Here is a 576,716-nt window from a genome sequence, read left to right on the forward strand (position 1 = left end):
CGTTAAGATGGACTTAAGCTAGCTCTTCAAAGACCCTCAATGCTAGAAGTTTCCACCCTGTGAACACGTTGCCTCTGAGTTTATTTGAATGTACTCCAGCTTTATGCTTCAGTGTTGGCTTTGTATTATCTAAGCCACCCAAAGGAATTTCCACACAGGATACAAAATGCACACATTATAGAACAAAGCCAAGGATTTTTTTTTTTTTTCACTGCACCTTGCAGTTTGCAGGGTCTTAGTTCCCTGACCAAGGATTGAACTTGGGTCACAGCAGGGAAAGCACTGAGTCCTAACCACTGAACCATCAGGGAATTTCCAAGGATTACTTTTTTAAAACCCTCATTATGTTTAAAATAAATTTGGGGGTACATTTCAAATGCTCCTCTTTCATTATATTCCCCACTATTGTCCTGCTCATAAATGTTGATGTTGTATAATGAATAGGGTTGTGAACCACTTTAGTCTGGCTTGTTTTGGTGGAATAAGGGGTGCTTTTTGAGAAAAGAACATTGGAATATTTGTTTAAGAAAAGTTTATGCTGAAAGAATTTTCTTTGCTTTGGAAAAATAAGAAAGCCAGATCTGTTTTGAGCCTTTTATGTTAGGTAATAGTTTGAGAGTATGTCTTCACATCTTGTAAAATAATCATTGCATAAATTATTTATCCTCTTTTCCAGAATAAAGTACTTCTGGGTACCCACACTTGAGAGAACTTACAGATGCCAATTAGGGTGGAGTGTGCTTTTAGCTTTTTCTTCCCCTTTCTTCTGCAGTAGGGAAGGCAGATTGGGTAAAGGGCACGTGCTCCAGGATCTAGGCTGTCATGTTGCACAACTGCAAAAGACACTAGTAATTACATGGTATCCTACATGAATAGCTCCCCCTGGAACTCAACATGTAATGTAATGATGAGCCCTGGAATTGTGCACCACTTAGTAAAGTCCACATTTTGCTTCCCAATGCCACTTTTGGAGTCTTGCCTCATCTCGTGTCTCTGGGAAGCATTGTCTACAGTCGAAGCTACAACAACTTGAGGTCAATGTTGTCAGAGCAGAAGCTGGCAATCAAATCCAGCTTTAGACACTATCCTTCCTCTGAGCACCGCTGGTGTGTGGACATGATTAAGGTTCAGTCCCTCATGGTCCTCACAGTACATGGGGTGACCCTTCAAAGGCAGGAGATTTTGGTCCTCTGGTCTATGGATATGGTGACCATATTTTTCCAAACAAAAGTCAGGACAAATGGTCTGGCAAAGGATTATTTATGGTCTGTGAATATATTTTAAAGGAGTCTTATAAATAGCTTTTAGTGATTTATGTGACAAATCATTGTGTAGAAAAGAATGAAACTCTGAGATGAATGTCGTCTCAGGAATTTTAATGTACACTTGCTACCTATAATATGAACAGCTACCATTTATTGAAGGGTTATTATTAAAGCTTCAAACTAAGTGCTTTACAGAAGTTATCTGATTTTTCTCCTCAGGAGAACTCTAGTCAGTGGGCACTATCAATCCATTTTATAGAAGGGATAACTGAAATCCTGAGATGAGAAGTAGCTTACCATGGTTATGTAGGTAGGAAGTGGTGGAGCTAACATTCTTACTCAGCCTGGCAGGACCCATTCTCTTCAACGATACAACACAACGCAACACTGCTGCTGCTGCTGAGTCGCTTCAGTCATGTCCGACTCTGTGCGACCCCATAGACGGCAGCCCACCGGGCTCCCCCGTCCCTGGGAGTCTCCAGGCAAGAACACTGGAGTGGGTTGCCAGTTCCTTCCCCAATGTATGAAAGTGAAAAGTGAAAGTGAAGTCGCTCAGTCATGTCTGATTCTTAGCGACCCCATGGACTGCAGCCCACCAGGCTCCTCTGTCCATGGGATTTTCCAGGCAAGAGTACTGGAGTGGGGTGCCATTGCCTTTTCCAACACAACACTAGCTCTCCTATTTAGCTCTTCTATTTAATGAGGGCTTTTTACTCTTTATATGATGGCTTTATATGAGGGCTTTTTACTCTTTTTACTCTTCTATTTGGGTCTGGAATGTCGCAGAGGACTGTAGTTCCATCAGGCCACGAGATTTATAACTCTCCCTTGTTGGTGGAGAATAAGATATTCCTTATCTCCTGAATTTAGTTCAGGACAGCAAACATTTATTAAGTATCTACTTGATAAAACCCATAGGATTAGTAGTTCCAGAATATAAAGGTTAATAATACCAATACCACACTCTTCCTATGCTCAAGATGACTGGATTAGCGGGAAAAGGCAAGCACACAAACAACTTTAATATGAGGCCAACCATAATAAGTGAAATATTTGAGAAACTAATTGCTGTGAGAGTTTCAAGAAGATAGAAATTAAATTGGACTAGGGAAGATTCCTATAGGAATTGGCATTTAAGTAAGGCACTGAAAGATTGTAAGGCTATCATGGTTACTATGGTTGTGTTACAATTTACCCCCAAACTTAATGGCATTAAACAATCATTTTACTCTGTTAAAAAATCTTACGTTCAGGAATTCAGGAAGGTGTCAGCTGAGCAGTTCTTGCTTAGTGTCTCTCAAGTGGTTACAATCATATGTGACTAGGGCTGCAGTCATCTAAAGCATGGAGTGGCTGGATATTCAAGGTGGTGCACTTACTGGGCTGGCATTAATGCCATCTGTCAGTGAGAATGCAGCTGGGACCTCCACTGGGCTGCCACTGGAGTGCCTACACAGGGCCTCTGTAGCATGGTAGTCTCAGGCAGAAGTTGTGTGGACTAACCTTGGAAGTCACCTTCTATTGGTAATGAGCAAGACACTATGGTCAGCTCAGATTTAAGGGAAGGGGTCATGGGCTCCATCTTTTGATGGGAAGAGGATCAAGGTCAAGTTGTCAAAGAGAATGTGTAAACTGCCATAAGGGTGTGGTGAGTGGAGGTGTGGGCAAGAGGGCCTTCTAGTCAGAGAGAACAGCAGAAGTAGGAAAGAGGTATGTTTAAGGAATGGCAAGTTGTCTTATGTAGCCGGGGTGCGGAGGATAATGAATTGGGAGAGATAAATTTGAAAAACTATTTTGGGTCCTGTCCACAGAGTACTTTATAAGCCAGAATGCCAAATCAGGATTTATTGAGAGGTAAACAAAGAGTTGGACATGACTGAGCAACTCAGCTGAACTGAACTGAACCTAGTGATGACATTAGGAGCATGGCTTTGGAGTCAGGTAGAACTCTTTCTAGATCAACCCTTTACTAGCTGTGTGACCTTGGGTGAATTCCTTACCCTTCCAGAGACTCAGTGTTCTTAGCTGTGAAAGAAGAAAATTCTAATGTTGTTGCAGTTTTGCTTTATAAGATAGGAAGATGAATGTTAATCACTTAGTATATAATCAAGGGTGCCAATTATTATTGCACTGATAATAATAAGGTAGCCTATGAGATTGCTGGGCTTCCCAGATGGCACTAGTGGTAAAGAACCCACCTGCCAATGCAGGAGATACAAGAGACACGGGTTTAATCCCTGGGTTGGGAAGATCCCCTAGAGAAGGGCTTGGCAACCCTCTCCAGTATTCTTGTCTGAAGAATCCCATGGACAGAGGAGCCTGGCAGGCTATAGTCCATAGGGTCACAAAGTGTCAGACATGACTAAAGCGACTTAGCATGCACATGAGATTGTTTGAGGATAAAGTAATATGATTAAATTTGTCATTCAGAAAGATTCCATCAGGTAGCTCATAAGCCTGAAGTCAGGAAGACCAGTTGGGAAGACAAGATACTAAGCTGGTTAAGAAGCCATGAGAGGCTAAACCGGGGTGGTGATTTGGGAGGGCTTAGAATGACAGGATGTTGTGGAGACAGAGGTTTTATTTGCTGGCTCATGGACTACAGGGTGAAAGAAAGGGAGAATCTGACTTGGGTCAGAGGTCAGAGTGCAGGTCCTGCTAGTGGGGAGGCTGGAAAGATATCCTTGGTGACAACCTGGCTGTGCTCTCTCCTTAGCTCAGGGGTCTTTTGAATTGAGAGTAAGTGAAGCCAAACCCTGGCTTGCCAGGTGGTGCTAGTGGTAAAGAAGCCACCTGCCAATGCAGGAGACATAAGAAATGTGGGGTTCGATTCCTGGGTTAGGAAGATCCCCTGGAGGAGGACGTGGCAACCTATTCTACTCCAGTATCCTTGCCTGGAGAATCCCATGGACAGAGGAGCCTGGTGGGCTACAGTCCTTGGGGTTGCAAAGAGTCGAACATGACTGAAGCAACTTGGCATGCACACACACGAAGACAAACCCAGCCTCTGTATCCCAACACTGAAATTTAAATCTTGAGACAAGAGTTTTGGGTGAAGCAGAAAAGTGTTATTGCTTTGCCAGGCAAAAGGGGCCACAACAGGCTAATGCCCTCAAAACTGTGTGTCCTGTAACCCAGAGGGATGGGATGGGGAGGGAGGTGGGAGGGGGGTTCAGGATGGGGGTCACATGTGCACCCGTGGATGAATCATGTCGATGTACGGCAAAAACCACCACAGTATTGTAAAGTAATTATCCTCAAATTAAGATAAATAAATTATTTTTAAAAATCAAAATAATTACATATAAAAACAAACAAACAAACAAACAAACAAACAAACAAACACTGTGTGTCCTGACCTGGGGGAGGTAGTGAGGAGTTTTACAGTAATAGTTCAAAGGGAACATGACCAGCTCGTGGACATTCTTCTGATTGGTTGGTGGTGAGCTAAGAGGGAGTCAGCATCATCAGCCTTCTGGTTCTAACTGGTCTGGGGTCTGTGTGATCCTGGGGCAGCATAGAGTTGACTTCTCCCACCTGGTGGGGGTTTCAATATCTGCAAAACAGCTCAAAGATATTGTTATGCATATCCCTTGAGGGAGAAGACTCTTGAGAGACCCTTGGACTGCAAGGAGATCAAACCAGTCAATCCTAGCAGAAATTAGTCCTGAATATTCATTGAAAGGACTGATGCTGAAGTTGAAGCTCCAGTACTTTGGCCACCTGATGCAAAGAACTGACTCATTGGAAAAGACCCTGATGCGAATGATTGAAGGCGGGAAGAGAAGGGGACGACAGAGGATGAGTTGGTTGGACGGCATCACCAACTCGATGGAAGTGAGTTTGAGTAAGGTCTGGGAGTTGGTGATCAGTGAAGCCTGGTGTGTTGCAGTCCATCGGGTCACAGAGTCAGACATGGCTGAGTGACTGAACTGGACTGAGGGGAACCAGGATCCTGCCCAAGGCTGCACTATTGTTTCTTGACTGCTCCTCCCTTGTTTCCCATCCAACTCCCAACTCTCCCTAATTAGTATGTTCGAAAATCTCAGGGAAGGTCCGGGAGGCTGAAGGAAGCCTGTTTCCTGTAATCAAGAAAAGCAGAAAGTCTTTTGTGCCCGGGAACCCCACAGAGTCCTGCTCGGTAGCATTTCCTGCTTTCTGGGGATTGCCCTTGCTCTCCACATAAAAGATGTACCTTCAGCAAGGGTTCTAGAAGCAGAACCTGAGACAGAGAATCTTGGGCAAGTGGTTTACTGTGGGAGAGTTGTCAGGAGAAGAAAGAGTGCAGGAGAAGGATGGAGCAGAGGAGAACGTTAAGAAAGGAGATAGTCTCACCTGCCCACCAGCTTCAGCTGGACCCCACAGGAAGCTCTGCAGCTTGACTGCCCCACACAGTTCGCTGTGCCTTGAGGCAAGGGATCTGCCTTTTGTACTTCTCCTGCAGCAGTGAGTCATGAGTCTGGGCTGCCTGGGGGTGATGGGGTAAGGTGTAATCTTCCTTTCCAGATGGTTCCATTAGGCCAAGAGCAATTCTCTGGAGAAGGGGGCAGTTGTGAGTTCTCAGCCACCACTGTTCCCTGCAGCTGGGGAAGTGGTGTATTGGCCCAGAAAAGAGGATGTGGGCGAGGCACCACTGGTGTCCATTATAAGGGTCAGTGTTGTGATCGGTCTGCTTAACATCTTTCCCCAGCCAGGGAACCGGTGCAACTGAACTTCTGCTCTGCATGCGTAAATGCCTTTAGGCTATGAGCTCTGGTAATTACTAACAGGCTAGCGTTTGAAAGTGAAAGTGTTAGTTGCTCAGTCATGTCCCACTCTTTGCGATCCCATGGACTGTAACCTACCAGGCTCCTCTGTCCATGGGGATTCTCCAGGCAAGAATACTGGAGTGAGTAGCCATTCCCTTCTCCAGGGAATCTTTCCTACCCAGGGATCGAACCTGGGTCTCCTGCACTGCAGGCAGATTCTTTACTGTCTGAGCCTCCGGGGAAGCCCCTAGTGTTTGGGAGATCTTGTTTTCTTGTTAGGGCATCCCAGGTGGCTCTAGTGGTGAAGAAACTGTTTGCCAGTGCAGGAGACATAAGAAATGTGGGTTTGATCCCTGGGTAGGGGAGATCCCCTGGAGGAAGGCATGGCAACCCACTCCAGTATTCTTGCCTGGGAAATCCCACGGACAGAGAAGCCTGGTGGACTACAGTCCATGGGGTTGCAAAGAGTCAGACACGACCGAAGCAGCTTAGCACACAAGCTTATTTTCTCGTTAAAGGATCCTAGGATATGGCATTGTGCACATGTGGACTGCTGAAATGGAGGCCAGAAGGAAGTCCATAGAGCCTTTGACCTACAGAGAGACAGAGAAAGAGAAGGAGAGATGAATAGGAAAAGCAAGAAAGACCCATAAGACAGGTAGCACACAGAGATGTGCCTCACACCATATTTACTGCAGACTCCCCCTCATAATTTATGTACTTCTCAAAGGACCCAGTTGGTGCTATTTATTTCATTTCTGGCTCTGTGATCTTCTGTTCCCTGCACACTGGATTTGATTGAGATTAGACAAATTACTGTTTCTTTGAAAAAGGAAACTTCTGAAGCAATCACTGAATGTCACACATGATAAATTTAATTTCTCACATAGGTACTGTTTACCTCTTTAAAGTCAGTATAAATGATTAAATGGGAATAACTTATATAACTCAAAGCAAACACATACACACATACCAAAACTTTAGATGAATGGCTTGGCTGCCCGCCACCAGAAATCTATTTCCCTTTTATTATTTGGAGCAAACACAAAATTAAATCAACACCATCAAGGGTTTGCCCACTTGGAAAGGATATTGCATTCCAGAGCGGTCCAAAGGTTACACTACTCATCACAATTGTATATTGTTTTCTCTAAAGTCCACGGAAAGATAACGGTTATTTTCTTCCTTCATACCAGCTTTCCAGCACTCCTTTTTCTTCTGAAAGGGAGAAGCACATCTTTTGTGCATTTTGCAAACTATCCCTCTTTAGGTAATCCTCCTACTGCTAAGCCTATCTATTTGCTGCTGTGGTTCTACCATGTTTTGTCATTGCAGCCTGAATGGACTAAGGCATCCTCCATTTCAGAAATAGAGAAGACACTCATGAAAACCATTCAGACTATCGCCATTCCTATACTGGACAGACAACTACATTAAGAATGAGCTACTGGAGGTCAGAGGTTATGTGTTGACCAGATGACCACAAATAAATGATTTCTAAATATGTGTTGGATGCCATCCCATTGTGTGAGCTAATTAAGTCCTAAAATTAAATGCTAGTGGAGTTTCTCACTTCTATCAAGATTAATACTCAAGATGCTCCCATGTATATATGTTCTGTATATATTTAAAACTTACAAAGTCACCCTCTGTTATCTGAAGTGTAATGAAAAAAATGAAGATTCAGGAAATCCTGCCTTGTAGTGATAGATTTTTAACCCATGTTTGAGCTTCAGTTTCTGTATTTCTAAAGTGATAATTGTTAGACTTGTCACACAGAATCTCTGGGAGCATTTAAGGAGATATAAATGAAAAGAAATTTTGTAAACTTCTGAGTGATGTTCAAATATTAAAAACTAGGAGACTTTAAAGAATTATACGTTTAAGGTATCTTTTATACCATCATCTAGGAAATATATACTTGTAACAAAAATACAGCAAAGTAAACAAAAACGAAGGGGGAAACAATGATAGATTTTAAGTGTTTCTTAGATTAAAAGTGATACTCTTTGAGTGGGATGATATAGTGGATTGAATGGTGGCACCTCAAAAGATAAGTCTGAGTCCTAGCCCCTGATTCCTTGAATGTGATCTTATTTGGGAAAAGGGCCTTTGCATATATAGTTAAGTAAAAGATTTTAAGATGACATTGTTCTAGATTAACTGGGTGAGTTCTTTTTTTTTTTTTTGCATTTATTTTTATTAGTTGGAGGCTAATTACTTTACAATATTGTAGTGGTTTTTGCCATACATTGACATGAATCAGCCATGGATTTACATGTGTTCCCCATCCCGATCCCCCCTCCCTCCTCTCTCCCCGTCCCATCCCTCTTGGTCTTCCCGGTGCACCAGCCCTGAGCACTTGTCTCATGCATCCAACCTGGGCTGGTGATCTGTTTCACCCTTGATAGATTAACTGGGTGAGTTCTAAATTCAAAGACAAGCACCTTTATTAGAAGAGGAGAAATAGTGGGGAAATGTAAGGGAAGGCCACGTGAATATGGAGGCAGAGATTGGAGTGATGTGTCTATAAGCCAAGGAATGCTAGTAGCCACCAGAAGCTGGAAGAGGCAAGAAAGGAGTTTTTCCTAGAACCTTTAGATGGAGCATGACCCTACTAACACTTTGATTTCAGACTTCTGGCCTCTGAAACTGTGAGATAATACCTTTTTATTGCTATAAGCCACTCAGTTCATGGTAATTCATTCTGGCACCCTAGGAAACTAATAAAGATGCTCACCATAAAGAAAGCCCTATGAATTTCATCATGTCAGAGAGTGAGCAGAGCATTGAAAGACAAAGGAAGCATGTGCTGGCAATCTGCAGTGCATGGTTTTTTTTTTTAAATGAAAAAGCTTATTTTCTGTTTCTTTTAAAGGAGAATAGTCACTTTAAATGAATCAAAAGAAAACAGCAATAAAAACTATAATAAAGTCAAGTTAGGAGTAGGTTGAGAAGCAAAGTAACCACAGCAAATAATAAGATTAGGTCAGTTGAGTGGCCTTATCTTGTATTAAGGAAAGATTTTTGGCATAGAATTAAGTAGGTAAGCATTTCCTCTTTAAAGTGGAACATGGGAATAAAAGAAGAAAGGGATTAGGAATGCAAACAGTTAAGGAATAGAGGACAAAAACCCAATAAATTCAGAATTTATACCACCTTTGGCTCAGACTTTGTTCTTTTTCTTTCTTTTTTTTTTTTTTTTGGTTCTTTTTCTTTCAATTTTACATTTACGTGCTCAGTCGCTTCAGTATTGTCTGACTATTTGTGACCCTATGTACTGTAGCCCGCCAGCCTCCTCTGTCCATGGGATTTCCCAGGCAAGAATACTGGAGTGGGTGGCCATGCCCTCCTCCAGGGGATCTTCCCAACCCAGGGATTGAACCCATGTCTCCTGCGTCTCCTGCATTGCAGGCGGATTCTTTACCCACTGAGTCATCAGGGAATTTAAACATTTTAATAAAAAAATTGATTCTTATCAAGTAAAGTTGAAAAAAATTCACTGATTTGGGTGAGTCTAGGCAAAGGAAATCCTTAGCTATTTGAGCAATCTTATTGTAGTACCTGGCACCTACAGCTTAATCAGTAGAAACCCAAACTATAATATGGATTTTTCCCTGTTCTGGGACTAATCTCTTGGCCAGAGGATATTTAAAAGAAGTCCTGCCCAAAGGCAAAAGTCACCTTAAAGTCTGCCTGATTTCTATTTTATTAATCCTCAGTCCTCAATGTCTTCTTTTGTATTCATTTGGTACATTATTATGGTTGTTTTGTTCTTCAAAAGAATAATAAGCACTGATTACCTCTTAGGCACTTATGTTTTCATAGATACCATTTGATCTTCATGGTAATCTTGGGATCTTGATAATCTTGATTTTCAAGAAAATCCCTATTGTATACTCTCAGAAACCAAGAAACTATGACATTGGAGGTACAGTGTTTTGAGTGAAAGTCAAATGGACTTGGATTAGATTTCTGGCTCCATGCCCAGAAATAAGCTGCATGACTTTGGACAGATAAGTTATGTAACCTCTCTAGGCCTCAGGGTTCTCACATGTAAAATGGGTCATACTCCATTTTATTGTGTTCTAAGGAGCCTTTTGTTTTCACTTCTAATTTTAATGTTTGAAATGGAAGTGTATCTTATAACTGCCATCTTATATTTTTCACCCTATAAAACTGCTATTAAATTGATCATGTCTTATCATTGATGGGCTTTCCAGGTGGCTCAGCAGTAAAGAATCTGTGTGCCACAAAGACAGAAATATAGATCAATGGAACAGAATAGAAAGCCCAGAGATAAATCCACAAACCTATGGACACCTTATCTTTGACAAAGGAGGCAAGGATATACAATGGAAAAAAGACAACCTCTTTAACAAGTGCTGCTGGGAAAACTGGTCAACCACTTGGAAAAGAATGAAACTAGAACACTTTCTAACACCATACACAAAAATAAACTCAAAATGGATTAAAGATCTAAATGTAAGACCAGAAACTATAAAACTCCTAGAGGAGAACATAGGCAAAACACTCTCCGACATAAATCACAGCAAGACCCTCTATGACCCACCTCCCAGAATATTGGAAATAAAAGCAAAACTAAACAAATGGGACCTAATGAAACTTAAAAGCTTTTGCACTACAAAGGAAACTATAAGTAAGGTGAAAAGACAGCCCTCAGATTGGGAGAAAATAATAGCAAATGAAGAAACAGACAAAGGATTAATCTCAAAAATATACAAGCAACTCCTGAAGCTCAATTCCAGAAAAATAAATGACCCAATCAAAAAATGGGCCAAAGAACTAAACAGACATTTCTCCAAAGAAGACATACAGATGGCTAACAAACACATGAAAAGATGCTCAACATCACTCATTATTAGAGAAATGCAAATCAAAACCACAATGAGGTACCATTACACGCCAGTCAGGATGGCTGCTATCCAAAAGTCTACAAGCAATAAATACTGGAGAGGGTGTGGAGAAAAGGGAACCGTCTTACACTGTTGGTGGGAATGCAAACTAGTACAGCCGCTATGGAAAACAGTGTGGAGATTTCTTAAAAAACTGGAAATAGAACTGCCATATGACCCAGCAATACCACTTCTGGGCATACACACTGAGGAAACCAGATCTGAAAGAGACATGTGCACCCCAATGTTCATCACAGCACTGTTTATAATAGCCAGGACATGGAAGCAACCTAGATGCCCATCAGCAGATGAATAAGGAAGCTGTGGTACATATACACCATGGAATATTACTCAGCCGTTAAAAAGAATTCATTTGAATCAGTTCTAATGAGATGGATGAAACTGGAGCCCCTTATACAGAGTGAAGTAAGCCAGAAAGATAAAGAACATTACAGCATACTAACACATATATATGGAATTTAGAAAGATGGTAACGATAACTCTATATGCAAAACAGAAAAAGAGACACAGAAGTACAGAACAGACTTTTGAACTCTGTGGGAGAAGGTGAGGGTGGGATGTTTCGAAAGAACAGCATGCATATTATCTATGGTGAAACAGATCACCAGCCCAGGTTGGGTGCATGAGACAAGTGCTCGGGCCTGGTGCACTGGGAAGACCCAGAGGAATCGGGTGGAGAGGCAGGTGGGAGGGGGGATCGGGATGGGGAATAAGTGTAACTCTATGGCTGATTCATATCAATGTATGATAAAACCCACTGAAATGTTGTGAAGTAATTAGCCTCCAACTAATAAAAAAAATTAAAAAAAAAAAAAAAGAATCTGTGTGCCAATGCAGGATATGTAAGAGATGTGAGTTTGATTCCTGACTCGGGAAGATCCCCTGGAGAAGGAAATGGCAGCACACTCCAGTATTCTCCCCTGGAGAATTCCATGGACAGAGGAGCCTGGTGGGCTACAGTCCATAGGGTCACAAAAGAGTTGGGATAGCATTTGAAGGATTTAGTAATGCATACCCTCCAGGGTTCTTAGAAAGCCTGAAGATTATGTATGTAAAGTGCTTGGTACTGACTCAGAGCTTAAGAAATGTTGGTTTTTATTATTTAAGCAACTTGACCATAGACTGTATTACTAGTAAGTGGCAAAGCCTAGATTGGAACCAAGTTTGTAATAGTAGTTATGAGCTTCTTCTTTTCTAGGCCAAAATTCTAGCCCCAGATAGTGAGGGAACCAGCTCATTACATTAGCTTCGAGTCTGTCCACCATATTATGATCCACACTCCCTGATTTTCATTACTTTGCCTGTTCATCTTAATTCCTAATATCTTCACCAGGCATAAATTATGTTGATCCATCACCATTTAAAATTTGAAATTGTAATCTTTAAATCAATGTACATAAGACTTGCATAATTATAATATTAAATGATTATATTAATAATTAAATTATTATATTAATTGTTATATTAAATTGTCATATTCTTTTCTGAATGCTGAGTTCTAGGATAATAAGAACTAGGTGATAAATAAAATAGGCTAAAAGGCAAATAGATAAATCTTAAAATTATTGAGATGAAGTTAAGCCTGTAGCCTATTCCAATGTTCTCTTTTTGTGCTTTTCCTCCCAGAGGGAATCAACAATTCATCATTGCACTTGTGATAGGTGTTCATGTTCCTCTACTCACTGAAAGTGACTCTGAGCTGAGGAGGGGAGTGTGGCCAAGAATCTCAAGTACAAAATTGTTGTAGTAGACATTTACTGTTATTATTATTATCAATTGCCTGCCCAGCAGCCAATCTTTCTTCTTTTCCATTGGAGAAACTCTGTCCTCCCTCAGTCCTTGTGATTTGTTACAGGTAGGATTCATCTTAGGGTTGATTGAGAAACTGAGGCCTAAGCAATCAGCATATTTTATCCCTTTGGCCACTACATTTGGTTCAGGGATGAGCAATTTTTTTTTTTACCTAATCTAGTTTGACTTTTAACTTTCTAATACTTTTAATTGAAAGAGTCCCTCTTCACTAACATAATTGGAAATCAAGACCAATTGGTATTTGGGGACACACCCAGTAGCTGCAGGTAAACATTGGAAATAAACTCTTATGAGGACTAAACTAAACCCAATGAGGAATTGATGGGAAGAGTTTTTCAGGGTCCCCTGGCACCATCAAGGAAGAGGTTTGTTCTGATAGACTGACCCAAGTGTAAAATCAGCCAGGCAGGTATTTTTATTAGCAGTGAGGTGACTGAGGTCCCATAAATCAATAACCTTTATTTAAACCACACAGATCCCTCTTCTTGAATCCAGTGTTTGCCAACCAGTCATCTGGACTTAATTTAGCCTTTCTTTTCTTGGAAGGGAGTACATATAGCAAGTGACACCCTGCTCTGGGAGGTATTTGGTAGGGTAGTGTGCAGGAATAAATGCATGGTCTGGTTTACAAGTGAACCTTCTGTGAATCTGATTGTCACAAGCCAGTTCAACTGGTGAGCTCAACCTTGGATAATTTTAACTCATTTGAATTTCTGAACCTGCACATTTGAAAATCACATCCAAAACAGAAATGTCTAGTGGCAAGCAAAAAATCCCCTTAAAGTTTGCCTAAAAATAGCAGATCTAAAAATTACTTTTGTTGTCTTCTCTTGAGGGAGGAATGGGCTTGGTGTTTGTTCTTTGAAATGTGTTTCACTCATCTAAGATCCTGGATACATGGTGTGGGGTAACAGTGGGGGTTTGGGAGCTGACTGATTTATTTATTTTTCCCCCAAGACCTCAGCCACTAAACAGTGATCCTTTGTGTGGCTGCTGAGATGTCAGTTATGAAAAATAGCCATCCAAGCCCTGGTAAGATGTTCTAAGATCTTACTTGATAAAGTGATTCACTCTTTCAGAAAGTTTGTATCGGTGACTACCCTGATAAGACATGAGGTTTTAGAGAAAGAGGTGGAGTGTTGAATCTCTAATTTATTTTACAGTAGAGCTTGTTGCAGCATCTTCAAGATAAAAAATGCCATTTAGAAGACATTTCTCTTCATTAAGATGATATTCCTATGCAATTTGGAAATACTAAGCTATTCATAGACTTGCTCATATTTTTGCTTATTAAGTACAACAAACGCTTTAATATTTACTATGTACATAGCATGGGTTAAGTAAATTTTCCTTTTTACACAACCTAAGTGCAAGATACTGTCAAAGTAATTTCATAATCATTTCATAAGCCAGATAAAGGCACTTACCATAAAGGTTGTAATGTTTTTTAAATGTCAGAGCAGAAACTTAACAATTATAAGGGGGCACATTTTATTAATTTATCATTCTTACTATGACATTAACTTCCTTCCTCCAAATTGCTCATTTGACATTTTTCCAATCTGGACTGTGTGAAGAACTTCACAATGAATATTGCCTTATTTTTTCTTCTTCCTTTTTTCAGTGTTTTTTTTTTTTAAGCCATACAAAGTATAAATACTTTCTTGTCATAAAAAGTTTTCAAATGATAAAAAAACAAATAACCCCTTTTATTCTTACCCAATTTTGCACCCATTTCCAGAAGTTACACAGGTAACTGTTTAGTGTATCTACTTTCAGCCCCTTCTCTATGCAGTTATGAAAAAATATGTGCATATATCAGTGTATGATTTTATTTTTGGCATGTGTGTTTGTAAATTGGATCATAGTGTATGTATTGCTTTGCAACTTGCCTTTTTCACTCAACGGGCTGTGTTAGATAGGGATTTTTCCCTATCAGCTCACATGGATTTATTCATATAATCATTCAACAAATATCTATTGAGCACTCCTGTGGATTTTATTGCTGTTCAGCAAATATGCACTCTCCTTTCCCCAACTCCTCAGGGGAGCAGTCTATTTCCCTGTCCCATTGATGTGGAGCTTGCTCATATGACTTACTTAGGCCGATGGAATGTGGATGATAAGAAGTGACCACATGCCAGATCCTATGAGACGCTTTTAGAGGCATTGCAAGCTCTTCTAGCCTTCTTGAGCTCCTACCTTTCATTAAAAGAATAAAACATTTCCCATATTCTTCAGTTTGGTCTCTAGCATAGGAAGATACTTGGAGTAAATATGAACCCAGGCCACAGCCTGAAACAGAGTTAATATAGCTGACTATAGATGCTCAGTTGTGTCCAACTCTTTGCAGCCCTATGGACTGTAGCCTGCCAGGCTCCTCTGTCCCTGGAATTTTCCAAGCAAGAATACTGGAGTGAGTTGCCACTTCCTACTCCAGGGGATCTTCCTGACCCAGGGATCAAACCTGCGTCTCTTGCTTCTCTTGCATTGGTAGACAGATTCTTTACCACTAGGGCCACCTGGGAAGCCCTGGAGAACCTTAAGCAATACATAAACATTTGTTGCTGTAAGTCACTGAGATTTTGGACTTTTTATAACTCGGCCCAATCACTGCAAAATCTGACTGATATAAATACTTGCTGTTTGCCAGGTATTTCTTTGGATGCTGGGAAAACAAAAATCCCTGCCTACATGGACTTTACATTGAAAAGCTGGTTAGTACAGCAAGTCCCTTACATATGAAGGAGTTCTCTTCTGAGAGCACGTTCGTAAGTCTAATTTGTTCATAAGTCTAACCAAGTTAGCTGAGGTGCCCAGCTAACACAATCAGCTGTTTATCACTGCTTGTATGCTTGCTTCAGGGCATCCTGGACTTGAAATATAGATATTGTACTACTGTACTCTACACAGTACTGTACACCAAAGTACACAGAAGCACACACACACTTGTAGAGGATGCGTGCGTGTGTGTACTCCATACATGTGAACTGACTGACGTGATTGGACAGGTGAGTGCACCTTCGTGTTTTTGAAACTTCGCAACTTGAAGGTTCATGGGTAGGGGACTTACTCTATTCCATGGAATGGTTGAGCCAGGGTAGTAGGCCTTTTTCAGTCTCAGAGGCCTTTTGTAAAAAGTGCTTAGCATGCAATGTCTGTGCATCCTCAACACTTCTGCTGTCCCCATCCCCTCCTTGCCATCACTGTTGGCACCTGGTTGTTCCTCCCCTCTTGACCTTCCGCCTTGACTATGGAAGAACCCATGGCTCTCCTTTAGGTCCGGCCCATTCTCAGATGTCTCAGACATTATGATAAGTGCATTTTCTAGCCATGACCTTGCCTCATGCAAAACTCAGTAATCCTTTTTCCTGCTTTCCAAAACACAAAGTCTGGCTTTCAATGTTTACCCCCTCTCAACTTTCCAACTGCATCCTTTCCTTAGTCCTGCACCCCCGTGTTTTGTCAGAGAAGCCTGCTTACTGCCCAGGGCACACATCTTGTAGTGAACTTTGTGGTGAGTTATTCAGAATTTCCCTTCAGGACGGGGGTACCCCCTACCCCAGCTGCCGGGAGTGTTGGTGGATGATGGTTCCCATGTTGTCCTTCAGATGAAGAGACTCACCTCATCCAAGGTTCATATTCCTTTCCCAGGGACAGTCTACATCCAATAACTGGTCAAAAGTGGGCAGAGGATGCTATAAAGACCCATCCCCCTTGTTGCAAGGCAAGGCAACTCTGAAATGTCATTCAAGTTTCAGAACAATCCATGACATTGACTCAGGCCTTCTATATGTGTGACTATATTGCAGCCCTGGGCTTCCTAGGTGGTTCAGTGGTAAAGAATCTGCCTGCCAATGCAGGAGACACAGGTTTGATCCCTGGGTCAGGAAAATCCCCTGGAGGAGGAAATGGCAAACCACTCCAGTATTTTTGCTTGGAAAATCCCATGGGCTACAGTCCATGGGGTTGCAAAGAGTCAGACACAACTAAATAACAACAGCATATTGCGGCCCAACACCTTCCTTTACTTAATCCTTCTTCCTTGACTCCGCCACAGGATACTCCATAACATATTTTCAGAATGCTAAACTACATCCCAGAGTCTGCATCCTGGGAAACCTGACATAAAATACACCCTGTAGGTCCTTGAAACTTTCCCATACTTTGGGGCCTTTGATCACATTATTCTCTTCGCCTAGAACACCCTTCCTATAATCCTCAGCTAGTTAAAACTACCCAGACTTCATGGCCTCCTCCTCATATCATCTATCCAGGTAGGTTTTCCTGACTGTTGAAACCAGAAGCCATTGGTCTCCCATTGAAAGGCCACCAGCAATGTTCTTTTCATCCTTCTGTTATGGTGCTATGGGAGCTGGTAGGTTGTCAGGGAAAAGCTTGGACTTTGGAGTCAAGCCGACTGGGATTCCTTTACTTACTACCTGTCTAACCATGAGCTCCTTAGTTTTTCTCATCAATAAAATAAGAAAAAAAGACTACCTCATAAGATTGCTGTTGGCATTAAATGGAATAACACAGATAAAGTGTCTGGTGCATAGGAGATGATCAAGTGTGAGATCGTCCCATGTTCTCTTTTCTTCTTCCTTTTATCATATCTTGCATCTACATTGATTATGCCCATCATTGTCATTTGTGGACTTGTCTCATCTGCCTATGGGCTTGCTAGAGGCTGGAATATGCCTTGCTTATCTTTGTATTCACACACTGTTTAGCACAAAGAGCTTCATAAATGTTGTTGACCTGAATGCCACTCCTGGGCAAACATTTCAGGTTTGTTTTTGGAACCAAGAATTTCCGTGTTGTATCCCAGAATTGATCACACAGATAAGGTAGTCCAGAATTTCTATTTATGGATCCTCAATAGGAACTATAGCTGCAGAGAGTTCTACCAGCCCTTTGGTTGGCCCTGTCTCTCACAGCAAGCACCATATGAGAAACCAAACCTCAAACAAAGGTGCTTTTTGAGAGTCTTGACTCAGATAACAGCTAAGGAATTTCAAGGCAAACCATACACATCTGTGTTCCTATGACTAGCATTTCTCTCAGCCTAATTTTTTTTAATGACCACAGTTGAGAATTCTAAAATAATTTTAAAGATGAGCTCCAGAGCAAGAAGTGACCAAGTTAGCAAGCACCTAGCATAATGGTTTAGTCGATAAGTCATGTCCGACTCTGTGACCACACGGACTGTAGCCCACCAGGCTCCTCTGTCCACGGGATTTGCCAGGCAAGAATACTGGAGTGGGTTACCATTTCTTCCTCCAAGGATTGAACCTATGTCTCTTGCATCTCCTGTATTGGCATGCAGGTTCTTTTCCATTGAGCTACCAGGGAAGCCGGTCTAAAGCTAGATGACCCTTCAAAGTTGTCCCCAGTTGGGCTAAGGTGATCAAGCTTTTACACCCTTTCCTCAATCAGTCACTGTATGTGAGATGTCCCCAGAAATAGTGTGATTTTGGATGAGGTGGTTCTCTGCAGCTGAGGCAGAGCCTAAAGGGGCTGAGGGTTGTTTGCTCACTGCACTCACACAGCTAGGGTATTAAGTCCTTCCTTGTAGGGGGACTGGGAGGTGCAGCACAATATTCTCAGTCCTTTGCGCCCTACCCCTGTCCCCCATTCCCTCTCCTGTCATCTCTTTATGTCCCCACAGTAGGGCTTCCCTGCTGGTCCAGTGGCTAAGGAGGCCTGGGTTCAATTCCTGGTCAGGGAACTAGATCCTATATGCTGCAAATAAGAGTTTGCAGACAGCAATTAAAGATCCTGCATGCTGCATCTAAGACCTGGTACAGACAAATAAGTTTTTAAAAAAATAGATATACCCCTAAGCAGTAAAGTGCTTGTAGTCGCCATTCTTTACTCATGCTACATTTTCTCTTAGAATGTTGCTCCTCTTCTTTCTTGTACTAACTTTCATTCATTCTTTATGATGAATCTCTGGGCATTATCTCCACTAAGATGTTTTTCTGGACTCCTCAAAACAAGATCAGATGTTTCTCCATAGCATTTACAAATTATCTCTCACCTCATGCTTTTTGCTGTGCTGTTGCTGTGCATCTCTTTATGTGTCTGCCTCTCATTCCAAACTGGGAGCCCCATCCAGGGCCCAGCACCTGGGAATGTCTGACTCTGATAACAGGGGTTCTGTTCATGTATGTTAAATGAATGGTTGGGTGGAAGAATGATAGCGCTGGGATGTGAGTGTGTAGTCCTATTGGCTAAGAAATTGCCAAGTAGGTCAGTGATAACATCACGTGTGTTTATTCAGACTATTACACTTGCAATAACCAGTCTCTTAAATCCTCTGAATCCTCTTGAATTTGGCTGACTGACTGTTTTGCAAAATGAACAGCAGATATAGTGCTTTCTGAGCTGCTGTTTCCCAACCTACCAGTTGGTACATTTTGATGGGTCACAAAGATGTTCTTGGTGTGTCACAATACCCTTGGTTTCCTCATTTGTTGTTATCAATTTTTGACCAACAGTGTGGGATTGGTGGTAATGTCAGAGAGAAAAGGCGGGACAGCACAGGCACATGTGTGAGTGGCTGAAGGTCAGGTGTTTGGGATGTGGGTGGCTATAGAGCTGAGTCAGCAAAGGGCTGGATAGGATGCAGTAGGAGGCGAAAGGTAGTGCACTCTGCCTGTCTCTATATCCTACTTTGCACAAGGTTGGTGACAATAGATAGAGATTTCCAATGACTGCAAATGATGTTGCAATGGAAATCTCCTAGTGTGGAATCAAGTACCATCACTGAGTCAGGATGAGCTGAGGACGGAAAATGAAGCACAGCATGAGCTGAGGATGTAGACCACTCAGAGAGGCTTTTACTTAGTAAAAGGGAACATTTGCTCTGTATATGTCTGCGCAATGAATGCTCACATGTTAGAACCCTCGTGGTCGCAAATGATAGAAACTTGCCTGGAATCACCTTAGGCAAGTGGGAATTTATTGGCTCATGTAGAAAACCCTGGTAAGGGCAGAGAGGCAGCTGACTTCTGGGAGTAGAGTGACAAAGGCTAGTCCCCCATTAGGGTGGAGACTGCTGGTTTCTCTGTGTCTGCTTTCCTCTTTCAGACAGGTTTTCCCGAAGACTGGATCATTGATGACAGCAACTGCCAGCTCTCATTGTTCTGTATTTCATTCATTCAATTCATGAAACAAACATCCATGGAGCACCTATTACATGCCAGACATTATTCTAGATTCTGGAATAGCAGGAGAAGAAAGATAGAGAAAAAACCCTCTTTATATTCCAGGGGAGGAAATTCAGACACTAAACAAAAGTAAAAAGGGATATTTGATACTATATGAGAAAGGAATAAGGGCTATGGAAGGAAAAAACAAACAGAGAAGGGGATAGGGTGTTCTAGGGGTTGGGGGGTGATGTTGTAATTTTTTAAAAAATTTTTATTTTGTTGAAGTATGCTCAGTCGCTCAGTCATGTCTGACTCTTTGCGACCCCATCAACTGTAGCCTGCCAGGCTCCTCTGTCCATGGGATTTCCCAGGCAAGAATACTGAACTGGGTGGCCATTTCCTTCTCCAGGGGGTCTTCCCGACCCAGGGACCCAACTCATGTCTCCTGCATCTCCTGCGTTGCAGGCAGATTATAGTTGTTTTATAATTAATTTCTCCTGTGTTAATTTCTGCTGTACATCAGTGACTCAGTTGTACATATACATATATATTCTTTTCCACATTTTTTCTACAATAGTTTATCACAGGATATTGAGTATAGTTCCCTGTGCAATACAGTAGGACGTTGTTGTTTATTCATTCTATATATTGATATAATAGTTTGTATCCACTAATCCCAAACTCCTAATCTATCCTTTCCCCACCTTAATCTGCCCCTCCCCCTTGGCAACCACAATTCTGTTCTCTATGTCTGCGAGTCCATTTCTGTTTTGTAGATAAGTTAATTTGTGTCATATTTTAGATTCCACATATAAGTGACATCATATGGTATTGTCTTTCTGTTTCTGACTTACTTCTCTTAGAACTATACTCTCTAGGTCCATGATGTTGCAGTTTAAATAGCGCAGTCAGGGAAGGCCTTCTGAGGGAAATGACATTTGAACAAAGATTGGAAGGAAGAGAGGGGGTGAGCCATGAAGGCAACTGGAGTTGGAGATAATGGCAAGGGCAAAGGACGTGAGGTGGTTGTGCACTTGGCATGTGTGAGGAACACCAGTAAGGCCACTGAGACTGAACTGGAGTGAACCGTAGGAACAGTAGTGGGAGATAAAGCCAAGGAGGTAAGGCAGATGACATGGGGCTTTGTGGGTCATTGTAAAGACTTTGACTTAGTGTACGAGGTGGGCAACCACTAGAGGGTTTGGTAAGGAAAAGTAACATTATCTAATCTTCATTTAGCCCTGGCTTCTGTGTTGAGAATGAGCTATAGAGAGACAAGTGTGGAAGTAGGGAGACCAGTTGCCTATTATAATAATCCAGGTGAGAAATGATAGGGGCATGGAGCAGGTTTGCTTTCTGAGAGGGACTGCTCCAATTAAAGGGGAAATGGGGGCGTGAGGTCATCTCTCTGATCACAGGTATGGCTGGTTGCCACCATAAGAGCACCTGGGCTGAGCAGGAGAAGGAGTTGTTTATCTTAAATGTAGAGAGCTGTTTCTAGAAGAAGGAAAAGTGGGAGGCAGACCACAGTAGCCTACTTTAGCCATTGTTTACTCAAGATTGCCTCAACGTTTTAGAAGCAGTCTCCTGCCTTTGCCTATGTGTTTGACTAGATCTTGGAAAAATTCATTGCCTGTAACTCACAAATATGTTCCACTATACCCAGGGACTGGTCTATGGAAAGCAGAGCTAAGGCTTTTGTGGAGAACTGAGCTATGAGTAGATTTCATCCTGGCACAATGTCTTTTAGAGTCCTTGTTCTCTTTGTTAGAGAAGTTTACCTTGTTGAAGTAGAGCTTACTCAATTTCTTATTTACTGTCACAACAAATGACCTAAATGGTTTCATATATGTGTGCCTGGTTTTCTCAAAAACTACCTCTTTAGAATGCCATCCCGATTCTCTGAAAAGAGAGAACGTGTGACAAACCGTGTTGCTTCAGAGTGAAACTTGAAAATGCTGGAAGGAAATTTAGAAATCTAAAGAGTGAAATAGACTCTTCCAAAATTGCTGTTATAATTACAATGAAAGAGTCTAAATAAATAAATGGTCTCCCTTTCACATGCCTGGGTGGTCTTTTATATTTAACTATGATACAAACACAATGAATGATACTTGAACAGTGGACTCTTTTATCTCATTTTTTTCCCCCACAGAGGTATGATATGATGACATCTGCAACCATTTAAGATGAAATTCAGTACAAAACATATATCTCATCATCTGAATGCCTTCCCACCTCAACTTTTATATTTATTATAATACTCTTGGTTTAGATTGAATTTAACACTATCATCTTAAATCCTGGAGGGAGAAGCTGAGTATTTCTCCTTTGTTTACAAGCTTACCTACATATGTCCTTTCTAGAATAAAAGTTTAAACTTTGTCTCTATTGCTGTACTCTCTGGGTACCACAAAATGCACCCAGATGGAAATAATTCTTGTTAAGGCACCGTTCTGTTCACTGCTGATTCTGTGATCTCCATCTTCTGACAAACAAAAGAAGATGTGTAATCTATGTAAAAGGTATGAAGAAAAACATGACAAGTACTCACCAAGTTAACTTTATAAATACTACTACATCTCCTGTGTATCTTTCTCTTGTTGTATCCCTTTCCTTTATTCCGGAGGCTACTACTATCCTGAATTCATCTCTATTTACTTTTCCTATTGTTTTGTGCCATTTGTTTTCCATCTTGAGTGTGGATTACTTTGTGTATACAAAAATGTTATATAGCTGACAAACACTTGTGAATCTACCTTCTAGCCGAAGCAACAGACTATTACCAAGACCATTCAGTTTCTGTGTTCTTCTTTGATCTTAAAAACCACTTCCTCCAGCCCTTCCTTAATTTTTGTGTCTGTCATTTCCTTGCTTGTCTTTATAGGCTCACTCTATTTTTATGCATCCTGAAATAATACGTTCTTCAGTTTGACATTTTAAACTTCATGTAAATGTTGTAATATTGTATATATTCATCTGTGACTTGTGTTTTATGATCATTTGTGTGTGATAGTCTAGGACTGTGGGCACCAATTATCCTGGTTGGGTACTGTACAACTCTGCAGGGGGGTAGCTATTTACATTGCAGTCTGGGCAAACAAGAATTTCTGAAACTGTAATAGCATACAACTTGTATCTACTGCTAGATACAAGCATCTAGATGCTAGATAGCAAATTCAACCCCTTCCATCCAACTCTATACTCTTTTTCAATATATCTCTTTGTTTATATTTTTAATGGTTGCACTAAATATTATATTATACATATATAAGCCATCACAGTCTACTACTGTCTACATTTTATCAGTTTGAGTGTAGAATCTTATATCACTATTAAATGTTTTCCTCTCTCCATTTATAACTATCTCAAATATTTCCTCTCCATACATGGAGACGCACATCATATAATATTATCTATTTTTGCTTCAAAGTCAAACTTTAGAAAACTCAAGAGAAGCAAAGTTTATTTCATTTGCCTTTGTTTTCACTCCTTTCCCTTATTTTTTTATTCCTTGCTGATATTTTCAGATTCCTTCTTCTACCATATCTTTACTTTTCAAGAATTTCCTTTGGTTGTTCTTTTAGAGTGGGTCTGCTGGTGACATTCTTTATCTGAGAATGTCTTGATTTCCTCTTCATTCTTAAAGAGTGTTTTAACTGGATATAGAATTCTAGTCTGACTATTCTTTTCTTTTAGCAATTGAAAAATTTTATGTAACTTTCTTATGGCCTGCATAATTTCTGATGAGAAATCCACTGCCATTTGAATTGTTTTTGCTACAGGTAAAGTGTAATTTCTCTTTCATTGATTTCAAGATTTTCTTGTCTTTAGTTTTCAGAATTTTTATCTCCAACCCCCCTTTTGTTGTTGCTGTTGTTGTTCAGTCACGAAGCCGTGTCCAACTCTTCATGACCCCGTGGACTGCAGCACGCCAGACTTCCTGGTTCTTCATTATATCCCAGAGTTTGTTCAAATTCATGTTCATTGAGTTGGTGATGCCATCCAACCATCACATCCTCTGCTGCCCTCTTCTTTTGCCTTCACTCTTTCCCAGCAATAGGGTCTTTTCCAATGAGTCAGTTCTTTGCATTAGGTGGCCAAAGTATTGGAGCTTCAGCTGCAGCATCAGTCCTTCCAGTGAATATTCAGGGTTGATTTCCTTTAAGATTGACTGGTTTGATCTCCTTGCAGTCCAAGGGACTCTTGAGTATTCTCCAGCACTACAATTCAAAAATGTCAATTCTTCGACACTCAGCGTTCTTTAGGGTCCAACTCTCACATCCGTACGTGACTACTGGAAAAACCATAGTGGACCTTTGTTGGCAAAGTGATGTCTCTGCTTTGCAATACATTATCTAGGTTTGTGATAGCTTTCCTTCCAAGAAGCAAGTGTCTTTTAATTTCATGGCTGTGGTCACCGTCTGCAGTGATTTTGGAGCCCAAGAAAATAAAATCTGTCACTGCTTTCATTTTCTCCCCATCTATTTGTCATGAAGTGATGGGACTGGATAACATAATTTTAATTTTTTGAATGTTGAGTTTCAAGCAAGTTTTTTCACTTTCCTCTTTCACCATCATCAAGAGGCTCTTTAGTTCCTCTTCAATTTCTGCCGTTAGAGTTACATAGTCAGCCCCCAAAACATGTGGATTCAGGTACATGTATTTGTTTGGAAAGTAGGTTTTTGCTTTGGGGTTTTTCCCCCTACTTAATAACGTTTCTTAGAAAAAATAAAATTACATGAGAAGAAACACAACCTTTAACAATAATTATCTGTTAGCAGGACAATCAAATATATGAGGATAAGCCTATCTGGGTGTATCTAACATGTTATATTTGTCATCGTCATATTCATATAAATAGTGTTTTATATTGTTGATCCTATTTAATTTGGCTTGATATCCTATTTCTTTGATTTCTATTCTTTCTTTTTAAAATTCTTTCCTTCTACTTATGTCATTCCTAACTTTAAAAACATTATTTGTTTATTTTATTTCCAGTTGCACTGGTTGTTCACTGCTGCGTGGGCTTTTTCCCGCAGTGAGCGGGAGCTACTCTTTGTTATGGTGCATGGGTTTCTCATCGGGGTGGCTTCTCTTGTTGCTGACCATAGGCTCTACAACACAGACTTCAGTAGTTGCTGCGTGAAGGCTCAGTAGTTGTGGCTCACGGGCTTAGTTGCTTCTCAGCTTGTGGAATCTTCCCGGACCAGGGATCAAACCTGTGTCCCCTGCATTGGCAGGCAGATTCTTATCCACTGTACCACCAGGGAAGTCCCTACCTTCTTGAGTTACTTTTTAGCCTTTCGCCTTTTCTTTTTTTGCCCCCAGCCTTATTGAGATGTATTTGACATATTGTGTTAGTTTAAGGTGTATAATGTGTTGATTTGATACACTTATATATTGTAAAATGATTAGCACCATAGCATTAGCTAACACCTCCATCCTGTCACATAATTACCATTTCTTTTTTGTGATGAGAACATTTAAATTTTCGTCTCTTAGCAACATTCAAGCATACGATACAGTATCGTTAGCTATAATCACCAGGCTGTACCTTAGATCCTCAGAATTTGTTAATCTAATAACTGTAAGTTTGTACTCTTTGACCACTATCTTTTCATTTCCCCCACCCCCAACCCCTGGCAACTGCCATTCTACTCTCTGGTTATATCAGTTTGGCCTTTTTGATTTTCATGTATAAGTGATATCATACTGTATTTGTCTTTTTTCCTGTTTGACCAGAGAATAAGTTTGTAATGGTTCATAATTATTAGAAATGTTGATAAAATTAACTGTCACAAGTGTAGGTTTCTGGTTTTGCCAGAGAACATTTCTTTTTACATTCCTCCTCTCCACCTCACACATATCCCACATAATACTGTAACCTCCACCCACATACTTTAAAGTAGTTCAACTCATGAGCTGAGTCTGAGTTGGCATGGAAGTTTTTGTTACTGCTCTAAAGCAAAATGTCCACAGTCTCTGAAAACATTGCTCTTGGTGAACTCACCCCATCCACTCCAACTGTGACAATACTCCTTCATATATAAAGAGAAGACTTAGAGCAGAGGAATGCTTTGGTGCCCTACAGAAAATGTATAATCTCAAAGCAAATGTGTTCAAATAGATAATTCTAGCCTAGAGAATGCTTGTACCGAAGCTAAGAAAATGAGAAATAAATTAGGCTATTTGTCAAGTCTGAGACTGGGAGGACAAATACCATTTTGTGAATCAGAAGTTGGATATAAGACATTCTAATTATGTGAGCTTGGATATTTTAAAGGACAAATCTTTTGGCCTGAAACCAAAGCAAACCTGCTCTAACATGGTTAGTTTATGGAATGGGCGTCACTCTTATCCTGTATCTGTATTAATATGGAGAAGGTCCTGCTCTATGACTGAATAAGAATATTCTCTCTGGAGCATACAGAGTAAAAAGCCCATATGCTTCCCTGGGGAATTTCCTTTCTTGGCTCTCAGTAAACAGTAGAGTCTTCAGTTAGTTCGTGTATATATCTGACTTTATTAGTTTCTTTTTTTCCATTTAGTTATCTTGCACCATCATTTATTGTAGTATTTTATGTCCATCCTTAGTGGCAATTTTTACAGTCTCTAACCTATAGATCTTTATATAGATCCTTCTTCCTCAAAATTGCTAAAACCATAAAAAAAATCAGAATGTAGATATTCATATCACACCATAAATCTCTGCTTTTTAAATTCCTAGGCGGATAGAATTCCAAACTACTTTAGAAGGCAGTTTGGTATCTGAAATGATTAATCTACCCATTCTTTACACATAGTTATTTATCTGAAATGTAGTCTTGAAATAGACAAGTTATCAATAGGTGCAAACCTTAACACATGAAAAACTCATTGCAACAGGGCTCCCTTCTTTGGATCTGTGATCTTATGATCTTTCAGACACTACTCTCCTCATCCAGAAAAAAATTGTTCACTTGCAATAAGCCCTTGGGCATAACATGACATTTATGATGTATAGAGTGTGTATTTCATGTTTATTTCTCATGTATTTCCTTTAGTTAAAAACTAATATGGAATCCACAACATCCAAATAAATGATTTGACATATTTTATACAACACATGTTCAAATAATTAATTTTCTCATGGGAATGTCATACCATTTAACTCATAGTTATTAGCCAAGTATTTGTGCAGTAGTTTGTAATGAATATATGCATAATCACAGATTGCCCTATTTTCTTTGTACTCAAATATAATTTAAAGGGACAGAATCAGGGTGCAGCGGACTTCACATTGTTTAATGCTGGTTGCATATTAGGCTTTCAATAATTCCTTGTTGGATGAATAAACTTACGACTGACCAGTCTGGCAGATTTGATCAAGTTCTGTGAGTTTAGGCTTTTGGTTAGTCTTATTGGAGGCTTATAATTATATTAACACAACTGACTGTGTATGATATGTTTTGAAAATATTTGGTTGCCCAAGTATAGCAAATAATCATGGATATATGTGAGCAAAAGATGATGTAAAAACCAATTTACATGCATCAAGTAGGGAACACCTGTACTGGTCAGATTATTCCCAGTAGCAGGTAACAAAAATAAGGTAAAACTGCTTTAAAATTAAGGAAATCTATTACCATGCCCAAAGGTAATGCAAGCTCCAGGCACCATTCTCTCAGTTCTCTTGGCTCTGCTTTCCTTTGTGTGTTTCTTTTGTTTTCAATCGGACTTTCCTCATGGTTGCAAAGTGGCTGCCAGTGCCAGCAGCACCTGGGGCAATGTGCTTCTTTATTCATGTTCAGTGGAAGAGAGCAAGAAAGAGCATCTTTCTCAACCATTTCCTAAAAGTCCTTTCCTACAGTATGATTGGGTAGGCTACGGTCATGTGACCACAGTCACTCAGACAATGCCATGCACTGATTGTCTTTAAGCCTGGATTTCTGAATCAGTCACTGGTAAGAATGGTGGGATTACCTTGAGTAGCTGAGGCTAATCAAGACCTACTCTTGGAACGGAGGAAGGAGTCAGTTTCTCCTGAGTCAACTGGGCTCTGGGAAATTGAGGAGGATGCTTGAACAGAATTGGATTCTGTTAGGATGGAAGAAGGGGGAAATGGATACTGTGTCTATGAATAACAGTGTCTATTCCAATACCACACTTCTTTAAAAATTTTATCAGTATTCTTTTTCCTTCTTTAAAATTTCTTTATTAAAGACTCGATTTTCCTACAGCAGTTTTAGGTTCACTGAAAAATTGAAAAGAAGGTACAGAGTGGTACTTTTGATTGATTATTATCACCCAAAGTCCATAGTGTACATTAGAGTTCATTCTTGTTGCTCTATAGTCTATGCATTTAGACAAATGTATAATGACATGTATCCATCATTATAGTATCATACGGAATAGTTTCACTGTCCTAATAATCCTCTGTGCTCCACCTATTCATCTGTCCCTCCATCTTAACTTCTGGAACACCACCCTTCCTCACAAGAGAAGCTAACTGAACTAGTCAGTCAAGGAGTAGTCCCATATTGCCACAAAAATGAGAAGTGATTCTCTCCTAAAGATACATTCATAAGTACATTAAGAAAATGAAGACAGAATGGGAAAACAGAGTCAATCCTTCCCAAGTTTTGATTCTTTTTTTTTCTTTTAAATTCACTTTCCCCTTGATTGGTATCTATCAAGACTTCATCGTGTTTTAGTTCTTTTTACTTGCTGCTATTCTCTTACTTTGTCTTTTCAAGAATGATAGCTTCTTTATATCATCTCTGAAAAAAATAAGTCGAAGAATCACCAAGGTAACCCATCATCACCTCTTAAAGGTTTTGCACTTTCTTACCTAAATTGACCTAAAAAAAAAAAGACCTGCCATCCCCATCAGTGTTTATTGAAAACTCACATGGCTTATCACTTGCCTTCTGTCAGGATCTCAGCTTTCTCAGTCATTTAACTTTTTCTGAAATTGCTTAGATTACTGACTTAATATTTACAAAAAAAAAAAAAACCTTATGCTGACAGCTTTGTAACAACTTGGATGGACCTAGAGGGTATTATGCAAAGTGAAATGTCAGACAGAAAAAGACAAATGCTATTTGATCTCACTTATACATGAACTATAAAGAACAAAACAAAGGAACATAACTAAATAGAAACAGAGTCATAGATACAGAGAACAAATGGTTGCCAGAAAGGAGATAGTGGGGAGTGACTGACCATGTCTGGTTTAGGAGGCAAAAAAGTAGTGGGTCATTAGCCCAAGGGAGGGTAGTATTACAGGGTTCTGGCGACTAGGACAAGAGGACAGAAACCAACTGAACGATCTGCTGCACCAAACACAGGGATGTTGGGAAGAAAACAAAGCAGTCTTCCAGGATCCATTCACTTTCTGTGCAACCTGGGGCAAACTTTGAGGTGACTTATACTAGAAAAGGAACTACAGCCTGTGGTATTACCTTTTTTTTTTCAGATCTATTTTTTTTCATTTATTTTTATTAGTTGGAGGCTAATTACTTTACAATATTGTCGTGGTTTTTGTCATACATTGACATGAATCAGCCATGGATTTACATGTATTCCCCATCCCCATCTCCCCTCCCACCTCCCTCTCCACCCGATTCTGGTATTGCCTTTTAAGTCCCACTTTACTTAACTGTCAGAATCAAACAGGGAAAGAAAAATCTCTTATATGAAAAGAAGAGGAATGGTATTGACTATTAATTTTTTTTAAACTTCTCCACTGTATCCTATGCATGTACTATATAAAACATTTCCTATGAGAAAAGATGCCATTCTTATGTACGATTTCACATCTTGCCTTTTTCACATTAAGCATTTCCCCATATTATTAGTCTTCAGAAAAACTATTTGGAAGAAATATCTAATATTCTCCTTATTTGGAAGAGGGAGAATATTGGATATTTCTTTTTCTTCTTCCAGTTTTATTGAGATGTAATTGATATACAGCACTGCATAAGTTTAAGGTGTATGGCATAATGATTTGACTTACATACATCATGAAACGTTTATCACAATAGGTTTAGTGAACATCCACCATCTTGTATAGATACAAAACAAAAGAAAAAGATAGAAATTTTTTTCCTTGTGATTAGAACTCTTAGGATTTATTCTCTCTCTTCTCTCTCTCTCTTTTTGGCTTGTGGTATTTCACCAATTTCACCCACTCCCTACTTTCTCATTTCTGGCAACCATCTGTTCTCTGTATCTATGACTTTGTTTCTGTTCAGTTATGTTCCTTTGTTTTGTTCTTTAGAGTCCATGTATAAGTGAGATCAAATAGTATTTGTCTTTCTCTATCTAACTTATTTCACTTTGCATAATACCCTCTAGGTCCATCCAAGTTGCTACAAACGGCAAAATTTCATTCTTTTTGGGGGCGGGGAGGGGGACCTGAATAACATAAAAAATAACATTCCATTGTATATATACACACTACATCTTCTTTCCTATTCATCTATTGATAATCTCAAATTTGAATGCATTCTGACAATCCTGCATTTGTACTCCCTCCCCACCACAATGAATGTTTTTGGTGTCCTACCTCACTTTGTTTTGTGTTGTGTATCCCTTAACTACGCATTGTCGATCTAGGTGATTTTACTACTTTTGTCTTTTTACCTCTCTACTAGCTTTATGGGGGTTTCCCAGGTATCACTAGTGGTAAAGAACCCACCTGCCAATGCAGGAGATGTAAGAGACGCAGGTCTGATCACCGAGTTGGGAAGATCCCCTGGAGGAGGGTATGGCAACCCACTCTGGTATTCTTGCCTGGAGAATTCCATGGATAGAAGAGTCTGGCAGGCTACCATCCATAGGATCCCAAAGATTCGGACCCTACTGAAGCAACTTAGCATGTACGCATGTGCTAGCTTTATAAGTGGTTGATCTGTCAACTTCATTGCATATTGCCTTTACCAATGAGACTTTTCCTTTTGTAATTTTTATATTTCTAGTTGTGACTTTTTCTGCTTAGAGAAGATCCTTCAACATTTCTTGTAAAGTTGGTTTAGTGGTCCTAAGCTCTTTAACATTTGCTTGTCTATAAAACTCTTTATCTGTCCTTTAAAAATGAATGAAAACCCTGTCAGGTAGAGTATTCTTGGTGGTAGCTTTTTTCCTTTCATCACTTTAAATATATTGTGCAACTCCCTTCTGGACTGCACAGTTTCAGCTGAAAGTCTGCTGGCACTCTTATGGGGGCTCCCTTTTATATAACTAGTTGCTTCTCCCTTGCTGCTCTTAAGATTCTCTGTTTAATTTTTGCCATTTTAATTATAATGTGTCTTCATGTGGACCTTTTTGGGTTGATCTTGTTTGGGACTCTGTGCTTCCTGGATCTATATTTCTTTCTTCTTATTCTCTATTTTTGACTGCATCTCACAGCTTGCAGGATCTCAGTTCCCCAACCAGTGATTGAATCTGGGCCACAGCAGTGAAAGCCCAGAATACCTAACCTCTAGGCCACCAGAGAACTTCCTGGATTTCAATTTCAATTTCTTTTCCCAGATTAGGAAAATTTTCAGCTATTATTTCTTCAAATAACTTCTCTGCCCTGTTGTCTCTCTCTTTTCCTTCTGGGACCCTTGTAATATGAATGTTAGTATGCTTGATGTTATACTAGAGGTCTCTTAAACTGTCCTCATTTTTAAAAATTCTTTTTTTCTTTTTTCTGCTCAACTTTCATGATTTCCACTGCTCTGTCTTCCAGGTCACCAGTTCATTCCTTTGCATCATCTAATCTACTGTTGATGCCTTCTAGAGTATTTTTTTATTTCAGTTATTTGGTTATTTATTTCAGCTCCATTTAGTTCTTTATATTTTGTTAAACTTCTCACTGTATTCATCCTTTTTTCCTGAGTTCATTAAGCATTTTTTTAAAAAAATTTTGATGTGTAGCATTTTATTGAAATTGTTATGACATTGTTTTTGTTTTTATATATCTTGCACTACTTTTATTTTTATTCATTTTTTTAAACTTTTTATTTTGTATTGAAGTATAGCCAGTTAACAAACAATGCTGTGATAGTTTCAGGTGAATAGCAAAGAGACTCAGCCATACATATACATATAGCCATTATCCCTCAAACTCCCTCCCATCCAGGCTGCCACATAACATTGAGCAGAGTTTCATGTGCTATATTTGTTCATGTAATTGTTGTGTACCTCCTGCATAGAAAGGCAAAGTCTTAACCACTGGACCATCAGGGAAGTCTCCACTGACCATTTTTATAGTTATTACCTTGAACTATCTATAAGGTAGAGTGATTATCTCCATTTTTCTTTGTTTTTCTTTTGGGGTTTTATCTTGTTTCTCTGGAACATATTCCTATGTCCCTTCATTTTGTCTAATTCTCTGTTTATTTGTATGTATTAGGTCAATCAGTTATATTTCCTGATCTTGGAGAAGTGGCCTTATGTTGGACAGATCTTATGGAGCCCAGAATCACACCAGAGCTATATGATCTACCAGTGTAGATCTATGTGGGCTGAGGGGCACTTCTCTTGAGGTGGGACTCAGTTCAGTTCAGTTCAGTTCAGTAGCTCAGTCATATCCAACTCTCTGCGACCCCATGGACTGCAGCACGCCAGGCCTCCCTGTCCATCGCCAACTCCCAGAGTTTACTCAAACTCATGCCCATTGAGTCGGTGACGTACTGTGAATGTACTGGTATGTGGGGCTGGTTGGCTGGCAGGCCCTGCCTTGTGCTGACGGTGTCATCTGCTGGTGGGTGGGTCTGGGGCCTGGGCATCTGGCTTCAAGCCTTGGGGGAAAGGATGGGGAGAGCAGGTCTTAGGCTGGTCTTAACTGGTTAGCCCAGGTAGGAATAAGCTACAGGGAGGATTCCAAAATCTTACTTGTCAGCATCAATGTCTTCATGATATAATGAGCTCCCCAAATGGCTGCCACCAGTGTCTACTTCTCCAGGGCGAGCCCCAGTTGCCTCCTGCCTCTCTGACAGGCTTTCTAAGGCCAGCAAGTAGGTCTGACCCTGGGTCCTTTCAAATTACTGCCTCTGTGCTGGGTCTCAGAGTATGTGAGATTTTGCAGGCACCTTTTAAGAGCAGTCTCTGTTTCCTAGAGCCTTCCATCTCTCCTATAGGCAAATTTCACTGGCCTTCAAAGCCAGACATTTGAGGATTTATCTTCCCGATGTGGGACCCCCAGGCTGGAGAGCCTGATGTGGGGCTTGGACCCCAACTCCATGGAGACAATCTCTGCAATTGTGACTGTTCTCCTGTTTGTGGGTAATTTGAGGGAAATGTATCTTGACGATACTGCATTTCTACTTCTATCCATCTTGGATTGTTCTTTCTTTATAGCTTTAGTTTTGGAAAATATTCTCTGCTAGTCTCCACGTTGTTCTTATAGACAGTTGTTCTGCTAATAATTGTAATTTTAGTGTGCCCGTGGAAACAGTTGAGCCCAGGGTCTTCATACTCTGACATTTTGGCCACCCTTCTGATACTCTTCAGGTATTGGATCATAAAAATGATTTTTAAATAGTCACATTATAAGCCATATTATTTAACTACCACAATTAATAGTTATCTACTTTTTAAAAAATCTTTAAAAGATTTCTTTTAAAATTGAGATAAATTTACAGACTGTAAAATGCACAGATCAAAAGCATACAGTTTGATGAGTTTTGACAAATGTGAACACACCCTAATCAAGGTAAAGAAAATTTCCATCACCTCTAAAAATGCCCTCATGTCTCCTCCTATTCAATTCCCTATCTCTCTACAACAGCTGAGAGTCCTTACAAATAGCTATGAAAAGAAGAGAAGTGAAAGGCAAAGGAGAAAAGGAAAGATATACTCATTTGAATGCTGAGTTCCAAAGAATAGCAAGGAGAGATAAGAAAGCCTTCCTTAGTGATCAATGCAAAGAAATAGAGGAAAATAATATAATGGGAAAGACTAGAGATCTCTTCAAGAAAATTAGAGATACCAAGGGAAATTTTCATGCAAAGATGGGAACAATACGGGATTGGGAATACATGTAAATCCATGGCTGATTCATATCAATGTATGACAAAACCCACTGGAAAAAAAAAATGGGAACAATAGACAGAAATGCTATGGACCTAACAAAAGCAGGAAATGGCAACCCACTCCAGTATTCTTGCCTGGAGAATCCTGTGGACAGAGGAGCCTGGTGGGCTACTGTCCATGGGGTCGCACAGAGTCGGACATGACTGAAGTGACTTAGCAGCAGCAGCAACAACAAAAGCAGAAGATATTAAGAAGAGGTGGCAAGAAGACACAGAAGAACTATACAAAAAAGATCTTCATGACCCAGATAATCAGAACAGTGTGATCACTCACTTAGAGCCAGACATCCTGGAATGTGAAGTCAAGTGGCCCTTAGGAAGCATCACAATGAACAAAGCTAGTGGAGGTGATGGAACTCCAGTTGAGCTATTTAAAATCCTAAAAGAGGATGCTGTGAAACTGCTGCACTCAATATGCCAGCAAATTTGGAAAACTCAGCAGTGGCCACAGGACTGGAAAAGGTCTGTTTTCATTCCAATCCCAAAGAAAGGCAATGTCAAAGAATGCTCAGACTACCACACAATTGCACTCATCTCACACGCTAGCAAAGTAATGCTCAAAATTCTCCAAACCAGGCTTCAACAGTACATGAACTGTGAGCTTTCAGATGTTCAAGCTAGATTTAGAAAAGGCAGAGGAACCAGAGATCAAATTGCCAACATCTGTTGGATCATCAAAAAAGCAAGAGAGTTCCAGAAAAACAAAGACTTTGACTCTGCGGATCAAAACAAACTGTGGAAAATTATTAAAGAGACAGGAATACCAGACCATCTTACCTGCCTCCTGAGAAATCTGTTTGCAGGTCAAGAAGCAACAGTTAGAACTGGATGTGGAACAACAGACTGGTTCCAGATAGGGAAAGGAGTGCCTCAAGGCTGTGTACTGTCACCCTGCTTATTCAACTTATATGCAGAGTACATCATGAGAAACGCTGGGCTGGAGGAAGCACAAGCTGGAATCAAGACAGCTGGGAGAAATATCAATAACCTCAGATACACAGATGACACCACCCTTATGGCAGAAAGTGAAAAAGAACTAGTTTCTTGATGAAAGTGAAAGAGGAGAGTGAAAAAGTTGGCTTAAAACTCAACATTCAGAAAACTAAGATCATGGCATCTGGTCCCATCACTTCATGGTAAATAGATGGGGAAACAGTGGAAACAGTGACAGACTTTATTCTTTTGGGCTTCAAAATCACTGCAGATGGTGACTGCAGCCATGAAATTAAGAGTTGCTTGCTCCTTGGAAGAAAAGCTATGACCAACATAGACAGCATATTAAAAAGCAGAGACATTACTATGCCAACAATGGTCCGCCTAGTCAAAGCTATGATTTTTCCAGTAGTCACATATGGATGTGAGAGTTGGATTTATAAAGAAACCTGAGCACCAAAGAATTGATGCTTTTGAACTGTGTTGTTGGAGGAGACCCTTGAGAGTCCCTTGGCCTGCAAGGAGATCCAACCAGTCCATCCTAAAGGAAATCAGTCCTGAATATTCATTGGAAGGACTGATGCTGAAGCTGAAACTCCAATACTTTGCCACCTGATTTGAAGAACTGACTCATTTGAAAAGACCCTGATGCTGGGAAAGATTGAAGGCAGGAGGAGAAGGAGATGACAGAGGACGAGATGGTTGGATGGCATCACCAACTCAAAGGACATGAGTTTGAGTAAACTCTGGGTGTTGGTGATGGACAAGGAGTCCTGGCGTGCTGCAGTCCTTGGGGTTGCAGAGTCTGACACGACTGAGCAACTGAACTGAACTGAACTACAACAGCTGTCCTGATTTCTATCACTATAGCTTCATTTTGCCTATTCTTGAACTTCCTATAAATTACATTATGCAGTATATACCTCTTTGACTTCTTTTTTGCTCAACAATTTTTTAAAATTTATTTTTTATTGAAGTATAGTTGATTTACAATGTTGTGTTCGTTTCTGGTGAATAGCGAATGATTTAGTTATATATACATATTTTTTCGTATTCTTTTGCATTTTGGTTTATTACAGGATATTGAATATAGTTCCCGATGCTATATAGTAGGACCTTGTTATTATTAATATCCATTATGTATATAATAGTTTGCACCTGCTAATCCCAAGTTCCCAATCCATCCCTCCCTCACCCCTTTCCCCCATGGCAACCACAAATCTGTTCTCTATATCTGTGAGTCTGCTTCTGTTTCATAAATTCATTTGTGTCATATTATAGATTCCACAAGTAACTGATATCATTGTCTTTCTCTTTTTGATTTACTTCACTTAGTATGATAATCTCCAAGTCTAGCCATGTTGCAGCAAATGGCATTTTTTCATTCTTTTTTACAGCTGAGTAGAATTCCATTATGTATATATACTGTATCTTCTTTATCCATTCATCTATTGATGGACATTTAGGTTGTTTCTATGTCTTGGCTATTGTAAATAGTGCTAATATGAACATAGGGGTCCATGTAACTTTTTGAATTAGTTTTATCTGGATATATCACCAGGAGTAGAATTGTTGGGTCATGTGACAACTTTATTTTTAAATTTTTGAGGAACCTTCATACTGTTTTCCATAAAGGCTGCAGCAATTTACATTCCCACTAACAGTGTAGGAAGGTTCCCTTTTCTCTACATTTGTTATTTGTAGACTTTTTAATGATGGCCATTCTGACTGATTTAAGATGGTATCTCATTGTATTTTTGATTTGCATTTCTTTTATAGTAAGTGATGTTGATCATCTTTTTCTGTGCCTATTGGCCATCAGTTTGTCTTTTTTGAAGAAATGTCAATTTAGGTCTTCTGGCCAATTAAAAAAGTTATTGATTTTTGGTTGTACTGGGTCTTTGTGTGCAGACTTTCTCTAGTTTTGTCAAGTGGGCTTCTCTTTGTGGTGGCTTCTCTTGTTGTGGAGCATAGGCTCTAGGAAGTGAGAGTTTATTTGCTCTATGGCATATGGGATCTTCCCAGACCAGGGATCAAAGTGGTGTCCCCTGCATTGGCAGGCAGATTCTAATCCACTGGACTACCAAGGAAGTCCTGGCCATTTTTTGACTGGATTGATTTTGTTTTTGTGTTTTGTTTTGGCTCAACAATTACTTTGAAATTCACCTAAGATGATGCGTTTATCAGTGGCTCATTCTTTATTACTGCTAGTAGCATTTCATTGTATGAATTTCACCAGTTGATGGGATACTGGTGTTTCCCATGAGTTTACTTTTTTAAAAAATCAATTTTAGGGGCTGAAAAGTGGTAAGAAATAATAACTAGGTCAGCAATTCTTTATTTTCTTTTTGTAGAGAAGGTACAGTGAAGTAGGGGATGTAGTTGAAAGACTGAGGATGGAGGGATGGTGAAAAATGAAGCAAATGGGGCTTCTGAGAAAGAAAATCCAAGAGGGAAATTAATTTTTTAAAAAAGAAGAATGCAAATGGACAAGGATAAGAAGAAGCAATCAGTCAAACAATAAATGAGAAACAAGAAAAGCCTATAAAATTAGAATAAGTAAACAGAATTAGAATCATGAAACACATTTTTAATCATGTTCTTTGAGAACTCCTGGAATGAAGAAAAACAAACTTTTGAGATTTCTCCACGTGAACTTCTGCCCTTCACATCTTCCTGATGCTCTAATGCTTTCTTTACATGAACATTTTCTACAAGCAACACTCTTTCCTTTGCTTGCTAGAGCACAAGAGTGTTCAAAGTGGCTTTGATCAGGGCAGCATACTCAGGACAGTCTGTAGGGAGGAAGACAGGAGGCTTTTTAATTTAAAAATAAGTGCTGCTTTGTCTCCCATATTTCCTTAATTGAGGCAGAAGCCGAATCTAGGACACAGCCTGGTGGGAGATTGGCCATGACCAGCCATGTGGAGAATGGATTCTGAGTGAGGATGGGATGGTGAGCAGCAGAAAGATGGAATGGTGCAGATGTGTGTGTGTGTGTGTGTGTGTGTGTGTGTGAACAGTTACAGGGGAGTTTTCTCAACTGTTAGGCCTGTCAGATTAAGATGTCTGAATGGGCTATGAGGGAAAAAAATAACTGAATCCACCTTAGTTATATTATTTCATTTTGTAGACATGGTGCTGAAGGATTTAAGTGCCTTCATCTGGGAAAGAAGAAAAGCAAAGAAAGACAAGAAAGTCCAAGATGACTGGAATTGTTTTTGTCTGAAAGAGACTGTGAAGGCCTGACAGTTGAAAATTTCTTTTCTACTGTGATGTTGCTGAAATTTTCACCTAACATATATATTTTCTCTTGAAACCAGAGAAAAGGCACAAAAATAATTATAAGAAATGGCAGGCCAGAAGGATGAGGAACTCTATAAGGTATGTTGAAGACATGGCTGATGGAGTTTTATGGTGCTTAATGCCATTCTTTGGCCCTACCCCCAACTTTCAAATGGATTTGAAGTGATTTTGATGGATAAAAGCATGAAAGGGGGAGAGGAATGGGCTATAGCTGTGATATACAACTATTGAAAGGTGCTAACACAGAGGAGGTTTTTATTTGGTCTATAAATCTCAAAGGGACATTGCCATGAGAAATACGATGTGGTTTACAAAAATTCTGACTGCAAAAGAGGAACAATTTCTTGAAGTCAGAACTATTGCAATACAAAATGAAGCAAACCACTATATATTAACACACTTGAAGGAGTAAAAGTGCTGTGTAAATTCAAAACATCATTATTATTCACCCCTTAAAGAAAGTGGTGGTATGTCTATCATTAAAACATGCCAGAGCAATTCCGAAATAGTCTCCAAATACCCCATGACCAGATGAGACCACAGCATATCCTGGAGTCCCTTGGGGCAGTGAAACATTTTGTCTGCTTCCCCAAATTTCCAGAAGGCTACCACTTCCATTGGGTGGGCTTTGTTGCTCCCCTGATGTAAACGGCTGCTTCTGTTGAAAAATCGCAAGTGATGTATGTGGCTGAGGACCATCTGCTTGCTTTCAGGTAATGAGTTAGGGCAGATGTTAACCTTTCAAGGGCTTCCCTGGTGGCTCAGACAGTAAAGAATCTGCTTGCAATACAGGAGACCCAGATTCCTTCCCTGGTTCGGGAAGATCCCCCGGAGAAGGAAATGGCAACCCACTCTAGTATTCTGCCTGGAGAATTCCATGGATGGAGAAGCCTAGTGAGTTATAGTCCATAAGGTTGCAAAGAATTGGATACAACTGAGTGACTAACACTTCTTAACCTTTCAAGAAACTTGGTGAATTTTCATCTCTTATGTGTTAAAACATTTTCCTTGCCTGAATCAGGCTGGAGTAAGGGTCATTTCCACATTCCATGGTGTTTGGGAGAAATTGGAACTGTGCATTTGAGTGTGGAAAAGAGTTCTCTTTGGGAAGCTACTTTAAAACAGAAAGTACAGTTTTCTGTTCCATTGCATAGCCCAAGGGTGGGAGTTGGGAGGTTTGAAGTAATAATAATCTCATCCACTTTCTTTTTTTAAATTAATTTTTATTGGAGTATAGTTTCTTCATAATGTTGTATTAGTTTCTACTGTACAGTGAAGTGAATCAGCCATTTGTATATATATATCCCCTCTGTTTTGAATTTCCTTCCCATTTGAGTCACCACAGAGCATTGAGTAGAGTTCCCTGAGCTATATAGTATGTTCTCTTTAGTTATCTAATTTATACATAGCCTCAATAGTGTAAATATGTCAGTCCTAATTTCCCAGTTCATCCCACATTCCCCTGCCCCTCTTGGTGTCCATTTATTTGTTCTCTACAGCTGTGCCTCCATTTCTGTTTTGTAAATAAGATCATCTATACCATTTTTCTTTATGCACTTTCAAGTTCATCCTATATTCTGGGCCCTTTATATGGGTTACCTTGTTTAATACAACAACCCTATGAGGAAGGGTATTGCAAGTGAGTAAACTGAGACTCCAAGATCATATATAACTTAGCCAGAGTTACAGAATTAGGATACAGATGGTTTGGGATTAGAAACCAGTCATATCCAACTCTGAAGCCTGCACTTACTTCACCGCCTCATCAGGCTGTGGGGGATATTTGTTATGTTCCTCCCCATACTTGGTTTCAGTATCTGTGTTTTCATTTGGATTTTCCCAGAAGCAATCTTGAGTTAAAGGTTTGGAAACAGATAGTTTCTTCTGAGGGTGATCCTAGGAACCACTGGTAGGGAAATGCAGAAGGGAGACAGGGAAGAGAAGGCAGCCAATAAATAGTCCACTACTGAGCAAGCTGCCACTAGAAGCAACTTGAGTTCAGTCCTGAAGAAGACAGGAAAATGAGTTATCCTGTCTAGAGAGCAAGGTGTATATCCTCCACTCCTGAGCATCTTTGGATGAAGATTGCTGAGCCAGGGGTGGGGCATGAACCCATGGCAAGCAAAGCTGGTTCTGGTGGCCAGAGAATGCCTTCAAGTCTAAGAAATGAAGGTGCTAGAAGTCGAGGTAGGCTGACATGCACCCAAGTGAGAAAGGTGAGGGCAAGTGAGGGATAGACACTTGGGGCCCTCTCTGGTGCCCAGGGTGCTGGCTAACTTGATGTTCAGCACTGAGCCTTAAAGATGCTGATCTCCTGGCTCTGTAAGGACTTAAGTATCCCCCTCTACATGCCTATATAAGATCGGCAGGCAATTCAGACACCATCTTGTTCAGGGTGAGGGCCAGTGTGTTGTGCAAAGAGGAACAATATTGCTATTTTCCTTACCAGAGGGCTCGTGATTACCCAGAACCCCAGCGATGTGTTCACCATTTACATGTGTGTGCTAAGTCACTTTAGTCATGTCTGACTTTTTGCGAGCCTATGGACTGTAGCCCATTAAGCTCCTCTGTCCATGGGATTCTCCAGGCAAGAATACTGGAGTGGGTTGCCATGCCCTGCTCCAGGGGATCCTTCCAACCCAGGGATTGGACCCACGTTTCTTAAGTCTCCTGCATTGGCAGGCAGATTCTTTACTACTAGAACTGCCTGGGAAGCCTGTTCACCGTCTACAGAGAGATGCAAAAGTAAAATATATGACAGTTCCTGGAGAGGATGGGGTTATGGGATCCACTGATGCTTCTAGATGCTATGTTCCAGTCCTTTGTGTGTGTGTGTGTGTGTGTGTGTGTGTGTTTCTGGATATTGCCTAACACTCTGCCAGGCTCTCCCAGGTCTCCTAGCAATTAGCAGGTGTCATTAAAATCTTCTTTACAATTATACTCTCCAATCTAAATTTCAGCTTCAAGTTTTGCCTGCTCTTTTCTTCACTGAACACATGAGTAGTTCAGAGGCCTGTGAAATTGACAAACCCCACAGAGGATTTGATATTCCAAATCACACTGAATATATTACTGAGGGGATAAAACTTGAAAATGAATTCCTGAAAGGTAGTGCTCCTTTACACTGAAGCTCAAGCTTAAAGGCTGATAAACTGTTACTGTTAAATAGTTTGGTCAACACTTCTATTTTAGTAACAGAAAAGTTGCCCTGAAAATGAGCTGAAGAAATGATGGGACTCAATGACAGGATGAAAGGGCCTGCCTGAAGCCATCAGAGCCACCTTTGGGGCAAAGACATAAGGATACTTTCAGAGAAAACAAATTGTCTACATTTGGTGGACTGTTTAAAAAAATCTGAGGATTTTAATATTTGAATACGCAAATTAAATTAGCATTCTTTATGGAAAAATTGTATGACTTATCAGAAATGAGAACCTGTACTTGGTTTCTCAAGTTAAGGTGAGGTGTGTCATTTAAAGATCCGATTTCCTTCCTAAAAAAAAAAATCCAATTTTTAAAAAAAATTCAAATTCTTAAGCGTATAGGGCATACTCATTGAGTCAAACACTCTCTGGGGGACTAAGTTATACAATTATAAATGAGTCATCTTTGTTATTTCTTAAATTCTTCCAGAACATTTAGGAAAAGTTTTTTAAGTCATTTCCTCAGAGAACAAAGTCAATTCTTTGTCTGAAAATGGCAAAAAGCTCACATAAGCAGGAAGTAGTTGAGGCCTTAGGAGATCTCTGATTCCTGAAAATGATGTTTCTTTTTATAACAGAGATCATATTTTGTGTATTGTCCAAAACTTGTTATATTCACTGAACAATATATGGTCAAACTTAACAATGCCAATCATGATCAACTGACATCTTGATGGCTACACATAGTATGCCAGTTGGATCAGTGAACTGTTATAGACTGAATGTATCTGTTGAAATCTAATCCCCAATATGATTGTATCTGGAGGTGGAGCATTTGGGAGGTGATTAGGTCATGAGGGTGAAGCCCTCATGAATGGGATTAGTGCCCTTATAAAGAGACCCCAGGGAGCTTCCTGGACCACTCCACCACGTTGAGGACACAGTGAGAAAATGGCTGCCTATAAATCAGGAAGTGGGTCCTTACCAGATACTAAATTTGCTGGCACCTTGATCTTGGACTTCCCAGCATCCAGAACTGTGAAAAAATAAGTTTCTCTTGTTTTTAAGCCACCTATTCTATGGTATTCTGTTATACTCTCCCAAAAAAGACAGATTTATTTATGCAATTGATCCTGTTGTGATAAACAGTTTGGTTATGTTTGATTTTTCCTGGGTGGTAAATAATATCTATGATAATTAAGGACTTACTATGTTCCAGGCATAGTTCTAAACATTAGTATATAATAGCTGATTTATTTCTCACAGTAAAATTTATGAAGTAAATTTTATTATTATACCCGTTATTGATGAGAAAACGAAGTTGAGAGAGGGAAGTAACTTGCCCAAGATCCTCCAGTGGTGAATAGCTATAGAATCTGTATTGGTTACCAAACTCAACACCTATTCCCAACACTTTATCCCTTGTCCACCTCCATCCTTAGACTGCTGCTGCTGCTGCTAAGTCACTTCAGTTGTGTCCGACTCTATGCAACCCCATAGACGGCAGCCCACCAGGCTCCCCCGTCCCTGGGATTCTCCAGGCAAGAACACTGGAGTGGGTTGCCATTTCCTTTTCCAATGCATGAAAGTGAAAAGTGAAAGTGAAGTCACTCAGTTGTGTCTGACTCTTAGCGACCCCTTGGACTGCAGCCCACCAGGCTCCTCCGTCCATGGGATTTTCCAGGCAAGAGTAATAGAGTGGGGTGCCATTGCCTTCTCCGCCATCCTTAGACTAGTAAAGCTGAATTCTGCTATCTCAGGCTTCTTTGCAGCTAGGAGAGACCAAAGAAATGTAAGTAGAAGTTTTCTGATTGCTTCTAGCAAAGACTTTGCATGTCTTACCATCTTGCATATGTAAGAAATGATTTAAGCAGATGGTAAAGAATCTGCCTACAGTGCAGGAGACCTGGGTTAGATCCCTGGGTTGGGAAGATCCCCTGGAGGAGGGCATGGCAATCCACTCCAGTATTCTTGCCTGGAGAATCCCCATGGACGGAGGAGCTTGGCAGACTACAGTCCATGAAGTCACAAAGAGTTGGACACAACTGAGCGACTAAGCACACACAGCCATCTCACCATCTTTCAAGCATGAATGAAAGGCCAAGAGAATTGTGGAGATGCCAGATCTGACACTGTGAAGCCTGCAAACCAAGGCCAAGATGTGCCTGTTTTTAGATTTCGTATAATGGGAGAAAAATGAACTATTTCTTTAAACCATTGCTGGTCTGCTTTTTTGTAACTTGTAGCCTAAAGCACTGCTAGCTGATACAGTACTGGGGCAGGGCTATGGGCCAGGTAGTTTGGGTCCAGAGACCATGTTCTTTTTTATTTTTTGGCATTTTATTAAAAATGGAAAAAAGTTATTTTAGTTATAAGTACCCTGGTGCTTCCTCCCCTCCCCCACCTCAGGCAGACCCCTGTAAGTGTCAGGGAAAGGCAAGGCCCCTGGATGGGTGGGGGACTAAAGCAGGGGCTGCTATGGCTACAAGAGGGTGAGCGGGTGATGTGAGCCAGGGTGCCTGTCACGTGATGCTCTCCACCACCACCACTTTGCTGCTTTCAGACGTTGGGGTCAGGGTGGTCAGGCCTCTGACATCCAAGTCTGGAGGTCTGTACTCCAAGTGGTGAAGGCCCCAGACAGGCTGAGTCAGGTGCTGCCAGCCCTCAGCCATGGTCCGCTTAGCCCCGAGGAGGCAGCCCAGGAGGTGGAGGGGCACACACAGCATGGAGGAGAGCATGAAGCCCCAGCCTGTGGCCTCACCCCACCATGGGTACACAGAGGTGTTGCTGTAGACCAGTGCAGAGCCCATATTATTAATCTCTGTACTATCGTGCACATTTGTGTATCAATCAGCTGGGACAAACATCCTTGTATGTACATAGCACTTCTGCTGCTCTATGAAGGAAGAAAGTTGACAGAGTTACCTCTCTGACTTTGTTTGTGTCCAAAATCCAGCAGCTGAAGGATGGAGGGGGTGAGGTTCAGCAAAAGCGTGCATGAGAATGATTGAAGTAATTTAGTGTAAAGCACTGGGTTGACCAAAAAGTTCATTTATGGAAAAATCCAAATGAACTTTTTGGCCAACCCAATACATCATTCCCTTGGGTCAGCTATCTTGTGTGTGTGTGTGTGTGTGTGTGTGTGTGTGTGTGTGTGTGTGTGTGTGTGTGCATATGTGCTTAGTCATGTCCAACTCTTTGCTACACCCATGGACTGTAACCCACCAGGCTTCTCTGTCCAAGGGAATTCTCCAGGCAAGAATACTGGAGTGGGTTGCCATTTCCTTCTCCAGGGACTCTTCCTGAACCAGGAATCAAGCCCATATTTGGGACACAGAAAATACCGACCCGACCTGAGGTGTATTTAGAGAATTGTGATGTTTCCATTGATGTGTGGTGTTTAGTTCTGACAACATCAGTTAAGAAATATCGTGATGACAATATGCTGAGTGAAAGAAATCTGACACAAAAGAATGCGCCTTGGAGCAGATCCTCTGAGAAGTAGATGCTCAGGCCACAGTAAATGTTCATGGACTTTACTAGGGGAAATGACTATGACAGAAATAGGAAGAGAGACTGGCAAGGCTGGGAGATCTATCAATGAGCTGTGATGCTAGTTTGACCAGCAGGAAGTTGAGAGGGCAGGGAGGTGGGGGAGAGCATCCTAGACTATCATGCAGGCTCTGGGAGATTCAGCCAAAGCCTGGCTACTCTTGTGGGACTCGATGGACTATTTCTCACCAAGCTCCTCTGGCCATGGGATTTCCCAGGCAAGAATACTGGAGTGGGTTGCCATTTCCTACTCCAGGGGAATCTTCCCAACCCAGGGATTGAACCCGCATCTCCTGTGTCTTCTGCATTGGCAGGTGGATTCTTTACCACTGAGCCACCTGGGAAGACATATATATGTATAAAAGGATCACTTTGCTGTACAACTGAAACTAACACAACATTGTAAATCAACCATACTTCAATTTTTTAAAAGATGCTTATTAGATATACAGGTTGGGATATAAACCTGGAGATCAGGAAGTGGTCTAGGCTGGATATATAATTTTGGGAGACAGCAGTTTGTGGTGGCATTAAAGTCATGAGAACCATAGTGAACTAAAAGTGCATTAATGCATCTATCTGACCAGCAGAGCCTAAATTCTCTCTGATAGTTTTTACAAGGTGATTGTCTAAGTAAGTATTAAGTAAAGGACTTGGGCAAACATCACAAGCATTATGTGGTTCAGGCTAGAACTCACAGGCAGAGGATGAGCCACTGAAGAACACAGTGCCTCTGTCTCCTGCCATCTGCTGAAGTGGTGTATTTGGGCTAGAAACTGCTAAATACATCACAGGTTGTGCTCCTGGGAAGGGACCCACCCTCCTGCTGCTCTCCCAAGGAGCATCTAACCAAGCATGTGACTCTGACACATTTATGATCATAATAAAGGCCTTCCTAAGAGAGACAACACCCTGCAGTTGGATGCCAGCTGACTAGGGAACTTGCATACCATTGTGTCATTACCTTGGGAGATGGGGGAGCCAGTGTCCCAGTTAGCTCTGGGAATTTCTAGCAGACAATTGTCCTATTTGACTCTCCTCACCAACACATACTTGATCTCTGCCAAAGACTAGAAACTACCTGATTCCATATTTAAGCAGAGTTACTATTGAACTATTTCTTATACTTAATAAGTACGGTTAACCTTTGAATAACACAGAGGTTAGGGCACTGACTCTCCACACAGTTGAAAATCTGAGTGTAACTTCTAGTTGGCCCTCCATGTCCACAGGTCAACATGAATTCCTTCCTTTTAAAGGCTGAATAGTATTTGATTGTATGTATACACTACACTTTATTCATCTATTCATCCATCTGTGAACATTTGGGTTGCTTCCACCTCATGGCTACTGTGAGTAATGGTGTTCTGAACATGGATGTACAAATATCTGTTCAAGATCTTGCTTTCAGTTCTTTGGGGAATATATCCAGAAGTAGGATTGCTGGGTCATATGGTAATTCTATTTCTATTTAATTTTTTTGATGAACTTCCATAATGTTTTTCATAGCAGCTGCACCATTTTACTGATACAATTTCTCCACATCTTTGTCAACACTTGCTATTTTCTATTTTCTTGTAGTAGCCATCCTAACAAGTATGAAGTTCCCTTTTATATTTCGATGCATTGCAAAGTAAATTGCAGACTCCCCCCCACCCTGGAAAATACTTCAGAGTGCATATCATTAGTTAAAATTTAAAATTTATTTATGCTTTTTTCTTTTGATATGAAGTTTATATACAATGAAATGCACAAATCTTTAGCATACATTTACTGAGTTTTGACAAATGCACATGCCAGTGTAACCCCCAATCCTTATCAAGATATAAAGCAAAATTTATTTATACCCTTCTCTAGTTAGTCTTTGCCCCCAGAATAAACAATGGCTCTGATTTTATTCTACCATAGGCTGGTTCTGCTTGTTCCAGAACTTAGCATAAATGCAATCATATGTCATGTATTGGGTTGGCCAGAAAGTTTGTTTGGATGTTTCAAAAGAATGTTGTCTTGGAGCAGACCCTCTGACAAGCAGACACCCAGGCAAGAGTAAATGTGTGAGAACCTTATTAGGGGAAATGATTTTGGTGAAGGGAGAATACATGCAATCAAGCCTATATTTTTCCAGAAGGTTTCTGCTAGTCTCGTGAAGTTTTTGCTAGTCATGAGAAACAGTTGTCACTATGAAGGATTTTAGTACTTTTCTAGATATGAGGAGATACAAGAATTGGTCTTATAAAATTGGCTCCTGAGAATACCTAACTATCTGAAGACCTGTCCTGCTAGTCCCCACCCCCCACCCAGAACAGACTGCTTCATTTCTGCACTCCATCCTGAACTCCTTTTGGGGGATATTGAAGGTCAGCAGCTGCAGCAGCACATGATTAAATCCTTGTAGAAGTAGATGGCAAGTGCCAACTTGTAGTTGACACTATGCCTCTTTGGCGTAAGGATTATCTTGAGCTGGTTATTTTTAAGAAAAAGAAGGCATAGGAGAAAATCTGAAAATCACATAGAAGTTACCCTCTGAAAAAGACATTTACATTTATAAGGGAGGTCTCCATTTGTCACAGTATCTCCTTCTCTGTACCAGGAAGAGTGTGTGTGTTTGCATGTATGTGTGTGTGTGTGTGTGTGTGTGTGCATGTTTGTGCGTGCGCATGTGCTCATTCACTCAGTCAGATGACTAAATCTCTAGGAACTCTTATCAATGCAGGTGACAAGGACCTAAATCTGCATAACAACTGAATCCTTGTTTATTGTGCTTTTCCTGATAACCTGCCACAGCTTTGTTAAAGATAGTAAGGAAGTCTTTATTCAACAGGGACCACTGCAATGGGGATTTTCAGTGAGGGTGAGAGATCCAGCTCCAATCTGAATACAATAGGACAAGTGGAGATTCATAGCCAAAGAGCAGGGTGGGGGTCAGTGGATGTAGAATTACTAAGAGGAGGCATCAAAGGGTAAGGAAGATTCTGGTTAAATTGACTTGACAAGGTTCCTGACTTCAGTAAGGCCAGAGTGATAAGATATTGAAGGTGGAGGATAAGGAATTTGGTCAGATATCAAGAGTAAGGATTTTTGTTAAACCAATCCAGCAGGAGGATTCTTACTAACACTGGACTGAGTGGGCCAAGGACAGAACCCAAGGTTGGGGCCTAGTTGAGACAAAGACCCAGAGGAGCCTGACACAGATTTGATCAAGGAGAGGGTTGTCATCAGAAATAGGGAAGACTGACACATCAAGGGTAGCCATTGTACCCCAAATTGTACAACTTGGTACAATTTTCATATAGCTTCTCATTCTAAAAGGAAAGGATAATCTATTGTCTCTCACTTAAATACATCTTTAAGTACTTTAACCAGAATGAAAGTTTGCTTTAAGAAATGTGGTAAATCTGTGTTTATGTGTAATTCAAATCTATGTCTAGGTGACTCATTCCTGGTAAAAATGGAGAGCAGCTATTGATTATCCTCCAGACTGTTGAGTTTCTTGTGGTTGCCAGCTATTTAAAAAATATCTCCAACTTCCATTTTTCTCTCTTCTTAGGTAATTAGTCTCAGGTTCTAAAGTTTAGTCTTTTTAAATCTTGGACCTTTGAATTCTAGTAAAATGTGTTGACACTTTAAATTTTCTTTTTCAGGGAAGTTACACAAAGATCCAATTGCTTGTATGAAAATTATTAAAGGGATTAATAGTGTTTTTGCCTTTTATGTCCAATCTCAGGCAGGTTCTTATCTTATTGAGAGCAACCTGAGTATTTTGTCTATTAACATTTTTTCCCTCTAAAATATTAACATTCTTATTGATGAGTTTTCAGGATAATCACCTGGAGTATAGGGTTGGGATAAGGATGAAGCGAGTGAGGCACTTAGGCCCTATGTGGTTAAATATGGTTTTGACTAGAGGACTGCAGATGAAGAAGGGAAACTCTTGGGTTCTATCCTGCTTTGTAGACCATCACTGACCTATTCTTTTGAACTGGGAAGTGTTCACATTAAGCAATGTTGACTCTGGGGGAAAAAAAGAGTTGCTTCTTGAAGAATAGAGGGCTGCAAATATTAAAGGAACATTTTCTATTGCGAGGACTGTGGCCAACACAAGCTCTCTCCAGCGGAAAATGAATTCGTTCAGAGCATCAGTCTCATAATTAGAAGAGCTAAAGCAATGGTCCTCAAGAGAGGAAGGCATGGAACAAAAATACCCAGGGAACCACATATTCCTTGTTTCCCCACTGTCTTCATCCCTCAGAATCTGATCAAGGTGTGCATGTAAGAATGGCCCAAAGGGAGTAGGTGCCAGGTGGTTTTGACAAGTTTCCCAGGCAACACAGAGGGGCAGCTGTCTCTCACCCAGTTGGGAATCAGTGGGCAAAAGAGACCCAGTGTTATTTATGAAAGTTTGAAATGCGTATTATTGACTCTATTATTCAGAAATATTTGTGCACTCACTCAAACATAAACACACAAGGATGGGAATTACAACACTTTGTAATAGCAATGAGAGTAAAAATAAAAATAATAATGACAACAACTTGAAAGTCCATTAGCAGGGGACTGGTTAGATGCATGATTTAATCATATGATGAAATTCTATGCCTTGGTGAGAAAGGACAAGGTAGTTCCTCAGGTGCTAACATAAGTGTCATGTGACACATGAATCAGTTCAGTTCAGTTCAGTTCAGTCGCTCAGTCATGTCCAACTCTTTGTGACCGCATGAATTGCAGCACGCCAGAATAAAGGGAAATAAAAGTTTAAGATGTTCTATAGGGGATGGAAAAATGAAAGTGTTGCAAAGCTCATGTCGTGTGACTGGGCCACTCTCTGCTAGACAATGTGTATATATTACTCAAGATGATCCTGGGAGATAGCATATTACAGATGTTGCACAAGTCCATCACAGTCTCTTTTTTGAATACAACTTAAAAGATGGTCTTGAATTAGGAATAAGTAATTAAAAGATGCTTACTCCTTGGAAGGAAAGTTATGACCAACCTAGCTGGCATATTAAAAAGCAGAGACATTACTTTGCCAACAAAGGTTCGTCTAGTCAAGGCTATGGTTTTTCCAGTGGTCATGTATGGATGTGAGAGTTGGACTGTAAAGAAAGCTGAGCACTGGAAAATTGATGCTTTTGAACTGTGGTGTTGGAGAAGACTCTCGAGAGTCCCTTGGACTGCAAGGAGACCCAACCAGTCCATCCTAAAGGAGATCAGTCCTGGGTGTTCATTGGAAGGACTGATGCTGAAGCTGAAACTCCAATATTTTGGCCACCTCATGCGAAGACTTGACTCATTGGAAAAGACCCTGATGCTGGGAAGGATTGCGGGCAGGAGGAGAAGGGGACGACAGAGGATGAGATGGCTGGATGGCATCACCAACTCGATGGACATGAGTTTGAGTAAACTCCGGGAGTTGGTGATGAACAGGAAGGCGTGGTGTGCTGCGATTCATGGGGTCGCAAAGAGTCGGATACGACTGAGCGACTGAACTGAACTGAATTCTATCCTTTAGGTCAGGCCCTCCTAATTCCCCTTCAGGATTAGCCAACATCTTCCTAATTGGACTCAATAGCTCCTGCTTTCACCCCCTTCAGTCTGCCCTGAATGATATATATTTTTTAACATAAACCTTATGATATCTCTTTCTTCAAGAATTAAATATTCCCTGCAGGACAACATCTCCATTCACAAGCAGTTTCCAAGTCCCTTCATGATCTAGTCTCTGATAATCTTTTCAGTTCTACTTCCTGTCACATGTCTCAACTTTGGCAAGCTAGTTTTGCTAAGCTCCTGGCAATTCCTTGAACATGCCATTCATATTTCCATTTTTTGGCACTGATGGGGTTCAGGGCAGGCCACCCCCAAATATACCACTTTGGCATATTCATTATTTTGAACTAAAATTAATTAAGAAGTAGGAACCCATTCCAATATTCTTGCCTGTAGAATCCCATGGACAGAGGAGCCTGGCGGGTCTCACAGAGTTGGACATGACTGAAGCCACCTAGCACACACAGTGAAAGAAAGACACTCTGACCCTCCTTTGTTCCTCTGAAATCAGGAAATAAATCTCTCACATAAAGCGTACCCTCCCTGTACCAGGAGGAGAGAAGGCATCCTTATCACCAGAGATAGGGAATTCAGGGCTGAGAAGGCTATGTAAACAAACCTTGTTACTTCTTCACTAACTTATTACCCTAAGTCCAAACTTGTCTTGTATATTCTTCACGAATCTATTAGTTCTTTGTCTAAAAGGTATGAAAATGAAAGCTCCCTGTTTTGGTCACTTCTTTGAGTCTCATATTTCTAAGAGTTCCAATAGGCACGAATTAAATATTTTTTCTCCTGTTCATCTGTCTTATGTCAATTTAATTATTAGACCAGCCAAAGACCCTACAAGAGAAAAAAGGATATATTTTCCTCCTGTATAGGTCATTGTATATGCAGAATATTAGAAGTCCTCTGATGAATTCCTGCTTATCTTTTAAGACTAAATTCATGTATCTCAAACTTTTTCTGACTTTCTTGAACTATATCCCTTCTACTTACTCCAAGCCCTGAATACTTGATATTTTCTAGATACTTGTATTTTTTAAACCTGTTTGGCTTTCCTATTAGATATTTAATTCTTTGAAAATAGTAACCTTGATTTCTTCATTATTTGTATACATAACACCTAGAAGGCGAGTGATGTGCTTTAAATAAATATTTATTCCAGAAAAACAATCATGCATGCTCAGTCGTGTCTGACTCTTTGTGACCTTATGGACTATAGCCACCAGGCTCTTCTGTCCATGGGATTCTCCAGGCAAGAATACTGCAGTGGGTTGCCATGCCCTCCTCCAAGGGATCTTCCGGATCCAGGGATTGAACCCAGGTCTCCTGCATTGCAGGCAGATTCTTTACCCCTGAGCCACCAGTTTGTTGTGATCCACACAGTCAAGTTGTGATCCACACATAGTCAAGAAAGCAGAAATAGATATTTTTCAGGAAGTCTTTTGCTTTTTCTGTGATCCAACGGATGTTGGCAATTTGATCTCTGGTTCCTCTGCCTTTCCTAAATCCAGCTTGAACATCTGGAAGACTAGAGATCTCTTCAAGAAAATACCAAGGGAACATTTCATAAAAGGTAGGCACAATAAAAGACAGAAATGATATGGACCTAACAGAAGCAGAAGATATTAAGAAAAGGTGGCAAGAATACACAGAACTATACAAAAAAGATCTTCATGATCCAGATAACCACGATGGTGTGATCACTCTCCTAGAGCCAGACATCCTGGAGTTTGAAGTCAAGTAGGCCTTAGGAAGTTACAAACAAAGCTAATGGAGATTATGGAATTGCAGTTGAGCTATGATGCTGTTAAAGTGCTGCACTCAATATTCAGCAAATTTGGAAAACTCAGCAGTGGCCATAGGACTGGAAAAGGTCAGTTTTCATTCCAATCTCAAGAACATATATAGGAGGGTCATTATCTGAAATACTGTAATCTCCTAGGAGTAAAAATTGAAGGTAATTAATTGAAGGTAAAATTTGGGCATCAGCATCAGCAGATGAACGGATAAGGAAGCTGTGGTACATATATACCATGGAATATTACTCAGCCATTAAAAAGAATTTGAATCAGTTCTAATGAGATGGATGAAACTGGAGCCCATTATACAGAGTGAAGTAAGCCAGAAAGATAAAGACCAATACAGTATACTAACGCATATATATGGAATTTAGAAAGATGGTAACGATAACCCTATATGAAAAACAGAAAAAGAGACACAGATGTACAGAACAGACTTTTGGACTCTGTGGGAGAAGGTGAGGGTGGGATGTTTCAAGAGAACAGCATCGAAACATGTATATTATCTAGGGTGAAACAGATCACCAGCCCAGGCTGGATGCATGAGACAAGTGCTTGGGCCTGGTGCACTGGGAAGACCCAGAGGAATCGAGTGGAGAGGGAGGTGGGAGGGTGGATTGGGATGGGGAATACATGTAAATCCATGGCTGATTCATGTCAATGTATGACAAAAATCACTACAATAATGTAAAGTAATTAGCCTCCAACTAATAAAAATAAATGGAAAAAAAAATTTGGGCATCAGAGGATATAGGAGAATTCTTAGGAAATGAAATAAGAGTTTTATCTCAATAAAATGTGTTTGTTACCAATTTCAAATTCTTCTCAGCTTGGGAAGACTTTGCTTTATGCAGGAATGTGTGTTACATACACATCAACCACACAGTAAACAAAGAAAGAGAAGTAAAAATCTGACTCATAAGCAAACTCAGTACTAAAAACGGAATTACTGTTTCATACACAGCAAATGAGGTATGGACATTAAAGAGAAAGATGTGACTGAAGTCAAAAAGAAATGTTGCTCAGAAGAGTATTCATTTGTTCTCTTAATGAACACCTGCATGTGGAAAACTGATGTTAAGAGTAAGTGAAGCAAATTTTAATGGCTGAAGGATGATTTTTAAAATATCACATTGACGGTAGGCCACAACACTTTCTTGTAATTACTCATCTGGGTGAGGACTTCAAACCGTAGTAACTGTAATTCTTAGAGAAATGCAAATTAAAACTACCGTGAGGTAGCACCTCACACTGGTCAGAATGGCCATCATTAAAAAGTCAATGAATAATAAATGCTGTAGAGGGTATGGAGAAAAGGGAACCTTCCTACACTGTTGGTGGGAATGTTAATTGGTGCAGTTGCTATGGAAAGCAGTGTGGATGTTCATCAAAAAACAAAAAATAGAACTAACATATGATCCAAAAATCCCACTCTTGGGCATGCATGTATGCATGCTAAGTCACTTCAGTTGTGTCTGACTCTTTGCGACCCTTTGGACTGTAGCCCTCCAGGCTCATCTCTCCATGAATTTTTCAGACAAGAATGCTGGAGTGGGTTGTCATACCCTTCTCCAGAGGATCTTCCCAACCCAGGGATTGAACCCATGTCTCCTGTGGCTCCTGCATTACAGGTGGATTCTTTACCACTGAGTTGTAAAAAAGAACCAAATAATGCCATTTGCAACTACATGGATGGGCCTGGAGATGACCATACTAAATGAGGTAAGTCAGAAAGACAAATATCACATGGCATGGTTTTTATGTGGAATCTAAAATATGACACAAATGAACATATCTGTGAACAGAAACAGACTCACAGACATAAAGAACAGGCTTGTAGTTGCCAAGGGGTGGAGAGAGAAGGATTGGGAGTTTAGGATTAGCAGGTACAAACTAGCATATATAAGATGGATAAATAACAAGTCCTCCTGTATAGCTCATAGAACTATATTCAATAATCTATGATAAATCATGATAGGAAAGAATATGAAAAAAGAATGTATATATGTGTATAACAGAGTCACTTTGCTACATAGCAGGAATTGCCACAACATTGTAAATCAACTATTAATATACTTCAGTAAAATTAAAAAAAGATAGTAGCCATAAAGGAAAGACACCAGACATTTGCAACTCTTAATGTTTAGGCTGACTCAGGCACAATTATTTTACACAGACACACACACTCAAAATCCAATTGAATGTTAATTCAGTTCCACTCATAGGCCTGTGCCTTAGATCTCAAGAGAATCCAATGATGAAACAACCCAGGAAGAAAGAAAAAGTACTCATAGAACAAATATTACCTTTAGAAAGAGTTAACATATTGTGCCTGACTGCTTATCCTTGGGAAGTCCTGCTAGCAAGGTTGGTTCTTGCCTGGAGTCTGGGAACTTGGACATCAGGGGAGTTCCCACCATTTCCAGAACTGATAAGGGCAGCTCACTGTGCCTGAACTGTTTGTGTAACTATGAAGGTTTATGCTGAACACCTGCTTTCCTTCTGGGAGTGTGGCATCTGGGGATGTGCCAGGCAAGGGATGCCGACATGATGAGCAGCCAATAGAAACACTAGACACCATACCTATAATGACCTTCCATAGTTGGCAACATTTCACATATGTTGTCACAACTTGTTTATAACTCCACTGGGAGAGAATTCTTGGAAAATTGCCCCTGGTCTCTTCCCTGGACTTCGCCCCGCACACCTTTGCCCTGTGCCGATTAGGCTTTGTGTTTTTTCACTGTGATAAATCTTAGACATGAGAACAACCTCTAAGACATGAGTACAACATATGCTGAGTCCTGTGATCCCTTCTCATGAAACATCGAACCTGGCGGTAGGCTTGGGAACCCCTTACAAACTCTCTAACACACAATGTGGATGCTTTTGTGACCTTACTTGAAAATCATTCTTACTTAATACTCTCAGGCTCTCTCAGTATATCTTTCTCTTTGACGTGCTACATATACCCAGTCAAAGCAGAGTCTGCTTTAAAAAAAAAAAAGGACTCATTGTTACACACAGACTTCTAGAAAACAAAATATAATTAGAAGTTGAAATTTCCCCCAAATAAACCAGCTGGTTCTATCTAAACGTATCTGAATGTTGTAACTGCCAATGAAAAATCTGTAGGTATGTGCAAACCTCTGGGGACATTTTGTTTTGATGTCAGGACATCTGACTCACTTTTCTAAAAAGTGAAATTTCCTTTTCTCTCTTTTCTACCTGGTAAATCCTTGTTCATCAAGATTCAGTTCAAATGTCACCTCCTTAGTTCAACTTCTAAATTCCTCCAGGCTAAGTGGGACCTTCTTTTGTCAGTTTACACATTGTATTTTGCGCCTTCCATAGACTGATAGGGTTACATTAAGACTGTTTACCTCTCTCTCCTGAACTTTGAGGTTTAGGACTAGGTCAAACCATACACCAATTCCCAGAACACATCTTAGTGTGTAACAAAAAGCAGGTACCCAGAAACACTTTGTCCCATAATATTAATCACTAGGCATATATTTGATTCATAGATGAATTTCAATATGTTTATGTTTGCCAGACCTTGCATTCACTGTGGTACTCTGAGATAAAATTGAGTGAGATAGTGGTTTTGAAAATTTTCTGACAAGCATTGTTTTCTAGTACTACATTGTGTGCTGTGCTTAGCTATTCAGTTGTGCCTGACTCTTTGTGACCCCATGGACTGTAGCCCTCCAGACTCCTCTGTTCATGGGGATTCTCCAGATAAGAATACTGGAGTGGGCTGCCATGCCCTCCTCCAGGGGATCTTCCCAACCCAGGGATCAAACCCATCTCTCCTGCATTGCAGATGGATTACTTATTGTCTGAGCCATCAGCGAAGCCCAAGAATACTGGAGTGGGTAGCCTATCCCTTCTCCAGGGGAACTTCCCAACCCAGGAATTGAACTGTGGTCTCCTGCATTGCAGGCAGATTCTTTACCAGCAAACCCAGTACTACATTACTCATTATTATTAATCATTGTCATCGTTGGGAGCTAATGTATTATTATAAAAAAGTACAAATTCTGGTATTTTGAAAATGAGAAGTTAAGAATCATTGTTCTAGGGACTTCCCTAATGAGAAGCTGAGACTTCTCAGAGTGGCTGAGACTCTGCACAATGCAGGGGCCCTGGGTTCAATCCCTGGTCAGGTAACTAGATACCACATGCCACAACTAAAAATCCTGCATGCCAGAACTAAGACTTGGCTCAGCCAAAAAAATATTTTTTAAAAAAATCACTGTTCTAGGTCTTGCTAGAGCCAGTATGGAGTCAGATAGTATCTCATTACACAGTATTTCATCTTTCAAGAAATCAGTCAAGTAGTAACGCAGAGGAAGTGACAAATGGCTAGCAGTTGTACTACTTCAAAGCAAACCAGGTAACAAGAAAGCAGTATTGGCCAGCATTGGCCAGTGGTGCTGACCTCCTACTCCCAAATACATTGACCTTTTTCCCTCAAACTGCAGTTTCTGGAGACTCTCTCTTACCTGCTTCCTAGGACACCACAATCTGTTCTCTACTTTCCAATTCTTCTGTCCTTTCTCTACTTTCCTCTCTGGCTTTCCAACTCCCCCCTGCCCCTTAAGTGTGCCCCCTCACTCATGTTCTATCCATGGGCCTCTTTTCTTTCCATTTCCTCACTTCAAAAATAAAACAGTTAACAATTACCAAATATCTGCTATTCAATTGAAGCCTCAAATTATTATATAGGTAGTATTATTATCCCCATTTTAAAGATGAAGAAGCTGAGGCACAAAGAAATTTAGTAAGTAGTCCATAATCACATAACTCACCAGGGAGAGAGGCTGGGACTGAAATCAAACACCCTGGTTCTAGAGTCCAGACTCTTAACCTCTCCATCACTCCTTTTTATTTTTAATTTTTATTGGAGTATAGTTGATTTACAATGTTCTGTTAGTTTCAGGTGTGCAGCAAAGTGATTCACTTAATCATATACGTGTGTCTATTCTTTTTCAGATTCTTTTCCCATATAGGCCATTACAGAGTATTGAGTAGAGTTCCCTGTGCTATACAGTAGGTCCTTATGAGTTACCTATTTTACATATAGTTGTGTCCATCACTCTTTTTGGAAAGCATCTGCAAAGCAAGATCCTCAGGTTTAGGGACTGGAAATCAGTTGCAGTAGAGTGCTGACTCTGCAAGAGCTGGGGATTGACTTTTCTTCTGAATTTCTCAAAGGAATCTCAAAATCAGTTTACTTAAAACAGATTCAGTTATCCTCTGATGTTGTGAGACCAGACAACTGAAAAAATCTTGGTAACATTGACCCCAAACTGGTTTCCCTTATGACTTTTCTTGTCTTGGGAACTGATCCTACCATGATGGTAGAGACTGCACTGATGAGATACTTGAGCTCTATTACTATATTTTTCTAAAGTGATCTCTTAACTCATCATTTTCCCCTGGTGTGATGTAGACATCACAACCACTGTGTATTGCACAGTGCTAGACACATTATCATCTTTTGTGAAAAATATTTAAGGAACAAATGAACACATTTCTACCAGATTGTAAGTTCCAGAAAGATAGGCACAGTGGCTCTCCTTCATTGTATTTTGTAGGGAAGTGCAGAATCTCACTAAGTAATCCTTCAATTAGGTGCATCTGTTAAATTCCATTGACTGAAATCAACTTTTTCAGATGGGCACATTTGAATGCAGTGGAAGGCTTATTTCAGGATTTAAGAAATATTTGCATCACTTTTAAGGAGCTTATTAAATTCTAAACAGAGCCAATTTAAAAGCCTTTTTATTGAACCAAGAGTGCAAGTAATGAAAACCAATTTTGTAAAGTTAAAAAAAAACAGTGAAGCTCTTAATAATAATTGTTTTTTAACTCCAGATTGCTTAACTCAATACATTTTGTTTCTGAGTAAAACTTTTCTTTCCTCTTGGGAACTCCTTAACTGGTCCCAAAGTTACACAGTAATTGAAGTTGTTAACTACTCTGCCAAATGCAGATCATCTGCCTGGGAGTATGAAACACTTTTAAAAACTCACTAATACTGCTCATGGTGTGGAAACATTTGTGAATGGTTCTGAAAATTCCTGCAGATTCACTTCAGTTTTTTTTTCCTCAAGCTAAATTAAAGTATTATTACATTTCTTATGTTTTATTAGATATAACATTTCTAGTCCCACTGTATTCTTATGAAATGATTTCAGAGTATCTGGACTGTTATATTCTCTGTCTCCATCATTGGATCTGTAGACACTGGATCTTGCAACGGGGATTTGCAGCTTTCTTCTTTTTACTTTGATGTATTCCTTGGCATTTTTTTTAAAAAATAAAGAACATCTCTCACTTTTATAAAATCCATATGTCATTGTGTGTGCTAAGTCACTTCTGTCATGTTTGACTCTGTGACACCATGGAATAGCCCACCAGGCTCTTCTGTCCATGGACTTCTCCAGGCAACAGTACTGGAGTGGGTTGTCATGCCCTCCTCCAGGGCATCTTCCTAGATATGTCATTACTTGCTTTAGAACATTTACTTTTTGTGTTTCAGGTTCAGTTCAGACAATGAAGTCCTATTCTACTGTATGCTAAGATGCATTTGAGTCAGATGGAGTTTCTTCTCTTATGCAGCTTTCAGCTCAGTTGGAGAGAGAAACACACATATGGATAAAAGCATGTATGCTGGTGATCCACGCTGGAGACTATGGGAACAGAGAAGTTCTCCTCAGAGGGAGAGCCTGGGTATGACAAGGACAAGAGGTAACTGACCAGGAGACTGGGGGTAGGAGAGGCAGAGACCTAGAGATAAGAGAACCCTCTTACACTGTTGGTGGGAATGTAAATTGGAGCAGCCACTATGGAAAACAGTATGGGGGTTCTTCAGAAAACTAAAACTAGAACTACCACATGATCCAGCAATCCCACTCCTGGGCATATACCCAGACAAAACAATAATTCAAAGGACACATACACCCCAATGTTCATAGCAGCACTATTTACAATAGAATGGAAAGACATGGAAACAACCTAAATGTCCATCAACAGATGAATGGATAAAGAAGATGTGGTCCATATATACAATGGAATACTACTTGGCCATAGAAAAAGAATGAAATAATGTCTTTTGCAGCAACATGGATAGATCTAGAGATCATCATACTGAGTGAATAAGGCAAAGACAAATATCATATGATATCACTTATATGTGGAATCTAAAATATGACACAAACGAGCATATCTATGAGACAAAAACAGACTCGTGGACACAGAGAACACAGTTGGGGTTGCCAAGGAGGAGAGAGGGGTGGAGGATAGAAGGATTGGAAAAAAAAAAAACATTGAGGTTTTTGGGTCTTGCTGCAAGCCTCACTGGTATTGCTCGTAAATAATGTGCTGGGCACATGTGGTGTGGAAAGATACTAGAGAGGTATCCAAAGACGAGCTCAAGGAAACCTCCCTTGCTATTCTAGGACTTTATACACATCCAGGATTTATATATATCCACTAGTGGTGTAGTTTAAAGAATATATACTGTCTAATATTGTCAGAAATGGAAACACAGATCTTTTTCTGTACATTTAAATACACTGCATGTACATAGCATCTTCCCTTAGCGCCACCCAGGGACTCTTCCCTGAGACCCCCTAAGGCCTAAAATGTGTTCCCCTGGTGGCTCAGCAGTAAAGAATCCACCTGGCAATGCAGGAGATGTGGGTTTGATCCCTGGGTGGGAAGATCCTTTGGAGAAGGAAATGGCAACCCACTCCAGTATTCTTGCCAGGAAATTTCCATGGACAGAAAGAACCTGGTAGGCTACGGTCCATGGGGTCACAAAAGAGACAGACATGACTTAGCAGCTAAAACAACAACAAAACCTGAAATAGTCATTGAGAATTTTCTCCTCTACCTTGTCATGATGCATCATTTGTTCAGTTTGTTACTAGATTCAATTTTCTAAGATATTTTTCTTTATTTTAAAAATTTATTTATTTTAATTGGAGGCTAATTACTTTACAACATTGTAGTGGTTTTTGCCATACATTGACATGAATCAGCCATAGGTGTACATGAGTCCCCCATCCTGTACCCCCTCCCTACTCCCTCCCCATCCCATCCCTCAGGGTTGTTCCAGTGCACTGTCTTTCAGCGCCCTGTTTCATGCATCAAACGTGGACTGGTCATCTATATCACATATGGTAATATACATGTTTCAATGCTATTCTCTCAAATCATCTCACTCTTGCCTTCTACCACAGAGTCCAAAAGTCTGTTCTTTATATCTGTGTCTCTTTTGCTGTCTCACATATAGGGTCATTGTTACCATCTTTCTAAATTCCATATATATGCTTTAGTATACTGTATTGGTGTTTTTCTTTCTGACTTACTTCACTCTGTACAATAGGCTCCAGTTTCATCCACCTCATTAGAACTGATTCAAATGCATTCTTTTTAATAGCTGTGTAGTATTCAATTGTGTATATTTACCACAGCTGTCTTATTCATTCATCTGTCAATGGATATCTAGGTTGCTTCCATGTCCCAGCTATTGTAAACAGTGCTGCAATGAACATTGGGGTACAAGTGTCTCTTTCAATTCTGGTTTCCTAGGTGTGTATGCCCAGCAGTGGGATTGCTAGGTTGTATGGCAGTTCTATTTCCATTTTTTTAAGGAATCTCCTCAATGTTCTCCATAGTGGCTGTACTAGTCTGCATTCCCACCAACAGTGTAAGAGGGTTCCCTTTTCTCCACACCCTCTCCAGCATTTATTGTTTGTAGACTTCTGGAAACCAGCCATTCTGACTGGCATGAAATGGTACCTCATTGTGATTTTGATTTGCCATTTCTCTTATAATGGGTGATGTTGAGCATCTTTTTGTGCATTTGTTAGCCATCTGTATGTCTTCTTTGGAGAAATGTCTGTTTAGTTCTTTGGCCCATTTTTTGGTTGGGTCATTTATTTTTCTGGTATTGAGCTGCTTGTATATTTTGAGATTAATTGTTTGTCAGTTACTTTGTTTGCTATTATTTTCTCCCATTCTGAAGGTTGTCTTTTCACCTTGCTTATAGTTTCCTTGGTTGTGCAAAACTTTTAAGTTTAATTAGGTCCCATTTGTTTATTTTTGCTTTTATTTGCATTACTCTGGGAGGTGGGTCATACAGGATCCTGCTGTTACTTATGTCAGAGAGTGTTTTGCCTATGTTTTCCTCTAGGAGTTTTATAGTTTCTGGTCTTACATTTAGATCTTTAATTCATTTTGAGTTTATTTTTGTGTATGGTGTTAGAAAGTGTTCTAGTCTCATTCTTTTGCAAGACCAGACCAGTTTTCCCAGCACCACTTGTTAAAGAGATTGTCTTTTCTCCACTGTATATTCTTGTCTCCTTTGTCAAAGATGAGGTGTCCATAGGTGCATGGATTTATCTCTGAATTCTCTCAACTTTTGCTTGTCTGTAAAGCTTTTGATTTCTCCTTCGTATTTGAATGAGATCCTTGCTGGTTATAGTAATCTGGGTTGTAGGTTTTTCTCTTTCATCACTTTAAGTATGTCCTGCCATTCCCTTCTGGCCTGAAGAGTTTCTATTGAAAGATCAGCTGTTATCTTTATGGGGATCCCCTTCTATGTTATTTGTTGTTTTTCCCTTGCTGCTTTTAATATTTGCTCTTTTTATTTGTTCTTCATTGATTTGATTGATATGTGTCTTGGGGTGTTTTGCCATGGGTTTATCCTGTTTGGGACTCTCTGGGTTTCTTGGACTTGGGTGGCTATTTCCTTCCCCATTTTAGAAAAGTTTTCAACTACTATCTCCTCAAGTATTTTCTCATGGCCTTTCTTTTTGTTTTCTTCTCCTGGGACTCCTATAATTTGAAGGTTGGGACATTTAACATTGTCCCAGAGGTCTCTGAGGTTGTCCTCATTTCTTTTAATCACTTTTTCTTTTTTCCTCTTTTCTTCATTTATTTCCACCATTCCTTCTTCCACCTCACTTATCCTATTTTCTACCTCTGTTATTCTACTATTGGTTCCCTTCAGCGTGCTTTTGATCTCGGTTATTGCATTATTCACTTTTGATTGACTCTTCTTTATTTCTTCTAGGTTCTTGTTAAACATTTCTTGCATCTTCTCAATCTCTTCCCTGTCTCTAGTCTATTTATCTGTAACTGCATTTTGTTTTCAAGATTTTGGATCATCTTTACTATCATTATTCTGAATTCTTTTTCAGATAGACTCCTTATCTCCTCCTCTTTTGTTTGGTTTGGTTTATCATGTTTCCTTTACCTGCTGAATGTTTCTCTGCCTTTTCATTTTGTTTCAATTGTTGTGTTTGGGGTTGCCTTTCTGTAGGCTGGAAGTTTGTTGTTCCTCTTTATTGTGGAAGTTGCTCCCTGTGGGTGGGAGCACTCCCTGACTAGTGGCTTGTCAATGTTTCCTGGTTAGGGAAGGTTGCATCTGTGTTCTGGTGGGTGGAGCTGGATCTCTTCTCTCTGGAGTGCAATGAAGTGTCCAGTAGTAAGTTTTGGGGTGTCTATGGGTTTGGCATGACTTTGGGCAGCCTGTATTTTAATGCTCATGGCTGTGTTCCTGTGTTGCTAGAGAATTAGTGTGGTATGTCTTGTTCTGGAACTTGTTGGTTCATGGGTGGAACTTGATTTCAGTGTAGGTATGGATGCTTTTGGATGAGCTCTTGTTGATTAATGTTCCCTGGAATCAGGAGTTTTCTGGTGTTCTAAAGTTTTGGATTTAAGCCTCCTGCCTCTGGCTTTCAGTCTTACTCTTACAGTATCCTCAAGACTTCTCCATTCATACAGCACAGATGATAAAACATCTAGGTTAATAGTGAAAAGATTCTCCACAGTGAGGGACACCCAGAGAGGTTCACAGGGTTACATGGAGACAAGAAGAAGGAGGAGGGAGATAGAGGTGACCAGGAGAAGAGGAGGAGTCAAAAGGGGAGAGACCAATCTAGCCAGTAATCAGTTCCCTAAGTGTCTCCACAGCCCTGAATTCCCAGAGAGTCACAGAGTTAAGTAAACAAGAGAAGGGGGATTGAGGAGATAGAGGTGACCTGGGGGGGAAAAGGAAGAGTCAAAAGGGGAGAGAGCAATAAAGCCAGTAATAACACCCCTAAGTAAAAATGGGTACTGAAGATTAGATTCTTAAAGGTACAAAATTGATAAAAAAAAAAATACCAAAAAGCAAAGATTGAAAATCTAGGGTAGAGGGTAGACTCTCAAAAATACAATATTAGAAATACAAAACAGAAGCAATCATAAAAATTATAAAAAAACATATATATGAAATTTCCTTTTAAAATAGGGTCTTTTTTGCAAGGTAATAGTAGGTTATAAAAATGAAAATTGAAGGAGTAATAAAGAACTTAAAAATAAACAAAATTTAAAATGAAAATAGTAAAAATATATCTAGGAATTTCTCTGGAGCTGTTGAGGGCAGTGTGGGGCCAGTTCAATTTTGGATAGTTCCTTGTTCCAGCTTGTACTTCTTCTCAAGGTGTATAGACCCCTTCCAGTGCTCTGTCAACGTTAACTATAGGGTTTTAATCTGTTGCACTTGTCACTTCCAGAGTGGTTCCCTCTTGTTTGTTTATTTTGGCTTCCTCTGTTTGCAAGTCTCTTCAGTGTCTAATTTCCGCCCTGACACAAGGGGGCGAAGGTGGTCACTTATTTAGGCTCACTTGTTCAGTTGTGTTGTGGGGAGGGAGGAGCACTGCAAACAAATATCACTGGCGTGTGTGGGGAGTGCTCGCAGTATATGGACCACACTGGGTTTGCCCCAGCTCACAGCATTTTGTGCTTTCCTGGTCTACACTGCTCAGGCTCCAGTTGCTCTACAGGGGTACTGTCCAAAGCGGGCCCTGCATTTCATGCACTTCCCAGGTCTGAGTTACTCAGGTTCAGATTTTTGGGTACTTCGCAAGGACACAGACTCAGTTGGGTATGCATTTTGTGCCCTTCCCAGATCCGAGCAGCTCAGGCGACCAGGTGCTTGACTAGTGTACTGTCCCAGGTGGGCATCTTAATCACCTCCCCAGTCTGGGCCGCTCAGTTTCCCGGATGTGCCCCAGGAGTACCGTCTCAGGTGTGCCATGTGTCTCCTCTGGGGACCTGATCTCAGGCTGTGACCCTCCTGGCAGATGTCAACCATTCAGGATCCCAGGAAGACTTGGTTAGCAACTGGGAGCCTGCTCACAGTTTGGTGGAGGATGCCGGTCTCTGGGGCCGAGATTGCCCCTTGCCTTCCAGCTCTGACTGTCTTCCGCCTGCCTCTCTGCCTCTGGTTGGGGAGAGGGGCCTGTATGCCACCTGCTAGCTCTCCTTTGTATTTGCTCAATCCTTTGTTCTCTGAGTGGGCCAGGCTGTGCATTAAATTAGAGCCTTTTGCGGGAAAGTTCTCTCTCTTTTTCTCTCTCTGGCTATCCCACAGTTTGGGTTGCTATCTCATGTTAGCTCCCTCAGATTGTCCTCAGGGCATTCAGGCCTGGTCCTTACCCTAAGGATGCAACCCGTGCCTCCCTGTCCAGCCCCAGCCCCCACTCGCTGGTGTGGATGCGAGTATCCGGGCTACTTCTCCACTGGGAGCTGTGGTTAGGTGCATATTCTGTGGGTTTTGTTTTGTTTTTTTTTTCTCCTGGTTATGCTGCCCTCTGAGATTTCAAAACTCCCCACAGACCCGATGGTGAGAGGGTTTCCTGCTGTTTGGAAAATTCTCCTTCATGACTTCCTCCCCAGGATGGATCTCCATCCCTAACTCTTTTTTCTCTCTTTTTGTCTTTTATATTTTGTCCTACCACCTTTCAAAGAGAATGGGCTGCCCTTCTGGGTGCCTGGTGTTCTCTGCCAGCGTTCAGAAGTTGTTTTGTGGAAGTTGCTCAGCATTCAAATGGTCTTTTGATGAGTTTGTGGGGGAGAAAGTGGTCTCCCCGTCCTATTCCTCCACCATCTTGGGACCGCCCCCCCAATTTTCTAAGATTTTATTTAGGATTTTGGTATCTATGTTCATATATGAGATTCACCCATAGTTTTTTCCTACTCTTCTCCTTCCCCTTCTTCCTTTCCTCTTTCGCTTCTCCCTTTCTGAGCACTCTTTTTGTCTGATATCTGTATCAGGGTTTTGCTAGATTGAAGGCAGGAGGAGAAGGGGACGACAGAGGATGAGATGGTTGGATGGCATCACCAGCTTGATGGACATGAGTTTGAGTAAGCTCTGGGAGTTGGTGATGGACAGGGAAGCCTGGCATGCTGCGGTCCATGGGGTCACAAAGAATCGGACACAACTGAGCGACTGAGCTGACTGATAACAGAAAGAGAGCTGGAAACAATATTTTTAGAAGTTCCTGATTAGTATAACATGGAGAATATCTGTTCTTTGAAGGGTTAGGAGACATCTCCCATTAAACCCTCTGGGCCTGGCAGCTTTTTAGCAGTTGATCTGGGATTATCTTTTTTATTTCTTCCAAGGTTATTGATTTATTCAGGTTTTCTACTTTTAATTTTTAAAATATGTAGTAACATCGACTTCTTCTTTTGATGTATGGTTCTGTGAATTTTAATACAGGCAGATTTGTGTTATCCTTACCACAATCAGCATATTCAAATTAGAACAGATGGAACATCCCCCAAATTTCTCATGTTCCTCTTTAATCATATCCTGCCTCTACCTCTAACCCCTGGCAACCACAGATCTGTCCTCCATCACTATAGTTTTGTCTTTTCAAGAAAGTCATATAACTGGAATCATACAGCATGGACCCTTATGTCAGATTTCCTTCACTTAGCAAAATGCATTTGAGATTCAGCCACAGTGTTGCATGTAGGTAATTCATTTTTATAGCCAAGTAGCATTCAATTCTATGGATGCATCACAGTTTGTTTCTCCATTCTCTCATTGAGGGACGTTTTTGTTGTTTCCAGTTCTGGGCTAACAGCTAAAGCTGTTACAAATATTTGCACAAAGTTTGTGAATGCACACTGTTTTTGAGCATATAAATTTATTTCTTTAGGGTAAATACCCAGGAGAGGAATTTCTGGGTCATATGATAAGCATATACATAATTTTATAAGAAACTGTTAAGCCATTTTCCAGAGCAGCTGTATGATTTTGCATTCCCACAAACAAGATATGAGAGTACCAACATCATTCATTTTTGTTCACTCCACTTGTCTTTAACTACCTTTCCTTATAATGTTGATGGAGGCTTGTGTTTTGTGTTTTTGTTTCTTTAATGGTGGCTTGTTAACTGCAACTAAGGATTCATGTTGTGCAAGCATTGTGGAGGATACTTAGTCATTACAACTTTGAAGGTTGTTTTTTTTCCACATTCTCTTAAGTTCTCTTCCTGGAAATCTATTAAGTAAATGTTGAGGGACTTCCCTAGTGGTCCAGTGATTAAGAATCTTCCTTGCAATGCAGGGACATGGGTTCAATCCCTGGTTAGGGATCTAAGATACTACATGACAAAACTACTGAGCCTGTGTGCTACAGGGATCATGTAGAGTCTAGAGTCTGCACCACAGGGAAAGATCCCACATGATGCAATGCATGTCCCATTTGCCACAACTAACACCTGATGCAGCCAAATAAATAAATATATTTTTTAAAAGTATATGTTGGACTCTTTCATGCTTTTTTACATACCTCTTTCCTTATCTCTCAGTTTATTTCCCAGCTCTTAATGTCTTCATGTTGCATTCTGGGAAATTTCCTGAGAAATGTCTTTCAAGTCACCAGTCCCCTCTTCAAATATACCTAATTCCTTCAATTGTTCATTGAGGTTTTTAATTTTAGTGATAACATTTGTCATTTCTAGAATTCATATTTCAATTATTCCTTATCTCTTTTCTGTAATATATTGTCCTCAAATTTTTATCTTTTTACTTTAAAAATTGCTTTAATATGTTTATTTTACAGTGTTTATATGTGATATGGTTCTCAGATCTGTTCTATTTCCTTGCTTTCTCACTCCTATGATTCTCTCACTTAGAGAAGAAAAAAAGAAAGAAAGAAAAGGCAACTCTACATAGAAGGGAAATAAATCAAAGTAATGTTTACCAGGAGGTACTTGTGGTAAAGAACCTGCCTGCTAATGCAGGAGACCTAAGAGACACAGGTTTGATCCCTGGGTTGGGAAGATCCCCTGGAGGAGGGTACGGCAACCCACTCCAATATTCTTGCCTGGAGAATCCCATGGACAGAGCAGCCTGGAGGGCTACAGTCCGTAGAGTCATGAAGAGTGGGACGTGACTGAAGTGACTTAGCATGCATGAATGAGTAAAGTGATGCGTCATTTGGTAACTGGGTGGCAAGGGAGAGATTAACTTGCCATAAGAAATGGAGAATTTTTATAAAAATATCAGGAAAGTGGACATTTCTTTAGAATTTCAACAATATCAGGAAAGAGGACATTTCTTTAGAGAGTCAACAAATATGTTTATGTGACTAAGTACTACTTTCTCAGCCTCTGATCTTCCCATTTCTAACACAAGATTTAAAACAAAGTGGCATTTTATTGAACACCCACTATCTGACTGCTACAATACTAAGTACTTCACATATATTTAGTACTTCACATGTAATTATTATGACCATCTATCTTACAGATGAGAATATGCAGTTTTCCCTGAGAACACCTAGCTAATAAGTGACAGAGCTGGAATTTGAACTCATGTCTTTCTCTGAATCTTGTCACTTCTGTCAGGTCACTTGACTGTTAAGATAATAGCAGCAGTAAAAGGGTCTGTTTTCTAAGATTTATTCTTCCGATCTCTGCTTTGCATCATTTGTAAACTATCAGAGAACTCATTTTCAGTTTCAACAGCTATTTCTTGGCCACCCAATCCAGTACTCTTACCTGGAAAATCCCATGGACACAGGAGCCTGGCGAGCTACGGCCCGTGGGGTCGCAAAGAGTCAGACACGACTGAAGTATCTTAGCTCGCACACACACAAAGGATTGTGCTATGTATTCTGTCCTTGGTACTAACATATCCTTTAAACTCCCCTGACCATGAATATCAAAGAAGTGGAACTGGACATTGCTTAACAGATAGCAAGAGGTACAGGTGTGTAGCTGTTAAGCACAAAGGCATTGGATGTGGACAGCAAGGATTTGAATTCTACTTCTATGACTTGTCAGCTGAGTAACTTGGACAAGTTGCTCTATATTCTCATTTATGGAGAATGAAGTAAGTTTGCTCTTATATCTCAGACATATAATTTTTACCTCCCCCTAAAAGCCTATGGGGCTTCCTTGGTGTCTCAGAGGTAAAGAATCCGCCTGCAATGCAAGAGACATGAGTTCGATCCCTGGGTGGGGAAGATACCTTGGAGAAGGGCATGGTAACCCACTTTAGTATTCTTGCCTGGAGAATTGCCATGGACGGAGGTGCCTGGTGGGCTACAGTTCATGGGGTCACAAAGGGTCAGACACGACTGAGCGACTAAGCACACAAAAGCATATCTTCCCTCTTTCTACCTTACCCCTTAGATTTAGGCACTTTCTACTACTACTACTTACTTGTCTCTTTGCCCCTAGAGCCCTTCCATGAAGAGGTTTGAATCTAGCCCTGTCTTTTCATTTCTTTGGCCGTCACATTTTATCTCAATCCTGGATTACTTTAAGGCTATCCCCCATTTTGGCTTTGCTCTCTTTTAATTCACCCGGTCTTTTCTCTATATAATGTAACTTGAATATTTCCTGCAAGTTTATGATTCTTTGTTATTACATTTTTTCTGTTTGTTTTATTTTTTTCCTGATGGTAAATTACAAAAAATCCATCCCCTATACAACAGAGAAAATTAAAGACAGTCAAAATTTCCCTAGGACACAATTAGTGTTAACAATTTGGCGCACATTTTATTTAATATTACACATAACCATGATTGAAACTAGGTGTATATTTTATTTAATATTATACATAAGCACTATGAACATTTTGGTGCTTAGTTCCTCTATTAACAATTTGTGTATATTCTACATAATATATGACACAACCACTATTAACATTTTGGTACACATTTTAGCTAATTTTGTGTATAAGTGTATAAAGGTTTTCAGTATTATCATTTAACCATATATGTTGTTGACATATTTCCATGGTAGTGTTATAGGTGTATATCAATATTTTTTAAAAATTGTTTTTTTATTAAATACTGATTGAACACAAAAGAATATTTATGAAACATGCATAAGATAAAAAGAATTTTCATGCAGTGAACACTCATGTTGATATCACTCTGTTTAAGAAACAGAACATTTTCATTACCTTTGAATGCCTGTTCCCTTCTTCCTCAGTTGTAGCTCTTACTATGTATTCCCTCTTATCATATTCTTACTTTTCAGTCTAGCTTGCATATATATTTGCATATCTAAGCAATAAATTGTTTGCTTTTGTCTGTTTTTGAAATTGACGTAAAAAGATCATTCTGTACGTTGAAACTTGATTTCCCCCCCTCTATTCTATGTCTCTTTTGGGGTTGTTAAGGAGAATTGACATCTTCACGATATTGAATCTTCCAGCTCATGAATGTAATATATATCTCCATTTATTTAGGTCTTTTAAAAATGTCTTTCAATGTAGTTTGTCATATTCTCCCTAAATGTCTTGCTTATCTTTTGTTAGATTTATTTCTATATAGATATTGCTTTTTGATTTATTCTAAATGGTCTCTTTAAAAGTTAGCTTTCTAGCTCTTTGTTGTTGGTAGATAGAAGTGCAATTGATTAAAAAAAATTAAACTGCTTATTTAACATCTGGAAACAGAAAAGCAACACATTTATTGTTTATGAATACTTATAGCTGTAATGAAATTTTATAAATTTGGTTGGAAAGATGGACGCAACCTTCAAGATATGTTTTTTGGAGAGGCAGAGGGAATGAGAGTGAGGAGAGGCAGAAAGAAGACATTAATAGTATTGATAACATTTTATTTCTTTATGAAGCAAATAGAACTAAATATTAAGATTTGTTAAGGCTGCATAGCAGGTGCATGAGTGTTTTATTATTCTTTGTGCCTTTTTGAAATAGGTCATAATTTTTAAAAATGAGATACACAATATTAATTATATGTTCAAAATAAATCACTTTCATGATGGATGACCTCAGAATCCATTAATTCTATTGATTATTCTAAATTAGACCTTGTAGAGTGGGGGCTGTGAGCTGAACCCAAGCTCCAGATGTGATTGTTTTTTGTGCCTTATAATTAAATCAACCAACAATGAAATGCCAAAGATTTTACATAAAGATCTGGATTTCTGAATTCTCTCAGAAAGTTAGAAAATCTGACAACACTATATTTTCATACAGTAAATAGTTAATTAGGTGTGAATAAGTAGTGGCTGCCTGGTTACTGACTGTTTATTATGAAAAATTTCAAATATTTTCAAGATAGAAAGAAGAGCATAAGAGCTCCCTGATATCCACCATCGAAATTCAACAATTATTGACTCATGGCCAATTTTGTTATGTCTATTTTTGCTGATCTCCTGATCCATAGGTTATTTTGAAGCAAATCCAAGACACTGTATCATTTCATCCATAAATACTTTAGTTGTTATTGTTGTTTAGTCGCTCAGTCATGTCTGACTCTTTTGTGATCCCACAGATTGTGATTTTCCAGGCGAGAATATTGGAGTGGGTTGCCATTTCCATTCTCCAGGGGATCTCCCTTACCTAGGGATTGAACCTGAGTCTCCTGCATTGCAGGTGGATTTTTAGTATTTATCTCTAAAAGATAAGAACTTTCAGAAAATGTAACCATGATTTTATCATCATACCTAAAAAAATTTAGCAGTAATTCTTTAATATAATCAAATACCCAATCAATATTCAAAATTTCTCCATTTTCTCAGCTTTATTTTACTGTTTGCCCAAATAAGAATTCAATTAAGGTCCTTCCACTGTGTGTGCTTGATATATTTCTGAAACCTCTGGGATCTTGTAGTGAAGCTTAGATCAACACTGTCCAATAAAATTATTTGTGATAATAAAAAATATTCTCTATCTGTGTACCCAATGTGGTAGCTACTAGCCATATATGGCCATTGAGCACTTGAAGTGTGACTAGTGCAACTGAGGAAATGAATTTTTAATTTTATTTAAGTTTAATTAATTAAAGATGTTTGCTTATAGTTTATTGAAAGAAATTTCACATACCACAAACTTCACCTTTTGAATTGTACAATTCAGTGACTTTTAATATAGTCACAAGTTGTACATTGATCACCACTAATTCTAGAACATTTATGTCATTTCTAAAAGAAACCCATTCACAATCACTACCCATTTCCCCTGCCCCAAACCCCCAGCAACCATTAATCTACAGTCTTTTTCTATGGATTTGCCTATTTGGATATTTCATATGAGGAACTTATACAGTATATAGCCTTTTGTATCTGGAATTTTTTATTTTGCATAATGTTTTCAAGGTTGATCAACGGATGCATTAATGCATATCAGTTAATTTATGTAATTTGATGGCCATACAATGCTCCATTGTATGCATATACCATAGTTTGCTTATCCTTTCACCAGCTGATGGACATTTGAGTTAGTTTTGCTTTTTAACTCTTATCAGTAATGTTATGATGAACATTCATTACAAGTTTCTGTGTGGACACATGTTTTCAATTCTCCTGAGCATAATACCTAAAGATGGAATTTCTGGGTCATATGGTAACTCTGTGTTTGACTTTTATAGAAACTGCCAAATAGTTTTCCCCATCAGAAATATATGCAGGTTCCAAATTTTCCACATTTGCATCAAGACTTGCTACTGTCCATCTTTTTGAGTGTAACCAATCTAGTGTGTGGTTTTGATGTCCATTTCCCAAACAACTAAAGATAGTGAACATTTTTTCATGTGTTTATGGCCTTTTTTATATCTTCTTCAGAGAAATGTCTATTCAAATCCTTTGTCCATTTTTAAACAGGGTCACTTTTTTTGTTGAATTGTACAAGTTCTTTATATATAAGTCCCTTCACAGATATATTATTTTCAGGTATTTTCTCCCTTGCTGTGAGTTGTCTTTTCATTTTCTTGATGATGTCCCCTGAAGCAAGAAAGTTTTAAAATTTGATGAAAGCAACTTATCTATTTTTCTTTTGTTGCTTGTGCTTTAGGTGTCATACCAAGAAAACCATTGCCTAAACCAAGTCCAAGCTTTACTCTTATATTTTCTTTTAAGACTTTTATAGTTTTAATTCTTAACATATAGTATTTGGTCCATTTCAACTTAATTTTTGTTTATGGTGACCATGTGTTGGTGTGCAACAGGGGTACAAACTCATTCTTAGGATATGGAGACCCAGGTTTTGCAGCACTATTCATTGAAAAGATTATTCTTTCCTACATTGAATTGTCTTGGCACCTTTGTCAAAAATCAATTGGCCATAAATATAAGAGTTTATTTCTGGACACCCAATTCTATTCCACTGATTTGTATATGATCTGTATACCAGTGACACACTGCCTTGATTATTGTAATTCTGTAGTAAGTTTTGAAATTGGGAAGTGTGAATCTTCCAAGTTTGTTCTTCTTTTTCAAGATGGTTTTGATTGTCCTTTGTGTTTCCATGTGAATTTTCAGATCAGATTTTCTGCAAAAAAGCATTTTAAATTATGTTAGTGATTGCATTAAATTTTATATCAATTTGAAGAGCATTGTGATCTGCCAAATTTTAAGTCTTCCAATCCATGAAATTCATATCTTTCCATCTACTCAGGTCTCTTTTAGTTTCTTTCACTGATGTTTTGTAGTTTACATGTCCAAGTCTTATACTTCTTTGGTTAAATTGATTTCTCAGTATTTTATTCTTTTTGATGCCATTTTAAATGTTAATTTAGCTTTCAAATAGTTCATTGTTAATGTATAGAAATACAATTGATTTCTGTGTATTGATCATGTATTCTTGAGAACAATGTTGAACAGAGTGGCAAGAATGAACATTCTTGTCTTGTTTCTGATCTTTGGGAGTGAGCGTCTTATATTGCACCGTCAGATATGATGTAGCTCTGTGTGTGTGTGTGTCTGTGTGTGTGTCTGTGTGTGAGGCTTTTATTAGATTGAGGAAATTCCTTCCTATTCCTAGTTTGTCAAGTGTTTTTTTATCAAAAAAGGCTGTTGGATTTTGTCAAATGCTTTTTCTGTATCTATTGAGATGCTATGAGGTTTTTGTTTTTTATTCTATTAAAATGATATGTTACATCAAATTTCAGATGCTAAACCAACTTTGCATTCTTGGAATAATTCCCACTTGGTCATGGTGTATAATCCTTTTTATACATTTACTGGGTTTGGTTTGTTAGCATTTTGCTGAGGATTTCTGTATCTCTATTCTTAAGGGATATTCATAAATTTTCTTGTGATACCTTTATCTGGTTTTGGTGTCAGGGTAATACTGGCCTAATAGAGTGAATTAGGAAGTGTTCCCTTCTCTTCTATGTTTTGGAAGAGTTTGTGAAGGATTGGTGTTAATTCTTCCTTTAAATGCTCAGGATGAGGACATGAAATGTGGATATAACCCAAGGGAGCACAAAATAGTGAAGAGCATCAAGTTTTAGGATCTCAGAGCAATGGGGCAGTGCTATTTATGAGGACATCAGGACAAGGGAGACTTGAGAGGCAAGGCTTCAGTGGAGGAGAAAAGGAAGTTCCTGCAGAAATACTGTCAAAGGTACTCCCTCCTGCTGCCAAGGGCTCTTGTGTCTTGTAGAAAGGCTCTAGACTGCATGATGACCTCATTCCTCAAAAGAAATTCTCCAACCAGGTATATCTTTCTTTTTTCATAGGCTAGTTTGGGCTTGCTCAGAAGTGTTAGCTCTGCCGGCCTCCCCTGTGCTTTTTTCATCCACGGGTGTGTGTAACACAGATTCTTTGAACATCAATAACAGTGCTTCCCCAGAACTGGTCCTGAGATGCCCCAAAGTGTCTTCAGTTACTTCGGGGGGTGTCTTGCAATTCTCAGAACTAGTTTACTTTCAGTTTATTTATTTGTTTAAAAAAGATGCATGCCATTTCAGACGTTTCTTTTTGGTAGATGTGTCAGAGGAGGAGGAATTGGAAGATAGGTGTCATGGGAAGAAAACAAAGCTAGAAGAAAAGTTACAAGTTACAGAAGACTGAGAATCTTTCATCTGGGGTATTTAGAAGTATTCACTCTGTCCGAATCACTGATTTATCCCAATGTTTGGAAGAAGTCCTGACACATCAGAGTGGATGCTCAGTAAATATTTGCTAAATGGAAAACTGGTCTTCCCAGGTGGCGCTAGTGGTCAAGAGCCCAAATGCTAATGCAGGAGACCTAAAAGATGTGGGTTCGATCCCTGGGTGAGGAAGGTCCCCTGGAGAAGGGAACGGCTACCCACTGCAGTATTCTTGCTGGAGAATCCCATGGACGGAGGAGCCTGGAGGTCTACAGCCCATAGGGTTGCAGAGTCAGGCACAGCTGATGCAACTTTGCATGCATGCACACAAATGGAAAACCTTTGAATTAATGAATCTAAGACTCTACGTGTTTATAGGAGACAGTATATGGGAAGTACCTATAGAAGTACAAAAGTGGAGGAATTAAAATGCTCAGAGGAGATAGCACATGTGAACAACCAGGGCAATAGATGGATGGGTGTGTCAGACTCAGGCCCTAGATTTTTTGGGCAGATTTGATTTAAGATATTTTGTTCTGTTACTTCCTTAAGAGAGTCATTCTTATTAGACTTACTTTTATGTTTGGAAAATATCCTCCCTTAGAAGGCAGAGGCCATCTGCATGTGGACTGTGTGAGATGTGGTGTATTGAAGAGGACACTGGACTTGGAATCAGAAGGTGAGAGTTCCAGCTCTACTACTTGCCCCATAGAAACATTTATAAACACATAAGGGAGCAATCGTCCATGAATAAGAGTCTGCCAACACAGGAAAAAGGGAAAATGAACATCAAAGGGTAGAATTGTTGGTTAAGGACCCTAAACTAAGTACTTTAAAAATAATTAAAGAGAAAATAAGTGAGCGAAATTACAAGAGAAGGATCCCACTTTTAAGAACATATAGACTTAAAGAGGAGGGAAACTTCTAGAAATAAAAGTATATTTATTGAAATGAAAATTTCAGTGTATTGGTTCTAATCACTTTTAAAACATTTAATATTATTTGTTAAAACTGGAGATACTCAATTGTCTTAAAGAAGTTATAAGTACAAAATTAAGCACTAGAAAAAAAATCACAAGTCTTCCTGAACATTAAGAGAATTTATAAATTACAATAGCAAAGAAAACACATAATGAAGAGAAAAAAAACAGTTACATGGATATACCTAGAGAGTGTCATACAGAGTGATGTAAGCCAGAAAGAGAAAAATGAATATCATATTTTAAGGCATACATGTGGGACCTAGAAAAATGGTACGTGCTGTGCTGAGTTGCTTCAGCTGTGTCCGACTTTTTGTGAACCTGGGGACCATAGCCTGCCAGGCTCCTCTGGCCATGGGATTCTCCAGGCAAGAATACTGGAAGGGGTTGCCATGCCCCCCTCCGGGGGATTTTCTGGACACAGGGATTGAACCCGCAGCTCCTGTGACTCCTGCATTGCAGGCAGATTCTTTACCTCTGGGCCATGGGGGAAGTCCAGAAAAATGGTATAGATAATCCTATTTGCAAAGCAGAAGTAGAGATACAGATGTAGCGAACAAATGTATAGATACCAAGGGGGAAAGGGGGAGGATTGGAGGAACTTGGAGATTGGGACTGACATGTATACACTATTGATACTATGTATGAAATAGATAACTAATTAGAACATACCATACAGCACAGGGAACTCTACTTAATGCACTGTGATGACTTAAGTGGGAAGGAAGTCCAAAAGGGAGGAGTTATATATACATGGAAGGTTGATTCATTTTGCCGCACAGTAGAAACTAACAACATTGTAAAGCAACTAAATGCCAATGAAAACTAATTGACAAAAAGAAAAACAGTAAATATACATGGTACACATGGTGATTACAATATAAACTAGTACATCAGAGTTGAGATAAAAAACCATGTCCTATCAATGTGTGAGGGCTTCCCTGGTGGCTCAGCTGGTAAAGAATCTGCCTGCAATGCAGGAGACCTGGGTTCAATCCCTGGGCTGGGAAGATCCCCTGGAGAAGGGAAACGCCACCCACTCCAGTATCCTGGCCTGGAGAATTCTATGGACTCTATAGTCCATGGGGTTGCAAAGAGCTGGACACGACTGAGTGACTTTCACTTTCACTTCATCAATGTGTGAATAGGCTTAGACAGTACATTTGCTTAAAAGAATGAATGGGCTTAACTCACCTACTAAAAGAAAAGTATTTTCTTAAAAAATTTTTTTAGTTGTTTATTTTTGGTTGTGCTGAGTCTTTGTTGCTACATGGGCTTTCTCTAGTTGCAGAGAGGGCTACTCTTGGTTGCAGTGTGCAAACTTCTTATTGCGATGGCTTCTCTTGTCATGGAGCATGGCCTCTAGGGGGCACGCACTTCAGTAGTTGCAGCACCCAGGCTCTAGAGCACAGGCTCAGTAGTTGTGGCACACGCGCTTAGTTGCTCCATGGCATGTGGGATCTTCCAGGACTAGGGATCGAACTGATGTCTTCTGCATTGGCATGCAGCCATCAGGGAAACCTGAAAAATATTTGCAATATGGCCTAAAAGCAAGACTCAAATGTATGGTGTATGGAGATACATCCAAGTTGAGTCATACAGGCTAAAAATAAAGACATGGACAAATGGAAATAACAAACAAGTGGGGATTTTGATCCTTGATATCAAATAAAGTAGAATTCAAAAATAATTAAATGTGACAAAAACAGGTAACTTATAATGCAAAAATCCAATTTCATAATGTTAAGTATAACATTTACAAATCTTTAAAAATCTTTCAAAGTAGAAACTATAGATGCAAGATGATACAGATAGAAATAGATTGCTAGTAGGAAACTTCAATAGGTCATTCCTAGTGCAGAACAGATCAAGTGGCAGAAACATAAGGATACAGAAAAAGTAAACAACATAATCAATAAAATAGATCTCATTGATCTATAAGGAACCTTAGGACTTAATAATAGCCAGTATGCATGCCTTCCTTCTCAACATAGAACAGTTACAAAAATCCATCAAATATTAGGTCACAAAGAAAGCTACAGTAGGTTCTATATAATGGAAATATTACAAACAACACTTTATTATCACAGTGAAATAAAACTAGAATAAAAAAGTATGAAAACATACTTGGATACATGTATACATACTTGGATATATGGATACATTTAGACATCAGAGGAAAGATTCATACACTTAAACACTTACATCAATAAAATAGGAGTGAATGAATTGTATCAACTTAAAAAGTGAGAGAAAGAACAACAAAAGAAAGCACAAGGAAGAAAAAAACAAAGGTAAGAGTAGAAAATTAATGAAGGCTGCTATCCAAAAGAGAGGGTGTGGAGAAAAGGGAACCCTCTTACACTGTTGGTGGGAATGCAAACTAGCACAGCCACTATGGAGAACAGTGTGGAGATTTCTTAAAAAACTGGAAATAGAACTGCCATATGACCCAGCAATCCCACTACAGGGCATACACACCGAGGAAACCAGATCTGAAAGAGACATGTGCACCCCAGTGTTCATCGCAGCACTGTTTACAATAGCCAGGACATGGAAGCAACCTAGATGCCCATCAGCAGACGAATGGATAAGGAAGCTGTGGTACATATATACCATGGAATATTACTCAGCCATTAAAAAGAATTCATTTGAATCAGTTCTAATGAGATGGATGAAACTGGAGCCCATTATACAGAGTGAAGTAAGCCAGAAAGATAAAGACCAATACAGTATACTAACACATATATATGGAATTTAGAAAGATGTTAATGATAACCCTATATGCAAAACAGAAAAAGAGACACAGATGTACAGAATAGACTTTTGGACTCTGTGGGAGAAGGTGAGGGTGGGATGTTTCGAGAGAACAGCATCGAAACATGTATATTATCTAGGGTGAAACAGATCACCAGCCCAGGCTGGATGCATGAGACAAGTGCTCGGGCCTGGTGCCCTGGGAAGACCCAGAGGAATTGGGTGGAGAGGGATGTGGGAGGGGAGATCAGGATGGGGAATACATGTAAATCCATGGCTGATTCATGTCAATGTATGACAAAAACCACTACAATAATGTAAAGTAATTAGCCTCCAACTAATAAAAATAAATGAAAAAAAAAAAAAAGAACCTAAAGCATAGGCTAATCAGAAGAGACAGAAAAAAAAAAAAAGAAAATTAATGAAGATTAGGATTAGAAACCAATAGGTCAGAGTAATAAATAAAAATTCTGGTTCTTTGAAAAAAGTAACAAAATATATAAACCACTGGCTACATTAATCAAATGGAATTGGGAGAAACACAACTACAAAATAAGAAAGACAAAGAAGAAATAGACAAGAATGGAGCAAAAAACTTGGTGTGGGCTACAAATAGGAACAGAATGAAGCGGTTCAGTTCAGTTCAGTCGTTCAGTCGTGTCCAACCCTTTGCGACTCCATGGACTGTAGCATGCCAAGCTTCCCTGACCTTCACCATCTCCTGGCGTTTGCTCAAACTCATGTCCATTGAGTCAGTGATGCCATCCAGCCATCTCATCCTCTGTCATCTCCTTCTCCTCCTGCCTTCAGTCTTTCCAGCATCAGGGTGTTTTCTAATTAGTCAGTTCTTTGCATCAGGTGGCCAAAGTACTGGAACTTCAGCTTGAGCATTAGTCCTTTCAATGAGTATTCAGGACTGATTTCCTTTACAACTGACTGGTTTGATCTCCTTGCAGTCCAAAGAACTCTCAAGAGTCTTCTCCAACACCACAGTTCAAAAGCATCAATTCTTCAGCACTCAGCTTTCTTTATAGTCCAACTCTCACATCCATACATGACTACTGGAAAAACCATAGCTTTGACTAGACGGACCTTTGTTGGCAAAGGAATGTCTTTGCTTTTTAATATGCTATCTTAGGTTGGTCATAGCTTTTCTTCCAAGGAGAAAGTGTCTTTTAATTTCATGGCTGCCATCACCATCTGCAGTGATTTTGGAGTCCAAGAAAATAAAGTCTGTCATTGTTTCCATTGTTTCCCCATCTATTTTCCATGAAGTGATGGGACCAGACACCATGATCTTTGTTTTTTGAATGTTGAGTTTTAAGCCAGTTTTTTCACACTCTTCTTTCACTTTCATCAAGAGGCTCTTTTGTCCCTCTTCGATTTCTGCCATAAGGGTGGTGTCATCTGCATACCTGAGGTTATTGGTATTTGTCTTGGCAATCTTGATTCCAGTTTGTGCTTCATCCAGCCTGGCATTTTGCATGATATACTCTGCATATAAGTTAAATAAGGAGGGTGACAATATACAGCCTTGATGTACTCCTTTCCCAATTTGGAACCAGTCTGTTGTTCCATGTCGAGTTCTAACTGTTGCTTCTTGACCTACATACAGGTTTCTCAGGAGGCAGGTAAGGTGGTCTGGTATTCCCATCTCTATAAGAATTTTCCACAGTTTGTTGTGATTCACCCAGCCAAAGGCTTTGGTGTAGTCAAAATGAATGAAGCTGACTGTTTTTCAAATGAGTAACAGAAATAACATAATTAAACAGGGAGGGGAGAACTAAAGTGGGGAAACACACCCAAGTTATTTTGGTACACAGTATTTTTTGACTAAATACGTTGACTAAAGGAAAAAAACCTGAACGCCTGTATTGAACTTTTGTTAGTAGGCTTGTTTTCACAATGATACAAATTAGCTATTCTGAAACCGTTTTGGGGGGTCTTTTAGCATTGAGCAAATAAGTAACTATTTTGAAGGTAACTGGAATCAGACTTCTTACAGTTTGAGAAGGGCCGTTAAAAATGTGGAAAGGGGAACTCGAACGTGTACTCTATTGTGTTGACTGAAACTGGACATATCAGTATAAACTCATGGGTTTTAATATCTATCTATCTATCTGTATCTATCTATCTATCTATCTATCCAAAGACAGAAATTAAAAGAGATAAAGCTATCTATGCCTATCTGTAGCCCACCAGGCTCCTCTGTCTTTGGGGATTCTCCAGGCAAGAATACTGGAGTGGGTGCCATGCCCTCCTCCAGGGGATCTTCCCAACCCAGGGATTGAACCTAGGTCTCTTGCATTGCTGGTGGATTCTCTACCATCTGATCCACCAGTGAAGCATGTTTACCTATATCTACAGATATCTCGAATATCTTGTAGTGGCAGAGTACAAGGAAGCGCTTGAAGAATGGACAAAAGGACAGAAGAGTCAGCTTAGAGGGAGTTTCACTGACTAAATGTAGGACACTTTTTACATCAAAATAAATAATAGTAACAGATTATAATACACTGAATAAAACAAGAGTCTATAGAACATTCTGATATAAATGAATGAATAAAAATTAGGAAAAAAGTTATTGCTTGTACTAGAATGCCAACTAAAATATGTAGAAGGAATGGTGGAGTTACATCCTTTGGTCATCACAATAGTAATAAATGATGTGGGCAAAATCATCAATTGACACTAGTAATTTAATAAGGAACTTGGTATTTACATAGTTCCAAATGATCTCCTGACATAATTCTTACTAATTAAAAAAGGCAAAAAAAAAAAAAAAAAGACACTACAGTGGAGAAACTTGGTATGCAGTACCTTAACCAAGTGACTGAAGTTAACTTCACCATTGATGGTTAAAATACACATTATGCACCTGCTCCTTTGATGACTGAGAAGGACACAGAATTTCTCTTGTGGTGTTCCTGCTAAAATGCCATAAACAAAAGCTAGTAATTTGTGATGTTAGATGAGATCTGGACCGGATTTTTTAAACTATTTTTTTTTTATTTTTGCTAAGAAGAACATTTTGGGGGAAATTGACAAAATTTATATTAAATATTTATAGTGAGAAATAATATTTTATTAATTAATACCAACTTTATGATTTTAATTATTGTACTTTAGTTATATAAGAGCATGTCTTTGTTATTAGGAAATATAAAGTGTAGTATTTAGGGGTAAAAGGGTATGATATCTGGTATTTACTCTAAAATGGAAAACTTGTGTATACAGAGGGAATGATAAAATACATGGTAAAATATAAAACAATTGGGGAAATTTGGGTGAAGGGTAAACACGAGTTGTTTGTACTGTTCTTCCAACTTTTCTATTGGTTTTGAATTATTTCAAATTAAAAAAGTAAGAAAAAGATACATTAAAAATATTTGTAAGAAGATGTAGGAGAATAATTTTGTTCTATAGGAATTTTTGAATTTATGTACAAAGCACAAACCATAATGAGAAAGAATGATCTATTTGACTAGAGTAAAATGACATATTCATGTACAATAAAGAAATCTATACATGGAGAAACCAAACTGCAAATGATGAGAAAAATATTTGCTATGCCTAAGATTAGTATCCAGGAGATATTTTTAAAATTACAAATGATCAAATAGAAAAATCAGCAAAGGATATGAATGGACAAGTCACAGAAGAAGATAAGAAGCCTATGAAAAGATGACTAACTGCAGTAGGAATTAGGGAGAAACAAATTAAAATAACAATGGCATACCATTTCATATTTATTCAAATGATTGTTCAAAATTACACAATTTGGTAATACCTTTCGTTGAAAAGATGTAGTGAAAGGGGACTTTCTTAATTGGTTTAAAGATTCTGGAGATCTAGTATAGGTGAATGTGTGAACAATTCCACCTTTAGGTATGTAGCCTAGATAATCTCCAAAGAAACAGGAGAGGGTTGCTCTCTCCAGCATTGATAACCAGTGAAAAACTGGAAAACAACCTCATAGGCATCAACAGATGACATCAACAGATGGATCAGTGATTTGTGGTATAATCATACAATTCGTTTAAAATGAATGAAACAGAGCTACATGTGTTAACATGTAGAAATCTCAAAAACAAAATCTTAGGTGAAAAAAGCAGGTAGCGGAAATTCATAGGGTGAAATTTATAAAGACAGAAAATCCATAATGTATATTTTTAAGGAATAAGAAAAGAGAGAGAGAGTTCCTGCCCTGGGAGAATTGGTGGGCATTTGAAGAGGGTCAAGCAAAGACGTGATTACAATGCAGTACCACAAAAGCCACCATTAGAATGGGCAAATAATAACCGGCGAGTGGAGAAGGTGGAGGAATGCTTCCCGGAAATGGCAAAGCCTTCCACACCTCTCTCCCGCCCTGAACCAAGCCCTGAAAGACAAGAAGGGGTTACCCAGGTGAGAGATGGCGAGGAAGGGTGTTTCCAGCAGATAGTGAAATTTGCAAAATCCCAAAGGGCAGAAACTGTCAGTGATTCCTCGGAGCTGGAGTAGAGGAACGGGGCAAAGAAAGGGATGGAGGGCGTTCGTGGGCACCTACTGACATAGGCTCTGACCAGGCTAAGGAATTGGCCTGCCTCGTGACAGCTAGAAGAATATTGAAGCTGAAGAGTAACAGGTGCGCCATGAATTACATAAGAGGATGGCTCTGGAGGCAAGATTAGTTGTTTTGTTTGTTTTTGTTTTAAAAGAAAACCAGACAAGAAATAATAGGGTCTCGACTGAGACAGAGGATGTGGTGGCTGAGTTACCTGGAGTGTCCAAACAGTAGCGTAGGACTCACGGAGGGAGTAGCTGTAGGTGTGGGGAGAGGAGCCGCTGGCTTGGGTATCTTGGGTGCCTGATGAAGTGACAGAGGCCACTTTTTTTGTGCCACCTGACCCCGCCCCTGGCCACCATGACTGCACCAGGAATAAGCATCTTACAAAATGTTTCGTTCAAACGGAAAAAAGTACAGAGGAAGGATTGAGGATGGTGGTTACCGCTGAATGGATTTTCTCGGTGGTAGTGGTGGGAGGGGGGTGGGAGACGCTTGGGGTTTGTGTGGCTTGGGATTCATCTGGAACGTTTTAATTACAAAGTAAAAGCTGATGTAAATGTAACGTGCACTGGTGTTACATTTCTGTGAGCACACGGGTGTCATTTTATTTTCTGCACTCTTCTGTATGAACTAAATTGAATAACCAAATGGCGAGAAACAGAGAAATGTGCAAGAAACAGGAGCTTCAGTGCAGGAAGGGCTTTGAGCCCTTATCAAAGGGTTAAAACAGCAAGCGGCGGGGGCGGGGAATGGTGCGGTTGACAGTCTTTGTGTGTGCACAAAGCGTGTGGAGAGAAAAGCCTCGGGGGAGACCGGTACCCGGCTGAGTGGGTGGGGTGGGCGGGGGGAGGTGCGCGCGCGCGCGCGCGCGGAGCTTCCGCCTAGCCCCGCCCCGGTCCCGCCCCGAGCCCCGGCCCGCGGAAGCCCCTCCTCCTTCCGTGACACCGCCTCCGTCTCTAGGTAACGTGGACTGTGGGGGGTGGGTCAAACAAAGCGGCAGAAAGGTGGCCGCTGCCTGCTGGCCCCTTTTCCCGGACCCTTGACCCTCGGACGCTCGAAGTCATGGCCCTCCCGCTGCTGCCCGGCAACAGCTTCAACCGTAATGTGAGTAGAGAGGGCACCCGAGGTCAGAGGTCCCAGCCAAAGTTTGGGGTCCAGGTGTGGCCACTTCCCTGGCCTCCTAACGCTGCTTCACCTTCTGTGGATTGGGTGCAGCTTGGGTCAAACTTTGTAGGCTCTTGGACTACCTCCCCTTCTCTCTACCTTCCCTTCCCCCTCTGTCCAGCTGCATCTAGATGCTTTCCCTACATTAGATACAGAAGTAGGGTCGTTATAGATGCTAAGTCCCTTGAAGGTAGCCGGTGGTAGGGTTGATGATAGTCATTGATGAGCATTGAAGGTGTGCCAGGGGCTGTGCTTTAATCACCTTACACGGTGTTAGATGCTCCCAACAGCCCTTTGTATCAGCTATTTTTAATTCCTATTTTACAGTTGCAGAAACTGAGGCACAGAGAGATGAGTCAGTCACTCACTGGCCAGAACTACATAGTCTCAGTGGTGAAGCTGGGTTTCCTCCAGGCAACCGGTCTCCACAGCCCAGGAACCTAATCACTCTCCTTAATACCCTTTGTGAAAGAATTTGTTATTAAAGTGAAGAAACCTGGCACTCTCAAGGCTGGTTGGGGGTGGGTAAGGGTTCCACTGGTCTATGAAGTTTGATCCTAAACGTTATAGAGAGCAGGATCCAAACTTGTAGTTCTTTCTTCATTTAGGATTGGGAATGGTTCATTTCAAAACAAGATGAAAGTACCAAACAACACAACATTAAAAACTGTGAGCACGCAAGAACTTTTGCCAGTAAATAGCATCTTCTTTAATCCACAACAGAAAAATAATTCAGGTTTTTGTTTACACTGGTTCCTACTCTTTACTGGGGTTTTCCATATGTATCTGTAAGAAGGGAAATTGATGGAACCACTCAAGGTATTTGTGTAAACCTCTGATAAGTTTAGAAAACAGGTTGCAGATTGAAGCATTCGACTTTATGGATGCTGAGCAGTGTCTGTATCCAAGTTGTTGGCCCTAAGGTACCAGTTTTCTTTGAGCTTCAGGCCAGTGCACTCTGACCCCTGCAGGTTGGCTGGTCAGTTCAGCTTCTTTCTTGACCACTGGTTTGTGCTTTCTTGGTTGATGGGTAGAGGCTGGCCTTCCATCCTAACGTTGCCCTTCAGTAAGATTATTTTTTTTTAGTTGTGTCCAACTCTTTGTGACCCCATGGACTGTAGCCCACCAGGCTCCTCTGTCCCTAGGATTTCCCAGGGAAGAATACTGGAGTGGGTTGCCATTTCCTACTTCAGGGGATCTTTCTGACCCAGGGGTCGAACCTGTATCTCTTGTGTCTCCTGCATTGGCAGGTGGATTCTTTACCACTGAGCCACCTGGGAAGCCCTTGGTAAGATTAAACCAGTCACAAATTAAGTAAAACCTCTGAAAGGCAGGGCATGAAAAAGGATTCCAGAAATAAAGAAGCATGCTGTGTAAAAGTAATTCTAATCAAAATTGAATGTAGAGCCCACAGCTTTGGACCTAGCAACACTTCAGATCCTCAGCTCTCACATACAGTGATTAAGAGTAGGAAGAACAGTGGTTGGATGAGATATTTTAAAATCTGCAAGGCTGTACTGAGTGTACTTTTGCTTTTTTTAAAGTTTTTTTTTTATTGTGAAGTATAATACGTGTACAGAAAAATGCACAATGAATGCTTATAGAATGGATATCAAGAAGGAAAATATTACCAGGACTCCCAAAGCATCAACCTTGACTAGGGATGCCAGATTTAGCAAGTAAAAATACATGTCCCAAATAGTGCATGGGATCTACTTATATTAAAAGATTCTCTGTTGTTTATCTGAAATTCATATTTAACTGAGCAGCTTGTATTTTACATGGCAACCCTACCTATGACCCTTTCTGGTCATTGAAAAGTGAAAGTGAAGTCGCTCAGTCATGTCCGACTCTTTGCGACCCCATGGACTGTAGCCTACCAGGCTCTTCAGTCCATGGGATTTTCCAGGCAAGAATACTGGAGTGGGCTGCCATTTTCTGGTCATTACACCTTCTCTCTTCTCCGAAGGCAACTACTCCCTGGCTGCTATCACTGTAGTTCGGTTTGGCTTGCTTTTGAAATTTGTGTCAATGGAAATGTCTGGTTTTTATTCTTTTGTGGCTGGCTTTTTTTTAAGCTCAGCATTATGTTTGTGAGATTTGTTCATGTGTCTCTCTGTAGAGATAGTTAGTATGTTTCACTGCTCTAGAATATTCTACTGTATGGGTGTTGAAGAAAGTGTTAGTCCCTCAGTCACGTCCAGTTCTTTGCAACCCCAAGGACTGTGGCCGGCCAGGCTCCTCTGTCTCTGGGATTTCCCAGGCAAGAATACTGGAGTGGGTAGCCATTCCCTTCTCCAGGGGATCTTCCTAACCCAGGAATTGAACCCAGATCTCCTGCATTGCTGCAAGATTCTTAACCATCTGAGCCACCAGGGAAGCCCTGTATATATACAGGAAGATACTGTATGTATACAGGAAGCCCTGTATGTATGCAGGAAGATACTGTATGGATATGACATCATTTATATACACAGTTTACTCTTGACAGAGATTAGGTTTGTTTGGGGTTATTAAAAATAGTTTACTGTGACTGTTGTTCATGTCTCTGAGTAGAATTGCCAGATCAAATGGTATTCTTTTTTTTTAAAGTCAAGTTCTTTTTTTAATATAATTTTAAAATTTCTCACATGGCATTCTTAGGTTCAGCTTTGATAGATGCTGTCATAGTGCTTCAGTTCAGTTCAGTCACTCAGTCGTGTCCAACTCTTTGTGACCCCATGGACTGCAGCACGCCAGGCTTCTGTGTCCATCGCCAACTCCTGGAGCCTACTGAAACTCATGTCCATTGAGTCGGTGATGCCATCCAACCATCTCATCCTCTGTCATCCCCTTCTCCTGCCTTCAGTCTTTCCCACCATCAGGGTCTTTTCAAATGAGTCAGTTCTTCGCATCAGGTGGCCGAAGTATTGGAGTTTCAGCTTCAACAGCAGTCCTTCCAATGAATATTCAGGACTGATTTCCTTTAGGATGGACTGGTCATAGTGCTTATATCAATTTAAATTCCCACCAGCATTTTATTTTCCTGTTGGATCACAACAAAGTGTGGAAAATTCTTTAAGAGATGGGAATACCAGACCACCTTACCTGCCTCCTGAGAAGCCTGTATGTAGGTCAAAAAACAACAATTAGAACCGGACATGGAACTGAAAGGTTGTTGCTGAACGATGAGATGCCAGGATTCTTGGCCTCCGGAGGAGACGAATTCAATCTGGGGCCAGAGACGAGGCTGGATTGCTCAGAGCTTTTGTGTAATAAAGTTTTATTAAAGTATAAAGGAGATAGAGAAAGCTTCTGACATAGGCATCAGAAGGGGGCAGAAAGTACCCCCCTGCCAGTCTTCAGCTGGATGTTATATAGTCACTGGCAGTCTGTTAATGAAAAGAAAGGAATGTCTTAAAACTCAGAATGGCACCAGATAATTCATCCCAGGCAATAAAATGATTGACTTGAATCTTGTAGAAGGGCAGATTACCAAACAAATAGATTCGTTTACATAGATTAGGGGAACAATATCTGAGTATAGCATACTGGTCTGTCAAATAGTTTGAGCCATTTGGCGGAACCAACTTGAAGACAGAGTCTGGGGTACATTAACATAGCTTAAGACAAACATTTCCATAAGAAAAAAAATGTATTGGTTAACTCAAGGTTTGAGAATAGTTAGCTTCAGGTGAAACCAGGTGTCATGGCAACACAGCATTTTAAGAGAAACCTCCTTTTAAATTTGTATAGAAAAGGAAAAAAATATCTCTAGTTTGTTTCCTCCTGCCACTTAAGAGAGATAAAAACGTCTGGCACTTGCAGCCTGTTTCCTCCGTTTGGAGACCCCTGGCCTTCCTGCCTGTTACCCTCTCAGAACAACAAACTGGTTCCAGATTGGGAAAGGAGTATGTCAAGGCTGTGTATTGTCACCCTGCTTAATATTTAACTTATATGCAGAATACATTATGTGAAATGCTGGGCTGGACGAAGCACAAGCCGGAATCAAGATTGCTGGGAGAAACCTCAGCTACGCAGATGACACCACCTTTATGGCAGAAAGCAAAGAAGAATGAAAAAGCCTCTTGATTGAAAGTGAAAGAAGAGAGTTAAAAAGCTGGCTTACAACTCAACATTCAAAACACAAAGATCATGGCATCCAGTCCCATCACTTCATGGCAAATAGACAGGGAAACAATGGAAAGTGACAGATTTATTTTCTTGGGCTCCAAAATCTGCAGATGGTGACTGCAGCCATGAAATTAAAAGACGCTTGCTCCTTGGAAGAAAAGCTATGACCAACCTAGATAGCATATTAAAAAGCAGAGGCATTCCTTTGCCAACAAAGGTCCGTCTAGTCAAAGCTATGGTTTTTCCAGTAGTCATGTTTGGATGTGAGAGTTGAACTTACAGTTCAACTGTAAGTTGAAGCAGTGAACTGTAAGCTGAGCAGTGAAGAATTGATGCTTTTGAACTGTGGTGCTCAAGAAGACTCTTAAGAGTCCCTTGGACTGCAAAGAGATCAAACCAGTCAATCCTAAAGGAAATCAGGCCTGAATATTCATTGGAAGGACTGATGCTGAAGCCAGAGCTCCAATACTTTGGCCACCTGATGCAAAGAGCTGACTCATTGGAAAAGACCCTGATGCTGGGAAGGATTGAAAGCAGGAGGAGAAGGGGATGACCGACAGAGGATGAGATGGTTGGATGGCATCACAGACTGCATGGACATGAGTTTGAGCAAGCTCTGGGAGTTGGTGGTGGACAGGGAAGCCTGGTGTGCTGCAGTCCATGGGCTCGCAAAGAGTTGGACACAGCTGAGCTACTGGACTGAACCATATTCTAACACTCAATTCGGTTAGTCTTTTGAATTTTATTATTATTTACTTGTTCTTAAGGTAATTTTATTTATTTATTGGCTGTGCTGGGTCTTCATTTTTTTGTTGTACATGGGCTTTTCTGTAGTTGCAGTGAATGGCATCTATTCTTCAGTTGTAGTGCACAGGCTTCTCATTGCAGTGGCTTCTCTTGTTGCGGAGCATGGGCCCTAGCATGTGTGGGCTTCAATAGTTGCAGCTCCCAGGCTCTGGAGCCTGGGCTTAGTTGCCAGGCGGTATGTGGGATCTTTCTGGACCAGGGGTGGAATCCCTGGATGGGTAAGGTGGATTCTTACCCATCAGGGAAGCCCTAAATTTTAGTTATTTTGACTCAGTGGGTGTAGTGCCAGCTCTGTAATTTTAATCTGTGGTTCTCCAATTCCTAGTGAAATTGAGCACATTTCACACATTTTTTGGTCATTTGGATAGTTTCTTTTGTGTGGTACCTATTTGTCTTTTGTCTAATTTCTATTGGGCTGCCTGTCTTTTTCTTAGTAATCTGTAGGAGTTCTGTATAGATTTTGGATATGACTCCTTTGTCAGATGTATGTGTTGTAAATATCTTTCAGTCTGTGTTTGGCCTTCTTACTCTCTTAATGGTGTTTTTGATGAAGAATTTGTCCTCAATTAAATTAGTACTTTTTGTTTCCTATTTAAGAAATAGCTCCTTACACCAAGTTCATGATGATATTTGCCTGTGTTATCTTCTGGAAATTTCATTGTTTTTACCTTTCACGTTTAGATCTATAATCTAACTGGAATACATTTGTAGGTGTGTGTGTGAAAAGAGGTAGGGGTCGGGTTATATTTTTCCCCATGTAGCTATTCAGTTAACCCAGAACTGTTTGTTAAAGAACAAAATTATGAGTAAATTTTAAAGAGCTTATTGACTTTATTCAGTGATTTATGAATCAGGCAGATGGAAAGGAGCTCTAAAGAGCTATACAAGGCAAGAGATTTTGGGAAGTTTTACTAGGCAAAAAATCAGATTAGTTATTGTAAGTTTGCCTTCCTTATAGGAAATGGCAGGGGTTTATCAGGCAGATTACCTAACTAATGCTGATCAGGAGATTCATGGTTGACAGGTTTAAGATTCTATTTCTGGGAGAGCTGAAACTGTAACAACATTAAATTTCAGTTTGGTGATATAGGGCTTAGAGTATTCAACTCCATTTGGGTCCTGTTGTCTTTAACACATTTTCGGAAATGGCCAACTTTTTTCCAGTTCTCTGTAGAGCTACATTTGTCATAAATCACGTATCCAAAATATGTGTGGGTCTGCTTTTAGACTTGTGAATGTATTTTTAAAAAGTATTTATTTACTTTATGCTTTAGACCAATAGGAGTGTGTGTGTGTGTGAACTAGGGAGTGATAGTATACTTACTGGATATCCTAGGCTGTCCTTCCACAAATCAGTATTTATATATTGAGTATCCTTTATGTGCCCAAAGCAGGTGGCTCCATTAAAAAATTGTTACACTAGCCTTGGGACTAAATGTGCTATGTGTTGCCAAAAAATTAATATTTTTAAAAACTTGCACTTAGTTAAAAGGTTGGATGCTGTCTGGCACAGATTGGTCACAAAGTCCTAAAGCCAAATATGGCCTTTTGATCCCTGCCTCCTTCCTGCCTGTTACAGCTCTCTTGCTTACAGAATTAAATTATTGAGAGAAAAACCTTGGCCTCCTGGAGATAGCATAATTATTGGCTGTTTGGGTTTAAAATTATAACACAAGCTCACTAACTTTTACTGCTTTTTCTTAGAAATTGAAAAAGGAACTTACTCCCCATTTTAATTAGCTGCTGGTAGTCAGTCATGAGCAATAGATTGATTTCTGTCCACAGCCAGGTGATCTCTCCTCTCCACTCTGAAGGACAAGAAGTATTATGCTTTCTAAGATATAGGCATGTGTATCACTGATGATCTTCACATTATTTTAATGTGAATTAATTGCAGACCTAGGGGAAAGATCACAATTTCAGACACAAAATATCCTTTTTTCCCCCCAAGAATTTACATGCTGGATTTGTATTAAGCTAAGAGAATCTCAGGCATATTGTCAAAAATGATAGGCTATGAAAGTTAAAAGGGGCAGTTCCAGCCCGAGCTGAAAATCCCTTCTTCTGCATTTTAGACAGATGGTTGTGTAGCTGATCTTGAATGCCTCTAATGAATAATGAGGAGCACACTTTCTGTTTTTCATGAAGACACCTCGCCACCATCTTAGGAGAGTTTGTTGTAAATAGTCCATCCTCTATAAATGTTATAAACAGTTCATCCTCTAATTTATAATGAAGCAACTGTTTCCTTAATAAGAAAAAGGAATTATTTGAATTTACAACAGTAAAATAAATTTAGAATTTGTCTCTCTTATAGAAATACCTTGAATATTCTTATCTAGACTAATACAAGCCTCCATATTAACATAGTAAAAATCATTCTCTGGGAAATTGACCAGCAATTTAAATGATAAACAGCTGAGAGAGAAAAACCATGAGTAATATATAGTACACATATTGATTTCATCATGTGGTGTTAGCTAAGTCAATTTAAATTTATCTCAGTGACAAAATCATAAAACAATCACTTTATTCACAAGGCAGAGGGTTTTCCAGTCTAAAATTCTGCCTACAGATTCCTGACTATGTTCTTAGTGGTCAATTCCGTGGCCTTAAAATAACCTGCATCAGGTCCAAACCTCTTAACCTGACACCCCAGGCCGTTAAAGTTTGTCACTCATTTTGTGAGATCAGTGTAATGAATCATGACCAGGATTTAGAGGAAAAAGAAAAAGAAAAAAAAAAAATAGCGTGGAATAGAATTTTTAAAAATCAGTTTATTATGCTTGGGAAGAGTATTATTTTATGAACCTTTGTGTCACATGTGTATAAGTGAACTGGCTTGCACTAAAATTTGTTATTGTGGTTGCAGTCAGCGTTTGAAAATCACTCTCATTAGAGCCATCTTCACCAATTTCTTGCCTCTGACTTAAATTCTCATCTTCAACATCCTTCAAGGCCAAATCTAGTCTCTCACCATTGAGGAAGTCTCAACTGATCCTAGTCAGTCTTTCTTAGTGTTTTTCTTTTGTTTGTTTGTTTTTGATTAAGGTGAAACTCACGTAATATAAAATGAGCCATTAACCATTTCAAAATGTACAATCCAGTGGCATTTAGTACATCCACAGTGTTTTGTGACTGTCATCTCTATCTAACTAGTTCCAAGACATTTTCATCCCCTCACAATCTTTTACCCCAAGGGAACCTTTGAAATGATTTTCAGGTCTTGGGGGAACTCCTGTGTAAAAATGATTTCTATAGCCCATGGTATGTTAGCAAGATCCATGAGTTGTAGATATAGTGATCCAATAATAATTGTCTCTTTTGAGTAAAGAATAATGGTTTTCTGTGGATTTCTTGATTTTGGCCATGTAATTTACCTACTCTGTGTGATTTTCTTTTCTCACAAAGGATCTCAACTCTAATGGGAGTGCCCTAGGGGAAACATCAGGGCTTTTTTTTTTTCTTACTGTAAAATTTCCTACTTGATTTTCTCCCCTTTTTTCCTTACCCAAGTAGACCTAAAAATCCTCTCACGGTTTCTACTATAGAGGGTTGCTAGTAAGGTATGAAATGTGGTATGAGCAAGAATAGTTTTCTCCCTCATTTAAAACTAAAAAAGGGACTTTTAGCCAGGTTTTCTTGAGAAACAAACAGGTAGTTAAGCTTAGCTTACCTTTCTTTTCTTTTCATACTTTTAAAAAATTCATAAGGCAGTACATTTCTGGTAAATAACTATTTTAATCCAAGGTGGGATTTACTTTTTCAAAAAAGTAGGCTTAGTTGGTTTAATTTAAGTAAAGGTTGTAAATTTGCTTTACTTAATGCTGTTTATAACATGAAAATATAGACAGTGTTAAATAAGCAAAACTCCTAAAATCATACTGGCAAAGCAATATGAATAAAAATATAGCCTGAGACATAATTTTATGTGAGACCTAAAAATTGTGTTTTTTTAATGGTTGATATGATCAGGCTCAAATATAAACAGTTATACAATCATTGTAATCTTTATCTCCTTGTAGACCTATATATACATAAGAAAATAGTTTTTTAAAAAACCAAAAGAATGAAAATTAGATCTTCAGGGTGAAACCTAGGCTTGTATTTTGTCATATAGACATGCAATTCTGAGTCAAATTTGAGATAAGTACATACACATTTCGTTTTCAGCTGAGGTGAGGTTTCTCATCTTTCTCTTGATCCTTGTTAAGCAAGGAAAGCTTTGCTTATATTTGTGAGAAGTTAAAAACTGCAGCAAAATGCTAACTACTTTTGTATTAATGGCAGGATACTTGATTTTCACATAAATTTGGAACTGGTCATATGTGTGTGTTTAATTTTATAAAAAATTGCTGAACCATCTTCCAAAATGGCTGTACCATTTTGGATTCCCACCAGCAATGAATGAAAGTTCCCATTATTCCAAATTCTTGAAAGCATTTAGCACTGGTAGTGTTTTGGATTCTAGCCAATCTCATGGGTGTGTAGTTCTTGATTTAAACTTTTATTTCCTCAGTGGCTTAAGAATGATGTTGAATGTCTTTTCATGTCCTTATTTGCCATCCGTATATCCTCTTTGGTGAAATATCTTTCGTGTCTTTTATTTGGGTTTAATGAGAGTTGAGATCCTATGTGAGAAAAGAAAATCACACAGAGTAGGTGAATTACATGGCCAAAATCAACAAATCCACAGCTCCAGTAAGTTTCCTTACTGTTGAGTTTTGAGAGTTCTTTATATATTCCAGATACGAGTTGATTGTTGGATATGGGGTTTACAAATATTTTCTTCCAGTCTGTGGCTTGAATTTTCATTCTCTTAAAACAAGGCTAGAAAATATGTATACATTTTTAAAGATAAAATACCACATGAATCCACACTGATATTTGAAATGCTAATTAAGGATTACAGAAATTTTAACTTCTTTGATTCTTTACTTACATTGAAAATCTTGATTCATAAAGACAATAACATAATTACTTGCTTTTGTGCATGGATGTGTGTCTGCTTGGTTGTTTCTGACTCTTTGCAACCCCATGGACTGCAGCCCACCAGGCTCCTCTGTCCATGGAATTTTCCAGGCAAGAATACTGGAATGGGTTGCCATTTCCTACTTCAGGGGATCTTCCTGACCCAGGGATCGAACCCACATCTCCTGCATTGCAGGCAGATTCTTTACCACTGAGCTCCCTGGGAAGCCCAATTATTTGCTTTATCCTACCATAAATAAGAGGCTTCCCTGGTGGCTCAGACTGTAAGGAATCTGCCCACGATTTAGGAGACCCAGCATCATTAGTCATCAGAGAAGTGTAAATTAAAACCACAATGAGATATTGCTTCATACCCATGAGGATAGCTATAACAAAAAAAAAAAAAAAAGATAATACCAAGTGTTGATGAGGATATGTAGTAATTGAAACCCTCATATATGGAAAAGTCTGTAGTTGCACAGAAGTTTAAACATGGAGTTACTATATGACATAGCACTCCTAGGTATATACCCAAGAGAAAAGAAAGAATTTATTCACAAAAAAATGTGTGCATGAATGTTCATAATAGCATTATTCATAGTAGACAAAAAGTAAAAACAACCCCAATATTTGTCAACTGGTAAGTGGGCAAATAAAATGTGGTAATAAAAATAAATGAAAAAAAAAATGTGGTACATTGAAACAATAGAATATTATTTAGCCAGAAAAAGGAATGAAATACTGATACATGCCACAACATAGATGAACCTCAAAAGTATTATACCACATATGATATGTAAAAGACTACATATTTTATGATCCCATTTATGTGAAATGTATAGAATAGGCAAATCTATAGTAACAGAAAGATGAGTAGTTGCCTAGACGTATGTGTGGATGAAGGGAGGAAGTGGAGAGTGATTGCTAATGGGTATAGGTTTTTGTTTTGTTTTTTTTTTTTGATGATGAAATTACTCTCAGATTATGATGAAGATTGCACAATTTTGTAATTATAGTGAACTCCATTGAATTGTATATTTTACGTGGGTGAACTTTACAATAGACACTTATTTTGCTTCCATAGCTTAGCTATTGTAAATAATTCTGCTATGAACATTGAAAAAGTGAAAAGTGAAAATGTTAGTTGCTCAATTGTGTCTGACTCTTTGTGACCCCGTGGACTGCAGTAGCCAGGCTCCTCTGTCCATGGAATTTTCCAGGCAAGAATACTGGAGTGGGTAGCTATTCCCTTTTCCAGGGTATTTTCCTGACCCAGGGATCGAACCTGGGTCTCCTGCATTGCAGACAGATTCTTTACCATCTGAGCCACTGAACATTAGGGTGCAGGTAATCTGTTTGAATTAGTGTTTACTTCTTCTTTGGATATATACCCAGATAAGGAATTAATGTCCAAAAAGATAAACAGCTCATATAACTCAGTGTATATATATATATATATATATATATATATATATATATATATGTATACACATACATATAAACCAAATAGCCTGATTTAAAGATGGGCAGAAGCACCTCAGTAGACATTTTTCCAAAGAAGACATACAGATAGCCAATAGGCACTTGAAAAATATACTCAACATTGCTAATCATCAGGGAAATGCACATCAAAACCACAATGAGATATCACCTCACATCTGCCGGAATGGCTATCATCAAAAAGACCACAAAAGACAAATGTTGGCAAGGATGTAGAGAAAAGGAAACCCTTGTATACTGCTGGTGGGAATGTAAATTGGTTCAGCCACTATGGAAAACAGTATATGGAGGTTCCTCAAAAATGCTAAAAATAGAACTACTATATGACATATAGATTATACCTCAGTGAAACTGTTAAAAAATAAAAACAGCCAAAGAAAGGAGTTGGTGGGGGTATATTGCTGGACAGTCAAACGATAGGTGTTTACTGTGCCAGATCACAGGATTGTTTTGATTTAGTTTTCAGTTGCTTGTTCCTGTTAACTTTTGAAATGTCCTTGAAATCACATTTCAGACTGAGCCACTTCGTTTGAGAGCAGTTTGTTTTTTTTTTTTTGGCCATGCTGCATGGATTGTGGGATCTCTGTTCCCTGACCAGGGATTGAACCTGGGGCATGGCAGTGAAAACAGCTAATCCTAACCACTGGATCACTAGGGAGCTCCAGATTGGGCTACTTCTTGCGATTGCTGTTCATACTTTGGAAATGATGTAAAACTCTTATTGCTATTCCTAAATGTTAATTTGCATTTCAGAAAGCAAAGTCTCTTTGCCTATTCAGGTATCAAACATGTGATTTTGGTTATTTTTGTATTCTGTCCTGAACTTTATAGTGACTTAATCTAAATTATCTCATATGGTAAGAACTCTAGAGATGTGGCAGTTTTAGCTTTAGACAGTGGATGATGAATGTCATAAAGGGCTCAGATTCTTTTTATCTCTCCATTTTGCCATCTTCAGAATGTTGGGTTTTCTTTCTTAGGCTTGTAACTTCATGGTTGCAATATGGTTGCCTCAGTTCCAGACATCACAACTTCCTATAACCATGTTCAAGACAAATAGAAAGGAGGGATGGGGTAAGGCTCTTATATCAAAAAACAATGTGTTTCCAGGCTGCCAGTAGGTTGCTACCTTACATCTTATTGTCTAAACTTCAGTCACTTGGCTATCCTTTGCTACAAGGAACATTGGGAGCTTGATTTTTCACCATCTATTTTTGGAGCTGGGAAAGAGAAAAGGGAACAAACAGTGACTGTTGGGAGCCAGCAAATTTTGTTTGCCACACCAGCCACAGACTCAGTACCTGTGAGTCTAAATGCTCTTCTCAGCCTTAGTATACCTTTCTTTAAACTTTTTTGTTTTTAACTTATACAGGTAACACGAGTATATTGGGGTTTCCCAGGTGGCTCAGTGGTAAAGAATCCACCTGCCAATGCAGGAGACCCGGCCAGGTTTGATCCCTGGGTTGGGAAGATCCCCTGGAGCAGGAAATGGCAACCCACTCCAGTATTCTTGCCTGGGAAATCCCGTGGACAGAGGAGCCTGGCGGGCTGTGGTCCCAGGGGGTCGAGAAAGAGTCAGACATGACTTAGTAACTAAACAACAGCATGAGTATATTATTAATATCATTGTAAAAATTCAAACAAAACCATCTTTTCTTAACAATGTTCTTTTTCATGATGGAAAACAAACCTAACACTCTAGTTAAACCGGTGAGCTTACTATCTATTCTTTGAATTTATTTTGGACTTTTCCACTCAACTATTGGTTTACTTGCCCCCTTCCCCAACAGCATTCTTGTACCTTTCCTCCTTCCCATCCAGATGCTAGCCTTCCCTCAAAACTCTGCTCTTATCCCTCCTCATTAAAACCTTCCCTGATCATCTCAGCAGAAGCCGTCTCTCTGGCTCCATAACTGTGAACACTCATATTGTCCAAACTACTCATTTGCCGCCTTACTGGCTGGGTTGTGCTTTGCATTCTTAATGTGTGATTGTTACATCCCTCAGCCAACTGAGAAACCCATTATTGAGGCCCTTTGGGTTGGTCTTCCTCACCCAGGGCAGGCCAATAGGTGCCTGTCAATTGCCTCTGTCTACCTGTAGCAGCCATGCCTAAAAGGTAGTGGAGATAGACGCAGTTTTGGGAGAATCATCTCTGGAATGCTTCTCGCCAGTGTCTTCCACTGATGCCATGTGACAAATGCTTCTTATTTTAGCAAGAGTGAATATAAAGGAGGAAGAAAGTCATTTGCTTTTGTGATATAAATAAGCAATAAGCCTCTCAGGATGCATGGCTTATTCAAAGCAGTCAGGACATCATGTAGATGTCATCATGCAGGTTGTGACCCAAAGCCTCTCTGCCATGCAGTGGGATGCTCCTTTTTCCTTGTTGGCATCCAGTTTGGTTTTTTTCTGGAGGCAGCAGATTTTTTCTCTGAACATTCATCAGGCAGTGCCTTGTAGGAGACCAGTCTCCCAAGAATCGGATTCCAGGTACGCAGGAGTGCAAATGTAAAGGGATTTCTTGGTTCATTTCCTGAGGAGGTTTTTCTGTTCCTACCATTGTAGGAAGGGCAGAGTCAACTTTGTAGGGGGGATTCCCCAAAGCAGAAAAGAAAGGAGAGGCAGACATTTTCACTCTCTCACTAACCAAAGCCCCGGAATGCCCAAATTTGACCCGGGAACTCCACTATGACAAAGTGACAAGTTTGACCAGTTGAAGACCAAACAAATTCTTTGCTTTCCTGACTACGTGTTTGGCATTCCAAAGAAGGGAATGGTCACGAACTGCCGGAGTTTTGGGGGCTATCAGGTCAGTTCACATGGCTGACTGGTTAATTTAGACCACCTTCTCTTCTTCACTTGCCTTTGGTATTTGAAACAGAGATGTTTGTTTTGTCATTTATAGGACTGTGTTTCATCTCATTTCTGTGAGACATCAGTCATTCATTGCTCATCTGTATTCATGTTCATACTTAATACCTTATAAAAAGGCACCTGGGTAGAAATTCGCCTTGTTACTGAGGAAAGTAAACCCTCTCTTGCCTTTTATTGTTAATGGAAATTTTTATGGAGATGATTGTAGATTTATATGCAGCTATCAGAAACAATACAGAGAGATCCCATGTATACTTTACCCACTTTCCCATTGGTAATATATTGCAAAACTACTATAGTAGCACAACCAGGATATTAACATTAATATAATCTGTCGATCTTATTCAGATTTTCCCAGTTTTATTAATACTTGTACTCATTTGCATGTGTGCATTTTATCACTACAGTTCATCACTTATGTCGGTTACTGTGGCCATCGTGACAGTGAAGATGCAGAACAGTTTCATTATCACAAGGATCCCTCCTATTATCACATGGATCTCTCCTATTGCTCTTTTATAACCATACTTCCTTCCTTCTCATCAGCTTCCCCGCACCCCTTACCCCAACTCCTGGTCCTGCTGTTCCCCACAGCTCCCCTAACCCCTGTTCTCCATTTCTAAAATTTTATTACTTTGAAACATTACATAAATGAAATCATAAAGTATGTACCCCTTGGGATTATTTTTTTTTCTCACTCGGCATAATTCTCTGGAGCTTTGTCCAGAGAAATTGCATGTATCGATTGTTCATTTCCATTGCTGAGTAGTACTCTGTGTATCAATTGTTCATTTCCATTGCTGAGTAGTTGCATGTATCAATTGTTCATTTCCATTGCTGAGTAGTACTCTGTGTGTGTACCACAGTTTCTTTAACAGTTTACCTGTTGAAGAAGTTCTTGCCTATTTCCAGCTTTTGGTTGTTATGAATAAAGCTGTTACAAATATTCATGTACAGGTTTTTGTGTGGACATGGGTTTTCATTTTCTGGGATAGATGCCTGAGAGTGCAATTGCTGGATCTTAGGATAATTGCCTGTTTAGTTTTATTTAAAAAAACCTACCAAGCTGTTTTTGAGAGCAAATGGACCATTTTACAGTCCAGCAACAGTGTATGAGTGATCTCGTTTCTCTGCATCCTAGTTAGCACTTATTGTTGTCACTGTTTTTCATTTCAGTTATCTTGATAGGTGTGTAGAGATATCTCATTCTAGGTTGAGTTGTCATTTCTCTGATGGCTAATGAGTTGAACATCTTTTCATGTGCTTATTTGCCATCTGTGTATCTACCTTGGTGAAATGTCTTTTTTATGTCTTTTGCCTGTTTCTAATTGGATTGTTTTGTTTAACTGTTGAGTTTTGAGTTTTGAGAATCTTTATACATTCTAGATACTATCCCTTTCTCTAAGATGCGGTTTGCACATTTTTTTCTCCCAATCTGTAGCTTGTCTTTTTGTCCTATTAACTGTCTTTTGCAGAGCAAAAAAATTTTTCAGATTTTAATGAACTCTGATTTATCAAATTTTTACCCTTTATGGACCATGCTTCGATAGTAAGCCTAAGAGCTCTCTGCTCAGCCCTGGATTCTGAAGTATTTTTCCTATACTTTTTCCTAAAATTTTTGTAGTTTAACACTTTGTGTGCAAGTCTGTGACCTGTTTTGAACTACTTTTTGTACGAAGTGTGAAATTTAGGTCGAGATTCATTTGTTGAAAAGGCTAGCCTTCCACCATTTAATTGCTTTTACAACTTTATAAAAAAAATCATTTGAGCATATTTGTGTGGGTTTCATTCTGTTCTCTATTCTGTTCCTTTGATCTATGTCTATCCTTCTGCCAATGTCACACTGTTTTTATTCCTGTAGTAATATGTGTGTGCGTGTGTGTATGTGTGCGTGTGTGTTAGTCGCTCATTTGTGTCCAACTCTGCAACCTCATGGACTTTATCCTGCCAGTCTCCTTGGTCCACGGGATTCTCCAGGCAGGAATACTAGAGTGGGTTGCCATTTCCTCCTCCAGGGGATCTTCCTGACCCAGGGATCCAACCCACGTCTCCTGCATTGGCAGGCAGATTCTTTACTACTGAGCCATCTGGGAAACCCATATGCTTTACATAAGATCAATTAATAATCTTATTCTGTTTAAAAAGGGCATTAAAACAAGCTTTTAAAGACTAAATGCATTAATTTGTAATACTTTATATTGCAAGTAATGGAATACCTGACCAATAGAGGCTTAAACAAGCAGGGGTTTATTTTTTTCACCAAGCAGGGAGTCTGGAGGTAGGTGGCTGCTGGCACACATTTAAAGGCTCTACTTTAAAGGAGCCAGGATCTCTGCAGTCCTACCCACCTTCCTGCCATGATCCCAAGATGGCTGCTGCAGCTCCAGACATTATGTATACATCTCAAGGCAAGAAAAAGTGAGCTAGAGGCAATATCACTTGCATTTGTTCCTTGGCTTAAGAGGACAAAAGCCTTTTCCAGAATCCCAGAACAGAACTCTGAAAAGGAGGCTGAGGAAGCAAGTGGAGTGTTTAGCTTTATCTAGCTTTTATATGGAGTCCAGCAAGGGAGAAAGAATTTGGGAATGGATGTACTAATCCGCTAGGGACTTCCCAGGTAGCACTAGTGGTAAAGAACCTGCCTGCCAATGCAGGAGACTTAAAAGATGTGGGTTCGATCCCTGGGTTGGGAAGATCCCCTGGAGCACAGCGTGACAACCCACTCCAGTGTTCTTGTCTGGAGAATCCCATGGACAGGAGTCTGGTGGGCTATAGTGCATAGGGTGGCAAAGAGTTGGACATGACTAAAGCAACTTAGCATGCACACATGTAGTAATCAGCTACAATGAGCCAGTGATGTTAACTGACTTTGGTGGAAGTCTTTAGAATTCTTTCTATTGATTGGTGCTCTGAATTTAATTATTTAGAGGGGAAAAAGCAGTGTTTTCTGAGGAAGGGTTGCACAACTTTCTAGATCTTACTGATTTAAGTTTATTTTTTACTTTACTGATTTAAATACATTATTAAATATATAAAACCACCCTTATTGTTAGATTGAGTTGATGGCTGAGAATCATGAGCACAACATTTTTCCAAGTTAGGTTTAGAAAGAGAAGAAAATTAGTTTAAAAATGTTTGAAGTTTTCTTTGACATGACTTTTTACAATTTTCACATTTGGGGTTTCTTTTTGAGTGATTTAGCTTTATTAATAAGTAATGATAGCTTTCATGCTCCTCTGGTCCTGAGCTCTACCCAAGGCAATTTTGTTATTATTTTCTCTGGGAGGTTCATAGGATTTGCTCAATTACTTCCTTTTCTTTATAAAAGTACAGAAAAGAAGAAAAGAGAAAATGAATTTCTAAAATAAATATGCTCTGAAGAGAGAGGTAAAAAAAATCTATTCATGGAACAGAAACAAACTAGTCCCAAATCTAGTCAGGCAGGTCTACCTATAAATGGGGTGTGTGTGTGTGTGTGTGTGTGTGTGTGTGTGTGTGTGTGTGTGTGTGTGTGTGTGTGTGTGTGTGTGTGTGTGTGTGTGTGTGTGTGTGTGTGTGTGTGTGTGTGTGTGTGTGTGTGTGTGTGTGTGTGTGTATTACCCCATGGCTGTGTGTGTGTGTGTGTGTATTACCCCATGGCTGTGTACCCTGCCAGGCTCGTTTGTCCTTTGGACTTTTCAGGCAAGAATACTGGAGTGGGTTGCCATTTCCTCCTCCAGGGGATTTTCCTGACCCAGAGATTAAACCCACTTCTCTTGCATCTCCTGCATTGATGGGTGGATTCTTTATCACTGAGCCTCCTGGGAAGTCCACCTAAGAATGATAGTTTTCCATATACATTACCATATGTAAAATAGATAAGCAGTGTGTTTGATGTATGATGCAGGGCACCCAAAGCCAGTGCTCTGTGACAACCTGGAGGGATAGGGTGAGGAGAGAGGTGGGAGGAGGGTTCAGGATAGAGGGGGACACATGTATCCTATGGCCAATTCATGTTGATGTATGGCAAAAACCATCCTAATATTGTAAAATAATTATCCTCCAATTAAATAAACAAATGTAAAAAGAATGATAGTTTTAGGTATCAGATTTTCCACCAACCTCAAAAAGTAGTTAGAAAAATAAGTTTTGTTGACATATATTAAAATATTAAATATTAACTGACTCTCTTCAGGCCCTGAATTTTTAGTAACTTCTGGTGGCTGTAAAAGGGTATCTGCAGTACTCTTTAATACCTATTCTGCTTTTAAGAGATTGAGTCTAGGTCCAATTATCTGATCTGTTCCCTCCCTCCCACATCATGGTGGTTGTTTTTGTTATTACATTTGTCAAAAGCGAAAGTGGTAATTCAACCCTGATGACTTAAGCAAGGGGAGATCTATTCCTTTTCTCTAAGAGGGCACACACAATGCAAGGCCTAATGTTTGTGGGCTCAGGTATTGACTTTTCATCCTGGATTCACTATTTATATTAGTTGACTGGCATTGGGAAAATTACTTCAACTCTGTTCCTGAGTATCCCCATCTATAAAATGGGGATAATGATAAAGCATACTCAGATTTTTTCTGATAGTTAAAATATTCTATCACTTTAAAGTACTTAGAGGACTGCTACACATGTCAGCTTTTGGCTATAAGAATGGTATTTACATGTGCAAAGATGCGCTTCTAACTAATGGTGGCCCTAATGACCTGTCAGGTTCTTACCAAACACCTTATTCTTCTTGCCTTGGTCATAGCAAGGTTGTCAAGCATCTGGGCTTTGGATGCAGTCTAGGTAGAAACAAAGAGACTCTGATGTGCTGGAGCTCTGAAAGAGATTATACATGCATAAACAACTCCCGATACTGGTGACTGTAACCTGCTTCTCAGTTTGGGTTAGCTTTATGGTTTTATTTATTTTTTTTAATTAATTAATTAATTTTTTTATTAGTTGGAAGCTAATTACTTCACAACATTTCAGTGGGTTTTGTCATACATTGATATGAATCAGCCATAGAGTTACACGTATTCCCCATCCCGATCCCCTCTCCCACCTCCCTCTCCACCCGATTCCTCTGGGTCTTCCCAGTGCACCAGGCCCAAGCACTTGTCTCATGCATCCCACCTGGGCTGGTGATCTGTTTCACCATAGATAATATACATGCTGTTCTTTCGAAACATCCCACCCTCACCTTCTCCCACAGAGTTCAAAAGTCTGTTCTGTACTTCTGTGTCTCTTTTTCTGTTTTGCATATAGGGTTATCGTTACCATCTTTCTAAATTCCATATATATGTGTTAGTATGCTGTAATGTTCTTTATCTTTCTGGCTTACTTCACTCTGTATAATGGGCTCCAGTTTCATCCATCTCATTGGAACTGATTCAAATGAATTCTTTTTAACGGCTGAGTAATATTCCATGGTGTATATGTACCACAGCTTCCTTATCCATTCATCTGCTGATGGGCATCTAGGTTGCTTCCATGTCCTGGCTATTGTAAATAGTGCTGTGATGAACATTGGGGTGCACGTGTCTCTTTCAGATCTGGTTTCCTCGGTGTGTATGCCCAGAAGTGGGATTGCTGGGTCATATGGCAGTTCTATTTCCAGATTTTTAAGAAATCTCCACACTGTTCTCCATAGCGGCTGTACTAGTTTGCATTCCCACCAACAGTGTAAGAGGGTTCCCTTTTCTCCACACCCTCTCCAGCATTTATTGCTTGTAGACTTTTGGATAGCAGCCATCCTGACTGGCGTGTAGTGGTACCTCATTGTGATTTTGATTTGCATTTCTCTGAGAATGAGTGATGTTGAGCATCTTTTCATGTGTTTGTTAGCCATCTGTATGTCTTCTTTGGAGAAATGTCTGTTTAGTTCTTTGGCCCATTTTTTGATTGGGTCATTTATTTTTCTGGAATTGAGCTTCAGGGGTTGCTTGTATATTTTTGAGATTAATCCTTTGTCTGTTTCTTCATTTGCTATTATTTTCTCCCAATCTGAGGGCTGTCTTTTCACCTTACTTATAGTTTCCTTTGTCGTGCAAAAGCTTTTAAGTTTCATTAGGTCCCATTTGTTTAGTTTTGCTTTTACTTCCAATATTCTGGGAGGTGGGTCATAGAGGATCTTGCTGTGATTTATGTCGGAGAGTGTTTTGCCTATGTTCTCCTCTAGGAGTTTTATGGTTTCTGGTCTTACATTTAGATCTTTAATCCATTTTGAGTTTATTTTTGTGTATGGTGTTAGAAAGTGTTCTAGTTTCATTCTTTTCCAAGTGGTTGACCAGTTTTCCCAGCAGCACTTGTTAAAGAGGTTGTCTTTTTTCCATTGTATATCCTTGCCTCCTTTGTCAAAGATAAGGTGTCCATAGGTTCGTGGATTTATCTCTGGGCTTTCTATTCTGTTCCATTGATCTATATTTCTGTCTTTGTGCCGGTACCATACTGTCTTGATGACTGTGGCTTTGTAGTAGAGTCTGAAGTCAGGCAGGTTGATTCCTCCAGTTCCATTCTTCTTTCTCAAGATTACTTTGGCTATTCGAGGTTTTTTGTATTTCCATACAAATTGTGAAATTCTTTGGTCTAGTTCTGTGAAAAATACCGTTGGTAGCTTAATAGGGATTGCGTTGAATCTATAGATTGCTTTGGGTAGAATAGCCATTTTGACAATATTGAGTCTTCCAATCCATGAACATGGTATGTTTCTCCATCTGTTTGTGTCCTCTTTGATTTCTTTCATCAGTGTTTTATAGTTTTCGATGTATAGGTCTTTTGTTTCTTTAGGTAGATATACTCCTAAGTATTTTATTCTTTTTGTTGCAATGGTGAATGGTATTGTTTCCTTAATTTCTCTTTCTGTTTTTTCATTGTTAGTATATAGGAATGCAAGGGATTTTTGTGTGTTAATTTTATATCCTACAACTTTACTATATTCATTGATTAGCTCTAGTAATTTTCTGGTGGAGTCTTTAGGGTTTTCTATGTAGAGGATCATGTCATCTGCAAACAGTGAGAGTTTCACTTCTTCTTTTCCTATCTGGATTCCTTTTACTTCTTTTTCTGCTCTGATTGCTGTGGCCAAAACTTCCAACACTATGTTGAATAGTAGTGGTGAGAGTGGGCACCCTTGTCTTGTTCCTGATTTCAGGGGAAATGCTTTCAATTTTTCACCATTGAGGGTGATGCTTGCTATGGGTTTGTCATATATATTATGTTGAGGTATGTTCCTTCTATTCCTGCTTTCTGGAGAGTTTTAATCATAAATGAGTGTTGAATTTTGTCAAAGGCTTTCTCTGCATCTATTGAGATAATCATATGGTTTTTATCTTTCAATTTGTTAATGTGGTGTATTACATTGATTGATTTGCAGATATTAAAGAATCCTTGCATTCCTGGGATAAAGCCCACTTGGTCGTGGTGTATGATTTTTTTAATATGTTGTTGGATTCTGTTTGCTAGAATTTTGTTAAGGATTTTTGCATCTATGTTCATCAGTGATACTGGCCTGTAGTTTTCTTTTTTTGTGGCATCTTTGTCTGGTTTTGGAATTAGGGTGATAGTGGCCTCATAGAATGAGTTTGGAAGTTTACCTTCCTCTGCAATTTTCTGGAAGAGTTTGAGTAAGATAGGTGTTAGTTCTTCTCTAAATTTTTGGTAGAATTCAGCTGTGAAGCCATCTGGTCCTGGGCTTTTGTTTGCTGGAAGATTTTTTATTACAGTTTTGATTTCCTTGCTTGTGATGGGTCTGTTAAGATCTTCTATTTCTTCCTGGTTCAGTTTTGGAAGGTTACACTTTTCTAAGAATTTGTCCATTTCATCCAAGTTGTCCATTTTATTGGCATAGAGCTGCTGGTAGTAGTCTCTTATGATCCTTTGTATTTCAGAGTTGTCTGTTGTGATCTCTCCATTTTCATTTCTAATTTTGTTAATTTGGTTCTTCTCTCTTTGTTTCTTAATGAGTCTTGCTAATGGTTTGTCAATTTTGTTTATTTTTTCAAAAAACCAGCTTTTATCTTTGTTGATTTTTGCTATGGTCTCTTTAGTTTCTTTTGCATTTATTTCTGCCCTAATTTTTAAGATTTCTTTCCTTCTGCTAACCCTGGGGTTCTTCATTTCTTCCTTCTCTAATTGCTTTAGGTGTAGAGTTAGGTTATTTATTTGTTTTTTTTCTTGTTTCTTGATGTGAGCCTGTAATGCTATGAACCTTCCCCTTAGCACTGCTTTTACAGTGTCCCATAGGTTTTGGGTTGTTGTGTTTTCATTTTCATTCATTTCTATGCATATTCTGATTTCTTTTTTGATTTCTTCTATGATTTGTTGGTTATTCAGAAGCGTGTTATTTAGCCTCCATGTGTTTGAATATTTAACAATTTTTTCCCTGTAATTGAGATCTAATCTTACTGCATTGTGGTCAGAAAGATGACTGGAATGGTTTCAATTTTTTTAATTTTCCAAGACCAGATTTATGGCCCAGGATGTGATCTATTCTGGAGAAGGTTCCGTGTGCACTTGAGAAAAAGGTGAAGTTGATTGTTTTGGGGTGAAATGTCCTATAGATATCAATTAGGTCTAGCTGGTCCTTTGTGTCATTTAAGGTTTGTGTTTCCTTGTTAATTTTCTGTTTAGTTGATCTATCCATAGTTGTGAGTGGGGTATTAAAGTCTCCCACTATTATTGTGTTACTATTAATTTCCTCTTTCATACTCGTTAACATTTGCCGTACATATTGCAGTGCTCCTATGTTGGGTGCATATATATTTATAATTGTTATATCTTCTTCTTGGATTGATCCTTTGATCATTATGTAGTGTCCTTCTTTGTCTCTTTTCACATCCTTTATTTGAAAGTCTATTTTATCTGATATGAGTATTGCGACTCCTGCTTTCTTTTGGTCTCCGTTTGCGTGAAATATTTTTTTCCAGCCCTTCACTTTTAGTCTGTATGTGTCTCTTGTTTTGAGGTGGGTCTCTTGTAGACAGCATATATAGGGGTCTTGCTTTTGTATCCATTCAGCCAGTCTTTGTCTTTTGGTTGGGGCATTCAACCCATTTACATTTAAGGTAATTATTGATAGGTGTGGTCCCGTTGCCATTTACTTTGTTGTTTTGGGTTCACGTTTATACAACCTTTCTGCATTTCCTGTCTAGAGAAGATGCTTTAGCATTTGCTGAAGAGCTGGTTTGGTGGTGCTGAATTCTCTCAGCTTTTGCTTATCTGTAAAGCTTTTGAATTCTCCTTCATATCTGAATGAGATCCTTGCTGGATACAGTAATCTAGGTTGTAGGTTATTCTCTTTCATTACTTTCAGTACGTCCTGCCATTCCCTTCTGGCCTGGAGGGTTTCTATTGATAGATCAGCTGTTATCCTTATGGGAATCCCTTTGTGTGTTATTTGTTGTTTCTCCCTTGCTGCTTTTAATATTTGTTCTTTGTGTTTGATCTTTGTTAATTTGATTAGTATGTGTCTTGGGGTGTTTCACCTTGGGTTTATCCTGTTTGGGACTCTCTGGGTTTCTTGGACTTGGGTGGCTATTTCCTTCCCCATTTTAGGGAAGTTTTCAGCTATTATCTCCTCGAGTATTTTCTCATGGCCTTTGTTTTTGTCTTCTTCTTCTGGAACTCCTATGATTCGAATGTTGGGGCGTTTCACATTGTCCCAGAGGCCCCTGAGGTTGTCCTCACTTCTTTTGATCCTTTTTTCTTTTTTCCTCTCTGCTTCATTTATTTCCACCATTTTATCTTCTACCTCACTTATCCTATCTTCTGCCTCCGTTATTCTACTCTTGGTTCCCTCCAAAGTGTTTTTGATCTCATTCATTGCATTATTCATTTTTAATTGACTCTTTTTTATTTCTTCTAGGTCTTTATTAAACATTTCTTGCATCTTTTCAATCTTTGTCTCCAGGCTATTTATCTGTAACTCCATTTTGTTTTCAAGATTTTGGATCATTTTTATTATCATTATTCTAAATTCTTTTTCAGGTAAATTCCCTATCTCCTCCTCTTTTGTTTGACTTGGTGGGCATTTTTCATGTTCCTTTACCTGTTGGGTATTTCTCTGCCTTTTCATCTTGTTTAGATTGCTGTGTCTGGAGTGGGCTTTCTGTATTTTGGAGGTCTGTGGTTCCTTTTTATTGTGGAGGTTTTACCCAGTGGGTGGGGTTAGACGATTGGCTTGTCAAGGTTTCCTGGTTCGGGAAGCTTGCGTCGGTGTTCTGGTGCATGGAACTTGATTTCTTCTCTTTGGAGAGCAATGGAGTGCCCAGTAATGAGTTTTGGGATGGGTCTATGTGTTAGGTGTGACCTTGGGCAGCCTGTATGTTGACGTTCAGGGCTATGTTCCTGCGTTGCTGGAGAATTTGCGTGGTATGTCTTGCTCTAAAATTTATTGGCTCTTGGGTGGTGGTTGGTTTCAGTGTAGGTATGGAGGCTTTTGGAAGGTCACTTATTACTTAAAGTTCCATGTAGTCAGGAGTTTTCTGGTGTTCTAAGGTTTTGGGCTTAAGTCTCCTGCCTCTGGATTTCAGTTTTATTCTTCCTGTAGTCTCAGGACTTCTCCAACTATACAGCACTGATAATAAAACTTCTAGGTTAATGGCAAAAAGATTCTCCCTCGTTAGGGACACCCAGAGAGGTTCACAGAGTTACATGAAGAAGAGGAGAGGGAGGAGGGAGATAGAGATGAGGAGGAGAAAAAGGGGGACTCAAGAGGAGAGAGACAGATCTACGCAGCTGTCTGTTCCCAGAGTGTTCTCCGTAGCCCAGACACCCACAAAGATTCACAGAATTGGCTTGGGAAGCGAAGGGGAAAGGAGGAAATAGAGGTGTTCTGAGGTAGAAAACAGAGAGTCAAGATTGGGAGAGAATAATCAACACACTCCTGAATAAAAATGGGAACTGAATATTGGATTCTTGAATGTTCACAATTTATATCATATACTGAAAAACAAAAATTAAAAATCTAGAGGTTAGACTCTTAAAAATACTATATTAAAAACAAAAACCAAAACACACACAAAAAATTTTAGAAATATATATGAAGTTCAGTTTAAAAATAGGGCTTCTCTTCTTTTTTTTTTTGTAAGGTTATAGTGTATTGAAAATGAAAATTAAGGAGTAGTAGAGGAGTACTAGAGGACTTTAAAAGAAATAAGAGAAAAAGAAAAATAGAAAATAGAAGAGAAAAAGGAAAAAAAGAAAAAAAATTGTCCCTAATTAAAAAAATCGTAAGAATCTATGAAAATGAAAGTTAAGGAGTAATGGGGGAGTAATAGGGAATTTTAAAGGAAAATAAAAGAGAAAAAATAAAAAAATTGTTTTTTCTTACTTAAAAAAAAAAAGTAAAAATATATCTAGGAATTTCTCTGGAGCTGTTGTGGTCAGTGTGGGTTCGGCTCAGTTTCAGATAGATCCTCGTTGCAGCTTACACTTCTCGATATCTACAGGCCCCTTCTGGTGTAGTCGGTGTTTTCTACAGGGATTTTAATCTGTTGCACTGGTCCCTTCTGAAGCGGTTCCCTTTGTTTATTTGGCTTCTGTTTGCCAGTCTCTTCAGAGCCTCATTTCCGCCCTGACACAGGCGGGCGGAGGTGGACTCTTATTCAGGTAGCTAGTTCCGTCGCGCTGTGGGGAGGGGCTGGCGCTGCGGGGATGGGCTGGCGCTGCTTTCTCCGTCTGCGCTGCTCAGGCTCCCGGCTGTTCTATATGGAGCGCGCCCTGCGCTGCGCACGGTTCCAGCCCTCGGGTGTTCCACAAAAGCGCGGAACTAAAAGCTGCGCCTGCTGTTTGTGCCTTCCCCGTCAGAGCGGTCCAGGCAGCCAGGGGCTTGACGGGCGCACTCTCCCCGGGTGCGGCGCGCCCACTCCCTTCCGTCGTCCCAGTCTCAGTTTCCGCCGGTGCCAGTTGGGTGCTTGCGCCTTCTGCCCTCCGCGTCCCCAGCTCCAGTCCCCGCCCGCGCCGGTCGGGTGCCTGCCCCCTGTCTCGCCGCAACCCTCCCGGCGGAAGTCGACCATCCAGAATCTCAGGAGGTCTTTGATTAGAAACTGGAGGCCTGTTTGCAGTGCGGCAGGGGATGCGGTCCTTGGGGCTGAGCCTGCCCCCTTCCCCTCCCCGCTGCCTCCTGCCTCCGGCGGGGCTGGGCCGGTCCGCAGCCTGTGAGTTCTTCTCTGGACTTTCTCGGTCCCTTTTGTTCTGCGAACGGCCAGCAGTGTGTTCGGGCTGGTTAATTTTATCTCTCTCTTTTGCTCTCCCACAGTTCAAGTTGGCAACTCACAAAAGCTCCCTCCGATTGTCCTCAGGGCACTCAGGCCCGGACCCTACCCCAAGCAATGCCATCCGCTCCTCTCCGTTCCGCCCCCACTTGGTGGTGGCGGATGCGGGTGTCTGGGGTACTTTTCTGCTGGGAGTTGCTTTTAGGCTGGTAATCTGTGGGTTTTATTTATTGTTTCCCTCCCAGTCAGGTTGCCCTCCGAGATTCAAACACTTCCCCCAGGCCCGCCAGTGCGAGGGTTTCCCGGTGTCTGGAAACGTCCTGTATTAAGACTCCCTTCCCAGGACGGATCTCCATCCTTAGCTCTTTTGTCTCACTTTTTATCTTTTATATTTCTGCTCTCCCTCCTACCCCTTCCCAAGTGGAAGTGAGGCTGGCATGAAACTTGCAAGTCACCTCCCATCACTCTTTCTTTCTTTTTTTTTTTTTACTCTTTCTTTCTTAACACACCCAATCACACATGTTGGTTTCTTTACCTGATATCTACTGTAGCAGTGCTTCTCCAAGAGTGGTGTGTATCTGTGACACTGAGAGTCTTTAGAAACTTCTGCAGCAAATTGACCTTGCCGCGATATCTGAGGGTGTGATCAGTGAGCTTGTAAGTTTTTATGTATTTGTTTTTAATTTCAAATTTTTATAATTAATTTTATTGTATTCCATGAAAGTATCAGTCTGAAATGATTTGGGAAAAGAAACAATCAAACTTGCCCTTCCTCAATGATAGTTTGAAGGTCCTGTCCCATATGATGTCCTTTCCTTCCCATTCCCATTGTCTTTAGCCTCTTCAGGCCTTTCTCTCTCACTTATACCTGCTCAGCTGCACTAGCAGCTAACCTCACCTGCCTACTTCTCACTTCTCATTCGAATCCATCCTTTTTTTTAATGTCAGGTGGAAAGAGGTGACTTAATTATATTCCTCCATTTATGACACAATGCCATCGTTGATTTGTGCAAAGTCTCTCTCTTGTTTTATGTATTTTTATTCCTTATCATTCCCAATCCCTAAATCTCTTTCCCTTTCGACTTTATATAGGCTTCCATACAGATGTCTCTGATGCACATTTTTTTAAAAATTTAATTTAATATTTGGCTGTGCTGGGTCCTTGTTGCTGTGTGCTGGCTTTCTCTAGTTGTGGCAGTCAGGGGCTACTCTTCATTGTGGTGCACAGGCTTCTCAATGCCATGGCTTCTCGTTGCAGAGCATAGGCTCTAGGCGCCCAGGCTTCAGTAATTGCAGCTCGAGTGTGGGCTCTAGGGTATGTGGCCTTCAGTAGTTGTGGCACACAGGCTTAGTAATTGCGGCTTGTGGGCTCTATAGCACAGGCTCAGTGCTTGTGGCATATAGGCTTAGTTGCTTCATGGCATGTGGGATCTTCCCGGATCAGGGATTGAACCTGTGTCCCCTGCAATGGCAGGTGGATTCTTATCCACTGACCACCAGGGAAGTCCTGATGCACATTCTTGAATCTCTGTGTGTTCTTGCAAAGTATGTAGCATTGTTTTTAAAAAGTGTGTGAGTATGCTACAGATACCATTTTTTCACCCAGCAGTATGTTTTAAGAGTCTATGTTGCTATATGTACATCGAGTGGTGTGCTGCTGCTAAGTTGCTACAGTCGTGTCTGACTCTGTGTGACCCCATAGACGGCAGCCCACCAGGCTCCTCTGTCCATGGGATTCTCCAGGCAAGAACACTGGAGTGGGTTGCCATTTCCTTCTCCGTCCAATCCTATGTGTCCTTCCCAAATCCATATGTTGAACCCTAACCCCCCCAGTGTGATGGTGTTTAGAGGTGAGGTCATTAGGTTTAGATGATATCATGCAGATGGGGCCCCCATCTTATGAGAAGAGACACCAGAGGGTTTGCTGTCTCTCTCACTGCCCTGTGAGGACACAGGGAGACATTGGCAGTCTTCAAGGTGAGAATAGAACCCTCACTGGGCAACTGAATTGGCCAGCACTCTTGTGTTAGTCTTCCCAGGCTCCAGAACTGTGAGAAATTAGTTTCTGTTGTTTCAGCCACGACATCTACGGTCATTTATCATGACAGCCTATGTATGTCTGGTTTATTGCTTCAAAGAAGTGAAACGAAATGAAGATCCACCATAGTGTACTTATCCATGAAGCCATATTTTCTTATCCATTTCATCAACATATTTATCGAGGTTGTCTCTAACTTTCCCAAAATACAGTATGTCCCATACATACAAACCTTCAAGTTGTGGACATTCAAAGATGTGAATGTGTGTTCTATCAACACCAGGCATGAATGAAATTGTAGCTTAGACTTACAAATTTACTTTGTTGGACTTACAAATTGGACGTATGAATGTGCTCTTTGAATGGAACTTGTTTGTATGTAGATGACCTACTGTACCATTACATATTCTCATATATCTTCACTTATTGGCTACTGTGAGAATTTCTCTGAGATACATATCCAGGAGTAAGATTCTTGAATCATAGGTAATACACATCCCTAGTTTTGCCAAGTAGTACCACATTGCTTTCCAGAATGATAGTTAACTGTCCCATTAGCAGAGCATTAGGGTTCCTGTTTCCCTCTTCTCCTGTCCAATTCATCCCATTTCTCCAGGCTCAAGACAGTATCCAACTACCTGAAGGACCTCAACACTATTACTCCAGCCCATCAGTTTATGTCTCAGGGTAGATAGACTTACCAGAGATTATTAGGGTCAATGAGCTTAGATTCAGATGCAGGCTCCACTATTTACCATATAACCATGGGTGTGCTAGTCAACTTGTCTCTGCCTCTGTAAAATGACTGTAGTAATGCCTATCACATAGTTTTCTGATGGCAAAATTAGGTAATGCATATAAAGATTCCCAGGTGGCAGAGTGATAAAGAATCCTCCTGCCAATGCAGGAGACCCAAGAGATGTGGGTTTGATCCCTGGGTCAGGAATATCCCCTGGAGGAGGAAATGGCAACCCACTCCAGTATTCTTGCCTGGAAAATCCCATGGACAGAGGAGCCTGGCAGGCTATAGTCCACGGGGTCACAGAATTGGAGATGACTGAGCATGTATGCAAATGGTCTAGCTCATGGTAAGTGGTCAAAAATGGAAGTCTACTGCTTCCTAGTTGTTTTAGTTATCTAAATCTTGACTCCTCAGCCAGATGGTGGGTTTCCTTTTCAAGGCACAGCTGAATTTTATGCTTATTTTAAATAGTATATCTGGCACAAGGCTTCCCATGTGGCACTAGTGGTAAAGAACCTGCCTGCCACTGCAGGAGCCACAGAAGACTGGGTTTGATCCCTGGGTCGGGAAGATTCCCTGGAGGAGGGCACAGCAACCCACTCCAGTATTCTTGCCTGGAGAGTCCCATGGACAGAGGAGCCTGGTGGGCTACAGTCCATGGGGTTGCAAAGAGTTGGACATGACTAAGCGACTTTGCATGCATGCATGCATATCTGGCACAAAGTTAGTAATAGAGTAAATGTTTAACAAACATTTGTTGGTTTGACCTGAGATGAGTTTGTGATTACCCAAAACACTTGCTTTGAAAGAGGGAACATTATTATAAAATTCAATGTTATTCCACCATTCATTTTAACCAGCCCAGCTTTTGCTTTGCTATGGTGATTTGGGACTGACTTATGGTAAACTGAGTATTGTGTATGAGTGTGTGTTAGAGGGGAGTGGGGTGGTGGTGGAGGTTGTGGCAATGGATTCTCTATGGGACAGAGCCAGGCTGCCGGTCACTATCCTAACCACTGCCTCTAGCTTTCCTCCAGCAGCCTTCTACCTGGGTTGTTTATCTTCCTGGGGTTATCTGTGTGGCCCCGACTCTCCTGAGCAAGACTACTCAGGCCCTTCCCTGTTCTTCCAGGCTGCCTTCACTATAAGAAAAAACGAGGTCTTGTATTTTCCTTTTAATTTTTGGGTATTTAATTTTTATTAATATTAATTGATTTGTTGTTGTTGTTCAGTGGCTAAGTTATGTCCGACTCTTTGTGACCCCATGGACTGCAGCACGCCAGACCTCCTTGTCCTTCACTATCTCCCAGAGTTTGCTCAGACTTATTTCCATTGAGTCGATGATGCCATCCAACCATTTCATCGTCTGCCACCCCCTTCTCTTCCTGCCCTCAGTCTTTCCCAGCATTAGTGTCTTTTCCAATGAGTCGGCTGTTTGCATCAGGTGGCCAAAATATTGGAGCTTCAGCATCAGTCCTTCCAATGAGTATTCAAGGTTGATTTCCTTTAGGATTGACTGGTTTGATCTCCTTGCTGTCCAAGAGACTCTCAAGAGTTTTCTCCAACACCACAGTTCAAAAGCATCAATTCTTCGGTGCTCAGCCTTCTTTGTATAACATTATATTAGTTGCAGGTGTAAAATGTAATGATTCTATCTTTGTATATTTTGCAAAATGATCACAGTAAGTCTGGTTAGCATCTGCTATCACACAATAGTTACAAGTTTTTTGTTTTCTGGTGATGAGAATTTGCCAGATTGACTCTATTTGACACTCTCAAATATATACCAATAGTATAGTATTAACTATAGTCACCATGCTGTGTATTACATCCCCATGACTTATTTATTTTATAATTGAATGTTTGTACATTTTGATCACCTTCACCCATTTTGCCCACCCCCACCCTCCACCTCTGGCAACCACCAGTTGGTTCTCTGTATCTATGAGCTTGTTTATCTTTTATTCTTTTTAAGATTCCATGTATAGGTGCGATCATATGATACTTGTTTTTCTCTGTCTGACATTTCACTTAGTGTTATGCCCTTAGGGTTCATCCATGTTGCTGAAAGTGGCAGTTTTCATTCTTTTTTATGGCTGAATAATATAATAATATTAATTCATCTGTCAGTAGCCACTTTAGGTTGTTTCTGTTTTGGCTATTGTAAATAATGCTGTAGATGGACATGGGGTGTACATATCTTTCAAGTTAGTATTTTTATTTTCTTTAAATAAATACCCAGATAGAATTGCTGAGTCATGTGGTAGTTCTATTTTTAATTTTTAAAGGAACTTCCATACTGCTTTCCATAGTGGCTACACCAATATATATTCTCACTACCAGTGCACAAGGGTTCCCTTCTCTCCACATCCTTGCCAACACTTGTTATTTCTTACCTTTTTGACAAAATAGCCATCCTAACAGGTGTGAGGTGGTATCTCATTATGGATTTGATTTGCATTTCCTTGATGATTAGTGATGTTGCACATCTTCTTATGTACCTGTTGGCCAGTTGAATATCTTCTTTGTAAAAATATGTGTTCACATCCTCTGTCCATTTTTTAATCAGATTTTTTGTTATTGAGTTGTATGAATTCTTTATATATTTTGGATATTAATTCCTTTTCATGTATATTATTTGTAAATATTTTATCCTATTTCATAGGTTGCCTTGAAACAAAGTATTTTTGAACTTCCTTTCAGACTTCCTGCCAATGCATCATGCTTTGCAAGAGGCTGTTGCCCTGGATCTACATAATCCTGGCAAAGTATTCAAGTTCAAGCAGCAAATTCAGGATACTTGTTACCTCTGGGAGGGAGACAAGGAGCATGAACTCTGAGAGAGGACTTATATTTATTTTTTAAATGTTGTGAAGTAATTAGCCTCCAACTAATAAAAATAAATATTTTATTTTTATTGGAGCATAATTGATTTATAAGATTGTATTACTTTCAGGTACACAGCAAAGTGATTCAATTTTACATATATGGTGGGCTTCCTAGGTGGCTCAGTGGTAAAGAATCCGCCTGCCAATGTAGGAGATGCAAGAGATGCGGGTTTGATCCCTGGGTTGGGAAGATCCCCTGGAGGAGAAAATGACAATCCACTCTAGTATTCTTGCCTGGGAAATTCCATGGACAAAGGAGCCTGGCAGGCTACAGTCCATTGGGTCACAAAGAGTTGGATATGACTGAGCAGACACACACACACACATATAGCAAAGTGATTCAATAGTACATATATGATACATATGTTCATTCTTTTTTATATTTTTTTCTCATATAGGTTACTGCAGAATATTGAGTAGAATTCCCTGTGTTATACAGTACGTCCCTGTTGGTTATCTGTCATATATATATTAGTGTCTTCATCCACAAATAATCGTATATCACCACTCATATGTGGAATCTAATTTTTTTAAAAATATACAAATGAACTCATTTACAAAACAGAAGCAGACTTACAGATATTAAAATCAAGAACTTGGGATGAGAGAGAACTTTAATTGTATCTGAAATGTTTTATTTTTTCTACAGGGCTGTGGTGTACATGGATGTTCATAATATGATATATGATACAACAAATATATTAATATATCACATATAAATATCATGTGATATTTATTATATCACATATAATGTATTATCATGGATATTATATTAATTTGAATTTGCTGCTTATCATTTGTATGCTTATATTATCCATAAATAACCCTGTGTTTTTGAATATTTTCAGACTTTATATAAGGTGAGGTGATCAAATTTTGTGTCCTACTACCTTTTTTTTGCTTGACATTCTTTGAAATTTGTCCATATTGATGCATATAATTTTAGGCCTCTGTATTTATATTCCATTTTATAAAGAGAACACAATTGAGGTATCTTTTCTGCTACTGATAGACATTTAGATGGTTTCCTATTTTTCACTCTTACTAACACTGCTGTAACAAATAATCTGATTTATAGCTCCCCATGTAAGGGGCAGAAGATATTTAGGAGTGGACATGCTAGGTGTCTGGGCAAGCATACACCTTTCACTTTGCTGCTGCTGCTGCTATGTCGCTTCAGCCGTGTCTGACTCTGTGCGACCCCATAGACGGCAGCCCACCAGGCTCCCCCGTCCTTGGGATTCTCCAGGCAAGAACACTGGAGTGGGTTGCCATTTCCTTCTCCAATGCATGAAAGTAAAAGTGAAAGGGAAGTCGCTCAGTCGTGTCCGACTCTTAGCGACCCCATGGACTGCAGCCTACCAGGCTCCTCCGTCCATGGGATTTTCCAGGCAAGAATACTGGAGTGGGGTGCCATTGCCTTGCTTTCACTTTGCTAGGTATTGCCATATCTTTCCTCAGATGGATTTTTCTGCTTTACTTTTCTACTAGTAGTGCATGCACATTGGTGTTGGCCCACATCTTTGCCAGCCCTTGGAAGCATTTTCTGGGCTTTGCTCTCTCTGCTCAGATTCTCAGAAAAGATGGAAGGGGAAGTGGGGAAGAGGGAGGGCAAGGTTCTACACTTAGGAGGAGAATGTCAGCTCTGACAAATTTCCTGTGACACTTACTTTAATGAAGAAAAGATTTTATTCTCCATTTTGATGAAGATAATATTTAGATTTCTGTGGGAAAACTGTTACATTTTTTACTCTGAAGTAGAGAAGTTTTTTTTTCCCCTGTTTGCATTCTTGGCAAATAAGTGGAATAGACCAATTAGCAAGTTAATGTCCTAAATGTTCACTTGCAGTAATAGTTATTTTGAAATGTTTTAAATAGCATGGAGCGTTGGGTTTGTTCTTATTGCTTTTCAAGGTTTTGAATTTGTTAAAATGAATTGAATTTAAAATGAGGCACAAGTTTATGGTGAAGATTGATCATAATTATTTGCCACTCTAATTTGCATTTTGTAATGGGAAAAATAAATGATGGGAAATGTGTTTACCTTTTAAAACAAATATGAAAAGGCAGAAAGAATAATTTTGGCCATTTTGGGTTGTCTCTTGTGTTCACAGATGGGAAAAGAGAAATTCCACAAATCTCAACACTGGGGCTTTTGCAACAATGTTAGGATGCTGGTGAGTGAAGATAAACCAGGAATAGGTGGAGAACTGCTTCTCGGACAGAAGATAAAGCCAAAATACAGTGTATTTCCTAAAGGAATGGGAATTGACATGCCGTCTTGGGTGGCTTTCGATAAACAGGTAAATCACATGACATTGGGAGACATGCAGTCTTAAAATGTTACATGTACCTAAATATTAAGTAGATTTGAGAAAATGAGTCCTCAATGTAAATGTTCATCTGAAATGACATAAAAGTACTCTAAACAAAGAAAAGTTATCCCTGATTCTGTTTCTGACTAGGCACATTGGTCGCAGGATGCCTAATGTTCATCACCTTTCATGGTGAATGCTTATCAACCATTCTCTCATCTCCTGTCCTGGACAGGATAGTGTCCTTCTATAGGCAGTAAGGGTCTAGTCAGACTGTCACTTTTGTTTAGCAATTGCTATTAACTAAAACATTTTGTGTGATTCTGAATGTGCCATTGAATGCAACAGGAAAATGCCTTCTTGTCTTTTCTCCATACTAATTATAGTTCCCCATCCTTGAGGACCAAGGGTGACAGGGCCAGAATTGTAGAAGTGAAGGAAAGAGGTGCCATTATTAGACAACAGTCTGAAGTTTTTGTGTTGTGTGTTTGTGTACATGACACATGCACATATACTGGTGTATTTACAATTGAAGTAGGCAGTCCATTTAAATATCTAAAGAGGGACTAAGAGCAAAGGGAGAAAACCCAAAGTGGCCAGTTGTTTCCCACAAGGCAGCTGTGTGGATAAGCTCTGTTTTATCGTACAGCCCTGTGTCACTATGGCCCCACGGTCTGTTTTCCGAGAAATTGTTATTCAATTACTTGGGTCCTATAAATAAAAACTAACTCAGGACTAAAGAATTCAAACATTAGTATGCTAAACTTACCAGGTAGTTTTTAGCAGCCTTAACATGGGGATTGGTTGGCAATGCTTTGATTCCAATTAAAATGTCTTCAGATTTGGCAGAAGTGACATATCCCATGTCATCCAAGTTAGGGTCAGGGCACACACTTCTTTTGAAGTCCAATTCTGACACTTATGGAGATTTAACAGACCATGGGAAAGCTTCTTTCTTAGGAAACCTTCTTTACTTTGAATGTGGACCAATATTTCGCTGTCTCTCTTTTTAAAATTTATTTATTTGGCTGTATGGGATCTCCATTGCATCATGTGGGATCTTGGCAAGACTTTCTAGAGGTGGTGAGTGAGCTCAGAAGTTGTAGCACGTGGGTTTCGTTGCTCTGTAGCATGTGGGATCTTAGTTTCCTGACCGGGGATTGAACCCTTGTCCCTGGCATTGGCAGGCAGATTCTTAACCTCTGGACCCGACCACCAGTGAAGTCCTCAATATTTCTCTTTTTTGGATTATTTTTAGTATATACCTGGCTTAATGCTGGACCTAGGATTAAGAAACACTTTCTGGGCTGACTTGAGTGGCTCATGCATGGTTCCCTGTTAATATCAATCTTATAGGTGTGTGCACATCATCATTCTAGAATATTTAACTTGCAAGCATCAAAGAAAAGATTCTATTTTTACTTCTTATGTCAAAAAGAGTGTATTGAGAATAGTTTAATTCACCAACTAATAAATAATGTAGGCCACAATATATTAAACTATTCTCTTGCATTTAAAGTTGAAAATTCATTTTATTTCATGTTTTTCTCAATATTTAATATGTGCTTTTGAGTCTGTTTTACAGTCTTTTAATTACTTATAAAATTGTGTAGAATATTTCATGAAGTTGAAATAATTTTAGCTTCAAACTACTTGAGAAAATGAAGAGCCTGCTCATTTCAGGCCTAACTAAATGCAACATAATTCAGTTATTTTGTTGGTCAACTTCAATTAAATATTCATTGAGCTTTAAATGAGACACTAGGACTATGAAATATTTACGTGCTCTGATGAGATTGTGAACTACAAATTGGATCCTGGTTAATACCCAGAGCAAATTATAAAGCGCTTTTGGCATTTGTGGCTTAACAAAACAAGTCAACACCTGTTAATCATTTTTCTTGAAAATGAGACACTTTCAACTCGAATCGGTTTTTCCAACAGCTTTTAATCATAGCAATATATCCAGGGCTACATTTTCAAACAATACAAAGTAGAAATAAAGGCAGATTTTTGGAAAGTGCATCAAAATTAATATCTGTAGTAAGTGCTCTTGATCCTCCCCACCCCCAACGGGCACCCCACCCCCACAGCTAGTGCAGCAAGTGCTTTGGCTAACAACTCCTTCCTGTAACCCTTCATGGAGTGTTGTTCTTGGCCAGTGGACATTGCATCACCCAGAGAGTTCACCTGGGAGGTTACCATGGCCACTTACTTCAGCATAGGATGGGGTAGCAAATGGCTGACTGATTTGTCAACGGTGAAAGGCTGAGCTTCTTTAACATGGGACAATTCTGTGTCATGCTTGATTTAGGCTCATGGCCCCTTGTGCATTACAAAAGTAAAGTGTTAGTTGCTCAGCTTTGTCCAACTCTTTGCGACCCCATAGACTGTAGCCCACCAGGCCCCTCTATATATGGAATTCTCCAGACAAGAATACTGGAGTGGGTTGCCATGCCTTCCTGAAGGGGAATCTTCCCAACCCAGGGATCGACCCAGCTCTCCTGCATTGCAGACAGATTCTTTACTGTCTGAGCCATGAGGGAAGCCCTCCTTGTCCATTAAGCCTTGGCAAAACTTCATATGAGAATGCATCCTCCCTTGGATCATTTCCCTTCCCTTGGCTGTTCCTCTCCCTTACAAGTTTCTCCCAAGAGTAAGCCCTTAATAATAAATCAAACACACCTAAACCCCTGTTTCAGACTCTGCCTCTATGGAGTGCAACCTGAGATAATATTCCAGTTTTTGTCCATAATTCTGAAAGTGACCATGAAAACATTCTGCTCAGGCAGACCCTCAGATTATAAGCAGAGAAGATGCTATTTGCAGTCACTCAAAACAGCCAGCATTTGTGATCCTCATGGCAGACATTTCTAGCTCTTTTATCTTTTCTTCACTCTCCCCTTTATTCTCTCCCCTGGAGAGAAGGCCGGTTTTATTCAGACTGGAGATGTGCCCACTTACATGCGTTTGTGTTCCCAGGCTCCCTACAGCTAAGGCTGGCCACTTGGCTCACTTCTAGCTAATGATTCGTGAGTTAAAGCTTATTAGGGTGGTCGTGGTTGTTCAGTCGCTCAGTCCTGTCTGACTCTTTGCAACCCCATTGACTGCAGCACATCAGGCTTCACTGTCCATCACCAACTCCTGGAGCTTGCTCAAATGCATGTTCATCGAGTCAGTGATGCCATCCAACCATCTCATCCTCTGTCATCCCCTCTTCCTCCTGCCTTCAGTCTTTCCCAGCATCAGAGTCTTTTCCAATGAGTCGGCTCTTTGCATCAGGTGGCCAGAGGGTGGGGCCCTTGGGAAAGTGATTTTTCTAATTAAAGGTGTCAGGCTCAGCTGATATGTTTTTCCTGCCGTGTTTCCTGTCTGGAAGTAAGACGTAATTCCTCGGGGCACAGCAGCCATTTTGTGAATGCAGCAGAGATAAAGGGAATCTAGGGCCCTGATGGCATCAAGTGACTATTGTTTCAGGCCTGGGCTGTGTCTCTCTGGACATCTTATTAAATGAGAAAAATCAACCCCTATTTTAGAGGTTCTCAACCTAGGGAGACCTTTGGAAATGTCTGGAGGTGTTTTGAGTTGTCCCAATGACTGGGAAGAGAACTGGACTATGATAAAGCAAGTGAGGCACTTGTCTTGAGTATAGAATTTAAGGGGTGCCCCTAAACTCAGTAATCAGCCAGGTAATATTTTAATGAAATAATTTTAAATTTTTTTGCTTATATATTTTTTTTATTTTTTAAATTATGGAGATAGGACAACACATTTACAAGAAACTTGGGAAAATACAGAACAAGTTTACATATACTTCTACTATATATTGCAATTATTTTTTAAAGTAGATGAATTAACATTTTTAGTTGGAGTTTCAATATCAAACTCTCAAAAGCCAATAGATTGACTATACAGAGAAGTAGAAGGATATAGCAGACCTGAAAAGCACTATGAACCAATTCAACATAATTAAGATTTATACAATTTTCACACAACAGTAGGATACAAATTCTACTCAAGTTCCCATGAAGTATCTTTAAAATTAATGCAAAAATTCAGGATGAACAAAATAGCATGTTAAATAAAGACAGGATCAGTAACTGTCATGCTGAGCCGTATTGGAGCCTGAGGCAAAAGGGAAAATCAGTAGTACTGATTCCGTCTTTATTTAACATGGTGGTATTTTGTTCATCCTGGATTTTCGGCATTAGTTTTGATGTTTTCAATTGCCTCGCCCTAGGGCCAGACCTGACACAGAAGTGCTGCTGCTGTTTGGGTAGCTGGGACCCAGCCTTGTATTTTACATCCTGCAACTTTGGGAGGGCAACCCCACAACTGGGGAGAATATTCTACCTAAAATGCAAATACCATGCCCATTGAGAAACACAGCCCTAACATGTTTTTAAGTTTCCCTTGTAGCTCAGTTGGTAAGAACCAACTGAGAATTGGTTCTCCTTGCAATGCAGAGACCCAGGTTCGATTCCTGGGTCAGGAAGATCCCCCGGAGAAAGAAATGGCAACACTCTCCAGAATTCTTTTCTGGAGTGTCCCATGGACAGAGGAGCCTGGCAGGAGTCCATGGGGTTGTAAGAGTAGGACATGACCTAGCGACTAAACCACCACCAATGTGCTTTTAAAACCCTTGCCAGTGGGAGGATTTATGCAAGTAGCCAAACACAATTTTGCCTGATACTGCACCCACTGCCCAAAGACTAGTTATTTTGTTGAATTCATTTAAATATAAGCAAGCGTATATTCACTTAACAAGTTAGTTCCAGTCAACATCCCAGGAAGCAGCAAACAGGGATGACTGTTCTCATTCTTTAAATGAGGAACCATTTGCAAGAAGTGGGGCAGAGATAGTGTTCTGAGGCTGCATGTTGGAGGCACTGGAACTAACTAGTATCTGTGATTGTGGCTTTGTCACCTTCCCTCTCTGAGCATCAGTTTCCTTGATTGTGAGGCGGTACTCGGCTAGCTGGTTGCTTAATACCCCCTTACCTTTAGCAGTCTGTGCCTAAGATTTGAGTCTTAGTCTGTGGCATGTAGTCTGTGACTAAAGGCAAATTGATCCTAAAACTAAGCCCAGACCCTGGGTCTGCTGGCCTGGGGCTCTTTCTAATTACATCAGGTACCTACTGCTTTATTGTTGATTGAAGTTTGGCATTTAGTAGTTTATAATATGCTGCCATTGCTATTGTTAGCTGCTTTTATAAAAAGTCAGACTAGCTAGAAATACTCAAATGACTGAATGTTTTTTAATGGCTTTTATCTGGATGTTAAGCTTCTTTTACATAGACTACAATTATGCTTTCATTTCTCTTCATTTGTCAATAGCTCCTAGTTAGCCTGATTTGTTTGCTACTTTGCAAATGACTCTATTATAGTAAGTGGCAGGATAAAGGTTGATCCTATGGGGTATGCATGCATTTAAAATATTATTTCACTTTTTCCATCTACTGTGAACATAATGATTATAATCAAAACTACTGACCATAGAATTGGAATTTTAATAACTTTGGATTTGTTGATAAGGGGTTTATGGTGAGCTGATTGTTTATGTAGTACTGTGTGGCTCTTTATGCTGTGAACAATATAAAAATAACAATTTAAAATATAACCTGATTTCTTGGGTCACCTTGATGTGTGTTTTTCATGGAACAAGTTGGTTTGTTACTCATTGCAGTGAGGGAAAACATACACTCTGAGTAACTGTGGATGTTTAAGTAAGCAAGTGTTAGAAAAGACTTACTATAAGATTTGGACTCATGTTAGGTAATTTTGGAGAGAATTTAAAGAAGTGAGGCCTTGCTCTAGATTGGGTGCTGTCAGAAAGTGGGGTTACTGCTATGATTGTGTATCTTTTAAATTGAAATATAGTTGTTGTACAGTATATAGGTTACAGGTGTATAATATAGTGATTCACAATTTTAAAGGTTATACCCCATTTATAGTTATTATAAAATATTGGATATATTCCCTGTGTTGTACAATATATCCTTATAGCTTATTTTATTGTCCATCCCTCTTTCCTCCCTTCACTGGTTTGTTCTCTGTATCTGAGTCTGCTTCTTTTTGTATATTCACTAATTTATTGTATTTTTTAGATTTTCACATATAAGTGATATTGATATCACCTACACTATTTGATTTATATCACTCGTCATAGTACCCTACAAGGCTATTCATGTTGTTGCAAATGACAAAATTTCATTCTTTTTTATAGCTTAGTAGTAGTCGTGTGTGTGTGTGTGTGTGTGTGTGTGTATACACACATTCTCCTGCAGGGAGATCAGGGAGCGATCAAGTAGGTTAGTATACACACACACACACCCCACTTTTTTATTCAGTCATCTGTTGATGGACACTTGGGTTGTTTTCATAGCTTGGCAATTGTAAATAATGCCCCTGTGAACATTGAGGTGCATGTATCTTTTCGAATTAGTGTTTTTCATTTGTCTTTCAGATGTATATCCAGGAGTAGAATTGCTGGGTCCTATGGTGAAAAAGTGAAATTGAAAGTGAAGTCGCTCAGTCATGTCCGACTCTTTGTGACCCCCTGGACTGTAGCCTACCAGGCTCCTCCGTCCATGGGATTTTCCAGGCAAGAACCGACCCAGGGAACTGAACCTGGGTCTCCTGCATTGTAGGCAGAGGCTTTATGGTCTGAGCCACCAGGGGTCCTATGGTAGTTCTGTTTATAGTTTTTTGAAAACCCTCCATACTGTTTTCCACAGTGGCTGTACTAGTTTACATTCCCACCAACAGCATACGAGGGTTCACTTTTCTCCACATCTTCACCAACACTTGTTATTTGTTGTCTTTGTGATCATAGTCATTCTGATAGGTATGAGTTGATATCTTATTGTGGTTTTGCATTTCCCTGATGATTAAGTGATGTTGAGTGTCTTTTCATGTGCCTTTTGGCCCTCTGTATTTCCTCTTTGGAAAAGTGTCTATTCAGTTCTTTTGCCCATTTTTTAAAAAAGATTTTGTATCTTAAGTAATCTCATTTATGGAGACAGGAGACTAGAAATAAGGCTACATCTGTAATTGGGAGAGAAGCAACCCTCACTCCTAGGACAGGGGGATATTTGGCGTTCTGTGGCTTGGACAACATTCATGTTCTGTCTGTGTTCAGATGTAGCTATGGACTGATCTCTCTCTTTTTTCCATCTTGATCTGTTGTGGTCATAGAGTGGCCTTGTCTGAGAATGGTATTCTCTGGAAGTTTTCATGTTTAGCAGACGAGCTTGTAGCAGCACCAAAGCCAGCTAATAGTGTCAGGTTGGCTCCTGGATATCAGGGGCTGCTTTTCTCTTTCTTATCCAATACCAGCCAAAATGTTTAATTTTCCTGCAGGGTGATCAAGGAGCCATCAAGTAAGTTAGAATTTCATATAATGGGCAAAGAACAATAAACTACTATAGACACTCAAAGTTTTGCCTAAAGCCAAATCAGGAATCTTACAAAATATAATGAGTATATATAAATTAAATACAATTAAAAATATTATGTGTCAGATATTATACCTTCAAACCATGCCCAAAATGTCAAATGAAAAATTTTCCATAGGTTTATGTAATTTTCAGGTTATCTGAAACCTATGGGAATCATTTCATAAAAGACACCAATATATATAATTATAACATAGTGTAATCACAATAATTGCCATTTAAATCCATGTTTTAAGTCACAGTTACATACTCTTCAGCTATTTAGTTTTAAAGAAGAAATCAAAAGGCTTGCCTGAAATCAAGCACTTCATATCCCAAATTCCTGACTGTATGTTCTATATTTATCATTAAAACACAAAATTACCTTCATTAAATTTGTTAAACTGATAAAATTTCCAGTTTCATCATATATTATGGGTTTCTCTAATCTTTTGAAATTCAAAAGGCACTTTATAAAAAAAATCTGCAAATTTGGAATAAACGGTTATGGAATAAAAAGAATGAGGTTCATAAATGAGTCTTTCATTGAAGAAGAGTTTTTCCTCCCTCTTTGCTAAAAACTAGAGTTTTAGCTACTAGAAAAATTTTAAGACCCTCCCCTCAGGGTTAAACTTTTTAGCAGTAGTAGGCCTGTGGCTTATTCTTATTAAGTCAAAGTTAAAACTGTCTTTTTGAGCTTAAACCTGAGTAGATACTACTACACACCCATTATAATGGCCATAACTTAAAAAGACTGACATATCAAGTGTTGGCAAGGCTGTTAAGAAGCTGAAACTTTTATATATTACAGAAAGGAATGTAAAATGGTATTGCCATTTTGGAAGACTGGTTGGCAGTTTCTTAAATAGTTAAATATGTGCTTACCACATGACTCAGTTAATTCTACTCCTACAAATATTTCTAAGAGAAATTGAAACATATGTAGCCCAAAACAGGAAACAACCCAAATGTCCATCAGCTGATGAATGGGTGAACAAAATGTGGTACAGCCATACAATGGAATGGAAACCATTCATCAAGAGGAAGAAACTACTGATGTGTAATATTAATACAATGTGGATAAGCCTCAAAAACTTAACACAGAAGACTTCATTTTGTATGATTCCATCTATCTGAAATCCTAAAAAAGGCAACTACATCAGAGAAAGCAGATCAATAGTTACCTGGGGCTGGCAGTAGGAGAGGGAATTTTAGGGGGTGATGGAAATATTCTAAACTAGGTTGTGGTGATGATTACACAACTCTATAGATTTATGAAGTCATTGAAGTGTATACTTACAAGAGGTAAATTTTATGAAATATAAATTATAGTTTAATATATTAATCTTCTGGACTGCCATAGCAACATACCATAGACTGAGTGCCTTAAGCCACAGAAATTAATTTTCTCACACTTCTGGAGATTAGAAGTTCAAGATTACTGTGCCATCAGGGTTGATTTCTCTTAAGGCCTCGCTCCTTGGCTTGCAGACCCTCCCTCTTGCTGCCTCTTCGCATGGTTGTTCTCTGTACACACTGATTTTTTTTTTTGAACACAAAAACCTTTGTCATGTGTAACACTGTAGCTCACAAATTTGGAACTAATAGTTACTATTTGACTTGTTGACTTATATTTTAAAGCTCATTTATATTTGTTCTGAATTTTTCATCTATAGAGTAATGTTTATTTATGTACTTTCCTCCTCTGAATTCAGACCAGCTGCAGGTTTTTGGAAACATTTAAACAATTATTTACCTTCCTGAATTTTGTCCTTGCAGGATTCTGCCCTATAGTAAGCCCACCCTTTTGTAACTCTGATGGTGGATAATGGTACGAATACAAACTATATAATCCACGTTCTTTTAAAAAAATATTTTAAAAATTATTTTTACCTTATAAGAAATCACAAAAATGGCACAAGACCCTTTTCCCAGCTTTCCCCACTCTTATCTTAGACAAATGCAATACATTATCAAAAGCAGGATATTGACGTTGATATAGTACTAAACTTGCAGACCTTAATTGACGAGATCGGGCGCGTTCAGGGTGGTATGGCCGTAGACTGCAGACCTTAAATGAATGTCACCAGTTTTTACATGCACTCATATTTACCCATTAGTTTATAGTTCTGCAAAATTTTATAACAGACAGAGATTCATGTAACCACCATCACAGTCAGGACACAGAAAACTCTACTCCTTTAGGGTTTTATTGTTTGAGTCTTTATTTTAATCAACTTTATTGAGATACAATTTATTTAGGATAAAATGTACCCATTTTCAGCATACAGTCCCATGAGTTCTACCAGTACACATAGGTAGCCACCATTCTGGACAGCATTTACAACATCTCTCCCACCACAGAAAGTTCCCTTATGCCGCCTTCCATTCAGCCCTCCTCCATTGCTCTGACTTCCATCACTGTAGATTAGTTTTGCCTGTTCTTCACCTTCATATTAGTGGAATCTTACAGTGTGTCTTCACTGGAGTCTGTTTGGGATTTAAGATTTGAGGCACAGCTTTGATACTCTGTATGTATATAAACAAAATGCAGCTAATTCACATGTGATAATTCACCATGGCAGATTTCTGGGTATTTGTGTAATCATTTTTTTCATTCTCTGGATTGATATCCCTTTATTTTTAAACATACTGGTCTTTTTTTTTTTTCCAAATAAGTTACTCTCCTAACTTCCTTCAGAGGTTTTAAAAACATTTAGCATTGCCAATTTCTAAATTTAAACATGTTAGAATCATTCCTATCCTTCTGCTTATTTTAATTATGCTCCTCTATTTAAATACCTATTCTGACTATGAAATTCATTGTGCTGTTTAGTGTGGTAATAGTTCTTTTAATAAGGAGGATCCTTCAGGGACATATGTCATTATCATAAACCTTTTATCAGAGGTATAAATAATTGAGAGCACACGGCTGTTCATTCTAGGGCATAGAAATGGGGAGGTGGCAGGGAGGGCATGAATTCCACATTATTGAAGGTGGGGTAGAAATGCTTATCTTCATTGGTTTTTTCAATTTTGTCCCATTTCCTTTTCTTATATCCCATCTCTCAACCTCCTTAATCCTTCCCCTTCCATTCTTTTGACTTCTTTCTCTATTTTTCTCTTTTATTGGACTTTGTCTATCTCTTCAACCCTCCTTCTCTTTACTTTCATGTGATTTTCTTCATCTTCCATCATGTGTGCCCTATTTAACTTCCTTCCCTTTCTCTGTCTTTCTCTGTCCCAGGTCTTGTAATTGCTGACTTCTCTTTTTAGGGAAGTAGAATTATTCATCATCATTATCATGATTATTGCCGGGGTCTTTTCCTTTACCTCTAGGATTGGACCCAGGGTACATTAGACCCAAATGGAGTGTTGTTGGAAATGAACTCTGTACATTAGTTGGGGTATCCCTAAGGAACGTGATCCTCCCGCAGTGCCCCGTAATGGAAGGAGGTGTAGTAGAGACTGCAATGGTTTCAGTCAGACAGTTTGATTTAAAACTTGGACTTGCCATTTATTACCTATTTCATCTGGGCTATGTTTTTTTTTTTTTTTTGGCCATACTGTGTGGCATGTGGAACTTCTCTGACCAGGCATCAAACCCTTCCTCCAAATGGAAGCATGGAGTCTTAAACACTGGACTACCAGGGAAGTCCTGGACTGTGCTTTTAACCTCTCTTGGTCTTAATTCCTTCATCTGTCAAGTAAGAATAACAAACCTGTCTTAGAGTTACTGTGAGCATCATATGGACAATGCCCATCAAGTGCCTGGCTCATCCTGCCTAGTCCTGAAGAATTAACACTCCTGTTTTGCTTAAGACTTGGCTTATTTTCTTACGTGGGTTAGAGAGGGCAGTGTTCCCAGGGGAAGTGAAGCTGGGAGTATCCCAGTTATCTCCTGTGCTGCAGGATTCTTACATTTTTCTTTGGCACAATTCTGCCATATTTCAGAGGAACCAGTCTGGAGGTGCTGCCATTGAGACCAGCGAGTTCTAAAAATGTAGCCATTAAGCTATTGATGCATTGCTCTTTCCATTTGTTCCCCAGTGTTCCATTATGCTGTGGGTATTAAGGTGGTTTAAATTTTTTTTCTATTGTTTAAATAAGAGAGTTTGTCTTGTCTTCTATTTGAGCAAATTCACTTAATGGTCTTTTAGGAGAAAGGTTTGATAACTGCATTTATTATTGTTTTATTTTTCACTATTCTGAACTAATAGCAGTCAGTAATAGACTACTACAGTTGTATTTACATTCCGATTATTCTAAACTCAAAGATTTTACATCATTATCACCTAGGCTCTAGAAACTTCATGTAGTCCTTTTATGTTTAATCAAAATTTTTACTCCCTTTGTAGTCCACCCTGTTGTTTCCCTCCTTTTTAGCCTAAAATATGAAATCTGTCTTTGAGTGTATTTTATTCTGTCTCTGGTTCTACTTGTTGATTTTTTCATCTAGTATTTCAGGGTACTTTTTTTTATTTTTTAAACTTTTTATTGAAATGTAGTTGATTTACAATATTATATTAATTTCAGGTATATAACAGTGATTTAATGCTTTTATAAATTATATGCCATTTCAGATTATTATAAAATAAATAATAGCTGTATTTTCCTGTGCTATATAACATATCCTTGTTGCTTATTTATTTTATATGTGAGTGTTTGTATCTCTTAATTCCCTATCCCTATCTTGCCCTGCCTCTCCCCACTGGTGACAAATGCTTCTATCTTTGAGTCTGTCTGTAATATTAATTTATTTTTTAGATTTCAGATAGAAGTGATAACATGTAATATTTGTCTTCCTCTGACTTATTTCACTAAGCCTAATTATCCTCTAGCTCTATCCACATTATTGCAAATGGCCAAATTACATTCTTTTGTATGGCTGAGTAGTATTCCACTGTGTGCGTGTGTATATCACATCTTCTTTATCCATTCATTCATCTGTTGATAAACACTTGGATTGCTTCTATATTTTGTATATTTTAAATAATGATACTGTGAACATTGGAGTGTATATATCTTTTCAAATTAGTGTTTTCATTTTTTCAGGTATATACTTAGGAGTGGAATTTCTGGATCATGTGATAGTTCTATTTTTTAGTTTTTTGGTGAACCTCCATACTGTTTTCCATAGTGGCTGCACCAATTTACATACCCACCAGCAGTGTACAAGGGTTCTCCTTTCTTTACATCCTTGCCACCTTTATTATTTGTAGACTTTTTGCTGATAGCCATTCTGACAGTGAGACATTTTGATGATGTTTCACTGGTTTTGGTTTGTGTTTTTCTGATAATTATCGACCTACATTTGTTTTTACATTTCTGTTTGAATTTCAAAAATGAAACTATTTTCAGTTCTGGTCTAGTTAACTTTTATAGTCAGCTTTATTAATTGAAGCTTTGATTCTTACTGATACATAATGTGGACAATATTATTAACATGTGTTCCCAGCTTTCTCCTTATCCCCATGTCCTGCCTGCTGAACAAAAATTTGTCTTTGCTCATTCCACTTTTCCCCCCTCCTCCATCCTTTAAGGATTCTTCCGATTTTTCAGTCAGATTCTCAGGCTTTGGGGGATGTAAAGGGAGAAGGGGTGGAGAGGGTTGGGGTGAGGAGGGAGAGAGGGAGATGTCTTAGAGGCTGATGGTGAGGAAATGTGAGATGGATAAGACTCAAAAAAGAGGAAAGGCATTTTTTTTGAGAAGAGGCAATATGCAGCATAAATTAGATCACCTTCAGAGGGCCACACATACTATATACTACCATGCTCTTATAACTTTGTACCTGCTGTTCCCTCCACAGAAAATGCCCTTACCCGCTTGCCCATGAATGCAGTTCTTTCATTGCTCAGCCTTGAAGACACATTTCACGTGTCACCTCCACCGTGATGCTTTCTTCTTTATGCTCTCAGGTGGTTCAGCACTTCCCCCTCCTACTGGAGCATTTTCAAACCCCTGTTACAATAATCCTGTTACTCTTCTCTGTGTCCTTCACTGAGCTGAAATATCGTGGGAATCTTGTGACAGTTCAGGAGATAATGGTTAATCTGTGGCCTCTGATGCTAGGCAGTGGGAGTTCTAACCCCAGTCGTCCTATTATTCTTTTACCTTGAGAAAGACCTTGGGTAAATTGTTTACCTTCCTCAACCTTGAATTCTGTAAAACAAGGATAACAGTGATACCTATTTTATAACTGTGTTGTAAGGAGTAAATGAGATAGAGTATAAAAGCATTTAACACATTGCCTGACCCAGTGTATTAATAACTAATCAATGTTGGCTATTTCAATTTATCTTTCAATTCTCAGAGCCTAGCACAGTGCCTGATACATCAGTGCTCGGTTATCTATGCTGAATGGCTTTGTAAGAATATTATTAATATTTTCTTTTTCCTAATGGCTTTTCATTTTATCTCTAGTGCCTTATAATTGTTTGGAGGTACCATTCTCTGTTTTGCAACTATTTGCATACAGTCTAATCTCCCTTACTTGACTCTGTAATCTTTGTAGCTGGAGAGATTGTTTTACTGAATGTTGTACCCTCCACATAGAGCTTTGAACTTAGCAGGTACACTATAACTGGGTTGGTCTGTGTTACTTTGCTTTTGATACAGGAACCTTTCCATATCAAATATCCATTTTGTGATCTCACCTGTTGATGAACTTGTGGGAAGTAAATAACACACTTTGAAACCAATAGGATAATCCAATGTACAGAGGAGTCCAGCTTATTGAGTAATTATTAGAATTATACAATCAATTCTTTCAACTAGAGAACATAAAAGACAGCTTATCTAAGCATCTGTCTTCTGACTCATTTGAGTAGAATCAAGCAATATCTCAAGGATGGCATGAAAGAGTGTTTTTGCCACAGTTCTCATTATTATTACCTCTGAATATATATATTATATAATATTTGGTAAATTATATATTTTTCCAAATATTTTTCCTTTGTCTTTTATATCGTGGGTGCTGTTATGTATCTTTACGATTAAATATATCAATATTCATTTTTCTCTATTCATTTTATGAAACCCCGTGATTGGCAATGTGATTTCTGTTGGATAGGGTGACCTGATTCTTCTCAACCTAATTATTTTTTCAGGAAGACTGATTTTTAAGCAGTGGGTCTGAACCCCTTCTCTTAGTAATATCAAGTGTTTTTTAAAAAATTAATTAATTTATTTTAATTGGAGGCTAATTACTTTACAGTATTGTGGTTTTTGCCATACATTGACATGAATCAGCCATGCGTGTACACAAGTTCCTCATCCTGAACCACCCTCCCACCTCCCTCACCATCCCATCACTCAGGGTCATCCCAGTGCACCGGCCCTGAGCACCCTGTCTCATGCGTCAAACCTGGACTGGCGATCTGTTTCATATATGATAATATACATGTTTCAGTGCTATTCTCTCAAATCATCCTACCCTCACCTTCTCTCACAGAGTCCAAAAGTCTGTTCTTTACATCTGTGTCTCTTTTGCTGTCTCGCATATAGAGTCATCATTGCCATCTTTCTAAATTCCATATATATGCATTAATATACTGTGTTGGTGTTTTACTTTCTGACTTACTTCACTCTGTATCATGGGCTCCAGTTTCACCCACCTCATTAGAACTGATTCAAATGCATTCTTTTTAATAGCTGAGTAATATTCCATTGTGTATATGTACCACGGCTTTCTTATCCATTCATCTGCTGATGGGCATCTAGGTTGCTTCCATGTCCTGGCTATTGTAAACAGTGCTGCAGTGAACACTGGGGTACATGTGTCTCTTTCAATTCTGGTTACCTTGGTGTGTATGCCCAGCAGTGGGATTGCTGGGTCGTATGGCAGTTCTATTTCCAGTTTTTTAAGGAATCTCCACCCTGTTTTCCATACTGGCTGTACTAGTTTGCATTCCATACACTGCAACCAACAGTGTTAGAGGGTTTACTTTTCTCTGTACCCTCTCCAGCATTTATTGTTTATAGACTTTTTGATAGCAGCCATTCTGACCGGTGTGAGATTGTACTTCATTGTGGTTCTGATTTGCATTTCTCTAATAATGAGTGATGTTGAGCATCTTTGCATGTATTTGTTAGTCATCTGTATGTCTTCTTTGGAGAAATGTCTGTTCAGTTCTTTGGCCCATTTTTTGATTGGGTCATTTATTTTTCTGGAATTGAGCTGCAGGAGCTGCTTGTATATTTTTGAGATAAATTCTTTGTCAGTTGCTTCGTTTGCTACTACTTTTTCCCATTCTGAAGGCTGTCTTTTCACCTTGCTTATAGTTTCCTTCATTGTGCAAAAGCTTTTAAGTTTAATTTGGTCCCATTTGTTTATTTTTGCTTTTATTTCCATTACTCTGGGAGGTGGGTCATAGAGGATCCTGCTATTATTTATGTCAGAGTGTTTTGCCTATGTTTTCCTCTAGAAGTTTTATAGTTTCTGGTCTTAAATTTAGATCTTTAATCCATTTTGAGTTTGTTTTTGTGTATGGTGTTAGAAAGTGTTCTAGTTTCATTCTTTTACAAGTGGTTGACCAGTTTTCCCAGCACCATTTGTTAAAGAGATTGTCTTTTCTCCATTGTGTATTCTTGTCTCCTTTGTCAAAGATAAGGTGTCCATAGGTGTGAGGATTTATCTCTGGGCTTTCTATTTTGTTCCATTGATCTATATTTCTGTCTTTGTGCCAGTACCATACTGTCTGGATGACTGTAGCTTTGTAGTAGAGTCTGAAGTCAGGCAGGTTGATTCCTCCAGTTTCATTCTTCTTTGTGAAGATTGCTTTGGCTATTTGAGTGTTTTTTTATTTCCATACAAATTGTGAAATTATTTGTTCTAGTTCTCTGAAAAATACTGTTGGTAGTTTGAGAGGGATTGCATTGAATCTATTGCTTTGGGTAGTATATTCATTTTCACTTTATTAATTCTTCCAATCCATGAATATGGTGTATTTCTCCATCTACTTGTGTCCTCTTTGATTTCTTTCATCAGTGTTTTATAGTTTTCTATATATAGGTCTCTTGTTTTTTAGGTAGATGTATTCCTAAGTATGTTATTATTTTCGTCACAATGGGGAATGGAATTATTTCTTTAATTTCTCTTTCTGTTTTCTCATTGTTAGTGTATAGGAATGCAAGGGATTTCAGTGTGTTAATTTTATATCCTGCAACTTCACTATATTCATTGATTAGCTCTAGTAATTTTCTGGTGGAGTTTTTAGGGTTTTCTATGTAGAGGATCATGTCATCTGCAAACAGTGAGAGTTTCACTTCTTCTTTTCCTATCTGGATTCTTTTTATTTCTTTTTCTTCTCTGATTGCTGTGGCTAGAACTTCCAAAACTATGTTGAATAGTAGTGGTGAGAGTGGGAACCCTTGTCTTATTCCTGGCTTTAGGAAAAATGCTTTCCATTTTTCACCATTGAGGATAATATTTGCTGTGGGTTTATCATATATGGCTTTTATTATGTTGAGGTATGTTCCTTCTATTCCTGCTTTCTGGAGTTTTTTTTTTAAATCATAAATGGATGTTGAATTTTGTCAAAGGCTTTCTCTGTATCTGTTGAGATAATCATATGGTTTTTATCTTTCAATTTGTTAATGTGATGTATCACATTGATTGATTTGTGAATATTGAAGAATCCTTGCATCCCTGGGATAAAGCCCACTTGGTCATGAGGTATGATCTTTTTAATATGTTGTTGGATTCTGTTTGCTAGAATTTCTTAAGGATTTTTGCATCTATGTTTATCAGTGATATTTGCCTGTAGTTTTCTTTTTGTGTGGCATCTTTGTCTGGTTTTGGTATTAGGGTGATGGTGACCTCATAGATTGAGTTTGGAAGTTTACTTTCCTCTGCAATTTTCTGGAAGAGTTTGAGTAGGATAGGTGTTGCTATTCTCTAAATTGTTGGTAGAATTCACCTGTGAAGCCATCTGGTCCTGGGCTTTTGTTTGTTGGAAGATTTCCGATTACAGTTTCGATTTCCGTGCTTGTGATGGGTCTGTTAAGATTTTCTATTTCTTCCTGGTTCAGTTTTGGAAAGTTATACTTTTCTAAGAATTTGTCCATTTCTTCCAAGTTGTCCATTTTACTGGCATATAGTTGCTGATAGTAGTCTCTTGTGATCCTTTGTATTTCTGTGTTGTCTGTTGTGATTTCTCCACTTTCATTTCTAATTTTGTTGATTTGATTCTTCTCCCTTTTTTCTTGATGAGTCTGGCTAACGGTTTGTCTATTTTATTTATCTTCCTAAAGAACCAGCCTTTTTGCTATGGTCTCTTTTGTTTCTTTTGCATTTATTTCTGCCCTAATTTTTATGATTTCTTTCCTTCTACTAACCCTGGGGTTCTTCATTTCTTCTTTTTCTAGTTGCTTTAGGTGTAGAGTTAGGTTATTTGATTTTACTCTTGTTTCTTGAGGTAAGCTTGTATTGCTATGAACCTTCCCCTTAGCACTGCTTTTACTGAATCCCATAGGTTTTGAGTTGCCATGTTTTCACTTTCATTTGTTTCTATGCATATTTTGATTTAGCCTCCATGTATTTGTATTTTTAATAGTTTCTTTCCTGTATTTGACATCTAATCTTACGGCATTGTGATCAGAAAAGAGGCTTGAAATGATTTCAATTTTGTTGAATTTACCAAGGCTAGGTTTATGGACTAGGATATGATCTATCCTGGAGAATGTTCTGTGTGCACTTGAGAAAAGGTGAAATTCATTGTTTTGGGGTGAAATGTCCTATAGATATCAATTAGGTCTAACTGGTCTGTTGTATCATTTAAAGTTTGTGTTTCCTTGCTAATTTTCTGTTTGGTTGATCTATCCATAGGTGTGAGTGGGGTATTAAAGTCTCCCAGTATTATTGTGTTGCTGTTAATTTCCCCTTTCATACTTGTTAGCCTTTGCCTTACATATTGTGGTGCTCCTATGTTGGGTGCCTATATATTTATAATTACTATATCTTCTTCTTGGATTGATCCTTTGATCATTATGTAGTGTCCTTCTTTGTCTGTTTCCACAGCCTTTATTTCAAAGTCTTTCATCTGATATGAATGTTGCTTCTCCTGCTTTCTTTTGGTCTCCACTTGGGTGAAATATCTTTTCCCAGACCTTCACTTTCAGCCTGTATGTGTCCCTTGGTTTGAGGTGGGTCTCTTGTAGACAGCATATATAGGGTCTTGTTTTTGTATCCATTCAGCCAGTCTTTGTCTTTTGGTTGGGGCATTCAACCCATTTACATTTAAGGTCATTATTGATAAGCGTGATTCTGTTGCCATTTACTTTGTTGTCTTGGGTTTGAATTTATAAACCTTTTCTGTGTTTCCTGTCTAGAGAAGATGCTTTAGCATTTGTTGAAGAGCTGGTTTGGTGGTGCTGAATTCTCTCAACTTTTGCTTGTCTGTAAAGCTTTTGATTTCTCCTTCGTATCTGAATGAGATCCTTGCTGGTAATAGTAATCTGGGTTGTAGGTTTTTCTCTGTCGTCACTTTAAGTATGTCCTGCCATTCCCTTCTGGCCTGAAGAGTTTCTATTGAAAGATCAGCTGTTATCCTTATGGGGATCCCCTTGTGTGTTATTTGTTGTTTTTCCCTTGCTGCTTTTAATATTTGTTCTTTGTGTTTGATCTTCATTAATTTGATTAATATGTGTCTTGCGATGTTTTTCCTTGGTTTGTCCTGTTTGGGACTCTCTGGGTTTCTTGGACTTGGGTGGCTATTTCCTTCCCCATTTTAGAAAAGTTTTCAACTATTATCTCCTCAAGTGTTTTCTCATGGCCTTTGTTTTTGTCTTCTTCTTCTGGGATTCCTATTATTCACATGTTGGGGTGTTTAACATTGTCCCAGAGGTCTCTGAGGTTGTCCTCATTTCTTTTAATTATTTTTTCTTTTTTCCTCTTTGCTTCATTTATTTCCACCATTCTGTCTTCCACCTCACTTATTCTGTCTTCTGCTTCGGTTATTCTAGTGTTGGTTCCCTCCAGAGTGCTTTTGAACTGAGTTATTGCATTATTCAGTATTGATTGACTCTTTTTTATTTCTTCTAGGTCCTTGGTAAACATGTCTTGCATCTTCTCAATCCCTGTTTCTAGTCTATCTGTACCTCTATTTTGTTTTCAATTATTTGGATCATTTTTACAATCATTATTCTGATTTTTTTTCAGGTAGACTCTCTGTGTCCTTCTCTTTTGTTTGGTTTGCTGGGCATTTATCATGTTTCCTTTACCTGCTGAATATTTCTCTGCCTTTTCATCTTGTTTAGATTGCTGTGTTTGGGGTGGCCTTTCTGTATGTTAGAAGTTTGTGGTTCCTGCTTATTGAGTTATGTTCCTGTATTGTTGGAGAATTAGCTTGATATGTCTTGCTCTGAAACTTGTTGGCTCTTGGGTGGAGCTTGATTTCAGTGTAGGTATGGAGGCTTTTGGATGAGCTCTTGTCGATTAATATGCCCTGAAGTCAGGAGTTTTCTGATATTCTCAAGTTTTGGATTTAAGCCTCCTGCCTCTGGCTTTCAGTTGTATTCTTACAGTACCCTCAAGACTTCTCCATCCATACAGCACCAATGATAAAACATCTAGGTTAATGGTGAAAAGATTCTCCACAGTTTGGAACACTCAGAGAGGTTCACAGAGTTACACAGAGAAGAGAAGAGGGAGGGAGGAGATAGAGGTGGCCAGGAGGAGAACAGGGGCAGTCAAAAGGAAAGAGGCAGATCTAGCCAGTTATCAGTTCCCTAAGTGTTCTCCACAGCACAGAACATGTAAAGAGATTCACAGAGTTAGGTAGAGAAGAGAAGGGGGAGGGAGGCGATAGAGGTGACCTCCTTTCAAAGAGAATATGCTGCTTTTCTGGGCGCCTGGTGTCCTCTGCCAGCATTCAGAAGCTGTTTTGTGGAATTTTCTCAGTGTTCAATTGATCTTTTGATGAATTTGTGGGGGAGAAAGTGATCTCCCTGTCCTATTCCTCCACCATCTTAGGACCGCTCCCCAGTAATGTCAAGTGTTTTTAAATTGCCTTGCTCAATAGATTCCATAAGGATGTGAAATGACAATTTTAAATGTGGTTTTGACAGTGTTTTTAAGCTTATAGCTTTGCATCCTATACTGATTTATATATTATTCAGTATTTTTATACATTCATTTTCTCTCCAAAGCACTGTTATCTAGACATAATTTTCTTAATCCTTTAAATAGTACTGCATTGTCCTGTGGTGAGCAAGTGTTGATTTTCTAATTTTTGCTCAAAGTTTAACCAGCAAACAAAGAATTTGAGTTGTTTGCACCAGTTATTTGGTTAATTAGTAATAAAGTACAAGAGCAATATTCTAGCATTTTAGTCACATCTCCCCCCCACCTTTTTTTAAAAATTTTTAAAAAATTAATTCATTTTTTATTGAAGGGTAATTGCTTTACAAACTTTTGCTGTTTTTTGTCAAACTTTAACATGAGTCAGCCATAGGTATACATATATCCCCTCCCTTTTGAAACTCCCTCCCATCTCTTTCCCCATCCCACCACTCTAGGTTGATACAGAGCCCGTTTGAGTTTCCCAAGCCACAGAGAAAATTCTGGTCTGCCACCTATTCCACACATGGCAACATAAGTCTCCATGTTCCTCCCTCCACACATCCCACCCCTCCCCCACTCTCCCCATGTCCATAAGTCTGTTCTCTATGTCTGTATCTCCATTGTTGCCCTGTAAATAAATTCTTCAGTACCACTTTTCTAGATTCCGTGTATACGCGTTAGAATATGGTATTTATCTTTCTCTTTCTGACTCACTTCACTCTGTGTAATAGGTTTCAGGTTCATCCACTTCATTAGAACTGACTCAAATGCATTCCTTTTTATGGCTGAGTAATATTCCATTGTGAATATATACCACAACTTCCTTATCCATTCATCTGTCGATGTACATCTAGGTTCCTTCCATGTTCTAGCTATCGTAAATAGTGCTGCAGTGAACAATGGGATACATGTGTCTCTTTCAGTTTTGGTTTCCTCAGGGTATATGCCTAGGAGTGGGATTGCTGGGTCATATGGCAGTTTCATTCCTAGTTTTTTAAGGAATCTCCATACCGTCCTCCATAGTGGCTGTATCAGTTTACATTCCCACCAATAGTGCAAGAGTGTTCCCTTTTCTTCACACCCTTTCCAGCATTTATTGTTTGTAGATGTTTTGATGAGGGCCACTGTGACCAGTGTGAGGTGATATGACATCTCATTGTAGTTTTGATTTGTATTTCTCTAATAATGAGTGATGTTGAGCACCTTTTATGTGTTTGTTATCCATCTGTATATCTTCTTTGGAGAAATGTCTGTTTAGGTCTTTTTCCCACTTTTTGATTGGGTTGTTTGTTTTTCTGGCATTGAGTTGTATGAGCTGCTTGTATATTTTGAAAACTAATCCTTTGTCAGTTGTTTAATTTGCTATTATTTTCTCCCATTCTGAGGGTTGTCTTTTCACCTTGCTTATAGTTTCCTTTGTTATGCAAAAGCTTTTAAGTTTAATCAGGTCCCACGTGTTTACTTTTGTTTTTATTTCTATTACTCTCCGAGGTGGGTCATAGAGGATCTTGCTTTGGTTTATGTCATCGAGTGTTCTTCTATGTTTTCCTCTAAGAACTTTGTAGTTTCTGGTCTTATATTTAGCACTTTAATCCATTTTGAGTTATCTTTGTGTATGGTGTTAGGAAGTGTTCTAATTTCATTCTTTTACATGTAGCTGTCCAGTTTTCCCAGCCACGTTTATTGAAGAGGCTGTCTTTGCCCCATTGTGTATTCTTGCCTCTTGCATTGTGTATTCTTGTCAAAAATAAGGTACCTATAGGTGCATGGGTTTATTTGTGGGCTTTTTATCTTGTTCCATTGGTCTATATTTCAGTTTTTGTGCCAATACCATACTGTCTTGATGACTGAAGCTTTATAGTATAATCTGAAGTCAGGAAGGTTGATTCCTCCAGCTCCATTCACCTTTCTCAAGACTGCTTTGGCTATTCAGGGTCTTTTGTGTTTCCATATGAATTGTGAAATTTTTTGTTCTAGTTCTGTGAAAAATGCCATTGGTAATTTGATAGGGATTGCATTGAATCTGTAGATTGTGTTTGGTAGTATAGTCGTTTTTACAGTACTGATTCTTCCTACATAGGAAGATGGAATAGATCTCCATCCGTTTATGTCATCTTTGATTTCTTTCATTCAGTTCAGTTCAGTCGCTCAGTCGTGTCCGACTCTTTGTGACCCCATGAATTGCATCACGCCAGGCCTTCCTGTCCATCACCAAATCCTGGAGTTTATTCAAACTCATGTCCATCGAGTCAGTGATGCCATCCAGCCATCTCATCATCTGTCATCCCCTTCTCCTCCTGCCCCCAATCCCTCCCAGCATCAGGGTCTTTTCCAGTGAGTCAACTCTTCACATGAGGTGGCCAAAGTATTGGAGTTTCAGCTTCAGCATCAGTCCTTCTAATGAACACCCAGGACTGATCTCCTTCAGGATGGACTGGTTGGACCTCCTTGCAGTCCAAGGGACTCTCAAGAGACTTCTCCAACACCACAGTTCAAAAGCATCAATTCTTTGGCGCTCAGCTTTCTTCACAGTCCAGCTCTCACATCCATACATGACCACTGGAAAAACAATAGCCTTGACTAGATGGACCTTTGTCGGCAAAGTAATGTCTCTGCTTTTTAATATGCTGTCTAGGTTGGTCATAACTTTCCTTCCAAGGAGTAAGCGTCTTTTAATTTCATGGCTGCAGTCACCATCTGCAGTGATTTTGGAGCCCAAAAAAACAAAGTCTGACACTGTTGCCACTGTTTCCCCTTCTATTTGCCATGAAGTGATGGGACCAGATGCCATGATCTTAGTTTTCTGAATGTTGAGCTTTAAGCCAACTTTTTCACTCTCCTCTTTCAATTTCATCAAGAGGCTTTTTAGTTCCTTTAGGAACTTTAGGCTTTTTAGCTCACTTTCTGCTATAAGGGTGGTGTCATCTGCTTATCTGAGGTTATTGATATTTCTCCCAGCAATCTTGCTTCCAGCTTGTGCTTCTTCCAGGCCAGCGTTTCTCATAATGTACTCTGCATGTAAGTTAAATAAGCAGGGTGACAATATACAGCCTTGACGTCCTCCTTTTCCTATTTGGAACCAGTCTGTTGTTCCATGTCCAGTTCTAACTTGCTTCCTGACCTGCATATAGGTTTCTCAAGAGGCAGGTCAGGTGGTCTGGTATTCCCATCTCTTTCAGAATTTTCCACAGTTTATTGTGATCCACACAGTCAAAGGCTTTGGCATAGTCAATAAAGCAGAAATAGATGTTTTTCTGGAACTCTCTTGCTTTTTCGATGATCCAACGGATGTTGGCAATTTGATCTCTGGTTCCTCTGCCTTTCCTACAACCAGCTTGAACATCTGGAAGTTCACGGTTCATGTATTGCTGAAGCCTGGCTTGGAGAATTTTGAGCATTACTTGACTAGCATGTTAGATGAGTGCAATTGTGCAATAGTGTCTTATAATTTTCTGTGTACAGTTCTTTTGTCTCCTTAGGTAGGTTTATTCCTAGATATTTAATTCTTTTTGTTACAGTGGTGAATGGGATTGATTCCTTAATTTCTCTTTTTGAGTTTTCATTGTTAGTATATAGACATGCAAGTGGTTTCCATGTATTCATTTTGTATCCTGCAACTTTACTGAATTCACTGATTAGCTCTAGTAATTTTCTGATACTATCTTTAGGGTTTTCTATGTACAGTATCATGTCATCTGCAAACAGTGTGAGCTTTACTTCTTTTCCAATCTGGATTCATTTTATTTCTTTCTCTTCTCTGATTGCTGTAGCTAAGATTTCCAGAGCTATGTTGAATAATAGTGGCGAAAGTGGACACCCTTGTCTTGTTCCTGATCTTAGGGGGAATGCTGTCATTTTTTCACCATTGAGAATAATGTTTGCTGTAGGCTTATCACATATGGCCTTTATTATGTTGAGTTAGGTTCCTTCTATGCCCATTTTTCTGAAGAGTTTTAATTATAAATGGGTGCTTAATTTTGTCAAGGGCTTTTTCTGCATCTATTGAGATGATCATATGGTTTTTATCTTTCAATTTGTTAATATGGTGTATCACACTGACTGATTTCTGTATATTGAAGAATCTTTGCATCCTGGAATAAACCCAAATTGATCATGGAATATGAGCTTTTCGATGTGTTGCTGAATTCTGTTTGCTAAAATTTAGTTGAGGATTTTTGCATGTATGTTCATCAGTGATATTGGCCTGTAGTTTTCTTTTTTTGTGTGTTGTCTTTGCCTGGTTTTGATTATTAGGGTGATGGTGGCCTCGTAGAATGAATTTGGAAGTGTTCCTTCCTCTGCAGTTTTTCAAAAGAGTTTTGGAAAGGTAGGCATTAGCTCTTCTCTGAATGTTGGATAGCTCCTGTGAAGCTATGTGGTCCTGGGCTTTTGTTTTTTGGGAGATTTTTTATCATAGCTTCTATTTAAATGTTTGTAATTGGGTTGTTCATAATTTCTATTTCTTCCTGGTTCAGTCTTGGAAGATTGAAATTTTCTAAGAATCTGTACATTTCTTCCAGGTTATCCATTTTATTGCCATAGAGTTTTCAAAATAGCTTCTTCTATTTTTTTATTATTATTATTATTTTTTATTAGTTGGAGGCTAATTACTTCACAACATTTCAGTGGGTTTTGTCATACATTGATATGAATCAGCCATAGATTTACACGTATTCCCCATCCCAATCCCCCCTCCCACCTCCCTCTCCACCCGATTCCTCTGGGTCTTCCCAGTGCACCAGGTCGGAGCACTTGTCTCATGCATCCCACCTGGGCTGGTGATCTGTTTCACCATAGATAATATACATGCTGTTCTTTTGAAACATCCCACCCTCACCTTCTCCCACAGAGTTCAAAAGTCTGTTCTATATTTCTGTGTCTCTTTTTCTGTTTTGCATATAGGGTTATCGTTACTATCTTTCTAAATTCCATATATATGTGTTAGTATGCTGTAATGTTCTTTATCTTTCTGGCTTACTTCACTCTGTATAAGGGGCTCCAGTTTCATCCATCTCATTAGGACTGATTCAAATGAATTCTTTTTAACGGCTGAGTAATATTCCATGGTGTATATGTACCACAGCTTCCTTATCCATTCATCTGCTGATGGGCATCTCGGTTGCTTCCATGTCCTGGCTATTATAAACAGTGCTGTGATGAACATTGGGGTGCACGTGTCTCTTTCAGATCTGGTTTCCTCAGTGTGTATGCCCAGAAGTGGGATTGCTGGGTCATATGGCAGTTCTATTTCCAGTTTTTAAAGAAATCTCCACACTGTTTTCCATAGTGGCTGTACTAGTTTGCATTCCCACCAACAGTGTAAGAGGGTTCCCTTTTCTCCACACCCTCTCCAGCATTTATTGCTTGTAGACTTTTGGATAGCAGCCATCCTGACTGGTGTGTAATGGTACCTCATTGTGGTTTTGATTTGCATTTCTCTGATAATGAGTGATGTTGAGCATCTTTTCATGTGTTTGTTAGCCATCTGTATGTCTTCTTTGGAGAAATGTCTGTTTAGTTCTTTGGCCCATTTTTTGATTGGGTCATTTATTTTTCTGGAATTGAGCTTCAGGGGTTGCTTGTATATTTTTGAGATTAATCCTTTGTTGCTTCGTTTGCTATTATTTTCTCCCAATCTGAGGGCTGTCTTTTCACCTTACTTATAGTTTCCTTTGTAGTGCAAAAGCTTTTAAGTTTCATTAGGTCCCATTTGTTTAGTTTTGCTTTTATTTCCAATATTCTGGGAGGTGGGTCATAGAGGATCTTGCTGTGATTTATGTCAGAGAGTGTTTTGCCTATGTTCTCCTCTAGGAGTTTTATAGTTTCTGGTCTTACATTTAGATCTTTAATCCATTTTGAGTTTATTTTTGTGTATGGTGTTAGAAAGTGTTCTAGTTTCATTCTTTTGCAAGTGGTTGACCAGTTTTCCCAGCACCACTTGTTAAAGAGGTTGTCTTTTTTCCATTGTATATCCTTGCCTCCTTTGTCAAAGATAAGGTGTCCATAGGTTCGTGGATTTATCTCTGGGCTTTCTATTCTGTTCCATTGATCTATATTTCTGTCTTTGTGCCGGTACCATACTGTCTTGATGACTGTGGCTTTGTAGTAGAGTCTGAAGTCAGGCAGGTTGATTCCTCCAGTTCCATTCTTCTTTCTCAAGATTACTTTGGCTATTCGAGGTTTTTTGTATTTCCATACAAATTGTGAAATTCTTTGGTCTAGTTCTGTGAAAAATACCGTTGGTAGCTTAATAGGGATTGCATTGAATCTATAGATTACTTTGGGTAGAATAGCCATTTTGACAATATTGAATCTTCCAATCCATGAACACGGTATGTTTCTCCATCTGTTTGTGTCCTCTTTGATTTCTTTCATCAGTGTTTTATAGTTTTTGATGTATAGGTCTTTTGTTTCTTTAGGTAGATATACTCCTAAGTATTTTATTCTTTTTGTTGCAATGGTGCATGGTATTGTTTCCTTAATTTCTCTTTCTGTTTTTTCATTGTTAGTATATAGGAATGCAAGGGATTTCTGTGTGTTAATTTTATATCCTACAACTTTACTATATTCATTGATTAGCTCTAGTAATTTTCTGGTAGAGTCTTTAGGGTTTTCTATGTAGAGGATCATGTCATCTGCAAACAGTGAGAGTTTCACTTCTTCTTTTCCTATCTGGATTCCTTTTACTTCTTTTTCTGCTCTGATTGCTGTGGCCAAAACTTCCAACACTATGTTGAATAGTAGTGGTGAGAGTGGGCACCCTTGTCTTGTTCCTGATTTCAGGGGAAATGCTTTCAATTTTTCACCATTGAGGGTGATGCTTGCTGTGGGTTTGTCATATATATTATGTTGAGGTATGTTCCTTCTATTCCTGCTTTCTGGAGAGTTTTAATCATAAATGAGTGTTGAATTTTGTCAAAGGCTTTTTCTGCATCTATTGAGATAATCACATGGTTTTTATCTTTCAATTTGTTAATGTGGTGTATTACATTGATTGATTTGCGGATATTAAAGAATCCTTGCATTCCTGGGATAAAGCCCACTTGGTCATGGTGTATGATTTTTTTAATATGTTGTTGGATTCTGTTTGCTAGAATTTTGTTAAGGATTTTTGTATCTATGTTCATCAGTAATATTGGCCTGTAGTTTTCTTTTTTTGTGGCATCTTTGTCTGGTTTTGGAATTAGGGTGATGGTGGCCTCATAGAATGAGTTTGGAAGTTTACCTTCCTCTGCAATTTTCTGGAAGAGTTTGAGTAAGATAGGTGTTAGCTCTTCTCTAAATTTTTGGTAGAATTCAGCTGTGAAGCCATCTGGTCCTGGGCTTTTGTTTGCTGGAAGATTTCTGATTACAGTTTTGATTTCCTTGCTTGTGATGGGTCTGTTAAGATCTTCTATTTCTTCCTGGTTCAGTTTTGGAAGGTTACACTTTTCTAAGAATTTGTCCATTTCATCCAAGTTGTCCATTTTATTGGCATAGAGCTGCTGGTAGTAGTCTCTTATGATCCTTTGTATTTCAGAGTTGTCTGTTGTGATCTCTCCATTTTCATTTCTAATTTTGTTAATTTGGTTCTTCTCTCTTTGTTTCTTAATGAGTCTTGCTAATGGTTTGTCAATTTTGTTTATTTTTTCAAAAAACCAGCTTTTATCTTTGTTGATTTTTGCTATGGTCTCTTTAGTTTCTTTTGCATTTATTTCTGCCCTAATTTTTAAGATTTATTTCCTTCTGCTAACTCTGGGGTTCTTCATTTCTTCCTTCTCTAATTGCTTTAGGTGTAGAGTTAGGTTATTTATTTGTTTTTTTTCTTGTTTCTTGATGTGAGCCTGTAATGCTATGAACCTTCCCCTTAGCACTGCTTTTACAGTGTCCCATAGGTTTTGGGTTGTTGTGTTTTCATTTTCATTCATTTCTATACATATTTTGATTTCTTTTTTGATTTCTTCTATGATTTGTTGGTTATTCAGAAGCGTGTTATTTAGCCTCCATGTGTTTGAATTTTTAACAGTTTTTTTCCTGTAGTTGAGATCTAATCTTACTGCACTGTGGTCAGAAAAGATGACTGGAATGATTTCAATTTTTTTAATTTTCCAAGACCAGATTTATGGCCCAGGATGTGATCTATTCTGGAGAAGGTTCCGTGTGCACTTGAGAAAAAGGTGAAGTTGCTTGTTTTGGGGTGAAATGTCCTATAGATATCAATTAGGTCTAGCTGGTCCATTGTGTCATTTAAGGTTTGTGTTTCCTTGTTAATTTTCTGTTTAGTTGATCTATCCATAGTTGTGAGTGGGGTATTAAAGTCTCCCACTATTATTGTGTTACTATTAATTTCCTCTTTCATACTCGTTAGTGTTTGCCGTACATATTGCGGTGCTCCTATGTCGGGTGCATATATATTTATAATTGTTATATCTTCTTTTTGTATTGATCCTTTGATCATTATGTAGTGTCCTTCTTTGTCTCTTTTCACATCCTTTATTTGAAAGTCTATTTTATCTGATATGAGTATTGTGACTCCTGCTTTCTTTTGGTCTCCGTTTGCGTGAAATATTTTTTTCCAGCCCTTCACTTTTAGTCTGTATGTGTCTCTTGCTTTGAGGTGGGTCTCTTGTAGACAGCATATATAGGGGTCTTGTTTTTGTATCCATTCAGCCAATCTTTGTCTTTTGGTTGGGGCATTCAAGCCATTTACATTTAGGGTAATTATTGATAAGAATGGTCCCGTTGCCATTTACTTTGTTGTTTTGGGTTCACGTTTATACAACCTTTCTGCATTTCCTGTCTAGAGAAGATGCTTTAGCATTTGTTGAAGAGCTGATTTGGTGGTGCTGAATTCTCTCAGCTTTTGCTTATCTGTAAAGCTTTTGAATTCTCCTTCATATCTGAATGAGATCCTTGCTGGATACAGTAATCTGGGTTGTAGGTTATTCTCTTTCATTACTTTCAGTATGTCCTGCCATTCCCTTCTGGCCTGGAGGGTTTCTATTGATAGATCAGCTGTTATCCTTATGGGAATCCCTTTGTGTGTTATTTGTTGTTTCTCCCTTGCTGCTTTTAATATTTGTTCTTTGTGTTTGATCTTTGTTAATTTGATTAATATGTGTCTTGGGGTGTTTCACCTTGGGTTTATCCTGTTTGGGACTCTCTGGGTTTCTTGGACTTGGGTGGCTATTTCCTTCCCCATTTTAGGGAAGTTTTCAGCTATTATCTCCTCGAGTATTTTCTTATGGCCTTTCTTTTTGTCTTCTTCTTCTGGAACTCCTATGATTCGAATGTTGGGGCGTTTCACATTGTCCCAGAGGCCCCTGAGGTTGTCCTCACTTCTTTTGATCCTTTTTTCTTTTTTCCTCTCTGCTTCATTTATTTCCACCATTTTATCTTCTACCTCACTTATCCTATCTTCTGCCTCCGTTATTCTACTCTTGGTTCCCTCCAGAGTGTTTTTGATCTCATTCATTGCATTATTCATTTTTAATTGACTCTTTTTTATTTCTTCTAGGTCTTTATTAAACATTTCTTGCATCTTTTCTATCTTTGTCTCCAGGCTATTTATCTGTAACTCCATTTTGTTTTCAAGATTTTGGATCATTTTTATTATCATTATTCTAAATTCTTTTTCAGGTAGATTCCCTATCTCCTGCTCTTTTGTTTGACTTGGTGGGCATTTTTCATGTTCCTTTACCTGTTGGGTATTTCTCTGCCTTTTCATCTTGTTTAGATTGCTGTGTCTGGAGTGGGCTTTCTGTATTCTGGAGGTCTGTGGTTCCTTTTTATTGTGGAGGTTTTACCCAGTGGGTGGGGTTAGACGATTGGCTTGTCAAGGTTTCCTGGTTCGGGAAGCTTGCGTCGGTGTTCTGGTGCATGGAACTTGATTTCTTCTCTTTGGAGAGCAATGGAGTGCCCAGTAATGAGTTTTGGGATGGGTCTATGTGTTAGGTGTGACCTTGGGCAGCCTGTATGTTGACGTTCAGTGCTATGTTCCTGCGTTGCTGGAGAATTTGCGTGGTATGTCTTGCTCTAAAATTTATTGGCTCTTGGGTGGTGGTTGGTTTCAGTGTAGGTATGGAGGCTTTTGGAAGGTCACTTATTGCTTAAAGTTCCATGTAGTCAGGAGTTTTCTGGTGTTCTAAGGTTTTGGGCTTAAGTCTCCTGCCTCTGGATTTCAGTTTTATTCTTCCTGTAGTCTCAGGACTTCTCCAACTATACAGCACTGATAATAAAACTTCTAGGTTAATGGCAAAAAGATTCTCCCTTGTTAGGGACACCCAGAGAGGTTCACAGAGTTACATGAAGAAGAGGAGAGGGAGGAGGGAGATAGAGATGAGGAGGAGAAAAAGGGGGACTCAAGAGGAGAGAGACAGATCTACGCAGCTGTCTGTTCCCAGAGTGTTCTCCGTAGCCCAGACACCCACAAAGATTCACAGAATTGGCTTGGGAAGCGAAGGGGAAAGGAGGAAATAGAGGTGTTCTGAGGTAGAAAACAGAGAGTCAAGATTGGGAGAGAATAATCAACACACTCCTGAATAAAAATGGGAACTGAATATTGGATTCTTGAATGTTCACAATTTATATCATATACTGAAAAACAAAAATTAAAAATCTAGAGGTTAGACTCTTAAAAATACTATATTAAAAACAAAAACCAAAACACACACACAAAATTTTAGAAATATATATGAAGTTCAGTTTAAAAATAGGGCTTCTCTTCTTTTTTTTTTTGTAAGGTTATAGTGTATTGAAAATGAAAATTATGAACTTTCCCCTTAGCACTGCTTTTACAGTGTCCCATAGGTTTTGGGTTGTTGTGTTTTCATTTTCATTCATTTCTATACATATTTTGATTTCTTTTTTGATTTCTTCTATGATTTGTTGGTTATTCAGAAGTGTGTTATTTAGCCTCCATGTGTTTGAATTTTTAACAATTTTTTTTCCTGTAATTGAGATCTAATCTTACTGCACTGTGGTCAGAAAAGATGACTGGAATGATTTCAATTTTTTTGAATTTTCCAAGACCAGATTTATGGCCCAGGATGTGATCTATTCTGGAGAAGGTTCCGTGTGCACTTGAGAAAAAGGTGAAGTTGATTGTTTTGGGGTGAAATGTCCTATAGATATCAATTAGGTCTAGCTGGTCCATTGTGTCATTTAAAGTTTGTGTTTCCTTGTTAATTTTCTGTGTAGTTGATCTATCCATAGTTGTGAGTGGGGTATTAAAGTCTCCCACTATTATTGTGTTACTATTAATTTCCTCTTTCATACTCGTTAGTGTTTGCCGTACATATTGCGGTGCTCCTATGTTGGGTGCATATATATTTATAATTGTTATATCTTCTTCTTGGATTGATCCTTTGATCATTATGTAGTGTCCTTCTTTGTCTCTTTTCACAGCTTTTATTTGAAAGTCTATTTTATCTGATATGAGTATTGCGACTCCTGCTTTCTTTTGGTCTCCATTTGCATGAAATATTTTTTTCCAGCCCTTCACTTTCAGTCTGTATGTGTCTCTTGTTTTGAGGTGGGTCTCTTGTAGACAGCATATATAGGGGTCTTGTTTTTGTATCCATTCAGCCAATCTTTGTCTTTTGGTTGGGGCATTCAACCCATTTACATTTAAGGTAATTATTGATAGGTGTGGTCCCGTTGCCATTTACTTTGTTGTTTTGGGTTCACGTTTATACAACCTTTCTGCATTTCCTGTCTAGAGAAGATCCTTTAGCATTTGTTGAAGAGCTGGTTTGGTAGTGCTGAATTCTCTCAGCTTTTGCTTATCTGTAAAGCTTTTGAGTTCTCCTTCATATCTGAATGAGATCCTTGCTGGATACAGTAATCTAGGTTGTAGGTTATTCTCTTTCATTACTTTCAGTATGTCCTGCCATTCCCTTCTGGCCTGGAGGGTTTCTATTGATAGATCAGCTGTTATCCTTATGGGAATCCCTTTGTGTGTTATTTGTTGTTTCTCCCTTGCTGCTTTTAATATTTGTTCTTTGTGTTTGATCTTTGTTAATTTGATTAATATGTGTCTTGGGGTGTTTCACCTTGGGTTTATCCTGTTTGGGACTCTCTGGGTTTCTTGGACTTGGGTGGCTATTTCCTTCCCCATTTTAGGGAAGTTTTCAGCTATTATCTCCTCGAGTATTTTCTTATGGCCTTTCTTTTTGTCTTCTTCTTCTGGAACTCCTATGATTCGAATGTTGGGGCGTTTCACATTGTCCCAGAGGCCCCTGAGGTTGTCCTCACTTCTTTTGATCCTTTTTTCTTTTTTCCTCTCTGCTTCATTTATTTCCACCATTTTATCTTCTACCTCACTTATCCTATCTTCTCCCTCCGTTATTCTACTCTTGGTTCCCTCCAGAGTGTTTTTGATCTCATTCATTGCATTATTCATTTTTAATTGACTCTTTTTTATTTCTTCTAGGTCTTTATTAAACATTTCTTGCATCTTTTCTATCTTTGTCTCCAGGCTATTTATCTGTAACTCCATTTTGTTTTCAAGATTTTGGATCATTTTTATTATCATTATTCTAAATTCTTTTTCAGGTAGATTCCCTATCTCCTGCTCTTTTGTTTGACTTGGTGGGCATTTTTCATGTTCCTTTACCTGTTGGGTATTTCTCTGCCTTTTCATCTTGTTTAGATTGCTGTGTCTGGAGTGGGCTTTCTGTATTCTGGAGGTCTGTGGTTCCTTTTTATTGTGGAGGTTTTACCCAGTGGGTGGGGTTAGACGATTGGCTTGTCAAGGTTTCCTGGTTCGGGAAGCTTGCGTCGGTGTTCTGGTGCATGGAACTTGATTTCTTCTCTTTGGAGAGCAATGGAGTGCCCAGTAATGAGTTTTGGGATGGGTCTATGTGTTAGGTGTGACCTTGGGCAGCCTGTATGTTGACGTTCAGTGCTATGTTCCTGCGTTGCTGGAGAATTTGCGTGGTATGTCTTGCTCTAAAATTTATTGGCTCTTGGGTGGTGGTTGGTTTCAGTGTAGGTATGGAGGCTTTTGGAAGGTCACTTATTGCTTAAAGTTCCATGTAGTCAGGAGTTTTCTGGTGTTCTAAGGTTTTGGGCTTAAGTCTCCTGCCTCTGGATTTCAGTTTTATTCTTCCTGTAGTCTCAGGACTTCTCCAACTATACAGCACTGATAATAAAACTTCTAGGTTAATGGCAAAAAGATTCTCCCTTGTTAGGGACACCCAGAGAGGTTCACAGAGTTACATGAAGAAGAGGAGAGGGAGGAGGGAGATAGAGATGAGGAGGAGAAAAAGGGGGACTCAAGAGGAGAGAGACAGATCTACGCAGCTGTCTGTTCCCAGAGTGTTCTCCGTAGCCCAGACACCCACAAAGATTCACAGAATTGGCTTGGGAAGCGAAGGGGAAAGGAGGAAATAGAGGTGTTCTGAGGTAGAAAACAGAGAGTCAAGATTGGGAGAGAATAATCAACACACTCCTGAATAAAAATGGGAACTGAATATTGGATTCTTGAATGTTCACAATTTATATCATATACTGAAAAACAAAAATTAAAAATCTAGAGGTTAGACTCTTAAAAATACTATATTAAAAACAAAAACCAAAACACACACACAAAATTTTAGAAATATATATGAAGTTCAGTTTAAAAATAGGGCTTCTCTTCTTTTTTTTTTTGTAAGGTTATAGTGTATTGAAAATGAAAATTATGAACTTTCCCCTTAGCACTGCTTTTACAGTGTCCCATAGGTTTTGGGTTGTTGTGTTTTCATTTTCATTCATTTCTATACATATTTTGATTTCTTTTTTGATTTCTTCTATGATTTGTTGGTTATTCAGAAGTGTGTTATTTAGCCTCCATGTGTTTGAATTTTTAACAATTTTTTTCCTGTAATTGAGATCTAATCTTACTGCACTGTGGTCAGAAAAGATGACTGGAATGATTTCAATTTTTTTGAATTTTCCAAGACCAGATTTATGGCCCAGGATGTGATCTATTCTGGAGAAGGTTCCGTGTGCACTTGAGAAAAAGGTGAAGTTGATTGTTTTGGGGTGAAATGTCCTATAGATATCAATTAGGTCTAGCTGGTCCATTGTGTCATTTAAAGTTTGTGTTTCCTTGTTAATTTTCTGTGTAGTTGATCTATCCATAGTTGTGAGTGGGGTATTAAAGTCTCCCACTATTATTGTGTTACTATTAATTTCCTCTTTCATACTCGTTAGTGTTTGCCGTACATATTGCGGTGCTCCTATGTTGGGTGCATATATATTTATAATTGTTATATCTTCTTCTTGGATTGATCCTTTGATCATTATGTAGTGTCCTTCTTTGTCTCTTTTCACAGCTTTTATTTGAAAGTCTATTTTATCTGATATGAGTATTGCGACTCCTGCTTTCTTTTGGTCTCCATTTGCATGAAATATTTTTTTCCAGCCCTTCACTTTCAGTCTGTATGTGTCTCTTGTTTTGAGGTGGGTCTCTTGTAGACAGCATATATAGGGGTCTTGTTTTTGTATCCATTCAGCCAATCTTTGTCTTTTGGTTGGGGCATTCAACCCATTTACATTTAAGGTAATTATTGATAGGTGTGGTCCCGTTGCCATTTACTTTGTTGTTTTGGGTTCACGTTTATACAACCTTTCTGCATTTCCTGTCTAGAGAAGATCCTTTAGCATTTGTTGAAGAGCTGGTTTGGTAGTGCTGAATTCTCTCAGCTTTTGCTTATCTGTAAAGCTTTTGAGTTCTCCTTCATATCTGAATGAGATCCTTGCTGGATACAGTAATCTAGGTTGTAGGTTATTCTCTTTCATTACTTTCAGGACGTCCTGCCATTCCCTTCTGGCCTGGAGGGTTTCTATTGATAGATCAGCTGTTATCCTTATGGGAATCCCTTTGTGTGTTATTTGTTGTTTTTCCCTTGCTGCTTTTAATATTTGTTCTTTGTGTTTGATCTTTGTTAATTTGATTAGTATGTGTCTTGGGGTGTTTCGCCTTGGGTTTATCCTGTTTCGAACTCTCTGGGTTTCTTGGACTTGGGTGGCTATTTCCTTCCCCATTTTAGGGAAGTTTTCAGCTATTATCTCCTCGAGTATTTTCTCATGGCCTTTCTTTTTGTCTTCTTCTTCTGGAACTCCTATGATTCGAATGTTGGGGCGTTTCACATTGTCCCAGAGGCCCCTGAGGTTGTCCTCACTTCTTTTGATCCTTTTTTCTTTTTTCCTCTCTGCTTCATTTATTTCCACCATTTTATCTTCTACCTCACTTATCCTATCTTCTGCCTCCGTTATTCTACTCTTGGTTCCCTCCAGAGTGTTTTTGATCTCATTCATTGCATTATTCATTTTTAATTGACTCTTTTTTATTTCTTCTAGGTCTTTATTAAACATTTCTTGCATCTTTTCTATCTTTGTCTCCAGGCTATTTATCTGTAACTCCATTTTGTTTTCAAGATTTTGGATCATTTTTATTATCATTATTCTAAATTCTTTTTCAGGTAGATTCCCTATCTCCTGCTCTTTTGTTTGACTTGGTGGGCATTTTTCATGTTCCTTTACCTGTTGGGTATTTCTCTGCCTTTTCATCTTGTTTAGATTGCTGTGTCTGGAGTGGGCTTTCTGTATTCTGGAGGTCTGTGGTTCCTTTTTATTGTGGAGGTTTTACCCAGTGGGTGGGGTTAGACGATTGGCTTGTCAAGGTTTCCTGGTTCGGGAAGCTTGCGTCGGTGTTCTGGTGCATGGAACTTGATTTCTTCTCTTTGGAGAGCAATGGAGTGCCCAGTAATGAGTTTTGGGATGGGTCTATGTGTTAGGTGTGACCTTGGGCAGCCTGTATGTTGACGTTCAGTGCTATGTTCCTGCGTTGCTGGAGAATTTGCGTGGTATGTCTTGCTCTAAAATTTATTGGCTCTTGGGTGGTGGTTGGTTTCAGTGTAGGTATGGAGGCTTTTGGAAGGTCACTTATTGCTTAAAGTTCCATGTAGTCAGGAGTTTTCTGGTGTTCTAAGGTTTTGGGCTTAAGTCTCCTGCCTCTGGATTTCAGTTTTATTCTTCCTGTAGTCTCAGGACTTCTCCAACTATACAGCACTGATAATAAAACTTCTAGGTTAATGGCAAAAAGATTCTCCCTTGTTAGGGACACCCAGAGAGGTTCACAGAGTTACATGAAGAAGAGGAGAGGGAGGAGGGAGATAGAGATGAGGAGGAGAAAAAGGGGGACTCAAGAGGAGAGAGACAGATCTACGCAGCTGTCTGTTCCCAGAGTGTTCTCCGTAGCCCAGACACCCACAAAGATTCACAGAATTGGCTTGGGAAGCGAAGGGGAAAGGAGGAAATAGAGGTGTTCTGAGGTAGAAAACAGAGAGTCAAGATTGGGAGAGAATAATCAACACACTCCTGAATAAAAATGGGAACTGAATATTGGATTCTTGAATGTTCACAATTTATATCATATACTGAAAAACAAAAATTAAAAATCTAGAGGTTAGACTCTTAAAAATACTATATTAAAAACAAAAACCAAAACACACACACAAAATTTTAGAAATATATATGAAGTTCAGTTTAAAAATAGGGCTTCTCTTCTTTTTTTTTTGTAAGGTTATAGTGTATTGAAAATGAAAATTATGAACTTTCCCCTTAGCACTGCTTTTACAGTGTCCCATAGGTTTTGGGTTGTTGTGTTTTCATTTTCATTCATTTCTATACATATTTTGATTTCTTTTTTGATTTCTTCTATGATTTGTTGGTTATTCAGAAGTGTGTTATTTAGCCTCCATGTGTTTGAATTTTTAACAATTTTTTTCCTGTAATTGAGATCTAATCTTACTGCACTGTGGTCAGAAAAGATGACTGGAATGATTTCAATTTTTTTGAATTTTCCAAGACCAGATTTATGGCCCAGGATGTGATCTATTCTGGAGAAGGTTCCGTGTGCACTTGAGAAAAAGGTGAAGTTGATTGTTTTGGGGTGAAATGTCCTATAGATATCAATTAGGTCTAGCTGGTCCATTGTGTCATTTAAAGTTTGTGTTTCCTTGTTAATTTTCTGTGTAGTTGATCTATCCATAGTTGTGAGTGGGGTATTAAAGTCTCCCACTATTATTGTGTTACTATTAATTTCCTCTTTCATACTCGTTAGTGTTTGCCGTACATATTGCGGTGCTCCTATGTTGGGTGCATATATATTTATAATTGTTATATCTTCTTCTTGGATTGATCCTTTGATCATTATGTAGTGTCCTTCTTTGTCTCTTTTCACAGCTTTTATTTGAAAGTCTATTTTATCTGATATGAGTATTGCGACTCCTGCTTTCTTTTGGTCTCCATTTGCATGAAATATTTTTTTCCAGCCCTTCACTTTCAGTCTGTATGTGTCTCTTGTTTTGAGGTGGGTCTCTTGTAGACAGCATATATAGGGGTCTTGTTTTTGTATCCATTCAGCCAATCTTTGTCTTTTGGTTGGGGCATTCAACCCATTTACATTTAAGGTAATTATTGATAGGTGTGGTCCCGTTGCCATTTACTTTGTTGTTTTGGGTTCACGTTTATACAACCTTTCTGCATTTCCTGTCTAGAGAAGATCCTTTAGCATTTGTTGAAGAGCTGGTTTGGTAGTGCTGAATTCTCTCAGCTTTTGCTTATCTGTAAAGCTTTTGAGTTCTCCTTCATATCTGAATGAGATCCTTGCTGGATACAGTAATCTAGGTTGTAGGTTATTCTCTTTCATTACTTTCAGGACGTCCTGCCATTCCCTTCTGGCCTGGAGGGTTTCTATTGATAGATCAGCTGTTATCCTTATGGGAATCCCTTTGTGTGTTATTTGTTGTTTTTCCCTTGCTGCTTTTAATATTTGTTCTTTGTGTTTGATCTTTGTTAATTTGATTAGTATGTGTCTTGGGGTGTTTCGCCTTGGGTTTATCCTGTTTCGAACTCTCTGGGTTTCTTGGACTTGGGTGGCTATTTCCTTCCCCATTTTAGGGAAGTTTTCAGCTATTATCTCCTCGAGTATTTTCTCATGGCCTTTCTTTTTGTCTTCTTCTTCTGGAACTCCTATGATTCGAATGTTGGGGCGTTTCACATTGTCCCAGAGGCCCCTGAGGTTGTCCTCACTTCTTTTGATCCTTTTTTCTTTTTTCCTCTCTGCTTCATTTATTTCCACCATTTTATCTTCTACCTCACTTATCCTATCTTCTGCCTCCGTTATTCTACTCTTGGTTCCCTCCAGAGTGTTTTTGATCTCATTCATTGCATTATTCATTTTTAATTGACTCTTTTTTATTTCTTCTAGGTCTTTATTAAACATTTCTTGCATCTTTTCTATCTTTGTCTCCAGGCTATTTATCTGTAACTCCATTTTGTTTTCAAGATTTTGGATCATTTTTATTATCATTATTCTAAATTCTTTTTCAGGTAGATTCCCTATCTCCTGCTCTTTTGTTTGACTTGGTGGGCATTTTTCATGTTCCTTTACCTGTTGGGTATTTCTCTGCCTTTTCATCTTGTTTAGATTGCTGTGTCTGGAGTGGGCTTTCTGTATTCTGGAGGTCTGTGGTTCCTTTTTATTGTGGAGGTTTTACCCAGTGGGTGGGGTTAGACGATTGGCTTGTCAAGGTTTCCTGGTTCGGGAAGCTTGCGTCGGTGTTCTGGTGCATGGAACTTGATTTCTTCTCTTTGGAGAGCAATGGAGTGCCCAGTAATGAGTTTTGGGATGGGTCTATGTGTTAGGTGTGACCTTGGGCAGCCTGTATGTTGACGTTCAGTGCTATGTTCCTGCGTTGCTGGAGAATTTGCGTGGTATGTCTTGCTCTAAAATTTATTGGCTCTTGGGTGGTGGTTGGTTTCAGTGTAGGTATGGAGGCTTTTGGAAGGTCACTTATTGCTTAAAGTTCCATGTAGTCAGGAGTTTTCTGGTGTTCTAAGGTTTTGGGCTTAAGTCTCCTGCCTCTGGATTTCAGTTTTATTCTTCCTGTAGTCTCAGGACTTCTCCAACTATACAGCACTGATAATAAAACTTCTAGGTTAATGGCAAAAAGATTCTCCCTTGTTAGGGACACCCAGAGAGGTTCACAGAGTTACATGAAGAAGAGGAGAGGGAGGAGGGAGATAGAGATGAGGAGGAGAAAAAGGGGGACTCAAGAGGAGAGAGACAGATCTACGCAGCTGTCTGTTCCCAGAGTGTTCTCCGTAGCCCAGACACCCACAAAGATTCACAGAATTGGCTTGGGAAGCGAAGGGGAAAGGAGGAAATAGAGGTGTTCTGAGGTAGAAAACAGAGAGTCAAGATTGGGAGAGAATAATCAACACACTCCTGAATAAAAATGGGAACTGAATATTGGATTCTTGAATGTTCACAATTTATATCATATACTGAAAAACAAAAATTAAAAATCTAGAGGTTAGACTCTTAAAAATACTATATTAAAAACAAAAACCAAAACACACACACAAAATTTTAGAAATATATATGAAGTTCAGTTTAAAAATAGGGCTTCTCTTCTTTTTTTTTTTGTAAGGTTATAGTGTATTGAAAATGAAAATTATGAACTTTCCCCTTAGCACTGCTTTTACAGTGTCCCATAGGTTTTGGGTTGTTGTGTTTTCATTTTCATTCATTTCTATACATATTTTGATTTCTTTTTTGATTTCTTCTATGATTTGTTGGTTATTCAGAAGTGTGTTATTTAGCCTCCATGTGTTTGAATTTTTAACAATTTTTTTCCTGTAATTGAGATCTAATCTTACTGCACTGTGGTCAGAAAAGATGACTGGAATGATTTCAATTTTTTTGAATTTTCCAAGACCAGATTTATGGCCCAGGATGTGATCTATTCTGGAGAAGGTTCCGTGTGCACTTGAGAAAAAGGTGAAGTTGATTGTTTTGGGGTGAAATGTCCTATAGATATCAATTAGGTCTAGCTGGTCCATTGTGTCATTTAAAGTTTGTGTTTCCTTGTTAATTTTCTGTGTAGTTGATCTATCCATAGTTGTGAGTGGGGTATTAAAGTCTCCCACTATTATTGTGTTACTATTAATTTCCTCTTTCATACTCATTAGTGTTTGCCGTACATATTGCGGTGCTCCTATGTTGGGTGCATATATATTTATAATTGTTATATCTTCTTCTTGGATTGATCCTTTGATCATTATGTAGTGTCCTTCTTTGTCTCTTTTCACAGCTTTTATTTGAAAGTCTATTTTATCTGATATGAGTATTGCGACTCCTGCTTTCTTTTGGTCTCCATTTGCATGAAATATTTTTTTCCAGCCCTTCACTTTCAGTCTGTATGTGTCTCTTGTTTTGAGGTGGGTCTCTTGTAGACAGCATATATAGGGGTCTTGTTTTTGTATCCATTCAGCCAATCTTTGTCTTTTGGTTGGGGCATTCAACCCATTTACATTTAAGGTAATTATTGATAGGTGTGGTCCCGTTGCCATTTACTTTGTTGTTTTGGGTTCACGTTTATACAACCTTTCTGCATTTCCTGTCTAGAGAAGATCCTTTAGCATTTGTTGAAGAGCTGGTTTGGTAGTGCTGAATTCTCTCAGCTTTTGCTTATCTGTAAAGCTTTTGAGTTCTCCTTCATATCTGAATGAGATCCTTGCTGGATACAGTAATCTAGGTTGTAGGTTATTCTCTTTCATTACTTTCAGTATGTCCTGCCATTCCCTTCTGGCCTGGAGGGTTTCTATTGATAGATCAGCTGTTATCCTTATGGGAATCCCTTTGTGTGTTATTTGTTGTTTCTCCCTTGCTGCTTTTAATATTTGTTCTTTGTGTTTGATCTTTGTTAATTTGATTAATATGTGTCTTGGGGTGTTTCACCTTGGGTTTATCCTGTTTGGGACTCTCTGGGTTTCTTGGACTTGGGTGGCTATTTCCTTCCCCATTTTAGGGAAGTTTTCAGCTATTATCTCCTCGAGTATTTTCTTATGGCCTTTCTTTTTGTCTTCTTCTTCTGGAACTCCTATGATTCGAATGTTGGGGCGTTTCACATTGTCCCAGAGGCCCCTGAGGTTGTCCTCACTTCTTTTGATCCTTTTTTCTTTTTTCCTCTCTGCTTCATTTATTTCCACCATTTTATCTTCTACCTCACTTATCCTATCTTCTGCCTCCGTTATTCTACTCTTGGTTCCCTCCAGAGTGTTTTTGATCTCATTCATTGCATTATTCATTTTTAATTGACTCTTTTTTATTTCTTCTAGGTCTTTATTAAACATTTCTTGCATCTTTTCTATCTTTGTCTCCAGGCTATTTATCTGTAACTCCATTTTGTTTTCAAGATTTTGGATCATTTTTATTATCATTATTCTAAATTCTTTTTCAGGTAGATTCCCTATCTCCTGCTCTTTTGTTTGACTTGGTGGGCATTTTTCATGTTCCTTTACCTGTTGGGTATTTCTCTGCCTTTTCATCTTGTTTAGATTGCTGTGTCTGGAGTGGGCTTTCTGTATTCTGGAGGTCTGTGGTTCCTTTTTATTGTGGAGGTTTTACCCAGTGGGTGGGGTTAGACGATTGGCTTGTCAAGGTTTCCTGGTTCGGGAAGCTTGCGTCGGTGTTCTGGTGCATGGAACTTGATTTCTTCTCTTTGGAGAGCAATGGAGTGCCCAGTAATGAGTTTTGGGATGGGTCTATGTGTTAGGTGTGACCTTGGGCAGCCTGTATGTTGACGTTCAGTGCTATGTTCCTGCGTTGCTGGAGAATTTGCGTGGTATGTCTTGCTCTAAAATTTATTGGCTCTTGGGTGGTGGTTGGTTTCAGTGTAGGTATGGAGGCTTTTGGAAGGTCACTTATTGCTTAAAGTTCCATGTAGTCAGGAGTTTTCTGGTGTTCTAAGGTTTTGGGCTTAAGTCTCCTGCCTCTGGATTTCAGTTTTATTCTTCCTGTAGTCTCAGGACTTCTCCAACTATACAGCACTGATAATAAAACTTCTAGGTTAATGGCAAAAAGATTCTCCCTTGTTAGGGACACCCAGAGAGGTTCACAGAGTTACATGAAGAAGAGGAGAGGGAGGAGGGAGATAGAGATGAGGAGGAGAAAAAGGGGGACTCAAGAGGAGAGAGACAGATCTACGCAGCTGTCTGTTCCCAGAGTGTTCTCCGTAGCCCAGACACCCACAAAGATTCACAGAATTGGCTTGGGAAGCGAAGGGGAAAGGAGGAAATAGAGGTGTTCTGAGGTAGAAAACAGAGAGTCAAGATTGGGAGAGAATAATCAACACACTCCTGAATAAAAATGGGAACTGAATATTGGATTCTTGAATGTTCACAATTTATATCATATACTGAAAAACAAAAATTAAAAATCTAGAGGTTAGACTCTTAAAAATACTATATTAAAAACAAAAACCAAAACACACACACAAAATTTTAGAAATATATATGAAGTTCAGTTTAAAAATAGGGCTTCTCTTCTTTTTTTTTTTGTAAGGTTATAGTGTATTGAAAATGAAAATTATGAACTTTCCCCTTAGCACTGCTTTTACAGTGTCCCATAGGTTTTGGGTTGTTGTGTTTTCATTTTCATTCATTTCTATACATATTTTGATTTCTTTTTTGATTTCTTCTATGATTTGTTGGTTATTCAGAAGTGTGTTATTTAGCCTCCATGTGTTTGAATTTTTAACAATTTTTTTCCTGTAATTGAGATCTAATCTTACTGCACTGTGGTCAGAAAAGATGACTGGAATGATTTCAATTTTTTTGAATTTTCCAAGACCAGATTTATGGCCCAGGATGTGATCTATTCTGGAGAAGGTTCCGTGTGCACTTGAGAAAAAGGTGAAGTTGATTGTTTTGGGGTGAAATGTCCTATAGATATCAATTAGGTCTAGCTGGTCCATTGTGTCATTTAAAGTTTGTGTTTCCTTGTTAATTTTCTGTGTAGTTGATCTATCCATAGTTGTGAGTGGGGTATTAAAGTCTCCCACTATTATTGTGTTACTATTAATTTCCTCTTTCATACTCGTTAGTGTTTGCCGTACATATTGCGGTGCTCCTATGTTGGGTGCATATATATTTATAATTGTTATATCTTCTTCTTGGATTGATCCTTTGATCATTATGTAGTGTCCTTCTTTGTCTCTTTTCACAGCTTTTATTTGAAAGTCTATTTTATCTGATATGAGTATTGCGACTCCTGCTTTCTTTTGGTCTCCATTTGCATGAAATATTTTTTTCCAGCCCTTCACTTTCAGTCTGTATGTGTCTCTTGTTTTGAGGTGGGTCTCTTGTAGACAGCATATATAGGGGTCTTGTTTTTGTATCCATTCAGCCAATCTTTGTCTTTTGGTTGGGGCATTCAACCCATTTACATTTAAGGTAATTATTGATAGGTGTGGTCCCGTTGCCATTTACTTTGTTGTTTTGGGTTCACGTTTATACAACCTTTCTGCATTTCCTGTCTAGAGAAGATCCTTTAGCATTTGTTGAAGAGCTGGTTTGGTAGTGCTGAATTCTCTCAGCTTTTGCTTATCTGTAAAGCTTTTGAGTTCTCCTTCATATCTGAATGAGATCCTTGCTGGATACAGTAATCTAGGTTGTAGGTTATTCTCTTTCATTACTTTCAGGACGTCCTGCCATTCCCTTCTGGCCTGGAGGGTTTCTATTGATAGATCAGCTGTTATCCTTATGGGAATCCCTTTGTGTGTTATTTGTTGTTTTTCCCTTGCTGCTTTTAATATTTGATCTTTGTTAATTTGATTAGTATGTGTCTTGGGGTGTTTCGCCTTGGGTTTATCCTGTTTCGAACTCTCTGGGTTTCTTGGACTTGGGTGGCTATTTCCTTCCCCATTTTAGGGAAGTTTTCAGCTATTATCTCCTCGAGTATTTTCTCATGGCCTTTCTTTTTGTCTTCTTCTTCTGGAACTCCTATGATTCGAATGTTGGGGCGTTTCACATTGTCCCAGAGGCCCCTGAGGTTGTCCTCACTTCTTTTGATCCTTTTTTCTTTTTTCCTCTCTGCTTCATTTATTTCCACCATTTTATCTTCTACCTCACTTATCCTATCTTCTGCCTCCGTTATTCTACTCTTGGTTCCCTCCAGAGTGTTTTTGATCTCATTCATTGCATTATTCATTTTTAATTGACTCTTTTTTATTTCTTCTAGGTCTTTATTAAACATTTCTTGCATCTTTTCTATCTTTGTCTCCAGGCTATTTATCTGTAACTCCATTTTGTTTTCAAGATTTTGGATCATTTTTATTATCATTATTCTAAATTCTTTTTCAGGTAGATTCCCTATCTCCTGCTCTTTTGTTTGACTTGGTGGGCATTTTTCATGTTCCTTTACCTGTTGGGTATTTCTCTGCCTTTTCATCTTGTTTAGATTGCTGTGTCTGGAGTGGGCTTTCTGTATTCTGGAGGTCTGTGGTTCCTTTTTATTGTGGAGGTTTTACCCAGTGGGTGGGGTTAGACGATTGGCTTGTCAAGGTTTCCTGGTTCGGGAAGCTTGCGTCGGTGTTCTGGTGCATGGAACTTGATTTCTTCTCTTTGGAGAGCAATGGAGTGCCCAGTAATGAGTTTTGGGATGGGTCTATGTGTTAGGTGTGACCTTGGGCAGCCTGTATGTTGACGTTCAGTGCTATGTTCCTGCGTTGCTGGAGAATTTGCGTGGTATGTCTTGCTCTAAAATTTATTGGCTCTTGGGTGGTGGTTGGTTTCAGTGTAGGTATGGAGGCTTTTGGAAGGTCACTTATTGCTTAAAGTTCCATGTAGTCAGGAGTTTTCTGGTGTTCTAAGGTTTTGGGCTTAAGTCTCCTGCCTCTGGATTTCAGTTTTATTCTTCCTGTAGTCTCAGGACTTCTCCAACTATACAGCACTGATAATAAAACTTCTAGGTTAATGGCAAAAAGATTCTCCCTTGTTAGGGACACCCAGAGAGGTTCACAGAGTTACATGAAGAAGAGGAGAGGGAGGAGGGAGATAGAGATGAGGAGGAGAAAAAGGGGGACTCAAGAGGAGAGAGACAGATCTACGCAGCTGTCTGTTCCCAGAGTGTTCTCCGTAGCCCAGACACCCACAAAGATTCACAGAATTGGCTTGGGAAGCGAAGGGGAAAGGAGGAAATAGAGGTGTTCTGAGGTAGAAAACAGAGAGTCAAGATTGGGAGAGAATAATCAACACACTCCTGAATAAAAATGGGAACTGAATATTGGATTCTTGAATGTTCACAATTTATATCATATACTGAAAAACAAAAATTAAAAATCTAGAGGTTAGACTCTTAAAAATACTATATTAAAAACAAAAACCAAAACACACACAAAAAATTTTAGAAATATATATGAAGTTCAGTTTAAAAATAGGGCTTCTCTTCTTTTTTTTTTTGTAAGGTTATAGTGTATTGAAAATGAAAATTATGAACTTTCCCCTTAGCACTGCTTTTACAGTGTCCCATAGGTTTTGGGTTGTTGTGTTTTCATTTTCATTCATTTCTATACATATTTTGATTTCTTTTTTGATTTCTTCTATGATTTGTTGGTTATTCAGAAGTGTGTTATTTAGCCTCCATGTGTTTGAATTTTTAACAATTTTTTTCCTGTAATTGAGATCTAATCTTACTGCACTGTGGTCAGAAAAGATGACTGGAATGATTTCAATTTTTTTGAATTTTCCAAGACCAGATTTATGGCCCAGGATGTGATCTATTCTGGAGAAGGTTCCGTGTGCACTTGAGAAAAAGGTGAAGTTGATTGTTTTGGGGTGAAATGTCCTATAGATATCAATTAGGTCTAGCTGGTCCATTGTGTCATTTAAAGTTTGTGTTTCCTTGTTAATTTTCTGTGTAGTTGATCTATCCATAGTTGTGAGTGGGGTATTAAAGTCTCCCACTATTATTGTGTTACTATTAATTTCCTCTTTCATACTCGTTAGTGTTTGCCGTACATATTGCGGTGCTCCTATGTTGGGTGCATATATATTTATAATTGTTATATCTTCTTCTTGGATTGATCCTTTGATCATTATGTAGTGTCCTTCTTTGTCTCTTTTCACAGCTTTTATTTGAAAGTCTATTTTATCTGATATGAGTATTGCGACTCCTGCTTTCTTTTGGTCTCCATTTGCATGAAATATTTTTTTCCAGCCCTTCACTTTCAGTCTGTATGTGTCTCTTGTTTTGAGGTGGGTCTCTTGTAGACAGCATATATAGGGGTCTTGTTTTTGTATCCATTCAGCCAATCTTTGTCTTTTGGTTGGGGCATTCAACCCATTTACATTTAAGGTAATTATTGATAGGTGTGGTCCCGTTGCCATTTACTTTGTTGTTTTGGGTTCACGTTTATACAACCTTTCTGCATTTCCTGTCTAGAGAAGATCCTTTAGCATTTGTTGAAGAGCTGGTTTGGTAGTGCTGAATTCTCTCAGCTTTTGCTTATCTGTAAAGCTTTTGAGTTCTCCTTCATATCTGAATGAGATCCTTGCTGGATACAGTAATCTAGGTTGTAGGTTATTCTCTTTCATTACTTTCAGGACGTCCTGCCATTCCCTTCTGGCCTGGAGGGTTTCTATTGATAGATCAGCTGTTATCCTTATGGGAATCCCTTTGTGTGTTATTTGTTGTTTTTCCCTTGCTGCTTTTAATATTTGTTCTTTGTGTTTGATCTTTGTTAATTTGATTAATATGTGTCTTGGGGTGTTTCGCCTTGGGTTTATCCTGTTTCGAACTCTCTGGGTTTCTTGGACTTGGGTGGCTATTTCCTTCCCCATTTTAGGGAAGTTTTCAGCTATTATCTCCTCGAGTATTTTCTCATGGCCTTTCTTTTTGTCTTCTTCTTCTGGAACTCCTATGATTCGAATGTTGGGGCGTTTCACATTGTCCCAGAGGCCCCTGAGGTTGTCCTCACTTCTTTTGATCCTTTTTTCTTTTTTCCTCTCTGCTTCATTTATTTCCACCATTTTATCTTCTACCTCACTTATCCTATCTTCTGCCTCCGTTATTCTACTCTTGGTTCCCTCCAGAGTGTTTTTGATCTCATTCATTGCATTATTCATTTTTAATTGACTCTTTTTTATTTCTTCTAGGTCTTTATTAAACATTTCTTGCATCTTTTCTATCTTTGTCTCCAGGCTATTTATCTGTAACTCCATTTTGTTTTCAAGATTTTGGATCATTTTTATTATCATTATTCTAAATTCTTTTTCAGGTAGATTCCCTATCTCCTGCTCTTTTGTTTGACTTGGTGGGCATTTTTCATGTTCCTTTACCTGTTGGGTATTTCTCTGCCTTTTCATCTTGTTTAGATTGCTGTGTCTGGAGTGGGCTTTCTGTATTCTGGAGGTCTGTGGTTCCTTTTTATTGTGGAGGTTTTACCCAGTGGGTGGGGTTAGACGATTGGCTTGTCAAGGTTTCCTGGTTCGGGAAGCTTGCGTCGGTGTTCTGGTGCATGGAACTTGATTTCTTCTCTTTGGAGAGCAATGGAGTGCCCAGTAATGAGTTTTGGGATGGGTCTATGTGTTAGGTGTGACCTTGGGCAGCCTGTATGTTGACGTTCAGTGCTATGTTCCTGCGTTGCTGGAGAATTTGCGTGGTATGTCTTGCTCTAAAATTTATTGGCTCTTGGGTGGTGGTTGGTTTCAGTGTAGGTATGGAGGCTTTTGGAAGGTCACTTATTGCTTAAAGTTCCATGTAGTCAGGAGTTTTCTGGTGTTCTAAGGTTTTGGGCTTAAGTCTCCTGCCTCTGGATTTCAGTTTTATTCTTCCTGTAGTCTCAGGACTTCTCCAACTATACAGCACTGATAATAAAACTTCTAGGTTAATGGCGAAAAGATTCTCCCCTGTTAGGGACACCCAGAGAGGTTCACAGAGTTACATGAAGAAGAGGAGAGGGAGGAGGGAGATAGAGATGAGCAGGAGGAGAAAAAGGGGGACTCAAGAGGAGAGAGACAGATCTACGCAGCTGTCTGTTCCCAGAGTGTTCTCCGTAGCCCAGTCACCTACAAAGATTCACAGAATTGGCTTGGGAAGAGAAGGGGAAAGGAGGAAATAGAGGTGTTCTGAGGTAGAAAACAGAGAGTCAAGATTGGGAGAGAATAATCTTCGGTTTAAAAATAGGTCTTCTCTTCTTTTTTTTTTTGTAAGGTTATAGTGTATTGAAAATGAAAATTAAGGAGTAGTAGAGGAGTACTAGAGGACTTTAAAAGAAATAAGAGAAAAAGAAAAATAGAAGAGAAAAAGGAAAGAAAAAAAAAGAAGAAAAAAGAAAAAAAAGAAAGAAAAGAAAAAAAATTTTTTTTTCCCTAATTAAAAAAATCGTAAAAATCTATGGAAATGAAAGTTAAGGAGTAATGGGGGAGTATAGGGAATTTTAAAGGAAAATAAAAGAGAAAAAAAATAAAAAAATAAAAAAGAAAAAAAAGTAAAAATATATCTAGGAGTTTCTCTGGAGCTGTTGCGGTCAGTGTGGGTTCGGCTCAGTTTCAGATAGCTCCTCGTTCCAGTTTACACTTCTCGATATCTACAGGCCCCTTCTGGTGTAGTCGGTGTTTTCTACAGGGATTATAATCTGTTGCACCAGTCCCTTCTGAAGCAGTTCCCTTTGTTTATTTGGCTTCTGTTTGCCGGTCTCTTCAGAGCCTCATTTCCGCCCTGACACAGGCGGGCGGAGGTGGACTCTTATTCAGGTAGCTAGTTCCCTCGGTCTGCGGGGAGGGGCTGGCGCTGCAGGGAGGGGCTGGCGCTGCGGGGAGGGGCTTGTGCTGTGGGGAGGGGCTGGTGCTGCGGTGGGGGGGGGGGGCGGTGCTGGTGCTGCGGGGAGGGGCTGGCGCTGTGGGGAGGGGCTGGCGCTGCAGGGAGGGGTTGGCGCTGTGGGGACGGGCTGGCACTGCGGGGAGGGGCTGGCACTGCGGGGAGGAGCTGGCACTGCCGGGAGGGGCTGACGCTGCTTTTCTCCGTCTGCGCTGCTCAGGATCCCTTCTGCTCTATATGGAGCGCGCCCCGCGCTGCGCGAGGCTCCAGCCCTCGGGTGTTCCACAAAAACGCGGAAGGAAAAGCTGCGCCTGCTCTCTGTGCCTTACCCGTCAGAGCGGTCCAGGCAGCCAGGGGCTTGGTGGGCGCACTCTCCCCAGGTGTGGCGCGCCCACTCCCTTCCACGGACCCAGTTTCAGTTTCCGCTGGCGCCAGTCGGGTGCGTGCGCCTTCTGCCCTCCGCGGCCCCAGCCCCAGTCCCCGCCCGCGCCGGTCGGGTGCCTGCGCCCTGTGTCTCGCCAAGACCTTCCCCTCCCCCCTGCCTCTTGCCTCCGGCGGGGCTGGGCCGGTCCGCAGCCTGCGAGCTCTTCTCTGGATTTTCTCGGTCTCTTTGTTCTGCGAAGGGCCGGCAGTATGTTCGGGCCGGTTAATTTTCTCTCTCTCTTTTGGTCTCCCACAGTTCACAGAAGCTCCCTCCGATTGTCCTTAGGGCACTCAGGCCCGGACCCTACCCCAAGCAATGCCGCCTAAGACTCCCTTCCCGGGACGGATCTCCATCCTTAGCTCTTTTGTCTCGCTTTTTATCTTTTATATTTTGTCCTACCTCCTTTCGAAGACAATGGGCTGCTTTTCTGGGCGCCTGATGACCTCAGCTAGCGATCAGAAGTTGTTTTGCGAAGTTTGCTCTGCATTCAGTTATTCTTTTCATGAATTTGTAGGAGAGAAAGTGGTCTCCCCATCCTACTCCTCTGCCATCTTGGCTCCTCCCTCACTACTGTTTCTTTCATTTCTTTTTTCATTTATTTCTGCTCAGATCTTTATGATTTCTTTCCTTCTACTAATTTTGGGGGACTTTTGGTCTTCTTTTTCCAGTTGTTTTAGGTGTAAAGTTAGGTTGTCTGTTCGATATTTTTCTTGTCTCTTGAGGTAGGATTGTATTGCTATAAACTTCCCTTTTAGAACCGCTTTTGCTGCATCCCATAGGTTATGAGTTGTTTTTTTTTTCATTGTCATTTGTTTCTAGAATTGTTTTTTTATTTCCCTTTTGATTTCTTCAGTAACCTGTTGGTTATTTAGAAACATGTTGTTTAGTCTTCATGTGTTTGTGTTTCTTGCACTTTTTTTCTTGTAATTGATAGCTAGTCTCATAGCATTGTGCTTGGAGAAGATGCTTGATATAATTTCAATTTTCATATATTTGCTGAGGTTTGATTTGTGACCCAAGATGTAGTCTATCCTGGAGAATGTCCCATGTGCACTTGAGAAGAAGGTATATTCCATCTGCTTTTGGATGGAATGTCCTGAAGATATCAATGAGATCCATCTCATCTAATGTATCATTTAAAACTTGCGTTTCCTTATTAATTTTCTGTTTTGATGATCTGTCCATTGGTGTGAGTGGGGTGTTAAAATCTCCTACTATTATTGTGTGACTGTTGATTTCTCCTTTTATGTCTGTTAGTGTTTGTCTTACGTATTGAGGTGCTCCTATGTTGGGTACATAGATATTTAAGATTGTTACGTCTTCCTCTTGGAATGATGCCTTGATTATTTTGTAGTGTCCATCCTTATCTCTTGTAATCTTTATTTTAAGGTCTATTTTGTCTGGGAAGAGGATTGCTACTTCATCTTTCTTTTGCCTCCTATTTGCATGGAATATATTTTTCCATCCTCTCACTTTCAGTCTATATGTTTCTTGAGGTCTGAAGTGGGTTTCTTGTAGACCGCATATATATGGGTCTTGTTTTTATATCCATTCAGCCAGTCTGTGTCTTTTGGTTGGAGCATTTAATCCATTTACATTTAAAGTAATTATTGATACATATGTTACTATTGCCATTTTCTAATTGATTGGGTTTGATTTTGTATGTCTTTTTTTCTTTGGTTGTATTTCTTGACTATATAAGTCCCTTTAACATTTGTTGTAAAGCTGGTTTGGTGGTACTGAATTCTCTCAACTTTTGTTTGTCTGAAAATCTTTTTATTTCTCCATCAATTTTGAATGAGATCCTTGCTGGGTACAGTAATCTTGATTGTAGATTTTTCCATTCAGTACTTTAAATATATCCTGACATTCCCTTCTGGCCTGCAGAGTTTCTGCTGAAAGATCAGCTGTTAAGCATATGGGGTTTCCTTTGTATGTTACTTGTTGCTTCTCCCTTGCTGCTTTTAATATTCTTTCTTTTTGTTTAGTCTTTGTTAGTTTTGCTAGTATGTGTCTTGGTGTGTTTCTCTTTGATTTTATCCTGTATGGGACTCTTTGTGCCTCTTGGACTTGATTGACTATTTCCTTTTCCATGTTGGGGAAATTTTCAACTATAATCTCTTCAAAAATTTTCTCATACACTTTCTTTTTCTCTTCTTCTTCTAGGACCCCTATAATTCGAATGTTTGTGCATTTGATATGGTCTCAGAGGTCTCTGAGACTGTCCTCAGCTCTTTTCATTCTTTTTTCTTTATTCTGCTCTTCAGAAGTTATTCCCACCATTTTATCTTCCAGCTCACTAATTCTTTCTTCTGCTTCAGATATTCTGCTATTGATTCCTTCTAGAGTATTTTTACTTTCAGTAATTGTGTTGTTTGTCTCTGTGTGTTTATTCTTTAATTCTTCCAAGTCTTTGTTAATTCTTACATTTTGTTTTTAAGGTTTTTGATCATCTTTACTATCATTCTGAATTCTTTTTCAGGTAATTTGCCTATTTCCTCTTCATTTATTTGGACTTCTGTGTTTCTAGTTTGTTCCTTCATTTGTGTAATATTTCTCTGCCTTTTCATTATTTGTTTAGTTATTCTGTTTGAGGTCTCCTTTTCCCAGGCTTGAAGGAAAGTTGAATTCTTTCCTTGAAGAAGGTTGAATTCTTTCTTTTAGTTTCTGCTCTCTTCAGGTTGGTCCAGTGGTTTGTGTGAGCTTTGTATAGGGTGAGATTTGTGCTGAGTTTTTGTTTGTATGTTTGTTTTTACTCTGATGGGCAAGGCTGAGTGAGGTAGTAATCCTGTCTGCTGATGATTGGGTTTGTATTTTTGTTTTGTTTGTTGTTTCGATGAGGCGTCCTTCACAGGGTGCTACTGGTGGTTGGGTGATGCCTGGTCTTGTATTCAAGTGGTTTCCTTTGTGTGAGTTCTCACTATTTGATACTCCCTAGTGTTAGTTCTCTGGTAGTCTAGGGTCTTGGAGTCAGTGCTCCCACTCCCAAGGCTCAAGGCTTGATCTCTGGTCAGGAATGAAGATTCCACAAGCAGTTTGTTATGGCATTAAGTGAGATTAAAACAAATATCCAAAAATGAGAAACCAAAGATGAGTCCCAGAGAAATGGCAGTTACAAAATCAGGCAAACAATAATTAAAATAATGGAATGTACACACATATATATACACCCATGAGCAAAGTGAAAACAGTCCAATAAAAATAAAGTACAGTAGACTGGCCCACTGAATGAAGGAAATCAAAAATTATATTTACCAGTTAAGAATAAAACTGACTTAAGCACAAACTGGAAAACAAAACTAAAGCAAGGTGCCAAGTGGAGAATAAAGCGATGAAAACAAATCTAATAAATATGTTGAGAGGAAAGGAAAGAAGGAAAAGAAAGAAAGACTAGATATGCAAAGTTAAGTAGAGGTTGATGAAGATTTATACATTAAAGATTAACTCTAAGGGGAAAAGAACAGTAGGAAAGGCAAACAAAGGAATAAATGTAGAAAAAATATAATAGGTTTAAAAAAATTAAAATTATAAAAAAGGGAAAAGAAAAAAAATGGAAAAAGAAAGAAAAAAGGAAAAAAAAGAAAATTCCACAGAACTGCAGAAGCCCAATGTAGAGACAGAGGTTGATAACAGTAATAGAAAGTGTCACTGAATATACACATATACATATACACCCCTAGGCAAAATCAAAGCAGTCCAACAAATATAAAGTACAATAGATTGACCCAGTGAACAAAGGAAAGCAAAAATTATATCTACCAGAACAAAACTAATTAAATCACACACTGGAAAACAAAACTAAAGCAAGGTGCCAAATAGGGAATAAATAATGAAAATAAAACTAACAAATATGTTGAGAGGAAAGGAGAGAAAGAAAAGAAAGAGCAAACAGACATGCAAGTTAAATAGAGGTAGATAATGTAGATTTATATACATTAAGGATTAACTGCAAGGGGAAAAGAACAGTAGGAAAAGCAAACAAAGGAAACATAGGGAAAATAAAGCAAACATAGGAAAAATAATAATAGGTTTAAACATTAAAAACTAAAATTAAAAAAGAGAAAAGAAAAAATGAGGTAAACTCCACAGAAGTGCAAAAGCCCAACACAGAGGCAGAGGTTTATGACAATAAAAAATGTGACTGAGAAAAAAAAGCTCAAAAACTTAATTGGATTTCTTCATGCCAATAAAATCTACAACTACAACAGAGGGGGAAGAAAAGAATAAAAAATTTGAAAGAATCTGCAGAACAAGTCAAAAAATAAAAATAATAAATGTTTTTCTTGAGTCACTGCTGTCAGAGTCCTTTCCTTCGCAGGGAATCACAGTCCATCTTAACTTTCTAGGATGCCCTCCAACACTCTGCTGATCTCTGGACCTGCTGTGGAGGCAGCTAAGATTCTAATCTGGTCCTACTCCTGTGTGTTCTTGCCTCCAATGTCCACAGTTATCAGAGCTAGTGCGTTTTCTTTTGTGGGAGCTCTCAATGGCCTTTTATATATTCCATAGACACAGAGTCTGCTTAGTTGATTGTGTGAATTTAATCTGCAGCTTGTACAGCTGGTGGGAAGATTTTGGGTCTTCTTCCTCAGCCACACTGCCCCTGGGTTTCAATTTCCACCTCTGGATATGGGTTGTCCACTGGGGTTTGCTCCTGGGGCTGCCCTGGAAGACTTGGGTTTGCCTCTGTGAGGGCCATATTTGGAGGTGGTGCAGCTGCTTGGGTTGCAGGGGTGCTGGTGGAACCAGGTACTCAGGAGGTGTTGGCGGCTAGGGCAGCAGGAAATATAGTGCTCTGGAAGGGTATGGCAAACAGTATTGGCCAATACGCTCCAGTATTCTTGTCTGGAGAACCCCTTCTCTGACAGAGGAGCCTGGCAGGCCAGTCTGCAGGGTTATACAGAGTTGGACCTGACCGAAGTGACCCTACACGCATAGATGCAAGGCTTTTTGCCTGTGGTAGCTCTGGCCCAGTGAGAGTTGAGCGTTAAGTTGGTACAGCTTCTTAGCTTGTGGGGACCCTGGCGGCACCAAGTGTGCAGGGACACGGACTGCCTCTGGAGTTATGGCCCTATGAGTCTTTTTTCCAGTCTCTTGTAGCTGTTGATAAGAAGGCCTCTTTGGCCAGTCTTTCTCCGTAGCTCTGCTCATTCAGGCACATAGAGGGGCCCCCCTGGCTGGGGTCCTACTCTGTAGATCAGCACATCAGGCACTTAAAGGGCCACCCTGGGTGGGGTCTTACTCTGCAATTCACTGCATCAGGCATTTGATGGGGCAGCCTCTCTATTGTTCCGCTGCAGATGCTGGCCTGCGGCGGGGTTGGGTGGCGAGTGGGGGGTGGAGAGAGGCTATGGTGATAGCTACCCCCCATGCATGACTTAGCAGTATGGCCTTGCTTCCATGGGTGCCTGGCTTTCCTCCACAGGCATTTCCTACCATGATCTCCTCCCTCACATCCCCTCGATCCATCTCTCCACAGTCAACAGCAGCCCTTGCCCTGGGATTGTTCTACAATCCCTGAACTCCAGCTCCCAGCCACTGCCCCTTCCAGCAGACCTGTGTTCCTGTCCTGGGTATGTATGGCTGTGCAAGGACTGTCTGATTCTCATTCCATTTAGGCTGCCACAAATCAGCTGTTTCACTCCCAGCCTTAAATGTTTCTCCTCTGACTCAGACAATTGCCCCAATTTGGGGATTGGACCCCTGGTTCAGTTCCCCCATCTGCTAAGGGCAGGTCCCTTCATACTAACACTCCTGTTTTTCCCCAGTTCTTTCATCCTACTAAGTTTTGCATATATTCTTTTCCACTGGTCAGGTACTCTTGTCCGCTCTCAGCTTGTATTCTGCATGCACTTCTGTGTCTGAAGGTGTATTTCTGATGTATCTGAGGAGAGAGATGTACTCCACCTCTACCTACTCCTCCACCATCTTGTTCTCCCCCTCTCCCCCCTTTATGCACCATAAAATCAGGTCTTAAGAAGAAGCAGACAAGTAAAAATAAGTTTGATGAAGGCTTATCCTGTCCACGTAGGTGCATTTCATCTTAAACCCACCCTATTTTTTGTCACAAAAATTGGAGCATAAATTGATTTATGATGACATTTTTATAATATAACAATTTCTAGAAATTATCTTTCTCTAGTTTGTATTTTTGTCATTTATTTACCTCTATTGACCATCTCATATGTTCAGCTAAATGAGATTCAGATCTGTATGACTTGAATTTCCTAAAATAAAATATGCCTATTTGAACACAGTATCCATAGGAACATAAATTTACCAAAAAACAAGTGAGAAAAAAATGAGAATTTGGAGTGAGGTTATAACTTGGGCATTGATATTTGGAAGAACATCTCCATCTTCATAATCCCACATAAAATGATTGCAAAATTTTTAAATATGGAGAAACCACGCTTCATCTTAGCCAAAAGGCTGAGGAGCAGTGGAGAGTCCGTAATAGTGTTGGAGGCCAGAGAGAAGTTCCATCTTCATGCTGCAAATGGTGAAGAATTTCCACTGGATACAGTGCAGGTGAAGTCATATTGAAGAATTATACCAAAACCAATGTGAAATTTCACTTTCTAAGGAAGTGACAAGAATGGAGTTGAGGGGTTCTGACAATCTGTAGGGACTTGCACTGGGCTTACTTTCATAGCTACTGTTGGATTAAGAGTGTTACTAGGAGGCCCACTCAGTAATAGTCACACAGCGGGAAAAAGCAGTCCCTGCATTAGAGCATTTCTCTATGTGGCAGACAATGAACATGAAGGACTGGCTATACACACTGTGTTCCCAGAGTGGAAGTCGGATCAATTTATAAAATGTTTGCATGGAAAAACCTGAAGTTTTTCCTGCAGGGACTCTCCCTGGCCCCTGCTTCTTTTAACAGGCTGTGTATGAATTTCTATCAACCAGCTTCCCATTGACAGGAGGAATCAGAACATTGGAATTGGCAGTGAAGGAAGGAAAGAAGACCTGCCCACTCTAGTTTTAGAAAAACATCAGTCTGGATACACTGCTCTTTATTCAAGAATGAACAAAGAAACCCAACAGAAGGTTTCTGAAAACGCTCTGTAACATAAATGGAGGAGAACATAGTATTTAAGGGGCAGAGGAAGAGAAATATTTATTTTAAAAAGATGTTTTCTGTAAGAAAATGAATATTTTTGATAATTTGCTTTGTGCTTCCTATTAAGTGCAAAGAAGTATATGAAACAAAGTGGTTAAATAAACTGAAGGCTAGAAGGAGAAAAGAGAACAAGAGAATACATTTAAAATATTACTGAATGAGCCTGTAGGTGAAAAGGCAAAGGGAGTTCGCTAAAGAAGGAAGAAATGTGAGGAAACTAAAAAGCACTATATATAGTAAAAAAAAAAAAAAAGAAAAGAAAAAAAGAAAAGAAACTGGAGAAAATGAGATGGAAGAGGCAAACTTGAGAAATTCTCCCAGAATGCAGAGGAAAAGGTCAGATATGAGAGCAATGAGAGAGGTAATGAAAGGTTGGACAAAAGGTGGAGCTCCTATAATATAGACAGTTGCTCCTAAAGAATTAAACGTTAGATTAAAAGCAATCAAATCAATTAAGCATGCTACAAGAAAATAAAACAAAACCAACTTTCTCAACTATAAAAAGTCACAAATCTATAGACTGAATGCTTAGTGTGTATCAGAGAAAATAATAAAAGAGAGACCAATAAGCAGATATAGTCTGGCATTTTTTAAATATTAATTTCAAGGGCAAAGCAAAGAAATTACCTAACATCCTGAGAGAAAAAGTAGTTTAACCCTCCTAAGAAAGAGAAGTTGACATCAGAATGCTATGCAAATTAAATGCCAGGAGACAGTAAAGCAGTGTCTCTAACTTTTGGAGGAAAATGTATGTGACCCACAAGTTCTAGACTCAGCCAAGGCATTATTAATGAAAGCAGCAGATAGATTTTCTCAGATATATGATTTCTCATAAACATGCCATCCACAATCTTTTCCTGAGAAAGTTGCTTGAACTCCAGCCAATCATAAAGCAAATTAAACAGTTCAACCTTGGGGGAAGTCATAAAATAAAAGGGTCAGTGGTAAGCAGTGGAAACAAACTTATAGGTAAACTACAAAATATAAATAAAGTTGAAAACAGAATGTAAACATTTTAAATGTTTATTGTAAGATAAAAGCGCAATAAACAGTAAAATGACAAATGCAAAATAGGGATATAAAAAGAAAAAAATACATTATTTTTGTCCATTCAAGAGCATTGTTCCAATAGATGTTAATTTTTGGAATTAACACGAACTGACAATTCTTTACAAATTAAAAACAATGAATAGAATTGAAATCTCTCAGACCTGTAAATATTCCTTAACTCTGCTTAATAAACATACACATGAACATTGTATATAGATTGGTGGTGGGATTTTATGGCATATAAATCTTCAGTGAGTACGGGCATGAAAACATATGCATTTAAAAAATATATATATAATTTGACAAAATAAGGAAAATACAAATTTTTAAAAAGTATATGTAGTTTGACATAGAATCACAATTATGTTAAGAAAAGACATTAATAAAACAGTGGGTTTTGGGTAGTGGAAATATCCTATACTTCATTCTGTTCCTATCTTCATATTTGTGTAATGCATATGTATTAATTTTTAGTGGGAAAATAAACATCATTAAAATAAAAAATCCTATCAATATAGCAGAGTTATAATTTAAGCAAATCTGTGGTATTGAATACTTTGTCTTCCCCCCCAAATTAAACTTAAGGCATTAGAAAAAAGCACCAAAAAAAACAGATACACAAGAACTGAAGGAAAAAACAAAGTTAAAAGCAGCATTTTATAAATCGGTAAGCAGAAAAGATTTGAACAAGAGATCAAAGAGTTGAGTCTTAAAAACATACAACAGAATTAACACACTTCTAGTTTGTTGCTCAGGAAAGCAAGTCATAATACACAAAATGATGCATTTAAATCACAAATTCACAGGAAGTAAATGCACTGCTTATGCTAATTATGATGTGAACTGAATTTTACAGTAAATACTAATTCGTAAAGCTGACTCAAGGAGTACAATGCTGGAATTGGCCAAAACTATGGAAATGCTAGGGGAAACCTCTAGAGCTACTTCAGTTGTTAAACTGTTTCTTAGTAGTAGGATTTTGAACTTTTTTTTCCCGTTTGTGCTCTTTAGTAGTCTCAAAAATTCCACAATAAGCAGGTACTCATTTTGATGTCAGACACGAATAAAGACCAGCTGAAGAAGCAGAATCCTCCCATCTCCCAAGACAAAGTGGGCAATTTGTTCCTTTGGAGCTTTAAAGGTAGAAATAACTGCCTTTCTAAAATTTAAGTGAAGTGAAATATTGATGTGCAGTGTGGAAGGACTGCTAAGGTTCAGGGAGCCCAGCCCATTAATGGGCATGAGAGACGTGGTGACTCTGGACTGACTGATGGCCCAGTGACCACTTATGACAAATTGAAATTCTAGATCCCTGGCTGCCTTCATGGCTCTCTGAACTTCCAGAACAGGACAGTAGACAAACCAAGTGCCATACAAACATGAATGCTAAATAATCAATCTCTGCAGTTCAATGATCTATCTATGACTTTAGTAGAAAACGACTTACAAACTGCTCAAATTTTGCACATCCGGATCATGATGTTTGTTTTTGTTTTGTGGGGTTTTTTGTGTTTTTTTTTTTCTTGTTTTTCATATTTTTTTTCTTGTTTTTTTAAGTTTTTAACTAGTAACATTAACAGATAAAGTGTTCTTTACTGCTTTCATGAAATAAGTAAAAGGAAGATTGTGATTTTTGACTTCTGCCACTCTGGATATACTACACTCAGAAAAGACTATTGCTCACTTCCATTCCTAAAGAAATAATGGCAAGGCTCTCACATGTTAGAAACACCGCAGAGTATAGTCTATGCATTTGTCATAAAAAATGTAGAGGGAGATGAGCAGGTTAAGAAAAGTATTTTTTCCATGTAAAAAGGAGATCTCTTTTTGGGGAACAGAACTTTAATTTTAATATGTGTATATCCTGTTTGTGTTATTGATTTTGTGCTTACAAATGCAAACATTCATTTACACTTGTTTTTAAAGTGCCCATTTGGTAATGTCACTTTGCTCGGGTCAGACTGATGACACTGTTGTTCTCCACAGATCTTATGTTGTGAGAAAGGTAAATGAAAGAGGATGTTAGAATGTCATGAGTAGAGATTTGTACAAAGTGTGATAAGGGCATTACAACAGCAAGAGTGTGACTAAGGCGGTGTTTCCCAAGCTTGTGTTTCTAAAGAACTTGAGCTCACTGAATTGTGCTGTTGTGCATGCATGCGTGCTCAGTCGTGTCTGACTATTTGCAATCCCATGGACTGTAGCCCACTAGGCTCCTCTATCCATGGGATTTTCCAGGCAAGAATACAGCAGTGGTTTGCCATTTTGGGATAGGCTACCCATTCCAGTATTCTTGCCTGGAGAATCCCCATGGTCAGAAGAGCCTGGCGGGCTACAGTCCATGGGGTCACAAAGACACAAATGGCAACTAAACTAAGCACAGCACAACTTTAAGAAACACCTTCTTGGGTATTTGTGGCTCATGTTGGCATATCACAGAACATGTGAGATAAAAAGAAATCTGAGAAACTTTGTACAACTCATTGTTTACCAAAAATGTGTGTCCATGGAACCTTCTATCCTAAAATTGCTTATCAAAAGCTCAGGGCTCCAGTGGGTTGAGGGACACACTGTGAACAATGTCTATCTAAAGCATACATTAAATGGAAAAAAAACCTTCCTAACTCAAAACACTGGCTTAATTTTTTAATGTTTTCTGACTTGCGAAATATAATTAAATCGCACTTTTAACACTGCATCAACTTCTTTTGTTCTAAGGAAAGCGAAGCACTTCAGCTACAGCTTTCTTTTTCTCAAATGACTAGATTCCCAGCAAAGAAGAAATCTATGCCACACTCAGTATTATTCATAGGAAATATGAACTGTCAAGTCCGTGGTAGGGCTTGATCTTTTTTATTTATTCCTTTTATTATCGATGACATCTACTGGCAGAGTATACGTGGCCTTTCAACCTTACCTTGCCTTGTAAATTAAACAGGAGTGCTAGACTAGGATGGCTTAATTCTCTATGCTCTTACTAGTATCTGCCCCCTTGCTCAGATATTATCATTTACTGCCAGTTGTTAATAAAATCAGTTATTCATTCACATTCCAAGAAATCTTTGCTGAGTGCCTGCTCTATTCCAGGCACTTTTCTAACATCAGGTGTATGTACAGTGTGAAGGAAAATCACAAGCATGTAAACTTACAACCTAGTGGGGAAGATAACCAATGAACACATTATATTAACAATACAATCTCAAACAGGGCTAAGTGCTAGGATGAAATCAAAATAGTAAACCAAGGATTTTTTTCCTCTTAGGTGAGGTGAACATTTACAGATTGGTAATCAGGGAAGGCTTCTCTGTGGAGGAGACTTCTGAACTGAGAACCAGATGGTGAAGAGCCGGCTGATTTTTCTGGATCCTCATAAACAGGCACAAAGGCAACTAGAGAAGTCTGGCGTATGCTAGGCCTCTTTCCATTGATTTAGTTTTCAAAAGTGATTTTCCATTTTAAAAATGGAATTTCTCATCCAGTAATGGGACTCCTAGACTTAAGTATGTGCTTTGGCTGGCAAAATTAAATTTCCTAATTCAAATGTTTTCCCTAAAATGTGGGTTCATTTTAATTTCTCAAGAAGGACTGCTGTTTGCCAAGTGGGCAGCTGAAGCTCTTCTCTGTTTCTACCCTTCTGGAGAATGATTTTTCTAAGTGGTATACATTTGCCCTTGTAAAGAATCAGAGCAATTTGAATGAAGAATTGCTATTAAATGCTGGTTATCTGAAGAGCTTTGCAGTTATACAAGTGTTGTGGGGAAGTTCAGTTCAGAGTCAAAACCCATCTCAGTGCTTTTAAGATTCCACCAGTTTGGCTTCTATCATTCTAAGCTACCCAATAGTCCCCCCACCCTTATTATGACTATTAACTCATTTTTATCTAAACTGATTTCCTCTTAGATGAAATGATACTGTTAGTTTATCTTCAGAAACAAATTGCAAGTTGAACAGTCACAAATTTAAGAATTTAACAACCACCCATATGGATTATAGAACTCCTATAATAACAAATATATTTTGGCAATAAACAGAACAAGTCACCTAGCTCATTTCTAAAATTCAACATTCCCTGCCCCCCCCAACCTTTTTTTTAAGACAGGAGGGTGACTCTAGTCACCAATTGCTCAAAAACACAGGCTGCAGAGAACAAGGATTTGGATTAGCAAACTTGAACCCTATGGAACTCTTTCTTCTTTCTTCTTCCTGGCACAATTGGGCTGGGAGGAAACCCCTAATAACATTAAGAATAGTTCCCCTTAGCCCTCCTCCCATCCTATTGCACCCCACCCTACCAGTCAGAAGCGGAAGTCTTATGAAGAGGTTTTGAGGAGAACATCCTCTTCTGGTTTCTTCTGTTCCAATGGGCTTGCCGAACACCTCCTTGACCTGGGACACAGGCAGAGTTCAAACCAAGTCTATGTTTATGTTGTCAGGATGCTGGTCTCCCTTTTCTAGAAGATTCCTGACTGTGCCCTCTCTGCTTAAATATTGTAGAGGCGCCTAGTGTTCTCTCGTATGGTAACCAAGGTGTGAGAGATTGGCTGACCTTTGATTTTGGCAATCTCTTCAATCGTATGCAGGGCCAGACCTGGATGGGAAAACCGGCAAAACCTTTTAGAAAACCCCCGAGGGAGGAAGTAGGGAGAATCGGTTTCCACGATGATTCTCTCCAGCGGGATCTTTTTCGCAGCATCCCGGGCCTCCCAGGCAGAAGGGTAAGTCAGGACTGCTGTGAAGCCCACGAACATGTTGGGGAAGTAGTTCAGAAAAGGCTCGATGACTTGGTAACTACCAATGAAGCAATGCCTATGGATCTTGTAGTCAGGGGGCACAAGTTTTTTCATGATGCCCAGCAGATCTTTGTCAGCTTCTCGGCAGTGGAGCACTATGGGCTTCTTTAGAGACACGGCCAGCTGTAGCTGCTTCTCAAATATCTTGTGCTGCTCTGGGATAGGTGTGCCACACTTATAGGAATAATCCAAGCCAATTTCTCCGTATGCTATAGCCTTGGGGTGCCGTAAGGCTTGCACAATGTTTCTTTCTTGAATATCACTGTAGCAACTTGCAAAATGGGGGTGACAGCCAAAGGCCCCCCAAATCATATCCTCTTTCAACACCTCCTCCCATAGACCATTCTTTAGTGTGCGAGGATCAGAGAAATCAGAGATGCAGCCTTGAAATTCCTTAGGGAAGGAGCGGCTATAAACTTGTCTGAACTTGCTGAAGGTCCCTTTGAAAGACAGCTTGGAAAACAGCATTTCCAGGTGACAATGGGTATCAATGAAACCCTCCTGTAGGCTTTGTTCCCACTGGCTCTTTGGCAGGGAACAAGATGCATATCCTCCACGATGATGTGGTGGGGTCTCCTCTTGGAGATGCCATCTCCCCTCCTTCACCTTGGCTTCTGAACCTCTAGAGAAAAGAAATGAACGCGAACTTAGGGACTGACCTTCTGATGCCTTCAACTCTCTGGACCAGTCTGAGGAGGACACTTGCAAACTGGAGGAATAATCACTCCAGCACCTCTGGCTGCTCTTTCCAGCCAGGGATGTGCTGCTGTTGCTGCTGCTGCGGCCCATGGAAGAATAGCAAGGAGGCTTGGAACTGCTGGGCCAGTAGCTGGCGGAGTCATGCCAAGGGCCACTGTACAAATTAGGCCAGTAGGTATCCTGCTCAGTTATGAAGGATGGAGGCTTTGAAGTTTCTGCCAGACTGAGTGAGTCTAGCTCTTCCTGAGGCAATTTGAATGCAGGAAGCTCATCCACATCAGACCAGTCACTTCCTGAAGAAAGGTGCTCGATTACCACACCGCAATCTTGATGTTTTGCGACTTCTGAAGGATGGTCATGGCTGTCTGGAAATTTCAGGGCAGAAGAGCCTTTTTCAGAAAAGAATGACTTTGGGTCACCAAGTGGCTTCTGCTCAGGCTGTATCATCCTTCTTCTGTTATAGAAGCCTCTAATCTCTATATTCTCCACTCCGACCTCTGAGGCTGACATTTTTCCGTGAGGACCAGGGAAGGGGATGCAGCTGGCTCGCCTTTCTCCAGGGCTGGGCTGCTCTGCTGCACTCCCTTTTGTACTAGCGGCAGCCTCTCCTGGCACTGATGGTCCTGGGACGCCCTGAATCGCCTTCACGTAGACCATTGATAAGCTTTGGTCTTGCTGACTGCCCTGCTTTCTCCATCTGCCGCTTGCTTCCTTAGTCTTAGTATTTTGACCGTCAGCTCTGGCTGCACATTCTGCATTTGCCGAGTCACAGGAACTGCTTTTGGGATTAACCTTAGCATCCTTTCGAGAAGCCATTTCTTCTAGAAAGCTAGCAGAACACAATGCAGATGGCGCTAAGGCGATTCCAAGGATGAGAAGAACCTCAGGTACTCCGAATCAGTAGTCTTTCGGAGACTTTTCTACCCACACCAGAGCGTGAGGAATGGGAGGGGTAGGAGGAAGAATCCCCTGGTAGGAGGAGCCCCAGGAAACCTCAGCTTGAAGGCCACAAGAACGTCCTTTTGGACTTGTAGGTCCTCGGGGCCGCTAGACTCCCCGGGATGTAATACAGAGTTCTAAGCTGGCCGGCTGTAGGGGGCCACGTCACTGGGACGCCAGAGGATCCACGTTTGCTACGGGACCCTACCTTAGCGCTGACCTTGCGCCGCTTCCGCGGCTTCGGGACCGCTCTGCTCTCCTTTCTTTCACTCGCCTGTCGCAGTTCTCAGTGTTCTAGAGATGTCAAGGTTCTTCCACTGCGTTCGTGATCTCAAAGGTATTTGGAAGTCACAAACATCCACGGTTCACCGAAAGCCGGGTATGGCGTCCGAACCCACAGCCAGCCTCATGGATCACGGACCACTTTTTTTTTTCCTACAGATCTACTTCCGGGCGTCAAAGCACTTCCGGGCGTCAAACCACTTCCGTTGACTATAAAGCGGTTCCATTTGGTTTGGAATATGAGGCCCTCGAGAGATATCAGAGCCCTCCAAAAGACTACAAGGTGCTTTAGGGACCCCCACAGAGATGCCCCTGAGCTGCGCTGGTGGCCTAGAAGTCCATTTGGCCGACGGAGTGCAGGAGAGTGGAGGGGGGGGGCTGGGGGGGCTGGGGGGGCTGGGGGGGTGGGCCCGAACCCAGTGCTGGAGAAGGGTGGAGGAAGGGCACAGATCGTCCCGCCCACCAGCCCTGGCCACCGGAAGCACTCCCCAAGCTGGGCCCCACCTTTCTGCTCTCAGGTCTGTTCCCTCCGCCCAACAGCTGCCCCTCCTCCCACATCCTGCGTCCCAGCCAGGCTGCCCTTGGAGCCTTTGGAGCCATTGCTGGCTTTTTGTTCCTTTTCTAACCCCCAATTTTTTTTAAAAGTAAAAAATGTAATTATGGTTTTTAAAAACATAGTTTAAAGATACATGGTTTTGAAAACATAGTTATAATTGTAGCGTATTATCATTTCAGTCCTTTTTTTTCCCCAGTGTTTTTTTGTAGCTTAAGCATTTCTCTTGCTGCTACATCGTTTTAAAAAACATTATACTAGTGCCTTCAGAATATTCCATGGAATACGTAGATGTGCCATAATTCACCAAATCCTTCCCTTCTTGTTAGATCTGTAATTTCCCCACTCTAATTTTTTTCTATAATTAAAAAAGATGCTGCAAATAATATTCTTGCGCCATATGTTTCTCCATATTTTGGTTTGTTTCTTCAGGCTGCATGCCCAAAAATGGAGTTAGACAAAGTGTAGAAATTTTAAAATGGCTCCTCATAGCATCACATTACCTCAGAACAACTTTAATAATTTAAAATCTCGTAGGTAATGAATAATCCTACCAGGCTCATTTAATAGAAAGAAACAAAACTAGTGCCTCACAGATAATTTGTTCTTATCTGATAATTTTTGAGTGAATGTTTTCCTTTTTTAAAATTGACCTTGGTACATTTTAAATTGTTTTTATTTCTTTTGAGGATCTTTTAAAAATTAATTAGAAATTTTTAATGAAATAAACTTTTGTCATATTTTCTACGATTTTTAATTTGTATGTTGCTTGTTTTTAATTTGTATTTTAGCCCATTGAAGTAACTTATTTTTGTAGTTAAATTTTAATATTTTTCTGTCATAATTTTCTCTTTTTTTCATAACTCTGGAATGGTCATCCTCTTTTTAAGGGCTTTGACACATACACACTTTTTTTTTGGAGGGTAAAAGGAACTGATTTGTTTTATTTAATCTTATAATCTGTCTGGTATTTACTTTGGGTTGTAATTTATTTTAGGTGGAGATATACATTGATACTTTTCTACATTACTTTTTAAACTTAATAATATGACTCCTCTTTCATCATGTGCTAAATTCCTATATGTAAGAGATTTCCCTGGTGGCTCAGATGGTAAAGCATCTGCCTGCAATGTGGGAGACCAGGGTTCGATCCCTGGATTGGGAAGATCCCCTGGAGAAGGAAATGGCAATCCACTCCAGTACTCTTGTCTGGAAAATTCCATGGATGAAGGAGCCTGGTAAGCTACAGTCCATGGGGTTGCAGAGAGTCAGATAGGACTAAGCGAGTTCACCTTCAACTTCAACATTTCAATAAAGCCTATTTCCAGGCTTTCTTTTCTTTTCTACACATTAGTATGTCTCTTCTTACTCTGGTTTTACACTTTTAATAATCGAGGCATAATAGTAAGGTATACTATCTGGGAGAGTTACGTCTTTTACATGACATTTAATTTTCATAATTATCCTTAATAGGCTGATCTGTTTATTTTTATCAGATGAAATTAGAATCATTTTTTCAAGTCCTTGCAAAACACCAATGAAATATCCACTTGAAATATGTTATTTCAGTCTGTTTATCCAGAATATACTTCACCTGTCCTATTTTTTGTCACAGTCTGTATATTTTAGTAAATATTTTTAGAGTTTTACCTAGGTCACAGAGTTTTCATTAAAACTATTTGTAATTTTTTATTTTTTATTTATTGTGAACCTATTTTGTCCTTCCACTGTATTTTCAGGTGATTATTGCTAGTATATAAGAATGTTTTTGGTTCAGTTGTAGTTATATTAAAATCTTTTATTTATCCGTAGTTTTTCAGCATTTGCCTGTGCCATTATTATGTCTCCTTACAATGACAACTTTGTGTCTTTCTTGCTAGTACTTGTACTTCTTACCTTGTCTAGAATGCCTGAAAAAATATTAAATCATGATGTTGGTAGGGACATTTTTGTTTCTGTTCCTGATTGTGGTAGACACATAGTTTAATTAAATATAGTGCTGAAAGTTTAGGCCATTGTTTTAAAACAGATGCATTTTAATCCTGTTAAGGAATTGCTCAAATTTTAAAATGTGGTAGGAAACAGTGTGAGATCATTATATATTTGCTCGTACTTCTTTATTTGGAAACATCTTTGCATCTGTGAGGAAAATGCTGCTTTTTGTGTAGTTGGCTTATAACTGTTATGGACTCCTGAATTTTGTATGCTTGTATTTTAGTTAGGACCTTTGCTCTATAAATCATTAAGTAGTGAAATTGCTCTGGAGCAGTAGCTTTCAACCTTGGCTTGCACACTGTAATCATTTGGGGAGCTTTAAAATCCCTTATACCTGGGCCCAGTCTGAGGGATCCTGATTTCATTGTGTGTGGGTGTGTATAGATGTGGATGTGGCCCAAACATCACGAGTTTATAAAGCTCTACTGGTGATTCTAATGTGAGGCCAGGGTGAGAACTGTTGCTCTAGAGTTAACTATTTTTAATGGCTTATCTGTTAGGCATTGAAATTCACCTTTGTGGCTTTCCAGCGTTTTTGTTATCCTAGGGGAGTTATATAAAGTGGTGATTTTCTTTTCTTTGAAAGCTTGAAAGAATCCATTAGTAAATCATCCTGGTTGGAGCCTTTGTTAGAGCAATTTTTTTGTAATTTTTAAATTTCTCACTTGGCTGTTGTGTTTTGATACTTCACGATTCTTACAGAAAACCACTTATTTAATTGTGGCTTTAAAATTTATTTTCATAAAAGCTTGAATGACTTATTATAATAAGATAATGTCTATCTTATAATTTATTACATTCCTCTGTAATATACTATTTCATTTCTGATTGTATGTTATTACATTCTTTATTATCTTTTCTAGTGCAGGGGAGCAAAATTTGCCAGCTTTGGCATGAAGTTTATTTTGAGCTGAAAGCAGTCAAGGCCCAAAAGACTCAGAAAGAACCTTTGACCTTCCCCCAACTGAGTAAAAGAACTTAGAGGACCTATTCCTTGAAGGGAGACAGGGAAAAATCTAGCAAAGTGCTGGTTAAAACTCCTCTCTGTGTCCCACTGTTTCTGTATGGCCCAGCAAATGTTTGTTTACAGAACATTTGCTTTTTTCATCTTCTTGTGAATTACCTTCTTCCTCTTTGAAGTCCTAAACCCCTTTGCATGCATGCAATCTAAGTGCTTCAGTCATGTCTGACTCTTTGCAGCGATATGGACTGTAGCCCACCAGGCTTCTCTGTCCATGCGATTCTCCAGGCAAGAATACTGGAGTGGGTTGCCATGCCTTTCTCTGGGGGAATCTTCCCAATCCAGGGATTGAACTTGCATCTCCTGCATTGCAGGTGGATTCTTTTACAGCTGAGCCACAGGGGAAGTCCCCTAAACCCCTACTTCTTTCTTTCTCTTAGATGGCATAGAAGCTTCAATTGCCTGATGTCCTTTGGCTTTATATTCTTATGAAGCCCCTATATATACATAATAAAAATTTTTTTCCTGTTAATTTTTTGCATTTCAATTTAATTCTTTAGATCGGTCAGAAGAACCTAGAAGGGTAGAGGAAATTCCTACCTCCCCACACACATCCACACACTAGAATCTTACCTATTTATTAAAAAAACTCTTTTGGATTTAATTATTACAGTTGTTTTTTCCTTTTAAATATATCTATTTGTGCTTTTATGCTTTTTTGCTTTATTTTCCTAATGACAAATTTTCAAATATTTTTGTTCAATTCATTGCTCATAGTGACTGCATTTCAAAATTACTTGTAGAGCTTTAAAAAAATACTAATGACCTTTTTAATTGCCTCCAAGATTTCAATTTAATTTATTTAGGCTTGAGTATGGTGTTTGTTTTTTTCAGTTCCTAATGAGAATCTGAGAAGGCTGAGAATCTCTGAGTTAGTATATTTACCTGAGTTCAGTCAGTTCAGTTCAGTTCAGTCGCTCAGTCGTGTCCGACTCTTTGCGACCCCATGAATCACAGCATGCCAGGCCTCCCTGTCCATCACCAACTCCCGGAGTTTACTCAAACTCACGTCCATCGAATCAGTGATGCCATCCAGCCATCGCATCCTCTGTCGTCCCCTTCTCCTCCTGCCCCCAGTCCCTCCCAGCATCAGGGTCTTTTCCAATGAGTCAACTCTTCACATGAGGTGGCCAAAGTATTGGAGTTTCGGCTTCAACATCAGTCCTTCCAATGAACACCCAGGACTGATCTCCTTCAGGATGGACTGGTTGGATCTCCTTGCAGTCCAAGGGACTCTCGAGAGTCTTCTCCAACACCACAGTTCAAAAGCATCAATTTTCCAGTGCTCAGCTTTCTTTATAGTCCAACTCTCACATCCATACATGACCACTGGAAAAACCATAGCCTTGACTAGACGAACCTTTGTTGGCAAAGTAATGTCTCTGCTTTTTAATATGCTGTCTAGGTTGGTCATAACTTTCCTTCCAAGGAGTAAGCGTCTTTTAATTTCATGGCTGCAATCACCATCTGCAGTGATTTTGGAGCCCAAAAAAATAAAGTCTGATGCTGTTTCCACTGTCTCCCCATCTATTTCCCATGAAGTGATGGGACCAGATGCCATGATCTTAGTTTTCTGAATGTTGAGCTTTAGTCCAACTTTTTCACTCTCCTCTTTCACTTTCTCCAAGAGGCTTTTTAGTTCCTCTTCATAGCGGTGTCCAACATTTTGTGATCCTTTGGAACATAGCCCACCAGGCTTCTTTCTCCATGGGATTTTTCAGGCAGGAATACTGGAGTGAGTTGCCATTGCCTTCTCCAGGGGATCTTTCTGACCCAGGGATCCAACCCTTATCTCAATCCGCATCTCCTGTGTCTCCTGCGTTACAGGCGAATTCTTTACCCAGTGAACCATCTGGAAAGCCCCAAATGTCCCTTACAAGAATGACTTTTACTCAGCTTTCAGAGCTTCTCCTTGTACTTGCTGTTTTTTAAAAATAATAAGCTCAGGATAATTCTTATTCCAAAGAGGCATATTTTAGGATGATTTATTCCGTTCGCCTTCACATATGATAAACTTCTTTAAATATATTGTTGTCCTGTATAAAGGAGCCATCTAATATACACAATACGAAATTCATTGCAATTTATTTCCCTAATTCTACGATTCCATAATCACAAGAGAAACTATTGATTTAATAACAGCTTTTTCAGGAAGAATTAAACAACACTGCATTAAATGTACACAAATTTTTGTCTACTAACTAACCTCTAATAGCATGCATTGATCCTTATTGTTATACACCTTCTTTAGTACTCTCCATTTTGTCTGAACATTATCAGTGTTTCTTTCTTTCCTAACATCATTCTCTAAAAATTCAACTGTAAGTTTTAGACAATTAGATGTTTGGTTCCTGAGTAATAGCCTTTATAACTCATGCATTGTTCATACTAACTTCACCATCTTTTAAAATTCTGTAATTTATTCTGAGAGATTAGAGTATTGTTTTACCTTATGATTGCATTGCCTAGTGCACGATGGACAATCTTCTGCACACAATTATTTTTGTGTCAATGCTACATCAGACAGTAATATTTAGAAAACATTGTAAGTGAAAATTAGGAATCCAAATTGATGTTAACATCCAGCTATTTGGGATATGCAATGCAAAGCAAAGAATGAAATTGACATTAAAATAGAATTACTTTCCCACAGGTTAAATTTATGCCTTACTTCAAGTTGCATCTAGGTTCCTTATTAAATCCTTATTAAAATGCATTCCTGACTGCTTTAAGTTTCTTTTAGCTTTAATTTAGGAAGACTCTGATTTCAGAAATATTAACATTAAAATTTTTTCCTTTATAAGGAGGAAATATCATGTATCTGTTATTTAAAGCTAATTGATTTCAAATTTTATATCCTCTTGACTAGCATCAAAAATCTGAATGCCTCGGGGATGAGGCACATAACCTTATATAATACAGGGCTCGTGAAGGCCTGTGGGGAATGGAAGGTCACACACCCTGCCAAATGACATTTACATTTGGTTTTCAAGAAAATTATAGCCAGTTACATCCTCCAGGACATTATTTATCTAGTCTCTGCTTGACATCATAACTTATGATAAAACTTTGCATCATAATTATGTTTCTATAAATTTTCATTTCTTACAGTTTTTATTTTAGAGCTTTCTCTCTGGATGCTCTGGTACATCAAATTCCATTGCAATTAGTTCTTTCACCTGTGTGAAATCACTTTTAATCTATTTGGCATATATTTTGCTATAGTATTTTACCATTTTCTCTCACTCTTCTTTTTCTATCTTTCCATCTCTACTTCTCTGATTTGCTCTCTACATTTCATGCTGGAGTTCGTCAGTCCTGTATTCTCAAGGGGCCAGAACATGAACTGTCAGTTTATCCCTCTTATAGAAATATTTAAGTCCAACCTAAAATAGTATCTTTCTTTCTCTTTGTTTCTGTTGAGCATCTTTATTCTCTTTCAATGCGTCATTTGTTTGATAAATAATGATAATATATATGACAGTGTTGTCAGCTGATGTCTGGCAGTTTGGTCATGCAAAAATTTATACCAGTAATATTCAATACATAAAAGTAGGTAGGATATGAATATGCTCTCTACACTTTCCTACACTACCTACATTTTCCTGTACACTTTACAAAGAAAAGAAAGTTTCAAAGTGAATACTACTATGGGAGTAGATAACTTTTCCTTTCTTCCCTTCTGGATTCTTTCACTGATTGTTGCTCGTCTTGTCCGACTCTTTGCGATCCTATGGACTGCAGCATGCCAGGCTTCCCTGTCCTTCACTATCTCCCAGAGGTTGCTCAAACTCATGTCCATTGAATCAATGATGACATCCAATGATCTCATCCTCTGTCGTCCCCTTCTCCTGCCTTCAGTCTTCCCCAGCATCAGGGTCTTTTCCAATGAGTCAGCTCTTTGTATCAGGTAGCCAAAGTATTGGAGGTTCAGCTTCAGCATCAGTCCTTCCAATGAATATTCAGGGCTGATTTCCTTTAGGATTGACTGATTTGATCTCCTTGCTGTTCAGGGGACTCTCAAGAGTCTTATCCAACACCACATTGGGCTAATAATTAAATTGATATATGAAAAATTAATGGAAGAAGAAGAAATTTTGTACATATGGGAGCCCCATAAAAATATGAGACATGTCAGCAGTCGGGTTCTTGTTGCTTATATACCATTCTGAGCTAAGGAGACTGGGGCAGGGGTTTGGGGCTTCAAAGAGAGGGAAAATCATCCACAGGAAAATGAGAAGAGCTAGTGTTTTACCAAACAAATGTTTGCCATGCCATGCTGATAAAGCTTTCTGATAGAAAGCATTTTCTCTGGTAATAACTCTCTTCCTGGTGCAGGTTTCATATCTAAATTCTTTTATACAGTTAGTTGTTGTTGTTAGTCACTAAGTCGTGTCTGACTCTTTGTGACCACATGGACTGTAGCCCACCAGGCTCCTCTGTCCATGGCATTTTCCAGGCAAGAATACTGGAGAGGGTTGCCATTTCCTTCTCCAGAGGATCTTCCTGACCCAGGGATTGAACCCGCATCTCCTGCTTTGGCAGTTGTATTCCTTACCACTGAGCCACCTGGGAAGCTTTATGCAGTTAAAGGGGAAGTAAAATGTTCTTCCTGTGTCTGCTGGGCTCTGCTTATCTTTAGTTCAAAATAATCCATGTGCTAAAGTGGCACATTCTAGGGTAGCAGGCATATCTTGCTCTTTCTCACTATCTCTACTGAAAGCTTGAGGGAGCCCCAGCTCTTTTGTCCTTTAGGTATTCCAGCAACATCTTCCTCCCCATACCTTTAAAAATTGAGATATAACTCATATAACATTTACTATTTTAGTGTTAAATATAATTCAGCATCTCACATCTTTTTCTAAAAATTGAGGTAAAATTTATATGACATAAAATTAATCATTGGCCGTTTTAAAGCATGCAGTTCAGTGGCATCTAATATATTCACAGTGTTGTACAACCATCACCTCTATTTAATTCCAAGACATTTCTATCATCCCAGAAGGAAACCCTGTACCCACCCAACAACACCTGGAAATGTACTCAACACAAGTATGACAACCTTTTAGTAGTGGATTTGGCTACCTTTCTAACTGAAATCAGGACAGATAAATTCCCTAAGAAAGCAACTGAATATAGGACCATTTTATAATGAAGCCAAAGGTACCATTTTGAAAGGTATAGATGTCTGGGCTCACTAGATTCCTAAAATCTTACCTGGTAAAGACAGTGCCTGATCAGTATTTGCAACTGATCCATTCATTTTAAATATGATTATTTCACTAACTAAAACTCATTTCTAATATTCTTTATGGTAGTTAGCAAAGCCTTTTCTGTTGATCAGAGATAAATTACTGAGGCATTTTTTCAGCTACTTCTGAAGTGTGGGCTTCTGATGGAAATTTGCTAAACAGTCCTGGAGCATCTATTCCTAATTAGGGTCACTGACCATCCCTAGAAGTTAGATTGTGCCTAACAGACTCACTCACATATATTGTCTGTGTTGAGTTAACCTGGTATTACAGCATATGCACAATTAACTTTTACTACTTTAATTATAAAAATTGGACAAAAAATGAGAGCAAAGGAAGTATTAAAATGGAACTCTGAAGGAGCCTGTGCCCCAGGCCATGCTTGAAATGGTCTGGCATTGAGCTAGGCTTTTTGAGATTCCTGAAGACAAGTATAGGGTAGGGTCTCCAGTGCATTGGAAGAATTTCAGCTCTGCCTGTTTGAATTGCCTCAAGGCAAGTCATCAGCAGGACCAGAAATCAGGATAATTTTATCCTTAGAAGCAAGATGTGTGTGTGTGTGAAGTTGCTCAGTTGTGTCTGACTCTTGTGACCTCATGGACTGTAGTCCGTCAGTCTCCTCTGTCCATGGAATTCTACAGGCAGGAATACTGGAGTGGGTTGCCGTTTCCTTCTCCAGGGGATCTTTCCAACCCAGGGATCAAACTGGGTCTCCTGCATTGCAGATGAATTCTTTACCATCTGAGCTACCAGGGGAACCAAGATAGCTTTCTTTTATTTTTAATGAGAAAAAAATGACAAAACTTATACTCATCTTGTGGGAAAGATACACATACATACAGAATCACACTGTGAAGTTCCAAAGACAGATTCTAGTTCAATTTATGGTAGAGTTGAATGATGGATTTATTGTTTGAATATCACTTCCTCATTCTAACCAAATGGTAATGAAACAGCAACAAATCTAGATTGTATATCCATTCTCATAGCTGATGTGTAGAATGTCTTTCTGCAAAAATTTCCTCAACTGTTTTCTTTACATTAAAAAAAGTATAGAGGCAGTGGCTTTGTTTTTAAGTTTGCTGAATTTTTTTTCATTTCTTAGTTTCTAATTATGATTCCAACAGGTATTATCATTTGATGCCTATTTAGAAGATGAAGTGCCTGATAAAAGTCAAGAAAACTATAGAATAAGACGCTATAAAATCTACTTCTACCTTGAAGATGACACAATTGAAGTAAATGAACCAGTGTTGAAAAATAGTGGACTGCCTCAAGGTATCTGTTTAAAGCAGAGTTATGGTTCTTTCACTTCTAACTACTGCCTTTATGTACTACTTTCTCTAGCTTTTTTAAAGACCCCATGCTACTGCTTGGATATCTAACTTGTTGACAATGGTGAATATAAACATGCTGTTACCTTGTAGTTATTGATGGTAACTTACCAGCTTCTATGCCTCATACCTCAACACTGGCCATGTCACTCACTTGTCGTCATCATTGTATCCTTTCACGTGTTGCTCTAGTATGAGCAAACACTCCTCTGTCTTTTACTCTTTTCTTCAAACTCTTTTTTTGTCTTTTTGCTATGACCACATTACTTCCTTCATAACACCCTAAGGGGAACAGAGAAGACTGGTCTCCACTGCCACTTCCAGATTGAGTTCTCTGTCCTTTCTTGAATTCACTGCCATTTGCTTCAACCACTGTCTCCTCATCTTCATCCCTGTTAAGTACAGGCTTTCATAATGCTTCAAGAGAAGGCTATTGCTCCTTTGCCCCACATATGCCAGTCATCTTTATCCATACTCCACTTCAGCCAGACAAGCTAGCTCTCTGATGTGAAGAGAAGCTAACTGTTGGTTGCATTAGTAGAATCATGGCAGAGGTCAAGGGAGGTGACTGATTTCTTCTGTGTGTAGAAGTCCTTGACTTGGGGATGATGCCAAGTTCTGGGTGCCTTCAAGAGAGAGCAATGGTGATAATGAAAGGACTGAAGATTTGTCATGTGTAAGAGATAATAGTGAAAATGGATGTTTACCCATAAACAGAAGACTCACATATACCTGATGAATGTCCTAAGGAATCTAAAGGGCTGTCCTGTGGGGGAGGGGTGATCTAGTTTTCTGTATCCTCATGGACAGGATGTAGGGGATCAGAAGAGGACTAATTTTCTCTTCTGGTCAGTAAGAGAAATAATTTTCTGGCAGAGAGGTTCACACACTTAGGACAAGGTACAAGTGAGTCAGAGGACTACCCTGCCTGGGGTAGGCAATGATCCTCTCTCTCTGTTGTGTCATTTATTTGGAGAATTTATGGCTTAATGATGAATCTTTTAGAAAACATGGAAGTGTTTTAATATTTAAGAAAAGATTTTCACAAACTTTTAAGGTTGAAGTGTGACATTTTATTTTGTAAAGGGACAAGAGATCTTTTTTTTTAAGAGATCTTTATACTTAAAAAAATTGTATTGAAGTATAATTGATTTACAATGTTACGTTAGTTTCAGGTATACAGCAAAGCAAATCAGTTACACATATACACATATCCACTCTTTTTTAAGGATTTTTTTCCCATACAGGTCATTACAGAATATTGAGTAGAGTTCCCTGTGCTGTACAGTAGGTTCTTATTAGTTATCTATTTTATGTATAGTAATATGTATATATCAATCCCAATCTCCCAATTTCTCTCTCTCTCCCCCATCTTGTAACTGTAAGATTTTCTACATCTGTGACTCTACGTCTGTTTTGTAAATAAGTTCATTTGTATTATTTTTTTAGATTCCATATATAAACAGTATCATATATTTATAGGTCTATTTATGGTTATTTAAAACATATATAATGCAGTTCTTAAATATTGACAATAATGTATTAGAAAACATTTAAATAATTATTTCAAAATATTAAGAAAACTTACAGCTTTTAATTTCCATGAACATCTGTTTTGCCTAAGTTCATTTGTTTAGGTGAGTGATGTTATTGTTTTAGCAAAAAAGTATTTTCTTGTAAATATTCACTTAAATGCTTTACTCTGATATTCCCTAACTAAGCTTTGCTTATTTTTTTATTACCTCCTCACATGACATAAGATTTACACAAGTGATGGACTGGAGGTCATAGGACATCCTGAACCTGCATTTGTGACTTGCATTATGTTTTTATTATTACCTTAAGGCAAAAGTTCATATTATCTGTAGCTCACTGGCCCCATGTCCAGTGAATCTTAGTTTTATTAAACTTCAAGAAGGAAAATGAAATGTAACCTCTATGAGGATCTTGGAAAGGCTTTTATTAAGACTTTTTGATTCTCCCAGCCTCTTGATTTTAAATCTCACATAGGCAGATTCCAAAGGCAAATTGAAGGTAGTTATAATGATTGATTTGAAAATAATTTTTATGTAATAGGAGGGAATGTTGTTCATAAAGACACGGGGCGGGGGAACCTTAGGAAAAGACAACTTTAAAGTCTCTTTCAGAATTTCTGATTGGCTCACACTGATCAGGACATTTCCCTAAGTGAGACATATCAAGTGGTATGAACAGAATACATAGTAATCACGATAAGTAATGAGGTTGAATTTGTCAGCAAAGTGGAGATACCTAATGGGCTATCACAAGTCCTGTGGAAAACAAACAGAAATAACTGCTCTGTCATCAAGATTCATTCAGAGACAGAGCAGTCTCTCTTGAAATATTTAATATGATGATTCTTGTTAAGGAAGGTCTGTTAGGACAGAGGATACTTTGCAAATTCATTGTATGTCTTCTTCAAGCTTTCCTAAATTAAACAATGAGGCTGGGGATGAGTATACTGAGCCAGGGGCTCAAGCTCAGTGGGATGGGTAGGCAGTGTTTCTTTCATCTGCCCTTTGAGTGGCCTGGGACTGATTTTTTGCACATATGGAGCCTTGGAAGAGGTTAAGGGTCACATTTAGGTGCTGGGCACTGACAGTGCTCCTGTTACTTCCATAGGGTTTTGATATTTTCTGAATGAACTGGGAGGTTAGATGCACCAGTTTTTTTAGTAGAGCTGACCATTCAGAAGTGAGTGCACCTGGATGAATTATAGCCTCCCTTTCTAGCTGCCTCTTTTTTTTTAATTTATTTTTATTACTTGGAGGCTAATTACTTTACAATATTGTAGTGGTTTTTGCCATACATTGACATGAATCAGCCATGGATTTACATGTATTCCCCATCCCGATCCCCCCCTCCCACCTCCCTCTCCACCCGATCCCTCTGGGTCTTCCCAGTGCACCAGGCCCGAGCACTTGTCTCATGCATCCAACCTGGGCTGGTGGTCTGTTTCACCCTTGATAGTATACTTGTTTCAATGCTATTCTCTCTGAACATCCCACCCTCACGTTCTCCCACAGAGTCCCAACGTCTGTTCTGTACATCTGTGTCTCTTTTTCTGTTTTGCATATAGGGTTATCATTACCATCTTTTAAAATTCCATATATATGCATCAGTATACTGTATTTGTCTTTATCTTTCTGGCTTACTTCACTCTGTATAATGGGCTCCAGTTTCATCCATCTCATTAGAACTGATTCAAATGAATTCTTTTTAATGGCTGAGTAATATTCCATGGTGTATATGTACCACAGCTTCCTTATCCATTCGTCTGCTGATGGGCATCTAGGTTGCTTCCATGTCCTGGCTATTATAAACAGTGCTGCGATGAACATTGGGGTGCACGTGTCTCTTTCAGATCTGGTTTCCTCGGTGTGTATGCCCAGGAGTGGGATTGCTGGGTCATATGGCAGTTCTATTTCCAGTTTTTTAAGGAATCTCCACACTGTTCTCCATAGTGGCTGTACTAGTTTGCATTCCCACCAACAATGTAAGAGGGTTCCCTTTTCTGCACACCCTCTCCAGCATTTATTGCTTGTAGACTTTTGGATAGCAGCCATCCTGACTGGTGTGTAATGGTACCTCATTGTGGTTTTGATTTGTATTTCTCTGATAATGAGTCATGTTGAGCATCTTTTCATGTGTTTGTTAGCCATCTGTATGTCTTCTTTGGAGAAATGTCTGTTTAGTTCTTTGGCCCATTTTTTGATTGGGTCATTTATTTTTCTGGAATTGAGCTGCAGGAGCTGCTTGTATAGTTTTGCGATTAATCCTTTATCTGTTGCTTCGTTTGCTATTATTTTCTCCCAATCTGAGGGCTGTCTTTTCACCTTGCTTATAGTTTCCTTTGTCATGCAAAAGCTTTTAAGTTTCATTAGGTCCCATTTGTTTAGTTTTGCTTTTATTTCCAATATTCTGGGAGGTGGGTCATAGAGGATCCAGCTGTGATTCATGTCGGAGAGTGTTTTGCCTATGTTCTCCTCTAGGAGTTTTATAGTTTCTGGTCTTACATTTAGATCTTTAACCCATTTTGAGTTTATTTTTGTGTATGGTGATAGAAGGTGTTCTAGTTTCATTCTTTTACAAGTGGTTGACCAGTTTTCCCAGCACCACTTGTTAAAGAGGTTGTCTTTTTTCCATTGTATATCCTTGCCTCCTTTGTCAAAGATAAGGTGTCCATAGGTTCGTGGATTTATCTCTGGGCTTTCTATTCTGTTCCATTGATCTATATTTCTGTCTTTGTGCCAGTACCACACTGTCTTGATGACTGTGGCTTTGTAGTAGAGTCTGAAGTCAGGCAGGTTGATTCCTCCAGTTCCATTCTTCTTTCTCAAGATTCCTTTGGCTATTTGAGGTTTTTTGTATTTCCATACAAATTGTGAAATTCTTTGGTCTAGTTCTGTGAAAAATACCGTTGGTAGCTTGATAGGGATTGCATTGAATCTATAGATTACTTTGGGTAGAATAGCCATTTTGACAATATTGAGTCTTCCAATCCATGAACACGATATATTTCTCCATCTCTTTGTGTCCTCTTTGATTTCTTTCATCAGTGTTTTATAGTTTTCTATATATAGGCCTTTTGTTTCTTTAGGTAGATATACTCCTAAGTATTTTATTCTTTTTGTTGCAATGGTGAATGGTATTGTTTCCTTAATTTCTCTTTCTGTTTTCTCATTGTTAGCATATAGGAATGCAAGGGATTTCTGTGTGTTAACTTTATATCCTGCAACATTACTGTATTCACTGATTAGCTGTAGTAATTTCCTGGTAGAGTCTTTAGGGTTTTCTATGTAGAAGATCATGTCATCTGCAAACAGGGAGAGTTTTACTTCTTCTTTTCCTATATGGATTCCTTTTATTTCTTTTTCTGCTCTGATTGCTGTGGCCAACACTTCCAAAACTGTGTTGAATAGTAGTGGTGAGAGTGGACACCCTTGTCTTGTTCCTGACTTTAAGGGAAATGCTTTCAATTTTTCACCATTGAGGATAATGTTTGCTGTGGGTTTGTCATATATAGCTTTTATTATGTTGAGGTATGTTCCTTCTATGCCTGCTTTCTGGAGAGTTTTTATCATAAATGGATGTTGAATTTTGTCAAAGGCTTTTTCTGCATCTATTGAGATAATCACATGGTTTTTATCTTTCAATTTGTTAATGTGGTGTATTACATTGATTTGCAGATATTAAAGAATCCTTGCATTCCTGGGATAAAGCCCACTTGGTCATGATGTATGATCTTTTTAATATGTTGTTGGATTCTGTTTGCTAGAATTTTGTTAAGGATTTTTGCATCTATGTTCATCAGTGATATTGGCCTGTAGTTTTCTTTTTTTGTGGCATCCTTGTCTGGTTTTGGTATTAGGGTGATAGTGGCCTCATAGAATGAGTTTGGAAGTTTGCCTTCTTCTGCAATTTTCTGGAAGAGTTTGAGTAAGATAGGTGTAAGCTCTTCTCTAAATTTTTGGTAGAATTCAGCTGTGAAGCCATCTGGTCCTGGGCTTTTGTTTGCTGGAAGATTTCTGATTACAGTTTTGATTTCCTTGCCTGTGATGGGTCTGTTAAGATCTTCTATTTCTTCCTGGTTCAGTTTTGGAAGGTTATACTTTTCTAAGAATTTGTCCATTTCTTCCAAGTTGTCCATTTTATTGGCATAGAGCTGCTGGTAGTAGTCTCTTATGATCCTTTGTATTTCAGAGTTGTCTGTTGTGATCTCTCCATTTTCATTTCTAATTTTGTTGATTTGGTTCTTCTCCCTTTGTTTCTTGATGAGTCTGGCTAACGGTTTGTCAATTTTATTCACCTTTTCAAAAAACCAACTTTTAGCTTTGTTGATTTTTGCTATGGTCTCTTTTGTTTCTTTTGCATTTATTTCTGCCCTAATTTTTAAGATTTATTTCCTTCTGCTAACCCTGGGGTTCTTCATTTCTTCCTTCTCTAGTTGCTTTAGGTGTAGAGTTAGGTTATTTATTTGACTTTTTTCTTGTTTCTTGAGGTAAGCCTGTATTGCTATGAACCTTCCCCTTAGCACTGCTTTTACAGTGTCCCATAGGTTTTGGGTTGTTGTGTTTTCATTTTCATTTGTTTCTATGCATATTTTGATTTCTTCTATGATTTGTTTGTTATTCAGAAGCATGTTTTTTTTCTCCATATGTTGGAAATTTTAATAGTTTTTTTTTTCCTGTAATTGAGATCTAATCTTACTGCATTGTGGTCAGAAAGATGACTGGAATGGTTTCAATTTTTAGAATTTACCAAGGCTAGATTTATGGCCCAGGATGTGATCTATTCTGGAGAAGGTTCCATGTGCACTTGAGAAAAAGGTGAAATTGATTGTTTTGGGGTGAAATGCCCTATAGATATCAATTAGGTCTAGCTGGACCATTGTGTCATTTAAAGTTTGTGTTTCCTTGTTAATTTTCTGTTTAGTTGATCTGTCCATAGATGTGAGTGGGGTATTAAAGTCTCCCACTGTTATTGTGTTATTGTTAATTTCCCCCTTCATTCTTGTTAGCATTTGCCTTACATATTGCGGTGCTATTTATAATTGTTATATCTTCTTCTTGGCTTGATCCTTTGATCATTATGTAGTGTCCTTCTTTGTCTCTTTTCACAGCCTTTATTTTGAAGTCTATTTTATCTGATATAAGTATTGCGACTCCTGCTTTCTTTTGGTCTCCGTTTGCATGGAATATTTTTTTCCAGCCCTTCAATTTCAGTCTGTATGTGTCTCTTGTTTTGAGGTGGGTCTCTTGTAGACAGCATATATAGGGGTCTTGCTTTTGTATCCATTCAGCCAGTCTTTGTCTTTTGGTTGGGGCATTCAACCCATTTACATTTAAGGTAATTATTGATAAGAATGGTCCCGTTGCCATTTGCTTTGTTGTTTTGGGTTAACGTTCATACAACCTTTCTTTGTTTCCTGTCTAGAGAAGATGCTTTAGCATTTGTTGAAGAGCTGGTTTGGTGGTGCTGAATTCTCTCAGCTTTTGCTTGTCTGTAAAGCTTTTAAATTCTCCTTCGTATCTGAATGAAATCCTTGCTGGGTACAGTAATCTGGGTTGTAGGTTATTCTCTTTCATAACTTTAAGTATGTCTTGCCATTCCCTTCTTGTCTGAAGAGTTTCTATTGAAAGATCAGCTATTATCCTTATGGGAATCCCCTTTTGTGTTATTTGTTGTTTCTCCCTTGCTGCTTTTAATATTTGTTCTTTGTGTTTGATCTTTGTTAATTTGACTAATATGTGTCTTGGGGTGTTTCGCCTTGGGTTTATCCTGTTTGGGACTCTCTGGGTTTCTTGGACTTGGGTGGCTATTTCCTTCCCCATTTTGGGGAAGTTTTCCTAGCTGCCTCTCTTATCATGTAATTTTTTTAAGGAGAGGGGAGTTTGAAATAAGCCAGAAATAAAAGAGGCATCCCTTAGCACGGTGCCAAAGTAGGCATTCAATTTTGTGAAGCTCCTCATCAGAACAACATATTCACAAATCCTTGTTGGCAAAGCGATGTGTGTGAAAAGTCAAGTCACTGAGGCACATCAAGACTTGCTTTCATTCCTTGCCAGGGCATCATTCTCTTTTGGGTAGATACATTATATTTGCAGAATTTGTTGCTGTTATGCTGGAGTACAGTTGAAACAATGTGACACCAAACCAAGAATGTCAGAGGTTAATCCCAATAGTTTTACCTCTGATTGTCTAACAGGACAATTATTTGTCAGATGCTGCCAAGTCTAAACTAATCTAGTGTAAGGAAAGGATAACCATTAGAAATATGCCCTGAGTTTCTGGTAGGGTCTGTACCAGTTCTCACTGGAGTGCCATCATCAGAATCTCCTGATCCACCCCCAGAATTTCTGATTTGATAGGCCTGGGGTCAAGGAATAACTTCTACTTGATTCTCAGTGCATCCTTGGTTAAGAATATTGATCTCCACTAGTGATTTATATTGGTTCCTCAATGGGGTAGTATTTCATACATATATATCTCTATATAGAGTATAGATGTACTATAATGTATACTATATATATTTACATTTTATACTTTAACATGATCTAGTTGAATCAGGCAAATGTAATCACAAAATAGAAGGCATTTATTTATACTGGGCATATGCTGTATCTAAATATACATCCCATGAGGTTGCCAAATAAAATACAGGATACCTGGTTAAATTTAAAGTTCTTAGTATAACTATGCCCCTTCCCCCCCATTACTGTGTGGGACATACCTATACTAAAAATTATTCATTATTTATCTGAAATTCAAGTTTAACCAGGCATCTCATTTTTTTCAATTTGCTAAATCTGGCAGCCCCAGGGGGTAGACCTTGGGGAGGGAATTGTCACTAAATGGAGCTGAGTAAAATTTAGGAGTGGAGGTAAGTCATTGGTCTGTGAAGATAGGTGCTTGGTACATGATGGTTGTTCAGTAAGTTTGTTGAAGAAAGGAAGAAAGAAAAGGAGGGAGTGAAAAAGGAAAGGAAAAGTGATAGACAATGATAGCACAATGCAGGCATCATGAATTATATGAGGTACTTTGAGGAGTCAGAGGTGGAAACACCAGTATCCATTAGAGGATAAGGCATTTGAGTAGTACCTCAAAAGTTTCTCTAGATGAAGATAGAAGAGGAAGGCATGTTAGTCAGTAGGAACAGCATGAGGTGAAGAGGTAGGAGAGTGGTGAGGACAGTGTTAGTCACTCAGTGTGGCCAACTCTTTGTGATCCCGTAGACTGTAGCCTGCCAGCTACATGGAGTTCTCCAGGCAAGAATACCGGAGTGGGTAGCCATTGCCTTCTCTAGGGGATATTCCTGACCTAGGGATCGAACCCATGTCCCCTGCATTGCAGGCAAATTATTTACCATCTGAGCCACCGGGGAAGCCCTGGTGAAGAGAGGAGTTGGGAGGTATTTGGGAGCAGATATAGAATGTGTGAGGAAAACTAGGCAAGAAGGTGGTAACGCAAGAGGACAGAACACCCAACATGCCATCGTTTGGGGCTTATTCAGTGGCTAGGGGGAGATGCATAGGATTATGATCAGAGATACAGAATTCAAAAATTTTTATTCTTTTGCTGTAAGACTAAGTATCAGGCCAACTATATTTAAAAAGTTATTCCCATGAAATCAAACTCCATAAAGATGATGTTTTATAAAATTAAAAATGGAATGCTAATTTTAGTGAAGGAGTGAACAAAAGAGGAAAAGATACTCTGTCATTTCTGATCACAATGAGTGGTCTTAGTATTTTTAGGATATAAACTTTAGTAGACATGAAAAGTGAAAGTCGCTCAATTGTGTCTGACTCTTTGCCATCCCATGGATTATCTTGTCCATGGAATTCTCCAGGGCAGAATACTGGAGTGGGTAGCCTTTCCCTTCTCTAGGGGATCTTCCCAACCTAGGGATTGAACCCAGATCTCCCGCATTGTGGGCAGATTCTTTACCAGCTGAGCCAGACATGACAAGTGGCAATTCCACCTGTATATTCATTAACATAAGAAATACCTGCCTCTAGACTTGGATGTGCCTTAAGTCTGTAGTGTTACTAAAATGAACTAAACACACTTAAGTTAGAGGTAAGAGATTGGAGTCTTAATTCTTGAAGGTGAATTCCTAAAAACTAAATTTAGTAGTATGAGCAAAGATCTAAAGCAATTCCCAACTGAACGAAATGAAAACACATTAAACATAAATGAATATATCATCATTTTGATCTAAACTACAGGGAAATGTTAGAAAGTTAAAGCTTGTAGAATATAATCAGAGAGCAGGACCTTTAGAAAGAAAGAGATGTAAAATATGAAGATAAGGAAGAGCTGAAAAGCAGACACCTGATGCCTGGATATCTGCTCAAATTGTCTTTATGGGCCAATTAAGAAAATAAACATCTGAAAATTTCAAGGGCAGATACAGTACTTTTGTTGTTGTTTCTCCATGGGGTCCCAAAGAGTCAGACACAACTGAGTGACTAACACTTTTCACTTTCCATTTTGTCATGTTATACACCTTGATGATCTCAGGTGCTCTTTAGCATGTGCCGAAGACATGGCATCCTGCATATTTCTTTGATATTCAGGAGAACCACCTACTGGTGGTTTCTGCCATTTATCATGAAAGACTATAACCATACAAATACCAATAAATAGAAATTTCAGTCCCCAAAGGACACAGTTGAGAGATCCCACTAATATTTGTGAAAGCTCTCATGTGTAACTACCTTTCAAATGCCCCATGTTAGTTTTCGATTAACATGGAATTGTGACCTTGGATTTCTTGTTATTAGAATGTTCTTGTTTAGTGTTAGATCTGCCTTCTCTTTTCAACCCATGAATGATCCGGATTCTCTCTTGTTACCACAAGGAACTCCCCTGGCTTCTTGTAAGAACCATCTAGGGAGAAGAGTGAGGGACCTAACATAAGAAAGCGTGTGGAGGTTGCAGATACACAGGCTCTGCAAGGAGGGACAGCTGATGCGGTGGTATTGACTCTGGAGGGGGGAATTGTTGCCACTGACAAATGGGCCCTCTCCAGAAACAAACTCTTAGAGAAGAGAGAGGCTGTTCTTTTGGAAGAGTGGCTCCTTCTTCTCTTTCACGGTGGCTGGCTGCTCTTCTCCACATTTCTAGCCTGTTTCGCCTAAGACATTCCCGCCTCTCTTCCACTTAGGTAACTTTTGGCTGTAGTACAGTGAAATACAATTCAGTGCCGACTGTGGAGCAATGGTGCTTACTTTGGGCTTGAAAAACCCAGGTTCAAGATACTTTTCTGCCATTTGTGAGTGCATAACCTTGGGCATGTCACTTAACCATCCTGAGTTTCCTCATCCATAAACTGAATATTTGTGTTTCATGCATTATCTGCATTATGCAATTGTTGAAGATTAAATGAGAAGAATATATGAAAGCATATCCTAGGGCTATGATGATGATTATAATGATTATTATTTAAAAGTTTAGTGGGTGGGCCAGTTCTTCCCACTTTGAAAAATATAAGATTCCTGTTTTAAACTATAAGCAAGGTGAAAAGACAGCTCTCAGATTGGGAGAAAATAATAGCAAACGAAGCAACAGATAAAGGATTAATCTTAAAAATATACAAGCAACTCCTGCAGCTCAATTCCAGAAAAATAAATGACCCAATCAAAAAATGGGCCAAAGAACTAAACAGACATTTCTCCAAAGAAGACATACAGATAGCTAACAAACACATGAAAAGATGCTCAACATCACTCATTATCAGAGAAATGCAAATCAAAACCACAACAAGGTACCATTACATGCCAGTCAGGATGGCTGCTATCCAAAAGTCTACAAGCAATAAATGCTGGAGAGGGTGTGGAGAAAAGGGAACCCTCTTACACTGTTGGTGGGAATGCAAACTAGTACAGCCACTATGGAGAACAGTGTGGAGATTCCTTAAAAAACTGGAAATAGAACTGCCATATGACCCAGCAATCCCACTCCTGGGCATACACACCGAGGAAACCAGATCTGAAAGAGACACGTGCACCCCAATGTTCATCGCAGCACTGTTTATAATAGCCAGGACATGGAAGCAACCTAGATGCCCATCAGCAGACGAATGGATAAGGAAGCTGTGGTACATATACACCATGGAATATTACTCAGCCATTAAAAAGAATTCATTTGAATCAGTTCTAATGAGATGGATGAAACTGGAGCCCATTATACAGAGTGAAGTAAGCCAGAAAGATAAAGACCAATACAGTATACTAACACATATATATGGAATTTAGAAAGATGGTAATGATAACCCTATATGCAAAACAGAAAAAGAGACACAGATGTACAGAACAGACTTTGGGACTCTGTGGGAGAAGGTGAGGGTGGGATGTTTCGAGAGAACAGCATCGAAACATGTATATTATCTATAGTGAAACAGATCACCAGCCCAGGTTGGATGCATGAGACAAGTGCTCGGGGCTGGTGCACTGGGAAGACCCAGAGGGATTGGGTAGAGAGGGAGGCGGGAGGGGGGGATCGGGATGGGGAATACATGTAAATCCATGGCTGATTCATGTCAATGTATGGCAAAAACCACTACAATATTGTAAAGTAATTAGCCTCCAACTAATAAAAATAAATGAAAAAAAAGAAAAATATAGGATTCCTATTTGAAGTCTTACTAAAGAGAAATCACACTAATTTGCTTATTTGAATTTCTATAATGAAGTACACATGCAAGATAGATGGAATTCCTGAAGAAACTCTTGGCTGTTGAATAAATCTTATATATTTTAAAAGCTGTCAGCTATACTTAAAAATATAAGTATTTTTAAAGAGATATATAATGGTTCGTGAAAGTACCTGGAATGCCCATGCTTTTATAAGGGTGTTCAAGTATGCAATTTGTTCTAAATGTCTAATCTTGAATGATTAAATAATTTGCATACTGTTTTCAGTCACATGAATTAAGGACTAATTGAAGTGTAATTTTTTGCAGTAAAATTATATCATCTTTTATGTAGTACATTTAAAAATATTCCAGGCCAGTTCTAATTTTACAGTTTTATTATTTTAATTTAATGTAGCAAGTAATTAAAAATTGCTACAAAGAAAAGAAGATGAAAATGATTTTAGTTAATTTCCCCTCAACAGAATGAAAAGATGATTAGTAGAATAATGGAACAGAGCTCAACACAGTTCCTGGCACATAAAGACATTCATTAAATGTTCTTTAATGAATAAGGAATGAATAATTTCTAAGTATTTCTAGACTTTGGGAAAAGGCACTATTCTCAGTGCTACAGAAAATATGAAGAAGATTGCTTGACATCTTTATAATAAAATGCCTCCATTAGGGTGCAGGTTACACAAGCCAATTTTTCTCGAACCGTTAGACCCTCAGTTTGCTGTGCTTGCCTTTTCTTCTTTTGTCTTTGCTCCTAGAGTAGATTCCCAGGCTTAAGTCAGCTTACAGATGTTGAGAGACATTTCTCCATGGTTATCTTGCATTTCTGTGAATCTTGCAAGCAGAGACCCTGACTGCTCTTTGTTCTGGATTATCTTTTCAAGGATGTTGATATAGCACACAGCTTTGGAAGACAAAGGTAGTCTCTCCTTCTGGAGCAAAAGGCAAGTTTACTCACGGCCTTGGAAAACAGAGGTGATGTCTCCCTCCAGAACAAAGGGCAGACATGTTTACTGTACAGTCTAGTAAAGGTAGGGGGCTTCTCCAGTAGCTCAGATGGTAAAGAATCTGCCTGCAATGCAGGAGACACAGGGGACCCGGGTTTGCTCCTTGGGGTGGTAGAATCCCCTGGAGAAGGAAATGGCAGCCTATTCCAGTATTCTTGCCTGGAGAATCCCATGGACAGAGAAACCTGGTGGGTTCTCTGTTCCATTATTCTACAGTCCATGCAGTCACAAAGAATTGAACACGACTGAGTCATTGAGCATGCATGCATTAATAAAGATAATCTCTCCCTCTGAGACAAAAGGCAGGGATGCTTATTGTCCATTACAAAAGATTCAGTTTCCCTGAGCTCAGGGTTCCTGTCCTATAGTGTAACACACTGTGTGTGCAGAAGTTACCTGGCCCTTGTTGTGTCAGTCTTTGGGAATCTGGGCTCAGAAAACTGGTACCAAAATATTGATGTTCTGGGTACTGTTATTATTGTGAGTAATAAACTGCCCTTTGTCTGTCACCAAAGCATCTCATGTTATCTACCAACATCCTTGAAATTGTGGCAGGCTAACTTGTCAGCTAGCAAGCAGGATAAAATCTCAATCCCTAAATAATTCTTGCCAACAGGTTTCAGCAGTGTTAGGGTAAGTTGGCTGGTTATGGTGTAGTATAGTTGATACATTCATCTAGTTAGGGAGCCTTTTTTTTACCTCCAGTGGCTAGTTACCATTTGGGTGTACTCAGGGACCCTGGGTCCATACTCTCAAGAAAAAAAGTGAATGGGCATCATAGGGTTGAAAGTAGGAGGTACTATGAAGCCTGTGCTAACTCTCACTTTGTGGGAGTGGTTGGGTGGATGTGGACAGAGGCTGTAGAGAAAGGAGGAGGGAGAAGAGGTTGGTAGAAGGAACAAGATTCCAAGAAGCTTCAAAGCAACATAAAGTCATCCGTGCTTATGGAAGCTGTAAATCAAGGTGTTGGCATCTACCACAGTGAAGCTTAGTAGTTTTATTTCTTCAGTCAAGAGTGCATTTTTGTGAGTATGCTGCTTTGGGGTCTTAGTTCCTTGTTTAGCTCACATTGAGTGCTTGTGAGTGAAAAAGTGAGCATGCTTGTTTTGGGGAAGAACATGATGGCAGTGTCTGGCACATTGGGTCACCCTGTTTATACTCCCTTCTCCTTCCCTCCTGCCGTAGTCTTTGTGTGCACACACTAAGTCGCTTCAGTTGTGTCCGAGTCTGTGCAACCCTATGAACTGTATGTGGCCAGGTTCTCTGTCCATGGGATTCCCCAGGCAAGAATATTGGAGTGGATTGCCATGCCCTCCTCCAGGGGATCTTCCCGACTCAGGGATCAAACCTGCGTCTCTTAAGCCTCCTGCATTGGCAGGCAGGTTCTTTATTACTAGTGCCACCTGGGATTACTTTATAATAGAGTAAGCCCTAGTACCACTTAGGCAACTCTAACAACATACAAGGCTGGTCAAATTACTCTGAATCTCAGGAGCCCCAGCTCCCTCTGGAATCCCTAGAGTTTGAACATTCTGATGCTACTTCTCCAAGAGCCAGTCCTTTGCCCACTTCACCATGGTGAGAAAACATTCAGGGTTGTTATAAAGATGTGCTCTGATCTCTTGCTGGTGAGCCACATGATGAAACAATTGTGTTTTATTTCACACTGTAGGACTTTTTATCCGACGTCATCGGATTTCTCTCCCACCTCCTGATGACGATCGGTTTTATACTGTGTATCATTTTAATGTCAACACCGACATTGTCTTTTATGGTCGAACATTCAAGATTTATGACTGTGATGCATTCACAAGAAGCTTCTTGAGGAAAATAGGAGTCAAATTAAATCCCCCAAGACAATGTCCGGAAGATCCTTACATGAAAACACGGAGAGAGGTAAGTTGACTTATCCATGAGCTCTGGTCTTCAACATGAGAATCGGTTCAGAATCAGTGAATGGTATCAGTACTTCTGATAGGTGAAAGGACTTGGGGGGCCATGGTCACTGGAGTTGTCCTCTTTTCCTTTGGGCTGGACGGAGGCTGGGGGTTGGCTTCAGTGCAGGAAAGACTCACTCTCTGCCCTCAGCCCCACTTCTCTTTACAGAGAGTGGCCCTTCCAGGCAGGGGGAGTCTTCATGAGCTGCCCATATGGGATGGTTTCTAAGAGCCTGGGATTGGCTTTGTAGTCATTGACACTGAAACAGTTGGGCCCACTCTTACCTGGCTTTTCTTTTCCCATTTTAGTTGCCTAACTCTGGGGAAAATCTTTGCTCCTGAAACACTGAACCAAGCTTTGGGTACACCTTTTTCTTTCTTGAGACTCCCAGCTTCCTTTAAGGTGACGTCAGATGCAGAGAGGTTCAGGAATGAGGAGGGCCATGATTTTGATGTGCTCCCATGATAACAGGATGCTTATTGGCAAAGCCTGATCCCAGCCAGTGTAGGGAGGAAAGAATCAGTGTTAGTAGTATTATTGTAGTCTTTCCAGAGTTTTTTTATTTTTTAATGAGCCCTTGGCCCAGATTTTATGTTTTATAGAAAAATCTGAATACCCAGAAGGGCAGGTGTTATGTGGAAGGTCACCTACCTCACTAGTCTTCTTGCTAGGACTTGAACTCAAATCTCTTGCTTCTTATCCTGATTTTAATTATTCTCATTTGTTTCTCTTTTTATTGACGTATGATCATGCACAGTGAAATACACAGAAATTAAATATACAGTTTGATGGGTCTTAACAAATGCATACACCCATGTAATCCACACCCAAAATTACAGTCTAGAACATTTCCATCCTCCTAGAAAGTTCCTGCATGCCTTTTTCCAATCTGTCCTTCCCCCCACCCAGGGATAAGCACTATTCTCATTTCTATTCCTATAGATTAGTTTGGTCTCATTTTTATTGTTTCTAAAACTTATAATTAATTTCTTTGCAGAAAGATAACATAAAATTTAGAGTAAAAATCTCCTTTGATTCTGCTTTGGTCTCTTGTTAAAAGCTGCATGTAGGATCATTCATCTGTTCCTGCCTCCTAGCCCCACCAGAATTATCCTTTAATATTGTAGACATATACCCCTCCTGAGAAATATAGATTGTTGATCCTGGAATGTCTAAGGTGAAATCCTTGTGGCAATATTCTTGTGTGTATTGGCATGCAAGGAGATTAATGGTTTGGATTCGTTTCTGTTTTTTTTCCAAATGCCCTGGAAGTAAGAGTCTGGATAAATACAAAAGTCTTTGGAACCAGCAGAGAGAAACCAAAAGAAATGAATCTGTATGATTTATCACCCTTTGCATCTGGCCACACTCATTCACTAACAGCTGGTATATGATAGTGATTGTGAGTGATGATGCATAATATGAAATACATAGGAACACAGTATGATTTCATAGGGGTTTATAAGGGAAAAAAATCTTCTGTTCCAGGAATCAAGAATAAATACCAAGAACAGCCAAGAAATGTTTAAATAATTTCCTTTCAGATTGAGAGAATCATTTTAAGATTTATTCCCTCAGGGAGAAAGCTCTTCAGTAAATATAGAAGTCTGTGGAAAATTAGGAGTTTAATAAGAGGCTTTTATATTGACTTTAATGCATTTACTTCTCCAGTGTTTGCTGCCTTGAAATGTAAAGTTAAAATTAAACAATTTAACTTGAACTGAAAAGATCTCCCATGGTATGTAATCAATAATGGATTTCTTAGAGGCCCTATCATGCCAAAGAAAGTTTTCTCTATCAGTGAAAATAGAGATCTTACAATTTCATTTAAATATTAAAGATAATCAATGAAAGTAGAGATCTCATAATTTCATTTAAATATCAAGGATAAGACTGAAGAGCTTCTGGAGGGCCATCGTGTCTCCTGTGTCTTGGAATGAGTCTGCCCCTAGACTGCCCTAGACAGACACAAAATTTTGAGAATTTACAAATAAGATTACATGACCCAGAGTGGGACTACATCTCACTTGCTAGTGAGCCCTTCCTTATATAACCACCCTATTAGGCTCCGTTAGATAGAATGGGAGGTGGGGTGGTTTTGCTCCACGATAGGACTGAGACTGTGCAGATAGAGAAGAATTGGGCCAGGAAGACTGCCCAGCTAGTGCTTCCTGGGTTGGGAGCCAGAGCCTGCACAGTAGTCCTGTGCAGATTGAGAAGTTCTCCCTTTGCTCTGTTCCTATTTCCGTGACCTTTCAGATCTTTGCTACCTAAACCTTTTGAGCAAAATAAAACCGTGAAGATATTTCTTCTCTTTACTTTCACAAAAATCTGTGGATGAGTAAGAAGCATAAACAGATATGAATTTTCAGTGAAAATAACTTTTTGGCTGAGAAATAATTAACATAGACTTGGTGTGCAAATCTTAAGCATACCTGTTGACAATTTTGAAAAATGTATATACAGTTTAATAACCAGTACAAAAATCAAGATAGAGAATATGTCCATAACCCCAGAGAGTTCCCTTGCCCCCCTTTCCAATCAGTCATCTACCCAGAGGCAATAACTATTCTGATTTCTGTTACCATATATTAGTTTTGTCTGCTCTTAAACAAGAATTTTAAGTCTCTGAGAAGAGTCAGTTTTCAAAAACATTATAGAAATATACTTTAGTGTGTTAAAATAATGTTTAATGAAAAGCTTCCTAATACTTGATTGTATTTCTAAAGTTGAAACTAGTTATATATGCATATCATATATGTTGTTAGTTGAAATTTTTAAAAAATATCACAGAATAGTCTATGGAAAAGATACCTCTGTGTTCTTTGACTGCTTGCATCCCAGAAGCGATTATGGAAAGACTTCCACTATCATTAACCTTTTCTCCCCTGACAGAAGCTAGACTACATGGGGCCCTTACGTCCCTATCAGTCCTTCGACACTCTGAAACAGTTCCTCGAGTATGATAGGAAGGTCTTGCGTTTCTTCTGCGTGTGGGACGACTCATGCTCATTGTTTGGGGATCGTAGAGAACTCATCCTGCATTACTTTCTGTCTGATGATACTGTGGAGATCAAAGAAGTCTTGCCACATAACTCAGGAAGAGATGCTATGTCATTGTTTCTCCAGAGGAGAAAGCTGCCTAAGGTGAGCAGTGGACACGGGACTGCTTTCCGAGTTTGCTTGTGGGCTGAAGACTCTAGTCACTGTCTGGAATGTCGCGTGTTATGACTGTTGGTGACAAAGCACTTTGTATTAGTGCTGGTGTTTAGAAAACTTGCACTTTGTGCCCTCTATTAATATACATCTATGAAAGTAATACAGAGGATATGACAAATTGGAATTGGAAGATTCAGGGCTTAAGGCACGTAAAGGGAAAAAGTAAAATGCAAGAGAACTACCTATGTCATTGAGTTTTCCATGAGTCTTATGAAGGTAAATGACTCTCAAGTAAAAGAATTGCTCATGGCCTTGGGAAGAGCAATAGCCTCTGGCCTCTGTAGCCTACTGGGTAGATCCCATTGTATTGGTCTGGGCTGTGGACACACACACACACACACACACACACATACACACACACACACACACACAGAGGAGTGACTCTTCTGCGAGTAGCCACTTGCAGAATTAGTCACCAACTAGCCACTGGCTAGCAACAGTAATAGCTTTAGCATTTTTACTGTTAAAAGAGAGTTGTCCAAATGATTTCTACACATGTTCATGGCCATTTGAGAGCTAATGTAACCTGGGTGCAGTGGAAACAGCACATAGACAGAAGACCTGGGTTAGAATTGTAGATCTGCCACTTAATGGCTGTGTGACCTTAGGCCAGTCATTAACCTCTCTGAGCATATTTCCCTATCTCTAAAATGCTTTTAACTAGGCTTCCCTCCTGAGGTAACTGTGAAGACTGAATGAGATAATATAGTAAAAAGCACTATCTAAGGATCTATAAGAGCTTCTCAGGTGGTACTATTGGTAAAGAGCCCGCCTGCCAATACCAGAGATGATAGGAGACCTGGGTTCGATCCCTGGGTCGTGAAGATCCCCTGGAGGAGGACATGGCAACCCACTCCAGTATTCTTGCCTGGAGAATCCCCATGGACAGAGGAGCCTGGGGGGCTATAGTCCATGGGGTCACAAAGAGTCGGACACTACTGAAGCAACTTAGCACAGATGCGCGTAAAGACCCATGAACACCTATAAGGCACATGAAAGCATCACGGCTTATTCACAGCTCTATGTTATGTTTTACTTCTTTATTTATTTGGATAATGTATTTTTAAACTTACTTCTTAGTGCTACTGAAAAGATCACTGTAACACTCATTTCTGATGCATACAACAACTGGTTATTTGCTTATCACAAGACACTCTTCCAGATTCTCAAGAGTCTCCCACCAGAAGTCCTGCTATGTAGCTTCTTGGAGCTGGGACTGGGTTTGTCCCAGAGCAAACTCCAGGCATATGCATAGCAGGTGGCCGGGAGGAGCCAGGGAAGCCTGTCTTTAGAATGGCCTTGAAAAATAGGCTAAATATAAAATAATAATGACATACCTGACATTTGCAGTGTTCCTTGACATCAATTGTTTCATTTTATTCATTCATTCAACAAATATTTAGTAAGTGTCAGCTGTGTGCCGGCTCTGGGGTTACCATGAGATAGAAAATGGTTAATTCCTGCTTCATGGTGCTTCCATTCTTGTTGGGGAGAGATCCAAGAGCAGTGGGTATTCCCTTGATGCCACATCCTTTGAGAAAGCAAGGGGTAGATACTGTTGCTACTGAAGTTCTGAGAAGATAAATGTCTGGCCTCATGTCCTATAGCTAAGAAGTGGCAATGAGACAGTTGCATCCAAAAATGTGGTGTTTTTTCCTCTGTAACGTGCCTTACTTACACCCCATAAATTTGCACATTTTAACTTACAGTTTATGTCACATGTATCAGGGATGATTCTGATTTCTCAGCTGAGATAAACCAATTAGCATCAATTTCCATAAGTTCAGCTATTTCCTGCCTGACCACCTCCAGCATGGGTGAAACTGAAGAGTGTCCTCCCTGGCTTGCTCCTGGCCACAGTTTCTGTGAGAGGCTGACCACACTTCACCGTCCATACTACCTCACCACACTGCCTCTCTCAGCCAGAAAAATGCCTCCTTGCTCAGGGTCAGGCAGGGTGCTGAGCCGGTCAAGAAAGCAAGTCAGGGTTTCTCCATCACGGCATCTTGTTTGGTGAAAAGACGACTGCTGATAAAGCAGTTAGAGAACAGAGACAAGTGGTTTAACCCTGAGGTAGGTGCTATGAAAGTTTGGATTGGGGATTGGCCAGCAGGATGGAAGAGGTCAGAAGGAAAAGATGGGGCTTCATCAGGTCCTTGAAGGATGAGGGGAGTGTAGACCAACCCGAAGCGGGTGGTGAAGCATGGGGGAAAGGTGGCTGGAGTCTGTGTCCTGTCTTCCTTGGGATGATAGAGGAGAACCAGATGCTATCACTTGCCACTTGAGCCCCTAACCAGGAGCATGTTTGCGTTGAGAGTCCACCCACCACATCTTGATTTGATTTATATCTTCTAGTATGGCCCCCCTGGAGTCTTTCAACCAGGCCAGTTAACAGACCAGACAGTTCTCAATGTGTATGGTGGCTACTCAGAGAACCGAGTGTATGGCTACCTGTTGGATAAATACAACGTAAGTCATATTTTATTACTGTTGCCAGTATGGCTTCTCTGAAACCTGGAATGCGGGCTGAGTTGTGTATTCTTCTGAGAGACTAGTTGTGAACGACATTGATGACTATATAAATGTATGTGTTGCACTGTTGCATTTATCAGTAATAAACATGCGTAAGTGTATATATAAATATATACATTGCATTGCCATTTGGTAGCACTACCTTGCTAAAAGAGTGTTTTCAAATGTTGCTTTTGAGTGGTTGTCTTTTGATTTGATTTTAAAAATTTGGTTATAAGTGATGTAGTGGATTTTTTAAAATTTCCTTTTTCCTTTGAGAGGGGGGATGCCAAGGTCTTTGGTGGGTCTGTGGTGCCAGCGTCATGTTCCTTTGTTTTTATTAGCTAGGAAAATTAGACCAAGAGTTTTACAAAGATACTGACCTGTCCATAGGAACCACCATCAACGTGTGGGGAAGGAAAGTGCTCCTTTGTGACTGTGATGATTTCACGAAAACTTATTATAGGACTAAATATGGAATTGGTAAGTGATACATCTGTCAATTGGAAAATAATATTTAAACTTGGAGTCTTTGTTTCCTAGTTAAGATTGAGCTGACTTTTAAGTTTCAAATTCTAAGCTTCTAATAGCTGCTACCATTTATCAAGCATTTGCTAACTACCAGGCATTTGTTGTCTTATTTATTCCCCTAACATCATCCTCATTCTAGAGGTGAAGAGACTGTGGCTTACAAGGGGTTTCCTGGACAAAGGTCATGCATGCAGCAAGTAAAGAGTGAGCCAAAAACTTAAACTCGTCTGCCTGATGCCAAAGGCTGCTGTTTTCCCATGTAGCCCCCTGCCTCACTGCTGTGGTCAAGCAGTTGAAATGGAAATGCAAAGACTTTTCTTTCCGCTGAATCCTTGCTTGCCACAGAGGCTATACTGATTTTAGTTCTCTAGCAAATTGTGCCCATCTGCTCTACCTTTCCTGGTGAGGTGCAGCCAGGCTGCCAGCTTCTCTCTTCTTAGCTCTCCATTCCATTCATATCAGGTTAGTTCAGTCCATAATGGAAGCCAGTGACTTATTAAGCACCTACTAGATGTAGGTCGTTGCAGTGGACACAGGAACTGCAGAGATGTGTAAGGAGTTTCTAGGCTGAAAGGGGAACAGAGATCTACCGCATGTCACATGGTGTTATAACTGTCACAGGGGGAGGGTCTGAGATGAAACCTGAAAAACAAGCCCCTCTGTTTGTTAAACCTGCAGGCCAGCCCTGCCCCCTTCCCGGGCCCTCTACCCCAGGGTTCAGGTACCTGCTGGTGCTTGGCTAACTGGGGGTGATGGGAGTTGCCAACCTCCCAGATTGGGGTTGGAGCTCGGTTGGGGGTTGCTTACTCCTCTCTGAACCTTGGAGTATTCATATGAGCTCACTTCCCTGAGCCATGAAATGGAAGCCAGAAACAACCACAGCTTTTTCTAAAAGACAGGGTGCTTTATCTCTAGGATGACACGAGGCCCACCTTACGTGTCTTGATATCCCCTCTGTGTAGTATTCCTGGCCTCATGGGAATCATTATATTATGTAAGAAGATACACAGCACACAAAGGGGTTGGAATATAAAACACTTTCAATTTCTCTCTTTGGTTCACTAAGGGAATTTGTTCCACTGCATCTGCATGCCAGATTAGTCAAAATGGGGCCAAATTGGTGGCCTCTTCTTATATTATTTTCTAAAATTAGTCCTGTTGGTGAACACAGTTGGGCATATTTGTTTTGGCTACTGAGGACAAGAAGGAGCCAGGAATGTGCAGGTAGTGGCTGCCATAGAGAAGCTGCTAGTGAGCCTTAGATAGTTGGGAAGGATAATTTGATTTTTAATAAATGTAAGTACCTTTCAGAGTTGACAAGTCTTCAGTGTAGAGTTGAAAAATTGATAAAAAAGAATGAGTCACTAAAGACATTTACCTGTATCCTACTGAAAGATTGTATGCGTGCCTGCTCAGTCATGTCCGATTCTTTGTAGAATCGGAATCCATGGACTGTAGCCTGCCAGGCTCCTCTGTCCATGGGATTTCCAAGGCGAGAATACCAGAGGGGGTTGCCATTTCCATTCCAGGGGATCTTCCTGACCCAGGGATCAAACCCGTGTCTCTTGTGTCTCCTGCATGGCAGGTGGATTTTTTACCTCTGTTCCACCTGGGAAGCCCACTGAAAGGTTACCTTAATACAAAGGATGTGGTGAGGTCATATGATTCCTTAAATATTAAGTCCAACATTCAGTTGATGTTTGTTAGCTTGATTTTGAGAATATAAAGTTTGTATTTGGGGAAATGAACATAGTGCTGGAGAGACCCAGTACATTGTTAGTCTCTTGATGGATTTACAGGGAACTTTCAGAGGCAGAGGAAATCTACCAGTGTGCTCTGGATCTAGCCATCCTCAGCAGATGCATCAACTTCAAATGCCCTGTGGTCAGTCTCAGTTGAGCCCTAGTGCCTAATTTCTTCCTGCTCACTTCTTTTGCTCTCTCTAGAGAATTACTGTATTATATTTAAAAAAGTCATTTGTACCTTTAAAGCTCATATAACATGAGCATTATGTCTTTAAAGAGAAAATTATGCAAATGCAAAGTTATGATGCATTTTATAGTCATGCTGACTTTTTATATTTCTCATAAGATATGTTAAAATATCCCATTTAATAGACACCATTATTACACAACATTTCTTGAGTAACAAAAGTATACTTAATGTAACTAATGACTAGAAATTATATCCATGATTCAGGGAGGAGGGGAGTGAATTAGTATTCTCTGATGATCTTTGCATTTGCTTTTCCTGACTTTTTCTAACATTAAATTAATAGACTTAATGTTACTTAGATGCAGTTTCTTTGGACATTTAAATTTTTTTAATAACTCATCTGGCTCTAAAAATTCATAAGACTAACCACATTTTATACATTATATTTTGGTATTCTTGAAGCCCAAACTAGGACAGAGTCCTGGCAATAATTGTGGTCACATTTCCTTCCTTGCCAATAATTATGGTCAGTAGAAACCTGGTGTCACCACTCTGCAGCGCCACAGGAAAAAGCTGACAACTGCCAATGACACAGCTAGGGACCTCCCTAAGAGGAAGCCAGGGGGAGATTTCTAATGCAGTATACAGCCTGGGTGCCTCAGTACCTTCTCTTACCTGTTGCCACCCCCAACATATTTGGGGGGAGAAAAGATGGCTAAGAGGTGAAGTTGGCCACAGTCCCAAGAAAGGCACATGAGAAAGCTTTTCTATTATGTAGAAACAGAGGGCTTGACAGAATCCCAAGAAATATATATGTAAAACCCCTGTGTTAAACCCCATCTGGACTCCTAAAAAGATGAGATTCTTTTGTGCGTTTCAGGATTCTAAAGAGAAGGCAACTTCCTCCACGAAACAGTCCAGTGTGACTCCCCCACTAGGCAGCTTGGCCATCCCGCTGGCCCTGGCTAGCCTGCCGGGCAGGAGCATGTCACTCCCTCCTTACTTCATGTGCATGAACACGGACTGGCAGATGGAGGCCTGTCGGACTTTCCTGTAGCATGAAGGTTGGAAGAGGCTCCAGGGGCTCTAGCAGGTGTTTCTTTCACTGAAGGGACATGGATTTGAATGTAAACTGTTCTAACCTAGAATTCCTGCCTTGGGTTATTATTTTTTTCTCCATAAGAGGACTTTGTTACAATCGATTCTTAGTGGTTGGGACAACCAAACTAGTGTGTGTGTGTGTGTGTGTTTGCACGCATGCTTAGTTGCTCAGTCGTGTATGACTCTTGCAACCCCATAGACTGTAGCCTGCCAGACTCCTCTGTCCATGGGATTCTCCAGGCAGGAACACTGGAGTGGGTAGCCATTCCCTTTTCCATGGGATCTTCCTGACCCAGGGATCAAACTTGGGTCTCCTGCATTGCAGGCAGATTCTTCACCATCTAAGCCACCAGGGAAGCCATTAAGGATAAGCAAAAAAACTTAAAGCATATTTAATTTTGTGGAGTCCTTTATAGCCATCTCTGAACTCTTGGTTCAGATGCTCTTAGAAACAGCAGAGCATCTAAGATGAGAGTCTAATGATCATTTGAACAAATGAGCCATCCCAAGATGCAGCAGCAGAGGTAGAATTTGCTTCTAATCTCACCACGTGACTTTGATGGACCTAACAATTTTGCTTTTTTATTTCTTAAACCTCTTCTATGCAGTGAAGAGGGTTGAGAATTAGATGATTTCTAAGGGTTTTCTAGCTAGAGCTAGAAAATTATGTGATTGTTTGACCCCAAAGTGACCATCCCACTGAAATCATTTGACCTGCGTATGGGGTTCAAGCAGAGGTGGATTCAACCTCAAAAATAATGAACCTTAAACTTTAGGGTTCTTTTTTTTGCAGGGGCCCCATTCTAAGGCCCTGGGCCTAATTTTATCTTAATTATTTGACATTTTTCATCTTACAGAGGTTCTCCCAAATAATAAACTTCAGGCCTCCCAAAACCTGGGTCCAAATGTGGGTTACTAGCAAATCAGAGATGAATGTCGAGGTAATTGAAGGCTTTTCTCAGAATCATTTCCAAATGAGATGATGAATAGTAAACCACTGTGAAGGAGCATTAAGATACATTGTTTAAAAAAGAGTCTGTCCCCTCTGTTTAAATTTGTTGGAATCTAGTCAGTTGTGAATGGACAGTCAATACATATATTTTTACAAGTCTCTTGGAATTAGAAGCATCGGACTATTTGAAAGGCAGTTATGTTTTAGGATCTATTAGAATGTCAGTTTAAGAAGATATTTGGGACCTGTGGCTGATTCATGCTGATGTATGGCAGAAACCTGCACAATATTGTAAACCAATTATTTTCCAATATAAAATTTTTTTAAAAAGATATTTGGGAAGATGCTTTGTAAAATAATGTATACTTTTTCATTAAATATTTTTTAACACCTGAAACATGCAGGATGGTGGAACAATGGAAAACCAAAGACAGAAACTTATCCAGGCACAATTCCAAACCTTTGTGAATATACACAATTAACCCATAAAAAATGGAATCTTGAGTCACAGTATCCAGAAAGACTGTATTGTTGAAAAAGTCAGACATGGTGGAGTGGAACAGTTCTCGGCATTTATACACTAGATGGCACTGTGGGTGCAGAGGAAAGCTCTAAATTGATTCTTTTGTTACTTAAATCTGTTGCAAAAATTATGTAGTTGAGAAAACAACAGTGTGTTATAAAACCTGTAATTTGGGGGGGAGGTGTAGAATGCATTCTTAATTTGAGATTCAATGTGTGTCCTCTTTTGGTTAGGCTGTTTAGATTATTATATAGAGTTGGAGGCATATGTCCCCTGTTGGAAGAAACCAATCATGCCTGAATTTTCTAATAATCACGTACAGTTCTTCCTGCCATCCCCTATGGTCCTTTTCCTAAAAATGAAGGTACCAGTTAATGGTGTGTTTCATGTTACAATTAGGAATGATAGGGTCTGCTGTAATTCTGACGAATTCCAATATTTAAACTTGCCTCTTTATTACCAAGGCTTCTCTTTAATTGCCACAAAAATAGCAATAGGAGAGGTTCACCAGTCACTTCCATACCCACAGTCTGGCCGCCTCCTTTCACTAAGTCAGTGAGAAATATCTGATGGCATTCTCTTTGCTAGTATGTCTTCTGTGAGCAGTTTCTGTCAGGGTGGAACAATACTCTTTTGGGGATTATGCTTGAGGAGGTTTCACACAAAGGCTGTTAGGAAGTCTAAGGAAATGTGAAAGTTGAAAATGTTTTCAAATCAGAGTTAGAAACAGCCCCTTGGCCTTTTGATCAATCAGTACAAAAAAAAAAAAAACCAAAACAAAACTATCCCTCCATGTTAAGAGGTAGGCTGCCTTGGATGACACATTGGTGCGCATTTTCAATTAGAGAGGTATGTACTAAATCTGTTCTCTTCCTTTTGTTAGAACTTTGGCAGTGGAAAAGGAAATCTTTGCTTATGCGAGATTCCTTTCAGGCTCTAATGGAAATACCTATGGGATGGTCAGCTTTGGGGAAGAGGTAGAAATGAGATTCCATTGGTTGTTTGGTTGCTTTCCTGTCTTTTGCTTTAAGAAAGATCCAGACATCATCTTTGCCATTTGTGGTGTGACAAACACTGGTGATTGGGATCTGTTGAGTCAATGTGTCATCTACTTCAGAGGGCACACTTGCTTCTCAGAGGTGGAACAGCCTCACAAATGAGTACCTAACAGCTCCCAGGCTATTACAAATATGTCTCCACCTGTCTCTCCATCTCTCCTTCCTCACAGATGATAAATGAATTAAGAAGGTCAACCGTATTTACCACTTACCACTCCCTTTGGCAGTGGTGGTTTTAAAAGTTGTGTTAGTTTGATTTGGGTTTTATTTATTTATTTTTGCAGTATCACGTGTCAGTACGATTGCAGTCTTTTCTTGGGCAGTAATAGAGGCAACCTGGAGGGATTGTTGGTGAGAAGAAACGTTGTTTTTGTTTTTGGTCTAGGTAGTGAAGTATCATGGCCTGGAGCTGAGTTAGAGGAAAGGGAGAGGGCTTAAAATGTGGGCTCAGGAGGAGGAGACATCAGATGGGGAAGGTAAAGGCAAAACAGCCGGGAGTCAGTCCTGTTTGGAAAGGAATTTAATTAGTGAGTGTTGACTAAAGATAGGAGTGGGCTACATTACAGGTTAAAATATGGAACGGGTGGCATAAAGTTTCAAGCTTGAATTTTCATATCATTGGAAAAATCAAGGAAGAACAAAAAATATTCTGAAATGGGGATGTGATGACAAAAGATAAATGTTTACTTATTCGACACACTCAGCCTCTCTCTCTTTTTTTTCTTTCTTTTGAACCAATGGCGATTATTGAGTGAGTTCTGTGGTTTTTGTAAACATGATTGAAACCTACCCTCCCAGGATTTTGCTGTGTTTTGTTTGAAAGAGTTTAAAATAGTCTACAAAGATCTCCATGTTCATCTTGAAAACATAACAGACCTTTCAAAACAGCCATAATCAGGGCAAAAAAAAATATTGATGTTTCATCTGCCTTTGTTTTGTTATAGAGAACTTTACCTCGATTCCGTGCAAGGCCCCACCTCCTCCAACAATAGAAAGGAAATTTCCACCTTACACCGGCTTTGGTTCTGAAGAGGATTCTCTTCGGTCCTGCATAGGCCTTATGCCCACACCTCATCAGAGGAACTTCAAGAAGTTCATGGAATTTGACAGGTGCTTGAGGGAACTGTTATTTTAATCTGATCTTTCCCAAATGTATTTGGAGTTTATAATATTGTCCTCACGACAAAACAGATGACACTTAATTTATCTGATTTCAAGTCCAGGGACATGTTGTTATAACTTTAATGAACATGATTAATATGTAAGTATTAACAGATTCTTACATCAGTGGCTATTTTATTTACTTTTTTCCCCAGGTTTTTTGAGAAATAACTGACATAAAACATTGTGTAAGTTTAAGATATGCAACATAATGATTGGATATATGTATGTATTGAAAAATGATCACCACAATAAGATTAGTTCACACCCATCACCTCACAGTTCAAATTTTTTTCCTTGTGATGAGAATTTTTAAGCTCTACTCTCTTAGAAACTTTCAAATATACGTTATTGTTTACTGTTGTCATCCTGCTGTATGTTATGTCCCCAGAACTTATTTATCTTATAGCAGAAAGTTAGTTCCTTTTGATCACCTTCACCCAATTATCCCATCCACTCCCACCCCCCTGCCTCTGGCAGTCACCAGTCTGATTCCTGTTTCTATGAGGTTTTTTTTTTTTTTAGATTCTACATATAAGTGAGATCATGTAGTATTTGTCTTTCTCTGGACTTATTTTACTTAACATAATGCCCTCAAGGTCCATCCATGCTATTGCAAATGGCAGGATTTCCTTCTTTTTGATGATTGAATAATATTCCATATTATTCCATAATATTCCAATAATGTGTGTGTGTGTGTGCGCGCATGTGCGCGCACGCACATGCACTGTGTCCTCAGTTGTGCCTGACTCTTTGCGACCCCATGCACTGTAGCACTCCAATCTCCTCTGTCCATGGGATTTCCCAGGCAGCAACTGGAGTGGGTTGCCATTTCCGACTCCAGGGGATTTTCCCGACCCAGGGATCGAACTTGCGTCTCTTATATCTCCTGTATTGGCAGGCAGATTCTTTGCCACTGTGCCCCTGGGAAGCCCCATGTATGTGTGATATATATATGTGTGTGTGTGTGTGTGTGTGTTTATTATTTTATACTTTGTCCATACACCTGTTAGTGGACACTTGTATTGTTTCCCTGTGTTAGCTATTGCAAATAATACTGCATTGAACATGGGGGTGCAGATATCTTTTGGGGACAGGGATTTTGTTTCCTTTGTATATATATCCAAAAGTAGAATTGCTGGGTCATATGGTAGTTCTGTTTTTAATTTTTTGAGGTGCCTCCGTGCTGCTGTTTTCCACAGTGGCTGCACCAATTTACATTCCCATCAACAGTGCACAAGGGTTCTCTGTTCCCTACATCTTCACATTGAGTGGTTATTTTAATGTGTCATCTGGAAGCCCCTAAAGCCATATTATCCCCAATCTATATTGCCTTTCCATGTATATGTGTGTGTGTATATATATATATGCTTTTCCATATGTATGTATCTCCTCAAGATGATCCCTAGGAAATGGTGTAGAGTAGGGGTCATCCGACTTTTTCTTAAAAGGTCAGATACAAATATTTTCTGCTTTGCAGACCATACAGCCTCTGTCACAACTGCTTAGCTCTGTCATTGTAGCATGAAAACAGCCATAGACAATCCATAAACAAATGTGTGACTACATTCCAATAAAACTGTTTATGGACACTGACATTTGAATATCATATAATTTTTACATATCACAAAGTATTATGCTTTTGAGTGTTTTCAGTGATTTAAAAACGTAAAGTGGCTCACAGGCCATATAGAAACAGGTGACTGGCTGTATTTGGCCCATAGGCTGTAGTGGCTTCTGTGATTTACAGCTGTTTTGTAGAATGTTAATTGATTTTAATTTAAGAGGCTTGGTTGAGTTCAGTAACCACAGATTGCTCATGTGGTAGAATATGATTTCAAAAGAAGGACTTTCAGAAGTGTTCCTAATATATGTGAGGTAAAATCTGCCCCTGAGTCATGTGTATAGATGTGGTACTGCTCATGGCTATTTTTTGCTTCTGTAGGAAATGGAGCCCTGCAGAAAGAAGTTGTGGTAGGGAGAGGACGAAGGGTGGGAAAATGTTGCAGAGGCTTGAATAGGATGCAGACTAAACACTGAAGTCCTACGTGAGCGGAATAATGGATCAGGAGGACCCATGGAGAAAAAGATAAAGAGAACATGGAGTAAGAGCAGGAGAAGGAAAACAACAAGACATCACCCTGAATTTGATCAAATTCAATGGCATGAGATGCCATTGTAGAATATTTTGAGGTGGAGAGAACAGTTTTGGTATCATGGTAAACATGGTATTAATGTGTTAAGAATTGTGTAGAATGTCTGAAAGGCTGCCTTTGCCTTGACATGATGTCCTTTGTCTTTTAAGAAGTAATCTTTTATTTGTAAGGACTTGGGAGTTTTGTTTTTAAGTTTCAGAGTTGATACTGCTCAAAGTGTGGTCCCCACACTTTGGTGGTCTGTGTCTCACCCCAGACCTACTGAGGCCCAGTCTCTGGGGTTGGGGCCTGGCTCTGTGTTTTAACAAGACATCCAGGGGTTTCTGGTGATGGGCACCAGGGTTTGAGAACCACTAATTTCGGATCACATAAGAGGGACACCTACTCATACTCCATCCTCCCTTATAGATAGCAGTGTTTATGGTGAAGTTCCAGGGCAGGGCTTTTGATGGATTGTTGTTGTTGTTCACTTGCCTAAGTCATGTCTGACTCTTTGTGATCCCATGGACTGCAGCATGCCGGGCTCCCCTGCTTTTCACTGTCTCCTGGAGTTTGTTCAAATTCATGTGCATTGAGTTGGTGATGCTGTCTAACCATCTCATCCTCTGTTGTCCCCTTCTCTTGACCTCAATCTTTCCCAGCATCAGGGTCTTTTCCAATGAGTCAGCTCTTTGCATCAGGTGACCAAAGTATTGGAGTTTCAGCTTCAGCATTAGTCCTTCCAATGAACACCCAGGACTGATCTCCTTTAGGATGGACTGGTTGGATCTCCTTGAAGTCCAAGGGACTCTCAAGAGTCTTCTCCAGCACCACAATTTGAAAGCATCTGTTCTTCATTGCTCAGCCTTCTTTATGGTCCCATATGTACCATATGGTACAGATATGGTCTCATATCTGTACATGACTACTGGAAAAACCATAGCTTTGATGGATACTTTTCACTAACTGCTGTTTTTAAGGGCAACCACCCGAAGGAGGTGGGCAGGAAGAATGTCCCTATTGTAAAAGGAGAGAGAATTTTTCTTTTAAGTAAACAGGATGAAACACGATCCAGGGTGTTGCTTCTGGAATCCAGTGGGAACAGTGTTCCTTGTGGGTAGTTGCCTTAGTCTCCCTTTCTGTCAGCACTGCATCAACTTGCCCACAGAGCACTGACTATAGACAGCATTCAATGTTCTTGTCATGCTGTTGTGACTGGAGAACGGTGGTCTACGCATGAATAGCTCTAATTTCTTTTCTTTCTGTCCATTGCTCATTCTGTGCCAGGAATACGCTTCTTCTCTCAAGCTCCTCCCACACAGTGACCTTGTTTCCATAGAAACTGGCACATTCAGCTGGAGACTTACACATGAGTTTGAATAACCCAAGGTTTTCAAACCGTGAGAACCTGAGGAAGATGATCTCACAAAGCATACAAAGAAAAGTTTCTTAATGCAAATAAATAAACTGTGAATTGAGACGTGCAACAGACATGACATATTGACGATATATATTGCTATTAAAATTGTACTTGTGTTCATTGTTGTATGAGGTTAATGGTCATCTACGGTGAGTCACTGGAGAGAGAGAGCTTCAGATCAAAGCATATGAAGTTTTTTTTTGATGGAAATGAAGACCTTTATTGTCTGGTGCCTGCTCGGTAGATTGTCCAGTCTGACTTGGGAGAACCAGAAAAATCTCTCTCTCATTGCACCTGGCTGAATTAGTTATTTTGTCCTCTGTGTGCTCACAATACTCTGCTGATCATACTTCTAATAATAATAATATTACTAGTAAAAAGTAGTTTGTGGTTATGATGTGCTAACTACAATACTTGATCTCATTTAATCCTCGAAACAACCTGATTAAAGTAGATAATAATATTGTACCCATTCTTCAGATGAAGAAACTGAGGCTCAGAGAGTCTATTCAATTTACCCAATCTCACACAGCTGATTTTTAGTTGAGGTAGGATTTGAACCCAGGGAAATCAACTCCTGGAGTTCACCTTTCTTGCCGCAGAATCTGTACATATCATGGTGTGTGGCAGTTATTTGTTTATATATAGACCCAGAACTCCTTGAGGGCAGGGACTGGCTTTATTGCTTCTCTTAGAGTTAGAACAGTGCTGGCTGTGTACTTGGGATTCAATAAATATCTTGTCCGTAAGAGAAGAGGAATGATAAATAAGTGGGTAAATAGAATGAGCATTCACCCTTTTAGTTCTTAGGGATGGGTAGAAGAGATGGATGGCTTCCTACCAGAAAGGCTGCTATCCCAGACTTTTGCTATTCATAATCATGTAGCATCTAAAGAGTCACAATTTAATCTTAATCTCTGACTTGTTTCAGATATTGTCCATCTGTTGTCTCTGTCAGTCATTTATTTTCTTCTTTAAAAAAGTTTTTCCCATCAGTAATAATAAGCCTTCATGTCTCTTCTAACCATAAGACTATAGCTATAGCTATCTTTAAGGTTTTTTTTAAAATTTATATATACATGCACTTTATTTTTTTTTTCATTTATTTTTATTAGTTGGAGGCTTCTTATTGTGTATGTAGCCCTGGGTGAGCCAGTCATTTACCCTCAGTGTACCCGACGCTGATATTGGGGCTTGGGATCAAAAGAGATACAGAACCCTGCCCTCATAGAATTTACATTTTAGCTAGGGGACATAGATAATAAACAATAAAGATAATACATAAGGACATTCTCTAGTGTATGGAAGGTATTAAAGTGCCACAAAAAAAGTAAGAAGGTAGCTACGAAGAGAATAAATGGGAACTTGGAATGTGGGGCTGAGGAGCACCCCGGGTTTCAATTTTTAAAATAGTTTAAATTGGAGGTTAATTGCTTTACGATATTGTGTTGGCTTCTGCCATACAACAAAGTGAATCAGCCCCAAGTACACATGTCCTCTTCCTCCAGAACGCCCCCCACCAACCCCTCCAGGTTGTCACAAAGCACCAGGTGTTTTGTGACAACCTGTGTTATACAGAAGCTTCCCACTGGCTATCTGTTTTACACACAGTAGTGTGTATATATGTAAGTGCTACTCTCTGAATTTGTCCCACCCTCTCCTTCCGCTATGTCCAAAGTCTGTTCTCTGTGTCTGTGTGTCTATTCCTGCTCTAAAAATAGGTTCATCAGTACCATTTTTCTAGATTCTGTATATATGCATTAATATACAAAATTTTTCTCTTTCTGACTTTACTCTGTATAACAGGCTCTAGGTTTATTCACCTCATTAGAACGGATGCAAATGTGTTCCTTTTTATGGCTGAGTAATATTCCATTGTATTAATATATATGTACCACAACTTCTTAACCCATTCATCTGCCAGTGGACATCTACCAGAAAAACAAACAACCCAATCAAAAAGTGGGAGGAAGACTTAAGCAGACATTTCTTCAAAGAAGATGTACAGATGGCCAACAAACACATGAAAAGATGCTCAACATCACTCATTATTAGAGAAATGCAAATGAAAATTACAGTGAGATATCACCTCACCCCAGTCAGGATGGCCATTAAAAATCTACAAACAGTAAATGCTGGTTTCAATTTTAAACAGTGTGGTTTGGATAGACCTTACTGAGGAGACAAAACATGTACTAAGCAGAAGGAACAGTCAGTGTAAAGATGCTGAGCAAGGAGCAGGCTTGGAATGTGCAAAGAATAGGCAGGAGTACAGATTAAGAGAAGTAATGGGTGATCAGATCACATAGGGCCTTGCAGACCATTGTAAGGATTCTTTTGACTTCAGGTGATAAGGGGACTCATTGGGAGATTTGAGCAGAGAAGTGACTTGATCTGATTTATGTATTAAAAGAATGACTCCATTGCACAACAAAGGAAACTATACACAAGGTGAAAAGACAGCCTTCAGAATGGGAGAAAATAATAGCAAACGAAGCAACAGATAAAGGATTAATCTAAAAAATATACAAGCAGCTCCTGAAGCTCAATTCCAGAAAAATAAATGACCCAATCAAAAAATGGGCCAAAGAACTAAACAGACATTTCTCCAAGGAAGACATACAGATGGCTAACAAACATATGAAAAGATGCTCAACATCACTCATTATCAGAGAAATGCAAATCAAAACCACAACGAGGTACCATTACATGCCAGTCAGGATGGCTGCTATCCAAAAGTCTACAAGCAATAAATGTTGGAGAGGGTGTGAAGAAAAGGGAACCCTCTTACACTGTTGGTGGGATTGCAAACTAGTACAGCCACTATGGAGAACAGTGTGGAGATCCCTTAAAAAACTGGAAATAGAACTGCCATATGACCCAGCAATCCCACTCCTGGGCATACACACCGAGGAAACCAGATCTAAAAGAGACACATGCACCCCAATGTTCATCGCAGCACTGTTTATAATAGCCAGGACATGGAAGCAACCTAGATGCCCATCAGCAGACGAATGGATAAGGAAGCTGTGGTACATATACACCATGGAATATTACTCAGCTATTAAAAAGAATTCATTTGAATCAGTTCTAATGAGATGGATGAAACTGGAGCCCATTATACAGAGTGAAGTAAGCCAGAAAGATAAAGACCAATACAGTATACTAATGCATATATATGGAATTTTAAAAGATGGTAACGATAACCCTATATGCAAAACAGAAAAAGAGACATGGATGTACAGAACATACTTTTGGACTCTGTGGGAGAAAGTGGGGTGGGATGTTCTGAGAGAATAGCATTGAAACAAGTATGCTATCAAGGGTGATACAGACCACCAGCCCAGGTTGGATGCATGAGACAGGTGCTCAGGGCTGGTGCACTGGGAAGACCCAGAGGGATGTGATGGAGAGGGAGGCGAGAGGGGGGATCGGGATAGAGAACACATGTAACTCCATGGCTGATTCATGTCAATGTATGGCAAAAACCACTACAATACTGTAAAGTAATTAACCTCCGACTAATAAAAATAAATGAAAAAAAAAAACAGAATGACTCCAGACGCAGTGTTGAGCATAGGCAGTAGAAGGGCAATGGTGGAAGTAAAGACCAGTTAAAACATGACTGTAGTAGTCCCCAGAGATAAGTTATGATGGCTCCATTAGAGTGAGTGCCGTGAAAATGATGAGAAATAGCAGATTCTGGAAATATTTTTGAAGGTTGAACCAGTAGGATTTCCTGGCGGATTGGATACAACAGGAGATAAAAAATGACTCCCCAGATTTCTCCAACTGGAAAGATGGAGTTGCTATCTGCCGAGATGAGAAAGACCATAGTAAAGAATCTGCCTGCAATGCAGGAGATACAGGAGATACGAGTTTGATCCCTGGGTTGGGAAGATCCCCTGGAGGAGAAAATGGCAACCCACTCCAGTATTCTTGTCTGAAAAATCCCATGGACAGAGGAAGCTGGAGGGCTACAGTCCGTGGGGTTGCGAAGAGTTGGAGACAACTGAATAACTAAGCATAGCACAGCACCACCTTTCACTAGCTAATATCCACAGACATACTTCTGCTGACAGACCATAAATTAATTTATTCCATAACCAGGCAGTCAATTTGGGGAACTTTAGGTTCTATAATTTGATCTCATCCATCAGTCTTCAAGACTATTCTATGCATGCCTAGAATTCTAAGTGAAAATTCCAATCTACATGGATCTTACAACAACTTTCTGCAAACATTTATTAAGTACTTAAAATGCAAAAAAAAATGCTGTATTAGACAACAATTAATAAGATGCAGTCCTTGCCCTCAGAAAACAGACTTGTAATGGCAACTTATGATATGGGTGATAAGTGTTATGAAAGCTCTGTCATATTTAGTATAGCATTTGCAACGGAAAAGGGAAATTTTCCCTTGAAGGGAGTTAGGGAGCTGCTGGGGAACTGGGAGAGTGACTTAGCAAGGAGATGATGTGGGGTTGGAAGAAAAATAAGGAATGGGCTTGAGAAAGTGGGCAGTGAAATGGGGAGGTTGCTTCAGGTACTGGCAAAGCACAGCCTCTTGCCTCCTGGGGCAGCAAGGCCCAGGCGCAGTGCTTCTAGCTGACATGGTTGCTGTGATTATTGTCCAATCTTATGAGTAGAGAGCAGCCATTTAATGCAGATGGTTTGAGCAATGTGTTTATGACATTTGTTTTGGGTACGTTTTCCCAGTGTGTTACCCTGGATGTTTTCCCAGTGTGTTAACCTGGACAAATAGGTGTGTGTGTGTGTGTGTGTGTGTTTGAACCCAGACTATTAATGGCCCAGAAAGCCAGATTGAACAGTCTAGGTGGTATGATCAGAAGCAGAGAAAATGCTAAATTTTTTCTGAGTGCTGGGTGTATTGTGATAAAAAGAATGTTTAGAACTCTTTGAAAGAGAACTTGTCCGAGTAAGAGATATTTTAATAAGCTGGGAACATGTCTCTGCATATAGATTTAGAGCCCTAATAAGAAAATGGTTGAACTTTTTCAACCTCTGAGAGTTTATGCCACTGTCTTAAAACCATAGTGCACTTGGATGGGAGGTGGGTGAAAGGAGTCAAGAGTACACACTTCCAGTTATAAAATAAATAAGTCATAGGGATGTGATATATAGCATGGTGACTGTAGTTAATAATACTATAGTACATATTTCAAAGTTGTTGAGAGAATAGATCTGAAAAGCTATCATCACAAGAAAAAAATTTTTGTAGCTAAGTGTGGTGATGAATGTTAACCAGACTTAAATGTGTTAGTCATCTTGCAATATATACAAATATCAGATCGTTGTGTCATACACCTGAAATTAATATTGTATGTCAATAAAAATGGCATATATTTTAAAAAATGGCATATATTTTGCAGGATTTTGTATATATGTAATATGCAAAAGATTACTTATATAATGCTATAACCTTCATTTTTCTTCCATTTAGCTATGGCAACATAAGCAATACACTCCGGTTTTTTGCAAAACTAATCACACACAAATGTGCTGATGTGGAAAGGATGTTTGTTATTTCATATTTTCTCAGTGATGACACAATTTCAGTGTTTGAACCCATAGAGAGGAATTCAGGTAAGAGACATACTACCCACAGCGATTTCCTCAGAACAGTGAACTGTCTCTTCATGTTGAAAGTTATGGAATATAATCTCATTTTTATAGCCTAGATGATCTAAAAGAGTGGCTTTCTTTTTTTTTTTTTTAACCACTAAAAGTTCATTTTACAAAGACCTCTTAAATGGGAACCCAGACATATAAAATGGTAAAAGAGGAATAGTTTTGGTTGGCTCAGGACTGGGGGACCCAGGACACCTCCTTTTTGACACTGTCCCCACTTCCTCTGTGGTCTCTGAGGCACCTCTGTGGAATCCAGTGGCTTCAAAATCATGGTCTGGCTGCCACCAATTCTGTGTACAGCTAGCAAGACAAGAATAAAATCTGTATTTGTGATAATATCACTTACAAAATAAGACAAGAATCCCTGATTAACAAATTTAATCTTCAGAGTCTATTTCCCTCTGGCCTTTGAGGCTGGTGCCAAGGTTCCAGCACCAAGGCCCATGGGATGGCCTTGCTGCAGTGCACTGATAGGGTGGCCATTGCTGAGGAAAGCTATTGATTTTGACTTACCAAATTATGGAACAGTAGGGCTCTGTACTTTGTCCCAGCATGTTTAAAATTTTTATCAGTGCTGAAGATACACATTTGGGAAGAATAGTCAGTGGTGTACTGGTTAACCGGCTCTCTGAAAAAAATTTAAAAGCTCTATTTTGTACCGTTTGTCAATTTCCATGATGTAAATACCCAAACCATGGCCAATTTCAAGCAACCAACAGTTTAACAACTGGCTTTCCAAATCCTTGAACATTAAACGATTAGCCCTTATGAGCTGGTAGGAGCCGCTCAGTACACCAATGAATCATGAATAATTTGTATAAGTAAGTTAGGCTCCACTTAGACAGATTTGAATAATGGACCAGATCTTAAAATATGAAGTCAAATAGGGATGATTATAAAGTCATGTTCCTGAAGGTCAAAAAATCACTTCTGTACATCTAGAATAGGGATGATATGGCTAAACAAATCACAGCATTCATAAAACAGGGTGATAGCAGTCAACTAGAAGCTTGCTGGTAATAACAGCAGCCCTGGCTGAGTACCTCCTGTTGTCCTTACAAGACCTTTATGAGGTTAAGTTTTGTGTTAATCTAGGTCCTCCAAGAGGCAAAGCCCAAGATGAGGTTAAATGTACAAGAGATTTATTAGGGGGATGGCGGGTGAGGAAAAGCATGGCAGGAGGCAGAAGAGGCCAGGAGCGCTGTCAGACTGCAGTATGCGTGTGTGACTCCTGTGAAGGACAGAGGAAAAGGGGAAGGTCTTAGACCACAGTGAAAGTCTTAAGAAAATTTTGGCAAGTCTGACTGGGCGTTCTGGAGCCAGAGTCACCAGTGCGAGGAGCTCCCATCTTGCCTGCCTTAGTCTGCCTACGTTGCTCAGTCATGCATTGGCAGCAGCCTGTGGGAAGCATGACCTCGGCACAAATCTGGGGATAGATTTCAGAACATAGCAGTTGGAGCCTTCTGTCAACTATGTTCCCCATAGCCAGCAACCTGAGAAGTACATTTTCATAGCCCCCCACAAATATTATTCCCATTTACCAGCGAGAATTTGGAGGGGCTCAGAGAGATTAAATGACTCCTAAAGATCATCCAGCAAGCAAGCGACAGAGCCAGGATGGACTACTACTCTTTGACTACAAAGCCTATGTCTTTCTGCCACCTGTGGTTTCTGAATATGGTAAAAGCATGAGGAAGCTGCTCTCCAGAGCTCACCTGGTTCCAGGATGTATCCACAGGGTTGGAGATTTCAGTTCAGTATCAGTTAGGAGATAGTGGAGTCCCACGTTTAACTCTGCTCACTGCTTGCCAAAACCCAAACAATGCCCAGAAGAGAGCAGAGGAAATGATGAGAATTCTGAGAAGTAAAAAAAAAAAAAAAAAGAATGGCGCATTATTTAAACATTTTGCCTGTAGAAACAAAGAGTTGAGGGAACTCCTATAATTATCTTCAATTAAATAACACCTTTCCAGAAACGGGGCATCTTTACATTTCATCTGTATGTCAGAAGATATGTATAAGACATCATCTGGGACAAATAGGTGGAAATAAACTCAGGTGAGAAATTTTCTACCTGATACAGTTCAGGCAGGCTCAGAAGATGTTCCTGTTATCTCAGTTTCCAGGATGCTTCTGGACATAGACCAAGTCCTCGCTCAGTGTTTATTTAAGTGTTTGGATTGGGAAGGGAGAGGATGGAGGAAAGAAAAGGCTGGAATGCCATGCCACTTTTCTTCTTTACACACTCACCTAGAAGTCTCATTTCTTCACCCACTGCCTCATTCTTCTTCCCTTAAAGACTTGAATGAATACGTTGAATGAGTTCACAAGTTCACATGTTTGAGCATGCAGTATCTCTAAAGGCAGGTTATCTGATTCTTTGAGGAACAAAACCTACTCGTTAACTTTTTTCTCTTTTTTCTACAGGGTATACTGGAGGGATGTTCTTAAAGAGAGTTCGTGTTAAGAAGCCTGGACAAGAAGTCTTTAAAAGTGAATTCTCGGAATATATCAAGGCTGAGGAGCTGTATGTTGGAGCCAAAGTGAATGTGAATGGCTACCTCTTTCTTTTGGTCAATGCTGATGAGTATACCTTGAATTACATGGAAAGGAATTCAGATAAGGTGAACTCATTTGGTATAATTCTTGACTTCGCCTCTCAGCACTCTGCAGTCTGTGTTTTCCTTACTCCAGGCCTTTTCTTCTTCGTCTTGCAACCAATTTTACATTGTGCATTCACACATGTGGGCATGAATAATGGATCTGCATGATTTGGCCGCAGGTCCCATCACAGAGGCCAGGGCCTGGTCTCCTCTGTTTATGTGCTGGGTTTGCTGCTGCCCAGCATCACGGATGCCAGGCACAGGCAGGAGGCAGGCCCAGGGTTGAATCAAGTTTCCTGGGTTTTCTGCTGATGCTGAAAATGTTTTCAGAAAGAAATTCAGCAATGATCCGAATGGAAGAAAACCTGGTGCCACACACTGTGTGCTGTCTCAGTTAATTGGCACAGGCCTGCAGAGAAGGCCAAGACCGGAACAAACAGAAACCCCAAGGGAACCCGACAGTTGCTGGGGTTGCAACTTCCCATAACAGGAGCCACCTGAGGCCTCAATGAGACTCCAAGGACAAATTGGCAACAGTGAGCTCCACAAGGTTTTCCATTTGAAATGACATGGCACATGGGTACTATTACTGAAAATACTATTATGACAGTGCTGTTTACTGAAAACATGTTGACAAAACCTTGATTTTAAGTGTGGATGAGTTCCATGTGCCAGCATGTGTATTTCAGAACCAATTATCTAAACTAGATAGATTGAGGAATCTATCTGGAAACTATTTTCAAAGTCTGCCTGTAAACAATAATACTTCTGTGCCAATTACATAGATACAGTGCCAACTCCATTTCATTTCATGTCAAATGCTCAGGGAGATGTTGCTAAGATCAGCCTCTGTGTACAACACGTTACCTGGATCAGTTTGGGTCCTCTGAGAAGCAGATCCCAAGACAGAATGATATGTGCAAGAGATGTATTGGGGGAAATGTGTATGAAGGATAAAGGAGGGAGCAGGAGTAGGTGGGGAGACTGAGATGTAGGTCTGACCCCTGAGAAAGGAGAGGGAAGGTAGGAGGATGGGGGTGAGAAGAACCTCAGACACATTGCAGCTCTGACAAAGTTGGCCAGGCTCACAGGGAGCCCCAGAGCACATACTGCGCATCAGAGAAATCCCATGTCATGCAGGAATGGCCCAGCTCTGGCGCCTCTTTCCTGCTCAGTCACTGGGTGGGAAGAGTCTGGGGAGACTGTGGCCTCTGGGGGAATCTCTGAAAGCTGCAGCGCTCCAGTGACCTGAAGGTGCCGCAGCAGGGGGCTGTCCGCTAACAGAACTCCTCTCTGCATGGTCTCTCTTGAGGCCAGGCCAGGGCAGCACCTTCCTGGGCTGCCACACCACCTCTGCATTTGCAGCACTAGGAACTTGAGCTAGCACAACACCAGGAATGGGTAGCTCTTCAAAAGTACTGAATTCAGGTGAGGGGCTCAGTAATAGGGCAGTTAAATTTCTGGAGACCAGCAGGCTTGGCAAGGAAACTTGACTCCTTGAAAGCGAGGGGCCTTAGACATGTGTCTTCCCTTTCCTCATCTTTAAAATGGGAGTACCAATGGTGCCTATTTCAGAGAATTGCTGTGAAGATTAGATGCGGTAATCTGTTTTAAGTGCTTATCTCTATGTGGCCCATAGGAGATGCAGTCAGTGCACAGTTTACAATAGCTATTGTAATTAGGGCTCCATTTTCAAACACAGTGCAAACCTGTACTTTAATATAAAATATATATAGCATGAATATGTATGTATGTATATATATATATGTATGTATATATGAGACATTAAGGGCTTTTCTCCTTTCCAAAAGAGAAAAGCAAGGTAGGACATTATCTGGTATCAGCACCCCAAGTAAAAACTGCATTTTCTTAAAGCTACCTTTAACAAGGACATTGTAAGCAGAGAAAGATTAATATCAGTCTGAGGGGTCTTTTTGTAAGAGCTAACAGATCCTATCATGGAAATAGATGAAAGGAAATGCAAAAAAGGGAGGGAATGCCACTGACCCACTCCCTCACCCCACCCCCAAAACCCCCTGGTGGCAGAGGGGGAACTTTATGTACCATCAACGTTTGTATTTCCATAATGAGTCTTCTCCTTTTCTAGCTCTTTGCTATAATATAATTACTTATAATGTCAATATAATTACTTATAGCCTTGTACTTTACTCAATCAAATAAGAAGTATTCTTACAGAGTCAAAAACCAAATCACAGTATAGGAGACAGGAACTGGGGGTCTCCTGGAGGGTGAATGTAGGGGACCACAGTGCCTGTAGACCTTTGGCACCCATCCTCTCTCTGCCCAGCGTATTGCCTGGTGGCCAATGGTTCCAGGAGTCCCACTCTAAAGATCTGGAGAAAATGGGATCCACTTATGCAACTTTGAATCCCCATTCTCTCCATTAGGCTCTCCCAACATGGTGGGCCAGAGTCCAAGGGTCAAAGGGGGGAGGCTGAGGTGGAAGTAGTGGTGCTTTTCTGACTCCTGTGACCTGCTGTCCTGTAAGCTCATTTCTCTCAGATCTGGGCCTGTGCTAATGTCACTTATTGTCCCAGAGCCTTAGCTGAAGAAATACAAATCTGGTCATGTCTTCTTTGTGTTGGTTTCTGTGGAAAGACAGAGCCAGCTAAGTCCAGGTTCATAGCATGAAGTCTCTTTGCTGGCCACCAGAATGATTAGGCTCCCTATCTTAAATATCTGTCTTTTCCTCCTCCTAGTTTCCCCTGAGCAACATTGAACTTGCCCTACAAAAGTTAAAAGAAGAAGAACCCAAATCCAGAGAGCTCAAGCAGGTGTTTATAGCTGCTGATTGTATGCACACAACGATGGTGGATTTTAATACATTCAGGTAAGCCACAGGCTGCTAGCAGTCATCTCATTGTCCAAAGAACAAAAAGGATGTTTTCCTCCCTAGCGTTTCTTCATTAATTTACTAGGTACTGTTTTTAAAAATTAAGAATTGGTATTTCTTTACGTTCGTATTACTTCGTGATCAAGTTTTGCCCATTTCTGGTAAATTTTATATATTTGCATATAAAAGAAATTCCTAGGGGAGAACAGAGAGACAAAAGCAGTTTAAGTCAGTTGGACACAGTGTCTTGTGAATCATGCAGGGCATTGAAGGATCAGGGGAGTGTCAGGAAGGCTGCATCTGAATGAGGAAGACTGAAAGCAGTGCAGCTGAGCACCCCCACCCTGCAAAGTGTGAGGAATGAAGAAGAATGATCCAGTTGGAAACGATAGTGGAGACTTCACTGATTATCAGAGAAAAGGAGCTGTGTATTCATCTGTGTGTAGGTATGCTCACATACACGTTAAGTACTTACAAAGACATGAAAATGTAGAAATTGAAGGGCAAATATAGGACAGAAGTTAGAAGTACTGTAAGAAATCATGAACAATAGAGATTTTTCTCTAAGGTTAAGCTGAATTTCTAGGACTGTCCAGTGACTGACCTAGGCAAATTTCCAAACAGCAGAAACACAAGGAAATTCAAATTCAGGGCCTGGTACAATTGTGAGATTTCTTAGCCTGAAAACAAAGTGAATGGAGCGTTTAGGAGAATGTAAATTAAATCATGGATGGAGGACAAAGGGGACTTTCTCTTTAGGCTGAGAATTCTGGCTCCTAAAAACAATAGTGGCTAAAAGCTATATAGGAAACTCGGCTTGATGCAGTCAAGATGCGGCTAAGAAATGAAGATGTGAGCCCGGGGGAGCGTGGCAGGGAGGTCTTTCTGACTTTGTGTCTGAAGTTGCCTGTTGTATCAATACCTGGTGACCCAAGCCCTCCATGAGGCCCACAGTATCCCTGGAGCTCATTTGTTCTTTCAACAAAGCTCTTTTGTATCTCCAAAACGTTCTTTTGAGTGCAGCAATCAGAGGACATATTTTTATTGTTTAGAATTCCCAAGCTTCTGGGATCAATAAGAATTTATAGTTCTTTGTTATTGTTCATGGCAGTACACATGTTCCTGGCCTTTTGGCAAATAAATGAAGGATGGGGTGAAGAGCACAGACAATTGCTCAGGCCGAGGACTAATGGATAGCAGTGGAGGGGAAAACAAATTTCCATCAGAAATGAGGGAGTGGTTTCGTTTTAGTATTTTGTGTTCTTTGCAAAAGCATCCATTCTCCTCGTACTCTAGCAGTGTCTCTTGGAAACACTTTAGTGAGTTTATGGGGCTTTGGGAGAAGCATGTAGGCCAGGCAGGAGATCCAAGGAGGGTAAGTTGTTCCGTGGATGGAGGCCTGACCCTAATTGTGGGTGGAATAAAGGACAGCCATGCCGTGTGATTGGAGGGTGACCTCAAGGCACCGGATGCTTTGAAAGAACAACTGCGAATATTTAGGGCGTCTCCTGGCCAAAAAATTCCTTAAGATGGAAATCAGATCAGGCCGTACCTGGCTTGAAAAACCCTTCAGTGGCTTGTGCTCATCCTTACAATAAGATCCAAATGTTTTATTGCAGCCAGCAGTGCCTTGAGTGATGCCACTCTGTATTTCCAGTGTTGTCACTTATTTTCTTCCCACCCTGTCCTTTGGCCCTGCTGACTGTCACTCACTTTCTCAAACACATTAAGCTCTTTCTGTTCTCCATGCCTCTGCACATGCAGTTCTCTCTGCTGGCAATGTCCATACGCCATCCTTTTCACGGCAAACCCTGGGACTCATTATAAATGCTGCTTCCTCAGAGGGGCTTTCTTTTTGACTATTCTACCTAAAGTGGATTTTTTTCTTAGCCCCGTGTTTATATTGGGTTGGCCAAAAAGTTTGTTGGCCAGCCCAATATTTTTCACTACCCCTGGCACACCTCGTAGTTACTTAATTTAGATAACTGTTATTGGTGTGTGTGTCCTGAAGTGTGTCTTCTCCTCCTAGAATATGAGCTTTCTTGAGGGGCAGGGTCCTCGACACCCCTGTTCACTGTCCTAAAACTAGCACCTTGCACTGGGCTAACTACATATCATAGTTCCTGAATGGAAGAGTGAGATTCTAGTATTATTTTGGGGGAGGGGTGTTCTAGTTTGGAAGTCAGCCCTCTTCGTTGCTCCTCACGCTCTTTCTGGGCAAAGGCAAAGGCACCACATAGTTGCTATCACACCACCTCCTAATTTAATTCTGTGCTTGGAGCTTTAACTAGCAAATATTTTTCTTTTATTTCCATGTGTATGTATATGGATATACTCTGGCTCTTCTCACCAGAACATAACCTCTTTGAGGGCAAGGAACTTCTCTTTCTTGTTTTTTGCTTTAGGCTCATCACTTTTCACCATGCCTTGTTGAGTAGCTCTATTTTATCCAGTCTGCCCTGCTTTGCCTGTTAGCTGAAGGTTGAGTGCTCCCTTTAGCTCCTCAGGCTCAGACCTTTTTCCTGAATTATAGATCTGGAAATATGAAGGCTTTCAGGACATCTCCCCTTTGGATCCCCATTAGGCCTTCCAAAATAACTTTCCCTAAACTGACCTCATTTTCTTCCCCCATACAGTTGCAGTTGGGGACCCTATCTTGGTAAAGGCCACCAGACTTGTCCCCAGGGCCTGAGCCAGGGTCTGCCTTGTCTTTGCCCTCTCCCCTACCTTGACCTCTCCCACCCTCTTGAAATCGTATTTTTTAAACACCCTCTCTCCATCCCCAGCTTCACTGTTGCAGTTTGGCTTTTCATCTTTTCACTAGTCTCTTGAAAGCTGCAAAACTGATCTTTTCTTAATGTTCACCCTCCAAAGCTTTGCCAGAATGACCTCCCTAAAGTCTTATCATATCGTTCCTTGGCTCTAGGGCAAATCCCCAACCTGTTAGTGTTTCCTGTGAGTTTGGTCATGAGCTGACCCTTGCCAACATCTCTTCCCTTATCTCACTGTAAGAATTATTCTTTTGTAGAAGTCACCACTTATTGAGTACTTACCATGGGCCATGCATCATGTTAAATGCTTTTCCTGTATCATTCACTTGTAGCCCCTCTTGAGTTGTTTACTTCCCTGCCTCCACAATTGGTTCCTGCCAAGTACAATAGATGTTTGTTGAATAATTTAATGAAAGGTCCTATTTCTCAAGGAACATTCTCTCTAAAGCTTGCAGCAAACACGTAAATAATTGATTACCTTGCGCTGGGAAAGGGAACTCTGTCTCTGACTGTAGGGGTGTCAGGGAGAGCTAGTCCCAACCCTCACAATTCAAGTGACTTAGGCAACTTGCTTCACCTACTTGCATCTCACTCTTTTGTCCATATAATGATCTCTAAGGTCTCTTTCAGATGCTGACATTCTGAAACTCTTCAAATGTAGGTTTTATTTTTAATTTTTTAAATTTTTAATTGGAAGAGAATTGCTTTACAATGTTGTGTTGGTTTCTGCTATGCAACAGTTTGAATCAGTCATTATTATATATGTATCCCCTCCCTCTTGCGCCTCCCTCCCTGGTCCCATCCCACCCCTCTGGGTCATCACAGAGCACCAGGCTGGGCTCCCTGTGTCATAGAGCAGCTTCCCACTAGCTATCTCTTTTATACATGGTAGTGTATATATGTCAGTGCTACTCTCTCAATTCCTCTCCTTTCCCTGCTGTGCCCACAAATTTGTTCTCTACTTCTGTGTCTCCATTTCTTCCCTGTAAATAGGTTCATCAGTACTGCTTTTCTAGATTCCATATGTATGCGTTAATACATGATATTTGTCTTTCTCTTTCTGGCTTACTTTACTCTGTATAACAGGCTCTAGGTTCATTCACCTCACTACAACTGACTCAAATTCATTCCTTTTTATGGCTAAATAATATTCCACTGTATATATGTACCACAGCTTCTTTATCCTTCATCTGTTGATGGACATCTAGGTTGCTTCCATGTCCTGGCTATTGTAAATAGTGCTGCAGTGAACACTGAGAAATGTGTGTCTTTTTGAATTGTGGTTTTCTCTGGGTATATGCCAAGTTGTGGCATTGCTAGGTCATATGGTAGTTTTATTCCTAGTTTTTAAAGAAATCTACATACTGTTCTCCATAGTGGCTGTATCAATTTACATTCCCACCAACAGTGCGATAGGGTTCCCTTTTCTCCACATCCTCAAGGAGACTATAAACAAGATGAAAAGACAGCCCTCAGAATGGGAGAAGATAATTATAAATGAAGCAACTTGACAAAGGATTAATCTCTAAAATATGTGAGCAGCTCATAAAGCTCAATATCAGAAAAACAAATAACCCAATCAAAAAGTGGGTGGAAGACCTTAACAGATATTTCTCCAAAGAAGACATACAGATGGCCAGTAAACACATGAAAAGATGGCCAACATTGCTGATTATTAGAGAAATGCAAATCAAAACTACAATGAGGTATCACCTGACACCAATCCAAATGGCCCTCATCAAAAACTATATATAAACAATAAATGTTGGGGAGGATGTGGAAAATGTAGGTTTATAAATACACTTGTCAAATGTTCCCTTTTCATATCTGTGTTGAACTGGCAGAGGCAGGATTGCAGTGTAGGCCTCTGGGATTCATGTCTGTGGCCCTGCTTCTCTCCCCGGCTTACATACTTGGCCCTCTCAGTATGTACTTGGGCCTCAGAGCCCAGACTTGATGCTCTGGACAATGGTCCAAGCCTCGGGCATTTCCTTTATTCTCAAGGAAACCATCCTATCTCTGCATAAGGTGCCATGGTTAATAATGGATTAGTGGATTAACCTGTTAGTGGATTAACCGGGCCTTCCTGAGATATTTGTCTCAAAATGGACCTGAAGAATGCAGGGACAGGTGGAAACAGAAGGCAGTTTGGGGAGGGAGCATTTCTTTTCTCCTCTGCCTCTAGGCTGGAACTATTTCTCTGGGCCCCTTTTTTCATGGTCTGCCACATGGGCCTGTGAGCACTGTCAGTTGTTATTGAAGGAGTGCAGAGAGCTGTTCTCAGAGCCTTGATTCCTGATGGGCAGATTTTAGCAGCGAGCCAGACAGGGACAAGGCTTAGCAGGGCTAGTGTTTTGTGAAATTGGAAACATGGGCAGAGTGAGGCTTCTTGATGTGGGCCCTGGACTCTGAACCCCAGGCAACAGCAGCAAGGAGGGCCCTGTGCCAGGGAAGACGCGGCCAGTCCCTCCCTCCAGCCACCTCCCCGAGCCTTGATCTTCCCATCAGAGATGACACCTGCCCCATGTAGCCTGCATGTATTTTGGATTTCTGCGAGCTCAGTGCTCACTTCTTTTCCCCACCTGGGCTCCAGCCTTAGAGGGCAGGACACATGGCCAGTTCACCCTGGTGTCTTTCCCAGATACTTCCAGCACCCAGTGTCTCAGGCCTCAGTGAATGTAATGAATTATTAAACCATTCTTTCTCAGACTCCTGTTGTCAATTGCAGGATCAAGAGATTTCCTGTGAGTTTCCATGTGATAAATTCCTTCTAAGATTTAGAGCCTCAAGGAAATTTTTGTTCTTGTAAATGTAAAATTCTTCCTGAAAGAGGTGATATAATGTAGTAAATAGATCCGATTTTTTACTTGTTTAGTCGCTAAATCATGTCTGATTCTTTCACAACCCCATAGACTGTAGCCCGCCAGACTCCTCTGTCCATGGTATTTCCCAGAAAATAATACTTGAATGGGTTGCCATTATCTTCTCCAGGGGATCTTCCTAACCCAGGAATCGAACTCACGTCTCCTGCTTGGCAGGCAGCTTCTTCACCCTAGTGGCTCAGTGGTAAAGAATCATCAGCCTGCCAAGCAGAAGACCAGGGTTCAATTCCTGGGTTGGAAAGATCCCCTGGAGAAGGGAATGGAAACCCACTCCAGTATTCTTTCCTGGAAAATCCCATGGATGGAGGAGGCTGGCAGGCTACAGTCCATGGGGTCTCAAGAGTCAGACACATGCATTCAAATCTCAGCTCTGCCATTTTTCATCCTGATGTCCTTGCGTAAGTTGTTGAAGAACATTTTCACCTACAAAATGGGGATAGTTATAATACCTACTACACAGAGCTGTTGTGATGAATAAAGCTGATAACGTATGTAAAATTCTTACTGTAGCACACTGTAGTGCACTAGAAAGTGCATTGTAGCGAACACTAGAAAATGAAAACTCTTTATCTCAAGAGTTGGGATAGTTCAAAATAGTCACTGAAAATAGTAGCAATCTATGTCCTATTTGCAGTATTTCCGTAAGTTGTTTATTTACTCTTGATAGAGTCATTGAAAACATTCTTTAATAAATGAGGTTGGAAGAAGCCCTTAAAAAACTTGGAGACCATGAAGGTGGAAAATAAAGATTGTTGGTGGACCAAGGTTGGGAAACATTAATCCACTCCATTACTGTCCTTTAACTTCAAGGAAGAAGATTGTAAATTTAGTGCTTAGAGCATTGTGATGATCTCATCCTGATTTATCTCATACAGTTATCTCTCCTTTTATGTGGTTTTGATCTTTTTTTTAACAGCACTGTGTACATTGTTATTGGTGTTTTTATTGTAAGTCTAACATCTTTTAAGGAAGCCACTGGTCTATGAATCTATATGAACAGAAGGAAAAGGCAAATTCCAAAAGTTTTGAAACCTGTATTCTCATGTTGAACCAAATAGACTCTTTGACAGCACCCATACCATATATTTGAGATGCCAGCCTCAGCATACATTTTGAAAACATTTTGAACCTTCCTAAAAGCATTAAACATAAACGATGTGATGTCATAGGAAAAAATGCTGGCCTGGGATTCAAAAAGACTGAGATCTTTAATTTGTTTCTTTCACTGCCTGATGATATTGTTTGTATTGGTGAAGGCAGGCTTAGTTTTTAAAAAAGCAGAATCCTCCCTGGCTAGTTAAGCAGGAAAGGAATTAACTAAAAGGATCCTGGGTGGTTCACAGTATCTTTGGAAGGGCTGGAGAAATAAGCTCGAGGCTCAGTTCTAGGAACAGTGCCCAGAAGTGGGTTGTAGAACTTGTCTGATGGGAAAATGGCCCCTGTTCCTACTGCACCACCCACACTCATTGCTACATTTGCACTGCTGCCAATTTTATCAACTCAATTCAATTTTATCACAGCCATCACTACCAGTACTTTTGGCAACCTTGTGTCCGATGCTACCCCTGAAAGTTGGACCCCTTGTGACCCCAAATGTGGCCCATACTTAGCTGTTACTCTTCCAAGTCAAAGTCTCATGTAAGCTTCCCTGATTGGCAGATCCTCGGTCATTGGCATGTTTCTAATTGCAAGGAAGGCTGGGAAATTAAGCTCTGACTTCCATGTTGGATTGACGGAGAATAGAATGTGGTAATTTCCCCAAATAGAGATGGGGGATTTAAAAGGTACCCTTTTCATTTACCATGATGGCAAACTCAAGCCAAGATGAGCCAAACACGGGGCATAAAATGTCAGTAATTAGGAACTGAGCTCCTTGTTTATGAACAAACAAAACACTTGCCTGGTTTTAGCACTTTGCAAATACCATTCTGATCCACCCAAGTAGCTAAACAAAATAGAAACTTCTTCCCTATATCCCACTATTTTTGCAATCTCTGACACACCTTTCTGAGTTTAAATTGCCTTGAAGGCATTGGATTACTTTCAAGTTCATAGATTTTGATAGCTGGCAGTTGTATTTTGTTTGGCTTGTGTTTGTTTTTTTTTAATTAAGAGTTTAAAGATAAAAACCTATATTTCTGTCTCCTCTTGAAAAATAGAAAGTGGGCCTACATTTCCCCATGTCAATAATCAGTAGGGTAAATGGCAGCTGTCCCTCTCAGACTCTGCCTGTTCTTTGCATTTTTCCCTCCATCCCTACAATTCCTTCTTGTCTAATGTGTGTGATGTGTGTGTTCAGTCGTGTCCAACTCTTTGCGACCCCGTGGACCCACCAAGGGTGGGTAGCCCACCAGGCTCCTCTGCCCATGGGATTTCCCAGGCAAGAATACTAGACTGGGTTGCTGTTTCCTCCTCCCCGGGATCCTCCCAACCCAGTGATTAAACCGACCATCTCCTGAATTGACAGGTGGATTCTTTACCACCGTACCACCTGGGAAGCCCTGTTGTCTTATGCCTTCTCCCATTTATCTTATTTTCATATCCCAGAAGGTACTTAACTAGGTAGTCCTTGGACTGGATAATTTTAAGGTCCCTTTGTGCCCTAGGTATAGTGGAAATAGGTAATTAGGGATGATTGTGTAAATAGCTCAAAGTGGAACTGAAGACTGATTTTTAAATTAGAACCCAAATGTGATTATATATCTAAAGGTCTAAAAGACTCAATTTAAAAATGGTTAGAACTATTCATAATATTCAGGAAAAGTAGCTCAATACAAGAAAACTACATAGAAAGCAATAATTTTACTTTATACTAATAATAAACAAGATCTTATGCAATGGGGGATACTATTTGCTATACCAACAAATATTATGAAATACCTGGGTGCTATGAAATTGGATGAGAAATGTGTAAGACTAAAATGAATACAGTTGTATACATTTCCTGATAGCTCAGTTGGTAAAGAATCTGCCTGTAATGCAGGAGATCCTGGTTCGATTCCTGGGTCAGGAAGACCCACTGGAGAAGGGAAAGGCTACCCACTCCAGTATAATGGCCTGGAGAATTCCATGGACTGTATAGGCCATGGGGGTTGCAGACTCGGACACAACTGAGTGACTTTCATTCACTTCACATACATTAGTATGTCATTGTGCCAAAAAGAATTAAAATTTGTTTGATTTCCCTGGTGGCTCAGACGGTAAAGCGTCTGCCCACAATGCTGGAGACCTGGGTTCAGTCCCTGGGTCGGGAAGATCTCCTGGAGAAGGAAATGGCAACCCACTCCAGTATTCTTGCCTGGAAAATCCCATGGACGGTGGAACCTGGTAGGCAACAGTCCATGGGGCTGCAAAGAGTCGAACACGACTGAGCAACTTCACTTTCAAAATGAATACAGTTCGAAAACTTTATTATCTCTCTGAATTGGAAGACACTAATTTAAAAATTCTACCCTTGGGGTTCGGCTCGCAGCTCCACCAAGAGACAGGAGTGGGGGCGGGGGTCTGTTTGACTGGGGGCTTCGGCTTTTGTTCCAGGTTGGCCAGCAGCGGCAGCACCCGGGCGCCCCCTGCAGGCAGCGGCGGCCGCAGCCACGGGCGGAACAGAAGTGCGCCCGGGCTCGGTGGAGTTAGGCCCGGAGGAGCGGCGCGGCAAGGAAGACTAGGGGTCCGGGGATGGCGGCAGCACCGCAGGCTTGGGCGCAGGGCCTGGTGCGGTGCTCAGTGGCCGCCTGCCGCCTGGCACTGCTGCAGATATTCCGCTCACAGAAGTTCCCCTGGGACAAGCTGGAGCGGCTGGACCGGCACTACTTCTTCCGTTTGAACCGGAACAACTTCACGATGCTCATGGCTGTGTTGGTGCTCTTGTGCGCGGCGCGGCTTCCGCTGCAGCTGCCCTACCTAGCCATCCTAGTGGCCACCATGGGTGTGATCCTCGTCTTGGCCATGCTCTGCAACCGCACTGCCTCCCACCAGGACCACATGGGCCTGGCCTTCTAAGCGCTCATCGCCATCACGCTGGCCGTCCCGGTGGTGGGCCTGCTGCTGCTCCAGCCGCGCATCGCCTCCAAGGGCATCTGGTGGACTGTGTCCTTCACTACCGTCTATACGCTCCTGCCCGTGTGCATGCGGGCTGCGATACTCAGCGGGGTGCTCCTGTCTGTCCTCCATCTGACCATCGCCCTGCGCTCCAACACCCAGAATCAATTCCTGCTCAAGCAGGTAGGGGCCCACCTGGGCACAGGGACTGGATAGTGGGGTGTGCAGGCCTTGGCCTGACTCCAAAGAGAGGCAACCCACCTTCATCCTTTAAACTAGTGAGAAGATCCAGAGAGACATGGATCTGCCAGCTGTGTGGTGTCTTCTGGCCTCTGACCCCCCTCTGAGCCCCAGGATCTTCTTTCCTTCACAAAAAGAGTGCTCTTCTATGTATTGTTCCCGCTGGTAGAAGACAGACCAAACCGTGTCCATTATTGTAGGGATGCTAATGAGGAAGGCGGGTTTGGCTCTCCAAAGGTCCCCTTCTCTTCCTGTGCTTCTGTCCCTAAATATAAGGCACCTGACCGAAGTGGTTGGACCCTTTAGTCCCTCTCCCAGCCTCTCCCTCAGGAGAGCCACTGACAGTTTGTAGTGAACTCAGTTGAGTCCTGGATGGAGGGTTGATGAGAGAAACCCTAGGTACTCTTTGCCCAGTCTTAGGGAGGAGAAATGATAACCCTGCCAGTTGTGAGGCTCGGGGGTTGAGAGCTGGAAATATACCTGAAATTGAGGAAGGACTGACAAGTGAGTTTCATTTGCAAAGTGCCTGGCAAGCTAAAAAGCTGCCTTCAGCAAAAGTGGGAAGCAACCTTTGTGTGTGGTGACATTCTCCTCCTGGCCTGAGCAGAAAGCTAGGGTTGTATGTCAGGACCCCTTCACATGGGTGCTCCTGATTATTGCTTGTGGTGGGGGCTTTTTATCACTCCTGAGATGAGTTAGGTGAGCCTTGAATGATGGGATTAGGAGGAAATAAAACTTCTGGCTGGTTAAAAAAATTCTAATCTGTCCAAATTAATCTAGATTTGAATAGATTCTAATCAGAATTACAGTTCTGTTCTTAGATTCGGTTTTGTTTTGCAGGGTTGAGGGAGAGAAATTGGCTCATTGATTTTTGAGGTTCCTCAAAAAAAATCAGGGATTGAAAAAAATATTGAAAAGGGAGAATGTTAAAGTCCAGATACTAGAATTTATATAATTGATAGATATTTGAAAACACTTTACTGTTAGTGAATTAAACTATCAGTGAAATAGAGTATAAAGCCCATAAAAGATTCATTATTGTGGATTTTACTGTAGGGTACAGAGAAATTCTCAAATCAGTGGACAAAGAATAGATTAATAGTAAAGGTTCTAGTGACAGTTGATTAGGAAACATTTAATACATTTTAATTTTGTGGTAGGTAGGGCACAGTTGCCAAAAAACATAAAAGGAAAAATTGACTGTATTCACTACAGGAAAATTTTCTATTTCTCTATAGCAAAAAAGTACTGTCAACAAACTGAAAAGATAAGAGATAGACTGAGAGAAAATAGTTACAACCAATGTAAGAACCAGGGGATTGACATTAAGGATTTATGAAAACGCCTGTAAAATCAGCAGACAAAAATGGCTTAAGGACAGGAATAAACAGTTCTCAGAAGCAATACAAATAGCTTTTAAACCTATGAAAAGAAACCAAATAATCACACAAGCTGAAACAATAATGAAATAGAGTTTCCACATATTGTATTAGTGACATTTAAAAAGAATAATATAACTGGCTCCAGATGAGCATGTGGGATAACAGGTACTTTCATTTTCTATTGATAGGAGCTTAAATAGGTTCAGCATTTTGGAGGGTAATTGGCAATATCTAATGCTGAGACTGTGTTACCTAGTAATTGCATGTTTAGAAACTTTTTACTCAGAAAAATTTTGACAAGTAGGTTGTTACAGATGTTTGTGTGTGCACTCAAACAATATTTATTGCAGCAAAATTTATAATAGCAAAAATCTGGAAAAAATCAAATGTCCAACTCTAGGGGAATAGTTGGATAAATTCTTCTGCTTTGGTTTAAGACTGTACTATTTAGCCATTAGGTCTTACCTAGTGGCTCAGTCAGTAAAGATTCTGCCTGTAAGGTGAGAGAACTGGGTTCAGTGTCTGAGTGGGGAAGATCCCCTGGAGAAGGAAATGGCAACCCACTCCAGTATTTTTGCCTGGAGAATTCCATGGACAGAGAAGCCTGGCGGGCTACAGCCCATGGGGTCACAAAGAATCAGACACGACTAAGTGACTAACACTATTTAGCCTTTAGAAAGGATGAGATATGCCAAATACGCGTACTTGAAAAAATCTTCAGTGCATTAGTCAGGATTGGTTAAGTAATGCTGCAGTAATTAACCCCCAGATCTCAAGGAATTAAATCAATAAGGGTCACTCTGTGTGTATCCATTGTTGTCAGACGGAGCTTTGTTCATAATAGTCACTCAGGACTGAAGTTGACAGAACAGCCACTACCTGAAATGTACCAGAGAGAGAAGAGAACTTTGGAGGGTCAAGACCAATAAATCTCAGCTGGGAAGAAAAACATCATTTACACTGTCAGTCCATTGGCTAGTGTGAGTCACATGGCTCCACCCATATATTCAGAAGAAAGAGGGAAACCAGATGCTAGATAAACAGCACTAATGGCTACCATATATATGTCATGCTGTTTTGTAGATAAAGCAAAATTCAGAAGTCTGTATAATATGATCCTATTTATGCCAAAAATCTAAAGGTTACATGTATATTTATATAAATATTTCAAGGATTGTGTATCCTTTGAAGAAATCTTAGCAGGCTGCACACCAGCCTGCCTCATTCTTTGATATATTTCTTAAACAATGAGCAATTGTGAAAAAAAAAATTAAAAAGATAAAAACAAATAAAGCTCAAGCAAATAGAACCAAAAAGCCTGGGCAAAGAACAATGAGCATTTTCTGTTTCTTGCTTCAGTTTTCAGAAAGAGCTAATGGCAAATGCTGGCAGAATGTTTTGAGCAAAAGTCAAGAGTCTCAGAATCATAAAGCAGGATATGAGTTGTTCCACTTGATGCTCTACTCTGATTATTGATTTAATTTTAATGTGTTTACTTAAAATTCTTGCATTATGGGCTATAATATTTTTTATTTATGCTTTAAAATCCCAGAGCTTTGAAAGTAAATTTGGGATGGAATAGTTTTTATAACTTTCAAATTCTTATCAAATTAACAACAAAGTCTTACCCCTTTATTTTCCCCACTTACACTGTATCACTAATATTTTACTGTATTTGCTTTATCTTGCATGTCTTCATTCACACACCCCTCTATCCATCCATTAATCCATCTTAACTTTGATGCATTTCAAAGAAAATTTCACAGACATCAGTTATTTCCTTCTAAATATATCAGCATGTTTACCATTTATTTACATTTTTTCCCTTTTGATGTAAAATTTATTGTTAATAAAATGGATAAACCTAAAGTATACATTTGCTTAATTTCGACAAATACACCTGTGCAACCCAAATCCCTGTTAAAACATACAACATTACCATCCTGATCCTAGTCAATCCCTGCCCACCCTCCATCCAAGGAGCAATCACTTTTCTGATTTTTTTCACAGTAAATATATTTTTTCTGTTCTAGAATTTCATGTAAATGGAATTACACAGCATGTATTCTTTTGTGGATTCTCTTAAGTATGATTTTGAGATTTATCCATATTGTTGAGTGTATCAGTAATTCATTCGTGATTTGTACTGCTCAGTAGTGAATACTACAATTTGTTTATTCTCTCCCCTGCTGATGAACATCTGGGCTATTTCCAATATTGGGCTAATATGAATAAACCTGCTCTCGACATTCTTAGGCAAATATTTTTGTGAACATAATTTTTTTTTCTCTTGGTTATGTAACTATGAATGAAATTGCTGGGACATAGGTATGTGTTTAGTTTTTAAAGAAGCTGCCAGACTTATTACCAAAGAGGTTATACCAGTTTACATTTCCCCTAACAATGTACAGAGGGTCTAATTGCTTCACAGCCTTATCAACAATTTGGTATTATTAGGCTTTTTAATGTAAACCATCTGGTAGATATGTAGTAGTGTCCCATTGTAGTTTAATTTGCATTTTTCTGATAACCCTTGATGTTGAACACTTTTTTTCATGTGTTTATTGGCTCTTTGAGAGGTACAGACTGTGAGAGATGGTGAGGGACAGGGAGGTCTGGCTGTGCTGCAGTCCATGGGGTCACAGAGTTGGACACGACTTGGCATCTGAACAACACTGACTCTTTGTATATTTTGTGAGGTCTCTTTTCAGATCCTTTGCCAAATTTTATTGATCGCTTGTTCTATTATTATTGAGGTGTGCTGTGCTATTATATTTCTCTAATAGCTTTATGATTTTAGCTTTTACTTTTGAGCCTGTGATTCATTTCAAATTATATTTTATATATGCTGTTGGATAAGCATGAAGGTTTATTATACTTAAATTCTTAAAATGCTTATTTGAAAATTTTCTATTATATACCAGGATTATTTTATGTTAAAGTAAAAAATTCCAGAGCTTTAAAATATAATTTTGAAATGTTTAAAATGTTTTCAAATTCTTATTAAATTGGTGACTATCTTACCCTTTCATTTTCTTCTTCTTCTGTGACTTAGTTTTTAAAAAAATTTTTTGTTGGTGGAAAATTGCTTTACAATGTTATATTGGTTTTTGCCGTACAACAATGTGGATCAGTCTTATTTATATGCATATATCTCCTCCCTTTTGAATTTCCACCAACCACCCCCCACCCCCTGCATCCCACCCTTCTAGGTCATCACAGAGTGCCAGATTGAGCATCCTGTGTTATATAGCAACTTCCCACTAGCTATCTGTTTTAATCTGATAGTGTATATATATTAATGCTACTTTATCAATTCGTCCCACACTCACCTTTGCCCACTGTGCATGACTTAGTTTTGACTATTAAAATGACAAATTCTCCTTTGAAAAAGAAACTGAAGTGCTAATCTTTTATACTTCCGATAATTTCCTTACATAGTACATTTCCACTTCTTGAGGATTGATGTATCCTTGCTACATTAATATCCCAATTAACTGAGGAATGCCAGGTACCATTGGTCTTGTTAACCGAAGGAACCTATTACACGTGTGACAAATTGTATTTTCCAAAGATGGCTACAACAGTGTCCCATCCAAAATGTTCATCTACAATGTGAACTTGAAAGTTCTTTCATTGATAGATGGGCTCCGTGTCATTTCCCCTTGAATGTTGAGTGGCTTAGTGATTCACTTCTAACCAATAGAATGCAACAGAAGTGATGCTGTGTAATGTCTGAGGCCAGGTCAGAAAAAATGATGCAACTTCTAAATTGTCTGATTTAGACAATGCAATTGTCTAAATTGTCTGACACTTGCTTTTGCAGCCCTGTATTACCATGTAAGGAATTCTACCACCTTGAAGCTGCCATGCTATGTAGTCCAAGCTACATGGTAATTCACGTGACAGCCCAAACTGAAATCTCAGCTGATGGCTCTTGCTATGCACTTGATTTATGAGCATAGATACCTTCACACAGGGCTTCCCTGGTGGCTCAGTGGTGTCAAGATTATGACTGCAGTGCAGGAGACACAGGTTCAATCCCTGGATCAAGAAGATCCCCTGGAGAAGGAAATGGAAACCCACTCCAGTATTCTTGCCTGGGAAATCCCATGGACAGAAGAGCCTGGTGGGCTATAGTCCATGGGGTTGCAAAAGAGTCAGACATGACTTAGCAACTAAACAGACAGACCTTCACATAATTCAAGCCCTCAGTTACAGAATCTTCCAACTTGAAACTCCAGACATTCTTTTGTGCCCTGTCTGAATTCCTGATCCACAGAATCCATGAGCATAACAAAATAGTTGTTTTAAGCTGTTGATTTTTAGGGCAATTTGTTAAACAGCCATATTGACTGAAGCAGCATGCAGCAACACATTTTGATAATATGCGGCCCTCAAATTAAGTATTTGATGTTTGATTTTTTTGAGAGACAGTCTGATATCTTTTAGTACCTCAGAGTCATGACTTCCCAGTCCTTTAATTGCAGAAGTGGAGAAATCCTGTGCCATGTCTTAGAAGTTACTCTTGTGAAAAGATCTCCACATCAGTTAGAATGCAAAATATGCTGGGTAGGGGAAAAAAAGTATCAAAATTATCCTTTGTATGTGTACCTTCCATCTGGAAGAATAGTAGTAAAATTTCCTTCTACGTGAACTGAGCAAGGTGAGGTGGGGGTGGGTGCTTTTGTGAAGTTAGGTATGTTTTCCATACAAAGAAGAAGATGTGGTCTCATTTTCCAAGAACACATTTAATTTTTAAACACTAATTTATTTTTAAATTTACATACACTGAGATTCACTCTTTTTTGGTGCCCAGGGTTCTATGATGGAGATAAATTCCAAGAGTTGTGCCACCACAATAATCACAATAAAGATATAGATCAATCCTACCACAGCTGCCTCCTCACCACCACCTCCCCCCCACAAATTAGAGAAAATGCTTTCTCTTGAGTAAATGCCTAGAAAGGAAATGTCTGGATCATATGGAAGGCATATGTTTAACTTTCTGAGAAACTACAAAACTTTTTGTTGTTGTTTTTTACGTCTTTTATTGCACTAATTTCTGTTAGTGTTTTTGAGCTCTACCATTTCTTCTTGATTATTTCTTAGAATTTCCATCTCTCTGTTACCCATCTATTCTTACATGTTGTCTAATTTTTGAATTAGAGACTTTACCATGTTACTCATTTTAAATTCACAGGCTGATAATTACAATATCCTGCCATATCTGAGTCTAGTTCTGATGTTTGCTCTGTCTCCCCAACGTCTGTTTTTTGCCTTTTAGTATGCCTTTTAATTTTTTGCTGAAAGCCAGACTGTGATATACTAGATAAAAGAAACTCTGGTAAGTAAGCCTTTGGTGATGTGATGGTAAGGTGTGGAGGGAGAAGTCTTCTCCATTGCTATGATTAGGCCTCAGTCTTTTTAGTGTGCCCGTGTCCCTCAGCTGTGAATTTCTTAAGTACATTTTAATTTCCTCTCCCACTCTTCTAGGTGTGATAGGATGGCTGGGCAGGTGGGGAGGGGCAGGGGGGCTAGATATGGATATTTACCTGCCCTTATGTAGAAAGCTCCATGGGGCTGGAGTTGAGTATTTCCCTTCCCCCAGGTTGGTTAGTCTCTGATAAATCCCAGTAGGTTAGACTCTGGTAAAATAGTTTCCCTTGTTAAGAACAGAAGTCAGAGAGGACTTTTCTTTGATATTCACTATGAGAACCTGATTAAGCTCCTGTAGATTAAACTCACAGAAATGTAGGGCTCCCTTGATGACTGGCTTCCCCTGGAATTTTTATCTCTTAGATTTGTCCGCATAGAGTCTCCAGAAATTCATCACTTACATCAAATTCATCCAAGTCCAGATTTTCCTATCCTGCTACTGGTTCCCACAGAGGTTTCTGCTGGTTTCTGCTTGTGGGTTTCTGCTAAGTCATGATACTCCATATCTGTGTGTCTGTTTGTCTTTTCAATTTGAGGGACAGTGGTTTGCCCAGTGACCTCCCTTCTCAAATGGATCTAAGAACAGTTGTTGATTTTTCAGTTCCTTCAGCTTTTTTATTTCTCAAGTTGTTTTTTAAAGTGATTGTATCATTTTTATTTTTACCAAGAGTCTTTGAGAGTTCCAGTTCTTCTACATGCTTCCCACACGTGGTATGGTCTGTATGTTTAATTTTAGCCATCCTAACAGAGGGGTAGTAGTATTTCTTTGTAGTTTTTACTTGAATTTTCCTAATGATTAATGATGTTAAACATGTTTTCGTGAACTTCTTTGCCACCCATAAATCTTTTTTGGTGAAGCCAGAGGAGATTTCAGGTCTTTTTCCCAAACATTTTTTGAGTTTCTTGTTTTCTTGTTCCTATTTTGTGAGTTCTTTATTTATTCTGGATACAAGTCCTTTATCAGATATATGATTTCCAAATATGTTTGTCTGTGGCTTGTGATTTATTTCTTTAAAAAACTGTTTTTTGAAGAGAAAAAGTTTTAAATTCTGATTAAGTCCTATTTATCAGTTTTTGCTTTTGTGGATCATGATTTTGGTATTACATCTAAGAAATTTTTGATTAATCCTAAATCACATACATTTTCTATGTTTTCTTCTAGACTTATTACAGTTTTAAATGAGATCTGTGATGCACTTTAAGTTAATTTTTTGTTTGTGGTATGAAATAAGGTTTGAAGTTTTATTTGTTTTTCTTTTTTTTTTAGATCTAAGGTTTAGATTTTATTTTATTTTTAAAATTTATTTATTTTAATTGGAGGCTAATTACTTTACAATATTGTAGTGGTTTTGTCATACATTGACATGAATTAGCCATGGGTGTACATGTTGTTTATATGTAGATATGCATTTTTTGAGCACCATTTGTTGAGGAAAAAAACTATCATTTCTCCACCAGATTGCCTTTGAATTATTTTTGTAAATCAGTGTCCATATATGATGGGCCTTTTCCTATTATGTTCTGTCAATCTGTCTACCTTGTCACTGATACCACACTTTCTTGACTACTGTATCTTTATAATAAATGTTGAAGTCAGGTAGTGTTCATTCTCCAAGTGTTCATTCTCCAGTGTTCTCTTTCAAAGTTATTTTGGCTCTATTAGGTCATTGTATTTCCTTTGGAACTTTAATCAGCCTGTCAATTTTTTAATTTTATTTTTTATTTCTTAATTAATTATTTTAATTGGAGGCTAATTACAATATTGTGTTTTTTGCCATACCTTAACATGAATCAGCCATGGGTGTACATGTGTCCCACCATCCTGAACCTCCCCTCCCACCTCCCTCCCCTGCGCATCCCTATCCCTCTGGATTGTCCCAGAGCACCAGCTTTGGGTGCCCTGGTTCATGCATCGAATTTGTAGCCTGTCAATTTATACAACAAACCCTGTTGGGATTTTGACTGCAGTTGCATTAAATCTTTAGATAAATTTGTGGACGACATTGAGTCTTCTGACTCATGAACATAGTGTATCGCTTCATTTATTTGTGATTTAATTTATTTCAGACATACTTTATAATAGTGTTCAATGTACAGGTCTTCTTCCACATCTCTTGTCAGATTTATCCACGAATATTTCATATTTGGAAATTGTATTGTTTTTCATTTTAATTTCCAATTGTATATTGCTAGTATATATAAATATTGTTATTTGTGTATTGATCTTATATCCTGATACCTTGCTGAACTCACCTATTTGTCCTAGTAGCTTTCTTTTTTATTCTGTTGGGTTTTTTGGCAGTCATGTCATCTGTAAATAAAGGCAGTTTTACTTCTTTATTTCCACGTTGCATTCATTTAATTTCTTTCTTCTTTTTTTTTTTTTTTTTTGCTTTTTTGCACTGGCTAGAAGTTCTAGTGCTATCAATATATTGAATAGAAGAGATGAAAAAGAACATCATTCTCTTGTTCCTAAAATTAAGGGGTAGGCATTTACTCTTTTAACATTAACTGTAATGTCACTTAAGAGTTTTTGGTAAATCAGCTTGTGAAAGTTCCTTTGTTGTTCCTTTGTTGTTGGGTGTTAGATTTTGTCAAGTCATTTATTGAAATAATCAGATTTTGTTAATATAATGACTTACGTTGATTGATTTTCAAATGTGAAGACTTGTATTCTGGGATAAACTTTATTTGGCCACGATGTTGTTTTCCCTTTTCTTTTGTTGTTGACTCGCTCAGTCATGTCTGACTCTTTGTGACCACATGGACTGCAGCGTGCAAGTCTTCCCTGTCCTTCACTGTCTCCCAGAGTTTGCTCAAGCTCACGTCCATTGAGTCGATGATGCCATCCAACCATCTTATCCTCTGTTGCCCCCTTCTCTTCCTGCACTCAGTCTTTCCCAGCATGAGGGTCTTTTCCAGGGAATCAGCTCTTTGCATCAGGTGGCTGAAGTATTGGAGCTTCAGCATCATACCTTCCAATGGATGTTCAGGATTAATTTCCTTTAGGATTGACTGGCTTGATCTCCTTACTGTCCAAGGGACTCTCAAGTCTTCTCCAACACCACAGTTTGAAAGCATCAGTTCTTTGGCACTCAGCCTTCTTTATGGTTCAGCTCTCACATCCATACATGACTACTGGGAAAACCATAGCTTTGACTATACAGACCTTTGTTGGCAAGGTGGTGTCTCTGCTTTTTAATATGCTGTGTAGGTTTGCCATAGTTTTTCTTCCAAGGAACAAGCGCCTTTTAATTTCATGGTTGCAGTCTCTGTCCACAGTGATTTTGGAACCCAGGAAAATAAAGTCTGTCTCTGTTTCCATTGTTTCTCCATCTATTTGCCATGAAGTGATGGGACCAAATGCCATGATTTTAGTTTCTTTTAATTAAGTAATTTATTTTAAATGAAACAAAGATGAATGTTTTTAATGATAAAAGGTACAATTCACAAAGAAGACAGATACTGTAAACCATTAGACAACAACAAAGAAACAAAGGTACATAAAGCAAAAATCAGAAGAAATATAAATATGCAATCATAGTGAGATATATTAACATTTCTCAGAATGTTTTATGGAGTGCAGAAAAATAAGAACAGGAGCATCTTGAATGATGCCATTAATAATTTAGATATAATAGATTTATATTTAATTTATATTAATCATATCCTACACATATATGATTAATATCCTACACATATCCTATATTTAAAACTTTGTATCGTGTATGTTGTTATTAGATGTCCATACGACCTTTAGAAAAACTGGCAAAAAAATTACTAAATTTCAAAAAGTAAAATTCTTTTGCATGTGTGTGATTCAGTTTTAGATATACACATACATTATTTTTGAAATTATTTTCCATTATAGATTATTGCAGTATATTGACTGTAGTTTCCTGTGCTATAGAGTAAATCTTTGTTGTTGTTGCATATCTATTTTTTAAAATTAGTAGTCTAGCATTCTATTCATACTAAGTCAAACAAGTACAATCAAAGTGTCATAAATTTTTTAGCTAGGAAAAAATTCATACTTTTTCTAACATATATATATTAAACATATTATATATATGTGTATACAAAAGCTTTTCTACTATGCTTTTGATAAAGGCTTGAGAAAGAGCATAAAAAAAAGAGATGGAGAAATTGGAAAGCATAAACTAAATGAAATGGGAGCACTGAATATGAAATAGAAAAAGTGAAACAATCTAGATAAAACATCCTCTGTAGTCCAATTGTTTTTAAACATGACCGCTCGTTAGAAACATATCTGGAACTCTGACAGAAAAAAGCATTCCTGGGCATTTGTATTTTTCAAAAAATTCCAAGATAATTCTGACATGCATATGAATTTTTAAAAGTGATTACAGGTTTTTCTATTAAATAGTAGTTTTTGTGATATAGAATTCTATAATTTTTCTGTTGACCAATCATGATACAGTGGTATTTAGTGAGTAATAGTTATATAATCACAATAGTAAAAGATGTTTGTTTTCACAATCAATAGCCAGACAAAAAGTAAAAGATAATTACTATTGCAAGCCATAATGGGAAAATAATTAACCTAACAATATAAAATAATTGCATACAATTTGGGGTGTCAAGCAGAGTGAAGTGGTAAGTAGAAGTGTGTACATACACATGTTTTCATCTGCTCAGCCAGTCTATGTCTTTTGGTTGGTGCATTTAATCCATTTGCATTTAAGGTAATTATTGATGTGTGTGATATTATTAGAAAGTGAAAGTCACTCAGCTGTGTCCGACTCTTTGCGACCCCGTAGACTTCTCCAGGCCATGGAATTATCCAGGCCAGAATACTGAGTGGGTAGCCTTTCCCTTCTCCAGGGGATCTTCCCAACCCAGGGATTGAACCCACGTCTCTCATATTACAGGAGGATTCTTTACCAGCTGAGCCACAAGGGAAGCCCAAGAACACTGGAGTGGGTAGCCTATTCTTTCTTCAGTGGATCTTCCCGACCCAGGAATCGAACTGGGGTCTCGTGGATTCTTTACCAACTGAGCTAATGAGGGAAGCCCTTATGATCCTATTACCATTTTCTTCATTGTTTTGGGTTTGTTTTCTGTAGGTCTTTTCCTTCACTTGTTTCCTGCCTAGAGAAGTTCCTTTAGCATTTGTTGTAAAGCTGGTTTGGTGGTGCTGAATTCTCTTAACTTTTGCTTGTCTGGAAAGCTTTTGATTTCTCCATCAAATCTGAAGGAGAGTCTTGCTGGGTAGAGTATTCTTGGTTGTAGGTTATTTCCTTTTATCACTTTAAATACATCATGCCATTCCCTTCTGGCTTGTAGAGTTTCTGTTGAGAAATCAGCTGATAGCCTGATGGGAGTTCCCTTGTATGTTATTTGTCATTTTTTCCTTGTTGCTTTTAATATCTTATCTCTGTCTTTAATTTTTGTCAGTTTGATTACTGTGTGTCTCTGTGTGTTCCTCCTTGAGTTTATCCTGCCTGGAACTCTCTGTACTTCCTGGACTTGGTTGCTTATTTCCTTTCCCATGTTAGGGAAGTTTTCAGCTATTATCTTTTCAAATATTTTCTCAAGTCCTTTCTCGCTCTCTTCTCTTTCTGGGATCCCTATAATGCGAATGTTGGTGCATTTAATGTTATCCCAGAGATCTCTTAGGCTGTCTTCATTTCTTTTCATTCTTTTTTCCATATTCTGTTCTGCAGCCGTAATTTCCACCATTCTGTCCTCCAGGTTATTTATCCATGCTTCTGCCTCAGTTATTCTACTGTGGATTCCTTGTAGCATATTATTCTTCTCTGTTTGTTTGTTCTTTAGTTCTTGTAGGTCTTTGGTAAACATTTCTTGCATCTTCTCAATCTTTGCCTACACACTTTTTCTGAGATCCTGAGTCATATTCGCTATCATTATTCTGATTTCTTTTTCTGGAAGGTTTCCTGTCTCCAATTCATTTAGTTGTTTTTCTGGGATTTTATCTTGTCTCTTCATCTGGGATGTAACTGTCTGCTTTTTCATGCTGATTAACTTTCTCTAATGTGGTTTTGTTTTAGTCCCTGTGTGATTGTGGTTTTTCTTGCTTCTTCTGTCCGCCTTCTGATGAAGGAGGCTAAGAGGCTTGTGTCAGCTTCCTGATGGGAAGGACTAGATTACAATATTAGTCTTCGGTCATGTCCCACTCTTTGTGACCCGATGGATAGGGAGGGACTGGTGGTGGGAAAATCTGGCTTTTGCTCTGGTGGGCAGGGCCTTGCTCAGTAAAGCTTTAATTCAATTATCTGCTGATGGATGGGGGTGTGCTCCCTTCATGGTAGTTTTTTGGTCTGAGGAGACCCAGCCCTCAGGTCTGTGGGCTCTATGGTTGGGTTAATAGCGACCTCCAAGAGAGTTAACACCAAAAGGGACTGTCCAAGACAGCTGCTGCCAGTCCCCCCATCCCTGTGGTGAGTCTCTGCTGACTCACCTCCACAGGAGACCCTCTAACACTAGCAGGTAGTTTTGGTTCAGTTTCCTATAGAGTCACTGCTCCTTTCCTCTGAGTCTTGGTATGCACAAGGTTTTGTTTGTGCCCTCCAAGACTGGAGTCTCCCTTTCCCCCAATCTTGTGGAAGTCTTGTAATCAAACTCCACTGTCCTCCAAGGTCAGATTCTCTAGGGATTCCCAGTCCTTTTGTCGGGTCCCCAGGCTGGGAAGTCTGATGTGGGGTTCTGAACCTTCACAACAGTGGGAGAAGTTCTTTGGTATTATTCTTCAGTTTGTGGGTAACCCACCCCACAGATATGGGATTTGATTTTTTCATGATTGTACCCTCCTACCATCTCACTGCAGGGTCTTCTTTGTCTTTGGACATGGGGTACCTATTTTTGGTAGGTTCCAGCATCCTCCTGTTGATGGTTGTTCAACAACTGGCTGTGATTTTGGTGCTCTCACAGGAAGAGATGAGCAGATGAGAAGGAGAATCTTACTCCTCCATCTTGAACTGGATGTCCATGACCTTAGTTTTTGAATGTTGAGTTTGAAGCCAGCTTTTTCACTCTCCTCTTTCACCCTCATTAAGAGGCTCTTTAGTTCCTCTTTGCTTTCTGCCCTTAGAGTGGTGTTATCTGAATATCTCAGGTTATGATATTTATCCCACCAATCTAGATTCCAGCTTGTTCTTTATCTAGCCCAGCATTTCACAAGATGTACTCCACATGTAATTTAATCTGTGAAAATTTTGTTTTGAGTTTTTGCCTCTATTTTCATGAAGCCTCATAGAATGAGTTGTCTGCCTGTAATGGTGACCTGGTCACTTTACCTGTTGGGATTTCATTTCCTTACTTGTAAAAGGAAGAGGCTGGATTGATGGTCTATCTATTATTTTCCATTGTAATGGTCTTTTCTATTATTCATATTTATTTTCCCATGATTTACATTTATCTTCATTTAATCCCTTAAATTATTTTGCATATGTTTTATTATATATAAAAGTACAATAGCTTAAGCATATTATTACTATGTGGTAAATATATTGAGGGTGACTAGTCAAAAATTTTTTAACGAAGTGGTGTTCTTGATTAAGCAGTTTTGGAAACAATGCTGTACATAATTCTTTTGGGCATCAGAACTAGGCTTTCTCATAGGCCTCAGTCTTTTCCCACCTGGGACACTTTGTTCTTAGTCTTTGAGATTGTGTTAGACAATTATATAAAACTCATCTCATTCTTAAAATAACCCTGCAAGGCAGAGTCATTATCAGCTCAAGATCACAGGGCAGAACTGGGGTTCAGACCAAAGTCTGTTTGATTCCAAATGTTCTATTTCAAAACTTAAATGGAAGTGTCATTATTAAAATTTTAAATATACCAAAATGTGCTGAAAGGCACTATATACCTACTATCCAGAACTAACAAAAGAACATTTTTCTACATTTTCTTTTTATGTCTTTTTAAAAATTAAGAAGTGATTATAGAACTAATGCCTGCTCCCTCAACATCTCTTTCCCTTACCAGTTTCAAGATGGGTATGTAATCCCCATGCTTAATATTTTCCACATATATATGTATCCATAAACAATTTATAATATTGTTTGTACATTTAAAAATGTACATAGTGGTAAACACTCTTTATATCCTTTTGTGACTTGCCGTTTTCAGTCCACATATGATTTTGAGTTATTTCCATGTTGGACATGGGTTATTTAACATGAGTTGTTTCCATGTTGGACATTTCCATGTTGAAACATGTAGCCCTAGTTCATTTATTCTCATTGTTTTATGTGTATGTGAGTCACTCAGTTGTGTCTGACTGTATGCGACTCCATGGGCTGTAGCTCACCAGGCTCCTCTGTCCATGGGATTCTCCAGGCAAGAATACTGGAGTGGGTTGCCATTTCCTTCTCCAGGGGATCTTCCCAACCCAGGGATCGAACCTGGGTCTCCTGCACTGCAGGTAGGTTCTTTACCATGTGAACTATCCCCATATGTCATTTTATGAATAAATTGCAGTTTACCACTTTCTTATTATGTTAGTTTCCTGTGGCTACAGAAATAAAAAACAAAAAAACAAAACATATTGTTTTTGTAATAAAAAACAAACTAGGTGACTTAAAACATCAGAAATTTATTCTCTCACAGTTCTAGGGGCCAGAAGTCCCAGAGTATCTCTGGGAAATCAAGGAGCTGGCAGGATGATGCTTCCTCTGGGAAAATCTGATTATTGCTTCTTCAGTTTCTGTGCTGGCAGTCCTAGGCTTGTGGTATTACTCCAGTCTCTGCCTTTAATTTCATATTGCTTTCTCCTCGTGTGTGTGTGTGTGTGTGTGTGTGAGAGAGAGAGAGAGAGAGATTGTGATCTCTTGCTGTCTCTTGTGAGGATACATGTGATGGTAGTTTGGGCCCATCTGGATAATCCAGGATAATCTGTTAATCTATTTCAAGATCTTAAATTAATCACACTGGCAAAGACGCTTTTTCCAAATGAAGCCACCTCCACAGGTACCAGAGACTAGAACCTGATATCTTTGGGGATCATTCTTCAGTCTCCTGTACTTGTGAACAGCTATTTTGTTGTTACTAACAGCTGCAAGAGAACATCCTTATACATGTCTATTGATACATGCTAATTTCTCTAGAATAGGAACCTAGAAGTAGAATTGCTAGGCTATAGGCTGTATCTTCAACTTCACTAAAGATTGTTAAATTTTTCTTAGAAAGTGGAGCCATCAATTTATATTTTCGTCTTTTGCATACTGCTCCTTTTTCTGTTGAGATTTAAGTCTTTCTTAAAGTTTTTATTCTTGCTACATTTTGTATGCGAGTCCTCTGTTGGTTATGTGGATCGCAGATGTATTCTGTGTCTGGCTTCTCTTTTCACTTCCTGTATTGTGTCTTTTGACATGTGGAAGTTTAAATTTTTAATTATAGATGAGTTTATGGACTTTTTTCCTTTATGGTTTGTGAATTTTACATCCTCTTTAAGAAATTATGACTACCGCATGAATTCCCAGTTGTTCCACCACCATGCATTAAGTCTATCCTTTTTTCCCCCAGAGGTTTGTATTGAAACATCTGACATATTTCATGGTCCAATATCCATATAAATCTGTCTCTAAGCTCTCTTTTGTTAAATTTGTTGACTTGTCTGTTTAAATTTGTTATTATATAATCATGATAAGTTGTGATATATACAGCAGGGTTCTACTTTTTCTTCTTCTGACTATTCTTAGGCTTTAATTTTCCTTATCAATTTTATGGCCACTTTCTAGTTCTTTAAAAAGCCTGACTGGATTTTGATTGAAATTGTATTGAATTTATAGATTAATTAGTGGTAGAATTGCTGTCACTATGAAATGGAAATCTCCCATCTGTGAATATGATATATCTTGTTTTATAATATTTGTTGTCATTGCAAATACTGCCTTTTAATTTTAAAACTACATTTTCTAGTTGGTTATTACTGGTGTATGTGAATGCTGTTGATTTTAGTATTTTACTTTTTGTATGCAGATCTCATTTTCTTTTTTGAGTTCTCAGAGTATGTAGAGTCTTTTGGATTTTATTTTGGACCACATAATATCTGTTAATTATGACATCCTTGCTTCTTCCCTTCTAATCTATATGATTTCTTTCTATTTCTTTATGTTGGCTAAGAGCTGCAATGTACTATGTGTGAGAAGTAGTAAAAGCACATATCCTTATATTTTCCTGATTTTGAAAGAAATATTTCTAATATTTCACCATTAAGGTCATAGGCTTTTGGTAGATGCAGAAATTTTATTTACAATTTTCACATCTTTGTTCACAGGAAATAGGCCTATGCTTTTTCTTTCTCATACTGTCTTTGTCCTGTTGAGATATAAGTATTTTATAATAGTCTCATAAAATAAGTTTCAGAGCATTCATTCTCTGTAAAAGTTAGGTATTATTAGTTCTCTGAAGGTTTTGTAGAAGTTGCATGTAAAACCATGTAGCCATTCCATTTTTTTCCTGTGAGTGGATTTTAAACTAATGATTTACTTCATCTAAGGAGTACATGTTATTCTAGATTTCTGTTTTTTCTTAAGTTGATTTTGAAAATTATATATATTTTCTAGAAAGTTTTCCATTTTGTCTAATTTTTTATATTTTTAAACCTATTTTTTTAAAAACCTAATATTTTGAAACCTTTAAACCCTATTAGTTTGTGCCTTTTCTGTTTTTTTTAATCAATTTTACTAGTTATTTGATTAATTTGAAAAAGAACCAGATTTCAATTTGTTAATCTTCTTTTTTTACTTTTAGCTTCTATTTTATAAATTCCTACTCTTATTTTTATTATGTCCTCCTTTCTAGTTTTTTTTTTTTATTTTCTAATTTCTTGAGTTGGACATTTGCTTCCCTTTGGACATTTATTTCACTGATAGTCTTTGTTTTCTGAGAAATGCACTTGAGGCTATGTACTTGCCTCATAAGTACTACTTTGGCTTTAGTGTTTTTAGTTTAGTGTTTATTGTCCTTCATGGGCAAATATTTCCTAATATCAGCAAATTATTTGTTTGCTTTTAAATTTCCAAATGTGTGTGACGTTAGCTTTATAGTTCATTTTGCTCTTTTTGTTACATTTACTTGGAGAATATGGTTTGCATGATACCAATTCTTTGATATTTATTGAGACTTGCTTAGTAACTCTAGGGACAAATAAACTTAGTTTCTGAAATGTATCTATTTTTTCTCTTACTTTTGAAGTTTAACTTGGTAAATAATTCTAGTTTTATAGTTATTTACCTTTGACCTTTTGAAGATATTATTCTGTTGTCTTCTGCCCTCCATTGTGGTTGTTGGTAAGTCTCCTATTAATGTAATTGTTCCTTTGTAGTCATATGCCTTTTCCCTCTCTGATTGCCTTTCTCTTTGTTTTTGGTGTTCTCTGGTTTCATTACACTGTATCTTGGGACTATTTCTAATTCTTCAATTTAAGAATTATTCTCAGCCATTATCCCTTCAAGTGTCATCTCTTGTCCATTCTCTGCTTTTGTCCCCTCAAACTCTCAAGCTGTTTTCTGTTTTCCTCTTAACTACTTATCAGACTTCTTTCTCTTTTCCATGTATTTTAGCCTCTTATTCACCCTTTTCGTTGATTTTTTTTATTCTGTGCTGCATTCTTGAAATTTTCCTTCCATCTATCATCATGTTCATTGATTCAGTGACTTTACCTTTCAGTTCTTAAGTGCTGTTTAGTTGTGTGTATGTCTGTGTATGTGTGCATGCACTCATGTGTGTTTTAAATATTTCTATTCTTTCCCATGGTATCTTGTTCCTTTCTTATCATTTCTCTATTTTTTAATCTGTTTTGTACTTTTAACACAGTGATTTCATAGTCCATTGCTGATTTTTGTTCTGTTATTCCAAATTTATGGGAGTACTAGTCTTTCTTTTACATCTGCTGACTCTCACTCATGGTAGATTGTTTCCTTTTGCTCATCTTAAGCTGAACTTTCCTCCCTTACCACAGTGTTCCTTTGGTAATTAACTTGGCCTTTCAGAGTAGTTTTTGTTCTGTTTTGTTTCAAACCCTTTTCAAGATTTTGGATCATTTTTATTATCATTATTCTAAATTCTTTTTCAGGTAGATTCCCTATCTCCTCCTCTTTTGTTTGACTTGGTGGGCCTTTTTCATGTTCCTTTACCTGTTGGGTATTTCTCTGCCTTTTCATCTTGTTTAGATCACTGTGTCTGGAGTGGGCTTTCTGTATTCTGGAGGTCTGTGGTTCCTTTTTATTGTGGAGGTTTCACCCAGTGGGTGGGGTTGGTTGGACAATTGGCTTGTCAAGGTTTCCTGGTTAGGGAAGCTTGCGTTGGTGTTCTGGTGCATGGAACTGGATTTCTTCTCTCTGGAGTGCAATGGAGTGCCCAGTAATGAGTTTTGAGATGGGTCTATGTGTTAGGTGTGACTTTGGGCAGCCTGTATGTTGATGCTCAGGGCTATGTTCCTGCATTGCTGGAGAATTTGCGTGGTATGTCTTGCTCTGAAACTTACTGGCTCTTGGGTGGTGGTTGGTTTCAGTGTAGGTATGGAGGCTTTTGGATGGTCTCTTATTACTTAATGTTCCGTGTAGTCAGGAGTTTTCTGGTGTTCTCAGGTTTTGGGCTTAAGTCTCCTGCCTCTGGATTTCAGTTTTATTCTTCCAGTAGTCTCAAGAGTTCTCCAACTATACAGCACTCCTTTCGAAGACAATGGGCTACTTTTCTGGGTGCCTGATGTCCTCAGCTAGTGATCAGAAGTTGTTTTGTGAAGTTTGCTCTGCGTTCAGTTGTTCTTTCGATGAATTTGTAGGGGAGAAAGTGGTCTCCCTGTCCTATTCCTCCGCCGTCTTGGCTCCTCCCTGTTTCAAACCCTTTTATTTTGAACTAACTGTAGACTTCTAGACCAGTTCCAAAATAGTATGAAGAGCTGTCCTGTCTCTCACCTCACCCAGTTGAGGGTGAAACACCTCACCCAGTTTCTCCTAGTGTTAGCATCTTGTCATAGTGCTATTATCAAAACTGGGGAACTAACATTGGGACAATACAACAAACATGTCTTTTTTTCCCCAGGATCTATCTTACATGGAATTAGTTGTTGTTTCTTCTTAGTCTTCTGTGATCTATAACAGTTCTTCAGTCTTTATTTTTGAGTACGGTTTTTGAATCCCTTATTTTGTAGAATGTCCCTCAAATTGTATTTTTCTGATGCTTTCTCATGGTTGGACTAAATTTATGCATTTTGGGTAAGAATTCTACAAAAATAAATCAACGTTCTTAGTGCATCACATCAAGGCACTCTTGATATCAATATGTCATTATAGTGATATTGACCTTATTCTCTATTAAGATGGCGTTTGTCAGATTTCTCCATTGTAAAGTTACTATCCTTCCTTTTGAAGTGAGTAAATATCTTGAGAGAGATACTTTGAGACTATGCAAATCTTGCTTTTTCTCAAGCTTTCACCACTAATTTTATCATCCAGAAGTAGAACTTTCAGAGTATTGATTTTTACCTCTCCAGGCTGGCTTATAAACTGAACTCAATCTTAATTTTGATGTAATTTATTGACTTGAAACTTTCTATAGTTAGTGGGTAAAATAAATCTGTACTACAGATTTTTATTAGGCAGAATATTGGCTTTAAGTTCTATCATGTAATCAATCAATCTATCTATGTTCCTTTGTCCTCCCCCTTTGCATGCAGAGACTCAGAGGAAAGGTCCATTGCTGTCTAAGACAATGGTTAGAGTTTATCAATCCTCCTTTCACTTCAATTGCAGCCTTTTACAGTTCTAGCTTTATGCATAGGTTTCATATGTAGGAGTTTCAAATTGCTGCTCCCTTTAGCCAGAGAGACCTTGTTTCTTGTGCCTGAGTGAGCATTAAAATCCATGCTCTTACTTGTTAATAGTGTTTGATTTCCACTTTCCCCAGGTGCCACCCTCTTAACTTGCACACCTTCCTCTCTGGCTGTGCCAGATACCTCTTTGCTTTGGTACCTAGGACATTTCCTCTCCTTTTTTCACAAGCTCAGCCAGAAGTTTGAGTTTTAATTGCTATCTCGTCTACCATTTTGCCACACATAATCTCTTTACCATGCTATATGGACTCTCTAAAATTACACTGGAGAAAATACAGACTAGACACATTATTGGGGATATGACATCATTATTAATACCTAAGCTGAAGTGGGTTTTGCTTCACTCATGTAGACCTACTTAAAATCAGCTCCACTATTTAAAAATCTTAATAACTCTCAGGCTTTTCTCTTTCTATTTTTGAAGCATGTCCATTCTTATAGCCTTGAGTTTTATGGGATGCTAGAAAAAATTCTTGGCATTTTAGAATAAATAAACCATATAATGCTGTGCCAAAGCAGATAGACTATTTCTTATGTTTCTAAAGAGTGGAAAAAGGACCAACTCTTTTTCTGAGGTTTTATATATATGTATATATTTATACTGTGTTTCTTTTATTTCTTTTTCCATGATTATATTCTTGTGGGAGTGGGTAAGTCATTAACAGTGAAACTACTATTTCATCCAAAATATTCTAATGGTTTCTATTCTAAATGAAGTTTCTATGAATAAAAGCAAGGCAACTGTGTGGCCATTAGTTGCTAACAAATGACCAAGTTAGTGCCACCCAGGCTGTCTTCTTTAATTAGAGTCCCAATTTTGTTTGAAAAAATGAGAACAGTAGCTATATGCTAATTTTTAGTTCCTAAGAGGGAGAATTATGCTATAAAATGAGAGAATACTACAGAGCAGGAGGGCAATGACACTTGAGCTACTCTAGGGCAAGCCCTACCTGGCTGTTTTTCATTCGAGTAAATTTTGCAACCCAAAGTACTGGATATGGAGGGTGTGCCTCTCAGTGTGGTATTTAACCATGTTCATTTATCATTCATTCAATAAATATATGCTAGGTACCTACTCTGTGTCAGGTCCCATGGCGGGTGACGAAGGTTCAGAGATGAATAAGCTGCCCTTGGAAGATGCCATCCTCATCTCTTAACCTTGATCAGCTACCATAGGACTAGGCATTGCTGTTTCTGGGCCACCCAATTTATGTCATTCTTTTTTCATACCATTTTGGAAGGGATCTCTCCTTTACTGTTGAGCTTTCTCTTATTTGTGAAGATATTCCAGTTTACATTTCTTAAGATGTTCCTGACCACCCCAGCTCACAGTGATCCCTGCCTTTTTGATCTCATTGTATTTATGGCTGGTGTCACTCTCAGCACATCTTTTTATTCCCTCATGCATGTGTGTTGAAGAATAAGTGAATGAATACATGCATGAACAAAGGGGTTATTTTTTGTTTGGATTTCTTTGTTTGGATTCAACTTTCATTCACATAGTAGTTAGGATTCTATAGAAAGGGAATTCTTAACTGATTTTGACATTTCTTGAAGGACAGTTCATTCTACCACCTACTAATCATTTTAATAATAGTTAATACTTAAGTTTGGAGACTGAACCAAGATGGCAGAGTAGGAGGATGTGCAACTCACTTCCCTGCACAAACAAAAAATACATGTACATGTGGAACAGTTCTTCCTGAAAACTGAAAACGATCAGAAAGACTCCTGTACAATCATGGCTTTAAGAAAGATCTGCACAGAATTGAGTAGGAAGGGAACAGAAGCAATCAGGTTGGGGCCTGAGTTCCTGGAAAGGGACTCAGAGGAAAAGGGAGATTACATGGGTGGAAACCTTCCTTAGGAAAGGAGCAATTTGAGCCACATATTGGGCGCCTCAGCCCTGGCGCCTGATGAAGAGAAGATAAGCCCTCTTGGCTAGGTAGAGGGCCAGTGGGGCTAATAGGAAGGCTGTGGGAGGCATGGATTCTACCCATGAGGAGTGCATTAATGCTTGCTGGCTACTGAAGCACAGGGTAGAATGGGTGATTGAAACCACACAAGTGGCTGATTGCTTTCCTGTGACTGCCTCGGCATACCCCCCCAGCCTGATCTGAGAACATTTCAGCATGGCTTGCCTTGCATTGCAGCTCCACGCTGGAGTGAGAGCTACTATGACTGAGGAAAAAGTCTGGCTAAGAGATGCTGAGGTGGCTCAAATCCTAATCAGAGTCTGAGCAAGGAGGGAATAGCCACTTCTGGTGACCACACAGGTGGTTAGGGTTAGGTAGTCTGCATCTCTGGCAGTAGCCAGACTGCCACAGCCTATGCCCTGACCCTAACCAAATACCTAGCCCAGCCCTTCTTGCTCCAGCACTGCTCCCCTCTTGGGTAAGGGTGGTGGTGCTGGGAGGCAGAACAGCACATACTGAAAGGGAACTGAGCCCCGACCCTCACGGCTTCTGCTTCAATAATTAGGGACCTGACTCTACCACTGATGGCCACTGAGCAGAGGGGAATACCCCCTCACACCTTGCTCGGTTCTAGCCCCTCCTTCTCCAGTCCTATATCCTACTAAGGTGATATCTGTCAGCACACCCTGAAGAAAGACATGAACTGTGTTCATGTCAAATCCAGCTCTCTCACCAAAGCCACTGGACACATAGAGACCGTATAAGGATGCTCCTACATAAAGATGCTTCTTCAAGACCACCATAGGTAACTGTTTCACCTAATTTCATTGAGACAGAGAAAGAGAAGCTAAATGAGAAGACAGGAATTTGTCTCAATTGGAAACAAGAGAAAACCTCTGAAAAAAAAAAAAAAACAAAAACAACTCCTGAAACAGAAATTAACAATTTACCAGATAAAGAATTCAAAGAATTAGTAATAAGACAGCTAAATGGGTTAGGGGAAAAATAGATGAACACAATGGGAATTTTAACTAGGAAGTAGAAAGTATAGTCAAAAAGAACAGAAATAACAAATGTTGCTGAGGGTGTGGGGGAAAAGGGAACCCTCATACATTGCTGATGGGAATGGAAATTGGTGTAGCTGCTGTGGAGAACAGTACGGATGTTCCTCAAAAAACTAAAAATAGGACTACCGTATGACCCAGCAGTTCCACTCCTGATATATATCTGAAAAACAAAGCAAAACACTAATTTTAAAAGTCACATGCACCCCAGTATTCATAGCAGCATTATTTACAATTGCCAAGATATGGGAACAACCTAAGTGTCCATCAAGAGATAAGTAGATAAAGAAGATGTGGTGTATATATATTTATACACACACAAATAGATATATACATTAGCATATATGAACCCCATGGTAACCACAAATCTAAAACCTACAGTAGATATACAAAAACAAGGAAGAAAGGAATATAAGCATACCACTAAAGAAAATAATCAAGTCATAAAGGAAGAAAAGAAAGAATAGAATAGGGAAGAACTACAAAAACAACCAGAAAAAAACCAGAAAGCGTATTGATGTGAGAGTTGGACCATAAAGAAGGCTGAGCACTGAAGAATTGATGCTTTTGAACTGTGGTGTTGGAAAAGACTCTTGAGAGTCCCTTGGACTGCAAGGAAATTAAACCAGTCAATCCTAAAGGAAATCAACCCTGAATATTCATTGGAAAGACTGATGCTGAAGCTGAAGCTCCAATACTTTGGCCACCTGATGTGAAGAGCTGACTCATTAGAAAAGACCCTGATGCTGGAAAGATTGAAGGCAAAAGGAAAAGGGGATGACAGAGGATGAAATGGTTGGATGGCATCACTGACTCAACGGACATAAGTTTGAGCAAGCTCCAGGAGATGGTGTCAGACAGGGAAGTCTGGCATGCTGCAGTCCATGGGGTCGCAAAGAGTCGGACACAACTGAGAGACTAAACAACAACAAATATGTTTGGTACAGTTCCCTTGTGAAGCTCTCAGGTCTTGAACTTTTATTTCCTGGAAGTTTTTATTATTAAAAATTCAATTTCACTACTAGTGTTTGGCCTGTTCAGATTGTCCATTTGTTCCTGATTCAGTCTTGGAATGAATGTTGTATGTTTCTAGAAATTTGTCCATTTCTTCTAGCTTCTCTTCTTTTCTCAGCTATTTGTAAGGCCTCCTCAGACAACCATTTTGCCTTTTTGCATTTCTTTTTCTTGGGGTTGGTTTTGATCACTGCCTCCTGTACAATGTTACGAACCTCCATCCATAGCTCTTCAGGTACTCTGTCTATCAGATCTAATCCCTTGAATCTATTTGTCACTTCCACTGTATAATCATAAGGTATTTGATTTAGATCACACCTGAATGACCTAGTGGTTTTCCCTACTTTCTTCAAGAGCTAATACCTATCCTTTTCAAACTATTACAAAAAACTAAAGAAGATGGAACACTCCTAAGTTCATTTTATGAGGCCACTGTTACCCTGATACCAAAACCAGACAAAGACACTACCAAAAAAGTTACATGCTAACATTTCTAATGAATATAGATGGAAAAATCCTCAACAAAATATTAGCAATGGAATTCAGCAATATATGAAAAGTATCATACACCATGGGCCTGTCTGGGGCAGCTCTATTCCATGTTTCTCATTCCCCTCCAGGAAGCAATGGGCACACTTGAGCGTGTAATTTTTAGGGTGATGGCAGGAGTACCATCAGGAAATAAGAAACATGGAAGACTTCTTCAGGCTTCTACTCAGAACTGGCACCCCTTGACTTCCACATTATCGTACTGGCCAGAGCACATCCTGGGGTCGTCAAGGAGCAGGAAAGAAATTGTTCCCTTTTGGAAGGTGGGATAACAGAGGCACATGGGAAGGGGTACAGGTACAGGGAGAAATCGAGAATTGAGGGTAGTGATAACAGTATCCCACAGAGGAGTTTGAAATGACTGTGGGAACAGCTCATTACCCCTTTGAGGCATGGGGGCCCTTCCCTATTCTTTTTTTAAGTTGAGGTATAGTTGACTTACAGTGTTGTGTTAATTTCAGGTGTATATCACAGTGATTCAGTGATTTATATATATTTATATGTGCCAATGTGCTATGTGCTCAGTCATGCCATTTCCTTCTCCAGATAATCTTCCTGACCCAGGGAAGCCCTATGTATACATATATATGTGTGTGTGTGTGTGTGTACATATATATTAATATATATGTATGCATATGTATTTAAATATGTGTATAGATTATTACAAAATATTGAGTATAATTCCCTGTGCTATATATATAGTAGGTCCTTGTTTGTTATCTATTTTTATATGCTAGTGTGTTAATTTTAATCCCAAGCTCCTAATTTATGCCTCCTCTCCCCTTTCCCCTTTGGTAAGCATACTTTGTTTTCAATGTCTGTGTGTCTTTTTCTGTTTTGTAAATAAGTTCATTTGTTTTTTCTTAGATTCCACATATAAATGATATCATATAATATTTGTCTTTCTCTGTCTGGCTTACTTCACTTAGTATGATAATGTCTAGGTCCATCCATGTTGCTACAAGTTGCCGTGTTTCATTCTTTTTTATGACTGAGTAATATTCTGGTGTGTGTGTGTGTGCACATGTGTGTGCATATATATGTATGTATGCACACACACACAGACCACATGTTCTTTATCCATTCATCTGTCAATGGGCATTTAGATTGCTTCCATATCCAAATTCACTTGGGCAAACTCGGAAAATGGTGAGAGATAGGGAGGCCTGGCATGCTGCATTCCATGGGATCGCAAAGAGTTGCACATGACTTAGTGACAGAACAGCAAACAACATGTCTTGCATATTGTAAATAGTGCTGCTGTGAACATTAGGGTGTGTGTACCTCTTCGATTTAGAGTTTTCTGTGGCTGCGAGGCCCTTCCGTGTTCTGGTTGTACCTGCTGCCACCATGTGGGTTACTTTGGCCTGCAGGACACTTAGCGTGAAGTCACTGTGACCCTGGCTTGTCAGTGTTGCTGCACATTATCTCTGGGGGAACTTGACCCTGGGAGGGACCACTGTGTGTCTTCACAGGGACTATGTTCTGGCACCTGCTGGAGACGCTTCCTCCTGCCCATAGTGGAGAACGTGGCTTCGGAAGTGGCAGGGAAGTTAGGTTTATGACTGACAACTAGCTTCCCTATTTTGTTTTATCTTAAATGATTCCTGCTCATTTTTCTTTATTTTTTTATAGAAATGTCAAACTCTTAATAGACGAACATATTTGTTTTTTATTTAGAGTCCTTTATGCTTTATAGATGAGGCTGTCAGCATAAGGATTTCTTACAGGGCAGCAATGGAGAAACAGACTTGGAGAATAGACTTGTGGACATGGAGAGCGGGGAGGAGAGAGTGAGATGTATGGATTTCTTATATTACTTTTAAAACTGGTATTTTTAGACCTGATGTTCTGTGGTTATACGTTAAGATTCATTACATAATTTAAGCACAGGGTGTTTAAAACAAGGAACGAGAAACAAGTTCTCATTAATATTATCTGGGCGGAAAATGATTTCTTTCTGACACTGCAAAGTTTAATAGTTCCATCCACTGTCAAAATAGTCCAGTCGACTGCCTAGGTTGTGTCTATGACTTCTGATTCAGATCAGGGATTTCATTCTCATTTCAATGCTGCACTCTCCCAAGCTCAGAACTCTTCATAGAAGACAGAACAAATTTTAAAGAAATAGGCCCCAACAATGAGATGTAAGAAATTTTCCTACTTCAGATTCTGATAAGAAAGTAAATCACTGTATTCATCAATGGACTTAGATATTTCTTCCTCTTCTGATCTATTTCCTGGTATAGGAGACCCAGTTGCCTTAATGACAATCTGTCAGTTGAGCATAAGCCAAAGAGTCTTTCCTGGGACTTCAATGTCATTAGGTTGTCCTAGGGAAGGGCCACTGTAAGGGTTGTACATATGGTGAACTGCACAGCTCTGGAAACACCTCTATCAGCCGCTGGGATATTGAGACAAGCTCCCAGCCTTTTCTCTGCTACTTAGTCTTTCTTTCTTTACCAGTTCCCCACCCTAACTTTGGCTTCTTGGTCTCCAAATCAAAAGCTTGTCTTCCTCCCTCTTTCATGTTGACTTAGGCACATTTGTTGAGGATGGACATGACTAGATCCCTCCTTTCCTGAATTCCTCCCCCATCACAGAGACACATATGCCCCATCTGTGACAGAGCCTATGGAATTTGGTTAAAGACAGCCCCCCACCAATGCCCAGACTGCTCTAGAAACCTTTTTGTAAGGTTGTACACAGAGAATCTAAATGGTGCAGTATAGGAGAATCCATGCAGATTCTAAAAGTGATTTATTATATAAGAAACTGGTTTCTGTTTATTTGGTTCTAGAACCTAGTTATGGTCACAACCAGATGTTTGATGGTCTTAGCAAGAGCAGACCATTTTGAGAAGCACACAGACCAAAATAGGGAAAGAGTTGTATTAAAATGGACAAAACACATATTTTCTGAATTAAACATTAAACAGGAGGCACTAAAAGGAGACTGGACACTGCAGAAGACTCAGAGAACTATCTTTAGAAACAACCCTCCAACAGAGCAAAACAGGAAGATTAAATGGTGAGAGAGAAGAGAGCAGTAACAGAGGTAGAAAGGGAACTGAACAACTGGAAGTACGGTAATAATCAATGACAGTTTTTAAAGGAAAATCCTTTTCTAAGTGAAAAAAATATGTCTGGAAATGGAGAGATTTCACTCTGTTCCAAACAAAATATATGAAAAAGGGATCACAAAATATATGAAAAAGGGATACCTTGGTAAAAAGTTAAAGGTCATATATGAAGAAACAATCTTATAAGGAGTATCAAAGCAAAACATACACAAAATAAAGCTTGAAAATACCACCCAGCAGCAGCAGAACCAGTGACCTAAATGGCTTTAGGTAACACAAGGAGAAAATGGATCAAGTCTTCAGTGCTTTGAGAGTAAACAAATTGGAGATAAGTTGTTTTTTGTACATAAAGACAATAGAAATGTTTTCAAATCTTCAAGAAAACAGACTATAATATAGTTTCTTTAATATTTTACTCAAAGTACTATATTACTTTAATAAACAGCTCCAAAACATGAACAGAAAATAAGAATTAAGAACTCAAGGAGGACATCTTATCTTGAAAGATTGGAACAGCATTGAACACTAAACAGGTTTCATACACACACACACACACACATACACACACATACGGTTACTCAGCTAAATTCAAGGATAAAGCATTATTTCAAGAAGTGAATATTGTTAGAAAAATTAAAATGGAAGATGACATGGTTTATACCACAGATAAAAATAGCCAAATAGAGCTGGGAAAAAACTGAGGGCTAAATTCCTCATATTTCATCTTGAGAGTAAAATCATATTTCAAGCTTATCTTTGAAAATCAGGTAGTTATAAATTTAAAATATTTTAAGGCAACTTCAACTTAACCAAGATTAAATTCCAAATAGACTTGCAGAATCTAATAATAATCTCACAGTGTACTTATGTATATCAAATCATCACATTGTACACTTTAAATATATATAATTTTCTCATTTATATGTCAAATAAAGCTGAGTGAAGAAAGAATTCTGAGGAGTGGGTTTAGAGCTTGAGGTGATGAGGAGATTCATTATATAACTTTTTATATTATTTGAATTTGATATATCATTTTATTTTAAAATCTATCACTGAGAAATAAAATTCAAGCATAGAACATAGTGTTCCTTTTTAGGAAAAAAATTGCAGAACCTAAGAGCAAACCTAGTATAGTCTTTATGGCAAAAGACAAGTAGCAATAAAAGGTAATGGCAATAATACATAAAAAACTGAAAATATAAAACAAGAAGATGTGCAGGGTGGTGGCGAGTCCTGGGAGAAGTTTCGACCATAAATGTGAACTCCCTGATCGCCCCTGGAGCCATTAAGACATGTTCCATCTTCTTGAGATTGGCATATGATCACCTCTCTTTTATTTTCCCATTTAATTCCTTGAACTCCCATGGGACATATTATCAGGGATGATCAATATAGTCTTTTTGAGGCCTCTTCCCTTTCACTTCCCCTTTAGTTGTCCAGGAACCCCAGGAGGGTGACTTGTCCAGAGAGGGTGGTCAGATCACTACCCAACACCACTGCTGTGGCTCCTTGCTGTTCTGAGGCTACTGTGGGAGCCTGGTTCTGCCTGACTGGTGGGTGCCACTGGGATGGCTTAGCTGGCTAGAAGATTAGTGACTAGGTTTTGCCATTTGTTTTAAAGATGCAGGAGACATGAACATATCTATAAGCCAAAGAGAAAGGATCAATTGGGACCAAGAAATCAAAGGCACAGATGACAAACTGGACAGTTGATGAATCATTGGGCAATTAACAGATGAAGAAGCAGTAAAGGATGGATCAAGGCGTAGTTATGCCTTTTTCCATTCTCCACAGTGGATGGTTCAAACTTTTTTACTCTTAAATTCCTAACCTCACTGTTTCCCTCCCACTCACCAAAGAAAACTTCATCTCCAGGTTTACAGAGAGTGTAGAGGTCCTGAGATACAAACCTCCCCCACATCCTTGCATCCAGAACTCTGCATTCCTCCTTTCTCACCTTAGTAGCAAAGGTGTCCCACCTGCTGTCCAAGGGGATAGGATGTCCCTGTTTCTCAGACATTGAACAAAAAGAGAGATCTAGGCCCCATCCTCAGCCAAGCACACCCAATCCTAGTTGATGCTTCTCAGTTCATCCGCTTGCCCTGTTTCCTCTGGCCAGCGGCCCTCGCTGGCATGCCTGCGCTATTATTGCTTCCTGAGTGCTCTGACATGCAACTCTATTCATAGTGTTCTTTTGCTTACAAACACTTCAAGAGATTCCCTTCACCTGTGGAAGGAAACCCAGACACCCCATGTGTACCTTTCATGATTGGGCCCCACCTGCCATTTCTCTCATTTATCTCTTGTTCCATTTCCCAATGTTCCAGTCATCCTAAGAATCCTGACCATCCTGGGTTCAAATCCTGGGTTCAAATCTTGGCTCTACCACATACTAGCTATGTGCCCTTCAGCAGTTTGCTCCAGCTCTCTGGACTTTAGTTCTTCATCTGTCAAATGGGGATAACCAATGTTCCTACTTAAAGGGCTATGATGGAGTTAAATGAGTTCACACCTGTGAAGCAGTTAGATCAATGTCTGGCGTACACTAAACGTGTGATAAATGATAGCTCCTATTCTTAGTACTTTGTACAGCTCCTAAAATGTATCATCCTCTTACTGTCCTTGAATTGGGTTGGCCAAAAATTTCATTCCGATTCTTCTATAAAATTGTATGGAAAAATCCAAACTAACTTTTTGGCCAACCCAATATCTTGAGGATATTTTTTCTCCCATTCCTCCCAACCTCATTCCCCTCCCCACCCTACTTTTCTGACTAGCAGATTGTCTTTCATCTGTAGAAAGGTGGCTCTGTTGCCACCTCTGCTATGGAACCTTCCTAGATTTCCCCCTTGAGGTGTATACATGCCAGACTGGATGAGGGGTACTTTTTCTGAACTGGACATATCTTTATTAGAGCCCCTTTTCTACTTTGTTGATTTGGCTTTGCTTTTGGTCCGTGATTTACTCTAGGGTGCAGGCCTTGAGGGTTGGGAGTCAAATCTAGTCCATTCTTCTCTTATTTTCTATCTGTTGATATGGCCTGACATGGAGTAAGGACTTACGGAGTGTGTGTTGAATGAATGAATGAATACATAGGTAAGGGACATGTACTGACAGAATGCTAGAGAAGAAATATAATTCATAAGCAAATAAGACATATTCAAGTTTATTAGTACTTAAATCATTGTTGATTAAAATAAGACATCATTTTTACCTGATGAATTAGGAAACACCTTTAAAAAGGGTAATATCTATTGCTATGGCCCCTCTCTTGTGGCTGGTGGAATGGTAAAAGTAGTTTAACACCATGTATCAAGATCCTTTAAATGTGTTTTTCTTTTGTCCACCTAATTTTACTTCTGGGATACTAACAAATAATTTTAAATACAGACAAATGTTTCTGCATAAATATGTACATTATGACAATTTATGTAAAATTTTGAGAAAAGCCCATGAAATACCCAATAATAGAAGAATGGATTAGCATTTTGGTTTCAGAAAAATATGTGATAATAAGTGTACTAGTTAAAGGGAAAAAAAGCAGACTATAAAATATGTTCACAACTGTTAAGAAAAAAAGACAGATACCCATGCATAGAAAAGAGGAAATATACCAGAATGATTAGTTGGTTATATTCGTATGGTGTGAGTATATATGATTTTTCTTTCTTCCTTTTATATGTTATTCAAATTCTTTATATTTAGAAATGTGTTCCTTTTATAATGGAGTAAAGCCAAGAAATTTTATATTTTAAAGTGCATGCCCAGAAAGAATTAAGAATCTGATTATATTTTGTTTGCTATGTTTTAACATGAGTAAGTCTTGAATTGGGAAGTGAAGTACTGGAGGGCACAGATCTGGTCTTGTGTTCAGCTGATCATGTAACCAGTAAATAGCTGTGGGCTTATATGAGGCTGCCCTCCATTAAGACCCCCTAATTGTCACAGGGATTACCATGGCCTCTAAAGCATCTCATCTGGCAACCAATGAGAAAGAGTTTTAAAAAAAAAGGCCAAACAAGGTTTGGTGGTGATGGTGGTTTAGTCACTAAGTCGTGTTCAACTCTCATGACCCCGTGGACTGTAGCCCTTCAGGCTCCTCTGTCCACGGGGTTTCCCAGGCAGGAATACTGGAGTGGGTTGCCATTTCCTTCTCCAGGGGAGCAAACCCAGGTCTCCTCCACTGAGGGCGGATTCTTTACTGACTGAGCCACCAGGGAAGCTTCAAGTGAGGTTTGCTTGGAGACAAATAATCCCTGAACACAGGATGGGTGCTAATGAAAAGTAAGTGGTAGAAAACAAATCACTTTGTTTTGTAAATGAAATGCATATTCATTCTTATCTACCCAAATCTCAAGTGAACTGCCATCATCCATTTGCTGCTACCAAAAAATCTTGACCTGATTTAAAAGACAAAAAAACCCACTGTGTCTTTTAACAGTAGTTAGAAGTTTTATCACTTCAGGCCCAAATCCTGAAATGCAATTAAGCATTTGCTTAAGTGCGTATTGTACCAAATTGTAGCAGAATTCTAGATGAGCTTTTCTAAAATTGTACCTCCTTGAAGAATATTTTTAATAATATATAGCAATTACAGTTAACTGCGTGAGAAGATTTCGTTTTGTTTGGCTACACTTAAATAGCCCCAAAGTCGAGTGCACCAAGACATACTGGATTTCAAACTAAATAAATCAAAATTATCATGTACATTCCATTGCATGTCAAAACAGGAAAAGCCATAGAATTTGATGTGAAATAAAGATTAGAGCAGTAATAGAGAGAAAGCTAAAAGCTGCTTACGTTTATTTGGAATGAGAAAACAAGGTCAATGATTTTCAATGCAGATGTACTTCTCTTTGAGGAAAATATATCAAAAAATCAGTTTACAAAGCAGAGAAATTTGGCAGTAATTATTATACTGTCAAAAGGTTCTTTAGTTTCCAAAGAACTTATTTCAGAGTTCAGTGTGCTTGCTTGTTGTTAACAACTTGACAGAAATTAAAGGAATTTGAAGTTAAGGTGTTTGGTGCCATTGTCAATTAAAAATAACCAAGATGAAGATAGAGCATCTTTAAATGTAACGGAGAGTGGAAGGGGACGTGTAATTTGAATTCTAAGAATTAAGCATTTGTGCAGCTTCTCAAATATATTCAATTATATGAAGGGAGGCACACCTGGAGCTTATTGCTTTATCACTTCAGACTTAAATCCTGAATTTGACTATTTAAAACAAGTGTACCATCTTCCTATTATATTCTGCAATAAATTCTAAGATTTCACCCATCAAAGACATTTCGCATTTTTCCAAGATGAACTTGCTTAAAGGAAGTAACTCTTCCAATTTAATGCAACATGAAACTGTCTCCATGGTGAGATGATGAGAATAATAAAAATTGCTATCATTTATTGAGCATTCATATAGTTCTATAGTAGAGAAGGAAATGGCAACCCACTTCAGTATCCTTGCCTGGAAAATCCCATGGACAGAGGAGCCTGGAGAGCTATAAGCCATGAGATTGCAAAAGAGTCGGACATGACTTAGCAACTAAAACAACATAGTGCTATAGAAAGCTAAATGCTTTTCATACTTTGCTAACTTAACCCTCATTTTTCGTTTGTTCAGAGAACTATTTAATATAAAGTGCTTACTAGGTGCCAGGGGCTGTTGAAGGTGTTGAGGATTCAGCAATGAGCAAAATATAGACAAATAGCCTGACCCTTTGTGGAATTTATGTTATAGCTGGGGGATAAAGATGCTATAGAGAATAAGAAAATAAATTATATACTAGGTTGGCATATGATGAATGCTACTGAGGATGAGAAAGCAGAGAAGGGCTTTGGGAATGCCAGGCTTCTAGGGTGAGGGGTCACACTTTTGAAAAGGATGGTCAGAGAAGGCCTTATGGAGAAGATGACACCTGAGCAACTGAAGATGCTCTTCAGGAAGTGAAGGACCGAACTGTGTAACTGTCTTGGGGAAGAGCATTCCAAGTAGAGGGAATGGCAGGTGCAAAGGCCCTGAAGTTGGAATGTGCCTGCCTTGTTTGAGGAAGAACGAGGAGTGTGGTCTGGTGGTGCAGAGACAGAGAGGGGACAAGGTCTGAGAGAGAGCAGTGGAGGGGACATATCATGTCAGGCCTGCTAGGCCATCATGAGGCTTTTAGCTTCGACTTCAGGAGAGAGGGCAAGCCCTCAGAGGGTTTTGAACAGAGGCATAATGTGATCTGGCTTACATTTTCACAGGATCATCCTGGCTCCTGTGGTAAAATAAAATTCTGTGGAACAAGTGGTCTTGTCCAGTTTCATGGATAAGGAACAGAGCCTCAGAAAAGTTAACAGTTTACCAGAGTTTCCATTTTCTAGCGAATTCACAGGGCTGAAATTTTAATCCAGGTCTGTCTAATTTGAAAGCTCACATTTTCCCCTCTGAACCACACTACCTCCCACTTGTGGTGACCTTCCCACCCCCACCCTTTTGTCTGGAGTTCTTTGGCTTCTCTGGTGAGGCCACCATGTCACACAGCTCCAGGGGACACCATTTATACCATAAGTGTATAAAGGTTCTCCCTGGAGGTGGGCAGTACCCACCCAACATGGCCAAATGTAATGGCTTTGTTCCCCCTTGAGACTGAAGAGCTCTGTAAATGCTTTTGAACTATAGTTAGGCTGGTAGCAAAATCTCGTCAGACATTTGTACTGGTCCCATTTGATCTATCTTTCCATTTCTTCTTCCACTGACACATATGTCTACCTATGTAGAGTCTCTATTACTCTCTGCTGTCTGGCAGCACACTAGTCCAATCATGTGCCTGGCTGGAACATAAGTTATGGGAAGGCAGGGTTTTCTGCTCAGTATAGGCAGCTTAGGCCCATAAGTAACAGAATACCTGAAGCAATGTAGGATATGAGCAGCTGTACCAGGCTTCTGATTAGAGAAACTGAAACACATTTTATTTGTTGAATATCAAATTGAAGGAGATGATAAAGGGTGCTAAATAATTGTCATTAAAATTGCTTCTTGGTTTAATTTAGACTCAACTAGATTTTCTTGTAAGCCTTAGGACAAAATTTCATCTCTTAAGCCCTTGTTTACATTGATACTGAATTTTTTTTGTTTGAAAGACATTGCTTAGACTTTAACAATTCAATATGTAACAAAATACCCTTAGATTCAGAGTTTTAAAATGAAGTTTTGATTCACCATTATGACTGGATGACTTTAATGGAATTATGTCTTGTAAAACTGTTTAGCATTTCATGTTTCAGAATTCTGCCTAGTTACATCAATACCCTAGAGCAGTTTGGCTTTTTTTTTTTTTTTTTTTTTAGTCTTATGGCTTTAATTACAAAAATGGGGAGAAAATCATGGCAGCATCCCTTATAAGATTAACTAAATACTGTGATAATCTGTATAAAATATTAGTGCCAGGAGCATAGGGCAATGTTGAGTAAAGACAAAGGTGATTGCCACTTGAGTCTCTAAGATGAACAACAATAATCACAGAATACCAGATCAATACAATTACAGCTTATTTTTAAAGTGCATTTTTATTTTTCTTAAATGATGGGCCAGGAAGTACCAAGATGAGGCTTTGCTCTCAGATGATATTTGAGGTTCACTTTGAAGGTTTTAGAGAAGGAAATGGCAACCCACTCCAATATTCTTGCCTGGGAAATCCCATGGACAGAGGAGCCTGGTGGGCTGCAGTCCATAGGGTCACAAAGAGTTGGACATGATTGAGCTACTAGTACAACTTGAAGGTTTAAGTGAATAAAGGGTATATATGATGGAAGTTGGACCTTCATTTTCATGACTGTGGCGCGCAAAAGTGGAGTATGCAGAAAGCAGTTTGATGGGTCCTCAATAATTTAAACATAAAATTACTGTATGACCCCGTGATTCTACTCATAGGTAAAAATACCTAAAGAATTGAAAACAGATGTTCAAACAAAAACTTGTAGGAGCGCTATTTACAATAACCAAAAGGGAGAAACAACCCATATATCCACTGACACATGAATAGATAAGCAAAATGGGAACATTTGTACAATGGATTAGTTCAGTTCAGTCGCTCAGTCGTGTCCGACTCTTTGCAACCCCATGAATCGCAGCATGCCAGGCCTCCCTGTCCATCACCAACTCCCAGAGTTTACACAAACTCATGCCCATCAAGTCGGTGATGCCATCCAGCCATCTCATCCTCTGTTGTCCCCTTCTCCTCCTGCCCCCAGTCCCTCCCAGCATCAGGGTCTTTTCCAATGAATCAACTCTTCACATGAGGTGGCCAAAGTGTTGGAGTTTCAGCTTCAGCGTCAGTCCTTCCAATGAACACCCAGGACTGATCTCCTTTAGGATGGATTTGCTGGATCTCCTTGCAGTCCAAGGGACTCTCAAGAGTCTTCTCCAACACCACAGTTCAAAAGCATCAATTTTTCAGCACTCAGCTTTCTTCACAGTCCAAATCTCACATCCATACATGGCCACTGGAAAAACCATAGACTTGACCAGACAGACCTTTGTTGGCAAAGTAATGTCTCTGCTTTTTAATATGCTATCTAGGTTGGTCATCACTTTCCTTCCAAGGAGTAAGTGTCTTTTAATTTCATGGCTGCAATCACCATCTGCAGTGATTTTGGAGCCCAAAAAAATAAAGTCAGCCTCTGTTTCCACTGTCTCCCCATCTATTTGCCATGAAGTGATGGGACCAGATGCCATGATCTTAGTTTTCTGAATGTTGAGCTTTAGTCCAACTTTTTCACTCTCCTCTTTCACTTTCATCAAGAGGCTCTTTAGTTCCTCTTCACTTTCTGCCATAAGGGTGGTGTCATCTGCATATCTGAGGTTATTGATATTTCTCCCAGCAATCTTGATTCCAGCTTGTGCTTCTTCCAGCCCAGCGTTTCTTATGATGTACTCTGCATATAAGTTAAATAAGCAGGGTGACAATATACAGCCTTGACATACTCCTTTTCCTATTTGGAAACAGTCTGTTGGTCCATGTCCAGTTCTAACTGTTGCTTCCTGACCTGTATACAGGTTTCTCAAGAGGCAGGTCAGGTGGTCTGGTATTCCCATCTCTTTCGAATTTTCCGCAGTTTATTGTGATCCACACAGTCGAAGGCTTTGGCGTAGTCAATAAAGCAGAAATGGATGTTTCTCTGGAACTCTCTTGCTTTTTCAATGATTTAGCGGATATTGGCAATTTGATCTCTGGTTCCTCTGCCTTTTCTAAATCCAGCTTGAACATCTGGAAGTTCACAGATCACGTATTGCTGAAGCCTGGCTTGGAGAATTTTAAGCATTACTTTACTAGCGTGTGAGATGAGTGCAATTGTGCAGTAGTTTGAGCATTCTTTGGGATTGCCTTTCTTAGGGATTAGAATGAAAACTGACCTTTTCCAGTCCTGTGGCCACTGCTGAGTTTTCCAAATGTGCTGGCATATTGAGTGCAGCACTTTCACAGCATCATCTTTCAGGATGTGAAATAGCTCAACTGGAATTCCATCACATCCACTAGCTTCGTTTGTAGTGATGCTTTCTAAGGCCCACCTGACTTCACATTCCAGGATGTCTGGCTCTAGGTGAGTGATCACACCATTGTGATTCTCTGGGTCATGAAGATCTTTTTTGTACAGTTTTTCTGTGTATTCTTGCCACCTCTTCTTAATATCTTCTGCTTCTGTTAGGTCCATACCATTTCTGTCCTTTATCGAACCCATCTTTGCGTGAAATGTTCCCTTGGTATCTCTAATTTGCTTGAAGAGATCTCTAGTCTTTCCCATTCTGTTGTTTTCCTCTATTTCTTTGCACTGATCACTGAGGAAGGCTTTCTTATCTCTCCTTGCTATTCTTTGGAATTCTGCGTTCAAATGGGAATATCTTTCCTTTTCTTCTTTGCTTTTCACTTCTCTTCTTTTCACAGCTATTTGTAAGGCCTTCTCAGACAATCATTTTGCCTTTTTGCATTTCTTTTTCTTGGGGATGGTCTTGATCCCTGTCTCATGTACAATGTCATGAACCTCCGTCCATAGTTCTTCAGGCTCTCTGTCTATCAGATCTAGTCCCTTAAATCTATATCTCACTTCCACTGTATAGTCATAAGGGATTTGATTTAGATCATACCTGAATGGTCTAGTGATTTTCCCTGCTTTCTTCAGTTTAAGTCTGAATTTGGCAATAGGGAGTTCATGAGCTGAGCCATAGTCAGCTCCCGGTCTTGTTTTTACTGACTGTATAGGGCTTCTCCATCTTTGGCTGCAAAGAATATAATCAATCTGATTTCAGTGTCAACTATCTGGTGATGTCCATGTGTAGAATCTTCTCTTGTGTTGTTGGAAGAGGGTGTTTGCTGTGACCAATCCGTTCTCTTAGCAAAACTCTATTAGCCTTTGCCCTGCTTCATTCCATACTCCAAGGCCAAATTTGCCTCTTACTCCAGGTGTTTCTTGACTTTCTACTTTTGCATTCCAGTCTCCTATAATGAGAAGGACATCTTTTTTGGGTGTTAGTTCTAAAAGGTCTTGTAGGTCTTCATAGAACCGTTCAGCTTCTTCAGCGTTACTAGTGTTCAGCCATAAAAAGTGCTGATACCTGCTGCAACATGTATGAACATGAAAACACTATGATAAATGAGCAAAAGCAGACACAAGAAACCATACTGCATGACTCCATTTATATGAAGTATCCAGATTGGTAGTCTGCAAAGAAAGAAAGCAGATTAGTGATGATCAGGCAGAGAGAGACTGGGGTTGAGGGGAGGAAGAAACTGGAGTGGTTTTTTCTTTGTGGTGATGAAAATATTTTGAAAGAAATAGACATGGTGGTTGCACGACATTATGAATGTAGTCAATGCCATGGATGGTAAATTTTGTGTTATGTGTATTTCACCATAGTAAAAAGAAGTGGAATGTGTAAGTTTTGAAACGATTCCTCATTCTTGGTGAAATCCATTAATGTTTGACAGGGTGGGGTGGGTTCTAAAGAGGGACATGTGATAAACAGGGCAAAACCTTAGCATGACAAGGCTTGCACTGCCTGGTTGGGATCCCTGATGCCAGGACCTGGCTCAGGTGGGCCACTGGGGCAGCTGCTCAGGGGCCCCTGGTGTCCTGCATGACTGAAGACAGTTTTAAGTCAAGGGCAGCTTGTTTGGAATCCTCACATGGAGACAAGAAAAGCAATGGAGTACCAAGCTGTTTATAACCCAGGCAGACAGAAACCTAGCAAATATAAAGTTTCACTGCAGTGAGGCCAGGATAATTTCAGTTTACCCAATGAAAAGCAAAAAATAAACTTTTATGACCTGGTCAGGCTAGAGTAGTTTTAGTTAAAGGTGCGTGGAAAGTTTCTAGTTATTGCTGCACATGGTCTGTTCCCTCGTTCTTGGGAGCGTGCCACTTCTTTGTGTCATTTTCTACCCACGAAAGGAAAAAGATTTCAAATAGGTTTTTTTTTTTTTACAATGAAAGTCATATTTGATTATTATAAAAATTCAAAAAGGAGACATTTTATGTATAGGTATTTGTTGTTGTTCAGTAGCTAAGTTGTGTCTGACTGTTTGTGACCCCATGGACTGTAGCACACCAGGTTACAGTCCTGTACATGCCTTTCTTTCCCTATCTCCCTGAGTTTACTCAAACTCATCTGCATTGAGTCAGTGGTGCCATCCAGCCATCTCATCCCCTGTTAACCCCTTCTCTCCCTGCCCTCAATCTTCCCCAGCATCAGGATCTTTTCAAATGAGTCGGCTCTTTTCATTGGATGGCCAAACTCTTAGAGCTTCAGCTTCAGCATCAGTCCCTCCAATGAATATTCAGGGTTGATTTCCCTTAGGATTGACTGGCTTGATTTTGCAGTACAAGGGACTCTCAAGAGTCTTCAGTATCACAATTCAAAAGCATCAGTTCTTCAGCACTCAGCCTTCTTTATGGTCCAACTCTTACATCCGTACATGACTACTGGAAAAACCATAGCTTTGACTACATGGACCTGTGTTAGCAAAGTGATGTCTCTGCTTTTTAGTATGCTGTCTAGGTTGGCCATAGCTTTCCTTCCAAGGGGCATGCGTCTTTTAATTTCATGGCTGCAGTCACTGTCCGCAGTGATTTTGGAGCTCAAGGAAATAAAATCTGTCACTGCTTCCTTTTTTTTCCCCTTCTATTTACCATAAAGTGGTGGGACCAGATGCCATGATCTTAGTTTTTTTTGAATGTTGAGTTTTAAGCCAGCGTTTTCACTGTCCTCTTTGACCCTCATCAAGAGGCTCTTTAGTTCCTCTTGGCTTTTTGCCATAAGGCTGGTATCATCTGCATATGTGAGGTTGTTGATATTTCTCCCAGAGATCTTGATTCCAGTTTGTGAGTCATCCAGCCAGGCATTTCAGTCAGTCATCCAGCCAGTACATTGCATGATGTACTCTGTATAAGTTAAATAAGCAGGGTGATACTATACAGCCTTGACGTACTCCTTCCCTATTTGGAACCAGTCGGTTGTTCCATGTCCAGTTCTAACTGTTGCTTCTTGACCTGCATACAGATTTCTCAGGAGGTAGGTAAGGTGGTCTGGTATTCCCATCTCTTTAAGAATTTTCCGCAGGTTGTTGTGATCCACACAAAGACTTTAACATAGTCAGTGAAACAGAAGTAGATGTTTTTCTAGAATTCCCTTGCTTTCTCTGTGATCCAGCAAATGTTGGCAATTTGATCTCTGGTTCATCTGTCTTTTCTAAACCCAGCTTGTACATCTGGAAGATCTTAGTTCACATACTGCTAAAGCCTAGCTTGAAAGATTTTGAGCATAGACTTACCAGCATGTGATGTGAGGGCAATTGTATGATAGTTTGAACATTCTTTGGCATTGCCATTCTTTGGAATTGGAATAAAATCTGACCTTTTCCAGTCCTGTGGCCACTGCTGAGTTTTCCAAATTTCCTGGCATATTGGGTGCAGCACTTTAACAACATCATCTTTTAGGATTTGAAATAGCTCAGCTGCAATTCCATAACCTCCACTAGCTTGGTCGGTAGTGATGCTTCCTAAAGCCCACTTGACTTCACACTCTGGGATGTCTGGCTCTAGGTGAGTGACCATGCCATCATGGTTATCCAGGTCATTAAGACCTTTTTTGTACAGTTCTTCCATGTATTCTTACCATCGCTTCTTAATTTCTTCTGCTTCTGTTAGGTCCTTACAATTTCTATCCCTTTTTGTACCCATCTTTACGTGAAATGTTCCCTTGCTTTCTCCAATTTTCTTGAAGAGATCCCTAGTCTTTCCCATTCTGTTAAGAGATACTGAGGTGGAGCCACTCCAAGGAAAGCCCCTCACTCATTTACAACACTGGCCATGGAATGACCAGTTGTCACAACTGAACGAAATGGAACACCATGCAACTGTGAAAAGTAGGCTGTTGATTGGCATTTATGGGTATGAAAGATGTCCATGCTATGTTGATAAATGTTGTATGATCCCAATGAAACTAAGGATACCAGTACATATATATTGACAGAAAAATGACTGGAAGGATACATGCCAAAACATCTATAGTGTTATTCCTGATTGCTGAGCCTCTGGCCAATGTTACTGATTGAAGGTCTAACCCAAACTGACTTGCTACAATGGTGGGGTCCTCTTGGTTAAATTTGGTCTTCATTTCCCATTAAAAAGACACAAGCAAAGCTTAATAAAAAAACCCAGAGATCCTAATAAGTGGATGTAGGTGAAATATAGTTCCTTTAGGTAGGTTAACATCATAGCTGTGGGATTTCCTACAGTCTACCTTAGGAAATTCTTGACCAAAAGAACCTGTAGATTTGTTAAATGATAGTGAAAATGACAAGAAATATATAAAAGAACTATAACCCATTATTACAAAAGACCAGTCTATAGCAGAATAAATAAAATCTTGTATTCCCTCATTGATTTGGACTTCATGGAAACTGAATTATTGGGTTGGCGAAAAAGTGTTTTCAGGCTTTCCAAGAAGATGTTATTGAAAACCCAAACGAACTTTTTGGCCAATCCAATATTTCCAGTAAGTGGCTTTTCCAGATGGAGGAAGCTTATTTGGTTAAGTGCCATAACAGTTTGCATTTTAACCATTTCAGTGAAATTCCTTCTAATGCCTGGTACATGGTTTATGACTTTCCCATAGAGAATGTATTGAAAATATGTCAGCCAATTTGTTAGGCTTTGAGATCTCATGTGAATATGTTGTGATTTGCTTTGTTTTTCCTCTACCAAAACATATATTTCTGTTCTGTTGACTATGCCAAAGTCTTTAACTGTGTGGATCACCACAAACTGTGAGAAATTCTTAAAGAGATGGGAATACCAGACCCCCGACCTCCCTCTTGAGAAACCTGTATGCAGGTCAGGAAGCCACAATTAGAACTGGACATGGAACAGCAGACTGGTTCCAAATTGGGAAAGGAGTACGACAAGGCTGTATGTTGTCACTCTGCTTATTTAACTTACATGCAGAGTACATCATGAGAAATGCTGGGCTGGATGAAGCACAAGCTGGAATCAAGATTGCTGGGAGAAATACCAATAACCTCAGATATGCAGATGACACCACCCTTATGGCAGAAAGTGAAGAAGAACTAAAGAGGCTCTTGATGAAAGTGAAAAAGGAGAGTGAAAAAGTTGGCTTAAAGCTCAACATTCAGAAAACTAAGATCATGGCATCTGGTCACATCAGTTCAGTTCAGTCGCTCAGTCGTGTCTGACACTTTGCGACCCCATGAACGGCAGCACGCCAGGACTCCCTGTTCATCACCAACTCCCGGAGTCCACCAAAACCCATGTCCATTGAGTCGGTGATGCCATCCAACCATCTCATCTTCTGTCGTCCCCTTCTCCTCCCACCTTCAATCTTTCCCAGCATCAGGGTCTTTTCCAGTGAATCAGCTCTTCGCATCAGGTGGCCAAAGTCTTGGAGTTTCAGCTTCAACATCAGTCCTTCAATGAACACCCAGGACTGATCTCTTTTAGGATGGACTGGTTGGAGCTCCTTGAAGTCCAAGGGACTCTCAAGAGTCTTCTCCAATACCACAGTTCAAAAGCATCAATTCTTCGGCACTCAGCTTTCTTTATAGTCCAACTCTAACATCCATACATGACCACTGGAAAAACCGTAGCCTTGACGAGACAGACCTTTGTTGGCAAAGTAATGTCTCTGCTTTTTAATATGCTGTGTATGTTGGTCAAAACTTTCCTTCCAAGGAGTGAACGTCTTTTAATTTCATGGCTGCAATCACCATCTGCAGTGGTTTTGGAGCCCAGAAAAATAAAGTCAGCCTCTGTTTCCACTGTTTCCCCATCTATTTGTCATGAAGTGATGGGACCAGATGCCATGATCTTAGTTTTCTGAATGTTGAGCTTTAAGCCAACTTTTTCACTCTCCTTTTTCACTTTCATCAAGAGCCTCTTTAGTTCTTTGTTCATAGTGATGATTTCTAAGGCCCACTTGACTTCACATTCCAGGATGTCTGGCTCTAGGTGAGTGATCACACCATCGTGATTATCTGGGTTGTGAAATCTTTTTTGTACAGTTCTTCTGTGTATTCTTGCCACCTCGTCTTAATATCTTCTGCTTCTGTTAGGTCCCTGCCATTTCTGTCCTTTATTGAGCCCATCTTTGCATAAAATGTTCTCTTGGTATCTCCAATTTTCTTGAAGAGATCTCTAGTCTTTCCCAGTCTATTGTTTTCCTCTATTTCTTTGCATTGGTCGCTGGGGAAGGCTTTCTTATCTCTCCTTGCTATTCTCTGGTCCCATTACTTCATGGCAAATAGATGGAGAAACAGTGGAAACAGTGACAGACTTTATTTTTTGGGGCTCCAAAGTCGCTGCAGATGGTGACTGCAGCTATGAAATTAAAAGATGCTTGCTCCTTGGAAGAAAAGTTATGACCAACCTAGACAGCATATTAAAAAGCAGAGACATTACTTTGCCAACAAAAGTCCATCTAGTCAAAGTCATGGTTTTTCCAGTGGTCATGTATGGATGTTAGAGTTGGACTATAAAGAAAGCTGAGTGCCAAAGAATTGATGCTTTTGAACTGTGGTGTTGGAGAAGACTCCTGAGAGTCCCATGGACTGTAAGGAGATCCAACCAGTCCATCCTAAAGGAAATCAGTCCTGATTATTCATTGGAAGGACTGATGTTGAGGCTGGAACTCCAATACTTTGGCCACCTGATGCGAAGTACTGACTCATTTGAAAAGACTCTGATGCTGGGAAAGATTGAGGGCAGGAGGAGAAGGGGATGACAGAGGATGAGATGGTTGGATGGCATCACCAACTCAATGAACATGAGTTTGAGTGAACTCCGGGAGTTGGTGATGGACAGGGAGGACTGGCTTGCTGCAATTCATGGGGTTGCAAAGAGTCGAACAATACTGAGCAGCTGAACTAAACTGAACTGAACTGCTCTGCCAAATGATATCAATGCCATTTGCCTTCTAAAGTCTCAGACAACTGTACCTTTACACAGCTGTTTTTACTTTTTTCTCTCATGGGTAGGAGGTGATGTTTGGTGGTTTAGTCACTCAGTCAGGTCTGACTCTTGCGACCCCCTGGACTGTAGCCCGCTATGCTCCTCTGTCCATGGGAGTTCCCAGGCAAGAATACTGGAGTGGGTTGCCATTTCTTTCTCCACTCATGGGTAGGATGTGTCAGTTTTTACTTTTTACCATAGAAATATGCTTAATCACTTTCCCCATCTCTAAAACATCTTTCTAACTTACTGATTTATAAGTTTCATACCCTGGGAAATCAGAACCCCAAGTCTTTTACTGTTTTGTGTAAAATAAGATTAATAGGCATTGAATGAACTCATGTATTTAGTCCCAGGATTTTTGACCATTCAAGGACTTTAAGAATTTACTTCCTGGTTGTGGGCTATTATCTGATAGACGTTTGATTCTGGGCAAAGTGCCATTTTATTTATAAGCTGCTGTTTGTATGGTTTTCCATTCTAGCACAAGTACCTTCCTGGTTGCTCATAGTAGAGAAATTAAATTTAAAAAAAATAGTAACCTGTCTCTAGGCCGTTGGTAAAGTTTTGTAAAATGGAATTTGGGTGTGTTTTTAATAGAAAGGTAAAATAATCTTAGATATAGTTTCTTGAGTGTTTCCCCATTTTTTTTTTTAAACAGAGAAATAATGATGAATCTAACTGTCGGGAAACTCACAGACCAAGAAGTTATAACCATTGCACGTCATTACCGGGTGCCTGAGGACCCGTGTCCAGATAGGAATGTCCTACTTGCACAAGCCCATCAACAACTCAAGAAAAATGCTTTTGAGAATTTTGAAAGACTCATTGCTATGTGTGTATACCAAGATCGGGAAAAGTAAGCTTTTATTTTGTTGATTCTAAGAAATCATTTATGTTTCTGTGAAGCTGAGTAATGAAGGAATTTGTATTGTATCAAAAAGAGCAAAAAGAAAATTGGCATGTCTCCTCATACTCCACTAGGTAGCAAAGCCACCTTAAATCATATTTGGGGATTATCTGGGTACACATATTTCATAGTGATGGATGGTGAGCTTTGCTTGTTGATGGAATAGGGGAAGTTCTGTGTCTTCAAAAGAATAAGGTTGCCCCTTTGCATTTTCTAATTGGTTTCTAGAAGCTTTCAATTGAAACAGTAAATCAGTGTTAGAAGATTTAATTCTGAGATGGCATCTCTTTACACTATTTTATTAATAAGTGGGATTTATAAAAATGAGTTTTATAATATACTGGACAGGGGATTTGCAAGTAAACTTTCTATAAAATCTCTTTGAAATTATTTCTTCTCAAAAATAATGAAGCTCCGAATAATGAATTTCTAATACATTTATCATGTTTGCCTTTGAACTTTAATCAGTCATTGTTACAAACAACTGGGGCCCACAGATCTGATATAGTGGTGGGGGAGCATATTTTTCTGGAGTTGGAAAATCTTAGGTCTAACTCTTCCCACTGGTTTTGTTACTTCAGACCACTGTCATCTCTTTACCCCATGACTACTTCCTTCATCCCCAAGCCTAAAGTCTGTACCCTAAATATCTTAGAAGGACCCATGGTTTTTCTTAATTTGTTGTTGTTATAGTCACTAAGTCATGTCAAGCTCTTTGCCACCCCCATGGACTGTAGCCCACCAGGCTCCTCTGTCTGTGGGAGTCTCCCAGCAAGAATACTGGAGTTGGGTTGCTATTGCCTTCTTCAGGGGATCTTCCCAACTCAGGGATCCAACCTGCGTCTCCTGCATTCACAGGCGAGTTCTTTACCACTAGTGCTACCAGGGATGCCCCCAGTTTATCTTACTAGGGAACATTTTTTTTTCCTAATTCATAATACACCCTTGTTGAGTTGTCATAAAAATGGTATTCTTCCTTGAATCTTTTCTCTGAGCCTCGTGGAAGATGTGTTACCTGAGCTTTGTGTGACTCTGGCCTTACCTTCCAACCTGATGGTACCCCTCTCCAGGGTGAGAAGTGTGACCCTCTTTCATTAAAGGATTACCTGTTGGGAAGAAAGGGGCTAGGTGATGAGAGAACTCTGAGGTTCTTCCAGATCCAACAAGTTCCAGTTCTAGACATAAACATTCTCTTACCATTTTAGAACCTATTGCTAAGAAAGAAGCCCACTTTCTTTCCTGTTAGTTCTAATTTTGCCTGATGCCTGGAAGAACACTGGCGGGGTGAGAACATTAGATAAGCATTTCTGTGCCCCAGCAGGCTGGAGAAAATGACTGTTGGGCTGCTCTGGAGAAAAAAAAAATAGGTGAATGTTAAGGTCCCAGTTGGGGCTTCTAGGTTATATGATTTGGGTCCAAGGAAAAGACTAGAAAAACACCCTCTGGTCATATAATACTTGTGATGGAGGCTCTAGATGCCTGTCAAATTAAGAGATGTTTTCAAATATCAGAACCATTTTTGACTAGCGGTCAAGAATGCAGATCGATTACTTAGAGCAACACTCGTGGCTGCAGCCTTAACAGGCTGTACTATCACCAACCAAGAATATGAATCTTGATGGAACAGGCTTTGTAAGGACAGAATCTAGTGACTCCTGAAATGGAAACAAGCTGGTGAAATGTAATATGACTGTTTTTCCTTACCGCGATTCCAGTACCAGCTTTCATATTTATTTCCATGTGCATGCTTTTAGGACACATCTATGTTTTCTTTCCTATAGCATGTAATTATTACTCAAGAGACATGAAGTACAGAAAAGCTCATTGATTGTGTTTTAATGCAGGAAAAAAGTGTTACCCAGCAAAGACATCAAAAGGCTGTGCAAGTCCTCCAGATTACCTTTGAATGAAGATCTTCTAGGATCCTTACTGTCCAGGTAGGTGAGAGCTCCACCCTCATGGACCATGTCCTGCATATTTTTGTTTTGGAGACAGTTCCTGGTTTTACATCTGCCTTTAACTGCCCTTGATTTATCCTTTACCTCAGTATTGTTTCACTGATGACACATCTCCATTTAATTGTTACAGAAGGAAAAGTTAGTCATGATTATGAATGTCAGAGAGCCTCTGATGAATTATCGTTTCATCTTTTTAACATGAAGATGCACTTAAGTGCACACAGATTCATGGGACAAAATGAAAATGAACCGCCTCTTTGGTTGTGAGAGTCTTAGATCTAAAATTTAGGACAGGTTTTTCAGAGCAGTAGTTTCTAATGGCTAAAGACATGCAGTTAGAGGACCTTGTGTTATTAGCACAGAGCAAGAGTGCTAGATGTCAAGTGCAGAGGTTAGGATGTTGCCAAAGGAAAGCACAGTGAACTGCTTTCTAAAACACCTCTCTTCTTGTACCAAACCTGACTTTTTGACTGCCTGGCACCACCCTCCTAGCCATCCAGACTCTGGTCATCTTTTATGCTTCCCATGGCATGACGCCAGCCCCTCCTCTAACTGACTTATCTGATAATGCTGACATCTGGGGCTGTGTTCTAGGCATTGTTATCATTGCTTTGAGTACATTACCTCATTGACTTTGTGAGAACAGCTTGGTGAAGTCAGAGCTATTATCCTCTATCTTACATGAGGATGCTGAGGTCTAGAGAGATAAGATTTTGCCCAAAGTCACATAGTCTAGAAGAAGAGCTGTGACTTAACCTCTGAACCTTTAAAATGCACATCTTCTGCTTCAAACTGTTTTGAATTATTGTCTACAAATAACCAGTAGATTAGAGTGTCCTGCCTGTTCTGCCTCCTACTTCTGCTGCTTGCATCTTCTCTCTCCCCTCTATTCCCACTACCTCCACTCTTGTTCTGACCTATTTTTCTTCTTGACTGTTGCAGGGCCCCTACATTGGCCTTTCTTCCACCGGCCTCTAAATTTTTAAATCCATCTTTACATCTAGCAGCTAAGTACCTTCTAAGGGCAAGAATATCCTAGTGTCACTCTTCTACTCACAAGCCTTCTGTACCATTTCTTTGTTCTCTAAGGAATGACCAACTTCCTCAGCTTTGAGCTCCTCTTCTGCCTTCTCCACTGTGGGGCTTAGGGTTGTCATTAGAGCATTATTCTCAAGCAGGGACTGGAGTGGGCAGTCGTCATCTGAGACAGAAAAAAAAAAAAAAAAGGAAGCAGACAAAAACTAAATCCCACATGGGAGAGCTAGGGTCCTTCTGCTCCTAGTATCAGGGGCAGAATCAAGAAGAGGCCAATCCAGGTGGCTGTGTGTGTGTGGATTGGATAACCTGGGGTTGTCTTCTAGACTTTCAGCTTTATTTGCTTTTATTTTCTAGCAGCAGTATGAGGGATAAATAGGCTATCCCAGTGTAAAGGACCTGAGATGAAGTGCAGGCTCAGGAGTCTGGTTTCTCCACAGTTACCACATTCTTAAAGCTCCTCTTCCCATTCCCAGTAGTCCAGCCAAATGGCCCATTTAGCTTTTCACTTGTATACCTCCTGCCTTCCCACTTTTTTGCCTTTTCTCTTGCTGTTTCTTCAGTAGGAACTAGCTTTGAGTTTTCTTCACCTGCTGAAAGCTTGTTCATTTGAGACCTGTTTTGCATAACACTGTATCCATGAAGCCCTCTTGGATTTGGTTGGCTGGTGTGGTTATCTCCTGCTAAGGATTCTCAGAGCACTATTTATGTTTCTTTTCTTTTTTTTTTTTTTTTGTCTCTTACCTTGTAATGAAGATTTGTGAGTAGACATCTGATCCACTTAGATACTGAGACCTACTTCTAACCTATTTGATTCACTGCCTAAAAATAAACAGCGGGTTGTTACAGCTTGACAGTTTTACCCCTTACCTTGTCTCCTGTATTCTTTGAATCTACTTGCTAGCTGTGTAATCTTGTGCAAGTTTTTTGACCTGCCTGAACCTCAGATTCCATACCTCTAGAATGAGATAACAATACCTGCTTCCTCGTGGTTCTTGGGGCGAATTGAGATAACATACATAAATTCCCCAGTGCCATAGCACCTGGTACTAAGTCTTGATTGGAGACTAGGAGAGAAGTGTTCATCAGACACCATCGACCACACGCTCTGACTTAGAAATGAACTGGAAGAGACCTGTGTCCTTCTACATAGAGGAAGCCTTGTTTTTAAACAGTTGGATCTGAATGCCTTTCACACATTAAGCTGTCTTCTAGTCAGGAAGCTGCGGATGTTTATTAAATTATCTCTTGATGGCCTTGGGATGAGTTGTCCTGGAAAGTCTAGTAATGTGGGAGCCTGGCCTCTGGGGGACCTAGATGTTTCTTATTCAGCACTGAGGCCACCAAGTCATCATCCTCTCATCCTCTCAGCAGACTGTTTTGTCTTTGCCTTGACGATTTGACATGAAAGGCAGAAAGATGATTCCCCAACTTGCCGTGAAGCCGGCTCAGTCTCAGATCACATCCGCCTCCGAGCCCCAGCTTAGCTCCAAGGAGGTCATCCCTCTGAGCCACTGAGCAGACCATGTTCAGTCTAACTTTGCCTCTAATTGTGCACTGACCCTTCTCCACACTCAGGGGAAACTTCAGACTAATCAGATTAGAAAATGTCTCATTCCCATTCCCCTCTCCCTCCAATATGCCCTGCCACGATTTGGGTCACATGCTTGATGTTTTGCATCATCTCCGCAGATTCCTTTCAAAGACGGCCCTAATTCCTAACGGGCCCATCAGCCTGCAGCTTACATTTATATTCTGCATTCTTATTGTTCCCCACAGACTCCACAGGGCTTTCCAGAGCCTTGACCAGACTCTCTTTCTGCACAGCCCTCCTGTGGCACGCTAAACCAGAGCCCCTCTGACGTCTACAGTCTCCCGTGGGAGACAGGCCCAGAGTTTGTTGACTTGGTTCGGCACACACTCTGCCCAGGGGCAGTTTTACCTGCCTTGGGATGGAGCTGGGCAGCTGGTGAGCAGGTGTAGAGCCTCGCCGCTATATGGATTCAGAAGATGAAAAACTTTATGGCTAAAGATTCAGATGATTTCTTTCACCCGGGGATTGTTACTTGTATATTTCTCCTGACCCTGCATTTGGGTACTAAAATTTCCCTTCTACTCCATTTCTGTTTTTCTTCTGATTCAGTTAGGTCTTTTCCTTATTAGCACAACTCATGCTGGAATCAGGACTTCAAAATCTTTTCACATCTGCTTACCCCAGACCCCATCAGTTTGTGCTGTGGAAACTGGTATGATGGTCAAGAGTCCACCTGCAATGCAGGAGACCTAGGTTCGATCCCTGGGTCAGGAAGATCTCCTGGAGAAGGGAATGGCAACCCACTCCAGTATTCTTGCAGGGAGAATTCCATGGACAGAGGAGCCTGGCAGGCTACAGTCCATGGGGTCACAAAGAGTCTGATGCACCTGAGCAACTAACACATATATACAGCCGGTATGAGGTTACCTTCCTTACCAAACAATCATTTCACTAATGCACAGAGCATCAGATGTAAATGTTTGATGTAGTGATAGCTATTACCCATAATAGGAGTGACACTCTGTATTGAAACAGTGCCTAGGGCCCTGGAATATTTTGTAAATCCTTGAGCACATTAAGAGGTACATTTTTGTTGATGGTAGGCATGATACCTCTTTTCTTGAGGAGGCTGTCTCACTGAATAAATGTACTTCAGCCCCAGATGGAATTAGAATAACAACCCCCTAAGATATGATAATCACAATGGTGTGATCACTCACCTAGAGCCAGACATCCTGGAATGTGAAGTCAAGTGGGCCATAGAAAGCATCACTGCAAACAAAGCTAGTGGATATGATGGAATTCCAGTTGAGCTATTTCACATCCTGAAAGATGATGCTGTTAAAGTGCTCCACTCACTATGCCAGCAAACTTGGAAAACTGAGCAGTGGCCACAGGACTGGAAAAGGTCCGTTTTCATTCCAATCCCTAAGAAAGGCAATCCCAAAGAATGCTCAAACTACCGCGCAATTGCACTCATCTCACACGCTAGTAAAGTAAGGCTCAAAATTCTCCAAGCCAGGCTTCAGCAATACGTGAACCGAGAACTTTCAGATGTTCAAGCTGGTTTTAGAAAAGGCAGAGGAACCAGAGATCAAATTGCCAATATCTGCTGGATCATTGAAAAAGCAAGAGAGTTCCAGAAAAACATCTATTTCTGCTTTATTGACTACACCAAAGCCTTCGACTGTGTGGATCACAATAAACTGCGGAAAATTCTTAAAGAGATGGGAATACCAGACCACCTGACCTGCCTCTTGAGAAACCTGTATGCAGATCAGGAAGCAACAGTTAGAACTGGACATGGGACAACAGACTGGTTCCAAATAGGAAAAGGAGTACGTCAAGGCTGTATATTGTCACCCTGCTTATTTAACTTATATGCAGAGTCCATCATGAAAAATCCTGGGCTGGAAGAAGCACAAGCTGGAATCAAGATTGCCGGGAGAAATATCAGTAACCTCAGATATGCAGATGACACCATCCTTATGGCAGAAAGTGAAGAGGAACTAAAAAGCCTCTTGATGAAAGTGAAAGAGGAGAGTGAAAAAGTTGGACTAAAGCTCAACATTCAGAAAACTAAGATCATGGCATCTGGTCCCATCACTTCATGGCAAATAGATGGGGAGACAGTGGAAACAGTGTCAGACTTTATTTTTTGGGCTCCAAAATCACTGCAGATGGTGACTGCAGCCATGAAATTAAAAGACGCTTACTCCTTGGAAGGAAAGTGATGACCAACCTAGACAGCATATTAAAAAGCAGAGACATTACGTTGCCAACAAAGGTCCATCTAGTCAAGGCTATGGTTTTTCCAGTAGTCATGAATGGATGTGAGAGCTGGACTGTAAAGAAAGATGAGCGCTGGAAAATTGATGCTTTTGAACTGTGGTGTTGGAGAAGACTCTTGAGAGTCCCTTGGACTGCAAGGAGATCCAGCCAGTCCATCCTGAAGGAGATAAGTCCTGGGTGTCCATTGGAAGAACTGATGCTGAAGCTGAAACTCCAATACTTTGGCCACCTCATGCGAAGAGTTGACTCATTGGAAAAGACCCTGATGCTTGGAGGGATTGGTGGCAGGAGGAGAAGGGGATGACAGAGGATGAGGTGGCTGGATGGCATCACCAACTCGATGGACATGAGTTTGAGTAAACTCCGGGACTTTGTGATGGACAGGGAGGCCTGGCATGCTGCGATTCTTGGGGTCGCAAAGAGTCGGACATGACTGAGCGACTGAACTGAACTGAACTGAACTGAACGGAAGATATCCTCAACCTTTGTTTCTATCTCAGGCCCTAGGGGTAGGGACAATATCTCATTCAACCCTGCAGTTCCAGAGATATGTCCCATGCTATTACACTGGGCAGGGATGTGGGCTTTATACCTATCAGAGTTTCCTCTCAAGTCCAACCCTACTGCCTTCTGCCCAAGTGATCCTTGTAAATGGACTAAACCCCACTGAGCCTTCATTTGGGTGTTAAGGTTCCCTCAGAACTAATAAGCAAGAAATTCTGGTTCTCAAACCATAAGAGGTGAGGAGAATTCTGAGGTCATTCCGTTCTCTGTTCCTGGTGGGCCTGGGGAGTGAAGAGGCACCCTCCTCCCCTGACTGTGGCCTTCCGAAGCAGGACTTGGAAGTCAAGTGTGACTCTTTTCCCAGCAGCTCTGCCCCCAGCTAGTCTTTTACAGTTGGCTTTGGGTTCCACAGAATGCCTTAGGACTGACCTCCCAGGAGAGCTGGTGCCTCATCCAGAAGTATTAGTTACAATGGAAAAAGTTAACAGGGCTTTCAAATCATCTCATTATGCTATACCCAGCCTCTCCCCCTGTTCCCTTTGCAGAGGCATGGTTGGGGCTTAAGTAATTTCACCAACAGTACCTGGCCATGAAGCTGAGGGGCAGGGGTGGAACCATGTGCTTGCTCACGTTGCAAAGTGTTTGGTGCCCTGGGAGGTTTTGAGAGAGAAACCCCCTTCTCTCCCAGTTCATCTCTTCTCCCTCTCTTCTCTCTCACCCCCTACCCTGACTTTACACACAGATTGTTTCTACTTTTTCAAATATAAGGCGATTTGGTCCCTAAGGAGATCTGTGCTGGGATCACAATTGGAATTTAGAAGCCTGGTGATTTGAGATCACGGAACTTAACTCATTGGCATCCTGGGCAGTGCCATCTTGGCAGCTCCTACGTTGTGACCAACTGGCAACAGCGGCCCAGAGCTCCACTTTTTTTTTTTTTTCCCTCAAGTGTCTGGTCTTTAAGACTCCCACCAGGTGTTTCACTGTGCATCCTGGCTGGGGTTTGTCAGGTAATGAACTGAAACCAAACCCAAGCAAGTGAGTCAAACATGTGACTTCACTACCCTCGCTCCCTTTCAGCCCTGGTCATGCCGCCAGCCCGCTCCCCTAAGTTATGAGATGGTCTTTGTGGCAGAGGGGAACCCAAGTTACTCTGGCGCAGAATACAGCTGCTGCTGTGCCTATTACCTCCACAGATGGGGGAAATAAAGCATATCAGTATTATTCCCCACGGCAAGGAGATGGATGGCTGCTGCGGTTTGCAAGCCATTCATCATTTTTGGGAGTGGGGAACAAGAGCACCCATCAAATGACACATGAGACTCACTTCTGAGAACTCCCACCTAGCGAGGCATCAGGAAGCCTACTTGGAGGTCATTATGATCGAGAGGGGAACCAGAGAAACGGCTTTCCCTCCCTCTTCTTCCACAAACATGTCCTTTAGTTTGTGTAGGGAAGGAAATGGTGGCTTGCCTGAGTATCAAAGGGAAAGAAGAATTTATGGAGGCTTTAGGAAAACACTTCAGCACTGTGAGCTAGGACTTTAAAGTAAGCAGTCTGACTTTTTAACAAGCTTAGGCACACTTAAAAGCCAGAATTAGCGTTGCCCTTTAGGGCAGTCACCCTGGAAGGCTGTGCACTCATTCCAACAATGTCGCCATACAAAGCTCTTCTTTGGAGTTGCCTTCACAGCCTTTTCAAAGGAATTTCCTCCAGAGTGGCAAATCTTCATCCTTTGACTGTGAATCAGAGTCTTAGCAAGAGTCAAATGTCGTTTGGTGAGGAGAGAAGTAGTGGATTCAGGTGGAGAAAGAGGATGCTCACATTTTTGATCAGAAGCACAGCGTGACCCTGAAGTAAGAGAGATCCATCTTCTATATGACTCATAGGCTTTCCCAAAATATTTTGAAAGGATGGATAGGATTCGGCCACCTGCAGTGGTCAGGAGACAGGGAGGACCGCTGGAGAGATAATATTCAGGGGAAATTGACCTACTTGTCCTCACTCCCCTAAGATTTGAGCCTGTTTCCATCTCTAAACTGCTCCTCCTCGTCTCCTTCTCCCCCAACCTGAAGTGCTCCTTTGTGTCCTATTCTTGTCTCTCTGACAACCTCATCTGACAGTGCAGATAACAGATATAGGGTATAGTAGCAAATGGAGGCGTGAAAAATCTCACGCTCTCAGTGGTGCAGGCAAGGAATGTGCTGAGTTTTGGAGCTGGGAGAAAGACCGGGAGGTGACTCCCTTATCAGTGTGCTCCAAACGAGGGTGCTCCTGCCTTTCCAAGTCGGATGCATGAATTGACCACCTGGGAAAGCACTCTGCACTGTCTCTCATCTGCTTTTCACACTTCTTACATTTTCATTTATGCCAAACAGATACATGCTTATAGTAAAGAAAATAAATCATTCTAAAAAAACTTACTCTGACAAGAGCAGTTTCCAGCCACATCTCTCCCCACCTCCCAGACCCATTCTCAAGAAACAGCGTTTCAGTCTTTCTAGTTGTTTCTACAGAACTTAAAATAGCATGTACATTCTGCTATTTCTGGATTTCTCATTTTTAGATACTAGTACTAATTTCCTGTTATGATGCTTGAGAATTTAGTATAATATTGATTCCCATTACTGGTGTTCTTTCTGAATGCTCTTAGAATCGTGTCTTTATTGCTGATGTTCTGGAAATTCATGATGGGGCCTTGTTGGGTGTGTGTGTGTGTGTGTGCGTGCGTGCACACGCGCGTGCACACACACACCTATATATAGATTGTGCTTAACAGTTTATGGGCCCTTCCAGTCTGGAGACTCTGTCCTTTGGCTCAGAGAAATTTTCCAAAAATTTTTAAATTATTTCCTCCCATCCTTTTTCATTTTTGTCTTGTAAGAACTCCTATCATTAAGATTTTGGCTCTCTTGAATCTGGATTAAGTTTTTCTTTGTCATTAGGATGTCCTTACCAAGGGGTTTCCTCAGCTTTACATTCCACCCTTTCTACTGCATCTTTTTACTAGTATCATATTTTTTATTCCAAGAGCACACTTTTGGTTCCTTTTTTGTAGTCTTCTGTTCTTTTTTCATGGGTGTAATATATCCTCTTATGTCACATGTTTCCCTCTGCTACCTGAATTTTCCTTGTCCCCTGATAGCTTTTTTCCCCTGTTGCTGCTTTGACTTATGTCCTTAATGTTGGAAGCTTTTGGGGGTGGGTCTTCTTGATTAGTGGGTTTCACTGCATGAGTCATCTCCTCGCCTGCATTTTCATTAGGGAATCCCCAGAAGCCACAATCTGGAGATCTCTCAGGGCCACTCAGAGCATCGAGAGAAGAATCCTATCTTCTCCTGCAGGGTTAGGAGGGAAGTGGGTTAGGGAAAAGGAGGAGAAATTAAGCACAGCCACTGATGTTCTGAAAACAGGAAAGGGGAAGGAAGGGGTCTGAGCGACCCAAGTTCAGTGGGTAATGTTCTTCTCCACCCTCCATTGTGCTTCATCTACCCAAGACTAGAGCTTCTTTAGTTGAATTTCTCTGGAGAAGAAGCCCCAGTCCCCTACAGTGAAGAGTCCAGTGTACAAGGACAGATTCTTGAGGGTTCAGCTGCTCTTGCTGTTTTCAGGCTTTCAAACAGCCCTTGTGTTCAGTACCCCACCTTATCCCTGGGGCTTCCCTCATAGCTCAATCAGTAAAGAGTCTGCCTGCAATGCGGGAGACCTGGGTTTGATTCCTGGGTCAGGAAGATCCTCTGGAGAAGGAAATGGCAACCCACTCCAGTATTCTTGCCTAAAGAATCCCATGGACAGAGGAGCCTGGCAGGCTACATTCCATGGGGTCACAAGAGTCAGGCACAGCTTAGTGACTAAACCACTACCACCTTATCCCTGGGCTTCCCTGGTGGTTCAGTCAGTGAAGAATCTACCTGCAATGCGGGAGACCTGGGTTTGATCCCTGGGTTGGAAAGATCCCCTGGAGGACGGCATGGCAACCCACTCCAGTATTCTTGCCTGGAGAATCCCCATGGACAGAGGAGCCTGGTGGGCTGTAGTCCATGGGGTTGCAAGGAGTTGACCACAACTGAGCAACTAAGCACAGCACCTTATCCCTGCCTTTATTTGCTCCTGGAGTCTACAATCGCTCAGCCTCTCAGCAGTTTTGTAGGCCACATTGCCTAATCTCTTAAGTGCCCTCCCTGTCTCTGCCACAGACATTTGGAGTTCAGCTTCCCTTCCTCAGCTGTGCCAAGTCAGTTATCCCAGTCCGATTTCCATCTTGCAAAAGATTTTGAAATTTCTTATCCACTATTGCCTTTTTTCCATCAGCTATCTTTGTCATTGCAGGATACTAGCTACTTTTATTTCTCTGTCGTCATTGGGTGAGATTTTGGTGGGAAAAGGAGATAAGTATTTGTGAGTGACCCATTGTGATTTACTGCCATCCTACCCACTTCCCAAGAGCAAAGGATTCTCCCAGGAAGCATTGTGTAATTTTATGCCTTTTCATTGAAAGATTCTTTGTTCTTTTTTCTCTCTTGCTCCTTTTGGGGGGATTCCCACGTCCAATGAAATCCTCACAGACAAAACCGAAAAGAGAAACTTGGAGTATTTTACCACATTGTGCTTAGTCGCTCAGTTGTGTCTGACTATAGCCCACCAGGCTCCTCTGTCCATGAGGATTCTCCAGGCAAGAATACTGAAGTGGGTTGCCATGCCCTCCTCCAGGGGATCTTCCCAACCCAGAGATCGAATCCAGGTCTCCCACATTGCAGGCGGATTCTTTACCATCTGGGCTGCCAGGGAATCCCAAGAATACTAGAGTGGGTAGCCTATCCCTTCTTCAGGGGATCTTCCTGACCCAGGAATCAAACCGGAGTCTCCTACATTGCAGGCAGATTCTTTACCAGCTGAGCTGTTTTATCATGTTGAAGTGAAGTGAAGGGAAAGTCACTCAGTCAAGTCCGATTCTTTGAGACCCCATGGACTATATAGTCTATGGAATTCTCCAGGCCAAATTACTGGATTGGGCCACCGTTCCCTTCTCCAGGGCATCCTTCCCAACCCAGGGATGGAACCCAGGTCTCCTGCATTGCAGGAGGATTCTTTACCAGCTGAGCCACCAGGGAAGCACAAGAATACTGGAGTGGGTAGCCTATCCCTTCTCCAGCGGATCTTCCCTACCCAGGAATCAAACTGGGGTTTCCTGCACTGCAGGGAGATTCTTTACCAACTGAGCTATCAGGGAAGCCCATTTTATCACGTTAGCTCAGCTCTTTCCTGAGGCCTGGCTTTGGGACTTCAGAAAGATTAAATCTTTCAAACATTTTTCCTCAAAAAGGTTTTAGACATCATTATTAAGCTGTGTATGTACTCTTTTACACCATTTGATCGTTCCCGAATAATATTTGAGTCAAGAATAGCTTCCCAAATATCTTTTGAGATGGATGAAAGGTTAGATTGTGTTGAGTCAGACATTATCATGAGTTGGGCAGGGAAAAGTGCTAGAGGCCCAGGGTTGACAGGTGATCGTAAGCAAATATCAGACAGATTGGTAAGGAAGTCTGATAATAGGACTTAAGTGGTGACTTCCAGAAGTTTTCCTGTACCATCCAGTGCCATCATATGGAGCAAACATAGACTTACTTAGGCATGGAGACTAGGTTAAATAAGTGGAAGCAGTAAGGCCTTTCTGAGGAAGTAACATTTGAATGGAGACTTTCCAGACAAAGGGTCCAGGACATGCAAATGCCTTGCATTGCTGGGAACAGTCTTAGTATGATCAGAGAGCATGAAGAAAGTAAGTGTACCTGGAAGATGGTGAAGAGGGAGAGAGATTTCAGATGAGATCAGAAAAGTCAGTGGGGGACCAGATTATATGTGGTTTTATAAACCCTATTAAGGAGTTCAGCTTGTGTTCTAAGTGGATTGGAAAGTCACTGGAGAGTTGTCAGCGAGGAAGTTCTCTGATCCAATCTGTGTTTTAGAAAGACCATTCTGGTGGAGGATGTAAGAATAGATACAGAAAGACCATGATACAAATGCTGTTCCTGTAACCCAGGTCAGAGATGATGGTGGCCTATTAGAATAGAAAAGATGGAGAAAAATAGACTTGTGGTATGCTTAGGTGTTAGAGCCTACAGAACTGGTTAGTGGACTGTATATAAGGTGTGAAGTCAGACCTGATTCTAAATTTCTGTCATAGTCTTTTGACTGGTTTCCAAATCACTGGGATATTATACTTCTGAAACCTCTAGGATTCAATACGTGCCTCCTGTCATGATATGATGGGAATTTAGCAACAATTAGATTCTCTATTGTAGGAACAGACAGATAAACTTCTTTCATTGGTGATCTCATTCAATCTTCCAGGCTGATGGCTTTAAATACATTCTGTATGCTAATGACTGCCACATTTCAGTCTCTAACTCAAACCTATTCCCTGAACTTCAGACTCATATACCCAACTGCTCACTTCCCATCAAAATGTAACACATCCAAAACCAAACTCCAGTTGTTCAAGCAAAACCCTGGGAGTTTTCCTAAATCCATTCCTATTCATTCTCCCCCTCACCTCTCCTATACACTATAAAATCTTTCAGGAATCCTACGCTCAAAATATATTCAGACTTTACCATTCCTCACTGCTCTCCACTGCCACCACTGTCATCAAAGCTGCCATTAGCTCTTGCCCAGATTACTGCAGAAGACTGCTAAGCACCCTTGCCACTGTGGCCTTGCCCCTACATTGTACCTGCAATATATCAACTAGTGTGATCTTCAGAAAATATACCAGAGATCTCATAACTGTTCTGCACAGTGTACTCCAATGGCTCTTAGCTGTCCTTAGTATGAAAGTCAAAGGCCCTCCATGATCTCATTCTCTGATCTCAGCTCCTACTCAAGAGTATTAGGGAATACTTTTCTTCGAGGTACCATGCTAAAGGAAAGCTTCTTACAAAACATCTTTCATTGATTGAGTTTTAGTTCATCTCCCCAAAAACAGGCAAATAAAAGACATAATGGTCCTGCATTTTGGCTATAAACTATTCCATAAACAGATCATGTCCTTTCAATGAGTTCAAATGACAAGTGAGCCAGAATTCACAGGCTAAACAGTGGTAGGGGGCAGCATGTTGGAGCTGTCTCCCAGAATCCTTGGCCAAAGAAAATGTACACAAAGAAATGACTGAATTCCCTTTCCCCTGTTCTGATCTCTCTGTTTATTCTGCTTTGTTGAGGTTGATGAGTCTATGTAACTTCATCATGTAACATTTCATTTATTGCTGCTAATTTTTATTAGTTTATAAATGTGAGCTATTCTTAATGCTTGGAAAAAAAGCCTTTTGACCGATTATGAGTTATTTTTTTCCTGCTTCTGTTATCACTGAGTTTTCTTATAGTTAATTATCCTCTGTTCATCCTTGCAATAGTAGCTTGCATACCTCACTTGCTGGTTGGGGGCAGGGGGGAGCATGTTGAGTTAGAGGTGCTAAGAGAAGGGCAGGAACCTGGAGCAGGTGCTTGGAACAATGCCTTAGTGACCATCTTTGTTTTGTTCTTCTTTAAAAATCATGTTACATAACCAGTATATAGTTAGCCTTAGAAATTGGCAGAACGTGGTCAAATTCAGAATAGGTAGCATTGAGGTATTACAATAAGAAGTACTTTGTGTTGGGGACATTGTAGCAATTGCCTTGAAAATTTGAGGTCTTAATGGCCAAAACTCTATTATGGTTAAGAATAAACTTATAACAATGTCTATAATTAGGAAATAGTAGTCAACTAGATTAGTTATTTTTGACCTATAGCTTTATGATGCAGGTTAATCATTTGTGTTTTTTTGTTTTCAAAATGAAAATGGACTTAAGTTTTCCTGATTATAAATTTAAAAGAATTCAAATGATACAGAAAAGTCTAAAGAAAAAGCAACAATTATAATCTCTCTGCCAAAGATAGCTATTCTTAATACTTCTGTGTATTGTTACTGGACTTTTTAAATGCTGTTTTGTACAAATATAAACCTAAAGTGAAATCATAACTCTGCATTCTATTTTATAACCTCCTTTCCACTCAACAATATATTATTAACATATTTTCATGATAACATATATGGATCTATTGTTGTTGTTAAGTTGCTCAGTCATGTCTGACTCTTTGCAACCCCATGGACTGCAGCATGCTAAGCTTTCCTGTCCTTCATCGTCTCCCGGAGTTTGCTCAAACTTACGTCCGTTGAGTCGGTGATGCCATCCAACCATCTCATCCTCTGTCGCCCCCTTCTTCTTGTGCCTTCAATCTTTCCCAGCATCAGGGTCTTTTCCAGTGAGTCAGCCCTTCCCATCAGGTGGCCAAAGTATTGGAGTTTCTGCATCAGTCCTTCCAATGAATATTCAGGGTTGATTTCCTTTAGGATTAACTGGTTTGAGCTCCTTTCAGTCCAAGGGACTCTCAAGAGTCTTCTCCAACACCATGATTTGAAAGCATCAGTTCAGCACTCAGCCTTCCTTATGGTCCAACTCTCACATCCATACATGACTACTGGAAAAACCATAGCTTTGACTTGACGGACCTTTGTTGGCAATGTAATGTCTCTGCTTTTTTAATATGCTATTTAGATTGGTCGTAGGTCCTGGGGATACTTTGGTGAATTAGATGTGTGAGGTCTCTGCTCTCAAAGAGTTTACGCCCTGGAGGGTTAGAACCAAAACATAAAGTAATAAGAAATAAGAAAAATATCAGTATTGAAGCACTTTAATATTATGTTTTCATGGCGGATTTAAGCTGACATTTTGGTCCTGAATTCTACAGATTGACTCAAATCATATAATTATATTTTTAGGTTTGAAGACAGTGAAAAGCAAATAAATTACGAGTCATTTTTCTGTGCCCTGAACTGGAGAGTGAATCCAGTGCCTGAATTGGAAGTGGTATCATACATTAAAGAGGTAAAATTAGCAATAATACCTGTTTTAGAAACCAGCCATAGCTACCTCCCTTGCGTTTTTAACACCCTTTATCTTAAAATTATTTTTCAATGTAGAATATTAACATCAGTGCTTTTGGAAAGAGCACTGTGTATTTCTGAGTATTTGTGTTAAAGGCTAATTCACTTTCCATGCTGAGCGAACATCTGCTGTATAAGAGCGTGATTTTTCTTATGCAGCTGAATGTTTTTTAACCTAAGTCACACCCAATTATATGGAAAATAGGATAATAGGTTACAGTTATAAATAGATATAAACACTGTTATCAGGGGATTCTGGTAATATCATCATAAACCACAAGAGCAAACCTCAGATGGTGCATATGTCAAGAATCCCGAGTGTGTCTGAGGTGGTGCACACAGGTTTGCCTTGGGTGAAGCAATGTTGTATGGAAATGCATATCTCCTAGTGGGGCCAAATTCGAAATAGAAATTCAGTAGAAAAATGCTTGGTTAGGGAAAACAAAGTTCTTGTGATCAGATGATGCTCTCAACATTGTGGAATTGTCTGAATTCTCTAAGATCTCTTTGGACCAATTGTCTTTAAGGAGTGGGTGGGTGGGTGGCGGTTTGTTTATGTTTTAACATGCTCCAGAAATTGATTTTCTTGGGAAAGTCCCTTGATAAAGCAAATGTCATGTGGTCGATACTCTCAGAAAGGAGGCATTTATTCCTCCCCGTCTCTGCTGACCAGCTCATTCTGGCCTGAACTGGTCTAGTGCCCTTGGGGAGTTCCCTCAGGCATGCAGCTCTTCTGGAGTGTCAGGCAGCCTTAGAACCTCCAGATGCTGGGGAAACACTGGTGAACTTTGGAGTTAAACAGAGCTGGGCTTGAATTCTGGCTCTGCTGTTTGATTAGCTCAGTGACTTCGGGGATAGTTACTTAACTCATTAATGTATGAATTTAATTCTCAGGCAAATCACATTTAAGTATCCACTCTCAGCAGTTTTGGTGCTGTGTCCTGAGGTCTAGAGACAGTCATTTTTGCTACCTTGAGGAGGGTCAGGGGAACAGGAAGTCTTAGAGGAGGTGACACTGGAAATTTCGATGATGAATAGTAAGAGTTAGATAGGAAGAGTGGCATGGTATACCCAGTGGTCTTCCCAACAGAGGCTCTAGGGCAAGGGGCAGCATGATTCTTGGTCAGAACCAGGAAGAATTGGTGTGGCTGGGATAAAGCCACAAAGGGGGAGGAGAGGAGAGGGATGAGGCTGGAGATAACCTCATGGGTGAGGTTTGCATATCATTCTGCAAAGTCTGGAGACCATGAACAAATCTCCAGGAAGAGAGTGACATGATTAGGTATACCCTTTAAAGGGCCCTTGCTCTGGTTGGGCAGTGGGTAGATTGGAGAGAGGATAAGGAGACAAGCAGACCCCTTAAGAGACTCTTTGATGATCCATCATCACCATAGCAACAGCACACACTTAAAGCATTTACTGTGTGTCAAGCTCTCTTCTAAGACCTCAAAATCTGTTTGCTCATTTAATCCTCAGAGCAACTTTCTGAGGGTAGATACTTTTATCATTCCCATTTTAGAGTTGAGGAAGTTAGAAGAACAGCCAGTGTATGGTAGAGTGAGAATTTTAACTCAGATCTGTTTTACCACAAAGAATGAAAAAGGAAAAAATCATTTAAATATAATTATTATTGAAGATACTGGATTTAATTCACTAAAGTTCAAGATACTGTCACAAAAACAAGTTAATACTGTCATTTGGTAACCTTTTAAGTGCTAACCGATCAATTGTGTCTGATTCTTTGCGACCTCATGGACTATAGCCTGCCAGGCTCCTCTGTCCATAGAATTTTCCAGACAAGAAAACTGGAGTGGGTTGCCATTTCCTCCTCCAGGGGATCTTCCTGACCCAGGGATCGAACCCGTGTCTCCTGCATTGCAGGCAGATTCTTTATCATCTGAGCCACCAGGGAAGTCTCTCTTAATTTCTTAGCCACACAAATATGTAATTTTTACATGTAAAAAGAACAATGATGGATAGAGTTTATGTTCTACCTTTTCATTTAATGTTACAGTATTCTGTGTTGGATAGCATCCATTTGTCCAATTGGAACTTTGCTCCAGCCTCGTCTACCCTACTCTGAGTCCTAGGCCTCTGATCTTTGTGAGCTTCATCAGTGGGTCCCCTAGCCCTCTGGCCTCCAGTTGGGGGAGCTATTGGGATGCACCAGCAGGAGAGTGGAGGGTGGGAGGAGTTAAAAAAGTCATCTCCCTCCCTGACTGCCTCCTCCTCCAAGGTCCACAGGACCTGTCTGGAATTTCTCTCCATGTAGCTGCAACCACCCTAATGTGCCCCTTGAGCCTCAGGTCGTGGTAACGGCTCCTTGAGGGTCTGGAGGATCCCTTGTTGGTTTTCCTGAACACTTTCCACAACTTTGTAAATAGTCATTTTATTAAGCTTTTCTAAATTTGCACAGTCTGCATATATCCTCTATTTCTTTTGTGATCCTGAGTGATACACATGCTTATTTTTGCTAGTTAGCAACTACCTTTGTTTGTTTGTTTTTCTCCTCACTTTCTCCTTCTCTCCTTTTCTATTCCACCCAATCCATCACCCAAATGTTTGCCTATGCATTGGGGTTTCATCATTTTAATGCACAGAAGTATAATTGTACCACATACATTTTATCTGCTGTGTGTTTTTCTTAATTGTACACCATGGGACATTTCTCTAGTTTAATATATGTAGACCTAAGCTATTCTTTAATACTATAGTATGAGTATGGAATAATTTATTCATCCATTTCTCTATCACTAGGCATTCACGTTATTTTTACATTTTTGCCTCTGAAAATATGTGGTATCTTATGCTTTAATTTTTATTTTCCTGATGACTGTTGAGTTTGAATGAAATTTAATTACCTTTTGGTACTACAACCTACAGTAAGAAAGACATTTTTCCATAGCAACCCAGCATGCACATATACAATAGAACAAACGTTTCATGAAACAATATTATTCTAACTACATGCAATGATGTATGATCTTTCTTTTCTTTCCTCCCTATTTCCTTTCTTTCTCCCCACCTTCTTTCTTTCTTTTGAATATAGTCCATTACCCATTAAATTGAAGGACCTGCAAAAGGATTACCACCTACATTGGAAGGAGAGTCACAGTGTGGAAAAGCCAAAAATCTCCTTTCTCTTTAGCCACCCCTCCCCCATTTCATCTTTTACCTACTCTGTCTGCTGGGATAGTTATTGAGCAGTGGGCCTCAGGTTCTTTAGAGAGATCATGTGGAACAGAAGGTCTGGAATCATAGGAAGCTGAACTCAAATCCTTAGCTCTATGATTGACTAACTGAGTCACTTCATTTAAGTGAGTCAACCTTTCAAGTTTTCCCATCTCAAAAATGGAGGTAAAAGTAGTGCTTATGTCAGTATACGTGAGACAGTTAGCACAATACCTACCCCACAGTAACGGCTTACATGGTGGCTGTTACTATTGTTTGTAAAATGGCGATGTCTTAAGTCCTGAAGTCAGGGGGCTGGACCCTGAGCTGTCAAGTTCTAAAGCTAAGATCAGTGATTCTATCCTTAAAGGTAAGAGTTAGAACAGCTACAGAACAGGCATGTAGCATCAGAAAGGGCCTGTGCTTCAGCAGTAAGTAGACTCTTCCAGTTGTTAACTCATTTATGGTGAGAAGAACTTTACTCTTAGGGTCTCTTATCATCCCCTAGGACCAAGCCTGGAAACAGTTCAGTCTTCAGGAAACATTTGGAAGGGGCCATTCTTTTTCAGCCAGTGTAGAAATAAAAGGAAGAACATAGATATAAAATGGCACCTGACCGATTTAACCTTTAGTGAGAATTTAACTAAACTGCAGAGTCTGAAGCACTCTGGTACTCCTAAGCTTGTTATCATTTCATTAAAGAGGATATTAGATAACCTGGGAATGTTACCAGTGAGTCTGTAATCTATATGAAAAGATGTCCTGTGACTGGGTTGACCATAATATTGCATAGTTCAGACAGCAGAATGAACCATAAAAAGTGTAGTATCTCCTGAACCATACAAGTGTACATAAGTGTTAATATCTAATAATGCCCTGAGACACAATGGGTCAGAGCTATGTCACAGGTTGTCTTCTCCAGGAAGCAGATGGAGTTTAATGTGAAGGATGTTTATTTGGAAATGTCCTTGGTATCAATACCTATGGGAGGGAGAGGGGGACATAGGAGTGGACAGAGGGAGAATTGAGCTTTGATGCAGATCCAAAGGCAACCTTTGCTGGTGCATAGGGAACTCTGGAGCTAGAATGGCTTCTCAGAGCCATCCTGAGTTAGTTAGGCCAAAATGACCTGGACTTTATCCCTGTGTATTGGTTTAGAAAGGGTAAGTGAAGTTCAGTCACTCAGTCGTGTCCGACTCTTTGCAACCCCATGGACTGCAGCACACCAGGCTTCCCTGTCCGTCACCAACTCCCAGAGCTTGCTCAAACTCATGTCCATCGAGTCAGTGATGCCATCCAACCATCTCATCCTCTGTCATCCCCTTCTCCTCCTGCCTTCAATCTTTCCCAGCATCAGGGTCTTTTCCAATGAGTCAGAAATTGAGTTAGAAATGAGTTAGAAAGGGTAGCGTGGCTCTTTGCAGTTAAGACAGCTCTGTAGCTGAAGCAATCCCTGAAGGGTCTTCTAGAGGCTGGACCACCAAGTCCTTACTCAAGAGCATTCTAGATGGATCATGTCTTGGCAGCCAACCACTCTTGATTGTTCTTGGTATGAACTGGGGGCCTGGCCTGTGGCACAGCCTTCTTTATGTACCTGCTCCTCTGTTACTCTCTGAGCTTTCACCCGTGGCAGGGAACTGACATGCTAGAAGATGCCATGGTTATGGAAGATGAAGTAGTTTTGCTTGAGGAGTTGGACCACTCAGGCAAAGAAAACCTCTCACATAGAGCTTTGGGGATTGCCAATACTTAGAGAGTCTGCTGTAGCCAAAACACTGAATGTGGGACTTTAGGACTTTAGGACAAGATCCCCCAGGTTGTAAAAGTGACCCAGCCTTGATTGTGACACGACAGATTAAAGTTCTGTTGAGAACACGGAATGGCAGGCTGAGCTCCTGTGTGGAAGCGTGGCCCTGGTGGAGGCCAGCAGTGGGGCAGCTGCATGCTTCCCCCAGTGTATGAGCTGGACAAGTCAGCTCTGGCTGAAGTTCCAGAGGTATCATAAACACCTCTCTAGAAGTTACTGGCACCAGCCACCATTCAGAACCTGGGTGGGTTACTATGCTCTTGGGCTGATCATTGTCCACTTAACAGGGTGTCTTCCCTGAATGGGGATCTTACTGGAAAATGAAAAGAGACTGTGAAGCTGATGAAAGCTAGGCAGGTCCCAGTACTAGATTCAGCACCAGTTCTGTTGGCATCAGCATGAATGGATAGGGTGGATGGTAGGGGTGGGGATTTGGGATACCTTCCCAAGCTTGATTAACTGCAGTGAATGGGAGCAGCGAGGGACCAGAAAAAGAGGAACAGGACCATGAGCTTTAGCCAACCAGAAGCTAATTAGGGGAGTGGTCTGCTACACAAGACTAGGGATTGGAAGGGCAGCACATCAGGGAGCTCTAGCAGGGAGGCTCCCTAGAACAGGGAGCACAGTGCTGGGGAATCCTGGGGTTAGGACTGTTGAACAACCAGAGGGGGCCCGTCAGCAGGCTTGAACTAAAACCTTCAGCCCTGGCCAGGGGAAAGAGCAGGCTGAGTCCCTATACCACTGAGATTCTAGCTTGAGACTCACAGCTCTCATAAAGGAGTCGGGGTATGGATTTAATACAGGAGCTATTGACAGAGGAGTGTGTAGGGTCAAGGGAACCAATTCGGGCAGTGAAGTGTTCAGGGCCTAGCTGGCGTGGGAAGCCTTTACCCTCCCTAGGTCTGGAGAAGCAGGAGGGACTGGTCTTATTGGAGCCCAGTAGAAGTGCTGGAGCAGTGGCAGCAGGTAGGGAGAGCAGAGAGAGAGGAAGTGGAATCCATACCCCTGTCTCTCGCTTCTTCTCATTGGCTGGACCCACCCAGAAGGTAGAAAACGAGGACGCTCAAGAAGTGGTGCAATCTACAAAGGTCAGCCTCCCAGGGCAGAGAGCTTGGTGTGAAGGGCAGAAAATGGCCTTGGGGGACAAATGGAGAAAGGGCCAGCACAGTCTGTTACCAGAGTAAAGACTTATGCTCTGGTGAGCAAGCGTCACAGCCAATGTTTAAGGCCAAGTCCACACTAACAGCTCCTGAAGCTTGGTCTGCTGGATGTCAGGACTGGTCCCTCTGACTCCAATAGGACTCATCCATATGTGAGCCTCACATAGCATCAGCTGATAGAATTGGGGACCAACTACAAAAAAGCAGAATTCTCAGAGAGGACTGTGGTCGTAGCTAACCCAGCTTTGATTTGGTGAGAACTTTCCCTGTGTGGATGGGTGGAAACTTATTGTCACCCACCAGGGCTGCTAACTGTGGCCTGTAGCCTGGATTCTCAGGAGCTGCCTTGGCCGGCCCCTGCCTGGCCCCCACCTCAGCCTTTGGAAGTAATTTAATTCTCACTCTATTGTGTGACTATCTATGGTCTCAGCATGTTGCCTGGAGCTGTCATGGCCTAGAGACCCCAATTCCGTTCTATTGTGCTTGCTCACAGATGGTAGCTGTAAAACTGGCAAAAGAGGTCCCACTGTTTAGAGCCTGCCTGGTTAATCTCAGAAGTCACATTTTAAAAAATAACGCTAAATTGGATCTCATATAAACTTTATAATTCACACTGTGTGACTGGCATCTTACCTTTGGACATTTCTGAGAAAAATTGGATGTGGCTTCTTTTTATGAGCACTGGCACTGCAGAAACACTAGCAATTGGCTCTGAAGTTTTCTCTTGTCACAACAGGATGATATATAGCCTTGGTATTGTAGAATAGGGAACAGTAAGGGTACACCTTGGTATCTATCTTTGGACACCCCACTTCTTAAAGATCTTTTGGTATTTAGAGGGTGGAATACCCTGCGGCATTTTATTTTCCCAACCATATTGTGGCAATAAGTATCATTACCAATTTATAGATAGGAAGCTAAGACTCAAAGGCATTCCTAAAGGTCTAGATTATATAGTCAAGGGCTAGTGCCAACTCTTTTAGCAAAGTTAGGTCTAATATTTCCAGTTGAATTTACAGTTGAAATAACAGATTATTAACCATTCTCATTGATCTTCCCTGGTATTGCAGTTGGTAAAGAATCCGCCTGCAATGCAGGAGACCCAGGTTCAATCCCTGGGTCAAGAAGATCCCCTGGAGAAGGGAACAGATACCCACTCCAGTATTCTTGCCCAGAGAATCCCCATGGACAGAAGAGAAGAGCCTGGTGGGTACAGTCCATGGGGTCGCAAAGAGTCGGACATGATTGAGCAGCTAACACTTTCAGTCATTCTCATTAGATTTAAGAAATAACTGGTAAACACATACTGATTATGTAACACAAAGCAATGACCTAGTAGGGAACAATACTGCCAGAATCCACTGTCATTTAAAAGGTTTGGTGATGTCTACTTGAATTGTATAAATAAGCTTATCAGTAAAACTAAAAAAATTCATGTCTCCTCGAAAACTTTACTTGCCCTGTAATGCAATTTCAAGGAAAGGTTTTCTTGTTTAAAAGTAACAACTTTTAGCTACACTCACACAGTTGACAACTCTACTGGAGCTTGGTGTAGGGCAAAGAAATGCAGTTGTGAAATATTGGCATTATAGTAAAGATAGAAATGGATAGAAACATAAACAGGTCTCCTGGTTTTATATATGAGATTTTCCTTATGTCATTAGAATGCTCTCGATTATCTTAGCAAGTATTTGCAAAATTTCTTCCTCAAATTAATTTCAATTTAATTTACTGAAATTTAATTGTTTTTATGATTTCTGTCAACTTAATTTGATTATTTCCGAGGTCATGACAACCTAGTAGAAGAAAGAAAATCCAAGAAAGCAGCAATTTCAGTTCCATACAGCACTGGATTTTTCTACAAATTCATAGATTAAAAAAAATCCTTTTTTTGATTGAGTGAAGGGGGAGTAATAGAGTGAAATCACTAACATGACTCTAGCAGCCTTACATTTGGGAGGAATAAAAATAACCTTGTTTCAGTGAAGCGTGGAATTTAATTGGCTCGCGATCTTTTTCCCGCATGCATCTGGTGGCCAGTACTACAGTAGAAAATTTTAAGCTAGAAGGAGACATAATCCAATTAAATTTCCTTTTAAAAATGTCAAAGCAAATAAATCCAGGGCCTATGAGCTCACACACAGCTTTGCTGTTCTCACTGGGCAGCTGCTGTTTACTGGGTTTCTATCCAGTGCCATCTTTGCTTCCCATTTCAAGGATATGTGGTTTTACAGATTGGCAGCTACCTTTTTTTTTTTCACCATTGATGAGCAAGTAATTTATTGCCAACTTCTCTGACATCTTAAGTAGCTCCAGTGACAGCCAGATTGAAAGATGTCATGGGGCCCTCTTGCAGACAATGATTTCCAGCCATTTCAGAGTCATGATTTTGTATTACTGTTGAATTTCACTCTGCGTCTCGTAGTTCTTCCTTCTTCCAGAAAATGCTATGTGGCACATACTGTTTACGCTCCAGATTACACTGAATTTTGCTTTGAGATTTGGGTACTGTCTCTAGAGTTATCTGGCAGTCACACTGGAGACTCTGGATCCATCCACAGTTTGTCAAGAAGTTACTTTGCTCCAAGCTGTACTGGGACTTTCATATATATTCTATTAATTTTGATAAATGCAAAATTGTATACTATCTTTGTTTGACTTCCTCTGGAAGCTGACTCAGAGACAACAGATTTGCGTGTAAATAGTTTTTTGGACAAAGTGAAGGAAATGCTAGCAAGGGAGCAGGGAAGTGAGAAATGGAAGAGCAGAAATATAAGGCATATTATCAAACCAGTAAAAATGGGAATGACTGGGACTTAATGTCTATGGGAAACACAGGGATCCAGTAACCTGATATGTACATCAGAGTTATCCCCTCCATCAACTCCTCTCAGTCATCGTTTGACAGCTGCTGCTGAAGTGGGGGGAAATAATGAATTTGCAGGCACTTGTGGCACATCACGTGTGCGTGCAAAGTCGTTGCAATCTTGTCCAACTCTTTGTGACCCCATGGACTGTAGCCCGCCAGGCTCCTCTGTCCATGGGATTCTTTAGACAAGAATACTGGAGTGGGTTGCTGTACCCTACCTTCAGGGGATCTTCCCAACCCAGGGATCAAACCCGCATCTCTTGTGTCTCCTGCGCTGACAAGAGGGTTCTTTACTACTAGCGCCACCTGGGAAGCCCCTGTGGCATGTCACAGGGACAGCCAAAGCGGGCCCCAGAGGCCAAAGGGGAGCTCTCCGGCAGAGGAACACAGGCGCTGATGGTTGGAGGTTAGGTTGGTGTGCGCCAAAGTGGAAAGGGGGAGAGGATCAGGAGGGGTATTGGCAGAACATCTGATACATAACAGGTATTTAAGATTCTGATCCTGCACCTTTAGGCAGGCTGTTTACAGAAACACAAGCAGGCTTATCCTCATCCAGAATAGGAGGGATTGACTGCTGCGGATGAACTGTCCTGTTGTAAAATCACCATGCAATTATTTCCACTTAAAACTTATGTGTGGTGCTGGGAAACAATATAATCTGAAGTTTTCTTCAAATTTTGTAGCGTGGGATGAATAGAAGGTCAGGGAGGACAAAGAATATTTTTAACTCACTGCCCAGTCATAAATATTATGTAACGATTGGAACATTTGCAGATTTATTAGAACAATTAAGCAATGGTAGCGAGGGGATTTCTCATGTTACCAAGTGAAAGAAAATGAAGTCGCTCAGTCATGTCTGACTCTTTGCGACCCCATGGACTGTATAACCTACCAGGCTCCTCCGTCCATGGAATTTTCCAAGCAAGAGTACTGGAGTGGGTTACCATGTTACCAAAGACCTCTTTAAAAGAGATTGGCCACGTGATTCCTTTCAGTTCAGTTCAGTTGCTCAGTGGTGTCCAACTCTTTGTGACCCCATGGACTGCAGTATGCCAGGCTTGCCTGTCCATCACAAACTCCCAGAGCTTACTCAAACTCATGTCCCTAGAGTCGGTGATGCCATCCAACCATCTCATCCTCTGTCATCACCATCTCCTCCTGCCTTCAGTCTTCCCCGGCATCAGGGTCTTTTCCAATGAGTCAGTTCTTCCCATCAAGTGGCCAAAGTGTTGGAGCTTTAGCTTGAGCATTAGTCCTTTCAATGAATATTCAAGACTGATTTCCTTTACAACTGACTGGTTGGATCTCCTTGCAGTCCAAGGGACTCTCAAAAGTCTTCTCCAACACCACAGTTCAAAAGCATCAATTCTTCAGTGCTCAGCTTTCTTTATAGTCCAACTCTCACATCCATACATGACTACTGGAAAAACCATAGCTTTGACTAGACGGACTTTTGTTGGCAAAGTAATGTTTTTGCTTTTTAATATACTGTCTAGGTTGGTCATAGCTTTTCTTCCAAGGAGCAAGCGTCTTTTAATTTCATGGCTGCAGTCACCATCTGCAGGGATTTTGGAGCCCCCCAAAATAAAGTCTGTCACTGTTTCCACTGTTTCCCCATCTATTTGCCGTGAAGTGATAGGACTGGATGCCATGATCCTAGTTTTCTGAATGTTGAACTTTAAGCCAACTTTTGCACTCTCCTCTTTCACTTTCATCAAGAGCTTCTTTAGTTCTTCTTCCTTTTCTGCCATAGGGTGATGTCATCTGCATATCTGAGGTTACTGATATTTCTCCCGGCAATCTTGATTCCAGCTTCTGCTTCATTTAGCATGGCACTTCGAATGATGCACTCTGCATATGCAGGTCAAGAAGCAGCAGTTAGAACTGGACATGGAACAACAGACTGGTTCCAAATCGGGAAAGGAGTACATCAAGGCTGTATCTTGTCACCCTGCTTATTTAACTTATATGCATAGTGATTTCTTTAGGTGGACCCAATTACAGACAAAATTATGAGGAAGATACCTTTGCCCTCTAGTTTATTAATGCCCCATTCCCCTGAGTTTCTTAAATGTTATGTCCTGCTTCCTTCATCCTTTGGATCCCAACTTGATTACTGTTAGTCCATTTAAACTAGTACTGTGATCGTCTGTCTGAAATTGGGGTTAGTTGCAATTCTGGTACCAATTCCAATGTGTGTTTTCCCCCATACCAAGCAGTTCTCAGCACCAGGTGAGTCTCCTACAGGTCAGCTCAATTCTAATACTGTCTACCTGGAGATAGTATCAGATCCCACAGGCTAAGGGCTCAGTCCCACAGGACTAACTCTTCTCCTTCCGATGTCATTCACAAGTCCAAATTGTCACCTGTGCTTCTGACCAAAGGGCTATGGATTGGAGGTTCCCATGTCCTCCTCCTTAAGTGAAGTTACTCAGTTGTGTCTGACTCTGCGATTCCATGGATATAGCCTACCAGGCTTCTCCGTCCATGGGATTTCCCAGGCAAGAATACTGGAGTGGGTTGCCATTTCTTTCTCCAGGGGATCTTCCCAACCCAGGGATCGAACCCCGGCCTCCCGCATTATAGACAGATGCTTTACCATCTGAGCCATACTTGAGTTGTTGTCCTCTTCCTTGGGTTTGAGTAATTTGCTTGAGCCACTCACATAACTCAGAAAAAACTTACTTACTAGATAACCTGTTTATTATGAAAGGATATAAGTCAGGAATGGCTTCCCGGGTAGCTCAGTGGTAAAGAATATGCCTGCCATGCAGGAGACTCTGGTTCAATCCCTGGGTTGGGAAGATCCCCTGGAGAAGTAAATGGCAACTCCCTCCAGTGTTCTTGCCTGGGAAATCCCGTGGACAGAGGAGCCTGGTGGGCTACAGTCCACAGGGTCTCAAACAGTTGGACACGACTGAAGTAACTAAACATCATAAGTCAGGAACAGGCAGATGGAGGAGAAAGGCGTGAAGCACAGTGTAAGGCAAGGGCGCAGAGTTTCCATTCCCACTCTGGGCTGAACTACTCTCCCCACACCTCCACATGTTCACCAGCGTGGAAACTCGCCAAACCCTGTACCTTTGGGGTTTTATGGAGGTTTCATTAAAAAGGCATGATTGACTAAATCGTTGGCTGTTGGTGAATGAAGTCACTCTTCAGCCCCTTGCCCCTGCCCTGGAGGTATGGGGTGGGGAGTGGAGGTGGGGCACTGAAAGTTCCAACCCTGCAATCATGTGGTTGGCTCCTTTGGCAACCAGCCCCCATCATTAAGGTGCTTTTCCAAAATGTCACATTAACATAAGAAAAGAGACCCTATCACTGTCATCACTTAGGACATTCTAAGAGTTTTAAGCTAGTGGAGGTGATGGAATTCCAGTTGAGCTATTTCAAATCCTAAAAGATGATGCTGTGAAAGTGCTGCGCTCAATATACCAGCAAATTTGGAAAATTCAGCAGTGGCTGCAGGACTGGCAAAGGTCAGTTTTCATTCTAGTCCCAAAGAAAGGCAATGCCAAAGAATGTTCAAACTACCACACAATTGCACTCATCTCACACACTTGCAAAGTAATGCTCAAAATCCTCCAAGCCAGGCTTCAATAGTACATGAACCGTGAACTTCCAGATGTTCAAGCTGGATTTGGAAAAGGCAGAGGAACCAGAGATCAAATTGCCAACATCCGCTGGATCTTCAGAAAGCAAAAGAGTTCCAGAAAAACATCTACTTCTGCTTTATTGACTGTGCCAAAGCCTTTGATTGTATGGATCACAACAAACTGTGGAAAATTCTTAAAGAGATGGGATCACCAGACCACATCACCTGCCTCCTGAGATATCTGTATGCAGGTCAAGAAGCAACAGTTAGAACTGGACATGGAACAACAGACTGGTTCCAAATTGGCAAAGGAGTACATCAAGGCTGTATATTGTCACCCTGCTTATTTAACTTATATGCAGAGTACATCATGAGAAACCCTGGGCTGGATGAAGCACAAGCTGGAATCAAGATTGCTGGGAGAAATATCAATAACCTCAGATATGCAGATGACACCACCCTTATGGCAGAAAGCTAAGAAGAACTAAAGAGCCTCTTGATGAAAGTGAGAGGAGAGTGCAAAAGTTGGCTTAAAACTCAACGTTCAGAAAACTAAGATCATGGCGTCCAGTCCCATCACTTCATGGCAAATAGATGGGGAAACAGTGGAAACAGTAACAGACTTTATTTTGGGGGGCTTCAAAATCACTGCAGATGGTGACTGTAGCCATGAAATTAAAAGACGCTTACTCCTTGGAAGGAAAGTTATGACCAACCTAGACAGCATATTAAAAAGTGGAGACATTACTTTGCCAACAAAAGTCTGTCTAGTCAAAGCTATGGTTTTTCCAGTAGTCATGTATGGATGTGAGACTTGGACTATAAAGAAAGCTGAGCGCTGAAGAATTGATGCTTTTGAACTGTGTTGGAGAAGACTCTTGAGAGTCCCTTGGACTGCAAGGAGATCCAACCAGTCCATCCTAAAGGAAATCAGTCCTGAATATCCATTGGAAGGACCGATGCTGAAGCTGAAATGCCAATACTTTGGCCACTTGATGGGAAGAACTGACTCATTTAAAAAGACACTGATGCTGGGAGTGATTGAAGGCGGGAGGAGAAGGGGACGGCAGGATGAGATGGTTGGATGGCATCACTGACTTGGTGGACATGAGTTTGAATAAGCTCTGGGAGTTGATGATAGACAGGGAGGCCTGGCATGCTGCAATCCATGGGGTCACAAAGAGTTGGACATGACTGAGCGACTGAAATGAACTGAACTGAAGAGTTTTAAGAGCTCTGTGCCAGAAATAGTGATGAAACCAAATATACATTTCTTATTATAAATCACTAGATCATATTGCCAATGTATAAATATTAGGTTCCTCAGGCAGTACAAACTCAGATATTTAGGCAGAAAATGTCATTTCCATCTAGAACCTGGAGAAAAGTGACAAAGGGAAATAAACTTGAGGGAAGTGGTATTGATTTTAGAGAAAGGGCATAGCAGAGCTGGAGCCGTCAGGAAAGCATTGTGTAAGCCACAGGATTTAAAGTGGTCAAAATTAAAAGAAATGGACTATTGTTGTTGGGGGTGGGAAACCATTTCTTCCCACCCTTCTAGGTTCTTTTGGCTGGTTGAATAGTTAAAATGAGGTTAAGTTGGATTAACAGGAGCAAAAAAACCAAATGCTTATATATGGGGAATCCATATAAACGTGAGAGATTCCAAGGACAGGTAAAATGAGGTATAGATATCATTCTTGACTGAAGGACTGAGGAGAAGGGGTTAGGGGTCTGGGACTCCAAAAGGAAAGGGAAGGAAAGCAATTCCCAGGAAGATGAAAAGAGCAAATGTTTGGTAAAGAAATCTTTGCTGGGCCATGCAGAAACAATGGAACACAGAAAGAAATTTGAACAAGCAGACTTTGCTCAGTTCCTCCCTGTCTACCTTACCTTACATCTGCTCTCTTGGAACAAACCCTTTATCTAAATTCTTTTAGGCAGTTAAGGGGGAGGTAAAAGGTCTTCCTGAGTCTTTTGTTTCTTAAAAATAATCAATTAAAAATAATCCTCATGCCAGAGAGGCACATTTTGGGGTGGCAGATTTTGCTCCCATACATTATTTTTTCATCTTAAATTGTCCTTAACTTTGAATCTCAGGGCATTTTCCTTGAGTTTCATTTACCCAGGTTTGGCTTGTTGCTAATAAATTTCTCATCTCCAAACTCTTCAGTTGTCATTATTCCAATATAAGTTCTTCTCTTTCTTTTTCTCTTGTTGTTAGGATTTAAATCATGATTTCTTGCTCAAAAATCAAACAAAAACCAAACAATTCAAAAATTTTGCTGCTGAATAAAGAATGAAGATCTTCTAATACTGACCTTTTCATGAGAGAAGATAATTTCATTGTAATGTTATATGTTGCATGATGCATTTCTTTTTTGTATTGAAGACTTTTGTTTAAAATAAGTCTATCAGGAAATAGTGATTTTGAATGTACATATTTGTACAATGTTCTTCTATAACATGGTAAAATTAAGAAATACAGTCAGCCCTCCATATCCACAGATTCGCCCAACCATGGATCAACAGTATTTGGAAAAAAAAGATCTGGAGAATTCCAAATAGCAAAGCTTGAATCTGCCACACACCAACTATTTGCATTGTGTTTACATTGTATTTACAGCTATTTACATGACATTTACATAGTATTAGGTATTTTAAGTAACCTAGAGATGATTTAAAATATACAGGAGAATATGCATAGATTATATGTGAATGCTCCACCATTTTATGTAAGGGACTTGAGCATCCTTAGATTTTAGTATCTGCAGGAGATCCTAGAACCAAGATACTGAGGAACTATTCTATTACTTAAGAGTGAAAATTGCTTAAAGTCTTATAATGAAATTTTTGAGGACATGTTGAATAGTTGAATTGAATGACTTGATCTTAGCCTTCACTGATTAAAAAGACATGTATATATATATATATATGTATATACATGGAAGGAAAATTATGATCAACCTAGACAGCATATTAAAAAGCAGAGACATTACTTTGCCAACAAAGGTCCATCTAGTCAAGGCTATGGTTTTTCCAGTAGTCATGTATGGATGTGAGAGTTGGACTATAAAGAAGGCTGAGCGCCAAGGAATTGATGCTTTTGAACTGTGGTGTTGGAGAAGACTCTTGAGAGTCCCTTGGACTGCAAGGAGATCCAACCAGTCCATCCTAAAGGAGATCAGCCCTGGGTGTCTATTGGAGGGACTGATGTTGAAGCTGAAATTCCAATGCTTTGGCCACCTGATGGGAAGAGCTGACTCATTTGAAAAGACCCTGATGCTGGGAAAGATTGAGGGCAGGAGGAGAAGGGGACGATAGAGGATGAGATGGTTGGATGGCATCACCAACTCAATAGACATGGGTTTGGGTGGACTCTGGGAGTTGGTGATGGACAGGGAGGTCTGGCGTGCTGCGGTTCATGGGGTCACAAAGAGTCAGACACGACTGAGCGACTGAACTGACTGATACACACACACACACACACACACACACACATATAAAATACACACACATTTTGTATATGCACATTCAGACACACAGTGATTTACTACTTTAGGGCATAAGAAAGACATTTCTTAAAGTTCCATGTAGTATGAATTACAGAGAATACACCCTAAGAGTTGGTTTAGCCATCATCCATCTGAATAGTCATTTCCTTCTTTACACAGCTGGTTGGGTAGTCTGGGCTCAACCTCCAGCATCCAACAGGAGGCATTCGTGAAAGAGAAGTATAGTGTCCTTCAAGAATCACAGTTTTTCCTACTTAACTATTCTTGTTGGAAATGATGGGACTAAATGTAGCCATGTAGGATGAGAGCCAGCTGCTTCTGAATAGGCCCGCTCCCTCCCTGGGATTTGGAGGGTAGCCCAGCAGATAAGCAGAGCTCTGGAGCCCTCAGACTGGGGTTATGGTCCAGACTCCTTCACTTACTGGCAGTTTGACTTTAGACAAGCTACTTAACCTTTCTCTTGCCTCAGTTTCCTTTTCTGTAGATGAGTATCATAATAATACCTACCTCTTAGGGTTTTCTGCTGTTCTTCAGTTCAGTTCAGTTCAGTCACTCAGTTGTGTCCAACTCTTTGCAACACCATGGACTGCAGCATGCCAAGCTTCCCTGTCCGTCACAAACTCCCAGAGTTTACTCAGACTCATGTCCATTGAGTCAGTGATGCCATCCAACCATCTCATCCTGCCGTCCCCTTCTCCTCCTGCCTTCAATCACTCCCAGCATCAGTGTCTTTTTAAATGAGTCAGTTCTTCCCATCAAGTGGCCAAAGTATTGGCATTTCAGCTTCAGCATCGGTCCTTCCAATGGATATTCAGGACTGATTTCCTTTAGGATGGACTGGTTGGATCTCCTTGCAGTCCAAGGGACTCTCAAGAGTCTTCTCCAACACAGTTCAAAAGCATCAATTCTTCAGCGCTCAGCTTTCTTTATAGTCCAACTCTCACATCCATACATGACTACTGGAAAAAACAATAGCTTTGACTAGACAGACTTTTGTTGGCAAAGTAATGTCTCCACTTTTTAATATGCTGTCTAGGTTGGTCATAACTTTCCTTCCAAGGAGTGTCTTTTTATTTCATGGCTGCAGTCACCATCTGCAGTGATTTTGAAGCCCCCCAAAATAAAGTCTGTTACTGTTTCCACTGTTTCCCCATCTATTTGCCATGAAGTGATGGGACTGGACGCCATGATCTTAGTTTTCTGAATGTTGAGTTTTAAGCCAACTTTTGCACTCTCCTCTCACTTTCATCAAGAGGCTCTTTAGTTCTTCTTAGCTTTCTGCCATAAGGGTGGTGTCATCTGCATATCTGAGGTTATTGATATTTCTCCCAGCAATCTTGATTCCAGCTTGTGCTTTCTCCAGACCAGCATTTCTCATGATGTACTCTGCATATAAGTTAAATAAGCACGGTGACGAGATACAGCCTTGACGTACTCCTTTGCCAATTTGGAACCAGTCTGTTGTTCCATGTCCAGTTCTAACTGTTGCTTCTTGACCTGCATACAGATACCTCAGGAGGCAGGTGATATGGTCTGGTGTTCTCATCTCTTTAAGAATTTCCCACTGTTTGTTGTGATCCACACAGTCAAAGGCTTTGGTATAGTCAATAAAGCAGAAGTAGATGTTTTTCTGGAACTCTTTTGCTTTTTCGATGATCCATCGGATGTTGGCAATTTCATCTCTGGTGCCTTTTCTAAATCCAGGTGTTGACTTAAAATCAAATAGATTGCCAGTTACTTCTGCAGCGAAGATGAATTTATTTGCAATCAGCAGAGAATTGCCATGGGGTCCCAAAGAGTCAGATACGACTTAGCAATTAAACAACAACAGCAAGAGAAGTGCATTTGGGGGTCTGCCGCTATGGTAAGCCATGTGCAAGTTCCTTCATGGCAAAAGAAGGAGAACACTTGAGAGGAAAAGGAAATTGGAAAAGTGGTAGCAAACATAGGGTCTATGTCTTTTCATTGGCTGTGTCCTTGCCAGGGAAGAAGAGGAGTTGCTCTTCTTCTCTTGTGTTCTGCTTATAATGAAGGGCATGAAGGCTTCCCCTTCTGGTCTCCTGACTCTATTTAACTGAAGTTTCTGTTTATTGATTTTTTAAACTGAAGCAGTTAAATAGCTCAGTATAACTCTTAAAAGAATACCTGTCATATCATGAATAACCAGTAAATTTATAATCATCGTCATCATCAATCATCTCTTAAACTAAGACTTTATGCTTCAGTTAGAGATGCCAGTTCTTGGTGCTCTTCAGATTCTGATTCTGCATCATCATTGTGAATTATCACAGTTTTATGTATAACCCTTGTTTCAGTGACTTCCACCTCTTTGGTTATTTCTGGAGTTTAGGTCTGTGCTATACAGAACCCTGTTTCCAGATATTTACCAGAATCTTTACCTCACTGTCTTAGGGGTACCTTAAATTAAAATGCCCCAAACTGAGCTTCATTTCTCCCTATGATCATTATTTCCCAGTTAAAAATGTTTAAAACTTCTTTTCTTTGTGCTTTTTTATTTTCTTTATAATGTTGCGCCCCCCCCCCCCCCGCCACATCACTCAATTCATGTCTACCCAGAACCTCAGAATGTGAACTTATTTGGAAATGGAATCTTTGCAGATACAATTAAAACACCTACTAAAAGTTAAAATGAGCTCATACTGGATTAGAGTGGCCCCTAAATCCAGTAATTGTTGTCATAAGAAGGCTATGTGATGACAGACACACACACAGACAAACGGAGAATAAGATAGAGGTAGAGAATGGAGTGATGTATCTACAAGCCAAGGAACTCAAAGGATAGCCATCAACTCCCAGAAGCTGGGAGAGGGGCATGGGACAGTCTCCCTTAGAGTGTCCAGGAAGAACCAGCCCTGCCAGCACCTGGATTTTGGACATCTAGTCTCTTCACAGTGACAGAATGCGTTTTGTGGCTTTAAGCCTCTCAGTTTGTGGTAATTTGTTATGGGAGCCCTAGGAAACTAATACAGACATCGTCAGCTCTTACCAAATTTAGAAGTCTTAGAACCATCCTTATCTGTATTAGTTTATAAGGTCACTGAGCATATTGAATTAGGGGGCCTAACCTACTCCAGGATGACCACATCGAGCTAATTACATCTGCGATGACTTTATTTCCAAATAAGGTCACATTCTGAGATATCAGAGGGTTAGGACTCCAACATGTCTTTTTTGAGGGGACACAATTTAACCTATAACTTGACCTCTTTCTTTTATCACCACTTCACATCAATCAGCTTCCAGGTATTGTATGTTCTACTGTGGCAGAGTCTTTCAGATTTAGTTATTCACCCCAGGCTCAGCTGCACTGGTTATGGCATAGTCATTTCTCCCTAGGATTATTGCAGTAACCTCCAGTGATTGTCCTCCTTCCTTTCATTCTTCATACATCCAATGAGTTACCTAATAAACTTCTAATCCAGTTTCACTGAGATCCACTGTTGACTTTCCCTAGCCATAGCATAAAGTATAAACTAGCACAGAAGGGCTCAAGTTTGGCCCCGCCTTTTCCTTCCAACTGCCTCTCTTCTCGCTTTGTACTGTGTACCCCAGACCAACCAGGATACTCACCCTTTCTTGAAAATAGATTTTTTAGGTCTCCAGGCCTTTGCTTATACTATTCTCTATGCCTGGAACAGCCTTCATCACTTTAATCCCCTGCTGAACTGCTTGCTGCTCAAGACTTCCCTGGTGGCTCAATGGTAAAGAATCCGCCTGCAGTGCAGGAGATGCCAGTTCAGTCCTTGGGTTGGGAAGATCCCCTGGAGATGTAAATGGCAACCCACTCCAGTATTCTTGCCTGGGAAGTCCCATGGACAGAGGAGCCTGAAGGGCTACAGTCCATGGAGTCACAAAGAGCTGGACACGACTTAGTAGCTAAATAACACATCAACAAACTATTCTTCATCCCATAAAGCCCAAGTGAAATATCACTTTCTCAGGTTGCTTCCACATCACATAGAATTATGGAGCCCTTAGCTGTATTTCTGTGGTATCTTGTGACTCCAGATACTAATTTGGCACTAGGAAAGATTTAACAGCTCTCATATACAACGATTAACCTTGACAACAGAAATATAGGTAGCCGTAGTTATGGGCTCACCACCTCCCGCCATTGATAATAATATTAGCCATTGCAGGATAAATAAAAGTTTAAGTATGCCTATGTGTATATAGATTTACATATACAAGATTTTTGAAATCTCCTTGACACGTTTATTATTACATAATTGCATTTTGTTACAAGCCATCTTAGCCAAATAATTCTTAAACCTCTTTAGAGTGAAGGTGTTTAGCAAATATATATACACATATATGTATTACATAATGTGTGTGTGTGTGTGTGCGCGCATGCATGCACACACTCAGTCATATCCGACTCTTTGTGAGTCCATGCACTGTAGCCCAGTAGGCTCCTCTGTCCTTGGAATTTTCCTGTCAAGAATACTGGAGTTGGTTGCCATTTCCTTCTCCAGGGGATCTTCCCCACCCACAGATGGAAGCCAGGTCTTCTGCATTGGCAAATGGATTCTTTACCACTGAGCCACCTGGGAAGCCCATGATATATCGTGCATGTGTGGGGGCTTTCTCCACCTGTGTCGTTCTGGGACCAGCAGCATCTTGGGCCACGTTCTTCTCATGGTGATGGCAGAGGTACAAAGGCCAAGCCAAACCATTCTAGCACATTAGGGCCTCTGTCTGGTGTATCTGCTAGGATGACATAGGCCAAAGCCAGCCATGTGGCCAAATTCATGTCAAAGGGAAAAAGGACTCCTTAGGAAACAGGATTCCATAGGAGGTTCGGCAAATTCACGTGGCAAAGAGCACAGTATATATAATTCTAATACAGGGAAGGACAAAGGATCGAGTATAAGAATCCAATCTACTGCAGAGTCCTGATGATCTGAAAGTCAATGAAATGTCTGCTTGGAAAATTTAGCCAAGAGCTTATATAAATGACAAGGAACAAACAATTTGATGTTGCATTTATAAAACTGCACTTTCAAATGTAGTTCTAATTATATCCTTCTTTGTGTTTTTTTTCCCAGAGATGTGAAGATGAGTGGCTTGGGATGCCATCACCTATTCCTGTGAAAGGCATTTACTATTTAAACCTTTTAAAGGATGTGTTTGGCTTAGAGGAGGAGTAACCTTGCAGTTTTGGTTAACTTCCTTTGATTTCCTGATTTCCTGCTTTAATTTTTGCCAAGTTTATTTCAGTAGATATAATTCCATTAAAAACAAGAGAGACAAGGTTCATGTTGAATTAAAATCCATATTCCAAAATTAATCTCCTTTTGTCATCTCAGGTTTTCTGAACCTCATATTGCTGATGTACCTGCACTATTAAAAATGCCATTTAAAGAAACAGTGAGCATTTTTATTATATGTGTGATTTATTGATACCAAGAATCTTGCAGTAATTTTCTATCCAATGTAATTTGATTCATTATAGCACAAAAAGAAAATGACTTTTGACAGCTATATAAGACAATATAAAATCAAGTTATATCAGAACAATAAGTTGTGATTCTATTAAACATTTTTTTGAAATCTTTTTGACAGACACTTATTACTTACATAATTAAACTTTTTAGCAACTCAGCTTTTCAAAATAATCCTTAAACCTCTGTAGACTGAAGGTATTAATTTTTTCTGAAATTAACAACGCTATAAGAAGAAAAAAGAGCCCTCCCCTACAACATACAGACACACACAAAAAAAATTTGACAAAGTAAAATATATGCAGTTATTTTTTTTAAACTTACACAATTTAGGAATATATTGTTGTTGTTGTTGTTGTTTAGTGACTAAGTTGTGTCTGACTCTTTAGCGACCCCACAGACTTTAGCCCACCAGGCTCTTCTGTCCATGGGATTTCCCAGGCAAGAATACTGGAGTGGGTTGATGCATGTGTATATAATTATAGTATGACCAAAACTGTATTATGTCTGAAATATTTAAGGATGTGAATGTTGAGGGTCCTGAGAGGTTTTTTTTTTTTGGTTCATTATGTACACATATATAACCACCCAGAGGTTTGAATATTCTAAGACTGTAACATGTTTCCCTTTTGCTTTTCTCTAGTTCTCTTTTTCTTCTAGGACTGTACATTATGAGTCTCAGCAGAGCTTTTGTCATGTAGTGCACATTTGATTACACCTCATAATCACGGACCTCTGGGAATTCACTGTGAGAAGTTTGTCTCAATCTACCCCGTTCTTCAGTGTTGGTTGCTGAGTATCATAAACCCAGTTGCCTGGTGTTTTTAGACGATGGAAGCCTGTGGAGAAGGGTCTTTGACACTGACCCAGGGACTGCTCTGAGACTAGGAAGAGGAACTGACAGCATCTCAAGGGCCCCTTCTATCTTCTTATTCTTTCACTCGACGTTTGCAGTGTTTTGCCTAGAAATCAGCTGGCTTCTTGACACTCAGATATACCACTTTGCTTGACAACAATGACTGCTTCATTTTTAAAATTTGAAGTTCATCAGTAAACCATTTCTATATATAAACCTAGGATAGTTCTCCATGTGCCATTGTTAAAATAGATCCCATAGGATTTTCCAATAAACTAGAATACTCAATTTATATACTAGAACCATATACCCATAAAGTCTAATTTTGACTTCTTGATTTTTGTCCCAGGTTGTTTTTTTTTTTTTTTTTTTTTAAAGACAGCTGACAGTGCCAAGCTATTTTGTCACTTTGCGATTTTCCATTCCCCAGAGAGCAAGCTTTTAGAAGGATGACACATTCCTGGAACTTTTCGGGCTGACACATCCGTCACTTACCTATTCAACTCTTCAGTCAGTTGTCTTTCCCTCAAGATTTTAAATATGTAGATAATTTAGCCCTGGTACAGGCTTGTAATAAAGTTCATTTGAGAAGTGGGAGGAGAAAAGGGAAGGAAGCAAGCCAGTGATACACTCCTGAGTTTGTGGGATGACAGCTGCTTGTTCTGATACATACATGTGTGTGTCACTGCCCTGGTTATTCACAGAACAAGTCCACAATTAGCAATTAAATGGCCATTATAGGAATCATGTGGATAAACATGTTACATTGTAGTCATACAGACACTTTAAATAATTATTCTTTTTATAACAGCCATATACTGAAGGAGATTTATAATTTAGAGATAATATGCCCATTAGTAAAGTTTATGACCCAATAAACAGCCCCCATTAGTTAATAAATGCCAAAGCCATAAAAACAAAGATTATTAATAGAGTTTTTGTACCTCCCTCTTTTGCTGGTGGTCTCAAGACACTGAAGGGAAATGCTATCTTAGGAAAAACATTTATTCTCGTTATGTAAATATCAGTGAATTGTCTTACAATCCATCTGGAAATCTCCCAGTCCCCACCTCCTTGGTCCCAGGTGGTCCTGAAATGCTGACGCAGTCTGCTTAGGTTTCAAGCTGTTGATAACTATGGTTTTCAACACAAATAAACCCTGTGACTCAAATCTTTGGGAGGTGTGGGAAAGATGGCTGTAATTTTGGTCTTTACCCTCTGAAAAAGGGAAATCCCAACTATTGCCATTATTCCAGAGTGTGTGTGTTCATCACTAAGTCATGTCTGACTCTGCGACCCCATGGACTGCAGTACACCAGGCTTCCCTGTCCTTCACTATCTCCCAGAGTTTGCTCATTTCATGTACACTGAGTCAGTGATGCTATCTAACCATCTCATCCTTTGCCACCCTCTTCTCCATTTGCCTTCAATCTTTCCCAGCATCCCATGATCTTTTCTGGTGAGTCGGCTCTTCGCATCAGGTGGCCAAAGTATTTGAGCTTCAGCATCAGTCCTTCCAATGAATATTCAGGACTGACTTCCTTTAGGATTGACTGGTTTGATCTCCTTGCTGTCCAAGGGACTCACAAAAGTCTTCTCCAACAACACAATTCGGTAGCATCAATATTCCAGAGTAATACATTTTAAAAGTTTCACCATCTTTGCTCACACTTAGATTATTAGCTGCCTCTTTTCTTTCCTCTGAAGAAGAGAAATCACAACTATTGTCATTGCTCATGGGTAATAATATTTTAATGAAGTTTCGCTACCTTTGCATATACTTATATTTTTAGCTGCTAATATTTCTCATTTTGATGGAGAAGCTGGTGCTGCCTCTTGATGTCCGGGAGAGTTGAAGGTTAATATAGGCAAACCTTTTGTACTAAGAACTAAGTTTTTTTTTAGTATTCCTGGAACTGTGGGAATGATTGATAAAGTCATTTGAAAGCCCAAATTGAATCATGTCTTTTCATAAGAAACTGATTAAAAGCTGTTGCAGTTTACTTTAAATGGTTTGCTGAGTCATTGTTGTAAAGTATGGATGTTGTCAGCAGATGACTAATTTTCAGTGTTTATTTGCCTTTTTTCCCCCCTTTTAACCTATCTAAACCATTTGGACCCAACTGAGGAGCCTTGTGGCTTTGTCTATTGGTTAATTGATTTATTTATTGAAGTGTAGTTGATTTACAATGTTGTGTTAGTTTCTGGTGTATAGCACAGTGATTCAGTTATACACATATATATTCTTTTTAATATTATTTTCCATTATGGTTTACCACAGGATATTGAATATAGTTCCCTGTGCTATACAGTAGGACCTTGTTTATCCATTCTGCATATAATGGTTTGCATCTGCTAACTTCCAAACTCCCAGTCCATCCCTCCCCCACCATGCCTCCCCCTTGGCAACCACAAATCTATTCTCTATGTCTGTGATTCTATTACTGCTTTGTAGATAAGTTCCTTTGTGTCATATTTTAGATTCCACATATATGTGATCTTATATGGTATTTGTCTTTCTCTTTCTGACTTACTTCACTTATAGTAAGCTCTAGGTCCATCCATGTTGCTGCAAATGACATTGTGTTATTCTTTTTTATGGCTGAGTAGTATTCCATTGTGTATATATTGAATATATCACATATTCTTTATCCACTCATCTGTTGGTGGACATTTAAGTTGTTTCCATGTCTTGGCTATTGTAAATAGCGCTGCTATGAACATGGGGCCTTTTTGAGTTACAGTTTTGTCCTGATATATGCCTAGGAGTGGGATTGCTGGATCATATGGCAACTCTATTTTTAGTTTTTTGAGGAATCTCCATGTTATTTTCCATAGTGGCTGCATCTATTGGTTGACTGATGCTTACTAAAATAATTAAAATTTTAAACAACAGAGAGAAGATGAAGAGCACTGTAACTTTTAAGTATTACAGTAGTTTAAACATTTTGCCTACTTTAGTGTGTGCATTGCCTCTGATCCAGGTAAGGTCAAACACACCATTCTTGGTCTTATTTTGAAGTTGGTTTTGGGGGAGGTTATATTGCTTCCAGGCTTTAAGGATACCTCAGTCATGAGTTTCAGATATTTATATTGCCCTTCCTTCTTTCAAATAGTAGGGAATTATTGAACAAGATGATATCCAGATTAAAAAAAAACAAACCTTGCTTTTCCAACTTCAGTTTATTTATCTTCATTTGAGTGAGGATTGCTTCATAGCCTTTTCCACTTGTTCCTCATTTTGTCCACCCTTTCTTCCATATATTATGATTTTGCTCTAAGTTTGGCAGTTGGCATCTTCACTAGTAGCTTAATGAAATAGTAGGTTTTTCCACAAAATATTTATGATGCTGAATAGTGCAGAATCCATGGAGTAATGAATAGTCATGTTCCCAATTATCCATATATTGCTTCTGGTTAAGAATATAGATTCCTGAATTTTGAATACCCTGCAGAATTGGTCTGTAAATGATCTTTCGGACAAATAGCTTCCAAATGATGGTGTTAAACATGTACTCAAGTGATAAGTCTCTGCTCTGATATTTGTGTGGGCCACATTTGTGTTGCTTCCAGTTGAAAGCAGGTTAAGACTTTTTCAAAAATAAGTCTCTTCAAGTTGACAGCATCTGGAAACACAGTGCTTTTTTAATTCCCAAGAGAGTGTGATGTATAAAAATGGAAAACCTACTGAGGCAAGATCAATGAAGCTATTTAACAAATAAACCTGGAGTGATAATGGAGCAAACATTACAAAGGGTAGCGCTGACTGTGCAACTAGTTGTAAACGAGACTGTAATTCACGCCCACTCACATTCTTCTACCAGGTTATATACTGGTTTAAATAAACATCTTCATTTAAAGTTCAATTAAGTTCCCCCAAACTAAGAGGTCTAATGCGAGGATGTACATCTTCTTTGCGTTTGTTCCTGGCCCCCAGTAAAATTCCTTCCAAGGGAACTTTCGAGCCCATTGTGTGTCTGGTGCATGGCACAGGAAGCCAAGGGTCAGCACTGCTGCTCAGAAGCAACTGGAAACGGCTGAAAAATGTGGCTGATGAAAAACTCCACAGTGGCTCTGCAAGCGGAGAATTAATGACTGGCTAGAATCAGTAGGAGCCTTTACTTCTAAATACTCATTAGTTTAAGCAGTGAGGCCTGATGTTATGCAAGTTATAGAGGGAAAAGGGGACCGCCACTCCCCATTGTCTATTTTGAACAGAATATGCACATTTAACTCAAAGTGGTGAATGGTTCAAACACATCAAACCAGCTATTCATCAATCTCCCAGCTTCCTGAGCACCGCTTTGCTTCTGTGTAAACCCAACAATAGAGGAAATGCTTGTTATGACCCCACTATAATATTAAAATCCAGAGGGGCTGATGGCTTGGTGAAAAACAGAAAATACATTCTCCTTTAGAAAGAGTTCCACCAAAGTCATCTTTGTGTTTCCTTTTTCCTACTTTGCCTGTCCAAGAACAGCTGACTGAAATAGGAACTTGATTAAATTACTTTTGCCTGCCTTTTTTCTCCCTTGCTGTGGAGCCACTCACTGAATACAGAACCGGAGCTGACAAGCCATTTCAGACTGCTGCAGATAGCCCCAGTTTCAACCATGACCAGAATAGAGAGAAAGAAGGGAAATGTCGAGACATATGACCATTGCAGAGAGGAGCCAAATGAGAATAGGGACCACCGTGTGTGTGTAACTCACATTAAAGAGTTGGAACTTCATCCTAAGAGCACGAAGTTACTGAAAAGATTTGAAATCTGGAGAATGAAAAGATCACGTCTGTATTTAAAAATCTCTGGCTGCTCTCTGTGTGTGAACTACGAGAGTGAGTTTGGCAGTGAGAAGGCTGACTAGGAGGCTGTTGCCAGAGCAGTGATGGCTGGTTTGAGGTTGCTAAGAAGTGAATAGATTCCGGACATATTCAGGAATTTGAATATGAGGGAGAAGCTGAAATCAAAATTAGGGATGAGTCATTTTGGCAGCTGGGTAGGTGGAGTTGCCAATCATTGTGCTGGGATATACCAGGGAAAAATAAGGTTTGAGGGGGAGTCAAAAATTCTGCCTTGAGCATAGGAAATAAGAGTGCCTGTGGAACAGAGAAGTGGAGATGTTGATAAGGTAACTGGATGAACAGGGCTGCAGAATGACCAGGGCTGGAGTTGGCATGTTTGAGGGTCATTGTGAGCACAGGTAAGATTGGCTAGAGGGGTACTTATTGCTTGAGAATCACAGTGTCTAGTGTATTACTGATTTTTTAAAAAGGGCTTTTATTGTCATACAATGAACTGCACATATTAAAGTGTACAATTTGATAAACTCACACATCTGTATACCAGTGAAACGTCATCCCAATCAAGATAAATGAACTTCTTCCCTCCAAATTTCCTCACACTCCTTTGAAATCCCTCCTCTTGTAGGGGAGGAAAAATAATTTTCCCTCCACCATTCTGAGCTCTCGGGTGAGACCCAATATAATAAAAAACAGATTAACCAGAGGAAAACCCCCAGAAAGTAGACATGGGAGATATCCAGAAAATATTAGTAACTCTACAGGGTGGTTAACCAGAGGAAAACCCCCAGAAAGTAGACATGGGAGATATCCAGAAAATATTAGTAACTCTACAGGGTGGTCTAGGTGCATCCCAGGTGGTGCTAGTGGTAAAGAATGCACCCGCCAATACAAGAGACATAGTTTGATCCCTAAGCCGGGAAGATCCCTTGGAGGAGGAAATGGCAACCCACTCTAGTATTCTTGCCTGGGAAATCCAGTTGACAGAGGAGCCTGGCAATGGGGACCCAAAAGGTCAAACACGACTGAGAACACACACACACACAGTGACCTAAGCTGCTACTTTAAATACCACACACACACACACACACACACACACAGTGACCTAAGCTGCTACTTTAAATACCACCTTCAGCTAAAGATACAATAAAGGTGTGTGTTGTGGGGAGTAGAGCCCTTATGGAAGATTACCAGGAAAAGCAAGGTAAACAAGGGTAAGATTTGTTTTGCAGATAGAAATCAATGCCTTCTTCATTTTTAGGAGTTTCTTGTGATTTTGAGCCATCCTCACTTCCTGGTACAGAGAGGAAGACATCCTTACAAATGGAGGTTTCCATTATAGATACAAATGTCTCTACAGAAGGATAGCTCATTTTTTAGAACTTCTGTGTCTGCTGTGATTATTTCTCAAAATAGTCAGCTCAAAATAATTCTTATGCCAAAGAGGAATATTTAGGGGTGATATATTCTGTTAGTCTTCACCCTCCTCCATACCATTTAGCTGCTTTTTGTCACTATAGAAAAGTTAGCATTCTCTAGAATTTTATATAGATGGGATTATACAGTATGTACTTTTTGGGGGTCTGGTTTCTTTCACTCAGCATAATTATTTTGAGATTCATCCACATTTTTGCATATACCAGTATTTCATTTCATTTTATTTCTGAGTCCATTGTACAGATATGCCAAAGTTTAGTTCATTCACATGTCGATGGAAATTTGGGTTATTTCAGTTAACTACCTATTACAACTAAAACTGCTGTGAACCTTGGTGTACAGGTTTATGTGTGAATATATGCTTTCATTTCTCTTACATAAATACCTAAGAGTAGAATGTGTGCTTAGTCGCTGAGTCATGTCTGACTCTTTGTGACCCCATGGACTGTAGCTCATCAGGCTCCTCTGTCCATGGGGCTTCTCCAGGCAAGAATAGTGGAGTGGGTTGCCATACCCCCCTTCAGGAGATCTTCCCAACGCAAGGATCAAACCCAGGTCTCCCGCCTTGCAGGCGGATTCTTTACCAACCGAGTCACTAAGGAAGCCCAAGAGTAGAATGGCTGGATCCAATGGTTGATATATATTGTTAAATAACAGAAATTTGACAAAAATGAGTATATTTAAAGACCCAATTGACTTTATTAAATGACTCGTGAATGGGGCAGCATCTCATCTAGCACATAGGAGCTCTGCTGAGCTATAGAAAAGGTAAGGTTTTTAAAGGTGGAAAGGAGGCAGAGAAAATAAGTTATTAGCAAAGAGTGCATTGTTTCAGGGAAGGTCACCCTCCTAAGGAGAACAGAAGGGGCCTATTCCAGGGGTGAGGAGAGATTACCTCACCAGGGCTGACTAGATAATTCCAGGTTGACTGGCTAAATGTTAACATTCCTGGGTCGGTCAAGACTGCAATTAGGTATTAAGTCTTGGTTTTTCTGACATAGGGTTTAGCACATTATTTTGTTCCTGCTTTCTCCTTTTTAACAATGTTTAACTTTTTCAGTAACTGACAAACTATTTTCCAAAGTGATCGTACAATTTTGCTTTCCTTTCCAGCATTGTAGGAAGTCCTAGTTCCTCCATGTTTCTGCAAATACTTGGTATGGCCAATCCTTTTAATTTTAACCATTCTAATAGATATGTAGTAGTAGCTTGTTATTCTTATTATTGAATTTTGAGAGTACTTTATATGTTCTAGATACAAGTCCTTCATTGGATATGTGATTTCTAAATATTTTCTCCCAAACTGTGGTGGTCTTTTCATTCTCTTGACAGGGTGTTTAGGAGGGCAAAAGTTTTAAATTCTGATGAAATCTATTTTATCAATTTATTTTTTATGGGTTGTGCTATTGGTGTTATACCTAATGAATCTTTGCTAGACCAAGGTCCCAAGGGTTTTCTTATATGTTTCTTCTAGAAATTTTTATAGTTTTAGGTTTTTCACTTAGTTTTGTAATAGTTAATTTTTGTTATGATGTGAGATATGGCTCCAAGTTTGTTTTTGTTTTTTGGCGTATGGATATCCAATTGTTACAGTACCATTTGTCGAAAAGATTATCATCTTTCCACTGAATTGCCTTTGTTCCTTTGCTGAAAGTTGGTTTTTGATACATGTGAAGATCTATGTCTGGACTTCTATTCTGTTCCATTAATTTATATGTCTGTCTTTATATTAATATCACACTGTGTTGATTACTGTAGCTTTATAATAAGTCTTGAAATTAATAGTTTTAGTTCTCCAGTTTTGTTCTTCTTTGCTCAATTTAATATGTACAGCATATTAACTTGATACATTTATATATTGCAGAATGATTACCATTGTAGTGTTAGGTAACACCTCCATCATATCACATAATTACCATTCCTTGGTTGCAGAGAAAACATTTAAGATCTACTTTTAGAAGCTTTTAAGTATATATAATACAATGTTTTTAACTGTAATTACCATGCTGTACATTAGATTCCTTAGAACTTATTCATCTGATAACTAGAAGTTTGTACCCTTTGACCAACATCTCACCATTTCCCCATCCCAGCCCCTGGTAACCATTTCTCCACTATCTGTTTTTCTGGGTTTGACCTTTTTAGATTCCACATATAAATGAGATTATACAGTATTTGCTTTCTCTGTCTGACTTAATTTCATTTAGCATAATGCCTTCAAGGTTCATCCATATTGTTGCAAAATGGCAGGCTTTATAGCCTCAGATTGCCTTGAAAAAGTTTCTGGCCTATGGCACAAGAAGAGGGAAACCAAATAGAATATGGTGTCCTCTCTGACTAAAAGAGATGGAACCAAGAGTCTAGAAATACCAAGTTTGCTAGAGTTCAGAAGGAATATTACTTGAGAGAAGAGACTGCAGAGAAACAGAACTTCAGAGATCTTCAGATGGTTCCTTGAGTACTCAGCTGAGTACTGAGCAACACATGTATCTGAGGAAACTACCCAAGACTGGGGAGCAGAGAATGGTACTTAGTGTTCACACAAAGCTGATAATAGTGCCTCTTCTCAAAAACCTGACTGTAAAGTCTCAACATTCATAGAGAATTGTACTCAGGAGGTTCTTTCCCCAGTAATGAGGAATAATGACCTTTAGATTAAAATGAACACATTTTAAAAGCAACACCTAAAAGGGTCAAACAATTTCCAAGTAATTTAACTATGTCTCAGAAAACAAAGCTTGATTATTGATGTGTGTACTTAGTCACTTAGCTGACTCTTTGAAGCCCCATGGACTGTATAGCCTACTAGGCTCCTCTGTCCATGGATTTTTCCAGGCAAAAATACTGGAATGAGGTGCCATTTCCTACTCCAGGGTAAGAGTGTTGATAGAAATATATAAATAGCTCCCAAGAAAGGTAAAATTCACAAGGTCTTGCCTCCAATAAAAGATTACCAGGCATACCAGAAAAGGAAAGTTCAGTTCACAATGAGGAAAAAAAGAAATCAATAGAAACTGATCCAGATTGACACAGATGTTATAGTTAGCAGAAATGGAGAATCAAACAACTATTAAGCTGTTTCCATGTAATTAAAAAGTTAAGGAGAGACACGGAAGATTAAAAAAGACCCAACTCAAACTTCTATTGATAGAAGGTACAATGGATGAGGTGAGATGAAAAATATAATGAATGGGTTAAAGACGGATTAGACTTCGCAGAAAAAAAAAAGATTCATGAACTTGAAGACATACTAATAGAAATTATCCAAAATGAAACACAAAGAGTAAAAAGATTGGGGAAAAAATGAACAGTTCATTGGTGAGTTGCAGGACAACTTAAAGCACTCTAATATGCAATTATAATGTGGAGTGAGAAGAAAGGAAAATAATGGCCTAAAATTTTTTGAATTTTTTGAAAATAAGTAACATATAGATGTAAGGATCTCAGATCACCCAAGTGCAAGAAATATGAAGAAAACTACACCAAACAACATCATAAACAGCAGCTAAATATAGAGTGAAAATCTTAAAACCACCCACAGAAAAATGATCTTATGCACGGAGGGACAAAAATAAGGATTTCAGCAGATTTTTCCACCAGGAAAAATGTAAGGAAGAAGATAGTGGACCAGCATCTTTAAAGTACTGAAATAGTAAACTGATAATGTAGAATTCTATGCCCACTGAATATATCTTTCAAAAATGAAGGCAGAACAGGTACTCAAACAAATATTTATACACACTATTCATAGTAGCATTATTCACAATAGCTAAAAAATGAAAACAAATGTTTATCAACAGATGAATGGATAAACAAATTGTGGTATTAACATGCAGTGGAATATTATTAATATTTAGCCATTAAAAGAAATGAGGTACTGATGTATGCTACACCATTGATGAACCTCAAAACCATTATGCTACATGAAAGAAGGAAGGTAGAAAAAGTCACATATGATTTCATTTGTATGAAATATCCAGAATAGGTAGATCTGTAGAGACAGAATGCAGAGTGCACTTGAAGGAAAGAGGATTGGGGAGCAATTGCTTAATGGATAGAGTTTAATTTTGGGTCAATGGAAATGTTTTGGAACTAGAGAGAGGTGATGGTTGTATAAAATTGTGAATGTACTAAATGCCACTGAAATTACACTTTTAAATAGTGTTCTGTGAATTTCACCTCAATAAAAATATATCAGTTGAGCATGAACTGGAAAACTCAAAATACTAAAGGTGTTAATTCTCCCAAATTGGTATACAGATTTAATGCAATTTCTATCAAACTTTCAGCATGAATTTTTGGAGCTATAGGCACTATTATTCTGAAATTTATATGGAAAAAGAAAAGAACTAGAATAGCTATAGCAATTTTGAAAAAGGACAAAGTAGGAAGAATAAATCTATCTGATTTAAAGATTTATCATATATCTATAGTCATCTGGACTGTCATTGGTGGAATGATAGACACATCAATCAATGAAAGGGAGGACAGAACCCAATAATAGACCCAAACAAATGGTACCAAACTGATCTCTGACAAATGAACAAGACTAAGTCAGTAGAGGAAGGACAGCCTTTCAACAAATGATGCTGAAATAACTGAACAGCTGTAAGCCAAAAAAAAAGAGAGAATCAAAACTTTGAATTAAACTTCACACTTTATACAAATATCACCTCAAGATAGATCATGGACTTAAATCTAACATGTTAAGCCATAAAAGTTCCAGAAAAAAAGTACTCAGGAGAAAATATTCAGGATAAGGGACAAGTGATGAGTTCTTAGAAAAACTTTTTTTTTTTTTGCTTTGAAAAAGACCCTGTTAAGAGGATGAGAAGATGAGGTACAGACCAAGAAGAAAATCTTTGCAAAACATGTATCCAACAAAAGATATATGTAAAGAAATCTCAAACACTCAATTACAAAAGAAACAAAAGACAACAGAGATTTCACCAAAAAGAACATACAGATGAAAACTAAGCACACAGAAAGATGCTCAATATGATTTATCCATTAAGGAAAGGCAAACCAGTCACAGTGCAATATTAATACACATCTCTCAGAGTCCCTAAAAAAATAGTGATAGTAACAATTACTGGATGTGGTGAAGCTGAATCTCTTGCACTTTGCTGATGGGGATATGAAATGGTACAGCCACTCTGTAAAACAACTTGGCAGTTTCTTAAAAACTGTATCTTTCAAATGACCCAGCAACTTAACCCATGGGCATTTAATCCAGAGAAATGGAAACATATGTTCCTACAAAAACCTATATATGGATATTTGTGCTGTGCTATGCTTAGTTGCTCAGTCGTGGCAGTCTCTTTGTGACCCCATGGACTGTAGCCCATCAGGCTCCTCTATCCATGGGGATTCTCCAGGCAAGAATAGTGGAGTGGGTTGCCATTCCGCCCTCCAGGGGATCTTCCTGACCCAGGGATCGAATCCAGGTCTCCCACTTTGCAGGCAGATTCTTTACTGTCTGAGCCACCAGGGAAGCCCAAGAATACTGGAGTGGGTAGCCTGTCCCTTCTCCATGGGATTTTCCTGACTCAGGAATTGAACTGGGGTCTCCTACATTGCAGGTGAATTCTTTACCAGCTGTGCTACCAGGGAAGTCCATATGGATATTTATAGCATCTTTATTCATAATAGTCCCGAAGTGGAAACAACCCAGCTAAACTTCAATGGGTTAATCGTTAGCAATGATTTGCTTGTAACTGTGAAATTAAAAGACACTTACTCCTTGGAAGGAAAGTTATGACCAACCTAGATAGCATATTAAAAAGCAGAGACATTACTTTGCCAACAAAGGTCTGTCTAGTCAAGGCTATTGTTTTTCCAGTGGTCATGTATGGATGTGAGAGTTGGACTGTGAAGAAAGCTGAACACTGAAAAATTGATTCTTTTGAACTGTGGTGTTGGAGAAGACTCTTGAGAGTCCCTTGGACTGCAAGGAGATCCAACCAGTCCATCCTAAAGGAGATCAGTCCTGGGTGTTCATTGGAAGGACTGATGCTGAAGCTGAAACTCCAATACTTTGGCCACCTCATGTGAAGAGCTGACTCATTGGAAAAGACCCTGATGCTGGGAGGGATTGGTGGCAGGAGGAGGAGGGGACTACAGAGGATGAGATGGCTGGATGGCATCACCAACTCGATGGACATGAGTTTGAGTACGCTCTGGGAGTTGGTGATGGACAGGGAGGCCTGGCGAGTTGCGATTCACGGGGTGGCAAAGAGTCAGACACGACTGAGGGACTGAACTGAACTGAACAGTCTCAGTGCTGTAGAATACCACTCAGCAATAAAAATTGAAATGAACTATCAATTCAATGCAACAAGTTGCATAAGTCTACAGAGAATTATGTTGCCTGAAAAAACCAACCCCAAAAGGTTACATAGTGTATTATTCCATTTACATAATGCTTTTGAAATGAAAAATTGTGTCAATAGAGATGAAGAACAGGTCAATGGTCCTCAGTGTTTAGAGCGGTAGTGTGGCGGGTGAGAGGAAGAGAAATGCATTGTGGCTATGAAAAGGCAACATGAGAAATCCTTGTGATGAAGAAAATGTTTTGTATCTTGATTTTATTAATGTCAATATCCTGGTTGTGATACAGCACTATTTTTTTCAAGATGTTACTATTAGTGGAACTGGGTAAAAGATATGTGGGATTTCTCTGTGTTGTTCCTTCCAATTACATTTGGATCTACTACTATAAAAATAAAAGGTTTAATTGAAAACTTTTGTAAAGGGAGACAAAATACTTTGTCAGATATAAAGAAAGATGACAGTGTTCATCACAAGCAGTTCTCTCCAAATTGATGTATAGTTTCCGTGCAATCCTAATCACAATGAGAGCAAACATTTTTGTAGAAACTGACAAACTGATTCTACAATTCATGTGAAATGCAAAGGTAGTCCTTCTGGCAAAAGGAAAATGGCATCACTGGGGAGTTGTACCAAATATTTAATGAAGAAATAATACTGATTCTACATAAACTATTCCAGAAAGTTGAAGAGAAAGAAATACTTCCCAACTCATTCTAAGAGTTGAGCATTACTCCAGATTTAAAAAAAGAAAGAAAGAAAAAGAGACTCAAAGGAAAAGAAACTGCAAATCAATATCCTTCATGAATATCAATGCAAAGTTTCTTAACAAAATTTTAGAAAAATAAATCCAGTAATTATAAAAATGACAATATGTCATGACCAAGTAGAGTTTTCAGTTCAGTAGCTCAGTTGTGTCTGACTCTTTGTGACCCCATGAACCTCAGCACTCCAGGCCTCCCTGTCCATCACCAACTCCCAAAGTCCACCCAAACCCATGTCCATGGAGTCGATGATGCCATCCAACCATCTTATCCTCTGTGAGCCCCTTCTCCTCCTGCCCTCAATCTTTCCCAGCATCAAGGTCTTTTCCAATGAGTCAACTCTTCACATGAGGTGGCCAAAGTATTGGAGTTTCAGCTTCAGCATCAGTCCTTCCAATGAACACCCAGGACTGATCTCCTTTAGGATGGACTGGTTGGATCTCCTTGCAGTCCAAGGGACTCTCAAGAGTGTTCAACACCACAGTTCAAAAGCATCAACTCTTCAGCACTCAGCTTTCTTTATAGTCCAACTCTCACATCCATACATGACTACTGGAAAAACAATAGCCTTGACTAGATGGACCTTTGTTGACAAAGTAATGTCTCTGCTTTTTAATATGCTGTCTAAGTTGGTCACATCTTTCCTTCCAAGGAGTAAGCATCTTTTAATTTCATGGCTGCAATCACCATCTGCAGTGATTTTGGAGCCCAGAAAAATAAAGTCAGCCACTGTTTCCACTGTTTCTCCATCTATTTGCCATGAAGTGATGGGACCGGATGCCATGATCTTAGTTTTCTGAATGTTGAGCTTTAAGCCAACTTTTTCACTCTCCTCTTTCCTCAGGATTATAAAGTTGGTTTATCAATGCCATTAATATAAAAGATTAAAAAGGAAAAATCATATGATCATTTAAATAGATTTAGGAAAAGAATTTGAGAAGACCCAACATCTAGTCTTGATATAAAACTCCCACCAAAGTAAGAGTAGAAGGAGATTTCTTCAATACCTATGATAAAATAATTCTTGTTTTCAGATGGTAAGATAGTCTACCTAGAAAATCCAAGAGAATAATTTTTAAAGATCATCTTAGAATTAATGAGACAATTCATAAAAGTATTGGATATAGGGTAAATATATAGCAATCAACAGCTTTCTGGTGAACAAGCAATACTCACTTAGAAAACACAATGAAAAAAATCACTTTTATAATAATGATAAAATCCTCTAAAAGACCCAGGAAGAATAACCTTAATTTGAAACATGTAGTAACCATTTGAAACACACTGAAAGTTAGCAATAAAAAAAATGAGGACATATGGAGAAAAAGGAAATTTGAATATGGTTAAGATGTCAGATGTAGGCTTAACATAAAAAGTCCCAATGGGGTTTAAGGAGAGAACTTAATAAAATGGTTATGATGTATTTGGAATATAAAAATAGTTTCAAGACATTGGAAAAGTTAATGAGCAGAAGCTCTTCCTAAATTTTAAAGTTATAATAATTGAAGTAGTATGGTAGTAACATAATAAATTGCAGATCTATGAAATATTAATAACAGACATATGTGTGCATGTGTGTGTGTGTGTCTATGAAGGAAACAGTAATCATTAGGAAAAAGACCGTTTCCCTGGTGACGATGGACTAAAAGTCCAAATTTACCCTTTTACCTTAAACAATTAAAAATCTAGAAAACCCAATGATGAAGCAATGATTTTCAGATATCGGTCAATAAAGAGGGCAGGACTGTGATTCCTAAGGCTAAGGAATTGAGAGAGGTGAGAACTATGATTGTCCCTCATTACTATCTTGAGGCAGTTTTCATACCACGGTAGAGGAAGGAGGAATCCAAAGAGTGCCCGGTGGTCCCATTAAGTTGAGAAGACAAGGGTTGAAGCTCAGGAAAACCAAGGAGTCTAGAGTGTGTGAGGAGAGTACTAGAGATGAGGGAGCTGCAAGAGAGAGCTGTTCATCTGTAGAGGGATCAACCCTAGTCTTTGACTTTGACTGAGTACTGATCTTCTAATGGATAAGAAAAAGTTACCCAAGTCTGGGGAAAGAATCACTGGACAGCAGTAGGCCAAAGAATTCCCGAAGATCCTCAAAGGCTAGAAATAATTTGTGTTTCCTCTGTCCAGAGTAGAAAGATCTTGTTATAGGTGGAGGACTTGGTTAGAGTCCTCAGAGATATTGCTGTATTAGTAAGGCTAAATTAACTCTAGACTGATTCTGAACCAAAGACTGTTCTAGATCTGTCCTAATGAACTCTAAAAGTAAGACACCAAATGATACAGCTGACTCCAAGTAACTTAATGGTACACCGGAACAAAGTTCAATACTACTTAAAGGAATTTTGAAAAGCATAACACTTGACAAAGTAAAATTCAAAATGTCTAGTATCCAATTAAAACTTAGGCATGCAAGGAGGCAAGAAAACATGATCCATAACTAGGGGAAATTTAACCAATAGAAATGAAGCCAGATATAACAGTGATGATGGAACTAGGAAAGATTATTAAGATAGCTAGTATAAATATATCTATTATATTCAAAAAGACAGGAAAACATGAACATGATGGGGAGATAGAAAGATATTACAAAGGCTAGCATGGGATTTCTAGAGGTGAAAAACAAACTGGATGGGATTAAAAGCAAGTTAGACACTGCAGAAGAAAAAGATTAGTGAATTTGAAACACAGAGGACAAGTGATTAATTTAATTTGATCAAACTGTAAAACTTCTGTTCTTCAAAAGCTATAGTTAAGAAAATTAAAAGGAAAGCCACAGACAAGGAAGAAATATTTGTAAATTGCATATCCAGCAAAAGACTTGTATCCAGGTATATAAAGAACTTGCAAAACTCAAGATTAGGAAAACAAACAACCCAATTTAAGAAAATGGGCCAAAGACTTGAAGAGACACTTCACCAAAGAAAGTATTCAAATGGCAAATAAACACACAAAAAGATGTTCAACATTATTTGCTGTTAAGGAAATGCAAATTAAAGCCACAGTGTGTCACCATTACACACCCATTAGAATAGCTAATATTTTAAAAAAGAATATTAATAATACCAACTGCTGGCTAGGGTGTAAAGCAGTTGGTGAAAATGCAAAATGGTCTAATCACTTTGCAAAATAGTTTGGGAGTCTCTTATAAAGTTAAACGTACTTACCACATGAACCATTGATCCCATGCCTATGTATATACCCCAGAAAAATGAAAATATATGTCCACACAAAGGCTTGTATTCAAATATTCATAGCAGTTTTGTATGCTATGAATAATAGCCCCAAACTGAAAAGACTCCAGGAAAGTCCAGTGGTTAGGATTCTGTGCTTCCATTGTAAGGAGCACAGGTTCGATCCCTGATCAGGAAACTAAGATCCCACAAACCGTGCTGCTGCTGCTGCTGAGTCACTTCAGTTGTGTCCAACTCCATGTGATCCCATAGACGGCAGCCCACCAGGCTCCCCCGTCCCTGGGATTCTCCAGGCAAGAACACTGGAGTGGGGTGCCATTGCCTTCTCCACACAAGCCGTGCAGTGCATCCAAATAAAGAATGAAAGAAAAACAGGAAAAGGAAAAAGACTCCAAATGTCAGTCAACTGGTAAATGAATAAACAAACTATGTTCCACCCATACAACTGAGTACTACTCACCAGTGGAAAGGTACAAACTATTGATACATGCAGCAGCATAGATGACTCCCAGAACATTATGTTAAGGGAAAGAAGACAGACAAGAAAATTCTGTATGATATGTTCACATGACATTGTAGAAAAGTCAAAACTATAGCAACAGAGAGCAGATCAGTGGATGCCAGGAGTGTGGGCAGGAGACTGATCGCAAAGAGCAACAGGGGAGTCTTTTGGGATGTTGCAGGCGCTGTAAATCATGATTGAAGTGGTGGTTACATGACTATATGTTTGTCAATATCCATTCAATTGTATCGTTACAATTGGCGAATTTTAGTGCATGTATATTATATGTTGATTAAGCTGATTTTAAAAAATCAGTAAGAGTCTCATGATGTGATGCTCTGAGAAGGACACAATACCACCTATGAAGTTTTTCTAACAAAAATATTTAACTAGGATCTACTTATGAATAAACTCTCAGGCCAGCCAGATTGTGAGACATTCTGTAAGACAACTGGCCTGAAATCTTGAAAAACTGTCAGTATCATGAGAGACAAGAAAATGAGGTGAAAGGACCACAATAACTAAATACAATGCATAATCCTTGATTGAATTCTATATTAGGAAAAATAAAACTATAAAGAATGTAATTGGGGAAATAGGGGAAATTTAAATATGGACAGTTTATTCGATAATAGTAGTGTGTGAATGTTATTTCCTAAGTGTTTTGTTTATGTAATAATATGCTCTTGTTTTTAGAGATACATAGTGAAGATTTGGGGATGAAGTTCAAGTGTCAAAATGATAGCATCTATCAAGTGGTTCAGGAAAACAAAACAAAAGAGAGGGAGGAGGGGATGGGAGGGGAGAGAGAACATATAGAGTTAAAGGAAATATTAACAATTGGTAAAAATATAAGTAGTGAATATATGTGAAGAGTATATGGGTGTTCATTGTATTATTATTTTAATTTTTCTTTAATTTTGACATTTTTCAAAATGAGAAGTTGAGAAGTAAATGTGTTTTAAGACTTTAAGATTGCAAATTTTAAATCAAGATTTTTTAAAAATGTTGCATACTTAGTCATATGCTCTAGCTAGAAATATTAATAAACTGACAAAACAGTGTTTTTGTACCTTTAACAAGCAGAAGTTTTCAATGTAAAAAAATTCAGTGGGTGAACACATGCGTTATTTAATACATTGATTAGAAAAATAGCTCTTGGGAAAAGAAACCTATTTAGCCCTCCTGTGCTGTGCTCAGTCATGTCCGACTCTTTGAGACCCCATGGACTGTAGCCCACCAGGCTTCTTTGTCCCTGGGATTCCCCAGGCAAGAATACTGTAGTGGGTTGCCATTCACTTCTCCAGGGGATCTTCCCAACCCAGGGATCGAACCTGCATCTCTTGTATTGGCAGGCTGATTCTGTATTGCTGAGCCACAAGGGAAGCCTACCTGAACATTAATTATAAGTGGATCAAAGTTCACTGTGAAAATTCAAACCATAAAAGTTGAACATTTACTAAGTATACTCTGAATGGAGAAGACTTTCCAAGTGTAAGAGAAATTGAAGGCAGAAGAAAATGATTAATAGATTTGATAATGCAGTTAAAACTTTGGAACATCGAAAATGTAACATTAGATAATAAATCTTTTTAACAGATACAAGAAATTATGGCTTATCAGATTTACCTCCTGTAAAAAGAATATTATACATATTTGGTAAGGAATATTCTAGGACTAATGAAAAATAAGCAGAGAACTCAGTCACAAAAAAGAAATAAAAATGGTTAATAAAAGTAAAATTGTATTTCACCTTGAGTGGAATCAAAGAAATATAAATGAACTACTATAACAAGATTCTATTAATATTTCTATGAAACCAAATGTTATACAATTTTTTTTTTGTTTTTTTTGTTTTTTTTTTTTTTTTGTTGTTTTAACTGGTTTAATTTGTAGACACCTGGGAATCTGTCTGAGAACAAATGGAGACCACACACCACATGGGCCTCAGTTCCTCACTCAGCCTTGCCAGAAGCCTGGGAGCTTGGACGACAGCTGGTCTTCTTGATGGTCAACAAACGAGAGCCTGAGGGCACCAGGGTCCCAGGCTTGCTGTGGCAGGCGGCCTCCGTACCACAGCCCCGGGCTGCAAATCTGATACCAGGCTGTGCGAGGCCAGACACGGCGACACAGTGGGTTTCCTCACCAACGCAGACCGCTTCCTGAGTCGAAGTGCATGTTTCCGAAAAGGCAGTGATGCAGGAAGGACACCGAAGGCCATTCTCTGTATGGTTTCTCACGATCGCGGGCATGGGCTCCTGGTTGCACCCATCGTTCTGGCAGCAGCGCCTCCTGGAGCCCATGTAGTTCTCAGTGTTCATGGTGATGGCGAAGGATCCTGAGTCACACTCGCTGGATTTCGCACACCCCTTGTAGCTGGTCACCGCCAAGGAGCCCTTTCTATTGCTCTCAGTCACGACAACAATGCAGGAGTCCTTGTCCGGGGCACAAGTCTGCAGTTTTCCATTGCAGTTGGGACCGTCACTGACACACACCTCACAGCTTAGTGAGCACCCCAAACCCAGGAGGGTGCAGAGCAGTGCAGAGGCCAGCAGGAAGGTCTCAGGTTTCATGGAAGGCTTCATGATGGAATGATGTGTGACCCTGCACTACAATTTTTAAAGTGGCAATTTCCCTGTTGCTGAGGACAATGGGGAATCCATACTTACTCTCATTTCTGGTGGTACAATTTTTCTAAAAAGCAGTTGGAGAATATTAATATTTAGAGCCTTAAAATATTCATGCTCTAGTAAGGCATCCTAAGGGAATAATCAGATATGCAGACCAAGATTTTTGCACTAACTTAATCTTTGTAATATTATGTAAAATAGTGAGGACATGGAAATAGCAGAAATAGCCTGTGATTAGGGGTTGATTAAATCCATTTCAGTACATACAAGAAAACAATATGATGCAGCCATTAAGAAGCATTATGAAGCATTTTTAATATCATGAGATTACTTAAGATATAAATACTAAGAGAAAAAAGTACTAAGAGAAAAAACAGAGTTCAAAATTTGTATAAAAATTTTTCAACCATTTAAAAATATATGCTTCTATGTCCTGGCTATTATAAACAGTGCTGCAATGAACATTGGGGTGCACGTGTCTCTTTCAGATCTGGTTTCCTTGATGTGTATGCCCAGGAGTGGGATTGCTGGGTCATATGGCAGTTCTATTTCCAGTTTTTTAAGGAATCTCCACACTGTTTTCCGTAGTGGCTGTACTAATTTGCATTCCCACCAACAGTGTAAGAGGGTTCCCTTTTCTCCACACCCTCTCCAGCATTTATTGCTTGTAGACTTTTGGATAGCAGCCATTCTGACTGGAGTGTAATGGTACCTCATTGTGGTTTTGATTTGCATTTCTCTAATAATGAGTGATGTTGAGCATCTTTTCATGTGTTTGTTAGCCATCTGTATTTCTTCTCTGGAGAAATGTCTGTTTAGTTCTTTGCCCCATTTTTTGATTGGGTCATTTATTTTTCTGGAATTGAGCTTCAGGAGTTGCTTGTATATTTTTGAGATTAATCCTTTGTCTGTTTCTTTGTTTGCTATTATTTTCTCCCAATCTGAAGGCTGTCTTTTCACCTTGCTTATAGTTTCCTTTGTTGCAACCTAGATGCCCATCAGCAGATGAATGGATAAGAAAGCTATGGTACATATATACAATGGAATATTACTCAGCCATTAAAAAGAATTCATTTGAATCAGTTCTAATGAGATGGATGAAACTGGAGCCCATTATACAGAGTGAATTAAGCCAGAAAGATAAACACCAATACAGTATACTAACACATATATATGGAATTTAAAAAGATGGTAATGATAACCCTATATGCAGGACAGAAAAAGAGACATAGATGTATAGAACAGACTTTTGGACTCTGTGGGAGAAGGCGAGGGTGGGATGAGCTGAGAGAATAGCATTGAAACATGTATATTATCAAGTGTGAAACAGATGGCCAGCCCAGGTTGGATGCATGAGACAAGTGCTCAGGGCTGGTGCACTGGGAAGACCCAAAGGGATGGGATGGGGAGGGAGGTGGGAGGGGGGAACACATGTAAATCCATGGCTGATTCATGTCAGTGTATGGCAAAAACCACTACAATATTGTAAAGTAATTAGCCTCCAACTAATAGAAATAAACGAAAAATTAAAAAAATAAAATAAAAATATATGCTTAGAAGAGTTTGAAGGAAATAGTCTATAATGTTCACAGCAGTTATTTCTGGGTAATAAGAATTTATTTTTCACTTTTCCTTTGCATTTTTATAAATTGATATTTTCTTCAGAATATATGTTTGACCTATATTAGAAACATTGACAACCTTATTAATGAGAACGAGATGTGGTCTTTTCTCTCAATTGTGGAAGGAAAGACTATACTTAAACCTTGCTGGACCGGCGGCCCTGGGGCCATCTTGTCCAACTTGTCCCACTCAGGATTTCCTTCTGTGATGCCCCTGCCCAGTGCTCCTTCATCTGCCATGCAACACTTCTAGGGCTGGGGATGGTGGGGCAGGCAGTGATATTTTCAGGCAACCCACTTACTGCATAGACAATTCTGATTGTTTGGAAGTTCCTCTCTATTGAGCTAAAATTGGAATCTTCTAAATGTATAGTGTCGCCTCACTGCCCTTGGGCCAGCTAAGGGTAAGTGTACTTCTCTTCACCCCCAGATATCCAAATCCAACTACAGAGGTCTCCACCACAACTATTTTTCCTGTGTCTCAGTTTTCAGACCCTTCATGATCATGGACACTGTAACCACACTACTCAAAGCAGGGTCTGGGCCAACAGTATGGACATCACTTGGGAGCATGTAGGAAGTTAGACTCCTGAATGAAATCTGCATCTTAACAAGATCCTCAGGTGGTTTATGGAGACATTAGACTTTAAGAAGCACTGGCCTCAGGGAAGACACATTCTCATTTCTCAGCATTTCATTTAGTAGGTGCTCTCCAGACTGAAGAATATTCCAATATTATTGAGGTATACAAGGTGGTTATTAGTGCTTCTTTTTTTTTCCCAAGGATAGTAACTATTAAAATTTTAATGCATTTATTTCCAGGATTTTATATGCATAGTATTAATCATGGTTGAGAGAATACAACACATCTAATTTCATATTCTGTTCTTTTTTAATTATTATTTTTTAACACCAAAAACATTTTGTATTGGAGTATAGTCAATGAACAATGTTGCGGTAGTTTCAGGTGAACAGCGAAGGGACTCAGCCATACATACACATGTATCCATTCTTCTGATATATCCATTCATCATGGAAACCAGTATTTATGGAACTTGTAGCTATATGCAAGCCACTGTTGTCAAGCACTGTTAAGTGGAAGACGGATGTGAAAAATGAAATCACCACAGAGGTCTGAGAATTTCAGGCCCCAGTGGAAGAGTTGTCATGAAACCTAAGTGATAAATGGATGATAAGATTATATGGACAATGATGGCTATTGACTAATGAGACTAAGAAGAGATCATCTAAGAACAGGGAGGTTACAGAAAAGTCAGCTTCTAACTGGGCTTGTCACAATGAAATGCCCCTAGTAGGGGCCATGCTGTGCTCATCTCTGGATATAGGCATGTGAATTTGCGCTTTAGGACAGGGTTTTGCCACTGTTGAGGAGTATCAACCTCACTTGGAGGGCTTGTTTAGACACAAATTGCTGAGCTTTTGACATTAAGTTCTCATCCAGTGGAGCTGGAGCAAGGCCTGAGAATGTGCTGCTGGTCCAGGGAATCACACATTTGAGAATGACTAATTGAACTGTGGTGTTGGAGAAGACTCTTGAGAGTGCCTTGGACTGCAAGGAGATCAAACCAGTCAATCCTACAGGAAATGAGTCCTGAATATTCATTGGAAGGACTGATGCTGAAGCTGAAACTCCAATACTCTGGCCACCTGATGTGAAGAACTGACTCACTGGAAAAGACCCTGATGCTGGGAAAGATTGAAGGTGGGAGAAGAACAGGACGACAGAGGATAAGATGGTTGGATGGCATCACCGGCTCAATGTACATGAGTTTGAGCAAGCTCCGGGAGTTGGTGATGGACAGGGAAGCCTGGCGTTCTGCAGTCCATGGGGTCGCAAAGAGTCGGATATGATTGAGTGACTGAACTGAACTGAACTGAATTTGGAGAAAATAGCATGGGTCTTGGAGCCAGTTTTGGTTCTGCTACTTAATTTGGCAAGTCACTTTTTCTTTTTGAGGTTTCTCTTCGAGGACTAGAGAATCATAATGACAATTTTACAAGTGTTTGGGACTAGTAGACGAAATAATGGTCTATGAACACACCTTAGTACACTGCCTGGTATACTGTAGGTATTAATACTACTAGTGTGACATAGTTTCCATTCCCTTCTCCAAAGTAATCTTAATTGCAACATCTTTGGAAGTGCAGGAATAGTGTTTTGGGTGTGAAGGGCACCTGGGAGTGGGCATAGGCCCTTTTTGAAGAACCTAAGGGGTGAGCCTTCATACCATTGGCAAAAATCAGTTAGTGTCCTTTGTGTGGCTGTTTCGGCCATTTATTTTTCTGATGACATTCACATTGCCTGTCAGTGGGTCAAAAGAAAGATACCTCAAGGCTTAGAGAGATTGGTGCCATTCCAGGTATACTGCCTAAAGGAATGATTTGAGAAATTGGAAACTGGAACTTAAATTTCACCAGAGAAAGATAAAAATTTATTTCCAATTTACTAGAACTGAAAAATTCTAAGATAACTTCCTTAGACTTATATGTAAAGAAATTCAAGCAAGCCTATATAGTTGGAAGAATGTGAATGTAGACCTTTCTCCTTTCTCTAATAGGGATCTTCAAATGTCAACACCATGAACAAAATAATTTGACAACTGAACCTATTCATCCCCACAACTTCTTCGGGAAGAATGAGAATCCTTAAAAAACTGAGGCATTTTTATTTGGGTGTATTTATTCGCTTCAATTTTAGTTTTCATAGTAACAGGATGCATTAAGAAAAAGAAGACCTCCCTATGGGATCCCCAAATTGACATGAGAAATTGATGGAGTCTCCTCATGCCACCATTAGTCCTAGACTCTTTATGGGAACTTTGTGTATTAGATTATAGATGATAGCTAATTAAGCACAAAGCAAATTTTTGAGGATTAAGACATAGAACAGGTGCATTTTGGTGGATGTGGAGGAAAGAGAGGATTGTTCTAAAGCAGAAGTCATCACCCAGTTGAATTTGGAACACTTCAGGGTTATCTTCAGGATATCTGAAGGAAGGACATGTCAGGCAAACGGATGAGATAGGAAAGGGGGCAAAGTTTTTCCACTCTGTGGTTTCACTTGAGACTTGACTGTGGCCTGTTCTTATTTCTTTACCCTTTCAATAGCTGAACTTTAACAGAGAAAACATGTCACCTCCCAGATAATGTGTCTTTATTGGCTCCACTGTTTGTCTTCTGGATCATATTTAAACTGCCTATTTCTAGAACAGCCAGGATCCCTTCACTCCAGTGGTGCACTATATAAATAGCCATCATGGGCAATTAGTGTCTCTGATTTTCTCCTTTCTAAACAATGTGGTTAAATGATGTTTAATATATGTCAGTTTTTCTCTCCCCAAATCATGTCAAGTAAATTATGTTTTCTTATGCCTTGCAAAGTTCATGCATATATCACTTCAACTGTGATTAAAAAGGATAAAGGGATTAAAAAATAGGATATGAACCAGTTACTCACTAACATTTCATGAGCTTGAGACTGTTTTGGTCAGAAGATTTCCTTAGGAAAAAAATTTCTATGTTTTTTATTTTTCTTTTTAGAGGAGACTTTTTTAAATATAGTAAATATTAAATATCTAAGTAATATTAAATGGGAATTTTTGACTGTTTATTATCCTTGTCTTTCTTGCCCACCCCCACATATCAATGTTACACACCCTTGTGGCCCCAAATCACTTTAAGCCATCATAACTCTGCACTCCTAGAACCCTGACAGCAGATCAAGAAGTCTGTCTGAAAATCAAGGGAGAGAATATTCTTGAGTTGTTGAGCTCTCACGAAATTACAATTTCCGAGGCTCAGTACCTGAGGCAAAGACTGGTTGAGAAGGAGGGGGTTCTAATAGCACTTGAGTGGGGGCAGCATGTCACCTAAGTGCCAGGGTACAAGGTCAGAGTAATCATATCCATGAGTGCTGTGCAAGCTCTTCTCTAAGACTTACCATTTGGGCAATAGGATAGTGTAATTCTAGTACTTCCTCTTGCATTTCATAGTATTTCACAATCACTGCACAGCAGGTGACCACCACTGACCTAAAGTCAAAGGGCTCAAAATTTGTCCCAGAGGATGACTTCAAAAGACTGCCTGTGTAGGGAGCCCAGCCTGGTGCTCTGTGATGACCTAGAGGGATGGGTTTGGGGGGAGGGGAGGGAGGCTCAAGAAGTAGGTGATAGAGGTATAATTATGGCTGATTTGTGTTGTTGTAGGACAGAAACCAACACAGCACTGTAAACCAATATTCCTCCAATTAAAAACAATAAAGACTGCCTGCAAACACATCCTCAGCTGCTTTGTCAGCACCCCACGCCACCACCCCACCCTGCAGAGACTTTCCCTAGTATTTGTGGCCCTCTTGATTCTCCTGTTTCTGTTCATCACTTTCCCTGGGCTCTTTAACGTCATCTGGTCACACAGACTTGAGTGCACTGAGCCGAGGATCATGTAGCCAGCTTCCCACCGAAGCCCTAAAAAATCAGTTCAGCCCCATCCAAAACTCTGTCTCTCAGAGAGCCAGAGCAGGAGAAGGCAGGCGTGGATGTTTCTGCACAGGAGAGGTGTGAAAGAGCTGGATATGAAGAGAACTTGTAGAGTAGATGCTGATAGTGGCTCATCAAAGACCCCTCAGAACTCAACATTTGTATGTACTTTGACCTGATGGCTTCTTACTTCAAGTGCCTAGGGCTCTGCCTGAGTTCCTTCTCTGGCCTCCACAGCAAGCTAGACTTGTACAGGGGCACACTGGAAGTGATGGTTAGTTAATGTGGGCACACTGGAAGTGATGGGCAATTAATGGGCCTAGAGGTAGCTCTTAACCAAAGACTGGCAGAAATTGGTGGATAATTCCCCAGGTTCTTCAGCTCTTGGGCAGGATAACTCTGAGGTGTTCTCTATGCTGTCCTCCAGAGGCTCCCAGTGAGACTGGGCACCAGTTATCTATAGCAGTAATCTTATTTTTAACTAACTCTATATTAGTTTCATTTTTTCTCATCTTAATTAATGTCTCCTATACTATTGCTTCCTGGCATTACCCTTCAAATCCTTATCTCTAGGTTTGCTTCTGAACCCAAGCTAAAAGCTAAAACATGGTATGTGTGAGGTTGTGACTGCACATATCAGCTGGGACCATGTTGAAAGTGAGAGTGTTAGTCGCTCATTTGTGTCCAACTCTTTGCAACCCCATGGACTGAGGCCTGCCAGGTTCCTCTGCCCATGGAATTCTCCAGGCAAGAATACTGGAGTGGGTTGCCATTCATTTCTCCAGGGGAATCTTCCCGACCCAGGAATCAAACCTGAATCTCCCATACTACAGGCAGATTCTTTACTGTCTGAGCCACCAGGGAAACACCAGGACCATGTTGGGGAGGTCCTCAATGTCATGTTGAGGTGAGACTTTACTCCATGGTGACTGAATGGTGAGTACTTGATTAGACTCCTATGCTAGAGGATCATTCTGGAAACAGGGAGAAGAATGGATTAGAGCACTGCTCCTCAAAGTATAATCCTTGGACCATGAATATAAGAATCACCTGGAAACTTTAAATAATGCAAATTCTTGCCTCCACCTCAGACCTGCTGAATCAGACAATCTGAGTGTGAGGACCCAAAACCTGTGCTTTAATAATCATCTCCCCCCAGGTAAATCTGATGCCCCAAAAATTTGAGAACCACTGGATTAGAGAATGCAGGAGAAACTAGCAGCATGAAGATCATTTATTAGGCTGAAGGCCTGAACTGTAAGTTTTGATTCCCTTCTCCCCATTCTTTTTGCCTTGGACTTTGTTCTGCATTCAGAATGTGCTTAATACATAATTTGGCCTGATGTCTCCAATCCCATTATCAAATAAGTGGGAATGGCAATGAGAGGGGCATGGATGGAGAGAGGTGATGTAATTCATATGAGGTTGAGCCACCACTGACCACATGGCATTTCCAGCATTATGTCTTTCTCGGTTCCAGCAGCTACTCCCTCCTCAAAAATCAAGATCCCATGACTTCTGTGTATGGAATCTGAGAAGTATTGTAAATCCAAGTAAGAGATTCCCATAAACTGGGCAATAAAAGCTTTTTAACAGAAATTACTTCCTGAAAAAGGGAACATTGTGTGTGGACAACAGGGAGGGATAGAGTCTGGGAAGATGAATGGGAGGCTTCCTGAATAAGTGGCCCTGAAATTCCCAATTAGTTTGTGTTCATTTGAGTCATAATCCATATTATTATTATTATCTGTTATTGCTTGAAAACATTTTCTTTTTTATTTTCCGAGTCAGCTTGACCAGGGTCTTTATAAGTCATGAGTTTCAAAACCCCATAATTATGCCCTGCAACCTTGTCTGATGGCATCCTAGACCTTCAGTGCCTGCTTATGAAGCTGTGGGAACTCAAAGTCCCCCAATAGTCCCCAGGGCTGGGGTGGGTGAGGGAGACGTGGTTGGCAACAGCCCATCCTGCTGGGGTACCAGCTTCCAGAACAACAAGGCCTTTGACTGAAGCCTTCACTGGAAACTGGATGACATTCTTTGGGCCAAAAGGAGCAATTGGAAAGGTAGTTTTGTGGGTTGGATTCTAAGCCAGAGTTGAAACAAGGCTGTAGCAAGGCTGAAAGAAACCTGGCAGAGGAGGAAAAGGCCCTCCCTGTGCCAGGAACTGCATAAACCCAAGACCAATCAAACAGAATCAGTGTGTGGGGAAATATTTCTGACTGGCAAAGATGGCTCCACTGTCTAGTGATTTACTGTAAGTGGTGACGGCCAACGTCCTGCTTGGTGGAGTGTGGCCTGTTGAAGGAGAGCCTGGCTGGAAGGATTGCTGTGTTATTTCTCCTTGACCTGGAAAAAAGTATGCCTTTTCAAGAGGAACTAAACAGGGGGAAATCTTTTGTGATTATAAAACCTTAAAAGGGCATTGTATGTCCTTTGTAACCAGACAGATTGAGTTATTGCTTGAGCTATGTTGCATAAAATTAATGAAGATAAAGATGTACATAGACAAGAATTTACTAGGCATATGCATATTTTTTCATAAACAATGAAAAATAATTAGCTCAAAGAGCAGGCTATGGTTCGCTCCACCAAGGGATTTTTCAGGGTTGCTTTGTAGATTAAATACAAAGCTGTTGTAGAATGAGTAAATACAAAATCTCATATCAGATAGAAAGACTAATGGGCCCAGTGTTGGCCCTGGGCTGGAAAGAACAAATCCACAGGGCCAACTTGGCCCTTTTAAAGCTCCCATAGCAGAGGGGCCATTGGTCATGACCATTTATCTCCACTGAGTCCTTGGCTTTTGCGGCATTGTTTCTGGTTGTCATAACAACCAGCTGTGGACCGATCTATCTGGATACTGAGTGGCTTACTCAATTCAGTCATTAAAAATGAACTCATATTTTAACTATTTGAGTAAGTTTCATGATGGACATGGCCGCCATTGGCTTGACTGCTTAGTTATCAACAGGACGGGCTGGTCAAAGAACCACCAATCCAACTTCTTTTTTTCCAGAACCAAGGCCCAGAGGTGGGGAAGTAACACCCAAATCACCTGGCTAGTATAACGTAGAAACAGAATGAAACTTCCAAGCCAGAGTGCCCTACCTCTTTCTACCATCTGGTCAACCCAAAGCCCCTATTATTTATTCACAGAAATAAAACAAAGCTATTTTTTTTTTAATCTGCTTTTTTTCCCAACAGAAGTTAAACCCCCAAAGACATATATTAATTAAGGTAGCATAAGAAAAATTGTAGCAGTAACTATAAAAATGATGGAAGATAAATATTGGCATTCTTTGCAGCTTAATTTATTATGACTTTAAGAGTTGCAAGGGCTTGCCTTGCTTCTTTGAAACATGGTGCGTTTTTGCAATACCCCTCAGTTATAAATTAATATAGCCCATTAGGGATGAGACTAATGGTGGATAAAGACTATCTCATGGGGAATATACAACACCTGAGAAAATGAATAGCTGTGGTACATGGACCCCCAACCTGTCCTACAAATGACAAAACTTGTCACAAAGCTAGTCCCCATAGAGGCATATTAATTTCTAATAAATAAACCCAGCCACTTAAAAATTTTGCTTTCTTCTATAAGCGCGTTCCCATGTTGCTTTATCCAGAAGAGTTTTGATATAGGTATCAAGGAACTATATAGGCCCATCTTTAGCCAACCTGGGTGAATGCTCTGTGCTGACATTTGGCTCCTCCCTCTTGGAAAGTCTGAATTCCCAGCTGAGATTATGTGCTGATGAGAAGGAAAGCTAACATATTTGCAGGCTGGTTACCCATGATGAGCATACCACAAAGTTTCCCTTTCAGAAATAAAAGAAGGCCTCAGAGTCCTTCTAATTCTCAGTGCTGCAAAGTAAAATCCAGGGAGCTTTCTGGGAAATAAGGATTAGTTGAAACAATATTATCAGTTCTTTTCCTCTTCCTACAGTCATACAAGATTGCTGAGAGAGGCTTGAGGGAGCATCAGATTCAGTTCAGTTCAGTTGCTCAGTTGTGTCCCCATAGATTGCAGCACGCCAGGCTTCCCTGTCCATCACCAACTCCCGGAGTTCACTCAAACTCATGTACATCGAGTTGGTGATGCCATCCAACCATCTCATCCTCTGTCATCCCCTTCTCCTCCTGCCTTCAATCTTCCCCAGAATCAGGGTCTTTTCCAATGAGTCAGCTCTCCTCATCAGGTGGCCGAAGTATTGGAGTTTCAGCTTCAGCATCAGTCCTTCCAATACTGAATTCCTTTAGGATGGACTGGTTGGATCTCCTTGCAGTCCAAGGGACTCTCAAGAGTCTTCTCCAACACCACAGTTCGAAAGCACCAGTTCTTTGGTGCTCAGCTTTCTTTATAGTCCAACTCTCACATCCATACATCACTACCATAGCTTTGACTAGATGGACATTTGTTGGCAAAGTAATGTCTCTGCTTTTTAATATGCTGTCTATGTTGGTCATAACTTTCCTTCCAAGGAGTAAGCATCTTTTAATTTCATGGCTACAGTCACCACCTGCAGTGATTTTGGAGCCCCCCAAAATAAAGTCTGCCACTGTTTCCACTGTTTCTCCATCTATTTGCCATGAAGTGATGGGACCGGATGCCATGATCTTAGTTTTCTGAATGTTGAGTTTTAAGCCAACTTTTTCACTCTCCTCTTTCAGTTTCATCAAGAGGCTCTTTAGTTCTTCTTAGCTTTCTGCCATAAGGGTGGTGTCATCTGCTTATCTGAGATTATTGATATTTCTCCTGGCAATCTTGATTCCAGCTTGTACTTCATCCAGCCCAGCTTTTCTCGTGATGTACTCTGCATATAAGTTAAATAAGCAGGGTGACAATATACAGCCTTGACATACTCCTTTTCCTATTTGGAACCAGTCTATTGTTCCATGTCCAGTTCTAACTTTTGTTTCCTGACCTGCATACAGATTTCTTAGCAATTGAGATAAAAGACACACCTTATGCCCCTACAGATTTCAAGTCATAAGTGTAGTCACTTTGAAATTGAAACACCAAGGCCAAATCTTAGACTTAAAGTGGCTTTATGGACTCAGAAATATAAACCTCCCTGTGTCTGAGGACTGAACATTCGTACTGTTTTCCTACGAACTGAGTCAGTCTCTGGGCAAGCCATATTTGGATAAGATGCTGACTTCAAAGCCTCCATCCCCACTCCCATCTCCACCACCAGTGTGGCTTCACTCTTTTTTAGTACTTTTGTTAATGAGATTTAAATGTCCATTCCTGCCTTTCTGTACCCAAGAAAATAAATGTAACCTCCCTTTATTTGAATAACAACAATCATAGTATCTCACAATAACTTAACACAGAAGGATAAACATGCGCCTGATGTTAGGGATTTTGATTTATTGTGGCTGCCTTGGGCTCCCAAGTAATATGTGTGTGTACATGGCCACAGAGAAGCACTAAATGATTGTAGTTGGATGTGTCCTTGGATAATGCTGTTGTACCAGCTAGGCAGCTGTGCTGATCATACCAGGTGATCAGCTGAGCTGCCTGAAGTCTCTTGCATGTGAAGGGAACTGTCGTTTGGAATACCTTCCACTGAATGGAAGGTCAATTTGATTTTTCTCACTTTATTTCACTAAGGGAACAATTGAGCAGGTAATCAGCTAGTGATAAATCATAGTAGTGGCCAACGTACCCAAGCTTGGTTCCAATCTAGAGATGAGGCTGATGGAGGATAGAAACAAAACATATAACTGATTTGCATAACTCCTCCAGTTCCATTCTTCTTTCTCAAGATTGTTTTAGTTATCTGGCGTCTTTTGTGTTTCCATATAAATTTTAAAATTATTTCCTCTACTTATATGAAAAATGGCCTTCGTGTTTTGAAAAGAATTGTGCTGATTTTGTTGTACCTAGCATCTCACTTAATTCCACCCACAACTACTGGAATTACCCAAAGGCAAATTCTCAGTCTTTCTATTACTTATTGGCAGTAACTGACCCAATGGATCACCTTCTCCTCCTTGAAACACTGTTATTAGCATCCAGGACACTTGCTTCTCTGAGTTCACCTTTTATCTCTGGTCTTCTCCTTCTTCCTCATTTACCTGACTTCTAACTGTTGTAATGCCCCAGGCCTCAGTTCTTGCACCCTTTCTCTCTTTTGTATCTAAACCCACTGCTTTGGTGATCTCATTTAATCTGAATAATTGTTTCCATATCATAGCTATCCAATCTAAATGGTTGAAATATCATAAATATCATGCATGTACACATGCATAAAATTCCCAGAACTTCTAGGGCCAACCAAGATAGAGTAAGCTTGAGATTCCTTTTTTTCCCCTCTTGTTTCTCTAGGCTTGATATGAGGGTGGCCTGGAGATCTGAGTCACAGAATTTTAAATCAGGGATGGACACCCAAAGCTCCAATAAAAATCCCACTCTTTCTGGCCAGAGGATGAGAGCCAAGAGTACAGGTGGGTGGGGAGAGGATCCTAATTTTTTTCTTATTGTCTCTCTTGGCTTTGTCTTTGAGGCAGCTCCAGTTGCAGATCTGCACTGCTATGAGGATGATGTTGGTGGTAGTGCAGACACTTGAACTTTGTCTCTCTAACTAGTGAAACTGGAAAAAGGAATCACTGTGTGTGAAGAGTGTTGGAGGAAGCCCCATTATTATATTTTTTTCTTGCTGTTTCACCCTCAAGGTGGCTCCAATGACCCAGAACTGTAGGACAGTGTAGTAGGGGGAGCGAAGACTAAAAGTCTGCAAAAAGTCCATTTTTCTGACCAAAAGAATTGGAAAAGGGGATCTCGGGAGTCAGAGAATGTGGAGAAAATCCCAGAGAGCAAAGAATTGGAAAAGGGACTCCCTCTAATACTGTGTATGAACTAACACAAGTCCTGAGCTTACCCCCAAGCTGTGCATGAGCAGGACAGACTCAAAAGAAGCAGAGTAAAATCTCTGAGAACTGAGCTATGATACAAACCACTCCTAAGTCCCAAACATAGTCCTGAGTGTCACCTGCATGCATGTTAAGTCGCTTCAGTCATGTCCGACTCTGTGCAACCCCATGGGCTGTAGACCACAAGGCTCCTCTGTCCAAGGGCTTTTCCAGGGAAGAATACTGGAGTGAGTTGCCATGCCCTTCTCCAGGGGATCTTCCCTACCCAGGGACTGAACCCCGAGTCTGGTATGTCTCCTGCATTGGCAGGCAGATTCTTTACCACTAGCACCACCTGGGAAGCCACAAGTGTCACCTATATAGGGGCAATAAAAAATGATATTTGAACCACTGCCCACAGAAAGTAGGACAAAACTTACGGTCTTAACCTGTGTTTATTCCCTTCGAAAACAGCAATAAAATCTACTGACATTCCATTCTCAAGAGGATTTTAACAGGACCCAGTCTCAAAACATGTCCAGGAAGAGATATAAAATTATTTAACATACAAAGAACCAGAAAAATCTAACCAATTCTCAAGAGAAAGAACAATAAACAGAGGCCAACATGATGGTCCAGATGTTTGAATTAGCAAAGACTTTCAAGCAGCTATCATAACATGTTCCATGAAGTAAGGGTGAACATTCTTGAAATGAATGGAAAGATACAAACTCTCAAGATGAAAATAGAAACTATTAAGAAAAAAAAACAAATTGAAATGTTAGGATTGAAAATATGTTAGGGTTGAAAAATATGGCATCTTAAATATTTAAAAAAAATTGCTGGATAATTTCAATAACAGAATGGAGATGATAGAGAAAAAAGTAAATGAACTTAAAAATAGGTAATTAGAAATGATCCTATTTGGAGATGTTAAAGAAGATTAAAATTAATAAGGAAAGTAGAGATTCAACAAATGGTACTGTAACAATTGGACACCCAATATACAAAAAAAAAGTGCCTTGACTATATCCCAAGACTTACAAAAATAAAAATGTTTCATAGACCTAAATAAAAAACATAAATCTGTAAGACTTTTAAAAGAAGATAAAGGAGAATATCCTTGTGACTGTGATTTAGGCAATGAGTTTTTGAGTATGAAACCAAAATCATGATCTGTAAAAGAAAAAAATGATAAACTGGGCTTCATCAAAATTTAAAACTTTTGCTCTGCCAAAAACACTTTTAAAAGAATAAAAAGACAAACTACAGATGTGGAAAATATATTTACAAATCACACATATGACAAAAAAATATGTAAACAGACTATATAAAGAACTGTCCATACTAAACAGTAAATAAACAAATAACCCAATCAAAAAATGGGCACAGATTTTAATGGACACCTTACCAAAGAAGAAATTTGTATGGAAAATAAGCACATGAAAAAACACTCAACTTCATTATTCATTAGGGAAAGGCAAATGAAAGCCACAATGGGATACTATTATACATCTATTAGAGTTGTTAAGAAGTACATTAAAAAATAATTTAAAATCTGATATTCCTTCAGGAAACATAAAATGGTACAACCACTTTGGAAAACAGTAGGCTGTTTTAGAAAACACATACTCACTGGATGACCCAAAAATCCTACTCCTCATTGTATATTCTAGAAATCTGAAAACTTTTGTTTATAAAAATGCCATGAATATTTATACCAGCTTTATCATAATTGCTAGTAAGGGGGGACAACCCAGATGTCCTGCTGTCAATGGGTGAGGAAACAATAGTCCATCCATATAGTGGAATACTACTCAGCAATAAAAAGCAAAGGACTATTGATAAACCGGACATGGATAAATCTCAAATAAATTGTGCTGAACAAAATAAATCAGATTCAAAATGCTACATACCTTTTGATTTCATTTATATAACATTCTGGAAAATGTAACACTTAGGGATGGAGAATAGATCAGTGGTCACCAAGGGCTGAGGATGAAGGGTGAGTTTGAGAGCAAAGGGTTACTTGGGGGATTTTTTTAGGATGATGGAACAGTTCTGTATTTTAACTGTGGTGGTAGTTCTATGACTATGCAGTTTTCAAAGCTCATAAAACTGTACAAACAGGAAGAAGGAATTTTTCTGTAAGTTAAAAATTCTTCCATATGTATATCTCCAGATCAGAAATGTCCCCTTCAGTCATATATCTATCTGATATCTGCACTTGGATGTTTAACAAACATCTTAAATCTAATGTACCCTAAAGCAAACTCTTGATCTTTTCCCCAAAACCTGTTCCATCTACAGCCTTCCCTGACTTAGCTGATGGCAATTCCATTCTTCTAGTTGCTCAGGCCAAAATGCTCGGAGCCATTCTTGACCCCACTCTTTATCTTATATCCCATATTCAATCTACCATAAATCTACTTGTCTCTATGCCTCAAAAATATATTCAGGATTTTATTTCTTCCACTCCCATCAACCTGGTCCAAGCCATATGGTTTTGCAGTGACATTATCACCAGACACACTGTTTGTGTTGAACACAGAGTTGCCTTTTCCAGAAGAGACTTGCTGTCCCTTTGTGGGGAAAGGTATTGGCAGAGACCCTTCAGCTGTTAACTCCTTCAGAGTCCACTTCAGCTGCAGAGTCAAGACACAAACCTCCTTGCTCTTTCCCAAGCAGACAGGCAAAAGATCTGTCTCATAGCCTTTGCATCTGCTGTTCTCTTGCTTAACCACTTCTTAGATATCCTCTTTATTAATCTCCTAAGGGTGCTCCTAAGGATAAAGGGGCAGCAGAGGATACAAGAGTTAGATAGCATCACTGACTCACTGGACTTGAATCTGAGCCAACTCTGGGAGGTAATGAAGGACAGAGGAGCCTGGTGTGCTATAGTGCATAGGGTCGCAAAGAGTTGAACCTGACTTAGTGACTGAACAACAACAAAGGGTGCCATGAAAAACACAAGTTTGATGGCTTAAAATGAAAGAAATTGATTCTCTCACAGTTCTGGAGGCCATAGTCCCTCTGAAGGCTCTAGGAGAGAATCCTTCCTTGACTCTTCCAGCTTCTGGTGGTGCCAGGTGTTTCTTAACTTGTGACCACATCACTCTCTGCCTCCATTTTCGCATGGCTTCTCTGTGTCTTTCTTCTCCTCTTCTCTCTTATAAGGATGCTTGCCATTAGGGCCCACCCAGATAATCCAGGATGATCTCATCTCAAGAACTTTAACTTAATCACATCTGCAAAGACCATTTTTCCAAACAAAGCCACATTCATAGGTTCTTGGATCACAACATGGGCATGACCTTTTGGGGACCACCATTCAACCCACCACAGCTTCTTAGCTTACTCCTTCACTTTCTTCAAATATTTCATTGAAAGGTGCCATCTCAGGGTGCAATCCTCCTCCATCCTAGTTAAAGTGGAAACTTTCCTACCTCTATCCACTTCCCGCCTTAATTTAACTCCATAGCATTTATCACCATCTGGTGTGCTGTATATTTTACTTTTTTATTCTTTATTATTATAATAAAGCTGACTCTCCCATTAGAATTGGCAGGTTTTTTTAATCTATTGTATTTACTGCTGTATCCTCATCCCCTAGAACAGAGGTCCCCAGCCTTTTTTTTTTTTTTGACACTAAAGACTTCCACCAAAATTGTGGAAGACAATTTTCCCACGGTCAGGGGCAGGGAAGTTTTGGGGATGATTCTCATAAGGAGCGCACAACCTAGGTCCATCACATGTGTAGTTTGCAGTAGGGTTCACTCCTATGAGAATCTAATGCCACCACTGATCTGACAGGAGGTGGAGCTCAGGCAGTAATGAGAGTGATGAGGAGCAGCTATAAATATAGATGAAGACTTGCTTGCTCACCTGCCGCTCACCTCCTGCTATGCAGCCTGGTTCCTGACAGGCCATGGACTGGTACCAGTTCATGGCCCTTGGGATGGGGACCCCTACCCTAGAACAATGCTTGGTGCAGTAATAGTGTTGAATGAATAATTATCCCTATTTTACAAATACTTAATGCAGGCAGAGAGAGGTCAAGTAATTTTGCTCCAGTATGGTGTTTCAAAGCAGGTTTCTCATACCAAACCCTCTGCCTCTAATGTGATGACAAATCATCAGGACCAGGACAATTTCCTAGTGTGGCAATGACCTCCAGGGACATCTATTGTCTCAGGGTTGAGGAAATATTGAATTGATTTCTTACCCTTAGAGTATCTGGGACACATGGGGTACTTCCCACATCTGAAGGTCTTCTCTGCTCTCAGTTTCTCTTGGTAGCATTCCCTGTTAAAGACATTTCCTTTCTATCTAATCTAACTCTTTCATGCTGCAGTGGAGGTTCATTTCTTCTTCAGCCCTGAGTCACAAGAGAAAGCAGCCGCTCTTTCCAGTCCCCTTGCATTTGGAGATTATTATCAAGTTGCCCTGTGGGCATTGCTTGTCCAGACAAAACACACCAGACAAGTTCCTTTAGCTTTTTCCAGAAATCTCATTTTATTGTTTCCCACCACTTCCCTTCTCCCCTTCCCTGCAATGGGTTTCTGATAAAATGCAGGATGAGATTTTTGGCTTCTAGCATGCACTGCCCTTAGGTGATGTTCTATAAATAATGAATGGAACAGAACAACATTTTCAAAAATGCATGTTTTGGCACAGATTCAATTAGTGGTGTTGGCACTTGCTAACTTAGCAAATAAATGCATTTTCCCTGGCAACCAATGCCAGACTCCAGCTCTTAATGCTTATTTTCTGGGAGTCCTATTTACAAAGTAAATAGCAGAGAATGCTCAGAGGAAGAGGGGAGAAGCAAGTAATTGTTGCATTCAATTCCCAGGTAGGGAGAGACTGAGGTGGGAATGACTCTGTCCCTCCAGGATGAACAGACAACCTAGGGCTTTCCATACTGGGTCACACTGATTCGTAAAGCTCCAGAGGCCAAAGGCATTTGCTCATTCCATCATGCAAGCTGCTCTGGAAATCAAGGCCAGATAAAATTCAAGCCGATGTTTAGATGGACATTATTCTGTGCTCCGTCAGCCAGATTCTCAGCCTATGAAGCTTTGTGGCCATGTGCGTGGAGCCTCATCTCAGGCTAGTTGATGGGAATTACTACAATAAGTGAAGCTGAAGCCAAATTCTCAACCAATATAACTGTGAATTCCCATAGAATTACATCAGTTGAGAATCTGGCCTATGTGTACATGTATGTATATAACTCACATTACTTTATGAGGTCAATCATAAAGATGACCATAAAAGTAGAGATGACCATAAAGGTCTCTTCATTACATTACTATTTTTTTGGAAGGGTCATGATCTTAGACTGAGATTCCATAGTGGAATGAAAGGGAAATTATATGAGTGTCTGTGTATATGTGTATATACATGTGTCTGTATGTATATATGCATGTGTGTGTATACATACATATACACACATTTATATGTACTCTATATATGTACATACATACATGCTAGATTGTATAGCATACAGAATATGCTAGATTCTGTACAAGAACAAGAAAACTGCATGTTATTCAAATCCACTGGGGACAGTTGTGACTTTGTTGTATTTTATTTCCTTTTGTTTCTGTCTTTCCAGGGAGTTTTATTTTCCTCCGTTTTTTGTTTGATTGAGGTACGATGAGCCTGATTTGGGACAGTTCTAATCAACCCTGGACAGATGAGTTCTTTAAATTGTTCAGAAAGCACTTAATATTTTCATTCAGGAAATTCCAAACACTAGAGCAATTAGAGTTGGCTGTTGGTGCCTCCCCCAATGCAGGCAGCTTTTATCTTCATTATGGATTGTTCAGTAAAACATTTTGGTCACAAGTTTATTTTCAATGTAAGATTTAAACCTGTAAAAAAATAAATCCCATATGTGTAAGAGGGAATAACAGCAGAAAAGGAGACATGGAAACTTTCAACTTCTCCCTCCAGCCATTGGTTCAGGGCCAGCCCAGGTCTGCATTGGCAAAACATATCAGCCTTTCAATGAATGCCATGTCTTGTGATGTGTAAAAAAAGGTTGGTGGTCTTGGTATGGTGGGTAACTGCCTATATCACTGGCCAGAGCCCAACAGAGCTGACTCAAGGGCACAGAAATTGAAGAGTAGCTGGACTCAGTGGAAAGCGGCTCCCATGTTCCTGGGTCGAGGCTGATGTGAAGCACTCTTAGTCTTTGATGGCTTTTCACTGCCTCCTTTCTTCTGGCTGTATAGCTGGGTCTTCTTCCCAGGGATGTGGGTGATGTGTCTTCTCTATGGCTTCAGGCATCTCTCACATTTCAAAGGCAATCAGTGCAGTCAATTACTGAGTAGATTTTACATTCTCTGGACCCTGGTTTGGGCTCTAATCTGAAATTAAGAGTCCAAGCCAAGGAGCTCAAAGCCTGGCAGGAAGCAAGGAGGCCAAGACCATGCCCAGCTCTTGGCATCCTGGAGCTGGGCAGCAGTGAAATGCAGTGAACTATGGCTTGCAGGGCAGAGAATGATGCTGAAAACTTGGCCTTTGCACACCGGTACCAAATCGAGTATCAGAGACAGAGTTTTGAGTAAAGTAGAATAGAGTAACTCTATTGCTTTGCCTGGCAAAGGGGGCCACAGTAGGCTCATGCTCTTCAAAAACTGTGTGTCCCTGGGACTTCCCTGGTGGTCCAGTGTTTAGAACTCCGCACTTCCACTGCAGGAGGCCTGGGTTTGATCCCTGGTCTGGGAACTAAGATCTGGCAAGCTACACTTGTGACTTTCTCTAAACATGTGTGTCCTTTCCTGGGGGCATTTGGTGGGGAATTTTATAGCAATGGTTCAAGGGCAGAGTTGCTGATAAGGAGCAGGGTGTATTCAGGGCTCCTAGTCCTTTAATCAGGTCTTAGGGTAATCTACTGATCAGTAGAATGGAATGAAGAATACTTCATCAAGTAGTTAACATCTTCCATTTGTTGGGTGTTTCAGTTCTGCAGAAATGCTTAAAGATGTTATTTGCCAACCTCATGAACAAAAAACCAATATTTTGCTTTAGTTTGTATTTCTTTTTTTTCATTTATTTTTATTAGTTGGAGGCTAATTACTTTACAATATTGTAGTGGGTTTTGTCATACATTGACATGAATCAGCCCTGGAGTTGCATGTTTTGTTATTTAATTTTGTTTTTTAATTGGAGGAACATGTCTTTACAGTGTTGTGTTGGTTTCTGTTGTACAACAACATGAATCAGCCATAATTATACCTATATCCCCTCCCTGGTAAGCCTCCCTCCCCTCCCCCATCCCACCCTGCTAGATCAACACAGAGCAGCAGGCTGGGCTTCTGTATAACAGAAGTGTTATACAGCAACTTCTCACCAGCTATCTATTTTTCACACTACTGGGCCCCGAGAAAGCCACAATTCTAAAAGACACAGGTACCCTAATGTTCATTGCAACACTATTTACAACAGCCAGGACATGGAAGCCACCTTGATGTCCATCTACAGATGAATGGATGAAGAAGATGTGGTACATCTATATACAATGGAATTTTACTCAGCCGTAAAAAAGAACGAATTTGGGTCAGTTCTAATGAAGTGGATGGATCTAGAGCCTGTTATACAGAGTGAAGTAAGTCAGAAAGAGAAAAACAAATATCATATGCTAATGCATATATGTGGAATCTAGAAAAATGGTAATGATGGACCAATTTGCAGGGAAGGAATGGAGACACAGATGACAAATTTTTAAAAATCAATAATATCCAATGTAGCTAAGGGTATGGAAAAATAAGTGTCTGTACTCAATTTGTGAGAGTACAATTGCTGGAACTTTTTGGAGGGAAGTTTGGTAGTTTCAGTCAAGGTTTAAAAGGTGCATATCCTTTAACCCAACAGTTGCACTTCTAAAAGTTTATTTTCTAGGTATTTACACTTGTGAGCAAAATTATGTGTATAAGATGTTCAATGTTGCATCATTTGTAATAGAAAATAAATGGAGGACTTCCCTGGTGGTCCAGGAGTTAAGAATCCGAACTGACAATGCAAGGAACACAGGCTCGATCCCTGGTTCAGGAAAATTCCACATGCCATGTGGCAGCTGAACCTGCGCACCACAGCTACTGAGCCTGCATACCCTAGAGCCTGTGCCCACGATGAGAGAAGTCACTGCGATGAGAAGCCTGTGCACTGTGACCAAGTGTAGCCTCCACTCGCTGCAACTGGAGAAAGCCTGTTCTGTAATGAAGACCCAACACAACCAAAAATAAAAATAATAAATAGATAAAAATTTTTAAAAAGAAAATAAATGGAGACAATTGGTATATCCAATGACAGAAAGTAGTTAAATACCTTATTGCTCAGCCAGCCTGGAGTACTAGATTCCTGTTCAAAAGATTGACAATGTGATGATAATGATAATATTTCTTACTGAATGCTTACTATGTGACAGTGTTTTATGTCTTACCTCATTTAAATTAATTTTTGCTAAAAAAAAAAAAAGATGTTGTTATGTGTATCACTTGAGGCATAACCAGGACCATGCCCCAAGGCTGCTCTATTGTTTCTTGACTGCTCCTCCCTTGTCTCCACATCCCCTCTCTTCCCTAATTGAACCTGTCCCATTGGAACTCAGGGAAGGTCACGGAGACTGAACCAAAAGTCTCCTGTACCCAGGAGCCCCACAGGTCCTGCTAGGTTTCAAGAGGGATCCAGCAGAGAGGGGATAGCCAAAGACTAAGACCTTAAAGATCCCCTGGAGAAGGAAATGGCAACCCACTCCAGTATTCCTGCCTAGAGAATCTCATGGACAGAGGAGCCTGGCAGGCTACAGTCTATGGAGTCATGAAGAGTCAGACACAATAGAGCAACTGAGCATGTACACACACACACACACACACACACACACACACACACACACACACACACGAGACTTTAAAAGATGAGTAGGATTTGTCAGGAGGTGGGGGTGAGGGAGAATGTCTCATGGACAGAGGAGCCTGGCAGGCTACAGTCTATGGAGTCATGAAGAGTCAGACACAATAGAGCAACTGAGCATGTACACACACACACACACACACACACACACACACACACACACACACACACACGAGACTTTAAAAGATGAGTAGGATTTGTCAGGAGGTGGGGGTGAGGGAGAATGTTCCAGGCTGAGGAAATCCCAGGTACAAAAGTACAATATAGTCAAATTTTTCTACAGCTTGGGGAATCCCTTCAGTGACTCCCTTAGCTGTTATGCTAAAGGGCAAAAGTGGCAGCATGCCTACAAAACCTTTCACTTGGCTGATCTCTCCACTTCTGAAGTTTTCCTTTCATTCTTTCCCTTCTTTTACCTTCTCCTTAAACATTCTTAACTCTATGGGCTAAGCCTTCCCACAATGCTGCATGTTTGCACTTGCTACCTTAATCAACTTTTCCCTACTCCTTTTTCTAGCTAACTCTTTCACTGTTTAGAATTCCTTCTAAGTTTTTTCAACATTCCCTCTTTGACTCCTTCTCTCCTCCCCAGAGATGACATTTGATGTCTCTCGATACTTTCATGGCTCCAAAATATTGTCAATGCTCAGCCCCTTGTAGAAAAGATTGAGTCTCTCAGACCTATGTCCAAAGTACCTAATACATTGCCTACTGTTGAGAAGGAAAAACTTTTCCTCTATCATCTTGGGTTCAGTAATTGGAGGTCTGCAAATTAAACTGACAAAAGACAGATTAGCAAGAGGGGAAAAACAGATTTCATTAAATACCTATGCTCAGGAGTTCACAAACAAATGTGACTTGAGGAGGTGGTTAGAATTTTTACATTAGCACCTTTATGGGATGGGAGGAGGGCAGAGGAGCACTTCTGGGAGAACAAATGACTTTTAGTAAAAACAAATGGGCACTTAAGAGAATAGATGGGAGATATGATAGTTTTGTGACAATATCTGTTTAAGTGACTTTTTATCCAGATGCTGACCTGTGTTTACTTTTCCTCTTCAGTGATAAGAGTCAATTGTCCCTGGTTGTGAAACTCCTGGAAGGAGATTTATGAGAGTTGAATTAATTGAGGAGACTTTGCTTTTAGAAAGATAAGGGGGAGGCTAGAAAAAGTCTTCCTGCAGCTGTTGAATCTCAAATATCTTCAGTTCAAAATAATCCTTATGTCATGGTGACATATTCTGAACCCCTTCACTGGCACATAGTATATGCTCCCAAAACATTTGGTGAGCAAATTTAGTATTCCAAACCTGCTCATTTCGTGTTCTCCTTCTTAGTAAAAGGCACCATCATTGGCTAGTTGCCCAAGCCCTCAACCTAGAAATCAGCCTTGATTTCTCTCCTGTGCCACATCCAATTAAGTAGCTGTTCTTATCAGCTCTGCCTCCAAGATATACCACGAGTCTATCTACTGAACCAGAGATCAAACTGTCAACATTCCTTGGATCATAGAGAAAGCAAGGGAATTTCAGAAAAATATCTGCTTCTATATCATTGACTACGTGAAAGCCTTTGACTGTGTGGATCACAATAAACCCTGAAAAATTCTTAAAGAGATGGGAATATCAGACCATCCTACCTGTGTTCTGAGAAACCTGTATGCAGGTCAAGAAGCTACAGTTAGAACTTTACATGGAACAGCTGACTGGTTCAAAACTGGGGAAGGAGTATGACAAGGCTATATCTTGTCACCCTGCTTATTTAACTTGCATGCAGAGTACATCATGCGAAATGCTGGGCTGGATGAATCACAAACTGTAGTCAAGATTTCTGGGAGAAATATCAACAACCTCAGGTATGCAGATGATACCATTCTTATGGAAGAAAATGAAGAGGAACTAAAGAACCTCTTGATGAGGGTGAGCTTAAAACTCAACATTCAAAAAACTAAGATAACTGCATCTGGTCCCATCATTTTATGGCAAAGAAAGTGAAAGTTGCTCAATCATGTCCAACTCTTTGTGACCCCATGGACTCTAGCCCACCAGGCTCCTCTGTCCATGGAATTCTCCAGGCAAGAATACTGGAGTGGGTTGTCGTGCTCTGCTCCAGGAGATCTTTCTTAATCCAGGGATTGAACCCGTGTCTCTTAAGTCTCCTACATTGGCAGGCTGGTCCTTTACTAATAGCACCACCTGGGAAGCCCAGCAGGTCCTCATCAGGAACCAAATCTACTGGCACTTTGATCTTGAACTTGCAGCTTCTAGAACTGTGGGAAAGAAATTGCTGTTGTTTAAGCCTCCCAGTGTATGTTATTTGTTAGGACAGCCTGGACTAACTAAAACAGTCACCCTGGTTGTTCTTATATTGAAGCCCTAAGTTTTGGGGTGGCTTCTTATGTAGCAGGCAATAACCAAGGCAACCTGATGATGAACTACTTGAGGGGAGGGGGGTCACATTTTTCATTATTATATTCCCAACACTTCACTTTATGCATAAATATTCTTAAAAAATTTTTTTCAAATGTCAGGACTGGCTGAATGACTGAATACATTGAGGCGGGGGACAGTAACTGTCCCAAATGGGCAGCATCTTAGGTGAATTATATAACTGTGTTTGAGAATGTCTAAGTACATAAAGTTATATGACAAATCAATTGCCTTTAGCAGGTCAACCCCATCCTTTTCCTCAGACAAGCATAGGCAATATCTGAAATTGCTCAGTGGCCCAAATGTAGTTACCAATCAGACTTTTTGTGTACCTTATCTCCCACCTGGCAGGGGCTATCAGAACATATAAAAATCACCATGGCTTACATCTGCTTCCCCAATCATCACTGGCTGGGATTTTGGACTGTTATCTGTCTGTAATGATGTCTCTCTTCTCTCAATAGTATCCAGATTTATTGAATTGGAAAGTCTTGGATCCTTCTTGCTAAGGAGGAACCTCCTGGGCTTACACCCAGGTCCTCACCCAGGTCTCAGTGCAGAGTCATCACTATTTAGGATGTCAGCATGCACTATTTATGATGCAGGTGTACTTCACTAGTAAAATAAATGCCCGATTCACTTATGCATGCCATCCGGAATATTACCCAGGTGTTGGGACAAATACAATGGTATCATCTGTGGGAAAAATACGTTAGCTGCCATGATGGGCAGAGGCCTTGGACAGAATTGATGTGCAGTCTGGAGTGTGACGTGCTGGGGTGGTGCATGCCAAAAGGCCACACCAGTGGATCCCACCCTGGAGCTACAGCCTGACTCTGTCATTGCTGCAAGATTGTTGATTTAGGGATAAACACTCTAGATTAAAAGAAAAAATTGCATTGCTCTCTGTCCAATTTGGAGCTGGACACTGTTTGTGGTCTTGGGAGTTGATCATCAGTAGAATTGTTTTGGTTCCAGCAGTCAGGCCATGGGACACCGAGTCTCCTCACTTCTATGCTATCTGCTTCCAGCCTATGCATGACACCTGAGTGGAGGACCACAGTGTGGGGGTGGGACAATGACAAGGACAAATTGGGCTTTCTGGGACTTGCCCAGTCCCTTTCATCAGTGTCATGTCAGAGCCCCCAATCTCCCCATTTGGGAGTGAGGAAGCAGCAGCTGAGAAAGAAAAGTTAATTTTTCTAAATACTTTATTGAGGTAAAGACAAACAGAAAAGTGCATGAATTATAAATGTACACATTGATGCATTCTCTCAAACTGAACACACTCACCTAGCCAATACCCAGGTCCAGAAAGGAACTGTGACTTGAAACATCACAAAAGCCCCCTCATGCTCTTCACTCACTATCCCTAACCCTGAGGGAGACCCCTATCCTGATATCTAACAGTATCAATAAGTTTTGTCTCTTTGAGGGAGGGATCTTATATAAAGTCAGTTATATATCCCACTTTTAGGGTCTAGTTTCTATGGCTCAACATTTTACCTGTGAAATTCATCAATGTACTGTATGACGTTATTGCTCATTTGTTCTCATGGCTGTGTAGTATTCCTTTGTGTGACTATACCACAATTTACTTTTCCATCCCACTATTGATGGGCATCTGGGTAATTCCTAGTTATGACTATTATGGAGAGTGCTGCTATGAACATTCTAACATTTATCTTTTGGCAATATAAGTACACATTTCTGTTGGATGGAGAACTAGGAGTAGAGTTCCTAGATCAGAAGATATGGGGCAGTAGGTTGTATTTAATAGCTGTTCTAAATCATTCAGGAGACATTTGGTTAAAAATGTGGAAGCACAGATGCTCATTATTTTGGTGTGTTGCCATACCAGGGCCAGTCCAGAAAAATCCAAGAGGAGAAATTGTGGTCTTTCCCACTTTGCTTCACTTCTTGTGCTTTCTCCTATGCACATACCCAGGCATGTGCATGTGGCCTTTGCTATCACAAGATGGGTTGGAAAGAGAAGCCTTCTTCTCAGGGTGTTTTGTAGGACTGTCACAAAGACCTCTTGCCCCCCAAATGGCCCCCCGTTGGTCTGATGTTGATTCTGAATTTCCTTAGTAAGGCATGATAATTGAATGACAAACAGTTGTGGAAAAGGCAATGTTCTAACCTGAAAGACCAAAGCCAACATTGTGCCAATAAGGCAGGAGGATGCAAGCTTGGGTAACCACCAGGTTAACATGGCACTGGACGTCCAATCTGGGAGGAGGTCCCTGTCAGAGTCAGAATTTGTAGATGAATCTGAGATTAACCCTGGTCCACACCAAATTCCTTGGTAAGTGTTTAAAAACTCTGCAGTGCAGGCCACCCCCAGACAAATCAAATCAGACATTCTTGGGGAGAGTCCCAGGCACCAGTACTTTCTAAAGCTCCCCAGGTGGCTCCACTGTGCAGCCCAGATGTGACTTTGTTCCCCAGAGTAACTGTTGACCCCCAGAAAACATTTTTCAGTATCTGGAGACATTTTGGGGTTGTCACAACTGGGGGTGGGTACTACTGATATTTAGTGGGTAGAAACCAGAAATGCTGCTAAACATCCTTCAGTACACAGAACAGCCCCCTGCAACAAAGATTTATCCAGCCCCAAATGATAATCATGCCTAAATTGAGAAATCCTGCTCTGGGCAAATTCTCACGGAGAGTGGAATCCTGCACGATCTCTGTAAAAAGTCAGAGGCTTTGTCTCAGCAGACTCTCTTAATCAGGATAACTGAATGATGAATGATAATTTTGAGCAGGGAAATTCTCCTCTCTCCTGCCTTCTGGAGACTGAAGATGAAATCTCCTTCACCTCTTCACCTCCCCAAAGCAGTAACCTGCATGAAAGGAATCAGAAGAAATGCGATGTGAAAATTTACTTCCTTGAAACTAACATGATATTTGTAAACCAACTATGACTGATTCATGCTGATGTATGGCAGAAACCAACACAAATTGTACAGTAATTATCCTCAAATTAAAAATAAGTAGATTTTTAAAAAGCTTCCATAGCCTGAAAAAAAATACTAAAAACTGAATACAAATCAACCTCCTAAAACAGTAATATTATGTAAATATGATGAATATTATGCATGCATGAATGCTAAGTTGCTTCAGTCATGTCTGACTCTTTGCGACCCCATGGACTGTAGCCCACCAGGCTCGTCTGTCCATGGGATTCTCCAGGCAATAATTCTGGAGTGGGTTGCCATGCCCTCCTCCAGGGGATCTTCCCGACCCAGGGATCAAACCTACATCTATGTCCCTAGCATTTGTAGGTAGGTTGTTTACCACTAGCACCACCTGGGAAGCCCCAGTATTATGCATAAACAATATTAAAAGCAAATAGATATTACTTCAATAAAAAAAAATTTTACTTTGCTACCTATGTCAACATCAAATCTGTATCAGACCCTTGGAATAGAAACTGGAGGACATGCTGTTGTCCTCAACCTTGAATTGGGATCAAGTCTCCCACAGCGTGGAAAATTAAGCATAATTCCCTTGAATCAAAACCTCCTTCCATATAAAATTAGAAAAACATTTTCACTGTATCATAGAGCTCATTTATGACCTGCTGTTGGACTTTTATGTGATTGTTTCCAAGATGGAGAGATAATTAAGAAAGTCTACCCACCGCATAATGAAATGCCTTGAAAGTGATCTGGATTGTCCCGGACAGTCTGACATTTCTGCCCCAGAATTTTATAGCACATACTCTCTGCATCACTCACCTAATTGAGATGCTGGCTTATAATAACATTTAAATGTGTCATATGTTTACATTTTAACCCCAAGGAGAATGTTCCTTAAGAGTAGCGATTCTGCCATTTATTTTTTGGATAGCATTTCCCCACTCCCCCATACATTCATTACACCCAAGTCTAACAGAGTGCTATGTGCATTTTAGGAGCTCAGGAAATGATTGTAGAAGGAAAGAGAAAGACATGGAGGAAAGGAGGCAGAAAGGAAGGAAAGTAGAGAAAGAGGGAGGGAAAGGAGGAGGAAAGGAAGAGAGGGAAGAGAGGAGGAAAGGAAGGGAGGGAGGGAGGCTTGATATGTCAGAATCATGTAACTATAATGATGTATTAACATTCTACAAGGTGTCTGAACATCCAGGAAACACAGGAGACATTTATTATCAAGCGGTATGTTAGCTACATTTGCAAATGTTTCTAGACTTTCTGGACATTCTAGAGTGTATTTATTTATTAGCTGATAAATCTATATTTATAAATACACTCTTTTCTCTGTGTTTCCAGATATTTTAGGCTTTCTGTAATGTTCTTGTTGTTGTTCAGTTGCTCAGTCTTGTCTGATTCTTTGCAAACCCATGGACTGCAGCTCGCCAGACTTCCCTGTCCTTCATTATCTCCTGGAGTTTGCTCAAACTCATGTCCATTGAATCGGTAATGCCATCCAACCATCTCATCCCCTGTCATTCCCTTCTTGTCCTGCCTTCAATCTTTCCCAGCATCAGGATCTTTTCCTATGAGCTGGCTCTTTGAATCAGGTGGCCAAAGTATTGGAGCTTCAGCTTCAGCCTCAGTCCTTCCAGTGAATATTCAGGGTTGATTTCCTTTAGGATTGATTGGTTTGATCCCCGTGCAGTCCAAGGGACTCTCAAGAGTTTTCTTCAATACCACAGTTTGAAAGCTCTCAGCCTTCTTTATGGTCCATATATTTAATATGTTATATATAACTTTTTTCAGATTAACTATTGGACCTATTGCTTTAAATTTAGGGGTGTTTCACCTTAGAAGATTTCTGAAGTTTGCAAAAAATGTACAAAGCATATATTTGAGATAGAAACTAACATATTGTTTAAATATACATTTATCTTGGAAGTTCTTCATTTTGGGGATACTCTGTGTTAAAAAATTAGAAAAGCTCCAATCCAGTTATTTGAGGAATCATCAGTGGTGATGTCAAGGTTTCGGTGATGTTTGTCTTAAGGAGACCATCTGCTGAAACAGCTTCCAGGGACCCCTGCGTTGGAGCTACCTGTGGAAGTTTATTAAAAGAGCATGTTTCTGGGCCCTACTCCAGACTGGCTAAAACAGAGCCTTAGAATCTTCATTTTTAGCAAGCTTCCATGGTGATTCTTGCACACCCAAGAGTCACTGTGTAAAAAGTAACAGACTTTACAAGCCCCCAATGCCACACATGATATGTGCAGATGCATGCTGAGTAGCAAACTCAATAAGACCTCTTAGAACTAAGGCCAACACATAAAAACAGCCCAGTGGAGAGAATTGCCATGGGCACTGGCAACAGCTGGTTCTGAGCCAGGAGCATCCTTTTGGAGCTGCTTTTATGAGAAGGGGGAATTTGCAGTTTGATTCCTAGAAGAATTGCCTTGTAATACTACTAACAACAACAATAATGTTCAAATAACTGGCTGCCTAGCAAGAGTGTGGAGCAGCAGGAACTCTCATTCATTGTGGGTGGGAATGCAAAATGGTAGCGCCACTTTGGAATACAGTTTGGTAATTACAAAATTAAACATAGTTTCGACATATAACCTAGCAATCACATTCCTTGGTATTTACTGAAATGAATTGAAAACTTAACGTACACAAAAAGCCCTGAGCACAAATGTTCGATAGCAGCTTTATTTATAATTGCCAAAACTTGGAAGCAACCAATAAATCCCACAGTAGGTGAGCAGATATATAAAATATGGTACATCCATACAATGGAACATTATTTAGAGATTTAAAGAAAAAAAAAGAGCTATCAAGCCACAAAAAGACATGGAGGAACCTTAAGTGCATATGGCTAAGCAAAAGAAGCAAATATAATTATGTACTGTATGATTCCAACTATATGACATTCTGGGAAAGGCAAAAGCTACAGAGACAGTAAAGAAAGCAGGGGTTGGAGGAGAGGAAGGCTGGGATGAATAAGGAGGAGCACAGAGGATTTTTAGGGTTGGGAAATTAAAACTATTATTCTGAGTGATACTGAAATGGTTACATTCACTGTAACCAATGAATGGATGCAATCATTATACATTTCTCAAAACTCATGTAATATACAACACAAAGAGTGAACCCTAATGTAAATTACAGACTTGAATTAAAAATAATGGACTTCCCTGGTGGCTCAGATGGTAAAAAATCTGCCTGCAATGCAGGAGACTCTGGTTCAATCCCTAGGTTGGGAAAATCCCCTGGAGAAGGGAATGTCTACCCACTCCAGTATTCCATGGACAGAGGAGCCTGGTGGGCTACAGTCCATGGGGTTGCAAAGAGCTGGACACGACTGAGCAACTAATACCCACTTGATGAATCAATATTAGTTTACCAACTTTAGCAAATGTACCACTTTACTGCAAGATATTAATAACAGAGGAAATTTAGAGTTAGGGTGGGTGAGGAAACATATAGGAACTCTATTTTTCACACTAGTTTTATAAACCTGAAACTGCTTCCTCATGCACATAAAATCTATTAATTAAAAAAAACACAGCTAGCAGCCATTGAATATCTACTAAATGTTAAATGGCTTACTAAGCATATTACATATACATGTATCTAATCTTTCCAATGCCTCTAAAAGGTAGGTACAATTATTGTCTCCATTTTACAGAGAAAAATGGGGTTCAGAAAGGCATTTATCTCAGCTAAGGTCACACAGCCAGAAAGAAGCAGAGCTGGGGCTTCACATTCAAGCAGACTAATGTCAAAGTCCAGCTGTGTGACCACTGAACCTTGCACCAGACAATACTGCTTCTTCTGAGCCAAGTGAAGAGCAGAATTTGGACCTATTAAGACAGTGATTGAGAGGCTTTGCTTAGAGTACTCCATTTATAAATAAAGAAGGTGAAATAGTTGAGCTTCTTCATATGCCAGGTGCTGTTTTAAGAAATGAACAAAGCAGTGTGTCTCTGACCTCACAGTCCTTAAGGAGAAAGACTCATCACCATGTGTGTCCATGTGAACCTGCAGCTCCCGTTCATGCTGCTCTGAGCAGGTGTGAAGCAAAGAGTCTTCCCTGGACAGGAAGACTGGAGGTTTGGACAAGACATGGTGGGAATGGCTTGTCTCTGCTCCCTGATATCTGGGCCTTCACCTGGGATGACTTGAAGGCTAGGGCTGCAGTTACCTGGAGGTGACTCACCCAGTGGGAGGCTGGGCTTGGAGGCCTTGAAGGCTGGGCTCAGCAGGGTTTGTTAACTGAGGCCCCTACATGTGGTCTCTCCATGTGGCTCAAGCTCATTAGATCAGGGCAGCTCAGTTTCAAGAGGGAGTGTCCCCAGAGGACCATCAAAGAGTGAATGTTCAGGAGAACTAAACACAAGCTGCTTCACCTTTTTGACCCACAGTGGGAAATTACCCAGTCTTATATTCACCTAGTCTGTTGGTCCAAACAGCCATCAGCCTGTCCAAACTCAAAAGAAGGAGTCGTAGATGTCACTCTTCAATGAGGTGCATTCCATGAATGGTCATAGTTTAAAAGGGAAGTTTGTTAACCAAGAGGAAGGACACTTTAACCCCGGACATTTATTTGCTGTTGATGGTGGAAGAGAGGATGCTTTTCTGTTTTTGTTTTTATAGTCTTGTGGCATACCCATCAGCCACTTTCCAATGGATTTGACTGGTGGAGGAAAACATCTCAGGGCTGTGTCAGTTCCTCGGGTGAATCAGAATTCCAGAAGTGAGATCCAGCAATGTGTATTTTAGCAAGACTTTCTGGTTATCTTTATGTGATCTAAAGTTTGTTGTAGAGCACATTATGCTCTACAGCAGAGAACTCCAGAAAGGCTGAAAAATTGAAGATCTTGTGCTCAACTGTGAGACCCCTGCCTCTTTTCTCTCTATCCCACTCTAAGAGTGCCGGCCTCCAGGCTTATGTTTCTCCACTCTTCTTCCCACTCTTTACTATTAATATCTTTGCCATAAGACTAGGAATTAAAAGATTACTTCTCAGGAAACAGTGATTCTACTGCAAACTTAAAAAAATATTGGTGTATTATTTATTTATTGGCTGCACTGGGTCTTCATTGTGGTGCATGGCCTCTTTGTTGTTGTATGGGGCTTTGCAAGATAAAGTTGAAAATAATTTTCCCAGAAAGTATAACAAAAATACTAAGAAATGAAGCACAAAAAAAAAAATTAGAAAATCAGATGGAAGGCACATTTCACCAGTCTTGCCACTTCCCCCCAAGGCAGGCCTGTTATTCAGTAAACATTAAGGTGAGAGCAACTTTTGTCCAGTACTTAACATGTGCCATGCATCAAGATTGCACTGTGTGTGTTTGACAGATGTTGGGCTCTAATACAGTGATCTGAACCACTCAGGCAGAAATCCCTCTGGATGAGGGACTGTGCCTCCCTAGAAGAGCATGTTGAAGAGTCAGTGAGATGTCAAGACTCAGGATCAAGGTGGGCTCCCAAAAGTAAAATCAGTGCCAGTTGAGAGCTAAACTGATATGAGTAAGGGGAGGCAAGATATTTTGGGTTTTGTCTTATTGCCTCTTCCCCACTGACCCAGGAGAGAGAAGAGAAAGAAAAGACAGAGAGAAGGCCAGAAGAGGTCTAAGACAGGTGTTTGACAACTGGAGTTAACAAAAATGGTGATGGAGGTTGGTAAATACAAAGTGGCAGATATTTGATATTAAGTATGGGATTGTTGCAAGGGAAACCTCCTCTTTATCCCCAGGCCATCAGTAATAAAATCTGCTACACATACACGACCTTGCATGAGTGACTTGATTGGGGGATGGTTGCTAACACACTGGGCAGTTGCAGGGGTGACCTGTGTAGACCATATGGTGAGGAATCTGGAAAGGACTAATTTGGGAGGTAGAAGAGCTTGTGGTCATCCATGGTTGGGACACATTCACAATCCCCACTCCTTTAGCCTCAATCCCTCCTCAAGTCCCCAGAGAGACTGGGAGAGATTGGGGATCCTCCGCACACACTGGCTGTTGTTTGAAACTCAAGGGCAGGGTTACTTTAGCTGACATCATTGTTACATTCATGATAAAACTGCAAGTTAGTCATTATTGCCAGGCTTCCCTAGTGGCTAAGTGGTAAAGAATCGGCCTACCAATGCAGAGCCATAGGAGATGTGGGTTCAGTCCCTGGGTCAGGAAGATCCCCTGGAGGAGGAAATGGCAATTCACTCTGGTATTCTTGCCTGGGAAGTCCTATGGACAGAGGAGCCTGGTGGGCTACACTCCATGGGGTTGCAAAAGAGTCAGACATGACTTAGAGATTAAACAAGAAGATGTCATTATTGCCATATTTTTCCAGAAAAGGAAGCTAAGTGTGTTTAAAATGGAGTTTAGAAAACTGCTCAGGTGCCCCAGCTTTAAGAGCCAAGCCCCATTGGTTCCAGAGTTCATTGCCTCCCAGCAATAATGTGCCAAGTTCAAGTCCTTCAACCCTTGACTAAAGGCATTGTATTACTGAATTGCTAGCTTTGATAGGGCTGAAAAAACTCTAGTATAGAGTAGCTTTTGGTCTAAGGTAAGCATTTATCTCTATTTATAATATTTCCTGATTGCCTGAAGCCTTTTTCTTCCCTCCTTTCCTCCTCCTCCTCTTCTTCTCCTCCTCCTTCCTCAGTTCCAAATTCTACTGTTTCCTTCCATAAGCAAGAAAGTATGGGATATAGACAGTCTCATTTATTTTAACTCTAAAGGAGGATCCCTGGGAAGTTAATCAGACTGCCAGAAATCTGGAATTTGCTGATGAATGGACATTTGGCTGAGCATAGTAAATTCTCAGCTAATTGAAAGCAGATAACAACAGTAATGCCTCCACCTTGAAAAACATCACATTCCTAATAAATAATTGGAAATGGCAATCTTTTGACATATGAACTGAGGGGATAAAGTCTTAAATAAATTCTGGACTAATTCCTGTCACATATATTGTGCTGTATTTAGCAGTTGTGCCATATGAGAAGATTAAAAGTCATAAATCTCTTTGCAACACCATCTATGGCAGTGTTTTAAATCCTGAATAAATAGGAGTGGGTTTCTTAGAAGGGCTCATAGAATATTGATTTCCATGGCTTTAAAGTTGTGTGTGTATGTGTATTTTGGGAGTTGTTCCCTTCTCTCTTCATCTGAACCCAGAGTCAGAGGAAACAGATAATTGAAAAGTTCCAGGAGTCACCCTGGTCACCTGGCTGCTGCTACACAGTGCATCTTCTAGAAGGCTCTTGGTAATCCCAGTGATCCATGGATATCACCTGAGAACTTATTAGAAATGCAGAATTTCAGGCTTCATTCTAGACCTACTGAATCAGCTCTGCATTTCAACAGGGTTCCCAGATGATTCATGTGCATATTAGTCTTTGAGAGGGACTTCCTTGGAGGTCCAGTGTTTAGAACTCCACACTTGCTTCCATTGCGAGGGGTACAGGTTCCTCCCTGCTCAGGGAACTAAGATCCCACAAGCTGCAAGGTGTAGCCAAAACAAACAGACAAGCAAAACCCCCAAAACAGAACAAAAACAAACCTTTGAGAAGTGTGCTCTAGTGTTCAACCAGGACTGATTTCACCCCAGGTTCCGGGGTAAGCCTAATCCTTAACCTTTATTTTCCTCTTTGTTTTCCTAGGAGCTGGACCCGGCATCTTGCCCAGGCCCTGCCTTGACACTGAGTTCCAGAAGCCAGATCCTTGCCTTGCTCCCTCACTCCTGCTTCCTACTTCAGACTCACTCTGGGGCCCCAGGTTTGGACCCGTTTTGTCTAGATTGGGAATTCCTCCCTCACCAGGCCTCTTGGCATTGCAGCCCTGTCCAGAGCTATCTCAGACCCATGCACTTATGGGTCCTTGCCTACATCTGCTTCTCTGCACAGTGCTCACCTGCCTGCTCAATAAGGCTAGGGTGCTGCGTGGTGGGAGCCCACAGGTTGGCTACTGAAGGGTGGAGAAAATCTCTAACTTCTACCCCTACTCTGGAATTCTCTGGGATTTCTGGATGATGCAAACTAAGATTTCTGAAGTCAATTTTTTTTTCATGTTTATACCATCACATTATTTTTTATTGAAGTACAGTTAATTTACAATGTTGTATTAGTTTCAAGTATGCAGCAAAGTGATTGAGTTATACATACATATATATAGATGCACACATGAATATATATATACACATATGTATACACTTTTTTATTCTTTTCCATTATAGATTATTATAAAATATTGAGTATAATTTCCTGTGTTATACAGTAGGTCCTTGTAGATTATTTTATGTATAGAAGTATTTATCTGTTAATCTCAAAATCCTAATTTACAACTCCTTCCTACCTTTTTCCCCCTTGGTAACCATAAATTTATTTTCTATGTCTGTGATTCTATTCCTGTTTTGTAAATAAGTTCATTTGTATCATTTTTTAAGATTCCACTTATAGGTGATATCATGATATTTATCTTTCTCTGTTTGACTTACTTCACTTAAATATGATAATCTCTAGGACCATCCATGTTGCTGCAAATGGCATCACTTCATTCTTTTTTCATTCTTTTTCTTCATTCATCTTCATTCTTTTTTATGACTGAGTAATATTCCATCATGTATATTTGTATACACACACACATATATGTACGTATGTATGTATCTTCTTTATCCATTCATCTGTCGATGGACATTTAGGTTGGTTACTTCTAAGAAAGGTGTTTTAGCCATCATTTCTTAATGTCTTTAAATACTCCACTAGAAGATACTTTATCTCATTCCTTCCTCATAACAGCCCAATGAGATATGTATTTTTTTTTCAAATTTTATTGAAGTATACTATATAGTTAAATGCACAGATCTTAAGCATACAGGTAGGTGAATTTTGATGCATGTATACACCTGTGTGGCCCACAACACAGTCAGATACAGACCATTTTCATCACCACAGTGGATTCTTTTCTGCTCCCTTTCAGTCAATTCTCTTCATTCCAGAGGCTACTACTATTCTGACTTCTATCCCCACAGATTCATTTTGCTTCTTCTGAGAGTTCATATAAATGGAATCATACGGTATGCTATTCTTTTGTGTCTTTTTTCACCCCACATGAGGTTTGTGGGCTGCATCCATGTTGTTGTGTGTATTAGCAGCTCTTGGTGAGACATTTTGTTCCCCATGTTACCTGTGAGTACATGAATATTGGTGAGATTAATGGACTTGCCCTGGTCACATGAGCAGGGCCAGAGTTTGTATTAGAATCCATCTCAGTCTGACTTAGGAACCATTTCAAACTCTCCCTCAGGTTGTACCACATCAAATATTTTAGACTGTATTTTTTAAATGAATTCTGCACAATTGTTCTCTGCATTTGGAGAGTCTCTTTAATTCTCACTGACAACTGCCCTGTCCTGGCTTTCATTAATGAGTTTCTGTTTTCAGATGGATAGGTCTGTGGTGCCCACTACTGAATGAAATCTTCAGAGGGGATTTTATCCAGGCCTCCTTGGAAGGAAGTGTCCTGAGGTTACTACCTGAGTAGAGCCTGGGAAAGAGCAAAGGTGGAGCCCCTCAGAGGTGGAAATTACCTCCTTGAGATGAGATTAGGGGATGTGATGGTTCATTTTAGATGTCATGTGACTGGGTTATAGGGTGCTCAGATATTTGGCTAAGCATACTTTCTGAGTATGAGTCTGTTTCTGGTTGAGACTAACATTTGAATCTATAGACTGAGTAAAGCAGGTTGCCCTCCCCAATGTAGGTGGGCCTCATCCAATCAGTTGATGGTCCAAAAAAAGAACTAAAAGTTGGAGGAAGGGAGTATTTGCTGCTTCTACCTGAGTTCAGACATTAGTCTTCTCTTTGGCCTCAATTTGGGATTATTCTATTGGCTCTCTGATTGTTAGTCCTTCTGATTGGTAGGCTGGAACTTATGCCATCCAGAAAAACATCTATTTCTGCTTTCTTGACTATGCCAAAGCCTTTGACTGTGTGGATCACAATAAACTGTGGAAAATTCTTCAAGAGATGGGAATACCAGACCACCTGATCTGCCTCTTGAGAAATCTGTATGCAGGTCAGGAAGCAACAGTTAGAACTGGACATGGAAAAACAGACTGGTTCCAAATGGGAAAAGGAGTACATCAAGGCTGTATATTGTCACCCTGCTTATTTAACTTATATGCAAAGTACATCATGAGAAACACTGGGCTGGAAGAAGCACAAGCTGGAATCAAGATTGCCGGGAGAAATATCAATAACCTCAGATATGCAGATGACACCACCCTTATGGCAGAAATCGAAGAAGAACTAATAACCCCCATGATGAAAGTGAAAGAGGAGAGTGAAAAAGCTGGCTTAAAACTCAATATTCAGAAAACTAAGATCATGGTATCCCATCCCATCACTTCATGGCAAATAGATGGGGAAACAATGGAAACAGTGACAGACTTTATTTTTTTGGGCTCCAAAGTCACTGCAGATGGTGACTGCAGCCATGATATTAAAACACTCTTGCTCCTTGGAAGGAAAGTTATGACCAAACTAGACAGCATATTAAAAAGCAGAGACATTACTTTGCCAACAAATGTCCATCTAGTCAAGGCTATGGTTTTTCCAGTAGTGATGTGTGGATGTGAGAGTTGGACTTTAAAGAAAGCTGAGTGCCAAAGAATTGATGCTTTTGAACTGTGGTGTTGGAGAAGACTCTTGAGAGTCCCTTGGACTGCAAGGAGATCCAACTAGTCCATCCTAAAGGAAATCAGTCCTAAATGTTCATTGGAGGGACTGATGTTGAAGCTGAAGCTCCAATACTTTGGCCACCTGATGGGAAAAAAAACTGACTCACTTGAAAAGACCCTGATGCTGGGAAAGATTGAAGGCAGGAGGAAAAGGGGACAACAGAGGATGAGAAGGTTGGATGGCATCACCGACTCAATGGACATGAGTTTGGGTAAACTCCAGGAGTTGGTGATGGACAGGGAGGCTTGGTGTGCCAGTCCATGGGGTCACAAAGAGTCAGACACGACTGAGCAACTGAATGGAACTGAAGTGAACTATGCCATTAGCCCTCCTGGGTCTCCAGCTTACCAACTGTAGCTCTTTGGGCTTCTCAGCCTCCATAATCTTAAGAGTCAGTTCTTTATAATCAATCTCCTTTTATCTATGTATCAATAGATATAGGTGTATCTCTTATTTCCTATTGGTTCTGTTTCTCTGGAGAATCCTAATGCGGGGAACAATTGAATGTCCTGTTAGTTCTATCTCAACCATTTTGCCAACATTTCCTGAGAAAAGAGGGCCTTTATCTGCCAGAAGAGACCAAAATTCCCACATCATCTCTCTGAGAGAGTTAGCTTGCTGATCAAATGGGGGAAAAATGCAAAAATGATTTATAAATTCTAAAGTGCTTTATAAAACTAAACTAGTGTTGTACTTATTCACTCTTGGTTTCTGGGTTGCTTCAAAGTCAAACTTAAGCCAAAAGGATAAATTAGAACCAACCTCCCATCTGAAAAGAACAATTTGACTACAATGTTGGTGCTATGTGATTATTTTCACTCTTGGGCCTTTCTTTTTTGAATAGAAGTATTCAGATTTTATTACTTTTAGTTCCTACAGGACTTTCTTCCAATTAGTTTGCTTCAGTTTTCTTTGAACATTTAAAATGATGAGGCTAGAAATGCAGAATATATTAAAATAATTATTAAAGAATTAGTTATACAAAAAGTTGCTTTCTCACACCATTCCAGGGAAAGAAAAGAATAAGAAAATCTGGAATTTGGGTTGAGTAGAAGAAAAACTTGCCTGATAGAGCTAATTATTTAATTACAATGGATTAATATTAAGATCATGCTTAGCAATTTTTTTCAATTTGCTGTAGTCTAATATCTTCAACAAGATTAAACCTGTAATTTCCTTAGAGCCCATGATTAAGTTATTCCTATTTTTCTTTTTGGCTATTTTAAAACTTCTGGTTTCATGCACTTTCTTTTGTAGATTTTAGAGTAGAATTGTTCAATCATCTCTACAACATTTCATGCAGATTTTCTGAATTTTTAACTGATAGAAGTCAGAAGGGGATGCTCTACAGTGAAAAAATCCTTTAAACCCTGTATGGAATATTCCTGCTTATATCTCTCTTGGACCTTCATTAAATAATAGAACTACTTAGCTGACACATTTAGGAATTAAGTCTGCAAGTATTTTAGTCCTATATGGACAGGTTGTTGAATTTTATTGTATTGAATCCCAGAGTCCTAGCAATTACCTTTGCTGATCTCTTTCCTATTGCTTTATACCCATTCCTTGAGTTTTACTAGGGGCTTTCAATACTATAGTCCCTAGATTCCAGGGTAGCTTCTTCCCTGGGAGTCCCCGTGTCCAGAATGCTGTTATGTGTAAATATGTTGAGCAGGCTTCTTCTGTCCCCCAGGTCATGGATGTAAAGGCTAACATCTAATGGATTAAAGGCTGACCTTCAGGGTCATCGTTCAAGTGCGAGGTATTGTACTACCTCCCCTCTTGTGGTAGATTGTAGCTGTTAAGAATCACTGTGTTTATTTGTTCAGGTTTAGGCAAGCTATGTGGTAGCCCTTGATGGGCAATTTAGATGACGACGCTCTATAAATGTCATGTCCTTGTGTTGTTTCCAAAATGTCATAAAGCAGAGTAGTATAAAGGCTTGGATGGACAGACCTAGGGTTTAAAAACAGGCTCTGCCACTTACTGGCTGAGGGACCTTGGACAAGCCATTTAGCCTCTTTGAGACTCAATTTTTCAGCAATAAAATGGAGATAATAATAGCAACCTTACAAAGTTGTCAGGGTTATTGGAGTTTGTAAAGTGCTTGGCATAGCCAAGAGATAACTATTTGGTGACTGCTCCATTCATAATGAGTCTCTGGGTATGAACTTGTGCCCTTTCCCCAGTATTGTATGGTTTGGGCCACATAGATTTTTCTAGTCTGCTAATGAATCTGTTGTTGCAGACAAAATCAAAGGCTCTTTAAAGTCAAGGACAATTATATATATTGTCTAGGCAGTGATTTAAGATGGGAACTTCTGTTGAGTTTATTCCTTACAAAGCTATGAAGATTACTTTCCTGTATCCATTTTATGCTTATAACTTAGCAGTTTATCTTGCACCAATGTTATTCCTGTATTTTTGAAAAAACAGAAATGACGTGTTGTTTGTTTGGTAATTTCTTAGGCCATCCCTCTCTAGTTTTTGTTATGTAAGATTTACACAGACATTAAAAAAATCATTCTCACAGAGTTTTTTCAGTTCAGACCTCCTTCCAGTTGTTAGACCAGTCACTTTACTACATATCCTGGAGTGAAGCAATAGGTCTGGCCCATTCCCTTGTGACCATACCATTATACAAGGAATTTGTTCACATACGGCATCACACCACATTGTTATTTTCCTTTCCATTTCAGATGTGACCTGTCCTTATTTCCAGTTCAGTGGTCACTCACACATGGGTAGTTTGATCTACTCTAGGTCATTAGTAAAGATGTTAATTAAGGACTTTTCTGATAACAAAGCCCACTCCCCCTGCGGCTGGCTCAGTTAGAAAGTCCTGGAATGGTTTTTGAAAAAGGACACTTTATGTTATCACAATGAACTATTCCCTTTCAGTAACGTATAGAAATGCTATGTTCAGAGAGTGTGGAACATGTCATATGTTTGGTATTTAGTGATGAGTTTGTTCCAGAGCCTAAGGAAATGCTTGCTGGCAGCACACTAAATTTGATTTGAATCTGGACTTGGAAGTTTTTTCAATAAATTCAAGCAGATTCAAACATCACGAGCTACAGGATGTTGGGATAATGCAAAGTATCCTGCTTAAGTTCACCTTTCCGATCCTTTCCAATTTATGAAAGAGATATCTAACCAAGATGCTGGGGGTCACTTTCAGATGAGTCCTTATTTAATCTTTATTATTGATGTAGAATGTCAGTGTGCAACCCCTAGGAAATTAATAGATCTGGGCATTGATCATCAATGGCTGGTAACAAAGACAGAATCACATATTATTCATATATTATGTACTTTCTGATGGAAGAACGCACTGCCATTTATGAAGCAGTCTTCTTAAAAAGAGAAAACCTGAATCAGATCAAATCTCTAGTTCCCCCTACAAATTAACAGGAAATATGAAAACAGAAAAGGTATTCAATGACACCATGAAGATGCAATCAGCAAAATCTAGACTGTGGGGAGTCTGTAGGCCAAACAACCCAATGTCTTTTCACAAATTGAAAGAAAAAAAAAAGAGAAGGTATATCCCCAGAATTAAAGAGATGTTAAGATTATTCGATTACAATATGATGACTTTGTTTAGTAGTTCAAACACATAAATGGTTTAAAAAGATTTATAAGATACATGACTTTTGAGCACTGACTAAGATATTCGATAATCTTAAGAAATTACTAATTTTTAATGTATGATAATAGTATAGTCCTTATTTTAAAGAATCCTTATCTTTTGGAGATGCATATTGAAATTTGTCAGATAAGATGATCTTATGTTTGTGAGTTACTGCAAAATAATATGGGAGAGGAAGAAGTGAGTGAGGTATAGATGAAAGAAAAGTAGTTGTTGAAACTGGGCAATTTGTTGCTGTTCAGTTGCTGGGTCATGTCCGACTCTTTGCGACCCCATGGACTGTAGTCCATCAGGCTCCTCTCTCCATGGGATTCTTTAGGCAAGAATACTGGAGTGGGTTGCCATTTCCCTCTCCAGGGGATCTTCCTGACCCAGGGATTGAATCCGCATCTCCTGTATTGGCAGGTGGATTCTTTACCATTGAGCCACCAGGGAAGCCCATGAAGTTAGACAATAAGGGCTCATTATACTATTATCTTTGTATCTATTTAAAATTTTCCGTAGTTTAAGAAAAGATAAACCAAGACACTGTGAGATCCTAAATCTCAAGAGAGAAAATAAAATCAAGAAGTAATGTATGGTGCAAGTGTGAAGTACAGTGATAGGCACCTTGTTTAAATTATGTTCAATATTCTATATGTGCTTAGACAAAGAAATGGGTTAATTCACTAGAAAGAGTTTCAACAAGATTTGAAAGATCTTGCTCAAGGTTCTGAAATTGGCACTTTGCTGAATCTTGCTCTGAACTAAGCCTTTGTGTCTTAAGATTTATATTTTGAACCCCCAAGTCCTATGACTACTGCATCTAGGTGTAAGAGAGGCAAATAATCAAAAAAGAAAACCACAAATCCTTTTTATTGGTGATGTCCTTGTGCCAGGTCCTTTACACATATATCTAACTTTAATCTTAACTATTAGCTTTGAAGTAGGCATTATTATCTGTAGTGTACAGTGGGTGAAACTGAGACTGAGAAAGTAACTTTCTCAGAGTCACATAGCCAGTAAGAAAAAAATCAGGGAATATTCAACTAGTTGTCTGATGTCAGAACATTCTTAAACCACTTTCAGGACAGTGGAAAGAAATGTATGTTTAAAGAATAATAATAATTAATGTCATAATGTGATTGATGTTTGCTTGGATGTGCTTTACAGAGTGAAGAGGAATCCTATATTCATTTTTTTGACAAACTAGGAATCTCCAGACTTTTGTTTTAATATAGTCCTTGTAGCAAATGCCTTTGGTACTCCACACCACATCGCTTGTGGTGGACAGTTTTCATACACATTGAGAGTTCCACCCCAAGTGTCACTCTCTCTGCTTTCAGGAACTCATTCAACCCAGACAGAGCAATCTGAAAGTGTGTGTGTGGGTGGAGGCATCATTAGGGATGGGAGGGACCTTTCATTACTGGGAGATGGGAGTCAGCAGGTAAATGTTTCAGCTTCCCACCTTCGAAGGAACAATTCCAAGGCATATTTGCTAGTTCTCTAGAGGGTTCCTAGTAGGACTGAATCTCAGTTGCCCACAGAGTTAATCAACTCAACAATGTATTAGTTTTGCCATCTTCCCTGTCTCACATATCCTGTTCCTTTACTTTTGCTTCTAGGATCACCTATCAGATGAAATACCTGCACCAAAGTTTTGTCTCAGCTCTGCTTCTGGTGGAACTTGAAAAAGTGAAAGTGTGAGTCCCTCAGTCCTGTCTGGTTCTTTGCAACTCCATGGATTGTAACCCACAAGTCTCCTCTGTCCACAGGATTTCCCAGGCAAGAGCACTGGAGTGTGTAGCCATTCCCTTCTCCAGGGGATCTTCCCGACCCAGGGATTGAACCCAGGTGTCCTGCATTGCAGGTGGATTCTAACTTGAACCCCTTTCAATAAAAAAATTCTGAGCCCACCCTTAATGTATGCATATTTGTTTATTTACAAGTTATATTATTATTATATATATTATAAAACATACACTCAGAAGTTCTGAAAGGATTAAATAAACATAAAAATAAGCAATATTACTCCAGAATGCATCTTTAAAGTTAACTTAATAATACATGTCCTACAAACAGATTGTAACTTTTTCCCCCTGTGCTATACAGTAGACCCTCACTAGCAATCTACTGCACACGTAATAGTGTACATACGTCAACCCCAATCTCCCAGTCCATCCCACCCCTGCCCCTTTTAATGTTTATGGTGACAGAGTTTAAGTTTAGGAAGATGAAAAAATTTGGGAGATGGATGATGGTAACAGTGGCACAACAATGTGAATGTATTTAATGCCACTGGACTATATAGTTAAATAGGGCTTAAATAGTATGTTTTATATTATGTGACTTTTATCACAACAAAAAACATTAAAAATAGTCTTTAAAAAAACAATATTATAAAAATAAATTTTGGATGCTATTTTTCAATTTATTTGTTATAGCGTGCACAATGTGTAAAGGTGACTCAGTGGTAAAGAACCCGCCTGCCATTGCAGGAGACTCTCAGGTTCGATCTCTGGGTCAGGAAGATACCCTGGAGAAGGAAATGGCAACCCACTACAGTATTCTTGCCTGGGAAATCACATGGACAGAGGAGCCTGGCGGGCTGCAAGTCCATGGGGTTGCAAAGAGTCAGATACAACTTAGTGAGTCAACAGCAACAACAAAGCACAGTGTGTTAGTATAATCAGTCAATGCTTATAAAATTTATAAAAGATAAATGATATTCACTGAGGAAGTATACTCTATAAATATTTTGCTGATGTGATGCACATAAAAAATTAGATCACTGCTATAAACTGTAATCATTCTATTTTCTTAAACAAACTTTAATTTTGAATTCCAGTTGTTCACTGTTATTGTTCAGGAAAGTGATTAGTTTTTGCATATTAACTTGTGTATCCTAAAACCTTGCTAAAATCACTTATTAGTTTCAGGAATTTTTTGTTTGTTTATGCTTTCAGATTTTCTACATTCTATGTAGAATCAGGTCTACAATCATGTCTTCTTGAAACAAAGACAGTTTTATTTCTCCTATCCCATTGGTATATATTTTGCCTGCTTTTCTTTTCTTATTTCATTAGTTAGGACTTCCACACAATGTTGAAAAGGAGTGATGAGAGGGGACTTCCTGGCCTTGCTCCTAATCTTGGTTGGAAAGCTTCAAGTTTCTCATCATTAAGAATGATATTAGTTGTAGGTTTCTCGTACATGTTCTTTATCAAGATGAGGACGTTTCCTCCTATTCGTAGTTTGCTGAGAGTTTTTAATTATGACTGTATACTGGAATTTGTCAAATGCCTTTTCTGCATCTACTGATATGATCATGTGATTGTTCTCCTTTAGCCTATTAATGTGATGGATTACATGAATTGATTTTTTTCCCCACAAAACTATTCTTTATTATTTTAAGAGATAAGCAAGAATATAAGTAGTTAATAACTTTTTTGTTTTTTAAATTTTTACAATGTTGTGTTGGTTTCTGCCATACAACAATGCTGATCAGTCATAATTATACACATATCCCCTCCTCTGGAGCTTCCCTCCCCTCCCCCACCCCATCCCTCTAGGTCATCACAATTGATTTTTGAACATGGACCTAATCTTGCATAACTGGAATAAACCCAGTTTAATACTTTGTAAAAAGGTGATTTGAACATCTGGTTCTAACTTTTATTTATTTTGATGAAATTTGGTTGTAATGATTTGACATGGCTGGAAAAGACATCAACAAAGAGGCACATTCAAAAGGAAGAAGTGGATTGTTGGCTGCATTGACTAATCACAACAATTATTTTTCAAGCCATATGCCAATTAAGCAAAGATTTTTGTTGAAAATTGGCTAGTGAATTTCTATATTTTAACGTTCAAGTGTTCCAATAAAGCAAGTAGAAGATGCAACATTTGGAAGATATACTCATTTGAAAGATAGGTAAACAGATTTGAAAATTTCAGTTCTATTTTTTTATGTGTGCAAATATGAAAGTTTTTATGTGTCACCCATACACATTGTTTCCTACAACAAAAATAACACAATGAAGAAATCTTCCAAACATCTAAGCTCTCTCCATAGTATATATTTCTTTCATAAAGAAGTTAATTTCTCATTCATTTAAAAAATTTCAAGTTTTTAACCTCAAGGGATAGATTATGTGCTTTGTTTAGCCTATGCTAAATAACAAAAGTTAGGATTGCTTGACATCCTGGTAAAGGTCAATAAATTTGAAACCGTTATTTGGAGTAATAGAAAAATGCAGTAGTCATCTTTAAGTTTCACTGCTTTTAAAATTTCTTTCCCACAAGATCTTCCCTATATGGTTCAAGAGAGTTTCATGATTATTACCCATTGCATCAGGACATTCTATACAGATTCTGATATTTAATATAGCATAATCCATAAATCCACCCAACTGACTGTTCAAACTTCAGTCCCTCACAATGAACAGGCAGCAAGTCAGTGAGTAAGGATGACTTGGCCATCCCATTGTATTTAAAATTTTTTTCTTTTGAGATAAAATTCACATCACATAAAACTTACCATTTTATGTACATTTGGAAGTGTACAATTCAGTGATTTTCAGCATATTTACAATGTTGTACAACACTCACTACAGAATGTTTCCATCACCTCAAAGAGAAATTTTGTACTTTTAAACAGTCACTTCCCATTCTAGCCTCTCCCCAGCCCCTGGAAATCCTTCTGTCTGCTTCCTGTCCCTGTTGTATTTGAAACTCCCTCCTTTCTCTCAGAATAAGGTGCCTACCATGTGCCTCATGTCACTTCGGAGAGGGTGCCAATTCAACCAGTGTACTAAATATCATCAAATTTCTTACTTTTTTAAAATTAAAAATATCATGGAAATTCTAGTTATTTCTTTCCAAACACTGCACCAAACCTTTATTGATCATAGTTCCTAGAATTCTGTACTATTAGTCGCTCAGTCATGTCCGACTCTTTGTGACCCCATGGACTGTAGCCTGCCAGGCTCCTCTGTCCATGGGATTTTCCAGGCAAGAATACTGGAGTGGGTTGCAATTCCATTCTTCAGAGGATCTTTCCAACCCAGGGATGAAACCCAGGTCTCCTGCATTCTAGTCAGATTCTTTTAATGTCTGAGCTACCAAGGAAGTGCTGGTATAGGTGTTATGTAAATCATTGTTGGAAGAGCAAAGCAATTGCCTTCACCACTTTGAATCTCACTCCTCTTTCTCTCACACACACACATGCATGCACACAACTTTTACATATAAATCAAATTGGATCAAATAATAACTTATGTTACTTAAATTTCAGGTAGACAGAAAATTGAATTAATTGCCAAGATCCCTTCTGGGTTTAGAATTTTGTGAGGACACCCACTGGTAGGATGAACAACAATCATCCTGTTTGCCTGGAGCTGAAAGATCTCTCAGGACACTGGGACAGTCTGGGGCAAACAGATGGGTTGTGCCCTCTGCCCCCTGAGCATATATATATTTCCTGGATGCTGTCATAGAGCCCCTCTGACTGGAGCCTCTGCTTTGGGAGTATGGGCTTAAAGCTCCAGGTACTAATTTCGTTGCATTCCCACAGACATGGGGCCAAGTCCTCCTTCTGGAAGTGAAGAGCAGTTATCATGAACAAGATTTGGGCACTCGTGGCCAAATATTATCAAAATCTCACAATTATTTCTTTTCTTAAATTGAGGTATAGTCAATTTGCAATATTATATTAGTTTCAGGTGTACAACATAGTGATTCAATATTTTTATAGAGATTATACTCCATTTAAAGTTCTTATGAACTATTGGTTATATTTTCTGTGCTGTATATTCCATCCTTGTTTTGATATCTTATTTATTTTAAACCTAGTTTTTACCTCTTAATTCCCTACCTGTACCTTGTCCCTCCCCCTCCCCTCTCCCCACTGGTAACCACTAGTTTGTTCTCTGTATCTGTGAGTCTGTTTGTTTGTTATATTTATTCTTTTGTTGTATTTATAAGATTATGCATATAAATGAAAACATATAGTATGAGCCTTTCTCTGTCTGACTTATTCTACTAAGCATAATATCCTCCAGATCCATCCACACTGTTGCAAATGGCAAAATTTCATTCTTTTTTATGGCCAACTAGTAGTCCATATACATATACAAACATATCTTCTGTATCCATTCATTTTTGATAGACACTTGGATTGTTTTCTATATTTGGATATCATAAATAATGCTGCTATGAACACTGGGGTGCATGCATATTTTAAAATTAGTGTTTTCATTTTCTTTGGATATATACTTAGGAATGGAATTGCTGGATCATATGATAATTCTACTTTCAGTGTTTTGAAATAGCACTGTTTTCTATACTGTTTTTCATAGTGGTTGCACCAATTTATATTCCCACCAATAGTGTACTAGGGTTCACTTTTCTCCACATCCTCACCAACATTTCTTAGTTTTTTTGTCTTTTTGATGACAACCATTCTAATAGGTGTGATGTAATATCTCATTGCAGTTTTGATTTGCATTTTCCTGATGATTGGTGATGTTGAGCATCTTTTCATGTGTCTGTTGGTCATCTGTATGTCTTCTTTGGAAAAATATCTATTCTTCTGACCATTTTTTTGATTGAGTTGTTTATGTTTTTCATATTGAGTTGCATGAGCTGTTTATATATTTTGAATAATAACCAGACATATCATTTGCAAATATTTTCTGCCATTCCATAGGTTTTCTGTTCTGTTGATGGTTTGTTGTGCAAAAGTCTTTAAGTTTAATTAGGTCTCATTCATTTCTTTTTGTTTTTATTTCCCTTGCCTGAAGAGATAGATTTAAAAAAAATATTGCTGAGACTTAGGTCAAAGAGTGTACTGCCTATATTTTCTTCTAGGAGTTTGATGGTTCCTGATCTTACATTTATGTCTTTAATCTACAATTATTTCTAAAAAAAAAAAAACAAGCAAACCAAATCACCAGTGTAACCAATTGGTAACCTTGATCAAGTTTCCAAGTCAATATTCTTGTTTCCCTTTTTAACTTAAAAATGCTTTGGGCAATGTTAGCTTCATACCCACATGGAAGTTGAATCCTCATAGCAGTTTCTAGATTCCTCACAGGGCCTTTGAGGGTTTGGAGGTGAGAAAAGTAGATGTAGCCAACAGCTATCTTCTCCATCTGTTGCACAAGCCTTTTCACATAGAGAACAGTCTAGAACTTGGCCTTTTGACAGAGCCAGCCATAACAGGGGCGTGTCTTAAGGATCACCTCAGAATTCTCTTGGCCTCTAGAGGGAGTGCTCAGTCGCTTCAGTGTCCGATTCTTTGTAGCCCAATGGACTATATATAGCCTGCCAGGCTCCTCTGTCCATGAGATTTTCCAGGCAAGAATACTGGAGTGGGTTGTCATTTCCTCCTCCAGGGAATCTTCCTGATACAGGGATTGAATATGCTTCTCTTTCATCACAGGTGGATTCTTTACCACTGAGTCACTGGGAAGGTATCACAATATTAGAATTATTTGACTTATATGAATTATTTTAATTATATGAATTATTATACAAATATGAATTTATATGAGCCATTATATAATTATATAAATTATTTTATTATTATATATGTTGTATGAATATTATATATAAATTATTTATTGTATTATAATATATGAACTTGTATGAATTATTATATAATTATTTGAATTATATGAGTTGGTTGCACATAATAATGAGTAAGTTTTAAAAAAGCTTTATGTAGATCTCACCTTTTATATGATCTTTGTAGATAATCTTAAGAAGGAAAGCATATACATGGTTAGAAAATTCAAACAGTACATAAGTGAGCAAAATTAAAGGTGAACATTTTTTTCCTTGCACCTCTAGTCTCTCTCCCTAAAGGCAACTACTGTAAATACATTTTGTCTCTTCCTATCTACCCTTCAAATTATTTAGGCATATACCAAGAAGTCAATCAATCATTCTTTCTGATTATCCATTCACATTTCTACCTTTATTTACACAAAAAGAACCATTCCATACACACTCTTCTGCACCTTGATTCTTGGAAATATATTTTCATATTAGCTCAGATATACTTGACCATTCTTTCTTGATGCTTACAAAGTGACAAACAGGGAGTATAGTGTAATGGTTAAGAGTATAAACCCTGAAGCCAACACAGGGAGAGAAGGAGGGGAAAGGGGAGAGAGGGAGGAAAGGTGAAGAAGAGAGAGAGAAATAGGAGAGGAAGAGAGAGAGAGAAGAGGGATTCATGGAGCATAGGATGAACACATAGGAGCATAAAATATACATGTACATTCTGGATGATTCTACTGCAGAAAATTTTTATTCAGGTGAGGCTGTCTACCTCAGAGGAGCAGGCTTTTTGCTAAGATCCACCTGAATGCTAAGCCTGATATCCCCACTCTGGCCAAAACAGGTAAAGAAAGAAATATCTGGGGGAGAGTAGCAGGTATTACTCAGCAAATTCTCTCGGAACTGTAGAAATATGATAATTCCGAATTTTACTTAAGTCAGTTTCATTTCTACTATGATTCCATCAGGCTGGATTGATAGGTAATCCAAAACTTTAGAAGCTCCCCCTACTCCTAGGGGTATGCAAATATCCTGTGGTTTTCACACTTGTTACTGTTTAGAAGTCCTTCCTCACAGTCCATATGCTCTCCTGCTCCCAGGTCTGCTTAGAGCGCAACACTCTGCCATAGAATGGAAGCTTCTGTGACCGAGGGAAGCCTCCCTAAGAAGTATCTCACAGTCCTCCCCCTAAGATGTTTGTCTGGCCCCCTCCCTAGGGTGCAGATCTGCAGATCTCCTCTATTCTCAGAAGCCACAAAATGTGAACAACAGCCCCCCAGTGGGTTTCCCTGGCTCTCTCTCCTCTAGACTCACTGCCTTAAGGCATCTCTTCTCATTTCCTGTGGCCCCAATGGCACTCCATGTGATCAACTTCGGCTCTCCCACTGCCAGTTTTCTTTGAAATGAAGAAGTCTGGAGTCTGGTTATCAGCTGGAAACAGGAAAAGAAAAGAGGTGAAAACACATAGGGAGAGAGGGGACATCAATTAAGACCTCAAAAATTATCTCATTACATTAAGGTGGAACTAGCAGAGCCTTCCTGAGAGACCCATCCCTATTTAGGAATGTTGTAATCAGTATACTATTTTTATTTTTCAGCTATGAGAACCAGCCTATCACTCTTAGATGTCTCTGGCTTCACCATCAAGCAATTATATTCACTATGGAGGAGCCAGCAGTCAATTCTGACAGAACTGCCAATATGGAACAGAGCAGCTTTGAGTGTGAGTGTAACGTGCAGCCTGGGGGTATGTAATGCTCAGATTTGATCAGAAGAGGAAGCAAAGGCTCACGTTTGTTGGTTCAGGTTTGAGTCTGAGAATCCATGTAGAGATTTTTATCACTCATACAGGATGACAGGGAGAAAAAGAGTTCTAATTTCCACCAAACCTCTTTCCCTCTCAAACCATGAGACAGAGACTTCTTTCTTGTTCAGTCCAAGCCAGATTCAGTTTTCCTAGAGGACTTATGCTGCCCTGTGGTCTGGATTAGCTTCTTGCATGGACCATTTAAGAATAATCTAGAACCCCAAACTTTCAGACTATCCCGCCCCTCGTTACTGAAAGCCCTTTGAAGGCAGGTTTGAGTCTTAGCCAACATTATATTTGCCCATGCTTTGCATGGGCTTCCCTGGTAGCTCAGCTGGTAAAGAATCTGCCTGCAATGCAGGAGATCCTGGTTCGATTCCTGGGTCAGGAAGATCCCCTGGAGAAGAGCATGGCAACCCACTCCAGTATTCTTGCCTGAGGAATCCCCACGGACAAAGGAGCCTGGCAGGCCCCAGTCCATGGGGTCACAAAGAGTTGGACACGACTGAGTGGCTAAATGCATAACAACTCTAGCTGTGCTTTGCACATCTCTTGGCACATAGTGGGTGTGTAAATATTTTTTGCTGAATGAACAAATAAATGAAGAAATAACGAGTATGCAAGAGTAAAACAAAGAGCACGTGTTGTTACAAAACCACAACAATCAAGAAGATCTCCATGGAATGCTATTTATCACCAACAGTCCTCACTCACCAAGAGCAGAAGAAAATTCAGTCCTGGGCTGGTACTCACACAGGGAAGCCCTGGAGCTGACCTGACCACGGGAGGAAGAAATTGACATCTACAGAGCAAGAAGAGCATTACCCAGTCTAGTGGAGTCCTAGCTCTAAATTTCCGCCTCTTCCACCTCCTGACAGTCTTGGCGGATTTATTCCCCTTTGGTTTTATGAGCCAAGGCTTCTCACATTGCTTATACATTACTCATTTTAGCTATATAGGCAGCAGGGTCAAACAAATGACCTATTGGAGCTCACAAGTGACTGACAGCCAGGTAGCCCTGGCTTTACTCCGAGGGGGTCACTTACTATCTCACTCGGGTAAATTTATAACTTCAAAAATTCTAATTTCCACCTCACTCCCCCCACCCCTTGTCCCACTACCTTCAACCCTGGGGGCTAGGTAAATTATATTGCCTACTAATTGAGCGTGCCACTCCTACTGCTCAGTAATGAGTCAGACGGATTTGGCTAGGTCTGCTCTTCTGGCTTACCCCTCTCATAAACATTCAGAGTGACAAACTTTTTCTTTGGCCTGTGGTCATAAAGAGGAAGAAAAAAAAAAACTCTTAACTTTTCTTTTTTTTTCCAACTTAAGACTTCAGTGAAATATTTTCCACCATCCTCAGCAAGACATAATACTTCATGCCATGTAGAAGTTAATGAGAAAAATATGGATGTCCCCGTTCTCTGAGGGACCTGATGGGCATTGTGCCCCTCTGAGGACCAGTTACTCTCTGTGTCTTTGGGGCTCACTGAGTGGTCTCTGGTTTGAACCTGGACCCAAGGTTCTGGGGATTAGCCTGTCTCTTTTAGAGGTCTGCTGTTGCATTTACCTTGAACTTGGGCGCCCCTCCCTGTTGAACCACCCTTAGAACTCCCCGAGGAGCTGTCAAGTGGGTGAATGGTCCACAGCAGGCAGAGCCAAGTGCCAACTACCAAATACTTCAACACAGCCAATTTCAGATTTTATTTCATCTCTGGGTCAAAAATATGCTTACCTAAAGAAGAGCATCCAGACTCTTAGCTTGGCACTCAGCTGGTTCCCCACCATCTGGCCGCAACCTGCCTTGGCGACCTGACTTTCCACAACCTCGTTTCCAGCTCTAAGCAAACAGGGCTGCACTGTTGCCTGAGTTCTGTTCCTGCCTGAAATACTCTTTTCTCCAACCAATCGAAACCCTTTTCCTTTAGAGAGAGTTTATGGGGACAACAGCATAACATTTCTGTGCTTTTTCACACTGATAGTCTATAAATATTTATTCAACAATTTTAGTGTGTGTGATGGAGGGAAAAGCTAGTTTTTTAATTTATTTTTTATTGAAGTTTTGTCTACTTACAATGTTGTGTTAATTACTGTTGTACAGCACAGTGACTCAGTTATATATATATATGTATATGCATATATATATATATATGGGCTTCCCTGGTGGCTCAGATGGTAAAGAATCTGCCTGCATTGCGGGAGACGTGTGTTCAATCCTTGGGTTGAGAAGATCCCCTGGAGAAGGGCATGGCAACCCACTCCAGTATTCTTGCCTGGAGAATCCCCATGGACAGAGGAGCCTGGCGGGCTACAGTCCATGGGATCACAAAGAGTTGGACAGGACTGAATGACTAAGTGTGCACACATGCGCGTGCACACACACAGACACACACACACACACATATATACATTCTTTTTCATATTCTTTTCCATTATGGTTTATAACAGGATATGATATTTAATGGGCTTCCCAGGTGGTGCTAGTGCCAGTGCAGGAAATGCAGGAGACCTGGGGTTCAATCCCTGGGTCAGGAAGATCCCCTGGAGGAGGACATGGCAATCCACTCCAGTATTCTTGCCTAGAGAATCCCGTGGACAGAGAAGCCTGGCGGGCTACAGTCCATAAGGTCGCAAAGAGCTGGACACAACTGAAGCACACACGCATGATATTGAGTATAGTTTCCTGTGCTATACAGTAGGACCTTGTTGTTTACCCATTCTATATATACCAGTTTGCACCTGCTAATCCCAAACTCCCAATAGTTTTTTTTTTAAACTAATGCAAATAATGTAAAAAAAAAACAAAACAAATTCACTTTCTAATTCCCTTCCAAGTGCTGAACACACATCTGTCCCTTTGGACTCTGGACTCAATATACCTCCATGTACGGTTGTTGGACTAGAGGTATTTGCTATGCTGTCAACTCAGTGGGGGAGCTATAGGGAAGAAGGCTAAGTCCTACATCCCCTTGGGCCAAGGACGGTTCCCCTTGATCCTCGGTCCCATCCCTCTCTCTCCAACTGCTCCTGGATCTCTGTTTTGCCCAAGGCCAGCCAGGATCTTCTGGGAAGTGAAAGGAATAGGGAGAAAGGAGAAGCCAGCAGTGTCAGTCTCAGGAACATCTCCCACCCCACTATTTCCACCCCTTCCCCCTGTTTGAGCCAAGAGCATTGATTGAGAGCTGAGAGGAGTTTTAGTTGTTGTAATGAAACAACAACTTTTACCTGACCCAGGAAGGCAAGGACCAGCAGATAATCCCGCTATTCTGTGCTATGGTGGTGTTCTGATGCTCTCAAACAGCTCAGGTTTCATAAAAGTGACTTAAAAACCTCCAAATGTGAAAGAAGATAGACCACATCTTTCTGTCTTTTAAGTAGTTTCTGTTCTGTCTTCGGTTTTCTTTTATCATTTCCCAAGTCAATAACTTTTTTGGAAGCATATTATGAGGTTTTAAATGCAGCTTATTAAGTCTATCACTCTTTCTTGGTAGACAGTCCCCACCAAATTTTATTCAGGTTCAGAAGTTCAGTTGACTGTAATTAGTGTTAGGTGTGTAATAAGATCTGTGGAGGTTGTATTTGCGTGTTTGTGTCACAAACATTCAGTGGAAATAGATCAGCAAAGAATAAGAATTTATATATATTAATACATATAAGTATTAATATATATAATATATATTGATGTATATCATTGCAACACTGTCTTCTTAGGTGGGAGCAGAATCAGTTTTACGTTTCACCAGTTCAGTGAGAATATGTATGAGCAAACCTGAATTAATCAGCACCATGCTTATAATTAACTCTAGGATTCTTTTGGGCTCCTCATAAGGCCTCTGTATAAGCGAGAATCTTTTATTATTTTTTTTAAGCAAGAATCTTTGATGGGAATTTGGCTCTGTTAGATGTACATTGTTTCCAGATCTTCATCCTCTGAGAAGTCCTCATGACTTTCACCTTTATTATCTCCTTCACCTCCTTCACCTTTACATTCCAGCATAATATTCTAGAATGTTCCACAAGTAGAATTTCCTTACTCAAAGTGTGGGCTCAGCCCAGCAACATTGGTATGACCTAGGAGCTTTTTAGGGATGTGGACTCTTGGGCCCCATGACAGAAATCCTGAATCAGAGGCTATTTGTATGCACATTAAAGTTTAAGAAGCTTTGGACTAGAACACACTATATAGTATTCTTTCTGGTCTCTTCCGATGTGTGACTGGTGAACTCCAAAGAACAGTCACCATGTTTTCTAATTTTTTCTCTCTCCCACAGCACAGAAGGCACATAAAAGATGTTAAGGGTAGTTTTGTTGTAAGATTGGTCCATTTTTTTAGCTGAATCCAGCCCTGGAATAAGAGAGGAAATATTACTTTCATAGATCTCACTGTAGCTCAACCTTTAGAAGTTCAAGTTTGGCGGGGTTTTTCCAGGAAGCAAAAGAGCTATTTCTCCTTCAAGGCCTATGATTTCTATGGTTCTATCATTGGGCTCCAAAGGCTGTTTTTAATTTGACCTCAAGTGCAAATCACAAAGACAACTTTGACAATACTAGTTCCCTTTTGGGCAAGAATACTCCCATTGGAAATTCAGAAAGTGTCTTATTGAGTAAAATGCTTCTTAATTTACTGTAAAAGTGTGTTTAGAAAAGCAAATTATCTATGACAGAGCATAGAACTGTCTACTATTATGAAATCCAATGAAGAATAAAAAGTAAACTGAGCCCTCCAGATATGTTTTTATAATAAAGCCAACAACCCTAGCCATCTTTGGTTGATCTGTTTGCAGTACATATCAAATGCAACTATGCAAGGGGCCTAATATGTTATTTATCTTCAGAAATCTGTGCTTTCAGTACAACACTTTAGTTCTAGTTGCATGGAGGCTTCATGTTCTCCTGGATTACTGAGATTATGTGAGTGCATGCTAAGTCACTTCAGTCATGCCCAACTCTTTGCAACCCTACAGACTGTAGCCCACCAGGCTCCTCTGTCTATGGGATTCTCCAAGCAAGAATACTGGAGTGGGCTGCCATGCCCTCTCGTGGGGGAATCTTCCCAACCCAGGGATCAAACCTGCATCTCCAGAATCTCCTGCATTGGCAGGCAGATTCTTTACCACTAGCACCACCTGGGAAGCCCACTGGGCTTATGGATCAAGACAAACGGGAAGAAAGTTCCATAAATCTCTCTTTGGATTGTGTGTGGGGAGTTAGGGATTATCACTGGGAACTTATACTGGAGAGGGAAAGAACTGAAAAGTATTTGGCTTTCACATATTTGTTGGTCATTGCTCAATCTTTGGCCCTACCCCCCTAAACCTTTCTTCAGGATGCTTGATAAACAGCTGTTTGATGTTGGAGAGATAAGGGTGACTTCTGATGACCTCAAAGGAATTGTGGTTAAGCCACACAGGATGGCTAAAAACTATAATTATTTTAGAGGAAAGTACTTCCCTTATTTAGGAGTGAAACAAAACAGAGACCTGCCCTGAGAGTGGTCCTGAACATGAGTGAGAAAGTGAACTGGGGAAGGATGAAGGCACCAATGAGGAGGTCTGGGAGCCATTTATGGAAGAGATTTCTATCTGGGGCACAGGTCCCTAGTGATAGTGGGTGGGCTCATCAGTGTCTCCCAAAGCCCTAGTTATCCCAAGCCTTGATTTTCTACAGACTGATGAGAGATGATTAAACCAGGGTAATGAACATCCATTCATTCATGAGAACAAACATCCATTCATTCATGAGAACAAACATGCATTCATTAATGAAAACAAACATTCATTCATGAGATACCTACTGTGTGCCAGGCATTGTACTAGGTGCTGGGGATAGAGAAAGGAATAAGACACCATTTTTCTCTTTGAAAAGCTCCCATTCTAGTAGGGAGCCTAGGAAACATATCTAGAAGCTGGTGTGGTAAGTACTTGTGTTGGAGGCATACAATAGGAGTGGGCTTTAACATTAATATCTCAAGGAAGGCTTTCTGATAATGGATCCTGATTCTTCACCCCTCCCTTTAGCTATGACTTTTGCCATGTAATGACAATTGTTCCCTTAGAGTGTATTTCACCATACTTTGACTTTAAACTTGACCATGTGACATATTTTGCCAATGGGATGTTTGCAAATATGACTCAAACAGGAGCTCAAAATGTGCCTGTATGGTTATGCTCGTGCTTTAGGCAGCTATTGGAACCAGGAAAAAGATGAGACACATTTGGGTCTCCCTTGAGCCAGCTGGACCTGGAGCTTGAAGTGGCACTTAGACCGTCAGTTGATTGGCACCCCAGCAGAGGGGTAGAAAGAGAAAAGAGGCAGAGTCAGGTATGTGCAGCTATGAAACACTCACCCTATGTAAGGCACTGTCTTGGGGTCCTAAGCATGAGAACAATGGGAAGGATGAGGTGCTAGATTATGTCTGATTGACAACAGTACTAGCTAGAGCTACTGTTACTGGGCGGGTCAATATTGGTCACCATATTCAACAGGCCCTGTACTGAAAATTTAACATCTTTTTTTCATTTAGGCCTCATAACAACGCTTCAGTGAATACTATTAACATGCCCATTTTGCAAACGAGAAATCTAAAGCTCAGAAAATTTTGCAACTTGCCTGGCAGAGCAGGGATTTTGAACTTGACGCTCAGACTCAAAAGTTTCAACTTGTAGCTACAGAAAAGTGAGGAAGAAGGCCCAAGTGTGGACTTCAATCAGGCCAAAATGTGTCTGTTGGTCCCTATCAGTCTTACCTTCACCCATCTATGGGCTGGACCCCACTAAATTCTGGAATCAATGGAGGCTTGGCTTGATGAGGGAAGCCCCCTCACCAGTAGTTTGAGGGACTGGATATAGTATTTTATTTTATTAGTAGACATGCCAAAGGGAGCCATTACATGTCAGATACTGTGCTAAGCATTGCACATGCATTGACTAAATGAATATCATGCTCTCTGTTAAGTATTAGTCTTCAATATGGGTACAGCTATTGTTATACCCATTAGTGCTCTAGCTTTGCCAGATGGGGAACCCCAGTCATCTTGTTTACTTCACACATTGTTATCAAGCCCCTACTGTGTACCTGACCTTGCCCTCAGCACAGGGGAGTGTGGAAATGAAACAGATGAGACCTGTACTCTCTCGGAGCTTATAATGTAGGCACTGCCCTCTCCCCCAGCCTGGTTCCTACTTTCAGACACATTCGTATCTGTTCAAATAGGCACCATTCACACTGGTGCTTGGGAGCCTCGTTGCCTCCCTGCCCTGTATTTGGACAGACTTGGATTCCTTATGCCCAGTTAGATTTAGAGATTAGCTCTGACATACCTTCCCTGTCAAGAGTGGCATATTTGCTGGCCCCAGAGGACTCCCCTCTCCACATTCTTACCCCAGCCCTTCTTGGCTTGTTCTTTGATTGTGACCATGCATTCCCATCATGCCCTGGGGTTGGGCGTTCTACGGAGATAAAGAGCACAAATCATTGTACTGTGCTTCCTTTGAAAGCAGTGCTCCTTGGTGGGCTGCTCCAGTGATTGGCTACTTTTCACCTGTGGGGAGGAGGAGCCTTGCCCCCACTTTGGGTTCACCCATGCTAGCCTCACAGATTGAAGCAAAGTCAATTTCTGTTTCCAAGCACACAGCAAAGGAAATCACCAGCCTTCACCAAAATGCCATTCAGAGTGCCAGAAATACGTACATGGCAGTATTCTCAGAGGAATCCTCACTAACATGATGTGCTCTCTAGACCAAATTCCCTTAGAGTAACTGAATTGTGAGGCTTTTGCAATGATGTCCCTTTTGGAAATTACAGCTTGCCTTTGATTCACAAGACTTCCCAGGACATTTGCTCAAGTGTGGGCTTTCTCAGAGTTCTTCTGAAGCAGGGCTCTTGATCACATTAACTGAAAAATGTGGCCCCAGCCCCAGACTGCTGAGTCTAGCTATTTTCATGAGGAATAATTTAATATTCAAATAAGTGGTAATTAAAGAGCAACTCTTCCTCCTCTTCACTGTTCCCTCCCTGACCCACATGGCTGCTAGAAGCAGGCCATGAATCCTCGGATTGTGAGGCTGAGGAGACCAATTTGATTGCCAGCACAGTTAAGCCAGGCAGTAGAGAAGAAAGTACAATACAGCTCACTGGGTCATAATATCTCATAAATCAAATGGATTTTTCCCAGAATCAGATGGTCGTGCCACATTCTGGTTTCCAGTTAGATTTATGAGCATGTTCTCTACATGAGATACATACCACAATGGATTAATTGGCATAGAAAACAAAGAAGTGCAGAGCACTTAGGAACCAAAATATAAGGAGCCTGTTGACCCCAGTCAGGCTCTCTTCACTGACAAGTTAGTTATTTTGATTCCCATTTGGGGACAGCTCAGGTCACTAATAGCTTCTCAGTGTCCTAATGAAATTGAAGGGAGGGAGAAGGCACCCCTCTTCTGTCCCATTGTTCGAGCTATCTTTCGTGTTTTGCTTCTTGGAAAGTGATTTGGGCTGGCTCCCTAAAAGTCACCCTGGCTCTCATTGGACAGCTTGGGCCAGTAAGGAGAACAGAGTCACTGAAGAGAGAAATTGACCTTTAAGCATCAGCTGAGATGCTCTGGCACAGAGATCTTGGAGGCTAGTCTGGGTCTTCCTTACACTAGGGAGAGCCCACTTCCAGCTTTACAGAAGTGTTATCCCACCTGGGGTAACACCCTCAGCCCCCTGCCAAGCTGAGTCAGTACAAATTCCTGTCCTATTTAGAGTTTCAAGGATGTTGTGAAGCCAAAGAAATGTAAAAATGCTTGGAAAGAGAAAAAAACCATTAAAGTCAATTGGAGAAAGCGGTTGCTTTTCTGTTTGAGCTTGGTGAGCATAAATCACATGCAATCATCACATAGTTGGGGAACTTCTTTAAAACAAGAAGGCAAACTGTTTTATAGATAAGATTATATTTCTAAAAATGCATTTAAATAAAATTCTATAGATTTAAAGTATTAAAAAGAAAACAAGAAGGCAAAAAAAGAGGCTTTGATACATTTTAGTGATCTATCAGCACTTGCTCAGGGCTTCCCTGTTGGCTCAGCGGGTGAAGAATCCGCCTACAATGCAGGAAACAGGAGACGCAGGTTTGATCCCTGGGTTGGGAAGATGCCCTGGAGGGGGAAATGACAACCCACTCCAGTATTCTTGCCTGGGAAATCCCATGGACAGAGGAGTCTGGCTACAGTCCACGGGGTCGTAAAAGAGTCGGACATGACTGAGCACGCACAATACTTCCTCAGGCTTTTATAATCCTGGATGTCACATTCTGTCTGTTGCATTGTATGTATTTTGCTTTGGTTCTTTCGGCTTCTGTGAAAAAAGATATGGAAAGCCTGGTTTACCCCCAAGCTGGGAGGCAATTAATAATGCATTTCAAGATTGTGACAAATTCTGGACTTGTGACAAGGCTGCCGTCATTCATATGGCTGTACATTTCGCTAAAGGCTTTTGTAGATTGAGGCTAACCAATTTACTACTCTAGATTTACTACACTCTGGTCAGTGAGGTAACTGCCAGTGCAAACTTTTCACAGAGAGTAAGATCTGAGGCCATTTGGATAGTCTTCGGGGATGTGATTTGCAACACATGATAGTAAATCACCTTAAAAAAAAAATAAAGGTGACTCAGAGGCAGGGTATTTAAACCCTGGGACAAAGTATACACTCCTTCCCTCCCTTCTCTATCTTCTAAACACAGCATTTTTGTTAACTTTAAATGAGGTTGAAATAAACCTCAGACAGCCTTGAAGTAGATTAAAACCACAAGAAGGTCTGTAGCTTGAAGGGATGAGCCAAGGGAGAAAGGGTAGTACCGCCCACCTAGCCTTGGGCATGAGTCATGCATGGGGAGATGGCACAACTGCCTCTGTCTCCAGCTATTTTTAGCACCAGTTGATAGAGCCGCATCCTTCTGCTCCTCTCATGGCTCCTGAGTCACTCCAACATGAAGCACCCAGGCTAATGTTCCCAGTGCCCTAAGACTGGCTCTGTCTAGGGGCCTCTCATGGTTAGCGAAACATTTCCTAAAATCTCTTAGAAAGATAGAAAGTTCTCCCATTGGAGTCTACCTTTTATGGATGATTTATGGACCAGAAATAGACTCATGTGGCCCTGATCTCTTTATCCAAATTAACCACTTGAAACATTTCTCTTGTTGTTTGCATGTGTAGGGAACAGGCAACATGGAAAATCTGGAAGAGCCCATCTGTTTTCCTCAACCTCTAACTTCTGCATGGCTGCCAAAAGGGCAAGGTCTAACCGGTTTGTAACTTTTACAGAACCCACATGACCCCGACTGAGTTGAACATTTTCCAGAGGCATACAATAGAAAGAACGATATGTTCATATGGAAGATTAACAGCTTTGTTTAGGCAGTGTTTCTGTGAGAAAGGAGTGTGTTTTCTCCCCTGTATCGCTGTAAATTATACACAGTAACCATCATGTCACAGAAAATAAACAAAATTCAATGCAATTGGGCACATATTTTATTTCCTCTTGTAGCATAATTTAGAAAATGCAAAACCCTGGAATATAGGGAGGTTGTAGGCAAGTCAAATGAATTTGACAGAATCCCTTAGGGAGTTGTGTATACCCTCTTCAACAACAGGATGAAATCTTTTATTAGATCCAGAGTCTGTGCTCACTGGCCCCAGAGATATTTGTCTGCCTTGCTGATCCATATCACCCATGTTTACTTTTACTAGATTGGAATGCTTCAATAAGCCAAGATGTGCCCTTACTTTTCATTGGTTGGTAGTATTCTCTGAACCCTTATCATGCATTTTTAACTGAGGAAGCAGACACTTTAAAGAGCATCCTTTGGCCCAACTGAAGTTGATGACTTTCTTTCTTTCTTTCTTTCTTTTTTTTTCTTGCTTTCTTATTTGTTGATAATAATCGCAAGAGAATAACTTCTTCCTTACACCTCCCACTAGAAAGGAACCTTCCTTGAGCTGTTTTTCTATTGTCCAAAGTCAGACTCTCCCATCCTTGGGAGGGTAAACCCAATGTCAAACACCTTTTCTTCTCTCCAGCTGGAGATGGCTAACCTATTAGTCTCTCAGAGGGCAGCTTCTGGAAACCATGGTCCTCTCTGGATCCAACAGTGCTGCTTAGAATGGGTACAGATTGGGGATTCAGACAGGGGACCACAGACTCTTCACTTTCCTTCTTAGTTCAACCGCCATATCCCCCAGCCACCCATGACAAGTTGTTTAAACATTCTGCTCTTCATTTCCTCCAGAATCACAAACTGATAATCATCAGTTACTTGGGAGAGAAGTCTTTTGTGATCCTGAGATGAAAGGATGATTGTAAGTGCAAGACCAAGGGATTGTGGGTGCTAGTGCTAATCTTGGTTCGAATATCCCCAAGAAAAAAGAATATAGATTGACCTATACCATTATGAGAACTTTAATGTCTTTCTCCCAGTTCAAGAGACAAAACTATCATTGAGGCTAATCAGAATAGCCTTTTCTACTTAGGTGTTCTGGTTTTTTTTTTGTTTGTTTTATTTTTATTTTTTTTATTAGTTGGAGGCTAATTACTTCACAACATTTCAGTGGGTTTTGTCATACATTGATATGAATCAGCCATGGATTTACATGTATTCCCCATCCCGATCCCCCCTCCCACCTCCCTCTCCACCCGATTCCTCTGTGTCTTCCCAGTGCACCAGGCCCGAGCACTTGTCTCATGCATCCCACCTGGGCTGGTGATCTGTTTCACTATAGATAATATACATGCTGTTCTTTCGAAACATCCCACCCTCACCTTCTCCCACAGAGTTCAAAAGTCTGTTCTGTACTTCTGTGTCTCTTTTTCTGTTTTGCATATAGGGTTATCATTACCATCTTTCTAAATTCCATATATATGTGTTAGTATGCTGTAATGTTCTTTATCTTTCTGGCTTACTTCCCTCTGTATAATGGGCTCCAGTTTCATCCATCTCATTAGAACTGATTCAAATGAATTCTTTTTAATGGCTGAGTAATATTCCATGGTGTATATGTACCACAGCTTCCTTATCCATTCGTCTGCTGATGGGCCTCTAGGGTGTTCTGTTTTTGATGGAGGATGAGAAGAGGGAGAAAGACTGTTACAAATGACCAAGTTGGTCTTTTTCATCTTCATGAGTGGAAACTCCTAAGAAGGACCCCGAGGATGTGTGGGTCTAAATGAAAAGTGGTATTGTGCACCCACTATGAAAAATGCTATAGTTCCTCAAAAAATTAAAAAGAATTACCGTATGATCCAGCAACCTCACTTATTGGTATATATCCAAAAGAATTGAAAACAGGGTCTTGAAGAGCTATTTGTACCCTCATATTTATAGCAGCATGATTCACATTAGTCAAAAAGTGAAAATGATCCAAGTGTCCATTGACAGATGAGTGAATAAACAGGTGTGGTATACACACACAATGGAATACTATTCAGCCATAAAAAAGAATTCTGACACATCCTACCTCATGAATAAACCTCAGAGGACATTTTGCTAAGTGAAATAAGCTGGACACACGAAGAAAAACACTGTTGAATTCCACTTAAGTACCTACTCAGGCTCATAGATACCGAAAGTAGGGTGATGTTTTCCAGGAGCTGTGGGGAGGGAGGAATGGAAAATTTTTGTTCAATGGGTCCAGAGTTTCAGTTTGGGAAGACAAAAATAATTCTGGAGAAGGATGGTGGTGACGGTTGTGCAACAGTGTGAATGTACTTAATACCCCTGAACTGTACACTTAAAAATGGTTAAGATAGTAAATTTTATGTTATGCATGTTTCACTACAATTTACAAAATGTTTTCACTTTTAAAATTTAAAAAAAGGAAAAGAAAGTATTAATGGAAATGGGACCTCCCTGGGAGTCCAGTGGTTAGGGCTCGGGGCTTTCACTGCCAGGGGGCAGGTTCAATCCCCAGTGAGAGAAATAAAATCCTGCATGATGCTTGGCATGGCCAAAAAATTAAAAATAAATTAAAAAATTTTACAAATGGAAAGTAATAACACTGATGAGCTTTAAGATTTATCCAGGCCATGGTACACATTAAGTGTGTATCCAGTATAGTCCAATGAATTGTTCTTTCTCTGGCCTTAGAGCAACATGCTGACAATCAAAGGCAGCTCTTATTGAATCCGGGGAATTTGTACCTGGGCCCTATATCCATGCTAAGTCGCCTCAGTCATGTCTGACTCTTTGCGACCCTATGGACTGTAGCCCACCAGACTCCTTTGTCTATGGGATTCTCCAGGCAAGAATGCTGGAGTGGGTTGCCAGGGGATCTTCCTGCCCCAAGGATCAAACCTGCATGTCTCTTACTTCTCCTGAATTGGCAGGTGAGTTTTTTTTTTTTTTTAAACACTAGTGCCACCTGGGATGGAGAAGGCAATGGCATCCGACTTCAGTACTCTTGCCTGGAAAATCCCATGGATGGAGGAGCCTGGTAGGCTGCAGTCCTTGGGTCGCAAAGAGTCGGACACGACTGAGTGACTTCACTTTCACTTTTCACTTTCATGCATTGAAGAAGGAAATGGCAACCCACTCCAGGGAGAATCCCAGGGACAGCGGAGCCTGGTGGGCTGCCGTCTACGGGGTCACACGGAGTCGGACACGACTGAAGCGACTTAGCAGCAGCAGCAGCAGCAGCCACCTGGGAAGCCCACCTGGGCCCTAGAAGGTGTTTTTGACAAGGCAAGCAATCCAACTTCATCTCTAAAATCCCCAGACATTCTTACAGGCCCCCCAAAGATAACCTATCTGGTCTTAATGGGGAAAAAAAAAGGCAAGTCTTCACCCTAAGGGCTGAAGAAATCAACAGTTGATTCTGTTCACTTGCTTGCCAACTGTGTGATGATTTCAGTCCATGCTGGAAGCCCTGACAGTGCTAGAAAGGGCAAAAAAAAATTGTTCACAACTTTATGAGGAGAAGACACCCAAACAGATGGCTTCCTACTCAGATGGTTGCTAGACTGAGCTCCCCAAACTCCTTTGGAGGGGCTGAACTGAAAGTTACCATATTGTGGGATTCCTTGAAGATTCTTACAAAAAGCAGAAGTAGTACTTTATCACTCTCTTCCTGGACAATTTCCTTTGTTCCTCTCAAAAGAGAATCAACTATGGGAGTGGCTGCATGGCCATCAGCATCTACCCCTCTTCCCTATAAAAAAACATGAAGAAATTCTACTAACTTCCATGAGTTAAAAAGAAAATCAAACCAAAGGATTCTCAAATAGGCTGAACTCTATAAGACTCCCGAGTGAGAGAGGGTGGGGGTGAAGGTGGGCAGCTCTAATTTCTTCCATGACCACATTTCTAGGCCCTGGGGGACAGATGACTCTCTAATACTGACCCAAATATCAAACAAAAGCTTTCCCAATGTTTCTCTAAACACAGTCAAGACAGACTGGAACTTTCATAAAATTTTATACAATTCTAAGGGAAAACAAAAAAGGAAATAAATACAGATAGTGGTACCAGAATAACCAGTAGCTTTTTGACACTGGTTTTATCAGTGTGTTTCCAGGGCTTTTAGCCCATATGCCCTTTCATGTGCTGTGTTGGGGTTTGTGTATTGAAACCCAGATTGTCAAGCCCTTGCCTGATCCTTTTATATTTCTGTTGTCATCTGACTGGCGTCATCATGAAGCCCATCACCCAGGGCCTTGGCTAGCCTGTGAGGCATCATGGTATGAATTTGACAAAGGTGCCCCATTTGGGCGGGGCTTCCCAGGTGGCGCTAGTGGTAAAGAACCTGCCTGACAATGCAGGAGATGTAAGAGACGTGGGTTCAGTCCCTGGATCGGGAAGATTCCCTGGAGGAGGGCATGGCAACCCACTCCAGTATCGTTGCCTGGAGAATCCCATTGGCAGAGGACTCTGGTGGGCTACAGTCCATAGGGTCACAAAGAATTGGACAGGACTGAAGTGACTTAACACTCACGCACAACCTGTATGGGCAGCTGGAAGCTCTGTAGGTTCTTCTCTTGGGGAGCAGAGGGTGGCCTGAATTTCAGCTTCAACTTACTCCCCCAGCCAGGAACTTTTGTTCAGTGAACGACCAGCCCAAGTATACTTAGAGGCCCTGCGCATCACCCAGGGCTTTTCAAGATAACTTGATTACACATCTCAAGTTTCCTCTCCCTACCTGAAACCTCATTTTTAGGTCTGGCCTCTGGCTTTTAAAGAAATACTTCTTCTCCAGATAACTGCCATTAGGAATGACACCCCAGTATTCAATTCCTTATACTTTCTTTCTAGCCTACCAATATGTCTTAATCTAGTATCATGAGTGCATCATTTATATAGTAATAATATGTTTGGAGTCATAAAGGAGTCAAAAATGCCTGCACTAAGAGGAGTTTTTCAAAACAAGATTAAAGGTCACTGAATAAGAAATAGTTGAACTCAGTGTGGACTTCTAAAGGGCAGTTTTCCTAACACCTTAGCCTTTCAGTTCAACAGCATTCACAGTGAGGCAGTGTGGTATCCCTGTGTTGATTGCTATCCAATTCTACAAAAGCACAGAAATATGTTTTTTTGAGCAAAGCAGATAAGCTTTGTGTCTAGAATCAGCATGCTGATATTCAGCAAAACACACATCCTGCTGGGTCCTGCTGTACTCAATCTCCACACATTCTAAACAGACTATCTTGCAAAAGCAAAAGATTGTTTCCTTGTAGCAAAGCACATGTCCCTTGAAAATGTTGCACCCTGAGTATGAAATGGCAACCCACTCCAGTATTCTTGCCTGGAGAGTCCCATGCCCAGAGAGGCCTGGTGGGCTATTGTCCACAGGGTATCATAGAGTTGGACATGACTTAAGCGACTTAGCACGCACACACACATGTGCACACACACACATGTGGGCCTTGCCTGGGCTTTCCTGGCACTAAGACCCTGAGTGACAAAGGAAGCCCCTAATTTCAACTATTTGTAATCAACAACATAGACAAGGAGTTCTCTATTTACAGTTCGTACTCTACAATATTTTCTTACAGAAGCAATACTATTGGGATATTCAGGTTCTCAGGTTAGTCTCTATCCTGCACCACCCCTCCCCGCCCAAGAAGAACAACACTAATCATGATGTACTTTTTAGTTGGGATCATTTTAGAATATTTTTAGCAGAAAGATTCTAGTTTGGATATTATTAACACAAATAATGTACATTTAGGTGGAAACAAAGCTTTTGCAAAATGAGTTAGTAAAGAAAAAAAAATTAAATCTGTGGTTTGTTTTGGGATAAAGACTGTCAAAAGGAACAAGCTTCCAGTCAGAAGATAAATAAGTACCAGGGATGTAATGTACAACATGATAAATATAATGAATGCTGCTGTATGCTATATATGAAAGTTGTTGAGAATCATTCTTGGGAGTTTTCATCACAAGGGGAAATTTTTCTTCTATTTCTTTAATTTTGTATCTATAGGAGATGATGGTTGTTCACTAAACTTATCATGGTAATCATTTCACGATGGATGTAAATCAAATCATTACTCTATAGACCTTAAACTTATAAAGTACTGTATGTCATTATATCTCAATAAAATTGGAATTAAAAAATACATGCTTTGTTTTTAGTGATTTAGAATGCTGGGGATTGGGATAAAAGCACAGTTGGAAGCATTTGAAAAGATAAAGTGGGATTGGGGGAGTCTTCCAGGTTTCTTTAAAGGTCTTTAGAGGTTAATTTTGATGGTTTTCTATTTTGTCTTATTTCACTTTCTGTCTCCCTCACATTGATGTACAACTCATGGGAAGGGACTATACGGAGCTCACAAATGGGAGGAGGGAGGAAAAGTAGAATAAGGATGAGAGAATAAACAGAGAGCATATGTAGTTACAGAGACAAGGCAAAGAGGAACAGAGAGGAGTTGCAGGGTCACCTAAGGTGGAGTGAATTAAGATGTGTGTGAGTTCATGCTTAGTCACTCAGTCATGTACAACTCTTTGCAACCCCATGGACTGTAACCTGCTAAGCTTCTCTGTCCACGGAAGCTGTACATAATCTAAAAAATAAAGGAGGTGGCAGCTGAGCACCATAGGTCCTAGTGTCTGTCACTGCAGCTACTAACATGAGCAGGCATTTTCGCACTATTGATTCCTTCTACCCAGGAACATGGAATATCTCTCCATCGGTTTATGTAGTCTTTGATTTCTTTCATTAGTGTCTTAAAATTTTCTGTGCACAGTTCTTTTGTCTCCTTAGGTAAGTTTATTCCTAGATATTTAATTCTTTTTGTTGCAGTGGTGATTGGGATTGATTCCTTCATTGCTCTTTCGGATTTTTCATTGTTAGTATATAAAAATGCAAGTGATTTCTGTGTATTGATTTAGTATCTTGCAACTTTGTTAAATTCAGTGAATAGCTCTAGTAATTTTTTGATAATATATTTGGGATTTTCTTATGTACAATACCATTTCATCTGCAGTGAGAGCTTTATTTCTTCTCCAATCTGGATTCCTTTTATTTCTTTTTCTTCTCTGATTGCTGTAGCTAGGACTTCCATAACTATGTTGAATAATAGTGGTGAAAATGGACACCCTTTTCTTGTTTCTGATGTTAGGGGGAGTGCTTTCAGTTTTCACCATTGAGAATAATATTTGCTGTAGGCTTATCACATATGACCTTTATTATGATTATACAGTGGAAATGAGAAATAGATTTAAGGGACTAGATCTGATGGACAGAGTACCTGATGAACAATGGACAGAGGTTCATGACATTGTACAGGAGACAGGGATCAAGAACATCCTCATGGAAAAGAAGTGCAAAAAAAGCAAAATGGCTGTCTGAGGAGGCCTTACAAAAATCTGTGAAAAGAAGAGAAGTGAAAAGCAAAGGAGAAAAGGAAGATATTCCCATTTGGATGCAGATTTCCAAAGAATAGCAAGGAGAGATAAGAAAGCCTTCCTCAGTGATCAATGCAAAGAAACAGAGGAAAACAACAGAATGGGAAAGACTAGAGATGTCTTCAAGACAATTAGAGATACCAAGGGAACATTTCATGCAAAGATGGGCTCGATAAAAGACAGAAATGGTATGGACCTAACAGAAGCAGAAGATATTAAGAAGAGGTGGCAAGAATACACAGAAGAACTGTACAAAAAAGATCTTTATGACCCAGATAATCAGGATGATGTGATCACTCACCTAGAGCCAGACAACCTGGAATGAGAAGTCAAGTGGGCCTTAGCAAGCATCACTATGAACAAAGCTAGAGGATGTAATGGAATTTCAGTTGAGCTATTTCAAATCCTGAAAGATGATGCTGTGAAAGTGCTGCACTCAATATGCCAGCAAATTTGGAAAACTCAGCAGTGGCCACAGGACTGGAAAAGGTCAGTTTTCATTCCAATCCCAAAGAAAGGCAATCCCAAAGAATGCTCAAACTACTGCACAATTGCACTCATCTCACACACTAGTAAAGTAATGCTCAAAATTCTCCAAGCCAGGCTTCAGCAATATGTGTACCGTGAACTTCCAGATGTTCAAGCTGGATTTAGAAAAGGCAGAGGAACCAGAGATCAAATTGCCAACATCTGCTGGATCATCGAAAAAGCAAGAGAATTCCAGAAAAACATCTATTTCTGCTTTATTGACTATGCCAAAGCCTTCGACTGTGTGGATCACAATAAACTGTGGAAAATTCTGAAAGAGATGGGAATACCAGACCACCTGACCTGCCTCTTGAGAAATCTGTATGCAGGTTAGGAAGCAACCGTTAGAACTGGACATGGACCAACAGACTGGTTCCAAATAGGAAAAGGAGTACGTCAAGGCTGTATATTGTCACCCTGCTTATTTAACTTATATGCAGAGTACATCATGAGAAACATTGGGCTGGAAGAAGCACATGCTGGAATCAAGATTGCCGGGAGAAATATCAATAACCTCAGATATGCAGATGACACCACCCTTATGGCAGAAAGTGAAGAGGAACTTAAAAGCCTCTTGATGAAGGTGAAAGAGGAGAGCGCAAAAGTTGGCTTAAAGCTCAACATTCAGAAAACTAAGATCATGGCATCTGGTCCCATCACTTCATGGGAAATAGATGGGGAGACAGTGGAAACAGTGTCAGACTTTATTTTTTGGAGCTCCAAAATCACTGCAGATAGTGATTGCAGCCATGAAATTAAAAGATGCTTACTCCTTGGAAGGGAAGTGATGACCAACCTAGATAGCATATTAAAAAGCAGAGACATTACTTTGCCAACAAAGGTCCATCTGGTCAAGGCTATGGTTTTTCCAGTGGTCATGTATGAATGTGAGAGTTGGACTGTGAATAAAGCTGAGCACCGAAGAATTGATGCTTTTGAACTGTGGTGTTGGAGAAGACTCTTGAGAGTCCCTTGGACTGCAAGGAGAGCCAACCAGTCCATCCTGAAGGAGATCAGTCCTGGATGTTCATTGGAAGGACTGATGCTGAAGCTGAAACTCCAGTACTTTGGCCACCTCATGAGAAGAGTTGACTCATTGGAAAAGACCCTGATGCTGGGAGGGATTGGGGGCAGGAGGAGAAGGGGACGACAGAGGATGAGATGTCTGGATGGCATCAACAACTCGATGGACATGAGTTTGAGTAAACTCCGGGAGTTGGTGATGAACAGGAAGGCCTGGTGTGCTGCGATTCATGGGGTCGCAAAGAGTCAGATACGACTGAGTGACTGAACTGAACTGATGTTGAGGTAGGTTCCTTCTATTCCCATTTTTTGAAGAGTTTTAATCATAAATGGGTTCTGAATTTTGTCAAATGATTTTTCTGCATCTATTGAGATTATCATATGGTTTTTATCTTTTAATTTTTTAACATGGTGTATCACATTGATTGATTTGCATATATTGAAGAATCCTTGCATTCCTGGAATAAACCCAACTTGATCATGGTGTATGAGCTTTTCAATGTGTTGCAGAATTCTGTTTGCTAAAATTTTGTTGAGGACTTTTGCATCTGTGTTCATCAGTGATATTGGCCTGTAGTTTTCTTTTTTTGTGCTGTCTTTGTCTGGTTTTGGTGTCAGAGTGATGGTGGCCTCATAGAATGTATTCCTTCCTCTGCAACTTTTTGAAAGAGTTTTAGAAAGATAGGCATTAGCTCTTCTCTAAATGTTGGATAGAATTCTCCTGTGAAGCCATCTGGTCCTGGGCTTTTGTTTTTTGGGAGTTTTTTGATCACAGCTTCAATTTCAGTGCTTGTAATTGGGTTGTTCATAATTATTTCTTCCTGGTTCGGTCTTGGAAGGTTGAATTTTTCTAAGAATCTGTCCATTTCTTCCAGGTTATCCATTTTATTGCCATACAGTTGTTCACAATAGTTTCTTATAATCCTTTGTATTTCTGCATTGTCTGTTGTAACCTCTCCTTTTTCATTTCTAATTTTGTTGATTTGATTCATCTCTCTTTTGTTCTTGATGAGTCTGACTAAAGGCTTATCAATTTTGTTTATCTTCTCAAAGAACCAGCTTTTAGTTTTATTAATCTTTACTATTGTTTCTTTCATTTCTTTTTCATTTATTTCCACTCAGATCTTTATGATTTCTTTCCTTCTGCTAATTTTGGCTTCTGTTTTTCTTTTTCTAGTTGTTTTAGGTGCAAAGCAAGGTTGTCTATTCAATGTTTTTTTTTGTTTGTTTGTTTGTTTCTTGAGGTAAGATTGTATTGCTATAAACTTCCCTGTTAGAACTGCTTTTGCTGCATCTCATAGGTTTTGAGTTGTTGTGTTTTCATTGTCATTTGTTTCAAGAAATTTTTTGATTTCCCTTTTTATTTCTTCAGTGACCTGTTGGTTTTTTAGAAACGTGTTGTTTAACTCCATCTGTTTGTGTTCCTTACAGTTTTTTTCTTGTTATTCATATCTAGTCTCATAGCATTGTGGTCGAAGAAGATGCTTGATATGATTACAATTTTCTTAAATTGATTACTGAGGTTTGATTTGTGACCCAGGATATGGTCTATCCTGGAGAATGTTCCATGTGTACTTGAGAAGAAGGTGTGTTCTGCATTTGGATGGAATGTCCTGAAGATATCAATGAGCTCCATCTCATCTAATGTATCATTTATGACTTGTGTTTCCTTATAATTTTCTGCTGGTCCTTTAATGGACTGGAACCTGGTGGTCCAGAGTCGACGATGAGAAAGTGAAAGAAGGAAAGAGGCTAATATTCCCTGGGTTATGCAGCCGGCTTTCGAGTTTCAGGGAGTCAGCCAGAAATAGAGAGATAAAGAGAAAGAGAGGAAAAGAAAGAAAGAAAGACACGGGACCAAATCTCTGATGGAGCAAAGGTGTTTTAATCAACATGGTGTGGGCATGTATACTGTCTTACAAGGTAGTTATTCTCAGCAAAGATAAAGATTAAAATTCCAGACTTAAAAAACACAAAGCGATCCCTATTAAAGAGAGAAGAGGGTACTTATCACCATAATGAGAAACTAACAAAGGAAATGCCTGGATTCCTCAGCCCCAGGAAAGGCATGCCTCTCCTCTTAATTCCTGAATATTCAGCAATTAATAAGGGCCAAAGGTTTCCTGACAGAGCCAAAACAGCACACAGGAAGCCTCCTGTTAAATGCTTCCTGATGATTTTCTGTTTTGATGATCTCTCCATTGGTGTGAGTGGGATGTTAAAGTCTCTGACTATTATTGTGTGACTGTCAATTTCTCCTTTTATGTCTGTTAGTGTTTGTCTTATGCATTGAGGTGCTCCTATGTTGGATGTGTAGATATTTGCAATTGTTATGCCTTCCTCTTGGATTGGTCCCTTGATCATTATGTGGTGTCCATCCTTATCTCTTGTAATCTTCTTTATTTCAAGGTCTATTTTGTCTGATATGAGGATTGCTACTCCAGCTTTCTTTCACTTCCCATTTGCATGGAATATTTTTTCGATCCTCTTACTTTCAGTCTATATGTGTCTTCAAGTCTGAAGTGGGTTTCTTGTAGACTGCATATGTATGGGTCTTGTTTTTGTATCCATTCAGCCAGTCTGTGTCTTTTGGTTGGAGCATTTAATCCAGTTCAAGTCAGTTCAGTCACTCAGTTGTGTCTGATTCTTTGTGACCCCATGGACTGCAGCATGCCAGGCCTCCCTGTCCATCACCAACTCCTGGAGTTTACTTAAACTCATGTCCATTGAGTCGGTGATGCCATCCAACCATCTCATCCTCTGTTGTCCCCCTTTCCTCCCACCTTCAATCTTTCCCAGCATCAGGGTCTTTTCCAATGAGTCAGTTCTTCACATCAGGTGGCCAAAGTATTGGAATTTCAGCTTCAGCATCAGTCCTTCCAATGAATATTCAGGACTGATTTCCTTTAGGAAGGACTGGTTGGATCTCCTTGCTGTCCAAGGGACTCTCAAAAGTCTTCTCCAACACCACAGTTCAAAAGCATCAATTCTTCAGTGCTCAGGTTTCTTTATAGTCCAACTTTCATATCCAGACATGACTACTGGAAAAACCATAGCTTTGACTAAACGGACCTTTGTTGGCAAAGTAATGTCTCTGCTTTTAAATAAGCTGTCTAGGTTGGTCATAACTTTTCTTCCAAGGAGCAAGTGTCTTTTAATTTCATGGCTGCAATCACCGTCTGCAGTGATTTTGGAGCCCCCCAAAATAAAGTCTGTTACTGTCTCCACTGTTTTCCCATCTAGTTGCCATGAAGTGATGGGATCAGATGCCATGATCTTAGTTTCTGAATGTTGAGTTTTAAGCCAACTTTTCCACTTTCCCTTTTCACTTTCATCAAGATGCTCTTTAATTCTACTTCGCTCTCTGCCATAAGTGTGGTGTCATCTGCACATCTGAAGTTATTGGTATTTCTCCTGGTGATCTTGATTCTAGCTTGTGCTTCATCCAGTCCAGCATTTCTCATGATGTTCTCTGCATACAAGCTGAATAAGCAGGGTGACAATGTACAGTCTTGATGTACTCCTTTCCCGCTTTGGAACCAGTCTGTTGTTTCATGTCCAGTTCTAACTGTTGCTTCTTGACCTGCATACAGATTTCTCAGGAAGCAGGTCCAGGGGTCTGGTATTCCCATCTCTTGAAGAATTTTCCACGGTTTGTTGTGATCCACACAGTCAAAGGCTTTGGCATAGTCAATAAAGCAGAAATAGATGTTTTTTTGGAACTCTCTTGGTTTTTCAATGATCCAGCAGATGTTGGCAATTTGATCTCTGGTTCCTCTGCTTTTTCTAAATCCAGCTTGTACATCTGGAAGTTCACAGTTCATGTAATTTAATGCATTTACATTTAAAGTAATTATTGATATATATGTTCCTATTGCCATTTTCTTAATTGTTTGGGGTTGATTTTGTAGATCTTTTTTCTTGTCTTGTATTTCTTGACTATATAAGTCCCTTTAGCATTTGTTGTAAAGCTGGTTTGGTGGTACTGAATTCTCTTAACTTTTGCTTTTCTGAGAAGCTTTTTTTTTTTTTTTTTCTCTGAGAAGCTTTTTATTTCTCCATAAATTTTGAATGAGATCCTTGCTGGGTACAGTAATCTTGGTTGTAGGTTTTTCCCTTTCAGTAGTTTAAATATATTCTGCCATTGCCTTCTGGCCTGCAGAGTTTCTGCTGAAAGATCAGCTGTTAAGCATACTGCATTTAAGATTCTTTCTTTGTGTTTAGTTTTTGTTAGCTTGATTAGTATGTGTCTTGAAGTGTTTCTCCTTGGGTTTATCCTGTATGGGATTCTTTGTGCCTCTTGGACTTGATCGACTCTTTCCTTTTACATGTTGGGGAAATTTTTAACTATAATCTCTTCAAATTTTTTCTCATACCCTTTCTTTTTCTCTTCTTCTGGGACCCCTATAATTTGAATGTTGGTGCATTTGATATTGTCCCAGAGGTCTCTAAGACTATCCTCAGTTCTTTTCATTCTTTTTACTTTATTCCACTCTTCAGAAGTTATTTCCACCATTTTATCTTCCAGCTCACTGATTTGTTCTTATGCTTCAGATATTCTGTTATTGATTCCTTCTAGAGTATTTTTAATTTCAGTAATTGTTTTGTTTGTCTCTGTATGTTTATTCTTCTAGGTCTTTATTAATTGATTCTTGCATTTTCTCCATTTTGTTTTCAAGGTTTTTGTTCATCTTTACTATCATTATTCTGAATTATTTTTCAGGTAATTTGCCTATTTCCTCTTCAGCTACTTGGACTTCTGTGTTTCTATTTTGTTCCTTCATTTGTGTAGTATTTTTCTTCCTTTTCATTATTTTTTTTAAACTTATTGTGCTTGAGGTCTCCTTTTCCCAGGATTCAAGGTTGAATTCTTTCTTCCTTTTAGTTTCTGCCCTCCTAAGTTTGGTCCAGTGGTTTGTGTAAGCTTCCTATAGGGTGAGATTTCTGCTTAGTTTTTGTTTGTTTGTTTTGCCTCTGATGGGCAAGGCTGAGTGAGGTGGTAATCCTATCTGCTGATGATTGGGTTTGTATTTTGTTTTGTTTGTTGTTTAGATGAGGCATCCTGCACAGGGTGCTACTGGTGGTTGGGTGATGCTGGGTCTTGTATTCAAGTGGTTTCCTTTGTGTGAGTTCTCACTCTTTGATACTCCCTAGGGTTAGTTCTCTGGTAGTCTAGGGTCTTGGAGTCAGTGCTCCCACTCCAAAGACTCAGGACTTGATCTCTGGTCAGGAACGAAGATTCTACAAGTGGTTTGTTATGGCATTAAGTGAGATTAAAACAAATATCCAAAAATGAGAAGCCAAAGATGAACCCTAGACAAATGGCAGTTACAAAATCAGGCAAATAATAATTAAAAAAATGGAATACACACACACACACACGCACACACACACACACATATATACACCCATGAGCAAAGTGAAAACAGTCCAGCAAAAATAAAGTACAGTAGATTGACCTGGCAAACAAAGGAAATCAAAAATTATATTTACCAGTTAAGAACAAAACTAACTAAAGCAAAAACTGGAAAACAAAACTAAAGCAAGGTGCCAAATGGGGAATAAAGCAATGAAAACAAAACTAACAAATATGTTGAGAGGAAAGAAAGAAAAGAAAGAATAGATATGCAAAGTTAAATAGAGGTAGATGAAGATATATATACATTAAAGATTAACTGCAAGGGGGAAAGAACAGTAGGAAAAGCAAACAAAGAAATAAATGTAGAAAAAATAACAATAGGTTTAAAAAATTAAAAATTAAAATTAAAGAAAGAGAAAAGAAAAAAGAGCAAAACTCCACAGAACTGTAAAAGCCCAATGTAGAGGTAGAGGTTTATAAATACAATAAAAAATGTGACTGAGGAAAAAAAAAGCTCAAAAGCTTAATTAGATTTCATAGTGCCAATAAAATCGACAACCACAACAGGAGGCAGGCGGGGAGGGAAAAAATCCAAAAGAATCTACAGATCAAATCAAAACATAAGAATAATAAATGTTTTTCTTGAGTCACTGCTGTCCACGTCCTTCCTTCGCTGAGAATCACAGTCTACTTCACCTCCCTAGGATGCCCTCCAACACTGTGCTGATCTCTGGACCTGCTGTGGGGGCAGCCCAGATTCTAATCTGTTCCTACTCCTGTGTGATCTTGCCTCCAGTGTCCACAGCTATCAGAACTAGTGCATTTTCTTTTATGGGAGCTCTCAGTGATCTTTTATATATTCCATAGACACAGAGTCTGGTTAGTTGATCGTGTGGATTTAATCTGCAGCTTGTACAGCTTGTGAGAAGGTTTTGAGTCTTTTTTCTCAGCCACTCTGCCCCTGGGTTTCAATTGTGGTTTTATTTCTGCCTCTGGATATGGGTCGTCCACTGGAGTTTGCTCCAGAGGTTGCCCTGGAGGACTCGGGTTTGCTCCTGTGAGGGCCAGGTGTGGAGGTCTTGCAGCTGCTTGGGTCGCAGGGGTTCTGGTGGCACCAGGTACTCAGCAGAGTTGGCAGCTAGGGCAGCAGGAAATACAGTGCTCTAGATGGGTATAGAAACCAATATTGGCCAATACGCTCCAGTATTCTTGCCTGGAGAACCCCCTCTCACTGACAGAGAAGCCTGGAAGGCCACAGTCTATAGGGTTGCAAAGTTTCAGACACTACCGAAGCGACCCTGCACACATAGATGCAAGACGTTTTTTGCCTCTGGCAGCTCTGCCCCAGTGAGAGTTGAGCGTGAAGGTGGTGCAGCTGCTTGGCTGGCAGGGACCCTGGTGGTGCCAAGTGTGCAGCGACACAGACTGCCTCTGCCGCAGGAATTATGGCCCTATCAGAGTCTTTTTTTCCAGCTTCTTGTAGCCTCAGAAGGCCTCTTTGGCCAGTCTTTCTCCATAGCTCTGCCTGTTCAGGCACTTAGAGAGCTCCCTTGCCTGGGGTCCTTCTCTGTTGTTCCTCACGTGAGGCACATAGAGGGACCCCCTTGGCTGGAGTCCTACTCTGTAGATAGGTGCATCAGGCACTTAAAGGGGCACCCTGAGTGGGGTCCTACTCTGTAGTTCTACTCTGTAGGTCCTGTTCTATAGTTCAGTGCATCAGGTGTTTGGTGGGTCAGCCTCTCTATTGTTCAGCTGCTGATGCTGGAGTGTGGGGAGAGAGAGGCTATGGTAACGGCTCCACCCCCTACGCATGACTCAGCAGTATCGCCTTGCTTCCCTGGCTGCCCGGCTTTCCTCCACAGGCATTTCCCACCACAATCCATCTCCCCGCAGTCAACAGCAGCCCTCACACTGGGATTGCTCCATAATCCCTAAACTCCAGCTCCCAGTCACTGCGCCTCCCAGGGGACTAGCATCCCTGTCTGGGGTATGTATGGCTGTGGCAAGGACTGTCTGATTCTCATTCCATTTAGGCTGCCACAGATCAGCTGTTTCGGTCTTAAATATTTCTCCTCTGACTCAGACAATTGCCCCAATGTGGGGATTGGACCCCTGCTTCAGTTGCCCCACCCACCAAGGGCAGGTCCAGTCCTACTAACACTCCTGTTTCCCCCCCTAGTTCCTTCATCCTACTGAGTTTTGCAAGGATCTATATATTCTTTTCCTCTGGTCAGGTCCTCCTGTCTGCCCTCAGCTGGTGTTCTGTATGCACTTCTGTGTCTGAAGGTGTATTCCTGATATATCTGTGGAGAGAGATATACTCCATGTCCACCCTCCACCATCTGGTTCTCCTCCAGCATTCTTTTCTTTAAAAAATTATTTATTTATTTGGCTGCACCAGGTCTTAGTTGCAGCATGAAGGATCTTCAAATCCCACATGCTGTACATAGCATTCTTCAGCTAGGTGTTTATGGCTAGGTGAAAACGTCTTGGTTCTGGTTAAATCAATTGACAGTAAATATAGAGAACAATTTATCGGTATTGGTTATGAGCCAAGAAACAAATATTCAGCTAACTACTGAACATGCTGCTTCCTCCTTTCTTGCAACCTCTCTGTGAGCCACAGTCTGTGAATAATTCTCCATTTTGCAGAAGAGAAAATTATGGCGCAGAAAAAGCACAGAACTGGTCCCCTAGTTATAGAGCTTATAAGTGAAGGATCTGAGTTCATACCAGGGAATCTCAGTTGAAGGCCACAGTATACAACCCCATGGAAATGCTAGATCGCTACGGAAATGATTTGTGATCAAAATGATCAAGTCAATGAACACATTTCAGACCACCGATTATTTCTGTGACTCTATGAATTGCTTAGCTCTGTTTCAGAGGAAGCAGCTAGATGATGGTAGTTCAAGGTTCATCCCTCAGTCTTTCTCTCCCTTCCTCCCTGCTTCAATCAGTAAATAAGCACGTGTTAAGCCTCTTCTTCTTTGCAAGATACTGTACTGAACTCCAAAGGTTTAAAGATGAAGGGGGATCAGGTCCTCTCTCAAGGAGCTCCCAGAGCAGTAAACAGACTCTTAAAACAGAATGTTGCCTCAGTAGGAACCCTAGGGTTGTAGGAAGGGAACCTCACCTGGTTTTGGGGTGGGGAGCCAAGCAAGATTTCTACAGTAACCTGAAGAATGAGTACTAGGGCTGCAGATGGACAGAGAAAAGTGTCTGATGTAGAGGAGCCAGTGTGAGCAAAAACTCCGAGGACCATTCTGGCATTTTTCTTCTGAAATGGAGATAAATCAATTTCATCTCACTCAGAGGAGTGCCCCTGTCAAGCAGAGATCTTGGGGTTGGAACAGGGTCTTGGAGTGTGGGGGGGGTCATACTCTGGTGTCTTGGAGCCAGCTCCACATTCCTTCCCATCTCTGCATTGAGTGAGGTCGGGTTGATAGGTTGAAACTGATTATGGTAGAAGTGTTGATGCTATGAAAATTGTTAGCCACTACAGATCAGGAAGTTTTTATTTCCTGGAGATCTGGTTGTGAAACATGTACCAGCACACCACTAGGCAGTGGTCCCAGAGACTATCCTCATGCAGAGATGTCTGTGATGCAGCTTTAATTCTGCTTTTCACCTGGATCCAAACATATTTTTCTTGATCTTCTGCATCTCCCACAGGCAGCTGCTCTTGAGCTGAAAGTCAGATGGAGATGAGTAAGAGGGTCATGCAGAGCAAGCCTTGCAATGGTTTCATCACCCTGGTCTCCTTTTGACTGCAGAGCTCTCCACATTCACACATGCTAACATCCTGTAAATTTTCCCACATTTTGCAGCTTTGAAAGCGAAACATATGTTAAAAAAAAATAAACTGACACTGTTTTCCTCGGATATTAATGCTCATTAACACACACCTAGACTCCCACAGCTTCATTTTCACACCTCTAATTTGATTTACATGAATAACTAAGTCTTGGCTTCTATCAGCTTGGAGTGATCCAGAAGAAACTTAATATTTCACTTTAAGAAGCAGATTGCTGCTACACAGATATCAGCAGCCTGCACCAAATATTATCAGAGATGAGTAATACTTTCAAAATCTACCTTGCCACGCTGACCCAGTTTCCATGGCAAAGCTCACATGGCTATGATCGTATATGAAATAAGGAATAGACCAGAGGTCCACTAGGTCAAGCGTATGACACTTTGTCATTTTCAGTCATCTGACCTCCCTATTTTCCCCTCTCTCTTTATTGATCTGGCACTGATTTATATGCCCAGAGCAGACTGGGCAAATTCCCTCATGTCCTGTGGATGGTGTCTCTCTCTGTCCATGGAAAGAAAGGTAGCCAAGAGAGATCAACTCATATTGACATGATGAGCAGGTTAGAATGGGACTGGCTCCATCTGAGAGGCAGAGGAGAGAACTCCATCCACATCACCGCATGCTGGGAGTTTATTTTTCAAATTCAATGCAAATAAGCATCTTCAAATATCTCCATATGCTTTTTCCACAGGAAGAGAAGATTTTTGTCCTGGAATTCATACCAAATGTTGTAGAGAATTGCATGAATATATATCTACATCATTTATTTCTGCAGATTTAGACACTTTGATAGACAGGCACTAAAAACATATCTCAAAACTAGTTGAAAGGGAGAAGGCTGTCCCCTTCTAAGAGCTCATCAAGGAATGAGAATGTGAAACAGAGAGAACTTATTGGATTACAAATCAACTTGGTTGGATAAGATGCCCTCCCCCAGTCTACTGTTTTTGCTCTAATTAAATATTGTCTGCAATCAAAAGTCACTATTAAAACCTACAGAGTTCATGTTAATAATAATTTTAAAACTAGGATTTTTTTAAAAAATAAAATATTTTAAAGTTTCCATAAATCCTCTTTCCAAAAATGCCAGTTGGTGGTTCAGTGGTAAAGAACCCGCCTGCCGATGCAGGAGACGTGGGTTTGATCCCTGGTTTGGGAAGATCCCCTGGAGGAGAGCATGGCAGCCCACTCCAGTATTTCTGCCTGAAAAATTCCATGGACAGAGGAGCCTGGTGGGCTACAGTCCATGGGGTTACAACGAACTGGACACAACTTAGTGACTAAACTATCAAAACTCCCCTCCCAACTTTTTTCCCATTCCCAACTAGAAAACAGTGCAGAGTAGTTGAAAATCGATGAACTTAGGCTCAAATCCCAGCCCCACTGCTTTCTGGTCATGAGGCTTTGAGCATTTTACTGCTCCTCTTTATGCTTGTTTCCTTATTTGCAAAATTGAGGCAATGGTATCTATTGCCTAGAATTGCTGCAAGGATTCAGGGAGACAATGTTTATATAGTATCTGTTCTGTAGATATATCTCTATATATTTAAAGGTTCATTCCTTGTGTTCAGTATGGGAATTCTAATTTGTAAGACAGAAATAAAGAAAAAATGCATAATTCAAGACTACAGAAGTGATTTTGGGATGAGGGAAAGAGCGGAGTAAAGTTATCATATCAGATTTGCAAGCCCAGTTTTTCTTTTTCTTTTTGTTATTTTGCTGTAATGCACTTGGGGAAGATGTGGCCATGTTTCTAGAGAGATTTTTGTTTTTTTTAGTAACCTCTCTAGACAAAGCATTTTGTATTTTTTTTCAACAGCTTCTTTCCCCTTCCTTCCTTCCTTGTCATCCCAACTTTTTAACTGTATCCTTTCAAATGATCTGTCCTGCAACTCCATGTGTTACACATGAAAGTCATAGCAAAAAAACCATTTTCCAGCTATTGCACTTGACTTTTTTTCCACTAACCACCTAACCCTAACCCATGGCTAGACCTGATTAGACCATTGATCTCAAGTGAGCTTTACAACAGATACCTTCCTGTCCTCGACTGGCTTGTGGCTTGCAACAGAGATTTTAGGTGAGTCACTGTGTAATTATAGAATCTTATTTCACATGAAAGAGATTTTTAAATAACACCATAAACATCTCCATAATTGAAAAAAACAGCCAGTACAAAACAGTTCTCGAAAATCCATCCCATAACCCTCAGGGATTCAGTTCTATCACATCAACTTTCTTCAAATTTAATTTAAAATGACTTAAGAGCCAGATTGGCAAAGGGCCCAGCCTCTTCATTTGTGTCAATCATCTCCCGTACCCCTCCAATGGCTTAGAGTCCATGCTCTCAGACACCAGAAAGCCCCTCCTGGCGCTGACCAGCCTGGTGCTGCCTGCCTGCCATCCCTCCTTGACTCCTCACAGCCCCCAGAAGGCCATGGTCCTCTCCATCTGCCTGCTGTTGCTGGCTTCATTACAGTGAAATCTTGTTGGCCTCAGGCCACTGTGGCCCATTAGGAGAGCATAATCTCCTCAGCTGGATGAATTTCAGGCATCCACTCCTGAAAAAACTGAAAGTCCCCAGTTCTGGGGACTCCATCTCAGGGTGGTCATTTTCATGCAGATGGCCAATAAGCACATGAAAAGGTATTCAACATGGCTAATTATTAGAAAAATACAAATCGAAACTATGAGGTACCACCTCACACCAGTCAGAGTGGCCATTATTAAAAAGTCTACAAATAACAAATGCTGGAGAGGGTGTGAAGAAAAGGGAACCCTCCTACATTGTTGGTGGGAATGTAAATTGGTGCAGTCTCTATGGATAATAGTATGGAGGTTTCTTTAAAAAGTAAAAATAGAACTACTATATGATCCAGCAATCCCACTCCTGGGCATATATCCAGGAAAAGCTCTAATTCAAAAAGATACAGATACCTCATTGTTCATAGCAGCACTATTTACCATAGCCAAGACATAGAAACAAGCTAAAGGCCCATCAACAGATGAATGGATAAAGAAGATGTGGTTCACATATACAATGGAATGCTACTCAGCTATGAAAAGAATGAAATAATGCCATTTGGAGCAACATGGATGGACCTAGAGATTATCAAACTAAGTGAAGTAAGTCAGAAAGATAAAGATAAATACTACATGATATCACTTATATGTGGAATTTAAAATATGGTACAAATGAACTTATCTATGAAACGAAACAAACTCACAGATATACAGAACAGACATGATTGCTAAGGGGGATGAGGGGTGGGGGGGTGGATAGATAGGGAGTCTAGGATTAGCAGATGCAAACTATTACATACAGGGTGGATAAACAACAAGGTCCTACTGCACAGCACAGGGAACTATATTCAATATCCTGTGATAAATCATAATGGAAAAGAATGTAAAAAGAATATATAAGATTCCTTTCTGTACAGTAGAAATTAACACAACATTGTAAATCAACTGTACTTCAATAAAAATAAATTTCAAAAAGTGGTGATTTTGCTCCTTCTACTTTCCCATGCAACTTTGCTTTTGGCTGGGATGATACTAACTCAGCATAGCAGTTCTTGGCCTGATGTGAATGAGAAGATATTAACCATTGTGTATATTTCTAATTAATAAGAAATTTAAAAGTAATTTTTAAATAAGTACAATTTGTTTTTTAGTCAGCGTCTTTATCAGTCAGGGTCCTGCAGAAAAGAGATGACACACTCCAGGAGTGATTGAAGAGAAAGGGACTATTAACCAAATTGTGGACAGGGTTAAGGGAACCAACAAGTTTGGTGATGCACCCCAGGGCTAACAAAAGTAGGAAACCATTACTACCCTAGAATTAAAGGGACCAGTGGTGGGTGATGTTCCTGGAACCCAGAGAGAGCTATGGCTGTGGAAGAGGGGCTACCTGAATGATGCCGATGTGTTGATAAAGGAAACTGGCTTTGCAGGGAGGTATGGTAGAGGTGGAGGAGGGCATGGCAATCCACTCCAGTATTCTTGCCTGGAGAATCCCATGGACAGAGGAGCCTGGTAGACTATAGTCCATGGGGTCTCAGAGAGTCAGACACAACTGAAGTGAATTGGCATGCATGCATGGTAGAAGTGACACGACTTAGTGACTGAACAACAGCAGTGAAAGAGGTGACATACATTTCATGGCCTCTCTCCTCCAACCCTCAAACTTCTGTCAGTGCCTCATATTGCCCAACCCAATCAGAAGCCAGGGGTCTGGCGAGCCCAACTGATGCAGCACCATAGAGGTCAGCCTCAGGGCACAGAGGAGGCAGTGAGGGGAGGAACATGGGTATGGAAGAGCAAACAGAGGAACTCACCAGAAGAACATCTTTTAATGCAATAGAAAATACGAAATGGAATGAAAGATTGAGCATGAAGGGAAATAAAAGTTGGGTGCTGGTCAGTAAAGAAGGTAAGGAAAGAAGGGATGAATTGAGCCATGAGGCACAAGGGAACTTCTCTTCCTGGCCTCCCTGAGTGGAATCCTAAAAGTTGCTGCTTAAATAAGTCTTCTTTTCATTACACCCATGTAGAGAAGAGACCTTTCTCCAAATGAACTCACCTTCTAATCCCCAACTAGAAATGCAGGCTTCAGGACTTCCCTGATGGTCCATTGGTTAAGAATTCACCTGCCAATGCAAGGGACACAGGTTTGATTCCTGGTTGGGGAAGATCCCACTTGCCTCGAGGCAACTAAGCCTGTGCACCACAACTACTGGAGCTCCAGCACCTAGAGCCCATGCTGGGGTGGCAACATCTAAGCTGATATCTCATCCTCCAGACTTTCTCTGTGCCTAATCTCCCAACATCCTTTCCATCTTGTAACCTGGGCTTCTTTACTGGCAACGATGTTTCACGGGGTGTTCTAAGAAGACAAGTCCTGGCATCTTGCTTGCTAATGTCTCATTGGCCAAAGCAGGTCACATGGCACATGGCCAAACTCAAAGTCACTGTAGGAGAGGCCGACAGGAGGGTCACTGACTCGATGGACATGAGTTTGAGCAAGCTTCGGGAGTTGGTGATGGACAGGGAAGCCTGGCTTGCTGCAGTCCATGGGGTTGAAAAGAGTCAGACACAACTGAGTGACTGAACTGACTGACTGACAGGAGGGTCATGTATGGATGTGAAAGCTGGACAATAAAAAAGGCTGAGCACCGAAGAATTGATGCCTTTGAGCTGTGGTGCTAGAGAAGACTCTTGAGAGTCCCTCGGACTGAAAGGAGATCGAATTAGTCAATCCTAAAGGAAATCAGTCCTGAATGTTCATTGGAAGGACTGATGCTGAAGCTGAAGCTCCAATACTTCAGCCACCTGATGTGAAAAGCTGACTCACTGGAAAAGACCCTGATGTTGGGAAAGATGGAAGGCAGGAGGAGAAGGGGACGACAGAGGATGAGATGGTTGGATGGCATCACTGACTCAGTGGACATGAATTTGAGCAAACTCCAGGAGATGGTGAAGGACAGGGAAGCCTGGCATGCTGCAGTCCATGGGGTCGCAAAGAATCAGACATGACTGAGCAACTGAACAACAACAACAAGAGTCAGTCCATCAAGGACCACTAATGCAAGCCAACCACAGAAAGTGAGAGAATCTGGTCCCTGAAGAGCAGGAGGGTCATCAGCAAAGCAAAATGACGCAGAAAGGAATCAATAAATCAAAACTTGCAAGGATGGACTTCCTTGGTGGCACAGTGGATAAGAATCTGCCTGCCAATACAGGAGACATGGGTTTGATCCCTGGTCCAGGAAGATTCCACAGGCAGTGGAGCAACTAAGCCTGTCTGCCACCACTACTGAGCCCATGCTTTAGAGTCCAGGAGAAGCAACAAGAGAAGCCACCGAATTGAGAAGCCCATGTATTGAAATGAAGAGTAGCTGGCACTCACCACAATTAAAGAGAAAGTCCTCACAAAGCAAGGAAAACCCAGCACAGCCAAAAAAACTTGCAAGGATCATCCTACTACCTTAGCTTTATGAAGGTAAATATATGACTGCTTAAAAGTTTGTTGTTGTGAGCATGGGTATCGCTGCTTCCAGGTTTAACATGAAGTTATAATGTAGTTCTTCATCCAGGAAAGTCATTACTGGAGCTCTCAGGGTAGGTTTGCTCTTTACATTTCTAGAAAGGGAAAGATGTGCCATGGGGAGGGAGGAGGAGTGGGCAGAAGGAACAGAAGAATGAAGCTCAAGGTCATTTTGCACAGGTTAAGGAGTTAGCACAGAACGAGAGCCCAGTTTCTCGGCTCCAGCCCTAGACTTAGGAAAATGGAGCTTGATAGAAATAACAGTTTTGTTAAGCATGACAGAAATCCAAGATATTTATTGAATAAGTAAGAGGCATTCTGTTTGTGAATAGTTAGTCATCCTGAAGATTTTAAATTTGGAGGGTATCCTCAGTAAAGAACTCCCATTCATTTGTGATGTAACATTACTCTGCTCCTCTCTCCTCCCAACCAGGTTAAGGGTGGTGGCTGTAGGTGTTCTCAGATTTCCCTCAGCCCTGAAGGTGTCCCAGGGTGTGGGTGGGACATGTCAGTCTCATAACTGACTCACTAACTACAAACCTGAAGGCATTCTTGATGCACACATGGGTGATCCCTGTGTGTACTGTAAAAGTACTGTTTGTGGGGTGGGGTGCACTCTGGAACCCACTTGAAAAGCTCTGAGTCTCTCCCCAGTGTCTCCTGCTGTTTCAACATGTCCCAACATGGTCTTATGTTTTCTATTTGTCCTGTAGTATCAGATGCAGAGTAAAATGTGTAAGCACATAAACCATAGCTAAGAAGGATGCAGATAGGAAATCTTCAGATGAATACCAGATTTTAAACACTCAAGTGAAGGTTAGATCAAAATAATCCTTTTCAGGCACTGCCTTCTTGGCCAGTTTATGAGCTACATATGGAAATCCATCTTTCTAATTTCATTTTTACAAGAGCAAAGATGAAAAACATTGATCACTAACCTTATTTATCTGAATAGTTCTTAACTCTTTCTATCATTCAAATCTACCTGCAAAGCTGTAACTTTGGGCTGGGGTGAAGTTGGAGGACTGCAAAAAATGGAATGTGCCACAGGCACTAATGGTAGCTCTGAAAAAAAATTAAAAATTGATCAGAAAATACTTGAGTTGTGTCTGACTCATTGCAACCCTATGGACTGTATAGCCCACCAGGCTCCTGTGTCCATGGGATTCTCCAGGCAAGAATACTGGAGTGGGTTGCCATGCCCTCCTCCAGGGGATCTTGGTATCATTGCTGAAATAGGGTCCCATAAAATGTTTAGTTCAAAAGGGACAATACACTTTTATGTTTTAAGTTCTAGTATGTTTGTATAACGTTTTTCTGTACCTTAAGCAATATTTTATTAAATGGCTAAAAGATCAATCTCAAGCAGTCTCAAAAAGTCTCACAGTGCTCTCTTCCTGTTAGTATTCACATCCTTGAGTGGGGGCTGGACCTAGTGCTTTACTTTTAATAAATAGACAATAACAAAGTTGATGAGATATCACTTCCTGACTGGGTTACAAAAAGACTGACTTCCTTCTTGCTTGTGATCTCTTAAATACTCTTCTCTTTTGGAGCACTTGCCCCAGAGGAAGTAAGCTGTCATGTTGTAAGCTACCCTCTGGGGAATCCCATTCAGCAAGGGACAAAGGGACAGAGGGAGGCCTCCAGGTAACAGTGAGACACTTGGTCCAATAACCTGTGAGGACCTGCATTTGGTCAACAAGAATGTGAATGAGCTGGGAAGCAGATCGTCCCCAGTAAAGCCTTCAGGTGAAAGCACAGCCCTCCCAATACCTTGAGTGTAGCCTTGTGAGAGACTCTGAGGTAGAGGATCCAGGCAAACCACACCTAGATTCCTGACCTGAAGAAATTGTCAGATAAAAATTTTGTTTTTAACAAAAAATTAATGTAAATGATAATAAATTTAAATTTTGTTTTAAGACACCAAGTTTGGTGGTAATTTGTTACACAGTAGTAAAGGAGTTTTATAAAGTTAAAGTTAATAAAGGATCTTTCTGCTGTTCTCTGACTATAAAGAATATTATTTCAATATATTTATATAAAATTTTAAAAGTTGAGATGTTTTACATCATTAAAGATTCTAAAACATCAATGAAGAAATTTCCTAAAAGGACTAACTAATCAGCAGGAACAATTGTCCCCAGAAGTTCTAGTAAACTGAATATAATGGTTACCCACAACAATGCCCCTTGTTAGTATAATAGAATGTTAAAATTCATCTTTGATCAAAGACCAATTTTTAGTCCACATTTCCTTTTTTAAATCTCCACTTCCTCTTGAAAGGGAAAATTATCTTTTACTAATTTGATCTTAACACTATTTTTTAAAATCAATTTTCATCAACAGAATATACTGGAATGACTTCCAAAGAGGGTATCAATTAAAGCAGTTGCATAAACAGAATCATATCTTCTCTGAACAAGTCTTATTTCATGCTTGAACTCATTTCCACAAACTTGGGAGACAGCCTCTTTTCCAGGAGTGGGTCTAAGCCTGCGTCACTATTGGGAGATGGCCGACCATATTGGCCCTTGGCCAGTAGCTTGTTTGTAGGATCTTTTCTCTCCGTCTCTGGTGAGCAAGTTCATCCAATTGAAGCTGTCTGGTCTAACAGCGAGGCAGCTGGATAAAGTCGTGGCTGTGATTCAGCCTGGAAACAGCCCATGATGGTTTCTCACAGGTTTGGTGAATGACTGTCCATAGAAGGGAGGTCTCCCCATCTGAAAGGAATTGTATTTCTTCGGTTGAGGCTTGGAACATAGACATGAGTTGAGCTTCTCTCCCACACTTTCTTTCACTAGTGGCTCATTAAACAAACTGAGTTGTTAATGACAGAGTGATTTCCCTGCAGATCTTCGAGTCTGTAAAAAGACATCCAATTCATAAACCCAAACCAAGGAAGTTTACATTATGGGTATATGTCTTGGCAGCTTACGTGTAAAAAAAAATAATAATAAACATGAGACCTCCTTGTACAGCCTGCAGCTAGTGTTCAAATTGCGCCAACATTTCCACTATAACCCATAATTCTGAGTTAAATGGGAACAAAGGAAGAGAATACTCCACTGGAGTCTGGGAAGGGCAGGATGGTGATTTTCCTGACTCAGACTTGGATGCACATCTTCACACAAGACTGAAGATCAGATTTCAAGAAGACTCAATTGATTTTGAGTGAGAGATGAAACTTCTGATTTCTGTTGATGCAAGTCTAGTAATTTGCATATCTGGCAGTCAACAGCATTGCCAGGTCTTCTAAGCCAGCCACTGTGGGAAACTTCCACAGTTTTCTATTGAATTTCTTATATGAGATCTTTGGAGAAGAGCTAAGAAATATACTATACTGGAGAACCTAAAGACTGTTGTGGGATCACTTAGAGCTGCATCAGGGTGAACAAAATGTCTTTGGGACCTGAAGATAGCTGTCTTCTGTCATGAATTTAGATGAATGTGGACCCTCAAGAAATGGCCATCTGATATAGACCACTGATGTCAACTCTGCATTGTCTTGGGGTGGCTGTCTAATAGAGGGGTACTTTGTCTCAGATAACCAGTGTCTCCCTCTCTAAGAGCTAGAACTCTGCTTGGTTGGTAAAGTTCACTGATAATGTGTGGATTTACTACTGTACATGAGGGCATGGACAAGCACACTGATCAGAACTGGCCAATTTAGAGTGCTTAGTCACTAATGGGATAGTATACTTATTTTGTGTTTCTAATTCTTAATTCCCTTCTTGCAATGGTACTACACTTCCACATCCTTTGCTAAGTGAGTTTGCAGTACCCCTCAGTACAGAAAGATTATCCCTGATCCATTGATTTTGGTCTTCACCATGTGACTTGCTTTGACCAATGGAATGTTAGCAGAAGTGAAAGGTTGTCAATTTCCAGCTGAGATCTTAAAAGGCGCTGTGCATTTCCACTCACTTTTTTTGCCCTTCTGCTATCAACCATGAAAAGAACATGCCTCAGGTAGCTGCTGGTCCCAAGAATGAAGAGAAATGTGGAGCAAACCTGAACCCAAGTTGAAGCTTGGAGCTAAGCCCAGCTGAACCACAGATAATCTTCAGATCCCTGAATTAGAAATAAATGCTTATTGTTAAAAGACATCAAGTTTTGGAGTCATTTGTTACACAGAACTATTTCAGCAGAAACCTTATTAGTACACTTGGGCCCCTCCATTTTCCCCTGTGCAAATGGTAGGATTTTAATTCCATCCAAAGAAGTCTTTAGTTATCATCTACCCCTACACCCTCATGAGACTATCAAAGCCTTGTCATTGAGATGACAAGCCCCTGGTAGTAAGGTAACAAGCTCTTGAGGTACAGGTGTTAGGTGGCAGAGTCAAGGCCTGACTTCAAATCTTTATATTCCCATGTCATGGTAAATTAAATCCTTAATTTTACTTAGAAAACAGTTTTCCAATCAGGCAATCATATGTCGTGTTCCTATAAACACTAGATATACCATGTAGTAGAAATTAACCAAGATAATCTATAGACATATCAAGCCAGAAGGCACCATAATGATTGTGTATTAGTTTCAGAAATTTCCCTCAGGACATTTTATAATCAGCTCAGTCATAATATATATTTATGTTTTTGAAAATATGGAGCAGGTATCTAGTTCCTGAATTCCAATGCTGGATGAGTGAGACAGGAAGAAAAACTTCTATTAGAGATTGAATGCTGATCTGGCTTATCCCATAGTCACCACTTATACAGCCTCAGTTACAAACATAACTGTTAACTCTTCATTTGTTTCATTGCAAACCTGGACAGTAAGAAAGACAGTTATCTCAACATTTCCCTAAAGATCTTCTGCAATAGACAAAATTGAATGAAGTAAACATAATTGACACTACCTGGAGGCAGCCAGTTGACTTAGATGATTTTTCACAATTCTTTATTTCAGTGTCATTAAGAAAATACCTGGCACTTTCAGCTAATTTGATGTCTCTTTATTTCCATAAATACACGGGCTAAGAGTGTCTAAATACCATCTCTCTACCATAAGTTTATCATCCTATAACTTTTTCATTGCTTGACATTCTTTAAATTCTTTAAAAGATTTAAGAAAAATTGTTCCAAAAGACATTCACATCTTAATTATAAAGCTGGCTTAAGCTGACCTTTGGAAGGATGTGGATCAATGAAGAGTCTTACAAGCTCAGAACATAGTTCCCTGGAGAAGAACTTGAGGTAGAAGACTGAGTCTCTTTTTCTTGGCTCCATGTCCTACAGCTTCTTTCCACCTACCTATGTGTGGAGCAGTAGTTAAGTATACCCTGATGGTGGAAAATGATGAATTACAAAAGTGTGACTAGCTCTTCCTGATGCTCCCCACTGGCATCCCCCGACCCAGGCCTCAGCTCCCACACTCCACACTGATCTTGTGAGTGCTTGGCACTTCCATTTCATTGTATGCCTGCCTTGAAAATGTCCTTCAGAGAACTTGAAAAATCCAGACATTCTAGTCTATGGGTATATTAGTCAGAGTTATAACAAGAAATAGTTGACATATTCCAGAAAGGATAATTTAAGGATTGATTAGGTATAGTGGAGCCATGAAGCATAATGCAGTAATCTGTAACTAGTAGACACTAAATTGTTACCACTTCTAAGCCTGAATGGTTGTGGGAAGGTGGTGGGTAGTAGAATTGTGAGGGGGTGAGTATGTCTTGGAATTGTCAAAGTTAGCTATCCAGAAAAGGTAGTTGAGGGATACCATCTCCCTTTGGTTGCCTTGGGTTGGCTGCATCCCTCCAGGGAAGGTCTCCTTTATCTCTGATCTTCTGAAGATGTTTTCCATTGGAAAAGCTCACCTGAAAGCCAGAGGGTACGGGAGCCCTGTTGATGTAGTCTAGACCTGCAGGGGCCAGGCACAGAGCAGGGAAGAGAAGGGTGGAGAATGGAGATGAAGGGAAACAGAGAAGATATCTGACTAGTAGATTCACTGATGCATTCTGACTATCTTCAGATCTTTGGAGAACTTTGACTGCATAAAAAGCTTCTAACAACCTAGATGTCCATTGACAGGTGAATGGATAAAGAATACGTGATATATAAATAATGGAATATTACTCAGCCATAAAAAAGAACAAAATAATGCCATTTTAGTAGTGTGAATGGACCTAGAGATAGTCATACTAAGTGCAGTCAGAGACAAATATCATATGATATCACTTATATGTGGAATCTAAAATATGACAACCTTATTTACAAAACAGAAAGAGACTCACAGGCTTTGAAAACAAACTTATGGTTACCAGAGGGAAAAGGGATAAATTAGGAGATTGGGATTAGTGTACACACACTATTATATATAAAATAGGTAATCACCAAAGACCTACTATATAGCACAGGGAACTATACTCAGTATCTTAAAATAATCTATAATGGAAAAGAATATGAAAAATATGTGTGTATTATATATATGTATAACTGAATCACTGTGCTATACACTTGAAATTAACACAACACTGTAAATTATACTTCAATTAAAAAATATATATATATTTTTTAAAGAATAGGACCTAATAGAGGGACCCGAGAGCTGTCTCCTTTCCCATTCTTCTTCACTATTTCCTTACACTTCTTTCAAATGGCAATTCTAGTCCCACACACATCATATAAAAGGAAATTGAGTATAACAGGAAGATTAAGGGGTTGTTTGTTTTTTTTTTTTTAAGGTTCTGGATGGCCATATTCTTTCCTTCGTGCAAGCCAAGGAAACATTTCTCAACACTTACCCTGATGCCAACCACAAAGTCCTAAATATGATTTTCCTCTGAATTCAATTTTTAAAGAAGAGCATATCCAAATGTTACTCAGAGATTACTACCAAAGTGCCTGCCTGAGAGTGGCTGGTTCACAGACCTTCAGCTTCTGGTGTCTTTAATACCCCATGAGTAGCCCTTGAGGCAAGTACGAAAACAGGTTTTTACTTTGAAAAATAGGTGCAAATAATAACAAGACTCTATCATTTGAAAGGTGAAGATGGCTAATTTACATATCTAGTGTTTTAAAAGATAGATGATTTAAAACACAAAGAAAAATATTGCTGTCTTTTGTATATGATTGATGAATCCAGGCTCTTTCCTTTAACCTGAGTGAATGAGTTCAAGGATCTGTAACTTTGAATATAAAATCATCTTTGACAAATAAACAATCCAGACAGTATAACTAGACCCATGTGTAGAGTCCTTTACTACAATTATATGGTTACTTTCTACTAATAGCAGAACTCTCAAGATCATAGAGCATCTTCACTGGCAACAAGAGAAGGGAAAGTCCAAAGTTTCCCAGAGGATTGTTACATAGAGAATCTAGGGGGAAACAAAATGGAGTATATGTAGACGATTTATATTACTACTGTCTACTTTCAGTTGTGAATGGAGACTTCTAGATGGAGAATAAAAAGAAAAAAGTGCAGACTCAGTTACTCTGCTTAACAATACCTTGTGTATTACAAAATATTTTCCCTAGAAATTTGATGGCTCCTACTGATTTAGGCTTTCTTAAATGATTGGGATTGAGTTTCTAAAGTTAAGACAACAAATGAGTGCCTTGGGCTGATGCAGAACTGGCATATGGACAAGGTTCAAGGTAGGTATGTATTTATAAACATATAATCAGATAGGAAGCAGATAACATGTTTCCTTCATTCACAGGAGCACATTCCTAAGATGAACTGGGGCACCACATCCTGTAAGCACCTCAAAGAAACAGCTGTGACAATTAAGACTGAGCCAGGCAGAAATGCTTTTGGTGAGGAGTCAGTGCCCAGCAATTTACCAGTCTGAAGCTAGAACGAAGAGACCATAATTATTCCAACACCTGCCTGGGCTGGTTCCTTGTTCACAAAACCCGTGGGCAAGATGGCGGCTGAGTGTTTGCAAGTGAGATTTCAAACACAGATGCTCTTCTGAACTTTAGCTTTAAGAAGATTGGTCTTGCCCTCTGTTTATTCTAGAGGAAAAAGTCCCCAATAATTATTGGATAAGATTCAGCAGAGCAGCTAGAAGTTTTGGTGGTGGTGGTATGGGGGAGATGAATGCATTTGTACTAAAAATTATGTCATGGTACTATTTAGTTTCTAGGCCTTTCCATTCCTAACATATATTGTTTTGAAAGTTTTTAGTACAGGAGTTTCACAGTCTGATTACATGGTTCACTTTGAGGCCTTTGTCTCACAGACCTGAAGCTCTTGGCAGAGGGTATTTTTGAAAAGTTGGTTCTAGGGATGTGCTTCAGGTAGTGTTTATGGGCAGGTTCCACATTAATGCTTCCCTGGTGGCTCAGACAGTAAAGAATCTGCCTGCAATGCAGGAGATGTGGGTTCGATCCCTGGGTCAGGAAGATCCCCTAGAGAAGGAAATGACAATACACTCCGGTATTGTTACCTGGAAAATCCCATGGACAGAGGGGCTGGGTGGGCTACTGTCCATGGGGTCACAAAACTCCGATACAACCGAGTGACTAACGCTTTTCACTTTTCATATTAATAGCTCTCAGACTTCAATATCTTACAGCTCTGTGTTATTATTATGGGCTTTCACATAAGTAAAGGAAGCTTGAGACACAGCTTACCAGAAGGTGGCCTTCTGCTCCTCAGGTCCCCTGCCGTCACTCCTCAAATTGGGTCATGGGCTGTACGGAACCAGCCTCCACCCACTCATTCCTTTGGGAATTTTAAAATTATTTGTAACTAAGTAATATGTTTTTCTTGGATAAGGAATCCACTAATTGCTTATTTTCCTTGGTGCTTTGCAAATCTGACTAATGTTGACTCAGGTAGATATTATGAAGTTATTTATGCTGTGGGTGATAATTACTGGCAAACGTATTTATAGTTAGAGTGAAGTTTCAACACATTTCTACAATTCAATTATCTAGCCCTGGGTAATGATTTCTCCATCTTCTTTTAAAAATATTATTAATTGTTCTTAGTTTATTGTTAATGAAGATGGTTTCCTGAATTTTCCCTCTCTAGCTCATTACACAGGTCATCAATATGGAAAACAGAGACAAGGGTAATTTATATTCCTTTTTGAAATACAAATCTGTGATGGTTTGAATCTTCCCTTTGCAATAACTTATATATAGAATATACTGAATGGTACCAGGTTTTGCTAGTGAGGTAATTAAGGATAATAGTCATTATCTCACCAAGCTCGAGTCATTTGCTGCTTACTTTAGATATTTTCAGTGAAATTTTAAAATATGGTAATTCTTTATAAAAAACTATAATTTCTAGTAGGAGAAAACTGTGTATAAGTTGTGAATTGAATTCATTAGTAATGAATGGCCAATACATCCTTGCTACTATTGAACATGTTACAAATCTCTTTTAGAAATGATATGTAGTTGAATCATATATTTTAAAATGTTAGTACTAAGTAATTGACTTTTCTTTTGGTAATAGTGAATTATTTTTCCCCACCCAAGATTTTGGCTTGTGACTCAAAATACTTTAAAACTGAGTTTTAGCACCAGTCACAGTTTCCACAGAAAACTACCTCTGTGGTAAAATAACTTACAGCACACATTTTTCGTACAGCACTACCCATCAGTATTGATTTTCATTTAACTTTTTTTCCCCTAACAAGGAATTTGAAATAGCATTTCCTTGGGAAAATTACTTGGGAATGTGTGTGAACAATCAAACCTGTGGTATTTTTAAGTTTTATGAAATCTAAACTCAAATGCATTAGACAGAAACCTTAAGGTATTTAAGATTAACATTGTGCCAGATTCCCTTAGTGTAAAACAAAAGAAAAATGTAACCAGAATAAGAAGTATGGTGTATGTGTGGGTAGGTGGGTGAGGGGTATAAGGAAAAGATCTTGGTGGGAAGTAAAGAGATCCTACATCTGTTAGTTAACTCTCTTCCTGGCTGTGGCAAACCATATATTCCCCAAAGATGGTGGAAACAGTAACTTCCATCTCATGCCTTCTTCTATAGTGTGGCTTTGACACTCCTCCCGTCATGAGGTTTGACTATGAGACTGGGTGGGCTGTTGGAACTATTTCAACCAATAAAGTATGACAGAAGTAACACCATGAAGTTTCTGAAGTTAGATCATAAAAGGCAAGAGGTACCATCTTGCTCATTGCAACACTAATGTTTGAAGTCCTGAGCCTTCATTGAATCAGACTGACTACCCTACAGCCCCTATACTTTAGGAAAACCCAGATTAGGTCACATGGAGAACCTTGGAAAGAGGCCCTGCAACTTCATGGAGAGTGAGAGAGATTCCCAACTAAGTCCCAGCTGCTATGGGCCCCCCATCTGAGGTCACTGCTCGATATTTCACTCCAGAACCATTCAACAGAGCCCATCCTGAATTCCTGGAGACTAGGAAGGATAATAATAATGACTGTTGTTTTAAGCTGGAGTTTTTTTGAGTGGGATAGGAGTGATTTATTTTACAGCAATAGTGACTAGAATATGAGCACACTGGCTCAGGATGAGGTGCCTGAATGGAGTAGGGATGGAGATGGGTGGGGGAGGGGGAGGAGGGAGGTTCACATCTCTGTCTTCTTTATTTTCACCATATCCCCTCAGGGCTCTTCCACCTCCACATCCGGTTACCAGGCATCTTCTCTTTTATCCCTCCCCTACGGCTTCCTTCAACGAGAAAGGCCCTGCCCTCCACTGACTGGGAACCTCTTCTATATGTGTAAGACCAAAGGGACAATATCTCTGTAATCCTCCATGAGGTCTAAAGTGGCAAACTACCTAAGAGAACCAAATGAAGAATACATGCTTTATCAAGCAGCTAGGGCAACTCCGCATGACTTGCTTGGAAAAGGAACAATCCCTGCCCTCAGGAGGCTCATAACCCTTGTAAGAGAAGTAGACACAGAAGTAGGAGTCCCTTGAGGAAAAGTGCTAGATGGGAGTAGGTGCAAAGTGTTATGGGGAGACAGAGGAGTCAGATACAAAAGAGCTGACTATATTCTCTCCTGGTCCAGGCAAGTTGCCACAATTCTCTCCCTCTTCAGATCAGAAGTTAAATTGTTTGTTCCCAAATATGGAAAACCTCTGAAGAATCTCTGATAAATTTCAGAAATATACTATGAATGCTATATCTAATTCTCAGGAAATTTATGGAGCAAATGATGATCAAAATATATTTAGTGTAACAAAGACTTGGGCATTCCTCATCTCAGATCAACTCATTTCTGAAATTTTTTTATCTCTCCCCTCCCTACAGGCAGTCCTATTTCCTTGCACAGGCAATAAGAAATTGTTGTTGAACTGAATTAAATTTAGGTGTAACTAGTACATTTACAGAGTTATACAATCCCTTAAGAGGCAAAATCACATTTTCATATGATTATGAAAATGAGGTTAGAGCTCTCATAATTTAGTTCAGATGAGAAGAAGGAAAGTTAGCATATATGATTGGGGATGACATTATCAAGATGTTGATGAATGGTAAGAAGAATGGGAGAAAATGTGTTTTGAAAGTAAAAATATATTCCAAATTTTTTGGCTAAAAATGCTCAGTACAAAGCAGGCCTTTTCAAGCTAAACTTTGTTTGCACTGGGTAAAGTGCAACTTCCTGTTTTGAAGTAAAAGTTTTAGTAGGTTCACCAGCTCTCCTGGGGACTCTTATCCCCATACCAACATCACATTTGAACAATTTTAAATGTAAATTAGGCAAAATATGGATTGGATTTCATTTGAAACACGACTTAAATACAAGAAAGGAAAAAATAGATTTGAAAATCATTGCAACCATTTGAGAGTTCCAGATCCTGGTCAATTTCCATTACTCTCCATCGGCAGGAGTTCCACCCAGCCTGGCAGCCTTCATTCCTCTGTCAGGACAATGGGCATCACTTTGGCTTCTTAGCCTCACTGTAAACAAACATCCAGTTATGGCTCATCTCCCTTAATTGAGACTCATTGGGGAGACAGTGTATCAGAAATAGTGAGTTTATAAACAGAATACTCAGAAAGAAAGACAGCTCTATTTTTTTAATGTAATTAAGAACACTCACACATCTAACAAACAACTATTTTCTTGTACAGTGTTCTCACACTTGAGCATGCATCAGAACCCCCTGGAGGGCTTGTTAAAACACAAACAGCTGAGTCCCACCCCCAGAGTTTTGGATTCAGTAGGTCTGAGGTGGGACCTGAGAATTTGCATGTCCAACAAATTCCCAGGTGATGCTGATGCTGCTGATCTGTGAACCACAGGGAGGGCCACCATCCTGGTAGGCAGACACTCTCATTTAAGGAGTTAAAAAGCTGCATACTTTGTATTCACATATTCACTGATGAATTCAACCAATTGAGCACTCTATGCCCACATCGAGTGTGCCACAAGCTTCGTAAAACAAATATTTTGCTTAGGCAAGATGAAAATGCTTTCACCTATTCTTATTTTTAATATAGTATTTTCCTTAGCACATTCTTTTTTTTCGAAAAAGTGCAGAGGTATACATCAGCCTGACCTCGATTCAATCATCATGAATCGATGGACTCCAAATCAATAAAACCTTACCACATCTAATGGAGAAATTTTGTACATTTGAATTTGGTCATCTGATGTGGGAGCACTTTGCTAGTGCTAAATTTTACTACTTAATTTTCTCATCAATCCTTATTTACACTCTTTTAGATGTTTCATATTAAAATGCAACCAAGGGTCAGTTATGATCATAAGATTAGCTTCAAAGTAAGAAAGTGTAATATTGGAATCCCTACTCTAATAAAAGCATGTTTCCTTGCACATGGAAAGATTACATCAATTCTCATTAAATATTGACTGCACAGAATAACATGAAATTATTACAAGGAAGAAAAGATTTTTTTATTTTATTCTCATCTCCCTTATGTGTGTGTGTATTAGTCACTCAGTTGTGTCCAACTCTTTGCAACCCCATGGACTGTAGCCCACCAGGCTCCTCTGTCCATGGGATTTCTCAAGCAAGAATACTGGAGTGGGTTGCCATTCCCTTCTCCAGAAGATCTTCCCAGCCCAGGGATAGAACCCAGATCTCCTGCATTGCAAGTGGATTCCTTACCGTCTGAGCCACCAGGTAAATCCTCTCATCTCCCTTCCTGGTATAGAAACCTTCTCCAATCTGCACATCTCCAATCAATTCAATACTCTGTAAAGAGGAACTCATGTCAAACTTCATCTCCAGTTCCATTGTTTTATATTCATTTTTTCCATATGTTCAATCTGTAAACACAAGCCTGTAGTAGAACAAATGGCTGCCAAACTCTTTGTGAAAAAAATCTCATATTTAATAAAAATGCTCTAAGAGGATCTCAGCAATGGGGGTCATGGGAAATGGAAAATGTGGAGAGGCAGCAGGAAGTAGTGAAAGGAACATAGGATATAGAGTCCTAGAGCCTAGATAGGAAATGTACCTCTGCAACTCACCTTCTTTACTGACCTTCTCTGATTTTTCTCTTATCTTAAACATTAGAAATAAGAAAAATAGCTCTCATAAAGGAGTTCTTGTAAAGTTTGGACAAAAGTTTAAGCTAAAACTACAACAAATGATTACAATGTTATCACGAATAGTAGTTATTTATGGTATTAAGTTTTGTCATATGTTTTGAACTATATCAATGAAGGTGATACATCTATTATTTGTGATTGAGAATTTTAGGGCTGTTCCTAGCTTTCCACAGTATTCAATAGGTCCTCTTGGCTTGGTTTTCAATGACTAGTATTTGACCATGAAACAAGGGAAATCTCATGTGCCCTAAACCCAGAAAGAAACCCAACACCCTAACTTCCTTAATGCCACACTTTATGGCATACATCATCCCAGGTTACAACCAAATGGACCTCAATTATTTCTAAAGGCACGAATTACACTAAAAGAAAAACCAATGTTGTCTATTGTTTGCCTGGGATCACAATCCTTATATATTGGTTTGCCAGGGCTTCTATAACAAAGTCGAGCAGACAGAGTGGCTTAAATACCAGAAATTTATTCTCCCACAGTTCAGGAGACTGGGAGTCCCAGATCAAGATATCAGCAGAACTGGTTTCTTCTGAGGCCTCTCTCCTTGGCTTGCAGACAGCAGCCTTCTCTTTGTGTCCTCACGTCATCTACCTTCTGTATGTGTGTGTATGTGTGTCCAAGTCTTCTCTTTTTAGAAGGATGTCAGTCCTATTGGAGTAAGATCCAACCTGGTGACCTCATTTTCACTTAATTACCTTTTTAAAGACCCCATTTCCAAATATTGTCACACTCTGAGGAACTAAGGGTTAGGGTTTCATCATACGAATTTTGAGGGGGTACAATTTCAGCCCATAACACTATATGTAAGTCCATTATTTATAGTTTATCTTGTGCTGTGCTTAGTCGCTCAGTTGTGTGCAGCTCTTTGCGACCCCATGGACTATAGCTCACAAGGTTCCTCTGTCCGTGGGATTCTCCAGGCAAGAATACTGGAGTGGTTCACCGTTCCCTCCTCCAGGGTATCTTCCCAACCCAGGGATTGAACCCAGGTATCCCGCATTGCAGGCAGATTCCTTACTGCCTGAGTCACCAGGGAAGCCCTTAGTTTATCTTAATGGGATGGAAATGGCAATATCCTTATGTGACTCCTTTTTACACTTAAATAAAGGTGGTGTTTTAAGCATGTTCTAGAAGTTATCTTGACCACCAGAGCACTCCCATATTTATGCAATGAAACATGATTAGAATGACATGTTCAAAATTAAATATAAAATTGATTATAAAAGTCAAACACTTGATGTCTATGCCTCCTCAGTGAATTAGCCTATAAGCATCCATTAATTAATCTCGTGATGATGATGACGGTGATGATAGTTGCATTTATTCAGTGGCAATGATGTGTCACTCACTGTACCAGGTGTTTTACATATGTCACCCAACTTAACATTCTCAACTCCCTGACTATGTTCAGTGTTTTTATTATTTCAGTCTTATAAATGAAGGATCTAAGACTTGGAGAGGTTAAATAATGACACATAGGTAGCAAGTGGCTAAGTGGAAATATGACTCATTAGCACCATCATCACTGGTTGCATTTGTAGCCCTTGGAAGACAGTTCCTAATTAGCTTCTAGAGATTTGTGGCTGTCTGGAAATATACACAAAAATGGAAGTATATGTGCAAGTGCAGAAGCGAAAGGTCTAAATTTGCTGTCTGGTTAAGAAACTCAGCATTCTCTGTAGTCTAGGAAATGTTGATTATATAACAAAGATTCAGGGTGGCTCTAATCCACCTTTTTTGTTTTCATTGCTTGACTCATAGTCCCCCTTGCCCCTTCTACAAGTTTCTCTGGTGGATGTATTATCAAACTAAATTTGATCAATTGTTTTGTCCTAAGTGTAACTTGGTTGAGTTTTCTCTCTCTATTAGTCAGTACTCTTGGTTGCAAGTAACAAGAAATACTACTCACATCAGGTTAAGATCCAGAAAAGGTGAAGCTGGTACCAGGGGTCTCAAAGCAGGGACCTGAACTCCATCAAGACCTTGGTTCATCATTTCTCTGTGTGTCCATTTCATTGTCTTCCACTACAGATAGGATTTTTCCATCTGGTAGTAGCCTAGCCATAGCTGTTTTAGGTTTACACCCTCACCATCTTGAGGCCAGAGAAAGAAAGATAGCTCTTCCTTCTCACATCTATTTAGAAAAATCCAAGGGAAAGACTGATTAGCCTGACTGGAATCATGCACCTATCCCTTGAGTGATCACTGTGTCCAGGGGAAAGTGGTACCATGGACTTCCAAGCCTCACTTACATGCTCTTGACTCTGACTAGATAGGTGGGATATCATGAGAGGTAGCCCCCAAAGAGTCATATGGATGGGTCAGAGAGGAGCAGACCCCCAAGGAAGAGTCATACTATCAATGGGAAAAAAAGGTGGAATGTGTGTGCTAAGTCACTTCAGTTGTGTCTGTCTGTGACCCTATGGGCTGTAGCCCACCAGGCTCCTCTGTCCATGGGATTCTCCAGGCATGAATACTGGAGTGGGTTGTCCTGCCATTCTCCAAGGGATCTTTCCATCCTAGGGATCGAACTTGCATCTCTTATGTCTTTACCACTAGCCACTTGGCAAGTCCTGGAAAAGGTGGAGATGGGTTCACAAATACATCTAAGATCTACCACAACAATGACTTTAACCAACAGAGGCAATTCTTTCCCCTTCCTGACTCAGAAAAAGAGACCATAGCAGAAGGTGACCTGCAAGAACCTAGACCTAGAATTAATTCCCAAGTTGACCTTGGCTCCTGAATTGGTAGAACTGTTGATTGTCATGCCGAGCAAAATTGAGCACACTTCATGAATTTTGGTATTTTGTTTATTTTAGTAACCTAAAGGGCTGTTGTTAATTATATAGAATATTCTCAGTCTATGAGCTCTACAAACATAAAAACATCCATTATTTATTGATACAAGTGACTGGTGTGGATGGACTCATTTTTTCTTTGGCACATTCTTTAGTCCCTGAGGGCCATAGTGGCACACATGTCCACCTCCCCAGTTGAAGTAGTTGTGGGGACTTTACAAAGAGACATTGGACATAAACACTCTTTGGGAGAGAAAGTAGAGGGAAGAGGGAAGGCCTCATGTAAGAAGCTCTACCTGCCCTTGTCTTTTGGATCTATTTTTTTCCTTTCTCCACATCCAGTTATTTCAGGTCTTGGGATCTCTTCCTTAAAAGACTTCCTAACCCCTCTGAGCTAGTGTTAAATCCTTTCCGCTATACTCCTGGGGTAAGGGTTGGAGAGGAGCTGCTAGATCTTTCAGTTTTAGCTTTGGTTCTTGCCCTATGCTTTGCCATTTGTTTTTGGCCAAGCCAGATTTCGCTCTAGTTTCTATTAATAATTAAGTAATAAGCCAACATTTCTCCAATATTTGCTGTAAATAAACATGAAACAATATTTGGGATTCCATATGGTGCTATGCTGTATGTATAAAGGGCTCAAGAAATGCTAACAGGAAATACATGCAATGTTAGACTAATATTTGAGAATAATTTATTGAAACGTTAATATATGTCACCATCGTACTAAACATTACTTCATTTGCAACTGATAGGAATTGTAAATGATAGATATTATTATTCCCATTTTACAGATAAGGTTACTGAATGCCCATTATCACCCAGTTAGGATACTGCATAGCCAGGGTTTGAACTCAGATCTCACTGACACCAAAGCCTTAGGACACAGCAAACCCTCAAGACTTCTAAATAAATTCAAGACTAGTACAGCCCTGTTAGAAAGCTTTTCACTGTCCTATGTACTTAATTATACTTGGGATCTATATGACTGGGCCCTATCCTCTGTGAATTTTGTGCTTTTTGGAAGATCTTTCTCACCATAACCCATGAAGCATATTATGTGGCTCTTTTTCTTGTCTCTCTCAGTAGCATTATCACAGGTATAGAGAACAGACTTGTGGTGACCAAGGGGGAGGGGAGTCAAGGAGGGGTAAATTGGGAGTTTGGGGTTAGCAGATATAAGCTATTACATATAGAATGGATAAACAACAAGGTCCTACTGCATAGCACAGTTCAGTTCAGTTGCCCAGTCGTGTTCAACTCTTTGTGACCCCATGAACCACAGCACGCCAGGCCTCCCTGTCCATCACCAACTCCTGGAGTCCACCCAAACCCATGTCTGTTGAGTCGGAGATGCCATCCAACCATCTCATCCTCTGTCGTCCCCTTCTCCTCCTGCCTTCAATCTTTCCCAGCATCAGGGTCTTTTCAAATGAGTCAGCTCTTTGCATCAGGTGGCCAAAGTATTGGAGTTTCAGCTTCAACATCAGTCCTTCCAATAAACACCCAGAACTGATCTCCTTTAGGATGGACTGGTTGGATCTCCTTGCAGTCCAAGAGACTCTCAAGAGTCTTCTCCAATACCACAGTTCAAAAGTATCAATTCTCTGGTGCTCAGCTTTCTTTATAGTCCAACTCTCACATCCTTACATGACCACTGGAAAAACCATAGCCTTGACTAGATGGATGATCCTGAAAGATAATGCTGTGAAAGTGCTGCACTCAATATGCCAGCACATTTGGAAAACTCAGCAGTGGCCACAGGACTGGAAAAAGTCAGTTTTCATTCCAATCCCTAAGAAAGGCAATCCCAAAGAATGCTCAAACTACTGCACAATTACATTCATCTCACACGCTAGTAAAGTAATGCTCAAAATTCTCCAAGCCAGGCTTCAGCAATACGTGAACCATGAACTTCCAGATGTTCAAGCTGGTTTTAGAAAAGGCAGAGGAACCAGAGATCAAATTGCCAACATCTGCTGGATCATCGAAAAAGCAAGAGAGTTCCAGAAAAACATCTATTTCTGCTTTATTGACTACACCAAGGCCTTCGACAGTGTGGATCACAATAATCTGTGGAAAATTCTGAAAGAGATGAAAATACCAGACCACCTGACCTGCCTCTTGAGAAATCTGTATGCAGGTCAGGAAGCAACAATTAGAACTGGACATGGACCAACAGACTGGTTCCAAATAGGAAAAGGAGTACGTCAAGGCTGTATATTGTCACCCTGCTTATTTAACTTATATGCAGAGTACATCATGAGAAACGCTGGGCTGGAAGAAGCACAAGCTGGAATCAAGATTGCTGGGAGAAATATCAATAACCTCAGATATGCAGATGACACCACCATTATGGCAGCAAGTGTAGAGGAACTAAAAGCCTCTTGATGAAAATGAAAGAGGAGAGTTAAAAAGTTGGCTTAAAGCTCAACATTCAGAAAACTAAGATTATTGCATCTGGTCCCATCACTTCATGGGAAATAGATGGGGAAACAGTGGAAACAGTGTCAGACTTTATTTTTTTGGGCTCCAAAATCACTGCAGATGGTGACTGCAGCCATGAAATTAAAAGACGCTTACTCCTTGGAAGGAAAGTCATGACCAACCTAGATAGCATATTAAAAAGCAGAGACATTACTTTGCCAACAAAGATCCATCTAGTCAAGGTTATGGTTTTTCCAGTGGTCATGTATGGATGTGAGAGTTGGACTGTGAAGAAAGCTGAGCACCAAAAAATTGATGTTTTTGAACTCAAGCATGATCATGATGATCCATCTTCTCAAGAGAAGACTCTTGAGGGTCCCTTGGACTGCAAGGAGATCCAACAAGTCCATCCTAAAGGAGATCAGTCCTGGGTGTTCATTGGAAGGACTGATGCTGAAGCTGAAACTCCAGTACTTTGGCCACCTCATGCGAAGAGTTGACACATTAGAAAAGACCCTGATGCTGGGAGGGATTGGGGGCAGGAGGAGAAGGGGACGACAGAGGATGCGATGGCTGGATGGCATCACCGACTCGATGGGCATGGGTTTGGATAGACTCTGGGAGTTGGTGATGGACAGGGAGGCCTGGTGTGCTGCGATTCCTGGGGTTGCAAAGAGTTGGACAGGACTGAGCAACTGAACTGAACTGACTAGATGGACCCTTGCTTCTATCACCAGTCCCATCCACAAATGGGTGTTGTTTTTTTGTTTGTTTGTTTGTTTTGTTTTGTTTTACTTTTTGTGCTTCTATTTGGCACTTTTTTTTCCATTTATTTTTATTGGTTGGAGGCTAATTATTTTACAATATTGTAGTGGTTTTTGCCATACATTGACATGAATCAGCCATGGATTTACATGTGTTCCCCATCCTGAACCCCCCTCCCACCTCCCTCCCCATCCTCTCCCTCTGGATCATCCCAGTGCACCAGCCCCGAGCAAGATGGTAACGGTAACCCTATATGCAAGGTGTTGTTTTTGCTTTGGCTCCATCCCTTCATTCTTTCTGGAGTTGTTTCTCCACTGATCTCCAGTAGCATATTGGGCACCTACTGACCTGGGGAGTTCATCTTTCAGTGTCCTATCTTTTTGTCTTTTCATACTGTTCATGGGGTTCTCAAGGCAAGAATACTGAAGTGGTTTGCCATTCCCTTCTCCAGTGGACCACATTCTGTCAGACCTCTCCACCATGACCCGTCTGTCTTGGGTCGCCCCACATAGCATTGCTTAGTTTCATTGAGTTTGACAAGGCTGTGGTCCATGTGATCAGATTGGCTAGTTGTTTGTGATTGTGGTTTCAGTCTGTCTGCCCTCTGATGCTCTCTCTCAGTTCCTACTGTCTTACTTGGGTTTCTCTTACCTCGGACGTGGGGTATCTCTTCAAGGCTGCTCCAGCAAAGCACAGCCACTGCTCCTTACCTTGGACAAGGGGTAGCTCCTTTCGGCCACCGCCCCTGACCTTGGACTTGGGGTAGCTCTTCTAGGCTGTGCTCCTGTGCCGTCGCAGCCACTGCGCTCCTGCGCCACATAGCACAGGGAACTATATTCAATATCCTATGATAAACCATAATGGAAAAGAGTATAAAAAAGAATGTATATCTATGTATAACTGAATCACTGTGCTGTACAGCAGAAATTAACACAACATTGTAAATTAACTATACTGCAATAAAATAAATTAATCTCCCCCTGCACTGATAAAATCAGAGTCTATTATAGTATTGTATTGTATCCTATCATTTCTGAGGGAAATCTCGCATACACATTCTTGGATGTGTGAGAAAAATAATTAGGTCCCGAAAGCCTACAAACCAGCCTGTTTTAAAAAATTTCAGAGGATTATCTGGGATAAGAGGCTGGACACATAGACATAATATGCGATATTTAGTGTGATGAATCTTTTTCTATGGGATATAACTGAGTGCCCCTTGCCTTTTTACGGTTTTGCCCTACACTAACCTAGCTTTCCCACTCCATTTTTTTGAGGTTAGGAGTTAAGTTTTCCCTTGTTCCAAGCCTTTCCTGTCCCATCTTTGGGTTACTAAAGGAAAAGAGTCAGAAACACACTACATTTTCATTTTTTAAAAGGCTGTTGATGCTACATTTTCAATGGCAGTGTTCATCGGTTATAAAAGTAGCAAGCAGTTGAGGTAATCTAAACTGGGATTTAAATAGTGGCTGTGCATTTCATTAACAAGATGATCTTTGCCTAAGTCAAAAGGTTTGAGGAATTTCCCCCATTTCATTTTCACGTTGTTTAAGTTTTGGCTTCCAGGAACTTTAGACAAAACACACACATGGGGTGGCATATAATACGGCAAAATGAGCTACAGGTCGTATATGCCAGAAGTCTGAGGGAAAAAAAAAAACAAATCAAATGAAAACAAGTGTGTTGGGCCAAATAACAAGAAATAAACAGAAATGAAGTAAAGTCACAAACCCAGCCAGAAAAGAAACAGAAACCCCATAAGAAAACATACTTAAGGAAATCAACAAAATGTGTAGCCAAAGGAACACCAGGAAGGTTGTTCCCAGATGGCCATCTCTCCTGGGCAGTCTTCCCCTTGGGAATGGAAACTCTTTAGCAGGCAGCCAGACTCCATGCTTTGGGCCCAGAGTGGGGCATTGCCTGTGGAAGGGACTGGGCCTTGTTAACCTTTGGCAGCTTTTAGTAAACCGAGGGGAAAGGATTCTTTCCTCAAAGCCTGCCCAGCCCTTCCTGAGGAGGCCCCATGGCTGAGGCTCCAGAGGGCAGGGTTGGGGAAATGGAGAATGAAGTAGAAGAATGGGGGGCCTCCCCACTTCCCAAAGAAAGCAAGATGCTCAGGAGACAAAATAACATGTGGTGAAGACCACGAACTTTGTAGTTCACAGCGCTGGGTCTGGGTCCTACTTTCCTGTTCATTCTGTGACCTGGGGTGGTCATTGTACTTCTCTGTATCTCAATTTTCTCATCTGTGAAAAGGAGAACGGTGATATCCCTTATCTAACAAGGTGGCGGGGCCGGTGGCTGGTGGGGGGAGATAAATGAGATAATGTAGATAACTACTCAGAATGGTGCTTTGTTGTTACACTAATTAGGGTGTTTGTTTATGTTAGTGATTGGATGGGGGAGCAGGAAAGGGGTAAGTGGTCAACCAGAATTCAGCAGAAGTCCAATAAGGCAATGAAGGAATACAGGCTTGCCCAGGAATCTCTGCCTTTGTGACCATTTTAGTTGTAGTATTCTTTGGGGCTTCCCAGGTGGCGCTAGTGGTAAGGAACCTGATTGCCAATAAGAGACTGCAGATTCGATCCCAGGGTTGGGAAGATTCCCTGGAGGAGGGCATGGCAACCCACTTCAGTATTCTTGCCTGGAGAATCCCATGGAAAGAGGAGCCTGGCGGGCTACAGTCTATAGGGTTGCAGAGTCGGACAAGACTGAAGCAACTTAGTGCACACACATTCTTCTTTGAGGTTTATGAATTCTTAGTTTTGCTGAGGAGTAAGTTCTCTAGGATCTTCCCCAAAACCAATTTGCCGTTCTTGACGTCCTCAGAATTGTGTGAAACAAGTTCTCTGCACACATATGTATTAATGGATCAGTGTGGTATGGATTTCTCTGTGACTGACCCCAGTGATCCTGGCAGCTCTGGAATTTCCTGGGTACCAAGAGTTGGGTCCAGCGAACCAGCCACCCAGCATGGCTGGTGGCAAAGCAGACACATGAACCAGAGAATGGAAAATAACCACAACTCCTATGCGGTTTCCCTGAGCATTTCTGAAACTTCACGGTCTCTAGTGGCTGAATCAAAATGCAGTACAAGGATATAAGAAAAATAAAGGTACTGTGAAGAATATAAATATTCACTCTGCTTTAATTGTAGCCAATTCCCAAAAGGTCTATTCACATATCCATTTGTCCCGATTGTCTAGTAACAGAGGAGGCACCATTCCCTCAAACTGGGTGACTCCACCATTGGTGAAATATCACAGGCTTTTCCCTAATGTTTCCTTTTCCTTCCTGTTATAGGAACTTGGCTGCTATCTTAGTTAAAGGTAAATTATTCGCTGTCAAGTAGGAATATTACAGGAGGATGTATGGACAGTTTAAAGTACAGTTTGAAAGTTCGATATTACATATCCACCTTTTGTCTTAAAAGTTGTTGAATAATCAAAAATTATTTCGTGCTGTACATAGTGTGGGTCATGTAGACATTAACCATCAATTGTGGCATTCTTAATAGCCATTGGTGGTGACATTGTTAGAGAAGTGAATTTTCCCCTTGACAAAAATGCATAGGTCCCAAGTCCTTGTCCCTGAGTGCCAGGAGACTGTTTGTTTGGTGAGATGATGACTGCCTATTTACTAATCTGATCAATGAATTCCTGCTAGTGTGTTAATGTCCATAATGAATTCATGTATAACCACTCTTAGGGAATATATTTCCATTTTAACAGGAACATTCTGAGGGCTTACCTGGTTCAGACGGTAAAGAATCTGCCTGCAATGCAGGAGACCCGGCTTCAATCCCTGGGTCAGGAAAAGGGAATGGCTACCCACTCCAGTGTTCTTGCCTGGAGAATTTCATGGACAGAGGAGCCAGGTGGGCTACAGTTCATGGGGCCTCAAAGAGTTGGACACCACTGAACGACTAACACTATCTGAAGCCTTGGTGTCTTAAATTAACTTAAAGGAGGTCAGAGATATCTGTATAGCCATTTGAGGCACTGACTACTGCCTTCATGATTCTGATTGACTGCAAACAATCAAACATCTTGATCTATCTTAGAAAAAGCCTCTGTTCCACCCCTGGATTGGGATAGTATGCTTGGACAACATCAATGATAGCCTGGCTGTTCTATAGAAAATAATCCAGAAGCTCTTGTCTTTTCAGGCTTAAACTATATTAACAGATTCACCACTAGAACTGAGAAATTCAACCCTACTGTGTCAACAACTAGCTTTGTGGTCCTGGGAAAGTCCCTTCACCTCCGAGCCTTGGTTTCTTCCTTTTATAATTAGGAGAGTTGGACTAGATGATCTGTAATGTTCTTATAAGGTTGAAAGTTCTATAATTCTAAAATCCATCAATGTAGTCTGCTAGGGTGTTGACGGTCTAAGTGTTGAATGCTGACGTATTTTCAGCGAGGTTACTTCGGGGCGTAGTGGTAATATCTCACTAGGGACATTGTCTTTTGTCTGAAGATTGCTCTCTTGCTGCAGAGGGTTCTTTTGCATTGCTCCAAGTGCTGTGTTAAAAACCTATAAACAGTGTCTTAATAGTTTTATCTTTCCAAGAACCATTGGATGCTCAATATTTCTTCTACACATCTTCAGAGTACTTATTTTAGCTTCACTTGATTACAATCCAGAGTTTTTTTGGTTAGAGTATTTGGCTTGATGCTTACTTCAGCCAGTGATTCTGTCTGTCCAGTTTGGAAAGCCACAGTGTTGAACAACTGCATGGGATACACTTTTTTTTAAACTTGATCCTTCCATGTTTCATCTTTTACCCCTCAAACTCTCACGGTAGGTAGTCTCCTGACAATTTCAACATCATCTGATCTCCCAACATAGATCATGACCCTCTAAGTGTGATTTCAAATAATTGTTTTCTCCAGCAGTTCCATTTCTGGGTTTATAGCCAAAAGAACTGAAAGCAGGGTCTTGAAGAGATATTGTACACCCAGGTTCATAGCAGCTTTATTCACAATAGCCAAAAGGTAGGAACAACCTAGGTGTTCACTTATGAATGAATGGATAAACAAAATGTGCTGTTGATATGTATAAACCATGGAATGTTCTTCAGCCTTCAAAAAAGGAAATTCTGACACATGCTACAGCATGGTTGTATGAGGACATTATATATACTAAGCAAAATAAACCAGTCACAAAAAAAGACATGCTGTATAATCCCACTTATTTATATAAGGTATATAGAATAGTCAGGCTCATAGAAATAGAAAGTAGAATGGTGGTTGCCAAGAGCTGGAGGGAGGGGAAAATGGGGAGTTGCTGTTTAATGGGTAGAGAGTTTCAGTTTTGCAAGCTGAAAGATTTCTGGAGATTACTTGCATGACAGGTGAATATAGTTAACACTACCAAACTTTATACTTTAATATGGTCAAGATGGAACCTTTTGTGTTTTGTGTATTTTGCCAAATTAAAAATAAAAGTCTCACAGAACTCATTGCTTTCTGCGACTACTTCAAGTTCTATAATTCTGCCACAAGTGCTCACGAGTTTACTGTTTAGGCAAGTTGTTGGGAGCTGTTTCTGGTCACCTTGTTCTTGGTAGCCTGTTTACAATAAGCCACCTGGGTAATAAATTGTGAATGTCAAGTTGAGCTCACAAGTTTGGTGTGAAGTCTCAGGAGGTACAGATCTTGTATTTTTCCCTATTAAGCTCAAGGGATTGCACCTTTGGGGATGAGGCATATCCCAGCAGTGCTAGATAGTCTCCTGAAACTTTAAGCATCATTTTAGAAACTAAGCAAATAATTCCTCTATTGGAAACATGAACATTAGCCATCACCCAAACTGCCCCTCATAGACTCCAAGGGTGGCACTTTGTCTGCCTGTCTCGTTCACCTTTTTCACACATATTTGAGGCTCAATAAATGCTGAAGTATGAAAAGAAGTGCCCCCCAGGGTCAGCTTCAAGGGTGTGCAATCTGTGTAGTTATACAGAGTTGTAGTGTTAGTCACTCAGTCATGTCCGACTCTTTGCGACCCGATGTACTATAGCCCACCAGGCTTCTCTGTCCATGGGGTTCTCCAGGCAAGAATACTGGAGTGGGTAGTCATTCCCTTGTCCAGGAGATCTTCTGGACCCAGGGATTGAACCCTGCGTTGCAGGCAGATTCTTTTACTGTCTGAGCCATCAGAGAAGTTATACAGAGGCCCACACTCAGAAAGGTCTGGCACTTTGGTTTAATGCCCTGCTATCACCTTCTTGACCTTATTAAATTTTGCTTTTGAACTTGTGCTTTTTTTTTAGTGAAATCTGATGGAACAAGGGAGCATGTGTGAGAATAGAGGAGGTATTAGTGATATGAGTATCTGCTGTTCCTTGCTGCCTCACTGATGCTCTGCTGATGCTAAGTCACTTCAGTCGTGTCCGACTCTTTGTGACCCCATCATGGACTGTAGCCCCCTAGGCTCCTCGGTCCATGAGATTCTCCAGGCAAAAATACTGGAGTTGGTTGCCATGCCCTTGTCCAGGGGATCTTCCCTACCAAGGAATCGAACCCGCATCTCTTACATCTCCTGCCTTGGCAGGCAGGTTCTTGACCACTAGCCCCACCTGGGAAGCCCCATTAGCTGCCCCATTAGCATGTACCATTCATGATATCCCACGAGCACAGAATTCCAGTGGATCTATCATGTGGGCTTCCCCAAAGGTTCAGTAGTAAAGAATCCCCCTGCAATGCAGGAGATGCAGGTTTGATCTCTGGATTGGGAAGATTCCCTGAAGAAGGTAATAGCAACCCACTCCAGTATTCTTGCCTGAAGAATTTCATGGACAGAGGAGCCTGGTGGGCTATAGTTGATAGGGTCGCAAAGAATTGGACACGACTGCATGCATGCACGTTGTATGATGTGAGTTCAGGGAGATGCCAAGTGTGTTCAACCTATAACTGAGTAAGTGAGGTAGCTGACAGACTGTGAGGTGAGACTTTCCATTAGAACCAGAACTGGCTTCGATTGCAGAATGAAAGCAGGGTGTTCTAAGACACATGAAGGAACAAGGAACTTTATCTTACTTGTATTATTAATACTTCCTTGTATTGGTCAACCACTCACATAGAAAATAATGAGATAGAAGGAAAGAGAAAAATAGGGCAGCCCATAATTCCTACTCATTCCAGTGCTTCCTTACTTATCAGAAACCAAGACTGAGAGTGGTTTTTCCTTTTTTTCTTTTTAAAATTGAAGTATAGTTGATGTGCAATATCACCTAAACTACAGGTATACAATATAGTGATCCATAATTTTTAAAAGTGATACTCCATTTATAGTTATTACAAAATATTGGCTATATTCCCTGTGGTGTACAATATACCCTTGTAGCACCTCTTACTTCTCTACCTCTATCCTCTCCGCTACTGGTAACCACTAGTTTGCTTTCTATATCTGTGACTCTGCTTCTTTTTTGTTGTACTCACTAGTTTCTTGTATTTTTTAGATTCCACCTGCAAGTGATATCATACAGTATTTGTCTTTGACTTATGTCACTTAGCATAATAATAGAATGTGTGCATATGAAGAAGTGAAATAAAAACAAGCTCGTTTGGGGCACTATTTCCACTTTTCTGATGAGGACAAAATACACACATATGTATAAGCTAGGGAATCTGAATTTCAGTAATTTCACCTATGGGTTAAATGGTCTTATTTTTGCATTTGTAACTGGCACCATGCAATATAAGATTAATGGCAAACTCATGCTAATAATTTAAAATTTAAAATTTTAATTTTTTCTTTACTTAGAATGACATTAAATAGCAAATGAAAAACATCAGGACAAGGCAAGAGAGAAACTGCAGAAGAAAAGAAAAGGCTTTATACTTTGGTAACTTTAGTGGCACCTTTTTTCCTGCTTTTTAGAAAAGAGGGCCTACACTTTCATTTCACACAGGGCCCGGCCAATTATTTAGCTGGCTCTGATGTCCCCTACAGCATTTGGCTAGAATGTGTTTCAGGAAAGTGGGGAGAATCATCAAAGGGCCTCTATGTTCAAGGGGTCTTGAAATTAAATTCATGTCTGGTTCCAAGGACTAAAAAACCACAAGACATAGTCCTTGCAAGTTTCTTCTTTGTTTTTGTTCCTTACCCATACTGGATGTGTGGTCAGGCCAGAGGGATTTGAATGAATCACTCACATCCTTAAAGGTTACATGACAATCACTTTTGTTTCCTTAACACTTAGCAGTGGCACCTGTGCTAATAGTTACATGTGAAATTAAGTCAGGAACAGATGGACTTCTAAGGCCAACTGTGGCCGGTCATGGAAAACCTGCCCTCCTTAAATAGCCTCTGGTGTAATTGTCTGCCCACACTCTGCCCACTTTTTGGGTTTAAATACAAGGCGACATTTGGTATGCATTTCCTGTAATAAAGAAACATGTGATGATTATTCCCAAGATGTTATTTTTAAGACTATTATTAACTGTGGTCTGTCTTTGGTTTCTCAGTTAAGGAAAAAGCAACTTGACTCGAAGCATCATTTGATTCAAGTTGGGCAACCCCATGGGAGCAAATCCCCTGCAGGAACCCTGAGTGAGGACACATTCCCTCCCCCATGCTTTGTAGATGGAGAGATAAAATGTTACAATGCCATGTACAACATTGGGAATGCAACTAACACATGACACTATCTGTTTCTATAATAGGAGTAAATAAATAGATATTTATTTGAATATACCATTTTGAGGATAGTCAGGCACCTGCAGCCTTGGTTTTTCTTGCTTTTTTTTTTGTTGTTGTTTGTTTGTTTCTACTTTTAATATTAAAACTAACTTGAAAATAAATCATGTTTTCCTCAACATAAAAGAAGGAAAGACAGCATACATTGCAGCCATTAATTAAAAGAATAAGACAATGTTTGTATTTAAGGCGGGAAGGGGTTTGTAATAGAAAAGAAGTCTATGGTCACAGAGTCAGAACATAGTTGAGTCTGATTCATGCTTAGGTCTTCTGTCTTATGCTCAGTGCTTGTTTTAAGAGGTGAGTGCCAAAACAAGCAACTGGAAGGGTTCGAGTAGAGGCTAATACTCCCTGGGGAATGGTAAGAAATGCCCTCCAGTCTCATTCCCATTAGTAGTGAGGTGATGCCTAAAGGGTGAAGAAAGACCTGGGCTCGCTGCAATTTCCAGGAAGGCTTTGAATCTATGAAAACGATTGTGATCCATTTACTTAGCCCTACAGTGGACGTTCCCAGATCGGTGTGTTTGAAATTAAGTACAGTTTATTTAAGAAGGTATCTGGCCAAGGTTAAGAGTGAGGCAGGGCCTTTTTAAATCTATAGCATATCTATAAAATCTATAAAATCCAGCCAAAGTTCATAATTAGTGTTAGGTTGAACCATATGAAAATGCTGATGGAGATTTCATATGGTGCAACTTAATACTTAAATATTTCTACTTGTTATTTTCACAAAAGGATAGCTTTATGGTGAAAAGGGAAATGGATTATGTTGTTCTCTGTTCCTGCTTGCTCTGTGTTAACCGTGCTTTGGGTAAGGTAAGTATTTTTTCTTATATAGTCTTATCTTGGATTTTGTATCATCCTTTCAGACCTTTCTGGTGTGTAATGATCAATGTTAGGATATATCACAAAAATTTTATTATTAGTAATAGCTAAAGTGCTGACATTTGTGGACTTTTAACTTTTTATTTTTAATAAAATAAACCAGAATTGATGTTATGCCTATAATGATGATACTCTTAACCAATTGCACAATAGTCTTTCTTCAATGGCAGAGAAAAGGCTACCCTGGGAGTGACGTCCATGGAAGAGAGTCACCCAGGTGACCGTCATATGATAAGACTGATGGCAGAAAAATCTCAGAAACAGTATGATGCTTGCTCCAGTGGTACAGTGTAAGAGATGGTGGTTTGCATTAAGAGACAGTGGTGGGAATGGAGCAGAGAGCCTTGGACCGAGGTCTTCAGAAGTACACTCTGACATAAGGATTTGTGTGCAAGTGGATTTTTCAAGAAACTCCCAGAAGAAGCAAACAAGGAAATGGAGGGGATAGGACAGTGGAGAAGCCAAGTGAGATGGGTATGTGGGCAAAGTCATGGAGAGCAGCCTCCTTTGATCCAGTGGGGAGCTCTGATGAATAAGGTATACCTCAAAGTCATCTCAACCCAGGGCAAAGAGGCTGGACTTTCATACTCCCATTCTTGTTGGTCATTGGCTAAGGTCTGATTGGGCAGACAGTGAGGTGAGGGTGGGAGGGATGGAAAGTTCTAGACACTTCCAGATGTCATATTTGGGCAAGGCCCTTCAGCAACTGGAGGATGGTCCTGTGAAGAAGAGTCACAAGGCCATTATTGGCAAAAGCACAGTACAGCCAGGAGACAGGCACATGGGAATAGTTGAAAGGGCTTGAGGTGATTCCTGATTACCCACAGTGTCTGCCACACATCTGATTTCAGAAATATACCATAAAGAGAAAGGGAAAGGGCACAGCTTGGAGGAGTGTTCTACAATGCCCAGGATGCTACAGAACCGGTGCTCTGTCACTCATGCCCTGGGAGAAAAACAAATATTTTCAATCAATCCACTTTGCTCCACAGCCATAAATACCTCCTTAATTCAAGCCAATCTCACCTTTTACCTGTACCACTGCAACCAGCATTCTACCTAGCTGCCAGGCATCTACTCTTGCTCCTCTATGTTCATTCTCTACACAGTATGCATGGCGATCTAAAAAAAAAAAAAAAATACAGTGCTGATGTCTGGGGATGGGCGTGAGTTGAGTTTGAGACACTTTAATCAGCCCATGATAGAAAAGTGAAAGTATTAGTAGCTCAGTCATGTCCGACTCTTTGCGACCCCATGGACTGTAGACTACCAGTTTCTATCTGTTGGATTCTCCAGGCAAGATTACTGGAGTGGGTAGCCATTCCCTTCTCCAGGGAATCTTCCCAACCCAGAGATTGAACTGGGGTCTCCTGCATTGCAGGAGGATTCTTTGCCATCTGAGCTACCAGGGAAGCTCTTAATCAACCCATAATCACTACTAAACCTGCCCCCTCCCCACATTCTTTGGTAGACACAGTGGATATTTTCTCAAGTTTATGCAGCAGTATGCTGCTTTATGCCACCTCTCATCTCCCTGTGACCACCAACCCTCCTCACCCCTCCTCCAGATCACCCCCCTTGTAAGCATCTTACCACTTTCAAATTCTTTCCATATAGACATTCTGGAACCACCAAAGTTAAGATGTAAATCTGGTCATGTGCGTCCCCTACTTAGAACCCTTTATCACACTTGGAATAGAATCAAGACTCCTTCTCGTGACCCATGAGCCCCACCTCAGCTGGCTCCTGTCTCTCCAATGGGCATTTTCCCGTTTGCACCAATATGTCTCTCTCACTTGACAATCTCTGCTTTTGTTATTTCCTCTGCCCCAGATTCTCATCCCCTTTCATTAATTTGGTTTCGCCTCAAATGTCCCTTCCTCAGAGAGGTAGTTCTCCATAATCCTTTGACTACAATGTCTATTCAGCCCCCTTCTAACATGTATTACTCTTTGATTTTCTCCACGGGACTTACTTCTATCTTGTCCATAGATTTGTTAGCTTATTGTCTGTCCCCCTGTCTAGAGTGTTAGCTCCAGGAGGCTTTGTCTGCACAGGCTACCACCGTATACCTCTGTAACAGTGCCTAGCACAGCCATAATAGGTGCACAGCAAATACCTGCTAACTCTGAAGTCAGTCTGCCAAGGAAGCATTTGTTTCTATGCCTGGGTAAAGATTTCCCAAGCTTTACATTGAATCTGTGACAAATTACAGTCACCACAACATTTCAGATGCAGGTAGATAAATAAAGATGAGTCCTTCTTAGAAGACTTTTGAAAGGAAATCAAACTTGAATATTCACTGGAAGTACTGATGCTGAAGCCGAAGCTCCAATACTTTGGCCACCTGAGGCGAAGAGCTGATTCACTGGAAAAGGCCCTGATGCTAGGAAAAATTGAAGGCAGAAGGAGAAGGGGATGACAGAAGATGAGATGGTTGGATGGCATCACCAACTCGATGGATACGAGTTTGAGCAAGCTACGGGAGATAGTGAAGGACAGGGAAACCTGGCATGCTGCAGCCCATGGGGTTGCAAAGACTTGGGCATGACTGAGTGACTGAACAACAACTGGACATAATTGGTCTTCCATATACCCTACTGGTCTGAGCCTCCCTAGAGAATGGTGTTTATTTCCAATGGTTTCTAATAGGAAAGGTGTCCACAGTCATGTAACTAAGGATAGTCAGTCAACAGGCTGCAGTTCCCACATCTTTAGAATCCACCACCACATTCACATTCTGGCATGACAGAGCACAGCAGGAGTACTAAGGCTGGGTCATTTCAGTCTTACATGGGTCATCTCGTATAGGCAAACTTTTTTTCTGGCTCTCCTCATCTGCTGAGACTTTCTCAGAGCTGTGCTGCCATCTGTGGCTCCTTCTACCCAATCTTCCATTTTTATTGCTCTACCTGCATCTTGGTCTAAGCCTCTCCCCACCTAGCTTTCCCCTTTTTCTTTCACACAAACTTCCCTCAATAGATTCCTTGCACATCTAATCTTACTTGAGCATCTGATTCATGGAGGATTCAAAATGACACAGAAAGCCTACATTTTATGTAAAGGACATGTTGATCCTGCGTGTGGAATCATCTGTAGAGTTGAAAATATCCATTTGCTTTTTTTCCTGGGTCAGTGAAAGTACACTAATATGAAGATTCTTGAAAATCATGGGTTCTGAAACACACTTTTTTTTTTCCTTATCTGGGATCCCAATACAGTAGAATTGCTCTAAATCATTTCAATGAGAATCCATGGTTGTTTGGCTTATAGGAAAAAATTGCTTCAATCTGGGAATCATAAAAATGATTTGTACACTTCTGAAGTTTTCTTGAAGTTTTTTATTTAACTCAAAACATAAATTTGCATCAATCCCCCAATCCTTTGATGAAGGACCAAGACTTTTTCTTGAGTATCTCTCTGCTTGCACAAACCACATTCTTCCGTAATCGCCACTTTCTTTAAAGTGAAGCAGGAACTAAAAGTTACCTGTCATGCAATCAGAGTACAGAAACTTTTTCATATTTTCCTTAAATTTCTGCAGTTATATAAAAAAAATCAAGTTGCCTTAATTAAGAATCTGAAAAGAATTCAACTTTGCAACTTTCTTTTTATGTTCATATTTAATCAAATTTTCATGTTTTTAACCAAATCAAAGAAACATAATATCCTGGCGTGAATAGGATGGGCAAGAACCATCACTGAATCTTGGTATGAATCAAATCCACGGGTGGGACCAAAAGTGTGGGAGAGTGCTGGGCTCAAGGCTGGAGGCAGCAATGAGTGTATTTTGTAGTTGAAACAGAGAGCATTGGTTAAGTTGGAAAGTTCTATAAGGAGTGGTTAATGAAGAGGATTTTTACTACATGATGCTTGATATAATGGACTAGGAAATGGCAACCCACTTCAGTGTTCTTGCCTGGAAAATTGCATGGATAGAGGAGCCTGGTGGGCTGCAGTCTGTGGGGTCACAAAGAGTCGGACATGACTGAGCACGTGCCTGATATAAAATGCTTTAAATTATTAGTGGGGAATTCCCTGGTGGTCCAGTGGCTAAGACTGCACTTTCACTGCCCAGGGCACAGGTTCAATTCTTGGTTGGGAAACTAAGATCCCACAAGTTATGCAGCGTAGCCAAAAAAAAATTGTTAATGATATTACTTCTGTAGTTCCTTTGGTTCCCTGAGCTGCCTCCATTAGAGGTAGACAGTGATTGATCCTGACTCTATGGTGATAGAACATTCTTTTACATTTGTTAGTCTTACCTTTTATTTGCACGTGAATTCTGTTGGAAATCTGATCCTCTTCTAAGAAAAATGTAATTCATACACACACATACAAAATTGTAAATTGGGTTTTGTTCCTGAATCTCACTTGAAAATTCCTAGGATATATAGGAATATGTATCTATATATCATATATATGTATCATATCTATATATCATAACTATATATATATTCATGAATATATATATATATATATATTCAATATATTCATGTTGTATGGCAGAAACCAACACAACATTGCAAATCATTTATCCTCTAATTAAAAAATAAAAAAAGAAAATTCCTTATTCATAAACTCCCTATGCTATAAACTAGTTGTATTCCTCTTCCAATTTGTATGTTGAAAACCCAGCCCCCACTATGATATACTTTCAGACAGGGCCTTTGGAAAAATGATTACATCATGTGGTTAGAGCCCTCATGAATGAGGTTAGTGCCCTTGTAAAAGAGACTCCAGAGAGCTCCCTTGCCTCTTTCACTATGTGAGGACATAATGAGAAGACACTGTCTATGACGAAGCATTCCCTTAACAGAGACCAAATCTTCTGGTGCCTTGATCTTGGACTCTCCAGCTTCCAGAACTGTACGGAATATATGTTTGTTATTTATAAGCCATTCAGTTTATGGTATTTTTGTTATATTAGTCCAAACAGATTGACACCATGCATATGTGTGGGCTAAGTTGCTTCAGTCATGTCCAACTCTTTGCAACCCTGTGGACCCACCAGGCTCCTCTGTCCATGGGATTCTCCAGGCAAGAATACTGGAGTGAGTAGCCATTCCCTTCTCCAGGGAATCTTCCCCACCCAAGGATTAAACCCATGTCTCTTACATTTCCTGCATTGGCAGGTGGGTTCTTTGCTACTAGTACCACCTGGGAAGCCTGCCTGATAACAGAATAAAATAGGCAGTACACTAGCTTGTTATTTTCTGACCAAGGATGTAAACCAATGGGCTGTATTTGCCTGATAAGATTGATGCATCATAAATGTCACTAACTGCTGGAAAAAAAGACACACCACATGCACACTAGTACATTTGCTTAGTTCTCACAGAGAGTGGCAAGAGTCATGCCAATCTGATTCATCTTTCAGGAAGGAAGAGGGAAGTGCAGTGTTAAGCCACAAGCAAGGCCACGGAGAAGATTAGTCCTGAAGAGCAGCAGAGATTGGGGCCATCCAAGGGCAGAGCAGTGGTTGTCAGTTGAGTAAGACTGTGTCACTGAACGCCAGATAGACACAGCCTAAGGGCGCCTTGGAGATCATCCAGACCAACTCATTCCATAACTCAGTCCCATCAGATGCAGACTCTTAACAGAGTTACAAGCAAGAAACCATCCTCTCAAATCTCCTATCAACTGTAGGAGGAGCAAGAATTGTTTTCCTGGCCTTGATTAGCACACAGGTGGTTGGCGCCAAGTGTCTTCCTCCTTGTTCTGAAGATTAAACTTGAAGGCATCATGGATAGTGTCTACAAATTAGTGATAAAAACTGGGTGGGAATCCAGTCCTTCTTCTCATATTCTTGTTATAAAATCTCATTGCTCCAGGCCTTGGGGATGCTTTTGCAGTTTACTTAATCTTATTAAAATTATTTGAATATAAAAACATTTCAAGGACATTCTCATTCCATCCCCCCTTTTCCTCACTGTTCCTCTGTTCAGGAAGAGCTTTGAGGCCTCAGGCATAATGTCCCAAATCACAAATGACATTACTGCTTCCATTTTGTGGGCCTGACAATCAATCTGAATGACGCTGAGTTCCATTTCCTAAGAGCAGCTACTAACTTTTTACAGAGTGCCAAAACCTCAAAGTCAAGTAGTTAAGACTTTTGATCAAGCACAAGGCAGTCTAAAAGTGGCTAGGATTGCCTTCTCATCTTTTTCTAGGGCATTGACGGGTGACTCATTCATTTATAGACTAACAAAATGAACAAGTGATTCTGTACAAAGTGAGGTGATAATTGGTAGAAAACTTCTCTCTCAAGTACCAGTCCTTGAACTGAATAATGACCTGATTAAGGAGAAAGCATAGAGGAAGCCCAGAGGGAGAAGATAAGGAGACTTTATTTGTGCTTTTAGCCACAATGGAGGGAGGATTAAAAATGAAGGTTGTGGTAGGCAGAATAAAGGCTCTTCCAACGATATCCACACCTTAATTCCTAGAACATGTGAAAATGTTAGATGGCAAAGGGGAATTAAGGTTGCAGATAAAGGTTGCTAATCTGCTGATTTTTTTTTTTTTGTCAGTACCTGGAAGCAGAGTCTTAACCACTGGACTACCAGGGAAGTCCCTAATCAGTTGATCTTAAAATAGAAAGATTACCCTGGATAATCTGATTGGCCCAATATAATCACAAGGGTCCTTAAAAGTGGAAGAGAGAGGCAGAAGAGGAGAGTCAGAGGGAGATATGATCATGGAATGGTCCAAGTGATATGGGAGAAGGATATGACCTGTTCTTGGTGGCTTTGAAGATGGAGGAAGGGGGCATAAACATATGCAGGTAGCCTCTTTGAGCTTGACCATGTGGTGCTAGTGGTAAAGAACCCACCTAACAATGCAGGAGACATAAGAGATGCGGGTTCAATCCCTGGGTTGGGAAGATCCCCTGAAGAAGGAAATGCAACCCACTCCAGTATTCTTGCCTGGAGAAGTCCATGTACAGAGGAGCCTAGCAGGCTACTTTGACTGTGTGAACCACAACACTGTGGAGAATTCTTAAAGAGATGGGAATACCAAACCACCTGACCTGCCTCCTGAGAAATCTGTGTGCAGGTCAAGAAGCAACAGTTAGAACTGGACATGGAACAACAGGCTGGTTCCAAATCGGGAAAGGAGTACATCAAGGCTGTATATTGTCACCCTGCTTATTTAACTTATATGCAGAGTATATCATGCGAAATGCTGGGTTAGATGAAAAGCTGGAATCAAGATTGCCGGGAAAAATATCAATAACCTCAGATATGAAGATGACACCATCGTTATGGCAGAAAGCAAAGAAGAACTAATAACCCCCATGATGAAAGTGAAAGAGGAGAGTGAAAAAGCTGGCTTAAAACTCAATATTCAGAAAACTAAGATCATGGTATCCCATCCCATCACTTCATGGCAAATAGATGGGGAAACAATGGAAACAGTGACAGACTTTATTTTTTTGGGCTCCAAAGTCACTGCAGATGGTGACTGCAGCCATGATATTAAAACACTCTTGCTCCTTGGAAGAAAAGCTATGACCAACCTAGACAACATACTAAAAAGCAGAGACATTACTTAGCCAACAAAGGTCCGTTTAGTCAAAGCTATGGTTCTTCCAGTAGTCATGTATGGATGTGAGAGTTGGACTATAAAGAAAGCTGAGCACCGAAGAATTGATGCTTTTGAACTGTGGTATTGGAGAAGACTCTTGAGAGTCCCTTGGACTGCAAGGAGATCCAACCAGTCCATCCTAAAGGAAATCAGTCCTGAATATTCATTGGAAGGACTGATGCTGAAGCTGGAACTCCAATACTTTGGCCACCTGATGCGAAGAACTGACTCATTGGAAAAGACTCTGATGCTGGGAAAGATTGAAGGTGGGAGAAGGGGATGACAGAGGATGAGATGGTTGGATGCCATCACCGACTCGATAGAGCTTGAGCAAGTTCCAGAAGTTGATGATGGACAGGGAGGCCTGGCATGCTGCAGTCCATGGGACTGCAAATAGTCAGACACAACTGAGCAACTGAACTGTCTGAGTGGGCTACAGTCCATGGGGTTGCAAAGAGTCAGACATGATTGAGGGACTAATACTTTCAAGTCTGTAAGTTAGAAAAGATAAGGAAATATATTCTTCCCCTAGACCCTCTAGAATAAATGCAGGGCTGGTCACATCTTGATTGATTTTAGCCCAGTGAGACCCATGTCAGACTTCTAACCTAAAGAACTGTAAGAACAAATTTGTGTTGTTTTAACTTATTAAATTTGTGGTATTTTTTCCAGTAGTCATGTATGGATGTGAGAGTTGGACTATAAAGAAGGCTGAGTGCCAAAGAATTGATGCTTTTGAACTGTGGTGTTGGAGAAGACTCTTGAGAGTCCCTTGGACTGCAAGGGGATCTAACCAGTCCATCCTAAAGGACATCAGTCCTGGGTGTTCATTGAATGGACTGATGTTGAAGCTGAAACTCCAATACTTTGGCCACCTGATGTGAGGAGCTGACTCATTTGAAAAGACCCTGATGCTGGGAAAGATTGAGGGCAGGAGGAGAAGGGGACGACAGAGGATGAGATGGTTGGATGGCATCACCGACTCAATGGACATGAGTTTGGGTAAACTCTGGGAGTTGGTGATGGACAGGGAGGCCTGGCGTGCTGCGGTTTATAGGGTCACAAAGAGTCGGACATGACTGAGCAACTGAACTGGACTGAACTGAAATTATTACAGCAGCAAATAGAAAAGTAAGGCAGAAGTGATGAGAGTAAGGGTAAATAAGATGTTCCTATTTTTGGTATGTTTCAGGCAGGCTGTTGCCAGCAAGCGGACTGAGAAAGATACACCAAGAGTTGAGGACCCACAGGAGAAGGTGACTATGAGGCTAGAAAACTGGGAGAAGAGATGCAGGAGCTTGGGATAGGGGGCAACCCCTGGAGATTCAAGGACCCTAATCAAGAGTGAACTCCAATCACCAGGGGACAGCTGAATAGATATAGTAACTAGCTGACATTATGATTCTTGAAATTGAAAGGTGCTCAGTCTGACTCTTTGTGACACCATGTCACTATTTGTCACTATTCGTTTTCTGTGGCTATTGTAACAAATTACCACAAGTAGTGGCTTAAAGCAACAGACATAGATTACCTTACAGTTATATAGGTTAGACATCTGACATGGGAAGGTGAGGGGGCTGAGGAAATATTCAGTATTGTTTAGAGCATGGAAACTGAGCTCCACAATAATAGTGGATCCAACAAGAGACATTTTCTTTCTTTCTCCCCCTGAGTACATAGGGGTTCTCTTTGAGAAGCTGTCAATCTCCAGCCCTTCTCACCTTCCCAGAAGTTGGGGGGTGAGGCTAAAAGTTCCAAGCTTCTAATCATGGCTTGGTCTTTCTGGTAACCAGTCCCTCTCTTGAACTCAAAACAACCTACAGATTGAATGCAATCCTTATCAAAATATCCACTATTCACAGAACTAGAAGAAAATCCTATAATTTATATGGAATCACAAAATACCCCAAAATACTAAAGCAGGCTATACCATAAAGCTGCAGTAATCAAAACAGTGTGATACTGACATGAAAACACACACAGATCAATGGAATAGAATAGAGACTCTGGATATAAACCCACACAACTACCGTCAATTAATCTATGCCCAAGCAGGCAAGAATATACAATGGAGAAAAGTGGTCCTGGGAAAACTGGATAACCATATGTAAAATGATGAAATTAGAACATTCTCTCACACCATATAAAAATTAACTCAAAATGATTTAAAGATCTAGCTATGGAGATGGAAACCATAAAACTCCCAGAAGACAACACAGGCAGAACACTCTTTGACGTGAGTCATAGCAATATTTTTTGGTTTTAGTCTCTCAAGGCCAAAGAAATAAAAGCAAAAATAAACAAATGGGATCTAATTAAACTTAAAAGCTTTTGCACAGCAAAGAAAAGCCATCAATAAAAGTAAAAAACAACCTATGGAATGGGACAAAATATTTGCAAATGATACACTGACATGGGGTTAATATCCAAAATATTCAAACAGCTCATATAACCCAATATTGAAAAACCAAACAATGCAATAAAAAATGGGCAAAAAACCTGTATAGACATTTTCCCAAAGAATTCAGATGGATGACTAACAGGCACATGAAAAAAATTCTCAACATTTGCTAATTATTAAAGAAACACAGGTCAAAGCAACAAGATTTTATCTCACACCTGTCAGAATGGCTGTCATCAAAAAGTCTAAAAGTAAGAAGTGCTGCCAAGAATATGGAGAAAAGGGAACCTTTTTACACTGTTGTTGGGAATGTAAGTTGATGCAGACATGATGGAAAATGATATGGAGTTTCCTCAAAAACTGAAAACAGAATGACCACATGATCCAACAATTCCACTCCTGGGTATCTATCCAGAAAAAATTAAAACATTAATTCAAAAATACACATGCACCCCAGTGTTCATAGCCACACTATTTATAATAACAAAGACATGGAAGCAACCCAAGTGCCCATCAACAGATGAATGGTTTAAGAAGATGTGGCATACATATACAATGGAATACTACTCAATCATAAAAAATAACAAAATTAAAAAAAAAACCCCAAATTCTGCCATTTGCAGCAACATGGATGGACCTAGAGAATATTATGCTTAGTGAAATAAGTTAGAGAGAGACAAATACTATATTACATCACTTATATGTGGAGTCTAAAAAATTATACAAATGATATATATGCAAAACAGAAACAGACTCACAGATAAAGAAAACAAAGGGAACCAAAGTTTACCAAAGCAGACAGGGAATGGAAGAGAGACAAATTAGGGGTTAGGGATTAAAAGACACAAAGTACTATGTATAAAATAGATAAGCAACAAGAATATATTGTACTGTGTAGCACAGGAAATTACAGCCACTATCCTGTGGTAACCTGTATATAATATTCGTGCAGTATAATCTGCAAAAATACTGAATCACTATGCTGTACACCTAAAACATAATATGTAAATCAACTGTACTTCAATTAAAAAAATGCAGCAGAACAATACTCATAGTTGTATTATTCACAATAGCCTAAAGGTGGAAACAGATGTCTATGAATGAATAGATAGACAAAATGTGGTATATACCTGCAATGGAATATTATTCAGCATTAAAAAGGAATGAAATTCTGACACATGCTGCCACACAGATGAACCTTGAAGACATTTTGCTGAGTGAAATAAGACAGTCACAAAGAACAAATATTGTGAGATTCCAATTATGAGTTACCTAGAATAGTCAAATTCACAGAAACAGAAAGTAGAATGGTGGTTAGCAGGGCTGTGGGAGAGGATAATAAGGAGTTAGTGTTTAATGGATAATTTCAGTTTGGAAAAACTTCTGGAGATGGATGGTCATGATGACTGTACAACAATGTGAATGTACTTGACATTTATGTACTTAAAGCAATGTACTTAACTATATACCTAAAAACAGTTAAAGTGGTAATTTTTATGTTAAATATATTTTACCACAATAATTTAAAAAATAAATAAAAAGAGAAAAAGAAACTTTCTTACTGAAGCTCTCAGTGAAAAATTCAAGAGCTTAACACCCAACAAGACCTGGACACAAGAGGTGCTCAGGGAATCTGTGTTAGATGCACAGGTCAGTGGGGTCAGAATATGTCTCTTCTCATCTGTACTTCAAAGGAATAATAATTTCCTGAGTTAGCAAACATTGTGTGCTATTTACAATGCTGCCTCTTTTGTAATTGTAGACATTTGAGGATGTGCAAAGCTTATTGGACAGAACATTCTAATTGTGATTGTCATAGCTGTTGCAATAATGGCCTGAATAAACCATGCCTCCCTGTACTTTTGCTTTGTGTGGCCCCTTTTCACATTGACTCCAGGTTTCAGCACATTACTTGCTTTGGCCAATAGAACGTTGCCAAGTTCTACATAGTCAGAGGCTTGATAAGTGCTTGCCCATTGAGGCTTTTCTGCTTGGAAAGTTCACTCTAAGAGCCAACCAACCACAATGTAAGAAATCTGACTATCCTGAGATCACTATGCTGTCAAGAAGCTGAAGCTAGCCATGTGGGGCCACCAAGGTCCTTACTGTGTTAGACAGAATAATGGCCCCCAAGGAAGTTCAAGTCCTTATCTTAGGAACCCAGGAATATGTTATACTATGTGTCATGTTCCATGTTATGTTACATGTTAATGTCATACAGAGTATCCATTGTTCTGGTAAGAACAAAATGTGAACGTGTGTGTGTGTGCGTGTGTGTGTGTGTGTGTGTGTGTGTGTGTGTGAAGTTGTTTGCATCATGTCCCAACTCTCTGTGACCCTATGGACCATAGCCCGCCAGGCTTCTCTGTCCATGGGATTTTTCCTGGCACGAGTCCTGGAGTGGGTTGCAATTCCCTTCTCCAGTATACATGTAAAACAGGCCATAAAATATGAATAGAGTAATAGCGGTGATTTTGCATATAAGTTAGGTGCTCTTATATGTGCATTAAAAACTGGTATTGTACAGTATAAATGGCAAAATTCACACCAATCATTTAACATTTTAATTTTTTGTGCCAGAACTTTTGATGGCAAGTAGCAGAAAATTATATGAACTATCTTAAGTAAAACCCAAATGCATGAGGGGGATTTATTATAACAATACAGAGGCATCTCAGAAACCAAGAAATGAAAGCAGAGTATAGAATGGCCTTGAACCCAGGACCTGAAAAACCATCGGAAGCACAGCAGGGCTCCTCCATCCCTCCAGGGCCATATGCTCTCTTAAACCAGCTTCATTTTGTTCAATCTCTCTCTCCCCACCTCTTTCTCTCTCCCTCTCCAGGATGACTCTCCCTGCTTTTTCAGGCATTCTGGGTCAAACAGGATAGTCTTAACCTAACCTTTCCTTCGTTAGCAGTCTAAGCTCCCAGTACAATGACCAGTACCTCCGAGTCTCAGTTCTAAATTCTCTGGAGGAAGAAATTGGTGCAGGTGGGTCAGTTATGCAGCCCTGGTCCAATCAGCAATGGCTAGGAGGGCAGGGTCAGCTAGGTCATTCAATAGGACAAGTGTGTGTGTGTGTGTGTGTGTGTGTGTACTGGCGAGGGGTGCCTTCATGTGTGGATGTGTGCACATGTGTGAACATGATGGCATTTTGAGGCAGGCAGATACACTAGAGATGTTGCCATAACCCATCCTGTCTAGGCAATAGGAATCTATTTGTTCTGGTGCTGTAACTTTGAAGGAAGTCAGAAGAGGAGGGCAGGTGGTCCCAGATGGCAAAGCCAGGGATTCTGGGAGTACAGAACCAGATACTCAGGGAAAGACTGAGTCAGAGCATGGGCCCCTGGGATGCTGCTTCCTGGAACTCTCACAGCCCACCCACTCACACTCAGATCGGGGAAGTCCAGAGCAGTGAGTGGGACATTTGGGACATGGGCATTCAGGAAGCTGAATGTGTGGTGTGGGTGGTGAAGAAGCAGACAGCCTGTCTGTGTTTAATCTGTCTCTAGACAACATGCTCTTTTGTGTTTCTCCACCTTTCCTAACGCCTATCTCCATGTGAAGAATCAAAATTCCCACACCTTTTTAATTGTAATTACATCTTCAAAGTGAATTAAGTGCTGTGACTAAAATCAAATCTGTACTTATCAAATGGATCATTCATTTTTAAATAAACATGCCTCCAGGAGATTTCAAAGCATCTCTCTGGGAGAAGGGAAGACTCTCTGTCTTGCCCCACACCAGCTGTATCCCACCCCTGGTTGAGAATAACTGACTTCAATCATAAAATAGTCAATTCCACTCCACAGACATTCTTATTGGTGGTAATTATTATTAAATCAACACTTTGGGGACCTAAGAAATGGCCTTAGAGTGAAGATTCATGGGGATGCATTTACTTGCAATGAAGAGAGTGACTTGCACCATTTCATTTTATTAAATTGCCATTGTATTGGGCATTTTTATATCTGCTATTAAAAAGTCAGCGGTTTGAGATGTGCCCACATACTGTGTCATATTTTCTGAAGTATATATAAAATGTAAGTTGTGCAAATGAATAAAATCTCAAATTATATGCCTAGCTGATCTATATATGTCTGGGATAATAAGTTTTCCTAGTGTGGTACCCCTGCCTACAAACCAAGTAATCGTCAAGAGCAGTCTCGTCTTTATTATTCTAACATCTCGTCATTCTGTGTGCATGTCAAGAAGTAACAGTTAGAACTGGACGTGGAACAACAGACTGGTTCCAAATCAGGAAAGGAGTACGTCAAGGCTGTATATTGTCACCCTGCTTATTTAACGTATATGCAGAGTACATCATAAGAAATGCTGGACTGGATGAAGCACAAGCTGGGATCAAGATTGCCAGGAGAAATATCAATAACCTCAGATATGCAGATGACACCACACTTATGGCAGAAAGTGAAGAAGAACTAAAGAACCTCTTGGTGAAAGTGAAAGAGGAGAGTGAAAAAGTTGGCTTAAAACTCAACGTTCAGAAAAGTAAGATCATGGCATTTGGGCCCGTCACACGCATGTGCTCTGCAGAAGGACAGTGCTGTTTATCCATCCTATATATAATAGTTTGCAACTGCTAATCCTAAACTCCCAATCCATCCCTTTCGCCCTTCCTCTTGGCAACCACAAGTCTGTCCTCAATGTCTGTGAGTCTGTTTCTGATTTGTAGATAGGTTCATTTGCATTGTATTTTAGGTTCCATAGCTAAGTTATATTATATGGTATTCGTCTTTCTCTAACTTATTTCATTTAGTATGATAATCTGTAGGTCCATCCGTATTGCTGCAACTAATGGGGTATTTAAATGGTTCTGTAAAGCCTTGTTTTCAAAACTCAGATATTTTTATAAGCCTATATGCATAGAATTATTCTATAGTTTCAGTTTTAATGCTATTGTGCTCTATTCCCCCAATGATGACTACATGAGCTTCCCTCCCCCCACTCATCTGTGTTACAACATTCTGCTTCATGACTGTGAAGATGAACAGAAATGATATTTTCTTACAAGTGGTCAGATAACCCTTTGTGGTTGGGTCCCTTCATGTCTCCAAGGTTGGTATTATGGTGTCCATAAAAGTAGAAGACTAAACATACTTTATATCTCCTCACTTCCCTGAAACAAGAAGTCTGGTTTTTTTTAGTAGAAAAATGAGTGGATTGTAAGAAAAAGTGAGATAATCTAGTTTTTAACTGTTCTCCTCCTCATCTTTCTGTGAAATGCAAAACTTCAGGCTGCTGTCATTTTCATCTTAAAATAGCCACTGATTGAAAATTTCAAGTTATTTAATGGATGATTCAGTCATTCAAAGATTATTTGGCAGGCATCACCAAGTCTTCTAGATGCTCTCTAGAAAAAAAAAATTAAAGAAAATACATGTCTTAGTTTGAGAGATGTTGTACTGTAGTTAGTAACGTTCTTTAGGCTTAATTAAGCCCAAGTACACCCAAAGCATGCAACTTATACTGATTTATTGCAGCCTTCCAAATGTCTTTTCTATAACTGCTCTCTCTACCTTTCACCCTGCTTGCTCAAAGAAACTTAACTACAGTTAGTTTTGCATGAATTCAGACCACCCAGGGTTTTCTTGGTCATTTCAAAGATTTCCCACTCTGTCCTTTTCTTTGGAGTGGTAGCTACTAAGTTCCAGCAGGCTCAGTAGGCAGCAAGGTTGGCAGGGAAGAACTTTAGCAGAGGAGCCAGTGTGGACCTGATCCCCCTTGTCCCTGAATATCATTAACATTTTTTCTTACTGGTACCTGCCCAGATATTTCCATTTGGCCTCTGGTCAATGGTCTCTGCTGGTCACTCATTTCGTCCTTATCCAAACTGGGAATACTGAAGTTTCACCATTTTTCTTACAGCTACTTCTATGCTTGAATGTCTATGAGTAGCTAGCCAAGAACTAGAATGGCTTCTGGTGCCATGCTAGAGTGCATGGGGGCCCCCAAGTCTCCCTTAGGTCCTTCTGCCTAGATATCTCACTGTTCAAGAGCCACTGTGGCATATATATCCTCAAAGTACAGAGGAGGGCATAGGGAGACTTCTTGCAAGTTTCATCCAACTGGAAAGGGAATGCAAGTCCCCATACTCATCTCTCACTCCCTGCAAAATCTCTTCTCCTGCTCTGACTCTTTGTTTAGTCCAGCTCAGGGCAGTGCAATCTCTTCTCCAGTCTCGTCCTACACTCCATGCCTTTTGTTTAGCACAGACTTTGTGCCCTGAGTCACCTTGGCTTTTAAAACAGAAAAAGACCATACTCTTGGAACTCAAATCCTTTGCTCTCAAATTACCACAAGTTTTAAACGTTGATTTCTAAATTAAAAACCAAAACAGAGTACTTTTTTGCCCCTTTACTCTGCTCTAACAATACATTCTTCACTGAATTGATGATGCCTGTCACTGAAAGGACGAGGGAGAGGACCCTCAGATTGTATTCCAAATTGTCAACTTTGTTCTCTCAGAAGAGTATGTTTCTCTTTAAAGAGAGTATAAAGATTAACTAAAATATAAGGCTACATTATGAAAGATGCCACAGAGCCAAACCATATTTGGTTATTGACCAAAATGGTATAAATACTGTGCAGTCAGTGGCAGGTCTAATCAATATGGGATGGTCTCAGGGGTTTTCAAAGAGGCGAGGAAGATTGATTGGTTTGTAATATGTAAATCAGTAGGAAGGAACATGTAGTGGATTCCACGCTGAACCATAGTGATGAAAATATCCAAGGTTTGGTATTATAGAAGGGGGGAGGAGTTTTTAAGGAGGAAATCATCAACTGTTTTAAAAGCTATAGGGAAGTAAAAGAAAATACTTATTGACACAAGGTTGTCACGTGAGTTGGAAAGTTCTTATGCGTTGGTGTTGGAAGGGCATCCAGTAATATCCCCTGATAGTTCATATTTATTGAGTTCTCAACAGAGCTGGATATATGATTGTAGTAGCAGATGAAGAAGGGTAAGACATATTAGAGTCATGTTTGAAAACGGTTGCAGACCCAGGAAACTGCTGGAGGACACTTCCACTGGATCTTGGGGCTCTGTACCCATAACCACATACTGGGGGAAAAGGGTCTATTCGACTTTTAATAACCATGAAAATGAAAGTTAAAGAGTAATAATACATGGATTTGAATACGAACTGGCAAAGCAGTATGTTTAAAATCAGGCTTCCCAGGTGGCTCTAGTGGTAAAGAGCCTGCCAATTCAGGAGACATAAGAGACTTGGTTCGATCCCTGGGTCGGGAAGATCCCCTGGAGGAGGAAATGGCAACCTACTCCAGTATTCTTGCCTGGAGAATCCCATGGACACAGGAGCCTGGGGGGCTACAGTCCATAGTGTCGCAAAGAGTCAGACACAGCTAAAGCAACTTAGCATGCACCCATGTTTAAAATCAAGCTTACTTTAACCTATGTTTGTACTTGGGAGTTCTATCAGCTGTGCTCAACCATTATTTGTTTATTAGTATTCTAGATGTGCTCTCAAAGGCATATGTCAACAGTAGAAATGCACAAAAGAATGAGAAGAGAACCAAGCTGCAATATTAAATTTTAAATTGCATGGTATATTCATAATATACTTGGATCTCCTTTTTTTCGTTTTAAAGAATTCTTTTCTGTTCAACTTACTAGAGAAGAAAAATGACTTTCACTAGATTATGTAAAAATGAGCTTTGATTCAACTAGAATGAATGTCTTGATGTCATTGTAGTTTTGTCTTTGTACTGTATATACAGTTAATACAGAAATCTGCTCAAAATCACAAGTTAAAAAAATCTATAACTTTAAAGGGTCAATCTATTTTAATTTACTTGCTGAAAGAACAGCTGGATATGTGATGTAACCGTAAAGCCATCCATTTTGAAGTAACTACAAGGTGGACACTTGCTGTTAACTAAATAAGCATTTGGGAGACTTAGTGATAAGAATAAAATGTTGCTCTGAGTCAGGACACTATTAGGGCTGAGTTAAGTGCCTGCCTGCCTAAGAGCTGGATAATAGCTCCACAGGGTGATTGGGAGTTAGGCCTCATGGCAAAATGAGGTGGCATGTCTTCAGTGACAGAAAAAAGGGGGTATGTAATTGAATTAGTGAACTTGAATGGGTGACTGTGGGGGCATGAGGAGAATGAAATGCATTTAGAGAAGTTCCCAGGTGCAGACTTCCATCCATACATGACCATGGAGTCATAGTCTTTCTGCTTACTTTCCTTGTGCTAAGGGCTGACATGGTGGCCAAACTTCTTCATGCACTTCACTGGGATCAGGCAGTGACCTAGAAATTTGAGAGGCACCAGGAAGTTTCAGGAAGGGGGAAAGAGTTTGAAAAGTACAGAGAATGAGAATCATGAGGCACACCTTTATCAAAATTAAGAATGAATTCTGAGAGTATTTTTATATTCTCATACCTGGCTTTCTGGATTTATGTATCTGTGATTCAAAATATTTTTATTGAAGTATTGTTGATTTACAATGTTTCAAATATACAGCAAAATGATTCAAATATACATATATATTGAAAATATTTTTATTGAAGCTTAGTTGATTTACATGGAGAAGGAAATGGCAACCCACTCCAGTGTTCTTGCCTGGAGAATCCCAGGGACAGAGAAGCCTAGTGGGCTGCCGTCTATGGGGTCACACAGAGTCAGACACGACTGAAGCGACTTAGCAGCAGCAGCAGCAGTTGATTTACAATGCTTCAAGTGTACAGCAAAATGATTCAGTTTTATATATGCATATATCCATTCTTTTTCAGATTCTTTTCCATGATCAGTTATAATAAGATACTGAGTATATTCCCTGTGCTGGGCAGTAGGTCCTTGTTGGTTATCTATTTTATATATAGTCTGCTAATCCCAAACTCCTAATTTTATCCCTCCCTCTGCTTTCCCCTTTGATAATCACAAGCCTTTTCTCTATGTCTGTGAGTCTGTTTCTGTTTCAGAAATAAGTTCACTTGTGTCACACTTTAGATTCCACCTATAAGTAATATCGTATGGTATTTCTCTTTCTCTTTCTGACTTTCTTCACTTAGTATGATCTCTAGGTCTATGCTTGTGTGTGTGCATGCTCAGTTGCTTAGTTGTGTCCGACTCTTTGCAACCCCACGGACTGTAGCCCACCAGGCTCCTCTGTCCACGGAATTTTCCAGGCAAGAATACAGGAGTGGGTTGCCATTTCTTTCTCCAGGAGATTTTCTCGACTCAGGGGTCAAACCTGTGTCTCCTGCATTGACAGGCAGATTCTTTATCGCTGAGCCACCTGGGAAGCTCTCTAGCTCCATCCATGTTGCTGAAAACGGCGTTATTTTATTCTTTCTATGGCTGAGTAGTATCCTGTTATTAGTGCTGCTATTAATATAGGGGTGCGTGTATCTTTTTGAATTATGCTTTTGTCTGGGTATATGACCAGGAGTGGGATTGCTGGATAGTATGATAGCTGTATTTTTAGTTTTTTAAAGAACCTCCATACTGTTCTCCATAATAGCTGCACCAATTTACATTCCCACCAACAGTGTAGGGGGTTTCCCTTGAAAAGACTTTTTATAATGGAGGACTCAATTAAGAAATTAGGTCAGTAATAAGTGACAGAGCCCACACTGGGGACTGAGGACTCATTACACTTCATCACACCTATTGAGAATAAGTGACAGAAGAATCTCATTGGGTTCTGATGTCTGTCACTAGTGCCTCGTTACAGGACCCATTCACCAACACTTGATTCTCAAATTCTCAAAGCAGCTCAATCCCTCTCTGGCCCAGACATGCATGTATGTTGCCCCTCTACCTTGGATGCTTTCTCCTCTTCACAGGTTACTTCCTTCCCATCCTTCAGGTTGTGACTTAAACTGGGCTTCCTCATGACAGGCTTTCCTGAGGACTCGATCATAATTATTATTTTTTGTTTGTTTGTTTGCTCCTTATCCCCTTGATGGTCAGTGATTTCTTTGCCAGGACTGCTTAAAAAAGTGTCACAGATGGGATGACATCAGCAATAGGAACTTACAGTCTCACAGTTCTGGAGGCTGAAAGTCCTCTATCTAGGTGTAGGCAGGGCTGGTTTCTTCTCAAGGTTATGAGGGAAGGATCTGTTCCAGGTCTCTCTCCTTGGCTTAGAGATGGCCTTCTTTCCCCTGTGTCCTCACATTATTTTCTCTCTACAGATGTCTGTGTCTGTCCAAATTTCTCCCTTTAATTTGAATGCCAGTCACATTGGATCAGGGTCCACACTAATGACCTCATTTTAATTTATTTCTGTAGAGATACTATCTGCAAATACAGTTGCATTCTGAGGTACTGGGGAATTAGGACTCCAACATATGAATTTGGGGGCAGAGCTGAGAGAACACAGTGCAGCCCATAACAGCAGGAATTGTGTAATTTTCTCCTCCTTCACTGTATGGCTGCTCAATACCTAGAATAGCATCTGGCACATAATAGTTGTCATATTTAAAATGGATAGTCAACAAGGACCTACTGCATAGCACAGGGACCTCTATTCAATATTACTTGACAACCTGGATGGGAGGGGAGTTTGGGGAAGAATGGATACATGTATATGTATGGCTGAGTCCCTTCACTGGTCATCTGAAACTGTCCCAACATTGTTAATCTGTTATACTCCAATATAAAATAAAAAGTTTAAATTAAAAAATTACAATGTTCTTTTTAAAAAATTTATTGGGGTATAATCGATTTACAATGCTGTGTTAAGTTTCAGACATAGAGCAAAGTGAATCTGTTATACAAATACATATATCCACTCTTTTTTAGACTCTTTTCCCATATAGGCCATTGCAGAGTATTAAGTAGAGTTCCCTGTGTTATACACTAAGTCCTTATTAGTTTCTTATTTTATATATAGTAGTGTGTATATGTCAGTCCCAAACTCCCAATTTATCCCTTTCCCCACCCTTCCTCCCTGGTAACTGCGAGTTGTTTCTCTAAGTCTGTATGTCTGTTTCTGTTCTCTAGACAGGTTCACTTGTATCACTTTTTCAGATTCTGCATATAAGTGATGTCATACAATATTTTTCTTTCTCTGCATAACTTGCTTCACTTAGTATGATAATCTTCAGGTTCATCCATATTGCTCCAAATGGCATTATTTTCTTTTTATGGTTGATTAATATTACATTATATATACATACCACATCTTCTTTATCCAATTCCTCTGTTGATGGACATTTAGATTGCTTCCATGTCTTTCTATTGTGAATAGCTCTGCAATGAACATTGGGGTGCATGTATTTTTTTGAATTATGGTTTTCTCCAGATACACTGGGGCCTCCCTGATAGCTCATTTGGTAAATAATCTGCCTGCAGTGCAGGAGACCTAGGTTCAATTCCTGGGTTGGGAAGATTTGCTGGAGAAGGGATAAGCTTCCCACTCCAGTATTCTTGGGCTTCCCTTGTGGCTCAGCTGGTAAAGAATTGGCCTGTAATGAGAGAGACCTAGGTTCGATCCCTGGGTCAGGAAGATCCTCTGGAGAAGGGAAAGGCTACCCACTTCAGTATTCTGGCTTTGAGAATTCTATGAACTGTATAGTCCATGGGGTCATAAAGAGTCAGACACGACTGAGTGACTTTCACTTCACTTTCAGATACACTCCCAGGAGTGGGATTGCTGGATTATATGGTAGCTCTATTTTCAGCTTTTTATGGGACCCCTAAACTGTTGTGACTCAGCTGGTAAAGAATCCACCTGCAATGCGGAAGACCTGGGTTCACTCCCTGGTTTCAGAAGATCCCCTGGAGAAGGGAAAGGCTACCCACTCCAGTATTCTGGCCTGGAGAATTCCATGGACTGTATAGTCCATGGGATTGCAAAGAGCTGGACACGACTAAGTGACTTTCACTTTCATTTTTTCATACTGTTCTTCATAATGGTTATGCCAATTTACATTCCCACCAACCATGTAGGAAGGTTCCCTTTTCTCCACACCCTCTCCAGCATTTATTGTTTGTAGACGTTTTGATGATGGCCATTCTGACAAGTGTGAGGTGATACCTCATTGTAGTTTTGATTTGCATTTCTCTAGAAACCTGTATGCAGGTCAGGAAGCAACAGTTAGAATTGGACATGGACCAACAGACTGGTTCCAAATAGGAAAAGGAGTACGTCAAGGCTGTATATTGTCACCCTGCTTATTTAACTTATATGCAGAGTACATCATGAGAAATGCTGGGCTGGAAGAAACACAAGCTGGAATCAAGATTGCTGGGAGAAATATCAATAACCTCAGATATGCAGATGACACCACCCTTATGGCAGAGAGTGAAGAGGAACTGAAAAGCCTCTTGATGAAATTGAAAGAGGAGAGTGCAAAAGTTGGCTTAAAGCTCAACATTCAGAAAACTAAGATCATGGCATCTGGTCCCATCACCTCATGGGAAATAGATGGGGAGACAGTGGAAACAGTGTCAGACTTTATTTTTTTGGGCTCCAAAGTCACTGCAGATGGTGACTGCAGCCATGAAATTAAAAGACACTTACTCCTTGGAAGGAAAGTATGACCAACCTAGACAGCATATTAAAAAGCAGAGACATTACTTCGCCAACAAAGGTCCGTCAGGTCAAGGCTATGGTTTTTCCAGTGGTCATGCATGGATGTGAGAGTTGGACTGTGAAGAAAGCTGAGCACCGAAGAATTGATGCCTTTGAACTGTGGTGTTGGAGAAGACTGTTGAGAGTCCCTTGGACTGCAAGGAGATCCAACCAGTCCACCCTGAAGGAGATCAGTCCTGGGTGTTCATCGGAAGGACTGACGCTGAAGCTGAAACTCCAGTACTTTGGCCATCTCATGCGAAGAGTTGACTCATTGGAAAAGACCCTGATGCTGGGAGGGATTGGGGGCAGGAGGAGAAGGGGACGACAGAGGATGAGATGGCTGGATGGCATCACCGACTCGATGGGCATGAGTTTGAGTAAACTCCGGGAGTTGGTGATGGACAGGGAGGCCTGGTGTGCTGTGATTCATGGGGTCGCAAAGAGTTGGACACGATTGAGCAACTGAACTGAACTGAACTGAATAATTAGTGATGTTGAGGAACTTTTTATGTGCTTCACTGAAGAAGATATGAAACTTGCGGGTAAGTAGAAAAGGACATTATAAATAATCTAAAATCCCAGCATCTAAGAAAAAAAATTGTTAACAGTCTAGGGTGTGTTTTTCCTATTTCATGCTATGCATGAATGAAATTTTTAACAAACGTTTCAAAAAGCATGCTATTTTTCAATCTGTTTTTAATTAAATTATATGTCATGCACATTTTCCCAAGGCATTAAACATTCTCTTAAAAATATTTCTAATAGTTTCTATGTATTTCATTAAATAAAGGCATTTATTTATTGAGCAAATCTTCTATTGTTGGATAGTTTGTATGTTTCCAAGATTAGCTACCATAAGAAATGATGCTGTGGACATACTTCTGGTTAAATAATAGCAAAAATTTATTGTTATTTCCTTAGAACAAATTCCTGGAAAACCAATGATCAATATTTAAACATTTGTATATATAAATGTCCATTTTTCTGTATGAACTTCATAGAATTTATACTTAGGTCAGTTGTGTTCAAGGGTACCAGTTGCTTATACACTTACCAAAACATTGTGTGTCATAATTTTATTTAATTCTTATCAGTTTGATACACAAAAGGTAATGTACACCTCACTGTTTTATTTTTTTCCAGTTTTATTTATTTATTTATTTTACTTTACAACATTGTATTGGTTTTGCCATACATTGACATGAATCCACCATGGGTGTACATGTGTTCCCCATCCTGAAACCCCCTCCCACCTCCCTCCCCATCCCATCCCTCTGGGTCATCCCAGTGCCCCAGCCCCGAGCACCTTGTATCATGCATTTAACCTGGACTGGCGATTTGTTTCACATATGGTAATTTGCATGTTTCAATGCCATTCTCCCATATCATCCCACCCTCACCCTCTCCCACAGAGTCCAAAAGACTGTTCTGTACATCTGTGTCTCTTTTTCTGTTTTGCATATAGGGTTATCATTACCATCTTTCTAAATTCCATAAATATGCATTAGTATACTGTATTGGTGTTTTTCTTTCTGGCTTACTTCACTCTGTATAATAGGCTCCAGTTTCATCCACCTCATTAGAACTGATTGAAATGTATTCTGTTTAATGGCTGAGTAATATTCCTTTGTGTATATGTACCACAGCTTTCTTACCGATTCGTCTGCTGATAGACATCTAGGTTGCTTCCATGTCCTGGCTATTGTAAACAGTGCTGCGATGAACATTAGGGTGCATGTGTCTCTTTCAATTCTGGTCTCCTCTTTATGTATGCCTAGCATCTCACTGTTTTAATTTGCACTTTATTTTTAAAGAAGCTAGCATTTCTTAAAAATAAAATGGTTGAGTCTGCAATTTTGTGAATTACATGGCCTTTCATGGCCTTTGCCAATTTTAATTATTTTGGTTTGTGACGCTTTCTATTGTATACATGTATTTATTTTTCTTCCTGTGTAGTAGTAATGTTTTCCTAATTTTGTTTATTCTCTTCCAATAGAAAAATATGACATGGTTGAATTTTAATATATACTATTTTTTCTGTATGCATAGGAGTGTTAATGTTTTTGTATAATCAAATAAGCTTTTTTGCCATGCCATGGGGCTTGTTGAATCTGAGGGATCTGAACTTGGTGCCAAGTAGTAGGAGCAAAGATCCCTAACCATTTGACCACCTGGGAATCCCCTACATAATTTTTAAAAATGATATTGCTTTCAGTGCCATGATTAGAAAAGCTTATAGCACTCCAGTATTATATAAATGTCTATCTATATTCTCTTCTAGGACATTGATGTTTATTTACTTAAAAATTTGCCTTCTTAGCTCAGCTGGAATCTATTCTGGAATAATGAAATTAAGTTAAATTTTCCACAAATATTTAGTAAAATTATAAAGTAAGTATTATATAAATGACACTACTATCATATGCTGAATTCTTAAACATTCCTGCCTTTGTTCTGGACTTACTTTTCTTACCTTGAACTGTTTATCTAGTCCTGTGCCCATACCACATTGTTCAAATTATTGTGGCTTTATAATATATTTCAACGTTTGGTTTCAAATTCCTTCTCATTTTTCTTTTAAAAATTTTCTTGGTTATTCTTTCATGTTTATTCTTCTGGATAAACTTTAAAAGCATTTTGTCAAGTTGCAAGAATGTTCAGTTGGTATTGGGGTTTGATTAAAAAATATTTGCGAGAATAGCATTAAAACATGAATATTATCATATGTGAAATAGATCACCAGTCCAGGTTCAATGCATGAGACAGGGTGCTCAAGGCTGGTGCACTGGGATGACCCTGAGGGATGGGATGGGGAGGGAGGTGGGAGGGGTTTCAGGATGGGGAACACATGTACACCCATGGCTGATTCATGTCAATGTATGGCAAAAACCACTACAATATTGTAAAGTAATTAGCCTCCAATTAAAATAAATAAATTAATTTAAAAATATCATATTTATAAAGTAAACTAGGAAGAATTAACACTTTAATAATAATAGATCTTCCTGTCCAGAAATATAATGTCTTTCTCTATTTTAAAGTCTCTTTAAGGTATTTTTTTTGTTTTCTTTATATAATATAGCACAATACTTAATATCTTTTGAAAGTATGGTATAGCTTCTATTTATTTTGCAGATGAAATATTAATATCTAGTTTTAATATGTAAGTCATTGATTCTTGTGTGCTTATGTTGTTATCCATCACTTACTAGTAGTTTTAACATTTTCATGAATGATTTTCTTGAGGTTTCAAGGTAGGTTAAAAAAATTGAAAATAGCATTAATTTTACTCTCTTTCTAATACTTATACCTCCTATTTCTGTTGGTTTCAAACTTATAAGAAATAAAAAAGAATAGTGATTATTTTAAGCATTTTTATCTTATTCCTGACCTCAGTTGAAAAGCCTGTCAGAATGATGTAAATTGTTGGTTTTCAAAATATGCCATTTATCATGTTAAGAAAGTTTTCTTCCAGCCCCAGCTTATAACACATATTTATAATTAATGAATAATTAATTTTATCACCTATTAATTAAATTGGAAACATCTATTAAAATTCTGTTTTTTCTCTCTTGATGTGATAAATTATGTTATTAGATTTTTAAATATTAAATACCCCATCCCTTCCTGGTATAAACTCTGTTCTATGCGATATACTACTCTTTTTATTTTCTTGCTGGATTCCCTTTGCCAGTGCTATGTTTAAAGATTTTTGTTTCTATATATTTGCTAATCTATTTAATAAGCTTTCTCTCTGAGTCTTTAATATTTATTAGGTTTTAATATTGAGTTTTGCTAACTTCATCAAATGAATTGGAAGCTTTCCATCATTTTCTGTACTTTGGAATTATTTAAATAGTGTTGTAATATTATTCCCTTCATGGATCACAGCCTTGTCATGGCAAAGGGACCCGCATAACTAAATGAAGCTATGAGCCATGCCATGCAGGGCCACCCAAGACAGACAGGTCATAGTGAAGAGTTCTGATAAAATGTGGTCCACTGGAGGAGGGAATGGCAAACCACTCTAGTATTCTTGCCATGAGAACCCCATGAACAGTATGAAAAGGCAAAACCATATGACACCAGAAGACAAGCATTCCAGGTTGGAAGGTGTCCAATATGCTACTGTGGAAGAGCAGAGGGCAATTACTAATAGCCCCAGAAAAAATGAAGTACCTGGGCCAAGCAGAAACAATGTCCAGCTGTGGATGTGTCTGGTGGTGAAAATAAAGTCCAATGCTGTAAAGAAAAATACTGCATAGAAACCTGGAATGTTAAGTCCATGAATCAAGGTAAGCTGGATGTGGTCAAACAGGAAATGACAAGAGTGAACATCAACGTCTTAAGAATCAGTGAACTAAAATGGACAGGAATGGGAGAATTTAATTCAGATGACCATTCTATCTACTACAGTGGGCCAAGAATCCATTAGAAGAAATGGAGTAACCCTCATTGTCAAAAAAAGGGTATGAAATGAAGTGCTTGGGTGCAATCTCAAAAATGACAGAATGACCTCTGTTCGTTTCCAAGGCAAACCATTCAATATCACAGTAATCCAAGTCTATGGCCCAACCATTGATGCCAAAGAAACTGAAGTTGACCCATTCTATGAAGACCTACAAGACCTTCTAGAACTAACACCCAAAAAATGTCCTTTCCATCATAGGGAATTGGAATGCAAAAGTAGGAAGTCAAGAGATACCTGGAGTAACAGGCAAGTTTGGCCTTGGAGTACAAAATGAAGCAGGGCAAAGGCTAACAGAGTTTTATCAAGAGAACACACTGGTCATGGCACCCTTTTCCAACAACACAAGAGACGACTCTACACATGGACATCAACAAATGATCAATACTGAAAACATATTGACTATATTCTTTGCAGCTAAAGATGGAGTCAGCAAAAACAAGATCTGGAGCTGACTGTGGCTCAGATCATCAGCTCCTTATTGCAAAATTCATGCTTGAATTGAAGGAAGTAGGGGAAACCACTAGGGCATTCAGGTATGACCTAAATTAAATCCCTTATGATAAGACACTGGAGGTGACAAATAGATTCAAGCAATTAGACCTGGCAGACAGAGTACCTGAAGAACTATGGACAGAGGTTCATAACATTGTACAGGAGATGGTGACCAAAACCATCCCCAAGAAAAGGAAATGCAAGAAGGCAAAGTGATTGTCTGAAGAGGCTTTACACATAGCTGAGGAAAGAAGAGATGTGAAAGGCAAGGGAGAAAGGGAAAGATACACCCAGCTGAATGCAGAGTTCCAGAGAATAGCAAGGAGAGATAAGAAGGCCTTTTTAAATGAACACTGCAAAGAAGTAGAAGAAAACAATAGAATGGGAAAAACTAGAGATCTCTTCAAGAAAATTGGAGATATCAAGGAACATGGGCATGATAAAGGACAGAAAAATTAAGAACCTAACAGAAGCAGATGAGATTAAAAAGAGGTGGCAAGAATACACAGAAGAACTATACAAAAAAGATCTTAATGACCCAGATAACCATGATGATGTGGTCACTCACCTAGAGCCTGAGATTCTGAAGTCTGAAGTCAAGTGGGCCTTAGGAAGCATTACAGCATACAAGGCTAGGGGAAGTGATGGAATTCTAGCTGTGCTATTTCAAATCCTAATAGATGATGCTGTTAAAGTGTTGCACTCAATATGTCAGCAAATCTGGAAAATTCAGCAGTGGCCACAGGATTGGAAAAGGTCAGTTTTCACTCCAATCTAAAAGAAGGGCAGTGCCAAAGAATGTATAAACTACCATATAATTGCACTCATTTCACATGCTAGTAAGGTTGTGCTCAAAATCCTTCAAGCTGGGCTTCAGCAGTACATAAACCAAGGACTTCCAGATGTACAAGCTGGATTTAGGAAAGACAGAGGAACCAGAGGTTAAATTTCCAGCATTCATTGGATTATAGAAAAAGCAAGAGAATTCCAGAAAAGCATCACATCCATTTCTGTTTCATTGACTATGCTAAAGCCCTTGACTGTGTGGATCACAACAAACTGTGGAAAATTCTTAAAGAGATGGGAATACCAGAACACCTTACCTATCTCCTGAGAAATCTGTATGTGGGTCAAGAAGGAATAGTTAGAATCTTACATGAAACAAGTGAGTGGTTCAAAATTGGGAAAGGAGTATGACAAGGCGATATATTGTCACCCTCTTTAACTTATATACAGAGTACATCATGGAAATTCTGGGCTGGATGAATCACAAGCTGGGATCAACATTGCCAGGAGAAATATCAACATCCTCAGATATGCAGATGATACCACTCTAATGGCAGAAAGTGTAGAAGAACTAAAGAGCCTCTTGATGAAAGTGAAAGAGGAGAGTGAAAAAGTTGGCTTAAAACTCAACATTCAGAAAACTAAGATCATGGCATCCGGTCCTATCACTTCATGGCAAACAGATGTAGAAAAAGTGGAAATAGTGACAGATTTTATTTTCTTGGGCTCCAAAATCAATGTGGATGGTAACTGTAGCCATGAAATTAAAAGACCTTTGTTCCTTGGAAGAAAAATTATGACAAGCCTCATTGGTTAAGGGCTGTGGGGTTCAAGGGTAAGGGGGAATGATGTAAACTCTCTGGTAATTCCTGCTCTCATGCCTGTAAGCAAAGTGGTTCCAGTGACCTGAGTTCAGTCCTCATCTTTTTATAAGTTGAAGAAGTTGGAGGAGGGGTTGTGCTGCCACTGTTCAGACACTCAGTCATGCCCGACTCTTTGCGACCCCATGGACTGTAGCCTGCCAGGCTCCTATGTCCATGGAATTTTCCAGATAAGAATATCAGAGTGGGTTGCCATTCTGTTCTCCAGGGTATCTTCCTAATCCAGAGATCGAACTCACGTCTCCTGCAGCTTCTGCATTAGCAGGCAAATTCTTCACCACTGAGCCACCTGTGGATACCAGTTCTTCTATGTTGGAATACTTTTGCAGATGATCAAATGGTCAGTCTCCTGGGAGTAGGGCGGATATCCTTCTGTGAAAATCGAGGACCTATCTAACAAGACTGTGTGCTTGAATGGAAAGCCATAGTACTTTAGCTTCAAGGTGAGACATGAGGAAACAATGGGCAAGGCCAAGATTCTCCTAGAAAATTGTTTTCATTTACTATAGTGCATAGACACGTGGAAAATAAGAGCCTGAAGCTCTACTTCATATAATTTAATAAAAATATCTTTAGTTTGGAATTTTGTAAGGCTTTGGACATAAAAAAATATCTCAGTAAAGGACCCAAATTATTTCCAACAATACAAGATAACTAAATAAAACAATATATATGGAAATTTATATATGTGTGTGTGTGTGCTAAGTTGCTTTAGTCATATCCATCCCTTTGCACCTTCATGGACTGTAGCCCGCCAGGCTCCTCTGTCCATGGGATTCTCCAGGCAAGAATACTGGAGTGAGTTGCCATTCCCTTCTCCAGGGGATCTTCCCAACCCAGGGATTGAACCTGCATCTCCTGTGTCTCCTGCATTGACAGGTGGTTTCTTTACCACTAGCGCCACCTGGGAAGTCTTTTAATTTATATAGAAAGAAAATAGCAAGAGAAAGTTGCTCAGTCATGTCCGCCTCTTTGCGATCCCATGGACTATACTGTCCATGGAATTCTCCAGACCAGAATACTGGAGTGGGTAGCTTTTCCCTTCTCCAGGGGATCTTGCCAACCCAGGGATCGAAACTTGGTCTCCAACATTGCAGGCCGATTCTTTACCAGCTGAGCCACAAGGGAAGCCCAAGAATAGTGGAGTGGGTAGCCTACCCCTTCTCCAGCAGATCTTCCCGACAAAGGAATCAAACCAGGGTCTCCTGCATTGCAGGCAGATTCTTTACCAACTGAGCTATCAGGGAAGCCCTTTAATCTGTATACTAGTTTGTAATTTGAGGAAATTCTACCAAAAATCCTGTCTTTAAATTTAGAAAAGATTATTCACTGAATCCCTTCTTTATACAGCTAAGTTTCAGCAATCTGTTCAAACTATAATATCTGTAGATAAGAATATATATTTTAGTCTCATCTCTATAATAGGAGGACATATATACATTGAGCTTGTTCAAAAGTGGTATTGCAGCCTTAACAAAAAACCATTTGCACTATGGCAGATTATATTTTCCAAAGATAGCTGTTATTTATGTGTATATATATATATCTATATCTTTATATCTATCTATATCTCATTCTTCATGCTTTTCTACAATACATTATTAATATGTCTCCATTGAGAGATAGCATCTGTGTTCCCTCCCTCAAACATGGGGAAAGTTTTGTAATTGCCTTGGTCAACAGAACATGGCAGAAGCGATGCCCTGTGACTTCAGAGGCTAAGTCACGATAGGCAAGATAGCTTCTTTTTCTTGCTGCATTTACTCTTAAAACCCAGCCACTATGGTCCATTACTTGTTTTCATACTTTATTCTAGGTTCCACATTGTATTTAGTTGCATTCCGCAGCTTCTGCTGCATGAAACAGATTCTGATAAATTCTCTTTTCATTTTTATTCTGATTACAAATATTTTCTAATTTTCCTTGTTATGCTTTCCTGGAAAATTCCATGGACAGAAGAGCCTGGGAGGCTACAGTCCATGGAGTCACAAAGAGTCAGACACAACTGAACAACTAACACTTTAAGATGAATTCTTAGATGCACTCATCATTTAAAAGTGGACATTTAATTTCCAAATACATGGTTTTTTTTTAAAGTATCCTTGGTATTAATTTCTCATTTTGATATTAACTTCTAATTTAAATGCTTTCATGTCTGCAGTCAGCCCCTGTGCTTTTTCCATTGACGTTTTCAATGGATAAGTCAAAGATCTCTTTTTGTAAGTGTCACATTGCACTTAAAAATACATGGGTTATTTTCAAATATCTTTTGATACTGATTTCTAACATAATTCCACAGTGATAAGAGAATAGACTCTGTATTATTTCAATACCTTTAGACTCTGACATTTTTGCACCTTAAAGTTTTAAGTCCCTGGATATGTTCCAGGGTCTCCTGGTTTATAGTCTATGGGAACTTGAATTTGTATCCTGTTATAGTATGAAAATTTTCTATAAATCTTAATTATGTTAAATTGGCTCATTTCAGGTCTACCGTATCCTTCTACCTTTCTGTTCAGTCATTCTATTAATTTTTGAAAGCTTGATATTGAAATTCCAACTAAAAACCTTAATTTATCTACTTAAAAAATACTTGTAATATACAGTAGACCTGCATGTAATTTTGTTCTGTATTTTCTAAGTCTCCTGTAAACATGTTATCATACTTTCATAATTAAAAAAAAGAAAAGAAAGATAATCACAGGCAAACAACAACAACAACAACAACCGTCCCACTATGTTGTGAGGATGTCTAGGTTTTGCAAGGGGCCTCATGTGGGTGTTCCAGCTGAGAGACCCAGCTAGGCCTCTGGCCCACAGCCGGCATCATCAGCCTCAGACATGCAAGTGAATGAACTTTCAGAGTACTCCAGCCCTCAGCCTTTGAGTTGTCCAGCTGAGGCCCTAGACATCATGCATGATATGGAAACAAACTTTTTCTGTGATGTTCTGTCAGAATTCCTGACCCACCAAACCCAGAAGACGTAACAAATGATTATTGTCATTTTAAACTGCTAAATTTTAGGTTAATTTTGTTGACTGAGATACGCACCAGTAACCCATCTTTCCCCACTGATTTAAGACATCATTGTCACATATTAAACTTCCAAACAGGCATGAGTCTATTTATGAACGCTTTTAATATTTCATTAATCTGTTTAGTCATATTCATTGAAGAAAGTTTCTTTTTGTATTAGTAATGCTAATTAGTAATTAGTAATGCAAAACCTAGTCATCCTCACAACATTGTGGGCGGGTTGTTGTTGTTGTTGATGTTGTTTTGCCTGTGATTATCTTTCTTTTCTTTTTTTCTTTTTTATATTAAGTAATGCTATGATGAAACAGAACCCCCCAAATCTCTGTGGTTTGGTATAAGAAAGACTCATTCCTCATTCACGTGGATTCCACCATGGGTCAGGCAACATTCTAGGCCAGTTGTCTTCCATCTGTAGATTCAGTGGCATAGCCTGCTTCCCTGTTGTGATGCCACAACCTCAATAGATGGTCTCTAGGTCACTGAAGCATGGGAAGAGAGAATTGAAGAGTTTGTGCCCAAGATATTAAATGGTTTGACCCAGCCTTTCCTACCTATTGGCCAAAACTAGCCACATAGTCCCATCCACAACAAGTGGGCTGAGAAATGTGGAAGAGATATAAATATTGGATGAGAGGTAGATGTTTTGCTGCACCCTTTATTATTCATTGTTTATTTTTCCAGAAATTTCTTGGCTATTTTCACACATATATAGTTCCTGACAGATATTAGAATCCAATATGCGGTTTTAATTGCTTTTATTTAAAAAAACTCAGCTTTCTGTTTTTTTTGAGAGTGAACTTAATTTTGAAAATTTCCTGTGACCTTGAGAATCTCATATGCATCTTTTTTTCCTTTTTAATTTTTTATTCCTTAAATTATGAAAGTATGGTAACACATTTTCAGGAGACAGAACAAAGTTACATATAGTCCCACTATATATTACAATTTTTAAAATCTATTTTGGTGGAAGGAAATAAGCTAAAACAAAGAGGGACAAGAACAGTTCCCTATTTTTACTATTGGACACTTGTTGCTCCCTTCCTATCAACCAGCACTCTTTTGGTTCCTAATTAAATATTCCTAATTATGATTGATTGTCTAGTCCATTTAGCTCAGGGTACCAGATCCAAAAGTTGAGGAAAAGTCAATGGCATTTTCAAATTTCCTTAATGATTTCTCTTCAGAGTAAGAATGAAAATAGGAATGATATGCAATGGAGTAACAATATCTGAAGCATCATTGCTCTGTAATTGAGACAGTGGTCTTAAAACCTAGACTTGAAAAAGAAAATATACATATCACATGTGAGGAGTGTCCTATAATTTAATAGTTCTATAGTTTGTGAGGAGAGAGTAAAATACAGCCCTATTAAAGGTAGGATAAAATGTTGCATTCAAAAGAAAAACAAACTTTGCTCAAAAAGCTTTGGAATAATTACATAATTTTGATTGAAGTCTCTGAAAGTGTAAACGAAGTATGGAATATTGTCAATGTTATATTTAACTGATGGGTAATTCTCTTTAGCAGAGTGAGGGGAAGGCCATACTTTTCAAATTTTATGTTCATTATGTTTTATATCTCCTTAGAAATATTCCCCCTTTACCTTGAAAATGACAATTTAGATCTATCTCCGTTTTGCCTTATGTGGCAAATCACAGGTATTATTTTGAGATTACATTGTGTTTGAATGTTCCTTCTTTTTTATTTTTATTTTTTCGATGTAGGCAACCAAGAGTCTGCCTGGCCAAGTAGATATTAGGCCTGCTCCAGGCTTCTAAATATTAACATAACCTGGGCAGGATTCAGTTTGCCAGTGTAAGGTCCCCCCTTTTTTTTTATATTTGCTCCTAAAGTGAACCAGTTCCATGGCTTTGTAGCAGAGAACAAACTTGACTCCATATCGAATCTATTCCTTAGCTCTAACTCTTGTATTCTGTTGCTTGTGCTGGCTCTGCACCTTCAGAAAAGAATGTTGCCTAGAATCTGAAATGTACAGGATAGCCCATTCTTGGGGCTCTGACCTTTAAAGGTATAGCACCTTTTCATTCGTATAGAAATAAAAAATTGCAAAACAGAAAATAACTATTGTCTTGTTGGAGGTTTATAGGAACATTGTGACCACACCTACATGGACAACTGCAAGAACAAAAGATTCCTGCAACAAGAAGTTTCCAACAACCAGCCACACTCCTTCCTCTTTTGGTACAAAAGAAACCTGAATTCTGAATTTGGGACACAAGTCCACCATCTTCTCAATCTGCTGACTTTCTGAATAGTCACTATTCCTTGTCCCAACAACTCATCTCTTGAATTATTGGCCTGTAATGTGGTGAGCAATATGAGCTTGGACTCAGTAACAGCTTTAAAAGACACCTATATCCTAATGACTCCAAAATTTATATCCTCCATACAGATCTTTCCCCTGAACTCCAGGTGCTGTCCACCTCCTTACTTGACTGTTTTGAGGCATTTCCAAATCATAACCCTTGATTTCACCTCCACCCCCACTATACCTTCCTTCAATCTTCCTTATTTCTGTCAATGACAACATGATTAAATCAGATGGTCAGGATAAAAACCTATACATACTTCTTGATTGCTTCCTTTCTCTTTGAAACGTCAATCTACCAGCAAGTTCTTTGGGAAATCTACGTTGAGAGTATTTCTAGAATCCAATCACATTTTACCACTCCACTACTACCAACTCAATCCAAGTTTTCATGAAGAGGTAAGTGTTAATTTGTTCATGAATTATCCCCTGTAGAGAAGGAATTGGCCTCCTGAAAATCTCCAAAGAAATTGGCTAAGGCTAAGGCTTAAGGCAATCAATCTTGGTCAACCACAAGGCTTGGACCACAGCCCTCCCAGCATGCCCCCAAAAGAGGCTGGTACGTCTCCAATCATGAGCACTGATGTGGCAAATCGTGCTGTTAACTTTCTCTGTCATACAGTTGCAGCAGGTATCTTGGATCCTTCTCTTACTTTCACAACAGCAGAAGAAGAGGGATGGATACAAAGTTAAATAGGGATGAAACAAATTTCTGCTGTATCCTATTACGATTTATCTTGGTCCCTGATCACCCCAAAGGAGGGACTGGCAGGATGGGGATGGAGCACAGTTCACTGTGTTATATTGCTATTACATCCCAGACCCTCAGTGTATCAGGGAAGAACCTGATTCTTCCCTAACCATTCAAATTTTTTTTTGAACTCAGAGAAAATAACATTTATTATAAAAGTGAATGTCACATCCAAAGCCACAGTTGATATCAAGTTTCTTCTCCCAACTCCTCCCCCACTCCAGCCAAGATCCTTTATTTTTTTTTCCTTTTTTTAAATTTTTTTATTTTTATATTTTATTAGTTGGAGGCTAATTGCTTCACAACATTTCAGTGGGTTTTGTCATACACTGACATGAATCAGCCATGGAGTTACATGTATTCCCCATCCCGATCCCCTCTCCCACCTCCCTCTCCACCCGATTCCTCTGGGTCTTCCCAGTGCACCAGGCCCCAGCACTTGTCTCATGCATCCCACCTGGGCTGGTGATCTGTTTCACCATAGATAATATACATGCTGTTCTTTCGAAACATCCCACCCTCGCCTTCTCCCACAGAGTCCAAAAGTCTGTTCTGTACTTCTGTGTCTCTTTTTCTGTTTTGCATATAGGGTTATCATTACCATCTTTCTAAATTCCATATATATGTGTTAGTATGCTGTAATGGTCTTTATCTTTCTGGCTTACTTCACTCTGTATAATGGGCTCCAGTTTCATCCATCTCATTAGGACTGATTCAAATGAATTCTTTTTAATGGCTGAATAATATTCCATGGTGTATATGTACCACAGCTTCCTTATCCATTCATCTGCTGATGGGCATCTCGGTTGCTTCCATGTCCTGGCTATTATAAACAGTGCTGCGATGAACATTGGGGTGCATGTGTCTCTTTCAGATCTGGTTTCCTCAGTGTGTATGCCCAGAAGTGGTATTGCTGGGTCATATGGCAGTTCTATTTCCAGTTTTTTAAGAAATCTCCACACTGTTTTCCATAGTGGCTGTACTAGTTTGCATTCCCACCAACAGTGTAAGAGGGTTCCCTTTTCTCCACACCCTCTCCAGCATTTATTGCTTGTAGACTTTTGGATAGCAGCCATCCTGACTGGCGTGTAATGGTACCTCGTTGTGGTTTTGATTTGCATTTCTCTGATAATGAGTGATGTTGAGCATCTTTTCATGTGTTTGTTAGCCATCTGTATGTCTTCCTTGGAGAAATGTCTGTTTAGTTCTTTGGCCCATTTTTTGATTGGGTCATTTATTTTTCTGGAATTGAGCTTCAGGAGTTGCTTGTATATTTTTGAGATTAATCCTTTGTCTGTTGCTTCTTTTGCTATTATTTTCTCCCAATCTGAGGGCTGTCTTTTCACCTTACTTATTTTATCCTTTGTTGTGCAAAAGCTTTTAAGTTTCATTAGGTCCCATTTGTTTATTTTTGCTTTTATTTCCAATATTCTGGGAGGTGGGTCATAGAGGATCTTGCTGTGATTTATGTCAGAGAGTGTTTTGCCTATGTTCTCCTCTAGGAGTTTTATAGTTTCTGGTCTTACATTTAGATCTTTAATCCATTTTGAGTTTATTTTTGTGTATGGTGTTAGAAAGTGTTCTAGTTTCATTCTTTTACAAGTGGTTGACCAGTTTTCCCAGCACCACTTGTTAAAGAGGTTGTCTTTTTTCCATTGTATATCCTTGCCTCCTTTGTCGAAGATAAGGTGTCCATAGGTCCGTGGATTTATCTCTGGGCTTTCTATTCTGTTCCATTGATCTATATTTCTGTCTTTGTGCCAGTACCATACTGTCTTGATGACTGTGGCTTTGTAGTAGAGTCTGAAGTCAGGCAGGTTGATTCCTCCAGTTCCATTCTTCTTTCTCAAGATTACTTTGGCTATTCGAGGTTTTTTGTATTTCCATACAAATTGTGAAATTATTTGTTCTAGTTCTGTGAAAAATACCGTTGGTAGCTTGATAGGGATTGCATTGAATCTATAGATTGCTTTGGGTAGAATAGCCATTTTGACAATATTGATTCTTCCAATCCATGAACACGGTATGTTTCTCCATCTGTTTGTGTCCTCTTTGATTTCTTTCATCAGTGTTTTATAGTTTTCTATGTATAGGTCTTTTGTTTCTTTAGGTAGATATACTCCTAAGTATTTTATTCTTTTTGTTGCAATGGTGAATGGTATTGTTTCCTTAATTTCTCTCTCTGTTTTTTCATTGTTAGTATATAGGAATGCAAGGGATTTCTGTGTGTTAATTTTATATCCTGCAACTTTACTATATTCATTGATTAGTTCTAGTAATTTTCTGGGAGAGTCTTTAGGGTTTTCTATGTAGAGGATCATGTCATCTGCAAACAGCGAGAGTTTCACTTCTTCTTTTCCTATCTGGATTCCTTTTACTTCTTTTTCTGCTCTGATTGCTGTGGCCAAAACTTCCAACACTATGTTGAATAGTAGTGGTGAGAGTGGGCACCCTTGTCTTGTTCCTGATTTCAGGGGAAATGCTTTCAATTTTTCACCATTGAGGGTGATGCTTGCTATGGGTTTGTCATATATAACTTTTATTATGTTGAGGTATGTTCCTTCTATTCCTGCTTTTTGGAGAGTTTTAATCATAAATGAGTGTTGAATTTTGTCAAAGGCTTTCTCTGCATCTATTGAGATAATCATATGGTTTTTATCTTTCAATTTGTTAATGTGGTGTATTACATTGATTGATTTGCAGATATTAAAGAATCCTTGCATTCCTGGGATAAAGCCCACTTGGTCATTGTGTATGATTTTTTAATATGTTGTTGGATTCTGTTTGCTAGAATTTTGTTAAGGATTTTTGCATCTATGTTCATCAGTGATATTGGCCTGTAGTTTTCTTTTTTTTGTGGCATCTTTGTCTGGTTTTGGTACTAGGGTGATGGTGGCTTCATAAAATGAGTTTGGAAGTTTACCTTCTGCAATTTTCTGGAAGAGTTTGAGTAAGATAGGTGTTAGCTCTTCTCTAAATTTTTGGTAGAATTCAGCTGTGAAGCCATCTGGTCCTGGGCTTTTGTTTGCTGGAAGATTTCTGATTACAGTTTCGATTTCCTTGCTTGTGATGGGTCTGTTAAGATCTTCTATTTCTTCCTGGTTCAGTTTTGGAAAGTTATACTTTTCTAAGGATTTGTCCATTTCATCCAAGTTGTCCATTTTATTGGCATAGAGCTGCTGATAGTAATCTCTTATGATCCTTTGTATTTCAGTGTTGTCTGTTGTGATCTCTTTATTTTCATTTCTAATTTTGTTGATTTGGTTCTTCTCTCTTTGTTTCTTAATGAGTCTTGCTAATGGTTTGTCAATTTTGTTTATTTTTTCAAAACACCAGCTTTTAGCTTTGTTGATTTTTGCTATGGTCTCTTTAGTTTCTTTTGCATTTATTTCTGCCCTAATTTTTAAGATTTCTTTCCTTCTGCTAACTCTGGGGTTCTTCATTTCTTCCTTCTCAAATTGCTTTAGGTGTAGAGTTAGGTTATTTATTTGGCTTTTTTCTTGTTTCTTGATGTAAGCCTGTAATGCTATGAACCTTCCCCTTAGCACTGCTTTTACAGTGTCCCATAGGTTTTGGGTTGTTGTGTTTTCATTTTCATTCATTTCTATGCATATTTTGATTTCTTTTTTTATTTCTTCTATGATTTGTTGGTTATTCAGAAGCATGTTATTTAGCCTCCATATGTTTGAATTTTTAACAATTTTTTTCCTGTAATTGAGATCTAATCTTACTGCACTGTGGTCAGAAAAGATGACTGGAATGATTTCAATTTTTTTGAATTTTCCAAGACCAGATTTATGGCCCAGGATGTGATCTATTCTGGAGAAGGTTCCGTGTGCACTTGAGAAAAAGGTGAAGTTGATTGTTTTGGGGTGAAATGTCCTATAGATATCAATTAGGTCTAGCTGGTCCATTGTGTTATTTAAGGTTTGTGTTTCCTTGTTAATTTTCTGTTTAGTTGATCTATCCATAGTTGTGAGTGGGGTATTAAAGTCTCCCACTATTATTGTGTTACTATTAATTTCCTCTTTCATACTCGTTAACATTTGCCGTACATATTGCAGTGCTCCTATCTAACCATTCAGATTAAAAGCCCCACATCCCCAAAATCATGTCCCTCTCCCATATCTGGCATCTGTGGTGAAGCTACCCCAGAATGTGAGGGGCAGCAAGGAATCCACATAGCTTCCCATGTCCTGTCTTCCTGAAATTTTTCCTACAAATGATGTTCCTACAGGTCTGGTCTACTTGACAATAGTTCATTTGTACTTGTTGCACAACAGATTCTCTATTATGTATAAGTAAGAACTCCTGGTTCTGCATCCACTGTATTCACCCTCTAATCTTCCCTATTTCAATTAAATGAGAGCATCAATCAATCACTAGTTCATATCAAGAAACTAAATGTCATTGTTAATTCCTCTTTTATATCTGAACATAAATCCAATCCATTATCAAGTTCTACAAGAGCTCTATTTTCAGAGTATAGTCAGAATTCAACCATGTTTCACTGCATTGGCCTCCTAACCACACTTTCTATTTCCACAAAAGACCCATCCATGGTCAACTTTGACAAACATGAATCAACTCATGTCACCATCTAGTTCTAAATATCTCCAGTGGCCTCTCATTCCACTTAGAATACACTCTAAATGCCCAGTCATGGCTATAAAGTGCTACATGATTTGGTCTTTATCTCATTTTCTTTTACTCTTGCTCTTATTCACTCTGCTCCAGCCACAGTGGCCTCCTTTCTTCATCATGAACATGCTAAGCTTGGTTTCATCCCAAGGCTGTTCACTTTACTTGGAATGGTCTTCTCCCAGCCCTTGCATTACTTTTACTTCACTCATATCCTGGAGTTCAAATATTAATTTCTCCTTCATATGTTTCTTAACCATCCAATCTAAAGTAGCACTCTCCACTCTAGATCATTTTATCCTTTTTGTTTTTTATCATTGTACTTATCACCTGAAAGTATATTATATATTTCTTCATGAGATTGTCTGTCTCCCTAATACATTTTCAGCTTCATGAGAGCTGGGACCTTTTGGTCTTTTTTGCTACTCTATGTGCAAGGCCTAAAACAGGGCTTGGCACTGCTCAAAAATTATTTCTTGAAAAATAATGAGTGGGACTAAAAAGTTCTGAAAATCATTTCTCATAAACCTAGGAAAATCAGAGGACCTTTCTGAAAATATAATTATTCATCAATTAGACAAGGAAAGGCAGGGTTTTTTACACTTTGTGGTTGCCATTCATTCACTAAGTGCCATCCAAGTCTTTGTGACCCCATGGAAGCATGCCAGGCTTCCCTGTCCTTTACTGTCTCCTAGAGTTTGCTCAAACTCATGTCCATTGAGTCAGTGATGCCATCCAACCATCTCACCCTCTGTTGCCCCCTTCTCCTCTTGCCCTCAATGTTTCCCAGTATCAGGATATTTTCCAATGAGTGTGCTCTTCATATCAGGGGGCCAAAGTATTGGAGCTTCAGCTTTAGCCTTCAGCATCAGTCTTTCCAATGAATATTCATGGTTGATTTCCTGTTGGATTGACTGGTTTCATCTCCTTGCTGTCCAAGGGATTCTCAAGAGTCTTCTCCAGCACCACAGCTCAAAAGCATCATTTTTTTGGTGCTCAGCCTTCTTTATGGTACAACTTTCATGCCTGTACATGACTACTGGAAAAGCCATTGCTTTGACTATATAGACCTTTGTCAGCAAAGTGATGTCTCTGCTTTTTAAGATGGTGTCTAGGTTTGTCATAGCTTTTCTTCCAAGGAATGAGAGTCTTTTAATTTCATGGATGCAGTCACCATCCGCAGTGATTTTGGAGCCCAAAAAAAGAAAATCTGTCACTGTTTCCATTTTTCTCCATCTATTTGCCATGAATTTATGGGACCAGATGCCATGATCTTCATTTTTTGAATGTTGAGTTTTTTTTTTTTTTTTAAAACATTTATTTTTATTTATTTGACTGCATAGAATCTTAGTTGTGGCATGTGGGATCTAGTTCCCTGACCAGGGATTGAACCCAGGCCCCCTATATCAGGAGGGCAGAGTCTTAGCCACTGGACCACCAGGGAGTTCCTGAATGTTGAGTTTTAAACCAGCTTTTTCACTCTTCTCTTTCACCTTCATCAAGAGACTCTTTAGTTCTTCACTTTCTGACATTAGGGCGGTATCATCTGCATATCTAAGGTTGTTCATATTTCTCCTGGTAAACTTGACTCTAGCCTGTGAGTCATCCAGCCCAGCATTTCACATGATGTACTCTGCATGTAAGTTAAATAAGCAGGGTGACAATATACAGCCTTGTCATACTCCTTTCCCACTTTTGAACCAGTCCATTGTTCCATTCTAACAGTCCAATTCTAACTGTTGCTTCTTGTCCTACACACAGATTTCTCAGGAGACGATAAGGTGGTGTGGTATTCCCATTTCTTTAAGAATTTTCCACATTTTGTTGTGATCCACAGAGTCAAAGGCTTTAGTTTAGTCAATGAAGCAGAAGTAGACTTTTTTTTTGGAATTCCCTTGCCTTTTCTATGATCCAGCAGATGTTGGCAATTTGATCTCTGGTTCCTCTGCCTTTTCTAAATCCAGTTTGTACATCTGGAAATGTCTAGGCTTAGTAAGTGTTTAATAAATACAGATTGAATAAGTAAATAGATAAAATAAAGCTGCTTTTATTCATCGCATAGACTAACTACAGAATGCCTCTAAGCCTGTTATTTATTTCTTTACTCAAACTACAAAATATGTTTTTTAAATTAAGTTTTAATTAAAAAAAATCATAAATTTGAAGAAGACAAACTCTTCAATATGTGAGAAGATTCTTCTGGGAAAGATAACTAAATGTCAAATATGATGAGTGGTATCTTTTTTTCTTTTTTGCTGTGTGGGGGAAGATCAAAAAATATAATCTTTCTTTGAGGGTAGAGTCCATGACTATTCATCCTTTCAAAAGCATACATTAATTACAAGCTGTCAGTATAAACTCTTACAATAATTCTTTTTGTGTGAAATTGACCTCAGGTAGGATTAAAACTGACCTAATATGAATTTGTTGAGCTACTAGCGACTGTAGTTTGTCTATAATCTCTGAGACATGTGAAGTTAATGAAAACTCCCTTATTTTTTTCATTAATTTATTTTAGGCTGTTTGTTATTTACTTTTAATTTTTAAATTTATTTTTAATTGAAGGATAATTACTTTACAATATTGTGTTGATTTCTGCCAAATACCGACATTAATCAGCCATAGGTATATCTATGATCCCTCCCTCTTGAACCTCTCTCCCACCTCCCTTCAAACCCTTCATTCTTTTTCTTTTTTAATTTTTTATTTATTTTAATTGGAGGCTAATTACTTTACATTATTGTGGTGCTTTTTGCCATACATTGACATGAATCATCCAAGAATGTACATGTGTCCCACCATCCTGAACCCCTCTCCCACCTCCAAAATCCTTCATTTGTAAATGAATTTCACACTTTGAAACTAAATGGAGGGAATATTTTTCAGTCCTGTGAAATTCAAGATTTTGAGAAAATAGGATTTGACAGTAGACTCTATTATTTTATAGCTAGAATATAAGAAATTGAAGTTCAAATATGACTGAAACCATTCTGCTTCACTATGGAGAACGTTATTACCTCCTAGCCAGCCAGTAGTTTTATAGGCATCATAATATGGGAGTCAAAGACCTTGGCCCTGTTTATAGCTTGAGACTGAGTTCACTGTTTCCTTAGGTGTTCTCCAGCAAGCCCTCATCTAACAACGACACAGAGCAATAATCTTCTAAATTTAAAGCAATGTCTCAAATAACCTTCACACTGAGCCTCTTAGGTTATTTTTCTTTACCCATAAAACAGATGAAGTAACTGAGGTTGTAAGAAGTTAACAACTTTTCCTGAATTACAGAATTAGTAAGATTTTTCAGGCTGGGGCAACTGTGGTACACCTGATTTAAGGATGCAAAATACTGGAGTAGCATGAAAGGAGCCAATAATCAATCAGACTTGGTGGCCCAGTGAGAGGTGCCAATGAATTATTTAAATGGTGAGTCCTTGGGAATAAGTGGCAGTTCTTGTTTTGAAGTTCAGAAAGTAGACTGAGAACTGAAATGGATCTGGAGGTAACATTTGAGCCATGAACTAGATAATCACTCTGGTGGGTTTGTGGAGAAAAGAATTGAGGCCATGAAGGAAAGGATGCCAGGATAGGAATGGTTCCTATACAAGCAATCCCCAGTGGTTTTGGCACTAGGGACTGATTTCATGGAAGACAATGAAAACTGGGGTGGGGGAATGGTTTCAGGATGATTTAAGCACATTTCGCTTATTGTGCACTCTATTTCTATTATTATTACATCAGCTCCACCTCAGATCATCAGGCATTAGAGCCCAGAGGCTGGGGATCCCTGCTATAACATGATGAAGACAAAGAGAAGGAAGAATTTTAAGGAAGAGTTGCTTGCTCACTCGGGTTAAATACTATTGAGTTCTATGGGGTGAGGAATAAGATCTTTGAATTAAAATGGACATTGAGATCCTTACTTCTAGCAAGGAGCTCCCACCCCCTCAGCGATTTGGCAGAGTACTGATGATTTTAGTAGACCTATTCCTCACCAAACTAAAGAAAGACTAATTTTAGAACCATAATGAATTAAGACACTACATTTTGTTAGAGGATTTGTTTCCTCCTTAAATATAAGTCCTTTCTTTTCTCAAATGCTTTTTGGACTGTTTTGAATCCTTGCATTTTTAATTTGAAGTATAAAATAATTTTTCATTATCCTTATGGAGTAACTCATGGACAGTAAGATGTATTATTTTAAAAGGGGCTAGATAAAGATCTTAGTTTTTCTATTACACTGACTATGTCGCTCTTTAAATGATTTTTATAAAGTTCAAAAGGTGCTTAGATTTAGAGTTGAGAGTCTTTCTTTTGTCATCTTTTTATAAACCAAAGATTGTACTGAGTTATGCCTTTGATGAAATGTACAGTATGTTGTGAGGAAAAGATGTCCTCTCAACTCTTTGAAGATGCTCATAAAATGGTGGAAAGGATGCCAAAAAAGATTATTCACTACAATTAGCACATGTCTAGAGGTTCATTAGCTTGAATTTACATTATAAAATTGTTTATTGAGTTGATTGACTGGGTACTTTTATAATGGTTAAAGACTGGTTCTTGACTCTAACTGTGCTTTAGAATTGCCTGGGGAATTTTTTTCTTCCCTGAGGCTGTCTCCTCTAATTGGGTAATATTTTTGCAGAGAGAAGGGAGCCTGCCATATTTTTTTTCACAATTTATTTTTTAGAGCAGTTTAAGTTCACAGCAAAATTGAGTGGGAAGTATAGAGTCTGCATATTCCCCTGTCCCTGCACATGCGTAGCCTCCCCCAACATCAACATTCAGCACTGCAGGGTACATAAGTTGCAACTGATGAACCAGCTTGCACATCATCATCACTCAAAGTCTATAGTGTATATTAGGGTTCACCTCTGGAGTTGTACATTCTATGGATTTAGATGAATGTATAATGACACGTATCTATCATTATAATATCTGTACTCCATCTATTCATCCCTTCCCCTCCTCAACCCCTGGAAACTGCTTATCTTTTACTGTCCCCAGTAGTTTTGCCTTTTCAAGAATATAATTTAGTTGGAATCATACAGTATATAACCTTTTCAGTTTGACTTCTTTCACTTAGTTAGATGCATTTTAAAAAATCCAGCTCTGTTGAGATATAATTGACATAAAAATTATTTAAAAATTCACATTTAAGTTTCCTCCATGTCTTTTCATGGCTTGATAGCTCATTTCTTTTTGATAGCACTGAATAATATTCCATTGTTTGGATGCACCACAGTTTATCTATTCACCTACTGAAGGACATCTTGGTTCATTGCAAGTTTTGGCAATTATGAATAAAGCTGTTATGAATATCTGCATGGGCATAAGTTTTCAACTCCTTTGGGTAAACAACAAGGATCACGATTGCTGGATCATATGGTTAGAGTATGTTTAGTTTTGTAAGAAACTGCCAAACCGTCTTCCAAGGTGGCTTTACTATTTTGCATTCCCACTCATCATAAATCAGTTTCTATTACTCTCACCAATATTTATTGGTGTCAGTTTCTGGATTGTGTCTATTCTAATAGACATGTAGTGGTATCTTATTACTGTTTTAACTTCCGTTTTCCCAATGACATATAACATGGAGAATCTTTTCATATATTTATTCTCCATCTGTGTATCTTCTTTGATTAGGTATCTGTTCAGGTCTTTTGCCCATTTTTTAATTAGATTGTTTTCTTATTGTTAAGTTTAAGATTTCTTTGTGTATTCTAGGTAATAGTCCTTTATCTGATGTGTTTTTTTGCAAATATTTTTCTCTCAGTCCATGGCTTTTTTTTTCTTTTTCATTCTCTTAACATTGTTGTGGAGCAGAAGTTTTCATTTTAATGAAGTCCAGCTCAATTATTTAATGAATTGTGCCTTTGATGTTGTAAGGGGAGCTTTATTTATGTATTTATGTACATCTGGTCCCATCACTTCATGGCAAATAGATGGGGAAACAGTGGAAACACTGTCAGATTTTATTTTTGGGGGCTCCAAAATCACTGCAGATGGTGACTGCAGCCATGAAATTAAAAGATGCTTACTCCTTGGAAGGAAAGTTATGACCAACCTAGACAGCACATTAAAAAGCAGAGACATTACTTTGTCAACAAAGGTCCATCTAGTCAAGGCTATGGTTTTTCCAGTAGTCATGTATGGATGTGAGAGTTGGACTGCAAAGAAAGCTGAGCGCTGAAGAATTGATGCTTTTGAACTGTGGTGTTGGAGAAGACTGATGAGAGTCCCTTGGACTGCAAGGAGATCCAACCAGTCCATCCTAAAGGAAAGCAGTCCTGGGTGTTCATTGGAAGGACTGATGTTGAAGGTGAAACTCCGATACTTTGGCCACCTGATGCGAAGAGCTGACTCATTTGAAAAGACCCTGATGCTGGGAAAGATTGAGGGGAGGAGGAGAAGGGGACGATAGAGGATGAGATGGTTGGATGGCATCAGCAACTTGATGGACATGGGTTTGAGTAAACTCCGGGAGTTGGTGATGGACAGGGAGGCTTGGCATGCTGTGGTCCATAGGGTCACAAAGAGTTGGACACGACTGAGTGACTGAACTGATGACTATAATCACCATGCTGTACATTAGATCCCCAGAACTTATTTATTTTATAACTGGAAGTTTGTGATGTTTGACCAATATCTTCTTATTTCCCCAAATACATAGCTCCTGATAACCACTATTCTACTCTCTAAGAATTTAGTTTTTTTAGATTCCGCATATACATGAGACCATACACTATTTGTCTTTCTATATCAGACTTATTTCATCTAGCATAATGTCCTCACATTTCATCCATGTTGTCCCAAATGGCAAAATTTCTTTCTTCCTCACAGCTGAGTAGTATTCCATTGTGTATACACACAGATAAACACACACACACACACGTGCACACACATATCACATCTTCTTTATCCATTCATCTGTTGATAGACACTTAAGTTGCTTCCATATCTAGGCTATTGTGAATAATCTGACAGTGACGACGAGGGTACACATATCTCTTTGAAATCCTGTTTTTATTTCCTTTGGATAAATACCCAAGAGTGGTGTTGCTGGATCATATGGTAGTCCAATGTTTAATTTTTTGAGGAAGAAAGAAGGGCATTTAAAGATATCAAATACCCAAATTTTCACCCCTAAAGAGTCTGTTTTGGTTAATGTGAGTGAGGCCTGGGCAACAGCATTTTAACACTCTGTGTGTGTGTTAGTTGCTTAGTAATACTCTCTAGTTAATTCTAAATTGGAGGAGCAGAGGTCTAATGCCATAGTTTCCTTTCTCTACTTTGAGGCAACAACTTTCTATAACTAAAAAACAAGAAAACAAAACTTGTTATTTGTTTTTCTGGTGATGGCCCAATATCCTGATTTTCCTCTTACCTTTCTGTACTTTTCAATCTCACTCAATGTAGGTGCGTTCTGGGGCTTTATCCTAGTTCTCCATCTCTCTCTCTCTCTCTTTTTTTTTTTTTGATGTGGACCATTTTTAGTCTTTATTGAATTTGTTACAATATTGTTTTTGCTTTATGTTTTGGTTTTTGGCCCTGGAGGCATGTGGGATCTTAGTGCCCTGACCAAGGATCAAACCCGCACCCTTCGCGTTGAAAGGCGAAGTCTTAACCACTGGACTGCCCAGGAAGTCCCTCCTCGTCTCTTCTCTAGCTACATTCTCTTCCTCAGTGATCTCCATCACCCACATACTGTAACTACCCTCCATAGGTTGACAATGTCCACATGTTTTTTCCTCCAGCTCTGAAATTGCCCCTGAAATCCAAACTAGTATATCACATTACCTTTTCTGAGTTTCAATTTGGATGTCTTATAAGAATTCGCTAAACTGAACCTGTTCCAAATTGAATTGAATGATTCCAGCCCCACACATCATCAAACCGACCAGTGCTTCCCTCAGTCCACCATGGGGCAAGCATAAGACTGATGTTTTCTCTTTTTGGCCTCTCCACATACAATTCAGAGGCAAGTCGTGTATATTCTACACCCCCCAAATACATCCAAAGTCTGTCCACTCCACTCCACTTGAACTACTTCAACCACAGTGCAAACCACCGCTTTCTCTTCCCTGGGAGACTTCAGTGACCTCTCTCCTTCCACCCTTTGTCACTTCCCATTTCCTCATCTGCCCATAATCCATCTCTACATATGAACCAGAGTGAGTTTCTAAAAAAATGTAAATCATTTCTTTAAACCCACCAATGAATTCCCATCCTTTTGCAAGCAAAACTGTTTGTTTCCAAGGGCTGCCATATCAAAATACCAAAACCTAGGTGGTTTAAAACTACAGAAATATATTGTCCCACAGTTCTGGGGGCCAGAAGTCTGAAATCAAGTTGTCAGCAGGGCCATGTTTTCTCTGATGGCTTCAGGGGAACATCCTTCCTTGTCTCTTCTAGCTTCTGATGTTTGTTGGAAACCCTTGATCTTCCTTAGCTTACTGATGCTTCACTACAGTCACACAGCCATTTTCTCCCTGTTTGTGTCTTTACATTTTCTTCCCTCTGTGCAGGTATGTTTCTGTGCCTAAAATTCTCCTTTTTATAAGAACACTAGTCATATTGGATTAGGACCCATCTTAATGACTTCACTATTTATCTCTATGATAACTCAATTTTGAAATAAGGTGGCATTCTAAGCTACTGGGGGTTAGGACTTCAATATATCTTATTTGGAGGAGACACAATTCAACCAAGAACAAAACCTCAAACTTCCTACAATGACCAATCAAGCTTTATGTAATATCTATGCCCCCTGCTTTCATCTCTGATCACATCTCCTACCACTTGCCCCCCTCACTTTATTCCAGGCATTTCTGCTTGACCACTTTGCTCTTAGCATTTAAATTCAAATGTCATGTCCACAGAGAAACCAACTCTGGTCAGGCACACTATTAACTTACTCCTCTTCCTGTACTACTTCAGTTACTGTCTAGTTCATTACTATTTCATTTTCCTCATAGCATTTGTCACATTCTGCAGTCACCTGGTGTTTATATTGTCTCTCTCACAGTGGCAGATACTACAGTTCATCCTCTTTCATCACTAAGAATCTATGTTTAGTCTGCCATGCATCCAGCCCCAGGGCATGGGTCATGATTGGGCCAGACCAGTCATGGCAATTGTGCTTTCCTTTGCAGAGATTGGGGCATCCCTGGGTGGTTCAGTGGTAAAGAATCCACCTGCCAATTCAGGAGACTCAGAGACATAGGTTCAATCCCTGGGTCAGGAAGATCCCCTGGAGAAGGAAATGGCAACCCACTCCCATATTCTTGCCTGGGAAATTCCATGGACAAAGGTGCCTGGTGGGCTACAGTCCAAGGGGTTGCAAAGAGTCGGACATGACTTAGTGACTAAACAACAACAATAGCAACAACATTGCAGAGATTACTGTTGAAGTGGGAATATGACCAGGTTCTGGTCAATGGATGCAAGGGGAAGTCCTTGGGGTTTCTGGAAAAACTTTCCTCCTGATTGAAGAAGCAGAGAAAAAACAAGCTCTTTCTCTTTCCCTCTTGACTCCTGAATTTCAGTATGATTTCTAGAGTTCCACCAGCCATCTTGTGTGCATGAATTGATCTTTCAGAGAACAGAACCCAACAGTGTTGAGCATGATGAAAGTGGGTGGAGCTTGAGATTTTGCTGATACCAGGACTACTGTACCAACTGTCAAGTTATTACTGCCTGATTGAGCACCATAAATGTCCTTATGTTTTAAGCCATTGATCTTTAAGGTTTTTGTTTCTTGCCTTGAAAGTGTCTCAAAGAGTCAGACATGACTGAAGTGACTTAGCTTGTAGTACTTTTTTCTAGATTTCATATGTGTGTGTATATATATATGCATTAATATAAGATATTTGCTTTTCTCTTTGTGACTTTTTTCATTCTGTATGACAGACTCTAGCTCCATCCAGGAATAGAGATGCAGACGTAGAGAAAAGAATGTGGACACAGTGGGGGGAAGGGGAGGGTGGGATGAACTGGGAGGATAGCATTGACATATATACACTTCCATATGTAAAATAGGCAGCTAGTGGAAAGTTGCTATATAACACAGGGAACCCAGCCTGGCGTTCAGTGACAACCTAGAGGGCTGGAATGGGGGCTGGGAGTCAGGCTCAAGAGGGAGGGGATATATGTACACATATAGTTGATTCACTTTGCTGTACAGCAGAAACGAATAAAACTTTGTAAAGCAATTATACTCCAATGAATTTTTTTAAAAGGGGGGTTAAAATGTGAATAATAGTAGTATGTATGCTATCATATAGTAGGATTGTCTTATTAGAAAATCCAAGGACTGATGTTTTTCAAAAGTTACCAGTTAAGAAAACAAAACAAAGCTTAACCATCCAAGTATACACAAAGCAAAGACATATTTAAGATGAAAAAAATTTACATATGTTGGAACAAATATTAAAGAAACAGTAGTTACTTAGGCTTCCCAGGTGGCTCAAGTGGTAAAGAATCCATCTGCCAATGCAGGAGACCCCGGTTCAATTTCTGAGTCAGGAAATTCCCCTGGAGAAGGGATGGGCTACCCACTCCAGTATTCTTGGGCTTCTCTGGTGGCTCAGACAGTAAAGAATCCATCTGCAATGCGGGAGATCTGGTTTTGATCCCTGGGTTGGGAAGATCCCCTGAAGGTGGGCATTGGCAACCCACTCCAGTATTCTTGCCTGGAGAATCCCCATAGACAGAGGAGCCTGGTGGGCTACACAGTCCATGGGGTTGCAAAGAGTTGGACATGACTGAGCAACTAAGCACATGTCATTAAGTGGTTATTCGGATTTAACAAATTACTGTTAAGTAAAGCACTTTGTACCTGGCACAGAGCAATCTTTCAATAAACATTCATTATTATTTTTTGAAAAAAGACAGTAAAGCCAGGACTCGTATCTGCTATTTGTTTACTTGGTCAACCTCAGGGAAATCACCTGTCAACTCAGAACTTCAGTTTCCCTACTTACAAAATAGAGAATAGTATCTACTTTATAGGATTGCTGTGTGTCTCTCTAAAAGAGATAATCCATATAGAATATTTTTCACACAGCCCAGTAGAGAGTAAACACTCATTAAATAGTTGCTATTATTATTAATAGATATGTTTGAATAAATGTTATTATATTCATGAGCATGGTAAAGACTAGTATTCTCATAGATAATTATAAATCATGCTTAGCAGACTATGCTGGTATGCTGGGATTTTACACACAAACACACACCTATCTATATCCGTGTAGGCATGATGTCAAATGTTGTTGGATTTTGGTGAGTGTCTTAATAAGTACATAGTATACGCATGCATGCATGCTGAGGCAATTCAGTCATGTCCAACTCTTTGCAACCCCATGGACTATATAGCCTGCCAGGTTCCTCTGTCCATGGGATTTCCCAGGCAAGAATACTAGAGTGAGTTGCCTTGCCCTCCTCCAGGGGATCTTCCTGACCCAGGGATCAAACCCACATCTCTATGTCTCCTGCACTGGCAGGCAGGTTCTTTACCACTAACGCCACCTGCGAAGTCCACACAGTATGTATGTGTATCTTATTTTACATCCACCTAGAAATTTTCTCCTTTCAAAATGTAGCTATAGCAGACTGACAATGAATCTGAAACCATTTATTTGTTTGGAAAAGTAGTTAGGAAGAAGAAGAGGTTACATTCTTGTTTGTATGTTAATGATGTTAGTTACCTAAACTTGGAAAATGGAATGTTCAGGTCAGGACTCTTGGTTGCCAACCTCAAAAACTTCTCTAGCTAATTAAAGCAGAGAAGAATTTATTGGCAGGATCTTTGTGGGTGCGGTGATGAGGGAGGCAGTTCACAGAATCACCAGGAAAGCTGGAGATTCAGGCTCATAAAATGGTGACAAACACGGATGCAGCCCAAAAGACCAGACTGCTCAGAATGCCATCATGGATGAACCCTGTGTCCACAGAACACCCTTTGTCACATGCTTGGCTCTGTTGCCCTTGACATTGGCTGCTGTATCCTCTGGGACCTCCAGTGCATCCATAGGGAATAACCTCTGAATGTCTGCAAGTCTTAACCATGCCTCCTGAATGACACATCTGGTAAGCTTGGTCACACCTGACTCTCCAGCTGTTCAGAAGAGGGAACAGGTTCTGATGGGAGAAGGCAGCCTTGGGATTTCCCATCCTTCAGGGGTAATTGGATGATGGGAGATTCCTGTAAATATCCACTAGAGCTAACAAGAGAGAGGCAAGCTGAAAACAGAACCAGAAAAAAAAAAAAAAAAAAAAGGGTCAGGAGGGTCCCCTGAAGAATTTCCCATCCAGCTTATAGATAGCTCCTTCTCCAAAACTCTTCCCATCCTGAGTGCATATGAAATAACAGCAGGACTGTTTTCCTCCCCTTTGGCATAGATAGAAATGTAGAGAGTCCTCCTTTCTCAGGAATGTTAATGATGGCTGGTAAAGTAACCACGGGTGGCACAGTGACCTTTCTGAAAAGCATGGTGATATGATGAAAAGAGTCATGTTGCCAGATACCTACTGATAGGCTCAGAAATGGGTCCTCTGGAGCCCAAGGAGGGGGAGGCAAATCTCCTTCTTCAAAGGGGCAGCAGATGGTATTCTTTGCCATCCCTGACAGAATAACTGCTGGAGGAAGCAGTGGGGCTCCATCTGGGAGAGAGCCTGTCTTCTGTGGCCAAGCAATCAATGTGTTTGCAATTTTTACACTTTCTGTGGTGCTGTTGCTTGTAGGAGGCTGGAAAATTCCAACCAGGAAGAACCACACCTTTTCATGTTACTTCAGAGCAGATAGAGTGACTCTGAGAACCCAAAGGCAAAAGATAGCAGGGTGGAGTGATGAACACATGTTGAGGAAAAAATCCACAAATTATTAGGAGAAGTGAAAAGGTGGATGGACGTCAAGCTCTGATATTTGAAAATGTTGGTGGCCAAAGGATTTATCCACCCTCTCGATCTGACCCACAAAATTGAGCCAGAAAATGTGTTCATGACTCTTTCCATGGCTCTTACTCAGCTACAAGTCATTTCCCCTTTCAGATTATTTCCATTTTTAAGGTCCAATTTCCATTTGCTTTTTGATCTTCTGCTTTTAAGACATTTCGGCCAATATCATCATTGGCCAAGTGCCAGATTTCCTTTCAAGGCTTTGAACTTGTCATTTGTCCTTTATCCTTGAAAGTAGATTCTGTTTTGTGACTGGCTGGTCCCAGGTAGACTAGGTTTTCCTAGCAAAGCAAAAGAGAAGTATGGAGATCAAACTGAGAAATATAAGACACTTCTTATAAACTTCAGTGACTGAAGTAAAGGTTCTGTGGGAAAGTAATAATGTGATTGTCTATTTATGAATGAATAATAAATGATGTGATCTAGTTGAACATAATAGTTTCAGCATCAACAATTATATGGAGGTCTCACAAGAAATTTCTTCTGAAATTCTATGACATATTTATCACGTTTTTATATTCTCCGTTTAATTCTTCATCGGTGTTCATTTCTTAAAATAAAACATTCTGGAGCTGGGTTCATCTGACATAAAAAAAATTATAAATGGATCTTTGTGTTTTCCACAAAAAATTGCTGATGGTTTTCTGCCTTAATTTTCAGCTCTTAAGGGCAAGAATTATGAAATATTTCCCTTTGTATTCCCACAGCTCATAACAGTATTATCCAGCTAGCAGGCATTTAGCCCACACACATAGTTACCTTTGTCGTTTTTCTACTAGTCGTGGTGCAGTGGGTTGACTTTACCTGTTATTCTCACCCTCAGAGAACTCCAGGAGTCAAGGACTCCCACTTTGTCATTGTGTCTAAATCAGATCTAGAGTTTTATTCTAAATGACGCTGAAGAAGGCGCTGATTTAAGTACTATTGTGAATTTAATCATGGATCTGCTGCTAAAAATCATTTACTGGATAAACAACTCAGAAAAGGAGAACTCTCACCACCCACCCACAGCGTGATCAAACAGGGCAGCCTTTTGCACTTGCTACCACAGCATCTCCTGAGAAGGAGTTGGGATTCCCATGTTTCTCCTCTCTTTCTGAGAATTTCAACTTCATCCTGGTCAGCTGCTGAATGGTTAAGCAGAGTGCCACTCTGTATTTCTGTGTCTTTCTTGCGGACGCCACCTCTTTAGGGCAGCCGCATGCTTGCCAAAGAATTAAATCCCGAATATTATGTAGCCCCTTATTAAATATTTCCAAAACAAAAAAAAAAAGAAGAAGAAGAAGAAGAAGAAGTGGGGCGGGGCGGAGAGGGGGGACTTCCTTGCCCTTGTTAGTCCTATGCGGTTCCCATCGTAAGATGCTCTGTGGAAGGGAGCCGAGCGGTGGGCAGAGGCGGCGAGTCCCCGATACCGGGCGCCTCACATTTCCCTGGCATTCCCATTTGCTAGTGCGCTGCTGCGGCCGCACGCCTGATTGATATATGACTGCAATGGCTCTTTTCCATTTGACATTCTCTCTCTCTCTCCCTCTCTCTCTCCCTCTCTCTCTCTCTCTCTGTGTCGCTTAAACAACAGTCCTAACTTTTGTGTGTTGCAAATATAAAAGGCAAGCCATGTGACAGAGGGACAGAAGAACAAAAGCAATTGGAAGTAGCACGACCTCTTTCTAGCTCTCAGAAAAGTCTGGGGAGAAAGGAGCTCTGCGTTTCCCCCAAGGTAAGCAGGAAAACAGCGCTGACGGCTTGCCTAGGAAATTACTTCTTTCCAAAGCGAGCGTTTCATCCTCCTCTCAAAGAGACAACCTTTAAATACCACTTAAATTTGCATTAATTGAATTTGCATTAATCTGTAGCGCGCTAGCATTGTGTTTTGTAAATGAACGGGTCTTTGAAGTCGGTGACAGAGCAGGGGAGCCTGGAAGAGAGGCTGGAAAATCTCCTTTGGTTGGACTGAAAGGGATTGGATTTTCAGACTCTGCGTAGTTAGATGGAACTTTGTAATGATTCTTCTATTTGTCCCGGTGAAAGGAGACTGAGAAGCAGCTACTCGCCGACATGGATTCCTGAAGCCCCGGTTATCTTCCCCGCCGCCCTCATCCCTCTTACAATGGGGCACTGTGAACGCGGGCAAGCCTGCGAGTTTAAAAGCGCACTGTTTACTTTTATTACTACTTATGTATGCTGCTGATCTCCTGCCAGGGCTCTGCCGGAGTGCTTAGAATGACTTCAAACAATAGGCAACATTTATTTCTACCTTTCTGTGTCACGCTTTGCAGGAATCCGGTTCCTTTGCACCTTTCTCCCAACTTGCAAGATCTTCACTTCCATAGATGCGGTCAGGAGCACCAAGGAGAGAGGAGGATGGGTTTACTATAGGATTTGCATTCCGCAAAAAGTCCGGGGAAATGCATGTTGTTTGCCTTGGCCTTATTGCAAAGGGTTATTTTTAGTGATCGGCTTGTCTCTACAGCTTCACTGATGCTACCTTGCCCAACAAGTAACTGGGAAAGGATGCTCCCACCAGCCCAGGGACCAGGTCATGTAGGGATGACTCCTACAAACACCTGAGGAATATTCAGAGGGTTCTTTCAAGCTCCTGAACACAAGTTCTCTCTTTAAATGAACAATTGGGCTGTAGGAGGCCTGGGCATAACTCTTTCTTGGGGGACGGGAAGTTTGTGTACAGAATATTAATGACTCTGAACGCCCTGTAACTGAGGCTCATTGTCAGGGAGGAGCTGAGATAAACCTGCTTGAAAAAAGGTAACCTCCCTTCTCTGCTGAGATTCAGGCGCAGGAAAGGAAGCTCTTTGGCAAGAGGGGAGTCCCTCCTTCTATGCTTGGAAACTGTCATGAATAGCAGATCCGAATGCTGTGAAGCATGTCTCTTTTCATTTATACTAGTGTTTTTTAATTACAAGGAGCTGGCATTGGCAAACTGCTTCAACACCTAAATTAAATGCCAGGTGCATTTGCAAATGTAGAGATGTCTAAAATGCAGAGTTGGCCATAGGTGTCTACCAAATACCTACCATGGGGACTGCCGGATGCTTCTCAGTTGTGTGTTTAGATCAAATGCAAATATCTGCCTATTTTCTTCTCATCTGTCTGGCTTCTGAAAGTAAACTTTAGCATCCGAGTGGCCAATCTTTATCGTGGAGCAGGAAAACTTTCTGGGGAAACTCGTGTGATTTTCTCTAATAACTAAGCGAACAAGCATTGTTGAATGAAAATCTGGCATTTGAATGAGCTAATTTACAGCTTTGAGAGAGTCATTATTTATTCGAGAAAGTCTGAGAAGATACCATGAATCTATTGCTATACAATTTTAAACTACTGCTGTTAACAAAGCATTTAGCCAAATCAAAACAATTCTTTTTAAACTATTATTCAGACTACAATATGTGAGTGTCTGAGCACAAAATGCAATGTTTTGCACCGTTTACTTTCGCGTACGTTGGGTTCGGGTAGAAGGAGAGCTGGCTGAAGCCTTCTAGATGACCATGTACCATCAGCTGACAGCCACAGATGGAAACATGTCTGTGGAGTTTTCAATCTTAATTCGAGTCCCAATGACACTGTCAAGGGGAAAATAAATCATTTTTCAATACATTTAACAATTTCCAACTCATTTATTTTCCTCGGCCCTTGAAAAATGTGGTGAATTTCTCAGAATTATAGCCACCAGTGGTGGCCAGCAATTTTTACTGTATTTTGAGAACTTACAATTCAAGACCTATTTTTCTTATTGGTTAATTATTCATGCCATCATTCTTTTAATGTTATGCCAGTCCTGATGGATGCAAAGGTGAATGAGACACTGTCTCATGCCCTAATTCTCAGTCTCTATGCTATTTCCAGTTAGATTTTGGAACTGACATGGATTTGGCCAGTGGGCAAACTGGTCAATGAGTTTCTTGTTAGAAAGAACCATTTCACATATCTTCTGGTACCCAGATTTACTAGAAATGATGGTCGTATATTGGTCGGTTTTCTTTCTATTTATGATAAAGGGGTTCCCCTTAGGCCTTTATCATCGGATCCTGGGGACACGTCACTCACAGCTAGCACAACCCAGATCTTTCCCTCCTGGCTAGGAGAAGCCTGGCAAAAGGGCAGTTTATCCTCTCTCGGCTCTCTTGAGCCCCCTTTGGAAAGGACCACGTGCTGTCTGTATCAGGGACGGCTATGAGTCACCTACTCAGTGGCTTACATCAGGGCTGCTTGATGAATCACTGAATTAGAAACACACCCGGAGGAAGATGTAGCCAGTATCTCCCCCCACTTAGTTGTCCCACCCCCAGGATCGAAACCAATGACCTCTGGGCCTGGCCTAAATTCCAGAGGCCCCTGGGAAGAAGTTGCTGGAAGTGCTTGCCCAAACCCAGGTCTCCATCAGAGCCACTAACAATGTTGCTTTCAAATAATCCGATCTTTTGTTTCTGACACCAGTAGGTTCCTGGGGGTGGGGTGGGCGGGACCCTGAAGGCAGCATCACCAGAGTCCTTGATTTGGTCCTTATCAGCAGATAATCCCCTGTGGTTGGATTAAGATGCCTCTGACTCCCTGGGGTGAGGGGGGGAGGGGGGCTGACTCACCCTAGCTAGCCCTCAACTTCTTGGCCAGCGGCCTTCAAGCTCATTCTCACCTCTTCCCATGACAGTCAACTAAGGCAACTTTGTCCAGGCCCCCTGGCTGAGCCAGTGGGAGCAGGAGGGATGGGGCGGCAGGTGGCAGGACAGAGAGAGGAGGGAAGCTGGGCCATGGGAGGGTGGGTGAGCCCCAAGGCCCAGATTGCTGCAGCCTGCCCTGGCTGTGATCAGCTGTCATTTCCTCTTCGTGTATGACACTGTGGAACATATTAAAATTTCTCTGGGATGGTATGTTTGGAATTCCTCTGATGCCCCACCTCACCAACTTACCCGGACAATAAAAGCAAGGTTGTAAGCCTTTGAACAGCTGGCAGGCTATATATTTCCCCTCTTTCTTTCGCATAATCTAGTTCAGAAAAGAATCCAGCTAGACTGGCAGTGCCATGTCTGGGTACTAGTTTCCTGCAAGTCCTTCCTCCTCCACCGCCTCTCGCCCTCCCTGGAATCTTCCTGGGTGGCATGTGGCTTTTCTTCGCTTTTGCTCTCCACCACTCCCACCCCGCCCCCTATTCCCCTCGCCTGAGCTCCTTCCATTGTGAGCTCGCTCTTTGCTCAGTCTGTTTAGCAGACAGCCTGGGTCCTGTCCCATCCGAGGCCAACAGCCCATGAGGTCTCCCCATATCCATAGTATTCCCAGGATGTCATTCTTGGCAGCAGCTCTGCTGGGCTGATGGGATCGGGGGTCTTTTTGGAGCACCCCGAGCCCGAGCCCATTCTCAGAGAGGAGCAGCCTCATGGCTCAGGCTGCCCTTTAGGCGTCTGAGAGAAGGGCTGGAGTGACCCGGGCTGGCAGGGACCGGCATACCATCACAGTGACCCGCACATCTCCAGCAAAGGGCCGGGGGTGGGAGTGCTATGGGAACGCCTGAATGCACTTCGGCCTACATTAAGAGAAATGTGGTTATTCTCTGTTTCAGAGAGAGAGACAAGTGACTTGAAACAAAGCTCCCTGGATCCTTGGACCTGGACCCGCCCCCTTGCTCTGTCCTTCCCACATCCTTCCCTTACCAAGGAAAAAGGACAGACAGGACTTTTAATTTGGCTAGTGTGGGGCTGAATGTCTTTAGGAAACCCGTTTTGTGAAAGAGGGGAGAAATGGTTCCTGGGTTGAGCTGAACTAAAAATGCGTGGGGCTGTGGAGGTGGGGAGGACTTCTATTTTTCTCTCTTTAAACAGCAGAACAACAGATCAGTTTATGAGTTGCAAATGGAACGACTGGACTTCTCAATTAGGCATTCCCATTTAAGAGCCTGTGTAGCCCCCTAGGTGCAGCATCCTTAAAAGATGCTACTAATGTCCTCAGGACCAGAAGGTATTAAGGAGCACTCTACAGTGCAGCTTCCTATTCCTTTTCTTTTCCTGGGGGCTTTGGTAGTCTTTTCCGAATTAGCTAAAGTTCATTAAAAGACCCAAAAGGAAAAATTGAACACGGCTGAATTAAAATGAGTCTTTTTTTTTTCCTGTTAGCTTGACAAGAAGGAAAAAAAAAAGAAGGAAAAGAAAAGAAGGAGAAGAAAGAACCAACTCCCCTCTGTTGCCGCTTCTTGGGTTTTAATATGAATTATTCCATACAAGTCCCTAGGCTAGAGAATCTATTTAAAGATGCCTGGCAGCATGAAGAGAGAGGGTAAAAATACAACCACTCTTTTGTCCATCAAAGGTTTTCTTTGGGAGGACATTAAGAGCCTTCCTATTTTCCTGTCTGCCCCTACCAGTGGCAACATTCCAGCTGGTAGTACCCACTCCTCACCCTTCAAATCAGCAACCATAAACTTCTACGTTGGCATCCAGGAAAAAAAAAAAAAAAGGGTGGGGAATCCTGCAGAAAGCCCAGTGCATATGCAGCTGGGTGGGAGTAGCTGGTGCTTCAGCGAGTGCTGGCTTGGCCACGCAGGTTGCATGTGGCAAATTCACACACCCACGTACTGGAGTTTTTAAGGAAGATTGTCCCATAGCATGCTTTCTGATGCAAGCTGCTCTCACATCTGCAAAGCTTTTCTCTTGTGTGTCTGGCAATACTTTCCTTGGTACCATCCATCCTTCCTGTCTTCCTCATCAGAGGGTCTCAGTGTCTGATGGGTGAGACTATACTGCTGAGAATCACGCCTCCCCCCTTACCAGAGCCATTTTCAGTCATTAGAATGTAACTCCCTGGATGGGGGTTCACAGTCTGGGACAACCACCTTCTTGTTAGAAAGACTGCTGATTCAGAAATGCAAAGAATGGGTAGCTTTAGGAGGCAATATATCCCTCGTGCTTAGAATCAGGAATTCATCCAATCAGAGTGCATTTTGCCCTCATGTCCAAATCTGTACATGAACATGGTCTATAGCTTTAAACTCAGTTCTTTAAGGTTTCCAGTAGATATGTTTTTCTTTGTTTTTTTCTACAAAAGCTAAGAATCTTTTCATACCATGTTCTCTCTTCCAAAGCCTGGCTCAATCCCAACTTTTTCTTTTAAGCTATGATCCAACTGATTGCCATATCCTTTAAAAATGAGAGGGCAACAGGTTAATACATTCAAGAAAGTTGATGAGTTGTCAGAAAATGCTCAGGGGTGACCCTTCTGTTGTGCCACCCACCAATAGCCCTAAAGACGGATTCTCCTCTCATTCTTTCATCAATAGGGAATAAAGATAGGAAAAGAGTAGGCCACGGGAGAAGTTAAAAAAAAGAAGGAGAAAGGATTATTTTTGATGCTCAAAATCTGCTACTGGAGATTTTAAGACAGCATAATTTCAGAAAGGGAAGCTTCCCTTAATTTCACCTATCCCCTGCCAGGAATAGGGACTTGAACTCTGAAGTTGCCTTCTTTACTTGTCATTAGAAAAAGAAGTCAACTCTTCAGGTGAAAAAAAAATTCCCCTTGCTTAAATCTAAGTAAAATGATGTAGGCACACACATTCCTAATATGGATTTGGTGAGTCAAAGAAATTCAATTCTTAATCAAGGTCAATTTTTTTTTAATGCTCAAGGCAGTATTTAAGGGCTTGATACATTTCTGTGACTTCCTCCTAGTTACGGGAAATGACTTCTTTTCAGAATTAGAATTTTTCTTTTGAAGTTTGAAATCTAAAGGCAGCAGAATAGAAGTGTCACATGGGGGCTGGCAATCAAGAGACATAACCAAAGTGTGTGTGGTTTAAGCAAAGCAAAACACAAGCAGAAAACCAAAAGGCCAATAAGTTCAGAGCGATTAGTGATAGAGGGAAACACATTTTCAATATTTATTTATTTATTTATTTGGCTGCACAGGAGTCTTAGTTGTGGCATGCAGGATCTTTAGTTGCAGCATGTGGGATCTGGTTCCCTGACCAGGGATCAAACCCTGGCACCCTGCATTGGGAGCACAGAGTCTTAGTCACTGGACCATCAGGGAAGTCCTGGGAAACACATTTTTATGTGATTGACTTATGTTTTGTTTGTTTTTCACTTTGAAGAAATTGGTATTGGAGTATAGTTGATTTACAATGTTGTGTTAGTTTCAGGTGAAGAGCAAAGTGAATTAGTTTTACATGTGTATGTGGTGGGGGCTGGCTTCCCTGGTGGCTCAGATGGTAAAGAATCTGTTGGCAATGCAGGAGACCTGGGTTTGATCCTTGGGTTAGAAAGATCCCCTGGAGAAGGAAATGGCTACCCACTCCAGTGTTCTTGCCTGGAAAATCCCATGGAGGAGGAGCCTGACGGGCTACAGTCCATGGGGCCGCAAAGATTTGGACACGACTGAGTGACTACACTTTCACTTTCACATGTGTGTGTGTGTGTATCCATTCTTTTTCAGATTCTTCTCTCATATAGTTTATTACAGAATACTGAGTAGAGTTCTCTGGGCTTTAACCTTGCCCCTTTGACATGAATCTTTGTCTGCAAGTGTTGCTTCCAGATTGCCACAGGAGGGGGATTCAGTATTCAAGTCCCATCACTAGGCAGAAAAGGCAAATTGGATGGGGAATGGAAATACTGAGTTGCTCTATTGTTTATGCCCAATTTCTAACTAAGGGCTCTACAGCTGTTAGGTGAGATCACTACCCACCATTCCAGAATGCTGTTGTGGGTGAGGAGATGCAAATGCAGCTTTGGAAATGCTTTGCTGGACACTTTGAAGAAACGCCAACATACTCATTTGGCTCCAGGGTGAACAGGAGCTTGTACCCTGAGCTAACATTGATTATCCCTCTTCTCCTGAGGCCATAGCACAGCCAGTGGTCGAGTGGCAGAGCAAGTATCAAATTACATCAGCACAGGGGTCCCCAGAACACCTGGGAACCTTTTCTTTTCTACAGGGAGAGTGCACATTCACATTTTGATGAGACAGAGTGCCCTGTGCTGGGTATCTCAGAACTCCTCTCAGAACTTCCTTCCAAAGGGTCTTACACAAGCTGAGTGGTGGAGTATGTCTCAGTCCTCATGTGAAAGCCCCTTCCTGGGAGAGAGTGGGTGAAATGAAGGAAACCATCCCCTTCTAGAATTTTGCTATCTGAAATCACTGAAAGGGCAGTGACAGATTTGAAACATAAAAATTATGCTTTCTCCATCTCTCCTGTTACTTCTTTTGTGGCTTCCTTTCTCCCTATTATTGATGAAAGAATGGAAGCGGGCTCCATCTTTAGGGCTACTGTTGATTTTCGGCACTGCAAAAAGGCCACCCCTATACCTTTTCTGATAGCTCATCACCATATCAGTCACAGCTTTTAGTGGAGTGGATTTACAGAAATAATCCAAACCTCCAGAGGAGAAGCCTTCAACTGTATCCTACTTCTTGACACATGGGTAATCAGACTTGGTCACTTCCAATTTATGCAAGCTTTGTCCTCTAAAAGTCAGTTATGTCAACCGTTAAGAACTCAGAACGAGTCTTTGTATAGAAACTATAGAAGACTACAGAAGCCCAGCGTAGGATCCAAAACCCATACTCAATGGACAACTCTTTTAGTACAACTCCCAGCCAGGAAGGGCTTCCCTGGTGGCTCAGATGGTAAAAGAATCTGCCTGCAATCCAGGAGACCTGGGTTTGATCGCTGGGTGGGGAAGATTCCCTGGAGAAGGGAATGGCTACTCACTCCAGTATTCTTGTCTGGAGAATCCCATGCACAGAGGAGCCTGGCAGGCTACAGTCCATGAGGTCCCAAAGAGTTGGACATGACTCAGTGACTAACACTAACTAATGCCCAACCTAGAGCTTCAGCAACCCTAGCACAATGTTTCCATAGATGCTTTACCAAGCAGAGTGCCTTGCTCTTGAACACATTTGCATAAAAGAAAGTTCTTCTAACCAATCTTCCTCTTCTATCCCGAACCAGAGCATCACAAATGGCCCCACTAGGGCATGAAGATCTGTGGTTCAATCCATTAGGAATAAGGGTCATTTATAGGAAAGGTGTAAGAAGGTTGAACTCAGCCTGTATCATCAACATCCTCAATTGAAAGAAGTTTAATTTTACTATGATTGACTACTATTAGTCTTTCTCTTCTCCTCATTTGGTGAAGACTAGAAAGAAACACTTCAAATTTTAGGACAGCTTTAAGAGAAATAAGAACTGGTTAAGTATCTTCATTAACTGCTTCCTATTATTAACAACATGTTATTAATTTATAAATCATAGTACATTCAAACACCAAGTCAACTGATTATTAAGGGCTATTTTTATTTCTGGGCACCAATATGGCCTCATCAAGAGTCAAATTCTTATAGTTTGACCTTCAAATTTTGGCTTAGGCTCCACATTAGAAATTTTTTGGACTTTTCTGTGATCATTAGTTTCTTGAGTAAGAAAAGAACTTTTTCTGTATTATTTCTTTGGGGACCATGTAGCCCCAAAGCAGACATGTACTCTGAGAAGCTTGGGTAGAGTCAGAGAATGTTAGAAACAGATAGAACCATAGAAATATCTAGACCAATCTGTTCTTTTTGTGGATGAGAAAACTGAGTCCCAGAGAAAGCAACTGACTTGCTCAAGATTACACAGCCAGTGACAGGATAGTAGGTAGGGCTCAGAGTTTTCAGCTCTTCAACATAGCCTTCCTTCTGCCAGAGCAGACAACAGTAGACTGCCCTTCGGATTTCAGAAGGTTGTAGAATAGTTATCTAATATTTCTGATAAATGAATGTAAGACACTGGGTTGTAGGACACAGGCTAGAAATAGGTTTGGGGAGGAAGAGATGAAAACTGTAGATAGGTGGGAGTTTGGATCACAGTGAGTGGTTCCTCTGGATTTCCTGAAAAATCAGGATTTGAAGTTTCTGTCAGGTTCTAGGTCCAGTCCTCCCACACCAGTCCTGCCCCAGACAGTAAAACTATTCCATCCAAGAACACACACACAGGTGGCGCCACTTGACAGTTGGTCAGAAATTACTTCTATTCCCAGTCCTTCTTTTTCACATCCCTCTTTATCTTAGCCTTTGATTTATTGTTTCCTTCTTGGGCTCTATTTCTTGTTCCCTTTTGCTTGTTCTATCTCTTTTCTTCCTCACCATCACCCCTGAGTTTGGCCATGTCTGCCTGGAGAAGGAAATGGCAACCCACTCCAGTATTCTTGCCTGGGAAATCCCATGGACAGAGGAATGTGGTGGGATGCGGTGCAGGAGTCACAGAGAGTTGGACATGACTGAGCGACTGAGCACACCTTGTAATGCAGGCTGGGAGAAAAGAGGATCTCCAAGACTAGAGAGCTGTTGTTTAATCCCAAGGATGTCATCTTTCTCCTAAGATGACTCTGTGGGGGCAAGCATTGCCTCCCATGCTCTGCCACCTCTAGGTGTAGAACAGACACCATGCTTGAGATGCCAGGGGCGGGAACTGCTCCCTCCCCACTGACCTTTCGGCTGCCCCTCCTTGGAGATACCTGGGGCGGGCAGGCTGGAGGGCTGCCTTTGAATGAGCCCAGGCTTGACCTCTTCATTGCTACTGATGTCCTGTCGGATAGGAATAATATAAAAAACCATTCATTGAGCACATGGGATGCTTTATAAAATCCAGCCTGCTGTTTACAGTTTATAAATTAAGTGCCTTGGGAAGAGCATCTGACTTATTCTCCAAAGCATCTCGTTGACTAGATCCAATTGGAATTCTTTGAGTTCCTGGGAAGGGGCTACTTAGCACTTCACACTCTCTGATGAGACTTTGAGTTTTTGTTTTTCTAATTCCAATGTGAAGTGTTATCTAGTGGCAAGCTTTCTTCCACTTTTAAATCTCTAATTTTGTGTGTGTGTGCAATTCCTTTGAGAGAGGCTCTGTGTTCCGCCATCTTTACCTTACTCATGCCTGAGATGATTGTTTTAAGTGATAGTAAACATCGAATAATTCCATCTGGCACACTGACATCATTCCAAAGTCATTAGATTTCATCTGCTTAACTTGATCTTCTTAGGAATGATGCAATGAATGTTGCATATGAATTAGATGTTAAGCGAGTTCATCAGCATGTCCGAAAAGATTACCCAGAAAGACTACAGGCCAAGACTCTTTGCTTGTGGATGCAGTGAGCTGGAAGAAGGAACTAGAATAGGACCTATTTTTCTTCCTGACCCTTAAGTCTCATCTGCTAGAGCAAAAGGAGACTCATAGTATCTGTTCAGTGTGAATATGTGTTAAATGTGTATTTGTAGAAAGAAGCTGCAGGAGGTAAAACCTGCATGTATTATACTGAAAAACAGTCCAGGGGGGAAATATGGATGCTGAGTACCACCCTCCCTTGTCTGGCAGGCAGGGCAAGAATAAGGCCACTAGGCACATGCCACTTGTCTTAGCCGATTGCTGGAATAACTTGTGTGAAACCAGCACTTTATCCTTTGCCAGGGAGAAGGTCAGCCCAAGAGTGAGTTGATCTGTGGATACAACACCATCTCTCACCCAGGAGGCTGGGCCCACTGTAAGCTCTGCTATATTATTTCGCTGAGGGTGACAGGTGGGGAAATCTGGGCACCAGTTGTTCTTTTCCACTGGTATCATTTGGAGGGTAGCTCCAAAGTCGGGCACGCCAGCCTACGTGCCTCTCCTGCCGGCAGAGGCTCCACATTGGAGCTATTAGAATGTGGGCTCTGTATATCGGCCAAGTTCATGTCTCAGAGACTGTATCCGGAGCACAGAGCAACCCAGGTCTACTGAGTTCAATGAGATAGTCACTTTCTCACTCAATCCATCACTGGCTGGGCTGAGGTTCTAAGTCTTCATTGGCAGCACTTGATTTTTATGCTACATGGCTTTAATAAAATTAAAGTAAGTTAGAATTAATTTAATTTTGAGAAAAATAACAGAGGCTCCTACAAGACAGACATAGATACCCCTAGGCTGCCATCAAAGGGGGAATCTCATCTCGAGTGATGTATATCTCCTTCATTCCTGATTTTCCTCTTCGCGAGTGCTTCCCAGAGCACCCTGTACACCCTCATCTGTGCACATCCAGACCAACACAATGTTAAGGCAACTTGACTTAATTAGAATCACTCTTTTCTTGAGCATTCTGCTTACTTCTTCTTCAACACAGCAGTGTTTGTTCATTCAATTTGAACACAAGGCATAAATCCCAGTGTTCTGTTGCAAGGATTAGACTTTCACACTCCAAGGGTTCTGTGAGTTCTGTGGCATATTTACACTGTTGCTTGCATTCTCATGTCAGAGTTTAATATAACAACTGAACAAAAAGTATCATGCTTTATGAGAGTGTTGAAATGAAAACATCTATTTCTTATTAATGGTGAAGCAATATTTCTTCTGTCATTCTTTTATACTTTATTACTAGTTCTCAGCTCAGCTTATTATCTTTAAAGAGAAAATCAAATAATAGAGTTACATTTTGTATGACTTTAACTAGCTCTTTATCAGTATAAATGTCATAACATTTGCTTACAAAATTATTTTATTCACCTTTTGGGAAAAAAAAATTAACTATGCTTGCAATTCAGAATGTTACTACTAGGTGGCAGTAGTGCACAAGAACAAACTGGTCCACTGGGAAACCTACTTGACTGAGACTAGCATGTCTTCCCATGCTTCTAAGGAACAAAAGTTTAATATTATTAAAACACTCAAAGTGGCACAAACATCAAACATCCATTAACTTCATTACTATTTCTAAGCCAAGGTTTGATTTGAAAAGAGAAAGTATTATTTTTTAAATGAAAAAATGGATAGGTAATATATTTGCAAGTTCAGACATCTACAAATTTAAAAAAAGATATATAGCAAAAAGTCTTTTTCCCAGGCCTGTCCTCCAACTCCACACATAACTAACTGTATAGTTTCTTGAGTATCCTTTCAGAGCTTCTCTATGTAAATACAAATTAACATAAATATATATTCTTATCCTTCTTTGTTTTAACACAAATCAGTAGAGTTTCTGCATTCCTCTTTATAGAGGTACATAGTATTTGATTGTATGAATGTTGTATTTAACCAGCCCCCTACTAATGGAAATTTTGTGCCGTTTCCAGTTTTATGCTATGACAACCAATGCTGTAGTGAATAACCATATGCTTGTGTGATCTCACATGTAGGAGAGTTCTCCAAAGTGAAATTGCTGGTCTAAATTATATACATTTTTGGCTTAACAAATATTGCCAAATTGGCTTCTATAGAATTTGCACCAATTTTTACTGTACTGTCTCCAAAATAGGCTTGTTTTCCCATAGCCTTGCCAATAGAATACATAATTAGACTTTGGGATTTTTATAAATATGACTGGTTGAACAAAGTATCTCAAAGTACTTTAATTTTCATTTCTCTTATATAAGTGAGGGTGCCCATCTTCTATATTTAAGGACCTGTTATAGTTCCTTTTCTGTGGAATAAATGTAAATGCCAACACATACCACCATGCATACACACAATTTTATAGGATTTTGTTGTCGATGTCGTCGCTTGTTTTTACCATCATGCTATGCATGCTTTTCTTTCATTTGCTTTGCTCATTTAACCATACCTCCTGGCCATGGCTCTGAAAAGAAGTTGGCAGTGGAAAGGGAAGGTCAGGACTGGAATGTCTGCTTTTCCCCTTCATCCCTTTGCCATTGATTCCTGGGGGAAATATCTGTAGACCAGAGTGGTGAAAGGAGAAGTCCAATAAATTCTCTTTCTGAGACTAATTAAGGCTTCAAAGAGACAGATAACCACTTGGGAAAATATAGTTATATTGAAACTCAGGAAATGGTCAGTAATACCTCAGCCTCTTGACATGGAACTGAAGAAAGCTCTGGCTCTTTGAGCTGAAGTCTTGCTGACTTTCAGTGTAACATGCAGAGGAAAACCTAGAATATGCAGCTGAAAAGAAAGCAAAAATGCTCTTCTGCATCTTTTGCTGATTTGGAGCTTTAGGTTCAGGTTTGATCAATTTTGGTGAGATGTTACCATTAGCATGCACATAAAGGAAAGTGGTGCAAAGTTGCATGCAAATATGGTGTCCTGAACTTTAGGATTATTCTCTACATATGAAGATGGGGGCAAATGAATCCATAAGTATCTAAAATGTTGGCATTTTTGATCAAGAGGGGGCTGCAGATGCCATTTCCCCCAACTCCTATGTAGATGAGGAAACCAGGACTGAAACAGTTCAAATGATCCTGTACATGATCCCCAGCTAATGAATGGCAGCGCTAGAATCCAGGTGAGTCCCCTCATTACTGTTCCCTGCCCTTCCTGCAATTTATAGGGCTTCCCTGAAATACACGTGCACAAGTTTTGCCATTGTCAAGGATGCTCCACTCTGAAATAGCCCTCTGTCACATACCCTTTTCCACCTGGGATTCCACCGTCCCACACTCACAAGACAGCTAAACTGAGGTTAAGGGGGTCTGGGGCCACTCTGTTAGAGCAAGAGTAACCAACTTATATGGACTAAAACTTCATCTTATCAATACTTTGCCATGTTTATTCAGACTGTTCGTGAGTAGGAAGGTTAAAAAAATGTTGTACTACAAAGCAAAATATTCAAACTTTTATCTGAAATACCTTTGAAAGCTTCTCTGAAGCTTTAATTATTGTGTTCCTTTTGTTTTTGATGTAATGTCAAGTCCTCCAATTTTCCTAAATGGTTGAAAATATTTTTGATGCTCTCTGTCTTCTGGTGTGATAATGCTGGCCATGCCTTGAGGGTGGGGTTACTGAGGTGATTTGAGCAGATTATGGGCCGGAGTCCTTTGTCCAAGAGGTATATGCTTTAAAAAATGAGGCAAATTTCAGGTATGGCATGATCCCACTTTAATGACAAGTCTCTGCTTCAACAACCACTTACTTTTTCAAATTATACCATGTGCTTGGGCTACAAAGGCTCTTCAGAAATGTGTGAGTCTGTTGGCAACTATACATGTGTTGCCTTAACCACACTGGAGAGCAGTTAGCATAATGTGTATTTCCGATGCAGCTTATCATTGATGCTGGGTGGCACAGAGCTTCACACAAAAACAGGATGAGCCCAGAGTCCAGAAGTGGAAAACTAGGTGGATGGGTGGGTTAGACTTGGACATGGAAAATGTGCTTCCTTCCCGTGGGACATGCCCTGTGTTTGTTACTGCTGACCTGCCTCCTCTCTAGCCCTGGAAGCTGACATGGACATCGAAGCGTACAGAGATACTAAATAGACCCCTCTTGCCCCCACCAGCCAGGAGTAAGAATGAGACCACCCAACTGAGTTATGCTATGGCCAGAACCACATAGTTAATCTTGACTATGGGTTCAAACTATCCTTGTTCCTTGGAACATGGACTCCAGTGACCAGAGTCAACATGTACTTTCATTAAACCATTGTGTCCACCTTCAAATGATTTTAAATATATACCATAAGCTATGGGGGAAGCCGTATGAAATGGCTGACAGCTTATGAGTATGACACTCTAGAAACCAATATTCTCAACTCATAAATGGCATGGAAAAAATTCGACTCAATACCTCCAGGTTTCCATTAGTTTTTCTGGGTAACTGTTTCTGGGGAAAATAATTTCTGCTCTCATTACAGTTGTGCAGCAGATACAGTGATGATGGACCGCAAGTGCAAAGAGTAAGACGAAACTCCGGCATACAAAGGACAATGACAAGCAGAAAGCTCCAACCAGATCCTGCCCTTTCTTTGAAAGGAACTGGAGCCTAGGAGGTGAAGGCATTTCCAATTTTTAGTCCTCTGCCTCCCTCTGCTGTTCTTCTTGAGAAGTTTTCCCTTACAACAATGAGAAATCATGTACTAGCTGCATCCTTTTCTATGCTCTCCCTGTTGGCGCTAATGGGAGATACAGACAGCAAAACAGAGAGCTCATTCATGATGGACTCTGATCCTCGACGCTGCATGAGGCACCACTATGTTGATTCTATCAGTCACCCGCTGTACAAGTGTAGCTCCAAGGTAAGACCAAGATCTCTGTGAGAGTATCCTTACTCCCAGAAACAGGAGAGAAGGCCTATTATAACAAGAGATGGGGAACTATATGGCTGACCCACAGGGATTGCTGCAGAATCATGCTTTTAGGGTTTCCCACCATGCTTTCAACTGTTTGTTGTCAACAAAGCTGCCTAACTGACCATGTGCATACCCAGCTACCTTCACTCTATTCAGACTGCTCAAAGTCAATAAGAAAGGCTGGAAGCTTCCACAATTAAGTTGATGCTAGGCTCAAGGTGGGAGGGGTATGTTTTATCCTTGGCTGTGAAATTGATGAGCAGTGGTATCCTTGTTCAAGAAAGAAAAACAGTGTCTACATGTTATCCTAACTCCTATCTCCACCAGCAATGAAGAGGAAGGGAATACAGTCAATATGATTGTGCATTGGAACATACTTCTTGGTGGGCTCTTCAAATAGTTTCCAGGTCCATGCCTTTCTCTTACTGACGTGTTTATGTTAAAATGAATTCAAAAGAAAAATGGCCTTTTGATAAGGTATTATTTTACCTTGATTATACAAGTCATTCTTGTTTGGTGCAGGTTTTATATACATATATATATATATATATATATATATATATATTTTTTTTTTTTTTTGCATGGGCAAAAATGATGTCAGTGTTGAGATGGAGCGTATGAAGTATTAAACATCGCCAAGAGTGGCCAGCCACATGGACCACCCAGAAGGGAGGCACACAGTAGGGAAAAAATAGACTCAGAAGGAGACTTTTCACAACTGTCACTGCCCCCAGTCACATGAATGAAATTTGCCCACATTTGGTAAATAAGAATTTGTTTAGCCCAACCTCAGAGATTTTCATTTCCAACCCTGAGACTAAAACCACTTAAATATTCTCATATGGCATGCATTTTTTTAATTACCAGTATAATTAAGAAGTTTTGGTAATATCAACCACTAAAATTGAGACCATATAAGTTAATGGCTCTCCTCTCCATTTAAAAACATTACGACTTCTGTCTCCTGCTAAAATTTCCATAGCGTCTCTGAGTATAGCTCAGTGATGATGGCTTGTTTTAGTTTAGAGAGATCAGAATTTGGATTAACTCACTTCAACCAAAGCTTCTTATTTGTACTTGTTGAACTTAAAAAAAAAAAGTAGTAAATAGATAAACTTGAAATTTTGCAAGCCTGCAATTCCTTCTTAGGAAAGATTATAAAACAAATTGAGAAAAAACAATAGGACATGTTCTCACAGCTGTGATTGCTGAGAAGCTGTAGGCCTGAGGTGAGATGGACTAGAGCAATTACTCATTTCTCCTCCACTCCCCCTACAGAGAGCACTAGTACTTTGTGTTTCTTATTCCATGGATGATTTCTCTCTCTCCTGAGTTGTCCTCTATAATCATGATTCTTTTTAAAAAAGAAAACAAAATCAGGGACTTCCGTGATGGTCCAGTGGTTAAGACTCTGCACTCTGACTGCAAGGGGCACAAGTTTGATCCCTGGTGGGGGCATTAAAAGATCCCACGTGCTGCAAGATGAGGCCAAAAATAAGTTAAAAAGAAAGGAAATAAAATTATTTCAAAGAAAGTGTTCACTCGATGATAGGAAAGAACAGGAAAATTGAAGCATTTCTAAAAACTAAAGAACAAGCTGAGATTTGGTGAAATGATGGTGGAGTGGCTTAGCAATTATTACATTAGTTAAGGAAAGGTCAAAGAAGAGATAGCCTTAACTCGAACCCAACAAACTCATGGTGCTTGAACATGAGTCCTAGAAACAGACTTCAGTCCACCTTTGTTCACCTCTGTTTCTTCCAGAATACCATGATAAATACCGCAAAATTGTGATTGTAGAAAAATGTTTGTAATTTCATGGGAACAATCTGTTTTCAAACATAACAAACTATCCCTAATATAGCAATAGTTTTATGTAAATGGTGCTTGCAATTATAAACCTTGCTTCTTTGGCCATAAAATATGCCTGGCAGAATCTCAACTACTCAGACCTTCTCTGGATTAAATTTTCTCTATGTATCCAGGAATAAAAATTGCTTTTCATTTTGAGATAGTCTATAAGTCTTAATTCTCACAGACTCAGGATAGTTTATCTGGTGTCTGGTCTTTGGAAGACAGATAAAGGGGAGCTTTTTGATGCATGCTCAGGGAAGAAAGAACATTTGCTTAAAATTTTAAAATGTGTCAGGCACCTCATACTCTATGATCTAATCATTGCTGACAAACCTGTGATGGAAGGCTTTATCATCCCATTTTACTGGTAAGGAAAGCTGAAACCTGAAAGAAGTATTAAGTAGATTGGTCAATGTCAGTTAGCTCAGGATTGGCAATGTCTGCCTTGGAGTGTTCATCTATCAATTCATCTTTCATTCGATTCATTCGTTTTTCATCTGGCTCTTCCTGTTTTGGAGGGATGCAAATAGAATGTAAGAGCCACTATTTTTTTTTATTATTTAAAAAAATTTATTGAAGTATAGCTGATTTACATTGCTGTGTTATTTTCTTCTGTACAGAAAAGTGACTCAGTTTTACATACATATTGAGATATATATATATATTCTTGTTCATATTCTTTTCCATTATGGTTTGTCACAGGATATTGAATATAGTTCCCTGTGCTATACAGTAGGACTTTGTTGTTTATCTGTTCTATATATAATAGTTTGCCTCTGTTAATGCCAAACTCCCATTCTTTCTCTCCCCACCCCTTCTCCCCCTTGGCAATCACAAATCTGTTCTCTATATCTGAGTCTGTTTCTATTTTGTAGATATGCTGATTGATACCGTATTTTAGATTGCACATATAAATGATATCACATGGTATTTGTCTTTTTCTTTCTGATTTACTTCACTTAGTAAGGTAATCTCTAGATCCATCCATGTTGCTGCAAGTGGGAGCTGGTATTTAGAAGTCTAGGTTCAACTTTTGGTCTGCTGAAAATAATGATTTACACTCAACAATATCTGTAGAAAAATAAAAATAGTAGGGAAAGCTTTTCTGGGAGCCTTCCATGAGGCTGTTTCCCCTCACTCTGAACTTGCAGCTGGCCAGCCCCGGAGGCCTGTCACCTTTCTCTTGCAATTTTGGAAAGGGCTGACGGAGTCAAGCAGAAAGGACCAGCCACCATGGTCCACGATGGAGGTCAGTGTGGCCACAGGTTATGATACGCCTGCTGACTTTCAGTAACACCTTCTAAGATTTGCTGCAAAAGATTCAGGGAGTGGCAGCTTCATTGACAATCTTCCCTGGAATTTTTAGTAAAGGTGGTTGAGCAAACAAGTAAGGGGTCAGAGGTTAGTGGAAATGAGTTATCTGGGGAATCTTCAAGGGAACTGAGGCATCCCAGGCTTTGAAGTGAGAGAGACCTGGTTTTAAATTCTAGCTCCCTAGTTTGTAAAATTCCAGCTTCACACCCACTAAGGGTGACTTAGGGGCAAGTGAAAGCATTCTTTGGTGCCTCAATTTCTTCCTATGTGAAGCTAATGCTGTCTTCCAAAAGGTATGGGTCTGGGTATTGGTGGTAATATTTGTAATGCATCCAGCTTAATATCTGGCATTTTATAGCCATTAATAAATGATAGTGTGATCTTGATGAAGTTTTAAACTGGACAGGTGTTTAGACTCATTTTTCTATTTCAGTCACCGCTGAAACCTCAATAAGTATCGGGATCTCCTACAGCCTTAAAGGATTAGGAAGATGAAGCTCACTGCAGTTCTTGTTAAACGCGGAGACCTGGTGGGGGTGGGGAAGCGCATAGAGGGGCAAAGTAAATGTAAGCCACTGTACTGGGTGCTGAAAGGGAGGATCAAAGTCACAAGGGAACGGATCGAGCCATCTGACCTCCCTTCTCAGGCGAGTGGAGGAAGGAGGGCTTGGAAGGGTGTGTTCTGGATTCGGGCCAGAGAGAGGTGTTCAGGAATCAAGGCTGGGAAAGTGAGTCCACAGGACAGGGCTGTGAAGTCTGAGCTGGGTGAGGAACAGGAGATGGCGGCCCCAAGCCAGGAGTGGGGAAGAAGGGCGGATGGTTGTGTGAACTCTTAAGGGCCACAGGAGCAAGCAGGCAGCGGCCAAAGGGGAAGAAGGAGGAGGATTCAGGGGACAAAGCCTGGGGCAATTCCCTAAGGAAAGGGGATCTGTGATGCCCAGGCTGAGCCTCAAGCTTGAGAAGGGGCAATTAGGATCCCTGAGCCATTTCCTAGTGCTGCCCATGAAGCCCACCACGTGGTAGGAGAAATGAGGGGAATGGGGGATATTGAGTTTATAACACAATTGCCTACTGGATGGATATGGCTTGATTTTTTTTTTTTTAAAAAAAGGAACAAATTTATACTGTGGTGGGTAGTTGAGGCACAAAAGTTAAAAGAAAACACAGGCTACATTTTTGCCCTCATCATGCTTACAATTAAAGCGGGGAGAGAGGAAAAGGAAGCATTTGGTGTGCAGAAGTCTCTTCATGTCAGTTTGAGCTATAACCGGAGAGAAGGGACCAGGTTCTAGCTGGAATTCACCAAGTTTCCACCTGCCCTATGAGAGCTCACCCCACCACCCACAACTACTTCCTCCCCCTGGATGCTATTTTGTGGATGCTCTAAACCTGGCATGGACCCTTCGGAGGTTGCCCTTGGTCTCTGGAGATGAGCTGAATAGTCATTTATCAATGATGCTGGTGAGGTGAGGAAGGGGAGAAGCAGAGGTGAGTCACGTTCCTGAGGAGAAAGCGGGATGCTTCAAGGGGTGCCACGGAATAAGGGATGTTCACTGCTGAGAAAACGCAAACAATTTTTCTCACTCAATTGAGCTAAAATAGCCAAAACCCTATTCTGATAGTGAAGGATGGAACAGGTGGGTCTTTATTCTGATAATGATGGAGACCATGACCTGCACCAGGAATTCATGGGGTCTCCACATGACGGGAAAAGAAAGTGGCTTTGGAGAGGGTGAGTCTTTCAACAGGGGTGATGAAAACCATCTGTGTTTGGGTTTTCTTCCACTCAGAAGACGCTTGTGTATTGCAGCAAAAGACATAACTATCTAAGAACTGTGGTAGGTCACCAGAGAGAGTGGGAGCCTGAGGTATCTGACTGCAATCCTTGGGTTGGACCCAGGAATCACAGCTGGCTGCAACCCTCACAATGTAGCCTGAACTTGTTCATGACCAACTAGCATCTATGCTAGAAACTCGAGAGCTTGAAAGGCTGACTTTTATGCCCTGACAGTATAGCACCGCAGTTAGGAGAGAGAGCTCAGGAATCACGGGGTCTTGGTTCAGAATCTTGGCCCTCCATTGTACAGCTGTGTGACTTCAGGCAGATGACTTATCCTCTGCCTTTGAATTTCTTAATTTGTAAAGTGGGGAGAGTTTACCTTTTGAAATGGTTGTTAAGTATTAAGTTGCCTGTGAAGGGCTTGGCACAGTGCCTGGAGCCTAGTAAATGCTCAATACATGTTATATATCATCATCATTATTATTCTTTTATAACTACCCAAGGACCTTCTGTTGCTCTTAGCCTCAGCACATGGAAATCAGATTAGAACATGAAAAAGTCTATCCTTGAGCAAATACTCTGAACCCAGCAGCTCTGTTTGTGTTAAAAGGAACTAGATTTCACATTCAGCTAGAGCCAAGTGATTCCAAGGTTGGGGAGATACAATGAGGCTGCTGGAGAAGTTGCCTAACTTCCTAGCATCAAGCCATAACAGAGCAAAAATTGAACCTGACCAAAAGCAGATACTATGTACCTGTCACACACACACACAAAAACATCCCCCTCCCACCGCAAGCTGTGAAAAATCAATAGAAGTTTGTATGAGCAATAACCACCTATTGAACCCACTCCTATAGGGGTGCAGCTCCATGTGGTTTCTTTGTCCAAAAATGTTCATTTCTTGATTTGATAATGGAGCAATGTGTATGGTTTCCATTAAGAGTAGTTAAGTGCACTGCAAAATGCAGAGGAATTAATAAAATACAGCCAGGTCACCCATGTATGAGGAATGTGCTTGAGCATAAGCTGGGGACCAATGTGTTTTGGCAGGTAAACTGATGCTTGAAGGTGTCAAAGGTCTATTGAACTGAAGGATGGATTGGTGACCAGTTAGAGGGTGTGTGGTATCATCCAATGAATTGCTGGGAGGTTGTGGGAGTCCTTGAATCACTGGGGAATGGAGCTGGGCGAGAGACTTGACAGTGGAGGAGATATTATTTAGGACTGCCATCGTTCTTAGAAGATTCAGCTGTGCTTAAGATTGGAGGTAGTGATGATGGGTCCCAAGAAGCCTGTACATAAGAAAAAGGTCAGACTTGTGTGGTTATATGGTTAGGACTCCATATCGTAGGCAGGTCAAAGTAGATAAGAGTAAGGGGTGGGTTGGCTCATGCCTCAGGAAAGCATCTTAATATTAGGAGGCATGATATTACAGTGCCTTAGACTAGGGGTTTAGTTTTAGACAGATCTGGATTTGATTTCAGCTCTGCCTTTTACCGGATAGGTGAGTCTGGGGAATTTATTTAAACTCGCTAAAGCCTCAGTCTCCTCATCTGTAATAATGATACAGATAATAATAGTACCTTTCACAGAAGATTGTTATGAGAATTAAATGAAATAACATGTTGTAAGCACTCGATAAATGTTAGCTGCCATCATTGGTGGTGTGTGCATGCTCAGTGGTGTCCAATTCCTTGGGACTCCATGGGTTCTTCTGTCCACGGGATTTTCTAGTCAAGAAAACTGGAGCAAATTGCCATTTCCTTCTCCAGGGGAATCTTCCTGATCCAGGGATGGAACCAGCCTCTCTTACATCTTCATGTCTCATTTGGATATGACACACCATATGTCTTTGCCCTTCTGAATGAAGTCTGCTGGCACAGCTTAGCTCTATCCATCCAGACTGAAACTGAATCTTGAAAGACTCCATTTGTGGAGGTGATCCTTTGAAGAACTCTTCATTTGCCTAATAGATGATCCACATTAGAGATGAGCAATTTTAACATTACTCCAAAGTGAGATGTGAAGGAACTATTCCCATGTACTATCAAGGGTGAGAAGAGACTGGGAAGACCTTGAATTCTTTCTCTCATTAGATGGATGGAGTGGGCACCAATAACTGGCATGTGTGATATAGACTTGTGGCATAGTCTCTCAAAACCAGTTTCAGATTATGTCTGCTTTCCCTGTCAATGTGAAGAGCAGGCAGGGTAGAATCGAAGCTTTAGTACAATCAAAATGACTTACAGCTGCCATTTTTTCCCTGCCTCTGTGACCTTTCGGAGAAAATAAATCAGTAGGTCTAGTCCAACACACCCTTCACCAAACCCTGCTAGTTTCATATTCTCTTGTTGGTTGCTAAGAGATTATTGAATTCACCCCAGCATCTTTTCAGATATTGATGTTAATGAGTTCTAATTACCAGAAGTCATCTTTTCCTTTTGGAAAGATGCGCAGGCCATTTCCTTCTTTTAATTCTTGGGCATTAAATTCTGTCCTATAGGATGATATTAGAGATAATAACTGATGAGTTTTCAATAATAACTGCTAATTCTTAAAATACCATGAGATAAATGTCAAGTAGTTTCATGCATATTTATGGACCGTTTAATCTTTCATTTGAATAGTTCCACTTTTTATGTTCTTGTGGGTTCTGGAAGTATAGGGAAACTTTTTTTCCATCATTTAATATGAAATTCACCAAGCAAGACCCTTCCACATAAACATAGACCAATAATCTCAGGTTTCCACCACCTTCTGTGCCTCAATATATAATGTTCTATAGCTTAATGAATCAAGCTACCCACCCTACTCCCACTATGACTGCCACTCCCAGGATACCATTTATGTATGGTACACATAAATGAGTCTCTGCTCCATCCTTTTAATCTGTATGCAAAAATATAAGGTTTGTGCTTATATCCACTGTTTGCCAGAAAACTTTGGTAGCTTGCATCAAATTCTTAAAGGGTCTGTTTACTAAAGACACATTAAGAGCCCCTCTATGGTGAAACAGATCACCAGCCCAGGTTGGATGCATGAGACAAGTGCTTGGGCCTGGTGCAATGGGAAGACCCAGAGGGATCCGGTAGAGAGGGAGGTGGGAGGGGGGATCGGGATGGGGAATACATGTAAATCCATGGCTGATTCATGTCAATGTATGACAAAAACCACTATAATATTGTAAAGTAATTAGCCTCCAACTAATAAAAATAAATGAAAAAAAAAAAAAGAACATAGGGCTTCCCAGGTAGCTCAAATGGTAAAGAATCTGCCTGCAATGTGGGAGACCCAGGTTCGATCCCTGGGTAGGGAAGATCCCTTGGAGAAGGGCATGGCAACCCACTCCAGTATCCCTGCCTGGTAAATTCCATGGACAGAGGAGCCTGGTGGGCTACAGTCCATGGGGTCACAAAGAGTCAGACACAACTGAGTGACTAACACTTTCACTTTCATAAAGAACACACAGCCTCTGCTACTTAAACCTAAGCTTTATTATCGCCCTAGCCTACCTTTGGAAATGGAGATGGTCAGAATGAATGCATCCTAATATCTGCCTTAAATGACTCTGAAAATGCAATTGCACATAATCTTAGTCTCCTTCAGCATATATGCCCAGAAGTGTGACTCCAGGTCTCAAAACATCCCCTGTTTCTATTTCACTCTCTTGTTTCAAGTTGTAGTGCCCAGAATAGTTCTTCCTAAGCATCATTATGTTATTCTTTTTCTTCTTCAGAAACCATATTCTTTTTTCTTTAGTAATTTCCTGTAGATAGCAAATTTCTTTTCTTTTTCTGTAGTCATTCTTTATTTACCCCTGATTGCAATTTGGAATGACGTTCTACATTTTAAGACTGATGGAACTGGCATGGAGCCAATGGTAAACTACCACCTGTCAGCAGAAATTTCTTTTATTCTTTGGTTTTTATTTGCACATCATGGTGGTGGGCTGTGTCCAGTGGTACTAAACCCCCAGCACACCTTCAGAATCACCTAAAGAGCTTGGAAAACCATGAAAGTCTGGGCTCAACTCCAGAGGATTTACATTCACTTGGCCTGAGATGGGGCCTGAGTGTTGACATTTTAGAAGCAAATTTGCAGCAATGTAGAGATGGTTGGATAGCATCACCAATTCAATGGACCTGAACCTGGGCAAACCCTGGGAGATAGTGAGGGACAGGGAGGCCTGGCGTGCTGTAGTCCATGGGGTCTCATAGAGTCAGACATGACTTAGCAATTGAACAACAACCACAGGTGATGCTATCATACTTTATATTTTCGTGTATAATGACAGATACAGATTCTTTTTCACTTAGGTTGGGAAATTTCATTGAATAGCAGCTGAAAGGCCAGTTTCAATTGGGAAAGTTCATTTATATCTGTGGTAAACTTTATTTTGATGAGAAGTTGCACTAGCATTTTACCACCAGATGAAAAACAATGAGGATCTTTTAAAAATTAATGTATTTAAAATGAAGCAAAAAGCATGTATATATCAGGCTTTGTTTTGAATGAATCTTTCCCCCAAGTCCTTAATGTAAAGATCTTGTGTTATAACTTTTAAAGCCATAATGATAAGAGTGCTAAACTGTGGACATAAAAGCAGGTGTGTAAATATTTTTACACTGGTCTCTTCCAGCAGGAACTCATCCAGCCAGCAGTGTTAGGGCCTTTTAAAGGATGCTTTGGGACTTGGCTAAGATTTTGGCTTCCCCGTGGGTAACTGGGATTGCCAGGTGGCACTAGCGGTAAAGAACCCGCCTGCCAATGCAGGAGACATAAGAGATGCAGGTTCAATCCCTGGGTCCGGAAGATCTCCTGCAGGAGGGCATGGCAATCCACTCCAGTATTCTTGCCTGGAGAATCCCATGGACAGAGGAGCCTGGCAGGCTATAGTCCATAGAGTCGCAAAGAGTCTGACATGATGGAAGTGACTTAGCATGCACGCACGTGGGGTAACCACTTCTTTTCTCTCCCCAGATGGTACTCCTGGCCCGGTGTGAGGGACACTGCAGCCAGCCGTCACGGTCTGAGCCCTTGGTCTCCTTCAGCACTGTCCTCAAGCAGCCCTTCCGCTCCTCCTGTCACTGCTGCCGGCCCCAGACGTCCAAGCTGAAGGCACTGCGGCTGCGCTGCTCAGGGGGCATGCGACTCACGGCTACCTACCGGTACATCCTCTCCTGTCACTGTGAGGAGTGCAGCTCCTGAGGCCTGCTGTTGAGTGGCTTCTGGATGGGACAGACCCTCCCTCTTGCTGAGGCAGTTCAACCAGCCAGGGAAGGACTGGCAAGGGAAGAGTTAAGGCAAAAAAAAAAAAAAAAAAATGTAGCAATTCCCACGGGATTCTGGGATTCTGCATATTCTAGTAATAAAGAGTCTACATGCTTGTTGACAGAGATACTCTGGGAACTTGTTTTCCATTCCCATCTCCTTTCCTTGGTACAATTTCTTTTGGTTCCTTTTCAGATTCGGGCATTTCCCCCTTTGGTGCTGAATGGCATCTGGGCTTCCAACAATTCAGCATTGGTGGAAAAAGTGGGCTCCCAGGCAAGAGTGGGTCAGGCTGTCACAGTTTTGGTATTAATGATGGAAGCATTTGCTTTGGAAAGCAGGAGAGCCCAATTCTTTCTGGGACATCCTCTGGTTTTTTTTTTTTTTTTTTTTGAAGTCTCATCATTGGGTCTAAGGTTGCCCTTGCTGCTAAATATTACCAATTTCAAATTCCGGGCACCAAGCATGTGGATATGTTTAGCCAGGTTCATTCATAGCCAGCTAACTGATGTTAAAATCACTAACAAGCAGATTCTCCTATGTGATGCTGGAACTCGTGATAACCATCATTATTATTCAGAAGTGACTTTGGGAAAGCAAAAGTGGCATAAAGAATTTGTCACCTTGAAGCTCTCTCAGATAAATTATGGTAACGTGTAGTAAGAGAGCAGACTTTTAAAGACCTGCACAAATATGGATCCTGCACTGACTTTGAAAAAGGCATATATGTACTAGTGGCATGGAAAATGCTCTATACTCATGCATGCAAATTAGACAACCAAGTACAAATATCTTTGTGGGTGTGCTATAGCTTTAGCCATGTCGTGGGCGTCATTCTCTCATATCCACTTGTCCATGGGAAGCTTGCTGCCAAAAATGGTGGCCTGGCTCACCTTCTTAATATTTGGTTCAAATAGATTTTGGTCCTTGAGGCTCAAAATTGGAGTTATTCCCATGTTTTGAAATAAAAGGAGAGTATCTTCAAAATCATGACGGTGTAAGGATTGTTTTTTCCTACTCAACTACTAGGACGCATCCCCTATGGTGTGTGAGGGGGATCCAGAAATAGAGGGAGATAGGGTTTCAGAAGATACTGGGTGGGGGCATTTGTTTGAAAATCAATGTGCTAGGGTAGTGGGGGCTTATGAAATGTGGCTTTTAGTCTCAGAATCTAGCTTATTGAATGGGCACAAAATCTGGTGCATCTCTTAGGCACTATTCTCAGAAGAAAATAAGTATCCATAAATGAAGTCTGAAGAACCAGAAGGAGAACAAATAGTTCACAGACAATGGTTTCTGTGCCATTCTGTGCCCATTCATCCAGGGCCAACGGTACTTAGGAGCATTGCAAGAATACTCAGGGTGCTGGCATAGTGCTGTGTCCACTTTAAGCATCTCAACACTAACCCAGGCTGGCAACTCAGTTTCCAAGGCAACTGTGACACCTTGCTGTCTTGTTTCACCAGAGGTGATGGTGCATCCCACTGTTAGTACAGTTAACACATGAATTACTTTTCCAGTAGTGATGATGGTTTTGTACATTCTTTGGCATAACTTTCACACGTTTTTAAGAAAGCCAGCAGGGTTAAATTTATATTTGTGGCTTTGGAACAGAATGAGACTAATACTATTAATCCTTGACCTTGATCTTAACCTTCATGGTGACAGAGCCAGCCAGTCCACTAAATTGGAGGTTTTCCTCATTCTGAAGGCAAATGTGAAGTGGTAATTTGGACCATTATAGAAGGGAAATTTTGTCATGAAAAAAATTAAATTTAACACCTAAAGTTAAATCGTTATAATTCATAACTGATAACAAAAGTATTAACTGCTGGTCACATTTATAGCTATTTTTTCATGTCACTAATCAAAAGTGTTTCTCGTCTTAAAATATCTCTTCCTGGCTTGGAAAACAATTTGCTTTGAGAGTCATATGCCCTAAGCTAAATCTTTATTTCGTTGCTACCAGTGTGGGACTGGAGGGGGGCAGTTTTATGACTCACATTTTCCAAATTCTCTGAAAGCCATAGAAAATGTTTCCTTCCAATTCTATTACGTGGTCTATTGTCAAAGTTTCCCCCATGGAAAAAAGTAGAATATGCTTGGAACGTTAGAGAACAGTGGCATTGGGAGGGCCATTAAAAAGCTTCCCTCCTCCTCTCTCTGAGCAAATGGAGACCTGCAGAAACTCTGGAATTTGCCCAAAGTCATACACTTTGTCTTGGATTTCAGACTAGAACCCAGACTTCCTGTTCTCCACAACCATGGGTTCTTCCCTTCCCATTGCCCCTGAGAGGAGTCCTGCTTGTCTCAGGATCTCGGCTGTTGACTATGGTGAATGGGCTGGAAAAGAGCATAGCGAGACAGAGTAAAATTTAATGGGGCATATCAAGGCTGAGAAAGAGGAAAAAGAGTTATAGTTTTCCAAAAGACCTAAAAATAGCCCTGGGAACAGAGAGAATTTAGACATTATTGGATAGTAAGTTACTATGGAATTTGCATTATATCTTTAAAAAATTAAACATATTTAGCCATATGTTAATGTCTACCCCTAAGGATTGAGAGATAACTAAATGAAAACATTGATCAGTAAAAAACACTGCGTTCTTAAAATGCTGAAGGAATGTCTTCCCCATTTGCTCTGAATGAATAAAGGGAAATTAAAATATGTTATAATCTTAGCAACTTACATCTTTAAAATGTGTATGATAATCCACAATGGTGGAGGGCAAGCCTCTTATAAGCTGATCTTCAGTTCAGTTCAGTCACTCAGTCATGTCCTACTTTTTGTGACCCCATGGACTGCAGCACACCAGGCTTCCCTGTCCATCACCAACTCCCGGAGCTTACTCAAACTCATGTCCATTGAGTCGGTGATGCCATCCAACAATATCATCCTCTGTCGTCCCCTTCTCCTCCTGCCTTCAATCTTTCCCAGCATCAGGGTCTTTTCCAACAAGTCAGTTCTTCGCATCAGGTGGCCAAATTATTGGAGTTTCAGCTTCAGCATCAGTCCTTCCAATGAATATTCAGGGATGATTTCCTTTAGGATAGCATAAGGATTTCCTTTAGGGTAAGTTGATCTTACCCTTATAATTTATAAGCATTTAGTAATAATGTGTTAATAGTGCAGTAGAAAATGGAGAGGTTTATGGACTGAACTGATTTTCTCAAGTTCTCAATTTCCCAGACCAATCACTTTAGTTTTCTTCATGAAACCACCTGAACTTTCCTCAGAAGCTTAGAATGAAGAACAATTCAACTAGCTTGGGTCTTGAGGAAATAACAATTGGTTTTCTTCTAAAAAATGTTTGCTCATCCACTCAACCCATGGTTTTGTATTAGGTAGAATGTGGTGCCTACATGTTATGACTGGGGAACTGTTTAGGTAAGTTGATTTCTTTCTTGTGACCTTGGAGAAGTTAAGATACAGATTTACTTTTGGTTACTTTTTCAGGCTCCATTGAAACATACACACTTGAATAAAGAGAGCTACACAAGATGAAACACCAAATGCATGCATAGTTGGGAAGGCTTAGATCAGAAATGGAAGCCATACTCTGCTGATGCTGATTCATGACCCCAGGACACAGCCACATCTGGGTAGACAGACAAGCCCATTCCCTTCAGGAACTAGAATAATGGAGAGGCTTGGATCTGGGCAGAAAGGTTCTACCCAAGCTCTGCCATAGATATATTGTTACATCCCAGAAAGACTGCCCATTGAAACACCTTAGTAACATCTGTTTTAATGTACAAACAAGTACCCAGCCACCACTTGCTGAAGGACAATAGTTCATAAGAAAATGACATCATATGTCAACAAATCAAAGTTTTCCCTGAATTCTTCACTATATTTATGAAATATTTTGGTAGATTCTACCAGAAATCTATGAAAACATGGGTAAATTTTTTAACTCAATTATGAATGCAATTTCAAATTTCTCATTGATTAAAGACATGTTAATGCCATCTTCTCACATGGTAGACAGAACATTTAAAATTTGGTGACCAGGGTGGACATGGACATGCATCACCAAGGAAGGATTTGTTGCCTCAGCTGTCAGTCTTCTCCAAGACTGCCTCAGCTGCAGAGTCACCTTGCCCAAGGGTATGTTCTTCCAGGGGCGGCTTTCACATCCAGTGACTAGTGTAGGTGGAGTCATAAGACAGACCCTGGCTATATTACTCTGATGAAAGACAACTCTAGCCAGAGCTGTCCAACTGGTTTGGCTGAGGCATGTCAGCTCTACTTCTCTTTTTGGCCAGGCGTGCTTCTCTCTTTGTGTTTGTGATGATCCCTAATAAATACCTTGCATCACAAGCTCCATCTTAACCTCTGAGTCTTGGGAACAAAACCTGCAACAATAACTTTTACATATTTTATTGGCCTGGAAAAGGAAGCAAGTGCACCTAAGCCATCTTGTCTTCTGAAGTGGCCCATAATATTTAGGGTTCAAAGCAATGTTTCTACTTCCTCTAAATGCACAGCTTCAACATATGTACCAATATCTAAATGCTGGAGATACTGAGGTGAAAAAGCCATAGCCTTTATTTTCATACGTGTACAACCTAGAGAGGGTGAGAGATGACTATAGTAAGTTCACTGGTGACACATAGAGATAATCCACAAGCAGATGTTCTTGTGTGCTTGGTTTTAAGGAGGCTGTTTTTAAACCAAGGGGCTATGACTTTCAATAATAACATTATAATGGTACAGCACTTGCACAGATGGTATCTCATCCTTATGAGGTAAATTAATTACTACAAAACTCTCCTGGATAAGAAACCAGAGGTTCTTTGCAATTCTGTAACACCTTCTTTTTTTTTCCTAAAACTTGAAAACAGAAGGCAATGACCACCAAACCATCTTGGGTTGGCATCTCTTAGTTCTCATTAGCAAACTACCATCCCAGAATGTAAAGAACTTGTTGACACAAAGCATGAGGGCTTTGATTCAATAGAACTTTAGAGAATATGCTATTTGAATATAAGCTTCTGCAGAAAATAAATATATTTCATATTATATATGAAACCAAAGCTGAACTTGTGAACTTAAAATCCTGTCATATTTGGCTGTAATCTTTTGAATAGCTTCAATATTTTCATGTTATGTACACATGTTAAACTGAATGTTTTATTTTAAAATTGTTGAGAGTTAGACATGGCTCCCTTAGTGCAGTTTGACTTGTGTGGCCTGTCATTGTCATCATCATTGTTGCTGTCATCATTTTTAAACTTGATTAACAGAGCATAATGAAGCAGACATTGAGCTTAGCACTTTCTCTGCTTTATCTCATTTAATCCTTCCAACAGAAGTGAGGTTAATATTACTCTCACTTTACAGGTAGTACAAGTAAGTTCTTATGGTTTCTAATCATTCAGACTTTCTTTGGTATCTGAGAATTCTTCATTATCTTCAAAACAGTCACTAAACCTAATATTGCCATCATCATCACAAAGTGTATTAAAGTAACTGTCCATGCATATGTGCAGTGGAAAAAAAATTTAAAGAAGTAAAGATCTTTCCTGGTAAGAGCTGACATTGTAAACCTTGTGTTTAGTTTTAAATAACTAAATTCTTAACAATGTGTCCTCTTCAATTTTGGTCGACACCAGCAGTGTTTTTCCCATAATCCTAGCATGCAATTATTTCCTCTTCGCATTGGGACAGTCTCCTTCATCTGCCCTTATTAAATTCCACAATTCCTTTGCGATTCATGACTTTTTAGGTAATTGTCATTGAAAAAACTCTCAGAAATCATAATACTAACAATAATTGGTCTGATAAAGGTACATGGAAGGCACATCATCCCACTGTCTTACTCTATAGAACAGGGTTCCTCAACTCCCCATCCCTCCCCCCCACACCCCTCCCTCTGGTCACACAGCAGGTGTGAGCCATGGGCCAGGGAGTGAAGCTTCATTTGTGTTTATAGCTGCTCCCCATGGTTCTCCTCGCTTGAGCTCCATCTCCTGTCAGATCAGTGGCAGCATTAGATTCTCATAGGAGCTCAAACCCTACAGTGAACTGTGCATGCAAGGGGTCTAGGTTGCATGCTCCTTATGAGAATCTTTCAGAAACCACCTTCCTACCGCTCCCCCCAGCCACCTGGTCCATAAAAAAATTGTCTTCCATGAAATCGGTCCCTGGTGCCAAAAGGTTGGGGACCACTGTTAGAAAGGTTTCTGATCCTGTGTCTCCTGACTTTTCAACCAAGGCTCCCGCCATTGGCCAATGCTAAATCCTTGATTCTTCTTGCATGGCAGTTTCCCATGATCCATGCAAATGAATTCGTCATTATTGTTGTTGAAACCAATATTCTAAGACTTTCTTTAACCGGTTGGCCACTTTTATTCACTAACTCAGAGTGCTCATTGTATGTTAAGATCATGAACTCTGAGGCCAGACTACCTTACACCCCTGCTCTGCTGTTTACTAGCCATGTGACTTCTGGGTAAGCTATTCGGTCTTTCTGTGGCTTGGATTTCATATCTGTAAGGTAGGATGAGTCTATGGGTAGACTTCATGGTTCTATTATGATGATTAAATAAGTTAATACATGATGTGTAGAAACCAAGAACAATGCCTGGCACTGAGTAGCACTCATGAGTATTAGCAACCATTTGCATTATGCATTCAGAGTTAGAACAAGTTGCAACTTCTCAAATAGAGCTTTGCCTAAGCTGAATGGTATTCTTATCCATATGTTTCCCCAGAAAAATTTATGCATTCCTAAGATTTTCTGTTATATTACTGTACAATAAAAAGTTTTCATTTTTAAGGTTATAGTGCTAAATTGGTAGAAATAAATCAAAGTTGGTTGCTATTTTATAGCTTAATTTTTAGCTTGTGTATTCTACTTTAAAATTACATTCACTCTAGTGGCAGAAGACACTTATTAGATCATTTTATTTTCTCTCCTCCATGCATGAATCAGGCTTAGATGAAAACAATGTGCAAGCTTTTTAATGTTTTTCTGGGAAATTAATTTATTCTGAAGTAATGAACAGCCTTTTCTTCCTCCCATCATTCAGTTATTCTCAAAAGCCCTGTCTTCTCTCCCTCTGCTTCACACCCCACCCTTTAATAACAGCTTATAGCTGTGAGTTAATGAGCCTATTCTGAGGTGTGTTCTTTGTAGTGGCCTGCTGGAAGAACTTTATGAAGGCACATTTTTGGTTACATTTAAATTTAAAGACACCAGAGAGTCAGGGACTATATGTTCCACCACAATGAAGGAAGGATTATAGTAAATAGTACAAAGTAATGCATTTAAATAATTTATGTCTTACATTAATTTCTACTTTACCAGAATAGTACAACTATGGATTAGCATAATTTATATAATCTGCCCCAAACAGCACAATTATTGATTAGCACAGCTTAATATACCTAAATCAATTATTTCTTACATTAAATTCTGTTTTGCCAAAACAGTAGTCATTTACCCTTAGCCAGAAGCCTTTGTTGCAAATCTTGGACTTGAACAAAGAGTAGAATATCTCATTCAAATGGAAAGATTATAATTCTACATGATTTCAGCTGTAATGTGAGCCACATAAATCATTTTTAACTCCATAGTAGCAACACTAAAATTTTTTTAAATGGGTAAAATTAATTTTAACAACGTATTTTACTCAATCCAATCTATCCCAAATATTGTTTCAACATGTAATCAATAAGAAAAGTTATCACTAAGATCATTCACATTCTTTTTATCATATCAAGTCTTTGAAATCTGGTGTTTATTTTACATTCACTGTGCATGTCAATTCCAACCACATATTATTTTTGAAATATATGTACTGAAATCTTTGTGTAAAAAGGGGGCAAAAATAGTGGACAAGTCTAAGAACAAGAGCAAAGAGGTTGAGGGAACAAAAAAAGAGGTTTAACTGGTTTAGTAACAGTTCAAAAGCAATAGTAACACAAGCAGCAGTTACTTGGACATTTTGGAGACTTTACTGTCCATATGGCCTTGCTCAACAATATCTGCTGCTGCTGCTGCTAAGTCGCTTCAGTCGTGTCTGACTCTGTGCGACCCCATAGACGGCAGCCCATCAGGCTCCCCCGTCCCTGGGATTCTCCAGGCAAGAACACTGGGGTGGGTTGCCATTTCCTTCTCCACAACAATATCTAGGAGTCAGGAAATCCAAATGCCCTCCTGGCTCTACCACCAACCGGTTGTGTGATCCAGAGAACATCACTTATGCTTTCTACTACTCAGTTTTGTAGACCAGATTATGAAGATCTCTTCCCATATCATGAATATTCTACACACACACACACACACACACACACACACACACACACACACCACTCACACACAGCCCTGCTCTAACACTTACCTATTCTTAAGATAAAGTTTCTGCTATACTTTTACCACTTATATATTTACTTACTGAGTTTCTCATGTTTCCTTTTCTTCAAGGTACATGGGTGATATTTTATATAAGTGTTTAAAAATAGAAGTAAGCTCATTGCTTTGACCAATCTTGGAACAAAATGAATTGCTGATAATGCATCATTCACTTTGAGAACTTTTTTTTAAAGGTTAAATATGTTATCAATATATTTCACAAAAATGTATTATATTTTCATGATCTTTTCCTCATAGCTCACTCTTCCTCTCTTCCCTTCTAACAAAGGCAGCAAACAGCAGATGGATGGGAAGGGAGTGGGGTTGTTCAGCGGTGGGTGGGTGGGTGGGTCAGTCATCCCTTTGCTTTTGTGTATCGAGTCCCTGGCTATATGCCAGGGGCACTTGAACAAAAACAAGAGCAGAGAGATACAGGCTTTTAGGCAGAGTGCTCATTCATAATTAAGTTGCTTAGTTGCAGGGCCATCAAAGGAAAACTTCAAATATCCTGACAGCAAAGCCACCTGTGCTAAAAGCAGAAGCAAGATGGTGCAGGGGAAAGGTGCAACAGACGGCAGACACTCAAGAAGCATCGAGCTAAGAGGCCATTTTGAAAGACAAAAGCAAGAACCCAGGCTGTGTGTCAGAGGAACCTGGCAAGCATTGTTAGATCTGAGACTCAAAATCTATTGCTGGGGCTTGCGCTAATGCACAAGAATCTCAAACCTTTCTTTGTTCACTGTGTTGCCTTAAACGGGAGAGTCTGATTTTAAAATAATAAGCTTATGACATCATTCATGAGATATTTATGTTGCATCCAGTATTGGGCTAGACTAAATGAGTACAATGTCTAATTTAATCCTCTCAACAACTTGGTTGTTAGGTGCATTTTACAGACATGGAAACCAAAGCTTAGAGTGGTTGAGTGATTTGCCCTGAGTCTCACGACCAGTAAGGGGCAGAGGCAGTTCAGTTCAGTTCAGTCACTCAGTCATGTCCGACTCTTTGCGACCCCATGAATCGCAGCACGCCAGGCCTCCCTGTCCATCACCAACTCCCAGAGTTTACTCAAACTCATGTCCATCGAGTCATTGATGCCATCCAGCCATCTCATCTTCTGTCGTCCCCTTCTCCTCCTGCCCCCAGTCCCTCCCAGCATCAGGGTCTTTTCCAAGGAGTCAACTCTTCACATGAGGTGGCCAAAGTATTGGAGCTTCAGCTTCAGCATCAGTCCTTCCAATGAACACCCAGGACTGATCTCCTTTAGGATGGACTGGTTGGATCTCCTTGCAGTCCAAGGGACTCTCAAGAGTCTTCTGGCAAACTAAACACAAATCTCTATGTGCATGCGCATGTGCTCAGTCACTTCAGTCATCTCTGACTCTTTGTGACCCCATGGACTGTAGCCCACCAGGCTCCTCTGTCCATGGGATTCTCCAGGCAAGAATACTGGAGTGGGTTGCCATGCCCTCCTCCAGGGAATCTTCCCGACTCAGGGATCGAATCTATGTCTCTTTCGACTCCTGCATTGTCAGGCAGTTTCTTTACCTCTAGCGCCACCTGGGAAGCCCTACATCTCTATATACTAAGCTTAAAATTCTTTTTCTTTTTGCTGCATCCACTCTCTGTCCCCACACCTGCCAAGATTTGACCCTTGGAAGTCACATTCCCATTGGATGACTGTATCAGAGGGTCAATCTATTGTAAAATCCTCCTACCACTCAAGTCTTTTAAAGACCAGCTCCTATTTCTAATAGGTCCTTAGTGACTTCTAGGGAATCTGGGGACTCTAGCTTACTAGTGGGATCCTGGAAACTTTCCAAAGAAACTTTAAGTCAGACTTTCCTTGCCTTTGAACCCAAAGGATTTGAGTACAACTCAGCTGGGCCTGGAAACTTTCCAAAGAAACTTTAAGTCAGACTTTCCTTGCCTTTGAACCCAAAGGATTTGGGTACAACTCAGCTGGGTTTAACATAAGAGAGAGTTTCCTGGATCATTTTCTTTTGCTCCCCAAAATGATATAAAATAGAGGTTTGGGACCAGGTTACATCATCGTCTCAAAACGCAGGGCCACACTGATGGTAGAAGAAGAGAAGCCTCTAAAGATAATCTAGTTGAGCAGCCTTGCTTAATGCCTAAGAGGATCAGAGAGGTTAAGGCCACAAATCTAGCAAACAGCAAAGCAGACCTGGAGCCCCCATCTCTCCTACAAGGCTAGTGGTTATTTCATAACTGCTCAGTTCTCCCCACTCCTCAACCTCCTCCCCACTGCACCAATGGCCAAGTTCAGACTAGACCCACTGGCAGTTTGAGCTAAGGAATAACATGTCCCTACAATACAGCAAGCCAGTACAGCTTTTGATAAACATGACCTACTTTTGGGAAGGGGAGAGATGGATAAATTAGGAGTTTGGGATTAGCAGGTACACACTGCTATATATAAAATAGATAAACAACAAAGACCTACTGTTTAGTATGGAGAACTCTACTCAATATCTTATAATAACCTATAAGGGAAGAGAATGTAAAAAAAAACAATGCATGTGTTTATACATTTAGGTATAATTGAACCAGTTTATTGTACACTTGAAACACAACATTGTAAATCAATATTTCTATAAAAAAATTTTAAAAGGCCTACTCTTTCAAACAGGCAAGCACTACAGATAACATGTACCTCTCCAGAAATATAACCATCTCAGACACATAGCATGCGATACTGGCCCACTGCTTCATTCTCGGTAGGCAAGAATTTTCAGTGTCAATACTCCAAAGCATTGTATCACAGTAAACACTATTTCGGGGAACATTTACACTGGCAAGACATTTGGAATGTAGCCTTTAGATGGTGCTAATGTTCTACTTTTAACACAGAGTCTGCAAGAACTCTTTGTGCTCAGCATCAAGGAGGTAGAAAGGACCGTGAGAAGCTAGCTATATTTCAAACCTCCTGTTCCAAGCCCTGGGAACACACCAGCAAACAGGTTTGGAGGTATCTTGGTAAAAATACATTTCTGAGGCGTTCATTGCTATAGCTAGGTTTTGGTCATGCTAAATATACCTTACCAGGTGGCTCAGATGGTAAAGAATCACCTCCAATGCAGGAGACCCAGGTTCGCATTTGTGGGTCAGGAAGATTCCCTGGAGAAGGGAATGGCTAGCCACTCCAGTGTTCTTGGGGCTTCCTTGGTGGCTCAGACAGTAAAGAATCTGCCTATAATGCAGGAGACCTGGGCTCGATCCCTGGATTGGGAAAATTCCCTGGAGAAGGAAATGGCTACTCACTCCAATATTCTTGCCTGGGGAAATTCCATGGACAGAGGAGCCTAGTGGGCTACAGTCCATGGGGTCAGAGTCAGACACAACTGATCGACTAACAATTTTGCTTTCACTTTTCACTCTTGGTAGATTTCATGCAATCTATGCCATCAGTCAATACTTTAAACGTGAATACACATCCTCAGAATTCAGATCCATCTGTGCCTTTGTGCACTGAGTAGAACTTGTGGCTATCTTGGTTCCTAATGTCTGATCGTGTCGCCAGATTTGTGTAATGGAGCCATTCATTTTGTGAGACAGTTTTCTTCCGGAAAGTCTCATTCATTCACTTATGAAAGAATTGGTGAAATCTACCATCATTCATTTTTTTTCTGCCTCTGAAAAGAGTGGTAGGGTGAGGGAAACACATCACACCATAGCAACCTTTCTACGGTGGGCTTTTATGTCTTATTTCTTCTCTTTTCCACACACTGTGTGTTCCTGAGACTCCATTCGTCTCACAGTCCTGCCAAAAGAGACAATGCTTTGCTCTCTAGTTTTTCTTTGCCAATGCAGTGAGTGACAGGCTGTGTCACAGTCTTCACTGAGAGGCCTTTGACATTGTTGAGATTTTTATGCAGGGAAGAAAATTACTCCTTGTGCATTCCCATGGACAGCTCTGCACATGTAGGAGCTGACAGAGGTTCCCAAAGTTAAGACACGACACTTAATATATACACTTGTGAGTGTGTGTGTGCGTCTGTGTGTGCGTGTGTCTGTGTGTGCATGTGTTTATATCTGCCCTGAGTGGAAGAGAAAGAAGAACTACGGAGTAAAGAAGGGTAGAGATCAGGAAAGAAGTGAAGTTCCCACCCAGATTATCTGCTGCGAAAGAACTGGGGAGAGTCATGATACCATCATTCTGATGTCTGAAATGGTATTATAGTGGAAAAACATGTTTGTCCAGAAAGATCACATAAGGGACAGAAATAGATCCAAAGAGATGGAAATCTCTGGGAGACAGGATTCAACTCAGTTTCAGCAAGAACTTTTTGTTGTTGTTGTTCTTGTTCTTAAAATTAAAAGAACAACAACAACTCTAGGATCCAGGTGAGCACTGGCTTGTGGGTGGGTCGGGAGAGCCGCGGCTTCTGCCTTCCTGCTTCCACCCTGGAGTGTATAGAATTTAAGCCTTCAGTCAGAGTTTATGGTAGAGCTAAAGAAGAAGACAACCAACCAAGGGTCATCTGAAATTATGATTGGCCAATAATCCCAGGTGGCATTAGTGGTGAAGAATCCGCCTACCAATACAGGAGATGCAAGAGATTCAGGTTCGATTCCTGGGTTGGGAAGATCCGCTGGAGTAGAAAGTGGCAACTCACTCCAGTATTCTTGCCTGGAGAATTTCACGGACAGAACAGCTTGGCGGGTTATAGTCCATGGAGTCGCAAAGGGTTGATATAAAGGCTTAGACTGAGTATGTTGTGGAATTGGCTGCAAACGACCCATATGACTTCTTTTCAACAGTTATTTTGGCCTTAATGCCATTGTTTCTAGCAAGTGCTGTATTGTATTGTCTTGGAAATTGGCTAAGATGATTGGGAAAAGGAGCAAAAGAAGAAACAAAAATATCAAAAAAATATTGCAAAAGCTAAATGATTGAAAAAGCATTGAAGGCATGAACAGGCTCTGCAACCAGAGGAAAATCATTTGGAATATTATGCAGCTTTGGAAGGACCCAGTAAGGTTTCTTTTCAGATCTTATGACGGTATTTTTTAGTAAACAAAGTCTGAGCATATGGAAGAATCATGTTAGTTCTCATCTGTACTGTAGCAACTTTTCTGCTTCAGTATAGAAGTCTGTTGACAGTTACTATAAATTGGCTCTTATTATGCTACAAATTCTTTGTAACTGACTTAGTCATTTGCCTTTTTGCAACTTATGTATTAATACTAAAATGAAAACATCCTGTGGAGAAAAATGGCTTTAAATTATGAACTCTATTCAAACAATGGCTTAAAATGGGGCCCTGTTCTGGACAAGGGAGATTAAGAATGCAAAAATCAGAATTGTCCTGAGGTGAAAAGCAGACTTTGGCTTAAAAGAGATAGGGTGTATTAATTACATCTCATCATTATCACTTATTTCCTCAAACAGAATCATTTCTGGCTTCCTCAAAGCAAAATAATATTATTTAATGAGTACTTCTATTTTCTGTATTTTTCTCATTTTAGCTTTTGTGATACTGGTAATTGTCAGACATTTTGCATTTTTCAAAATATAATTTTGTAAAGAATTCTCTTATTATCTTGATTGTGTAGAACACCACTTACTGGACATAATAATTTTTGTACTTATGAACACCACCATTTTCTTAGAGATGATTTGAGTATAGTAACAATATGATTTAAAGTTTGGAGTAAAAATGCCAAACCTGTAGTACCTTGGAACCAATTTATTCTCACTGTGCTAAGAAGAAAGGTGAAGTAGTTAAAATGCTTTTCAGAAAATTTGTTGATTATATAAATACCAGTTTTGCTTTTTATTCTATTCTTTGTTTTAATTAATGTGGTAGTGACATCCTTTACCTTTTTGATCAAACAGGCTCACGGTGAAAATTAAAATTTCAAATTTCCTTTAAGGAACTTTTAAAGAGTAACAGTTAAGTCATATTTCATAAATGGTAAAGAAAGGCTTTACATTTGGAAAATTTTTGTTTGGCATAGTATTGATTGGATGAAAAAGATGTACATTATGTCAAAATGAAACTATGTCATATGAGGTATCAAAATGAGAAATAAAGAGTTAAAGGCTAGTTCCTTCATTAAGTAGCATAACTGGAACTTTTTACTCTAACATGACTTTTAAAAATGCATGGTTAATAATTTTAGTTGTCATCAATAGTTAAAAGCTTATTAATTCTTTCCTCAACTCTGATAATGAATTTTAAATTACAAAAAAAACTGTCCAATAGCTTTAATTTAAAAATGAAACTAGATATTGAAATAAATTTTATATATATATTTTTTGATATATTTTTGTTTGAAAAAAATCTCTAGCTTACCAAAGAGTTGCAAGAATAGTACAAAGAACACTCGTATGTTGTTGATCTAGATTCCTCAGTTGTTAATATTTTGCCACATTTGCTCTCTATCTCTTTCTCATATGTGTTTTCCCCTGACTCATCTGAAAGTAAATGACATGTAAATGTCCTTATATTCTTAAATATTTTATCATGCATTTTGTAATAATGACGTTCTCTTACATAACTTGGGGCTTCCCTGGTGGCTCAGGCATAAAGAATCTGCCTGCAATGTGGTAGACCTGGGTTTGGTCCCTGGGTTGGGAAGATCTCCTGCAGAAGGGAATGGCAACCCACTCCAGTATTCTTGCCTGGAAAATCCCATGGACAGAGGAGCCTGGTGGACTACAGTCCACGGGGTCGCAAAGAGTCAGACATGACTGAGGGACTAACACTTTCACTACTTTACATAACTTGAGTAAAATTATACACTCCATACTCAAATTTCAGCAATTATTCGAATGGTATCTTTTGTAACTATTTTTTCCCTCTGATTCCAGGATCCACTAGGATACATTTCTGGTGATGCTAATAAGTATGAACTTTTTAAGATTTTGGATTTTCAGAAGTAAAAGGGTCTGTATCAAATATCAATTTTCAAATATCAGCTTGGCAAGTATATCATATTGTGCTTGCAGGTATGGCAGAATAAAAGATTTAAATAAACGCAACAACCCCATCCCTTTGTGATTAAGGCTTTCTGTGTCCTATGTATGAAATCTGACTGCCTCAAAGTGGTAAAAATATCCTCTTAGGCCTTCTTCTGGAATCTTTTGTAGTCCTAGATTTTACCTTTAAATTTATAATACATCCCAAAATAATTTTGTGTGTGTGAATGGAGTGAGATAGAAGTCAAGGTTTTCTTTGTTTTCTATACAACTGGCCCAGTTCCATTTCTTTAGAATATTATTATCATGCTAATCATCATATCTTTCATAGATGAAGGGATTTGGCCAAAAAGTTGAACTCAAATGAAAGACTGGACAGAGAGGACATTACATTGGGAGGGGGTGGTCATATGAGGGGCAGAGGGCTTGTATTGTCTTGCCTGAAACATCAGTAGTTGGAATTAGTCCTGGGGATCTGAAGGATCACTTGTGGTCTTCTTGTTGAATTTCAGAAGACAAGAGACTTGCTCATTGCTTTAAAAAACATCTATTAGGGACCTGGCCAAATGGTACCACTCTAGGGAAGTTGTTCCTGCCCAGGGGAGAACAAAGAAATTAATACATAGGTGGGAATTCTTTTTTATTTTTATTTTTTTGCTTCACTGCACAGCACATGGGATCTTAGTTTCCTGGCCAACCAGGGATCAAACCCTCACCTCCTGCATTGGAAACTGGAGTCTTAACCACTAGACCTCCATGAAAGTCCCCATAGGTGGGAATTCTAATGTGGATTTTAGTTGCAAAATACAGAATGCCATATGTGTTTGTTTCAGAGGGGGCTTGGTTGGAAGAGACATTCAAGCTGAGACCTGAGGGAAGGGCATAAAAGAGCCAGGTGGAGAGGAAGGTTAAAATGACACCAGCACCTATGAGGATAGGGAAGCTGGCAGCCAGCAATAGGCAGCCCCAGAGACTGGGTATGGGAAGTGAGGCAGAGGGTAAAGGAGCATGGGGATGACAAGAAAAGGGATGCACTGGCTGACTTGTCTCTGGTACTTTGCACTGTGCTAAGGATTTTAGACTTGATTTTAGGTGCCTTGTGAAGCCTTTGAAAAATTTTAAGTGTTAGTGACTTTTCTGCGCAAAGAGCTTTCATGCACAGAAAAATATTCTTACAGTTACTTGTGTCTTACTATTTAATTTATCAGCATAATAAATATAAAAACCTTTACTTTTCAGCTTTTAAGCTCAACATATAAGCTATATTTATAACCTAAGTGATTTCTGTGTAAGAAAAAGAACCATCACTTTAATTGGTTATTTGACTAATATGCTCTTATTTCATAAATTTGACAAACCAAATTTTCCTCAATATTTAGCATCAGTTTCAACTTGGATTAATTGAATGATCTTAGATGTTTCAAACTACATTTACAAAGTTAATGCATTTGGTTCTCTTACAGCTACAAAGGCAGATTCACAAATCTAATGTGAAAAACTTTCCTAACATTTAGTGGATCAAATTCTCTTAAGCATTTCAAGGATCTTAAAAAAAGAAAAGAGAAGCCCATTTGGAGCAACACAAGCCTTCAACATTTGTCAGTACACTTGTCCAAACAGAACGTTCCCAAAGTGTTCTTGTTTTTAATACCTTCCTTGTGTTACTTAGTTAAGCAAATGGAATACATTTGCCAGTTCAGTTTAGCTGAGGTTTCTTAATCAGAAATTCTGGGTTGTAAAAGTCTGACCAGAAGCGTCATAGGCCCTGTATTTTAAAACATTCCTGGGATTTCTTTTATTAAATTATGGTAAGACACACAGACATGGAAATGACTGCCATGAAAGAATAAGTTCTTACAGATTCCTAGAATCAGAATGCACTCCACACTATTCAGGGCCACATAGGGAAGCACCAGAGTCAGTCAGGAGGCAAAAAGAGTGAGGGGGAAATGTAAGCAAGAGCCTTCAGTGCAGTGTTTGTGAAAAGGAATGAGTGAGGCAGAGTAGGCAAACAGAACAGGCTTGAATAGTGTGAATAATTTTGACAGGCTCTGGGCCATGAGGATGGTCCCTGATTGTCTGGTACCTAGCCCTGGAGTGATTTAGGGCAGAGAGATGTGATATTGTCTTGGAGGCAGGATCCTGATAAAAGGAGGTAAATGGAGGGTATAGACTTAAGATTGGTTGGCTTGCAGCAAGTTGTTTGCTATTTTTAGGAATTAGCTAACCCTAGGGGAGGGAGTAGTCCTCCTCTAAGTCCACAAGGTCCCAAGATACCAAAGCATCATAAAATACAGAAAATTAAAAAAAAAAAAAACCAACCATGACTAATATACCCTGGACATCCCACTTAAGGTGAAGCAGGAAACTATTGGGAAAGCCTCCTTCTTGTGGTCAGCTTTTGTCTACCATGTTACCTGACATGTGGGATTTAACAAACCACACAAATTTCAGGTTCTAATCATACAATAGAGCATGGTATTTCTGACTTGAAAGTATTCATCTACTATATTAGCTGGGGCCATTTTTAGGCCCACTGATTATTCTCTTTTGCATAGCCACTGATAATACCCTCTTCCCAATCCAGGGATCAAACCCGGGTCTCCTGCATTGCAGGTTGATTCTTTCTGAGCCACCAGGGAAGCCCCTAATAATACCCTACTAATGCTTATTACACTATAATGGATGGAATTTTGAACCATATCCTCTGGCCTCATTTGCATCCTGTATCTCTTTCTGATTCTCATATGCCTCGTGAATTACTCTTGTGTTATTGCTTTTTATTCACTGATTCATGCAAAAATGAATTGTTGAAAGTTTGGCATTGAGCACTGGGGATACACTAGAGAATAAAGCAGACATTTCTGCCCTTTTGCAGCTTTCATTCTAGCTGGGAGACAGACAAAAAAATGCATATAATCAATAAGTTAATTGTACAGTATGCCAGAAGGTGGTAAGTATTATGGGAAAAAGAAAAAGTAGAGCAAGGTAAAGGGGTTTGGGAAGGCTGGTGGGGAAGTGAAAGAGGTCTGAAATTGGCTGGACAAGGTAGGACTCACAGAGCAGGGAGCATTTGAGTGAACACTTCGCATTTACCAGTGGAACGATGTGATCATATCTGAAGATCAAGGTTGTTTTTCCATTGGTGACATCTGTCCTCTCCTAAGGATTAGATGAAGGCATAATAGGAGGAGGAATAGAGAAAGAAGGGACAAGTGACTTGCAAATGAGGTTAGGTGTTTAGATTCTGGAGGTTGTGGTAAAATGGGCTATTTGTAAGTTTCCCTGCACAGTCTGCAGCGGGTGGAGTGCTAGATCCTTAGAAGCACTTGGCTGGGCTAGGCAAGATGGAAGCCAAAATCAGACACAGGTATAGCAGTATTCAGCACAGAAATGGCAGTAGAAGCCATGAGAACAAGTAAACCTTTCAGGGGACCCTGGAACCACCCACATTTAAGGGGCAAGTAGAAAACAGGGCACTGCTGGAGACATCTGAGTGGTTTCTGTCAGAGATGCTGAGGCAAAATCAGGAAAGGAGTTGAGGAAGTGGGAGTTGGCGAAGATCCAGGGGGTAGTCAGCAGTGCATCACCCAGCCAAGAATTGTATGAAGACTAGAGGATTTAGTGGCATTATGGGGAATCTTTGGTGACCTTGGTCAGAGAGTTGCCATCAAAGTGTAGAGGAAAGGGGCATGACTGTCAGGGGAGGTGGATGGTGGGGTTTGAAGGCTGCAGAAATGAAGCTAGCAAGTAAATCCACCAGGCTTTTTTCAGATTTCTTGGGCAGAGAGAGAAGAGTCCAGAGAGGTGAGCTCCTGTGGCCTACTCTGCCCTATCCAGGATCTGCTGACACAAACCTATTGTTCTGCAGCGCCCTCTACTGCCTTTAAAACAGCATTTATTGTCTTAAATTAGCTTGCATAGTCAAGAGAACTCTTCTCTGGAACCTTTCAGGATAATAACCATAAGGAGTCAGGAAACTGACAAGAGCTTTGTTGTTCTGTAATATGTTTGCATACTTCCATTATTTTTCAGTACCCAAATCTTGCCTCTGGCATCTTTAAAATGGATTTCCATATTTTTATTGATTTTTTTTCACTTTTACCATTCTCCTTTTAGCCATTTCTATTGAACCCATTTTGGTTTTTTTTTTATCATTTTAAAAGCAAATTTCTGTCAATAACTGTAGGGGTTTTTACAACTGTAGGGTTTTTGGGGGGCCATTCTCTGTATTTCTGATTTTTTATTAATTTTTGTTTAAGTATAGTTGCTTTACAATGTTGTGTTAGTTTCTGCTGTACAGGAAAGTGAATCAGTTATACATAAACATATATCCTCTCTTTTTAAAATTCCTTTCCCTTTAGGTCACCACAGAGCACCAAGTAGTAGAATTCCACTTAGTAGAGTGCTATACAGTAAGTTCTCATTAGTCATCTGTTTTATACATAGTGGTGTTTATATGTCAGTACCAGTCTCCCAGTTTTTCCCACCCCCTTCCCTCCTTGATAAACCATGCATTTGTTTTCTATATCTATGACTCTATTTCTGTTTTGCAAATAAGTTCATCTGTACCATTTTTCTAGATTCTACATATAAGTGATATTATATGATATTTGTCTTTCTCTGTCTGACTTACTTCACTCTGTAAGACAGTCTCTAGGTCCATCCATGTCCCTACAAATGGCATTATTTCATCCCTTTTTATGGCTGAGTAATATTCCACTGTATATATGTACCACATCTTCTTTATCCATTCCTCTGTTTATGGCCATTTCCATTGCTTCTGTGTCCTGGCTATTGTAAATAGTGCTGCCATGAACATTGGGGTGCATGCATACTTTCAAACTATGATTTTTCTCCAGTTGTATACTCAGGAGTGGAATAACTGGATCTAATGTGCATGCATGCTAAGTCACTTCAGTAGTGTCTGACCCTTTGAGACCCTATGGACTATAACCCACCAGGCTCCTCTTTCCATGGGATTCTCTAGGCAAGAATGCTGGAGTGGGTTGCCATACCATCCTCCAGGGGATCTTTGGAACCCAGGGTTCGAACCTGTGTATCTTGTGTCTCCTGCATTGGCAGGTGGGTTCTTTACCACTAGCGCCACCTGTGAAGCCCTTGTTGGATCATATGGTGGCTCTATTTTTAGTTTTTTAAGGAGCCTCCATACTGTTCTCCATAGTGACTGTACCAATTTACATTCCCAACAACAGTGTAAGAGGGCTCCCTTTTTTCCACACCTCCAGCATTTACTGTTTGTAGATTTTCGATGTTGGTTATTATGACCAGTATGAGGTGACACTTCATTGTAGTTTTTATTTAAATTTCTCTAATAAATAGAGATGTTGAGTATTTTTTCATGCATTGTTGGCCATCTGTATGTCTTCTTTGGTGAAATGTCTATTTAGATCTGTTCAGTTTTTGATTGGGTTTTTTGTTTTTATGATATTGAGTTGCATGAGCTGTTTGTATATTTTGGAGATTAATCCCTGGTAGATTGCTTCATTTGCAAATATTTTCTCCCATTGTTTTAGTTTTGTTTATGATTTCATTTGCTGTGCAAAAACTTTTAAGTTTAATTAGGTCCTATTTTTTTTTCTGTTTATTTATTTTTGCTTTTGTTTCCATTTTCTAGGCAGTGGATCGAAAAAGATCTTGCAGTGATTTATGTCTAAGAGTGGTCTGCCTAACGTCTTCCTCTAAGAGTTTTATAGTATCCAGCCTTACATTTAGGCCTTTAATCTATTTTGGGTTTAATTTTGTGTATGGGGTTAGGGAGTGTTCTAATTTCATTCTGTTTTGTGTAGTACAGCTGTAGTTTTAAATCTGGGAACATTTTGGAGAAAATCCAACCATGACAATATGAATTTCCCCTTTCCCATGGACTTCTTTTATTCAAACAATTTATTTTATTTAGACTTTCTCCTTCCTCCCTTTATTCCTCTTCCTCATCTTCATCTTCATCAGGTTTTGCTTCTGGAATATTGTCCTGAGGATTAGAGTACCAAGATGTTAAATACTTGTGATCTGTTTCCAGTGTATAGTTTAATAGTATAACATTAATCCTCTGGAAATACAAGAGTTTTGAGTTCAGTGTATGGGGTCTGATTGCTCCTTACCTCCATGTGACACTGAGCCATCAATGATCATGAAAGTGAGCTTGTGAAATGTCTATTGGGTGGAGGCTGCATTGAATGTGATCTGAGCAATAAAAGGGCTATAGTCTCTCCCACAAGCAATTCAAAGTAACATGTGTGGATTATTCCGTGTCTTACACATGTTATCATGGACGTTATCTCACTTGATTTCTGTAACAACCTTGTGGTACAAGATAAGTTTTATTAGTATCATTTATCAATCTCATTTTACTGAAAGAAATCCTAGGAAGGTACTGGTGCTGGCAGCAGCATATCTTTTGAATCTGCTCACACACACACAAAATAAAGAGAAACTAAGATAGTAAATCTAAAAACATCTATAATAAAAGCAAGTGGCAAGGTGTCCTCATCAACTCTGAAAGAGAAACAGATTTGGGACAAAACACCACCACCACCAAGACTGGTATAGAACCAGCCACTGTCCAGAGGAAAAGAGAGGAAAAGAATGGAAATATTCAGTGACCACAAGAAAGAGATAATCCAAAAAATTGCCCATTGATTTCTCCAAAATGCTCCTTAGCATGGAAAAATCAGGAGTCAACCTGAGAAGAGCTAAAACTAGCAAGGGTATTTCTAGGTTCCAATCTAGGAACCATGTTAAGGTAGAGTTTCACTGGGGTGGTGTGGGCCCTAAGAACTCTCAAAGCTGACCTACTGGAGCCTCCTTCCAAGATAAGACCCACATGAATAGAAAGAGTTGCCCTAAAGGCAAGGAAAAATAAGAATAAGGGAGACAGCAAAGCTCAGGAAGGAATTCAAGAAAATCTTCCTGAAAAAAAGTGAAGAAAACTTGGAAAGCCATTTAGGACAATTCACCAAAACAGTCAGCATTAAGACATATTCTAAGAAAGATTGGAGGCAGGAGGAGAAAGGGACGACAGAGGATGATGTGGTTGGATGGCATCACCGACTCAGTGGACATGAGTTTGAGCAAACTTCAGGAGATAGTGAAGGACAGAGGAGCCTGGCATCCTGAAGTCCACGGGGTTGCAAAGAATTGAACACAACTTAGTGACTGAACAACAACAGCGTCATAAATATGCCGACTCCATTGTCTTTGGGCATAAATAGTCTAAAGACATATTCTAAGAAAATTATTGGTGTTTTCAAGCTAGAAGACCATGTCATTGATGAGGGAGATAAATCAGATTGACATTAGACTATTTATGCCCAAAGACAATGGAGTCGGCATATTTATGACGCTGTTGTTGTTCAGTCACTAAGTTGTGTTCAATTCTTTGCAACCCCGTGGACTTCAGGATGCCAGGCTCCTCTGTCCTTCACTATCTCCTGAAGTTTGCTCAAACTCATGTCCACTGAGTTGGTGATGCCATCCAACCATCTCATCCTCTGTCGTCCCCTTCTCCTCCTGCCTCCAATTTTTCCAAAATCAGGGTCTTTTCCAATGAGTCGGCTCTTTGCATCAGGTGGCCAAAGTATTGGAGCTTCAGCTTCAGCATCAGTCCTTCCAATGAATATTCAGGGTTGATTTCCTTTAGGATTGACTGGTTTGATCTCCTTGCAGTCTAAGGGACTCTCAAGAGTTTTCTCCAGTCTTCTCCATTTATGATGCTAAGGGAAAGAAAATGTGAGCCAAGGTTGCTGATAAGCAACCAAACTGACCTTTAAATATAGAGGCCACAGGCAAACTGTTGCAAAATCTATAAGAATTTGGGGAATGTTATTCTCATAAGCCCCTTCTAAAAAAACTCTACTAAAAAACAAGTTTCAGAAAACCAAAAAATGACCTAAGACTAAAATCATAGTGAGAAGGAAGAAGGTAGTTTGTAATGGTTATCTCTGACCATGTAAACGCAGTGTTCAAAAAACTGATGAGAGAGAATACACAGAAAGTAGGATAAATTTGCTGACTGTCTTACATATACATAAATTGGGATCAAAATTATATACTAGGGGAGGTAGAGGAGTTAAAAAGTGTTTATGAGTAATTTGAAAATTGCTCATTGTAGACAGTATAAACAAAAAAGGATTAAGGCTATTGATAAAGACAGTGTATAGGTAATCATATTCATTTTCTATTGCTGTCATTACAAATTATCACAAACTTAGCAGCTTAAGGGCTTTCCTGGTGGCTCAGTTGGTAAAGAACAGCTTAGACAATATAAATTTATTGCCTTACAGTGCTGGAGGTCAGAAGTCCAAAATGGGTCTCACTGGGCTAAAATCCAGGTGCTAGAAGGGCTGAATTTCTTTTGGTGATGCTAGAGGAGACTTCATTTCCTTGCCTTTCCAGCTTCTAGAGATACCACATCCCTTGGCTCAGGGTCCCTTTTCTCCATCTTCAGAGCTCATTGTGTGAGTCAAGTGCTTCTCACATTGCATCCTTCTGACCTTGCTCCATCATCATCTCTCCCTCTGCCTCTCCTTTCTCCCTTTTCCACTTAAGGACTGTTGTGTTTACGTCGAGCCATGCAGATAACCCTGAATAATGCAAGTGTGTGTGTGCCCAGTTGTGCTCAACTCTTTGGACTGTAACCCATCAGGCTCCTCTGTCCAGGGGATTTTTCCAGACAAGAATACTGGAGTGGGTTGCCATGTCCTCCTCCAGGGGATCTTCCCAACCCAAAGATCAAACCCATGTCTCCTGCATTGGCAGGTGTGTTCTTTAACCACTGTGCCACCTGGGAAGCCAGGCAATCCTGAATAATCTCCTTATGTTAAAGTCAGCTGACTAACAACTCTAATTCCATCTGCAACCTTAACTCCCTTTTCTTGTTGTTCAGTGGCTCAGTTGTGTCCTACTCTTTGTGATCCCATGGACTTCAGCATGCCAGGCTTCCCTGTCCTTTGCCACCTACCAGAGCTTGCTCAAACTCATGTCCATTGAGACTTCCATTTACCATGTAATATAAAATATTCATAAGTTCTAGGAATTAAGACATGGACACCTTTGAAGAAGGCATTATTCTTTTTGTCACAGTAACTAAATACTAGGCTCCAACAAAAACATAACACTTCCCAAATGTCAAAATACACATGCGTGTGCTCTGTTGTGTCCAATTCTTTGTGACCCTGTGGACTGTAGCCCACCAACCTCTTCTGTCCATGGGATTTCCCCAGCAAGAGTACAGAAATGGGTTGCCATTTCATTACTCCAGGGGATCTTCCTGACCCAGGGATAGGATCTGCATCTCTTGCACCTCCCTCCAAAAAGAAAGAGAACAAATACAATAGATTTAAGGAAAAACTGAGGCTCAGAAGGAAATAAACTAATCATCTGTAGACCCAGGGCCGAAACTTAGACTATCTAATTCCAAATTCCTTGCTTCCTTGCTCTTTTTATTGCTTCACATGATCAAGTCCAAAGGCTCATCTCTTAAGAGATGGAATTATGACCATCAGTCTAGTCCTTGTAAATAAGAAGTCTCTAAAGATAAAGACATATATGATTGTGATCAAGATTACTATTTTTTTTTAAGATTACTATTCTTAAAGGATGCCAAAAACTAGCTGAGGAAAGTAGAGGAGATCAAGAGGAGCCGAAGGCATGATTACAGTTCAGTCTCTCAATTATGTCCGACTCTTTGCGACCCCATGAACTGCGGCACGCCAGGCTTCCCTATCCATCACCAGCTCCCAGAGCTTGCTCAAACTCATGTCCATCAAGTCGGTGATGCCATCCAGCCATCTAATACTCTGTTGTCCCCTTCTCCTCCTGCCTTCAATCTTTCCCAGCATCAGGGTCTTTTCAAATGAGTCAGGTCTTCACATCAGGTGGCCAAAGTATTGGAGCTTCAGCTTTAGCATTAGTCCTTCCAATGAATATTCAGGGCTGATCTCCTTTAGGATGGACTGGTTGGATCTCCTTGCAGTCCAAGGGACTCTCAAGAGTCATCTCCAACACCACAGTTCAAAAGCATCAATTCTTCGGCACTCAGCTTTCTTTATAGTCTAACTTTCACATCCATACATGACTACTGGAAAAACCATAGCCTTGACTAAACGGACCTTTGTTGGCAAAGTAATGTCCCTGCTTTTTAATATTTTATCTAGGCTGGTGATATCTTTTCTTCCAAGGAGCAAGCGTCTTTTAATTTCATGGAGACCAAGAAAACAAAGTCTCTCACTGTTTCCACTGTTTCCCCATCTAACTCATGATTACTGTCTTTAAACGTATAGTAGGATTTTCATGGGGATAAGTTGGGTCACTTTTCTTTATCTTCTTAGAAGACAGAAAGAGAGTAAAAGATTTAAGTCAAAACGGCAATAACTTTAGATTTTCATTAGGAAAAAATCCTTTCCTTCAAGAGAAGAAAACACTGGAAGAGGTATGCAGGGTGAAAGGTATGGATTTTCTGCCAGAGATCCTTGAGAAAGGAACAAGATAGCAATTTGAGAGAGGTTGAGGCAGCTTCTCAACCTTGGAGTGAGGGCCAGAAAAGATGCATTATTTCTTTGGATCTCTTTTAATTCTAATAAGAAATGACAAGATTCTGAGCACAGAGTAGAGAGTGTGTCATGTGTCATGGTCCAAACTCAAACTACTGTTTGTTTCTGATGATCACTGCATAGTCTGGAAAACTCATCACTGCATAGTCTGGAAAACTCATCAGACCAAAGCGTAAAGGTAAGTTTGGGTGTCAAACATTTGGAAAGTTAATGTTGCCTGATAAGAAGGAATGAGACAATATGTTGGAAGAAACACCCGTAAAACCCATCTTGGAGGAAGCAGAGTTGTCAGAACATGTTTTGAGCTTTGATCTTGATTCTGTCATTTACGAGCTGAATGGCCTAGGGCAACTGACTGAGTCTCGGTTTTCTGATCTGTAAAATGGGCACAATAATACATATACCATGGGCTTTTTAGGAAGAGTAAATGAAGGAATGTAAGCCAAGTTCTTAAAGATGAGCAGACAAGATGGCAGAGACTCAGTTGATGAAAGGCTGCTTCTTCCACGCAAATCATGCATTTGATCTGAGATGTTTTCATGTTGTCATTAACAGGCCTAAGCAATACTTCCCTAAGATTTACATTCCTAAGCATGTGCCCTTTGTGCCTATACTTTCTCTCCCCTCTGCCATACTTACATCTGTGCCCTAAATTTACATCTGAGTGGACCTTGAATAGATATTGGGTAGATAAGGCCTGCTCCTACTCTTAATGACAAGGAACAAATAGAACAGACATGAAGAGACCATTACACAACAACACGAAAGTACTGTGTGTGGTGTGAGAGCAGCCAACAGACACAGTGGTACCCTTTGGGTTCTAGGGTGCTTGGCAAGATGGCAGATAGTAAATCAGAGCTATAAGTTGGTCTTTCTGTGGCCTGACTGCACCTTGGATGCTCCCGAGGACAGGTGCTCCCCTATAGTTTACTCCAAAGAAGTGGTTCTAATGGTGAAAGATATGCTATTGGTGGTGGTTGATGCTTTCTCATTCTTAGGTTAGCCTACCTGGTCATTTAATACACATAAGATGCATAGAGTGTGCATACATGTATATGCATGGCTGAGTAGATCTGCCGTGCACCTGAAACTATCACAACATAGTTAATTGTTTATGTGTGTGTGTGTGCACTCAGTTGTGTCCCACTCTCTGCTGCCCCATGAACTGTAGCCCGCCAGGCTCCTCTGTACATGGAATTTTCCAGGCAAGAATACTGGAGTGGGTTGCCATTTCTTACTCCAGGGGACCTCTCTGACACAGGGATCAAACCCATGTCTCTTGCGTCTCCTGAATTGGCAGGCAGGTTGTTTACCACTGGTGCCACCTATACTGCAATATAAGATAAAAAGTTTAAAAAAAGATGCATAGGGTGGCAATCTCTCCAGTGCCATCTGCCCAAATCCTAGAAAGGAGAACCCTTCAAAGAGATGTTGTGAATTTTAGCTCTGCCAGCAGAGGCAGAACTCAAGATCAACACAGGCAGCCTGTCTATGCCTAGCTACTATGAGCCCTAGCTGTGTCTTTGGTCCTTAGCATGTATTTCTGAAGATCATTTAGATAAGTCAAGTATGATTGGCTGGGAGCTAAAGGATCACAAATGGCCACAAATACTTCCCCTCTCATCAAGAGAGGTAGTCTATTTCTGCAGCCCTTGAATTTGGGTTGGCCTGGTGATTTGCTTTGGTTGATGGGGAGTAAGCAAACAAGATGTTAACAGAAGCTTGAAAAACATTCATCATTTCAGCTGATGCCCTTCTAGACCAGTCAGCTCACAGCAGACAAACAACTGACTCTAGACTGGCTAGCTGCCTGTTTTTGTAAATAAAGTTTTATTGGAAAACAGCCAAGCTCATTCATTCACTTCTATCTATGGCTTTACTGCTATACTGGCAGGGTTGTGTAATCATGACAGAGATAGTATTGCCTTAAAAATCTGAGATAGTTACATCTGGCCCCTTACAGAAAAAGTTTGCTGACCCTCGCCTTAGACCAATGAAGAAGCCTAGTCAAGACCAGCAGAAGCCAGTCCCAGTCCAAACTGCCAATCCACAGAATTGCAAATTAAACAATGGGAGTTTTGAGCAATTTAATTTTGGAGTAGTTTGCTATGTAGCAAAAACTGAACTGGTACAGTAACATATAGGTTTCTCAGAGAAGTATGAGAACTGTTTGCAGGTTAAGAAAGCTTCAGAAGTCAGATGAAGGTGGTGAGATAGCCAGCACAACCTTTTGTGCTTTTAGCTCTTGACAATGTTTTGGAAGAGGAAATTGGTTTATTTTCATAATATCCTTGCACATCATATATGAACTGAAACCAGAGCAATTTGTCACAAGAGTTATCCATATAGTTCCACACCTATATCTACCAGTCTATCTCTGTCCTATGCTTGTAGAGATTGTAAACAGATTGAATAACTGGATGGCACAGCTATAAGAGACAGCAGAGACTTTGCAAATAAAAACCCCTTGGATATTAAATTCTGACAAAACTTCTGTTAAAACTGTTGCGACTGCTTTTCTTGATAACTATGAGAATTGACATATTGTCATTAATTTGTCTCACTCTCCCAGCAGAATGCACTTAATCCAAAATTAAATAAAGGCTCTTAGGTGGTATTTTAGTCTGCCAAGAAAGCATCTTCTGTGTGGTTAAAAAGAAGGAAAGTGGTTAAACAGAGGGAAAATTTTCTTTTTAACTCCCAGAGAATGGATGCATTACTTGAGGAATTGGAACTGTACTTCTTCTGTCTCATGATTCTAGGTCCCCAAACTCTGGAAACTAAAATGCTTTTTGAAAAGACCACCTCATCTTGTTTGTATGCAAATAAATTATTCTTAAGCATTCTTTGTGTCTGTTTTGAGAAAGGTCACGAACCAAAGGGACCACATGTGCCTATAAGGCTCCAAATAAAATACTTTGGGTTAATGGACTGATTTTTTTAAACCAATATTTACCAAGATTTATATGAGAAAATAAATTGTAATTCCTTTCATGGTGTGAAAGAACTAAAGCCCAAAGTTACATAAAGCCATCTGATGAGTCATCGTGAAATCTAAATTTCATGCACACAATTGCCTGGCACTCAAACATCTACTCAAACTAAATCTTCATTCTTTCAAGAACATTCCGAAAGTTAAAATTGCAAGGATTTTTACTATAATTTATTATGGCCTACCTAGATTTCAATGGACCCTTTTTTGGTTGTTTGTTTAATTGATGTATAATTGCTTTACAATGTTGTGTTAGTTTCTGCCTTACAACAGAGTGAACCGTCTATATATGTACGTATATCCCCTCCCTCTGTCACTTGTGTTATGAAAACATATGATTAATATGATCATCACAATCTTTTACTCTTTAATTAAGCTGCATATTAAATATACTTTGCTTCACCTGGTAGGTACCACTTTTTTCAGTTTCTGATAAATTCTTAGCAAGTATTTTGCTGTTCTAATGAACTCAGGGTATTTGAAATCACTAGACAATATTTGACACACCGTTTTTCAGCTTCAATTTTAATTTAAATGATCTCAAAGAAAAAGCTAGAAATATGACATCTTAACCTTGAGAGACTTATCCCAGAAGCTTTTTCTCTGCCTGAAAAGAAAAAAAAGACACATTCATAATTATAAGTTTGCCATCAGGGCTTATATAATCAGTCACTGGAGAGTTACCATGAGATACGTGTTATGTCTAGGTTATGAAGAAATTATCTGATGATAAGGTAGGACTTACAATTTAAAAATAAAAATTCATCTACAACACCCTACAAAAGCACCTTGATTCTGTAGGCCTTGATGTTTCTTGCTAAAATACTGATAAATAGGGAATAAAAAGTACAGGCATTTTTAGTCTTGGACATGTAAATAAATAGGTTGAAAACACAGTAACTCTATTTGTCAAAGGTTTCCAAGTTAAAACAAGTCTCTATCTGAGTATACACTACTTATCCTTTCTTTCTCAGGTCATCATTACCTTTGTGAAAGAAAGCAAACAATAAAGCAAGAAATAAGTTAAACTGTAATCAACATCTTAAAAAACAAATATATACTGATTTGAGCCAGAGGCATAAATCTTTTCTTTGAGGTAAATAATAAGTGGGCAGACATTCAGTTAATTGGTAAAGTGGAATGGTCCAAGAGTGGCATGCTTTCATAATGAGAACACACTCATTTACAGGTTAAAGGTTAAAGCGGCTTGTATGCACACAAGTGACATGGGCTTCTTTGTGACATGTCATAGCAGATCAAAATAAATATCTTGCTATCTTTCAGCTGATGTGATTTGTTATGTACAGGATGATGATGAGTTTTTATAATTTCATATTCATTGAACCATGGAAGCCTTGTTTTTCCACTTACAAAATCAATGCAAAATGTAGTTACTACGTAATTAAATACAATGATAAAGAAGATGTAGGTGTATGTAAAATAGATGACCAGTGCAAATTCGATGCAGGAAGCAGGGCACCCAAAGCTGGTGCTCTGGGACAACCCAGAGGAATGGGTAGGGAGGGAGGTGAGAGGGGATTCAGGATGGTGGGATACACGTATACCCATGGCTGATTCATATTGATGTATGGCAAAAAGCACTACAATATTGTCAAGTAATTAGCCTCCAATTAAAATAAATTAATTATTTTTTTCCATTTATTTTTATTAGTTGGAGGCTAATTACTTTACAATGTTGTAGTGGGTTTTGCAGTACATTGACACGAATCAGCCATGGATTTACATGTATTCCCCATCCCGATTCCCCCTCCCACCTCCCTCCCCATCCCATCCTTCTGGGTCTTCCCAGTGCATCAGCCCCGAGCACTTGTCTCATGCATCCAACCTGGGCTGGTGATCTGTTTCACCCTTGATAATATACATGTTTCGATGCTGTCCTCTCAAAACATCCCACCCTCGCCTTCTCCCACAGAGTCCCAAAGTCTGTTCTGTACATCTGTGTCTCTTTTTCTGTTTTGCATATAGGGTTATTGCTATCATCTTTCTAAATTTCATATATATGCGTTAGTATACTGTATTTGTCTTTATCTTTCTGGCTTACTTCACTCTGTATAATGGGCTCCAGTTTCATCCATCTCATTAGAACTGATTCAAATGAATTCTTTTTAATGACTGAGTAATATTCCATGGTGTATATGTACCACAGCTTCCTTATCCATTCGTCTGCTGATGGGCATCTAGGTTGCTTCCATGTTCTGGCTATTAATTTTAAAGAAAAAAGAAGTTGCAGGTGAAAGGCTTCAAGGGAGGGAAATCCATTTAGATAAACATTGAAATCTCTGTGAACAAAAAGAAAATTTTCCTAAACCCAAGAAAAACTCACTCACAAGGGTGGTATTTTCCCTAATATTGTCTGTCAGTTTTTAACCAACTTCATTCTCTATCCTCTTCTACTTTGTTTAGGGTTGAATTTCTTTGTTAATTCATCTTTGCACTTCTTTCCTTTCTCCCAGGCCTTCACTCATGAAAGATTTCCCCATGAGAAGGGCACAAGTGATCAGGACCAGTTCTAATCAGCAAGAGGAATCAATGCAAATAACTGGCTAATTGCTTTCATAAAAAGGACAAAATTGCCATGTATATTAGTTTACTCAGACTGCCATGGCAAAACACCCCAGACTGGTGGCTTGAACAACAGAAATTTACCACCTCACAGAATTGGAGGCAAGATCAAGGTGTTGGCAGGTTTAATTTCTTCTGAGGTCTCTATCCTTGGCTTGCAGATGGCCGCCTTCTAGCTGTGTCCCCACATGGTGATCACTTTGTCTGTTGTCTGCATCTTAACCTCCTCTTCTTAAAAGGATGCTAGTCATATTAGATTAGCACCTACTCTAATGATCCCACTTTAACTTACTGGCCTCTTTAAAGACCTTGTCTCTCATGCATCCCACCTGGGCTGGTGATCTGTTTCACCATAAATAGTATCGGGCCTGGTGCACTGGGAAGACCCAGAGGAATCGGGTGGAGAGGGAGGTGGGAGGGGGGATCGGGATGGGGAATACGTGTAAATCTATGGCTGATTCATATCAATGTATGACAAAAAAATAAATAAATAAAAATTAAAAAAAAAAAAATAAAGACCTTGTCTCCAGATAGTGTTACAGTCTCAGGTACTGCGGGTTAAGACATCAACATTCAAATTTGGCAGGCTGAGGGGGTGGGGATGGGGACGTAATTCAGCCC

The 576,716-nt window shown here is 39.9% G+C and overlaps 3 protein-coding genes, 2 non-coding genes and 1 pseudogene across 6 annotated transcripts; 4 read left to right on the forward strand and 2 right to left on the reverse strand.

The window, feature by feature from the left end:
- Positions 1–239: 239 nt before the first annotated feature.
- On the reverse strand, positions 240–311 carry TRNAE-UUC. Its single transcript has one exon. It is a non-coding gene; the product is annotated as a tRNA-Glu (tRNA).
- Positions 312–83,683: 83,372 nt separating this feature from the next.
- EFHC2 (EF-hand domain containing 2) lies at positions 83,684–329,423 on the forward strand. Of its 2 annotated transcripts, none has more exons than XM_043897067.1 (15): positions 83,684–83,823; positions 118,119–118,307; positions 192,717–192,867; positions 207,781–208,004; positions 210,942–211,193; positions 213,621–213,734; positions 214,121–214,259; positions 220,821–220,986; positions 230,056–230,198; positions 232,671–232,867; positions 235,567–235,697; positions 291,061–291,258; positions 293,154–293,246; positions 307,457–307,562; positions 328,808–329,422. In XM_043897067.1, exons 1-15 carry the CDS (start codon positions 83,782–83,784, stop codon positions 328,907–328,909), a joined length of 2,247 nt encoding a protein of 748 aa, XP_043753002.1. In that variant the 5' UTR covers positions 83,684–83,781; the 3' UTR covers positions 328,910–329,422. The 2 variants fall into 2 exon arrangements, with proteins under 2 accessions (XP_043753002.1, XP_043753003.1); XM_043897068.1 differs by lacking the exons at positions 83,684–83,823; positions 118,119–118,307 and adding exons at positions 178,443–180,773; positions 182,928–183,051 and having other exon boundaries at positions 328,808–329,423.
- TRNAY-GUA lies at positions 244,295–244,367 on the forward strand. Its single transcript has one exon. It is a non-coding gene; the product is annotated as a tRNA-Tyr (tRNA).
- A 19,523-nt stretch (positions 329,424–348,946) lies between the features above and the next one.
- Positions 348,947–349,677, reverse strand: LOC122689794 (phospholipase A2 inhibitor and Ly6/PLAUR domain-containing protein-like). Its single transcript, XM_043896527.1, has one exon. The coding sequence runs from the start codon at positions 349,675–349,677 to the stop codon at positions 349,048–349,050; it is 630 nt and encodes a 209-aa protein (XP_043752462.1). The 3' UTR covers positions 348,947–349,047.
- Positions 349,678–518,694: 169,017 nt separating this feature from the next.
- LOC122690675 (norrin cystine knot growth factor NDP) lies at positions 518,695–545,627 on the forward strand. The gene is made up of 3 exons (XM_043897570.1): positions 518,695–519,102; positions 533,984–534,364; positions 544,347–545,627. Exons 2-3 carry the CDS (start codon positions 534,191–534,193, stop codon positions 544,572–544,574), a joined length of 402 nt encoding a protein of 133 aa, XP_043753505.1. The 5' UTR covers positions 518,695–519,102; positions 533,984–534,190; the 3' UTR covers positions 544,575–545,627.
- A 12,070-nt stretch (positions 545,628–557,697) lies between these two features.
- LOC122690488 lies at positions 557,698–557,932 on the forward strand (annotated as a pseudogene).
- The last annotated feature ends 18,784 nt before the right edge of the window (positions 557,933–576,716 follow it).

This window comes from Cervus elaphus, chromosome X (genome assembly GCF_910594005.1).
Source record: "Cervus elaphus chromosome X, mCerEla1.1, whole genome shotgun sequence".
Lineage (NCBI taxonomy): Eukaryota > Metazoa > Chordata > Mammalia > Artiodactyla > Cervidae > Cervus > Cervus elaphus.

Bases quoted from the DNA above. Each gene is read 5' to 3' on its own strand.
- LOC122690675 (XM_043897570.1), top strand. From the start codon at position 534,191: ATGAGAAATCATGTACTAGCTGCATCCTTTTCTATGCTCTCCCTGTTG. The intron at 534,365-544,346 runs GTAAGACCAAGA...TTCTCTCCCCAG, and splicing joins TGTACAAGTGTAGCTCCAAG to ATGGTACTCCTGGCCCGGTG.
- LOC122689794 (XM_043896527.1), bottom strand. From the start codon at position 349,677: ATGAAGCCTTCCATGAAACCTGAGACCTTCCTGCTGGCCTCTGCACTG.
- EFHC2 (XM_043897067.1), top strand. From the start codon at position 83,782: ATGGCCCTCCCGCTGCTGCCCGGCAACAGCTTCAACCGTAAT. The intron at 230,199-232,670 runs GTAAGAGACATA...TTTTTTCTACAG, and splicing joins ACCCATAGAGAGGAATTCAG to GGTATACTGGAGGGATGTTC. The intron at 291,259-293,153 runs GTAAGCTTTTAT...GTTTTAATGCAG, and splicing joins GTATACCAAGATCGGGAAAA to GAAAAAAGTGTTACCCAGCA.